At 46.8% G+C, this 491,812-nt stretch overlaps 1 protein-coding gene and 2 pseudogenes across 3 annotated transcripts; 2 read left to right on the top strand and 1 right to left on the bottom strand.

Annotated features, from left to right (window-relative positions):
* Window positions 1-1,883: 1,883 nt before the first annotated feature.
* On the bottom strand, window positions 1,884-446,817 carry KIF26B (kinesin family member 26B). Of its 3 annotated transcripts, XM_036100240.2 has the most exons (15): window positions 445,717-446,817; window positions 444,505-444,906; window positions 277,928-278,464; window positions 239,652-239,818; window positions 142,373-142,556; window positions 93,588-93,794; window positions 89,105-89,198; window positions 87,790-88,052; window positions 84,813-84,996; window positions 71,252-71,411; window positions 27,871-28,033; window positions 23,671-27,064; window positions 18,734-18,936; window positions 18,068-18,218; window positions 1,884-8,643 (listed from the first exon to the last, which is right to left on the bottom strand). In XM_036100240.2, the coding sequence occupies exons 1-15, from the start codon at window positions 445,777-445,779 to the stop codon at window positions 8,495-8,497; spliced, it is 6,321 nt and encodes a 2,106-aa protein (XP_035956133.2). In that variant the 5' UTR covers window positions 445,780-446,817; the 3' UTR covers window positions 1,884-8,494. The 3 variants fall into 3 exon arrangements, with proteins under 3 accessions (XP_035956133.2, XP_077934013.1, XP_077934014.1); XM_078077887.1 differs by lacking the exon at window positions 277,928-278,464; XM_078077888.1 differs by lacking the exons at window positions 239,652-239,818; window positions 277,928-278,464; window positions 444,505-444,906; window positions 445,717-446,817 and adding an exon at window positions 168,115-168,491.
* Window positions 432,110-432,616, top strand: LOC118540899 (ATP synthase peripheral stalk subunit F6, mitochondrial pseudogene; annotated as a pseudogene).
* A 4,336-nt stretch (window positions 446,818-451,153) lies between the features above and the next one.
* LOC118540901 (U2 spliceosomal RNA) lies at window positions 451,154-451,286 on the top strand (annotated as a pseudogene).
* Window positions 451,287-491,812: the final 40,526 nt, after the last annotated feature.

Consider the following 491,812-nt stretch of genomic DNA (forward strand, 5'->3'; position numbering starts at 1 on the left):
GGGCCTGCCTGGGGGCTCCACAGGGAGTGAATTTCCAGAGCAGAAATGACGTGACCTGCAGGGTGACCTGTGTATGTCCCCCTCCTTCTCTCCCCTCTCCTTGCCCTCCCAACCCTGGGGCTGAAGACGACTTTTCTGGAAGTGAGGCCTGGCTAAGGGCCCAAATCGAGGAAAGAGGGCATGTGTTGGGGGCTGGTGGGAGGAGACTTCACCCTTCATTGAGGGGGAGTATGTGTGCCTGTTTGTAATAGGTTTTGGTTTGCCAGCCCGTCTTGCCAACGGAAGTGAGTTCTTGAAGCCTGCGTCTGTTTTATTTTTCAGCAGCCAGCAGTGTCGACAAAGCAAATGCTCAGGAAAGGTCTGTTGATTGCTTTTCTCAATGATCAGTAGGGATCCAAGTGTTTGAGCACTACTCTTTTTCATCTCTTAGAGAGAAAGGCTTCAGGAGGCCGGAAGCCAAGGCTGGCCAGTAGTTGGGAGGTCAAGGTTATGCATATATTGAAGCCAGGGCATGGGTTTGACCTGGTATGGACCTGGTGCTCCTTCCCTGGTGCTCCTTCTCCACTGGGAATCGGGGCTTAATCTCAACTGAGCATTTGCAAATGCAGACCTCGGGTCCTTTGTTAAGGGTGTTTGAAATTTCAGCAGACTCTTTCCCAAGTGTTTTCTGGCCCCTCCTCTTCTCCCAAAGGTCATCCATCCGTCCATCCATCCATCCATCCATCCATCCAATTTATGAGTAGCCACTATATCCCAGACTCTGTTCTAGAGGCTGAAGATATAGAACAAGAGGCCCCCCTCAGGTGCTGGGAGCACACCAGCCACTGACAGGCCAAAGTGTTTACACTCCAAGTGCTCTGTATGTTTATAGGAGTTTTCTGGAAACTAAGCCTTCACCTGGAAGAGCAAGTGAAAGCATCAGATGTGGAGACGTTTTCTCCATGCAGGTGCCAGGACAGCCCAATGTGCTTTGCTAGTAAATGGCGTCACCTTGCTTTGTTTTTATATCCATCTGGAGGAGGGTGCCATGGTGGACAGGGTGTTAATGTGCTCCGAGATGAAAACACAGGATCGAAAGGGAAAAAGAATAAAAGTAACACTAATAACAATTCTGAGAATTTAATGGTTTGAGAGACGGTTTTTCCCCAAGGTTAAGCGTGAGGGGGTGAGAATCTGTTCTAGAAGCTGCCTTTCTGGCCTCTCTTAGGGGGGTGCGCAGAGTCAGGCAGCGCCTTCGCTTACACTAATATTGAAGGCATCATTTCTAGAAAATCCTTATGGCTTGTGGCTTCTTAAGAATGTGTAGCTTCTGCCTCGAGGGGCCCAAAGGGAGCCCAGGAAGTTCTGATGTGCTATTTGGGGAGAAGAAGAGTGGGGAGCCTGGAAGGTGTGGGTGTCCAGGCCAATTCTGCGGCATAGGAGATACGGAGTCAGAGCAGGGCCGTGCCAGGAATGGAGAGTGTGCATTTGCTGTACGTGGCCACTGCCCTCTCTCGGGAGTGCAGAGGGGTGCTCAGATGTTTGCATGGATGTGGTACTGACATCTCAGAAATGCTGGATGGCTGCTCAGGGGAGAGCATTTGCATGGTCGGGATGGGAAGAGATTGTCCTTAGTGGGGAGGGGTACTCTAAGAGCCCAGTGGCTGACTCTCAGGGATGCCACACGATGTTGGGTCTCTGGGACTCAGCCCCCACAGCCACCCAGCCCTGGCCGAGTGTCCGAACTTGCTGGAGACAGGCCTCAGCCAGGGAGGTCCCTAGGGGCCTGGGAGGAAGCCCCCAGCCAGGGTGTTGCTCTAGGGAGAAGAACCTGCCTTCCTGGCCCTGAATTGTGTCCCCCTCTGAACAAAAGGATACATTAGATAGGCATCCAGGACTCGGAGTAGAATAGAAGTGAACATTTAATGCCACCATAGTTTGATTCTTTTTAAACACCAGATTCTTTTTTGACAACATTTTACACCTCATATGCCACAAAAAGTCCGAGATCGTAGCCAGCAAACAATGTCTTCTCACTGGAAATGGCACACAACTTAATGGATTCATGTCATCAGTTTTTGAGAACTAGAACTTTCTCTTCCAGACTGTTCTCCAGGTAGCCTGCTCATAGTTATCATGACCAAGCCAACAGCTAGCTTGTATATAGCGATGTGAGGGCCCAGACACAAAACCCAGCCTGTTGGCCCAAGAGGCTGTTGGGACCTGCCCAAGTACAGAATGGTTGGGATTTCAGCCTTTAACACACGAACTTTATTAAAAAGTGGTAACAGCCAACACTTGTAAGCTGAGAGCTTAATTTTTAAAATGGCACCGATCTTTTATCCAGTTAAACAGTGAATTTAAAACCATGACCTTAACTACTACCATTGAATCTTAAAACATGATTCTGTGCACTGGTTTGTGAATTGGCTGTTTGTGACACGAATGACTCGGCAGGCCTTGTCTCCAACTTCCAAGTTGGCCCATTTCTACAGATAAGCATATTTATATATACATACATACATTTCTAGAGCTGCAGGAACCACAACGCTCATTTAGCACAATGTCATCATTTTACAGATTAGAACGTGGGAGTTCCGGAGAAGTTCAGTAATGTCCCCAAGGCCATAGGACTTCTGACACTCCGGCTTTCTGTCCTATGCTCTTTCCGTGCTACACACCCGTACACACGCACACACATGCCAGTACATAGGCGTGACGTGTGGCCACGTGTTCCTGCGCTGGGTGCAAGCAGCAGCTCATGGGGAGAGCCCAAGATTCTGGACTCAGGTCACGGTCCGCCCTAAAGCGACTCTGTGGACTTGGGCCTCAGTCACTGACTATTGACTTGAGCTTCTTCATCAAGAAATGATGATCCCCAGCTCCTACACAGAGCTGTAATTTCTTCAAAGCACTTCCCATCACGGATACCATTTTCTCTCTACGCCATCCCAGAAGGGCAGCTTTTCTGAGCCTGGATCTCCCACTGGGGAGCCCAAGGTTGCATAGCAAGGGAGGGAACTAGGATGGGCGCTGGCTTCCTGACTCCTGGCTCCAGGCTTTTTCTCCTAGGTAGAGCTGCCTCTCAAATGAGACTACTGACCCCAGCCCCTCCCTGCCCCTCAGGCATCCAGGGAGCGGACAAGATGCCATAAGTATTACGGGTTGTAAACCTCACTAAAGTGCTTTGGTTTCTCCAGAACAAACAGGTACGACACATACCCAAGGTCAGGACCTCTAGTTGCTTCTCCAAACCCCCTTCAGTAGCGCCTGAGGGGCGTGTGGGGGTCTCAGGGGACTGTGGGGACCTAATACGATCTGTACTTTTTGCAGAAATTTCTCAGAAATCCCATCCAGGCCTGTGAAGGCTGGTTTCCAAGCCCATGATCATCAAATTCAAAATGAAGGGACCTTTCCCTCTCAGCTACTCGCTATGGAAATGGCTTAGATGTTGAATGTAGCTTGATACTTTGAGGACTGGATCCTCATCCCTGGTCTCCTGATTGATTTATCTTTCCGCCCCCGGGACCCTGCCTCCATTAACGGAGCTCACGAGAGGGAGGGGCAAAAACAGCCACAGATGCACCCCACGTACACTTCAGTGCATTGCCCTTGGACCGCACTTCCAACTGTGATGTAGAAATAAATCACAAAACACAGGCGAGGCTACACGACAATATCCTGAGCTTACAAATCAATTTTACTTCTTCCTACAATGTAACAGGACTGTGGGCTATTGGTTAGCGGGGTGGGGAATGGAGCGGGTGTGCACGTGCCCCGAGCTCGGTGCCCACCCCGATGTTCACGGACACGGGGCGTTCAGAGTGTGTTCACTGGGCGTGCTGAAGGCTGTCTGCCGCCTCGAGCATCTGCTCCGTGCCCGGTGTTAGGACATCAGTGTCCAGTTCTGCGGAGGGCCACCCAGAAGCAGAGTGTATTCGTTTAGGGATGGGTAAACCATCTTTTAAGAATGGACAGAAAACTTCTATGAGAAGCTGGGCTTGAGTTACAAGAGCTTCTCCTGGATTGGAGTTAGGTTTTTATCTGGAAATGAACAGTTTGTAATTATAAAATATGTGTGTGTGTTTTAGGGAAATTGCTAAGTGACACAATTTATGAGTTCTTACCCACAAATATTGACAGATATTTGCAGGAGGAGGAGAAAGAGATTCCAGTCCAAAGGAACATGATATTTGTAGGGCCTGTGCCCTGACCACCTCCCCCCCCCCACCCCCGACCACTTTAGGCCACTTATCAGCAGTGTCAGGGGTGCTGGGCATGTGGCCTGGCTTCATGGGGCACAGAGCGGAGTGGGCTCCACTGGCTGTTCTCTGTGGGGCCGGGTCTTCTGTGGGGCAGTGATGAGCCGTGTCCGTCACAGAAGGCCTGGCTGCACCACCCGAGGCCCCGGGGACAGTGGGACCAGGCCGTTTTCAGCATTGACTAGTTGTGACAAGACTTTCTACCTGTTTCTTACTGACATGGTTTCAGGGTTTAAAAGAAATTGCCTTTAAAAGCAAGGGATTCTTTCAGTATATGCTCAGAGTGGGCTGATATTCCGGAAGGAAGGAACAATGAGTCAACTCATGATTTCTTCTGGTTTCAGTTGTGAAATAGACATCTTTAGTTCTTTCTTTCACAGCCTGAAATCCTTTTTGGAATTTTTGGAAGCCTCAACTACACATTGGCCGTGGCCAAGGATGCTGGCCACAGTGTCTGCAGGCTCTCGCAAGCCTGGCCCTCTCTCCCACGAAGACCAGGTCCATCAGCTGCTTTCCCACAGGGACACCTATGGAAAGGGTTACAGATCAACCCAGATTTGCCATAACTTTAGAATCTGGAGCCCAGAGAAGGGCTTCTTGCTCAGCATGCACAGAAGTCTAAGAACGAACATAAGTTGTAACTGTGTATGTCAGACTTTTCGAACCATCTGCCCAGATGGCTTTTGTGGCCACAGTGAGATCACTGCCACCTTCCAGGGACAGAGACTTGAAGCATAAGGCTAATTTATGACAACTGGCCAGATTCTTGCCTGCCAAGTTCCCCAGGCTGGGCTGCCTGGCTTCTTGTCCCAGCTTCCACCCCCGCCCCAGCTCAAGGTCCCTTGGAGGACCCCCACTGGCATCCGCAGAGACTGCCCTCTGCATCTGTCATGAGCTCCCAGTGTTTGGAATAGCGACTGGAGATCAAACCACACACGGGGTGTTCTGATTTCAAATCTGGAAGAGATGAACGTCAGTGACAGCTTCCCCGTGATGGACAGGGGAATTCAAGGACCATAAGATCCAAGGTTGCAGTTCTCAGGTGGGGACTGCAAGCCCAGGATAAGCCCAATGTCATTCAGTCACAGCACGAACCAATCTCATGGAAAGTAATCTGGATTTACTCCCCAGAAGCAATACCGCCATTTCCCTTTTGTGGGTCTGAGTTTTGTTGTGTGGCCAATGCTTCACCTCACACTAAACTATTTGGGCAGATTTCAGACCAGGAATGAAAGCTGATGGCTCTAGATGTTAATTTCACATAGAAAGTTTCCAGTCCTTCTGGTTGTGGATAAGGACATGGAAATGGATTCTTTGACATTCCTCTTTGCTTCTTGGGTTCTCTCTCACCAGAACCAAACTGTGGAGCTCTGTCACATCTGGTCATCGGATGAGGCATTCCTCAGTTATTGGGACTGCCTCGAAAGAGTTGGCCACACCTGCTTCCCTCTGTGTCTGAAGAGCATCGTTGGTTTAGTCAACTTCTAGGAAGAACCAGGAACCATCATAGCTCAAAATTCATGACGTCTTCACATGGTTAAGCAATACTTGGTACATGAAGATGTTTGCAGCTCACTGAGGTTTAAAGGAAAGAAAGAAAAAGAAAAGAAAAAGCCAGAATGGACAACCTCCACACAAAGTTGGCCAACAACTTCCCGAGAGATGTTCCACGGCACAGCATCTTGGAGAAGCCAGTCTGACTCGGTAAGAAGGCTCTCGGTTTCATTCAACCCTTTTGCTGCTCACGAAGTTGCAACAAGTGGAGAAAAGCAGGCTTAGGGAGTAGGAAAGATTCCCTGGATTGAGATTTTAAATTTCTGTAGATGTCTCGATTTGGTGTCGCTCCAGGAAAGGCACCAGGATCCCATGGCTGGTCTGTTTAAGGCAGGCAGCGCTGTGTGGTGACCTTGGGGCCAGGGGAGATGTGCCAGGGAAAAGCTAAGTACATGGGGGATTACTCATCAAGTGAACGTGTTTCCAACAGAGACCAGCATACTCACCTCTGACCATTCACAAATTAAAGGCTTTTCATGAAGTGGTATATGTCAGGGCAGCAACCAAAAGGGATGCAAACTCAGACTCAAAAGATGGGCATCCTTTGGGGTCCAGAAGCTTCCATAATGTTGCTGTTCAACAAGCCCGTTCATACAGGTGCTGGGAGGGCAGAGGCATGCCCAGAGCCTGCAGGCTGGGGTGAAGGCTGAGGAGCTGGGGGAGGCCCCGCTTTCCAGGGTGACAGACAACTTGTTAAGCTAAGGGGAGCATGGTCCATTCTGGAGCACCTTTCACCATGTCGGAGCCCGTTCAGCTCTCAGAGGTGAGCATCTGCTCTGCGTGTCCGTCTGGGAGCAGGTGCGGACACAAAGAGCTGGACTGGTCATCCATGGGGCTGGCTTCCAGTCTGGGGGGTGGACTTCCAGACACGTGAGCCATCAGCGCGTCTGTGCCGGTTCTGACCAGTAAAGGACCGGGTACTGTGAGGCTCACGAGACCCCAGCTCCTATGCACAGAGTTCGGCTGAACTTCACTGGCTGCCTGAGCTCTGCTGGGCCACATGCGTCCACACGTACACTCAGGTCTGATTCCTCGGGGTGCAGCTGGGTCTGAGGTGTTGGGTAGCATGGACTGTCGAACCTAGAAATCAGCTCGTGATGATACACTGTGCTGGAGGGCAAAACCGGATAGTACTCTGTAAGACCCTCAGCACCCTCACCTCCTGGCCCCAGGAGTAGGAGGCAGCCCCTGCCTCTCCACGGCTGTTATCGCATAATCCCCTGGCCACTTGGTGCCTTGGGGTTCCATCGCTAAATGGGTATGATAATCCCTAAGGGAGTCGAGGCAGGGTGAGCCCCTCCATCTGAGGACAAAGTCCTATGTTCCTGGGACAGCCCTATGCACGAAGCTCTGTGCGCTGCCTCTGGGGGGGGGGGGGGGTGAGTCACGACAGGAAACCTGCCTTCGGCAGCCAAGCCTGGGGGGACAAGCCTTGTCCTTCCTTGAGATGGTGGCCTCGGGACATAGGAGGATGGGGCGGTTTTGCATTTGAATAGCACTCTGGACCACAGAGATGTCATGTGATCCCAACAGCCTTCCTTGTTCTAAACCAAGACTCTTGCAAGTCTCTGAGCATATACCAGCCTGAGAGGGTCTCTAAACTGGGAAAGATCTCCTGTTTCTGATAATGTCACGGAACCAGAGAACAGAAAATATGGCTCTACTGAGTTGGTTCAAGCTTTCAATCCAGTCTTTGGAATAAAAATGACTATGAAAAAGGTTTTGAGGGCCATGAAAACCCTGGGTTTGGGGATAAAGGAATCAGTACGCGAGTCAGGACTTGGAGGGAGAGGCTGTATCTGGATCAAACACACACGCCTCTCAAAGGACACGGAAGGCCCCGGTTGTAAAGGCTCCTTTTCCCGGAAAGATGCAGCCCCCGTTCTCTCAAGCTCGCACGCACCTGCCCCGCGAGGCTGCCTGCCGCCCGCGCCCCTAGTGAGAGAGGTGGCACGAAGTGTCACCCGCTGACCCCGCTGTCTTTGGAAACACACCAGCTCATGCCCATCAAGTCTCTCTGTTCTGAGTGGCCTTACCAGAAGAACCGTAAAGGACAGTGAACATTTATTCATATGCAATACTGCTTAGGGGATAGAGCTACAAACACTACTTATTTAGAAACAGCAAGTCAGAAATAGGATAAAACACCAAGAGAAAACGAGCTGTAAATACATTTCCAAAAATGCGTTTGATTTTCTTTTTTGTGGTGGTGGTGTTGTTTTCATCTGGAGTAGCACCATCTGTACACAAGAAAGTCTCAAAACTGTTTGGATAATAAAGATTTGCAAGGCACTTAGTCGCTCTGGGTCATCTGTTGTGTGTCCGGTTCTGACAGCAATCCTGCACGCACCCTCGCCCCTTCTCGCAAAGCCAGAGAAGAGGGGGGCTCTTGCCAGCAGTTCTTACGTATCAACAAGTTCTCGAAAGTTCCTCAAAGTGCTTTTTCAGTCTCATGGGGCTTCCACGTCCCTTGGGCTTCCCATCATTTCCTCCTCCCACACGTGTGGTGTTTGCACCTTTCCTACAGAAAACAAAAGAAAACTGCCTTCCGCTCAGCACTCCCTCCAGACTTGCACCAACCTTCGTCCTCCTTCCGCTGTCTCCGAGCCGCCGGCACCGAGGGCCTGCTGAGGGGGGGGGGGAGGGGGGGAGGGGGGGCGGGGCTGGGCAGTGAGGGGCTGGCAGGCCGGGCCGGCTCTTCATCGGCGCCGGGAGGTGATGTCGAAGCAGGTGATCATCATGAGGTGGGCCTTGCAGAAGTTGACGCGGCTCTCCAAGCGCTCCGTCACGCACTCCAGGGCCTCCAGGTACTCCAGGGAATCCAGCTCCAAAACCTGCTCCAAGTCAACTGCAAAGAAGGAGAAGCCTGGTGGAGATGTGGCCAGCACAGGAGGGTGGCCTCCTGGTCACCACCCCACCCAGCCCCTCCGGGGGGAGACCTGGGGCAGCATGGGACCCGCTGCCTCCCTCGGGCTGCCAATGGGCTCTGCTTGCTGCCTGCATGGATACTGGGGCCCTTCGCAGTCATTATGATGATTTCAGGCCCTTCCCATTTTGTTGAGATTCTACAGAAGGATAAGGCGACATTCCGGCTCTCCCCACCTCCGTCCACCTCCAGCATAGGATGTGAGACTCTACCAGGGCCGTTCTTCTTGATTAGCTATAAAATAAATCTCCAAGCTGAGGTGCAGAGTATCCCCTCCTTTTTTGGGGGGGCCTCACCTGAGTGACATTTATACCTTTGTCTACTTCTGTTTGTTCTCTCTTTATTCCTTCCCACAGCCATAGGCGGCAGCCTCTCTGAGCAGGTTGAAAAACCTGACCCTGTCTCTGGGCGCTTCCTGCTTTCACATATGCACTGGTGGTTCAGGAAATGATGATGCTAAAATCTATAATTAAGATTCCTTGCACTCAGAATACAAGCAGAGATTCAGGACCCAGAGGCCGTCCCTTACGGTCAGGCCAGCACAGCAAACAGTCTGCTTCCTTCTGTCCCTAAGGAGCAGTGATGTGGGGCCATCCCCTCCTGTCCCCAGGCCCCCGCTTTGTCCAGTGGTGACTGCAGGGCAGCGGCAGGGGCTCCAGCAGGGACAGCAGATGGGGAGGGGAAAGGAGATGGCCCCAGAAGAGGACGCTGGCCTAGGACCCCCAGCTCGGCCATGCCTCACCGCCGCCAGCACAGGTTCCTTAAAAGTGAAATGATAGGCACAACTGCTACTCTGCCTCCCTTACCAGACTCAAGTTGCCATGAAGAGTAAAATAAAAATGAGAGGGTAAATGGGAACATGGCTCGGGAACTGGAACACAGACTCCGATGAAACACAAGGGTTGGGGCGCCTGGGTGGCTCAGTCGTTAAGCATCTGCCTTCGGCTCAGGTCATGATCCCAGGGTCCTGGGATCGAGCCCCGCATTGGGCTCCCTGCTCAGCGGGAAGCCTGCTTCTCCCTCTCCCACTCCCTCTGCTTGTGTTCCCTCTCTCACTGTGTCTCTCTCTGTCAAATAAATAAAATCTTTAAAAAAAAAAACAACCACAAGGGTTGTAATGGAGGCCGCCTCTTTTTACAGGTGCGCTGAGATCCCGAGGAGCGAGGCGACTTGCTTGGGATCACAGACAATGAGGAGGAGAGCTAGGAATGAGACTGAGGGCTCCTGGGTGTCAGGATAATGTTTAAAATACAGAGGGAGGATCCAAGATGGCGACGAAGGAGGACCCTGAACTCCCCTCCTCCCTCCTTGCAAACACAGGTGGAGCAAATCCTCCTAAAGAAGAACAGAGGGGAGGAGGAGGGGGGGAGGGGGAGGGGGATGAGGAGGAGGAGTCTGTCTGCCCGGGATGCCGTCAGCTGCTGGGATCCAGAAAACAAAAGCCACAGTTTAAAAAAGCAACTAGAATGCAGAAGAACCAGCCCTAGAACTCTCTCCAGGGCACAGGCGATGACTAGTGTCATGTTTTATGTCCCCCCTGCCCCTTGATAGCACAGACAGAGGCAGGGTCGAGACACCCTAGCTGGCCCGCCACTGCCCCAGCCCACAGCAGCCCCAACAGTCCCACCAAGCCAGTTCCAGCACAGCACACACCTGACAGCTCTGCACAGCGCTCACTAGAGCTCCGGCCATCTTGCCAAGGTGACACAGGGGCCTGCAATACTCCAAGCCTGTTCCGCTACAGCTGCAGACAACCTGCCAGGGCACCCCCAGTGCAGAGTACCCTGGGACCCCCCAACCCACACCTGCTTCAGCTCCAGTTTCCAGCCAGGGTGATCCTTGCCCAGAACCTGGGATCCCCTGCCTTACACCCACTTCAGCTGTCCCACCAGCACACCCTCTGTGTGGAGAGCCCTGGGACCCTCTGGCCTGCACCACCTTAGCTCTGGTCATCCCACAAGGGCAGCCCCAGCACAGATTGCCCCATCCTCCAGCGCATACCAGCTACAACTCCAGCCAGCCAGCAGCCAAAGATGCCAGGTATACACGGCCAACACAGGGGACGTCCCTACACAAGACTATTCCTTCAAGTTTATAAGAAGAAACAGAAACACAGACAAAATGAAGAGACAGAAGAATATGCTCCAAACAAGAGGCCAAGACAAAACCTCTGAAGAAGAACTAAAGGAAATGGAGATAAGCAGTCTACCTGATGAAGAGTTCAAGGCACTGGTCAGACAGATGCTCAATGAGTGCATGAGTGGATGAGCTCAATGAGAACTTCAACAAAGAGATAAAAAATATAAAGAACCAATCAGAGTTGAAGAATATGATAACTGAAATGAAAAGTATATAAGAGGGAATCAACAGCAGATTAGAGGAGGCAGAAAAAGGAATAAGTGATCTGGAAGACAGGGTGATGGAAAGCATTCAGCTGAATGACAAGAGTAAAAATAACAACAACAAAAAACAATGATAAGTTAAGGATCTATGGGACAGCATCAAACATACTAATATTCACATTATCAGGGGTCCCAGAAGGAGAAGAGAAAGAGAAACAGGCAGAAAACTTATTTGAAGAAATAATAGCTGAAAACATCCCTAGCCTGGGGAAGAAAGCACAGAGAGTTTCAAATGAGGTGAACCAAGAAGGTCCACATCAAGACATATAATAATTAAAATGTCAAAGATTAAATATAAAGAGAATTTTTAAGGCAAAGCAAGAGAGAAGCAACTAGGTACATAGAAGAGAAACCTCATAAGACCATCAGCTGATTTTTCAGCAAAAACTTGGCAGGCCAGAAGGGAGTGGAATGACATAGTCAAAGTTCTGAAAAGGAAAAAAGAAACCTACTACAAGAACACTCTACTTGGCAAGATTATCATTCAGAACTGAAGGGGAGAGGGGTACCTGGGTGGCTCAGTCGTTAAGTGTCTGCCTTCGGCTCAGGTCATGATCCCAGAGTCCTGGGATCGAGCCCTGCATCGGGCTCCCTGCTCCCTCTCCCACTACCCCTGCCTGTGTTCCCCCTCTTGCTGTGTCTCTGTCAAATAAATAAATAAAATCTTAAAAAAAAAAAAAAAAACTGAAGGGGAGATAAAGAATTGCCCAAACAAAAGTTAAAAGAGTTCATTGCCACTAAGTGAGCCTCACAGGAAATGTTTAAAGAGACTTCTCTAAGTAGAAAAGAAAAGGCCATAATTAGAAGAAAATTATGAAAGGAAAAAGTTCATGAGTAAAGCAAACATAGAGTAAAGGTAGTAAATCAATCATTTAAGAAAGCTCGTAAGAAGGTTAAAAGAAAATAAAACCAATTATATCTAAATATTAAAGGGACTCACAAAAAGATGTAAAATATGACAACATATATATAAAATGTGGAGGAGGAGTAAAAATGAAGTTCTTTTAGAGTGTGTTCAAACTTAAGTGACCTTCAACTTAATATAGACTGCTATATACTTAGGTTTGTAGAACCACAAACCAAAAACCTGCGACACACAAAAATAAAGGAAACCAAACCAAGCATAACACTAAAGGAAGTCATCAATCACAAAAAAAGCAAGAGAAGAAAAAAAGGACGAAAGAAGAACTACAAAAACAACCAGAGAACAATTAACAAAATAGCAATAAGGACATACCTATTGATAATTACTTTTAGTGTAAATGGCCTAAATGCTCCAATCAAAATAGGGTGATAAAATGGTTAAAAAACCAAGACCCATCGATATGCTACTTACAAGAAACTCACTTCAGACCTAAAGACACATAGAGACTGAAAATGAAGGGATGGAAAAAGATATACCATACAAATAGAAGCCAAAAAAAAAAAAGCCAGGGTGGCAGTACTTCTATCAGACAAGAGAGACTTTGAAGCAAGAACAGTAACAAGAGACAAATAAGGGCATTACATAATGATAAAGAAATCAATCCAACAAGAGGATATAACAATTGTAAATATCTATGCACCCAACACTAGAGCACCTAAATACATAAAGCAAATATTAATAGACATAAAGGGAGAAATCGACAGTCATACAATAATACTAGGGGACTTTAATACCTCACTCACATCAATGGATAGATCATCCCAGCAGAAAATCAATAAGGAAACAATGGCTTTGAAGGACATATGAGACCACATGGACTTAACAAAGAGAACAATCCATCCCCAAATGGAAGAATACACATTATTTTCATGTGCACATGGGAATTCTCCAGGATGGATCACATGTCCAGACACAAAACAAGTCTCAATAAATTTATGAAGACTGAAATCATATCAAATATCTTTTCCAACCACAGTGGTATGAAAGTAGAAATCAATTACAGGAAAAAAACTAAAAACCACAATCCTGTAGAGGCTAAACAACCAGTGTGTCAATGAAGAAATCAAGGAGGAAATGAAAAAAAGATACATGGAGACAAATGAAAATGAAAACACAATGGTCCAAATGGGATACAGTGAAAGTAGTTCTAAGTGGGAAGTTTATAGTAATACAGGCCTACCTCAAGAAACGAGAAAAATCTGCAACAATCTAATCTTATACACAGATGAACTAGAAAAGAAGAAAGCTCAAAGCTAGTAGAAGAAAGGAAATAATAAAGATCAGAGCAGAAATAAATGAAATAGAGACCAAAAAAATAGAAAAGATAGATGAAACCAAAAGCTGGTTCTTTGAAAAGAAAAACAAAATTGATAAACTTTCAGCTGACTCCTCAAGAAAAAAGCACTCAGATAAAGAAAATTAGAAATGAAAAAGGAAAAGTAACAACCAATATCACAGACATACAAAGGATTATAAGAGACTGTAATGAAAAATATGCCAACAAATTGAACTGCCTAGAAGAAATGGGTAAATTCCTAGAAATATACCATTTTCCAAAACTGAATCAGGACACACAGAATCTGAATTACTAGTAATAAAATTGAATCAATAATAAAAAACTCCCAACAAACAAAAGTCCAGGACTAGATGGATTCACAGGTAAATTCTACCAAACATTTAAAGAAGAGTTAATACCTACTCTCCTCAAACTGCTTCAAAAAAGTAGAAGAGGAAGCTTCCAAATCCATTCTATGAGGCCAGCATTACCCTGATACCATAGTCAGATAAAGGCACTATAAAAAAAAAAAGAAAACTACAGGCCAATATTTCTGACGAATATACATACTAAAGTCTTCAACAAAATATTAGCAAACCGCATCCAGCAATACATTAGGAGAATCATTCACCATGATGAAGTGGAATTTATTCCACGGGTGCAAAAATGGTTCAATATCCACAAATCAATCAACGTGATACACCACATTAACAAATTGAAGTTTTTATCTATGGGATCATCTCAATAGATGCAGAAAAAGCATTTAACAAAGAACAACATCTGTTCATGGTTTTAGAGGGACATACCTCAACATAATAAAGGCCACATAGGACAAACCCACAGCCAACATCATCCTCAATGGTGAAAAACAGAGCTTTTCTTCTCAGATCAAGAATAAGATAAGGATGCCCACTCATTTTTATCCAACATAGTACTGGAAGTCTTAGCCACAAAAATCAGACAATAAAAAGAAATAAAAGGCACCCAAATTGGTAAGGAAGGAGTAAGACTGTCACTATTTGCAGATACTATGATACTTTATATAGAAAACCCTGAAGACTCTACCAAGAAACTATTAAGAGTAATAAATGAACTCAGGAAAGTTGCAGGATATGAGATTAATATACAGTAATCAGTTGCAGTTCTATACAAGAATAATGAACTAGCAGAAAGAGAAATAAAAAAAAAAATTTACAATTGCACCAAAAAGAATAAAATACCTAGGAAAAAACTTAACCAAGGAGGTGGAATATCTATACTCTAAAAACTATAAAATAATTGATGAAAGAAATTGAAGACAGCATAAACAAATGGAAAGATATACCATGCTCATGGATTAGAAGGATTAATATTGTTAAAATGTCCATACTACCCAAAGCAAGCTACAGATTCAATGTAATCCCTATCAAAATACCAACAGTAATTTCACAGAACTAGAACAAACTGTGCGAAAATCGGTATGGAACCACAAAGGACCCCAAAAAGCAATCTTGAGAAAGAAGAACAAATTTGTAGGTATCACAATCCCAGGTTTTAAGGTACACTACAAAGCTACGGTAATCAAAACAGCATGATACTGGCACAAAAATAGAAAGACCAATGGAACAGATAGGGAGCCAAAAGAATAAACCCATGCTTATATGGTCAATTAATCTATGACAAGGGAGGTAAAAATGTACAATGGCGAAAAGATAGTGTGTTTTTAATAAATGGCATCAGGTAATATTCCATTGTATATATGAACCACATCTTCTTTAACCATGAGAGACTCTGGACTCTGGAAAACAAACTGAGGGTTATAGAAGGGAGGGGGATGGGGGGATGGGGTAACCAGGTGATGGGTATTAAGGAGGTCACATGTTGTGATGAAAGGATAATACACTCAACTAATGAATCGTTGAACACTACATCAAAAACTAATGATGTACTATATGTTGGCTAACTGAATAATAAATAAATAACATTGGGAAAACTGGATAGCCATATGCAAAGAATGAAACTGGACCATTTTCTTATACCATACACAAAAATAAACTCAAAATGGATTAAAGATCTAAATGTGAGACCTGAAACCACAAAACCCCTAAAAGAAAACAGGCAGTAATCTCTTGGACGTTGGCCTTAGCAACATTTTTCTAGGTATGTCTCCTGAGGCAAGAGAAACAAAAGCAAAAATAAACTATTGGGACTACACCAAATAAAAAGCTTTTGCACAGTGAAGGAAGCCATCGACAAAACAAAAAGGCAACCTGCTGAGTGGTAGAAAATATTTGCAAATATATTTCATAAGGGGTTAATATCCAAAGTATATAAAGAACTTATACAACTCAAGATCAAAACCCACAAATAATCCAATCAAAAAATAGGTAGAGGACCTGATCAGACATTTTTTCCAAGGAAGACATGCAGATGGCCAACAGACACATGAAAAGATGCTCAACATAAGGGAAATGCAAATCAAAGCCACAATGAGGTGTCCCCTCAAACTTGTCAGAATGGCTATTATATACATAGTACCCACACTCGCATGTGCATGCGCGTGCGCGCGCGCACACACACACACACACACACACACACACACACACTGGAATATTACTCAGCCATAAAAAAGATTAAGATCTTTCCATCTGCAACAACATAGATGGACCCTGAGGGCATTATGCTAAGGGAAAAACATACCATTTGATTTCACTTATATGTGGAATTTAAAAGATACAAAAAACGAACAAACCAAAAAACAGAAACAGACCCATAAATACAGAGACAAACTGGTGGTTGCCAGAGGGGAGGAGGGGGGTGGAGGGATGGTCAGGTACAGGCTTCCAGGTATGGAATGAATAAGTCATGGGGATGGAATGCACAGCGTAGGGAATAAAGTCGATGGTTCTGTCATGGCCTTGTATGGTGACAGATGGTAACCACACTTGGGGTGAGCACAGTGTAACGTATAGTATCTGTATGTTGTACACCTAAAACTAGTGTAACCGTGTGTGTCAACTAGACTTCAATAAAGAAAGCAATAAAATTTTTGAAAACTGAAAAAAGAACCCACCAGGACATAACCTCCTCAGGCTGCTACTAGACCACCTCAAAGGTGGCATCAGAATTAAGAAAGAAAAATAAAAATGGATGCCGGCACATAAGTTTCTATGCCAGTATTCGATTTATCACCCACACCCGGCAAATAGCGTGCTGCCTTATTGGGGTTTTGTTTTATTTTTTTTCTCATTCTTGGTTTCATTTCATCTTAAAGGAACGATCTATGTTTCTCCTTTCATGTGGCCTCCTGTTCATTCCCTTCCTCAGCATCAAACGATTACTGATTTTTGACACGTACAAAGGCATGAAGGGAGTGACTGCTTCCTGGAAGCATCTACACATGTGTGCCGATGTGTACGTTTGCTCCCATCCCGGGAAAAAATGTGACTTTGTGAGATGAAGACCGTTCTCGAGCCTGCCTGAGGCATAAACAGCTCTCAAAACAGAAAGCTCTAATGCAAACAGTACAAATGAAGGGGGGCTGCCTGCAGGGGCACCCCGGGACCTGAACTGCCTGGAATTCATGGACGGAGGAGATGAGAAGCCGCGAGTGGGAGAGAAGGAAGCACTGGGCCCTGTATTTGTGCCACAGCCAGACTTCAGCTACTGTTCTCGTTCATGTCCTCTCCCCGGCCGGTGCCTGGGATGACAACACCCTGAGAGCATGTCTCTGTCCAGACCTCTCACATAGGACCTCAGTCGGTGCGCTACGGAAGCAGGCACGAGGGAGCAGTCTTCTCTTTGGTTCAACTCTGGGATAATAATCATCTTACTACCAGATACCACGCCTTCATCATGGGCCCAGCAGTGCTCATGCCTCACAACACCCTATGAAGTGGGCTCCATTACGTTAAGGAAATCAAGGCTCACAGAGGTTAGCTGTCTTCGCCGAGGTCCCACAGCTAGTATGTGGGAAAGCCAGCATCCAGGCCGGTCTGCATGACGGTGGTCATCCCACGTGATTGGCGTGCAGGGGATAGGGGTGAAGGGAGCAAGGCACAGGGAGGCTGGGGGGCTGGTGAGTGTCGGACAAGGGAGGGAAAGGAATTTTAATGGCAGTCATGCATTTTATTCCACAGACTAAGTCTTCCAATGTTGAGTCCCCTATCAATGAAATAGTTGGGACCTGATTTGAGCTTTATTTTGTGGTAAACAGAATGGTTAGGAGCAAATAAATACGAGACAATTGAATCTGTCAGAGAGACAACAAAATTGTTCTGAATTGTTATGAGATGGTTACTGTCATCCTGGGCTTTCTATTGAACAGAAATAACACGGTGAATGCTATTCTTTCCCTCTCAAAAATGTTTTTCTTGCTTTCTGGGTTCTTTGTGAGGCTCACACTCTACCCTATTAGTAGCTCTAGAAAGTCTTATGTCGTTCGGGCTAGACATGCAATGTGATTTTGTGGCCTAGGAGCAGGCTTGTAACTCAGCTTCAAGTCTGGGGGATCTTCTGCCAAATGTGGGGGGAGGGGAATCTCATTTTCAGGTGCTTGGGACTGAGACACATGAGAGAAATTCTCGCAAGAGCAATACTGGCTACACCTTTGCTGCCCATCCCCCCATCTTCCCTGAGGAGAGCGAGGTTGTGGGCCCCCAGACACCCACACAGTCTGTGTACGCCTCCCTCTGGGCTGTGTGCAGGCCCGTTGAGCTGGCGAACCCGGCAGCCCCAGTGATAGGAAGGAACCCGGGGCCTTACATTCGCTGAGCCACTTGTTGGGGTCCAGCATCAGATACTGTTTGGTGATCTCCAGCTCCTTCATCAGCCACTCGTACTTGGCCCGGACCTCGGCGATTCTCTGCTGGCGATGCTCCAGAATTTTCAGTTTCGCGTTGAAGCACGTGACCTCCTAGAAGGCAGAGAAGGACTGGGGGTGTGTGGAGAGAGGGAGAAGAGGCCCCCCAGCTCGGATGCAGGCCACCTCTTGGAGATGGGAATGCTCCGTGCGCAGTCAGCGATGAGGGAGCTGGCCCCTCGCCGGGAAGTTGGGAGGGACTGGGTTCTCCCAGCCATGTTTGTGCCTTTGCCCGAGTCCGCTCAGCCAGCCGCAGGGTAGGACTATCACGGGCATGCCTTACATTGAGGAGGCGGCTGGGGTTCCAGGCTGGAGCCAGACAAGCCCCCAGGACCGGCAGCTCCCCCAGCGGTTGAGCCTTCTAGACACCCGGGCAGAGAAACACGGAGCTCTCCTTGTCGGTGCAAATACCCTGTGGCTGGGGCAGAGCCACTGACTCCCACCCACCCCAGGACCCCGCGGGGAAGTCTCCGCAGGTCTGAGCGTGCCACTCAGGGCCCTGCTCCAGCACCTGCCTGTGGGCTGGGGTGGGGGGGCTGCCACCACTGTGTGGGGACGAGACGGCTCACCTTGCTGCTGCCCGCACGTCGCCGCTGTAGCCGCTCTACGTCATCTATTTCATAGACTTTGATCTCAAAAGGTTCCCCGAGGCCCCTCTGGGCGCTGCGCAAGGGGCCGTCCACCCAGCGGACCCCGGTGCTGCTGACAGGCTTTCTTATAGGGGAGGGGGTATCAAGGGACAGCGCTGGGATGAGCCTCCGTCTCTGAGAACCTGAGGAGGGAACGAAGCCCAAAGTTTATCTTTTTGGATTTCAGTCTTTTAAATGAACATATTTTCTGATGCGCGTGCTGGGACCCTGATAGGCACCCCAGGGTCTGTGGCAGGGCTGACTGTGAAACATGCCAACGCCCTGCCATGCACCTCAACAGTTACTCCCTGAATCTGGCTTCACCTCCAAAAGCTCACCAACTCCCTGCCTTCCCTTAGAGCCACCTCCAATCTCCACCCATGAACCACATGTGTGCACGCACACACACACACGCACCCCAAAACACACGGTCTAGACCCGTCGGCCATACTGGTCCCACCCTCAGCATGAATGTATGTTACCATGGAATTCAAGAGATGCTTGTGTTCTGGGAAAAAGGGTCCTAGTATTTGGTATTATAGGAATAGTTCTAAAAAACATTGCTTTTTTGCTTATAGTGACAGCCAACACTGTGAGAAGCACTGATTATGTGCCAGACCCTATTCAACACGCTTGACACCCTGTGACAGAGGGCTAGCTGTCCCCAATACGCTCTGCTTCCTCCATGAAGGGGACAGAACAGGAGTAGGGTGCACAGCCACCAGGATGGGGACCATGCCCCTGGGACCTGCACCTCAAGCTCCCACTGATGGGGCATCGGCAGAAGTGCTGTGGGCAGCTGCTAGACAGCGTCCTTAAAGGCTGGGGGTCTGTCGTCCCCCTCTTCCTATCCCCTCTGTCCTTGATGAAATATGATGCCTGCTTCAGGAGGTAAAGATCAGCAATAACACAAAAAGGACACAGGAGGGGCCTAGACTCCGGGCACCCTCGAGACTTTGACACGATCACCTACACAGATCTTTTTTAGGGACTTCGTTTTTCTCGAGCAGATTTGGGGTCACAGCTCCATGGAGAGGCAGGGACAAAACAAGAACCTATCTGGTGACCGAGTGAACAGCAGAAGGCGGGCAGAGCAAAGCAGGGCGCTCCCAGCCCCCGCGAGGAGTTATCACACTCCCGGCCAAGAACCGAGGCGGACACCCCACCGCCAATGACAATCCGTACTCTAGCTGCCCCGCAGGGGAGGTGTAAGTCGGCCTGGGCTTACATCTTCTACGGTCGTTACATCCGACAAGAACACCCCCTTGGTGGGTTAATCTCACCCTGCTGCCCGCAGTCCACGCTCCTGCTGCCCGGGCTTGTGCTCCCCTCAGTGCTCGGCCCACAAGGGCCTCCACCCCCTCTGCCCTAACCTCCTATGAGGCTCGATCGCGGTGCTTCCCAGCGGACTGCTGTTGCGCTGGCCTGCCCTGCGTCTGAACGCTTCCCACACTTATGCCTCACGACCCCACTCGGGATTCGGCAGTTTGCCTCGGTCACCGTTCTGCTCCATGCTTCTCCTGCTTTGTCTCCAATTAGATGACAAACCTCTTACAGTGGCCTCGTCTTCGATGCTGCCCGTCCCTCCCCACCACGCTCGAACCTTATGTGTCAGCGAGCTCTAAGAGCACAGAAGAGGGGGACGGATCAAGATTTAATAAAAGAAATCCCATGGACTGTGGATCGTCTTATGGAAAGGAAGTCATATGACCACCAACATTCGTTATGTTATCTGCATTGTTTCCTATGATGTGAACATCAGAGAGACCGTGTTGGTGCTCTACCAACCCCTTCATTTTACTTTTATGTGAGCCCAGAGAGGGTAGTTATTCCCTGAAGGCCACAGCCCAAGAGCCCAAGTCTCCTGCTCTCCAGGTCAGTCTTCTCACTACACCACACTCTGGCACTTTCCATGTACTTTCCACCAACATGGGTCTCCAGGAATGGGACCCATAAGGTGACCTTAATGACATTTGGTTGTTTCTCATGCTACACACTCCAAAGCACTCAGAGGTCAAGGTTATCCACCTTGTGATCTATTTTTATTCGTTTTTCAACCAAATCATTACAATTTTCCAAATTCAAAAGCAATCTCTGATAACTGCCCGTCTCCTCTGCAAACATCTCCAGGAATTGTACAATCCAGCCATCTAGCTAGGAATTTCCTTTGAGGAGTTTTATGGCTTCTTAAAGAAGTTGCTTTTGATTTATGCTGATCATGTCTGACAGCCAGCGTTTCTCTTAATAATCACCATAAATAAGAGAGACAAGGTCACCTAACCTGAAAGGAGCTTATCTCCACTGCCACGTCCATCATGGGGCCCTGGATCCCTGGCACCTGCTCGCAGACATCCGATTCTCCTGGCACTCTGTGTTAAACCCATCTCTGGCCCCTAGCCTGATGCTTCAATCCTACACCGTGTCCTCCGATAGCCTCACCCAACAAGAGAGCCTCCGAGGACAGACTTTATGGAAGGAGACAGCACCAGGCACGGGCAGGTGCGGAGCCTGCTGGCCGCTATCAGCTCAGCTGTTTTATAGAGCTCCGTACCCCAGGTGGGGAGAGCTACACCACAGCATCTAGAATTACAAGGTTGACTTCTTTGAGGCAGACAAACAGTTTATGATGTGCATTATGTTCTGGTTGGAACATTCCAGAGCTTGTGCTCGCCTGTGTTAGGAGAAACCCCATGGTCGAGACAGAAAGCCTGTGGGGCAGTTGCCGGAGCAGCTGCAGGAAAGGGGAGACCCCACTTCGAGGACTCACCCCATTTTTTACTTCCTGATAAGCCCATAGCACCACTGTTCTGTAGGGCCATGGTTTCTGAGGGCCCCATGGAAGGGCCACGGATGGCGAAGGCCAGGCTGGGGGGCAGGACCCCATGCCCCCCTCACGTTGGCCAAGGCACAGACTGCACACAGGGCTCTGCGTCAGATGGCCTCATTAAAAAATGTGTCCTTCACTCAAGAAGAAGGAGGGGAAATTTCTGTGGAAGCCCCTAAAGAGTGGAGCTGAATCAGGGGATTCCTCAGTAGCTCACATTGTCCTCGTTCCTTCTGTTTCTCCGTCCAGGCCTCTCTTCGCGCTGTTTGCCTTCACCTGCCCGATGGCTACAGGGCCACCAGCTCTGACCTGGGTCCTCCTCCTCACCCATCATAAGTTCCTGTCCCCTGTAACCCTAAACTCCAACTCAGAAGTCAGTGGCCTTTATCACCTCATTAGAGTCTTTGGACTCTTTACTTGCCTTTTGATAGGAGATTCCTGGAGATGGAAGACGTTCTCTGAGAGCATGCATTTTGGACACCAGGGTGCTTTGGTGTACCACGTTAGTGTGCTCTGTGTGTGTGTGCATTGTGCTAATGCACTGTGTCTTGTGTGTGTATCGTGCTGCTGTGCTGTGGGTATGTGTATCATGCTGGTGCACTGTGTGTGTGCGTGTGTGCGTATATGGATCATGCTGGTGCACTGTGTGTGTGTGTGTGTGTATCATGCTGGTGCACTGTGTGTGTGTGTATATGGATCGTGCTGGTGCACGTGTGTGTATCGTGCTAGTGCACTGTGTGCGTGTGTATCGTGCTGGTGCACTGTGTGTGTGTATCGTGCTGGTGCACTGTGTGGTGTGAGGATCGTGCTGGTGCACTGTGTGTGGGAGGGATCGTGCTGGTGCACTGTGTGTGGGAGGGATCGTGCTGGTGCACTGTGTGTGGGGACTGTGCTGGTGCACTGTGTGTGGGGACTGTGCTGGTGCACTGTGTGTGGGAGGGATCGTGCCGGTGCCCTGTGTGTGTGTGGGGATCGTGCCGGTGCACTGTGTGTGGGAGGGATCGTGCTGGTGCACTGTGTGTGGGGACTGTGCTGGTGCACTGTGTGTGGGAGGGATCGTGCCGGTGCCCTGTGTGTGTGTGGGGATCGTGCCGGTGCACTGTGTGTGGGAGGGATCGTGCTGGTGCACTGTGTGTGGGGACTGTGCTGGTGCACTGTGTGTGGGGACTGTGCTGGTGCACTGTGTGTGGGAGGGATCGTGCCGGTGCCCTGTGTGTGTGTGGGGATCGTGCCGGTGCACTGTGTGTGGGAGGGATCGTGCTGGTGCACTGTGTGTGGGGACTGTGCTGGTGCACTGTGTGTGGGGACTGTGCTGGTGCACTGTGTGTGGGAGGGATCGTGCCGGTGCCCTGTGTGTGTGTGGGGATCGTGCCGGTGCACTGTGTGTGGGAGGGATCGTGCCGGTGCCCTGTGTGTGTGTATCGTGCTGGTGCACTGTGTGTGTGGGGATCGTGCTGGTGCACTGTGTGTGTGGGGGGATGGTGCTGGTGCACTGTGTGTGTGGGGGGATCGTGCTGGTGCACTGTGTGGTGTGAGGATCGTGCTGGTGCACTGTGTGTGTGTATCGTGCTGGTGCACTGTGTGTGTGGGGATCGTGCTGGTGCACTGTGTGTGTGTGGGGGGATCGTGCTGGTGCACTGTGAGTGGGGGGGATCGTGCTGGTGCACTGTGTGTGGGGGGGATCGTGCTGGTGCACTGTGTGTGTGCGCATGTGCGCGCTCGCATCAGTTCAGAGGGTGGGGCACATTGCAGGCGCCACGGCGGCGGTGCATACGCGACTTTCCATGAGTGTGCCTGGGGGACGTGCAGGAAGGGCCTCTACAGCACACAGCCCATGCGACCAGCGGGCTCCATGCCACCGTGGGAGGCTGGCCGCCGGGTCTCGGGGGGCCAGCAGCCCCACGTTTTGGCACCCGCAGCCGTCGGGCTGCGAGGCTAGTGACGGTGACCCGACGCTTAGGAAAGCGCTGCGCGGTGGTGCAGCCACTCCCGGAACTGCACTCAGGCGCCCAGGGCTCGGGGTGCGGGGTCGTCTGGAGGGCCAGGCGCCTACCTGAGTTGGAGCGCTTCTTCGGGGCTTTGAGGCTGCGGCAGCGGCCGCCTACGGAGCTGCTGTTGTCGCTCGTGGAGTCGTGCGCAGACGAGGCGCTGCCAGTGGCCTCGCTGTCGCGCAGCACGCTCTCGTAGCCGCTGCTGCCGCCGCTGTGGTAGAACAGGGCCGTCTTGCCCATGGCGGGCGGCAGCTCGCCGCTCAGCACGCTGCTGTTGTCGCTGCCGTGGCCGCTGCTGCAGCGGTGTGGCCGGCGCGGTGGCGTCACCTTGCTGTAGGGCGAGGGCAGTGGGGGCGCGGCCGGCCGCTCCTCGCCCGTCGCCCCCGCGCGCCCGTCGGCGCCCCGCGCGCCCCCGCCGCCCTGCAGCAGCTCCGAGATGCGCCCGTTGACGGCGCGCAGCGGCAGCTTGCAGGCGGGCCCGGCGCCGCGGCTGCGGCTCAGGGACTGCGTGGACCAGGACGTGGGCTTGGCGCTGGCCGCCAGACCCGGGCTCTGGCCCACCGACTGCGGCAGGGACTTGGTGGAGAAGCTGAGCGTCTTGGTGGTGGCGGTGGCCAGGCTGCGCGCCTTGGGGCTGGCCAGCAGGAGCTTGCTCACGGCCGAGATCTTGCACGGGCCGGCCTTGGGCGACGCGGCGGCGGAGGTGGCGGGGGGCAGCGCGGGGCCCGGGGCGGTGGGCGAGGCCCCGGCGGCGCCACCACGGCCCGGGCTCCTGCCGGCGCGGGGCATCGTGCTGTCCTTGCCCGCGTGCGCCCGCCAGCTGCCCGCGCACAGGCTCTCGGCCCTCTCCAGCGAGAGGCACTCGTAATGGCTGACCGTGGCCCGGCCCAGGGAGTTGGTCCTGCTGGCCAGCTGCTCCAGCTTAGCACTGAAGAGCCTGCTGCTGCTGGCCTCCTTCAGCCTGCCGCCGGCCTCGTCCGGGAACGCGGCCAGGAAGGGCGCCGGCGGCTGCGAGGGGTGCGAGGGGCTGCCGGTGCTGCTGCTGCAGGCGCTGTGCTGGGGGCTGGCCCGGTTCTTCTGGTCCAGGCTGGACTTGCGGACCGGCGGCAGAGGGGGCGTCCCTTTGGGCCGAGCCAGGACTCCGTGCTTGGGTGACGCCACCTTCCTCTCCGGGGTCGCCTTGCAGGGTGGCGCGCCCAGCCCGTTGGTCTCCGCGGCGCAGTGGTAGAACAGGCTGCCCAGTTCCTCCTGTCTGCTGGCCTTCTGGAAAGCCCTGGGCAGGCTGCTTGACTTGAGGCTCCTGCTGGGGTGCACAGGGCTCTGGGCCGCCGCGCTGGGCAGGGCCATCTCACAGCCATCCACCACCCTTCTGAAGGTGTCGCTCCCTGGCGAGGCGGACACCTCACCGCTGCTGCTGCTCAGCCTGTCCCCGGGGCTGGCCTTCCTGTCCTGTTCTGCCCTGGCCTCGGGCTTCGGGGGGCCTGTGGCAGCCTCACACCCAGTCCCCTCTTCACTGGGATAGGCACTCTCTTTTTTGACCTCCTCTTCTCGTTTTAGCCAAGGGTCCTCAAATTTCATCTCTGTCTTTGCACCAGTCTCCCTGCTGTCCTGGGACTGCGCTGCTCTGGGCGCTGAGCTGACGGTGGGGGCGATGGACGCCTCGGGCTCTTGGACAGGCCGGGGGCTCATGGCGATGCAGGGGTAGACTGTAATGTTGGTCTTCATGGGGATGTAGCCCTCGCAGCCGCCCAGATTTGCCGTGTTGGAGATGGTGACCATGGCCTTGCCCAGCGTGGAGATCTTGCAGCCTTTGATGGGGGCCGCCTTGTTGAAAGAGTCTTCGCCCACGTCAGACAAGATGAGCAAATTGTCGGGGCCCGCCTTGGACTTCTCCCGACACACCACGGCACTGTTCTGGATGCTGCCGCCGAGCTCCGAGGCCGGGGGCTCTGCCATGGCTTCCCCGTGCCCGAAGCACGTCTGGGCTATGAAACTGTGGCAGGACTGCTCGCCATCACTGCCGGCGCTCATCTCGCTCAGCCAGGAGCTGATGGATGAACGTCTGCTCCCGGCCTCGCAGGCCTTCTCGTCCAGGGTCAGCTTCGGGAGGGGCAGGAACTGCGTGATGCTGACCTCGGAGACGGGCGCCACGCTGGAGTAGCACTCCAGGTCCTCGCTGATGCTGCCGATGATGCTGACGGGCCGGGAACCCGAGGCCAGGGCCTGCACGGAGCAGTCGCTATTGAAGCTGATGATGCTGGTGGGGCGGCCGCCGCCCAGGACCCCGCTGATGGTCAGCTCCTCTACCAGCGTGAACACCAGCTCGTCCTCACCGTTCAGCTCCAGCGGCTGCTGCACCGTCACCAGCGTGGTGCTCAGGATCTCCTTCTTAGAATCCGGGGAAGTCACTGCCTGAGGCTCGTCCTCGCCAGGGCTTTCGGGGAACCCCTCGCTCCCAGCGGACATGGATTTCTTCAAGACCTGGGGGCTCATTCCGACCGGGGGGGTGCGCACCTCAGGCTGCATCAGGGACTCGCTAGAGAGCAGGCCGGAACCCTTGCTTAGTGGAGGCAGGGGGGCAGGAGAAGGCAGGACGCCCTTCTGGGTGTAGACTTTGCATCTCTGGGAGGGAGAGCTGGTCGGCTTGTACTCTGAGGTCTTGGACAGGCTGGCGATGCCCAGCCGCGGGGAGCCCATCGGCCTGGGCTTGCCTTCCACAAAGCCGCAGGAGTTCAGGCTTTCTCGGCTGCTCTGGAGGCTGGCCGCGCTGTGCTCGCTGCTGCTGCCTGGGATGCTCCTGGGCGAGGCTGGGCTGGGGCTGCTGGGCGGCGCGGGGCCAGAGGCAGGGGCTGGGCCGGGCGAGTGATTTCTCTGCATCTTGGAGGCGGGAGGGGCGGTGCCTTCTCTGTCGGTGGACTGGCCGTCGGACCCGTCATCTTCCCTGTCGGACGCACAGAGTGGGCTTGCCCTGGCCGCCTGGCCTGACGGGGCACACTTGCTGGCCTGCTCTGCCCCAAACTGGGCAGGCAGCTCTTCAAAAGGAAACTGACTGGGCTCTTCACTGCCGTCGATGCAGCCCAGTCTCTCCTGCAGCTCGGCAAACGTGTTGCACTTCAAGCAGTCCCTTTCCGATTTGCTGGCCACGGCCCCGCTGGCCTCCGCGGGCCGGCTGTCACCCCGGACCTTCTGCAGGGCCGGCACGATGGGGACGAAGTCGGGGGGGCCCTCGTTGTCTGTGAGCTCCTTGTCCGACAGGGCCGTGCCGTTGGGCCCGATGTAGATGACCGTGTCGCAGGACTGCTCGCTGCTGGAGGAGTAGTCCGGCTCACTGGGCAGCTGAGGGCTGGGGAAGTCCGGCTCCGCCGTGGCCCTGGCCTGGAAGGGCCGCAGCTGGGTGGGCCTGCGCATCCGGCCTTCTTCACAGGAGCTCTCCCCGCCGGAGGAGCTCGACGTGTACTGTGGGGGAGAGAGGAGGGAGGTCAGCAGGGGCAGCTCTCCCAAGATGCACTGCCCCCTCCGTGAACCCACAGGCAGACTCCAGGCAGGCCCCCCAGGCCACCCCAGTTGGCCTCCCTGCCTTGGGCCATTTCTCATGGTGCAGCAGGCTGGAGTGCCCCAGCCTTGCACACCATGGCCTCTTGTGGGAAGAGGAGCCCCTGTGTGGCCCACCGGGCACAGAGCCTGCTCAGGAAAGGGGACCAGCCCAGGCCCCGTCTGACCTCTGGAAGGCTGATGGGTCACATTCTTGTCACGCCACCAACTGTCCTGGCTTTGCCTCTGAGAACACAAGCTGGTCGTTCCAGCAGACCCTGGGCCTCAGCCAGAGACACAGAGTTCACACGGCAAAACCCAGGAGCCCAGAAACGATTCCCGGAAATGCCAGGGAAGTAGGGCCATGCGCGCAGGGAGCTGACAACCCCCTGTGGGCTCAACTGCTTGAAGGACATGGTTCTGACCTACGTGGGACCAAGGCGGGGAGAGAGACGTGGAATATTTCTCATCCGTGGCCAATTCTTCGTCGCAAAGGAGTAGCAGTCCATCCAAACTGCCTAAAAGTGGGCCGAGCACTCCCGGGTAGGGGTCCGGGCTGGATGACCGGCCACTGTCAGGGGAATGGGACATTGCTGGCCTGATGGCTCTCCCGCCCTGAGTGGCCGCCAGACGGCGTGGGCAGCCCCGCACACCCCTGCCCCTGGGGCTGGGGGCTCGCGGTCGGGCTCCCAAAGCGCCTTCCTCCAGTGCACCTCCCAGGAGCTCCTTACCTTCGTTTTCTTTTTCTTCATCCTCAAGACCCTCGAGGCGATCTGGATGGTGGACAGGGTTTCAGCGTAGCTGCCGGCGGCGGCCGAGATGTGCGCAATCATGGTGGTGCGGCAGTTCACGTTCCCTAGGGACTCCCGCAGCAGCATGGTGAGCTTGCTCTCTCTGCCGGACAAAGTGAATTAGGGCTGCATTAGTGGGCCAGGCTTCACTCTGGCTGTCAGGGTGGGACTTCGGGCCTCTACGTGGCTCTTGTTGTTGTGGGCCGCAGGGTTTTTTTTTTTTCCATTGTTTTTAAATGGCATACTAATGAGCGTTGTTTTTTAGCATGGGGCTATTTGTAGTTGGCAGCTGAGCTAGGGCTCCAACCCCAAGGATGGACTCCATGCAAAACATCTCCCTGGGCCCTGCTGTCCTGCCGTTGGGTAATCCTGTGTGTCTGCGCGCACACAGGACATTGCGCATAACGGGACCTGGGGATAGAAAGAGAGGAAGGAGCAGGACAGAACGGCTCTGTGGCTAGTGATTACCAGGCTGTCTGCACACACGGCCCTTCTCTGCAAGTGTCTGCACGCAAGCAGTCCCCGCAGGGGAAAGCAGCCTGCCAGCCATGAACTCGCATGGAAGATCTGCGTGTTTGTAACGTACGCGGTTTGTTTGCAGAGTTGCAGGTGCTTTATTACCGTTGTCTCTTACTCTCGTATTTGTACACAGTGGGAATGCAGGAGAAGGTGTATGTATTCCTGATCTCAAGTGGGGCAATGCAGACATCGCCCCAAGCAGTCAGCCAGCCAGCCACGGAACACGGGACTTTCTAGAAAGTCCTCCTCTGGAGACTCTGCAGGCGCCGTGTAGGGCCGGGGCCCTGAGTGGTGATAATGAGGCCCGGGAGTTCACAGATGGTGTTTCCAGGCTCTTCAAAAACTGACCTGGAGGAATGACTCCTGTTTTTCCATTCCTACCCTCGTCCCCGCATTCTCCCTGCCTTGCTCTTAAAGGCTTCTGCTTACATCATCATCAGTGCTCATCCCCTCAACTGCTGCCAGATGTCATTTCCACCCCGGAGCCTTCCCTGATCCCGAGGGCAGAGGCAGCCTCTGTGTTTCCCGTGCCCTGCATGCACAGCTCTGTGTCGTGTTCGTGACGCCAGGTGCAAGGGTCCTGTCCTCACGCCCGCGTCCCCACCAGGCTGTCTGCCAGCCACCTCCGCAGAGCTCCCTGGAGAGGGGCCTTCCAGCTCAGCAGGCCGGCTGTGAGAGGCAGGCTGCTGTCAGCAGAGATTAGGCCTCGGACACAGGGAAACCATCTCACACGTGACCTGCATCAGGCCTTCAGGGAGGAAGACCGCAGTAGACAAGCCATCGTTTGCCTTTCCACCTGGAACCAATTAAGACATCAATTGGGGAGGCCGGGCTTGCTGTGGCTCAGGTCCTGGGCAATTTAAAAAATATAGCAGGGTTTCCCTTCAAGAGAAGTCATTAGTGATAAAAGTCATGCAAGGTGAGTGTTCTGGACGGACTGTTTATGTCCCTCAAATTCGTAGGTTGAAACCTAGCCCCCAGAGTGATGCCATTAGGAGGTGGGACCTTTGGGAGGGGACCGGTCATGAGGGTGGCGCCCTCATGAACGGGAATGGGGCTCTAATGAGGGAACTTGCAGGAGCTCCCTCACCCCTGTCGCAAGAAGGTGGCCATCTGTGAACCAGGAAACCTCTCTCACGGGACACGAGATCTGCCGGTGCCTTGTTGGACTTCTCCAGAACAGAGAGAAATAAAGATCTGTGGTTTCAGCCCCCCACCCCCACCGGTTCCCCAGTCTGTGGTATTCCGTTCTAGCCCCCTTAATGGACTAGGACAGGTAAGGGGGGTGTGCCGGAGGATCCAGGCCTAGCGGTCAACACTTCACTTCCAGCAGGCGCATCAGGGACGCCACCAGTGATGGCTGGACGGGAAATCCGGTCCCACCCCCGGCGGACACGCTGAGCTGCGACACAGCATCGGGGCGAGTCCCAGGCTTTGTTTTTCCCGTGTCTTCAAGTGGATGACAGATCCCGTTAGGGTGAAGTTGTGATCCTTTCAGTCCATTCGTTCTTACTGTTCGTGGTGGTCATGTTCGTCTAAGTCTCTGTGAATGCTGAAGTCGTGAACCCTGCCCAGGACAGCACCCAGCAACGGGTCAGTACGTAACCCTGTTCCAGGTGTTCCTGGTTAAAGTCACCTGATTTAACATACCTTTCTTACAAATTTTATAAATTATATGCACCCTTTCATTATAATAGAACACTAGCTGAGAACGGTTTAACATTTTCCTGACTCTGGGTAATATGAACATAAATTTCTTTGGCTTTTAGCCTCACAAGATTGTCCGCTGTGTTTTTTTTTTTTTTTTTTAAGATTTTATTTATTTGACAGAGAAAGCGAGAGAGGGAACACAAGTGGTGGGGGGGCGGGGGTGTGAGAGGGAGAAGCAGGCTTCCCGCAGAGCAGAGAGCCCGACGGGGGGCTCAATCCCAGGACCCTGGGATCGTGACCTGAGCTGAAGGCAGATGCTTAACGACTGAGCCACCCAGGAGCCCGCTTTTTTAAAAAAAGAATTTTATCAGTCCTCTTATGGATCCACAAATATAGCCATTTTCCCCATAGCTTCATCACACACTTTAGAGGTTACCTTATACTTTCTAGAGCAGCCTTATGTATAGATCAGTGAATCCCCTCTTTCTGGATGAAGCATCTTGTTGATTCATTAGCATTGAACTCATGCCAACAACCTTGGTCATACCTGAACCAAGCTTCTCTAACATATATATTTTCTCCGTAAGGCACATCCCAGCCTTCTTGCACCAAGGAACACAGACACCCCCACAGCATTGTGCTGGGGACCACTGTGCTGGGGGCCAGTAAAACCACCACCAAAAAGCATGCAAATACAAACAACATGGCACTAAATAACCCTGCAAAGGGCCCTGGTTTACAGGAAGAGAGGCAAAACAAGGAGGCAGAGTGTTGGCTTGCCCACCTCAGCTGGGTACATGTGCATCGAGCCACTCAAAGGTTTGGGTACCACGCATGTCTGCAAATGACTGCAAACACACCGCTAGCATTGGTTTTGAATGTAATTCGCAAATATGGAATCCGCAAGTGACGAGGGTCGATGAGGCTTTGAAATCCCTCATGTAATGCTTGTTAATCAGGTGAACGCTGCTGAGGACACACTCTGCTCACTTCTCTGTGTGGCCACGTGTGAGTCCTCAGGCAAAGGGGCCAGAATCAACAGACAGAACGTTGTCACACCAAACTGTCTGCCCAGTGCATTTCCACTTGATTCCCCATTCATGAGTCAATCACAGGACGATTTGTTTTTTTCAAGTCCACATTGTTGGAAGAAGCCAGGGCATGTGTGTTGCTTGGCAACCGGCATTTTAGCTCTCCTCGAGGAAAGCCAGTAAAACCACGAGCAAGACTCCTTCACACGGGCCTCTCTAGACTCTCAAACATCCTCTTATGGGAATGAAAAATGGTGGCTATAAAGCTTTGGGTTTTTTCCACCTTGTGACGATCTTTTAACTTGGAACAAAGACAGTTAAGTTGGGGAGGGAAGGTGAAAGAAGGGGCAGGGTACTAAAGGCTGAAAACTGTAGATTTCACTCAGTGTCTTTGGTAGGAAAATAAAGATTCAAAAGAGTTTCTAGGGCAAAAGCCAGCAGAGATTCGGTCCGCGCCTCTGCATCCAGGCTGAGGCAAGAGGAAGAGAAGCTCGCAGGTGTGGGACTAGCAGCCCCCAAGCCCCAGGGCCAGGCTGGAGGAGGGTTTTAGGGACTCGGGGGCTACGTGGGAGGGGTCCTGGCTGGACAGGACAGCTGGGGCAGGAGGGGGCCAGTGACAGCAGAGCTGGCGGGGCTGGGGAAGGACCATGCCCCCTTTGAAGCAGCCACGTTCCATGCACACATATTCCACCTCCCTCCCACCCCAAACAGCACACATCTTTTAAAAATTTTGGAAAAATGTCTTGTTTTTTAAAACAAGTCGACTTTTTCTTAGACACAGCAAGAACAGGATCATGAACAAATGTTCATAGTGATAATGTTAAAATTAAAGCATGATGAGCACGTACATGGGCTGACAAACCAGGACTTGCAGGCCAAAGCCGGACCACCACCTGCTTTTATAAATAAAGTTTTATTGGAACACAGCCATACCTATTAACATACTGGCTCTGTCTGCTTTGGTGCCACGACAGCAGAGCTGAGTGGTTACGACAGAGCCTGTGTGGCCCACAAAGCCACAAATGTCTCCTATCTGGGCCTTTACGGAAAAAGGGTGTTTGTTTTGTTTTGTTGTTGTTGTTGTTTTTGCCCTGTGTCCGAGAGTAATGACATAGCATGGTCTCATCCCAGACACAGCGCCAAAGAGTCACCAACCAGAGCACAAAGGTGGGTGGTGATTTCCTCGCTATTCAATCATCTTTTGCCAAACAGAAACCGGCAGAGGAGCAAATCCTGAGCTTCAGAAATCACTCGAGCACCAGGACACAGCTACGGGCAACTGCCCAAATCACCTCCTATCACACACAGAAGCAGAGCCTGCCCTTCCTAAGGGGCTGTGAGGCTGCGCACACTCATTCACTCACGTCAGCAGCGGCTCATTCAAGAAGCGCATAGTGAGCATGCGCTGACTGGATGCAAGGTGCAGGGACAGGGACAGGGCAGGGAGGAGGGACAAGGTCGTAATCACAGAGCCGGCTACCCAGCGAGGCACACACATGACGACATCATTTGTTAACGCCAATGGCACATCTAACACTGCACGTGATAAGCAAAGACCCCCCCTCCGAGGCTGAGGGCTGTCCCCCTCGTCACCGTAACTCCCCGACTTCTAGACACACCCTCACCTCCATGGTGACAGCACAGTCACCTGGGCTCGGTTCTCCTATGTGGCTGACATTTATTTGCCCCAAACACCCCACAAAACTCTAAATTCCTTTTGGAAAGGGTGGTTTGGAATCTGCAGCGCGTTGTATGAGGACCCTCGGGGGAGGAAACCCTCCCAAGCCCTCCCAGATGGCGAGACCGTTCGGGGTTCTGCTGAAACACAAGCTTTCCGTGTCACACGGCGGTGCCGGCCAGGTCACGGCACACGAAGAAGGCCATTCCTTTCATGAGCAGCGCGAAGTAGCCTTCTTTTCCAGAAAGGCGGTGATAGAACCCTGGAGGTACCAAGTGGGGCATCTGTGAACCAAGTCCTTGTGAAGGAGACAGAGGTGGTGAGCTCTGAATCACCATGTCAGGCAGCCTGCCCACAGCCCCCCGGGGCGCCCTCCCTTCGACTCTGCTTCTCATGAGCGAGTCTGTAGATGTCCACTCCTGTCAATTCGTAATAATTCTCAATACAATGTGGAAAGAAAGGAGCTTCGTTAATCCAGAAAACTAACTAAGCTCCAGAACAATTTGCAAGAGAAAACCTCCTGTGGGCGGCTAGGACCACAGCAGACCTACAAACCCCAAACTCAGGCACATGGGCACCCACCCTGCATGTGCATAGGCAGGCTCTTCTTCAGAATCAGGAGAGTGTTTTTCTACAAGTGTTGTGCCATCAGTATCCGAGAATGGAAACCACACATGCGAAATTCTGGGAGGCATCAGATATCCCAGATCAAGGTAACAATATTTCAATGCCAAGAAAACATCGGCATCCCTCGAGTTCTTAAGGATATGGCCCTGGAGCCACACTGCATTCTAGAAACCATCCCGTTTTCTACCCATGTTACCCGGAAACTGCCGAAATGTGCTGTAGAGCCTGAGACAGGCAGCTTGACGTGCTGGGTGAGAGTGGCTAGGTCTCAAGTCAGCCACGAGAGTTCTGACCCTGCAGCCCTGCCCCCAGGCCCCTGCATCCACGCACCAACTACCAGGAGGAGAGAGGACAGTGAAAAGGAAGCAGGGACAGAATGGAAAAGAAGAGGTAGGTTAATGTCATGAACTTGACCTAGTTTTGGCCACTCAAATGGTACTCTATGCACTCTCTCCCGCTGCCTCCTTCCTATTCACACCCCATTGGCCTGTGAACATCTTTTCCTACTGTCACCCAAGGGGTCACCAGTGACTCCTGATGCCAGCCCAAGTACTGGAGACCAGGGTGCTCCTGGATGAGGGCAGTTCTCGTCCTGTCTTCTAGGTCCCAAGCAGATGTCTTTGTGACATTGTTGAGCTGACAGACTGAAATACGTACATCCACAGGGGAAAAGAACTTCCCTTGAGTTTATTTATCTGTAAGGGACTTGGTGACCCCCTTCTCATGATTGTGGCACAGACACACGCACTTTTGGGAGAAGACTTGGTATGCCTTCTCTTTAGGGAAACCATCTGCTCCGCAGGACGGCCTTTTCTTGGCAATGTTCCCCTCGAGGGTGCCAACATTTCAAGGCATGAATGATCTGGTTCTGGTTGCTACAAAAGAACCAAAAGCTTGGTATGAGCCATGCTATCCTAATGGCATTTTCAAAAGAAGTTACACGAAGTTAGAGTGGTTCAGATATTGTTCCCTTTGTGCTGCCGACGGCATAAGCAGGTGTCCGTTGTGGGACGCCGGGGAGCAGGATGTGTAATAAGGCAAACTGGACAGAGGAGTACAGCTCTCAGATGGGACAGGGACCCTGATACCCACACGTGTGTTAGAGGTGCGTCTAGAAGCACCAGCATTTAGCTGAGAGGTGGTGACTTCCCTCATCAGGGGAGAGCTTAGAGAAGGACCCTGTGGAGAGCCACCCAGTGCCAGCTGAAGGACCAGTCTCGGTGACCCAACCAATATGGCACCTGGTCTGAGTTCGTGCCTTGCTTAACCTGAGACCTGCTGTTGGTGGAGGGCCTGAAACTGTAACTGCAGAGAGTGAACAAGGTTAACCTAATTGTTCCCTCACGAGGTTCTTGATTAGACATCGTAGAACCCTGAGACACAAATGGCACCATTTTGGAAGGCCTCTGACACAGGGTAATACATGGGAGAGATGAGGGGGTGCACCTGGGTGGCTCAGTCGGTGGAGTGTCCAACTCTTGGTTCCAGCTCAGGTCATGATCTCAGGGTCGTGAGATCGAGCCCTGTGTTAGGCTCCACACTCAGCATGGAGTCTGCTTGAGGATTCCGTCTTTCCCTCTACCTCTCCCCTCCCCCATCTTGTGTGTTCTCTCCAAAATAAATAAATATTTTAAAAAACATACACGGGAGAAATGCCTCATCCCCATGCCATCCTGCTTACCCAGGGCTGGCACCATGTGGCTCTAGAGCTTTGTTGGCTGTGCCCAATGAGAGGCAGGAAAGAAGGGATGGTGGCCCACAGGGGCCTGCTATTTTCAGTGAAGCAGCATTGTCCCCGGCAGGACTAGGTGTGTGACAGGCATTCATGAGAATGGGACATTGGAAAATATCTGGATGGAAAACCAGTTCATGCAAGCTAAAGGGTTTGCATTGCATATATGGGCTGGGGCCAATGAAACCTGCTTTATGACTAATAGTTTACCACTGTACACAGAGGAAGACGAAATCTAAGGAAATCCGGGCTGCACAAATCCATTTAATCCTGGATATCAGTGTTCCATTTATCTGAATAAGATAAAATTCACATTAATTCCACCTGCTTCATGAGAAAGACCACCTGTAAACTGTAAACAGTGAATAGTCTTGGCAGAATATTTTAAGATAAAGGTATCAGGGCGCCTGGGTGGCTCAGTTGGTTAAGCGACTGCCTTCGGCTCAGGTCATGATCCCAGAGTCCTGGGATCGAGTCCCACGTCGGGCTCCCTGCTCTGCGGGAAGCCTGCTTCTCCCTCTCCCACTCCCCCTGCTTGTGTTCCCTCTCTCGCTATGTCTCTCTCTGTCAAATAAATAAATAAAATCTTCAAAAAAAAAAAAAAAAAGATAAAGGTATCAGAAGGTTTCCAGTTAAAATCCTAACTAATCTGCTTCAAACTCATGTAATAAGACATACTTGTGGGGCGCCTGTGTGGCTCAGTCGGTTAAGCATCTGGCTTTTGATTTCCACTCAGGTCATGATCTCAGGGTCGAGAGATCGAGCCCTGTGTCAGGCTCTGCACTCAGTAGGGAGTCTGCTTGAGAATTCTCTCTCCCTCTTCCCCTCCCCCTGCTCTCTCTCTCTCTCTCAAATAAATAAATAAAATCTTTTTTTTAAAAAAAAGACATATTTGCAATGACTAAACTGATCGTAACACATGGGTTCACTTTCAGAAGCTAAACGTGTTCCATGAAAACTTTTTTTTACATTATTCACTTTTTAAACAACTCAAGCCTCCTCATCTAGAGCAAGGAAAAACTTCCATCCAGTCTAAGTTGCTGACCACTCAGAATTAGTAGAATCTGAATTGCTCTAGATATTCTTGGTTCTGCTCAGGAAAATGTACATTCATTCCAAGGCCATAGCACACAGGGATGACATAAGGTATTTTAAAGGTAATTCATACAATAAGAATTACAGGATAGAGATTCCAGGATATGATTCTGAGTCAGGTTGAACAGTATTTTTAGAAGCACAGAGTATCACAGTTGGAAGGATTCTCAGGGGTCGCTGCCTTTTCTGGAAAAGAATTGCCACTGTAGCAGGTGATCTGCTCTCTGCCAGAATACTTGTAATGACTGAGAACTTACCAACTCCTGGGGCAGCCTGTGTGATACTTTTGAAGAGCCTCAATTATCAAAAAGCTCTGTCTTATACTGAACTTAAATCTTCCTTAGGCATCTAACCATGGGCACTCACTGTATTCTAGGGGCAACACAGCGTAAGAATAATTCTCATGCACACAGTGGCCCTTCCCATTTTTAAAAGACATTTATCATATCCTCCCTTATAGGTTCTCTTGCTTGGGAATATTCCACATGCCTTCCATTGCTCCTCAAATATTTGGTCATCCAAGCTCATACTATTCCCCCCTAAACCCAGCACTTCCTCTTTGCTCAGAGTTCTTGTGTAGTAAAGAACATGGCTTTGCCCAAAGAGGTCTAGCCTTTGCCCTCAGCCTCTGGGAGGTAATCTATGTCATATCTGTTAGGAGGGTCTTTGTTTAGGGCAGGGACTGGCTACCCCAGATCAGGGGGCCACACCTGACCATCTTAGGGTGGGGGCTGGCCACACCACAAAGATCAACTGTATGATTTAGGTCAGGGACTTTGGGTCATGCTGTATCAGTTGACATACAGACTGAGTGAGACCATGTGGGAAATCAATCACTCAATCATTCCTATATAATGTAGCCCCCATAAAAACTCTGCACACGAAAGCTCAAGTGAGCCTTTGGGTGGCATGTACTGTCATGTACACTGGAAGGGTAACCCACTGTGACTGCACGGGACAGGACAACAGAAGCTTCCTTTTCCTTTGTTCCTTTTCCTTGGGCTAGTTTTAATCTGTATCCTGTCTCTGTAACGAATCACAGCTGTGGGTACCTTCAGTGAGTCTGGGAGTCCTCCTAGTGAATTACCAAACTCGAGGGTGGTTTTGGGAACCCTTCAAACTTGCCGTTGGTGTCAGAAGTGGGAGTGGCTTAGGTGAACTCTTCTAACTTTTCAGTTGGACTCTACAGAAGTCCAACTTGGCAGTCTGTGCCCTCATACCCCACAGTGTGGCTAATGCCAGCTCGCTTTTTTCAACACGATCCTGAGAACCTTTGGGTAGGAGCTGTTCTTTTATTTTGATCTTTCTTTTCATTGGGACCTTTCTTTATAGTAACTTGGACATGTTATGACATATTAGCTCTAGGACAGAAGGGAAAAGATCTTATATCTATTTTTACTTTGTTTAGCATGATTGGGAGCTAAGAATGTCATCATCACTTGGACGAAAAATAAGACAAAACGAAAACTAAAAACAATAGCCCAGAAGGCAAATTAGTAGACCTTACAGACAAATAGGAAGTAGGCCCAAAGGTTTCCCCTGAATTCCCAGATTGCCAAAAATTGTGTATGCTAATGAGGCTTAAGATGCTATCAAGAGGTGCTTAATGAGTCAATAACAAGATCTTCTGCATTTCCTAAACATGCAGACTGATCTGTGATAGATGCATGCTCATTCTTTAATCCACCTGCAGGACCAGATTAGGAGTAATAATGTTTCTATCATTTACTGCAGTTTATTTTTTTTTTTAAAGATTTTATTATTTGAGAGTGAGCGAGCATGCACTAGAAAGAGCAACCACGAGTAGGGGGCAGAGGGAGAGGGTGAAGCAGGCTTCTAGCGGAGCAAGGAGCCTGACTCGGGGCTTGATCTTAGGACCCCAGGATCATGACCCAAGCCCAAGGCAGACACTTAATCAACTGAGCCACCCAGGCGCCTCATGAAGTTTCACTTCCTTTTTAAAATTCATTTGGCCTCACAAGTGATGGAAGCAGCCCAAGTGTCCATCGTAGATGAACGGATAAAAAGAAGTGGTCTATATATACGGTGGAATATTATTCAGCCATAAAAGAAATGAAATCTTGCCATCTGCAACCACAAAGGTGGAGCTGGAGGGTATAATGCTAAGTGAAATAAGTCAAACAGAGAAAGAAATACCATATGATTTCATGCATATGTGGAATTTAAGAATCAAAACAAATAAAAAAAGGACACAAACCAAAAAACAGATTCTTAACTCTAGAGAACAGACTGGTGGTTATGGGGCGGGGGGGGGGCGGAGGGGAGATGGGGGGATGGGGGAAACAGGTGATGGGGATTAGGAGTGCACTTGTGATGAGCACGGGGTGATGTATGGAAGTTTTGAATCACTACATTGTACATCTGAAACTAATAGAACCCTGTATGTTCACTATAAAAAAATTCCTTTGGCCTCAGCCATTATTAGTTATTGATGTGAAGACATTTCTATAGTCCAGTCACGTTTTATAGAACCACAACAGCCGTGGAGGACAGCTTTACTGGGGGAGGGATGAGGAAACATCTCAATTATGTTGCATTATAACTATTTACACATCCTCTGGGTAAAGATGAGCTCACTGTACTGTGCAGAAACTTTGCTGTTCTTCAAGTGCTGATCATCCTCAGGTTTGCGAGCATGCATTAATTCCAAGGTCAGCGATCTCTGGGGTAATCCAAAAGTGAGTTAGGCACCGATGGGTGACAGAGATGGCAGCAAGAGTCATGTTGCCATGGTGATAGAGAGCCCCTCCCAGTACCTGCTCACTCCTGTCCTTCTCCGTGGATTTTTAAAGAATTCTCAGAGAGTAAACGAAGGTTACAAAAGGAGTTCTTGACATAATGGAATCCTACTCTTGCCTAGTGCCTTCTCTTAAATCTTTCCCACTGCCTTCCTGCTACACCATTCCCCACTTCCTGTGTCACCTTAGCAATACACCGACATTTTAAGAATTTCCCTATGCTTTTCCATGAGTTGTGATGTTTGTTTCAGGTAGGAAACATATAGGAGGAAGTACATGCCTAAGTGGCATTTTGATGGCACCTCTCTAGAGCTTAGTCTGTGGCTGTCCCTCAGGGTTGACATTAGAACTGTGTACAATTTGGGCTTTGAAAATCTGGAAGTGTAAACAGAGTTTTTTCAAAAGAAAAAAAATGGCAGGGAAGCATCTGGAATGGTTTCACCTACTTTCTTGACCAACTTCTCTAAGCAAAACCCTAAGATAACAGAGCAGTGTGGGTCCTGGGTGAATTATGGGGCTTTTATTCTCCAGCGCTGGAAACCCAGGTGAGTCCCTCTTGAACCACATTCCTTGGAAAGGCTAGAAAGAGGTCAAATGGCATTAGCCAAAGGGTCTGGGCTTAATGCTAACACTGGGTTATAATCATGACTATCTCCAGTCTCCAGAGTTCAATTTAGCCCATTCCATGCTTGCTGTCTCTCAAAATAAATAGAGGAAATGCAAATCTGAGCCCTGAGCAGTCATGTCATTTGCATTCCCTTGACAGTGTTCTGATCTTGTGCACACAAAAGGCAGGGAAGTTCAATCTCACTTTGGTCAATCGGACTGCCCATCAGTGGGCACCCCTGTGTTGTAGGACAACCTTCCAGGAGAGATGACATAAGCTGGCTCATTATTCGAGGTCAGCGGTACTGAATATCACCCCAACGGAAAGGATTCAGCCCAGTTCTTGGGAGGATGGATTAGATGATTAAACATGTCCCGTCCTGTGATTGAGCTTGCGTCTCTCCCTGTGCAGTGGCTTTTCCTTCAAGTCACCAGCATGGAGCTTCAAACAGGATTCTGACTGTCGAGGTCAGGACAAGCCATTCGCTGCCCTCTCCTTCCACCCCTGCCCCTGTCCCGGACCAATGGCCTTGCCAAGACTCAGCTGGGGACACTGAAGATTGTCCCAGGAGGAAGGGTGAAGCGCCATTGCCACAAAATCCATTATTCACCAAGATGGGGGACGTGGGCACCGGCCAGATGGGCTGCAGATGGGCATGACTGTGGTTCCAATCCATCTGTTACTTCATTGACCGACAGTCTAGGAGACCTCCTCCTCATCATATAAAAGATGACCATGGAGATGATTTGGCGGCTTGGGATCTGGAGCTGGATAGAGTGAGGAGGATGCTGGGAAATACTCTAGATGCCTCCCAGCAGGTGGACTCCGGCCATCCCACTACCCACAGCTCCTTGAGCAAGTGTGGACTTTAGTGTCTCTCCAGCACTGAATGCATCCCAGGAGCTCAGTCTAGGATGCTGTTTACTTTGATCCTATGGAAATTCTTTCACATTCAGCTCCATTCACTAACCCACTAATTATCTCCCCCCCCAACAAAAAAATAAATAAAGGAAAGGAAAAATCTGTCCCAGCAACTCCCAGGGACTTTGTGTCCTTGGAAATCACCTGTCTTTCCTTCTCTTCTTTTTTATTGTAGCGAAATATATACAACATGAAATTTACTATTTTAGTCATTTCAAGTATCCAGTTGAGCTGAATACTATTCTAGTGCCTGGACATACCATATTGTGTTTTCTGTTCATATACTGATGGGCACTTGGAAAGTTCCCACCTGTGGATTAATGTGAAGAAAGCTGCTGTGAACAAGTATCTGTTTAAATTGCTGCTTTTGAAGCTTTTGAGTGGAATCGTGGGATAATACAGCAATTCTCTTTTAAACATTTTGAGGAATTGCTGTCTTTGGGGCGACTGCAAATTTTACACTCACCAACCGTGCATGACAGTGCCAATCTTACCACATCATTGCCAACATTTGTTTCTGTTTCTTTAATAACAGCCCTCCTAACGCATGTGAGGTGGCATTTCACTGTGGTTTTGTTTGCATTTCTCTATTGGCTAATGATGCAGAACATCTTTTCGTGTGCTTGTTGGCCATCTGTATGTCTTCTCTGCAAAAATGTCTATGCAGGTCCTCTGCCTATTTGTGAAGCAAACTGAATTTTTGCTGTTGTTGTTGAATGGCAGGAGTTCTTTATATACTGTGGGTAGGAATCCTATATTAGAGATATGATCTGCAAAGATTTGCTCCCATGCTGTGGGGTTTCAATCTCTGGATAGTGTTCTTTGATGCACAAAATTTTTGAGCAACACTTCAACATTCTTAGATTCTTAACTCACATTTTGTGGCCCCTGTGGTTCAAAAACCTTCCGATGTTGCTTTTCCTGTGACAGGCCTGCCAATAAGAGTGACCAAACATTGCCTGTGGAATTTCGTGAAGATCTTTGTCCAATATGGTTCTTGTTACTCGCAGACCACTAACCAGGAACCAGCTGGGGAAAACTTGAAAGACTGTTGTTAAACACATGTGCCAGACTGCCCAGGGCTAAACTTCTTTTGAAACCACGTAAAACCAACTTTCAGGAGATGATGAGGGCAACTCTGTTAGAATGCCTTCCGGGTCTCATATATGGCTTAAAGAAACATGATCCCACAGTCTTTGCAAAATGTACTAACGGGATTGGCTCTTGGCACTAAGAGCAGGGCATAGTAATTGGAAGGAATTAAAAGGAAATTAAGTTTGAGAATGGTTTCCATTACTGGTGCATGTCTGAAAATAAGATGTTACACTGAGGCTGCAATGCAAACATTTAATAATTTGAGAGAGAGTCTGCAAAATTTTAATGGGGAACGACATGAAGAAATTGCACATTTCTTGAAAAAGAACGAAGCTGATTCAAGTTTTCCAGTGATAATTATTTTGTTTGAAAAAAAAAGTCTATTGTGGAACAACAGTTATATCTTTTAAGTTGATACATCTAATGGCAAATGGCTGTTCATTTCTTACATGGGGTTAATGTGGTTTGAGTTCAGAACCAAATCACCGATATCCCACAAGATCCTTAACTGGGCAGCTTCTCAAATCCCACCAGTGACAAGAAGCTTGCAAATTAGGAGTTCATCACATCTTCTATGCCCCTTCTTTGTGCCTGCTTGCTTTTAAAGAAAAATTTCAAAAATTTCAAAATTTCAATACATCAAAAATTTTCACAAGTGCTATGAAGGGCTCTCAGTGGGTCACATACCACGGAGGATGCCTACTTCTTGAAGAACTGCGTAAGATGGTCAGAGATCACTTCTTTTCTTTCTACACATCTAGGGCCCAACACAGTATCCAGCATAGAGTTGCTTTTTTATAAATATCAAATGAGTACCTCCTCAACAAAAGAGGCCTCCTCACCAAGCTTCCTAACTCCAAGGCACTACGTTTGCCTTTTCCTCATAGGAGCCACAGTCAGACGAAAACCAGGGCAGATGCCACCGCCTTGGATGGACTGAGTGCCAGGCAGAAGGCTCATGGTCTTCCCCATGTGATGGCAGGGCAACTCTCCCAGAGCATTCCAGAGGACATGCTGTGGTCTGCTCAGGTGTACGTGGCCCACCGCCTTCGAGGACGGATCACAGGAGGGACATTTACACTCAGGTACAACATTCCCCAAAGAGGAACAGCCAGAACCACCAAGAAGCCCTCATCTTCAACAAGACTCTGGCCAAGTCAAGTCGGCCCATCTGTCAGTTGTGTCCATGTCATGATCCCATGGCTTTTCTGAGGTTGATGCTGTACAGAATGAGGGTCTCCAGAGTGAAAATGTGTGGTGTCAGCAGCGTGTATGGGTTAAACAGGCTGATACAACCAGGTTATGGAGTCAAGGTCAGTACCCCTGGCTTGTAGAACAGATGTTCCACAATAGAACCCAGGGATCTCCCACCTGGCAGGTGAAGGTCAGCAGAGGGGGCGTCTCCCCACGTGCTGATGCAGAGGGTCTTGTTATGAAGCCTGGAGCTGCCCCATCCATGTTCCTTTGTGCTAACACCAAAAAATCTTATTCAGACCATTCGGCTTGCTGGGAGGTAGTTCAGCCAACCAGCATTCGTGAAGAACTGAGGGCCGAAGTGGGCCCTCTGTGCACCCTGGGGTTGCAAACACAAATGCAATGCGCCCCTGCTCTGCAAGGCTGATCACAGCCTCCGGTTTCCCCACAAAAGTCTCCGTTTATGCCCGTTACCCTGCGTCCTCCCAGGTTACGTTGTTGTGGATTTTTCGTTCTTTAAAAACAAAGTATTATCGGTAAGAAAAAAAATCTGTGTCCTAAGCTGGCCGACCGAGCCAGCGAGGGAGTCCCAGCCCCTGCCCCCAGGCTCTTCTGGGTTCTTCTCCCTGCTCTGCTTCCCGGGTGGGCCAATCCGGGTTCCTCTCCCTGCCCCCCTTCACGCATGCGCCAAGAGTGCCAAGTGTGCAGAAGTAGAAGTGTATAAATTGCCCCCTTTGTTTGTGCTCGGGGCTCAGACCTTTGGAGATCACTCTTCTCTGAGCCCGTGGGCATTAAACAAACCTCCTGTTCTTCAAGATCTCTGGGTGCCACTTGGTTCTTCTGTTGGGCGATCAAGTCCAGGTTCCGTAACATTTGGTTCCCTGACTGGGAAACCCAACCGCACTGGCCCATTGTTGCCACCAGTTTGAGGGCAACAGCGGGGCAGTGACGGAACGAGAGATCATAACGGAGAAGGCGCGCCCTGCCTAATTTTCAGCAGTCTCCCACCCCGGTCGCCTCGGGCCGGCCCTGCTCTGCTGTTCCCGCCAGACTCGAGGAGACTTGGCAGGTGAGGACCTGGTCCCAATGTCGGATTCTGGTAAGGCCTGGGGACTCAGGACCCAGACAGGCCCACCCATCATCAGGGTGGAAGGGGAGCCTGATCACCTCCCAGAGACCTCTTAGAGGTCTCACAGGTAGGGATTCCCAGGGAGGGAATGTAATAACTTCTGGAGTGTGAATGTGTGAGTGAATGTGCAGTCTGACCTGGCTTGCTCAAGCGGACGGATTCTGTGACTCCACGGGCGGGCACCCTTAAGGTCCCCAGAAGCCTACGGAGTCTGAGTGGGCCCGTCTGTGACTCTGTGGTGAACGGCATACAGACTATGGCGGCATCGGAATAGTTTCCGATTGTAAGTCACAGCGCTGAGACCACTATGGCTAAGCCTCACCTAAGCTCCTTCAGGACACGGCCAGACGGGTATCTGGTCTCCTCACTTCAGGAGGCACCCCCCACTTTGTCTGTCTCTGTGCCATCGCACACGGGGACATCACCATGGGGTCAGGGCAGAGTAAACCTACGGTTCTAGAGACCATGATCAAAAATTTCAAGAAGGGGTGTTCAGGAGACTATGGAGTCAGGATGAACCCCGGCAAGTTGAGAGCCCTATGTGAGTTGGAATGGCCCTCCTTTAATGTCGGGTGGCCTTCTGAAGGGATGCTGGATGTCCCAACGATTCGTCGAGTATGGCAAGTCATAGCAGGAGAACCAGGACAACCTGACCAGCAATTCCTGGCTACGAATTGTTCAGACCCTTCCCTCTGGGTGCGATGTGCTTGCAATAGGCAGGGACAGGCCAGGGTCCTAATCACCTCATCTAAGTGACCTAAAGAAAATCAGCAAAAGCCCCAGTCTCCACAAATCCTAGCCGGAGATCCCGAGGATGAACCGACCCTGCCCCCACCGTATGTACCCCCAAGACCGTCTACACCTGGCCCTTCAGCTCCAGACACTCCACGACCATCAGTTTCACCGACACCCCCAGGCCCAAAGGATCCACCAGTGCCCCCAGGCCCAGAGGACCCACTGGTGCCCCCAAGCCCAGAGGAATCCACCGGTGCCCCCAGGCCCAAAGGATCCACTTTCTCCAGGACCAGCAGCCAGGCTGCACCCCAGACCGGGCGCAAGCGCCCTCCAAATGCCTGTAGGAGAGACGCGGGAACCCGAGAGGCATGATGAAGAAGGGACAGTCCAACCCAGCCATTCCATGATGTATTATCAGCCCTTCTCCACCACCTACCTCCTCAACTGGAAACATAACACCCCATCCTACTCTGAGAAACCACCACAGGCTATGGTAGACCTCATAGAATCCCTCTTCCAGACTCATCGGCCAACCTGGGAAGACTGCCAACAGTTACTCCGCACCCTGTTTAACACAGAGGAAAGGAGGAGAATAATGAAAGGTGCACGGCAGTACCTGGTAGAGTGGGCACTAGTGGGAGTCATTGACCCTGCTGCCTGGGCTAATATGGCCACACCTGACGAGCGCCCAGCATGCGACTTCACCACAACCAAGGGACAGGCCCACATCTGCTGGTACCAGGGGGCCCTCCTCTGGGGAATCCAGGCAGGAGCTAAGAAACCCATGAACATGACTAAGGTATCCTCAGTCACTCAACAACCAGGGGAGTCCCCCAGGGACTATTATGAAAGACTATGTGAAGCCTACAGGATATATACTCCATTTGACTCTGAGGCACAGGAAAGCCAACAGATGGTAAACACCTCCTTTGTGGCTCAGGCCACCCCAGACATCAGAAAAAAACTTCAGAAACTAGAAGGTTTCGCTGGGATGAACATCACCCAACTAATAGAGATTGCCAATAAGGTCTACATGAACAGGGAGGTTGCAGCTGAATGGGAAGCCGACAAAAAGATGAAAAAGAAAGTCAGCCTCCTTGCTGCTGCCCTGAAAGAAAGGACAACACGAAGATGGGGAGACCCCAACCACCGAAAGGGGGAAGCCCAGAACCCCCTTGGCAAGGGATCAATGTGCCTACTGCAAGGAGAAAGGGCATTGGAAAAACGAATGTCCCAACCGGGGAAAGGCTCAGAAGCCCAGCCGCTACAAAGAAGAACCCCGAGAGGAGGACCTCATAGGCCTTGTGGGAATATGGGGGACTGGGCTCTTTCCTCTTTGGCCCCCATGAGCCCATGGTCAGAATGAAGATGGGGGGCCAACTAGTGACTTTTATGGTTGATACTGGGGCCGAGCACTCTGTTGTCACCTCCCCAGTGGCCCCTTTCAGCAAAAGGACTGCGACCATCCTTGGGGCCAGCGGGATGCGGGTGATACAACACCCCTTTTGCCAGGCTTGCCAGTGCGAACTTGGGGGCCACAAGGTCTGACATGAATTCCTGTATCTGCCTGATTGCCCCATCCCTCTCCTGGGCCGAAACATACTCTCCAAACTTAGGGCTCAGATAACCTGTGAGCCCACCGGACACACTAGCCTCCGATTGAACACAAGGCAAGAGGAGACGGGGTCTCTGGTACTAGCAGTTACCATGCCAAGGGAAGAAGAATGGAGGCTGTTCTGTGCCCAGGCCCAACCGAGCAGCCCGCCGGAGTTCAGACTCGCCTTCCCTTCAGTGTGGGCTGAAAACAACCCACCTGGACTAGCCTGGAATCAGGCCCCTATCATTGTTGAACTGATCTTAGGAGCCCAACCTCAGAGGCAAAGGCAATACCCCCTTCCACAAGAAGCTAAGATCAGCATCCAAGAACATCTGACCAAACTCAAAGAAGCTGTTATTCTAGTCGAGTGCCAGTCAGCCTGGAATACCCCACTCCTGCCAGTCAAGAAGCCAGGAGGGGGATACCGACCAGTTCAAGACCTGTGGGCCACCAACAAGGTGACCATCTCTCTGCACCCAGTGGTCCCGAATCCATACACTCTCCTTGGCCAAATCCCAGGGTCGGCCAGGTGGTTCACTTGCCTAGATTTGAAGGATGCCTTCTTCTGCCTCCACCTAGCTCCCCAGAGCCAGCCAATGTTTGCCTTTGAATGGTCTGAACCTGATACAGGGCGTCAGATGCAACTGACTTGGACACGCCTCCCGCAGGGTCTTAAAAACTCACCAACCCTCTTTGGGGAAGCACTGGCCATGGACCTCGCCAGCTTCCCAAGAGAGGCCACATGATGGACCCTCCTCCAGTATGTGGATGACCTCCTCCTCACCAGTGACACACAAGAAGACTGCACAAAAGGCACAAAGGCCCTCCTACAGCCTGTCAGACTCGGGATAATGAGCCTCTTGGAAGAAGGGACAAATCTGCCAACAACAGGTCCGATACCTTGGTTTCCTCCTCACCCAAGGGAAAAGAGAACTAGGGCCGGGGAGAAAGAAAGTCATCATCTCCCTGCCACAGCCCCAGACAAAAAGGGGTCCATGAGAATTCCTGGGGCTGCAGGATTCTGCCGCATCTGGATCCCTGGGTTCTCGGCAATAGCAAGACCCCTCTATGATCTCTTAGGGGGACCAGATTGAGAACCCCCTACCTAGACTGAGGAAGCAGAAGCTGCCTTCACAGAGATAAAGACTGCCTGGGGTGGGCTCCAGCCCTGGGCTTACCAGATGTAGAAAAACCCTTCAATCTCTTTGTGCATGAAAAGGAAAAAATAGCGCTCGGGGTACTCACCCAGACTGTTGGACCCTGGCAACGGCCAGTTGCTTACCTGTCAAAGAAGCTGGATTCTGTGGCAGCAGGATGGCTACCATGCCTCAGGGCGCTGGCAGCCACAGTCCTACTCATCAAGGAGGCGGACAAGCTCACCCTGGGGCAAGAACTTAATGTCAAGGTCCCTCACGCAGTTGTGTCCCTCATGAACGCACAGGGACACCGCTTCCTTTCCAACTCTCAGCTAGCACAATACCAAGGGCTCCTCTGCGAAAACCCGCGGGTCACCCTCGAAACAGTAAGCACATTAAACCCAGCAACCTTTCTCCCCATGGAAGATGGGGAACCAGATCATGACCACTCCAAGGTGACTGATGAAGTCTACACAAGCCGCCCAGATCTGTGGGATCAAGCCATAGAGAATCCAGAGCTCACACTGTTCAGCAATGGCAGCAGTTACCTATGAGAGGGAGCCCGGAAAGCGGGTTATGCAGTAACCACAACCACTGAAGTCCTAGAAGCTAAGGCATTACCAGCTGGATGGTCAGCTCAATGGGCTGAATTATATGCCTTAGTCCGAGCCCTCACCCTCCGTGAAGGAAGCGAGTCAACATCTATACAGACTCTCGGTACGCCTTCGCTACTGTACATATACATGGAGCCATCTACATGGAAAGGGGCCTCCTAATTGCAGCAGGAAAAGCTATCAAGAACAAGGAGGAGATACTGAGATTCCTCGAAGCCGTCTGGCTTCCAAAGGAAGTAGCAATCCAGCACTGTAAGGGACACCAGAAAGGAAACAACCCCATAGCATGGGGAAATCATCTGGCAGATGAGGCAGCCAAGACCGCAGCCAGTGAGGACATGGACAGAGCCCCTTCCCTCACCATAGCCCTAACACCCCCGGAAGAAATCCCTCCACCCAGTTACACTGAAAAGGAAAAGGAATGGGCCATGGCTGAAGGAGCCACCCTGACTGAAAAGGGATGGTGGATGATGCCAGATGGACGCATCTTTGTTCCAACAGCAACTGGAGGGCATCTAGTCAAGAAATAACACCAACTCACTCATCTGGGGAAAACAGCATTAGAGACCCTTCTCAAGAAGCACCACTACCTCAGTCAGCTGCCTGCACTATGCCGAGGAACGAGTGAACGATACATAACATGTGCTAAAAATAATGCTCAGTCTGCACCACGGCTCCCGCCAGGTGTCCAGAGGATGGGAGCAACCCCCTTCGAAGATCTAGAGGTAGACTTCACAGATGTGCAGCCGAGCAGGGGGTTCAGATATCTCCTAGTAATAGTATGCACATAGTCTGGGTGGGTCGAAGCCTTCCCAACCAGGACGGAGCAAAGCTGGGAAGTAGCTAAAGTCCTCTTGTGGGAGATCGTGCCCTGGTTCGGCCCGCCATTAACAATCCATAGTGACAATAGACCCACATTTGTGGCAGACATTGTACAGGTCTTGACCAAATCTCTCAACACCACCTGGAGACTCCACACCGCTTACCAGCCCCAAAGTTCAGGGAAAGTAGAGCGAATGAATCACACCTGCAAGGGAACCTTAGCAACGTTTTATCAGGAGACTAACCTCCCATGGCCGGATCTGCTACCCCTAGCTCTCCTGCGTGCTCGCTGTACGCCCGGGACATCAGGTTTCTCCCCATTCGAATTAATATATGGACGGCCTCCCCCGTGCTTGGGAAGCCTTCCAGGAAACTTGCATCGGGTTGGAGATAAAGGGATAAAGGAGCAGTTTCAGGCCCTGGGGCCACCCTAAATAAATTACAAAAGTACACCATTGAGAGGGCCCCAATCTCCTTAGGGTCTCAGGTACACTCCTTCCAGACAGGGGACTCAGTTGGGGTCAAAGATTGGAAGAAAGACCCCCCTCAAACCACAGTGGACAGGGCCTCACACTGTTGTTCTAACCGCCCCTACTGCCCTCAAGGTCTCAGGTGTCACCCCGTGGGTCCACCACTCCAGAGTGAAGAAAGCTCATCATTCGGACGAGGAGCCGCGCCAGTGGAGAGTCCAGCCAGACTTCACGAACCCACTCCGGCTTCACCTTTGACGAGACCCCACCGACTGATGGACACCTGCTCACCGTGGTCCCTGGCTCTCATTGGCGTGATTTCCCTGATCTTGGGAGTCGGACACTGTTGCCCCTCCTGACTGGACTTTCCCCCCGAGGCTTACTATTGTCATTGCTTAGTGGGTGTCCCTAGGGTGTATTACTGCACTTACTTGTCCACGGGTTTCATCTGCTGACGGGTTAGCCATGGTGGCTCCCTCTACCTAAGGTCATAGACCCCACTTTTACTGGCCCTCTGCTGTCTACTCCTGCGTGCATTTCACCGTGGTTTTCCTGGCCCCAGTCAGTCCCGGTTTTCTGCTACCTGGTGTGCGGTTCCTCCTCACTGCCTCTAGCTTGCCTGGCCAGGCAAGGGCGGCAAACTCTCGTATCACTGTTACTGGCAAATGGCGTTTCCAGCTTATCCCCCTCAATCCCGCACCAGCGCCCCCCGACTTCTTCCACCTGGGATGGGCACACACCAAAGGTTAACCTCCATTCTGATAGATGCCAGCTTCTTGACACCTCCTGGGAACCTCATAGATGGTGTTCCTACCATGGCCCTCACTCAGGTTACCAGCTGGTAGATATCTACATCTGTGGGGGCCTGATGCCTCAACAGCCAAACACCTGCTCTCAGTTCTGCTCGCAAGCCTGGGGATGTGAGTCATGGGTGGCGACTTGGCCGGGAGTGGAACAATGGTCCACCAGGTGGTGGCACCTCAAACAGCGCAGTGACATCCAGATTTCCTTGGTATGCAATGCCACCCCATCCTCTTGCTCTAACAGTCACTGTACACCGCTCACTCTCTGTCTTAGAACCCAATGCCACCTCATGGGCTACAGGAATCATTCTCCTGTTGGGCCAGTATCACCCTATGGGGACCGACCCCATGGCCAAGTTTATGATTAAGTCCATGTTCGCCCCAAGCCTTGCAGTCAACCCCCAGAGTCAGACAGAAAATAACTCGCCCTGGTGCATCCCCGGGTCCCCCATCCACACGCAGCAAGCATCTATAGCACAACTGTTAGGTATGATTAACGCCTCCCACCAAGCACTTAACCACTCAAATCCACCCCTAGTGTCTGACTGCTGGATCTGTATGAAGCCCGGTCCCATCCAATACCTAGGTGTCATCCTCAACCAGTGCACCGTGTCACCTCCCACCTCGGCACCGGGGACCTCAGATTATCCCTTTCTGGCTCCGGTACCACTGTATGGAAACTCTTCCTCTCCCATCACGGGCCACAGTCGGGTCTGTGCGCCTAACACCACTTTTCTGGCTTGTGATCAAGGTGTATACATCTGCATCACCCCACGCGATCAATCATGCACGCTTGTCAGTCTCTTACCCGATCTTTCAGTCCTCCCCAGGAGCGATGCCCCACTCATATGGAGACCTCCTAGCTGCCCTTGGCAGTCCCCCGCAGCCATCCCTCTTGTCGTGAGCCTGCTGGCCGCATCAGGTGTTGCCGTCGGTGCCACTGGCGTTGGGATGTCTCAGGTTCAGTACCAGGGTCTAACTCAACGATGCACGGTGGATTTTTCTGCCCTCACTCAGTCAGCCCTGGCCCTGCAGCGCCAACTAGATTCACTGGCCTCAGTGGTCCTCCAAAACAGGTGCGGGTTCGACTTGCTCAAGGCTGCGCAAGGGGGGCTCTGCCTCTTCTTACAGGAGAGAAGTTGTTTCTATGCTAATGAGTCCGGGGTGGTCCAAGAAACTCTGACCCAATTACAGGAACGAGTACATCACCGGTGGGAAACACTCCAGTGGACAACTTGGTGGGATACCCTCTCACAGTGGTTCCCTTGGTTTGCCCCCCTCGTTGGCCCCCTCCTATTGCTTCTCCTCACAGCAGCATTTGGTCCTTGTATTCTTAATGCCCTTACTAGGTTTAACACTGCTCAAATTGCTAAGATCAGACTCCAGTTGCTCCTTACTCACTATTGCCCCTTAGGGAATGAAAATGATGCCCTCTAAACTAGGTGTTTAAAGGGGCATCAAAGGGCAGAATGATAAGGAAAATCTGTGTCCTAAGATGGCCCACCGAGCCAGCGAGAGAGTCCCAGTCCATGCTCTGGGGCTCTTCTGGGTTCTTCTCCCTGCTCTGCTTCCCATGCACACCAATCCAAGTTCTTCTCCCTGCCCCGCTTCGTGCACACGCCAAGAGTGCCAAGTGTGTGTAAGTAGAAGTGTATAAATTGCCCCCTTTGTTTGTGCTCGGGGCTCAGACCTTTGGAGATCACTCTCCTCTGAGTCCACCGGCGTTAAATAAACCTCCTGTCCTCCAAGATCTCCGGGTGCTGCTTGGTTCTTCCGTCGGGTGATCCAATCTAGGTTCCATAACATTATTATTAGGACTTGAAACAGTGAGATGGAAGAGTTGGACAGACCTTCATGCTCGGCCTCCATGGGCCCTATCGAGTAGGGTGTGGGACATGTGCAGTGGACAGGGCTCCCACCTGAGGACGTGCTGTTCCCACTGCTGGAGACACATGTGCAGAAATGCACTTGTCACTTGCTACAGTGCGCAGAGATGTAATGGGACTCAAACACACTTCTGTTTCTCCCCAGAGAAGTACAAGCTGCAGCTCTGAAAATTGGCAAGACTTATGTCTATAGAGTGACTGACCTTAACAAAGATGTTGTGATCAATCTTCTGTTAAACAAACAACTGTTTCATTAGGGGGACGGGCAGCTCTGTCTCCTGTCATCGGTGGGATTTGAGAAATGTTGGGGCTCTCAAGATCTGCTTAAATGATCTGAAATTGCTGGCATTAGACATTTTTTAACTTCGAAATATATTGTATGAGTTTACCTCAGTGTTGTACAAAAAGGTATTGGAATTTTGGAAGCAGGTCTTTTAAATTTTGATTGCACTTTGTTCAAAATAAGTTGTAAGTCAGTTATCAGGTGTTCAACAAACGAAATACAAAAATTGCAGCCTCAAGACAAACCATAAGAGACTTAATCATAGGAAACAAACTGAGGGTTGCTGGAGGGGAGGGGAGTGGGGGATGGGGTAACTGGGTGATGGGCATTAAGGAGGGCATGTGATGGAATGAGCACTGGGTGTTATAAAGAGTGATGGACCACTGACCTCTACCTCTGAAACTAATAATACACTATATGTTAATCAAATTGAATTTAAATAAAAAATTAAAAAAATAAATTCATTTAAATAAAATGAAAAAAAAAAAACCCTCAGCCTCAGAAGCTTGTAATGAATTGCGATTATTAAATGAAAGGAGACTTGCAAATAGGCAGGATCCTGAAATACATCCCTGCAAGAGCAAGGAAAGAACTACATGAATATTAGGCAGTAAGAAACAGCACTGATTAAAACATATAGTTTTATATGTTAACACACATGCACACGGGCATACATACATAGGCAATGAGGTAAGTGAAGAAGAAAAGCACTAGCTCTAAGATAATACTAGCAAAAAATATAGTCTTAGGAAAGACACCATCAGGGTGCCTGGGTGGCTCAGTCAGTTGAGCATCTGACTCTTGATTTTGGCTCAGGTCATGATCTCAGGGTTGTGAGATCGAGCCCTGTGTCGGGCTCTGCACTGGGTGTGGAGCCTGCTTAAGATTCTCTCTCTCTCTCTCCCCCAACCTTGTGTGTTCTCTTTCTCGCTCTCTCTCTCTTTCTCAAAAAAAAAAAAAAAAAAAAAGACACCACTGACAGGATATTAGGCATAGATTTGGTAAAGATGATTAAAATACACAAAAATGGATTGAGAATAACTATTCTGCTTACTTTATTTGAATGTTTTGAGAAACAATATAAAGAGATTTAAATTTTTTTCTTTGGTGCACATGGATTTTTTTGGTAAGAAACCATTTTAGTTTTGAAGGTAATTTTGAATACAACTATTTTATAAGTCCACTAATGTAAATGGATTTGTCAGAAAATATTTCAGAAAGTTAATAATATTAACTAAGTCTTTTGCTCTGAAAAGTGTTCCAGTTTGGACAGTAAATTATAAGGTTCCCTTACTGATCATTTAGAACACGGAGAAATGTGTAACAGAATATAGAAAAGTATCCAAAAAAGCAATATGATAGTCTAGGTACCTAAGAAAACCTTCTTATAAAGTACAATTAAACACTGTAGAGAAGATATTTTCACAAATCTTATTAAATGCATTGCTGAACTTGTAAGAGTAAGGAATTGTCATGCTGAAAGAAATAAACGAAGTTGGGAACTCACCAGAACTGAGCAGAACACACAAGTTTACTTTGACCTTGAAGGTATTTGCCAAACCAGGTAATATTCAGCTTCGTTTAATATGGCTTCAAAGGGCGTGGAAAACAGAAGACAGAACTAAGAGCCTGCCCAACATGAGGATTTTAAGAGGAAAATCCCCTTCGACAACACCTGCCTCCCTCACCATATAACACATGTCTGTCTTGAAATACAGCACTGAGTAGAAAAGAAATTGTCCCAAGAATTTGGAACCATAAGCTGGATTAATGCAAGTTGGCAGTTTTAATTTTCAATATCTGGGTGGTCCAAAACAGTTCAAGCTGAGGATATCATGTAGGGTCTCCTCAACTGGTAGTGATCCCAGGCACCAAGCAGAAGTAAACACATTTGCTAAAATAAACCATCTTTATCCTCAGTCTCAAAGAATTCCCACATACAAAAAAAAAATGTGAATGCAAATGAATAGCCCCGGGGCAGAAATACACACAGAGAAACAAGGCACCATGAGAAAGACCCAGCAGAAACAACAGATGGCTGAATGAGATGTTCAAACATAGATTACAAATAAACACCGAAAAGTTGATTAACGTGCTTCAGGAAATTAAGATGTTTAAAGAAACAAAATAAACAAGAAATTCATCAGAGATGACCAATTTCTGCTTCTGGCCATGTTGGGAAAAGAAACGGAACTAGATTTACTCCAGCCTTAAACAACCAGAAAACCAAACAAAATATTAGCACAGAAATGGGTTTGGGATACTGGGCAAGAGCATCAGAGAAAAGCCATCTTTGAGAGGAGGGGACCAAATGATGGGAGCCCCGAAAACACCCCAGCTCACCACCTGGAGAGGCCACAGGACTAAGAAGGAGGCCAAGACGGAGCCAGGCAGTCACGCTACTGAGACAGGGAGACAAAGTTCAGAATTTGGGGCGGCCAAGGCTGCTACAGTTTGCAGGGCAAAATAGAAGAAAAGAAAAAAGAGAGAGCTGGAGAGAGAGAGAGAGAGAGAACATGCATTCCATGTGTGTTCAAGCAGACAGAGTGGAAAGATCTGCTAATATATGGGGTTTGGGATGAGTCCTCAGAAGGGGCTAACATCAACAACAACATCAACAACAACAACAACAACAATGCTAGAGTCCTCTAACAGTGGCTCCAACTAGCCCTAGGTGCTCTGTACCCGCCCAGCAAAGCAAGCCCCCAAAGGAGCAAATGAATTCCAAATAACTTAACTGTGGACATTAGTCCCATGGATCAAACAGCAAATATAATGAAAACTAGAAAATATGTTGAACTAGTGATAGTGAAAATAATTGTCATTATCAAAACTTGAGGATACAGACAAAGCAGTACCTAGTGGGTACTGTACAGAATTAAGTGCTTATATTACAGAGCAAGAAAGAGAGAAAATTAAGCCAAGTAGCCATCTTAAGATGGAGATAAAGAATAGCAAAGCAAACCAAAAGAAAGTAGGAGAAAGGAGATAGTGAAGAGCAGAAATGCATTCAATGGAAAGCAAGCATACCATAAAGAACTCACAGAGCCCGAAGTGGCTGAGACAGTCTGGTATCAGCATAGGGAGAGAGCCCAGAGACAGACCCCTGCATATTTGGACACTTGGTATATGACCAAAGGAGCCTTGCAGATCTGTGGGGATTCGATAAAGGGTGCAAAATGGTAGGATCCAGAGTTTACAAAGAATTCCTATGAATTGATCAACAAAAAGAAAAGCAGCTCTATAGAAAACCAAGCAAAAGATGCGAACGAGAGCAACAGAGACAGAGAGTACTAACCAACAAGCATGAGAAGACACTCAACCTTCCCAGTAATCAGGGAGATGGGAGTTAAAGTTACTATGATATGCCATTCAACACCCACCTGACGGCCACACGTTTTTTAAATCAGACAACACAAGTGTTGATAAGGTTGGGAAGAATGGGAACCCTCTATGTGGTTAGACTGTTCTTAGATAGGACCATTCTAACTTGACCTGAGACATTGCCTGATCACAGAGCCAGAGAAGGAAGAGCCTCAGAGAAGCTCAATGTTGATGCGGGCATGGAGTTATCTGAGGCCTCAGGCAACGGGGGCTGTGAGCAATGGAGGGGGGAGGTGGAGAGGGCCGTGTGGGGGTCGCTCACGGGAAGGAGGAAGCTGCAGCCTTGAGTGGAGAGACGGTAGTGGGGCACAGGAGTCAAACTTTGCTTGTTTATGATTTTGTCCCTTTCCAGCCCCACTAGCAGGGCTAAGTCAAGTGTGGCCGCAGAGATTTTTTTTTTTTTTTTTTGCTTCTGCAGGCTCGAGGTTGCTGTGACAAAGGACATTTGGAATGACCCTCCTTTGGCCAATTTCTAGTACTGGCCCCATGGGGCTGAGATGAAGATTAAAAAATCAATCACGTTGGCACAACTGTGGGGTCTTCCAAGTTGTCACTCTAGTGAAGAAAATCTCCAAAATAAGAAATGCTTTTGGGGGTTCTAGTTGGGACAGTCCTGTCTGGGAGCAGGTGCCCACATCATGTAAGGAATTCACAGTATCTGGACCTTATGCTTGGGAGCCTCTGGCTCGACTCACTTTCTACCCAAATCTATACAGCAGGAAGGCTTGGTATGATACGATTCTGCTATATGTGCTCAAACTTTTAGAGAATAGATTGAAATGCACTAGAAACCACTTTCTCATGGAGGGTCCCAGGGCTGGCCATGTGGTCAGCCACATCTGTTTCCTCCGATTCCATGGCGATGGACCCAACCCTGTGTCTGGACTAGGGCTATGGCATGCTGAGAGATGTTTCACCTCAGTCTCTAAGGGGTTTTACATGTTTACGTCTACTCTTTGCTCCTGGGAGGAACAAGATAGAGGACAGCAGCCTGAGACAAAAGCCCAGTTACCCCTGGGTAGCGAATGCACGGAACATACCTTTGGAGCATCAGGGGATGCAGGCTATGTTCCCGAGAACCCAAGAATTACGAGGCCAGCAGGGACTTCCGGCTCACTGGTACCACGATGAAAACACAACTGAGCTCTGAGATCACAGTCAAATCCTGAGCCTGAGCTCCTTCTGTGTTGGGGTCTATACAGGACTCCTAAAGGCCTGATAATGACTCTGAAAGAGACTTGAGAGATCGTGGTCTTATTCTCGCAGTGCTTCCCTGAGCACCAAATACCTTCCTGGGCATTACCTCCTCACCACAAGCCTGAACCTTCTCCTCATTGCACAGATGGAGCCTCAACATCCTTAAGTCACACAGGCAGGCCGTCCGGAGCTGAGGCCTGAGCCCAGGTCCATTTGGTCTAACTCTGTGTGTTCTCATCACGCCACACCCTGGGGAATGACGCGGGGAATGGAAGGGCGAGCTTTGAGCCCAACTACCCGAGTTCTAATCCTAGCTTACCAGTTTCTGTACCTGTGACAGCTGGTGATTTTCCAGGCCTTTCTGTGTCTGTCTTCATCTATAGAAAGGGAAGAACAATAGCATCTCTCTCTAAGGTTCATGTGAAGATTAAAAGCGAATATTTGTATTGTATAGACGGGACTTGCACTCAACAAAGACTCAAAGTGGCAACTTTGCTACTGATTGCTTAGCACAACACCCATGGTTGCAAGACCGTGTGAAGTGGGTCCTTACATGGGTCCTTGAACAGAGGACTTAATGACAAGAGGGTGATTCAGACTCCATCCAGAAGGCTTTTGAGGAACAATCAGGTGGTTCTTCGCATTTACAAATTATAGGCTCAAATAAATGACTTTGGTGAGGAGAGCCTTTGGCTTTTGGAAAGGTCAAATTGTATGGTTTTTATTCTTTATTAATTTTTTAAAGATTTATTTATTTGAGAGAGAGAGCAAGCAAGTGCAGGGGGAGGGACAGAGGGAGAGGGAGACAGAATCTCAAGCAGACCCCATGCTGAGCGCAGAGCCTGACACAGGGCTCAATCTCACAATCATGAGATCACGACCTCAGCCAAAACCAAGACTCAGATGCTCAACCAACAGCACCACCTAGGTGCCCGGAATTGTATGGTTTTTAAAGGGGGCTATTCTCCTTTTCCAAAGGAAATTGTTAAGAAGGATCTCATTATTCTAGTAAGCAATCAAGTGGGGAGGTTTGCTTTTTTAGAATTTGATCGTCAAGGGCTCTGGGCTGTGGACCTGTCCATTCCCTACGGTGGTGGAGGCTCAACGAACCAGAAATGGGAAGGGCCTGCAGGCACTTTCCTGGGCTTTACACAAGACAGACTGTCATTTCACCCACTGCAGAAAGTCGATCATGACAAAGGATAAAGCCCCATCCGGGTTGGAGGCAGACCACCAAAAGTTGAAGGCAGATGTCTGACTCATATCTGCTACTGAAGAAGTAGCATTCCTCTAAAGACTCCATCAAAAAACTTTTAGAAGTAATTAATGAACCCAGTAAAGCTGCAGGATACAAAATAAACATACAGAAATTGGTTGTATACACTATGAATGAAGTGAGAGAAAGAGAGTTTAAGAAAAAAAATTCCATTTACAACTGCACCAAAAGAATAAAATGCCTTTTGATTACTGCAAAGATCTATACTCTGAAAACTATAAAACTCTGATAAAAGAAATTAAAGACAACACAAATGGAAAGACATTCTGTGCTCATGGGTTAGAGGAATCAAAACTGTGAAAATGTCCATTTGACCCATATGGTCCAAATGACCCAAAGCAATCTACAGATTCAGTGCAATCCCTATCAAAATACCAACAGCATTTTTCACAGAACTAGAACAAATAATCCTAAAATTTTTATGGAACCACAGAAGACTCTGTGAAGCAACCTTGAGAAAGAAGACCAAAGCTGGAGGCATCACAATCCCAGATTTCAAGCTATACTACAAAGCTGCAGTAATCAAAACAGTATGGTGCCGGCACAAAAACAGACACATAGATCAATGGAACAGAACAGAGAGCCCAGAAATAACCCCAGGATTATATGGTCAATTAATCTACTACAAAGTTGGAAAGAATATACAACAAGGAAAAGACAACCTCTTCAGCAAATGGTGCTGGGAAACTGGACAGCTACATGCAAAAGAATGAAACTGGACCACTTTCTTACACCATACACAGAAATAAACTCAAAATGGATTAAAAACCTAAATGTGAGACCTGAAACCATAAAACTTCTAGAAGAAAACACAGGCAGTAATCTCTTTTATATCAGCCATAGAAACCTTTTTCTAGATATGTCTCTTCAGGCAAGGGAAACAAAAGCAAAAACAAACTATTGGGACTACACCAAAATAAAAAGCTTTTGCACAGCAGTGGAAACTATTAACAAAATGGAAAGGCAACTCACTGAATAGTAGAAGATACTTGCAAATGACATATCCAATAAGGAGTTAATATCCAAAATATATAAAGAACTCACACAACTCAACATGAAAAAAATCCCAAATAATCTGATTAAAAGTAGGCAGAGGACCTAAATAAACATTTTTTTCAGTACAGATAGGCAGATGGCTAACAGACACATGAAAAGATGCTCAACATCACTCATCTTCAGGGAAATACAAATCAAAACCACAGTGAGGATGCCACCTCACACCTGGCAGAATGGCTAGAATCAAAAAGACAAGAAACAACAAGTGTTGGTGAGGATGTGGAGAAAGGGGAACTCTCATGCACTGTTGGTGGGAATGCAAGCTGGTGCGGCCACCGTGGAAAAGAGTATGGAGGTTCCAGAAAAAGTTAAGAATGGAAATACCATATATTCCAGTAATTCCACTACTGGGTATTTACCCAAAGGAAAAAAAAATTTGAAAAGATACATGTACCCCTATGTTTATGGTGGCATTATTTACAATAGCCAAGATACAGAAGCAGCCCAAGTGTCCATCAACAGACGAATAAATAAAGAAGAGGTGGTGTATATACACAATGGAATAATATGCAGCCATAAAAAAGAATGAAATCTTGCCATTTGCAACAACATGGATGGACCTAGAGAGCATTATGCTAAGGGAAAGAACTCTGACAGAGAAAGATCAATGCCATAGGATTTTCACTTATATGTGGAATCTAAAAAAAACAGCAGAACGGGCTTATAAATACAGAGAACATATTGATGATTGCTGGGATGGGGCCTGGGCAAAATGGGTGAAGGGGAGTGGGAGATACAGGGTTCCAGTTATGGAATGAATAAGTCATGGAGATAAAATGCACAGCATAGGGAATATAGTGGATGGTATTGAAATAGCATTGTATGGGGACAGACGGCAGCTACACATGTGGTAGGCCCAGCATAACGTATAGAATTGTTGAATCATTATGCTCTATACCTGAAACTAATGTAATATTGTACGTCAACTATATTTCAATTAACAAAAAGGTAGGGTTTCAATCAGGTTGATTTAATGCAAATTGTGCAAAAATAAGGAACCTGGAAAAAAAAAAAAAGACTGTCATTACCTTGATGAGCTCATATGATGGGAGAGATAAGTATGCAAACAAATAATTAAAATATAACATCAGTGCCTATAATACAATACCTTCAGAATGCCATAGGGGATTATAGGAGGGAAACAACTTTTCTGGAACAAAGAAGCGGGAGGGAGGAAAGGAGATCAGACAAGGCTTCAAAGAGGAGATAATATTTGAGATAAGCCTTGAAAAATAAGCAGGAAGGGATGCAAGGATTTTTAATATTAAAAAATTGATTAATATAATTTACCATATTAAAGGATTAAAGGCAGAAAACCACATGATCATCTCATTAGGTACAGAAATGGGTTAGACAAAATTCAACAACCAATTTTTAAAAATCTCTTGGAAATCCATTAACAGAAGAACCAATACTCTGATATCTTCTGACAATGGAAAAAATCCTACGTCAAAGAAAATAAACTATAGCTCCACACATCAGTATTGGATGTCAGAAATAAAATATTGGTTGGAAAAAAAGAAGTTCAAGAAGAGCCAAGGAGAAAGTATGATTCCATTTATGTGAAGTTCAAAATCAGACAAAACTAAACAGTATATATTGTTATGGACACAAATTTAGGTGGTAAAAGTGTAAGGCAAGCTAGGGGACTATAAATACAAAATTCAGTGAGGTGGTCCCCTCCAGGAAAGGTGGGAGGGTGACATAGTCCTAGAACAGCACAAGGGCCTTCTAAATGTTCTATTTCCTAACCTGGGTGGTGGGCACACAGGTGTTTGATTTGTTAGTTCGTAGACTGGGCAGATGTGTTTCTACATCTGTGTATATGGCAGATTTCACAATGAAAACACGTTAGGGAAATAAGCAGAAAGTCTCTACCTGAATAAGGGGATCCAGGACTGTATGGAATACAGCATGTTCTTGATAACCAGTCGCTGAATGAATGAATGAATGAACGAACAAATGAATGAAAGAACAAGGCCATTTGTAGGCAGAAAAAGTAACGTGTACACAGCCTGGGGGCCAGGAAAGGGTGTGGGGGTTTGGGAGCCTGTAGGCAGTTTCCAAGGTCGGAAAGGTGGGTGTGGCCCAAACGATGAAGAGCTTCACGGGCCATAAAAGGGTTTGAACTCCATCCTGTAGCCGCCAGGAAGCCACTGCAGGATTTCCAGAAGGGGGTGCCATCAGATTTCCTCTTAAAAGGGCATTCTGGCAGGTATATCGAGGGCCAGGACACTGCCGTCTCCCTTGCCTTTGCCAAAGAGCATCCTCAGAAGGAAGCAGCGTGTGGCCTTTTCCCTGAGCAAAGGGTAGTGAACTTTGTTCCGAAAACGACATACAAGTGCTTTCCACACTCTCAGAAACACCTGCAGCTGGTCCTCGGTGCAGGAGTCCGTGTGCAGACAGCCAGGCACCCGGGAGCAGGAAGCCAGACGTGCGGTGGGAAGGGGCTGACACCAGCTTTGAGGGCGCACACACTGTAATGCTCGGAAAAACTGGCACATCGGCACAGAACTAGGAAATGTATGCTCACAAATGGGGGGCCCAACCCCTCCTGTCACCCCAAACCTAGAACCACCACCACCCCACCACCACAATTTGTCCTGATCTTGCTGCTAGGAGTAGGGTAAGAGAAAGTTGGTGCAAACAAAAATGAAGAGCCACAGTGGGTGCTGCCCCCAAAGGACTGAATATTGTCAAGTCTCTTAAAATCGACTATCCTTCAAATTATTAATAAATTTACTATAACCTCCAGTTCTCTCCCCCCTCTTTGGTAGATCAAAATGAAACTCAGCTCTCTGTTAAAGAATTACTGGTACATTAGACAATTTGATACAACTTAACTGCTCCGTGACTATAACTATGTGAAAATTGTTCAATTACACATGAACTAAATTATCACCTCATTTACATGGACAAAAAAAAAATCTATTAATGCTCAACTGAGCCTGAACCAGTTGTGAAACAGGTGAGAAGTTATGGCTGGATACTCTGATTGAAGCTCTATTAACGTTCAAGACAGTTTCTTAATGAATTAAGCCGCAACTCATTTGTATGCTCCATCCCTTCTAATGTCTAATTGTGCCTAAATCTGGCCACCCTTGAGCGCTCACGGGGCCCTCTGGGTGCCCAGGGGCATCTCGAGCACTCTGTGCACTGGCCCCAAATGACCCAGTTTGGCTGTTTTCTTCCAGTACCAGCATGACTGGAGATATGGTGATTAGTTATCATTAAAGGTAACAATTAGCAGTGGATTCGGAGTCCTGCATTTGGCTCAGCAGTTTATCATGATTTGCGTCAGGCAGGATCTACATCACTGCGGCTGATGACGGGGCAGCCGCGAACGGCTCAGGTGTTTCAAGGATGGGCTGTGGGACACTTGACAAAGCCGCCATGTGTGGGAACGAGAGAGTGGTGTAGATGAGCAGAGGGCTTGAGTCACCACATCTGCCCAGACAGCCTTCACTCCAGTCCTTCTGATTCCCTTAGCCTTACTCGGGCCCTCCTTCCCACGGTGGTGGGTGAGCACTCGGCGCTCGCGTGTTATCAGGTGTTGGACCTGGTAAGTGCACTAGACCGTAAATTGTCCAAGGGGGGAGAGCACCTGTGTTATTCTGCTGCATCCCCAGTGCCCTGCATATTGTAGGGGTCTGAAAAATATTTTTGAATGAGTGAATGAAAGACGACGTGTGTAGAAGAACTTACAAATATTCTGAGTATTCCAAATTATTTCCTATATGCTTGCTAGCTTCGATCTGACTTAGAACAAAATCAGTCCCTGAAAACCACTAGCCAGGTCCTTTGGGTCAGAATTCACCTTGCTGATCAGAGCAGCGCTGAGCTCCATGATGAATGGAGTTAAACTCTATGTATCACTTGGGATTGGAAGTGTAGGGTGAAATTTCTATCATCCGGCTTCGTCTTGGAAAATCTCTTTGGAAGAAAACCCTTCTCTCGTGAGACCCAACATGGTCAAGTTTTGTTTCAGTGTTGGAACACATCATGGTCTCTGGCTGAGCACCAAAAGGACTCACCTTATATTTAAGGGTCATATTACATGAAAAGTCTGCATCTTTAAAGATTTGAATCCCACCCTGGTCAGTGGGATACCCAGATACAACTGAGGGCACGGTAGCATCTGACCCCCAACTCCCACTCACCCTCAGGCTCGATGGGCTCATTGAGGGAAGTTGTAGGTAGAGACGTTCACGTCCTTAAGCCATTACTTCTTTGTGTGGAGTACATAGGGTTGGATGCTCTTAAATTAAATATCTGTATCAGGCAGTAATCCTACCCATATATTAGGCGCACAGACTCTCATTGAATCAATTTATGAGCTTTCCATTTTTTTTATCATGTTATGTTAATCACCATACATTACATCATTAGTTTTTGATGTAGTGCTCCATGATTCATTGTTTGCATATAACATCCAGTTATGAGCTTTCCATTTTAACAAAAGGTAATTACAATCCATTTGGCCTTTCAAAATCAAGGAAGATAGGATGGTCCATCGATGGAAGAATGAAGAAAATGTTATACACACTCCCTCTCCCTCTCTCTCTCGCTCAGAGACACACGCCCGCACACACACACACATGCTCTTGTGCGTATACGTGTAATGGAATATTATTCGGCCATTAAAAAGTTATATCCTGTCACTTTGTGACAACATGGGTACCCCTTGAGGGAATTATGCTACAAGAAAGAGGTCAGACAGAGAGAGACAAATACTGTATGATCTTAATTATATGTGCAATTTAAAAACCCGAACTCAGATACAGAGAACAGATGGGTGATTGCCAGAGGCAGGGGAGCAGGGGGGTGGGGGGATGGGCGAGGGGACCCACACGGGGCTCACAGCTCAGCGCCGGGCCCCCAGCCCCTGCTGCAGACCAGCTCTTAGAAACCACAGGCATGTGACTACACAGTTCTTTGGGAGCCAAGCCTGGAGCCACTTCCCAAGTTCTAGCTGACAGATTGACTCCCTGGCCGGCCAGCTATGGAAAGGCCCACAGCTGCTCTTATTGGCCGGGGGTTGGAGGCAGCTCGTCATCCTGTGCCCTGCAGCTGGCTGCCGCCCTCCCCTGCAGCCTACCCCTTCCCTGCCTTTCTCGTCCCCTCAGAACTCTGAGACACAGGCTGGGTGATAACCTCTCCTATTCTGACAGATCTTTTCACCCAGAAATGCCTCCACGCACCTCCTAGAAACTTCCAGAGAGGGCCGGAAACCGTGTCGTTGGCCAGCCGTGCCCGGCAGGGGAACCCGGTCACCCTTCTCCTGCTGGAGCCCACCCAGTGGGGCAGGGGGTTAATGGGGGTCCCGGGGACCCGCGGCCTGAGAGAGCATCACAGAATCTGCTACTTCTCCCATCACTGGGCCGATGGAAAGGCTCCACACACTGTCAGGCAGGAGCACAGAAATTAAGAAAGACAAAAGCCTTGTGACACTCTGCAGAGACCATCCGGTAGGTGCTGGCCAGAATAGGAGTCCCCCTGAGCGCCATTTAAGGAGGTCGACCCAAGCCCTGTTCTCCGACATTCTACCTCAGGTCCTGCGCCCAAATTCTGAGTGAGGGGAGTCTCACTCATTCCCACACTCTTATTGGGTATTTCTGATTTGGGTTCAGTGGTGTGGGTCCCCTTCCCTCCTCCACTCTCCCCATTCCACTTTGCCCACTGCCATGAGGCTCCAGGAGTCCGCCTGCCCTGCCGTGGCCATCCCATAAAGCGGAGGCCTGGACGCTGTCCCTGCACTCACAGCTGGCCACAGCCGGGCCCCCTCCTTGGAACCACGCCTTCACTTCCAACTTACGACACATGCTTGAGCTCTGCAGATGCAGCGGACCCACTGTCTTAGCTCATCTGCTCTTGCAACCAGTGCTGACTGAGCACCCCTGTGTTCCGGACACTGTGTGAGGAAGCGGGCTGTCACCCACCAGCTGTGCAAACGTGGCCAACTGACTTATCCCTCCTGTCTCCAGGCTCCCATCTGTAACACGCGCGTGCTCACAATAGTGCCTATGTCGTCAGGCTGTCGGCAGAATGATGCCCATCAAGCATCTGGAACAGTTTCCGAGGCACAGTCGGAGAACAAGGACTATGAGCTGTCATCATTATGCTCCCATTATGAAATCAGCCAAATTCTGGGCTCTCATGCACCATGCTAACTACCCAGGACGTTGCTGGAGAACCAGAAAATAAGTATCGGAAATGATGTGCTGCTTCTCCCTGTGACCCAGCAAGTCCACGAATTAGGAACCTCTATCCTCTTGGAAAGATTGAGGAAAAAGTTCCCACCTTTCTTTCTGCCCTTTTATTCACTTCTTCCTACAGCACAAGAAAGGTCTGACTGGTGAGGCTGGGCAGGTCCAGCCCAACACTGTCTGTCTTTCTGTCCGTCCATCTCCCTCCCTGCAAGTCACATGTTCTCTCTGGCACTTGAGCCACATGACTGCCCTGCTGGCCTGCTTCTGCCCGTGGTAGGTCCTAGCGTCTAGTTTGTGGAGGGACAGGGGACCTCCTTGCACTCTGCCAGGATTAAGCAGATAGACGGTTTTAATTCCCAATCATACTCTTGTAACTATTTGCCAATTGGTTCAGAATCTGGAGGGGAGAGGGTTTTGTTAGTAATCCCCGGGACTGCATGTAAAGGAAGGAAACCTCCTGAAGAGCCAGGAGGGAAATGAGGTCGTCTCCTCATTTCTACCCAGTGCTGCAAGCACATGGCCCATAATCCAGTGGGGATAAGCCATGGATGAGGGGGCAAGAAGTGGCCCTCTCGAGAACAAAAAGGGGGATGTACAGAGTTTGGGTGCCAAACCAGTGGAGAAACAACTGATGTTTGCACCCAGGGCTCGTGACCCCAGCCGATTTCTCCCTAAGTGACCTGTGTGCTTCTGGAAAAACCTGGCAGACTTCATTTACTGGTCATGCTGCCTAAACTCTTAAGAAAATAATATCAGTCTCTGGAAATGCTCATAATTGAATATGAAGATACCACTGGCCAGGGAAGTAAATGGAGCTAGGAGGGAAGAACAATAGAAAGAATGTTCAAATCTCATAAAAAAAAAAGGGGGGGGGAGGGTGTCTATGTCCTGGTGATTTTTCCAGACCCACTTTCTCTGCATCCTAACAGTCATTAAAATGTATAAAAATGAATACTTTTGAAGCAGCAATATAAGAATTATCATTGCTGTGGTTGCCTGGCAACCTGAGACTTTAGTTATTTTATTTCTAAACAGGGAATGCTATAAACCAGTACCCGGAATTTGTGCAAATAGTTCTAAATTGATGTTCTCCCTCTAAATCAGGAGGAGATAATACAGCATTAATGTACATTTAAAGGTTGCTAAATACGCGTGTCTGTCTCTCTCTCACACACACTCACATGCGCACGCGCATGCGCTCACAGGAAGATTCTTAGTTTCTTACTGTGCTATATTCAGTAAATCTGGAGAATTGTTATTCTTTTACATTTTTCCTGGAAAATATCTATTTAATTTTATACTAAGTATAAATAACATACGTTTGAACAAACCTTTCATCTCCCGTATGAACCGGGAAAATAATATTGCAGGTAATATCGATCCATAGCACCCTTCCCGAGTTTCATGGACACCGAGTGGGTCTCCGGTTTGGGGAGAGCAGAGACTATCTAAGTGGCTACTAGGAGAAAATATTTCTCAAGACCAGGAAGCAAGTCCTGGAAAGGCCTTCTGAATTTAGGCCTGTGGCCCTTGGTGCCACCCACATATTCCACACCACACCCCGTCACAGAGGAGAAGTGTGGACATTCTGGAAAAGCTGCCTCTGTTAATGAAATGTCATTTCTCCACAAGTCACGGACTTGATTTTGAGCTTCCAGGGCTGCTCGCTGGCTTGAACGGGCCGCTCTGATGTTGGCCCGTTCCTAATACGGCCTTGGTTCCCAACCTCACGAGGGCCTGAGGAGGAGACGTGCTCCCATCCCAGACTCTGATGGTGGGCTCCTCATTGCTTCCGTGGAGTAGAGGCCTCTCACCGTGGCCTCCATGGTGGTGTTATCGTGAGCTCCAGCCTGCAAGCCAATAGCCTGCCTCAGGCCCCCTGCTGCCACCAGCAGATTCTCCACAGAGAAGGGGAAGGTTCAGTGAGGCCAGACAGGCCAGTGACCGATGCAAATAAACAAGGAGGGGGTCTTGGTTGGAACCACAGACCAAACCCGTTGAAGAGAAGCATCAAGCATCCCTTCCTTCATGGGACTGTAATACAGAGCTATGTCTCAAGTTGACTCGGGAAGAGAGTCTCAGACACAACACAAAAGTGTCTCGGAATGATCTTCTGTGACCTCTTGTTAAATGGAAACCAAGACATTATAAAACATCTGGTGTTTGGAAACAGGACAAGCATCTTGTTGGCAAATCAGAAAACAGATCGTTTGGCCTATTAAAGTAATTCTTTCTCCAAATGGAGTAACAGTTGTAAATGAAAACAGACGCTTCAGTATGGAGGGCATGTCTCCTAAGGGTCTGTACCCCTCATAGGACAACATCTAAAAGGGACCAAAAATTCTATATCGAGACACTGGGTGGTGGTTAGAATGTCCAAGTCTCTGGAAAGACTGTAGTCCTGCAGATCAGTTGGGACATGATAGCACTTAGACCAAGGCTAAGTTCACATGGACAGATCCTTGGGGTAGCCCTTCTGGGAGCCAGATCCAGTGGTGTGTGTAATACTGGATTCTAGCATGGGAATTTGTTAATGCCTCGGCCTATTTTTTTCTCATCTACCAAATGGGAAGACTCCTATTACATTGGTACCCAGGAAGGGGCGGGGGGGGGGAGGGGATAATAGCAAATGGGTGCAGCCTGCTAGTGCAGAACTGAAGAGGGGGCTGGAGTGGTTGGTGGTCTCCCGGCCTCCCCTGCATGCTCTTCTGAATACAGGATTGATTTATGGCACTCGGAGCAGCCAGCAAGCCTGAGCTGGGTAGCGGCTGAGGCTGGGAGCCCAATCCGCGCCTGCCTGACATCTACAAAGGCAAAATCATCTGCAAAGTCAAAACCACTCAGGGTACCCCTAAGGTGCCCACGGGAGTGTCTGGGATGGGTAATGACTCCAAAATCACATTCAAGCTTGTTCACATGACAAATAGTCTGAAAGGATGATGAAGAGAAATGAGGACAGGCGGTATCCCCTCCGTGCACATTCCAGTTAATTTCCCAGAAGCAAACACAAGTAATGCTGGTTCCAAGCGCAGAGTTGTCTAGGGTGACAAATGAAGAGGTAGTGGGGTTCTGTGGCTTTGGAGGGGGGGGTGGGGGTGGGGGTTAGGCATGTGGAGTTTCATTTCTCTGGTGTTTGCTGTAAGTGAGCAAGAATGAGAGAAAGCTGCCAGGGCAGGAAACCTCCCCTCCCTCCCAGAAAAGATGAGGTCTGACACGTGAAAGGTGTTTAGTATGCTAACAAAATGCTGCATAATGTGGCTTTAGAGCCTTGACTGAATTGATAAAGGATATCTGAGGCCTCCCGCTGTGCTGAGGGCCCCCTGCTATGCGCAGCAAATGCAGCTGATGAGGCTGGGGGAGTGGATTGGCAAAGTGGGTTCAGTGCTGCCAAGGTCTCAGAGCCCTAGAAACTGATGCAGTTTGATCCTCAGATCCTGGCTTGGGGATCTGAGTAAATCTTTGCCTTCTTTTCCTGGACCTTGAAAAAAGAGAGGTCCTAGTCGATGAATCACTTTGCAAAGGTGATTTGCAGAGGCCAAATACTGAATATACACCAAGGCTGAGGTGTTAGTACAGCAAGCATCTTTTAAGGCTCAAACACAAAAATGGGCATGAGGGACTGAGGGATGCTAGACAAGTCACTGGTAAACGAGTGTTTGGGGGAGGATGGCCAGGCTGCCATGTTTCCCGGCACCGAGCAATGGGTGGCCTCGCAAGATCTCCAGGAGGGTCCTGACGGTGGGACAACTCTAGGTCTGGAGCAGACACTGAGTTTATGTTAAGTCTGTGCTTACTTCAGACATACAAACAATGTAATCCCACAAGGCTATCATGCGAAGGAAGAAAACTGGAGGTGAATCAGGGAAGGGTGGGTGGAGGGTTCACACTCTGTCAGCCCTCCCCAGGGAGCAGGTGTCTGGTCCTCGTGACTAGCTGATGCTGCATAGGTTTCATTTAACAACTGCCCTCCAACTACTACTAAAAACAGTTCTCGATGTTTCCCTGTATGTTTACAATGAAATTCAACTAGAACCAAAAGGAAGTTACTTTCTCTGAAGTAAAAGTCATTTCATGTGCTTACTCTCATCCATCCCCCATCACCAATTCAACAAGTATTTACTGAAATCCTAAAAGCATATCACTCCACAGAAATGTGAGAGACACAGAAGATATATAATCAGTGACCTAGAACATGGTATTTTGAATTTTGTTTACATCATGATCTATTCTCACATTAATAGACAGGTTTCCCTTTTTATGGACAGGGAAACCAACTGAGGCCAGTACACTTTCTTTCCAAGTCTTCATCCCTAACAGTACCAATCCAGACCTTTCTTTTTTTCCCCTTTTCCCTTCCTTCCTTCCTCCCTCCCTTTCTCTCTTGTAATTACAGGTTGAGTTTATTCAACTGCAGAAATGAGACTGAATAAAACTTTATAAACCTTCAACTTGAAATTATTTCTCAAAGGAAAGGGTCCTCACAAGGGCTGGGAAAACCATTTCTGGGTTTATCCAATGAGGTTTCCAAATTTCAGGAGTTGAGATGGATAGGATTATACCTACTATTTAAACTCCTAAAATCAGTCTATGAATGGTCCTCCTGAAGTAAATCACAGCGTGGGCATCACCTTCAGGCAGAGGGGAAGAAGAATGCAAGGACTAGTCCTGAATCTCACTCATTATAGAACAAATGGGCCGATTTAACCTTTTTCCTCCCACACAATAGTGACTTAGATTTTGCATGATTTTACTGATTAAAAAAAAAAAAAAAAAGACCATGTACCTTTGCTTCATCCTCATGGCAACTCCCCAGGTGTTCTTCCTATGAAGTAGATGTGGGTAGGCTCAACTAGAGGATCATTATTCATTATTGGCTACAGTGTTCTAAATTTTACAAAAAACTTTCACATACCTACCATTCTGAGTCTCATATCCTTGTGACGCAGAGAAGACATATAGCTAGAAGTGACAGTTTATAGCACGTGAAGGTTCGGATAGCTTGTGAGGGGAGCAGCTGGGCCTTGGCAGGGGCCTGAACAAGCAGGGGGCACCCAGCACCATCACCACGTTGTTCAGGGGCAGAGCGGAGTCGGGTGATGGTAGTGAGGGGTGGCCCCTGGCTGGGTCATTCATGGGCGTGGATGACAGGGCCAGGCTTTGGCCATTCCAGACATAGGAGCTACTCTAATTTCATCCTCTTGGAGCATAACGGAAGGAGGGAAAGGATCTTAGGAGTAGAGTAAACATTTGCACGGGATGGTGGGTGGCAATGCCAAGCTTTAGGAGCTCTCCTAAGTAGGGTTGCCAGATAAAATACAGGATTCCCAAATGTCCGTGCAATACTGGGGGCATACTTCCACGAAAAAATTATTTGTTGCTTCTCTGAAATCCAAATTTTCCTGGGTATCCTGTATTTTTATTGGTTAAATAGGACAGCCAGCTCCTAACGGAAGGTAGCTCAATCTTCCACCCTTTACTGTCATTACTGTAAAACATCTGTGTGATGGTGGCAATGATCTACCAGTAGCAACTGTGACTGGAGACCCTAACTGAGAGAACTTCCTATTCTCTCTGACTTGAGCAGCCCGAAGTCAGGATTGGAGCAAATGGAAGCATTTTCCCAGCTTCTGAATTTGAAAGATCATGGACTACACAATCGTTAGCAAAGGCTGGTTTGGGCAAAGAACTAACAGTGCGGACCAGACTATCCCTCGGTCATGTGCATCTTCCCAAGATGTCACTGGACTGAGAGTCCCACACCCAGCCCTGGCACTGTGTTACCCCAGGCCCATTCATCCAGTGGAAGGGTCACTTACTTGTAGGGGATGTGTTTGCTGCCGTTGACAAGAGCCAGGATGACATTGCCCAGAGCGGACAGTGAGAGGCATAGCCCTGAGCCTCCTTCCCGATTTTTGCTAAGAGCTTTCACACAGCTGCCGAGGTCAATGAGGTGCAGGCGGCTACGGCCTCCAGACACTGACACAGAGAAGACAAGAGAAGAGAGAGGTGGTTAAGTTCTGGCAAATGCTCGTCTGTCCTTCAGACAGCTCCTTGGGAAGTCTGAGGGAAAACTAAAAGGGGAAGGAAAAAGTTGACATTCATGACTTAGTAGGAAACCCCAACAAAATCATGCTAGGATGTGAATAGCATGGTCCTCTTGAGTTCTGTCCACCACACATCACCAACTTAAAACCTACTGACATTCATCCTATAAACAAATGAGTAATTCCCGTAGGTTGAATTGGAGGAGATTTCAGAGAAGGTAAATGTCCAATAAGAGGAGGATAAAGTTTGCACCTACGTGACCTTTGGATAGAATTGTGAAACTGATCGAGTTGCGTCTGAATAGCCCAGGAGTGATTATGTGCTTTGGGTGACCATCACAGAGCCCCTGACTGAAAGCTCAGCCAGCAATCAGGTTGATACCCCAAGGTAAAATCAGGAAGAAGTAAAAACCAGGTGCAGATATAGGGAAAAACCCAAGTATTTGCTGAGCATCTACCAAGTGCTGGGTGCTGCACAAACACCATTCTCATTCAGTTCCCGCAGTAAAAATAAGCTGAATACTCTTGTTCTTTTTTAAAATATGGATGAGAAAACAGAAGTTCAGAAAAGTTAAGCAACTTGCTCATGAGTACTTCTGCTTCTGGCCTAGATGAAGTCACAGGGATGAGGTCGATGCTCTTATCTAAAAACAAAATGTATAAAGCGACTGTTTCTAAGACACTAGACATCAGGCAGTAAAAAGGACAGTGATCCCTGGGAAGTAGGAAACAAAGAAGGTCATCACTGCTTGTGTCCCAGCTTACTGCCTTGAGAGGGTTTCCAGGCTGCGCCTCAGGGATGGGGAGCTCAGGGGGAATGCAGCAGACTGTCAGAATTGAGGGGAGAGAGTGGAGAGTCCGGGGAGACCAAGGTGGCAACGGCTGGCAGGACAGAGTACTTCAGAGAAGAGAACTTGGGATTTGCAGAGATCCCCTCAAATATTCAACTGAGTACTGGTCAGCACAGGCATGCAAGGGAACCAGACAGCTGGGGAGTTAGCCACCTGGAAAGTTTAGAAGTGACAGCACACAGCACTCACACAAGGCCAGGAATAATGCCTGTTTCCAACAGCCAGACTAGAAACCTCAAGATTCAGATTCACAGGGCATTGGGTGGGGACACAGAAGGGTCTTGCTTCCGTAGTGGGGAACACTTTGCCCTAGATGAACATAGACCAGGTCCCACCTACCAAATCTTAAAAGCAAGACCAGAAAGGATCCAACTGTTTACAAATAACTGTATCCCAAAACAATGCTTAATATTTACAAAATACAAAGATGTCCAGCATCCATCAAAAATAAGAAGGCATTCAAAGAAGAAAAGGAGACTCATAATGAAAAAATAATTGAAACCAAGCAGAACTGACTGATATTAGATATTGACAGTGAAGGACATTAAAATAGTTATGGCAGTATTTCAGGGGTGCCTGGGTGGCTCAGTTAGTTAAGTGTCTGACTCGAGTTTGGCTCAAGTTATGATCTCAGGGTTAAGCCCTGCATCAGGCTCCACAGTGGGTGTGGAGCCTGCTTGGGATTCTCTCTCTCTTCCTCTCCTTCTGCCCCATCACCCCCCTGCACACGCATTTCCCCCCTCTCAAAAAACAAAAACAAAAATGAAAAACCCAGTTATGGCAGTATTTCAAATGTTTAAAGAGTTAAGTAGAACATGGGATAATTAAAAAACTGCATCTGTACAGAGCTGAAAACTATGAGTTGAAAAATATACTGGATCAATGGCAGATTACACATTACAGAGGGAAAGCCTTATAAATTTGAAGATAAAGTCATTGAAACTGTCCAAAATGAAACAGAGAGAAAATTTAACAATAAAAACAAATAAAAACATAAAAAAAAAAAGAGCTATAGGACAATTTCAAGTGACTTAATATGTGTGTAATTGGAGCCCTTGAAGGAGAAGACACAGAGGGCAGTAGAGACAAAATATTTTAAGACATAACAACCAAGACCTTCCCAAATTTGATAAAAACTATAAACCCACAGATCCAAAAAGCTCCATGAGCCCCAAGCCCAAGAAACATGAAGAAAACTATGCTAAGGCACATCATAATCAAACTGCTTAACACTGGTGATAATGAGAAAAATCTCAAACACAGCCAGAGGAGGAAAACAGGTTCCATATAAAGGACTAAAGATAAGGATTTGGCAGGTTTCTTGTTGGAAATAATACAAGTGAGAAGACTGTGAAGCAACATTTCTAAAGTACTGAAAACTGTCAACCTAGAATAATATATCCAACAAAAGTATCATTCTAAGGCAAAAAGGAAATAAAGACTCTTTCAGACTTAAAAAAGCTGAAAGAATTCACCAAAGCAAACCCACAGAGGATATACACAAAGGAATGAAGAGTTCTGGAAATGATAACTATGCCAATAAATGTACACTTTCCCCCTTATTATTTAAATCTCTTTGAAAGATAATTGGCTGCTAAAGTGAAACTAAGGACATTGTCATATATGGGTTATAACATATGCAAAATCTGAAAGTTCGATGACAATAGCACAAAGGTTAGAAGTGAGGAAATGGAGGTGCTCCACTGTAGGGTTCTTACTCCATTCATGAAGTGCTATAATATCACTTGACAGCAGACTGTGATACTTTTTTTTTTTTTAAGATTTTATTTATTCATTTGAGAGAGAGAGAGAGAGAGACAGAGAGAGCACAAGCAGGGGGAGAGGCAGGGGGAGGGGAAGAGGCAGACTCCCTGCTGAGCTGGGAGCTTGATGTGGGGCTCGATCCCAGGACCCTGAGGTCATGACCTGAACCAAAGGCAGATGCTTAACCAACTGAGCCACCCCAGAGCCCCCAGACCGTAATAACTTAAAGGTGTATATTATAAACCCTAAAGCAATCAGTAAATAGTGAAGAGTTATAGCTATTAAGCCAACAAAGGTTATAAAGTGAAATTCTTAAAAATATTCAGTAAATCCAAAAAAGGCAGATAAAAAAAGCAAAGGAAAAGAAAGAACAGATAAGTTGAATAGAAAACCTATGGAAAAATAAGAATTTGGACCAAACCATGTCAATAATTACATGAAATGTAAATAGTCTGAATACTCTTATTTGAAAGGTAGAAATGGTCAGACTGGGTAAAAGAGCAAACCCTTACTATTGGCTGCCTATGAGAAATGTACTTCAAATATAAAGAAAAAATCCATTAAAAGTGTAAGAGTGGGAAAGACTGTACCATGCAAACAGTGGCCGTAAGAGAGCTGAACTGGTTATATCAATATTAAACAAAAGAAACTGAAGACAAAAAATGTGAATAGAAGCAAATAGGAACATTTCATAAAGGGGATGACTCATCAGAGGTCCTAACAATCAAAAATATTTATGCATACTTGAAGCAAAACCTGATAGAACTCCAAGAATAAGCGAGTCTATAATTATAGTTGTAGGTTTCAAATAACCCTTTCTCAAGAATTGATATAACACGTAGACAGAAAACCAGTAAAGATGTAGAAGATTTGGAAAACACAGTCAACCAACTTGTTCTACTTGACATTTATAGAACACTCAACCCAACAACAGCAAAATACACATTCTTTTGCAATACACACAAAACTTTCCCAAGGCAGACCATATTCTGGTCCATAAACCAAGTCCAAATAAATTTTAAAGGATTCACATCAAAGTACGTTCTCTGACACAATGGAATTAAATTAGAAGTCCTTATGGAAAGATATCTGGAAAATTCCCAAGTATTTTGAAACTTAACAATACAGCTCTAAATAACCTATGGTCAAATAGGAAATCAAAATGGAAATTAGAAAGCATTTTTAAGTGAATGAAGATTTGTGAGATCACTGAAGAAGTATGGAGGAGGAAATTTATAGCATTAAATGCCTCGATTAGAAAACAGGTCTCGGGGCACCTGGGTGGCTCAGCCATTAAGCGTCTGCCTTCGGCTCAGGTCATGATCCCAGGGTCCTGGGATTGAGCCCCACATCTGGCTCCCTGCTCTGCGGGAAGCCTGCTTCTCCCTCTCCCACTCCCCTTGCTTGTGTTTCCTCTCTCAATCAAATAAATAAATAAAATCTTTTAAAAAAAAAAGAAAACGGGTCTCACAACAATGATCCAACTTCCACCTTAAGACATAAGAAAAAAAAAATGAGCAAATTAAAGATTAAATAGCAGAAAGGAAAGAATGAACATACAAGCAGAAATCAATGGAATAGAAAAGTAAAAACAATAGAGAAAATCCATGAAGCCAAGAGCTGGTTCTTCAATAAATCTCGAGAATGGCTGATCAGGAAAGAAGGAGAGAAGACACAAATTACTAATGTCAGGAATGCGAGAGATGGCCTTGCTACCGTTTCTATGGATATAAAAGATAATAAGGAAACATCACACCAGTCAATTAGACAACTTGGAAGAATGGACAAATGTCTTGAAAGATGCCAAGTCCCAAAGCTCCTTCAAGGGGTAACAGGTAAGATGAATAGATTTTTGTCCATTAAAGAAATAGGATCTGTAGTTAACAACAGTTAACAAGCTTTTCACAGAGAAAATTCCAGGGTCACATGACTGCACTGGTGAATTCAACCAAACACTTAAGAAATGATAAAGTATAAGAATGGAAAAGGCTATACCAATTCTACACAAATTCTTCCTGAAAATTAAATAGGAGAGCATATTTCCAACTCATTCTATGAGGCCAGGATTACCCTGATACCAAAAACAGATCAAGATATTACACAGACAAAAAAACCAAAGGCCAATATCCCTCTTGAACATGGATGCAAAATTTCTAAATAAATTAGAGAACCACATTAGGAAATTGTACCTAGGAGCATATAAAAAGGACTTTACACCACGAGTAAGTGGGATTTATCCCAGAAATGCAAGATTGGTTAAAAAAAACACCAATATAATTTACCATATTAACAAACTAAAAACAAAAACAAAAACTATAGGATTCACTCAGTAGATGCAGAAAAACATTTAACAAAATTCAACATCCATTCCTGATTAAAATTCTCAGCAAAATACTGCTCAGAATGCAGTATCCTCAGTTTGATAGTTTCTGAAAAATCTACTGCTAACATCATACTTAATGGCAAATGATCAAATGCCTTCTAAAATCAGGAATGAGACAAGAATGTCCACTCTCACCATTTCTATTCAATGTTGTGCTGGGAGCTGTAGCCATAAAATAAATCAAGAAAACAGAAAAGGTATCCAGATTGGAAAGCAAGAAGTCAAACAGTCTTTATTTATAGACTCACATGATCATCTGCATAAACAATCTAACAGAATCCACAAAAAAAAGCAACAAGAACGAATAAAGAGAGCTTAGCAAGGTTGCAAGATAACAAGATGAACAGATAAAAATCAACTCTCTCTTTTTTTTTAAGTAGGCTCCCTGCCCAATGTGGGGCTTGAACTCACAACCGCAAGATCAAGAGTTGCATGCTCTACTGACTGAGGCAGCCAGGCGCCCCTATATTTCTACGCAGTATTTACAAACAACTAGAGACTGAAATTTTAAAATACCATTTACAGGGGCACCTGGGTGGCTCAGTTAAGCATCTGCATTCGGCTCAGGTCATGATCTCAGGGTCCTGGGATGGAGCCCCGCATCGGGCTCCCTGCTCAGTGGGGAGTCTGCTTGTCTCTCTCCCTCTGTCCCTCCCCCCGATTGTGCTCTCTGTCTCTCTCAAATAAATAAAATCTTTAAAAAAAATTAAAATACCATTTATAACAGGATAAAAATATGAAATACTTCAGCATAAATTCAGCATATAGACAGACCTATACACAGAGAACTACAGAATATTGTTGAGAGACATTCATGAAGACCTAAAAACCAGAGAGAGAAACTGTGTTCATGAGTCAGAAGACTCAGTATCATTAAGATGTTAATTCTCGCCAAACAGATCTATAGATTCAGTGTAATCCCAATCAAAATCCCAGCAGTCTTTTTTGGTAGAAAGTGATGGTACAAAGTCAATTTAGAAGCCAACTCTAAAATTTATATGGAAATGCAAAGGACCTAGAATAGTCAAAACAACTTTTTAAAAATAAATACAGAACTGGAAGGCTAATAGTACAGTATATGATTTCAAGTCTTCTTATAAAGCCACCATAAACCAAGACAGTATGGTACTGGTGTAAAGATAAAGAGAACAATGGAAGAGTATACAGAGTCCAAAAGCAGAGCCACACAAATACGTACAAATAATTTTTAAGAAAGGTAATTTAGTAGAGAATAGTTTTCATAACAAACGGTACTGGAACCATTATATATAGCTCAGGGTTGTGAGAGCAAGCCCCACCGTGGGCTCTGCATTCAGTGCGAAGTACGCTTGAGATCTCTGTGCCCCATTCGCCCGCTCACATGCGCTATCTCTCTCTCTCGCTCTAATTATATGTGTGTGTGTGTGTGTGTATATATATATATATATATATAAACTGCATGTCTTTTACCAGTATGTTAGCAGGTTTTTCAGAAGCACTTTTATCAGACTGAAGATATTGCCATAATATATACACATATATGCAAAAAACCCTTTAATCCATATATTGCACAATTTACTAAAAAAATGAATCAAAGACCTAAATATAAAACCTAAAATTATAAAACTTCTAGAAAAAAGCATAGCATGAAACCTTTCTGATCTTGGGTTAGGCAAAGATTTCTTAGCTATGAAACCAAAAACGTGATTTATAAGAGAACACACAGATAAACTGCACTTCGTGAAAACTGACTATTTCTGTTCTTCAAAATACATGGTTAAGAGAATAAAAAAGCAAGCCACAGACTGGGAGAAAATATCTGCCAAACATATATCTGATAAAGGACTTTTATCCAGAGTACATAAAAAACTCTCAAAACTTAATTATAAGACAAAAACCATTTCCAAAAGAGCAAAAGACACTTCACCAAAGAAGTTTTGAGGGTGAGGGCTATGTTCATTGATTGCATGGATGCTTTCATGGGTGTATATACGTATGGCAAAACTTACCCAATATGTGGATTACTGTATCTCAAGTGTATCTCATTAAAGCTCATTAAAGCTATTTTTTTTTTTTAAGATTTTATTTGAGAAAGAGCTCAAATTAATTTTATTTATTTGAGAAAGAGAGTGCACAGGGAGGGGCAGAGGGAGAAGGACAAGCAGACTCCCCGCCGAGCAAGGAGTCGGACGCGGATGTGGGGCTCGATCCCAGGACCCTGGGACCATGACCTGAGCTGAAGGCAGACACTTCCCCGACCAAGCCACCCAGGTGCCCCTGTTTTGTTCTCATCCAGGAAACCTGTCATGACCGTCCTGTCAGGGGGCAGCTGGGCTTCACCCCTTCAAGACCTGTGCCCCTCACCCTGTGCCATGTGGCCTCAGCCAGTCCCCGAGACGGCAGGGGCACCAGGCTACCTTTTCGCCCCTGCCCCACTCTGAGGGGAGTACACCCCCAGCACATGACCCCAGCTTCTAGATCACTCCCCGGGCAGCAGCAGACTCTGGTTCCTCAGGCCTCTGCATTCCCACCTTCCAGGGTGGCTCAGCTCCTCCTGCTTCTGGGATGGCTACTATTCCCTCTGCCTCCCCTGCTCCACGTGGACGGCAAGCAGCAAAGGTAGACACAGAAACTTCTGGAAGCTGTTGTGGAAACCATGACTTTTGGGGCAAGGCGGGAAAAGGGGTTGGGTGGGAAAGTAGATGCAGGGGGTGGGGCAGGGTCTGGGTCCTGGTGAGCGTGTGATGAGCATGTGGCCAGTCTCTGGGCGTCCCCACATCTGCAGGCAGAGCCCACACGACTGCAGATGCGGGAGGGTGAGGCTCTGCTCACCCTGTAGGACGGAAACATTCGGGAACCACCGTCCTAACCCTCACTTGGCCTCTACTGAGCCCCACCCTCAATGTCCACATCTAGGAAAAAAGGTGATGAGTGTTTACGGAAAGCCCAGCATTTCCATTCACGGGGGTCCAGTGACTCCGGTACATCCATGGCCAAGAATTGTTCACATCAAGGACGCTACATTTTCTTCACCTTCTGCTCTCCCCAGGAAAAACCCTCATGAGGGAAGATAAAATACGTGACTTCTCTTTTATCCCATTTCGTATCATGCAAGATCAGGTCACGGCAGCATGCTAGGGAAATAGTTATTTTTAAAGCAAAATATCATCTGCTTTGCAACCTAATTATATAGACAAGAGCAGCTCAGATATTCCACCTGTGCCGTAGATTAAAGGGCAAAGACAGGGACCGGTTTGGACTTTCAGACTCTAATAGTCCATTTGATGTAATGGAATAAAATGCATAATGTACATGGAGTAAAACAGAAGACAGAGAACAAAAGGCACAGTTTAGACCGTGCCGAATAAGAACGTTATAAAATACCTATAATTATAGCTTCATGACTCAAAATGGGAGTCACATTCAGACAATGGAAAATCGAGTCTGTCTGCCATAGCCACTGAAGTTGGAGTGGCCACAGAGTTCTGGATTCCACACGTGGTGCTTCCTCGGAAGGGCGCAAGGCGAGCGCGCCTCAGCCATTTGCTACTGGCAAGAACGTACGTTACTACGGATGGCTGGTGAGAAAGTTCCATAATCAATGAATAATCCGAGCAGGTAAGAAGGCAGATTCCTTGCCCACTCGTCAGATTTCTGGGGTCGCAGCTGCAGGGTGAAAGGAGCTAAACTGCCTTCAGTCACCCTTCACTCACCCTCTCCTGTATATATATGGTAAGTCTGGAGCTTGACCAGACCCAAACACCCACATGCCTTACTCTCCCTACAGGAAGCAATCCTAATTTCATCCCATTCCTGAGCCACCCTCCTAACTCATGTTTACCGAGGACCCAGGAGGTGCCAGGAAATGCTCTTCTCCGATAGCACTTAATTCCTATCCTGTAATGTGAGAATCGCTTCCGTGGGGCAGATGAGGAAAACGAGGTTCACAGGGCTTAAATAAATCGCCCCTCCATAAATAAAAAATAAATTGCCCAACATCGAGAAAATCAATGCTGAATCAAAGATGAAAATTCGGAGCTAACTGTAAAGCATGTAGAAGCTCTTTTAACTCACCTTCTCCTAACTTCGTGGTTCCCAAACTTGGCTGCACATCAGAATCACCTTGGAATCTAAGAAAACACAGATGTCTGGCTCCTATGCCAAGGCTTTCTGATTTAACGGGCCTGGAGCGCCCCACGGGCACTGGGTTTCACCCGAAAAGCTCCCCAGGTGACTCTCAGTTGCAGCAAAATTTGGGCACGGCTTCCTTGCCACGTGGCCCTCACCTGTGAGGCATGCCTCCTGATGCCCTAGGCACGCGGGATCCTCATGGCCCGTGTGGGCTGTTTTCTCATTTGTCTGTGCTCTCTTGCTCCCCGCACATGAGCTGTATGTGAGTCACCCAGTCAGTTAAGCATCTGCCTTTGGCTCAGGTCATGATCCCAGGGTTGTGGGATCGAGTCCCGTGTTAGGCTCCCTGCTCAGTGGGGAGTCTGCTTCTCCTTTTCCCTCTGCCCCCCTAACCCCGCTCATGCTCTGTCCCTCAAATAAATAAAATCCTGTTAAAAATAAAAAGAGATGCCGAATTAGGTGGAAATGAGAAATTATAGAGTGGGAAAAATTTTAAGAATCTAGAAAAGGTCTAATACCAGCTGGCTACATAAATGTCTTTTGAGTTCTTGAATCACTTAGAAGAAATTTAAAGCAAAACCCAGACTATTAATATGAGCATGGTTTATAAAAGCAGAACTTTAGGTTGCAAACTCATCTCAAAGAGAAAACCATAGCCCTGTATCAGAAGATGGATGAATAAATACCCATCTGTATGTTTTTAGTTAAAATAAAATGTTCATGGCATGAATGTATCATTTTACAGGAGTCCCCCTTTTGACTAACTTTTTCAATTAATCATCTCCTGATTGTGTTGCACAGGAGGACTTCTCTGAACTCACACCCTCTGCTGATGTGACAGATAACCAGAGGGTCTTTCTCTTTCAGAAACATAGCTAAACGAGGTAACAGAGAAATACACTGATGTTTTGAAAACATAGCACACGTTCCATTTGATTTAATACAGTGTGGACAGGCTCCTGATAGACCCATCTTTATGAGGAGCAGCTCTTGATCATTAGGGCCTTGGGGCTCTTTCCCAAGGCTCGAATTCTATCAGGGGTTCTCAGCCTTTAGAGATGAGCTTGGCAAAGCAGGCGAAGGTTCCAGAACAGGTGGAGAGTTAGCCCCACTAAGACTGTAAAAACCCTTTAAGCCGGGGCAATATTTTAAGCCTAACCTAATGCTATGTGCAAAACAGTAATACATCAATGTAGAATTTTCTCTTCTATTCTGATTGGACACACTTAAAACATTTTTGTCCGCCTCTTTATATGTGCATATGTCTGTATACATATGTGCATAAAGAATACATACATGTGTAAGATTCAGGTGCATGCATACACATGGCTAGTTCTTACAGGGAGACCTCTCTGAAATCTACCATCTAAGCTTCTGATGGCCCGTTCACAACAGCACGCTCTGCTCTCTGCTTCCCTGTAGGGTAACTAATTAATAAACTTTCCTTTAATTGAGTTCTGGCTGCCAGCCCCACAGGGATTATTACTTATATATAAGCAAAAATTTCCATTTTAAACAACACTCTGAATCTCATTATATTTTACGTAGATATAAATTCACTGAAGTCAAGTGAACCATAGGCCAGAGGCCAGCTATGCACATCCTGGCGGGGATTCCTGTCCTCCCGGGAAGCCGGGTGCTGTGTCAGGCAGGTGACGTCCCCTGGTGTCTCCCCCGCTCCCTTCTCATCTACAGATACATTAGAAAGTACCGAAAAGGGTTTTGGGGAGCCATTAACGGTACTTACTTTTTCCTTTACCCTGAATTTATTATTTAAAAGCAATTTGTCTTCACGATGTATAAACAGCAAGAAGGGGAATGGGATGTTAAATATTCCATAAGTGTCCAGACGCGCTGCGTAGTGACAGGTTGAGGGAAAGGCCCAGCCCACACCTCTGGGAAGCTGAATTTCAGGTTCTTACAGTTAGTCTTTTAATTAACTGTTTATTTTCAAGATTCCTCCCTACTTTCAGGTTCCAAATTGAGAGCAGAAACGTGGGGGGAAAAGAAGTGAAAAACTAAAACAGCTGTTCTCAGCGCGGTTTGAAAGGAATGCGGACGAGATTATACCATCTACTGAGATCTTCTGCTCAGCACATTTGGAAGCAATTTGGCTGAAAATTCGGATCTTTTGCGAGTCACTCTCTGCTGAAAGTACAGCACCCATGGCGGGCTCTGATTATTATCATTATTATTGACTTAAAAGAATAGAACAGCTTAAAAGAAATAAAGCTTAAAAGAATAAAACATTTCTCAGACTCCCATGTTCATGCTGCTAAGACCCAACCCAGAAAAAACAGTGCGGGCAGAACTGAAAGCCAGCCCCCAAGACTGTTAGGGGGGATAATTCTGTGACAAGTCTTAAAGGTCTGGATCTTCTCATCCCTATCCTAATCCCTTGTTTCCTTCTTTGAGAGAGTTTTTCTAAACGGATGTGCGGTACTCGGTGTGAGCCCATCACTGAGAATCAATCTCCTCTGGAAGTTTCCCCTTCAAACTATCTTGCCCTCCCTGCAGTCAGACCCTCATGACCTTGGCTGGTTTAAGAGAGGTCCAGTGCCCCACCAGTGAGGCCAGTATCTCTAGACTCCTGGGCAGCCCCAATGCCAGGGCAGATGGGGAGATCTCAGGCCTGGGGGTAGGAGGAGGGGCAGGGGCAAGTCTCCAGGCTCGGTCTAGAAAAATAAGCAAACAACCGGTACACACAACAATGTGGATGAATCTCAGATGCATTACGCCACATGCAAGAAGCCAGACACAAAAAGGCCACATGAGGACCACGTGATTCCATTGATACGAGGTTCTGGATAAAGGCAAAACTAAAAGGACAAAAACCGGATCAGTGGTCGCCAGGGGCTAGAGGTCGGGGGAAGGGAGCTTTCGGTGCTGATGGCTTTGTTCTCTATCTGGATGGTGGCGGGGGTTACACGACCATACAGATTTGCCAAAACCCATCTAACAACACACCAAAAGGGTAAGTTTTTCTGAATGTAAATTGGACTTCATGACACCTGAATTAAAATAACAACAGTTAAGGAGAAGGAGAAACGGCAGACGACCGGGCCAGCAGAGGCGTTGAGACTGGGGAAGGGCAGAGCGTCCACTGGGGGCAAGAGAAGCCCCAGGAGCTGTCCCCAGGATACTGGTTTCCAGGTCTTTGGGCAACAGGCAGACTTGCGGAGAAACTGGGAAGCCTGTCCCCTGATCCCAATTGGATGCCTAACTCCAAGCTCCACCTAGAATTAGGTTTGTCAATTGCTTCTGTGTTAGTCAATTAGCTTCACAATTTCCAGGCACCTAGGTTAGTCTCCTAGCTCGGGGCTAGTGTTTGTTTCCCGGGCACCCAGTGTCCGGAGGCAATCATTTTCAGTGAGCACTGGGGGCCAGCGGCCTGTGTTTTGAAAGCCCTTAGAAGTGGACATCAAGAGAATAGGGAAGCCCTGTGGCTCACAGGGGAAAAGCCCAGCTGGGTCAATGGACCACGTGGCCCATGGTCCAAAATCCCACCTGAGACACTCCCCAGCGTGCAGAGCGTACATGACTGGGCAGACAAAGGGTAGAGCACCTCACCGAGGTCAGTGCTGGATTTGTAGCCCAGAGGGGACTGTGTACCCAGCACACTGGGGTCCTGGAAGTGCAGCTCCTCACAGAGCTGGCCAGAGCCCTGGGTCTTACAGAAGAACGCCACCGAGGGACGGAGGCAGCCAGAATCCAGTTATTCAAAAGTCTGATTTATAGATTATTTAAAAAAAACATGCCTTTGTTTCTCCCAGGTCCATAGAATGGACTCAAGCTAATGATGAATAACCTATCACCAGGGTGCTTGGGGTGTAAATCTTGGCCTTTCCTGAAGAGCACCTGTAAAGTGTGTGAACAAAAAGATACAACTAACCAATTGTTTTCCATTTAAAGTTTGTTTTCTCTCACCATCCCCTGGGAATTGCATTTGTCCATTATCCTTGTCAAGGCAAACCCTTATCTCCTGGACAGTTCAAAGTAAACTGCAGCCCAGACTCTCTCATCATCTGGAACTCCAAATCAGCACCCTCGGGACCGGTGCAATGGTACCCCACTAAGAAAGGGTCAGGGGTGCTTGGCTGGTTCAGTCGGTGGACTGAGGGGGGTGGTCTCGATCTCAGGGTCATGAGTTCAAGCCCCACGTCGGGCATGGGGGGGTCAAGGCTGCCCTGGATGATGGGCTGGGCTGGGCCGGGCCCGCACTTACTTCCCCCTTTCCCGCTCTTCTCCATGCGGTACTGGTAGATGTGCAGGGTGAAGAGCATGTGCGAGTTGCGGTGGTCATCCTCGTCACAGTCCTGCTGGCTGCCCCGGCGTGAGGCAATGGCGGCGTCCAGGAAGAAGGCGGCCTTCTCGGCCGTGGGCGCCCGCAGTTCGCTCTGGTTCTGCAGCTGGAAGACACAAGCCAAGAGCTGAGGCCTCAGACCGAGGAGGGCCTGCGCGCTACCTACGCCTGGCCCTCCATTCTGCAGAAAAGCTACGTGCCTCTCGGAGGCTAGGGATCCTTCTGGAACAAGGGCCTGGACTCACGCGCAATTCTCTGCTTCACAAATCCTTTTCTGAAAGTTAATATTGAGCACGCATAGTGGATGAAAGCTGGTTTTACCCGTTTCACAATTTGAGTCTTAGCGGGTGTGAAGAGCCAGTGGTCATATCCGAGCGACCAGGGGGAGCAGGGGGCCCAGCCTGACCTCAGCAGAGCCCAGCAAACCCGTACCCTGGGCTACCCACCTACCTAAGAAAACCCGGGGGACGCGACCACAACCTGATCTCAAAGACTAGAATGTTTGCAGACAGGCGGGTGACACAGTGGGATCTCAGGCCAGACAGCACTGGCTCCCCAAAGAAGGAAAAACCAACCCTGGTTAACTTTAACTCCACTCCCAATTTCTCCAGTGGCTTAAAGCCAGTTTTAGGCTTACCTGTACGAGCATGGTTTAAACAAGACGTGAAAACACCCAACATACTTGAATGTCTCATCTCTATTAAGAAATATCTATTTTTATCTTTAGTTTTTAAATTCACGATCATGGCATATTAAGAAAGCACTGTGGGCCACATGTCTAAATCCTATGAGATCCCTTGGAAATTAGAGTAAACTTGCATCAAAACAATATTATCAGAATTCGACTAACACTCCTTCTTGGGCAGAGAAGAGGATACATCTGATTTATCCAAAGAAACAATCTGCGATATATGCCCCAGGGTTGGTACACATTCTGACAATTTTCTATATCTGACTCTGACTGCACTTCTAATTCTGAACTGTGAGAGCTGATTTTGGAACCTGGCACCTTCAAAATCCTCAGACTTCAAAGAGAGACTCTATTGTGTTTACTGTCCCGTTCTTACTATGGCAGAAAGATAAGCTAAAGAATTTTTGTGATTTTTCAATAAGAGTTAAAGAGGATGTTGATCAGTTCTTCTTAGTCTTCAGTAAACCCGATCCTTCGCCTACATGGGACTTCACTGGCAGAGTTTTTATAAAAGTGAATGGAGTTGTAAGTAAGTGATGAATCACTGAATTCTACTCCAGAAACCAATATTGCACTATATGTTAACTAACAAAATTTAAATTAAAAAAAAAGTGAATGGAGGCTACATCGTATTTGAACATCCAAGTAATTCTCGGAAAGGGAACAGCAGGCCCCTGTCACTGAGCAGAGCTTCTCAAAGTGTGGTCCCTGGACCAGCAACTTCAGCGTCACATGGGAACTTGCTACACGTGCATGTTTTGGGGATTTATGCCAGGCCTCCTGAATCAGAAATTCTAGAAGTGCAGCCAGCTGTGTTTACCTAGTCCCCCAGGTGACTGATGAAGACTACAGTCTGAGAACCCTTGGGTTCAGCTTTGCAAGACCTATTAGTTTGCATTCTGATTAGATTCCATATCCAAATGGTATTGGATGCACCTGTTAAAACTACGAGCAGCCAATTTTAGTCAGACATGGTGTCCACCCTTAAGCAGTTGCAGAGAACTAACCAAGCAATCCCAACCAACAAAGGAGAAACATCTAAGAAGGCTTCCTGGAGGAAGTGACATGGAGCTGCTACCGAAGGATAGGGACTTTGCCAGAAGAAGAGCAGGAGGGGAGGGGGAGTGTTGCGTGCACATAGGTAAGAGGGAGGATGGTTGGCGTCTGAGGGCCTTACAACGGAAAGTGTGGTCAATCACTGGGAAGCTCAGGAGAAACTCATAACCAGGGGCCCTATCCCAGCCCTACTGAGCCAGAACCCGCATGGTTACGAGATCCCCAGTGACTCATATGCACACTGAAGTTTGAGGGGCACTGCATCTTTAGGGACCTGCATGTAATTTACAAGGAGTGGAAAGAGATGTTAGAAAGGTAGGCAGGGGGCGGGTCACGTGAGACCGTGCAAATCATGATGAGGTTTGCACGGGGAGGGGATTCATAACAGGAATGGAAGGATCTGAGGTGCTCGGATCAGAAGAACGTGGCCAGGTGTGAGTAGATGGGTGTAACAGGGAGGTATCCTCACCTGTGCAAACAGATCCCACCTGGGATGAGGCAGGGACTCATCGAAATGAACTTATCTAAAAAAAAAAACCCTTAGAAATAAAGCCTGCTGGAGACAGAAAGAACCGATTCTTCTGGATATGAACCAGGGAGCTCAGAGTCCTTCCTCCACCTACTGTCAGCCGGTGAGGGACAGACACACACAGCAGTCCTGCATCATGCCCGGCAAAGGTGGACTGGAGCTTCTCTGGGCTTCCACAGCTCTAGCAATTACATCATGGCTCTAATTAGAAAGTGGTTATTACTTTTTCCTACCGCACTAGTAAGCCGGTAGTAAAGCCAGGGCCAGAAACACGGTTTATAGAGCCATAAACAGCCCCAGTAATGGCTGGAGCTCTTTGTGCGGAGCAGTAAATATTTCGGCTTGTTGTTTAAACAAAAGAAAGACTGGACTTTCTTTTTTCGAAAGGGGCGTAAAGAAAGTGAATTCCATTTCCCCCGAACGCTACAACAATCGCGGCTCCTGCTCATTGTCAATTAGATTCAAGGTACAAATATTTAGGTTGGGTGAGCGGATGGCTCTGCCGCTGCAGGCCATAAAGTTCCCGGCCACCTTCAGGTAAACACTCGCAAGCCCGCCCGGTTTACATGTGGACGGAGCTGCGGGGATCACGGGGTGCGGCGCCCCAGGCAGGAGCCGCTCACCTGCGTGCCACAGATGGGGTCCTCACACAGGTACACGCCCGGGGACTGGCCGTCCTGCAGGCTGCCCGTGGCCACCTCGGCCAGCAGGTCCCGCAGGTTCTCTTCTTTGCCCCACACTTCCACGGCTGAGATCCGCACCGAGAACCGGGCTCCGGTCTTCTCCTTGCGTTCATTGATCAGCTTGAAGAGCCAAGAGATAGCACAGGGGATGATGCCAAGGTTCTGCATGGAATCGTCCTTTCCAATCATGGTGTAGGATTTCCCTGGGGGGAGCGAGGCAAGGAAGGAACACAGTGTGAGTGTCAGGGCAGGGGGGGATGCATTCTATGAAATGTTCCCCCCCAACCTGCAGGGAAGCTGGGGGAAGGGAAGGAAGGAAAGGAAAAGGAGGGAAATACTAAGCATTGATGACACAACAACAAAGGGCATTTCCTAGTACTAGGGACAAAGAATGTGAGCACCCAGATGGAGGACAGGATTTAAGTCCGGACTGAGCTCACTGTGATGGTTCTTTTTATCACCACCCCACAGATTAAATCTACAGACTTGCACTTTATATCCTTCCTCAGGTTAAATGCGGTGTATATTTTTATAGCAGGAGCAAATTCTATTAAAATCTGCATTGCTGCTTTGATCAGAGATCAAGAAGACCGAAGGGAGCTGAAATGAGCTTTCTGTCTCGGCCTCGAACTGGCCTCCCTCACTGCAAAGCCTTTGTGGGAACCTCTGCCAAGGGGCACTTCTGGAGTTCCCCAAATTCCTAACTTCCCAGCACATAAGGTAAGGCCTGCTGAGCAGATGGCCCCAGGCCAGGATTAAGAAGGCCCCTGAAGGGGGTCCAGTCAACCAAACCCCTGTCTGGGTGCTCCCCTGCCCCCCTTCTCCTTTCTCGCTCGGCACAGGCTGGAGGCTGGGGAGCGAGGCTGGCTGTCAGACACTCTCCCCAGACGGGTCCTGACATGGTTGTGGGCTTGGCTTGGAGGCCGCTCCTCTGGCTTATTGTGGGCTCCATCCACCACCACGAACCCAAGAGCCCTGCTTGGCATGTGTCCCTCCTCCTGCTGGCTTTCTGGGCATGCCCCTGACCTGCACCAAGTGGGAAGGACCCCACCACCACTTTCCTAGAACACTGAGTCTCCACTTAGGATGAATGCTACATGTCAAAAGCAGAAATGGTGACTGGTGATTCTTCAGTTGGGCAGGCACCTAAAGGAGACAACCTTCCCTTTCATCTGCAGACTCTGGGACCAGAACAGAAGACCAGACCATGTGCCTGGGAATACACGCGGCAGGAACAAGGAAATTTCTCACTGACCCAGCTTGGCGTGGCCGAAACAGAACACACAGCCGTCTGCCCCGTTGACCACAGACTGGATCACCTCTGCCACGGTTCCAGCACACACTTCAGCCTGGCAAACACGAGAAGAGACACACGCAGTGAGTGGACCATTAGCGATGGGAACGGGAGCCCCCTTCCCGGGGCTTGGGTGCCAGGGTCACGGCGTGATAGATGGGTCAGGCCGTAATGCAGTTCTGGGGTGCTCAAAACCCTCCGGGACCTCTGCCTCTTGCAAGCCCGAGCCTTACACAGATGACCTGCAAATCACCCCTCTGCTAATTTATGGTGCATTTCAGCTGCTGTGTCTGCAAGCCAGGTGGGAACGGGCTGGCACGGGACACCGGGTGCTTTCGTGGACCTCAGGCTCTCCCTTGATCTGCCCTTCTGGCCTCCTGGACAAGCCTTTTAAACTTCCCACTGGCCCTCTGGATCCTTCACTCACACACACACAAACACACGCATGCACATGCACACACACACACACACACAACACATGAAATGGACCAAGCTTATTAGTGGGAAAAAGATGATGTGCCATTTCAGAAAAATGACCTTGGGCAACATTGTATTTCTGACAGAAGCAGGAGGCCTGTAATCTACATCTGCTTTCTCTCCAGCCTCCTTCCTCTTTCTTGATCCACATCCCCTTCTTTTCAAAACCAGCCTTTTCTTTCTCTCTGTGCAGAGTCAACGTACAATGTCAAAGGCCACTTGTCAGGATGTTACGATGGCGGTTCTTCAGCCGGCGTGGCTCAGCTCCTACACGACTGTCTAAATCCTGAGACCATGGTCAGGCTCTTGACTTTTTCTATCTCCCCATTAACACCCCGTAATACAGCACTCCACAAACCATGAGAACTCCGTGAATTCTGCGGCTTCACTTGGAGATCTGAGAACTCCCTCTGGGCGGCAGGAGGACAAAATCACGCCCGGTGTGCTGTCCCCACCAGAGTCAGAACCCCAAGAATCCCTCGGAGGCATCAAAGCAACGCACCCCCCATGGGAATCCGAGAGCCACAGCCTTGCCAGGAACGTGGCTGCGGGGGTGCGACCAACCTGAGTATTAGGAAATCGATTCTCTCTCCCAAACCAAAATCGAAAAACCACACTCCCACCCGTTCTTGATCGTTCTGGTGGTCGCCTCAGCAACTCGGCTGGGGGCTCCTCCTGGGCCGAGGAGGTGGAACGATGAGGCTGCCGTGGGGACCGCGGGATCTGTCACACTCCCAGGGCCTCCCCAGCGAGAAGCCGTTTGGAAGCCCCGAGACGGAGGCTGGAGAATCTTGATGGAACTTGCCACAGGGGCCTCTGCAGAGCGGCGAGGAGCCTCCGTCTTCTTTGGACAAAAAGTGGGGTGGGGGTCAGGGGGCTGAGAGCCCACCCTGACATAGGCTGTACTCGATGCAAGGGCAGCAGGGAGGAAGCTGGGTGTGTGTGGACCAAACGGCCTTCATCGAATCATCTGTGCAAAGGCCCGAGGACACAGGAGACAGGCCTCCCCTTGCGGAGTTCCTGCCCACCATCCACGGAGAACAGAGTGGTCAGTGACCTGTCCGTCTCTTATTGCTAGGAGCTGACATGGCCCCTGGAAGTGCCCTGCTGCCTTTCGCCTTGGGCCTGCAGAAGCAGGCAGCCTTCCCCAGCCCAGGCCCCCAAGGCAGGGCCAGGTCGGCAGCAAGCCTCTGCTCTCCCACAGGTGTGAGTCCTCCCCACCCCCTTCCTGCTCAGGACTGAATGTTTGTGTCCTCTCCCACCCCCCAGTTCCTATGTTGAAACCCCACATCCAACGCGATGGCATTTGGAGGTGAGGAAGCCTTTGGGGAGGTGACTAGGTCATGGGGGTGGAGCCCTCCTGAATGGGATTAGTGCCCTGAGGAGAGAGGCCCCAGAGAGCTCCCTTGGGCCACGTGAGGACGCAGCGGGAGGACAGCTATGAATCAGAAAGGGGCTCTCGCTGGACATTGGATCTACCAGTGCTTTGACCTGGGACTTCCCAGCCTCCAAAACTGTGAGAGAGAAATTTCCCTAGTTTATAAGCACCCCAATCTGTGCCGTTTGTTATGGCCGCCCAAATGGACCACGACACCTTCCCAAAACCAGAGCCTCAGAGGTCTGCCCCAGAGGGGGCAGTGGGCGGCTGCCAAGGCCTCTCAGGCGTCCTAAGGGGGGCTCATGGGGGCAACGAGGAGCAAGGGCTGTTCTGGTCCCTGCTGAGCTTCAGGAAACTGATGTCCCGACAGACTGACAGAAAGCCGAGTTCCTCACTGCCTGGGGCCTCCCTGGGGGCCGCTGCTTCGTAAGCCACAAGGAGGACCTGAGAGCAGAGGCCTCCTCTGTCCAGCTTCCTGCCCCGGAGGCTCACAGGGAGCTCACGGCTGGGGCGTGGAGGCTGACCGCGACCAGCAGCATGACCTTCCCGGCCTCAGCGAGGACAGAACAGTAAGAGCTCACGTGTTTGGAGCCCTCGCTAAGCTCTGGCTCTCTTCCACCAGGGGTCTCGTGTGTGTCGACTCCGTGGGTAGGATGGTGGGAGGGCACACCGCGCACGACACAGTTGAAGGGGAAGGATCCAGGAGAGCTGTCTCCTCAGGAGAGAGACTGTGAACGAGAGACTAATCTTTGCGCCTCGGTTTCCTTGTGCCTGATGTGAAGCACTGTATTAGGATACTGGCCATTTTAACAAAAGGCAAGCATTCCAAAGCCAGAGTGACTATAGCATTGTGCGTCTGGGCTCTGCAACCAAGTGTGAAATGTCAGTAAACAGGAGTAATAAAAATGGCTCTTTTTTCTGGAATAAATCTAAAACTCATTAATAGTCCACACTGAATTTAGGGTTTGCTTTGGGATGCTTACAACTTGGGGAGAATTGCTTTAGAAAAGTTTTTTAACTGTGTTAGTTAAATTATTTGTAGGCCATTTATTAGACACAATGTCAGGGTTGGATGAGTGAGCCCATGGGCGGGCAGAACACACAAAATGTAAGAGAGAAACCATCGGACTGGCTTGTAAAGTGTTTTGTCTTTTCATGGTAAAACTCTTTGGGGAAGCCACCTGCGTGGCTCCTTAATGAATGCAGCCTAATGTGCTGCGGGTCTGTATACTATCGGGGCCCGAGCGAGCACCACCACATCCCACACTCAGAAGCAGCATGGAGGGAATTAACAGGAGCCATTAACATCTTGTCTTCTTTAGGTTCTGCTATAGGCCTAAGTTACTCCGTTGTACCCTGTTTTGTATAAATCTTGGGAAGTGCTGGAAATTTGTCTGGAAGACAGAGCTGTCGGAGGCCAACATGCAGGCAAAGTAGGTCACCATATACCTATAACCTGGGTTATGTGTCTACTAGAAGCTTCTGTCGCGCCAACTCCTTCCAGATGAATTGCACCAGATGGTGCAACTGAATCTTCCAGTAGACATCTGTTCTTACTGGGATTGGCTCCAGGAGCTCTGGTCCAGGAATCTTGGCACCCTGGGCCCCCAAGAAGCTTCCAAATTATCGTCATTGTGGTATGGCCATAATTCTCCACCTGTGTGTGTGTGCCCCTTACAATGTGAATTTGCAACTCCTCCACTTAAGAGGTGGGGTCTCTTCCCACCCCTCTAACCCGAGCCAATAGAACGCAGCAGAAGCAATGTGCTCTCAATTCGGAGCCTACTTCTCAAGAGGCTTGTATACTTGGATCGGCCCATTGCCATGAGAGCAAGCCTGAGACAGCCTACTGGCTGATGAGAGACAACGTGGATTCTAGATCAGCCCAAAGCCAGCCAGTCCCCAAACATGTGACGGCATCTAGCCAAGACTGCAATCCATACGTGAGCCAAGCTGGAAACAGAAGAATGCTCGGCCGGCCTGTAGATTCATGAGGAATGATAAATGCTTATTGTTCTGAGCCACTGAATTTTAGGGTGGTTTGTAATGCAGCGCTAGCTAATACAGGAGCTGTCCTGAGCCTCTCTTCTTCCTCCACTCCACTCTACTGACTTGGGCCACGGGCCTGTCAACCTCAGCTTCTCTGCCTACCACTTGCCCTAGAAGCCTGCCTAACTCTAACCCAGCTCCTGGATGCCCCCAGAAGCCCAGGCAGGAGTGGGGTCCTCATGGACCACAGACACCACCACCTCGATGCAGGTGGTCCTGAAACTCCCACTTCTGCCTTCTGTCTCCCTGCTTCTGTAAGCCATCGGCTGATTGGCCCCCTCTTCCTTCTCTCCAAGGATATGTTTTGTTGCGATCCCGGCACAGAGATCCCACCCAAAGTCTGACACCAATAATTCAAAAGGACTGAGCTACTCAGTGGAGCTCTGACTGGTTTCCAGAAGTTGTAGGGATAGAAGAACCAACGCATCAGAGCGCTCTGGGAGACACCCTCTGGGCTCACAGGCCCTCGAGAATGGTCAAAACTTCTCAAAACCAATCAACGTTGCCTGAGCCTGAGGGGGCGGGAAGGGCGACACACACCTGAGAAGCATCTTGTGGAAAAACAGCATCAAAGGCGAACATCTTAGGAGGAACTTGGTTGCCTCTCTTTTGGAAGACGTTTTGACCTCCACATGTCAGGGGGTCATACAGGGTGATCTGCTTCTTCCGTGGGTCCACCTTTAAGAAGGAGCTGGATTCTGAGGTATCTCGAGCCAGTGTGGAGCAAATGCGAAGCATGACTTTCACCTGCCAAGACACAAAGGCAGGACAGGACATGGAGTGAGATGGCTGGATGCTTCCTGAAGGGGCCGCCTCGTGGGCTCTGGAGATGCAAGCGTACATGGTGGCAGGGAACCTTCTGGTAAATGATGATGACCCTCAACGGGTCAAGGGAAAACCAGCTTATTTATAGCTACCAGTGGAATATTTTGATACGTCCATTGCTTTATTACAGAAGCGACACATCGCCTTGTCTTCTTATTAATATAAATTGAAGACCATACGCTGGTGGCCCACTGACAGAGAAGACAAGGGAGTGTGGACGGCCGAGGGTTTGGGGCTGGTGTAGTTCCCTTGAAGAGAACTACTCGCAGATCAATAACCCACGGACATAAAAGTTAGCCCTGTAATTTACTCCTGGCCTCTGCTCATCAGGACTCTTGGAGACAAAAACCCACCGTGATTAGTGTCATCATTAAAGGCTGGAGAAATGGCCTGTTTTTAATGGCCAGCATTTGAAATGTGTTCCAAGGAGCAACAGTGATGAAAGATTTGTTTGAAACATGTTATTTGGGATCCCATTAAGTAACTGCGTAGAAGTTGTCATTTCAGGGAACAAAAGCGCATCTGGGCGGGAAACAGGAGCAGTGCGCGTAACCCGCTTCCCGAGTCACCGACCGGGGACCAGACGCGACCACGACTGCCCGCTCCACCCCTGCGGCCACGCAGAGCACGCATAGGAGGAGACTGCCTGCCCCGGAGCCCTACGGCGAGTGGAAGTCAGGCCAAAGCCACACGCACATGCGCATACACACACACACACACACACACACACACACACCTCTGCGGGCACAAGGCCTGGGGCCTGGACAGCATTTGCCCCCTTCCCAGTCTCTGTCACTGTGTTGCTAGTTCAGTCCAAATGTGTCCAGCACCTGCTATATGCCAGGCCCTGGGCTAGGCTGGCACTGGGGATGTGAAGGCTGGTGATACACAGGGTGACAGACAGAGACAGGCGATTTTTGTAATACCACGTGGCGAATCCTGCAGCAATGTATAGGTTCCTTCTAAGCTCCTCTCTCTGTCTCGCCTTCCTCATTGGATCAATCGTCAGGTCTGATGAAATGGCAGTTGTGTGGTTTTGGGGAGAGGGGTTGTGAATTTTTAAATAAGTATTTCGAATGTGCAGAAATTCTCAGAGAATCATCTGGACTGTGCATCATGGAGCGAAGGCATCCTCCCACTTGTCTTTCCCCTGTCTTTTTCCCTGGATCTAGGGGCCCGGCGTCGCGGTGGAAGGAGCCCATGGCTGGGATGAGGTCGACCCTTTGGGATTCAAATGCTGGTTCTCCCACTGGGAGGTCATGTGATGATTCCTGCATTTCTAGGGGGTCTCTTGTGTGCCGGGGCTGTGCTGTCAGCTACAGGGCATCATGTCGTCCTCCTGAGAGGCCAGCACATCGGCATACCTGTCCAGATTGTACAGAGAGAACAGGAGTTCTAGAACTTACCCCCCATCCCTGAAAATGTAGGTGGTAAGGCTGGGCTCTGACCCCACCTCTGTCTGACGCCAAAGCCCACACTTTTTCCATCATGGCAACTGCTGCCTCCCCTATGTGGTCCAGCCTCTCGGAGCCTCAGTGTTTTCACCTGTGTAATGGGAACAATGAGGCCTATTTCATGGGACTGTGGGGAGAATGAAATGAATGGACATGTGAAGGACTGAGCCCAGGGTGGTGCTCGATTTCTTCTTCTCATCCTCCTCCTCCTCCCTCCCCCATACTGGTCTCCCTGTGGATGGTGACATTCTTACGTTCTCTCATTATGGTGTTAACGACGAGGTTTTAGAACCCAGCCCTGGATGCTGGGTACCATGAGTCACAAACAGGCTGCCACGGGGGGTCACTGCGGACAGCATGTGGTGGTAGGCGCTGGTCCTCACAGGCTCCTGCTAGTAAAACAGTCACTGCATATATGACCACAAATCACCCCATCTGTCTACCTTCCACTCAGGCAATTTTCTTGCTCACCGTGAATGTCTCTGATCTTATTTCAGTTCCGTCCACCCCTACAGCTCTGCCCTAGTGACGCAGGTGTGCTGAGGGCACGTATTCCGGTCACGACTTCCGGTAGGTGTCTGGGGGCCTCCGGGCGTTCTGTGAGCAAATCCCCTCGCCAGCCTCGGAGTGGTGCAAGTCAGGGATGAGGCCGCACCAGGCAGAACCGATGGACTCACATGGCCCGCTGCTTTTCTATTTCACAATTGCGCATGCGATTTCTAGGTAACCAGAGGTGCTGAATGTAAAATATGAGCTAAGCCAGGCAAGGGCCTGTGAGAAGCAGGAGAGAGGGGGCTGAATTTGCCAGGGGGAATGCTCTTGCATCCTAATGAAGTTCCAAGCCTGCACTTGCATTTCGGCGGACAGGCTGAAGATCCCAGCTGCGGGCCTGGCCAAGGAGGTACTCGGCCCTTTCCACACCCCTGAACTCGGGGTGGGGGGTGGGGAAATGCTACCCTCATTCTTTCCTTTGCAATTCATTTCAATAAATGGGTATATTTTTTCCCCCTTAGAGGAAGGAAATGGGGTTTTTCTGCTTGACTTCCTTGGTGTCATTATCCTTTCCGTCCAGCATTCCACTTCCTGCTAAATCCTCTGTAATTAAAGTGCTTCGAGATGCCACTTGTGAGCAAGACTGTCCCCCGGACTTCTTGCCAGGAGTTCTCATTTTGGGGGCAAACGCTGGTGGGTTCCTTCCTCCTCTGGAGGCTCTGGGCAGCGGAGAGGGTCCCTGCACTTGGGAACGTGCCCCCTTCTCCCGGCCCTCAGGGCACAGGGGCCTGTCTCTGATTCCAGTCCCAAAGGCAGAACCGGCAGAATGAGATCCAGAAAGCCAGGGCACACTCTGGCCCGGCATCCCCGTTCAAGTGACAGGAGACTGGTGCTTGCCTACCCAAGCCCTCAGGGGTCAGGACCCCACTTTGCCTCATTTATGTGATTGCTCAGGGGACAGTGGAGCCAGCCGTCCCTCGGGGCAGCCGTGGCCTCTGTGTCTTGCTCATTAATCATGGCAGCACCTCCCCCTGGATGGCATGAGGGACTCAGAGAGCATCTGTGCGAGACCATCAAGAGAGGCGGGGCCTGGCTCCTGAGCTGTGTGGACTCTCCATCAGAGCGGAAGACATGGCCGGACCGCCCCACGGCCTTCTGGGCGCTCGTGAGGGGCGGGCCCCAGCAGGCGCTCACTCTTGACTCTACACGTGATCATGAGCACGGGTGTTCCTGTCTGGCCCTAGTCACCAGGTACAAGCACATGGTACACCCCTGGGGGTCTCTTCATTGCCCACCTCTCAACCCAGAAGCTGTCCAGTGGGGGGCTTCCTTCAGACACTAAGGCAAAGGAAGGCTTTGGGCAAATGTGACCTTTGGAAGGATCTCTCACCACCCAGAGAAGACCACAGCTGGTGGTAAGGAGGTGGGGGAAAGAGAGAACACAATCACCATTCTCATGCAGCAGCTTTGTTTAAACTCCTTTGTGGGTCCCCATGATGCTCAACAGACACACGGGAAACAGTGACTGGTCCCCAGGTCATGTCTCAGCCCCAGCAAACGCTCAAGGTAAGTGTGTCAGGGGGTACGCTGTTTCCCCCCCAAGGGTAGAGGCTGCAGAATACACTAAGCACTAACACCTTTTACTTCGTTTACATTTTTATATTTTGAATCTCCTTACACTGATGTCTATGTTCACAAATTTTTAAGAATCAGGTCAGTAGAAATGAGTCAAGGTGAAGCCAGATCAACCTAACAAGAAACACCCTTTGCATCATCTTTGTCTTGATCCCAGAGTATCCGAGTTATTTCCAAACCTTCCATATCGATTCTTAAGTTCCTAACACATGTCTGGAAATGGTTCAAGGCAAATCAAACACCAATGTCTTAGGTTTGTCAAAATCCACCAACAAGAAGAAGAGCGAGAAAAGTGAACAAGTAAGATTGTCAGGGGGAGCGTAGAACAAAGGACTCACCCACTGAGACAGAACAGACAGAACGGCCAAACTGCAGAGCTGGTAGGCATCCCATGAGTCTGGCCCAGGACCCCACATCCCACCTACTGAGGCCGGCGCCTGCAGTGGGGGTGCTGGGGTTCCTCGTGACGAATGTAAGCCATGGAAATATCCACCACCCTGCCCTGGCAGGTGACCTTCTCCACCTCGGACGAGAGATAGCACGATTTCGGGCAAAAGGCAGAGTTGGCATCCCAGCCCTGCCTGGTGGCAGTGCAGGGTGGGGCACGTGCAGGCAGCCCCGTGCTGGTCTCAGTGCGCACCAGGACGCTTTCCCTGGTTTCTACATATTTTCAGATGGGTTCAGCTCTTGAGGGACAAATGAAGGACAACAGAAGGGTCCATTGCCTATCATGAGTGTATCTCCTTTCTAACAGTTTCCAGCATGCACCACAGTGAATGGGGAGCCCGGAAGCTGGGTTCTAGTCCAGATGTCACCACCACAGAGTCGTGTGGGCCTTGGTATCCTTATCCCTAAAACGGCCTGTTGTGCCACCCCCCTTGAAGGACAGTTGGGAAGCATACAAATGCAAAATATTATTCTCAAAAGAAAGGATGCATATCCCTCAAATCAACACGTAGAAAATAGACTTTTCTATATTAGATTAATCATATCAGAAGCCTTTCTACTAGGCTTAATTTTTAAAGATTTATTTTATCTGAGAGAGAGACAGAGAGAGCAGGGGGGAGGGGCAGAGGGAGAGGGAGAGAGAGTCTTAAGCAGACTCTGTGCTGAGTGTGGAGCCCGACGTGGGGCTCGATCTCATGACCCTGAGATGATGACCTGAGCCAAAACCAAGAGTCGGACATGTAACTGACTGTGCCACCCAGGCACCTTAGGCTTAATTTTAAAAATTAAAGCAAAAAATTCTTTAATGAGCATGCACATACATAGTGACATGAGAGATGAGATCAAATTATTTTCCTCCCCCCCCAACAAATTAAAGACGATGTGGTCTGCTTACATCTTTTGCAAAGGTAAGTAATCACTTAAATTTGATCTGAACACCTAAAATCGAGATGTAGTGTTTCCCTTATTTTATTCCTTTCTTTTCTGTCTTGATCAGATGAGCTGGATGTGCTCACGTTGTCTACTTATGGCACATTAATTCCTTCTGGAAGCTTCTCCAGGCTTTCCGACTGAGATGATTGGAGGGACAGGAGCTGTGAATGGTGTGTCCTCAGTATGCATTTTTCTCGACACACTCACTTTTCCAATCTACCAAGAAATTCAGCAACCCTCCGCATCCTTCCATGCTTAAGACATTCTGACAAATCTAGTGTAAAAGAGTTTGATGAAGTGCTGATTTCTAAAATGCACCACGAGGGATTAAGGGTGCAATTTTCCAGCTATTATTCAAAGAGCACTTTCCTCTTTATAACCTGGTTCTGTTGCTAACCCACCGCTCACCTGCCGACCCCCATTCGTATGACTTTCCTTCCCCCTTTTGATTTACTCAACGTGCCTACTTGACCTGACGGACGAGAGAGAGAGGCAAAGAGGTTCCATAAAGGAGCAAATTAAAGCTGGGCTTTACAAAAGGAGAAAGCTTAAATACTTCTCTGGTAAAATGTTTAGAAAGAATCTGAAATTGCTCTTTCTGGAGGCAGATCTTGATGATTTCACGTGACTGAAAGGCTCCAGAAGTTTCTTAGGAGGCTGTGGGAGGCGTGGGTCAAACAGCAACGGTGTTGGAACGACCCTCATCCCGGGAGCTGTGCTCCCTAAGTTTACAGAGGGAGCCTTTAAACACAGCTGACAAAGTTGGGTTCCATCGAGGCATAGTTACCTTAAAGAACTGTAGATCCACTAACCACAGCTCAGTCGTCACTGATGGAACAAAACCAACTGGACTGAATTTCTTTGATCAAAACACAACGGTAATCCTCCGTGATCTAGTCAAGGGTCGTGGGGCTAGGCCCCTGGAGAAGGTCCAGAGCAATAGGATCTAGTGCCGAGTTTGGGGGGCAGGAGGTGAGTGCCCCCCACCCCGCCCGACTTATTCTGGGGGAGTGTCTACTCTGTGTCAACAAAATGAATCACTTTATCACTCACTTGGCACCTGCCATCTGTGCAGCGAATGTAACTTCTTCACAATCTTACAAATTTTGTATTTACAGAGGATTTTCTCATATCTTATTTCCATTTGATTCCCTGCAACAGCTTTATTGGGGAAATGTTAATATGATTATTACTAGCATCATCCTAGCTTTATGACCCAGGAGGCTTAAGTAACTAGGTGCTGGGCACTTAAGTGACTTGTCCAGAGCCAGCTGCCCGCTGAGCATCCCGGGTCAGATGGAGCCTCACCCCAAACCCAGCAGGGCTTGAACCCGTTCGGCCGGGCTGGGTCGGAGCTGAACCACCTTTGAGAGAAGATGCCTGCACTGGGCGACTGGCTTCTCAGAGGTGCCAGTGGGTGAGCATGTGGTGCCAGACAGCAAATAATGAGCCCCGATGCCATCAGAGAGGGAGGGGCAGATTTACATTATTAAAAGCCAGGCTGGAAAAGGTGAGAAGTGGTGGCACAAGAAAGCTTAAGTGTGAGACCAGAAAATGGAGCCCAGTAATGAGATGTGCTCACTAAACAAGTGCTTAGGGGATGGAGGAGGAGGAGGGAAAGTCCCCAGGCTCCTGGCTGGTGCATCTGTCAGCCCAGCGGGGAATGCAGCCTGGAGGGGAGTCGGCAGCCAGGGAAGGATCCCTCCCCAGAGAGGGGAGAGGCGCTGCACCGGGCCCGGCAGCCTCTGGGAGCGAGGTCCCTCACACCAGTTAGCAAGCTGGGGGAAAGCCGGCCAGGCTGGGAGGACGAGGACAGGCGTATTTCAGGAGCTGGGCTGGAGGCAGGGACTGAACTCACCGTGTATGCAGAAGGGGCCCCATCTCTTGTGCAGCGTATCTGGCAACATATTTCAGATGGATGAGCTGGTTTAAAAACACGTCCTAAGACACAGTCATTCTTGGGTCCAGAGTGGCGTGGGATATGGGGTTCTGAGGCGTCCCCGGAGATGAGCAGCTCCAAGGTTAAGGACACCCGCACGTCCTCCCTATGGCCATGTGGAGCGTAGCCTGGAGTCTGGGAGACAGGCTGCCTGGGCCTGAGCTCTGGCTGTGCTGTTCACGGATGTGTATCTGTGCCCAAGTGACTTAACCTCCTCCATCCTGCATCTAGAAACTTGTCCTAATGAACACAACGCCCGGAGCAGGGCTGTTATGATCATAAAAAGAGCAGATGCCTACAGCACCCCTTACAACTGCACCTGCTACATAATGAGTGTTCAGTAAATCCTAGCTGTTAGGACTTTATAATACCTATATTATGTGATAGTATATCAATACGACAAAGTTTTAGTATTTCACAAATTTATAATATAAATTTAAAAATGACTATTGTTGAGGGTGTGAGTCTACTGGAAAGATCATGAACTTTGAGGTCAGATACCAGCTCTTTCCAGCTGTGTGACCATGAACATATTATTTGAACATAGTTTTCTCACCAGTATAGGGGATAATAACCATTCTCTGGAAGGACTTACGTGATTATTAGGCAGATAATCGCGCTATGCACTTGGCACAAAGCAGTCTCTACAGCGATTTACCGTCACCCTGAACCCACGTTCATGGCGGTGATGAAAGCTCATGCCCTCCGGAGCCCAGCACGAGGTCATGGCTCTCTCAGCAATTCCTTCCACCACCTTTGACCCAGGGCTTCCACAGACCTAGTTACTAGACCCTTTCTGGTTTATGCCACACGCACCAGAGGCCTAGAGAGAGAAAGTGTCCCTCCGTGCAGACTTGCCCCGTGCCCCCCAATTCTTACAGATCCAAGGTGAAGCTCAGGATTTCCAATTTCCACCCACTCTTTCTTTCACCTGAGTTTTGGTAAATCCTGGGTAAGTGACACCTGGAGATTTTTCTGAATATCGGGCAGGAATACTGTTGTGGTTAGTTTGTGGTTACTGTGGTTATTTTATGTTTTGAAGTACCCATTCAAGAGACAAAATGGACTTTTTGAGCAAAGCGGCCGTGGGCACTCCTTACATTAGAATTCGTTCCGATGCACTCAGTTTGGCGTTTGGCACTTATTGTTAATAAGGGCCCATTTACCGCTAAAGCTCACTCATGTGTTATGACGGCAGAGCTAAATAGTAGATCTGTCGTTAAATAGCAAACACTCAGGGAATGTTGCATCTGCGTCCGACAGACGCAGACCCCGTCTGTCACCAGGGAGGTGCTATCTGGTTTTGAAAACAACAGGACCAAGGCAAAGTTGCTTTCTTTTGCAGCCCACTTTATTATAAATATGAAAACCTCAGCGTGCTAACCTGACCCTTGATGTCATGTCTTCTGCACCTGTTGTGGGGTTCTCCCAGCCCCGGGGAATTCACCACCTCACTGCTCCCGGCCTTTGACCTAGGTAACTAACACCCGGAACTCTGAGAAGAAGTCAAGGAACCCAGTCTAGTGACCGTCTAGAAATACCAGCTCCAGATACACCACGGAATTCGGTAAGGCACCATAAGAAACCACCTGATTATCCAAAACGCAAAGACAGGAGCCACGATCATCTAATAATTAGGCATATATCTTTCTGGCATTCATCCCTGAAGACCCTTTTCCATAGAAAGCTGTCATCTAGGAAGACTGTCTATGCGGGCTCCCAAGTTCCTGAGTATGTGCATCTCCCACAAGATGATAATCTTGCTTCCAGTAGGACCGTGCATGGATGACACCTGAGCACAGCCTCGGGGTGCCAGTTTGGCCTGAGTTCTCAGAGCTTCCTAGGGACAGATGTCAGGTGAGCCAGATCAGAAAGAACCCCTCCGTTCAGCAGTAAGGCCTCTCCCGCCTACAGACTGCTTGCCTGGTGGTGGGAGAGAAGGCGTTTTTCTTGGCGCCCACAGGAAGGTGGGTTCGAAGCCAGGTGGGGAGTCCCCTCCTTAAAAAGCCATGATACACACACTCCAGGACTGGGCTCTTGTCCAGCCTGGAACCTAGTAGCGCCGGTTTCAGGCAAGAGAACACACATTGGAGGAAACTTTGGGGTCAAGAGGTTGAAATCTGGAACAGTCCTGGGTAAAATTTAGGAAGTCAGGTAAACTAACTTACATCGAAGCCTGACAAGTACTCGATGGATCGCCACCCCGCATGATGAAGATGTTTAGAAGATGTTTTTCCAAACTAAATACTTTGTACTTAACCTGGACAATAGGGAGCCACGGACGGATGGAGAGTGAGACTAGCAGGAGGTCCCCACTGCTCTGCAGTAAAGCTCCAGGGGCCACAATTTCTCCATCTGAAAACCCCTCCAGCAGTCTTCCAGTTTGGGCTGCTATGGAGTTAAGGGAGACAATGCTCGTGCAACTTGCACTTTTATAATCACACAACATTCTAGAACGTGCTGACGATTTTTTCGGTGAGTCTCCGGCAGGGACTGGGTGGAGGACCCACAACTGTGCAGTTAAGAGCCTGCTGTGTGCGTGTGCACTTGGTGCTGGCAGCGGCCCCGTAACTTGACAAGGAGAATAATGACTCAGTCAAGCAACAAATAAATATTTATTAAAATGCCAATGAGCAAGGCACTTGCCTTACCTAGGGAAGCAAAGTATGCCAAAACATTTGCATTCAAGGAGAGAGCCGAAGACAGATGTGTTTCGGAGCTCTCAAGAAGAGGGAATGCTGTTTTACAGGAGTGTACCTAAATCCACGGCATGTAGGCTGCTCGGTTCCAGCCTCCGAACAGACTGTGTCGGGGTAGCCAGGGGGCTGCCTGGGGCAGAAACACCTCTCTGCTCCGCAGTGGGAGAGAAAGAGCAGCGTTGGCCCCTCTGTCCTCAGGATCACGTATCAGCTCACCCACTGGACGTTGCTCTTTCCTGCGTCTGGGTCAGACTCCCACTCAGTGACAAGGTGTCTAACGCGTAAGGGAAACAGCACAGATTCTTGACTTTGTGAGCTTTTATAAGGCAACTGGCCACTTGCTGTGGTCTCTCCAGGCACATTTTTGTTGAAGTGACAACAGTTAAGCACAGGTCCCCAGGAACTGACTTCACATCAGCACACGAAGGGAAGCGTGTGTTGTCTTACTCAACAGCAGCAAACTACTCGAATTGAAACGACTGTTTAGACACAGATTGGGGGGTGGGGGCTCCCAGAGTTGCAGACTCGGTAGGTCTGGGGTGGGGCCTAAGAATCAGCATTTCTAACAAGACCCTGCTGATTTTGTTGCTGTGGGCACCTCACCTGAAGAAACACCGTTCCGTGGGTATGTTGGCTTCATCCTTGTGGAAGCATTCTCTCAGATTCCACTGGGAGTCCGAAACACTACTGGTGAGAATGTTACATTCTGGGGAAATGACAGTCTTATTAATTTTAAAGATTCTGGTACCTAACGAAAGAACATTATGGTGCTGTCAAAATGGAAGTGGCTTCTGACTCTGCTCCATAGTCAACTGGAGGAAAACTCTCGAGCTCTAAAGTGAGTAAGCGTCGACCTTAGTAAGGATCGCTAGGTTGAAGGGCTCTTCTTCTGAAAGTAGCCCTAGTCTTGGATCTATACTTCTCTGGTTCTGCAGCTCTCCCCTGCCCACCCCCCCGCCCCGCTTTTATTACTCATAAGGAGGCATAAACTTTCCACAACAGAATCCAAACCAACCCTTCCTTTAGGTTCTTTTCTGTTTCTCTTTCTTCAAAGAAATGATTATTTAGGATCATATACAAATTATACTTCTTAGGAAATCAACATTAAAGCAAATCAACAATTGTTCCAAGACCATTTTTCCTCCTAGAGAATGCTGTCCCGGCTCGGCAACACTATGCACATGCATGTGCATGCATGTGCTTGCGTGTGCATGTGTGTGTGTGAGCATGTGTGTGCGTGTGCATGCATGCATGTGAGTGTGAGCACACTTGAGAATAATGTTGAACACCTGCATTTACAACTTCGGAAATCAATAAGCATTTATGGTCATTGAATAGAATGGTCAATATGAGTAGAATGGTCAATATTTATTTCATGTGGAAAATAGTTATTAAAATTCAAAAACTTAGGATCATTTCACTAGAGAAGGATCCTCTGCTTCTAGGTCATGGTTCATCCAGAATGATGTCTGAATTTGATGGAAATATTTCAGAATAGACTGGTCACTGAAAACACGTAATACCCGCTGGGTAGGGCAGAGGAAATACTAATTTTGCTTTGTTGGGTAGGTGAAAACTCATAACCTTCCAGCCAGTGTTTCCAGCTTTGATGTTATCACAAGTGAGAATGATGATGTAACCCAAATCCATCTTGTAGTCCATTTAGGTACCAGAAGATCTTATTATGATTACTGTCCACTTCTAACACAGTCCAGATGGCCGAGGGCCCTCTGGTAGCATCAGGAGAGCTCTAGAGAACTCCACTCAGAGTGAACTGATTTAATAAACTCTCCTGCACGATAAGAAACATTCGTCTACCAAAATGGAGTAAATGAGACTATAATGACTCTCCCCCAGAAGGCTGAGTTTAGGGTTAGGTTGTCTGGGTGGGGCATGGTGGCAATAAGTCTCCGGGAAAAAAACTCCTTTTCAAATTTGTAAGATTTTGAGTGCCTGGAAGGACAGCATGCATCCTATTTATCCTTACATCCCCAGGGACACTGATAGTGCTTTTCACCCAGTTGAAGCTCAGTTCTGTTGGGCCAGTAAGTTTTCAATCTGGGAGGTAGAAAGGAGAGATGGAAGCATTGAGAGATGGGATCTTCCTTGGGATGGTTGTGGTTGAGGGCACAAAAGGAAATGAAAGGATATACGAAGGAAGAGAAAGAGTGCTCCAGAAATAATCATGACAAATGAGGTCAGGGGTTGGAAATGTCTTCAAAGCAACCCACCCAGATTGTAAACTCTTGCTTCTTGTATTTTTAGGGGGTGGACAGGAGGTGGTTGTTGTGCTGATTGGTGGGGTGGGGACTGTGTCTCAATTTACGAAACAGATAGAGGTAAAAATACTCTGACCGCTAGTTTTTCTGAGGGACAGAGCAGGTGTGTATAGGTTTCTGGGAAATGGGCGGTAGAAAATCCTGTCGACCCTATGCTCAATGTTGGCTCTTTCATGTGGTTGCAATTCAATAAGCATCTCTTGAGGGCTTACCTCTGCTCTGCTCTGTGCCAACCTCCCAGCTACCCTATATGGTCAGCCTTTCTTATCATGGGATTGAAATGGCCTCCCTAAGGTCTCAAAGGAGGTAAGTATGCGGGACTCAAACTCAGCTCTGGCTGCAGGTCATGAACCTTTTCTTCTACCCCAACTGCCTACCCAGGGAGATAAGGCACAAGGGCAAACGCAAACCCTTTAGATCAAGCCCCACCTATTGCATATAAATCGTACACAAAACAGACTCCACACTGAAGATATTTACGGTTGCCTTGGCAAGTTTTATGGAATTCCCTTAAGTCATTTTTTTCCTGGTGTTGCTGTGGTTCAGCATACTGAAACGTATTTCCACACTTCAAGAACGCACAGGCTATGATTAAATATATTAAGGGACTTTTAAAACTTAGATTAATGACCTGATAAGTTGTAAAACAACTTAAAATTATGTAAATTTGTATTCAGGGATTTTCTAAAATTGTAACTTACTGACTCTATAGATTGTAACAAGTCCTTTGAAACTTCCACTCTATGATTCAAATCTTTACCATGTAGTTTATTGACAGGTTGATGGATGCAATGACCCCGTTGGTGGGCACATGTTAAATTCACAGCTTGTGTAGTCATCCCTTAGGAGGACCTGTTAGTCCCTCAGCAGACATGCCGGGCAGACCCCTAGGACTGAACCCCCAGTCAGCCATCTTGCCAATAGAAGCCATTCACTGAATGTAGGTGAAGGCAACAGAATGGATGGTTCCAAGAAAACTGACCCCATTCTTTAACACACGCACACACATATACACGTCTGTCTATCTTCTACAATTATCCATCTTCATCACTATAATGCTCACAAACGTACTTGCAACAAAACTCAGTGCTATTTGGATCCAGGGCAAAATCTCATCAGTAGCTCTTGGTACAAACTTGGGAAAAAACGAGGGGTCGACAGTGTGAATACCCCCTAGGCAGCATCAGCTCTTGGAGGACTCTTGGGTATCGACAATGTATCTGAAGAAACAGTGTTCTGAATGTCGCTCCAGAGGACCAGAATGTCACATCCGGAGGCTGCGCAGTGTGAGACGCACTCGCAGGTGGAAGCTTCCTTTTGGGAAGCTGCCTGGTGAGGGGCCTACGCTATCCCTGTCTCCCACACAGCCAGACTTCAGTGGGGCAGGGGCTGCTGAGAAAGATGGTCTGCTCCGTGGAAAATGGAGGCCATGAGCTCAGGGTAAAACCTCGCCCTGGGTCCGTGTCAGGCCAATGGCAGAGCAAGCCTTGCACTGCTGGCAGCCAGAAGTGATGTTTGGAAATAGCCCTTATTTGTTCTGCCCATGATGACGGTGTTGGCAGCACACAGGCTGGAAAACAATAGGCAAGGCAGGGGCAGGAGGGGTAAGGGGCCTCCGTCCGCAGACGGGGTGGGGGGCGGTGGTAGGAGCGGAGGCTAGGGTGCCTCTTCGGTTCAGGGAGTAAGGGAGGCTACTGTGAAAGAATCGTTCTGATCCATGCTGGGCCAATTTTCCTGTGCCCTCCAGATGCACTCCACCCTTCCCCCATCCTGCTGGTGCCCAGGGAGGCCGGCCTGTCTGGACCCCCGGGCGGGAGGCGGGTAAGTCCGGAGGCCTCTCCACATCTGCCCTGCTCTGGCTCTGAAAACTGCCACCTCCCTGGGACCTTCAGACCCAGGGGACACTGGCGCCCACTCCTCCCAGCCCTCCCTACTGCCCCGCTCCTTCTAGTTTTCTGCACCCGACCGATACTTCTGTCAACATCCCTTTACCGAACTCCTAGCAAAATACTCAATGTGAGTGTGACACCAGTTTTTCCAGCCAGGACCTGCTTTGTCCTGCTCCTTTCCCTCGGTTTGCTGGCTGTGGCTCCTCTCAGGGGAGGGAGGACAGAGGGGTCTCTAGTTTTGACACCCCACTGGCAAAGGGGAAAATCCACGGTGGAGTGGGAAGGGGCCGCTCCCTCTCACCCCAGGGTGGGCATGCTGGGGATTTGGCCCGTCGTGATGACAGGACATTCTTCGGTAAATGTCTGAGCTCTTCCCACTAGCACAGCAGCTGGAATAACGTGGACACAGCTCTGGAGGAAGGTGGCCTGTGAGTGAAGTGAGTGCCTGGCCTCACGCACACCGACCGCTCACCGAGGGGAAGGAGACACCACAACCCTTCCTCAAAGAGGGAAATGTTCCGAAACCCAGATGGTAATCATGAAAGTCGAGGCTTCTTTTTTTTTTTTTTTTTAAAGATTTTATTTATTTATTTGAGAGACAGAGAATGAGAGAGAGAGCACATGGGAGGGGGGAGGGTCAGAGGGAGAAGCAGACTCCCTGCCGAGCAGGAAGCCCGATGTGGGACTCGATCCAGGGACTCCAGGATCATGACCTGAGCCGAAGGCAGTCGCTTAACCAACTGAGCCACCCAGGCACCCAGTCGAGGCTTCTTTTACTATTTTTTTTTTTCCCTCTAGGAAATTTCAACTGTAGAGATAAACATGAATTGTGCAAAATTTCTAGAATGTTCTCCGTTTCATGGAAAACGGAGCATTAGTGTCCACATGCAAATGGCAATGTGGTACAGCTCACAGATTCAATCTCATTTGTTTTTCCCTCTGGATTATGACCAGGTCTGGCTGGGAAGGAAATAGAAACACAGAGACTACCCCAATGTTCATTCAAAGAATAAAAAAAGAAATAGGACAGGGAAAGTCTAGAAAGGACTTTTCTCTAAAGCAATGATTTATTAGAATAAAACCCCAATTTCTAGTAGCATAACCAGAACCTATTTTCCCTTGGAGCTATTTAATTCTGTTCCCGGAGCCTATTTAATTCCACGAAAGTAACTTCATGCAAAATTTCTGTTTCAATTTCAGGATTTCTGGCATCATTTAAACAAAAGACTCAGAAAGCTGAGGGAAATTTGTGCTTTGCCTATAGGCACAGCCACCTAGTGAAATCCTGTGTTTAGAGGGAAGTCACCTCAGACCAGCTCCATGGAGTCTCGGAGCCAAGAGCAGAGCTCAGTGAACAAATGTTAGAATGGTTTCCATCCAGAACCTGGATGGTGGAGCTTTCTTTCTTTACACAGTGGAAACCCAGGTTCATTCCAGCTCCAGAATCAGGCTCAGCATGAAATATCCTGAACTCTTACGCACGAGATCCCTGGTACTGATGTCTGCCCTTCTCCATCAGAAAATCGCAAAACCCCGGGACATTCATTACCTGCCACATTCTGCACATTTAATGCTGGGGTGTGCTCTAAGCCCCTGGCCAGGAGTGGAAAGTGACAGAGATGTAAAGGAAAAGACAGACAGAACCCTATACTAACTGGATGCTTGTTACACGTAGGAAAAAGTGCCAAAGAAATGGTGAATCAGTACTTGCCCCAGAGATTGGGGCCAGCTGCCATCCACCTGTGGCTAAGAAGGAGTCGAACTCTCCCTGTGAGGCTTGTGGAGCCTCTACCATGGGCCTAGTCCGGGTTCTGGGTGTGAGGGTGGTCAACGCATGGAGAGACATTCCTCTGCCCCTTGTATGCCCCCCTAAGTCTGTTCACTCTGGACACAGATCTTAGGAGTTTCTAGGACACATCGCCTGGGGGAAGCTCATGCACAGCAGTTGAGTCAATGGATCGCTGGGCTGGGTTCTATGGGGTAGAGTGAACCCATCAGCCCAGAGTCCCACAAAGTTCTCCCTTGCTCTGGGTTCCTTGGCTTCCTTTTCCCCTTTTCCATCCCTCGAGAGCTCTGGAGGTGCTCTTGACCATTCCTTTGAGCTCTGGTCAGGTGGAGAGCTCAATTCGCTTGCCCAACTGGAAAGGGCGGATCTGAGACTCTGGACACCCAGGTTCTGTTTCTGACCTTGTCACAACCTAGCTGTGCATCCAGCCCTAGACCATCGGTTCTCAACCAGGGAACATGGGCAATATCTGAAGACCTTGCACTTGGGGGATGCTGTTGGCATCTAAAGGGAGGGAGCCAAGAATGGTACTCAACACCGTCCGATGCACCAGCCATTTCCCCCCCACAACACAGAATTAGCTGGCCCAAAAGGTCAATAGTGCTGCTCTTGAGAAACCCTGCTCTAGATTTCTGTTTTTTTTCATCTGTAAAAGGAGAGGTTTGGATTACGTCATTAAAAAAATACATTTATGGAGACCAAAATTCTGAAATGTAGTTGAAGTATTTGGGGAAGTATACAATTTTACAGTTAGATATGAATCACATCACCAATGATGCCGAGAAGCAAAAATTAATCGCCTAACGTGTACAAGTGTAAATACAGTGGCTCGCATCAATACTGGCAAGGGAATGTGTCCTGGGGCTACCGCAGTCCCTTATGCTATAAAGAGGTGAGAAACTGCACTGTATCAACTGCCTACCCAACAAGGCATTCATTTAGAGAGCAGAAAAAAATTCCCAGCTTTCAAATCCCAGGCTTCCCCTCAAGAGCGTCTGGTGGGAAGTGATCTGTACAAACTCCTCTTTGTCTAAACAATGTGCCACACAGAGAAAGGCCAGAGGTGGTTCATGTGGAAATGGGGTTTTTAGAGGAGCTGCCTTAAAGTAGCCCCTTGCCTAAGCCCTAAAGAAGTGTTAGCTACATAATCCAGGTAACAAGGCAGAAAAAGCCTGGGAAGGCTCCAGAAAAGACTCTTCTATGCCCAGACCCTCGAAAAGTCCCTGAATCCTCACAAAGACAAGTGACAGTAAAGACAGTCCTCGGTGTGGGGGGAACTAAGGGAAAAGGGGAAAGTCTTAGAGCAGGGTGCTCCAGCACAGTGACTCCGCACACACAGATGGGTGTGGCCAGGACACAGAAGCCAAGTGCCCTTGAAAACTCCAGCCCTATCTCTAGGAACCGTCTGGATTACCTGGAAATGCCCGCCTGGCCTCCCCAGGGATAACCTGTGCTTACAGGTCAATGAGGCTGAAGTTTTAGAATTCATTCTCTAATTTTCAGATTGGGGGAAAGTGGAGCATACGTGAGTCACACAGACTTCTCCAAGGTCAGGGCTCCTGCAAGGTGACAGCAATGCTGAGTCCCTGCTGTGGGCGCCGGCTGGAAGGGCAGGGCTGCTCCCTCACCTGGCGGGGTGTTCTCTGCCTTCTTGGCACCTGCTGTGGTCTTGAGGGTGCACAGGCAGGGGTGGGCGTGATCTCTGCAGACAGTGATGGGGCCCGAGCCGTGTGTGAGGGTCCAAGCACGGGGAAGCGGCACAAGGCTGTTCAGGCCGCGGATCCCCACTGATGGCCACCTCATTGTCGTAATTTGACAGAAGTCATTCAGGGAAAATGTCACACAAAAAGAAAATGGATAGAGAAGGTGGCCTCTGTCAATGACCAGTTTCCTCCTAGGAACACTGATTAAATTATTGTATTGACAGTGCTAATAATATTATGGATTTTATTTTATTTTATATTTTATTTATTTATTTGAGAGAGAGTGAGCACGAGTGGAGGGGGGGGAAGGGGCAGAGGGGGACGATCCCTACACGGGGCTCGATCCCAGGACCCTGGATTATGACCTGAGCTGAAGGCAAACGCTTCACCGACTGAGCCACCCTGGCGCCCCAATGTTATGGATTTTAAGTCGTCATTTCCCCAACATGACAAAGTCCCTGTGATTTGCACAGAATCACTCTCTGAGGGGACAGAGAATGCAGAAGTGAGTGCAGTCACCAACTCCAGGACCCTGACCTATCTGGGAGCCGGAGTGCCGAAAGAGCATCCAAAACCACACCAGTGAGCAAAATCTAACTTCCACCGAATCATCAACAGACTTTTGCTTTTATTTTTACCTCATACATTGAAAAAGATAAGGAACACGAGATTTCCCCCAAACATCACAACTTCTGTTGTCACCATTCTTGGAAAAGGAGGGTGGCAATGTGCAAGGAGAAGGCAACGGCGTGCTTGGGGCAACAGAGAGCCCCCTGCTCCGCTCACAGGCACGATGCTGGTGTGGATGGTACCATCCCTGGCCCTCGTCACCTCTGCCTCAGCCGTCCCACCACAGAACAAGAGGGGCAAAAGGTGGGCTACAAGGCAGCCTGACCTCCAGAATCCTAGTGGGGAGATATGGGGCCTGATGGAGGGCAGCTGGGCAGAGGCTGCTTGGCCTCCCGGGCCACACCCCGTGGTCCCTCCGGGGCGCCTTCTCCAACCACTCTAAGGCCTTAGACCCGCCTTGTTTGGATACTTACTCAAATTAAATAGTCTCTAAGAACTATTGAGGTTTGATTTAAAACTGGCCCCAAATGAAAGTATGTCAATCTTCATTCTCAGAAATGGAAGAAATTGATCTTTTTTTTTCCCCCTTTAGCCAATTTTCAATAAGCAAGAGCCAACCTGAGTGGGGATGGGTCAGTGAAATATCAAATAAAAGAAAAAATAAGGTATAATATGATACAGAAGAAAGTGCATTCAGGGGAAGAATAATCTTCATCAATTTCTTTTTTTTTTAAGATTTATTTATTGGAGAGAGTGAGTGGGGGGAGTGGCAGGGGGGAAGCAGACTCCCCACTGAGTGCAGAGCCCAACGTGGGGCTCGATCTCATGACCCTGAGTCAGATGTTCAACCAACTGAGCCACCCAGGTGCCCCTCTTCATAATTTTGAAAGCACTGTGGCCTAGGCAAACTTCGGGGCTTTCATGTGAAAATAAGTATTTTAACTCCGATAAAATTTGTATCTGGGCGTCCCACTTGTAACAATCACAGGGACAGTGGCAGAGCCTCGCCCTTGGTTCCCCTTCTGTGTTCTTGGGATTTCCTTGTGGTTTTGCACTCTGTTCTGTGCGTGTTTCAGCTCTTCCTCTTCAGGTACTGCGTGAAATGCCAAGAATTCTATCCATATGTACATTTAGAAGGCTTCCTACATGACGCAACCCAAGCGTTTAGGGCAGGCAGCAGGAAGGGGTGAGGATGTGTTTCTCTGTTTCTGTATCAGGCAGGTGCCCCTTCCGACAGACGAGGCTGAGCCCACTGCTCATGGCACACACGTCTGAGCTACAAAAGGGCCTTATAACGTGGCCACCTTCTGGTCAGATGGGCATTTTACAGGGTCACACCACCTAAAAATAAACACATCGTATTTGTATGTGACAAATTTTTTTTAAGGATTTTATTTATTTATGTATTTATTTAGAGAGTGCACAAGCAGGGGGAGAGGCAGAGGGAGAGAGAGAGAATCTTAAGTAGACAATGTGCTGAGTGTGGAGCCCGACACAGGGCTCGATCTCACTACCCTGAGATCATGACCTGATCCGAAATCAAAAGTCGGACACTTAACCGAGTGAGCCACCCAGGCGCCCTCTGTATGTGACAGATCTTGAAATAAACTTGGGCATTAGAATGGGACAGTGTGAGGACTGAGGGATAATACTGCTATCAAGAGATGAGATTAATATTTCATTTTTTAAATTTTACTTTTTGTGTTGAGATAAAATGCACATAATATAAAATTTCCCGTTTGAACAAGGACAATTCAGAGGGTTTTCAAAAAAAAAAAAAAAAGTCACTTAGACTTATGCAACCATTGCCACTACCTAACTCCAGAATACTTCCATCACCCCAAAAGAAATCCCATTCCTTTTAATAGCGACTCCCAGTTCCCCCTCCCTCAGCCCCTTGGCAGTCCCCGACCCACTTTCTGTCCCTGTGGTCATGCCTGACGATGAGTGTTTTGAGGGGATTCCAAGTGGCTGCCACCGCAGCATCCTTATTTGTCCTGGGAGCAGTGACAGGCACACACAGGGAGCAGGACGGTAGACTATTCTAGAAGGCTGGGCCAGTGGAAAGGTCCTCCATACGGTTAGTGACGGCTGCGGGCCAGCATGCAGGAGTTCGTGCCCGGAAACAGTGCAAGGAGGAACAGTCGTGTGCCCGGCCTCCTTCTCAGGGTCCCACCCTCCAAATAGCCCCACCTTGTCAGGTGGCACCTCTGTGCTCATGAACAGTCAGGAGCTAAGTGGCGAATCCCCAGGGCTTCACCCTCAATATCTGAAATATGAAAATGTCATCTACCTCCTTCGGTTTCCAAAAGTGATTACTGCCACGGGAGTCACGGCCAAGTGTGAAAGGGTGATAGGGAACGTTCCAGGCCAAATGACAAAAGGTAAATAAATCCTGCCTGCCCAGGGAAAACTGCTCCCCCAGGAATGGGGTACAAGTTAGTCCTGTCTGTGGAAGCAGGTACACAGGCTCCTTGCTCTTGCAGCCTTTTCAAAGCCAGGCCATGAGATCTGGGCTTCGTGCACATTTACCACACTTGTCATACTTAGCAGATAAAGCTGTTCCCTGAGGATATTGTTCTAACAGAATTCTCCATTGCTAAGGCCAGCAGCGTGCTCATCCCCTCTCAATGAAGGTGGCATAAAGAGGGAAGCCAGCCATGCACATCTGTCACTTGGACGATTAGCCCTTTGACGGTAGATACCTCTTTGAAAGGCTGGCTCTCACAAGCACCTGCTTTCTCACCAGGAAATAATTTTCCTCTGTCTATCAAGGGCAGAGATGGGAAGAATGTCCTTGGAGGGTATGATCTGGAGGTTCACCAAGGAATCTGTGTAAACACACTGAAGATACCTTACAGAACCCTGGCCTTTGACAGACAGAAGAGGCCATAATGCAGAATCCGTTGTATACATAGTGAACATATCAGAATGACTCCTCTCTTGAGTTTCTGCTTATTTTTCCAAAGCCAAGAGAAAGGCTTCATTAATTTTGTTATTGAAAGTGTTTAGAGAGCCTAATCAAAGGAAGGCAAAAGCTGATGGACAAGCACCTTTCAAGAAAAGCCAATTGGTATGGAATTATGGAATGGTTTACGCTTGGTCATCTCATCTGTGAAGGAACAGTAGGGCGGGATGATAAAGAAGCTCTACTACCTGGAAATCAGACTGATCTGCTTCTCCTTCTAGGGGTCGCATGGCTTCTCGCAATTGGGTCGATCTCTCAGAGTCAACAATGTTTATTTGGAAGTGGTGTGATGTCATGGTAGAAACACAGGTGGGAATTGGGGACAGGAGCCCCATTAATTCCTAGCACCATTATTTCCCACTCCCGGGCATATCACTGATGTCGAGTGACACAACTCCTATAGGATGAGGGGTTCAGTGTAGAGCCTTCTACATGATGGGTACTTATTCCGTGTCTTACTGAGTAATTGAACACATGAGCAAATATGGTTCTTTGTCACTGGGGGACTTACCATCTTACTGGGGAAGAGGGCATGATAGAAATTAAAGATGACAGGAGTGCCTGGGTGGCTCAGTTGGTTAAGCATTCAACTCTTGCTTTTGGCTCAGGTCTTGATCTCAGGGTCGAGAGATCGAGACCTTCGTTGGGCTCTGCGCTGGGTGGTAGGGTCTGCTTGAGATTCTCTCTCTCACTCTGCCCCTCCCACTGTTCCCCTCCTGCCCCCTGGTTGCACACTCTCCCTCTCTAAAAACAAAAAACCAAACCAAAACAAAAACCCAAAAAACTAAAGATGACATAATGCAATTTTGTTACTTCATACAATGAAAATGTGGATTATAAAGCAGGCAGTATTATCATTCCAGCTGATAGATTTTAGTTTATTATGGTAGATTTTTAAAATTTAGCTATAACAAAGAGAACCTCAGAATCACTTGTAATAAAATCTGGTGACATCTGGAAAGTAACATGAACATGGTATTACAAGTATGGATATGTGGCCCCAGTACCCACTTGGCAATCATTCCCGTAAATTCTGGGAAAAACAAAAGAATTTCAGTTTGAGCTTTTACTGACTTTGTGAGCTGACATTGAGTGATGGTGTAACACTGAGAGAGAAATGCAGATTCATTCAACCATAGGTCTACCCTAAACAGAGGACCACAGTCCAAAAGCAAATATGAGAAGCTTTTGTGACTTAGAATCATGGGGTGAGGGCACAAGTATGTTAAGAAAGCTCTGCAAAGCCTTTCCTGTCTCAGGCATTATGGTGCCTCCTTGGCTCTGTGCCCATAACCCATGGGAGTTGCCCAGTGAATGGAGTAGATGAGGATTCAAGATCCCCAAACTCAGGGAAGATATCAAGGAAGATGCAAGACTGGCATCTGGAAGGTCAGGTAGGAAACCAATGTGATAGTCCAGGCACAAGATGATGAAAACCCCAGCTAGTGACACTGGAATTGGACAGAAAGAAGCAGAGGCAGGTAACCTTAGGGAAAAAGTTAACAGCATCTGGTGATGGACTGAATGTGGGATGAGTAGTAGAAATACAAAAATGATGCTGAAGTTTCTTTAAAAAAAAAGATTTTATTTATTTGAGAGAGAGAGAGAGAGAACAAGCACGAGCAGGGGAGAGGGGAGGCAGAGGGAGAAGCAGACTCCCCGCGGAGCAGAGAGCCCAACACGGGGCTTGATCCCAGGATCCTGAGATCATGATCTGAGCTGAAGGCAGATGCTTAGCTGACTGAACCACCCAAGCACCCCAAGGCTGAAGTTTCAAACCTAAGTGGCATCATCACCAGACAGCCTTGAATTTCAGTGTTGTCGTCTATGAAGTGGAAATTAAACACATCTGTCCCTAACTAACCCATAGGTTTGCCTCAAGGGAAAGAGGAATGATCATGCAAAAGCACCCAGAAAAAGACAAAAAGAACTCTTGACTGTTCTAGAAACCCCTAGCTGGATTCTTCAATTCTCTCCAGTGGGATGATCTGGGAAGACAGGCGATACACAGCAGAGAACATTATACAAAGAGAAAAAAATAGAACTTCAGTGATCATTTGCCTAATCCTCCAGCTCGAAAATCCAAATTCAGTTTCCAGCGGTGAGACTCTGCACCTTCCCCACTGGCCAATCACAGCACCTACTCAGTGCCTACGAGGAATCATCCTCTTCACGCCCAACTGTCTTGACACACGGTAAACCTATTTCTCACCTTAGTTCAGTGAGCATGGAGCAAAGCAACCATCTTCATCATCTTACACCTGGCAATACTTGTCACCTCCTTTTGCTAAGAGTGGGAGGGCCACAGAATGAGATCTCTAATTTAAAAATCATTCGTCCTGGGCTCCTCTTGTATTTGCTCTGGTTCAACTCAATTCGAAAGCACAGCTTGGATGGATGGCTTTAAACCTCTCAGAGATGATGAAACTCTTGGGATTGTTCATTATTCCCTATATCCTCGACCATTGCTATGACAGCTAGCGAAGAATCAGAACATGCAGCGAAGATATAAAATAAACGAATTCCCCATGACCTCAGTTTCTTTTCAGAACTCTTTTCAGAAATACAAAAATGATGCTTAAGTTTCTTTTTTTTAAAAAAAAGATTTTATTTATTTGAGAGAGAGAGAGAGAGAATGAGCATGAGCAGGGGAGAGGGGAGGCAGAGGGAGAAGCAGACTTGGAGCCCCCATGAGACCCCATAACCCCAAGGACCAGAGTATGATGTTACTAGTCTGGACCAACAGCTGGTCAGTAAACACTCCCACCAGCTACCGGTTCCTCTCCACGCCTTTGCATCCAGCCAGCAAGTGCCTCCAACTACGTGATGTTTCCCATGCCTTTCGAGTCTTTTAGTAGGTTTTGAGAGCCCTTTTCCCTTTGAATTCCAATCAAAGACTCTTAATTTAGATGAAAGCTTTTGAACAGAAAATGATAACAGAGAATGGAGAGGCAATGGCGAGCCCCCCACCCCCGCTGCCCAACCCCATCCTACTTGCCCTCTCAATATTTAAAGGAAGAAGAGCTCTGTCCTGAAATCCAGCTGCACCACGTCCCACAGTTTTGCAGAGGTCACCTAATGGGGAGCTATTCCGCTAATAAGCCTGTTTCTCAGTGTTTTCAGGGTGGACCCCAGAATTATCTATATGGTTTGGTTTGAAGAATGCAAGAAAGCCCTCCCAACCACAACGTCTCGTGAGTACAGCCTGTATTCCTGCCACGGGTCCTCGCTGCAGGCCCCTGGAGGCCACAGTGGAATGTCAGTGTGTGGCTGCAGGTGGGAGAGGACACTTCAAGCCATTGCCTCACTCTCTCTGGACCCATCGGCAGCTCCTGGCCAGTGGAAGGGAAGAAGGGCGCTGAGGGTGGGTTTCGGGGCTGGGGAAGGCAAGTCTGCCGCTTCACTGGGTGCGAAGGTGGGTCTGTGGGGCACAGCTCTGTCCCCCGGCACACGGAAAGGTGGGCAGATAAGAAACCTTAAGACAGCTCCTGAAAAACCAAAAGGGGTCACCTCTGTGCAAACTCCCCATGTAAGGAAAGTGCTTCCCTGATGGAATAAATCAGGAGCAGGAAGGGCCCTACAATGTCACTGTCTCCCCAGTAGCATCTGGAATATCTCCCAGGGAAATATTAATTGCTGGCCTTTATGTTGTCTGCTTATTTCCAGTCTGGTCTGCAGAGACAGTAAACGTTGACTGTGTCCTTAGACAGGAGCCACCTGATTAATCACCCGTTGCTGCTCCTGACGCTTTGCCCGAGTTGGGGGGCAGGGCTCTCCACTCTGGAAACCTAGGATATGGGAGTGCACACATTGCCATTTAGAGTTTGGCCCTGTCCTCTGGGCTAGAGAAGGAAGTTTTAGAACTTGGTGGGTTACACCTGAAAGCTTTTGCTTTGGAGGAAGAAGTACTAATACTTTTGCCCTTCGTTTCTTCATTTTTTCTCTTAAAAGTAATCTGGGCACAAGCAAGGGTATTCATCTGTTTGGTATTTATCCCTTCATTCATTCACATTTTACCTTAGTCCAGAAAAGATTTTACAGAGTGAGCACCTAAATGGCCATTAACTCGTGTAGAAGTTGAACCACAAAGAAGAGAGTCACCACAACCAAATGCCACTCACTTCACGTTTGGCCTGGGGCTGGCCAGGATTGTGGAAAGGGGTCACTGACCCCTCTGTGGAAAACACAGAAGTAATCTGCACGAACCAGGAGTATCCTCAAAGCAGGGCCACGTAGGCAAATGAAATGATCTCCTTTGTTCCACATAGATTTCAGAGGAGATAGAATGCTTTCTCCCCCGAACCAGAACGCTCATGTAAGGAGCGCCAAAAACGACCAGGGAGAGCACCGCAGACCCCAGAGTTATATGTGCTCTGCGGCCACCAACAGCTAAGGGTTCCTGACGGTGACAACCAAATTGATGTAGCATTTCACCCCAAGAACTCCCAAAAAACCTGTGGAAATTCGAATTCTGTGCTTTCCAATGTTATTCTGGAAAGGAGACCACCCTCCCTCTCCCCCCCAGAGCCTGTGACATTTGCATGGATGGAAGGGGACATGTGTACCCTGAGGTCTGGGTTTCCAGGAAAAAGTCTTTGTTGAGGCCTCATCTAAAGATGCACAGCTCAGGGTACTATGTAATGTTTTGAGGAGTAGACAGAATTTAATGACATCATCTCTGGCCCCAAATAGCTTAAATTCTAATAAATAGCTTTTAAATAGTGAAAAAAAAAAAAAAAAAAAAGACCACAGCTCTCTTTCCCTATCTTTCTGAGTTACTGCAGAGGGTACTGAACCCAAAGCTTTCAAAAGCTGATGTCCTTCTCACACCCGGTAACACAGGAGGGGGAGGGGCAGCACCCCTGCATCATGCTGGGAGCAGGAAATGCAAGCCCCGCAGGAGGGCTCAGTGGAGAGACTGAGGCCGGAAAGCAGAGGGTCCTGGCAGAGGCAGGAAGCCAGCAGCCAGCACGCTCTGCCCAGGAGGATGGGGAGCACTTCCTGCAGCGGAGAATGGGGGGAAGCTCATCCTAGCAGACGGAATGGGGACAAAGACTCAGACACAAAAGGGACTGAGGCTTCCGTGTGGCTGCAGTGCAGGGGTGGGGGAGTGGCACTGGGGGGCAGGAGGCCTGTTGGGAGGCACGTCGGTCTCTGGGACTGGATTGTGCAGAGCCTGGCAGGACCCGCTTAGCTGTGTAATGGAATCCAGCTGTTAAATGTAATGATTGCATTGGGACTTTAGGAGTATGCTTCTGGCTGCTGGGAGAGAGCAGAAAGAGGATGATGCATTGGCAGGGAGAGAACATGGGAGCAGGTGATGAGGTCCCCATGAAGGGCACTGCGGGCTGACGGGAGTATGGGAGCTAAGACGGGTTCAACTCTGGACTCAGGGCGTATCTGCAGGAAGAGATGCCGAGTCACATTTACACCACGCATTGGAATTGTGCCGATTTCTACCTTTAATAGATGCCTTTCAGAATCCTCCACCAATGACCTCACACTCATTCCCTGAACGCACGTGTCCTGGGTGCCAGGTCCTGTGGGGGGGGGGGAGGCAGCAGGGGGCAGAGAATATAAGGCAATGATTTTTTTTTCAAATTCTCAAGAGGAATTCGCTGTCTCATGGGACAGTGGGGCAAGTAATGACCACGCCACTTGGTCAGTGCATGCAGAGGGCCGTGGGGTGCCGGCCAGGGGGACTCACACTCTACCCAGGGGGCTTTCAAGGACTTCTCCAAGAACAAGGGTGGGCCAGGCAGGGAGAGAACTCAGGGAGAGGGGCCAGGGTCTCGGCGGTGTGCAAACAGGTAGATTCAGTAACCGTGCTTACACAGGGAATGGGCTGGTCACGAGAGACGCCGTGGGGCCTGGGCTTGGCTCTCATCATGAGAATGTGCCAACACAGCATGAGATTTTTGGTAAGTGTTTCCCCGAAGATCCCTTTTACACAACATGAGGGTCTTCCTATTTTAAGGGGACAATCTAAAAATCGCCATTCCTTGCCACAAGGTTATGTGTTTGTTTTTGTTTTTTTTGAAGAGTCTGACTGTCACATTAAGGGCAAAAGGTTAAAGTCATAAACCAAATGACCCTCTCACCTCTCTCTGTAGGATTTCTGACCTTTGCCCCCCATGCCGACCCCTCTGCCCTTCCTAATCTCTGGGCTTTGTTCTCGGAGGTGGCCGGTGGTATGGCTGGGAGGTGGGGTTGCACCCACCACGCCTGGCAGAGGAAACAGAGAGCAGGGGGACCCAGTCACCAGTCCGATCTGGCCCCTCCTGAACTTGTCCCAACAGCCATCCCGGCGTGGGACAGCGATCGTTGTGGTGCTGGGGGAGCAGCTCATGCAGCAGGAGGACAAGGCCACAGAGAGCGGGACAAGGCCTGGCATCCCCGCTGAACTCCCCCCACGACCAGGAGCCCTGGGTTACGGCTGGTTTGTAAAGTGTTCTGTCCATCTGCTTCGAGGATGAGGCGGGCTGACGGACACCTAGCAAACCACAGGGCACCCACACACGTAATAGCTGGTGACAGGTGCCCAGCTAGGGGATGATCCAAACCAAACCGCCAGAGCCGCATGAGCGGCGCGCTGGGCAGTCAGGAGCTGAGACTCTGGAGCCAGCGCTGACCCCTGCGACCCCAGGCATGGGATTCCCTGTGACTCAGTTTCCTCATCAGTAAAATAGGTGATTGAAATGAGTTAATATATGTAAATGTATTATGTGTGTTATGGACCAAACAAACGTTTGTGTCCCCCCAAAATTCAGGGGCTGAAAACCTAGCCCACAGTGGTGTTTGGAGGTGGGGCCTTGGGGAGGGGATGAGTCGTGAGGGTGGAGCTCTCAGGAATGGGGTGAGTGCCCTCACAGAAGAGCCCCCGGAGAGCTCCCTTCCCTTCCCACCGCGTGGGGACACAGGGTAAGATGGCCATCTACGAAGCAAGAAGTGGGCTCGCACCAGACACCAGATCTGCCCGCACCTTCATCTTGGATTCCAGCCTCCAGAACTTTCTGTGAGAAATAAGTGTTTGCTGTGTAGGCCTCCCCCCAGTCTGTGGTATTCCATTATAACAGCCCAAACAGACTAAGACAGTATGCAAATGGATTGTGTATATAAATGAGTTAATGTATGCAAACATTATATATGTATTATGTATGTAAATGAGCCAATGTATGAAAATGCATTGTGTATGCAAATGATTAGTTATATAGATGTATTGTGTATGCAAATGAGCCAATGTATGTAAAGCACTTAGCACAGCACTTTGCACAGTTAGCACTACGTAAGTATTAGTGGCTATTATCGTCACAGCAGAAATAGGAATGTTCTCCCCTTGTCAGCAGGGATGCAAATATCAACGTCGAGTCAGAATTACAGACAGGTCGAGAGGTTCTCTGCAGAGGAACCCACCCGCCCCTCAGCGGCAACAACAGTTCCCTAACCTGGTTTTCGTGTGCAGACAGACAACTCTGCCTCTCTCTTTCAGGTCTGCTCTTCCCCCGGAGGGGAGCAACACATCCACCAAATGGCTCCGCAAATGTCCAGCTCTCCCCTTCCGCCACCTACTTACTGTCAGCTCGCGGCTGCACCATTGCTGTTTCATTATTCATCAGCCACGATCCAGCTGGAAATCGCTTTGTGCTGCTGGGTTTCCGCACTGCCTCCCGTGTGCTGAATGCCCCTCATGACAAACAGCCGCCCACGAGCTGAAAAGCTTCCCAGCTCCCCAGAGCACCCGGCGAACCTCGGGGGGCAGCTCTGGTTTCCCCCAAAGGGGCTGGGCCCCCCCTCTGTTGATTGTGTCTGCATAGGCTGCTGCCAATCCGGCCTCCCCTGGGACAAGGAGGGTACAGCTCTGCTCCCCTTGGGGACTGGGGGTTTGAAGGTGAGACCCAGAAGTCCAGAATGTGTTCATTCCAGAGCCCAGGGGTGTCTCGGGGAGGCTACCGAGGTGGAGAGGCTGGTCCCCCTCATCTGACAAAAACCCTGTCAGGACAGGGGGCAAGGGGCGGCAGAGAGAGGCTGCAGGCGGCCAGAGGGAAGGATGCTCCGGGGCAGACAGCTCCTCTGACAGCAGGTCTAACAACCTGAGATTCACATGTCAGATTTCCTCGGGAGGGGGAGACTGCCAGGTTTGACACGTTTGCATTTTCCCAGAAACGGAAGGGTTCCCGAGAACCTCGGTGAAGTCTAAGTGAGATGTTTTAAGCCTCTGTACTCTGTGAAAGCATCACAAAATCCAAGTTCCCTCTTTGTCCTTCTAATATAATTAGCAACAGGAGATAATAGGAGGATTAACATCCGGTGATCTCTGAATTTTAAAACAAGTATCACGGCAGAATTAAAATGAAGTAAAACTATAAGCTACGTTTTCATTCACAGGAAGGAAAGGGAATAGCAGGTTGTGGGCCCGGCATCACACGCAGAGCTCAGTCTTCCTCCTGTCTTAACCAGAAGGAAAGCTCTTAAGTAAAGGCCAGGTCTGCATCTTGGGGGCGTCTGGGTCTCCTTCCAAGAGGGCAGACTGCAAACAGCAGATGCTCGATGCACTGAAGCGATGGAGCTCTGCGTGTTCAGATGAATATGTACCACGAGAGGTAACTAAAGATACAGCCCCTTCCTCCACAGTTCACGGTCCGCATGGGACGCACGCCCAGCTCATGCAGGTGGTTCAAGTGGGAGGGGCTGCAGGTGGCAGGTCACGTGGGAGCCGAGCCTCAAGGGACAAACAGCATTTGTTAAGGGCAACCAGTGACAGGGAGGTGAGCATCCCTGGCCCAGCCAAGGGCAGATGAGCAGATAGAGGGCATGATGTGGCATCAAAATCTCTTGTCTGGCACCAAAATGTAAAAAAAAAAAAAAAAAAAAAAAAAAGAATGGCTGAACCCAAGAAGAAAACAAAACCCGTTGTCAGTCACTGTCCATTTGGTAGTAAAAACAGAATTCCTTAAATTGTAATTTAAGTCCTATGAGCCTGCATATGCCAAGGCTCAGAGAAAACACTTAATAGCTTCCAGCATGAGTAGCATAATGATGTGCTGATATTCTTATAATCTGATAAAAATTCTGCCTCGACTCCCACTGAAGATTTGAGAGCATCTTCTGTAAAACTAAATCACCTAGACAGAAATGCCTGACTAACCTTCTCCCCTTATCAGCACTACTCAAGCCCAGGGCTAAGTGAGACCCTGGGATGGAGGTCTTCTGAGTGACAAGGTCATGCATTTTGCCTTGCAAATAAGTGTGTCTTTCCCAAGTATTACGTTGTTATTCAAGTAAAAGGTGGCTGCTCTGGAGAGGGCAGGCAGGAAAAGGACCCAGTGGGTACCCTGTCCCTGCACCTTTCTGTCTCTGATCCTGAGCGAACATTTATGCAGCACCCACCTGGTGCAGGCAGGGACTGGGGATGGGGCGTGGTCAGACACAATCTCCGCCCCAGGTGGGGCGTGGTCAGACGCAATCTCTGCCCTGGATGGGGCGTGGTCAGGCCCAATCTCCCCTGCAGAGAACTGTGGGGTCTGGCAGTAGGCCAAACTCAACACAGCAGAATAAATGCAGAGTTGGAACCCCCACAAGGGTGCTGTGGGGCCAGCAAGAGGCCTTGGGAGACTGAGGGAAACTTCCTGCGGGGAACAACACCCAAATTCAAGTCTGAAGGAGAAAGGTGAATGAAGAGCCAAGGAAGGTGGGGTGGGGGATGGGAGTGGCATGGCCAAAGGCCTGGAAGCCAGAGGAAGAGGGCCCTCCTTACAGCACTGGAAACCAGTCCCTGAGGGGCAGGGGTGGAGCTGGAGGGCGGGACTGAGTAATTTGGATTTTCGAAGACAGGCAAGGGACAGCTTGACTGGGGATTGTGTGATTAGCTGGATGGGAGCACTGTGAAGAATCTGGGTTGGACCCACGGCAGGGTAGCTGTGGACATAATCCAGGCTCCGTCCAGGGCTGGGCCTGGGAACCACGGCTTCCTTCACAAGAGAAACCCGAGAAGCTGCCGGGGGTCACCTGCTGGGCCAGCATCTAGGCAGTTCATGCGGTCCTGGCTCCGATCCTTGGACCCTAGCTTTCTAAGAGTCAGGGGCCTTTTTGGTACCTAAGATGGGTTTCTTGTCCCTGAAACCCAGGGTTGCCAGTGACCAGCCTCCTGGGAAGAGCTTCTGTCACTCCCCCCAGTGCCAGCCCTTGGCCCCTTGACCGTGGCTGTTGGCTGAACGTCTCCCCTCTGGTTGGATGAACATTCTCTGAGATTGGCCTCAACTTGGACATTTACTCAAAAATATCTATACCTGACCCGTGCTTCTTCCCCTTATTGTTTAAATCCTAGTTTCAGACCTAAGTAAGCATGGACTCCCATCCCCCTGTACCCATCTCTTGAACAACCACCCAAAGCTTCCACACCCACGGATCATCAGGAATCTGGGTTCCAGCTTCCCTGGTCTGGAACGTCACACCCTGAGCTCCACAGGACCCACGGAAGAGGCTTTCCCACAGCCCAAAGCCGGCCATGTGCCCTGCACAGTCATCCGACACTTACAATGACCTTGTGAGGAAGAATGATTACTTTCTCATTTCACAGATAAGGAACTCAGGGCCCAGAGAAATAAGTATCTTTCTGCTATGGACTGAATGTTTGTGTCCTTTCTGAATTTGTATGTTGAAACCTAACCCCCAAGGTGATGGATTTAGGAGGTGGGGGCCTCTGGGGGGTGATCAGGTCATGAGGGTGGCACCCCCATGAATGAAGCTAGTGCTCTTATAAAGGGGACCCCACAGAGTCCCCCAGCCCATTCTGCCACACAGGAGGGTACAAGAAATCTGTAACCCAGGGGTGGGCCCCACCAGACCACACGGGTACCCTGATCTCAGACTTCCAGCCTCCGGGGCTGAGAGAAGTAAATTTCTGTTGTTTAAAAGCCTGAACAGACTACGACACCTCCCTGGGGTCACCCGGCAAATATAAGAGGAGAGCTGGGATTCCAATGCATGTCCTCTAATTCCACGTTCTGTCCACTTCACTGACCTACACATCCCCAACTCATCACACTGCCGGTGGTGATGGGAAAAGCGAAGACGCTGAGAGCCGCCTCTGGCTATCCCTCTTTAAAGAGATCTGCAGCCTTTCTCAGGCTTCACGTCCACTTAAAATCTATGAACCTGTTCAGTTGTTCTGCTGACTAAAGATGAATACACATGAATACCAATTATTGATACTATTCAAGTGATTTGGAAAATTCTAGAAATCTAAAATTAAAAAAAAAAAAAAATCCCACGTCTGTTTTGCTCCCATTGCATAGCAAGTTGTCTCCCCCACAGTGCCTGGTACTCTGGAATGGGCTCAGAGTGTTTGTGGAATGAGTGAGACCACCACCAAGCATCTGTATGTTTCACCATGTAATCTTACAAGGGTTAACTTGGCAGCCTGTGCGTTCTGGCCAGGAGCTCCCCACTGCTAGGGAAATGGGATGGCCGTGCTGAGCCACCGTGGGAATGGATAAAAGTAGAAATGAACATTTTCATAAAGATTGATGTGGCTGAAATCCAGGCATTTCTGTGCAACATTTGTCCTACAGAGGAAGCAGATCGTGGCCAGCATTAACTGGTGGAGATGAGACTACCCATCTAGACGTCCTGCAAGCTGGAGATCTGACTCAGGGCTGTGTGTCCATCTCCTCCGAGATCCACAATCCACAAGGACGTTGGTGTTCCCTGGCATAGCCACACCCAGGTCCTCCTCCAAGGTCTCCAAGGCCTTAGATTTTCTTCCCAATGCCCATCACCTGTTTCACTCCCTGGGCTACTCTCTGCATGGCGGCTTTGCTCTAAACTCTCTTGAATACACACATCACTCTTCTCCCCTAGAAACTGCTTAATGATTGTGAAATAGTGGTCCACAACATGAACTCCCAAAGAAATCCTTATTTCACAAGCACATAGCAAAGGCTCAATAAATACTGCTTGGGTCTGACATGGGTCGCATTTGAATTTAAGGAACATCATCCCCTGCATTGACCGTTCCTTCTAAGTGCTCATTCATGCTTCCTGCAAAGCACCCATAAATGCAGGGGATGACCTTCATTTGTCTCCTTCTTGTAGGACAGCATCGTCTTCTACTTGGACACATTCCTCCTCACTCCAGCCCAGTGGGAGCAGCCACTTTCTTAGTCCTCCCATGCTCAACCTGGGCCAACACCAGCTTTTGCCTAGAATTTCGAGCTTAGGGCCAGAGAAGATCGGACCCTGTCTGGTCTGGTGGAAACCGTAAGAATGATACTTGAGAGCTGTTAGCAGCTGGGTGAGGCAAAAGCTGGTCTGAACTGAAGACAGAGAGAGCGAGTATGAAGCACTCAGCACTTCCTCACTCCAGAGCTCCCTGATCTCATGGTCTGGTTCCAGGAGCTGCCAATACCCCTCATCATTTCCAGTTTCTGACAGTTTGCGCTTCTGTTGCTTGAAACTAAAAAGACTTCTAATTCATACAAAACCCCTTCCATTCTCTTTTGCTCCCCTTATCCCCTCCCCACTCCAGACCACACCCCCTGTGAGTACACATATTTTGCAAGATAACTTCAGAACCTGACCCATCATGGATGCCAGTCTCCCATCATAACAGGAGCATTCCCAAAGGAAAGGAGGCAACACTGGAATTTTGCAAGGTAGGAAGGCACAACCTGGAGTGGGAGCCGGCATTCTATATGACCTTGAACAAAGCCCCTCTCTTCACCCCACCTCGGAGGGGCAAAGTACAACTTCCATAGCATGTGCTTTCAGCAGAATTTTCTCTGTCAGCAAAGGATGTGTGAGTTCTCCTGAGAAAGAGTCTGTGTGAATACAATTGCTTCACATGCCACCATGATTCATTCATACAAACTAATTGCAGGGGAATTGCAATAGTACACCAGTGTGTTAAAAAATGAAACAAAAGTACATCCTTTCCTGCCTGCTGCTCTATCAGTTGTCATCACGATGCAATATGAATCCTGCAGGAATATTAGAGTGTACTCAGTAGAAAGGAGTAAGGGAGAAAACTCGCCGGGAAGCCTATTATCTTGCACGAATTTCAGCCTCGTCTGCCATGATAAGCCAGTGTGGCGATGATAATAATAATAATAGGTATTTTTAGTTTGCATTGTCTACCTAGAATGATTTTTAGCTCTCTTAAATAGCAATTTCTGGGATTCTTAAGGACAGAGGTCATTTTGAACTCATCTGTGTGTCCGCAAAGTAACCACGACATAGCAGGTCTGCAATGCATGCCGTATTCATCACCTGGTGGACAGACACGCGGGTGAGTGGATGGTGGATAAATGAATGAGGAATGAAGGAGGCAAAAGCAGAAGAAATAATCATTAAATGAAATCGTTATACTCTCTCTATTTTTTATTTATTAAAGAAAGAGAGCATGCAAGCAGGGGGAGAGGCAGAGGGAGAGAGAGAATCCCAAGCAGGCTCCGAGTTCAGCACAGAGTCCAACAAGTGGCTTGATGTCATGACCCTGAGATCATGACCTGAGCCGAAACCAAGAGTCCCGACACCTAACCAACTGAGCCGCCGGGGTGTCCCTTTACTCTGTATTTTAATGTCTTTCAGTTCAATGGGTTCTACCTGCCAGGCGTGTAGCTAAGCATTTGGGGGGCATGAAAGCAGTGTAAACCCTCACGCAGACAACAGACTCGGTGGAGGAGACAAGCTATACCTGTAACACAATGAAGGCGATGTAAGGCGGGAGGTGGTTAAGGAGCAGAATCTGTTCTGGGGGTCAGCACGGCACAGAACGTCAGAGAGGAGAGGGAGCCGGCTTGGGGTGGATACAGGATATGACGGAAGCAGGCATTTAGCCACATCTGGAGGAGCAAGTGCGTGTGCACACATGGCCCACGGTGAGGGAAAAGCAGGAGCGGTGGCCATCAGGGAGGGCAGGCACAAGGGGCTCAGGGTGGGTCTTCTCCTCACACTGCCTCTGGGGACCACAGCTCAACGCACACTCAAGATAGACGTCTTTTAACAAAAGTTGAAACTCAGCCGTTTCTACTGTCACTGATCTGGTGTTCTAGACACAGAACTCTCGTGGGACTGAATCACCTGGATAGCTCGATGTGGTCAGGGTGGGGTTAAATATCCAGTCAGCTCCAGGGGTCCCGTCCCCACCGAGCTCTGGCCCTGAGTTCTCACTACTCTGGAGCAGGGCTGACATGCAAGGGCTCTTTCTCCCACGGAATTCAGAACAGGTTTCTGTTTGTTCATTTGTTTGGGCCTTTAAATATCATCCTGAATATTAATTGACTTTCACTGGTAATTTATCTTTACTGCACGGAAACCGCAGAAGGCGATCTGTACCAGTGTAGCTTTCAGTACAAGGGATAACGCAACACAGTGACAAGTACGAAGCTCTCCAAGATGATGAGGGAGGGGGGCAGTGGTGGGACTCTGGAAGCAGAGGAGGCCCGCCCCACGCCTGCCCCGGCCCCGGGTCCACCGCCCCACACAAGCAGCTGCAGCCCCGCAGCGGGGGACATCTGCACACCGGGACTTTTCTGAAACCAAACGGCGACACAGGAAGTGTGTGGAGAGACAGTATCGTGTAGTGGTGTGGAGAGCAAGTCGCGGAATGGGGCTTCGTGCCCCAGCTCCATCATGGATCGGGTCTGTGACCTTGGGCAGATACCTCGAATCCGTCCCAGCTTCCTGGGATGTAAAAGACGGGTGATTATCATAGACGCCCCCCACAGGGCGGAAATGAGGATTTACCAGTGCCCGGCACAAGGAAACAGCCAATCTCTGTTGTATGATCAGGAAGAGAACACTGGAGACAAGATGCAGGGTCTCCCCATCCGCTCGGAAAAGCCGTGTCACCTCTGGTCATTCTCTTGTCCTCTCTGAATCTCAGTGCCCTTGTCCACGAGTAGGGTCAACTCTGCCCACATCCTCCCTGCTGCCCACCTCTCAGGGCTATGTTGAAGGTCAAGGGAGGGGATCCAGATGACAGAAGCTGTAGGCATCACACACAGAAGAGAAGGATCACCACAGGACAATGGAGACCAAGGTCATGATTCCATCCTCCACTATTTCACATACGTGATGGTAAGTTATGTGTCAGTTTGGCTGGGCCAGGGTACCCAGATGTTTGTCAAACATTATTTTAAAAGTTTCAGTGTTTTTTTAGGTGAGATTAACATTTAAGTCAGTAGACTTTGAGTAAAGCAGATTACCCTCCATGTTGTGGTTGGGCCTCATCCAGTGAGCTGAAGCCTTACTAGAAAAAGACTGACCTCCCTGGAGGCAGAGGGAATTCTGCCAGCAGACTGCTTTGGACTCGAACTGCAGCTCTCCCGTGGGTCTCTACCTGGGACTTGCCAGCCTCCACAGCTGATCTCTCTATATATGTATATGTGCATGTGTATGCATATACACGCACATGCACACACACATCCTGTTGGTTCGGCTTCCCTGAGAACGTAACATACCTACCATTTACTGAGCACCATTTACTGAGTAGTGTTCTGGATTTGAAGGGGGACAAGAGAAAGGTGACCCTGCCATCCAGAAGTTTATAGTCAACAGAGATCCATTAAACACTGAATTATGGAGATCGGTCATCCAAAGGGTGATAGATACAAAGAAGAGAAAATTAGGGCCCCTAACCAGGGAAATCTTCCCCAAGGAAACGGAGTTCCCACAATATCCATTGGATGGGCAGGAACCAGCCAAGCGAAGGCTGAGCAGACCTGTAGATGAGAGCAAGCTTTCCGGGGGAGGTGTGTTCATGGTCTTTTGCTTGCTGCGTCCCCTCCTGGGCTGGGCTTCCTGCGTCCCCTCCTCATGCGGCACCTTACCACTTGCACTTGTAACCAGAGCACACAGCCGAGTCCAGGGCTGTGTAGACGGTGGTGGTCTGAATGGCTCTATTTGTCCTCGAGTCCTATGAGGGTGCTACTTTTCCCACTTTTTACAGAGTAGGGGATGGAGTGGGAAGCAGGCAGAGCAGCAAGTCCTGCTCTCAGCTCATCCACGGGGTGAGGCATTCCCAAAGGCTCTTACTCCTCTTTCCCCAAATCAACGGTGGGGTGGTGGGGGAGCATCTGGCCAAGCAGCTGAAGGAAATAACCCTTGGGAGAAAAGAGTCCCTTTTTTCCCTGCAAACAAGTCACAAGATTCCATAGAGGGCTCCCTGTTTCAAGGCTGAGAGAGAAACAGCTTTGTGTGGTGATGATGGCTGGAGGTGTGTCTGGAGGGAACACACCTGCCTGATCCTGTTCTCACCTCGCCCCACAACACACCCAAGGCTTTCCTAGTGCCTGGCTGCCAGCAGCTTATCCATCACTATGGCTGAACCAAACTCATGACACGGTCTCGGTCCTCTGCCTTTCGCCCCACACTGGCCTGAACTGCTCCGGTCTAAGGGTTGTGCCCGCCCATTTTCACAGATAAGCGGGGTCTTCAGTGCAGTGCAGGTGGTGCTGCTCTGGGGTGGGGGTGGAGCATTTATTACAGGGCCCCCCTGGTCGGCGGACCACCTGGGAGCATTGGGATGGAGCAGGCAAGAGTGCTCTCTGCCAGCAAGCTCACACACTCTGGAATAGGAGAACTGAGTTTGCAAACAGAAGGAGCTAGCACTGGGAAAGAGACTGATTTTACCATCACTGGTCTCAGCAAGAAAAAGTTTCTGGTTGCCAAAGCTGGTACAGTGCCCCACTAAAGAATCCACCAAATATCTCACTGGTGGTGGTAAAGAGATCTCAGCTCCAAGTGGAGAAAATGTCTACCTGAGTGGTTGGCTGTGGCATGGAGCACAGAGCAGACCAAGGGAACAGGAGAAGAATTTGAAAGGAATCCTGTCCCCAGCACTAAATGCTACTATAATGGTTCTATTTCTGGTTGTTTATCTGGGAAGTCAAGTACTCAAATTCAATGCTGGAATTTAGAGGCCAGTGTTGTGGACTGCAGGTTGGTGTGCCTCCCAAATTCCTATGTTGAGATGTTAATCCCCAGGTAATGGCATTAGGAGGTCGGGCCTCTGGGGGTAATTAGGTCATGAGGGGGGAGCTCTCACCGATGGGATGAGTGCCATTATAAGAAGAGATGAGAGAGCTTCCTCACCCTCTCTCCTCTCCCATCTCCCATATGAGGTATGACAAGATGACCACCATGTGCATGCCAGGAAGGGAGCTCTCCCCGGACCCCAGATCGGCCAGCACCCTGACCTTGGGCTTCTCAGTCTCCAAAACTGTGAGAAGTAAGTTTTTGTTTCAGCCCCAGTCTATATGGTATTTTGGTTAGCAGCCCAGTGGGCTCAGAGGGTATTACAGAACAGAGCTAAGATGGACCCGTAAAGCAATGGGAGAGAATGAGTAGTCAGAGGACTTTTAATTGAGGAACTATTTAAAAATCTAAAGAAAATTATGGTTTGCTTTTAAGAATGTATCAGAATGACTTCCCTCCTCCATAATGATTCATTTTAGTTCAATGAAGCATTGGAAAGGAATTCAAATATTTTGTTATGCAAGTCATTCAGGAAGCCAGAACAGCATTTCTTACTCTGAGACACAAAGGAAAACTTTCTAATTAACTCAGCAGTTTGGACTCACCATTTTTTATAAAGCATTACTATCAATCCCACTTTAATGGGATAATTATAGCAAATCATGATTAACTTTCCTTGCAGCCATTAGCAAGAGAAAGACATAGAAAGATAAGATGCGAGAAATGTTAGCTTAAAATACACCTACTATTCCCATTCTTTTGATATCAGTAATTGTCTCATTGTGCTGAGCCTGACCAAAATGTGGTTTTTGGACAAAGAATGATCAAAAGCCCTATTCTGGCATTATAATCCATCTTATTGCCCTTTGGTTAATTGAGAACGTGGCATTTATCCCAGAGAGAATTCCCTCATTTTATCTTGTGCTTTCATTCCATAAGTCAGGATGCTAATTAGGATTACAGGTATTCCAGGAGGCCCCAAACCTATCCAATTATGGCACAGGTTTTTAGCCTTTAAAAAGTCCCCTTAGAAAAATCACCTTCCTCTTTCTCTTTCTATATGCTTGCATGTCCACACACATACATACATACAACGCCTACCATCTCCATAATATCTTTAAAAAAAATACCCTAAAAAAAAGCCAGTAGATTTGAGGCTGAAAATCACAAAATGGGGAAAAAGATAAACAATCTCTCTTGCAAATTATGCCTTAAAGTCTTCATGACTGATCAGCTTCCTAAGTTAAAACTTCTCTCTTCTCCCACATAAATGGGTTGATAAGTTACTTCACCTTGTTGGGCCTCGGTTTCCTGAGAGTCACAAGGAGAGGATGTGACGAAATGATGTTCCAGAAGCTTCCTCAGTGAGGGGTGTCCAGTGCCTTTGCCTTCTGCCAGGGTGCGAACACAAGGCAGCATCTTCTCACGGATGTTGCTCTCCCGGGGCAACATACATGGTGCAGAGTAAGTGGGGCAAGGACCTCCAGGGTCTTTGTCATCTGGATGTTCTCGATGTTTCTGCCTCCTCTGCACAGCGTTCACCATGCAGGACAGATCCTTCACATGCCGAACACCCAATCAGAACCTCCCAGGCTCTAACCAGGATTATGTGAATGTTCAACAAGTTTTGAGCGTCCCTCATGGAAGCTGGCACTGAAGGGGTACAAAGATGGAAAGAACATGATTCCCTTCCCCCAAGAAATGTGCAACCTAGTGAGAGAAACCAAGAAGGCTATTTCACCAGGAATGCAAGGAATGGAAAGCTAGCTTGCCCACAGAGATCTCTTCTACAGCGTGGCCATGGAGATTGCTGTCTGGGGGATTCACATCTCTGGAGCTTGAACCAGAAGGTTTCAGAAGACCCCCGCTCCACCTAAGGCAGGCAGAAGTTCAGAGGACTGGAAAATGTAGAAGCTCTATGAAGAAAATGGACCTACAAATCTCTTCCCTTTCCTGTGCTCTGAACACATAATAATGGACTGAGACATAAGACAGGTAATTCCGGGCTGCAGACCCAACTATTCCTCCCTGCTTACCCAAGAACCATTTCATCCAGTTGGCTCTTTGTAGATAACTTGGGCAAAGAGAGCCCCAAATGGAGTATTTTATATATGGTAATGCACCCTCCTGTCCAAAATCAGATCTAAATGAAGCTGAAATGTGCTGCTTACCCTTCTAATTTTCCTTCTGATAATAAAAGCAACGAAAAATTACCTCCATATGAGTTGACCAGCAGTATTAAAGGCAATCACACTAGTAATGAAAAGCAAAATGGCACCCCACTTTCCTTACACGTGTTTTACCTGGACTCTTTCTGTCCAGTGGCCTTTAATGGAGAACATCTTCTAATACTTCCCTCTCATCTGCAAGAATGAAAGCTGCTAAATGTGAGAGTGGCATGGCAGGAGGTGTAGACAAAAGCCCCCATGACTGAGGGCATCTGGGTTTGCTCCAGAAGCAGCTGGGCCCTTGGAGAAGCCCTGGGTGTCTGGGATGGGAGGGCGCTAGGACTGCGGAAACCTCTGCATGGGGTAGGAGGGGTGGGGGAGTGGAAAGGGCCCACCTAGGTGAATGAGTCAGAAAGTTTTCTCCAAGCCTCCTTTCCTCAGATGCAGCCTGGAGGAGGGGTCAGAATAAGAAAGAATGGAAGGACAGAAAACCAACTCCAAAGACAAGAGCTTAGCAGACTCAAGCAAAACCAGCAGAGCATAGAAAGGAGTATCTGTAATTAGGGAGTAGAAGGTCACATGCGTTTACTCCCCAGAAGAGCTGACAATTTAATTTACAAAGCTATCAGACTAGCCGTCCTGATGAATTATTTTGTATTATTTATGCAGTATTATTTACACATTCTTCCCCCTGCTCCTGCCCCCCTCCAGCACACTGAAATAGAGAGCTCACAAGTCACTTTTCCCATCTGTAGCTCTTAAGGATGGAATAGTCACTGGTGAGTAGTGGAGTCCGGAGTTTTCTATCATTTATATATGCTTGAAATGAATGTCAAAGGCTGGCTCAAGTCTTTCCCGTTCTCTCCAATAGAGTTTCAGGATGAGGAATGATAGAAACGATAATGAGGAATTTGACAATTTGCATACTGTTTAAATAACCTGGACCTTGGTGGGCTGGAAGGCATGAAATTCTCCTCCACATAACCCGGCATCACTTCCTGAATGAGGGAGAGATACACCAGCCATTTCTACTTGTTGAATAAATAAGAGCTACATGAATACCTTTTAAAAATCTGATTTTTATCAAATTTGTCTGTCTTGTTGTTTTCATCTTGTAATCAGAATGTCAGAAATCTCGGCTTCCTCTTCCCTACAATATCACAGGGGTTCAGTACGGGCAGACCTCATTTCATTGTGCTTCATTTAACTTCACTGCACAGGCATTGTGTTTTTTATTGAAGGTTCGTGGTGAGTCTCCTGGCACCATTTTTCCAATAGCACCTGCTCACTGCCTGTCTGTGTGTCACATTTTGCTAATTCTCCCAATATTTCAAACTTTTTCATATGTTTGTTGTGGTGATCTGTGATCTTTGTTACTATTGTAGTTGGGGCACCACACACTGTGCCCATATACAACGGTGACCTGATCGATAAATATCGTGTGTGTTCCGACTGCTCCACCACATGGCCATTCCCTGGTCTCTCTCTCTCTCCTTGGGCCTCCCTGTTCCCTGAGGCACAACAAAATTGAAATTAGGCCAATTAATAACCCTCCAGTAGCCTCTAAAGTGTTCAGGTGAAAGGAAGAGCCGTATGTCTCTCACTTTAAATCAAACGCTAGATGTGATTCAGCTGAGTGGGGAAGGTGTGTCGAAGCTGACATCGGGTGGAAGCTAGGCCTCTTGCGCCAAGCAAGAGCCAAGCTGTGAAAGCAAAGGGAAAGTTCCTGAAGGAAGTGACAAGTGCTACTCCAGTGAACACATGGACGATAAGAAAGGGAAAGAAGAAGAAGGCCTTACTGTTCATATGGCGAACGTTTCAGTGGTCTGGATAGAAGACCAAACAGCCACGACATTCCCTTAAGCCAAAGCCCAACCCAGAGCAAGGCCCTGACTCTCCTCAACTCTGGGAAGTCTCAGAGAGGTGAGGGAGCCGCAGAAGAAAAGTCTGAAGCTGGCAGGGGTTGGTTCATGAGGTTTCAGGAAAGAAGTCGTCTCTACAGAAGTGCAAGGTGAAGCAGCAAGCGCTGATGGAGAAGCTGCAGCAAGTTCTCCAGAAGATCCAGCTATGCGAATTCATGAAGGAGGCCACACTCAACATCAGATTTCAATGTAGACGAAACAGCCTTATTCTGGAAGAAGATGTCATCTAGAACTTTCATAGCCAGAGAGGAGAGGTCAATGCCTGGCTTCAAAGCTTCAAAGGACAGGCTGACTCTCCTGTTAGGGGCTCGTGCAGCTGGTGACTTTAAGGTAAAACCAGCACTCTGTTGCCATTCCAGAAATCCTAGGACCCTTACGAATGATGCTAAATCTACTCTGCCTGTGCTCTATGACCAGAACAACAAAGCCTGGATGACAGCACATCTATTTACGACATGGTTTACTGAAGATTTCAAGCCCACTGTTGGGACCTACTGCTCAGAAAAAAGATTCCTTTCAAAACATTACTGCTCACTGACAATGCACCTGGGCACCCAAGATCTCTGGTGGAGATGGACAACGAGATTAGCTTGTTTTCATGACCGCTAACACAACATCCATTCTAAGCCCATGGATCAAGGTTTCAAGTCTTATTATTGAAAAAATACATTTTGTAAGACTACAGCTGCCATAGATAGTGATTCTTCTGATGGATCGGGGCAAAGTAAATTGAAAGCCTTCTGGAAAGGATTCACCATCCTAGATACCATTAAGAATATTTGTGATTCATGGGAAGAAATCAAAATATCAACATTAACAGGAGTTTGGAAGAAGCCGGGTGACTTTGAGGGGCTCAAGACTTCAGGGGAGGAAGTCACTGCAGATGGGGAGGAAAGAGCAGGAGAACTAGAATCAGGAGTGGAGCCTGAAGACGGGACTGACGGGCTGCAATCTCATGATGAAACCTGAACAGGTGCGCAAAGAAAGTGGTTCCTGAGATGGAATATACTCCTGGTGAAGATGCCATGAAGATGGCTGAAATGACAATGAAGGACTTAGAATATTCGAGAAACTGAGTTGATAAATCTGCAGCAGGTTTTGAGAGGACTGACTCTAATTCTGGAAGAAGTTTTCCTATGGGTCCAATGCTATCAAATAGCATCACATGCTACAGAGAAATCCTCCATGAAAGGAAGCGTCAATCGATGAGGCGAACTTCATTGTTGTCTTATTTTAAGAAATTGCCATGGTCACCCCAACCTTCAGCGCCCACCACCCTGGGTAGTCAGCAGCCACCACCATGGAGACAGACCCTCCAGCAGCGAAAAGATTACAACTTGCTGAAATCTCAGATGGGTAGCATTTTTAAGCAATAAAGTAGTTTTAATTAAGGTATGTGCATTGTTTTTTTAGACATAATGCTACTGCACACCTAATAGACCACAGTATCATATAAACATAACTTTTAAATGTGCTGGGAAACAAAAAAAATCATTTGGCCAACTTTACTGTGATCTTTGCTTTTACTGTAATGGTCTGGAACCGAACGTGCGATATCTCTGAGGTGTGCCTGTAATCGAATGGCTTTGACTGTAAAAAGGCTTATAAATCTGTAAAGGAAAAATAGTCTCCACTAAGAAGCTCACATGGTTCTTTTATTTTTTTCCTATGCTATGAACTTCCACATCAAACAAGACACAGTTTAGAATGAAGCTAAATCTAGACAATGTAGGACCTAGTGGTAACACTGGCCAAGTTGTGTGTGTGTGTGTGTGTGTGTGTATGTGTGTGACAGAGAGAGAGATTATTTAGAACACATACCTTTTAACAGGTCAAAATATGCTGCTACCGGGCTTGAAAAATAGTGTTGAATACAATACAGATGGCTTAAAATTAAGGGCTGAAAAGAACAAACAGCCACAGCCTTTACTGCACAGGAGACATAATCCAGCCAGGCAAGCAAGTCTATTTCTAAATCGAAACTCTGAAGACTCCACCAAGTCACCTGCCTCCGGGCTGCACGGCCCAAAGAAGAGAGATTTTGGGGAAGATCTGAGAAACGCACAGATGGGTGTGGGCGGATGGTGAGGGGGAGCCACCACATGGACACCACGCGGGGATGCCTTAGCGGGGATCCCCGGGAGCAGGAAACAGCATGGAGGATACAGGAGTGGTGGCTGAGGCTGCATGCCAGGCAAACATCTTTACAGGAGCCTCGAGTTCATGGAAATCAGGACACCCCCCCCTTCCTTTACAGGGATGTGCACAGAGCAGCCAACCAGCTCCACTGTCCTGTGCCCTGCTGGGACGCAGGACTTCTACAGATATTCGCTGAGTGAATCAAGTATGACAAGCCCTTCCCAACCTGTCCCAGCTTAACTTTCCATCATGCCTCTTCATGATCGCTCCATCCAATTTTCTGTGATCTTTCTATATTCTGTAGAGTCTGTTCTCTTGCTGCTAGCACTCACCTGTAAGAGTTTTCTTATATTCCCAAAACACAAACTGGGGGAAAATGGGCTGAGCGCTTCTCATTCCGTGCTTTGGAGGCATTCCCGGAGGTTCTAAAGGAAAAAGAAGGCTCCTTTCCGCCTTCACGCTTCATGGATTTCCCTTCAGATATTCTTCTGGGAAGAGGAGAACTAGCCAACGTACTGGTGGACATGACTATCACCATTACCAGTCTCGCCTTCAAGAGCGCTGCACATGGGAGGCATGGCAGCAGAACCACACACTCAGTGAGCTAAACAGATAACATGATTTGCTCTAGAAGCTTGTAATCCAAGACACAGAGCTCTGACATTAAGCTGTGACAACTAACAAATGAACCTTAAACATGGATGTTAATTAATTGTGCAAACAAATTTCACGAAGAGCATTTACTGACTAGGAGAAGGAGCCATTTTCAGACAGATTAGAGGTATAATTTACATATAAGCTAAATCAGTGAAATATAAATGGGGACTAAGCTGCTTTCATCCACTAATCATTTTTATCTATTCATTAAGAATGTCTCTACAAGACCATTTAGTATAGCTTTGTTTATATTACTTGGAAGTAATTCCAACTTTTCCTTAAATCAGATTGTCCTTCATTTTGGTCCAAATTGGTGAGTTTTTTTTTTTTTTTTTAGAGAGAGAGCGTGTGCATGCACACGTGTTCATGTGCACATGTGCATGAGCAGGGAGGGAAGGGCAGAAGGAGAGCAGAGGGAGAGAGAGACTCTCAAGCAGGTTCCATGCCCAGCATGGAGCCCATCACGGGGCTCCATCTCACGGCCCTGAAATCATGACCTGAGCCGAAATCAAGAGTCAGATGCTTAACTGACTGAGCCATCCAGGTGCCCCAAACTGGTGAGATTTCTAAGACTGACTGGAATAATGCACAAGGCTATAAGTGCCGTAAGGACTGGCATTCTGCCTTGTGTGTCCATGACTGCAAGCCTAGTGCCTAGCACCATGCCTGACACATAACAGATGCCCAACGAATATTTGCAGTGTGCCCAAGAGAGTGCCAGGTGCTGACAATGTCAGGGTGTTTCCTGTGTTTGCTGAACTGCAGCTCCAAGTACATTGAAGTCACTGCAAATCCTTCAGTCACCTTGGCGTCCGGAAGAGCTCTTGCCTCAAGCGGTGCTCAGTGGCTGCAGGGACCCTGGGTGGAGGGTCTGGGGAGCAGCTGACACCAGCAGGGAGCACCATGGAGCTCCTCTGATCTCACTGTGGGTCTGCTCTTGGCTGCTCCACCCGCCCTTTCTCGCCCAGCCTCCACTGGATGAAGACAACTGGAGCCCAAGGTTATTTTGTGACCCCCGCGGCCCCCTCACATTCTTGACTCCACCCTCAAATTTTAAAGGTCATGTATATCTAGTGGCAGCCCAGCGAGACCTAGAAAATAAAATGGCTTAATGCTCCTGACTCAGGAGGCACTGGGAGATCTCTTACCCTCTGGGGGCCTCAGTTACCTTGTTTGCTAAATGAGAGGCTTTCTCTAGATAAACCCATCCGCCTCTTCCATGCCCAGGTCTTCCGAGGAAGTCCTGGGGTGGCTGAGGCACAAGAGGTCAGGGTTGAGCTGGGTTTGCACCCCACCCCCACCTCAGGTGTAAATAATTAAGTTGCTTCTGGCAATTCCATGAAGCTTCCCTACTTCCAACCTATAGATTTATATATAGCAGCAGTTATGTTCCATATTAAACTCCACTGTATTTCTTAGAGATGTTAATATGCAAGTTCTGCAACAGAGCTACATTGATGGGAATGAATCCTTCCGTATGGGTAAGGACTGCAGCTCCTCACGGTGAGGCAGCAGGGGGGTGAGAGCGGGGATGTGGGAGATGAGCGCCCCTACGGCAGGTCCAGGCCCCCCAGCACTGTGCGGAGGAGGCGGCAGGATGCGAGTTCTTATCAAGCTCTCGTTTCTGCCATACACCCCGTTTCAAGGAGTATATGATTACTACTCCCTTCCCAAGTCCCTCCCTCCCACGGCCACTTCCTCCCACCACGGCCCCCCACCATGCTCGGCAGACAGCTGCCACCTCCGTCACCTTCTGGAACGCCCAATCTGATGGGCCCATCCATGACACACTTCCTCAGACACACTCAGTACCTCCTGCCCTTCCTGGCCAGTTAATGGCCCCCATCACCCCTTTCTCTCCCACTCAAAGAAGCATATGGGATTGCAAATGCATGAGACAGAGGATATCTTCCATTAAAAAAATAAGTGTGTTTGCATGCTTTTGTTTACTAACAATTATAACCTTAATTGTGGTTATACCTGGTCTTACTCCTGCTTATCTTATTTATAATCCTACTTATGTGTGTAGAATAATATCTAGTCTGCTTATATCTGACCAGTGCCCTCCAAACTATTTTGATGCAAGTGCTGGGTCATCCTCTTGGCTGGTGACACTCTTTCTGTTGGTTCAGTCCCTTGGTGACCTGGTCCCGTTGTCTCAGAATTGCAGGGAGGGGGGTTAGGGATGGGGCAGGAGAGGACAGGAGGCCCGTGGCTTGGGGTCCAGGCCTACCTGAAGATGGAGCTACCCTGACCCTTATAGGAACCACAGAGAGGACCACTGTTAAAGATGCAGGGAGGCAGTTTCTTATGTGGTTCATTCTGAGGTATCCTGGATAGGGCTATGTTGGGGTATATGAGTAGGCCAGGTTGGCTAATAATCTCGTGTCCTCAAAGTGATAACATTTAATATTTGTTCACATTTGTTCAGAGGAGAAGTTGGATGTGGGCTCAGAAAGTGAGAAAAGGAGCCTACAATGCTAACTCCATATCGTCCAGGACAGTTCAGCTCTGGTATTAAAGTTCCAAACTACTTAGCAAAACAAAAGCCCACATACACTTAAAAAATGGCTCAGATGATAAATTTTATGTTACATGTATCTTAGCACGATTAAAAAGAAAGGAGAAGATTTTAACACCCTGCAGTTACTTGTGCCCACCCTCCCCAGAAGGTAGCATGTTAACCACCCATAATTACCCCAGTGAGGGTGTCCCTGCTCTCCCTCAGCGGCTCCCCCGTGAGTACTTCCCTAGACAGGGATCCTGATCCGTAGGGTTTTCACCATCTCCGTCCTGGCTGGTGAGGCCAGGGCAGCCCTGCAGCCTTCTTGCCTACTTTGCTTCAGGGCTGGAAAAACCATCAGCACACAACTGCCTACCCTGCCCCATGCCATGGAACATTCCGGAACTGGATGCTCTCCACTGGAGTAAGCATTGATCTATTCAACATAATCTTAAAGTTTAAATGCCGTTGGGAAGAGTAACAGAGCATGTTAATACTTTCCCAATGGGCTGGTGAAATTGAGGTGGGGGAGAGCTTGGGAGGAGGCAGAGAAACTGGGAGGAGAAGAAGGGGCAGAGGGTCCCAAACTCCAGAAGGACTCCGAGTTACGGGAAGACCATGAACCTGAACAGCAGAGTCTGGGGGTCAAGGGGAAAGGGGAATGGTGACAGTAAGAGCTGGGTCCTCATAGCATAGCAGCCGCCCCCTTCAGCCAGACCTGCAACTTTCCAGAAAGAAGCCGGGGCGGACCATGTGAAGTCGGCGAGGCACCGGCGAGGTTGTGTGCCCCGTCCTACTTCCGACGGAAAGGAAAGAAAGGCAACAACCACCTTCCTGGAGCTCAATGTTCTTATAAGCCCCAGAGTGTTTCCTAACTGGAGGGCAAGACTTTGAAGTCCGGTGACTTTACCCAGACGCCCATGTCAGCACAGAGAGTTTGGGGGTGATGCCTGAGAACAAAGTTACCCCGAACCCAGCTGAGCCGCATCTCCTGATAACCTTGGCCTGTTGGCGGGCCTCTTTCTGGGGAGGTGTGTCTTCCCTGGGCCCCTGCCTCTGCCCACTGCCTTTTGTGTCTCTGTGTCTTGTCTTCAGATGGTTACAGTCCTGTCCCACACCGCACAGCTGGTTCTTCCTGCCCAAACCCAATCAGATCTCCAGTAATTTGAATGTCTTCATTTGCAACGCAATGCATGTAACTAAAGAAAAGTTTACGGTCCTTCCAAGTGAATTTAAGCTTGTCTCCTATTCTCCCCATCACCCTCTCGTTTTAACAGCCAAACTGGGCTCCTCGTGCCCTTCTTACCCCTTGTGCACAGCCCCGTCCGCCGAGCTCCTACCTTGCCCAGGCCTGGCGTGTCCTTCACCTTGCTGACGGCCCGCAGCAGACAGGGTGGGGCCGGCGGAGGGCAGGTCTGCAGAATACCGCTGAAGCTGGTGGCAAAGAGAGGGGGCTCGGCCACACACGAGGTGGAAGGTCGGTGTTTCTTCTTTTTAGAAGACAGATTTAACTTCTGGGCAGCTCTGGAAGGAAAAAAATGCAGAAGAGGGACAATGAGGGGCAAGTATGGTCCAATGTCCAATCAGATATGCCAGGATCACTTTATTTAGCCACTTTCCCTTAAAGAACCCCCAGTTCTTCCTGAAGTTAGATAGTTCCCTGTTCATCCTCCGGGGGCTCAGAAGCGGCCCCTTACTACAGCGCAGTAAACCTAGTGAGCCACCCAATCACTTATACAGAAGGGGGAAAAAACAAACATACAATTGCACGGTTCTACAATCACGGTTTCTAAAGACTTGTTTGCGATCCACACTCAGCCTAAGCGTGAATACAGCTGGTCGTCTTTGGGCAAAAACAGCATCTATGAGGTTAATCATCCCACAACTTCTCTGGTATGAACTCAAGTGTGAGAGGCCTTATGAGTTATTTAGAAATTCAAACACCTTGTAAAATCCCAACCAGCCTGATGAAGAACCGTGTGGCGACCAATCAAGCACACTCCGTGTGTGGCTGAGGAAGAAAAACACACAGGCCAGGACCACGGGGAAAAATAAATCAACCTGGTTTTGGAAATGTAACACCAAATCAGAAGAGTCCAGCCACGGTGTATGGTGCTGAGACTATGGGCTGCGCCTGTGGAAAACGGGCTTCGTGCAGGGTGGTCTTTTGATACAAAACCCAATTCATGGGGGCGCCTGGGTGGCTCAGTCCGTGAAGCGTCTGCCTTCGGCTCAGGTCATGATCTCAGGGTCCTGGGACAGAGCCCCGCATCGCGTCAGACTCCCTGCTCCCCCTGAGCAGGGAGCCTGCTTCTCCCTCTCCCTCTGTCCCTCCCTCCTGCTTGTGCTCTCTCTCTCTCTCTCTCAAATAAATAAAATCTTTAAAAAAAAATGCAATACACGGGCAAGCAGCAGGGGTGAGGGTCAGAGCCAGCAAAGGTGGTACAGAGAGGGCAGATGGGGAAAGGCGGGAAGGAGGTTGCCGGCATCATTAATAGTGTTGGGGGTTCACATATCATCTCCCACCACACAAATGTTCTGCAACAGTTACACCATATTATAGCGAGTGGTGGTGGGGGTGGGTGGGAAGAAATCAAAGCAAGTGGCCACGAGGCCAAGTTATTGCAGAGACACTGATATACCCACTTCTGGATTAATTCCAGAGATAGCAGGCTGCTGGCTTCTTCCTTTTTCTTTAGTCTACCATCCACGCCCACCCACGCCCCACTCACAGACCCTGAAGAGGAGGAGAGTGAGGGTCCTGGAAGTTAAAGCATATGCAGGGCCCTCCCAAGGACATCACCCCAGGATTCCCTCCTCTCTCTCCTACAATGCCAGATTTTCACTCTGGAAAATCCCGGATCATTCCCAACAGCATACAAGCCTGCTGTAGTTTCTCCCACCTTAAAGGAAAAATACAAAACCTCTTTTTGGTTCTTTTTCCGCAGCCAGCTCCCGTTCTCTTTCTTTGTTCATCTTTGCACAAAACTCAGGGCAAGAGTTGTCTATCCTTGTTTTCTCTGGTTCCTCTCCTTCCCCTGCCTCTGAGCTCATTCCAGTGGGGGGTCCGACCCCCAGCTGCTCTTGTCCCGGCTGGGACGACCTGCACAGTAGCTCAGTGGCGTGGTTCTCAGCCCCATCTCTCCTGACCCATCAGAGCACCGATTATATCCTTCGCTTTCTTGTACCTTCTTCCTGAGGCTTCTAGGACATTCCTGGCCATGCTTTTCTGGTTTTCTTGGCTGGTTTCTTCCCCTTGCCTCAGCGGCAGGATGCCTCAGGGCTCAGTCCTCGGTCCTCTTCATGTCTACCCTCAGTCTCTGGCTATTATCTCCCAAGAGCACCATTTAAATAACATCGCAATGCCCGTGACCCCTAAATTTTTATTTCCAGCTTAGACCTCTCTCTGGATCTCTGTATTTATTTATCCAACTACCCCCTCAACAATTCCATTTGGATCTCTAATCGGTGTCTCGGACTTAGACACTAAATTCTTGATCTTTTCCTGAAAAGCTGTGGGTCCTTGGCCTTCCCTCTTCCAGAAAATGACAGTTCCATCCGTGGAACAGCCCCGACATGTCTGACTCCTCTTTCTCGCACACCAGGCAGCCGATCCATCAGGAAACCATATGGGCTGAACTCCAGAATGCGTCCATGATCCATCGCCTGTCACCGCCTTGACTGCCACTCTGTCCATCTGAGCCACTAACCCCTCTTGCCTGGGTTCCTAGAAGAGTCTCCTGACTCGTCTCCCTTCCTCTGTCGCCCCCCAGCCCACACCCCCACCGCCCAGGCTGTTTTCCACATGGTTGTCAGAGTGGGTCTTTTAAAACATAACTGCTCATAAAACACAACTCCCCCATTCTGCTTCTCCTCTCATAGTAAAAGCCAAAGTAATTACAGTGACCTATAAGGCCTCCCATATATCCTCCCTCCTATCTCAGACCACTTTTCCTACTATTCTCGTCTTCAATTACTCTGATCCAGCCATACTAGCCTCCAAACACTCCTGGTACACTCCCGCTGCAGGGCCTTTGCACAGGCCCCTGCCTTAGCCTGGAACACTCTGCCCCAGGCCGAGCAAGGCACATGGCTCATTCCCTTACCTCCTTCAAAGCTTTCTTCAAATGTTACCACAGGAACTCCGCACCGTGGCAGACTGTACTTTCCAAAGATGGCTGCACCCATACGTATCCCATCCCACATGCTCTTCCTAGGACATGACATCGACAGGCATGGTCTATTTTCCTTCTCTTTGAACCCCACTGGAACTTCCAAATTGCCTTGATGAACAAAATGTGGTGGGAATGATGTTGAATGACCTCCAAGGTTGGGTCATAACAGACAATATGGCTTCTACCAACTTTCTCACCCTTAGAACCCGGCCTCCATGTTGTGAGGAAGCCCAGGTCACATGGAAAAGGCCATGCAGAGAAGAACTGGGGACTCCAGTCGATAGCCAGCATCAACTACCAGACATCTGAGTACATGAGCCTTTACATGATTGCGGGGGCCATATTTCAAGTCTTTTGGCTGAGGCCCAAGGCACTGTGAGCATAGATAAGCCATCCCCACTATGTCTTGTCCCAAATTTCTGAACTCCAGAGACCATGAAAGATAGTAAGTGATCGTTATTGACTTAAGCCACTAAGTTTCGGGATAACTGGTTACACATCTGTAGTAAATGAACCAGCAGCACCCGCCCCCAATCTCCTCATTTCCCTTACCCTGCCTGCCTTACCCACCCACCCCCTGCATGACACTTCCTGTCTTCTAACGCAGCAGGTGATTTATTTAGTTATCATGTGTGTTGTTTATTGTCTGTTTCCTCTCTAGAATGTAAATCCCAGCGGGGTCAAAGGAGCATATGTATATGTTGAATGAATGAATGAAGATTGAAGGATCTGGGGATATTTAGCCTAGAGAATATAAACCAGGAGAAAAGGGAAGGAAAAGTCTTCTAAAAAACTGTCTTCAAAAAAAAAAAAAAAAATGAACAGGGGTGCCTCGGTTGCTCAGTTGATTAACTGTCCGAATCTTGATTTCAGCTCAGGTCATGCTCTCTGGGTTATGAGATCGAGTCCCGCATTAGGCTCCATGCTCAGCAGAGTCTGCTTGTCCCTCTGCCCCTCTCCCTGCTCGAGCGCAGGCATTCTCTCTCTCTCTTTCATAAATAAATAAATAGATAACTAGATAAATAAATAAATAAAATCTTTTTAAAAAATGAGTAAATGATATGTAGCAGGAAGTATTTTTCAAGCAAGAATGCCAGATAATTTCACAGTCTATCTTATTTAATCTCAGAAAACCTGCTGAGGAAGACAATACTACTCCCAATTTCACAAAGAAACGGGACTTCAAAGAGTTAAATCCAGAGTCCTTTTAGCATCTGACCTGAATCTGGACGTCAAACTTCGTCAGCTACTGGGCAGATAATGGGCAAATTACTTCAATCCTGATTGTTTATAATGTATACGAAGGATCTACATAGCACCTGGCGTGTTGTTGGCACTCGATAATACGATCATCACTGTCATCAGTATGATTATCAGCCTCAGGTTCTGTGTAGTAAGATCCAGCAAAAATAGTACCTACCTTTGTAGACTTTTTAGGAAAATGAAATAAGACTGTACGTTAGAGGTTCAATACAAAGGAAGTTCTTAATAGATGGCACTTTGTAGGATTATAGGTAGTGAAGCTGAGACTGAATGTAGGTCTACCTGCCCCATATTGTACAACACTGTCTCTAAATAGGTAGCAAAACAGGTAGGCGAGACATAAAGACACATTTGGGTTTATAAGTATAAGGTTTATCTTTCCAGAAACCAGAGTAACCCATTAGTCAAGGGTCTGCTTCACGAAATAGTGAGCTTTCTGTCATCAGAAGTGCCTAAGTAGGAGCCAGAAAATAACTTCCAGGGAATATCAGGGGGAAAGATGCATCAGATGTTTTCCAAAATCTCTTCCAAGGCAGAGTTTCTGAAGTGATTCCTAGAATCACTAAATTCCATTTAGGGAAGCCTCTGTTGGCTTCAATGCAGAGAAATAGTAATGGAGGGAATTATTTTGAGAATACAATTAAAAATTACTTTCTTTTTAAAACATGTATATGAAATAAATGTACTAAAGAGAATTCCAGAATTTGAAAAATTAATAAGAACCATTTTATAGCCTTATGTTCTATGAGAACATTTTACTTTAATTTCGACATCATTAGAGCCAGCTGTTTGATCTAATCTGTCTTATATGTTCCAATTTCTTGGAAGTCAGCAGCTTCTGCTTTTATTATATAACACTTCAATGACAGGCAGAGAGGGGAAGGTTAGGGTCCAGAAATCACTCATGGATAATTGTATTATTCAGTGACATAAAGGAGAGGGAGTCATGAAAGAATTGAAAAGGTAAAGACATTTTGGCCAGACGTGTATTTTGTGTAATTAATGCCTTCTAATAAGTTCTTTCTTTACAGGGCAAAAAATGAATGAGTGGGTCGTCTTAGAAGATTTCAAACAATAAAAAAACCCTAAAACACTACTATAGCTATATTTAGCTTGTCTCATTCTTACCATGGAGAGTATCACATATTACCTTCAAGCTATTCATCCCAGCACACATCCTTAAATATCCATAAGCTTCATTTACTTCTCTGTGCCTTGTTTCAAGAAAAAAAGATAGTCTCTCTAACAGGATGAAATTCATATTTACTGAATAAGGAAAGTGGTGTCACGCTAAGCCTTATGAGGCTGGGAACTTGGCAAGAATTTAAACTGGTGAGCTCCGTTTTTCCCTCTGGGGACATCTCGCCCAGGAGACAACTATCCTAACACATTGTGGGATGTTATCTGAATCCAGAAATCAGTTTAGAATTGAGATGACCTTCACACGGGACAGTTACTTATTCTCATTGGCCAGATCTACCCAGATGTAAAAAAAAAGGAGACAAATAACTACCTGGTAACTGTAATTGGGTTAGTTGGGGGGAAATCTTAGGTCTCAGTTATATAGATCAGAGGGGGATTTTATGAGGATTCTTTTTTTTTTTTTTTTGCATTTGTGTGACAGACTATTTGACCTTGAATTTTCAGAATTGTGGGTGCTTAAATGGAAAGCCCTTTGTGATAAGTGTATCTCATGAGAGTTAAATTGGGGTCTGCCACCCTTAGTGTCTAGAGATTACTAAAATATTGACTTAACAATCTCTTAAGAATTATTAGCTTCAGGAGGAATAGAACTTTCCTTAGGGAACAGGCAGGAGTATCAGGCAGTGTAGTCATTTTTTTAAGGATTCACTATTTTTTTTAAAATTTGACATACTGTGTGTTGCTAACCACATTCGGAGAGCATTTCCTCTTTTTTTTTTTTTTTTAAAGTAGGCTCTATTCTCAGTTTGGAGCCCAACGCCGGGCTCGAACTCACAACCCTGAGATCAAGACCTGAGTAGAGATCAAGAGTCAGACACTTAACCGACGGAGCCACCTACGTGCCCCAAGAAAGCATTTCTTCTTATCTGTGGGATGCTCAGATAGGTGGGTATATGGTCTATACGAATTAAGAGGTCATTCAAGCTCAACTACATTGGGCCCAGGCAATTGGCTGGTTGAGGCATCAGCTGAAGAGCCACTCCAGGGGAGGGCAGGGCAGAGGCCCTCCACACTGCCACATCTCCTGACCCAGGAGGGGACGACGGTGATAGGATGTCCACTGTCAGCATGTAAAAGACAACCCAAACTTCTACCTGACATGACAGTGGCCGGGGCTGCCATGGGCTGCGACAGCTTCTGCGCCATTATAAAATATTTCAATGCTCGGAGGATTAAGACTGCCTGATAATGAGCAATGACATGACAGATCACAGCAGCTCCTCGGAAACCCACGGGGTCAATGACGCAGGGGTTGAAGAAAATAAAGCCGATTAGAAATAGAGAGCCTAGGTGACAAGAACCAGTGGTCCGAGGCAAAGCTTCTGGAAACAGGCAGGATGTCCACGTGCACGTAACAAAAAAACCCAAAAACAACAGCAACAAAACAACAGTTACGCATCATTTTGAAATCACCCTGATTGGAAAGCGTTCGGGCACTGCCGCGAAGCCTGCTACTCAGTTTGGAGACTCTCCAGCAGGGAAGAAGAGCAACCTCCTCCACCCTTCCAGGCTGTAATTGGCTGTCACTGAGGTCATTTCCATGTCTCCGGAGGCTGAAAAGCATACGGGTCTTGGGGTTTTTCTGATTTTTATGTAAATGATCCATTTCATTAGTGCAGGAAGATAATTCATGACATGAGTCAAATAAAATGTTTACCATCAGGAGCAAAACATGGCTGACCGTTAACCTCACACCACATTGCGCAAAACAGCACAGCCAGGTGAGATTAGAGTTCGAAAATGAATTGACGGCTAGCGTTTAATGCACAACACCCACCCACAGTGATCATTTCTATGAATTCACCTGTATTCTTCTCTTAAAAATCTGCCCATTCGTCAAGGGCTTGTGTAAGTTGCTGTCATCAACTCCTTCAGTCTTCGGGGGTCCTCATCCATCGCCTTGAAGTCTTACAGTGGTTGGTCTTGAGAGAATCTATCTTATGTTCCAACCCTTAATGAGATGCTGCTCTGCGTTGGGGGCTTGTGCTTGTCTCTCTGTGTTTCTAGCGCTGCCTCCCACACTGCGGTATTAGCTCCCTGAAGGTCAATGCCTCACACGTCCTTTCTTCTGCACCTGCCACCCGCCCCAGAGCTTAGTGCCTTGTTGAGGGGACAGTGTGTGCGCTGCTCGGTGCAGCCGAATCCATCCAGCCTTGGGGATGACAACACACGGAAAGTCCTACACTTAAGTAGCCTGGAGTTCTAGATAATGCTCATACCTTGGAGGGTCTTACTCTTTCTAAAGCATTTTCCGCCCACGGTCACACCCATCCTCACTCAGCAATGTGGGGTAAGAAGCTAAGCAGGGAGTGTGGGACTCGTGATTCTCAGACTTGAGATCAAGATTCAAGCTTTTGCTTGTCTGGGGCCCAGGTTTGTCCATGGCATCACGTTATTACGCAACTTGATAAATGAAAGCAGTTATTTTATTTTATTTGGGCAAAATAAAACCAAATCATAATCATTTGCTTAATAATGAAGACCCCCCCAAAAAGCAGTTATATATTTTTGTGTGGAACTCAAATCAAATCATATATAAGCATTTACCAATTACTGATCTGGTTGCTTAGCAACGTACCTTCATAGCACAGGGGGAAAATGTCGCCGCTGAGTGAGTCAGGTCATACCCAGCATTAGGACGTGAATGGCAAATTATATGAAAATGGCTTCTCTGTCCCTCCAGTCCCAACCCGGAGTGAGCCCTTGCATGACAATAACAACAGACATTAGTATGTACCATCCTCCGCTACCTCGAGCCTCTCCCTCTATAGACACCAACGGAATGCTGGAAGCTGCTTGGAATGCATCCGAATGCTCCAGACACTCAATCAGTCCGTCAGTATTTACTGGATGGCAGCTCTGCACAAAACAACTATGCAGTCAGTGGGCTATGGATATCGCGGAAGTCATCTGTGAGTCACCCAGCAGCCGCTCTGTGTTCAAGAGTCCACTGCTAAAATGCACAGATGACAAGAATCACATCACCCAGCACGACTGATAACTTTATTCTGGCTCCATGGCAGCAGAGATAAAGAGAAGCGTGAAGGAGCCTGCAGACACGTGGCGGGTGACCCGCTACCCAGTTAAAGAGCTTCACCACCAGGGTAGAGCTAGAAGCTTCTCCCGAACTGTGTTATCTGAGCAGCACACCATTCACCCATAACCGGGGGCACAAACTGGGTAAAAAGCAGTATTTGAAAACCATGCTATTGGTAGATGTTGCTAATCCATGTGTGTCTGGATGTTTTTCATGGTCAGAGGGAGAATATTATGGATAAATGAAAAAATACGGCTCACATCAAAAATAATGGGAGCAAAAAGAGCCCATTCATAAACTATGGTTTTTACAAAAGCTATTCAAAGTAAAACCTTCTCCTTTGTGTAAAGCTGGGGACCTATGAGAGTGTTTGCTGAGCCAAGGTCCTTGTGTGAAAATAGAAATGCTTTCATAGGCCCAAATAAAGCAGAAGATGTTTGATTTAAAAAAAAAAAAAAAATGCAGCTGCTGCTCACAACCCACCATTCACTAAGCTCTGCTCACTTCCAGCTGCCTGGAAGCCGGACACCAGACATTGTAGCTGATCTTCTCGGCTTCCTTGTATATTCTGTGCAAGGGGATCGCTGATGGAGTGGGGAGCCATCTGCAGGAGGCGGGGTCCCCGGGCCGAAGAGAAGGCTGGGCACCTCTGCTCCAGCGAACTGGTCCAGAACTTGACGAGTTGGTGCCACCTTCTATTGGCAGCCTGGGGACATGTGGACTTCCCTATTCCCTTTCCTATCTCTGCATGTCCTGCAAACCTCATGTCAGACCCCGGTACCGCCAAGATGACAAACACCAGGGCAGGACCTGGAGGGAAACGCTCACTAGAGCCCGGGAAGTTCTGTTTCTGAGACGGAGCGACCTCGAGAAGATGTGTCTTGCTTCAAGCTTCTGCAATCTGTCATATCTCAAGCGAGTGCACCCTCATTCTTTCAAGAACATTGGAAGATGGAATAACCCCAAACTTACCCTCAGTGCATGCGTTAACAGCAGGGTCTAAAGAAGCACACAATTTGTCCACTGCCTTCAATGCTGTGTGACATCCCCTGAACTCGACCCCAGAGCTGTTAATTTCCTCATTACCTGCACAGCATTATTGCTCTCCACGCACACCTACAAAGCTACACTTCTTTTACTCCCCGCTCTCCTGGGGGGCGAGGCTCTAACCTGCTGATACGCGATACATGATACTCCCCCGCAAGAACTCTCTCAGGGAGGAGAAAGCCGTAGGGACCCAGCAGTCCAGAGGTGGGCCTCCAGGGCGTTATCCTTGAAGTGCACTGACTACAGATGCTTTGGACAACGCCAGGTAAGGAGCATGCCCAGGGTGGGCACACTGTCCTGTTTCCATGGGACACGGCCTTGCCTGCTGTGTGACGTGGGGCCAGTGGCCGTGCACCCGGGTTTGATGACCCAGCACTTACGTGTTCCTGTTACGTAGCCCATGCCAAGCCCCGGGGCTTGGTCTTCCCAGACTCCTAACCCAGCTTCCTGGTCTCCCGCCTCCTGGCTTCTGCTTGCTGGCTGGACTTCTGCTCACAGCCCTTCTGCTCCAGCCTGGGTCCCACCCCCACCCCCCTGCCCCACCAGCTTTCTTCCTCATTTGCATTGGGTCCTTACATGCTTGTCCATGTGCTGACTGACCTTCTGGTCATTAGTCCCTTCTGAACAGGTGCTTCCTGTCTGTAGATCTTCATCTCTGGCCTGCTCTGCCCAGCCCAAGCCGGCTTAGTACCCAGGGCTTAGTCTCTTCCAGAGCCACACCTTTGCAAACGGGGCCTGATAATACATGAATTAAAGGAACTGTGGGGTCGCCTGGGTGGCTCAGTCAGTGAAGCGTCTGTCTTCCATTCAGGTTGATATGGGAGATGAAGGCAAAGGAAAAATTAAATTTCCTTACTATCCATAGTCCACTGACGAGTCCTTGAGACAGGCAGAGTGGCATTCCTCTAGGGACTCAGCTGCCTCGATGTTAATACTTGGCTAAGGGCAAAAGGCAATCCTAGCCCAACCCCCCAGGATCCTGTAAGTCTACTTTAACATATAAAAATTCCTTTGGAAACTTCCTTTATCTCTAAACCCCCCAAGATACACATTGGCAGTCACCCCCCAAGCATAAGACCCACCAATATACATCTGAAGGGTCTCATGACTCAGGTTTTATTAGACAGTAATAAATGACCTTTTCCCAACAACAGCTAGCCCCCTCAAGGTCCTGGAAACCTTGCTTCCAAATTCCTTAGAGACTTATGCTCTCCCTAACCCCCTCCCAACTTGAAACTATATAATCAGCCACTCCTCACAACCGCAGGGCAGCGGGTCCTGTTCCTACAACTTTTTGCACCAAAGACGTCTTAAGAATCTTTTCTTGGCTATTGGCTTCGAACCCTAACGTCTTTGCTACATCAGGGTCATGGCCCCTGGGTCCTGGGATCGAGCCCCACTTTGGCCTCCCTGTTCAGTGGGGAGTCTGCTTCTCCCTCTTCCTTTGCCCTTCTCCCCACTCATGCTCTCTCTCAAATAAATGAATAAAATCTTAAAAAAAAAAAAAAAAAAGTACTGTGAGCACCTAGGACACCAGATCCAAGTAAATGCAAATGTAAGTTTAAAAATCCATCCCAAAGCAGATATATATGATCTTAGTTAACCACCATTACTGGGATCTTTCATAAACACGAATATTTGAGAACCGGCTAGTCTTCCTGAATGAAGTGGGTGAAACTGGGTAATTACCATCCAGCTATAGACAGAAAAAGACAATCACAGGCTAATTAAAGCCCATTCCTTGGGGAATGTTAAGGCCTGATTTCTCTGGTGGAAACAATTGTCCAGTGTGTGTGTGTGTGTATGTGTGCGTGCACATAGATCTTCTACAGTACAAAGACCAACTAAAGTTAAGATTCCTTCAAGGAATAAGCATATTCCAGATAATTTGATTTTAAGAATCTAATGAATCTAATGTTCTTTTCATTACATCATGCTGCATTGTAAATGCTAACTCCAGTAGTTTCTAATTAAATCATTTATACATATGCTAATGTAACGTTAAAGGAAGAGACTGCATGATTTACCATAAACAAGATAGCCCATTTAAAAGCCAAGGGTGACTACTAATTCCCTGCGAGTTTTCCTTAATATTTATCTTCCTTAGCTGTTTGGCAGAGAATTATCTTGAAAGGCAGAAGAAACTGAACAGCAGTTGTGTTGTTCACTTTTGAGGTCTTTATTTTAAAAGAAATGGGGCTTTATTCTCACTCTTCCCATATTTTGATCATGTGAAATGAGAAACTGACATGAAGCTACTCACTCCAGGAATAATTTGATGCCTGAAGCAGCCAAGTGCTATCAGGGTGTGATAGCTAGAAATGGACAGCATCGGTAGAGAAAATAAAGCCTTTAATCCATAACTCTTTGCTCAATACCTGTGGCTCTTTCAGAGCAAAGCTAATTAATTGTCAATGCTGGGTGACACACTCTGTGGTTTGGGGGCTTCTTGGTTAATTAAATTTGAATATAACGGCTTTGTTTGCTAAAGGACGTAATTTTTTTTCTCCTTTAATATCAATATATTTCTTTTCGTTCAACAAATTATTTGCTATAGTTGAAATTGGAGGACATCATTAAGTAAGTTATTTCAAAGAATGACAATTCGCATGGGGTCTCTGCAATACAATGGGACGAACTGGACATGGCAGAGGCACAGAACGTCTGTCCCTGACTCTGCTGCAAGGCTGCAGTGACCCAGATCCTGGGACGTCTTTTTGATTGCCGGCACCTCTGCAGCCCCACTAGAGGGAGAGAGGCGGAAACTTACACCCTCTCCTTCCCTACCCACTCCGCTGCTGAGCCACGTGGGTTGGAGTCTGTGCAGACTGCTGACAAGCATGGTAGAGGCACACTGTAATAAAGTGCACTCACCACAAGCATGTCCAAAAGCTCTAGTGCAGAGAAAGAAGGCAGCTTTGCTTTCAATATAGAAGCGATCTCCACAGAACAGACAGCGTAGATGAGAGATTACTCCAGAGCAAAGTAACTCATGAAAGGAGAAAGAATCTGTAGTAATCATAGCCTATGAGATTGGAGTGAACCTTTTGTGACTTTGAATCAAAGCTGCTAACAATGACCTATAATTTACTTTTTAAAAATATTTATTTATTTATTTATTTATTTATTTACTTACTTACTTACTTGAGAGATAGAGAGAGAGAGCACATGAGTGGGGGGAAAGGCAGGAGGGAGAAGGAGAATGACAAGCAGACTCTGCGCTGAGCATGGAGACCACCCAGGGCTCGATCTCAGTACCCTAAGGTCATGACCTGAGCCAAAACCAAGAGTCTGACGCTTAACTGACTGAGCTACCCAGGCACCCCTATACTTTACTTTTTCTTGCACATACTTGCTTATTTGATTATTTCTGCAGGTGTAGGGCGGTTACGCTACAAAGTAGCATGGGAAAGGAAAGGAGGTAGGTCCGGGGTACACATCTCCATTGATAGGACATGACTTGAGCACCGAGAAGGGACTGTCCCCCCATCCCTCCCTTCCCACTATAGCACTTACTGTCCCTAATGCTGCTCCTGAGGTTGTTGGGGGCTGTGCACATGCAGGGGTGTGTGTCTATGTGTATGTGTGTGTGCATGCGTGCACGTGCATGGGTGCAATATGGGGGAGGAGGGAGAAGACAGGAAGAATAACAAAGAAATTAAAAAGAAGAAGATAACTCAGTGGATTCCTTTCAATTAAAGTTTTTGTTACATTCTTCATACTTTTTTTGTCTTGCAGTTAAGTATTTTTGAAAAGAATGATCAAAAGATTAAACACTGCTATCACAAAAGGAATTATTTTGAAATAAATTGCAGGCAATAGAGAAATTTATCAAAACAAATGAAGATTTCTTTCACATTTCCTGGGTAACTCTGGAAAGAAATCTGACCTGGGTGAAGCTGCCCAATTCACTAACGTTTACTTTGGAAGGCATATTACTTTTAGGTCGGTGAAATCTATAGTAGGTAGTATTCCATTTTTTATGCTGTGGCTAGTGTTAGTTACTGCAATCCTAAATTAAATGGAGCCCATTTTTGCAGAATTGGGAGCATGATTATATTATTTTAAGTAGCCATATACTTTTAAAGTACTATCTCAACTTTACTAACTCATTGTTAACTATAACTATTGTTTTCTGACACTGAATCCTTGGCTAAGAATAAAACTCCCAGGTCTGATATTATTATCAGAAAAATAATATTTCTGTTCTAACAGAGCTTCTAGGAACAGATTTTGTGAAAGGAAGAGAACACGCATTCTCTAGAGCAGGATGCCATCCAGCTGTGTCTGAGACACACTCACGCACAGTCAGACAGAATGTGATTCACGTTATGTAATCAGTCAAACGATCAATCATCTTCTCGTGTGGATTCCCACGTTTACACAACAGACACGCTCTACAAATTGCTCGTAATTTGAGTTTTTAGAAATCGGATCTTATTTCACATTGATTTCTATTAAAATTTCAGAAGGCATTTTATCTTTATGAATCATATTCAGTTGAGAGCGGCTACAAGCACTTTATCTTTAAATGTCTGTGCTTTCCTTCCACTCTGTCAAACAGATAAGTAATAACCACCCATGCAAAGAGTTGTTCAAAGATACACAGAAGTGACTCCTGATGTAGGACTAATTACCAAGGAAAGGTTAAGAAACATACCAGAGTTTTCACTTTTTTCCCTAGCCTTTGACTTCATGAAGAGGAGCCACTGATTTTCCAGATGTACAGTCAGGGTTTAGATCTTTCTTAGTATTTGGAAATAAAATATATTTGGTTTAGGTTTTCTGATGGTGGAGTCTTTAGCACGAAGATGGCCACCGAAGTCATGAGAGTGGAGGGGGTGCCCAGGGAGGTGCCGAGTGGAACGAGAACAGAACTGTGAGGACCTCAACATCTGCTGAGTGATGCAAGAGAGGGAAGGGCGAAGGAGCCTGTTAAGGAGCCATGGAGACTGGGGGCAAAAGACAGACGGGGGGCGGTCTCCGATGTTAAATGCCACTAAGAGACCAACAAAGACAGCAAATGAAGAGTGTCCACTGGACCAGAACTAATAAGCTCATCATTGATCTTGAACAGAGTCAGAGGAGAGGCAGAGTACATTTCGGGGGGTTGAAGAATAAGTGGGGGGCTGAAGAAGTAAAGATAAGGAGGCCTACACTGCTGTTTTGAAATATTAAACAAGAAAAGAAAAAAGATAAAACGTTATATTTTTAGGCCTTTACCTAAATGCCTTGTACCGATTTATGATGCTACGATACGACTTTGTGTTTAAATAGGGGCTGATATAAGAGCACCCATAAAAACCATTTCTATAGCTTATAAAAATTAAAGAAGATATCTTTCATCTTATTATGTATGCATTTATTTATTCATCTTATTCTACAAATACTGACTGAGTACCTACTATTCATAGGTTGCTATGTTATTACCCACTGCTCCCTACATAAGGATCCATTAAAACAAATTCTTGGAGAAAGGCTAGGAGCCTGCAGACAATCCTATGTGTCATTTTAGTGGATGATAATAATATAACCCAATAGAAAAAGCACAGGCTTAGGAATCATAGAGACTTGGTTCAAATCCTGGCTCTGTTACCTCTTTGACACATACGAAAATAATGACGTCCAGTGCAAGGGTCTGTTGGGAAGATAAAGGACGTAACTTGGAAAGTGGCCATCAGAACCACAGGCCCTCAGTAGGAGCTCAGCAGATATCTCCATCCCTTCCTCTTTCACTCCTTTCTGATCCATTTGCTTTCGTTTCCATAAAATTCAGAGCATAATTAATGTCCAACTGCAATAACCAACTTGGTCCAGGAACTGGTTTCTCTTACTCTCTTCTTCTAACTGGTTGCCTACATATATTTTAAGATCTAATTTATTTTATAAATATTTCATTTTATAAGCCACTTAGAACCATTGTGGGGAAACCGATAAGGTATAAATCCTTAAACAAACGGTATCGGTACCTACTCTACTATTCATTGATCTTCTAGGTGATTTTTTTGCTCCTACTTCTATCGAGGTGGCTAAGAGGAGCTTCCCACCCAATGTCATACCATAGCATAATGTTGTATTCATCAATTCTTGTAGTTCTTTCAAAGTCAGTTCAGCTAGGTGGGTCCCTTTAAGTGTGGCTGCGATTCTAGATGACCAGCCGATGAACACTCTAGACTCAATCTAGACTAGAAGATCTCTCAGGGTGCTCTCAGGCCCACGATTTTGATGGGCCTCCAGGACCACCCAGTAAAGTGTGGGCGGGGAAGAGGTATTAGCTTAGGAATTGGTGCATGCTTTAGTGAACATTTACTGAGTGCTTAGTATTTCAGAGTCTCCAGAGGCAGAAAAGAGAAACAGCCAAGAGGAGGGCCTCTGGAGCCAAACTGTCTGGGTTCAAATCTGCCTCCTGTCCCTCACAGCTCTGTGACCTTGGTCAAGTGCCTTCACTTTGCTGTGTCATGGTTTTGTCAGCTGTCAAACAAGATACACGAGTAGCTACACCTCACAGAGTTGTGAGATTTAAACTATATATATTCTGTCTGTCTATGTATCGATCTATCTCTTAGAACAGTTCCCGCCCCAGAGTACATACCCAGTGTTTGTTACAATTATTGTCATAATGAAACATTAATAGGAAAACCATATCTTAAGTGTTTCTTTTTAGAGATTCTTTTCTGGAAGCTTCTAAATAGGTGAATAATGAAAAGCAAGGTGAAAGCCGTGCCTTTGCTTTTGGCCCTGCTGCATTCAGACCAGCTGTGAACACTGGCCCCACCAAGGGCTTCTCAACCTTCAATCCACGCTATGAGGTTGACTCTGATGGGTCTCAGGTCCCGGGCATCCTGAATAGGAGTTTTGGTTGGGTTGTTGGCTGGGAGGGCCTTACTGGTGGCCCAGAAAGGTCAGAAAAAAGGACATTCTCAATCTGAGCCAACGAATTGGAGTCTTCGACAGCCTTAAATCAGACGTCAGGAAAATCTCCATCAGCGCCACGCGTTGGCCTGAAAACCACCGGCCCGAACTGGATTCTTCCGTCAAGCAGGTGTCTGCAGGCTTTGTGTGCGGGAGGCAATTACTTTCTTGGCGGTTTCTCCTGTGATGAGCATCCTAGTGCGGGAATGACCAGGGGCAGGGCAGCCAACGATCACCGTCACCAGCACACTTTGCAGTGTCCGGGGGCACTCGGAGAGCACGGGTGCCAAATAAATACAAATACGAAGCCAAATGCTGTGTTAAGCAAACTAACGTAGTTTGGTTTAAACCCGTCCATGACTGAAATTGGGTATAGACAGTAACTCTTTCCTTAATGCCCTAGAAAGAAGTTGTCTGGGCTGCCCACAGGCTGAGAGACCGGACCACCGTGTTTCTCATACCAGCTGGGCACCTGCCAGTGTGATCCCTGGTGAGGAGAAGGAGTGACGCGTCGCCCGCCATATTGCGTCTTACAACTGGCTGTGATTATTAGTGTCTTCCTCACAGGACCACAAACACCATAAAGGCAGGAGCCGACCCATATTTCCTGCAGCTGTGTTCCCAACACTACATACCCACAGATGGGTGGATGGATGATTGGCCCCATATCACTGACCCTGAAGAAGAAAAGTCTGGCTCCAGGTCTTCCCATCAATGAAGGAGCTTGGAAACCGTGGTGGAGGTGACTTTCAATTACGCATTCCTCCAGCCCAGGGCTTCTGCAAGGTTATGCTTGGGGGCCTATTTGGATGTCTTTGAGTTTCAAAATATTTCCAAAGCAAGACTGGCAAGGTACAGTAACAGGTTCTTCAAAATCAGTGGGAAAGATGATTATTTTCTATTTTGTAGGGGGGCTAAAATAGGATTCTGCAGACTGCTTTTTAAAGGGTGCAGAGAGTCCAGCCTTCCAAGAGATCTCCCGACTCCTCAGTGTTTTTGCTTCCCTGTCTCCATACCCACAACCTTCGCTCCTCCTACGGGAAGGCACACAGTCAGAGCTGATGCTTAATATCTCCCACTCCGACCTAGGTCTTGCCCACAGGGACACAGGAGATTCTCCATAAACACTTGTAGAATGAGAGAATGAATAAACACATTTTTTTTGTTTGTTTTTATTGTTTGCTGACTTCTTAAATGATGATAATCTATGAAATGCTGTGTCGTATGGGGTTTTGCAGGCTATTATGTCCATAAAACAAATACAATTATTGTGTTCATTATAATTATTTTTTCCACATCATTATTAGTCCATGTCCAACATTTGTTCTACCAAGCCCTTGGGGGAGGGATGTTTTTGAAGTTGCCTCTTGTAGGAAATATCTTCATTGGGTTCTCTGTTGAGTTAAAGACTGTAGACTTCAGATTTATAAGGTTAATTCCAAAAGTCAATTTGATTAGATGACTCTTTTTTTCCATTTCTGACCTTTAGAAAAGAAACCCTTTGCTGCCGGAGCTTCAGGGGAGGGCTCTCTTTTTTTCCTCCAGAGGGGGCTCAAAGCCCACATTTCCTTGGCCTATCCCTGGGGTCATTCTCATGATGAAAGCCAAGCCTGTAGGTACTGCTCACATTTCTTGTTAACTAACTTATGAATCTTTGATTTTTTTTAATAGATAATTTTCAAAATTCTATTTTCAAGGTAATTAAATCAATAATGTGCTTGGACTTGAAGAGTATGTTCTTAGGCTATGAACAAGTGACAAATTAGAACAAATTTCGACAATTCAGTTCTAATCCTGCTCTGCATTTCCCCAGAATAAAAACACGGGTAACACCCAGCATGCAACATCACCTAACTTTTCTCTCTTGCTGGATGCCCAAAACTTCTTAAATAAGACAAATGTGACTGTGGAAGTTCACATTAATAGAGCAAATTCTCTATTTCAGGGGCCTGTCTTTCATTTTACGTGGAAATAATTTTCTATTTCTGACTTTTCCTAGATCGCTTTCGTTGTATTTTAAAAATAACTTCCTGTCTACATTCTTCACATAGGTGTCTTACCCCCTTATAAAACTGGCAGCTCCTGGAGGGCACAGCCAGTATCTCATGGAAATATTTATCCTACATGTCACAAGGGCCTTATGAACATTTGTTGAATGGAAAACACGGGTGCAAAAACAGATCCAAGAAGGACTGTGTGAGAGCAGCCCAGTCTCAACTCCCAGAAGGCCATTCTTCAAGGATCTGGAAGTCAGCAAAATACATGACCCCAGAAGGACTCTTCCAGCTTGGAAACGCTGTTACTTCTATAATACTGTGATGCTCTGACTTACTCTTACAAGCATCCAAATTATTATCCTATCCTTCTTTGGTGTTTTAGAAGGCTCATTAATATCTCCCAATATCATGAATTTTGGGTGTCCACCTTAATAAAGGAAATCGATTAGCAGAATGGTGGCAGGCAGAGTGTTGACTATAATTGTAAAAAGACTTTAAATTACCTGAAATGGGGGTGCCTGGGTGGCTCAGTCAGTTGAGCAGCCGACTCTTGGTTTTGGCTCAGGTCACAATCTCAGGGTCATCGGATCGAGCCCCACGTCAGGCTCTGTGCTCAGCGTGGAGTCTACTAGAGATTTTCTCTCTCCCTCTCCCTCTGCCCCTCCCTTTGCGTGCACTCTCTCTCTAAAATAAATGAATAAAATCTTTAAAAAAAATTACCTTAAAAGGTACTATAAGATCCTGTACTTTTACTAGAGCTAAGTTTCCCAGTGACTTTTGACTTTTCAAAGGAAATCAAGTTGTTTGGACTCAATCTCTTCTTCCCTCTCTCGAACAGCTTTTCTTCTTTATGCCGTGATGTTCACCAATGGACATACAGATGTAATGAGTGAACAAATAGTCTAAGACCACTTACCCACCCAGTCACAGAAGCCCAGTGCCAAGCACAGGCGTGGATCTTACATCCTCTCACTATACTTGACCCACAATCTGCTGTTTCCCATCAGCGGTGAAAGGGGACATGAATTCACATCTTATCTGAGATAGCTGTTTATTCATCATCCTCATCGTACCATCCTATTTACTGCAATCTATCACTAATCTTTGCCTATTTTGAGAATCTGAAAAATACAGTGGACCCTTGAACACCAGTTTGAACTGCGCTGGTCCACTTACACACGGATTTTTTTTTCAATAAATACGGTCCTGTAACTGTATTATCTTTTCCTTATGATTTTCTTAAGAACATTTTCTTCTCTTTAGCTTACTTTATTGTGAGAATTCAGTATCTATAATACATATGACATACAAAATATGTGTTAATCGACTATTTATGTTATTGGTACAACTTCTGGTCAACCAAAGGCTATTGGTAGTTAAGTTTGGGGGGAGTCCGAAATTATATGCAGATTTTCAACTGCGTGGTGGGGGGGATGTGTCGATGCCCCAAGCCCCACATTGTAGAAGGGTCAGCTGTATTTAGTTTTAATCATCATGCAACATCAATATAATCACATGACACCCATGCACTTTCATGCTTCCATGCAGAGACTCATGCCAACAGCTCTGTCTGAAATGCCACCTGCCTCCTCATCCCTGAGACCCACCTCTAATGCGTGTGAGTCCTGCCCCACCACCCAAAGGAGAACTTATTCTTTTCTTCTGTAATTTCCGGTAGTGTTTTGCTACTAGAGCTACTTTGGGGGTTATCATAAAGTATTACAGCAGAATTTATTTGTGTCTTAAGCATCCCTCTTCCTTGATTCATTCTGGAATCCCCCAAACCTTACAAAGTGCCTGCAACATACCAGATGCTCAAGGAATGTTTATGTACCAAATCTCTGCTTCCTCCCCTGATTTTTATCTGCAGGCCTATATTTAAAATTCGATGTATATATAGGCAACTGTTGATTTTGGTTAAGCTCCCGATAGAGTTTTAAACATAATACAACAGAGATTGAAATCTGTCCGGATTCAGTCACTGTTGCTGAAAAGCCAAATGCTGGCAACTGTTTTCCCAGTCTCCATTTGCATGTTCATATTCAACCTTTTTCCTATTACAAGTGCCACACTGCAAAATTTTTGCCTACACTTAGTAATCAAAATACCAAGAGAGAAAGCCCCCCTGATGGTGGGGTGGAGGCAGACAGCGCCCATGGAGAGCAGCCAGAGATCTTTCCGGAACAATCAGCCCAGCTTCCCCTCCCCACTCCCACTCCCCACTCCCTAGCTTTGAGTCCCCAGCATCCAGGGACAGTCTGGCAACTGGAACTCTGCGTTCAGCTGACGAGAATGTGCAAATGACAGTTTTGGCTGTCAGGGAGCTTATTACCTAAGCGAGGAGTTTACATATTTATGAGCTGACATCTCAGATTTGTGGCTTTTGCAGAATTCCTCAATTTCCCTTTCGTGCAGCCAGCCAGTGGGCAGAGAAGGCTTTGCAGGCTCATGGCCTCACCCTCCATCCCCAGCCGCACACCGAGACACAGTGGGCGGCTCATTTGTGGAGCTTATCTGAGAGCCAACAGAAAGTTAAAACTGAGCTTCTACACCCCTGGGCTGGACCCGGAGAGGTGAATAATAGATTTGCAGTGCACTCTGTCGAATGGCAAAGGCAGCCGCGGTGGGATTTTCCATATATATGTGCAGGATTCCTATACACACTCCTACAGGGTCGTCTATGACCAAAGCCTCCTCGTGGACCTGACCTCAGTCACCCTCTGGGCCATCTGGTGGCTCTGCATTGGCCACTGAGAATGACTACTTCTCTTAAACGTGCTTTTTTTTTTCCTCCCTCCCCTGCAAAGAACATTTTCTGAAGGAAAACCCACCCTAATGCCAAGGAAGAACTTGCTTCATCATGGACCAGAGTATGAGCCTTGCTAGGGAAAACCATAACCTCCCGTGTGAGGGTTTATGACACGCAGCAGAGACCCAAATATGAGGCTGGAATCCAAACCCAGATGCGTCAGGCTCCAAAGTCCTTGCTAGCACCTTCCTCAGCCAGGATGAAGCTGAGCAGTGGGCGAGCGGTACCCCCTGTGCCCCAGGACCCTTTTTTCCTCTCTCCCCACCTGTCCCTTTGGAAAGCTCTTTCCCTCCCCCATCCTCTCAGGCACAGATCTGCAATCATCCACTTACCCTGGGTCAAGTTAAGTCACACAGCGATCCCTCCCAGAGGCACTAGCTTTCAGAGCCTTATCTCTCATTTTGGAATGAAACGTTTTTGTCGCTCACAGATTTTCAAACATCAGAGCCTCTGGTGCACATAAAGCCTGTCCTGCTTCTGTGACAAAGAATGGAGCCATCTTGCAAGGACAGTACAAGAAAAGAAGATTGTATCCATTCACTAAAAGTTCTGATTCTTAGTATCCAAAAAATCCGCCTAAAATATTGGGACTAAAAGCACACTGTGCCTTATACAAACTTAAAAACTAAAGGCCACCACATAGCACTCTCCATGGATCAAAGTCTTTCACACATTCTTTCATTTCATCTTCGCTCGAGACCTCCAATGGAGGCAGGGCAAAGGGTCTCCATTCTCTCTTGCTTTCATTCACGCATTCATTCAGCAAATGTCCATTGAGCAGGGTCCTGGTCTTGGCGTTCAGGAATGGGGGGGGGGCAGTCAATGTCAAGGTGATTACAGTCTATCGAGAGAGGCAGACGAGCACACCATGATGTCTCTGTGGTGAGGAAGCCTCAGGTGGACAGAAGCAGGGGCTGCAGAATTGTGGAGGAGGGGCCCTGACCCAGGCACAGGGGGTCAGGGGAGGTTCCACAGGGGAAGAGAAGGAAGGGATTAGCCAAGAGCAGCAGGGAAGGAGGACCTCCTGGGTTGAGGGCCAGTGTGAATCTTGGTGGTGTAACCTGTTTAGGGAAATGAAGCTATTTCCATTTGTGGAGACAGGGAAGACGTGATGTGATCATGTTCTCAAGGCCATACAAGTGGACCCAGGTCTTGACTCCTACCCCAGCACCCCTTCTCTTCTATCGTGCTATCTTCCCTGGGATCCCTATCATTTAGGATCGGGGTCCTCTGTAGAAAGCACAGAAGAACATGAGGACAGTGTCACCAACAAGGACACAGCAGGACACCATGCTAAGCATATGTCACCATTCGATTATGCATTTGATGCCAAGAACAGAAGCTTAGAGAAGCTAAGAGATGTACTGGTCAGTAGCTCACATGTGCATACTAACTATTGGTCCCGCGGAAAGGAGGTTTGGTGGGATCACAGTGCTTCCTAGAGGAAGGCAATGAGAAAGTGTGTGGCAGAGAAGGCAAGTCTTTCTTCCCATCAGGAAAACTTCCAGAGGCATTTTTCACAGGTGAGATTTCTTTTCCAAATTTACTGAAGACAGGTGCCCTCCCTGCAGCCTTTCCAAGGGAACAGGTGGAAAGTTGAGGTTGGGGATGGGTGTGCTGTGTTGATACATCATTGCTTTGCAGCCAAACTCACCAGGAACCTGAGAGTTCCCTGTGGTATAGACGAACTAGAGAGGAATGGTGCTCATAGTGAGAAGGATCCTGAAGGTATAAGACTGTGGACTTCAGCTCAGACAAAGGGCAAAGACAAGAACCTAAGAAAAGTGAGGATGACCCTAAAGGCAGCACTTTTCCTTGGAGCTGAAGATCTGAAGACCACACTTGGTTTTGATGTGGTCTTCAGCCAAAGACCCAACTTTTATTTATTTTTCTTCAGATTTATTTATCATATTTTAGAGAGAGAGAGAGAGAACAAGCAGGAGAGGCAGAGGGAGAGGGAGAGAGAATCTCAAGCAAATTCCACGCTGAGCATGGAGCCCAATGCGGGGCTCGATCTCAGGACCCTGAGATCAGTTCCTGAGCCGAAACCAAGAGTTGGATGCTTAACCGACTGCACCCCCGGCGCCCGAGCTCCTAACTTTGAGATGGGACCCAGTCGCTAAAGAAGAGGGTGTGCAGGGAGAATACACCCTCACAGCTGGGACTGCAGAGCCGAGTGAGAGACCTGGCAGTTTGTTCTGAGCAAGCTTTCCACAAAACACGGGGCCAACATGAAAGCTCCGTTCCATCTGCAAGGTATTGATCAGCTTCAGACTCATAACCATTGGCGTTATCAATTTAGACCTTCTGGGCGCTTAAGAGAACTTTGCCTGAGACTCCTCAGGGGCAACCCACCTCTTTCTCTTTCTCTTCTTTCTCTCACCTTGACTGCAGTAGGTTTTTAATTGCTCAGCAGTTTTACTGATGCCAATCAGCGGCCTTGCTCAAAGACTGTATGGTATCAGCATATCTGGCCCCACTGCTCATTCACCACTAAAAAGCACTCTCCACCCTCCATGCAAACCCTGCCCTTGGCAGCTGGTCTTTTTGCCCTAAGAGGACACCCATGAGATCCCTGGGGGTTTCAGAGCCGCTCACCAGGGATGCTCCCAAGGCACAGAGAAGGCACGGGGGTGGGGGGGGGTGGAGGAGGAAAAGCAGGAGGGGATGGGAGTTGCTTGCTAAGTTCAAGTGAGCAGGAACTCGAAAGATGGTTTCTTACTGCCTTTAAGAAAGATTTCTGGAGCAACCTCCCTCCTTTGCTTGAAATCCAAAAGCAGAATGAAAGAATCTCTATCTCCACGAGCCAAGGAAGGCTACATGCGTCTCTGCTTTAACGTGGAACCAAGACCAAGGGTGGGAACTGGAATAGGGTAAGAGAAGGATTCCCTTTTGAATCCGACTTTTTTAGTGATTTTCCTTCTCCCTGCATGTGCTGCCTTAGCTTCTTCACTCCCCTCCAAACCTCTTCCAGATGCGCAAGTCTGACGGAATCCATATAAACAAAAAACCAAAACAAAACAGCACAAGATTGAAAGCATTTCCCCTTGTGATACAACCACTTTCGTGTGCAGCAAGGCACTCACGTGACCCTGCCAACATGTGTTTTCTGTCTCAGATTCCCCTTGATAACAAAGGATATATTTTAAAAGGCGTGGCCCGAGGTCTATTTGCCCAAGCAGGAATCTGAGAAGAGTTTGGGGATTTAGTTTGGCCTTAGGCTGGTCCCTTCCGGTGCTCGGTGCTGTAACCCTTGATGATGTTAAATGCCAATCAATAAAGTTAGGAACACTTTGGGTTAGGTTTGTGAGATATGATCTCATTCAGTTGCTCACAGAACTGATTTCATATTCAGGAATCAACAGAGCTCATTCAATTCCAAATTTGGCAGCCCTGTGTGTTACATTACAGTGCTCCCTCTGTCCAGAGCTGGGCAGGGCACGCTCAAGGGGATCTTTAGAAGGATCTTTCATGATGTTCCAAGACTCTGGGGTGGGGTGGGGGGAAGGATGGAGGCTGGGAGACAGGCAGGGGGATGGGCAGGTGGGAAGGGCAACAACCCTGCCTGGGTTCTGGACTTGATGAGGAGAGAAAGCCAAAGTCACTCAGAAAAGCTTGTTACAGTGTCGCTGTTAGAAACCCCACTTCCAAATCTCAGCAAGTTTTAGGAAGTCAGAGATCTCGGCATTGATACTATTGTATAGACTGAAGAGAGAAAGTTGCAACTGGCCATAAAAAAAAAAGACCAGCAATCTGCTTTGATGTTCTTACCTAAGTGATTTATGATCTTAAAAGTCTCCTAGAATATACTGTTTTTTAATCAAGAAAGCCTAAGTCACTCTATATAAAATTAACCTCATTTCAAATTTCGAAGAAAAGGTAAATCATATTCTTTCATTACAATTTCTAATCTTTCAGACGGCTGTTCCTTTCTCCTGTGAAATAAACCGATTCTGGTCTTCAAGTTACTGTGTTTTTTCCCCCTAAGCCTGGGCAGTTTAAGTGCTTAAATCAAGCCCCAGGACAGAAAGATGGAAAGCCCTCTGACTAGCACACAGTGTCCTACAGCCCTACAGTGACCAGATATTATATGCTAGAACGGGGAGGTGGTCTGTCTCAAGAAAAGCCGAAATAGAAGGGAAATAGAGTTGACATTTAACATTAGGGGGAAAAAAATCAATCTCCCATGTATGTAGCCAGAGCCTGTTCTGAAAGCCATAGGCTAACTTCATTTTTATGACCCTGCGAAGAGAACACATTTCAATTCCAGCTTTGATTCCGCGGCGAGACAATGTCAAATATTTTAGCAACTCTGAATAAGTCTGATTATAGCAATGATTGTCAGTTCAAAAACCCGGTTCATTTATTTCCCATTTCAGCGTCACCCTCTGGGGGGATGTTTGGAGATTCGGTATTCAGTAGTTTGTGGGTCTCATCTGATAGAGCTCTAAGTATTCTGCAAGTCAATAGAACAAGAAGAAAACTCGTATCATCTGGACCCTCCTAACTACTTTGGAATACTTGATACATGTTATTTTCACCTTTCTCAAAAAGGAAATTCACTGAAAAAGTTAAAGTTTAAAAAAAAAAAAGCAACTAAGACCATCTAACTACAGGCATAGAGACAGCTGTTACTTACAACGCCTTCCAATCCATCATCATTGATAAATCATGGCTAAATAATCAAGTGCAGAATCCATGTCTTCACATCTGTTAGTAAATAGCTCCTTGCAAATGTCTCTTGCAGATCTGGGACCATCTCAGGAGGAAGGGAGATAGAGCGAAGGTAAAGGAAAAAAGGCTGGGGAATTCTGCAATCCATGGGGGTCTGGGAAGGCTCAGGGCAGACCCCGGTGAAACATTCCTGTGATTCCAGCCTTCGGCTAAACCACGCTCCTGGCCTCCCTGAGCTCCCAGCCACCTTTCCAGTCCAGCTCAGCCCCTGCTCCAACATTGCATTTCCCTCCAAGCACACGGCTTCGGATGAAGAGGAACTCGCGAGGTCGTGCCCATCGGCGCCTGCAGGCACGCTTCTCGGGGGACGCCGCACCAGTTTCTCTCTTGTCTGCTATCTCAGAGCGGGAGGGAGGGAAGAGCAGAGACAGACAGGGAGGGAGGGGGGAGAGGGAGAGAGGCAGAGAAGAGAGGAGCTTTACTAATAGAGACTGGGAGGGAGAGAAACACTTGCTGGAACTCCCATTAACCCACAGAAGCTCAGGAATTTTCTGAGCACAGCAGCTGCAAAGCAGACGATCAAAGTCAAGTGTTTAAAATCTTTAATTATACATCCATGTGCACCCATTCGGTGCAGACAAAGCCGACAGAACCAAGGTTCTGGATATGCGTGTGAGTCTGCAAGTAAATACTTGTCGACAAACAGATGCAGGCATATGTCCCCATGAGAATAATATCTACATGCATATATTTCAGTGAAAACGTCTAGTCTCACAGTTTACGGGTCTTAAAACTATTCAAATGCTCTCGGTAATGGAAGTGTGAATCAGACAACCCGCGCCCTTTGCCTCGGGTATCTCCAATCGTGCCTTCCCCCTGCGGTGGGGGGGTGGGGGGGAGGATTCCTGTTTCTTTTTCCTTGCTTCAGGGAACCCTCCAAAGGAAGGAGGGTAGGGAGGCGAGGCGGGGGCTTTCAGTGTGACTGTCAACTCTACGTGTCACTCCATTGTTTAGTGGCCGCGCAGCCCGGGACGCTGGGCACACAGAGCCAAGGCACGGGTCATGCCCGAGGGAGAGAGTGGCACGGAGCAGGGGTGGGAGGCGCACAAACAGGGCTCTGAGACCGTGCGGGAACAGGTGGTGGCATGGAGGAGAAAGAAGTGACAGCAAAGGGGAGCCGAAGTGGAAGGCAGAGGCAAGAAAGGCACGGATAACTCATGCACGCTGGAGGGGCAGCCGTGACCATGGACAGCATGAGACCATCTCCCTCCAATTTCCCGTGTTCTCGGCAACCCTCCCCTCTCCACACAAGGCATCCATTCATGGCGTTTCTCTAAGCGTGGTCCCCATCATCTGCATTGGAAGTGCCTGGGGACAGCATGTCGACAATGTGGATCCTTGGACCCCACCCCCAGGCTTCTGATGGAGCCTGAAGGGACCAGAATCTGCATTTTAACAAGTTCCACAGGTGCTTCGGATGCAGGGAAAGTTTCCAAAGACTCCCTTCTTTCCCAGTGTTGGGTGAGCGGGTGAACGAATGACAGACTGAACAAAGCGAGGAGAGATGCGAAGGCAACACCTGTGAGAACACCATGGGGCTGGAAGCAGGAGAGAGGGATCGCAGAAGCCAAATGGGAGTTGAGAGAAGGACTGGCCACTTGCCAAGCACGCCGGGCGTTTCAGCTCTGAGACTACACATGCTGTTGCCTTTGCCAAGAATTCTCTTCTTCCCCAGGCAAACCATCCCTTAAAACCCAGTCCAAAGTCGGGGCGCCTGGTGGCTCAGTTAAACATCCAACTCTTGATTTCGGCTCAGGTCGTGATCTCAGGGTGGTGAGATGGAGCCCTGAGTCGGACTCTATGCTGGGCATGGAGCCTGCTTAAGATTCTCTCTCTCCCTCTCCCTCTGTCCCTCCCCACTCCTCTCTAAAAATAAATAAAGCCCATTTGAGTTGCTTTAAAAACCTAGTCCAAAGTCTCACCTGCTTAGAAGCTTTTCTAACTCTCCAGGTGTAGGCATTGGTCCCAGTCACACCTAGTCTGTATTTCTCCCTGCAAGTACCTTTATGCTTCGCAACTATTTGTTGGCCAGTCTTTCTTCCCTATTAGATGATGATGTGCTGTTTCATGTCAAGTAGATGATCTCTCAATCATCGTTATACCTTACCAAATTCTGGATACAAAGTAAGCACTCAACAAATATGCATTAATTAAATGGCTAAATATATCATAAGAGTATTTCTTAACCTAGGGGGCTGGTACATAGATGCTTGTTCTCTTATTGGTCTGCAAACTGAGCATCTACCTACAGTTCATATATTATTTTGTATGCATGATACACTTGACAATAAAGAAGAACTTTTAACTGAGTCATAACATCTGGGATTTCGTCTAGAAAATTAGGACTTAGTGGAGAATGAATAGAAAAAAATTGCAATGAGCTAGCCTAAAAAGGAGGTTAACAGGACAAGAAGCAAAATACCAGAGTGAACAAATATTGTGAAGATATCAATGCTACCTAGAGCAATCTACATATTCAATGCAATCCCTATCAAAATACCACCAACTTTTTTCAAAGAAATGGAACAAATAATCCTAAAATTTGTATGGAACCAGAAAAGACCCTGAATAGCCAGAGGAATGTTGAAAAAGAAAAGCAAAGCTGGCGGCATCACAATTCCGGACTTCAAGCTCTACTACAAAGCTGTCATCATCAAGACAGTATGGTACTGGCACAAAAACAGACACATAGGTCAATGGAACAGAAGAGAGAGCCCAGAAATGGACCCTCAACTCTATGGTCAACTAATCTTCAAAAAAGCAAGAAAGAATGTCCAATGGAAAAAAGACAGTCTCTTCAACAAATGGTGTTGGGAAAATTGGATAGCCACATGCAGAAGGATGAAACTGGACCATTTCCTTACACCACACACAAAAATAGACTCAAAATGGTTGAAAGACCTAAATGTGAGAAAGGAGTCCATCAAAATCCTAAAGGAGAACACAGGCAGCAACCTCTTTGACCTCAGCCGCAGCAACTTCTTCCTAGAAACATCGCCAAAGGCAAGGGAAGCAAGGGCAAAAATGAACTATTGGGACTTCATCAAGATAAAAAGCTTTTGCACAGCAAAAGAAACAGTCAACAAAACCAAAAGACAATCAAGAGAATGGAAGAAGATATTTGCAAATGACATATCAGATAAAGGGCTAGTATCCAAAATCTATAAAGAACTTCTTAAACTCAACACCCAAAGAACAAATGATCCAATCAAGAAATGGGCAGAAGACATGAACAGACATTTTTCCAAAGAAGACATCCAAATGGCCAACAGACACATGAAAAAGTGCTCAACATCGTTCAGCATCAGGGAAATCCAAATCCAAATCTCAATGAGATATCACGTCACACCAGTCAGAATGGCTAAAATTAACAAGTCAGGAAACGACAGATGTTGGCGAGGATGCAGAGAAAGGGGAACCCTCCTACACTGTTGGTGGGAATGCAAGCTGGTGTAGCCACTCTGGAAAACAGTATGGAGGTTCCTCAAAAAGTTGAAAATAGAGCTACCATACGATCCAGCAATTGCACTGCTGGGTATTTACCACAAAGATACAAATGTAGGGATCCAAAGGGGTATGTGCACCCCAATGTTTATAGCAGCAATGTCCACAATAGCCAAACTGTGGAAAGAGCCAAGATGTCCATCAACAGATGAATGGATAAAGAAGATGTGGTATATATATATATACACACACACACACACACACACACACACACACACACACACAATGGAATATTATGCAGCCATCAAAAGGAATGGAAATCTTGCCATTTGCAATGATGTGGATGGAACTGGAGGGTGTTATGCTGAGCGAAATAAGTCAATCAGAGAAAGACATGTATCATATGACCTCACTGATATGAGGAATTCTCAATCTCAGGAAACAAACTGAGGGTTGCTGGAGTGGTGGGGGGTGGGTGGGATGGGGTGGCTGGGTGATAGACATTGGGGAGGGTATGTGCTATGGTGAGCACTGTGAATTGTGCAAGACTGATGAATCACAGATCTGTACCTCTGAAAAAAATAATACAATATATGTTAAAAAAAAAAAAGATGGCAGGAGGGGAAGAATGAAGGGGGGGAAATCGGAGGGGGAGACGAACCATGAGAGATGATGGACTCTGAGAAACAAACTGAGGGTTCTAGAGGGGAGGGGGGTGGGGGGATGAATTAGCCTGGTGATGGGTATTAAAGAGGGCATGTACTGCATGGATCACTGGGTGTTATACGCAAACAATGAATCATGGAACACCACATCAAAAACTAATGATGTAATGTATGGTGATTAACATAACATAATAAAAAAAAAGAATCTGGAAATAATTTTGCAAAGAAAAAGTCACTATACAGATAATTACACTTAAACAGTGGCATTGGCTCTTGCATCAAATAAAAATTGATAGAAATTAAAAAAAAAATACCAGAGTGAAGTGAACCAGATGTGCAATATTATGGAGGTGGCTTCTGATAAACTGATGTTTCTGAGGCTCACAAAGTTGTCACATTTGCAATCGACAGTGGCAAAGAGATGTCCTGAACAGAGATGGGCTGCTTGAAGTACGAGAAGAGCTTGCATTAACTCTCCTGGAGAGGGATTGCCAAAATTAGCAGAAACAAAAATCCCCCATTTACTTGGCTGGGAGGAATTATAAATTAAAAGATAGAAATCACTCACGCTAATAATGGGATAGGGGCGCCGGGGTGGCACAGTCAATTAAGCATTCAGCTCTTGGTTTCTGCTCAGGTCCTGATCTCAGGGTCATGAGATGGAGCCCCCGCATTGGGCTCTGCACTCAGTAAGGAGTCTGCTTAAGACTCTCTCTGCCCCTCCCCCCCACTCTCTCTAAAATAGATAAATAAATCTTTAAAAAAAAAATAATGGGAGGGCACCTGGGTGGCTCAGTCAATTAAGCATCTGCCTTCGGTTCAGGTCATGATCTCAGGGTCCTGAGATCAAGTCCCGTGTCGAGCTCCCTGCCCAGCAGGGACTATGCTTCTCCTTCTCCCTCTGCTTCTCCTCCCCGATTGTGTGCTTGCTCTCTCTCTCTCAAATAAATAAATAAAATCTTTAAAAAATATATAAAAAAATAATGGGATAGATGGAGGATGGATGGATGAACGGACAGATGGATGGAGTGTTAAAGGAAGAGAGTCCAGAACAACACCCATTATCTAAAAGGCAATTTAAGTACCGTTTTATAGTTTTTGAAGTGTTTCATTTGGTCGTGTGTCCCCATGAATGACTGAAGAATCAGAGCTCTGAAAAGTTAAATCACTTGCTATTGGTCACACAGCTAATAAATTCCAAAACAAGACCTAGAATCCAAATCCTTCCACAAGTAATCTGCTGCATTTCCCTCTGTACCAAATTAAGTCCCAACAGGTGAAAATGGTCCTTAAACTTGGTGAAAATGAAATGAAGACTACCCACAGGATTCCATCTAGAAGCACAAAGGAGAAGCTAACGTAAGGTCTGGTCTGTTTGTCAACACGTTTGTTTAGCATCATACTCAGTACTATTACGTTGGGGATACAAACCAGAAGTTTGGGGTGGCCTGGCAGATGGCTGGAAAAGCCCCCACCACTGTCCTCTCCCCATCTCTTGTGGTCACCAGAACTTCCAGTGGCCATGCGTAATGGACATGAAGATGTGCCTTCTAGATCCTTCCTCAAGGGAGGTCTTGGTGCCCCCCCATGTACCATTCTATGATGTTCCCAGTGTCCTCAGATGACACATGAAAAAGGTAGAATAACAACGAAGTACCTAAGGGAAAACAAATGAGCTGGCATATAAAGACAAGATCATAAGAGAGATTTGGCAGCAGATGCCTTTACAGCTCAATTCTGGTTTACTGGAAAGACGGGGAACTACATAAATAATGATGGGATTAAGAACGGCTTCCCAGAGGACTTGGAGAATTTGGTAGTTTATGGGTCTATCGGAAGGATTTAAGATGGTAAAACAGAGGAAAGAGCTTTCAGTTCAATGAACCAAATTCCTTGGCTGTGGTTCCCAGTGATCTTCCTCACCCCAAAACACAGCAAGTAGTGTGTGTGACGAAGGCTGTCTCGGGGGACATACGAAATTAGGCCCCGCTGTCTCTGCAGCAGGCCTAAGAAAGAGTAGTTTCCTATATCCTCGTGTAAGAAAATACTGCCCCAGTAATGATTAAAAAGAAAAGAAATCTAAGCAGCTAAAACGCCAGTGACATCTTTTACATAAAAATGTAGGTATTCATATGCAAGGAAGAAGGTTCAGTGGTTGCTAAACCATTACAAACAATGAAAAGAACTCTAAAAGAACCAATGCGTAAATTACCTGTGAGTTTCCCCACAGGAAATAGCCAAAGTATGAAAATCCTTAATCATTTCAAGACACCAAGATTAAAACGGATCCTGTGTATTCTGAAAACACAACACAGAGGGGGTTGAAAAGCAGTCTGTGTTCCTTGATGTGCCGCTGATTCTACACATTTTATGAATGTTTCCATTCAGTCATGAGTCTCAAGATCCGTGCCATTCAGAAAAGAAGGTCTGATGAAAGGAATGAAGAGACTTTATATGCGATTTGTACGCAATGTACGCAGCCCTTCATACCTTCGAGACTTCAACTGTCTACAGAGAAGGATCCCAAGTCCGCTAATGAGAAAACTGTCCCACCATCTCTTTGGAGCTGTCAGGCATTGTGGGAGCCGGATACAGCTTGCTTTTTTTTTTTTTTTAAACAATACCATGTTTTAGTGCTACATTTTCCCAGGTGAAGATCATTATACAATTAGGCTTATAGGAGGAAGTTAAGGATTTGTGTGTTTAAGATACGTAGTTTTACAACTTCTTCCACAGCCTGCTCTGGTCTTCGGCTCCCTGTTTTCCAAGCCTGGTTATGAGAGGGGATAATCCTGATCATAGCTCCAATTTTATCTGAGAAAACAAGGGAAGAAGCAAAGAGAGAGAAAGGAAGAGTGGAAAGTAGCCAGGAAGGCAGGTGGAGTGGGTTGCAGAAGTCCTAGAATGGGGCCATCGGTGCCCAGAAGAGGGGGAGCGAGTGATGGGTAGGTGTGAGCCAACCTAGGGCTGGTCCTAGAAAACAGTGAAAGCCTCACAGGAGAGATGGAGATTCAAACCTTCGTAAGGCACCACCCCGCCCCGTGACAACGCTGAGAGTAGAAGTCCTAAGTTCTAGCTCCAAATCCATTGGTCCAACCGGGGTTGAAACATCCTCCCCACCGCCAAGCCTCCTTTCATGATGATGATCACTCTCCAGACATGTGGTGCTCTGATGCCCTTGATCTTCAGTCTGGCGGACTTGAGAGAGAATTTTTATCCCTCTCAAAAGAACTGAGGGATTCTCTCCATAGAATGCATTTGAGAACAGAGATCTTTTGTTGAAAATAGTCAGAACATCAAACATTTTTTTTTAAATAAAAGGTCAAATACCTCTAATATTTAGTTAGATCTGTTGGTGCAGGGGAAGCACTTTCAAGAATATAAATGCTGAATTTGGGAAAAGCCAGTATCTTAAAAACTTTTTGACATGTGGTATGTACAGGGTGGTCGGCGCAACCCAAAAGGAGCATGAAAAACTTGGCACTTTATATAAATTAGAAGTTTAATTCATGTCATGTATGGCCACATAGACACAAAATCTTTATGTTAATTAGGTATACTCACAAGGAAAAATGATACATGGAAATCTAGATGTAATTTTTTTAAAAAGATTTTTATTTATTTGAGAAGACAGAGAGCACAATTGGGGGAGGGAGCAGAGAGAGAGAGGGACAAGCAGACTCCCCACTGGGCATAGAGCCCATCGAGGGACTGGATCCCAGGACCCCAGGATTGTGACCTGAGTGGAACTCAGATGCTTAACCGACTGAGCCACCCAGGCACCCCTAGATGTAATTTTTTAAAAGACAAATTAGGAAAACTTAAGTCTAGTTCAAAAAAAGAGTTCACCATAAGCTTCTTTCCCAGTTAGTATAGGTAAGTTTTCGGGGAGATCCCATCCCACTCATGGAAGAATTTGGGACCTGCTGACGTCCTGGGTTCTTTAGCCCCTGACATTACTTCTCTTTCTTCATCCAGAGGCGTTTTCTTCATACCCAGACTATGTCTATGATCACGACCATTATTTTCCTTCCTCCCTCCCTCCCTTCCTTCCTTCAGTGAAACAAGTGTGTATAGAGTGCCTAGAGCAAGACAAACCTGGTTTTGATCTTCACTGAGTCACGTTTTCTAGAATAATTGCTGCTGCTTCTTTCTAAACATAACCTCCTCTCATTCCACCTTGTTCTCAGAAAGATCTGAGAAAGTATCTATGTTTTACCTAGTTTTTCATTAAATGTTAAGTCTCCAGTCGGAAGAGATCACACTCTAATGACCCCTCTTATCAGTAGTTCTAAAACAATAGGCAAAACGACTTTCTTATCAGAAAGGGAGGATCTCGCTACGGATCCTGGGTCTGGAGTTTGTCTGATCTGAAGTGCAAGCCACCTTACTGGGTTTATGTGTCGGCTTTGGGTAGTCAATGGGCCAAACTCTCAAAGAATTTTTTAGATGTTCAGCGGCATCCAAAGAAACGTGCACCAGAGCAGTGGTTACCAAAATACGAGGGAAGCGCTATGTGCGCATAATGAAGCAACCGCCTAGTTCTAAAGACAGGAGTGTAGCGGAGCCAAATTGAGTAAAAGAGGCTCCACAATCCTCTGTGTGTTGACAAAGGACTAGAATTATTTTGGACTGCTGTGTGCCTCTAAATATGGGTAGTCTTAGCAAAAATGCAATTGTTTATACTTCAGGTCACAAAGTCTAATTTTGGTATGAATTCTAACTACCAGCCCAGCACAGCAATTATCCTGCATTTAAAAATCGCTCTGCAGATAAAAACGAAGCTCCATGATACCTATCATCTCTTTTTAGTGGTAAGAGAGAGAAAACATTTACTCCCCTCACTTTGATAAAGTGATTAACAACAGGTGACAAAGAGCTCTCACCTCAAAGGAATCCAGGTTCAAATCTCCGGCACCGCTAAAAACAACCATCACAAAGAATCCCTGAACGGTGCCCACCGTGCTCCAGGTCTAAGCAACGGGGCTCAGGAAGTCCTAAGTCCTGGGCTCAATATAAAGATTCCTCTCTAGTCCTCCTGGGACAGAGGCAGCGTTTGAGCTCCAGAAATAAGGAGCTGGAGCTGTTGAAGGAAATGAATTTCACCTTTGTCCTCACCCTGACGCTTGTGTAAGTTACAAATCAATTAACTCATCGCATTCTTATTGGGCACCTTGCCATCCGGAGGCCCCCCTCAACTCCTTGGAGTTCTTCCTCCAATTCAGCGTGACTTCTCAAGCTGGCCAGGAGCCAGCCCTTGCCCTGGCAAAGGCTGAGGGCTGCATAAGCTACCTTGTCTTGGATGTTCTTCTGAGAATTTGGAAGGAACTCTAAGTCAGTTTTTGACAAGTTATTGGCAAAAGTAGAAGGAGCGCCGGCCAATTTGCTTCAGGCACTAAGCGTGTTAACAGGCATTACACCAGGTGTTATTAATATGTTACTTACAACAAACCCCGCTTCAACCCATTGTTTGAGTTCTATAGGGTTACAGGTGTCGCACTTTATGAAGTAATGTATTTTCTCTAACTTGGAAAACTTAGAGCATGTGTTAAAGAACTCAGTCCTCAAAGGGGAAATGTATTCATTGCAAGTGTGTCTTATTTAGGAACCAGGATGTGGGCTAAGTGATCAACGCTGCTGGGACAGGAGTCACTCCCAGGCCGGCCAGTCAAGCTCACCGGAAGGGATGCCCCCGAATGCTCTGCTCGGGGGCTCAGAGAATGGATGTCTAAGTCACAGGAGTCCTAAAAACTGCCCGTGTTCTTAGCAAGAGTTGGGGCGGTCTGCGTTCTAATTAATGACAGCTCCCCAGCCCGAAACAGAGTGTGCATTGGAAAGTCATTCTAGCAAGGCAAAGCATTGCAGACTCTTGCAGGAGGGAGAATTTCCCCCTTAGGAAAGTGACCTCTTCCTACATTCCATATCATTTATTACCTTGCATCCATTTACCAGGCTCCAGACCTACCAGCCTGACCACCACAACAAAACAAGGCTTCCGTCCAGTTTTCCATCCCTTCGGGCCCAGGACATCAATTGGTTAATCTGAAAGCCATGCGTACTAATAAGCTATTTTCAAGAAACATGATTTCTGAAGCCAAGCTGCAGTTGGTGCCTCCATGGCCCCCTTAATTTACTTGCAAGCAGAGATTTAGACCATCTGTGGGTGGAGGCTTTTCGGGTCACTAAAATTATAAACGCAGCGGTTACCTATTCATCTATGGGTCAGCTGCGTGCCTCCAGCAATTTAGCCAAGTTTACCTGTCCTGGAAAGATAAAATCAGGTGACAATAGTCTCTACCTTATTTCCCATGGAACATGGCAGGAAAAAGTCAGTGTGAAGTAGGAACTCTGAGTTTACTTCTAAATTCACTATGTTGGGCGCCTGGGTGGCTCATTCGGTTGTCTGCCTTCGGCTCAGGTCATGATCCCAGGGACCTAGGATGGAGTCCCGAGTCAGGCTCCCTGCTCAGCAGGGAGTCTGCTTGTCCCTCTACCCCTCCCCCCCTTGTGCTTGCACACACTCATTCTCTCTCTCTCACAAAAATAAATATATATGAAAAAAATTCACGATACAGCCAAGGCTACATCACCTAGTCTTTCTGGAATGACTTATCTAACCTCTTCATACTCTGATGCTGCTGCATTAATCTAGATTATATCTGTAAAGTGTTGTGTCCCCTTCAGGAAAGGACGAGAGGCTACTCCCCCGCCCCCATAGACACAGGTGCATGTGCGCACGTGCACACACACACACACCTGATGCAAGGGGAGAAGAGTGTGCGCAGGTAGGCCAGGGAGAGGGCTGGGGGAGAAACTAATTTTGCTCCTGCCTCCTCTGCCAAGGCCCTCAGGCTCTGCACCACGGAAGCACAGGGCCAAGTGGCCATGGGCAGGACCAGCCCTACTCACAGGCAGCTACAACATTCCTGAATGTTCCAGGCTGAAACAAAGTCAAGTACTAATGACTGTATTGTTGGGAGGAAGAAAACCGGGCCATCCGCACAGATGTCAAGAAGAAAGCCCAGCCTATATGACAGGGCCATCATCTATAGCTTCGGGGAAGTTGCTGCCTGTCCACACGCGCCCAGAGAAGGTGGCCACGCTTCCTCGCACCCCTCGTTCTCTGCCGGCTGCTGTGAATAAACAGTTTTCAGTCATGGCCCCCAACCGCTGTTTTCAGCATGTTCTTCCCGCACCCAGCTGCCTCGCAAGTGCAGGTTTTCACAGGTGGAGTGAATGATAATATTCCACCAGCTTCTTCTTTTTTTTCTTTTTTAAAGATTTTATTTATTTGACAGAGAGAGAGAACAAGAGCAGGAACACAAGCAGGGGGAGTGGGAGAGGGAGAAGCAGGCTTCCCGCTGAGCAGGAAGCCCGATGTGGGACTCAATCCCAGATGCTTAACGAGCCACCCAGGCGCCCCTCCACCAGCTTCTAATTAAGCACACGGAGCCAACAGTGATCACCTTCCCCTCCAGGCTGACTCCTCATTTGGGCTGCCCGCGGGGTCTCTGATTCCATTTCCAGCTTCTCCGATCACACTACAGCGATCGGGTGGAGAAAACTCTAAAATGTGGCAGACCGGCTTCTCATGCCTCTACCTCCCTCTGCTCCCAGGAGGGCTTCCATCCGGGAAAGGGATACCCAGGGAAATGAGAGATGGCCAATTGATGCATAACAAATGATGTCTCAATGCTGAGCAATCACCTGGCAATTATAGGCATCATTTTCTTAGATGGATGAATATAATATGATGGAATAAGTGTGCTTTCAGGATAGCTTCATCTAAGCGTTGCTTTGTGTGTCATAATTGGAAATCCTACCTAAAGCGCTTGTTTTATCCTTGTTACATTTAAAATAGTCTTTTGGGGGCGCCTGGGTGGCTTAGTTGGTTGAGCACCTGACTCTTGCTTTCGGCTCAGGTCGTGATCTCAGAGTCATGAAATCAAGTCCTGCTTTGGGCTCCACACTCAGCGAGGAATCTGCTTGAGATTCTCTCTCTCTCTCTCCCTCTTTCTCTCTCCCTCTTCCCCTCCCCCGCCTCAAATAAATAAATAAATAAATCTTTAAAAAAATAAAATAAAATACAGCCTTTCAGCATACATATGCAATAAAAATATATGGTTTAGTACTAATTTACACCATAGGGATAGTTACTTAACATTTAAAATGCCTTAATCAGAAATACATATTTTAGGGATGATTGGTTAGTTAGCACTTGACATGTTGAATTTTCATTATCTTTTAATTTCAAAATATTGTCTAATGTCTTCTTCTTTAGCCCACGGATTATTTATAAGCAGACTGCTTAATTTCCAAACATTTAGGGATTTTCTATTTTTTTGGTCATTGATATCTAGCTTAATTTCTCTTTGTTTGAAAAACATACTCAATGGATTCAGGCCTTTGAAATTTGTTGAGACTTACTTTATAAAAAGCCCCCATACGGAAAGTTTTGGTAACTCAGAAAAAATTGTACTGTGTCATCGTTGAGTCCAGTGATCCATGGACATCAGTCAGGTAAAATGAATAGTGTTGTTCAGATCTTGTATATCTTCATGGGTTTTTTTTTTTTTATCTGCCTGATCTATCAGTTCTTGAGAGAGGGGGTGTTAAAGTTCCCACTAGGACTACGGATTGGCTTATTTATCCTTTTAATTCTAACAATTTTTGCTTTATCCATTTGGAGTGCTGTTATTAGATGTACACAAATTTAGAATTGTTATAACTTCCTTGTGGATTGACCTGTTAATGTTTACAAAATGTCCCTATTTATCTCTAATGATGACTCTTCCTTTAAAGTCTACTTTCTCTGGTATTAGAACTACACCAGCTTATTTTGTTATTTACAAGGTGTATCCTTTTCCATTCTTTTATTTTTAAAATAATTTTTCTCTGTGTCCTTATATTTAAGTAGTGTCTCTTTTATAAGCAGTACAGTTAGAGTTTTTAGGGTTTTTTTTTAAAAGATTTTATTTATTTATTTGAGAGAGAGAGTGAGCAAGAGAGAGAAAGCAAGCAAGAGCTGGGAAGGAATAGAGGGAGAGGGAGAAGCTAAGCGAGGTGCCTCATGTGGGGCTTGATCCCAGGACTCTGGGATCATGACCTGAACTAAAGGCAGACACTTAACTGACTGAACCACCCAGATGGCCCAAGACTTTTTAGGTTTTTTAAATAGAGTATGACAATAATTATCTTTTAATTGGAATATTTACTCAACTTCCATATAATTCAATTTCTGATATATATGAGTTTAGAGCTACCATGTTAGAATTGTTTTCTATTGTTCCACATGTTCTATGTTCCCTTTTCTTGCCTTTCTTGTTTTTTTTTAAGATTTATTTATTTTAGAGAGGGAGAGAGAGAGAGAGAGAGCCCGAGCAGGGGGAAGGGTAGAGGGAGAAGGAGAGGGAGAGAGAAAGAGAAGCAGACTCCCCACTAAGCACGGAGCCCAATGCGGGGCTCAATCGCATGACCCTGAGATCGTGGCCTGACCGAAATCAAGAGTCAGACACTTAACCCACTGAGCCACACAAGAGCCCACCTCCCTTGCTTTCTTTTAGATTGATCAAGTGCTTGTCATTCTATTTCCCCTTCTATGTATTATTTTACTAGTTACTGTGGAGATCACAATACATGTCTTTGACTTACTATGGTCTAGTAAAAATACAACTTTTAATACTCCTGGATGCTGCTCTAACCTCATAACCCTTTAATTTACACCTCTTCCACTTTTTGTATTATTTTGGTCATACACTGAATTCTACATGTATTTTAGAGCCCACACGACCTTATTTTTTCTGCTTTATATGATCAATATTCACTTATATTTGTCCATACATTTTTCTCAACATTTTATTCTAAGATGAGATTTTTCAAAAATAAAATTGGAAGAACTGTACAATGTATACCCATATAGCCCTCATCCAGATTCTATAATTAATATTTTCTATATTTGTTTTATCACCTATCTGTCCATTCCCTCTATCTAGTCATCAATCCATTATATATTTTTAATATATATCAGCTTAACCCATATTTACCTTTCCTCTCACTCTTCATTTTTCCTGCATTTCTGGGATCATTTTCATTCTACCTGTATAAATACTTTTAGTATTTCTTTTAATGCTGGACTACTGCTGATGAATTCTTTTAATTTTTGTTTGTCTTAAAATATCTTTCTTTTTTTAAAAGATTTTATTTATTTTTGGGGGGGAGGGGCAGAGAGAGAGAGAAAGGGAGAGAGTGTTCCAAGCAGACCCTGCACTGAGTGTGGAGCCTGACTCAGGGCTCTATCTTATGACCTGGCGATCACAACCTGAGCTGAAACCAAGAGTCGGCTACCTAAATGACTGTGTCACCCAGTTGCCCCAAAATATCTTTATTTCACTTTAACTTTTGGCAAATATTTTTGCTGGGTTTATAAAGCTTTTGGTTGGCAGTTACATTCTGTCAACACAGTAATATGACATTCCATTGTCTTCTGACATCCATCACTTCTACTAAGAAGTGAGCCTTAAGTCTTATTGTTGCTCCTTTGATAATCATGATTCCACCCCCTCCCCCATCCCAGCTGTTTTTACAATTTTTCTCTCTGATTTTTGTTTTCAGTGGTTTTGCTATATTATGCCCTGTTGTAGTTTCTCTGTATGTATCTGGATGGAGCATGCAGGACTTCTTGAATCCCTGTTTTGATGTCTTTGATCCTTTTCAGAAAATACTGCTTCAGTCTCATTCCTTCTTCCCCTTTTCTGGGACTCCAATTACATGTTGTTATAGGGACTAACATCTGTTACATGCTCTTTTCTGTATTTTCATCATTTCTGCTCTCTATGCATCCATTGGATATCTCCTACTGATCTGTCTTCCATTTCACTTATTCTTTCTTGTAATGCATCCTGCAGCTAAATATACCTATTGAGTTCTTAATATGCATTATTTTGTTTTTTAAGTTCCAGAATTCCCGAATTGTTTTTTACAAATTCCAGTTTTCTAGAGAAGTTCTTCATCATGTTATCTGTTTCCTTGACAGTGTTATTTAATTTTTTAATTTTTTTAAAGATTTATTTATTTATTTTGGAGAGAGAGAGAGAGCAAGGGAGGGGCAGAGGAAGAGGGAGAGAGGAAGAGAATCTCAAGCAGACTTCCCCCTGAGTGCAGAGCCTGACAAGGGGCTGGACCTCATGACCCCAAGATCCTGATCTGAACTGAAACCAAGAGTCGGATGTTTAATCAACTGATCCACCCAGGTGGCTGCATTCAGGAGAATTGAATTCTTCCCTCTCCATCAGAAGAAAGCTACAAAGCTTGTATATACCATCTTGAGCCAGAGGACATTAGAGGACATGAATCCTGCTTCAGTGAAACACCCCAAGAACCTAGAGAGGCCGCCAAAGTGACATTTCTGACAATTGTGAGGGGTTTGAGCTGATAGTGTGCATGCAGGCCTCATCTTCATGGGGCTAATGGGGAGTGGTCCCAAGACACAGAATGAAACAGCAGACATCAGGAAGGTCCTGGGCACAGAGTATCATGGAATCCTCAAACTCTTAAACTTAGCAAGAATTTAGAGATTTTCAGGTTCATCATCTCCATCTTAATCAGGAAAACAGGTCAAGAGAAATTTGGTAACTTAGCCAAACAAGAGGTAAGGCCTTATCCAGAATTCAGTTTACTAGATTTTTAATCCGTTGTCCTATTTAGGGTGGCTTGATTTCTGTCCTCCATAAGGAGCTCCTAAAGGCTAGAGGCTCCTGTTAAGGCTATAGGAACATTCTGGGCTTGCTTTTATGACCTAGCCAAAGTTACGTCACTATAATGCTGAATCTGGCTCAGGACTTTTAGGTTACCTGTGTCTGTCCAGCTGTGTGAGATATAAGCAGAATGCCTTAGACAAAGAAAATAAAAGTTTTTCTATCAACGGAACAGGAAACAATAGCTGTCAGTAATGTGGGCTACTTTTAATTCTGAAATATCAACATATAGTTGTTTTCTTTCCAGAAGAGAAACAGGAAAACCCTGATGTCAGCAAGACAAAGCCACATATATGTTAGCTTTGACCTAAATTTTTTAGGTCCTTACATCTCTGGTTGAAATTCATTTCATTCTTCAGATAATTTTGGCAGAGAATAAATATGCTGTCTTGAAAGAAAGAATAAACAAAATTAAATCTGTTCAGTGATTTCTCATGGGCAAATGCCAATCTAAGCAACAACATGAAGAAGGAAAAAATTCTTCATTACTGAAGAGGTGGATATGTGTTTGAATTTTCTGTAAAAAGTGAAGAATTATGATGATCTGATATACTTTATAGCCAATATTACAGGTATTTCAAAACACCATTTACTTCTCTTTTTATTTCCCCAGCCACAGAGTTAGCAATGTGTTTCTCAAGTAGGGAAATCACAGAGTACTTAGGATTCTTGATAGAAAGGTTCATACACAGCAATAAATCACTCTCAGATTATCTTAAATATTTTTCATCATACATAACATTTCCCAAGGATTCCACACTGGGGAAGAAAACAAACCTAAAAGTAGAATTAATGGAAAATGGGCACTGCTTTTGATAAGACACTAATACAAAACAGCCTACTTTTTATTAGTACAGAGCCCACCGACAGGCGAGAAATACAAATATGGCCTGTGTGATAACAATGTGTTCTATAGAAGCCCAGATGGCATGTAGGTCACATGGAAGTCCCTTGGGGGTAGACTGAGGATAATCTAATATAGGAATGGCAACTCCAGTTTCATCTTTCCTCTGTCCCGGATCTACCCATTGTGGGTAGGACAGATCAGTCACTGACAGCACTGTTTTCCTGCCATGGTCAGGACTCAAGGTAGAGGCCAAGGTTTGGTTATAGTGGGCGAGGAAGCTGAAACTGACTTACTATGCCAGGTAGTCAAGCAATTCTCCATAGAGCAGTACAGTTATTACAGTATGGGCTTTGGATGAACAAGGTTTATGCGTGGCTCTATCATTTCTTGGCAAGCTGTTGTTGCTCATGTTACTTAACCTCCCTGACCCTCTGTCTCTTCCTTCTGCAAAACTGAGATATTGACAGGATCGACCTCAAAATGTTTCTGTAATAATTAAGCAGGTTAATTAGTGTGAAGTCCTCAGCAAAGTGCCAGGCACAGTGCAAGTGCTCAATGAATGTTAGTTATTATTAGTTGTAATCGAATAATGAATATAATTGTCAGTGTCTAAAGAGACAGAGTTCTGGTCGATATTAAACTAAACCACGTGTGTTATACTGTGACGCCCTCTGAGCAAGTTTGCTTCTTCCTCCCAATACCTCTAGATATCACATACACACATAACCAAAGAGGAATTGGAAGTGGAACCATTTTTTAATTGCAAACTTGGCAAACACTAAAAGTAAATCTTTCAAGAGGGACGCAGTGCTGTGTTTAACAGATGTCCTGATTCTGACGGTCTCAGACAATGACAGGCTGAGATCATGTTTGCAGGCTCTCCCAGAGTCACTTCAGCCCGGAATGGGGCTGAAATCTTAGATTTCTACCCCAGGATTTGGTCACAGATTGCATAATTTTAAAAGAAAATGAGCCCCTGGATTTACTTGCACGAGATAGGTATATCTTTCCTGTATGTGCGTTCATGAATCCAGTCCATGGTTTTTCACAGATGATGCACAATCGCAGTGTAGCGAATGTTGCTTTCTCGTATCTGCTCCCGAGGGTTGAAAAGCATGCATCATCGGTCCCCCATAGCCTGTGTTTCAATAAGTCAGTCCAAGGGAACGACTGAAATTCGGAAGGACTGCTTGGTGATGGACATATTTCTATGATCAGTAAAGGGCCTTTACCTAGATCCTCAGTGAAGATCTTAGCTGCCAGAATGTGGGCGCTGGGCTAGCGGTTCCATGCCTGGCAGTGACTTGCAGGAGATAAGAATCTGCTTTCCCGTCCAGACAAATCCCGCTGCCAGGGATTCTAGGACGTGAGCCCTACTCCTCTGAGATGGCGGGTCGAGGAGGTTTGCAGATAAACAGCACAAGGCTTAAGAGCACAGGAGCACCTTTAATCTCCCCGGCATCCTTCACATCTTCCCACTGCAAACCCAGCCCGAGGCACACAGAATTCAGTCTGGGTGCCTCTGTTATTAAGGACTCACTCACAAAATCAACCTCTCAGAGATCGGCCCTTTGATTTTAGTGTCTGAAACACAAACGAGCACCACTCCAGGGCCCTGGGATAATTATAATAATCTTCTCCAAGCTCAAATGCGTCACTTGTCTGCAAGTCTCCATTACAGACCAGACCTGGGTCTTCTGTTCATCAAAAGCCAGACAGAGGAGGAAGGGGCCAGAGCAGAGGAGCAGCTGATCTGTGGTTCCGATCTAACCCTGGCGGTGGCCAGACCCAAGGCACCCCGCTCTGGGGACTGGGCTGTGTGCTGTTGCCCAGATGCCGTGTGACCCGCCTCGGCCAGGCCCTCTCCAGCTGTCATATCCTCTGAGACGGTCCCTCCCTAGGAGGAGGGAGCACCAAGCATGCATCAGTCCTCCTCATTCTGTGTTTCAATAAGTTCATCCAAGAAAATGCCCGAAATTCAGAAGGATACTTTATGATGGACATATTTCTAATGATCAGTAATTTCTTGTTGGGATCTGTTGGCAAGATTGTGGGCAAATGTCAGGTCAATGCAAAGCATTTTGTCCACTTTCTTCATATGGTTAGAGGATATTTTTAAAAGCTAAGGGGCAGAGGGAGAGGGAGAGAGAGAATCCTCAAGCTAAGTGTGGAGCCCAATGCAGGACTCGATCTCACGACCCTGAGATCATGACCTGAGCCAAAACCAAGAGTTGGACGCTTAACCAACTGACCCACCCAGGCGCCCCTGGAATTACCTTATGAATTTGAATGTTCTACGTAAAAGCCATTCTTAAAGCAACTATATGTGATGCTCTCTTTTTCTCTTTTGTTTCTTGAATTGCCTGCACAATCTTATGCTTTGCAGAAACTTCTTTCTTGGAAATGATTTATCAAATTGACAGATACCTTTCTTCCTTCTTTTGCTTCAAATATGACCCTCTTAAAACAAGGCAGGAATATTTTTCCGGAGTTTCTCAGTGATTTTATAAAATGCTCAATGAATCAGTGTTAGCCCAAATGGATGGAGAGAGAAAACGAGAATGTGTTAAAGGAGCCTTCAAAAATAGGTACTTAAGGGACGCCTGGGTGGCTCAGTTGGTTGAGCGACTGCCTTCGGCTCAGGTCATGATACTGGAGTCCCTGGATCGAGTCCCGCATCGGGCTCCCTGCTCGGCGGGGAGTCTGCTTCTCCCTCTGACCCTCCTCCCTCTCATGCTCTCTGTCTCTCATTCTCTCTCTCTCAAATAAATAAATAAAATCTTTAAAAAAAAAAAATAGGTACTTAAATTAGAACCGACATTTCTTTGCTTTGCCTACATTAACCCTTGAGAAAGCATACAGTTTTCTATTTTTAATCAGGGTATATGGATTTCTTTAAACCTCCTCTAGGAAAGGTCAAGTCTAAGTAAATGCCAGTATATTTAAGAATAATAGCTGGGAGGAGGTTGCTACAAAGAAAAATGCTCCTATTTAACCAGAAGATAGGATGACTATTGATCAAGATGCAAAGCAGTATGGAATCTCAATGCCCTCCTTCATTTATTTATTTACTCATCACAACAAAGGAGAAAATGTCAACATCACTTGTGTGAAAGGGCTACAGTGTCTCATGGACCGCCAAGGACCTGGGATCACAGGAATGGGCTGCATAGGGTCACCAATTTATGAGAAGCGGCAGAGTTTTCTCCTAAGGCTACCTTTGCATGCGGCTCAGTTGGTTGAGCATCTGACTCTTGATTTCAGCTCAGGTCATGATCTCAGGGTCATGGGTTCAAGCCCCTGCAATGGGTTCTGCACTTAGCGGGGAGTCTGCTTGAGATTCTCTCTCCCTCTCCCTCTGCCCCCTGCCCCCGCTCGCTTATGCTCTCTAAAATAAATAAACACTTTAAAAAAAATAAAATAATTTTTTTATTGTGGTCAAATATAACATAAAATTTGCCATTTCAACCCTTTTTAAGTGTACATTTTGGTGGCATTAAGTACATTTGCAATATGGTGCAATCATCACCAGAACTTTTTAATATTCCCAAATGGAAACTGCACCCATGAAGGGGTAACTCCCCGTTCTCCCCTCCCTCAACCCAGGAAGCACCATTTTACTTCTGTCTTCATCAATTTGCCCATTCTAGGCTTCCTAGAAGTGGAATTGTACATATGTCATTTTGTAGATGGCTTATTTCACTTGGCTTCAAGGCTCATCCATGTTGGGGCCTGTGTCGGAATTTCCTTTCTTTTTATGGATAAATAATGCTCCAGTGTATGGGCATGTCACATTTTGTTTATCCATTCATCTGCTGATGGATACTTGACGAACACTGTTTTTATTTCTCAATATCCATTGGGAAGAGGCGCCTGGGTGGCTCAGTCGGTTAAGCGTCTGCCTTCAGCTCAGGTCATGATCTCAGGGTCCTGGGATCGAGCCCCGCATTGGGCTCCCTGCTCGGCGGGAAGCCTGCTTCTCCCTCTCCCACTCCCCCTGCTTGTGTGCCTTCTCTCACTTTGTCTCTCTCTGTCCAAAAAATAAATAAAATCTTAAAAAAATATATCCATTGGGAAAGCATAGGTATCTGCTTTGTCTTTTGTCCTCTCACTCAACTCAGAAAAAGCACTCTTGGGCCCCCCAATCACCAGGTCCTCTCACACAAATCTACTCTGTTAGAAGCTTCTCCTTAGGGGTGTGTGTGGGTGGGAGGGGGGGAGAAGAATTCTGAATTGCTGGAATAACCTCCAAATCTGTGATTTAGAACAAAGTCCAAATCTCCAAACCTTGAACAATGCTCCGAAATCTGTTTCATTGCGCTACAAATTTTCCTTTCCATCAGCCTCATTTGTGAAGCAAATATTTCAAAAAGGAATCTAACCCAGAAACGACGTGGGCCAGCAGAAAGACTGGTCACTTCAAATGTGTTAGGGAGGTTATGCAGTATCCAGTTACAGGGTTACGAGGTACGACAGACAGAGTGACCAAGGTGAGTCCTGACAGTATGTCCGTGTGGTGCCATTAGGTGCTCTGAGCTCACACACGCTTGTAAGAGCTCGCTGATGCAGAACGGGGAACATCTCATTAGCACTTTCTATAGTGAGGTAAGATTCAGAATATTGCCCTGAAAGAGTGAAAATATAACTCAGAATGGGAACCCGTAACAAGGGAGTTAAGGCAGAGAGGTCAGAGGGCAAGGGAAGGAGAGAAAAGAGGTGTGAGAATCTTTGGAGTGGAAGCGGAAATAAGCAGCCGCTTGGTAGCAGCTCACTCTGGACAAGCACATTCAAGCAAAGAGCCGCCCTCCGGGAAGGGGTGGTGGAGTCAAGGAAAGACAGAGGGAAGACGTAAAGGTAGAATGAGGAAGCTAACTCACAGATTTCTATAGCAACACCTCACTGATATGTTACTAGGAGTAGCAAAGAGAAAAACACTTGATACACTAAGATAAAAAGACCTGTTCTTTCTGGTTGAATCCCTAGGAGTTGTTCCACATAATCAGAATATGGGATTCCCACACCAAACTTGACAAAATTAGCAAAAGGAATGGTCCAGCACTGAGATTTTTTTAAAAGATATATTTATTTGAGAGAGAGAGAGAGAGAGAGAGAGAAAGCAGGGAGGAGGGGCAGAGGGAGAGAGAGAATCTCAAGTCAACTCCACTTCACGCTGAGTGCAGAGCATGACGTGGGGCTCGATCTCACGACCCTGAGATCATGACCTGAGCCAAAATCAAGAGTCGGACACTTGACTGACTGAGCCACCTGGGCATGCCCCCAGCACTGAGGTTTGCCTCCTCCTTTTTAGCCTCCGGCCACCTCACCCCACTGTTAGGACCATGGCACGAGCCCTTCTTCATGAGCAGGTGCACGTTACGTGCCCACTTGTGATGGTGTCTGTGGCACCACAGGCTTACTCAACACATCCTCCCCACGTTCATGAGTGAAATTTCTTTTTCATTATCTCAACTTTATTCCTGCACCTCCCCCACTCCCCAAAAGCAGGTGTAAGCACCTGCGGGAAAGAGAGCGTAGGAAAGACTCAGACATGCAAGCCAGGTCTGGGAGGAGACCGAGCAGTTCAGGGCTTGGGCTTTGGGGTCAGGCAGACCCAGATTTCAATTCCAGCTGGGTGACCTTGGACCACTCTTTTGACCCCTCTAAGTTTCATTTTTCTTTTTTTTAAGATTTTTAAAAAATTTGTCAGAGAGAGAGAGAGAGAACACAAGCAGGGGGAGTGGCAGGCAGAGGGAGAAGCAGGCTCCCTGCAGAGCAAGGAGCCCGATGCAGGATCGGTCCCAGGACCCTGAGATCATGACCTGAGCCGAAGGCAGACACTTAACCAACTGAGCCACCCAGGCGTCCCTAAGTTTCATTTTTCTTTTCCATAAGTGGGGACACTAATAGAACCTGTAAGGACTAAATGAAGTGATGCATTTAGCACATTGCTTGACACAAAATAAATGTTCTATATGTGTTAACTCTTAGTTGTTAGTTTTATGATGATTAGATCCGAGACAGCATCTCTTCACCAAGCTCTTGGATTCTACATTGAATGTCAGACCCCAGGCACTCATGAAACCCCCTGAGATCCAAAGGGGACACAAAAGGAGATGACCTAGAGCCTTGAGTAGCACCCATTTCCCCACCTTCCAAAGGAAACCACGTTGTGCCTTCTCTCAAAGGGGAAGCTTTGCCCAGTGACTTGGACTCACTTGAGTTGATGAAGTGTCATATTCCCTGAACCTAGCACTTGTTACCCTGATTTATCACACCATGCTCCCAGACTTCGAGGCCCCAACAGCAGAGACTATGTGTGCCTTCCATATGTGTGCATTGGTTCCATAGAATTGGACACTCATGGCACACCCCTTCCTCTGAAAGCCACAAGTGCCTGTGGGTGAACCAATCATTGGTGGGAACACTGGGAGTAATCACAGAACTCTCCAGGAGGCACGTGAGGAACATATTAATTGAGGCTTCATAATCCATCAATGAAGCGAGTTCTCCACTGGCTCCCCCTTTCCATCCCAAACCCAGCCAACAGTGTCCTCTCTTCTCAATTTGAAAGATGACCCAGACCAATGCAATAGGTCATTTGTGTAGAAAGCAGAGCGCCCACAGTCTGTCCCAAGCCCTCAGAAGAGCCTGGTTAATGATGTTTATATTCAGCCCTCTGGATTTTCAGAGGAAAAACCATGCACATCCCCCTAGTAAAACATCTGGTTCTAAGGTTGGTTATAAAAGATGACTCATTGGAAGCTCCCACTTAAAAATAAATGTCTTTCCCCCATGAACTGCCTGTTTGACAACCTCCCTCCTTAGTTTGAACCTATTCCTAGAATCCAATATGGCCGCCCATTGGTTATGTTTCTCTTCCTTCGCTATGGGTCTCATTAGCAAGGACATTTAATGCACACAGTTCTAAGAGGGGTGCAGTTTGGTTAGATACTGCTGTGCCCCTGTGAGACAGAAGACCACAACCTGCTGTCACATCAAACTGGGGACTGCTCAAAGTGGCGGAGGATGTTTATCAAGGTCTGTGGGTGAGATTCCCAGCCAGAGGGCTTTCGGGGAATTCTGAAGAAACAAACAAAGCTTAGCACTCAGTAATGATAACATTTGGATTCATCTCTTACAATAATAATCAACACTTGGCCACATCTGTCCTCACTTGTTGAAAAGGAAATCTCTTCCTTGGCTTTATGGTGAGTTGACAGGAGGTCTGACACTCCAGGGAAAGAAAGAATTCTCAAATATTAGCCTCGACAAAAAAGATCAAAGTTGTGAGAATAGGAACAAGCATTGTATCTCTCTACAGTATGTAGACCAGAGCACTCAGTGATGCTGGGATGCACATCGGGTTTCTGGGTTTAATGATGAGTTCTCAAGCACCACACTCGTTTTCCCAGGGGAGTAGTTCAAACACAGAGCCTGAAATTTCACATTGTCCTTTTCACATGACATTTGAGCATGGGGATGTTTCAGGACTCCCATTGTTCTACAGACAGATTGACTGAAATATGGGATTGGGCTCCGGAAACAGTTCATGCGCCAGCTGGGCTGGTGGCTGTGGGCACTCTCTAGGCTCGAGGGGAGGGGGGAGTGCAGAGTTGGTAAGAGAGCCTTTGCCAGTTATCCCTTATGAGGAAACCCACATGGTAGGGAAGATCAGAGAAAGCCATTCAGCTCATTGTTGGTTCTAAGCAGTGGCTTCTTTCTAAAGCATAAATATTCCAAAGAGAGGGCTTATAGATGACATTTTAAAGAAGCCAATGGATACGTAATGCATGACCAGCACAATGCCTGGCACGCTATAACTACTTTCCACATGGTCATTGTTGCCAAATCTTAAATACAATATAATTGTGGACAAAGCACTTTGGAGGGAATAAGAGGAGAAGGTCTGAATCCAACCACCTGCTCTTGGGTAAACCACTGTCTGGATCTTGCCTTTTCCTTTTCTATAAAATGAGGAGATTAGACCCGATGAGCTCTGTGGTCCCTTCCATTGAGAATATTTAATGATTACAAGGCTTTGTATCCAAACTTTAAACGTTTCTTTTTTCAATCCTTTAAAAGTGTTAGGATTAAGCCACATGAGCACTTGGAACACAGAAGATAAAGAAAATAAAGAATCCGGAGATCTCTACAGAATGGAGGACAATTCAGGCACAGAAGTCCAGCGTGTATTTCTAAAACGCTCCAAACTCAGTCTGTACCCCCAATCACTCACCAACTCTAACTCTCGGAATGCATTGTTACAACTGACAATTCAATTCAACCTGAGATGTGCTGGTTAAACCATACTGGTTTATCAGCTGCTCTTCATCCCTTTGAAGAGCGAGGGCCTGTTTGTATCATAGAAACGTAGACACTCTCAATACCCTTCCGAAATCCATCCCATCTTTTTAAAGATGTGCTCCCCGAGAATCATGGAATGTATAAGTTGGCCCAGGTCACTCAGCTTCCACACGTCATGGTGACAGGGTGGTGGGTGCGCTGTGCCCAAACCATAGTTTTGTGGCTTTAATTATTTGAAAGTGCTTCCCTATTTACATGGAAATTTGTCTAGGGGTGCCTGAGTGGCTCAGTCGGTTGAATGTCCAACTCTTTTTTTTCTTTTTAAGATTTTATTTATTGAGAGAGAGAGAGAATGAGAGACAGAGAGCATGAGAGGGAGGAGGGTCAGAGGGAGAAGCAGACTCCCTGCTGAGCAGGGAGCCCGATGTGGGACTCGATCCCGGGACTCCAGGATCATGACCTGAGCCGAAGGCAGTCGCTTAACCAACCGAGCCACCCAGGCACCCCTGAATGTCCAACTCTTGATTTCAGCTTTGGTCATGATTGTGAGATTGAGCCCCATGTCAGGTTCCGCGCTCAGTGTAGAGTCTGCTTAGGATTCTCTCTCTCCCTCTGCCCTCCCCCTGGTCACGAGCTTTCTCTCTCTAAAATAAATAAAGTCTTTAAAAAAAATTTGGAAATTTGTCTATTTGCAATCCTCTCCCACGAATCCTAGTTCTATCTAGAGCATAAAAATAAAACATAAAAATAAAAACATAAAAACAAAAAACATAAAAAACTGAACACAAAACAACAAAAAAACCCATTAAAAACCCACAAAAAAAACACCAAAAAAACATTTAAAAACCCATAAAATAGGTCTGCGCCCTTTCAAATATTTGAATATAATTCCGACTGATCCTCCTCTCTGTCTTCTCCAGACTCAACTGCTGGGATTTGCAATTATCCTTCCCTGGCATAGTTTCTGGGCCAGTCAACATCCCATTTGCCTCATCTGTATGGACTCAATGTTTGCTCAGTGATCTCACAAGGTAAAGGGTTGCTTTTGACCATCCTCTGCCCTCTTTTGTCAAACCACTTTCTCTACATTGGAAGAGTGTACATTCATTGTTAGGTAAGGTCGCCACCTACTTTTTGCAAATGTCTCAACCAAACAACCAGTCCCACTCCTATACATACCTACTACAAGCTGAGCTGTATGTGGAAGAACAGAAAAATAACCAAAAAATGAACAGCATAATTAGAACAAAAGAGACTTCACATAATATTGCTTCACGTGCCCCTAAGGTGTTGAGTGACTTCCGTCGATGTCTCTGGGGTGCCTGTAGCTTATCCATATTAAACATGCACTTCTAGAGAAGCTTATCTGTGATGTGTGTTTTCAGTTATAGCATGAGCTCATTGTTGGAGCTCAACAGACAGAAAATATTACCACTCCTTATTCACATATATGTTATTTTGTCCTTAAAATAAATGGGGACCTCGGTGATCTTTTCATGGTTCTAAATACCATCTCTATGCCAATGACTCCCAAATTTATATCTCCAGTGCAGACTATTTCCTGAACTCCAGACGAATTTATCCAGCTGCCTGCCTGACAGACCCTCCCGGATGTCTAATGGACATCTCCCACAGCACATCAGAAGGAGCTCCTGACCTCCCTTCTCACGCCTTTTCCATCTCGCCTAATGGCAGCTCCCTCCTTCTGGGCGACCAAGCCGAAATCTCTGGATTTATCTTTATATCCTCACTTCCTCCCGCTAAACAGAAATTCTACTGGCTCCCTGTGAAATATATCCAGAACCTGACCACTTTTCAGCACCTCCGCTGCTCCCACCCTGATCTATCTGCCATCCTCTCTCACCCAGATCACACGATAGTCTGACACGTCTCCCTACGTCTACTGGGTGTTCACTCCAGAGTCTGTTCTCAACGGGCAGGCAGAGTGATCCCTTCAAAATGCAAGTCATATGTCAAAAACCCATTGCACACAGGAAAAACAAACCAAAGTCCTTCTACTTGCAGACTTACACTGAAGAAATAGGAACACATACACACACCAAACCTGGTACACAATGTTCATGGAAGCCTTACTCATGAGAGCCACAAAGGGGAACCCAAATGTCCATCAGCTGATGAATGCATAAACAAAATGTGGCATGTCCATACAATGGAATATTCTTTGACCAGAGAAAGGAACAAAGTGCTGATAGATGCTAAACTTGACGAACCTTGGAAACATTATGTTAAGTGGAAGAAGCCAGACACAGAAGCTCAGAGAGTGTGTGATTCCATTAATATGAAATTTCCAGAACAAGGTAAATCCACAGGGCCAGAATGCAGATTAGTGGTTGCCAGAGGCTGGGAGGAAGGGAGAGAGGGGGGAATGACTGTTTACAGGGTATGGGGTTTCTTTTTGGGGTGATCAAAATGTTCTGGAAATCGATGGTAGTGATGGTTGCACAACTCTGCGAATGTACTAAAAACCACTGGATTGTATGCTTTAAAAGGGTCAATATTATGGTATGTGAATTTCATTTCAATTTTTAAAAACAGGTCAAGTCCTCACAGTGGCATCCTATGTAGACTCTACATAATTGGACCCTCCTGAGGCCTCTCTGACTCCCTCACCTCCCATTCCTCTTCAGTCTCTTATCCAGCCAACCTGGACTCCATGCTCACCCTTGAACATGACAGGCCTGTTCTCACCTCAGAGCCTGTGATCTTGTTGTTCCATCTGCTGGGAATGCTTTTCCCCGAGAGATGCCCAGATACCTGCCTGGTGAATGCCCTCACTTCCTTTATGTCTTTGCTCAAGCCTCGCCTTCCGACCAGTCCTGGCCACTGTATTTAACACAACCACCTGAGCCAACCTATTTCCAACAACTGCTCTCCTTTTCCTTTTTTTCCACAGCATTTATCACCTTCTATCTATCACCTGACTGACTTAGCATGTGTGGGGTGTAGGGTCTGTCTCCACACACAGTAGACTCTAAGCTTCATGAGGGTGTGTCCTAGGCACCTGGGCCAGTGCCCCACACAGTGCCTGAAAAATATTTGTTGAATGAATGAATGTTGTTCCTTGAGCTTCAAAAAAACGGAGCACTCTGAGTCAAGATTTGGAACAGGATTTTTTTGATTTGGTAAAGAGAAATGAGATAAGACTAAGCATCAAGGACAAGCCACTCATCCCAGGAATTGAAAACCAAGGCTGAAAATTAGCTTCAGTCTGGCAGTTTAATTTCTACAAAGCAGTAGTCCACTAAACTATTTTGCCAAAAATGTCCTGGCCCACTCTTAGAAATATCAGTCCCATACCCACCTGAAACTTTGACTCTTTCTCCCTCTCCCATCGAGGTGCAATCATTCTTCCAGTTATTCTAAGTAAAGAGTGTTTTTGTCTGTTTCTCCAGCCCCACCAGCACACACGCTCCATGCTCTCTGCCCCATGGTGGCCCATCTACTGTTTATACTCAGGCTGACTGTTGATTTACTTCCCATCTACAAAGTGTAAGAGGGCCTTTAAAGGCAGTTTCTTAGGAGCCAGAAACTATGTAAACTTGCTCTTCCTTGAATTTTTATTATTATTGAGATCAAATTCACATAACATAAAGCTCGCCATTTTAAAGTATACAAGTTAGTGGTTTTCAGTACAGTGGCAGAGATGTGTACAAACACCATCAAGGTCAATTACAGGCCATTCTCATCCCCACAAAGCCCCCAGTTCCAGGCACCACCAGTCTACTTTCTGTTTCGATAGATTGGCCTATTCTGGACATTTTATATAAAATGGACCCTTGAACAACACAGGTTTGAACAGTTCAGGTCCACTTATCTAGCAGATTTTTTTTTGGTTAGTACAGTCCTATAAATATATTTTCTCTTACGATTTTCTTAATAACATTTTCTTTTCTCTAGTTTCCTTTATTATAAGACTCCAGTACCTAATACATGGAACATACAAAATATGTGTTAATCAACTGTTTATGTTACCGGTACAGCTTCTAGTCAATAGTAGGCAGTTCGTAGTGAAGTTCTGGGGGGAGTCAAAAGCTATATGCAGCTTTTCAACTGTGTCGGGGGGGGGGTCAGTGCCCCTAGCCTCCACATGGTCCAAGAGTCAGCTGTAAATGGAATTATGCAACGTGTAGCCTTTTGTGTTTGGCTTCGTGTGTTACCATAACGTTCACCCACTTTAACATGTCTCAGTACTTGACTACTTCTATGGCCCAGTAACATTCCATTGCATGGATATATCCCATTTTCTTTGTCCATTCATCAGTTGATGGCCATTGGGTCTGGCCGCTCTTTGGCTCCTACAAATAATGCCGCCATGAACATTTGCGTACAACTTTGTGCGGACATATATTTTCATTTCTCATGGGCGTATACCGGGGTCAATGGCAACTCTATGTTTAACCTTCTGAGGAACTGCCAGTCTGTTCTGCACAGAGGCTGCATCATTTTACGTTCCCACCAGCAAGGTGTGAGGGCTCCAATTGCTCCACATTTCTTTAAAGAAATGTCTATACAAATCCTTTGCCCATTTTTAAATTAAGTAGTTTGTGGTTCTGTTGTTGAGTTGTAAGTGTCCTTTTTATATTCTAGACCCTTCCTTATCAGACACACGATTGGTAAATATTTTCTCCCATTCTTCTCACTGTTTTTATTCCCACCTGTCCAGTGACCTTCTGACCCCCAACCAGGACCCACCTCAGAACGTCTAGGGGGGGCCCCTCACCCGTGCCCACTCAGCACTTGCAACAAGGGTAAACAATGGCACCTTCCAGTTTCTTCCTAAGTTGTCAGCCAACCAAGGCTTCCTCAGCAGAGCTGGGGTAAAAACATGACCCCCGAAAAATATGCACAAGTATGACTTGGTTCCCATTCATAAGAAACGGGGTCACCAGTCTTGAGTCAACTTTGCACGGCTCAGTCCAAGAGGCCGGGAAGGCAAGGTCTTGGCAGGGCACAGCCAATGGCTGCTCCAGCTCCAATCAAAAGGCCATTGTTAAGTGCGGGAGGCTATATGGACGCGGATGTTTATCAGAGTTTTTAACTTCGAATGTGTACATACAAAGTCCTACTCAACTCTACTCTACTCAATGGAACTATAAGAACATTAGTTTGCAAGTTTTTATTTATCTGAGCAGTGAAATCTTTTGCAAAAAAAAATTTTTTTTCAAATAAAATATATTCCTATAAGAATGGAGCTGCCCCGAGGAAGGGCAACCAGATGGGCCCTTGTCCTTTGCAGGGTCCCTGTTCTCTTGAGTGGGGCAATTTCTGCCACTCCTTGGAACACAGACTGATGTCTTTTATTGACCTGGAAATTCTCTGTTAGTGAGAAAATTGGCAGTGTAATCCTATTTGCTGTAAAATCTTAGAAAGAAATAATTTCTCAAAGTATTTGGAGCTGTACACCAAGATCCTAACGAGCAGCTGCTGGGATCATGCATGTTTAACTTTTCTCTTTTTGCTTTAGTTTTCTTCCCTCTTTTTTCCCACCCCCCCCCATTAAGAATGGATTAATCATGTAATTAAAAAAGCAAGTGGGTAAGAGAGGGAGGCAGTCCTTAGAGGGCAGATTTAGAGAAGCTCTTCAGTTTCTCTCCCCATGGACAGGACACCCTCACCCTGACTACCATCACCCCAGTAATGTCACTAGCTCATTCAAGTGGCAATGAGAGGCATCGGTGACAAGCCCTCTGCCACTCCAAGATCATGAAATATTTTTTTTCAAGATTTTACTTATTAGAGAGGGAGAGAGAGAGAGAGCACGAGCTGGGGGAGGGGCAGAGGGAGAGGGAGAAGCAGACTCCCCGCTGAGCAAGGAGCCCAATGCGGGACTTGATCCCAGGACCCCAAGATCATGACCCGAGCTGAAGGCAGACGCTTAACTGACTGAGCCACCCAGGCGCCCCAAGATCATGAAATATTTAAAGCTTCCAGGCAAATCAAAAATATCAACCAGAAAATTGGATATAATAAGAACTATCATATAAAAGACACATCAGGTAACCACGGCATCCTGGCCCTCCCAAACCGAATAGCTTTGCGTCTTACAGTAAAGACTGGAGGTAGATAAAGACCAGGTGTTTATCCCTTTTGCCCAAATGGTCTTTATGGAGCAAATGGAGGAGAACTTGGTGATCCACGCCCACTTAATCGGCTGATTCTCCTACTCTGCTCCCCTCCTCATTTCTCCACAAGGGCTCACCATACCGGTTTTGCAAATATTATTTGCAGTTTATTTGGTTCCCCAAATGAAGGGCAAATTGCACAAGGGCAGGGAGCAGAGGCCTAGGGAAAAAAACAGGGCCACATACATAGAGGCACATGGCCAGGCTTGGTGGCTTCCATCTCGGTACGCAACGGTTCCTCGGCATCTCCTTCTTGGCTACATTAGGAACATAACTTTCTGTGCCCACAATGGAGGAGCCTGGTTTGGAGAAAGAGATAGGCACATAAACTGTAATTCCAGTTGCACATTGTAGTTCCACACAGGACCACGAGAACCTTCCCGACCCAGTCCAAGGGGCTCAGGTTTCCCGGAGGAACCATAGCCTTGAAAGGTAAGGAGGAGTTGGCATGTTTGAACAATTTGTGGGCCAGAGGGGAAGTGAGCCCAGAGAAAGGGGGCCAACTAACAAGCCACTGGCTTCTCTACCAACTGTCTTTGGAGGGAAAATACTACACAAGATCACTTTTAGTAGTGTAATAAAGTTTTAGGGGCCAACAGTCTACTGGTGAAGGTTTTATGAGCAGGAAGATAAATGCATCCATTCATTCATTCATTCACTCAATAAATGCACAATGAGTTCATCCCATGTGCGAGGCCCTGTGCTTTTCTGTACACCTTACAGGAGCAGAGATGTGCCTGGCAGGCTCTCCCCCTAGATTTTAGCCTGGCTGATTCCAGATATTTGACTCAGATATTTTCTGGTTTATTTATTTAATATTTTCATGTCCACGTGATCCAGACTGTCAGGAACTCCAGTCTTTTTTTTTTTTTTAAGATTTATTTATTTATTTGAGCGAGAGCACGAGCGCAATAGTGGGGGGGGAGGGGCAGATGGAGAGGGAGAGAGAATCCTCAAGCAGACTCCCTGCTGAGCGCAGAGTGCAATGTGGGGCTCAATCCCAGGACCCTGAGATCATGACCAGAGCTGAAATCAAGAGTTGGCTGTTCAGCCAACTGAGCCACCCAGGTGTCCAAAACTCCAGTCTTGACTATTCCAAGAGCATCTCCCTTCTGCCTAATCCATTAGCACGTCCAGGCCCTCAGTACTTCACAACCTTCAGGGAACTGCCCCTGCCCACAAGATCTAGAGGCCTGGGTGTCAAGGTCCCCTCCAGTCAGACCCACCTTGCAAGGGACTGCACCCTTGGGCTAAGCAACCCAAACTCTGAATAATTGCTGTATGACAGGGAACCCCTCTGGCATCTCTAGGTCACCCGAATCCTACTGGTTCTTTTTTTTTTTTTTAAGATTTTATTTATTTATTTGAGAGAGAGAGCACAAGCAGGGGAACACCAGAGGGAGAGGGAGAAGCAGGCTCCATGCTGAGCAAGGAGCCCAATGTGGGACCCGATCCCAGGACCCTGAGATCATGACCTGAGCTGAAGGCAGACACTTAACTGACTGAGCCACCCAGGCACCCCACCCCCTAGTGGTCCTTTTAAGTCCTAAGCCAAACCCCCAAAGACTCTCCCCAACCCTAATTCGCTATGACTGCTTGTTCTTTTGAACTCCTGCAGAATTCCCTTCTGGTACTCCTCACTTGGTATAGATCCACAGACAACCTTCGGCATCTACGTAATTGGGCCCATAGTACTCTTGCCAATGAGATCTTGAATTCCTAAAAAACATGGACTAGATTATGTCCCCCTCGCACAGGACAGCATTTTAGGTAGGCAGTAAAAAAAAATTGTAGTTAATTGTTTAAGTCAACTGGGTTTGGGATGTGTTGCAATAGGGCTCTACGCTGTCCACTTCATTAGAATAAACAGGCATGGTGACAGTGCCCATCAATCAAGAACAGACAGAAATACAAGTTTTGACAGGTCTGTACGGCATCTTTTTTTTAAAGATTTTATTTATTTATTTGACAGAGAGATAGCGAGAGCAGGAACACAGGCAGGGCGAGTGGGAGAGGGAGAAGCAGGCTTCCCACTGAGCAGGGAGCCCGATGCAGGGCTCCATCCCAGGACTCCGGGATCATGACCTGAGCCGAAGGCAGACGCGTAACGACTGAGCCACCCAGGCGCCACTGTATGGCATTTTTAAAAAGGTTTAGCTAGGTGCGCCTGGGTGACTCAGTCAGTTAGGCGTCTGCCTTCAGCTCAGGTCATGATCCCGGGGTCCTGGGATCAAGTCCCACGTCGGTCTCCCTGCTCAGCAGGGTATCTGCTTCTCCCTCTCCTTCTGCCTCTCCCCGCCCCCACCCCACTCATGCTCTCTCTTGCAAAAATAAATAAATAAAATCTTAAAAAAAAAAAAAAGGTTTGGCTAATACAAAAGTCACTCGAAGATGCTATCAGATACTCTTAACTGTGCCTGGTCCAACCTGGAATTCAGGTAACCGCAAAAAACGTGGTTTAATTCTGGAGTAAAGGATAACTCGGATTAAGCCATGACAACTCTTGCTATAAGGAGGGAATATTAATAATACATACTAAATATTAATAATAGATACTAAATGCCTGAAGGATATGCCAATCAATCCAGCTACCCCTCCCCCCCTTTTTAATGGATACCACCAAAGAAAATTGAACCACAAAATCTCCACATTAAAGCCAAGTTAATGGCTTGATTTTAGTGGAGATGAGAGGCAGACCATCCCTTCCTGACAGCCTCCCCTGAGGGGCCCTGATTATGTGCCACGACACAGGGGCCCAGCAGGACAGCCACAGGTGATATCTGTGGGGGTTGGTGTTGGGGCTCAACAAGGGGCCACACCGGTGGGGGCAGAAGGGAGGTCCCTTAATGGCAGCCAGTCGCTTCTTTACAAAAGATCTTATAGCACAGACACCCTTCCCTTTCTACCTCAGCTGATGCTAGAACAACACAACAAAACAGCCATACACACGCTGTAATATATATATTAAAATATATATATACACAGATTTGAAAATAGTTTCACTTGTGAAAACAATAACAAGTATTTCCCCTGCTACAACCCTTAATTTCACAGTCCTGATGCAAACAGCCAAAAAAGCAGAGCCAGCAAAAAACAAAACCAAACCACAGTGTAGAACTGAGCTTTTATCAGCAGTTCCCCTGCCAGACTTTATAACTTTTTAATAAAGAGAAATGTCAGTCATCCCAGTAACAAGCCCACCCCCCCCACCGCCAAGAAATAAGAATTTCAAAACATAACTTTCTAAGCCTGAATTCCCTCTTTCGGCAAACAGCTCCCTCCTTTTCAGCAAAAGCCTTTTTATTTTCTCATTCTTTTCTCTAACCTCTTCAGGTTTTCATAGAAAAAGGCACGTGGCTCCTGGGACATTTTCCGATGAGGTTCCATTCTCGGGAGAATGAGATACTTCTACCCTGATGCCTGCCACCTGCTCTCTCAGATGGATGCCTGAAATAAGGTAACTACCTCTTTCGTGATGAGAGCACAAGAAAGTGGGTCCTCAGAAGCAGTGGGGTATCTGGTAAGGGGATGGAGGGCACAGGGAGAGTCTCCCTCCCCCTCCTCCTAGGGACCAGTGACCTCCTCTGCATGCTTCTCTGTCAGTAACCAAGGGGAGGTGGTTTATGCTAACTCCCAGTGTTGTTTTCTCTCCAAGAGTTATTAGGGGAGAGGTCTTGGTGGAAGATAAAAATACAGGCTGGAGGTCCAGGGGAGGCTGATGGAGGCTGGGAGAGGCTGATGGAGGCTGGGAGAGTCTGATGGAGGCCCGGGGGAGGCTGATGGAGGCTGGGAGAGGCTGATGGAGACCTGGGGGAGGCTGATGGAGGCCTGAGGGAGGCTGATGGAGGCTGGGAGAGGTTGATGGAGGTCCAGGGGAAGCTGATGGAGGCTGGGAGAGGTTGATGGAGGCCCAGGGGAGGCTGATGGAGGCTGGGAGAGGCTGATGGAGGCTGGGAGAGGTTGATGAAGGCCCAGGGGAGGCTGATGGAGGCTGGGAGAGGCTGATGGAGGCCCAGGGGAGGCTGATGGAGGTCTGAGGGAGGCTGATGGAGGCACAGGGAAGGGTGAAAAGCAGAAATGAAGTTAATTTCTAAGTTTCTGATAATTCCAAATCATTAGAAAGGATTTTTAAAAATTCTAAGTTGGTGATACCCACCAACTGCCAGCACGTTCTGGGAAAGTTCAAAAGTTAGAGGTGACTGTCCAAGTCAAAGGGCAGAGGCTTAAGAGGTGTTCACCCTGGTTCTCACTTACATTTCACAAATGTCCTGCACCTCACACATGATTTAAGCCATTGTTTAAGGCAGGGGTCGCTGCTGTGAAAGCCACTGCCAACCAATGTTAGGCCACACTGACTAAAACTTCAGCTTCGTGGGAGCCCTTGGGAATTCAGGTCCCACGGTTTCCATCTTGGAGCCAACAGAGGGAGAAAAAACTGGGGAAAAAAGGCCTCTTTTTGTTTGCAGGCCCTCGAGCCCCAAACACGATGTGCTCAGCAGTGGCGGAAACCACTCTTCTCTCGGAACCAGACTGTCACCTCGAACTCTCACAAGCAACCAAAACCAGTATTTTAGGAAATGACGCATGCCAGGCATTGCTGCCTGCATGAAATACTCCGCGAAGCACCACCCTCATGATTAAACTAAAAACAGAGTAAACAGTTTGCAGCGTCTTTAAAAAAATTTTTCAATGGGGGCGGCTCCTGGGTGGCTCAGTCAGTTAAGCGTCTGACTCTTGATTTCAGCTCAGGTCATGATCTCAGGGTTGTGGGATCGGGCCCCGCATCAGGCTCCACGCTGAGTGGGGAGTCAGTTTGAGATTCTCGCTCTCTCTCCCTCTCCTTCTGCCCTGCCCCAGCGCGCTCTCTCTTTAAAATTTTTTTTTTCCATTGGGTTGTAATTGACATATAACATTATATTAGCTTTAGGTGTACACCATAATGATTTGATATTTGTGTATATGGCAAGATGATCACTATAACAGTCTGCTTAACATCTATCTGTCACTATATATATATATTTTTCTAGTGATGAGAACTTTTAAGATTTACTGTCTTACCAACTTTTAAATACACAATACAGTATCATTAACCATAGTCACCGCACTGTACATTACACACCCATGAGCTAGAAGTCTGTGCCTTTTGACCCCCTTCACCCATTTCACCCACCCCCCTCAACATCCCCACCTCTGGCAACCACCAATCTGTTCTCTGTATCTATGAGCTTGGTATTATTTTCCCTTTCTTTCTTTCTTCTTTCTTTCTTTCTTTCTTTCTTTCTTTCTTTCTTTCTTTCTTTCTTTCTTTCTTTCTTTTCTTTCTTTCTTTCTCTCTCTCTCTCTCTTTCTTTCTTTCTTTCTTTCTTTCTTTCTTTCTTTCTTTCTTTCTTTCTTTCTTTCATTTTTAGATTCCACTTGTGAGATGTATCTGACTTTCTCCAACAGACTTAATTGCACTTAACATAATGCCCTCAAGGTCCACCTACATTGTCCAAATGGCAAGATTTCCTTCTTTTTTATGGCTAAATAGTTATTCTATCCTATCCTATCCTATTCCATTCTCTCTCTATATAGATATATAGCTATAGATAGATACACATATGCCCCACATCATCTTTATCCATTCACACTGATGGCCCCTTAGGTTGTTTCTATGTCTTGGCTATTGTAAATAATTCTGCACTGAACATAGGGGTGCAGATATCTTTTCAAATTAGTATTTTCATTTTCTTTGGGTAAATACACAGTAGTGGAATTGCTGGATCATATCGTAGGTAGTTCTATTTTTAATTTTTTGAGGAACCTCCATACTGTCATCCACAATGGCTGCACCAGTTTGCATTCCCACCAACAGTGCATGAGGGTTCCCCTTTCCTCCACATCCTTGACAACACTTGTGATTTCTTGTCTTTTTGATTTTAGCCATTCCGACAGGAGTGAGGTGATATCTCATTGTGGTTTTGATTCGCATTTCCCTGATGATGAGTGATGTTGAGCATCTTTTTGTGCGTCTGTTGGCCATCTGTGAATTTCCAGTGTTATGTCTTCTGAGCAAAAACAGCCATTTTCACCATTTTAAGCAGAATGTGACATTGTTGGGCCCAAGATCCCAAGTGACTTTATTATCTAGATGAATGCAGAACTAAAGCTAAAGGTTAGCTAGGCCTTCTTCTTGAAGTGACTGCCAATAATTTAACAAGCTGGAGGATTTTGAAAGCATTTATGAGAGAAGGCAATCAAACATTTACGTCAAGAGCCTCCCAACTGTCTGCCCACACATTTGCTGTTCATTTCGTAAACCGAATAGAGAGAAAATGTTTTTGGTTCAAAATCTTCCTTTTCCTTCCTACAGTTGATTCCATTTACCTTGTAAATCCCAGCCACGGATTTTCCTTTAAATAGCCATCATTTTAAACACTCCCTTAAAATAACTGAGGGTGCTATTCTATTTCGCCTGATCCTTTTTCAGGGTTTATTTATTCTTTTGTTATGTAGAAACCAGAAAAGAAACGTCTGCCTACTGTACGTGTGACCTGTGGACCAGCGTGCAGGCCATTTGCTCACTCAGCTGTTAACAGACTTCAAGGAGACCACACACCCAAGGCTTTTTATCTAGAAAACAAAACTATTGCCATCAATCTCAATCAGGAACTTTTACCCTGAGGTCCAGGATGGGCTGAAAGGAGTGCATAAACTCGCTGAAAACATATGTAATATTTTGCGTGTGTGGGCATTTTTCTGATGAGCAGGCCTATTGTTTCCATTAGATGCTCGTGCTGAGGATCTTCCATTTGGGCCTCCAGCTCTGCTCCCAACCCTGTCCTCCCTCTTCTGTGCATGCTGCACGGACAAACAGATTTCCTGTGGTTTCAGGATGTCTCAGCAGATGGACCATTCACAGGGGAGAGGACAGGGTGCTGGTGCCCAGGGGCTGCCCTGAGGGACCACTGAAGGCTGGCTGTGTCTCTCTGCTGATGTGCCAGCTTGGATCAGGGCTCCTCCCTCTCTGCTTTGTGCTAGGCTTCCTCTCCTTGCCCCTCAGGCCTGCGGGTGTTAGGAGCACTTCCGTTTCTGGCTCAAGGGGCATCTCTCGGGGCTTCTCTGCACCTGCCACAGCTTTGGAAACAGCCCCTCTTGAAACTGTTTATTTATTATACAGAGTGTGCTGTTTTCTGCCCAGATCCTGAGAATGATTAAGAGGTTGCTGACCCTAAAAAATTAGGAATATTTACATGTTAAAGGAATCTGTGTAAATCTGAAGGATAGTGAATATAGCGAAAACTAGAAAATGAGTCTTCAGGGAACTGGGCGGAAAACCCAAAGACATTTGCTCTGTGGTTCCTTTCCATCCTTTGGCTGATATACTCTTTCTACTCCCCATGCTTTTAGATGATCCCCGAGCACTACGAGTGCATCCTGTTGCTCTCTCCCACCTGGTCACGAGCTTAGGCTAAGGGGTGACAGCTCCTCAAGTCTCACCTATGAAACTGCAGCAAACACCCCACCTCTCAAGGTGCTGGAGGGAGAGAGGCGGTCATCCAGGTAACGCAGCCCTGGTACCCCGGGGCAGCCCGCACCAGTGCGCATGCGCACTATGGCTCTGCACCACGGCTCCGCCTTCTGCTCGCCTGTCCCCCTCCCCACCGGGGAGCAGTCACCTGCTTTGGATAGGATTCGCTAGGTTGTGCCCTCCCTAGGACACACCTTTGGGTGCTTGTCTTCTGGATGCTGGCACCACAAGCTCAGTCCAGTAAGAAACACTGTGCTGGGCGCACACACGCACGTATGCACGCGCACGTACCAGGTCAGGGGAACTGGACCCGCTTTCGTCTGCCTGGCCCACGGTCTCCTGAGGCGTCCACCCACTCCCCACTGCTTTTAAAACAGTCGGGAGCTATCTTGGATGGGGCAGCAGGAGCATCTTTAGAAACGGAAGCTGGCCCAGTCTTTCAAATATGCATTTTAACTCGGTGTTTATTTCCCCTGACTGATGCGTGTTCCTCTCAGCCTAGCGAAATAGGAAGGGCGGGAGTTTGAGGACAGACTAGAAAGGGAGGGGACCGTGTGATTCAGTGTGGGCAGAGTCTGTGCACCCTCTCCAGGGGAGGGGGGCCTCACAGTTCTGGAAGCCCCGTGGTAAAGCAGCAATAAAACATCACTAATTGAGGAATGAATCATTTAAAAAATCATTACGGGGAAGCCTGGGGCAATAAACCTCACAGTACAATATCCCCAAGTAGAAATGAGTCAGATTGGATTCGTCTCGGAGGTGTTTATACGCAGCGCGGTCCCACATTGCCCGCCTCCGGCTTCCTGTCGCCGAGGACACAAAGCGATTCTTTTGCTGCTTCCTCGTCTCCCTTTGTTCACCACACCGATAAACTGCTGGTCCCCAGGGTGGGGAATACACTGAACTCCCAGGTCTCCTGAGGAGCAGATCTCAATTTCTGCAATCATGGGCTGCACAGTCCCGGGAAGTCCTTGAGGAACAGACCCAGGAACTCCCTGATGGTCCAAATACCTTCAGGTTCATGGCTTTGCTTCTGTCACCCCCCTGAGCATCCCAGCCCCCAGCTGCCCTTTCCCACCAGGAGGAACTAAAACCCAGCAGAGAATTGCAGCATTTCCAGGGGAGACACAAGCTATCATGGGAATGTTCAGGCTTCCACCCTCTGCCACACAGCTGCGTGAACCCTGGCTCCACTGTTTCTCAGCTGTGAGATGGGGCCAGTTGCTTACCCTCTCTGAGCTTTGACTTGCTGGCTGAAATACTCAATAACGTAGAATATGTTTAGTCTGTATGTTTTAAGAAGTTACCAGAAAGCCCGACTTTAGAACATTCTGGAAATTACTTTTCAGAAAATATTATCTAGGAAAAGCAAGTATGCCTATGGAACGGCACACTTTTGGTATGTCTTGAAGCCATTCCATTTGATCAGATTTTGAGAAAGCTTACTCCACTCTCAACGGTCTTCCTGAGGATGAAGGAAGATTCATGGAGTTCTGCAAAATTCACCATTACTGGTCCAAATCTCCAGTCATTAAGATACCTAAAATTAAATTCCCGAGGCAATCGTAAAGTCACATGAACACCTCCATCCCATCACCATGAACACGTTGCCCTTGCCTGGAGAGAGCCACCCTGGGTGCACCAGCCTCGCAGCCAACACACCTGACAGCACAGAGTAAGCAGGAGAGGAGCACACAGCTCCCAGCCTCCTGGGAGGCTCTGGTCTGCTCTGGGCAAGGCTTGAGCAGCTCCACGTGATGGAATGAAAGATGGGTGTTCATTTCTTTCCTTCTCAGTGTGTTTCTCTCTATAAGTCGCCACCAGCCACAACCGGCTGGGAGCTCTGGCTCCTGCTGTGGGCTTGCCGAGCACATTCTCCATGGATCTGATTGGTTGTAAGACTAAGCAAACAAGGCTGACTTTATGGGAAAGCAACACAAAGAGTCACTTGAGATTTTAGGGCATCACCCCTAAGCAATCCAGGCTTTGACTTGGGTCCCCAAATGTTGTTTGAGACTTGAGATGAGAACCCTTCTTCCTGGATGTCTGCTTAGTCGTGAGCAGGAAGACAGCTAGTGGACGCTTCATGTCCTTGGTGGATGGATAGGCTCTCGGTTTCCATTCAGATTCTCCCATAAGAACGAAAGGCACCACACACCAGAACCACAGAGTGGACTCTTCTCTGCCTCTCCAGGCAAGGGGTGGGCTCCCGTCCACCTTGCCCCCATGTCCGTACTCACTGGGATATTTGATTTGGCAACTTTTGTTTGTGAGTTTTATCTGCATGTCTGCCTTTTCAGAAGCAGGGGCCGGCTTCTATTTTCTCCATCTTTTTGTCACCTATTCTGAGGGCAGAAGTCTTCCAGGAAAGTCTGGATTTGGGCCATGATGGCCAAAATAACTCTAGAGAGGTGCTATTGTTTGGGAGCTGTGTTTAAGCCCCCCATGCAGACGTCACAGCTCCGCGCTCCCTGCCGCTGGACGCAGCGGCAGCCCGGCACCTGTCCATGTTGTCTCTATTTCTTTTACAAAATATACACCTTTTTCTCACCACTTTGCTTTACCAAATGACTTTTCAAGAACCATTCCACCCTGGAATTACGTGATGTCTCTTTTTTCTGTACTCTAAGGGGTGGGCAAACTTTCTACAAAGAGCCAAGTGGTAAGGATTTTCAGCTGTGTAGTCTCCGTCCAGCTACTCGACTCCAGTGAGTTCTAAGTGCAAAATCAGCCACAGATAACCCGTAAACAAACGGGGGTAGCTGAGTGACAATGAAACTTTATTTCCAAAAACAGGTGGCTTTGGGCTGGATTTGGCCCTTGGGCCATATTTTGTTAACTCTTGATCTAAGAGAAAAATGATCCAGAGAGACATGATAAACTAATTCTGCTATAAGAAAACTCTGGAGATAATTAATCTAGGGCATTTCTTGACTTCCTCATTCATCCATAGGTCACAGGCAGACAAAAAAAAAAAAAAGAAAGAAAGAAATGAGGGGGCCAGAGAGAGACTTTGAATCACAGATCCACTTTTCAAGAGCTTTCCCTCCTTTTATGTGCCAGGAGAGAGAACAGGCACCTAGCCCCAGATCTGCAGTATCAGGTTTATATGCTACTCTGATGGTTCTTTCTGGTTTTGCCGCCTCTCTTTAGAACTTGGGTTTTTTTTTCCAGTTCAGGTGACCCCAAAGCACCCATTCATTCTTTTACTGACTCAGTCAATCCTAAGGTCCTTTATGGTAAGGTCACACTGGCTTGTATATCTCACCCCATCCTCCTAGTGACCAGCAGTGCCCCATGTACTGGAGATGCGCTATGTATGTGGTGGGATGGCCATACTTGTTGTCTCAAGGAAGGTAGAGGTATTTGGCTTTGTTGACTCTCTCAGGACATTCCAAAGTAGATAAGGCTGAACACGGTTAAGATAACATACACGTGGAACTCCAATCACTGGTCTGGAGGCAGGTTAGAACGACACAAGACGTAGCTGGGTGGGGATGGAAGAGGGGTTAGAAACCCCACCCAAAAAAAATAGAACCAAGAGAGGGGGGGATATGTGGAGAGCTGAACTTCACCCAGGAACATAACTGATTAGTTCACTTCGTGGTTTTTGTGTTTCTCCAGCACACAGGATGGAAGTAATTGGCTGTTTGCAAATGAAATGCAGAATGAGGAAATGCTCCCTGCTAAAGTTATAGTTTGTCAATGGCGTGTGTCTATGGTGTGTCTACGAAGAGAAATGCATTCCTGCTGAGGTAGTTTCCACTTCCCCCTCTGTCTTCTCTTTCCAACAGAGGCCTGACTAATACGAAGCAACAGGGAGTAAGGCCTCAGTCAGCCGTTCTGCAAGCCTGACTCCCCACGTGGTCCTCTCGACAGGCCATAGGTAGAAATTCCTCACCCACAGTTGCAAACATGGATGGCAGGAATGATCCTAGTGTAGGAAGAAGATCAATTCTATGCCCTTATTTGCCGGCCAAGGACGCTAACATCTCTCTCCTAACTGGGCTCCCGTCATATTTGATGAATGTTCAAACATGACCGTACTGGTAGCATTTTCTCTGAAAATTGCAGCGATTACTCATTAGTAAATGAGGGCCCTTGGGCAAAGAATCTGGTCTGAAGACTGAGCACCGTGTTACCAACAGATGCAACAAATTAATCCTGAAAGTTTGGTCCTCAGAATGGGGATTAAAGCACTGCAATTAAAATTTACATGTGCAAGAGTCTATCTGTTCCTACTCCTAAAAAATTTATTTGACCTTTATATTGCAAGCTGTCTACCTTAGACTAAAAGAAATTAGAAGTGCATGAAGACTTAGCGATACACATTTACGAATGCACAGGTGGAGAGAGAAGCTGAAAACAACGTGGCTGGCATGCCTGGGATTCAGACTCCGATCAGCTCCTCCCCAATCAGTGGACCTTGGGTGGATTCAGCAGCCACTTGGTTCTTCGTCCTAATTTGTAGGACAGGAACACTCTAGAAAGGCTGCTCCCTTCTACAGAGGTTTCCTGGCGGTGGCAACGGGGCTGGTGTCTTGGTACCACTCTAACCATGGTGGGGCTGGTGTCTCTCTGGGACTTCGAGAGCAGCCTTGTGTCAAGAGGTAAGAGCTTAGGAGCTACACTGCCTGGGTCTGAGTGGGCTCTGTCACTGGCTGTATGACTGCAGACAGGATCGGCAAGCTCTCTGTAGGCCAGTTCTTCATTTGCAAAAGGAATCAGGTGAGGATTAAATGCGCTGCATCGTATAAATCCCCTTAGAACATTTCCTGGCCCAAAGTATGCGCTCCAAAAATATTCAACTGGCACTGTTTATGGAAGTGTCCACGGGGAAGACTTTGGTGGTTAGAAAATACCTTACAAACATGAAAAATAATTTGGCACTTTCTAGAAAAGGAGGAGATGCTCATACCCATGACTTAGCACTTCCATTGCCATCCTAGAGAAATTTACCCGTGTGAACAAGGGGACGCAATCGGTGATGTTCACTGCAGCAACATTTTCAAAAGCAAAATGTTGGAATGACTGCCAAAAGGAGAGTGGGGAAAGAAGTTGTGTCTTCCCCACAATAGAATACTATTAAAATGGATCAATACCAAAAACATCATATTGAATGAAGAAGGAAGTGTTGCAATAGGAAGCCTGCAGAATGATACCACTCATAAAAGTTTTAAAAATGGAAAACAATACTCCGTATTGCTTACAGACATACACCCATGTCACAAAAGTATAAAAACAGGCACTCAAATAAAAACTACCATATTTGGAATAATAGCTACCTCTGGAGGGGGAGGGGGAGGAAGGAGCCAGGAGGCCTCAGCTATTCTGTGATGCTTCATCTCTTTGGAAAAAAAAAGAATCAGGAAAAACCTATGACAAAACGTGAACCTTTGATAAAGCCTTTCTGATTTTGTTCTTATTTTGCATGCATAAAATATTGCTTAATTTGAAAAGAATTCCAAGCTGTGCTTTCATTTTGATATGTAATATTTGTCCTCTCTGATGTTCAGCTAGTGTAAGGTCACATATGTGAATACAGTTTATGTTTTCCTTCCATCTTCTTTTCCTGGGACAATTCATTCTAAAAGGCTTCCCTTATTATAACTTCCCATAGACTAAAAATTCTCATTTTATTTTAAAGATTTATTTATTTTAGAGAGAGAGAGTGCACACACGTGCACGAGTGGGGAGAAAGGGAGAGAATCTCAAGCAGACTCTGCGCTGAGCGTGGAGCCCAACCTGGGGCTCGAACTCACGACCCTGAGATCATGACTCGAGCCAAAATCAAGAGTTGGTTGCTTAACCAACTGAGCCACCCAGGTGCCTAAAAATTCTCATCTTAGCTTTGCTAGCCAGCACGGGGCACTGATGGCATGTTTGGATAATGGATGTTCGTCTCATTAAAAGCATTTATGTAGCCCCTTGTGTGTAGCTCTGTTCCAGGCACCAGGGATGGGAAATCATAATAGGCTTACAATTATGAAAGGAGAGTGACTATTGTAGCATCATGAAAATTTAAAACATTTTGATAACTTAGTTCACATATTACAATAATAGAATTTTAGAGTTCTTAAAAAAAATCACTAAGAAAAACCCAAATACTCTAATGGAAGGACGAGTGAAAGACACAGAAAAATTTTTGCAAAACAATTTAAATGACTAATGAACACATGAAAAACAGTCAACCCAAAGAGCAATAAAATGAACAGATTTTAAAATGAGGTATCATTGAAAACTGTCAAACTGGCAAAGGTAATATTCAGTATTGGCATAGTTTCAGGACATTGGGTACTTACATATGGCTGGTGGATAATGCGTATTATGCATCAAGCACCTTAAAAATATCAATACACTTCGACCCAATGATTCTCCTGTTAGGATTACATACTGAGGAAACAAACCAAAATATGCACAACAATTCATGCACAAAGATATTCACTGCAGCATCATTTGTCATAGCAAAACACCTAAATATATGATAACAAGGTATTCATTAAACAAAGTATCATTCACACCATGTAATGATCTGCAGTCTTCATATATTTGTTTTTCAAGTTATATTAAATGACAGGGACAAATGTTCAAGAGACAATGCCATTGAAGAAAACGGAAGACAGCACTGCATAGACACAAGAATCCAATTCTGTAAAATAACTATATGTATCAGGAAAAGATTGGAAAGAGACATCCTAAAAAGCCATTTGTGGTTATCTCTGACCCCCTGAGATCATGATGATCTTCTTTCCTTGTATCCTCGTCTATTTTTCAACGGGCCTGTTTTATAATTAGCATAAGACACAGATTTTCAGATAATTATAAAAATTGAGATCCAGGGAGGACCCATTCATTTTTAGAAATGGGGAGATGTTAAGTGAAGGTGGCACCAGTGGATCTCTCCCCTTCCTGGCCTGGAGCCATGTTCGGAGAAAGACCTAGAGAAGAGGAGAAGGCCTTTGCTGGGTCCCAGGGGTCCATGAACAAGCATGAACAAGCACTCTGGGCAAAGTTCACCCTCTCATTTCTGGACTACTCATCCCTCTGTATCCAGTGGAGCTCATCACCACAAGTGGGAGAGAAAGGCACCTACAGAAGGGCTGTATGTAGCTTGGCATCACCCCCTTACGTATCTGCTTATAACGTTAAGGTTCAAGTGCAAATAGAAAGTAACATAGCATAGTTTCTAAAAAACGATAGATGTTCAGGGGTTCAGAAACACTTAATCCAATTAAAACCAAGCAAGGGGCAGTGGCAAGACATTGGAAACCAATGCAAATATGATCCAGAGCCAGCCTCGTGCAGACGTGCACGTGACAGACCAGCGAGTAGGGAGCAGAGGGCTCCTGGGCAGGTGCTTAAGGAACAAGCATTTAATTTTTCGGGGCTTTGAAAAACCATACACACAACACCTACGGCTTATTCCACCTTGAACTCAAATGTCTGTCCCACAAAAGTTTGTTATAATCTGCAGTTGACACGCTAGTTTTACAGAGTGGATATGAGATCTCTAGGCATCTATCCATGTTGGCAAACAAAGCCCAGCTTGAGAGTGATTTTCACTTAAAGAGAGTTCCCACAATTCTTACAATAGAAAGGAGAGAAAAAGGGACAAAGAAAGAAAGACCATTGCAGGGCAGGGGGCAACCTTCTCTCCCACTGCTGGTGGTGCTGGGAGAGAGAACTGGGGCAGTTTCTAGGGCAGATCAGATCTTCTCATTGAGACCTCCCTCAATAGTTTTCTCAATGTTTGCCTGGCAGGAGCTTGCTGACAAAGTGCATTGTAGGAGGCCTCCCAATGGAAGGTATCAAAGGAAAATACGAAGTTTTGTTTGGCCAGATGCCTTTGAGCACCTCCGAAGGAGACAAAGGGAAGAAAACCCGCTGGACCAAAATGTGCTTTATTCCCCCCTCTTTCCATTCATGTAACAAGATGCACAGCGTGAATGCTTTTGGAAGGGGCTGGTAAAGGCCAGAATGAAGCCATATTTTATTTCCACCCTCTTCAGATTTACCTCCCTAGATGCTCAAAGACACAGACTCTAGAACTACTTAGGAGAAAGGTAAGAAGGCAGTCTTGAATGTTGCTGAGCTGCTTGAATGAAGCCAGGCGAATTAAGGAGAGGCTATAAGGTTATGGGAGGTACAAAAGGGAAAAATAAGGAGACTCTACTCTGTGAAGAGCCATGAAACAGCTCCCTTCTTCACTCATAAAGCTTCTAGTGGCTCAAAAAGGAGGCCCAGGATCTTGTTAAAACCCAAATTTCAAACTACCCTATCTGAGTAAATTGAATCACCCTACTGCAACTGACTGGCCTTCCTTCAGCACATGTCCTGCATATTGGTGTGAGTTTCAGCACCTAATGGGGTACCATTTTCCGCCCACAAGCCTCCCCAGCCTGCCCATCCCAAGCCCTTGGGTGGGCCTGTGGCCCATATGATACTTGTACATGATAAGGATATTCACTGTGATTTCTACTTATACAATTTCAGAATGATACCATTTCCACACTGAAATACACCAAGGCTGTTACTATATCAGTACACTGGAGTAATCAATATTTTTAATCTAATGAGCATAATTACTTCAACTTCTTCCCAAGTCCTTGGGCCTTAGTTTCATCATTTGTAAATTGAGGAATTATTAGACTCTCAAGTTTTCCCTTATAGTTTGTGATTCTGATATCAAGGCAAGGTAGAATCCAGGTCAAACAGCATTAAATAAGACAAAAGACATTGTAATAGTAAAGCCACGACTCATAGCAAAAGTATAACATTTGTGAATATTTTTTAAAAGATTTTATTTATTTATTTGAGAGAGAGTGAGTGAGAGAGAGAGAGCACGAGCCGGGGGAAGCATCAGAGGGAGAGGGAGAAGCAGACTCCCTGCTGAGCGGGGAGCCCAACACAGGGCTCGATTCCAGGACCCTGGGAGCCTAAAGAACTCAAAACAGGGCCTTGTACGCCAATGTTCACTGCAGCATTATTTACCAGTAGCCAAAAAGTAGAAAGAGCCAAGTGCCCATGAACAGATGAATAGGTAAACAAAATGTGGTCTCTATATACAATGGAATATTATTCGGCCATAAAAAGGAATGAAATTCTGATACGTGGTACAACTTGGATGGACCTCGAAAACTTATATTAAGTGAAAGTCACTAGACACAAAAAGGCAAATATTGAATGAGTCCACTTACATAAAATATCTAGAATAGGCAATTCATAGTCATAAAAGTAGAATAGAGGTTACTAGGAGCTGGGGAAGCGGGAAATGGAAGTTACCACTTGCTTCAAGGTTCTGGAGTTTCTGTTTGACGTGATGAAAAGGTTTTGGAAACAGATACTGATGACAGTTGCATAAAACTGTGAATGTAATTAATGCCACTGAATTATAAAAACGGTTAAAATGGTAGATTTTACTGTAGATATTTTTTTTACTACAGTAACTTAAAAAAAAAATCTTTTACTTATACAACATATTCTGAACCTCCAGACAATATAAGAATACCTTCTTCTCATAAAAACTGACCTTACGTTAACTCATGAAGAAAGCCTCAAGAAAGTTTAATAAAGGAAAAATAGTAAAAACATTATCTGATCATAATGCAATATAACCAGAAACAAATAACAAAGTACTAAAAGCAAAAGCCTCTTCCCCCTGGATATTTAAAAATCCTGTACTAAATAATTCTCATTTAAAAGGGGAAATACAAACCAAAATTGCAAAATTTCTAAAACAGACTGTTAATAAAACTGTTACATATAAGAATCTGTAAAATACAATTAAAACAGTAATCCATGGAAAATTCACAGCCTAAATATTTATGCCAATAAAAATAAATGCAGTCAGCTCCCCATTCCAAAGAAAAAAAGAATAAAGTAAACCAAAAGAAGCATAAGGAAGGAAATAATAAAATTAAAAACAGAATCAATGAGTTAGCAAACAGAAAAACAACAGAAGTAATAAAAAATAAATGAAAATGCTGATTCTTTAAAACAAAACAAAACAAAACTTTTCCCTGTAGTAAATCTACAGGGTGAATTCATTCCCATAGTGAGGGCATAACCCCAAACAACCTAAATCTAGCAAGCAATGCTTAGAAGTTCACTCTCTAGCTTAAAAATTCACCCAGATTTCACAATGTATCCCATAATATGTCTCCTTGGTTTTTTATTGTTAAAAGAAATTGGTGCCCCACCCACCTCCCAAGTCTTCAAGAAAAACTCATGCCCCAGGAAGATGTACCATATAACCAACAGCTTCTGGATGACCCTGGCACATGGCTCTGCCTCATTGGGGTTCAGGTACCCCAATCTAAAAAGATCCCTTCAGTAGTAACCCTCATTTATTCTAAATCCTACTGCAGTTTACACATACCTAAGAGGCCCAGCATCACTGGTCACCTCAGTTTTACAATGAAAGATTAAGTCACAACGAAGTGACTTTTTTTTTTTTTTTAAACCAAGGGCACCAAAATCAACTAGTAGCAGAGATGAAACAATAATTTACCATCCATCATTGTTCTCACATAGCCACTGGGCCCACTGGACAGGGCCCTACATTTTATTGAAAAAATCTTAGAGAAAAAAATTAGATTACTCTCCCCAGATAATTAACATGATTCCTTTCTAGCACTGAGTTGGAGAGAACGTGACTCATTCCCCCTTTCAGAACACCTGAGCAACAGTGAAGATTTTGTCAGAGAAGCATGGTGCGAGTCCATCCCTTCCAATTGTTGCATTCAAATTATAATCCCAGTCAACTAATGTGGGTGGCAAACAAGCTCCTTCAGCCCCATAGACTCAGTGATTTGGAAGGAGCCAAGTCCATTGCTTCCAAGCTAGACAGGGAAAGCAACTTGCACACAGAACCGTAAAGTCCATAGAGAAGAATGAAAGAATGGCCCCCAGCAATACCAACTGGAGAAAGCGCTGATTTCTGCACGTGGGTCAGTGGAATGAAAGCAAGGGAAACTCACCACATTCTGCCAAACATACCCCAGCTGCATCTCATAGGACAATGCTGGTGCGGCCCAAAGCCAACCACATTGACACATCCTGCTGTCCCCATCAATAAGTAGCACATCCATCACGTATGGACAGAGCTCACGTGTGTAAGAATGAAAAATGCTCACATGAGAACGGAGAGATTCCATATACAGTAAATCCACTTGAGCAAATCCATTAGTGCGAAGCACTAATCTAACCTGTGTCAGATACCAAGTAGACTGTCGAAAGCATCTCATGGTAGGCGAGTGTCCTTGGGACAAACTGACATTTGAAATTTACATTTTTGTCTTTTGTTGGATACATTTCCCTCCCAACAGTGAAGTATCAGGGGTATTTTACCTTTTTATTCAACCAAGGGTTTTAAAGTAACCTTAATTACTAAAATGGGAAAGTCATTATCACTTGTCTCTCATTTTGTCAGGTAGAAAGAGCTTGAGGCTAGTCAGGTGTTTAGTGGATGCACTTCCCAGCTCATAGAAACTTACCGGATTAACGGTACAAAGCGGAAATGTCGGCAGCCATGGGGGGAGGGGGTATAAAGACGGAGCTCTTGGGGCACACTGAATCATAGGAATTAGGTCTGAGCAGAGAACAGAGCCCCTTCTGGTCCAGCTACAATGGAGGTGATTACTAGACATTTCATAAACAAATGCAAGTGAAAGGCAAGTTATCTAAAGCCGCCTCCAAAAAAAGTTATTGAGGAAATGCATTTCCTTTGTGGCGTATCCAGCATGTTTCCTGACTCTGGCTTGCACATTGCTCTCCCTGATTTTTAGAAACATCTTGGTATTTTTCACCCCAATCACTTCCAATATGACAGCGATCCACAGGGACACAGAGCTCAGTGCAAGCAAGGCCCTCAATGTGGGTGGCAGCTGCAGGCTCCGCCCTTCTGTATTGTGATGGACCGCCCATAGCTGTATTCATTTTGGGTTTTCAAATCCATACGACGCTATTCTATTCGGAAAGTCTCCTTTCAGGCATTGACGGCTCTTTACTCTGAGAATGACATGTATGTTTTGTATTGCTGGAAGGACTCAACAGCTGCTGGGTGCTTCTGGTCTAAAAAAATCACAGGGCTAGCCAAAGCGTAGAGGATCCCACTCTCTGGAACTGACAGATGTTCAATATAGTTTTCAGTGAATGGCCAGCATGAAGTTATTAAAATTCAAGGTAGCTCTGTGTAGGCAGGAGAGGATTCAACACTTTATAGGTTGTGATGTCAATTCTGGATCTACCCGACAGCTAGGGAACTGCGGACCAAACTGGGACGAGCCCTGGAATGTTTTTATAACACTCCACACTGGGGGAGCTCCAGCATCTCCTCCAGGTTTTAGAACATCAGCCATACCTTGAGAAGATACATATTAATTCCTTCTTTCTAAGATTAGCCCTTAGTAAGAGTTATGATGTATCTTCCCAGTATTAACCATATTCTTACTCACTTAGGAGATGCTCAGAACAAAAGATAAGCTGGATTGAACGGGATTAAAACATCAAGCCTCGAACATTACCCATGAGCTCCGTGGCATTATCGGTACCAAGTGGCCTGGAGCAGAAGATCAAAGCACCTTGTGAGCTGTCAAATCGAGCGTGCGAGAGTACAGGGGCAGTTGATGGATGTACCCCATGCACCGTGAGGTGAAGCTCAAACAGAACCCAGGGCTGCAACTGTCCGGCAGACTACTGTTCAGTTAGATTATATCCTGAGAGTCTATAGTGTCCATGGTACACACATCTTCATGGAGGAGGCCACTGGCTATAGTCAGATGCTGTATCTCCAAATAGGAAAGAAAATGAAATTTACTTCCCAAATAATGGAACCCCCTTTTCTCCTCCAGAATCCACATCAGTGTCTGTGGGAACTCCCTAGTGATGCAGTCATGATTTGTCTTTGTTTAAAATGGGAGGGGCTGGGTTTCCCTTTGATGCTTTGTGAATGGGGAGAGAGCAGGATGTACAGTTCTATCAGATACCTTCTGATAAACTTCTTTGTTTTTTTTTTTTAAGATTTTATTTATTTATTTGAGAGAGAGAGAGATCACAAGCAGGGAAGAGGGGCTGAGGGTGAAGCAGACTCCCCGCTGAGCAGGGAGCCCGACCTGGGACTCAATCCCAGGACCCCAGGATCATGACCTGAGCCGAAGGCAGACGCCCAATCAACTGAGCCACCCAAGCGCCCTAAACTTCTTTGTTTTTTTAAAGTAAACTTCTTTATAATAATGGGTTTTATAATTACTTTTTAGATTACTCTTAAGCCCAAAGATTACTCTTTAGATTCCTTTTAATTAAGCTCTAGAACCTCCAAATTTACCAAAAAGGAGGTGTCCCTGGAGTGTAAAAACTCAATTGGGACTCAGGCTAGGCTAGGACCCCAGATCCAACCCTTTTCTGAGCCAACCTGAGGCCTTGTCATGCATGGCTGCTCTGTTTCTGAGGCAGATGAAACGTGAGGGATCCTCCAGGATGAGCAGGGCTGGGCCATCAGAGAGTCTTCTGAAGGGATCTTTAAGTATACACTAGTTTCATGAACTTTTCATTATGGAACATTTCAAACACATATGAAAATGGACAGAAGTGTCTATGTACTTATCCCACAGGTTCAACATGGATCAGTTCATAGCCCATCTGTTCCAATGCTCCCCACTTCTCTCTTCTTCTTTATTATTGTGAAGAAAATACCATAATCGTAACATTTCATCTGTAAACATCCCGGGATCTATCTCTAAGGGATAACTACACCCTCAAAACACACAATAATTCCATTATCATCATCAAAAACATCATAATTTATATGCCTTTTTGAATTGTGATGTATGCCCCTTTGGTGATGCTCCGCGGGCTCGGCTCACCTGGAAGAGCAGGGTTTCAGAAGGCGAGCATGGTTTCCCTGCAATTCCTGATGACCACACCTTGGATTTCACTCTCTCTGCCCTCCAACAGCCCCAGGAGGAGGAATATTCATTTCTGTCTCTCCTCAGTCACAACATTAAAGCCATAATGTACTTGGCATTCAGAGTCCTCGGTGTTGATGGCTGTGACCCATAGGAAGTGAGCTGAGGACAGAACCAGATTCGGCTATAAATTACACAGGCATTTGCTCTTCGTGTTCAGCTGGGATGCATGTGAGGAGCCCCCGCCTCCAAAAGAAGAGTTGACATTTCTTTATAATGGAAGAAATCTATTTTCGCTTAAAATATGGTTGCTATGGGTTCCCATCTTATTGGTTTTCAAGAGAGACACACACGGATTTTAGAATCTGGGTCACTTGGAGTCCCAGCATGGATCCTGATGGGGAGGCTCCCTGTCGTGGGCAACCCCCCACCTTATTTTCCCACCTTGTGAGAGAACATGGAAATTCACTTGGCACTTCCCTTCGCTCCCAAGGGACATTTGTTGGCCTGGTTCCATCATGTCATCCAACGTGAAATAACCCAACGTTCTGTTTCCGCTGACTCAGGTCGAAAGACACCTGAATTTAGTGATGAGAAACAGCATCCCCAGAGTTCAGGAAAACCAATGCCCTTTCTTGTGGCTACACAGCCCCTGGTGTCGCCTGGTTGATCTCGCTGCTTTCCCTCCCACCAGCCTCCATCTCTGCTGGCACCGTGTGACCAAGGGCAGGTTCGGATGCTGATGCCGGAGCTGAGCCCAGGTCCCTCAACCTTCTTTCTGCATATTGTGCACTTCCTCTCAGCATGCTTTTGCTTCCTGCACCTGCTGCTCTTTTCCAGAGGTCTGCCCCCGGGCTGCTGGAGCCTGCTGCGCCCGCATGCGCAGAGAGCTGCCCGAAGGGGTCTGCAGCCTCACTGGCTGGTCAGGGGTACGACAGCTCAGAAGTGCTCTGAGACGGAACGCACACCCCGGAGCTCCCCGGCAGGTGGATGCCGCCAAAGGACAGATACAGAGATGGACCTTTCTTTGGCTTCCCCTTCCTTCCCTGCCTCCCCCATTCCCTCACCAGGTCCCCAGGGACCAGGCTCTTAATCAGTCACCTGCACAGGGGAGCCTCACTTCCGGATCTGCTTCTGGGGAGCCCAACCTAAAATGGCAGGTCACTGAGTACTCCCCTGGTTTATTTTGGGGTGCTCTGGGAGGCGTCATCCCTCCTGGACACACATGGGCCCAGGCACCCAGGTAGGAAGGACAGTCACATGCAGAAGGATGTCACACACTTTCACTTTTTCCACATGTGTGGCACGGTGGCACAGAACAAAGGCCACCAGGCTGGGCGACCTTGGCCGGTCCCCTGCAGCAGAGTGACCTGGGTCTGGGCTCTGGGTTTTTTGTTTGTTTGTTTGTTTTTTTATGGTATTCTTTTTAAAACGGTGATACGTACCTCACAGGTGTGAGGATTAAATGAGAACTCCTAACGCAGTTGCCTGGCACACAGCGGGTGCTCGGGAACCGCCTGCCGAATCCAACTCTGCACTTTGATGATGCCCTTTGGGTTAGAAGTGACCCCCCAATCCATTAAAGGAGCCAGATGCCTCCAGAGCCTGGCTTTTCCCCAGCAGCCATCTGCCTGTGCCTGCAGATTCTTTGCACTTCCAGGGACAGGAACCAGATGCTATCATAACTGCATGAAAAAAATGGTTCCTCACCAAGAAAAAAGGCCCTTGACGGACGTTAGGGAGGCTTTATGAGCCATCAAGTGCAACAGCTGGATAGTTCCAGGGAACGTTTCCACCCAACGACTGTTAAGCAGTAGGCGATATTTTATTATCTTTTCCCCTCTGTTTAATGCGCTGTTCACCTTCTGCTGGGATTGTTAGCCTTGATTATCAATCTCCCCATAAAAATATAGGAACGTCCTATTCCCATTCCCTTCCTGGGGTCCCCCCGGGTTGCTCATTACTGTCGGAATCCCACACTCATTAGCAGAGAGGACTGGGACCTCCGCTGCCAGGAACCAACGGGTGAAATGGAGGGGGGGGTCAGGGCGAGGAAGCAAAAGGAAGCACAGACCGTCCCCAAAACATTGGAAAGTGATAGAATTACAGCAAACAAGAGGCCAGTGGCAGAGAAAGACTCTTACTCCCTTGTGGCTAAAGCGCAGACGTTTTAGGGAGAGAGTCAACATTTTTTTCTAAACTGGAGCCTGCCATGCCTTTGACAAAGGAAGCCGGGCAACTGTGTCCTTGGGTAGCCATCGGGCTTCCCTGTGTCCTCCCCCCAGCATTTCCCACGCGGGGCTCCGTCCTGGATGAACACGGGGCAGCAATGCCTCCATGTCCCGCACCCCTTCTTAATTAGGGTGGAGATGCGGGCAGCACTGCTCTCCGGGTTCCAAGCAAGCCGATGGCTGGAGTTCACAGTCCTGAAGCGGCACTTTGCAAGGCCACACAAAGCCAAGGAGAGAGGACCGGGCCAATCCTGCCCTCCTTCTGAGGGACTGTGCTGATCTGGATTTGTATTCCTTCCTGTCTTGCCTCCTTTTAGGCATGAAACAATCCAGGTGCCAGAGGGATGTGCCCAGCGTCTGTTAACAACACTCGTATCAGATACCAGAGGTCACTCGACCTGGCCTGCCCGTGAGTCTGCCTCCTAAGGGAGAGGGCCCGTGATGTGTGTCCAGCCTGGAACCTGCTAAGGGCCTTCTAAATCCTGGCCTGTTTTCAGCAAACTTCGAGCGTGTATATCAGCCGATTTCTGGCTTAGTAAAAATGCTCAGGATAATGTAGCCACAAAATGCTGTAGAAAAGACTTTCAGAAACAGACAAGAACAGCCATGCTATTGGATCGGAAGCCTAACGCGCTGAGCAGAGAATTCCATCTCTTCTTGTGCCAGAAAGGCAGGTGGTCAGCCTCTATGGTGGAGAAGCTGGGGATGTGCTCCCCTGCCCAGTTCCAGTAGCTTCCAACCAGCCCACCAGCTGTGCATGAACCTGAACTTGAAGGCTTAATACGCGCTCAGTCTTAGCGCGTGGAGGACAGTCTGCTTTGTTTTAACCTAATGCGGCCTCTTCCCCCCCGTAAGAGTTATCTATCCACACGTCAGGTAAGTGGCTCGGATCCCTCCTAGATCCCGTCTCTGGAAGGAAGAGCTCTTCCAACAGCCAACGCTCAAAGGGAAGTTCCTCTAACCCTCAGTAGTGTTTTGCTTCCCTTTCACATTTTAAGGTGTATTTATTACAACTTCATAAGAAGGGGCACCTGGGTGGCTCAGTCAGTTAAGCTCAGGTCATGATCTCAGGGTCCCGGGATCGAGTCCCGCTTCGGGCTCCCTGCTCGGCGGCAAGTCTGCTTCTCCCTCTGCCTGCTCCTCCCCCCCATTCGTGGGCTCGCTCACTCTCTCTTTCGAATAAATAAAATCTTTAAAAAAAAAAAAACCTTCATAAGAACTTCCAGATTCTAACAAAATTTTATTTGGTCTAAGGACACGATGATACCTTTCACTGCATCACCAATATCCTTTCTGATAATGTCCAACAGACTTTGCTATTGTTGGTTTCTCTGGTCACGATCTTAGAGTGAATCTTCCGGTGACTAAGTCCTTAGGTTCTTGTCCTTGATTACAACCAGTTTCTCAGAGTCTTCCCTCCCATAAGGGCAGTTTGAACTGCTTTCCCAGAAACATTTTTCCTTGCTCTCATTAAAGTTTCTCTGCTTACTTCTTCGCCCGTTTATTCTGCCTTGATGGTATTTTATTACCCGAAGGAACTTAGTTTTGTGCACAAATTTGGAGATTTCCCACAGTACTTTCTTATCTTGATCCTTTGCAAAAATGTTAAATAAGGCCAGTTCAATATGTTTTCCTAGGGGTTCCTATTAACACTCTTCTCTCCAGAGAAAAACGATCCTTTAGCCAAACTCCTTATTTACTCTCTAAGACAATATTCCCTCTCCAGCTCAAAACATTTTCTCTCGTCCCCACAAAACTCATCAATTCGGCTTTAGTGAGGTGTAACCGATATATAATAAGCCATGTGTATTCAAAGTATACAATTTGGTGAGTTCTGTCATACGTATGCACCTGTGAACCCATTGCAGGATAACAGACGTATCCGTTATTCCCAAAAAGCCCTTTTGTTGTCTGTCTCTCCCTCCCTCCCCATTCGCAGCCAACCAAGGATATGTTTTCTGTCATTACAGATTAGTTTGTATTGTCTATAATCTTAGATAAATGAAATCATACCATATGTAGTCTTCTGGTTTTGGTGGGGGAGCCTGGCATCTTTCACTCACTCTAATTATTTTAAGATTCATCAACGTTGTTCCATAAACCAATAGTTTGAATATTCCGAGTGGTACTCCACGGTATGGATAGACCACATTTCGTTCCTCCATTTCTCAGTTGGTGGACCCTTGCGTTGTAACCAGTTTGGGGTTATTGTGAATAATATTGCTCTGAACATTCCCACACAAGTCTTTGCATGAACGTATGCCTCAGCTGCTCTTTGGTAAATATCTAAGAGTGGAAGGGCTGGGTGGTATCATTTCTACCACTTCTGGTATGACATATTTTTTTTTTTAAGATTTATTTATTTATTTATTTGACAGAGAGTGAGAGAGCACAAGCAAGGGAAACAGCAGAGGGAGAGGAATAAGCAGGCTCCCGCTGAGCAGGGAGCCCGATGTGGGGCTCGATCCCAGGACCCTGGGATCATGACCTGAGCCGAAGGCAGACGCTTAATGACTGAGCCACCCAGGTACCCCAGTATGACGTATTTTTAAAAGCTTTCTAAAATTGAAATAAAGTATATCCTCTCTTTCTCCTTTATTTATGCATTTTCTCAAAAAAAAAGTAAACATAGTTCTCAAAGAACAAAACCAAGAAGTAAAGACCATGGGGCCTCGGGTGATGGTGGCCATACTTCTTTGTCCACCAAGACTGCTCAGTCTTCATGTCTGTAAAGTGTCACAAAGCAGCTACAGCACCCAGGTGATCCTCAGTCCCTTAGGGATAGGAGGAAAAGTCACTTCTCCCTCCTGGAAGCTCTGTGGTGTGCAGGTGCTAAAATATTTATCAATCAGATTCAGCCCAGCAGTCCGCCTGTGTGTATTATTTGAGTACACGGAGTAATTTATGGCTCAGAACAGAATGGAAAATCAAGAAGACTGTCCTGTATTTTGTTTCCAATGCTGTTAGGCTTGTTTTGAAATTTATGTAAAATAAAACACAGACAAAGACAGAAAGGGAGAGAAAGACGCAAGAGAACAGAGTAAGTACCAAAAGAGGAAGGTTAGAGAAAAAAGATAGTGGGACCAAATTCTGAGAGTCTATGCTCAAGTTAGTAAATAACTCCCCTTATCCCGACATTTTTTACACACGGTCAAAAGACACAGGGTGAGTCGCTGCTTGGGTTTCAAAGCTCTGATGTGAGGACCCAGTCTGAGCCACCAGCCTCGTGTCTCTTCTGTGAATGGGGCCATCCCAGGTGAACAGATTGTGATTTTGAAGTTCCAGGTGTATAGAAAATAGACTTGTTATTTTTAATTTACAAGCTCCTATATCAATAGATGTAAATTAGGATTTCTTTTCCTGGACACATAAGGAAATACAAGTGATGCTGAAATTTACTGCTGCTTGAACAACACTTGGCTCCCCCCACCCCACTACGAAGCAGGACCCAGGCTCCATAAATCAATTTTCCTCACATGCCCAGCTGTAAAGGAAATAAAGAACAGGCAGTGTGTTAAATCCACCATTGGCCTTGGGGTTGTGGTTGGCAATCTGGACCACAGGAGAGGCTTCAAGATGAATGACATCTATCTTTATTTTCTCTCTCTTTAATGTGAAAGTGAAAACAAAATGCACAGTATCTTAAGTCATAAATGATAGGGGATTCTGCAATCTATGCAAAAGATGAGAGGATTACATTGAACATGTCACCAGGCGGAGACGCTGTAGAAAAGCATGAAGACTGGGGGCCAGCAGATCGGCATGCCTCCCCCACGAGGCCCGGCAGGTGCACCCCCCTCAGCAGCCTGGACGCAAAGACATGGCACCAGGGGCAGCCTCAGCAAGTCTCCACAGACGCTTGATGAATGGCATGGAATGAAAAGTACTTTCCAGTTAAATTCAGTGCTGATTCTAGGTTTGATGGCCAATTTGGCTAGGCTATGGTGCCCAGTTGTTTGGCCAAACAGCAGTCTAGATATTCTCCAGAAGGTGTCTTTTAGATGTGATCAACATTGAAATCAATAGATTCTGAATAAAGCATATTACCCTCCAACGTGCTAAAGGAAAGCACTCTCCTCAGGTACACAGTTGGGCAAAGCACATAGTTCCCAAGGAGTGGTGATGGGAAAGCAGCCCCAGCCCTTGGGGCGTGGTGTCCAAGGGCAGGCAGGGAGCCACGCTCTTTCTCTCCTGCTCTGAGCAGAGGCTTTCCGTGTGTTGGAGACACTATGTCCACAGTAGAGCTTAGCTACACTGCAGCATAGATGAACTACCCCAGCAGGAAGAGGAGGAGGCTGACGGGCTCCCAGGCAGACTCCTAACACTTCCAAGATGTGCTCACCAAATATTTACTGAGCGCCAGCCCCATTCTAAGAGGTGAGGATGTGACTATGGAACAGATAGACAAGTGCCTCACATTCTAGAAGGGGAGATAGGAAATAAACCAGTAAGCAAATGAATGGATAAGATAACCTCTGATAATAAGAGGTGCTATGAAGTCACCTTTAATATATAAATGACCAGAAGACTCAGGGAGAGTGATACTGGGAGTTCTGGTGTTCTACTCTGTCCTGAACTTCCATGTTGTTTATAACTGCCCAGCAATGAGACTGGTGATCCCTCTGGACTGGGAGCTCCCTGATGGCAGTGGCTGCCTGTTTGCCATCTTCAGTGTCTCATATAATGCTTGGCATATAGCACGGACTTAAAAAATGCTGGATGGATGGATAGATGGATGGATGGATGGATGGATGGATGGATGCAGACATGGATGGAGAGATGGATGGATGAGTGAATGGATGGATGAGTGAATGTGTGGATGGATGGATGACGAGTGAATGTGTGGATGGATGGATGGAAGGATGGATGGAGACATGGATGGAGAGATGGATGGATGAGTGAATGGATGGATGAGTGAATGTGTGGATGGATGGATGATGAGTGGATGGATGGATGGAGACATGGATGGAGAAATGGATGGATGAGTGAATGGATGGATGAGTGAATGTGTGGATGGATGGATGATGAGTGAATGAGGATATACTGCCAATATCTTATGCTGGGTCTTCTTAGAATCATCCCTGGATGAGGATGAGAGTGCTAGAAGGTTTGATTGGCAGGTGATACCAGGAAGCAGCAGTAGGAGAGTGGGAGTGAGAGACAGGAAGGGAAGGAAACCACCAGAGGATACATTATCAAGCAGGCTGCTGATATAGGCAGCTGGGGCTCAGTCCTACTTAGGAAATCTGGACCCTAGGTCCACCTAGGGTCAAGGTGGACCATGCCTCAGCGATGTTGCAGACAAGGGGCAAGGGAGCTGGGGCATTTACCCCCAACTCTTGTCAGTCTTACTTGGGAGCTGTTCCCAAGAGGACTGCCTCCCTGGTGCTCTGGCTAGCCCCATGCTCAAACACAGTGGGCTCCAGCAGAGAAAACCCTTGGGCAGTGTCACAAGGGCTAGACCTTGGGAGCTACAAGATTTTGTTCAGAGAATGACGTGTGGGGGGCACAGGGGGTTGAGGCCAACAGGACCGGCTGCCGCCAGTTATGTTCATCTCATGAATTCCTGGGGGTGCCTGGAGACAGTGACATGTGAGGGATTACAGGCCCAGGAGAGGAGGCTCTTGACAGCCAGACCCCAGCCAGTGTCAGACTTTATGACACACTGGTTGGTAATCCTTGGTCTTCTTCCGCTATCTCTCTCAATTAAAAAAAATCTATTTACTTATCTTAGAGAGAGAAAGCACTAGCAGGAGGGGCAGAGGGAAAAGGAGAATCTCAAACAGACTCCACGCTGTGCACAGAGCCTGATGTGGGGCTCGATCCTACAACCCTGAGATCGTGACCTGAGCTGAAATCAAGACAAGAGTCAGATGCTTAACCGACTGCACCACCCAAGTGCCCCTCTCTCTCTCAATTTTACCCTGACCCCTGGAGCTCCTCAAGGGTGGGAACAAGGTCTTATTTTGATTTTTAAATACTTGCAGGTGGTGAGAGCATGTACGGGGACTTAAGACTTGAGTATTTTTTTATTCCCTAGAAAGTGTCACTAAAATTTCACAGAGCCAGGTTTCTGAAAGTCCACTTTCTCCACAAAGGCCACCTTGCTGCTTTAAATTGAGTGCCAAGGAGACAGATATGATAATAAATGAAAATTCATTGGAGAAAAATGAACTACATTTATTTTCTGAAGCACCTGAAGGACTAGAAATAAATTTTGAGTGATGGTATATATTTGTTCTTTTTTTTTTTTTTTATTCAAAGTGGCCTGCTTGGTGCTGATTACACCCTTTTCATGATAGGCGCCAGGAAATTTCTCTTTCTTTGTCATGGCCAAGGCCCTTTTCCCCCTTTGCTGGAGTTTAAAAGGACAAAGTATGGACTCTTAAGGCTTTGGTTTTGGAGGGTGCCAAGAAAATGACACAGGCCATTATTTCTAGACTCATGAAATTAGATTTCCTGAATTTCAGAGTACCTCACGAACATACACGCCAGGTGCCAGGAAAAGCATCTAATTAGAGTGTGATGCTAAATTCACTTTTGCATAAGCTAAATGAAAAGATGATGGTCAGAAATCGTGTGTGCAGAATCTACCTGTGTGGAAATCAATAATGAAAAATATTCTGTTTTATTACTTAGCCATCACGATGTTTTGTAATGCCAGTACTTGGAATGATGAGAAATCTGAGACAACGTAATAAATTTGGCAATCTTCAAGTACAGTCCCATAGTTTGTTTTAAGTTTTAGTTTCTTTAAGCATCTTTACTCTTTTGAGAAGCAGGACAGGCCCGAGTTTTCAAGCATGGCTGGCTCCCTGTTTCAACATTCACTTACTGAGCTCCTACTGTATACAAGGCACGGTGCAAAGTGCAGGGGGAGATCTGACACAGTTACTGTTCTCATGAGATTTACACCTTGGTGATCAGACAGGAGAAAAGGAAAAATTCATTATTTCCACTTTAGAGGCAAGAAAAGAAGAATCCCACCTTCAGGGACCTCCTCAGTGTAAAAAGCAGAGACTTCCATTGGTCTCTTTATGCTTCAGTTCAACCTGTTTCTCAGCAAATTATTTTAACAGTATCCCTTAAAGTCCTGCTCCCCATCCCCTCGATGAGGAGCCAATTTCTTATTTAGTGGATAGACAACGCCATGGACAGATTTGTGTTTTCATCAACAACATGATTCATCAGCCACACGCAGAACCTCTACCCGATACCACATAATATAATACATCTTTAGTTTCTAGAATGTCTTCCACATGATTTTATCCCCAAATGCTTTACATACTTCACTAGGACAGCTATAGAATTAAAATAATAAATCAAAGCAGGGGACAGAAAGCAAAGAGGTTTATTCAAGGGAGGAAAAGACAGATTTGCAATGACACAGGACGAAAGATGGAGAGCCCTACTGCATTGTGCTAGTCCTGACTCTTTTCTCTGCTTTAACTCTTTGTTTGTTTGTCCCAAGCCACATACTCCCCTCTTGCAAATCTTCCTCTTGAAAAGACTACTAGGTGCTCAGGGCTTTTGTAAGAATCTCGATTTCCCAGTGATGCCTTCTTCATGCTTTGTTATGATGCTATCTCCCCAGAACGTCCTAAAACTAAAGCAATAACTTAATTCCTGAGCATGGGGTTTGAACTGAATGGGAAAAGATGTGAAATTTTCAAAGAACTTCAGTGGAGGAAAATCTGGGGACTTAGCTGCCCATCTTGCTTTTAGTCTGAGCTTCCTTCCTTCCTTCCTTCTTTCCTTCCTTCCTTCCTTCCTTTCTTCCTTCCTTCCTTCCACTAATATTGAAGACGGTAGGTATTGCATGGGAGGAGGGATGCAGAGACAGGATGGTTGTACTTTTAAATAGGGAGGTCGGGGGGGCACCTGTGTGGCTCAGTCAGTTAAGCCTCTGACTCTTGATTCCGGTTCAAGTCATGATCTGAGGTCTTGAGACTGAGCCCCACATCAGATTCTGCACTCAGTGTGGAGTCTGCATGAGATTCTCTCTCTCCCTCTGCCCCTCCCACCACTCATGCATGCACACACTCTCTCTCTCTCTAAGATAAATAAATAAATCTTTAAAAAAAATAAAAACTAATAAATAGGTTAGGGAAGGCATTTGCACAAAGATCTGAAAAAAGGGAGGGCCGAGCTGAGCAGAAATTTGGGGAAAAGCAGATGGCAAGTAACGGAAAAACCTTCAGCCTTGACTCTGAGTGAGACAGGAAGCAGTATTTTGGTAACAAGCAAAATTAGAGAAGTAGAAAGTAGTTGGCCAAAATGTTTTTCTCTGTAGCTTCTGTGCTGTGCTTTGCATCCATTCCCTTCTTTGGTGTCACTTACGGTGCTTGTGCGGAGGCTTCGTGATTGCCCACCCACCACAACCCATCTTGACTTTGGAGGCAGGAGAGCATAGTGGCTAAGAGTGTTTGTTTATTCATCCAACAAACATTTCTGGAGTGCTTTTTGCGGCACTAGGGCTTTAGCCAAGAACAAAGATACGAACGTCCCTACCCTTACGGAGCTTATGTTCTAGCTCATGGGCTTTGAGATCAGACAGCTGGGCTCAAGGACCTACTCATCGGCTAGCTGCATAATGTCAGTCAAGCTACTTCACCAATCTGTGCTTTAGTTTCCATATCTAAGCCATGGGCTAAGAAGAGGGCCAACTCATGGGGGCTTCTGAAGTTTGAATTTGTGTCAAGAACTCAGAATTGCATGTGGCACATAGGAAACATTCCATAAATGTTGGCTATCCTTAAATGAGTAAGCATGAGAACTATCACTCTGGTCTAGTGACCACCAAGGACGTCTGCAGCAATTGTGAAGACCGGGCATCACACCTCAGAGACAAACACTGCTCACACGGGGCTGAAGAGCACAGTTCACCTCTGAGGAACCAGGCACCATTGGTGATTGGAAACACCACTGAGCCACAAGGCGAGGCTGACCTCCGGGAGCTGCATCCGAGGAGGGCCCAGTTAGTGACTACACACTTCTAACTCTCTTGAGGGGGTTTCATCTTTTAGTTTTATAGCCCTAGAAAAACCCCTATGGTAAAAAAGAAAACAGTGGGAGGAAAGGGAAGGCAGGAGTGATGAAGAATTCTATGATCCTGCAGCTCAGGGAGGACTCAGGTATAGACAGCTGGAATTTGGCTGCAAAGCTGATGGTGAAAATGAATAAAAACGTCAAGTAGAATGGAAGTAAAAGGGGAAACAGTCTGTTTCTTTGTTGACACCCCCACGGTCTAACGGGGGAGGATGAGATTGCATGGAGTCAGTTCTGAAAGAGCAGAGGACGGATGGATGGAGAGAGGACAAGATTTCATTAGCGTATGCTTTTAAAATCTGTTTCCTGGTCACTAGCCCAGATGAAAAAGTGGCCCATTTAAGTGTGAAGGTGGGCATGACAAAAGTCATCCACTCCAGAGGGAACACTGAGAATGCACTGGGCTTCCCAGGGAGCGCAGACTTCTATCCTCTTCCTAGCATGTGCCATCTTAACATCATCTGCAGGATTTTGATGACGTTTCCACAACCGTGTGAAATAGATGGGATGACCGGCCACCATGGAACAGAAGGAACATGCCTACAGAGGCTAAGTTACTTGCCTCAAGTCCAGATCCAGTCTGGTCCAGAATGTCCGTGGCAGGCTGTGGATCCGACCCCAGACTACTTCCTCTTTCTCTTTTTCCCATACCCTTCTTCCCTCCCCCCAACGCTGGTCAAAAAAAAGATATTCAAAAATGTGCAGAAAGAATCAGAATGTCTAACCCTGAGAATGCTTGACAAGAATCACTGGGATCCCTCAGGCTCGCGGCATTTACTTTGCCTTCGACCAGCCCCACCAAGGCATGAATTGGGTTTTCAGCTGAGGCAAAGCTGTGTAAATGATTCCCAGATGTGGGGAGCTGATTGCCAACACCCCAATGGGCCATCAGTAAGACAAAGGCCCCGCTTAATCAGAAACTGCCCGATTTTACACATTCCCTGCAGCGGGAGATGGGAAGGGGCTGCCAACACTGGTCATTTTCTTCAGCCTAGATCACCAGCTCCGAATGGGGTGGGCCAAGCCATGAATGCCATTGCTGATATGGTCTGCACACCCCAAAACAGAATAGTTCTGGAGGTTGCTGAGGTTGGTGCCAGATGTTCAGGTTATCTATCTCAAGCATCTCAGGATTTTTTTTCTTTGAACACAAAGGATAATAGTGTAGATATTGAATTTTCCCTCAGTGCATTCACTGTCTCTCATAAGCAATCAAGAATTTACTTCTTCATGCAGCGAACACCTGAAGCTCTGTCCCTGGGCCCCCTGAAACCTGATGGCACTCAATATCCATTTGCTCCTTCTTAGTGTTTGCCTTTCATACGGCAACTGATGTGTGTTCAAGCAGAACCTTATTCACGCAGGTACAATTCCTACAAATTTGCTTCATCCATATACATGAGCCAGAGCCCCCTCTTTTCCGAGAAGTCCACAGAGTCTTTTCTAAGAAAAGGGAGGTTGACCTGCCAGGAATAAATAAACAAGAAGCCCAGAGGGTGGGGATTTGTCTTCTAAACTGCTGCCCCGGCCCTGCTGAGCCACCAGGGGAGGAAGGGGACAGGAGCAGCTGGTGTAGACACGCCCACACTGTATCTCGGGCAGCTGATTCACGGAGGCCCTGTTGGATAGAGGGAGCCCGGGGGAGGCACCCCAGCTCCCCCAGCAGAGCGCTTGCTGCACTGAAGCCCCACTTGCCCCTCCAACTGTTGCTCTCGTCTCGTGAGCAGACGGCACAATTTTGCATGCTGACCCTGACCACGAATGTCCCATAGGAAGTCGGTGGAAGCCCCGCTTCCCTGGGGGCCACGGACTAAGTCAGCAGGGAGCTGGAGTGGGCGACGGAGGAGTTTTGGGGGCGGAGGGGAAAGGAACAGACATGGGGTCAGAATGAGATTCTGGCAAGGAGGTTAAGCACAGGGATGACAGGCTTCACCGAAAGCTAGAAACAGGAAAAGCATAATCATGCTGACAAGTTCCATGAGGTGGGCTCTCGGGAGCTCTTCCTCTTCTGTAGGTGCCGTCCTATTACAATAGACACTAACGTGGAAATTTACTTCTGTCTGCAGAACCGAGGCGGAAGGTCTGCAGTGAGTTATCAAGGAAGAGTCGGATCCTGTGCATCCGGCTCTCTCTTCCTCCGCCTGCATCACCCGAGACTAACCGGGCTGTTTGCAATAGTTCTTCCCCAGTGCTAATTGCTGATGTGTTGATCATGGGAAGACATGCGCGTCCCTCAGGGGAACCGTATCTGATGGGAGAACAAGAGGACCACGAGCAGTTTCATGGCTCCTTCTCATCCTTCTTTGACTTCATAAACTCCTAGTGTGGAACCAAGGACAACTGTCCTGTGCTCACACGCCCAGGGACGAAGAAAGGCTTCACTGTGTAAGATTATGTGTTAAGTGCGTGCTCTAACCAGAGCAACAAGGCACTGTTTGAATTGGCTGTCAGCAAGAACGTGCAGGGGCTTTTAGACACGGCCGTCCCTGTAAGAGTAATAGCTGTGCACACATAGCACGCACATGGGCCCGGCACAAAGAGGAGGTGCCCCAAGGGGCATGATGGGTGGAGCCACTCGGTCCCAAAGCAGGACCTCGGAGCTGGGACACACCTCCCACCGCTCGGCTTGGCCCCTGGCCCCAGGGCCCGAGCGGGTCTTGGTTTGAATGCCTGAAGGGGGAAACTGGGCCAATCGGTCATGAAGAGTCAGTGACATGCTCTAGGGCTTGGAGAAAGCAGCTGGGTAATAAGACGAGGGGTCTAAACTCGCGGATGGAAGAAACCCCACGACAGGTCAAGATGGACAGAAGTATAATAACATCCCTCAGGAAAGAAGGCGATCAGGCCAAAGGCAAGGGGTTGGGGGAGCTGGTGGAAGGAAATGAGGAACAAGGCAAGCGAGAAAGAGAACAGAGCAAATGGACCCCACAAAATGTATCCGAGGGCACCCTGATATTGAGAACACCAACATTTACCCAGAAGATGCCAACCCCAGGAGAGCAGTATTTTTAACCAACAGCAACACGTTGTGTAAAGGTCAGAATATTCAAGAAGAAAATCATAAGTACAAAACAACCCTGCTACTGGAAAACCAGAGGGAGAGAGAGGGAGGGAGGGAGAAGCACTAACACATGGGATAGACCCAACAGGGAGCTAACAGACATACACCAAAGGGTTTGAAAACACAGACAAGCTCCACTTCTGTGCTCCTAGATCCAACAGCCATAAAATTACTGTTCACTGCCTTCCAGAAGTTCCTAAATGCTTCCTGTCCACCTCCACGCTTGTCCCAGACCAGGAACGGTGTGTGGCCTCGCAGCCCCACAGACCACACACAGAGTAGCTCTGGCCACAAAGGTACCATGGCTTATTCAGAACTGGAATTCTTAATTTTTAGACGTTGTATCTGAAACGCCGTCACGTCCATCTCACCTTTCCCCATAGAAAGCAAACATTTACAAAGAAAGCCTGATGTTGCCAAGAGTGGAGGTCTACAACCCTCGGCAAACTGGGGTCTGTTGTTGTTCTACTCGTCTCCTCAAACAAATGAGAGCTCCCACTTATTCCAAATGTTGTTTCCTAAACAATGATCATCAGTTCATGATGATGGTGAAGAAAACACTGATGTGTCTTATCGTGCCTGTTTCTCACCGAGGGCAACAAGGGCTCACTCACGTGTGGCAGGAATGAGGGTGGGCTCCCCACTCTGCCACTTCCTGGCTGCGCAGCCTTGGGTCAGTGACTCAACCTCAGGACACTTCTTTCTTTATCCATCCAACAGGGAAATGATAGGATCTGCCTCCCAGGGCTTGTCGGAGGACTAAGGGAGATTTTGCCCATTAGGAGCTCAGTACAGTGAGTGATGCTAACTGACTGTCCAGGAAACGTCAGCCGCGCTGGCCACAAACGTGGCAAATGGCACCCCTCCCCCATAAAATGACGAAATGATGTCCAGCACAGCCTCGTGAGAGCAGGCCACCCCGGCCACTTAGAGCTGCAAGGAGGGTTCCAGAACCCTGCGGACTCAGCTCTATCACACAGTCTCGCAGAACGACTTGCAAAGTGATGAGCACAGGTTTGAGGCATAGGAGTGAACTCTGCCCCCAAATCCCCACGCAGAAAGACATTCCCATGCTTCCAAAGGAAACCACAACCTCTAGAGCATTTCCAGTTTGGGCACCAGCGACAGATCCAGATTTCTCCCCTACCAGAGGCCACCTGTACCATCATCACCTTACGCAGCTTTCCCTGATCCGAAGCAGAAAGCCCCTGACCCTGAACTCCATCGACAGCCTGACAACATAAGCTGGGCTGGTTTTGACCTACTGCGTGGACCTTTGGGGATCCACAGAGGTGAGATACATCCCTGGTTCCTACTCTTAACATTCTGTACCCTGAGCGAGTCACTCAGTCTTCTGCTCTAGGTTCCCATCAGTGACGGAGGCTGTTACTACGCTGCTTCCCTCCTTGGGAGGTGTGAAAGCCCAGCTCTGGTGGGCGAGAGCGGCAGGGCAAACAGGGCAAAGGGTGTGAAAGGGAATGTGTGTGTGCGTGTGTGCATAAAACATCATTCTTTTCACATGGTACTTTCTCCCCCCGCTATATACTGTAAACCCTTTATACACAAACCACTGCTTTGAATGCCTTAAACCATTAAGCTCCAAGTGCTATCAGCATTCACCACAAAGAAAGTAATAATAAGGATTCAGGCAGCCCTATGGATCCTTTCCAGCCCTTTGAAAGCTCATACCACAAGCCCCTGCCATCTGAACTCCGTCCAGTCTTGGTTTATTGCCAACATCATGTGCGGCCCCTCCCCCACAACCGACTTCTGCAGCCCGTCCACTCTGGGCTCACCCCGCCGTCTCCATTCTGACCCTGGCCGTGCAAGCAAGTCTCAGGGCAGGCCGCGCAAGCAAGTCTCAGGGCAGCCTGCCCTTGCCCGTCATTTGCCATCCCTTACCCTGGTGTGTGCTGGCTTGTTTGGAAATGGTCCTCTGATTAACTGAAAGCCGGCCTCGAGCTCACCGAACGTCCGGCATGCGGGCCTTCCCAGCCTGCCTCGAGTCCACACGCTGCCCCTGCTCTAAAACACTGCTGGTTTCCTGGTAGCAGGAAATACTTGTTCTCCCTAAACACTGACCATCAGGAGCCCCTGACTCTGAGCTCCTCCTGCTTCCAATCCTGCTTCTGGGGTTTTCTGTGGGTAGCTGATCTAGAAAAGTCTCTGGATGGAATCTGAGCTGAGGCTTCTCACATTCAAAGTATTTCCGGTCAGGAAGGTGCACTGGAGGTCAAGCCCCATCTGGGCAGTAAATGTTCTCTGCAGCATCAAGCCCAGGCGGTCACCCGTTGTAAGCTTGAGCTCCCTCAGGGACGGGGACCTCACTCTCTCCCGGGGCGGTCTGAGCTAGGGGCAAATTTTCCTTCTTTCTGAGCTGGGAGAGCTGAGCTGGATGGAGTCTGAGCTGAGCTCCATCATCAGGTTTTATTCAGCCTTTGCCCACATACTTGGGTGTTTTATAGAACCAATCAAATTCCTCGTTTACACAATAGCCCAAGAGACAGATGAGGGCCATCTTCTCTGGACTAACCCTGCCATGACGTGGCTTCCCACTTCCTCAGGACGTTCGTCACCCTCCTGCGGACACGCTCTCACAACCCACCTAAGTCCTGGGATCTTCTGTGCTTGTGGCATTTCCCCATATTCTGTTCCACCTCTTCATTCCCTCCCTGAATGGCACGGACATGGCCTCCCAGTTGGTTTGCTCAGTGTCCCACAGGAACTCACATACAGACAGAACTAATACAATAGCGCCCACTGGCAGGCGGCCAGTGCACACATACTGTAGACCCCTTATCCGCGGTTTGTTTTTCTCGATTTCAGCTCCCTGCGGTCAACCGCCTGTGGGAAGCAGATGCTCCTCCTTCTGACCCAGCGTCAGAGGTGAATCGTAGCCTAACGCCAGGCCACAACTCTGGTGTCATCCACCTCACGTCATCTTGCTGCGTAGGCATTTTATCATCTCATACCATGACAAGAAGGGGGAGGACAGGACAATAAGCTATTTTGAGAGAAAGACAGAGACCATGTTCACCTAACTTTAATGCAATATATTGTGATAACTTGTATTTTATTATTAGTCACTGCAGTTCACCTCTTACTGTGTCTCAGCTGTTAACTGAACTTTAACACAGGCATGTTGGTATAGGGGAAAACACGGTACATACAGGGTTCAGCTCTGTCCTCGGTTTCAGGCACCCCCTGGGGGTCTTGGAGCGTATGTCCAGTGGATAAGCAGAGACGACCGCATTTCCTGTTACTTCCCATCCACCCAGGTTGGCCCAACTCTTCACAGGACAATAAACATGGCACCAAGGCACAATGAGACCCTCAGAGCCAGCTTTCCGACAAGCCCGTGTGCCGTCTTCACTGTGGATGTTACTAATCCAGGGCACTGGCCTCCGTTCTCCCTCTGACCTGATCCCTTCCTAGTCAGAGCCCTGTCCTCATAGTTGTTTGGATGGCACCGCTCATGAGGATAACAAGAGAAACCATGTAATATTCCTTCTTCCTGACATACGAAGTCCATCTCGAATCGCCTTTTGTACAGTACTTCATCACTTACAATTGTCGGTCTTAATCTTCAGAGCAATCTAGATGAGGAGTGTTGTCCTTGTTTTATAGACGAGGACATCGAGGCAGACCTCAGGGCTCCTCCAGTCTCAGATCTGGTGCTATTTATTCTATATCCTGCTTACCCAGGAACATGCACCTCTTAGGTAGAAAAAGTTTTCTAAAGTTAAGTTCTGGGGATCAAATAAAGAATGAATCACAGAGGGGGGGAATAATAAAGCTGAGGAATCTGGTTTCTATTTCTGGCTTTGCTATAAATTAACTCATAGTTTAACTTTCTTGGTCCTCAGTCTGCTCCTTCATAAAAGAAGGAGACTGAATTAGATGATCCCCAAAGTGCCTTCTGCTCAGCTGTCCTTTGTCTCCTGCCCTGTCTCGGCCGCACAGCTAAAATTAGGCAGAAAACATTGTTGAAATACCTTTCGTTTGGGTTTCTCGTGTTTTTAAAGGCCCTAAGATTAGCTGGATAGTATATGGTAACTACCCAGCCCGTCTGTCCAGAACAGGGGGAAAAAAACCCTGCCAACTCTTTCCTTGCTCATTTTTAAGCAGTTCATTTTCTGTGATGAGAAAGTCAATCTGGGAACACCAGCCGCGGGGCCGGGCCCACCAAAGTCCTCGTCCCAGGAGGACATCGCAAGAGCCTCGTATTCTTAGAGCTCTCAAGCCGGGACACACGTGGAGGTCTGGAGGCCTCAGCAAGGGGCGCGGATGCGATGGGAGTCCAGTGGGGAGAGGCCAAGGACACCGCTGAGCATCCTCTAGGGCACAAGCCCCCCCACAGCAGAGTCATCTGGACCCAGCTGTCAGCAGTCTGAGGTTGAGGAACCCCGTCTTGAAGCGTGAAGTCCAAGTGCGGCCCCAGACTCTTGCTAGTGGTTTAGCTAACCCGGCCCCGCGAGGGGCTAAGCAGGTGGACCGGCCCAAAAGAAGTGAGCTCCGGATGCTTCTCTTACCTGGCAAAGAAGGAAGCGGCCACCGAGGGGCCTGGCGAAGTCTCGTTGGCCACGCAGGAGCCCTGGGAGGCCGGGACGCCACAGGCCGAAGGCTTGTCCGCGTTGTAGTGATTCAGCACCGCCTCGGTCAGCCCCTCCCGGCCTGTCTCTGTCATCAGCTGGGAGATCTGACAAGGAAAATGGACACTGAGCTTGTTACCTGTGGCTCACTGCCCTTCCCGCACACGGCTGACGGCACCACTCTGTTGGGGGGAGGGGCCCCCAGCATGGGGTGGGGGCGTGAGGGGGTGCCCGGGGGCGGGGGGGCCAGGGACACACTGCATGCATGCTGGGGGTGATTTGGGCTTCTCAGAGGCTATTTTCTAGCGTTTTAGCCTGGAGACCTCCTCATTTTCATTAAAAATAATGGAATAAAATTACCCCCCTGACACTGTTTCAATTAAGCCTGTGTCTCCTGTCCATTTGGAGAGGGAAGCATGAACCATTATCCACAGTTTGCAGCCCAAGACCTGAGCAGAAGTATCAACCAGGGTAGCTTTCTTACCAGGACTGGCCCCAAATGCTGACACACGAGAAGGGCCAAGGTATCATTTATTAAAAGAGAAGCGAACCTGCTAATGGAGAATGTGAGGAATTAAAGAAAACACTATTTGTTGTTGTTGTTTGCTGTAAGCAGTCCGCAAACGACTAAGAGAAGCTTGTAGAAACAAATACAGTCACTGTGGATTACCAAGGGGTCTTCTTTGGGAGGATTTAGATCATTTCAACAGACTTGATTTTCCTACTCATTCTTTAAGATACATGGCTTCTGTTTTGTTTGCAATGATTGCCTTTGTAACGGAGGTTCCAGTGGACGGGCTGGGGACGTTTTACCTAAATCCACATGATGTGCTAGGAAGAAGCACACGTCTGAGCAAAATGAAAATCTCATGTAGAAATACACTTTTGAGAAGTGCTAATTCCATGACAAATATAATAATTATGCAGGTAAAGTCTAAGTGTGCTATTTGGAAAGACTGTTACTTTAAAACTTTAGTCCACTTACAAACGGGGAAAACGTTAGTTTAACAAGAAGAAGAAGAAGAAGGAGAAGAGGAGGGGGAGGGGGAAGAGGGGGAGGAAGAAAGAAAGAGAGAGAAAGAGAAAGCAAGAAAGCAAGCAAGAAAGCAAGCAAGAAAGAAAGAAAGAAAGAAAGAAAAGAAAGAAAGAAAAGAAAGAGAAAGGAAGGAAGGAAGCTTTAGTTTAAAAAAGAGCCAGCAGCCAGCTCAAACCTCTTAAATGCTGAATGGAAAATGTTCCTAATTGCCTACAAAAATACAAGGGCAATAAAGCAAAGATCAGGAACAGTTTCTACTTTGTAACTGAGCAGACTAGCAGGCCAGTGAAAGAGTCCCATTTGTTAACCTTCGAACATAAAAACATTTGTACTTTTCATTATTAGCGGTGTAACCATTAGTCTGAGCTCCATTGACTTGAAACTTTGCTTAAATTCATGCCCTTACTTGGAAAGCTTTGGCATTTTCAGCTGACATTTTGCCAACACATACTTTCTTATTCTCATTCACTTGACGGGTTGTAAGGAAACCTGACCCACACGAGAGAGGAGTAGGCAGCAAAACGAGCCCAGGGCCTGGGGAACATTCCATGCGCTCAGCAAGAGCTGCTGCCCAGGCAGGGGGCCTGCATCACCTATCCTCCAGCTTCCGCTGCTGTCTGTGGGGTGAGGGCTCCCCTCGACCAGCTGCCACTCTCCCGGAGGGACGACGTCGTGCACACCGATGTCACCGCTAAGCAGCACTTAGGATGCCCCTGTGTTCCAGGATGCCAACCCTCCCAGCAATGTCCACAAACACACCCACTATCACAGCACCATCATTTTTTCATCAAGTAGCTACAATCTACCATACATAAACTGGTTTTAGTTATTTTTAAAGATTTTATTGTCTATTTGAGAGAGTGCGAGTGAGCACACAAGCAGGGGGACCGGCAGAGGCAGAGGGAGAAGCAGACTCTCCGCTGAGCAGGGAGCCCAATAAGGGGACTCAATCCCAGGACCCTGAGATTGTGACCTGAGCCGAAGGCAGATGCTTCACCGACTGAGCCACCCAGGTGCCCCCATAAACTGGTTTCAGCACACAGAGACATCTGAAGAAAGTCAGTATAGCAGTGGATGAATGCATTGCTTGATTTGTCACCACGGATGTCCACGGGCTCATGAACGTGGCTGTCATCTGATCTGTCTGTGGAGTTTCCTGCTCATTTCTGTATTTCTCATCTGAAGTTTGGAAGGACGGGAATGGGATTCTGTCTCACTGTGTATGATCGGCCCTTGCAGGTACCCTGCAAACCCGCAGAGAAACCACTCGGATGTGGGTGGTGAGTGGCAAGAGGCGCAGGTGTCTAGGTGATTCCAGATTCCCAAGTCTGGCCCAGGAAGAACGCAAGCATCCTGCGGGCTCCTGGCTTTCGGAAATGTCCCTCAGCAAGTGAACTTCAATGTACTGGTCTCCTTCAAGAGAGCTAGTGGCTATCTTTGCCAAGCTACATTGGATCTCTTACTTTTAAAAGAAAGTGGGGATTTGTGGACATGGGAACTCAATTCCCAAACCTGTAAGTAGAATGATTCAATAATTGATTGTTCTTAGAAACCAGAAACACAGAATGTCTTACAGCTAGAAGGGCCTGCCAAGATCAGCCTTTTTGAAACTCCTTTTCTTAAGTAAGGACCCAGGAGCACAGAAGTGATTTGCCCAAGCTAATGTGAAACTGAGAACAGGCCCCTGATTCTTAGGCCAGTGGTAGCCACTCCTTTGCTCCTACTCCCCCTCTTCCTCCCTCCCTCCCTTCCTTCTAATTAAAAAAAGTTTAAATGGATAGGAAAAATACCAAATAATAATAAAACACATAGGGATAGATCCAGTACCATAATCAACAAATGTTAACATTTTACTTATCTTAGAAAATATTATTTATTTATTTATTTATATATTTTGAGAGAGAGAACACATGCGCAAGTTGGGGGAGGGGCAGAGGGAGAGAGAGTCTCAAGCAGGTTCCACGCTCAGTGCAGAACCTTGATGTGGGACTCGATCCTAGGACCCTGAGATCACAACCTGAGCTGAAATCAGGAGTCGGATGCTAAGCCGACTGAGCCAACCAGGTGCCCCAGAAAACATTTTTTAAAAGAAATCAAGCACTATATAAAATTGAAATTGTCCAGGTCCCTGGTTACATGGTCCTTCCTCCCAGTACCCCCTTTTCAGACACAGTACGATAATTTGGGTGGGAGCCAGCCCATGCCTTCCATCACACCCTGTCCCTCCTAAGAGCCTGGCTGAGCTCACCTTGTAGTTTCTTTTGAGCATTCTCTCATTTTGCTCTGCTTGTTCTGCAACTGGAAAAGAGTGTCCCCCCAGATTCCAGCTTCTGTAGGTCCTGCCACCAGTAAATTCATGTTTTCATCTATATTTACACCCAGTATCCTCTCCAGGGATCACAAACTTTCAGAAATAATATACAAATCACTACAGTAACTGCCAATTTATCTCCCCCTCCCTCCCTGCACTCCGGGGCTCTGGACCTTCTTAAGTTCCTCAAACATACCCACTTCCCTCCTGTCACAGGGCCTTTGCACGTGCCTTCACTCTCTAGCTGGCATGCTTCTCCTTGTCGTCCAGATCCAAGCTCAAGCATTACTTCCTCGGAGAAGCTTTCTTCCAGACTCCTTCCAGCCTTGCATAGATGCTGTTACAGGAGTGCAATCTATTCTTTCAATGTCTTTACCTTGGTTCTAATTGTGCATTTAACAATACATCATTGTCTCTCAAAACCCCAGGACGGTGGGTCTAGGGCTGGTGTGCCCACTCACAGGATCCATGGAAATCAACATGATGTCTGGCACGTGGAGATGTTTAAACCATGTTTGTGGGATAAATCTGAGCTGTTCTTATTTTCTACTTATTCTCTAAGTTTATCTAATTAAATCTTTTTTCTTAAGGCCTTGAAATGAGAAGACTTAGTTCTTGTTATAATTTCATTGTTTTCCTATTCTGCCCCCTCCTTGAACTCCCCCCTTCGGGCCTCCCCGTAATCTGCTGTAGGAGAAAATTCCCAAGACAGCGGGGCACCCGACACTTTAGCTTTACTGCATAATTCAGAACCAGGAGCCTTATTTTTAAAGGACTATATGGTTTACCTCTGCTTTGCAGATTGCTCAGAATGAACTTTTCTCTCACAACTCCATGAAAACTACATGATGCTTCTGTGAAAACTCAGATTCCAAAACCTGCAACTCTCCATCTGACACATTTGAAAAACCTAAAGTTCGGGCGGAAAGGATTCATTGCCACAATTACATATGTCACCATCACTGTCTAGGGGCAACAGCCTGAACACACTTGCTGAGGGTCCTAATCGTGAACTTAGAGGGGAGACTAGATTTTCACCACGGGATCTTGTTCTGCTTCATTCTTTTTTAAAGGATTTTTTAAAATATTTATTTATTTATTTAGAGAGAGAGAGAGAGTGAGCAAGCTGGGGGAGGAGTGGAGGGAGAGAAGCAGACTCCCCACTGAGCACGGAGCCCGACACGGGACTCGATCTCACAACCCTGACATCATGACCTGAGCTGAAACCAAGAGTCGGACAGACGCTTCACCGACTGAGCCACCCAGGCGCCCCCTGTTCTGTTTAATTCTGATTAAAACCTGCTTTTAGCTCCATCTCAGATACATGGGACCACTTCACTGAAGTAACCACTAAAGTAACAATATCTGTTACTTTCAAAACACCACATCACATCCTGCAGCTGGTGGTAAATTAAACACCAGGTGGCAATAAAAGGAACCAGGCTTCAGAGAGAGGGCGCATGGGGTCCTTCATTGCGTGAGAATCCCAGGTGTCATTCCTGGGCCCAGGTTGATGCTCTTCACACACCTCATGGATAAAGCTACTCTCTATATTTTAATCTCAGGCAAGATCCATTTCTTTTGACCACATTTAAATTTGTGCACTGATCCCTCAGTAGGAGGAACTCTACACTTGTCCCTTAAGAAAAAGCAAATCTTAAATGTGGTTATGATCTTGACCACAGAATCAAGACAAAAGATGTTGGGCTCTCAGGAACCAAGGTTGGGTCCACAGTGCAAACTGCAATCTGTAAGCCATTGACCTTTTGACTTCCCACAGGCGGGAACGGCTGAGAGCTCCCAGAGTGTGACAGCATGGGGGGTTCATCTTAAATGGCATTACTGACCCAGAAAGCCACCTCCTTTGACTCTGCCAAGGTGCAGGGAACACCAACAGTATCCATTTCCTGAACAGAGACATCCATGGACTGCAAACGCATCCTACTCAGTCTTTACATTTAACGACATCATGACCCCCAAATCCCAGAAAATAACACTTAATAGCATTTTCTCTTAGGCAATTGCTATCTCACTGTTTGGGGACATCTCTTTTATGATTATTTATTGTTCACACTGTCACTTAATGTTTTTATAGTTTTGCCAACAGTGGGTGCTCAATAAATATCTTTGATCCACATTAACAGAAACCAACTACAACTGTCTGGAAAGCTGGGATGAAGACGGGGCTGCCAGAAGCCCCCGCCTGAACGGAAACACCTGATTTCTGTACACGCGCCCGAGTAGACGCCAGCCTCCCGTATCTTGCTTCATGGCTTCATGCCTGTCCAGTCACACGGAACAGTCAGCTAACATTCCTTCCCTAATGCAGTGCTGGCCCCACACTGGGCTGCTTCTGGTCCCTTCCTAGGCTCACTGTTCACTTGCAGGCATTTCAATACAACAGTTAATTTTCCTACGGCTCTTGGCATGCTGTCCCCAAAGCACAGGCTGTTGCCACCTAACCTAAAGCTTATCCCCAGCTTGCACGGACGCAAATCACCTCTGAAGACTCTGCCTGGAGTCAGACAGATAAGCCCCTCCCTGCGCTGTCCAGCCCCACCTCCCACCAGCCAGCACCAAGGGGCCATGATGGGATTCTCGAGTCCCAGGGCTGGATGTTTGATTACCCTTATTATCTTAGCTTGCTTTGGCTATAAATTTTATTAGCGGCCATAAAATTATCCATCCACAGCATTTGACTCTGTGACCTCTAGCAAGAGAGAATTCCATTCGCTGGCGCTGCCGAGGGCCTAGGAGAGCCGCCTTTTCTTCACCCTCAATTTATAGCCTCACCTCCATCCAGGGTCCTGCCAACAGAAAAGGCTGTTTTGTTTCATGATTTCATTGTCAGGGCTGAAATCTGGCCCCTCGGCCCCTGCCCACTGTTTTCTTACTCTTTGAGTGGCGAAAAGGTAAAGTGGCAGGGATGCCCACATGTTCCAGAAAAAGATGGGGGTGCGAGATGAAGCCAAGGGCCAGATGCATTTCTGTCTTGGACTCTTCCCTTAGATTTCTTAGTCCCAAGATGTGCAGCTCAAGGCACGGCTCAGCTATTGCTTTGAGGAACATCTTACGACAAATGGTAAAAAAACTCTTGCCGTCAAGCTTGGAGGATTTCTACAGGTGCATTTTACTTCACCTTGCAGAGATCTGGGTCACAATGATTTTAATGCTTAATGCTCAATTATGTTTTGCGGGGTGGTTTTGGTGACGTATTTGGTGACAGACGATGATACACAGAGTCTGGCCTGAGAGAACTCTGAGGAGTGACAGCAAGCTCCCTCATCCACCATCATCATCATACGAGTCACCATTTTGGAGCATCTACCACAGGCCAGATTCTGTTTGAAGAGCTTCCTATACGTGTTGCCATATCCAATCCTGACAACAACCCTATGAAGTGGGCACAATTATTACCAAATAATTGCTTCAACTCTGCCACGTGGAAAAGCCCTGGGACAGATAATGCCCCTGGGCTTGGTTTCTATCCTTGAGTTTCTCTTGCTCCTGACAAAGTACAGCTCCTCAACCATGGCTGCCCATTTGGGAAATGGAGTCATAGCAAAAACCTGATAAAGAGGATCATCTGGATAATTTCTCAATATGCACAAAAGGCTCGTTCCGTCCAATATTTTGTGATTTTTATGACCAACTTGAAATAAAATCAAATGGTCTGAATCTTAATGTAACTGACTTCACTTTCGATTTGCAACTAAGCCAACTCAGACTGAGTAGTGAGGAGGACATCACCACCCTAATGAATCCAACCCTGACATCAGGGTTGAGCCAGAGGCTCCTTCTAGGTCAGGTCCCAAGAGCTGAGAGGACTAACCCCTCTTGTCATGTACGGAATCACCCAGAGGCTGCATTTCCACTGGGGAAGGCTACCTTTGCTTCCCACCCCCAAATACTCAACCACGAGCCAGTCCCCAAGGAAGTGTGCCCTGGGCAGTCTTCTCCCTACTGAATGATCAAGGCCATCCCTCTCCACGTGTTCCCCCAACCTGTCCTGGTGATAACTGCCTGTTGCCGGTCTCTCTCTGCAACCAGAGGCGAGCTGTGGGCGGACTGGGTCTGGTCCAACTCGATATTATCCGCACAGCACAGAGTCTCAATACAGGTGACATCTGATAAATAAATCAACTGATATATTCATTAAATACAAAATGAACTTAATTTAGTTGGGTTGGGATTGGCTGGAGTTTGTCTGTTTTTTAAGAGATAAAGTTTCTTTTCACCTGATTTTAAAAACTACGAATAGAGTACATAAAGCTTTCTGCAATAAAACTGAGGTATTTCAGCATATACTTGAGTCAAGATAGTGGCGAGACAAATGACTGGGGAGAGCGGGGGCAAACAAGGAACAAAGAGACAAAGGGACTGAGATGAAGGAAAAACAGAAATAGGAGAAAGGGGACGAACAAGAGAAAAGCCAAAAGAAATACACAGACATAAGAAGATGACAAAAGGAGAGGAAACCAGTCATTGTTTGTCTCAGCCAGCTTGGGTATGAGCATGTGCCGGCCACCTCTGGGGAACTGGAATTCTCTGGAATGTTAGGCCAGTGATCCTAGAAATATGGCGCAAAGAGGTCGAAGCCCCCTTTCCAAGGGGAAGCACAACAAGATTAAGAGACTGGACATTAGGTTTACCTGGAACTGATTCAGCTCAGCTCATGGCCTTTTCCACCCATTTTCCCTGCCATGTTTTGTCTGGAGAGCCCATCACCAAGCATCTTTCAGAAGCAGCCCCTTCTCACCTAAATCTTGCCTAATATTTGGAAAGCTTTCAAAGAAACCAGCCATGCATTATGGCCTGGAATTTAAAATGTGCCTTCCTGGTAGGCACTGTGACTTCCTCATATTTTCTTTGAGCTCTTGTGAGAACAAGTCAAGAGGGACCTGTAGATAATACTTGGCTGTAAGTGACCCACTAAGGGTCTGCACAAAGCAACCTTGCATTCTGGGCAAAACTGAGGGGACAACGTTGGGACCCCACCAAAGGCAAGCACACACACCCCACATGCGTGCACGTGCGCACACATGCACCGCTCAGGATGCGAGGGATGGCAGAAGTGAGAGCCCGCACAAGGCAGGGGTGAGGTCTGCATCTGCTGGAGCCCTCCCACCAGGAGCCACGAGCACATGCGGATGTTCGGGGCTCAAATCAGTCAAGGGAGGGGCTCTCCCCTTCAAGGAAGCTAGCTGGCAGCACCGGGGCTGGCTCTAGACTGTGTGATTGATTCTGCTCTGCCCTGGCCAGCTCAGAACCACAGCCACAGAGGAGAGATGCCCAGACCAGAGACAGGCTGGACCACATGGAATGGCCAGTGTCATCCTGGTGCCTGGCAAAGGATGTGTCGTGCATCAGGCCCTCAGGAAACGCTGCACTGAATGTCAAGGGCTAATCTGGGCCTGGGTTGGTTAATGACAACATGGCAGACTTTGGGCAAGTCACTTCCCCTCTCTTAGCCCTAATCTCCCCAGCTAGGGGAAATCAGGAGACTGCCTGAAATGAAATGATGATGCAGCCAAATGCTCTGTGGTTCTACAGTCATGGTCAAATAGAAAGCAGGGACGTTTAGAAATACTCCCATTTTGTCTTCAAAGAGTGTTCCCAATTTAACATCTGCATGGCCTTTACACAAAGACACACAAATACATCAATGACGACAACAACAAACATTCCCCACCGTGTCTCAAACCGTCCACAGTGGACAAGGAACTGATTTGTGAAAGGGTCAGCTGGATGTTCCAAAGTGACGCACAGGCCTTCACGCTTTGAACTGACCCGACATCTTCTGCTTACCAACTGCAGAAATGCCAAATCCTACACTAACAAAATAGCAATTTTCCAAAAAATTTAAAACAGAGATGGAAAAGTCCTTAAATCTATTCTAGGCCAATGCTCATGTGCAAACAGGAAGAGACCCTGGGCCAGACTGGGGAGGCGAGGTGTCCAAAAGCACACATCTCATGTGTGGTTAATTTCAGTACTCACCTGTGCCTATCGGAAGCTAACAATGGCAGCACTCTCAAATGCCTGAAAATCCCCTAAATACAGAGAGACAGACAGTGAGAGAGAGTCAGTCTCTGTGGTTTAGCACGAAGCCAGGGGCTTGGTTCTGGCCAAATGGCTGGCTGTGGGACCTTAACAAAATCAATTAACCTCTCCGCAACGTTGCTTCCAAAATCAGAGATCTGGCATAAAGCACATTAAATAAAAACACTCTCAAGAGTCCTTCTCCTCAAATAACAATGGGCTGAAGATACAAAACCGGTACTTTATTTTTTTTTTTTTTTTTTTTTTTAAAGATTTTATTTATTTATTTGACAGAGTGAGAGATAGCGAGAGCAGGAACACAAGCAGGGGGAGTGGGAGAGGGAGAAGCAGGCTTCCTGCGGAGCAGGGAGCCCGATGTGGGACTCGATCCCAGGACCCGGGGATCATGACCTGAGCCGAAGGCAGACGCTTAACGACTGAGCCACCCAGGCGCCCAAAACCGGTACTTTAAAGCCTCTCATTGAAAACCGGACGAGTAGGAATCATTTCTGGGCTCACCTATAAGAACCTCGTGAAGAGGTTTGGAGTTAGCCCTCTCTCCATTCCCTTTGAGGCTTAGGATCACTGACTGTACAAAGCTGGTAATTTAAACTTCCGTATCCATCCTACATGTCCAGAATTCAGAGAAGAGTATGTCAGGGTCGCTTACTAGAAATCTCTAGATTATGTTTTTTTTACCTTTCATTATTTTTTTATTAGTTTCAGAGGTAGAATTTAGTGATTCATCAGTTGCATATAACACCCAGTGCTCATTACATCCCATGCCATCCTTAAAGCCCATCACCCAGTTATCCCTTCCCCTCCAACCCACCACCCCTCCAGCAACCCTCAGTTTGTTTCCTAGAGTTCAGTGTCTCTTATGATTTGCATTATTGATCCTGATCAGGCCTAATCTTGTCACCAGACTCATGACAGACTTTGCATCTGGCAATTTTCTAAATCGGTTCACCCAGCAGATTTGGATTATTAAGATATGCTTATTTATGTATGCATGTTTTCATTGCATATTTCACTAGTAAAGCTAATATGGAGCATGCTTTAGAAGTTCAGTAATGTTTGGATATTCCTTGGCCCTTCCCTAACCCCAAATTCTCAAATTTCAGGATATTTAAAACTCCTGGGCCTTATCGGTTGTAACACTGAACTCCAAGATTCATTTTGCTGTTGTCAGATTTCTTCAAGTTCATATAATTTTCTGGGCACCCTCTTGCTTTTAACATAATTAGCAGAGAGACAAAGATGTTCTATGTGAATTGACACCAGAGGAATTGTACAATCTCATTATGCCCTCACTAAAGACATATTCTAGTTCTTTCTGCTGCGGCTGTAACATTCCATCCAGTGTCCTCATTTCTTCACTAGGTGCTTCTGGCTCAAATTTCTCCTCTGTTCAATTAAGATGTTGGTTTTCTCTTCCACGGTACATGCTATGGCTTTTCCCAAAGCTTGACTATGCTTTCCACTTTTGCAACTCCATAATATGGGTCAGGCCCGGCCAAGTCAATACCAACTAACTCATTGTGAGAGCATCTCGCTGGATTCCCCTAGCTAACAAGCCAGAGCCAGCAAGATTGGCAGGACCCCGGCATCTCAGGGATCCCAGCCAGCATGCTTTCTTCTCGAAAAGAGTTGGCCCTGAGAGTTCATCTCTTTCCTATCTGCCCTTTCGTTACAAACCGTGAGTCCCTGGAGCCTGCTATTTAAAACAGAACCATTCTTTGGGGATTCTTGTCTTTCACACACACTGGAAAAGCTATTCATCCCATCCTGAGTTAAAAGACTCTAACCTGTATTAACAAATCAGTCTCACCACAATTCCCCCCAAACTGAGTTATTCTCTTAACCACCTCTTGAGGGAAAGCAACGCCATCCACATCTCCACTGAGTCCATTCATCACCTTTCCTCAACTCCCCAGACCGTGACTCCACCCTTCACACAAAGTAATCTGAAGTCTGCAGAGCTTCTGCACGAAGGGCGATCAGACACCCAGACTCAGGCTCTCAGGGCCAGAGCGTGGGACCTGACAGGCCGTCTCGGAAAGAAGCTGGGGGCCCACAGCTCTAATTTTCAATACAAATTGAGACTACTTGGAAATTGCAGTACCCCTTATTAGCATGGACAGCAACATATCCATTCTGGAAGGTCCTTTCCAGGAAGGTAGGAAATCAACCTTGCCTTTGGAGCTACTTTCCTGCTCCGAGGAACCCTCTTGGTGTAAGTATGGAAACTGCTGCGTGACTTCCTATGGGGCTAACCACCAACAGGTTCATAAAACGTTAGCAAGAGCAAACCAACATGTATGCGTTTTACAGTTAGCCTAAGATTTAGTGGATTGTTTTCTTCCCAGAGCCTAAGATGAGACCAAAGTAGACACATAGGTGAGTATACGTGCATGCGTGCACATACACACACACACACACACACAAACACACACACACACTCTGCTTAAACGCTGTCTTTGAGAAAGAATGCCAAGAAACAACTTATGAAATGCACAAGGCACATTTGAGAATCAACAAACATGTCCACTGAGGAAATGCCTAGAATAAAGAACCTCAAATTAGACCAGTCCTAAAAGGAGCCCATCCCTAAAGGGGGCTGCTGGGAGTTATGGAAGCTCCTTGCTCCTGGAGAGACTATTAAGGACAACCAAAGTTGCCTGCTCTCTGGAATGGCTCCAGTGTAGATCCCCGGAGAGGAAGAGATGAACAAGCATGAGTTTTTGGATGGGTATGTACTTCCACCATCTAGAATCTGAACCACTCCAGCCCTCTGATCACTGAGTGCTAATTTCATGAACGTCCCAGACGGAACTCAGCCCAGAGTGAACCCAACGTGCTGCGTGCTTGCTCAAGGTCTCAGCTGATTTCTAAGACCGTCTCCGGGGTCGCATTATAATCATCCTTGGTCTTTCATTTCGCAGCCCCACGCGGTTTACAATATTTCTTGCTATTGTCCCCCTCAGTAGATTTATATGTGTCGAATTGTGTCTCCTGGATTTTGGCTCAGGAATCACACTCACTGTAGATTACAGACTTACTTTCAATGATGAACGAGTCATCGGGAAGGAAAAGGCAGGATTTATGAAAGATGCTTCATCTTCAAATTCTAGAAACACTTCCCTGCACTCCAGGCCACGGTGGGGATCATGTGCCACATTCAAGGGTCAAACATGAAAAGGCAGTGGTGGGAACGAGAGGCGTGGGTTCACTCTCTGTCCCGCCAGCCTGCCAAACCACAGACAGGAGGGACTCAGATGAAGGCACCCCATTTAAAGGAACTTTGTTCTGTTTGTGCTTTGTTTAAATCCCAGAGTGGGAGATGACCCACAATAAGCCACTTGAACCCTTTTTCTCTGCAAGTCTCCAGCTGAAATACAGTATGTGGGAGTTCTTTCTAAAGCATCTATGAAGACCTTTTCAGAAACTAAATTTGAATACTCCCGTGGTTACCAATCGGGAGTGTAACCACTCAACAGCAGATGTGAAAGCTAATGGCAACCCCCACCAGCCTCACGCTACTCCGCGCTGGCCAGGCCTTCTGGGGGCTTCTCAACAGGCATCTGGTTCCACCTTGCTCACCCATGGGCCAGGAGCCCTGGCCCTGAGAAACCTGACCCTCCTCCCTGTTGACTCCTGTTATTTGCACTGTCGCTTATCTGTTCCAAGCTGGAGTAATAAGAACAAACTCAGCTAAACTAAATTGGTCCTTTGTTTGCCATTACCATAAAAATTTTATGTAGGAACTAATAAAAACATGCTTTACGTGCACAGTTGCATGGGTTTGCAGAGGCAATAATATCCAGCAAGTTATATCCATAAATTCAGTTATAGACACTTAGGAATAAATATTTTATCTTTCCCAGTGTTTTCGTTTATTGGAGGGAAGGTGTGAACACAGGAGTGTATGGCTGATCTGAGGCTACGAACAGCCCCGAAATCTCCCCCAGATGCCTCTGCTCGAGACCAGGAAAGTCCTTGCAGAAGTTTCTGGATAATTTTCCCAATTCTTTAGCCTCCTAAGAACTCGCTATTAATCATACTTCCAACCTCAGTAAATGGAAAGCTTTTTATACAAAGCTTTTAAAAGTAAATCACTTTCGAAATGAATTCAGCATTTTCTTTGAATTCTTTTAAGCAAACAAAAAGATCCAATTCTCTTCCCACCTGGGACCCTGGGGCAGGTTTACAATAGATTTAATTAAAGAAGCTTTAATGAAATCCAAACCGAACCAAAAAATTGGGATCACTGGATATTTAGCTTTCCCTTCAGCAATGTACTTTCAAATACACAAAATGAGTTGGGTTATTAGCTCTATTTTCTTTCCCGCCAGATCTGCACTGTCCAATAGAAATATAATGGGAGCCACATTAAAAACATGCAAAGAGACAGAGGAAATTAATTTAAATATTTTATTTAACTCATTAACTTGATGTATCCAAAATATTATCATTTCAATATATATTCAATCTGAAAAGACCTTACTAATGAGATATTTTATATTCTCTTTTCATGTACTAAGTCCTGAAGATCTAATGTGTACTTTACAAACACCATAATTCAGTTCAGACTAACCATAACCCAAATGCTCAATAGTCACATATGGACGATGGCTACCATGTTGGATAGCAAGGATCTATAGAACCCTCAACTAGTCAAGGAAAAGACAACTGCAAAGAAATCTCATTATTTATGTGATTGCTTTGGACCTGATGGGCACACCTCTCCCACATTATAATTAGGAATCTAGATACTATAAACTCAGAAAACCTTAAAATTATATGCAATTTTTAAAGTCCAATTTTTTCCTGTTTATAACTCATAGTAAAATAGGCAAAGTTTATAAAGTGAACTAGGTAAAAATAATATACTTAGGGCAGCCAAAAAAGTCAATGTTAAGAGTGATGAAGAGCAGGATAGAAAGTATTACCAATCTGACCCTCTGTCAACCTTCAGAGTCCCCGCAGCCTCTTCTTTAAAAATAACTTCTATTTCAAAAAAAACTTTTTTATTAAAGATTTTTATTAATTATTTATTTGAGAGAGATAGAGAATACAAGAAGGGGGAAAGGGAGAGGGAGAAGCAGGCTCCCTGCTAAGCAGGGAGCCAGGTGCGGGACTTGATCTCAGAACCCCGGGATCATGACCTGAGCCGAAGGCAGATGCTTAACCAACTGAGCCACCCGGGTGCCCCACAAAATAATTTTTTTTTAATTGAAGAATAGTTGACACACAATGTTACACTAGTTTCAGGTGTACAACATAGTGATTCAATAAGAGCATACATTACACTAGGCCCACCCCAAGTGTAGCTACCATCAGTCACCATACAACACCATTACAATACCACTAACTATATTCTCTGTGCTGTGCCTTTTATTCTCGGGACTTATACATTCCATAACTGGAAGCCTGTACCTCCCACTCCCCTTCACCCACTCTGCCTATCCCTCCATCCCCTTGCCCTCGGGCAAGCATCGGTTTGTTCTCTATATTTATGGCTCTGTTTCTATTTGTTTGTTTAGATTGCACATATGAGTGAAATCATATGGTATTTGTCTTTCTCTGATTTATTTCACTTAGCATATACCCTCTAGGTCCATTCATATCTCCACAAATGGCAGGACCTCATTCTTTTTCATGGCTGAGTAATATTCCATTGTGTGTATATATACCACATCTTCTTTATCCATTCATCTGTCAGTGGACACTTGGGCTGCTTCCAAATCTTGGCTATTGTAAATAATGCTGCAATAAACATAAAGGTGCATATATCTTTTCAAATTAGTTTTCTACTCTGTAGCTACTTAAATGCAGATGCTCTGGAAAACAAGAAGCCAAATTTTTTTCCATTTAACTTTTTTTTTCCAAAGAAGCTATTCCAGATTTCTGTGAACTTAAAAAAAAATGTATCTTCTATTACTCTTCCACCATCCCTCTGTTTTTTAGATACTAAAGGAGACATTCAGATAGGGTATTTTGAAAGTGAGGTATTACACCAAAAGCCAGTATTGTAGCTCTGATTCTTTAAACCAACCTTTGGTGAATTATTCAGTTTCTCTGTGGTTAAATGTTGCCATCCGAAAAATCATCCCAATAATTCTAAGTCTGTGTTAAGTCTTGCAAGTGTTGGGCATATTTTTTACTTGATGTGTTATAACACTTAATAATGCATATTGATGCATGTTAAGCAAGTTGTTCTGGAGGGCAAAGGCCAGAATTGCTGAATATACCCTTTACGGAGCTAACCAAAGCACGGCACGCATAGAAATGCTTAATTATCACATGTTTTGCTGCTTTTGACTCATAAATTGCATGAAAGTGCTGAGATAAGGACTCTGAGTTAATGTAAAGGTATTTATTTTAATGTTTCTAGATTCATAACAGTGTGCTGTCTCAAAATAAAACAAAGAATCTCAAAATGATCTTTTTCCTTCCCAAGGACAAAGGAGAAACTTCCTGACAATAAGTCAGATTGACAACGGGAATCTGAGAACAGTCTCACAGTTTCTGATCTGTTTTTGTGTGTTTCAAATCAAATAAAGGAAAGTCAACCATGCATAAAATACACACCCAAAGTTCCTTACCCCAATCCCTTCCACCTCACATGTGAAAACATTTTCTGTAGAATCGGATGTGTGGGCTTAGATTCCAGAGAATCTAGCCTTGGCTTTCAAGTGAACAACAGGATGGTAGTAAGTGAACAATGAGAAGTGTTTTTATCTAAAGATTTAGAAGAAGACACTTAACTGTAATAATGTAACTGTTAAAAGATCTTCAAAAAGAGACATGAAAACTAATTGTAACCTTATCCTAGTCTGAACCCTGTACCAGAGGGGAAACAATGTTCTAAAGGACATTATGGGGTCAGCTGAAAGAAATTGAAAGAGGAATGGTAGATTGGATAAAATTATTCATCGATGTTAATTCCACTGACGTTGATAACTGGACTCTGGCTACACAGAAGAATATCCCATTGCCTGGGGGGAAACACATGGAAGTATTTTGGCATAAAGGCTCATGACGTATGCATCTTACTCTCAATGATTCAGAAAAAAAAATAGTGGGCAATAGTTAACCTGGAGACAGGGAATATGGGTGTCCTTTGTACCGTTTTTCTTCTTGCAACTTTTCTGTGTGTTACAAGTTATTTTAAAAAAAATTCTAATTCCCTTAAGAGTGAATAAATGGGGGGAAAATTCTTCAGATCAAATTTTCCTTTCAGGATTTTACGCTGGACCATTCCTGTCCTCTCCACCTGCTTTCCATAGCAAGCTTCTGAGCTTCACTGTCCAAGATGCCATGTGATGACCGGGTTCACACCTGCTAATGGGCTGGCCTCTCCTCAGCCCAGTCCTGGCTCCCCCATGAGTCCTTCATGGCTTCTCCACAGAAAGAAGCATGGGCCTCAATATCAGTCCAGGTGACTGTCTCCTGCTCTTACTTCCACAGGGAGAGATACAGGAAGTCTCCGTCAAAGGTTAAAGCAATCCTTACAGTGGCTTGGAAAGCTCATGAAACTCTCCATATGGAGACAGACACAGGCTCCCTGGAACCCTGGCCAGCCCACCCTGCCACCACCAGCAACCAGGATTATGGAGGGTCAAGGTACCGACGGGAGCTTCCTGGGTCACAGAGTAAAGGAAGTGGTTTGTGAAGGCATTTTTACTGCCTTTCCCTTCCCCCCTCCGGACTGCCCACTTACTGTGAAACCACCCAATCTTTCAGTTTAACCCCTAAACCTCCAAATAATGACGATCATGAAAGCAGAGCAAGGCCGAACCTTAGAGGGCAACAAATCCACCCTCTCTCCTACTGCAGAGTACTTTTCAGGCTCCTTGTCGTCCAGCCACTTCTTGGGATCCTCCAGAGACGGGAAGCTCCCTACTTTGCAAAGCAGGACATCCACTATTGGATAACTCTTGTTGTTAGAAAGTTCTCCTCTGCAGTCAGCTGTCTCTGTTTTCCTAAAATGGAAGAACTTCCGAGCAGGGAACTTGTCTTCTTCATTGAGCCTCCTCTACTGTGTCCTGACAACAGGCACACGAGAAAGAGCTTGGGAATGAACAAATCCATTAATGGACAGTCTACATCTTGGCTCTTATTCTATCCCCAGGACCAATAAAAGTCACGTCCACTGTCTCTTCCAAAACACATCATCTCAAACATTTGCAAACATCTTCATGTTCCCCTTTCTTCTCTTGCCTGGCCAAAAATCCCGCCAAGTCCCATAGCCATGCCTCACACTACACAATTTATAAAATATGGCTAGTTATAGTTACTGACCTTCCCTCACTCATTCACAACTCACTCACTCATTCATTCATTCATTCCCAAAAAGATTTATCTTTCTTTTTTTTTAAGTTAGGCTCCACGCCTAACATGGGGCTTGAACTCATGACCCTGAGGTCAAGAGCACATGCTGTACTGACTGAGCCAGCCAGGCGCCCCAGGATTTGTCATTTTAAAAAAAGAAAAATACAATAAAATTAATAAAATAGAAATGATCGCATGGAAAACAGGGTCTAGAGGAGAGGGCTAACATGCCAAAAAAAAGTTTACATGGTACTTACGATTGATTTTAAAACTTGATTCTAATGTTCTTGGCGCAAAGTTGAACAGGGAAAAGTTATGAGTTTCACAAACCTTCATTAAGAGGATGAAACAGACTAATTCCTCAGAAGAGACAAGTTTATTCGCTGTGTAAGGCCTTGTAAATGCTGGAAAACTGAGCCATGTAATGGATCGTCAGTATCTGTACTCAAAATTCACAACAAATGCTGGAGCAAAATGAGAACAGTTGTTTCTTATAATAATTTCTGATGAATGCTTGAAAGCAGAAGGTCAAGATGCAATTCAGAGTAGATGGTGGGTTATAAAAAAGATTAAGCTGATTTGGTCCAAATGTGTAAATATCTACTTCAGGACATAACTCAGAATATAGCTGGATAATTTGTTACTTGTGTTGTTAATTACGGACCCTTAATCAGACTTCTTCTGGAATTTGGGGCACTGGAGAGAAGAACATTTGAGATCACACTCTTTTATGAGAGTCTGGAGTGCACCGATCCTATATTCTTGATTTAGGTGGCCTCCTAAATTTTGGAGGCCAGATAAACAACAGGGAGGATTAGCATTTTGTTCTAACAATAAGGAACCTAATCCATGGTGTCACAACCCTGACACAAAACAGAAGGAGGTGACAGAAGTACCTACCCATAAGGCCAGGGCTTTCTGTCAGACATGGGTCTGGGAGGGCAGACTGGCATAGTTGCTAATGTTTATATTAATCCTGTTAGCTAGAAACTATTTCCTCCATTTACAGATTCAGTACCTGAAGCTGGGGCTCAGAGAAGCCACAGAAGAGCTTAAATGGCAGGCCTTCAGTCTCCAAATTTTGTCCTTTGCCCAGTGTATCACCAGCCTCCCTGGGCCACACTGTGGGGAGTACAAATGATGCCATATAATGTAAATATAATGATGTCATCATGATGTGTTGGGGTTTCATCAGGCTGCCTTCAGAGTAAAGTCAGGTCTAGACGTGGTGTGCTAGTGAAGACTTTAGAACTTCAAAGCTTTCCAGGAAAAAACACCATGATTTGTAGCCTTGCCAATTTCCAAGCTGTAAACACTCCCACCATGACCTGGGTATGGGCTCCAGCACTCGGGGTTCCAGGTAAGAACATCCAGAAAAGTCTACTTGGCTCCTGGTTTGCTCCTCAGTGAATGGGGAAGTTCCATATTTTTTTTGCCCTGTGTCCCATCCACCACCACCTACCTTATCTTTTAATTTTATTTCATAATTCAGGCTGTTTCTGGAAAAGGAAAGGAATGAAAATAATGGACAATATATGGGTCAAGTCAAGTAAATCAAGATGCTGGAAAATTCCATCCTGGGAAACCAGAGCATCCTTAAAACACCCCAATGGTGACCTACCTTCAGCATATACATGTGCCCAGATCTACCTGACTCAGAACCTTGTATCGCATTATGATTGCTCAACGTTGGAACCAAAATCAAGCTGCTTACTTTGCTTTTAGGTCTATAATATTTCAGATATGAGTAATTTAAAAAAAAATGTGTGTAAGTAGTAGTAGGGACTAAATGGATGCTTCTTACTATTAGCCATTTCACCTACTAAGAAAGTATCTTAAAGGCATTTTTTATGCTTTTTTTTAGAGAGGGCGGGGGAGGAGGAGAGGAAGAGGGATTGAATCTCAAGCAGACTCCCCGCTGAGCTCAGAGCCCAATGAGGGGGCTCGATTCCAGGAGTCTTGAGATCATGATCTGAGCCGAAATCAAGAGTCAGATGCTTAACTGACTGAGCCACCCACGCGCCCATTTTTTATGCCTTTAAAATATTTTAAAAACCCTTTTGGTAAAAGACAAGAGGTTAAACGCATGCATTTAGCGCTGCTCTTCCCTGAAATCCTAATGAAATGACAGTACAGGCTTTTGAGGAAGTGTAAACTCACAAGGCCACAGAAAATGAGAGAGGAAGCAAATGCAACACAATTCTGGAAGCTGGAACCAAGACAGGTGAGTGGTAACTAACTTATTAGCAGACTGAAGGCAGACGAGTCTCAAGCTAAAAATAGGCAAAGCTGCAAACAACCCAGGTTATACTTCAAAATCCCCCAAAAGGCTTAAAACCAGATGGCACCGGATACACTGGTTGGGGCTAAGCCAAGGAGATTGGCTGAAGTTCAGTTTACGAAGGAGTTAGAGTTCTGGCTCTCTTCTTCTGGTCCAGGTGATTGCACCTGCCCACGCTGGCAGAGTCTAGAGATTTATTCTCTGACAGGTTAACACCCAGTGTCTCCAGACTAGAATCCACCAGGTACCGCTAGGAGTAGGGAACCAACAAAGGAGGAATTAAGTTGAAGCCTACACACTGAATTTGAGACCTCTCTTGTCTTCTTCCTCTCGGTACCCAGAAATCTGGCAGCCAAAATTCACACCAGGCTAGAGGAGTCTTTCCTGGGGATCTGAACAACTGCAAAGAACTAAAGACATTTTTAGAAATGGCTCCTTCAGGTCACTGTATGGGGTAAGACCACACTCAGTGATCTCCTCCCATGCTCCTCCATCCAGCTATTTCGTGCCTTATTCATTATGATCTGTCAGCCAAGGATCACCAAATATTTGAGGAAAGCATCCCCAAAAGAGGTGAAGGGGTGCCTGAGTGACTCAGTCAGTTGAGCGTCTGACTCTTGATTTCAGCTCAGGTCATGATCTCAGGGTTGTGGGATCAAGCCCCACACTGGGCTCTGTGCTCAGCGCGGAGTCTGCTTGTCTCTCTCCCTCTGCCCCTCCCCCTCCCCCCCAACTCGTGCTCTCTCTCTCGAATAAATAAATCAATAAAATCTTAAAAAAAAACACACAAAAGAGGGGGAATATCTCGAGGAGATATATGCAGGGAAAATAAAACTAAGAATAGAACACAACCCACTATCAATATTCTCAGAGAGATGAACGAAAATATTGCATCCATAAAACAAGAACAGAATGTCATTAAAGAAAAGCAGATTTAGAAAAGAACAATTAACAACTGAAAAAAGTTCTTGGAAATTAAAAACATGATAGTGGAAATGAAAACCTTAATAAAAAATAGTTCAAAGATAAAATTGAAGAAACCTGACAGAAAATACAGGGAAAATAAAGTTTGGCAAATAGGAAAGAAAAAAAAAAAAAAAAGAACAAGGAAAGTGGAAGGAAGGAACTGTCAAAGAAATAATTAAAGAACATTCCCTGGGATAGGCCAACATGAAGACTGAAGGCCCATGAAGTGCCAGAACATTAGACCCCTGGGAAATTTCACAGCACCGGGCATCAAGGACATCCTGAGAGAGACAGAGACAGAGACCAGGAATGTTTCATGTCAATAACCAAGATTCAGACTTTCCCACATTGACACTGGAAGCTAAAATGTCACTAAAGAAATACCTTTAAAAATCTGAGGGATGCTGACTTCCAACCTAGAACTCTGTTACCCAGCCAAAAAGTATTAATCAAGTGTCAAGAAAGAATAGAACTATTTCAGATCCAAAGTATCAAAAATTTACCCTGTTTGCACACTTAAGGAGGAAAGAACCAGAGTTACATGGCCAAGCTGCAAATAGCCTTTATATAGTCACAGCAATACCTTTAGATAGTCTTCACGTAGTCATAGTAATACTGGCTATTGATCAAACCAAAATTATGGCAAATTATTAGAGCAATGAGAAGACAGGTGAGCATATATGTCATGGGGAGTGGGGGGCAGGGTCGTGGTCAAAGAGAATTAGATCCTCCTGTTCCTCACCGGTCAGGTGATAGATAGATCAGTAATTCTCAAACTTGTCAAGTTTCAGGAACCCTTTACAATCTTAAAATTATTAAGGACCCCAAAGAACTTTTCCTTTGCTGTATTATATTTGTTTTTCAATTTGCTTAGTGTACTGGATCTTTATCACTAATTCAACCCCAAATTCTCCTCTGTGTTCTGTAACTCTGCCCTCAAAATGTTCAAAAATATCAACTATATGGTCATCACATCTTATTCAAGAATTCTTTCCTAGATCCTCCTGATCTGTACCTCCCTCTTAAATCTATAGATATTTGCCATTTTAGAAATTAAACTACAATTTAAAATACAATTTATTTATTTTAAAACAATGAGGAGCCCATTAAATTTTGGCATACATAACATATCTTATGAAATACATCTATTTTCCCAAACAAAAAATTTAATGAGAAGACTGACATTGTTCTACATTTTCACAAATCTCTTTTATGCCTGGTGTATGTTGTTCCAGTTATGTGGCTTATATCTGATTATGTTGTTTCTGTTGTCTATATGGAGAAAATCTATCCTCATACAGATATGTAGTGGGTAAATGGAGGACTATTTTAATAGCCTTTTCAGATAATTGGGAACATTCTTCTTAGATACTATACTAAAAATTGACAAGTGGTAATTTCTTAAAGGTTTATTGAAATGAGCAATCTGAAACTACGTTTGGTACTCTGTTGTACTGAAATCCATTAGGCTCCCTTGCACTTTGAATGGATATTACATTACAAGATTCTGTCATTGGAAAATGTTTGTTTACTGAATTATACATGTCTTCAAGATGTTGATATATTCCATTATACAATATCCAAAAAATCACATTTGTTAATATCCCCACTAATCTTATCAGGAAATCTTTAAGTCATTGATAGATGATTGGATAAAGAAGATGTGGTGTGTATACACACACACACACACACACACACACACACACACACAGAGGAATACTACTCAACCATAAAAAAGAATGGGATCCTGACTTTGCAACAGTAAGGATGGACCTAGAGGGCATTATGCTAAGTGAAATAAGTCAGACACAGAAAGGCAAGTACCATATGATTTCACTTATACATAGAACCTAAAAAACAAAACAAACAAAAGCAGAAACAGACTTGTAAATCCAGAGAACAAACTGATGGTTGCAGGGTGAGGGGATGGGCAAAATGGGTGAAGGGGTGTGGGAGACTCAGGCTTCCAGTTACAGAATGAAAAAGTCACGAGTTGGAAGGTACAGCACAGGGAATATGGTCGATGGTACTGTAGAAGTGATGTTGTATGGTGACAGATCATCACCTGAGCCGAAGGCAGACACTTACCCGACTGAGCCACCCAGGCACCCACATCAAGGACATTCTTAGTGGAAATGTACTTCAAAAAAATTCCAAATGTGTGAGGATGGAGAATACAATGACTGGTACACTTTGGTGCCACGGCCTTGATTCATGCAAACATGCCAGCAGTCCCCCCATCGGAGCCAATGTCAACCCAGTAAAAATGGCAAACCATGTCTGGCTATTACATAAAAATAGCTTTAATCTCACGGACCCAGGGAAAGGGTCTTGGAGATTCCACCGGTCCATGGAGGACCCTTGGAGAACAGCTGTCATAGGCAACCTAAAATGAAATAAATCAAGTAGGAGCAACAGAAGAATGGCATGATATGGAAATAGATATTAATGAACACCCACTGCATTCCCAGTAGAACGGCGTCTTTTGCATCAAGTCTTGTCAAATGATTTAACTCTTTAACTTACGTGCATGCGTGACTTTGATTTAAAAACTAATAAAAGATGAACCTGGTTTAAAAATTTAAACATTGTAAGTAACTGAAGCCTTCTTCCAAAACATAACTTATCGCTTTAAATACTCAAGAGACTGGAATACTCCTTCCAAAGGATGAACATGGTTGTGCACAATGAGCTTGAAATGGAATTTCATTTTTAATATTGATATGATACAAGCTATCGCTCTCTTAGCCAATTCTAGTAATAAAGATAGATAAATTATACTTTAGTCCACTCTGCCAGAAGAGTTGTATGCTTGTGTGTTTGTATGAACATGTGTACATGAAGATGAGCTTTTTTGAGAGTGGACACAGGGTGAACGCTTGAGTTATTAAGCGCCAGATGTAAGAGAAACGGAACTTCCCTCCTCCCTCCAAGAGGGAATATGACATCCCTTGGACTCAGCCTTCGGGCTGACTGCAAGCCTGACTTACAAGGCCCCTCTACCAGCTCCCAGGGCCACTGCCTCTCCGATGCTCAGTGTTCCAGAATCCCCTCACAAGAGACAGGCATACAGGGCCCATGAGCAGACCACAAACCCCACAGTGGCTTTTCGGCAGGCAGGTTCAAGGTTCAGAACCAACCCATCGATTGGATGCCTTCCCTCCTGGGATATAGACTCAGAGGGGCATTCCTAATAGAAATACAATTCCAAAAAGCTGGAGGTGAAGGTCAGATTTAACTCCGTGAAGAAGGGATGGAAAAGGAGGACTGGTATCCCTTTCCCTCACGAAGTACACTTGAGTACCAACTTTACACGATGACCCAGATTCCCTTCTCTCTGGGGAAGGTGGGAGACAGATGTGGAAGAATCGGGGGGGGGAGTGTCACACTCAGTCACACTCCTGTTTATGGTGAAAGTGCACTGGACCAGATTCACTGACATGGCCATTATCGTGGCAATTTTCAAACACAACAACACATGCTAACAACATCATATGTGCCAGTTAAGAGGGGGAAAAAGAGCAAATCTGGGCAAATTGGGACTATGACATTTCTGTGACTAGGCATTTATGGTAGCCATCTTGTCCTCAGTCAGTGGACGCACATGATTCTAATAGTCTCTTTAGCTGCATTTCTCAAGGAACAATATGTTTCAATTTGAGCTACTTTATATATTTTTCTTCTCCTTCCAAAAGTATCGATTCAGAAAGAAAGTTATCCTGTAAATCTTCTCAGAAAGTAGTTTTTCTGTACTACAACAAAGAACCCTAATATGTTCATATCATGGACCTCAGTCACAAGAGTCCACATCACTTCTGGAAACCCCTCCGGTCTCACAGAGATGGGCACCAAAGAATCACCTGGACAAGAAAGGACAGACCTACTGCTCAGTTTCTGAAGGGGAGGCATGGGACCAGAGGACCTTTTAACTTAGGGTTTCAAAATGGCCTATTCTGGCCTCAAAAATACTAATACATACTCTACCGAAGTTGGTAATGCAGCCCAGAACCCGTAACATTTCCTGGGTGAGCAGCTGGGTCGAAGCGGGTGAGGGAGGTTAGTGGACTTGGCACCTTCCCATTCTGCCCACCCTGCTTGGGTCTGTACCCATGGCCAGTGATGCTCTGGGGACGTGTCAGGACAGCCCTCCCTGCTGCTAATGTCACGCATACAAAGGAAGCAGAAAGAGATTTTCAAAGGTGGAATCAAGAGCTACACTAGATCATGCAGCCTCTACTTCACCCAACAACACAGTATTTGCTATTTATTTCTGGATCACAACTCATCCAAACAGTCCATGTAATTCACAGCTTTGGAGTAACCGATATTAAAATGCATTTTTCCAGATACCTGGATGGAATGTGTATCTGGCTTCTGCTCTGTTTTCCCACTTCTGCCCTGGCACTGACCCCGGTCAGACCCATATCAGAGAGCCATGCTCACGGAGATCCCTGAAGGGATCTTTCCTCATCTTTACATCCCAGCTCCTGACACCTGGCACATGGTGGGCATCCCGAAACGCCAAATGGATGAAAATACTGACTTGAATATATTCTCCAGCTGAACTGTTTTTCTCCTCCCAGGATCTGAGAGTGACATTCGTCATAGGTGAGGCTGAGGAGATTATTCATCACTTATCAATGGATGGCTTTAAAAGGAGGTTGTTTCAAGGAGGAATGGGTCTTGAAGCCAGGTCAGTGGGATCCCCATGACCCTTGCAATGTTTATGGACAGGGTGGGGGAAGGGGGCAAGATTCTTCTGCATGGTGGCTGGTCAGAGTCCAGTTCTCCTCCAGAGCTGCAATCCAGCTGGGCAGCAGGGGTCCCTCGAGCCCCCGCCCAGTAGTCTGGGTCATAGCTCCCACCCACCACCAAGGACACTAGAGTCCCTGGGTGCCCTCCCTTCCCCCACACATGTGGACACATTAGCACAGGTAAAGGAGACACAATTGGAACAGTCCATCATCCCTCAATGACTTCCTACACCGAGACGCACTGATAACAGGCAAAACCCTACCTCAAGCACGGTGTTTTGTTTTTATCCCCAGGAACTAGTACGGTGCCCAGCTCAAAAAATGTTTGCCGAAGGGATGAATACATGGATAACTTTATACGGTGCGGGGGTAACACAGTGACACTGCTTTTGATGTCTAGGTATTGAAAGGACACAATGGTCCAGTGGAGAAGATGCTGAATTAGAGTCAGGAGAGTCGGGTCCTGGAAGAATTAATTGCATAACTGTTTCTTGCTTCTCTTACTTGCCTAGCCTCATCAGTCCCCACCTCCAACACCCAATGCAGCCTCGCCGCTAACCCCCAGACTCGCAGTCACAGCTGTCTCCAGACCAAGGGGCCCAGCAGCTCACCAGCCACGTGGCAGCCAACACAGACCGGGGGTCAGCCCCAGCCATCCTCTTCCTTGTCCCCCAACTCACCAATCCTCCAGATCTTCAGGCCTTATTCTAAACATCTGTGGAATCTGTCACCCCTCATCCAAGCCCTCTGCTTGCTACCCCTCACCACCCCCCAGACCAGCGACCCCCACTTCCCTATTCGCAGCAGCACGCGCCCCCACTATCAGCCTGAGTCCTGTCTGCATAGGGTTCTCCCTGCCTATGACAGCGGAGGGGTGAAGCCCCCGCTCTGCCCATTTTCCATGTATCACCTCCTCCTCTGCCTCTTCTCCAGCTCCCGGCACACCATTCCATGACATCCCCGAGCCTTTACGTCTCTGCTCCTCCTTCCATCTTCTTGGAAGCTCTTCCCCAGACTGCTTTCCTGACGATACCTAGCAGGGGTGTAGATTCAGGGTGCTATGACGTACAAGTGCCCCAGAGAGTTGAAATGCTTGCTTCTATTAAGCTGCGTGTACTTACAATATATGTACATCCAGTGGATGATGTTTCGATAGATATTACGCTAGCAACATACATACCTTATTAAACATTTAATGAGTAGTTACTGTAATTAATACATTCACACCAATTAACCCCAAAGGCTGCATTGGTTTGTTTTCCACTTAGACTATTACATAGTTGGAAGTTAGCAGCCACTTAGAAGAGGTTGAAGGTTGCAACGTTTCAATAAGTGACTTTCTTGTTAATTGCTCTACTTTTGTTCCCACAGCCTTTTCTGCCAAATCTTCGGCACCAACTGCTCACATATGATGGAATCGACTGATTTTCATTGCAGGTCCTTTTACTTCCTTTGCCTGCCCACCCTCAGAGATGCAAATAAACCATAACAAATTCAGAATAGAGGGGTAAGATGGGGGGAAAGGTATGAATAATTTACAGGATAAATAATTAGGTGTTAGAACTCTCTAGAGGTGATTGTGCAATCTAAAATAAAAAAGAGGGACCCCTGGGTGGCTCAGTTGGTTAAGCGTCTGCCTTCGGCTCAGGTCATGATCTCAGCGTCCAGGGATCGAGCCCCATGTCGGGCTCCCTGCTCCACGGGGAGTCTGCTTCTCCCTCTGCCCCTCCCCCTGCTCGTACTCTCTCTCACCATCTCTGTCGCTATCTCCATCTCTCTCTCAAATAAATAAATAAAATCTTAAAAAAAAAAAAAGATACTCATCACGAGAAGACTATCAGAACGAGCTGTACCACCCTCAGACGTAAGGGATGCCTCCACCTCGGGATTCACCACGTGTCAGCGCTGGGTGTGCATTGTTCCGTCGTGCAAATGTCACCTTTCCACGTGCCATGTGACTGTGGGTGGCAGAGAACCACGCTCCACAAGTAGCCCATGTGTGCTGGGTTTTGTAGAACTTCTCAGTATGTAATCTCATTTTGCAACTGTGTGTGTGTGTGTGTAAAATTTCATTTAAATCCAGTGCTTAGAACTCAAAAATAAATTTTAGGATGAATAAACCTAACCCTCAAAGCAATCTGAGCAGACGGACACTCCAGAAGTGGATATAGACATTTTGTGTGGTCAGAATGTTACTCGGTTAATAGGCAGGTGAGGCCTGGTTCACACACAGATCGGGGTGCTCTCTCCACTGGCTCAAAACAAGAGTTCCATTTTCACTTTTGAAAGGGTATGTGTTAGGACACTGAATTTGAACATACGTTACTCTGAAATTAAGGGCCACATTATTGACAAGGAAATGGCCCTGTTTTCTTTTATTAATCTTAGGGAACTAACTTATGATGAGATTCTAAATATCAGTCCAGTCTACCTCTTAGGTAAGCCAAAGTAGGTCTCACTAGATGGCAGCATTGCTTACACAGCCTTTTTTGTTTGGGGTTTTGGGGTGGTTTTTTTTTTTGGCCCATCTTTGTCTCAAGCTTTGTCCCCACCACCTCCCCACCTCCCAGTGAGATGTGACACGGGGCATCTATCTGCACCACCGTGCAGAGCAATCCGACATGAGACCCGACTTGGAAGTTCTGGCGACCCAGAATTGCCCCAAAACAGTGTTAGCCGGGTGTGCCACGGGTGTCCCTCCCCGGGACGGCTGCGTATTTGAGCAATCGGAGGAACTGGCCCCCTGCCCTCAGCAGGGCGATGAGGGGCAGGGACACGTGTACAGGAAATGGGCGTTTGAATCCCAGCTCTGGCATTTCCTAGCTGCGTGACCTTGGGCAGGTCACTTGACATTTCCGGGCCTCGGTCTGTCATCTGTAATTCCTGGGGGCGGCCTGCCCGTCCTGTTTCCATTGGTCTGTGGGTCTGTGTGCTTTCACAAAAAGGGAGCATGTCATGAACGGACTCATGGGCTCCATCCTCCCAGCCTAATCCGTGGGGACCAGGGGCAGCCAGCCTTGCTAAGGTGGTGGAAACCGTCACCGCCGGATTGGTTCAGATTGGTCGTGTAATTACAAAACTGGTCACAGCCTTGAATGCAGATATGGGTTTGCTTCTCAAATGGCACCTTCTTTCTCCCCAGGGTCATCCCCCAAGTCACCCCCCCGGCCTCAGATAAGCTGCTGAAGGGACATGTTAACCCTTTGAGGCCACTGGTGCAGCAGTCATGTACCAAACGATCTCCAGAGTTCTAAAAATGGTGACTAATATGTGTCCTAAACACCTAAATTACTCCCTGGGAATGACTTAGGCACATGAAATATGTGACTCATTAACTAATCCCCACAAAGACCTCTTTAAGATCGAGGCACGCTAATTTGTCAAGCTCAAGACGGCCAGCACAGTCAAACCTCAATTTGAAAGCAATTTGGTGTGTGCTTGGGGTGGGGTAGGTAAGGAGACTTCAATTTTCCAATTTATTGGAGATTATATATTTAAATTATATTTATTATATATATAATTAAATTATATAATAATTGTAAAAGAAAGATTCTTATTTTATAAGTAAAGATATAGGTAAATAATAAGAAAGCACCTGTATTAACGATTGTATGTTACCGCAGGTATATAAATAACAAGAATGAGGGCACCTGGGTGGCTCAGTCGGCTAAGCGTCTGCCTTTGGCCCAGGTTATGATCTCGGGGTCCTGGGATCGAGCCCCGCATTGGGCTCCATGCTCAGCGGGGAGTCTGCTTCTTCCTCTCCCCCTGCTCATGCTTTCACATGTGCTCTCTCTCTCTCAAATAAATAAATAAAATCTTAAAAAAAAAAAGAATGAAAGGCCTGAGTACTCTATTTCAAAGTGTTTGTCCAGTAAGAACTATGATCTAGGCCTGAATTACTCAATATTTCAAATTAACTCCAAAATAATGAGGATTTACTCTTTTTGGATTATTCTAAATGTTACCTCTCTACTATTCTGTAGAATTTTAAATGATCCAAGCCTATATATGGCCTCCCTCTTTCCTTACAAAGGTCTTCAGATACAAAGAAAATTGGTCCGCAGGCCTTTCAATATTTTACCAATTTCTTCCCTCCTGGTGGGAGGAGATCATTCTGCTTAGAGTCTGACCTTCTCACGTCAGCTGTGATGCCCACGTGGAAAGCTGGGCTTCGGCAGAGGTGGCTGGTGTTGTCGGAGTCGGTGAGTATCATTTATTTCATGTGTTTGGTATTCACTGTAGGTCTGGGTCTTGTTTCCTCACCCATCACTGGTTCTTACGGTGGAAGAGCAGACCCTGGTTCCATTCAATCTCGAGTCTCGAACCTGAGCTGGCTGGAGGAAGCTGGCTCTGGCTTCCGGTCGCTGAACTGAGGGCCTGTGTCGGACATGGCCCATCATCTCGTATCGTGCCCATCACAGCTCTGCAACTGTGAGCTTTGCAGAGAAGAAACCCGGGACATGTGACAGCCAGGAAGCCCACTAGATAGAGGTCACCCCACACAGTCGGCAAGGACGCTGGGCTTTTATTTCTGGTCCATGAGCAGCAAATCTAGCGTGACCCAACATCGAGTGCCTCATTGTTTGAGACTTGGATAAAATCGTTGATAAGTACCAGCCTCAGACTTTCCCAAAAACTCTGTTTACTGTCATTAAAAAGGAAAAAAAAAAGCGGTGGCTGACGTTACCCCCTTGACCAGTTCACTGTGGCCAGTGGGTATTCTAGTTCTCTTCCTCAACTCCATAAAGAAAGTAAATATGTCACCTGAGGAAACCAGACTGGGGAGGCTGTTTCCAACGAGGGAGGACATGGGAAGCTATTTAAAACAAAAGATAACTGTGAAAATCCAGTTCCAGAGAATCTTCTCTCTGATAATGATCCTCAGCTCCGCCCTCCCCCCCAGCCCAGCCTGGGAGAGCTGGAGGGAGAGGAAAGGCGGTCCCCAGGCTCGGGAGACAATCATCCCCATGCCCGCCACCTCTCACCCCCAACCTGGGAAAGGGAGGCGTAACTAAGAAATACTGTCTTCAGGGGCACAGACCTTACCCACTATCTCTAGCCTCCTTCTGGGGCCTAGAAATATTTCTAAAGGAAAAAATAGATACAGACCAGGGCGCCTGGGTGGCTCAGTCGTTAAGCGTCTGCCTTCGGCTCAGGTCATGATCCCAGTGTTCTGGGATCGAGCCCCGCATCGGGCTCCCTGCTCAGTGGGAAGCCTGCTTCTCCCTCTCCCACTCCCCCTGCTTGTGTTCCCTCTCTCGCTGTGTCTCTCTCTGTCAAATAAATAAATAAAATCTTAATAAATAAATAAATACAGACAGACAGACAGACCATCCCACCAATTTAACCCAAACCACCAGTTCGGTCAGTAGAAAAAGCCTGGAACCCCTCCGGCAGTGGTCAGAGGAGGTCCTCAACGGAAGCTGACCTCCCTCCGGATAGCGGACCCAGAAGTGCTGTTCACAGCTGCACCTGTGGTTGGGATGGCGCAAATGGACTCTGGACATATTTCATAAGCCCAGAAGAAGTGGTTATTCCACAACAAGCCCATGTCTGTAAGTTGGTCACTCAACCTTGTCTCTGTGTATAGTTTTTTCTTCGGCTCTTGAGGTGTTCCCTCCATCAGCGTCAGGGTGGGTACGACACCTCACTGCCTCCTCGGCTCTTCTTTTTTTAAAGATTTTATTTATTTGCTTATTTATTTAGAGCGAGCAGGGGGAAGGGTAGAGGGAGAAGGAGAGAGAGAATCTCCAGCAGACTCCATGCTGAACGTGGAGCCCAATGTGGGGCTCGATCCCAGGACCCTGAGATCACGACCTGAGCCAAAACCAAGAGTCGGACTCAACCGACCAAGCCACTCAGGTGCCCCTGCCTCTCTTTGCTTTACCCTTTGTATCTCCCCGCCCTTAATATGTCTCCAAATGAAGGACGCGCACAAGGCTCCTTTGCTGCTGACCCCTGTAAACATGTGCACCTGCTCCTTTATCCGCAGTGACTCAGCTTGAAAGGGACATGGCGGCCCACACTTCCCAGCCCTGTCTCCCCTGTTCATCCATCCTTCTATCCATCTGTCACCTCTCTGTAGTGGGCTGTGTAGTGGCCCCCCAATTTCACTCAGAACTCATGATCTGTGCCTTTATTTGGAATTGGGTCTTTGTGGATGTAATTAGTTAAGGATTGCAATGCGGTTGTACTGGATTAGGGTGGTCGCTTAATCCAATGACTGGTGTCCTTATAATAAAAGGAGAGGACACAGAGAGACCCCAGAGGAGAATCCCAGGGAAGGCAGAGACCAGAGCGAAGCAGCCACAAGCCGAGGGACTCCTGCGGCCACCAGGACACTGGAAGAGACAAGGAAGGGTTCCTCCCTAGAGTCTTCGGAGGGAGAATGACTCCACCTTGATCTGGGACTTCTAGCCTCCCAAACTATGACAGAATGTGGTTTCCGTTGTTTGAAGCCGCCTCGTTTGTGGTGGTTTCTTATGGCAGCTTTAGGAAACTGATACACTATCTAGTCTATAATCTAACTATCATCTGTCTGTCTGTCATCTGCCACCTTCATTGTTCCCACTGCCCATAAACTGTTCTTTAAAGCTGTGGTTCTTGACCCTGGCAGCTCACACCCAGGCCTGGGTCTCATCCCCAGATCTTCTGATTCACTTGGTATGGGGTGTGGCTCAGGCATTGGTGGTTTGTTAAAGCTCTCTCTTCTGTCCCTAAATCACCTCTGGCTCTAATTGTCCTGCCTCCTTCTTACAAGGACCTTTGCCATAACACTGGACCCATCCAGATAACCCCAGGGTGATCTCCCCCCAAATCCTCAATGGAATCATATCTGCCAAACCCCTCTTACTATGTAAGGAAATATATCCACAGGCTTCCTTTTCCAGGTATTAGGATGTAAACATCTGGGGGGGTGGGGTTGGGCATATTCAGCCTATCTCACCAAGTAAGGGAGTGTTTTTGAAATTTCCTGCTGAAGTTTGGGTGTTCGCTTCAGATCACGGCCCCGCCCATATCCATAAGATAGGACGACCTTCTTAGAATTTCACCCTGAGCTCATATCCTTCAGAAACGCTCTGTCCATGACGGAATATACAAACTGCTTCCTTTTCTGTGTTCCATTTGCCAGAAAGCATAATGATAAATAATACTCCTCTGACCATCTATAAATAGGTGGAAACAAAAACCTATCATGTTTTTAAAAAACCGTTTTGATGTCAGAATTTGTCAAAAGGCGACATCTCATGCTATTGCCCTCGCTGGGCAGAAGGAGCTGGAAATCAGCAGCCCGCGGACACCAGGGCTGGCCCGAGCAGGGCACCGTGCATATTTCAGGGGACAAACGGGCGAGTAAAGAACATGAAGGAGAATCCTCTGCTCCTGGCTGGCTACAAGCACCCACCCCTGGCTCCTGCCTGCAAAGAGACTCGGCAGGAAGGAGCACAGGTCTGCCTCCTCCTGCAGGCTCAGCTACATGAGAACTTGTGCTCCTGGTTTCCATGAACGCATCAGAAGGAAAGCCTCTGAGACTGGGGTACTAGCGAGCAGAATCTTGCTTTCCTCTTGCAGGGGCATTGGGAAGTCCTCCATAAAAAGGGCCAGCACTGGGGCACCTGGGTGGCTCCGTCGGTTAAGCATCTGCTTTCGGCTCAGGCCATGATCTCAGGGTCCTGGGATGGAGCCCCAAGTCGGGCTCCCTGATCAGCAGGGAGCCTGTTTCTCCCTCTGCCTCTCTCCCTCCTTCGTACTCTCTATTAAATAAATAAAATCTTAAAAAAGAAAAAAAAGGGGGGCCAGCCCCACATCCTCCCAAGGCTTCTGGCCTCTGAAGAGCAAGCAGAGGTACCATAGAGGTCTTACAGCTCAGCAGACCTTGACTCCTTTTAGGCTGGTGTCACTGTTGCATTCCCCTTGCCGGTGATCTAAAATGTAGACTCCAGTAACACCTGTGCTTACGAGACACGATCAGTATCTGGAGATGTAATAGAGGTAATCCCACACCGACTTCAGCCAGAGTTCAGTCTACCATTGTCTGACATTGATTCCAATGGATGCTTTTTGAGAAAGCAGGATGATTTTTACCAAAGACATTTTCCTTTGACTCAAGGAACACGCGTCAAATACTTCGTCACGTTAATGATCCATTATGGATATATTACTCATGTATTAATCTAACATCATCTTAAATTTTCTTGACACGTCCTCTTTACCGAAGTGCCATGAAATAAAGTTCTTCTGTCCCTTCGAATGCACCTACATTGAGTGTGACATCAAATGCCCCCTGGATTCTTTGCATGGCATCCAAGAATTTATTGAGTATCGTTAAGATATTTCAGGTTAAAGATTCACTTGGCGCCAATTAACCGGTTGGTTTCCACCAAAAATCGTGGGGTCTGGATAGGTCTTCTAGCCCAGACTTTTTTCCTGAACCTAGGGCCAGTCATGAGAAACACCGTTAGTGTCCCCCCGAGATCGACATTTTCTCTAAGGAGCAGCCACTTCTGCACATGCTAGTCGCTGCAGGGGACATAAGAATAAAAGGCATCTGTGTTCTCAATGAGTCTGTACTCTAGCCAGAGGGATCAAACTAAGACTCAGGAAACTCTGAACAAAGACGAATTTCATATCTCTCATCCTCGGGCTTCTCTTCTGGCAAATGAGGGGATTCAAATAGATCACGAATACTGGTATCCCTGCCTGAATGTTCATAAAATATTTTCATATTTTTCTTAACTCTGTTGTCCAACAAACTTACAAGGTGGGGGGGTTCCATGGGTGAGTAAATAAATTAAGATGTTAAGTTACTAAGCTGAAGTTCAACGAGTGTTGGAGTCACAGACCTGAGCCCTCGGTGAGAAGGTCTCCGAGTCTCCCACCCTGATGCAAAAGACAGCAACCATTCTATTGGATTCTGTGATTCTGGATTGGAATATGAACATTCTATTGTTTCTGAGCATTATGTGGGTACAGTCTTTCCTGCAGTTATTTACTATAATGAACAGAAATTAGGCAAAAGCAGCTGCTGTTCAAAAAGATGAAATTAATCCATGGTTGACTACAAGGAAGTCACATGTTTTCAAAGTCAAAACCCATGTGGTCCATGGAAGGTTCTAGAGCATTTTCTGCTTCCCACATAATGTATGTAGACTGTGTTAACTGTCTACAAGCTCATCGAAGAAAGACTTTCTGGGAAAGACAATTGAAGGTTGCTTCTTGAAGACTGTGGGTAACGGGGAGCTTGAGGAATTTGAGGGACCTCTATCTGACCCATGTGAAGGACTCCCCCTGTCAGTGTTGGAAAGCCCGTCCTCGTCTCTGTCAATCCTCCCTGCACTGAAACGGCGAAGGGCAGTGTCCTCCTCTCCCTCGCTTCTGCAGGCCCCGGGCCCGTGGGTGTGGAGCAGAACTCTCAGCAGCAACAAAGCCTAGATGCTTCTCTGCCTGGGGAATGGCTCTGGCACCAGGCCAGAGGGCTCTCTGCTCTGTGGGGAGGGAAGTGGGAGTGTGGATGGGCAGGAAAAGTGAGGTCAGCTTTCAGTGCAGTCAACCGTCTCTGCTGAACTGGCTAGACTGTGAGCTGCAGAATATTTACTGCAGGGAGATGTCCATAACGGGAGACATTCAGTCTGGCCAGACCCAGATCACCCAGCCCCAGGCATCGGGATGACACACTCACGACATGGGGACGCTGATTCGCAGCCAGGCACCAAATCTCTTTATCCCAGACAGATACCCTCTGATCCCTTTATCAGTCTGGGGGAAAGGCATGAATTAGTCTGCTCTGGAGTTGGAGAGGAGCCATCAAATTTACCCAGGAAAATCTCAAGTTGGTGGCTCGTGTGAATCATCCTTAGACCACACCAATATGCCCTTGCCCACAGGCTGGGCTGCGAGCCCTTCTGTGTGCTCTCAGAGCAAGCTGGGCAGCTCTCACCACCTCTGCATTCACCTCCCTGGCTGATACTGAGCGGTTCACCTGCCTCGTCCCCCGAGGACCACACGACCCATGGCACGAGCCCCACTAACACCCAGCAGATGCCCAGCGCTTGATTAGAGCTTAATAAACATGTGTTACTGTATCGGAGATTCTTTCTCATCAACGGTGGAAGAAGGAGGAGGAGGAGCAGAAAGAATCATAGTACAAATAAGAGAAATGCACCAATAATCCTCAAACTTGCTTACAAGCAGCATCTTCACTGGCCCCCACCCCACCCCCCAACCCACACAAACTTTCCTAACACTTTGACCATTTTATACGAGAGCACCAGCTCCAAGTCCTTCTGTCCCTGCTCATTAGTGCTGGATGGCAGCTGAGTCTTCCAGCCAGCACCTGATATATGTTCCAAGTGCTTTGGGGCCCAGGAAAGGGAAACATGAGTTGTCTGTGTAACGTGAGTACATGGCTAGCACAACCTGGGATGTGTTGAAAATATGACCTGGGGAGAAGAATGTGCGCCGGAGCATTTTATTTATAGTAGCAAAAACCTAAACTCTAGTAATTGGCACTTGGTTATATAAATCAGGCCATACTCAGATAATGGATCATATTTATATAATGGCATATTATGCTACCATTAAGGGTCATATTTTAGAAAACCATATAATGGCACAGGAAAATGCACCCAGTATATTAAGTGAAAAGCCGATGACAGAATTAAACATCATCACAATTTCATAAATTGTGTTCCTATAAAACACTGGGAGGACATGTGCCCAAGTGTTACAGAGTCCATTTCTGGGTGAGGTTGACTTTTAAAATCATACTTATGCTTTTTTGTATGTTTTGCCTGTTATTTTACAGTAACCCTATTACTTTTTGTAGTTTTCAAAATAATATATTTAAAATCTCAAACAGAAAATGTATGTGATTCAGCAATGGGAGGGGGCAAGTGTATTCAGGCCCTGGACGGTTATGTTCGAGCATTAGACTAGGAAGCCCCATCAGGGTGCTGTGGCTCATCATCAGATTCATCTGGATGACCCAGAACATTCCAGCTAAAAGTAAAGTGGCAGGTAGGCCCCTGGAGGTCAGGATAGGAGTGGTTTTCTTTGTATGCCATGCCTGAAAAGGAGCCAGATCTGGGAAAGATGTTGATAGGTCAACTGCTCTGGGATACGGCACTAAAGTCGGGAGCGGCTGAGGGAGGGAAACCTGCTCCCCCGATCAGGGGCGAGTCGGTGCTGGCTCTGTTACCAACTGTGGGGCTGCAGGTTCTTCGATTTCCCCGTCCACAAAAGGAAGATCCGACATCTGTCCTGCCTGCTCACAGGTCCACCATGAGGTTACATAAAATGACGTGCATGCTATATTTCATAAACTCCAAAGCACCCACCAATAAATGAAGTTGGGCAATCCAAGAATGCTAACTTCTTAAGCTAATGATCCAGGCTCCCCATGTTCCTTCAAGATATCAAGAGAAGCCATCTACACTCTAGAAAAGTCACCAGGATTTTGATTAGCCACATTTAACTCATTTTATGTTTCCCTGCATCTTTGCCCCATGTAACAAAAATGATGCTGTGTTCGCTCATCTTGCTTCTTTTCTCTCCTGGACACATGGACAGACTGACTTTCCCAGCCTCCCCTGCAGGAAGGGGAGGCCAAACACCTGGACTTTTGCCACTGGAATGTGGATGGAAGTTACCTATGCCCCTTCCAGGCTGGGCTCTCCCGCCCCCCTTAAGCCCCCCATGTCCCCCTGTGAGATTCTCCACAATCTCATTTTTCCCTCATTTCTTGGCCACTTGTGCAAGATCCGGTGGCAGACTCTGGGGCTTCTGGAAAATGGTGACATGGAGACCAGTGGAAGGCCATGCACCAAACACCTGGTACAGCGGGACCATGAGTAAGAAGTACCCTGAGATCATTTGTTACACCAGCTAGCCTCCCTGACTAATACACTCTATGACCACGGCCACCTCTCCATTCCACCACGACTGTCAATGCTTTCTGCTGCTTCCCACATGCCTGGTGCAGGGGACACAGATGCATATGGTAAACCCAACCGTTATCCAACAGAAAACTCACCCAAGAGAAATTAAGACAATTTTTTTTTAGATTCCTTGACAGATTTAGGACCTGTTCTCTTATTTCTTTAGGGAAACTTGGGAGTATGTGCTCATTTCAATAACTGCAAAGAGAAAATAAGAAAATGGGAAGATACTTTCAGTAAACCTTATCCCAACTGTATTTAAAGTGAGTTGCAAACAAAAAAGGATTATGGTCCATCAAGGCAGAAGAGGTTAGGAAGGGAGTCTACACCTCTTCTAGAAGGTCCAGACAGTGGAAGCAGAGTGCTAGAGGGATCACTGGTCCCTCAGACATTTTCTCTTTATTTAGCAACACCCAGTGGAGCCACATGGAGGCATTACGCTCTGAGATGGGGAGTTCCCAGAAGGAAAAGAGCAAAGGCAGGAAGTGCTGCCCACATCTCTGTTTTGACTCCAACCAAACTTACTCTAACTTGTTCAGAGGCCACTTACCTGGTATGGATACAGCGTGACCCCATTGGTTCTCGACAGGGACCAGGTGCCGTCCAGGTACTGGTGAGCCTGGATGGCCACTGAGTTGAGGATGTTCCCATTGCTGGGACTGGTGGCCATCTGGAGGCTGACCTTGGCCTGGTGGGTTGGGGACCCACTTTTCTTCTCGGCCCCATTGCTGACCCCGAGGCTGTTGGGTTTGCTGCTATGCTTGTGGCTGATGAAAGCCGTGTAGTTGGAGGAGGCACACGGGGCAGGCACGAAGGCCCACTCTCTGGGCTGCTGGAGCCCACCCCCGGGCCGGGGCCCCAGCAGGGTGGGCATGTTGGAGAGCGGTGGGGGCGAGCCAGGGGAGCCTTCGTAGTGCTCGCTGTCAGCTGCCTGTTCCAAGGTCAGCACCATCTGGATGGCCTCCTGCTTCAGCTGGTTCAGGTGTGTGGTACAGACGTCACAGCGGTTGTCCTTGTCATTCCATGCTTTCCGGATGGTGTTGGGGACCTGGAGCTTGTCGTGAATCACAGCCGAGAAAGCAGGGTCCTAGACACACAAGCAAAAAAACAGGAGAACCTATCACTCAAGGCTGGTAAGTGCGATTCACACTAGAGTTAAGCCCTAGATGAAGCCAGAGTTGGACTGTCTGATAGACATCCAACAGAGACGAGCAGCCAGACTGGCAGGACAGCCTCTGGTGGACAAACACAGGTGACAAATGTAAGATTATGATGGTGCAAACATTAAGGAACAACTTAAAAAAAAGATCTCTAAGCCAGGATAGTCAAATAAGAACATTCCGGATTCTTCTCCTTGCGTCTGCTAAAGAATTACAGCCATGCCTGGCTCTCCCCAAGGTGTTCACTAAGAAGGGGGGAGTGCAGTCATTCTGGGCTGAGGCATGTGGTCCCCCGGTTCCCTGTGACCCTTGGAACCTTGGTAATTGTTGGAGATTCCATTCTAAGAAAGTCTTGGCCCCATCAGTACTCTGTGCTAAGTGCCACCAGAAGAAAACCAAACGGAAAGGATTCTGGACCAGAGACCCAGCCTGCTCCAGCAGCCTAGCAAGGTCTGAAGATTCACTGATTACCATTTGCTCATGGCAAGCTGGATACATGTGTCTGATATCCTGACCGATTCAAAGAAAATGGCAAGCAGTCCAAGATACTGTTCCCCACAAACTTCATCTACAACGAATATTCAAAATTCTTTAGCTCAGAAACCCTTATCTCAAAGCAATCAGAAACTGAACTGAAGGAGGACGATTTCTTTCCTTTACTTTATGTGATTTTTATAGGACAACGGGACTTCACAGAGAAACAAGCGCTAGGAGTATTAACTGGTTACCAGAATATTCGGTTCTAGTTCCAGCTCTGCTACTAATTAGCTGTGTGACCTTGGATAAGCTACTTAGCCTCACTGAGACCCTCATCTGTCACATGAGGCCATGGCCTCTCCTTGTGGTAAGGTCCTTCCAGCTCCGTGACTCTGGTTGTAGAGAAATTGGGACAAGAGAATAGTTCTGTATATTATATGGACAGAGCCATACGCCACCTTGGGGGCCTGATCAAACTTCTGAGATCCAATATTTTTTTTGCAAATAATGGATGAGGCTCATCTCTAGGCTTGTTTTCCTCTAGGACATTAGAAGAAAACCTGCCCTTCTGAAACCTACTGTAGCTTTTATGGGATGGAAGTTGCTCTGGACTGAATGGGGTCTGATGAGCTGTGGGTAACAGGCCGCGTGGGGCAGCCGGGGTGGGCAGGAAGATCAGCGGTGGGAGGGCTATTTGTAATGAGGACCCATCTTGAGTGTGGGCTGCAGCATTTTGTTTTCCCTGTTTAACTACCCTGAAGAGCTCCTCAGCATGCACTGATTAACTGATTAATAAATCACGAGGTCTCTTTTTCAGCAGCAGCAAGGAGTGGCTCACAAGGCAGAAACTCAAGACGGTCGTATAAAATGACGGGAAATAATAGGAGGTCAAGGTTGATCAAGTCTGGTTGACAAAGTGATGTGAACCATATGAGACCTGCCCTGTGGCATCCTTCTCTCTTACTGCTGATTTGCGCAGAGTCACATCGCAACTCAGAGCATGTGGCACCCAAACGGGCAAATGGGGCCCCTCAGGGACCACGTTCGAGCAGACCTTCACTTCTGTTTTCAGATAAGGAAACTGAGCTCCAAAAGGGTTAAAAGCTTGGATGACACCCAGACTTCTCGACCACTAGTTCATGATTTTCAGAGCTGAAGAGTCATATTCCTCCCTGGACTCACATTTTTTTTGCACGGACATATAAAGTTTTCACCTCGTCCATCTAGGAAATGTTCATTTACTCAAAAGAAATTTATTTGAGCCTCCATATGCCAAGTTAGAGTTTCTTGCTTTTTCTTTTTTAAGATTTTATTTACTTATTTGAGAGACAGAGAGAGCACAAGCAGGCAGAGGGAGAGGGAGAAGCAGACTCCCCACTGAGAAGGGAGCCCGACGTAGGGTTCTATCCCAGCACCCCGAGATCATGACCTGAGCCGAAGGCAGACGCTCACCCAACTGAGCCACCCAGGTGCCCCCATGTCTCTTGCTTTTTCATATAACATTACATAATGAGAATTTTCCCTTATTGATAAATGTCATTTGAAAATGTGGTTTTTAATGACCATACCATATTTTAGCCTTCAGTTGTTTCAAAGGCCAATTACTTATTCCCACATTCTACTACATAATTGGAGATAGTGTAAGAAATCAGAGACTGGCCTTCAAAAGCAATTCACAACGCATGGCTTATGCTTTCAAGGCACCAAACTATTTGGTTTCACGACGCCTCAAATTAATTGCTGATTTAGAGTATTTGTATTAACTCAAGCATCAGGAAGAAGTGTCACAGCAAGAAGGCAGATATGAGACTAGTCCCATCCACACATCACAGTTCATTTGAAGATCCTTGAAGAATCTGGATTTAACTTGACATCTGCAGCTGGGAAAATGGCCACATCCGTGGATAGAAAAGGCATGAGCCCGCTTCTAAGGACTCCTTTTCTTTGTTTTTACTGCCCTCCCTTGAAGTAGCACCTTCTTTACTCAGCCTATTGCTGTTTGCTGCTCAACTTCTAACATTTAATAAATAATGTATGTCGGCCAGGCCCCGCACCGGGCTGAGGGCCTAAGGCTGCATGAAAACAATTCCTGTCTCCTGTGAGTCCACAGTCCAGGGGACTTTCTTGGTTCCTGGATGCCACCTCCAGTCCAGAACCAATCAACCCACTGGGAGGACACACGGACCTCTGCGTTCCCCTCCTGGTTCCCAAGGCATCAACAAAATCATCCGTGAGCCCTGCAGCGGGGCCCACTAGCACAGCGACGGACGCGGCCACCAATGCCGGGAAGTAGCAAAGAGCCACTGGGGTCTCATCCAGAGGAAAGCTGAGATTGATTCTTGAAGGAGTATGCAACTGCTGGCTGATATCAGAGGTGTTCCCTAAATTAAACAACCCTGAATCCAAAACCCTCTGGGCATTCTTATCCTCAGAAGGCCTCGGTAGGTCAAGAGATGGAGCTTGTGGAAACGAAAACCCTTTGCACATGTTTGTCCATACATTATACATATTTTAGTGCAACTCAAAACTCCAAAGAGGGATGGTCAACAGACACTGCTTTCCATAAGCGTTGGAATAAAGAGGATGCTGCTTCAGGGGAGGGGAGTCCTCAATAGGGAAGGCTCACGTGCGCCAACCTTTTCTGTCACGGACACACAAAGGACTGCATGGCCCAGGGGACAGATGGGAGGAGTGTCCTCCAGGTCAGTTAGCACCAAAAGAAACCTGGACCCAGGGAAGGAAGGAATTAAGCCCCCAGTCTGGCTTGCTGCCTCGCTCACGGGCTTCAAAGACATTCCTAGGGTCCAGTCCTGGTTCATCCTATGACCTCAGGAAACAATCACACGGGAACAGCGGGAATCCGGCACAAGCTGAGTCTCTATCTTCAAAGTCCTAATTTTCACTCACGTACGAAAATGGGCTACTGGTTTGGGGCCATATTTTCAACCTAAATTTTACGGTTAAGGGTTCTGTGCCCAAAACATTGTCACCTCTCAGAAATAACAAAATTATTTGTCCTCCACATCTGCCCTGATAAGGAATTCAAGAAAACACTGAGGAACCTGGTAACGTTCCTTAGAAGGAGGATTAGGGAAAAGTGAAGGTCATGTTCAGACACCCCATCTGCCCCCCATCAGTGACTGCTGGAAAGGAACACAGAAAATTCCGTAACATGGTTTTCCGACCCCTTTATATAAAGCGCTTCTACTTTTCTAGGGGCATTTTGGGAAAAGGGACATCCTGCCACGTCCCCTAAGCATCTCTTAGACTAGTGACTCCCTTTAGGTTGACCCCCGGTATTCGGGCAGACTGATCTAAGAAATTACAACAAAATCTCTCTTCCCCAGGCAATGGGATCCATGCCCATGGCTTCCAGATCCATCTATACCCTGGTGACTGAGAATTCTCTCTTCCTGTCCCAGCTGGCCTTTCTCCCGAACTCTGAGCCTTATATCTCATGCCACCCCGTGGAAAATATCACCCAGATAAATACTCTTCAAACTGACAATTCAAAATTAATTTTATTTGCCCCTAAACCTATTTGTATTCCAACAGTCACTATCAAAGTGGAAATAGTATCCTTATCCATTCTGGCACCCAGGCTAGAAATCTAGAACCTCCCTCGTCTCCTCCTTTGCTTGGCAGTCTAGTGGCCAAAGGTAGATGGTACCTTCGAAAAGCTCTTGCCTGTCCCTCCACCACATGCCCACTGCCATGATAAAGCTGTCAGCACTTCTCACATCACTGTGAGAATCTCCCCGATTCTAGCCTTGACCTTGAACCTGCTTCACCCCCAAAACAATTTTACTAAAATGCAGATCCTGGTTCATCCTGTGACCTCAGGAAACAATGACATGGGAACAGCGGGAATCCGGCACAAGCTGAGTCTCTATCTTCAAAGTCCTAATTTTCTCTCACTTGCTTTCCTATACTTGCACTCGAGAAGCGATCTTACTTCTGTGGTTTCTATTTGTAGAACTCCCTCTCTACTACACCGTCAGCTCCTTGAGAGGAAATAGTCTTTCTTTCTATTTTTAATTCTCCCTGTGTCTAGCACAGTGTCTACTACATAATAAGGGCTGGACGAATATTTGTGAAATAAATAAGTGAATGAAAATAACTCAAGCAAGGCAAAAACAGCCAAGTAACAAAGTTGGTCTGGGCCCACCCGTCGTTTATTTTGTCTAAGTGAGCTAGTCGCCTATTATACAATTATCATGAAACAAATTCTTCCAAATCTAACGTTATTAGAGTTTTCCAACCTATTCTACCTGGCTAGAAAGACTAATGTGGGTCAACCATAACCCGGATGTCCTCCTTTGACCTGACTCTTCCTTAAACTATTAGGATATGTTCTCCATTCTCTTACGCTTTTTCCTAAGTTGCCAGAAAAGTAATGTTTATATGCAAAGGCTTTTTTTTTTTTTTTTTTTTTAACCATCAGGCCAGCTCATCGGCAGGGAAACAAGGGAAACCTACATAAAGGAGTAGTCCAGATTGGCAGGACACCCCTGGTACAGCGGGGTGGACCCCCAGCGAGCAGGTGGCATGCTATTGTCCAAGAGTGGGGGGCCAGCTTTCAGCACGTGAGGCGGGGCTGCTCACAAGAGCGCAGATCATGGAGCTGGAGCAAAAGGACACAGAATTACTCCCCAGGCAGACCGTGTGCTAATGGTCCTTATTGCTTTCTGTCCCATTTCATCCTCTGCTCAGCCATAAATGCTAATGCCACTTTCGAGGACAGGGGTGTTGGTTTTTTCCATGTAATTTTAGCCAAAAGTGTACTTTGACCGTGTTCCTCCAAAGCCTCTGGGTCTGCAATGGAGGCAACAGCAGGAGTCGGCGTCCCACATGTGTCGTACTCATTCCTGTTGATGTTTGCTCTGATTTATTATTCTAGAGGCCTCTAGTGACAAGCTCATCAAGATTTAAGCTGTTCTTCAAAGGCAGTTTCTTTCCACTTTGTTCCTAAAACTATCTTCCTCCATAAATGCTGTCCCATGAGGCCCGGGATGGTGGGCAGGACTCTGAGAAGGCAGGCAGCTTCCCAGAAGATGAATGGAATTCACCTTCACACTCCTTAGAATCTTTCCAGCTAGGGTTTGTGTTCCCGCCCCTCCCCACCTCCCAACACGTCCCTCATCAGTGTTCTTTCTTTCTCAAGAATCTGCATTCTTCACAGTGGTTCTATCCCCAAAGGCAGGTGCCCATGTTAATGATTCTCTTGCAAACCAACAGATAGCAGACCTCAGGTGCATCTGAACCAAGAACACAAACACTCTCATTCCTAGCTCAATATTCAAATATTTGGACTCAAATGCCCCTCAAAGAAGTGGTTATTTTTCTTTTCTGCCTCGGTAAATTTCAGAAGGAGAAAGAGCAAGATATTCTGACCACATCTTAATTAGCCATGGGCAGAAGGGAGAATTTAAATATCTGAAATCTAAGGATGCACCCAAAATGCCAACTACTGGACGTAACTTCTTAGGGTGATATGGTCCCCTGTGCTCACCAGCCCCCCTGATCTCACACCTCACTTTCCATACATCAAGGGGATGCATCCGGTCCTGATGACCAACAGTCCTTCCCAAGTGAGACTCTACTCATCCAGTCATCTTGTTGAATCTGCCCAGAGCAAGTGATCAGCAGCTAAACATCAGTTCTCTACTCCTGTTGTTCATAGAGTCCCCAGTCCCCCAAACAGGGCATCAGACTACCCTGGAGGGAAGCCAGGGAACATCAGACCATGACAGTGATGACATCTCATTGCCCTGGGTGGTGAAGAGTGACCCCCTTTGCGGGGGTTGCTGTTCTCACTAACACCGGCAAGCTGAAGCTGTGTTAGACACAAGGACACAAGGCTCGTTTTGCAAAGTTAGGTGCTTGCGAGAGGGAGGGAGGCAGAGGGGTGTGAAAGAGCACACAGGGAGTGATATCATTCGAGCTCGTTCCAGGTGAGGCCTGAAAGCCAAAACCACCACCACAGCAGGGACAGCAACTAGCCCCGAAATCTCCCATGGCCAGCACCCTGGCTTCATTAACGTGAAACCTCCCTCTGGCCCACGAGGCCCGTCTGAACATAAGGCTTGTCATCTTCCTTCCTCGTCTGCTTTGTGAGCCACCGGCGCTCCGCTCGGTAATGACGATCACACGTGGACACGCGTCCTCGCATGTGAGCAAGAATGAACGTAAAGGCATGCTAGGTAATGAGCTCAGAGAGACCAAAAAAAAAAAAAGACGGCCGCGGGAAGAAATGTTAAGTGTCAGACCACATTTGTTGTACATAAGAAACCAAATTAACCTGGGATGTAGTGCACGGGCCCCGCCGAAGCAATCCGGCTCTGTGTCAGGGCAGGGAGATGCGGGGGGCGGCTCCGGCGGGAGCGGCCGCGGTGCCCACAGGAGGCTGCCCAGCGGCGGGGTGCAATTAACAGAGCTGCTTGCAGCACCAGGCGCGAAAGTGCTGCCGCTGGTAAGACCTTTCTGCTTCAGAAGAACAGAGCTTTTTAATTAGAACGTAATACAATGAAGAACAGTTCGTGGATTACTTGAAAGAATAGGTGTGGTGTCCCTCATTAGGATCACGGACATTTTTTAAACCCCTGTCTCGTCTTTTCAAACTCAATGGCATGGTCAGGGTCTGTCGATTCTCATGGAAACGTTCCATTACAAGTGTGCAAGTTTCAGGCCCCTGCTTTACCGCTTTGGAACTATTAAAAAACCTCCCCAATCTTCAGTCTCCCCAAATGTAAAAATGGGAATTGAGAATTTCCCTGTTTTATTGAGCAAGGATTAGTTGTGGTCATATGTGTAACATGGGGCACACAGTCCCAGTCCTTGGGAAATGCTAAGTGAAGGTAGTTATTTTTTTTTTTTAGATTTTTATTTATTTATTTGTCAGAGAGAGAGAGAGAGAGCACAAGCAGGGGGAGTGGGAGAGGGAGAAGCAGGCTCCCCGCTGAGCAGGGAGCCCGATGTGGGGCTCGATCCCAGGACCCCGGGATCATGACCTGGGCCGAAGGCAGACGCTTCACCCACTGAGCCACCTAGGCGGCCTGAAGGTAGTAATTAGTGTGAGCATCACACTTTTCAGTGTCTAATACCACACGTTGTGTTTATGAATTTAGTCCTTTGGATGATGATGATGATGGCAATGCAGTGACAAGGATCTCAGGCCTTCCTTTCATCAAGGAGGATTTAGCAAACCCCTTTGGAATTAAGAGATGAGGATGTAATAAAGATGAGGACATACGGTCTTCAGTTAACATCTTTCATATTCGGGTAAGTCAAGGTGCTCTTAAAAGAAACCAAAGTAAGAATGGGTCTGTGGAGTTCCTGAGCACAGACAGCGGGGCCCCCAGCCTACTTCTCTGGGCTCCAAGGTGCAACAATCTGAGTCTCCATTTCCATGGAACCGAGAATACAAGAGCCGCGACTGGCCAGTGTCTCCACCTCTGCCCAGAAGGTGAAGAAAGAGAAAGATGGTTTTACCTTAGTTTAACTATCCTCAAACCTGAAAATCTTGCCCTCCAGGCTACCCCCAGACCCTGGGGAAGAGGATCAGTTCACAAACAGATCAAGGCCTTAGGACCAGGGAGTAGATGCTAGCTGAATACCTATCGAAATATTGCCCTGAACTGCAAGGTTCTCATTCAACCCGACACAAAAATAAAGCGCAGGACTTCACAGATATGAAGCCCCAATTAAGATTCTAGTGTGGCACACTAGAATTCTACCTTTGAACTATTAAAGTCTATCTAGGTTAGATGTATTTCTTATGTGTGGGCTATAATGTACCATCAGGTGGCACTGGATTTTTTTTTTTTCAATCTCTAAGTAGTTGGATTAGTTTAATGCTGTTAAGGAGTCTGTTAATTATCTAATTATGAAATTGCCTGATGCTTCTTTTTCCTTTAATGGACTTTATATGTATAAGATGCTGCAGAAATGTACTTGGCTATGTTTTTTTTGGACTCAGTACAAAAAGATAAAGTACCTACAATTTGAGCTTGGTGTTGTGCTTAAAGGACGAAATTTTAACAAACTCTTTTTCTGCCATACCCTACAACACACTCAAATACCTCTGCTCGTCCCCTTGTGACCTAACCCTGGTGACCCAGTCTTTCTGGCCCCGTGTAATCTGCTTCAAGCCGTCCTGTCAGACACCTGTCTCAGGGGTCTCCATGTGACCCTCCTGCATAGTCAGGGTGGGCATCTTTCTGTCCAGAGAAGCCCCTGTATTTCCCTGCCTCTGTGCCTTTGCTTGAGTCCCTGCCCTGATGATAATTCCCAGCCTGCCGAAGAAACTTGTGGGGGTGATGGAGATGTCCACTATGGTGGCAGTGGTCTTGTGGGTGTATACATATGGCCAAATGTATCAAATTGTACACTTTAGATGTGTATGGTTTACTGAAAGCCAATTATATACCCATAAAGCTAAAAAAAAAACCCTGTCCCTCCAGCATAAGGCCCAGCTTGGGCATGAAATCTGACTCTCAGAAGGGATGTCTTCCTCCCGCTGACCTCCAACACACTTCTCTGATCTGAATTATTCGTATCACTTAGCAGACACTTCCTTGTTAGTTACACCTGGACATGTTCTATCTCCACAATCATGGTAAATTCCAAAGGGGCAGAAACCATGCCATGATTTCAACAGTGATGGTAAGTTCTACTCTTGCCCCCCGGAGTCTACTCGAGACAGCGCCCAGGGTGATCCGTGAAGTCTTAAATCTGATGCTGACCTTCCTTGACTACAATCCTCCCCGGCCCACCTGACTTCACTCAGAGCCAAGTCACAGTCTATGCCCTGGGCCTGCATGACCTGGCCTCGCCCCATCCCTAAGCTGTAACTCCCAGATCCCGGAACCTCTCTCAGATCCTCTGGATCCTGTCTCAGAATCTCGGGGGAGTAGGGCTTGGAATCTGCATTTTAGCAAGCCTCCCGGGTGATTCTGGGGCATGCTGTCATGAACGGATGGGAAGGGGACAGATCGAGGGAAGGCAGAAGAACAGGTGGAAAGGGACATCCGTCCCTCCCTTTCAAGCACCCCACCCTCGCTGGGGCCCTCGGGCGGGGGCTCTCCATTCCACCCTTCAAACTGCCACTCCTCTGGAAACCTCGGTGCTGGGGACTGTTGCTCTTTTTAGACAATAATTCAAGACAATGGTAAATGGCTCATGGGACAGAGCCCAGAGACTACGGGTATAAGGCAAATGTCTCTTCACCAAATTCTCTCCCCGACTCCACTGGCTCTCAACCCCTGGTGATTTTGACCCCCAGAGGACATTTGCAAAGACCAAGGACATTCATAGTTGTCCCAACCGGGAGGGGACTACTGACATCGAGTGGCTAGAGGCCAAGGATGCTGCTAAAAATCTTACAATACACAGGAAAAGCCTTGCATACCAAAGAATGACCCAGTCCCTGGTCAGTTGTGCCGAGGCTGGAAGCAGGGCCAACGTCCTCTCCGACTCTTGGTCACCCACTGGCCTAGGAAAGGACTCGGGCAAAGAAGCGGGTGCTCTAAATCCAGAAGCAAATCCGGCTCCCGTGCCACACTCACGGCAGTGTGGAGACCCGAATTCTCAAAAGCAGGGTATCTTCATATTGTGACTGTTGGGTCATGGCTGACAGTCGTGCGGGGCTGCAGATGCATGCAGGCTGGCCACGGGTGGGCACAGACCCCCGCCCGTGCCAGTGGAGAGCAGGTCCCCAGCCCCCAGCCTCCCTTCTGTCTGGATGCACATGCGCCTGCCGCGCCCCCTTGGGCTGCTGACAGTGCGGCCAGCTATTTACAGGGGCGTGGTGGGAAGGGCTGATGTGGGACCCATGTCCTGTCCGCACGACGTTCATCTGCTTTGCCGCTTCGGCGGCTGCTTGCGAGGCCTGTCATTTACAGCCTGGCCGCCCAGCCCGGGTTGCAGCAGGCACCTCTGCGGTTGCTCTTACTCTGAAATGGCTTTAGGCCTCTGCCCAGATTTCATATCATGGTAAGTTGGCAGTCTCCCTCTGGGACAGGGAAAACCAGTGCCACGACAAGAGAAACCCACCTCGAAGATGTAATTTGATGCAATTACAGAGAAGACCAGAGATCTCGTTGTCCCTGCGGAACCCACACGTATGGGGCACAGACCGCGAGCCAGGCTCTGTCTGGCTAGGTTTCGGTGGGGGAAGTCACCAAGGCTTTGGCCCTAAGTGCCCCCGGTTGCAGGGTAGATCCTTCGGGGCCGGGGCCTGAGTGGCACATTGCTGTCTCCACTCAGCACACAGAGATGGCCGAGCGCGCCCTGGGCAGAGGAAGCGCCCGTAACATCGGACAGACGGACCCCTCCAAGACCCAGTTGTGGGATATCGGCTTGGGGCCCAGAACTTAACCATGCATCAGTAGACATTCGCTTGCTTATTTGGGGCGGGATGGATTCATCACGGGATCATCAGCAATACGTCCTACCCTTCTTCCTTCCCTGAGGATCCTTACTGAAAACGTCGGAACTGAAAATTCACGGAGTTGAGCAGAGCGTTCCGGAAACAGCCTTGAGCATGGCAGGTGGCAGGGCCAACGGGCAGGAGGCCTCATCAGGGGCTTCCCCCACCTCTCCGTCCCTCCCTAGATGCTGGTGCCACAAGCTGACAGTCAGAGAGGGGCAGGCGCCGGTTTCGGACGAGCCCAGGGGCATATCGGCCACACTGGCGTCTCCACGGGAGCCTCTACTTCGACAGCTCTCCCGCTAAAGTGCTCCTTGATCTTCCTATTTTTAAAGAAGGCTTTTGACTAATAAGCCCCATAAAAGACAGATTTGGATTCGTCAATTCAGGTACGTCATCTACCTGCATAGACAAATTGTATAGGAAACTTACAACATCGACTCCAGCGCCCAAACGTCTGGTGTGTTCATCTTACCGAGAACACGGACAGCCTCAGTGGCGAGAGGGTAGAGCAAAGACCGCGTGGAAGCATTCGGGGGAGCGAGGGGGCCGCACTCCCTGCTCTCCCCACAACGCACACACTGCACCGCACACACACTCACACACACTCACACACCGCACCGCACACACACTCACACACACCATACACCACACCGCACACACTGCACCGCACACACACCGCACACACACTCACCGCACACACACTCACCGCACCGCACCACACACACACCACACACACACACACCGCACCGCACACACACCACACACACACACACCGCACTGCACACACACCACACACATCACATACACACACCACACACACACTCACACACCGCACCGCACACACACCACACACACCGCACTGCACACACACCACACATTCACACACCACACCGCACACACACCACACACATCACATACACACACCGCACACACACCACACACATCACATACACACACCACACACACACTCACACACCGCACTGCACACACACCACACACACTCACACACTGCACCGCGCACACACCACACACACCGCACACACACCACACACATCACATACACACACCGCACACACACACACCGTACCGCACACATCACATACACACACCACACACACACTCACACACCGCACCGTACACACACCACACACACACACACACCGCACCACACACACACCATACACACATACACACACACCACACACACCACACACACACTGCACCGCACACACATACACACCCCACACACATCATATACACACACCATACACACATACACACTCACACAAGCCACACACACCATACACACATACCACACATACACACCTCACACATCACATACACACACCATACACACAAACACTCACATACCACACACACACCACACATATCACATACACACGCACTCACACACACATTCACACACACCACACCATACACACACACTCGCACACATACACACACATACCACACACACACCATACACATCACATACACACACACCATACACACATTCACACTCACACATACCACACACACATACCACACGTACACACACACATGCACACACAGCACACCATACATACACACTCACACACACCACACATACACACACACATCATACACACACTCACATACCACACAACTCACACATACCACACACACACACACTTGCACACACATACACACACACACCACACCACCATGCACACATACCATACACATACACACTCATAAACCCCACCACATACACATCACACACATACACACTCACACACACCACACACACCACACACCCCCAGCCACACCACCCACATACACATTCACACGTATACTCACACACCACACTACACACAACATGCACATCCACCACACACACACACCCCCCCGACACACATTCACAAGTCCATCTCTCCTGGAGGAAGCAGGAAACAGGACTGTGGTGGACAGGGTGCTGGGGAAGCAGCACAGACAGACAGACAGGAAGTGAGATTTCCAGGGGGGGGAAGAAAGCTCCGCCCCCTGCCCCCAGCTGCCTCTGCAGCTCTCCTCAGGATCTGCTGTGAAGTTGCAGGTCAGTGCACTCAGCAATTCATGTGCTCCACCAGGGGATAAGACTGCAAAACTGAGCCCCATGTACACCCTGGGTAACTTTAAAGGGGAAATAGCAACGGGAGAACAAGAGCAGAGGACTCATTTAAGAATAGATTTTAATTTTGATTTTGATTGCAGATTCCAATAAAATTTGAGCACTTTTTAAGAAACACGGTGTGAACTGGATTCAGACCTTCCATGCTGATGGGGAGCTAAAAGAAACGAATGATTCAGGCGTATCTCCCACACGTACATGGCCACGTTCTAAACCTAACATGTAGATTTCTGCCTAATTTATCTATTCATTCAAAAGAGTACTCTTTCACCTCTTCATTCACTAATTTCATTCATTTATCAAACATGTATTAGTACTGAATTGGGCAAGGTCCTTTGTTAAGTGTTGGAAAACAAACACGGTCCTAACCCTTATGAATATTACAAAACCCATTGTAATCGAAGATTTAACACAGACCACAGTACTTCCTTTTAATCTGGGGAGCCGATGAAGGAGTTAAAGGAATGAACAGAACTCTGGACTTGAGCTGTGAATATCTGCGTGTGGGCCAAGCTCTGGCATCTCCTAGCTTCACAGACTTGACCAAGCTTCCTAATCTTTGTGAGTCTTAGTAACTTCGTCATCAGTAACACAGGGATAATACTCATCCTTGGTACTAATGGAAGGATTAAATGGAATCACAGACATAAAAACACTTTGTTATTATTATAATAAGTCCTTTGTATGTTTAACACACGAAGAAGAACGATGAGGGCATAAGCCATGTCCTATTTACTGCACTTACCAGTTTGCAGCTAGGGAGCTCGAGGCCTAGGTATTAAAAGGCTTAACAGCCCCAAAACTACAAAAACACTAATTCAAAGGGATATAGGCACCCCTATGTTTATGGCAGCATTATCTACAATAGCCAAATTATGAAAGCTGGCCAAGTGTCCATCAATAGATGAATGGATAAAGATGTGGTGTATATATACACGATGGAATATTACTCAGCCATCAACAACAATGAAATCTTGCCATTTGCAACAACATGGATGGAGCTAGAGAGTATAACGCTAAGTGAAATAAATCCATCAGAGAAAGACAAATACCAAATGATTTCACTAATACGTGGGATTTAAGGGAAAAAAAACAAATGAACAAAGGAAAAAGAGAGAGAGAGAAACCAAGAAACACTCTTAACTCTAGAGAACAGATGGTTACCACAGGGGAGGTGGGGGGGCGCTGGGTGAAATAGGTGTTGGGGATTAAGGAGTGCACCTGTCGTGATGAGCACTGGGTGATGTATGGAAGTGTTGAATCACTATATTGTACACCTGAAACTAATGTAACACTGTATGATAACTATGCTAGAATTAAAATTAAAAACTTAATATGAAAGTGGGGGATTAACAGAATAACAGGACCAGAGGGGGCCCATCCAGGTAAGCCTTTGGCTCCAGAGAAAGGCCAAGATCAAAGTGCCAAGCCAGCTCAGTGTCTAGCTCTCTGTCCAGATCTTGCCCATAGACAGGAAAATGCTCTCAACTACGTTTATCACAATGGATAGATCAGAAAAGATAAAGTGGGAAGTGGCTCTCTTTCTTCCCCGTGTGTAAGCCTGACTTCATGTATGCTCCACGCCAGACTCACTGAAACACTTGTGAGAAGTCACTCTCCTGGCCTTCTCTCCTCACTGCAGTGGTGGAATGTTCCAGAAGGACAGACCAACAGAGTCCCATGCCACCTGAACTTCCACGTACAAGCCAGGCAAATGGAATCAGTCAACGCTGTGGAGAGCTACCAAGAGTCTCCAGGCCCATGACACCATACACGCGTGTTCGTGGGGATCTTGGAATCACCTCAAAGTAGTGGAGCACAGAGAGCTGTCCCCATCGGGTGGGCCTCGTGGGCCTCTCTCCACAATCTGTGCATGCTCGGGGACCAGACATGGGATCCTGGAGAAGGGTCTGAGCACTCCGTGGCTGGTGAAATGGAAAACACATCTCCAGAGAATGCATGGCTAGAAAATAAGATACAGCTTCAACTAGTTCCTGATGGTCACAGATCACGTAGCGGTATCTAACCCAGGTCAAAGTTCAGCAATGAGCCGAGCACATTCAGGAGGCAGCAGCCCAGGGATTAGAAGGACACTTTGGGATGAGATTTTAACCAGCCGTGTTTTGAGGGATTGGCAGAAATTTCTGCAGCTCAAGACACAAGGCAGGCTTCAGGGAAAGTCAAAGGGTTTCACAGAGGTCTCTGAAGCTACACGAAGCACCTATTTCTCAGTGAAGCCCTTGGCTCGTCAGAGGAGGCTGAGCTGAAACAGGTGGAAAACTCTCCAGGACTGTCCTTTGGAAACATGGGGATTCTGATGTGGCAGGATCTGGGTCCTGGTCTGGCCACTGCCCAGATGAATGACCTTCTGCTCTGCCCAGAATGTTCCAGGCAAACTGCACAGCTCTGGACAGGCTGAGGCTGGCACCCAACCTGGACTCAGGGGGGTCCACCAACCCAGATGGGACCAGGCCAACTGCCTTCACAGCCACTGGCTGAATCCGATTATACCCTTCCGTGAAAAGTGAATCAGAGCAATTATTATGCAAAAAGTACTCCCCACACTTTTCTCTAATACCAAACTGCATGGTCAAGAGGCTATCCACATGATTAAAAAAAATGATCTAAGACAAAGCCTTTGGAAGTATGATTTTATACATGTGTTTCAGGTGCAATCCCCAGCTGATTTGCTGCCAAAACTTGTTCTCAAAGGACTGAGTAATTGTGTTAAGTTTCAAATATAGATATGCTCAAGATTAACTCCACAGCATTTGGGAGCTGAAAACAGATCTTTCCGCATTATTATTTACAAGCAGAGTTTTAGCTGCTTTTTCTGCAAATAGTAGAACCTGATTTATTGTTAACTAAGCCTGGTCACTTTTCCTAGAACCTAATTCCTTAAGCCAATATCACTGAGGCATTATTAAAAACCTTTAACCCTAGGCAGTTAGTATCAGGATGGGTTTATTTGGGGGGGGGCATTTTTAGCAAATAATTCAACATTAATGAGTACTGTGTATTTCAAAGGTTTAGGGAAGTAGTAAAATGGGATTATTGAAGTTTCCATTTTAAAAACACAATGTTCCTTTAGCAAAACCATACCCTGTTAATGTTATTTAAACATGTCTGGCTATTACCATCAACTGAAACCATGTTGTTAAACCTTCTGGAATCTTCTATTACAATTTCAAATACATTTATAAACGTCTTAAAACTTCAGGGAAGAAGAAAGAAGACTCACTTATACCTTTATTATTGTATTCACTTTGGAAATGGGAATCCATTCACAAAGAGATTTACTTTTAAAAAATTAAAGACACGGAGTTCTAAAAGCATCTGTCCAGGCATTTCATGTGGTGACTTCATTCTTTCGCTTCACCTACATTGATTAAGCACATATTCTGTGCCCCACACTGGTGACGGAGCAGAGAACAAAACAGTCTCCGCCTCCTGGACCTCTCTTCTGGAGAAAAACAAGTAAACCAGTGAGTAAGATATGTCCAGGGGTGACACGTGGAGAACAGTAAAGCAGGGGGTTAGAAAGGACGTCTGGAGTTGGAGTAGGGAATGCTTTTTTTCTCAGGACAGTCAGAGATGGCTTCTCCATCAGGGAACACCTGAACAGAGACGTGAAGGCAGCAAGGTGGTGAGCCCCAGCAGGCACCTCGGGAAAGCATCTCGGCAGGGGACAGGTGCACATGTGAAGGCCCCAAGGTGGGGGCAGGATCAGCATGCCTGGGGACCGACAAGGGGGGCAGTGAGGAGGGAAGATGGTTGAGAGTGAGGTCAGGGAGAATGTCAAGTCTAGCGTCCAGGCATGAGGCCCAGGCTGGACAGATCATTGCAGAGGCCAACAGGCTGCAAACGCCATTTACAGCCATGGGCCGGGAGAGGACACAAAGGAAGGGAGTGCAGATAGAGAAAAGTTATGATGGCTGAGCTCTCCAAGATTTATTTCGGAGAGAAGAGAAGGAACTAGAAAAAGACACTGAGAAGAAACAGTTGTGTGTGGAGGCATGGGAGTGGGGGTGGGGATGGAAGAAGCTGGAGGGGGGTTAACCCAGGCTGAGGGATAGAATGGAAGGAGCAGCATCATCTGCTTTTTACATGTGTCGACATAGACAGGTCTGAAAAGTAGAATTTGGGGCAAAAAATTGGAGTTGTAGGATGAGACACCTAGAATGATACCCCTTAGAGCAAAACACGTGGCCGGAGCATTCCACGACGTGGAATCCCCACACACTGGTAGGATTATCTGTGCATCTAAGGAGAAGGCAATGTTCCCTGGTGGAGGGCCGGTGTGCCAACAGACACACTGGAAATGCAGGAGACGTGCTGGAGGCTGATGCGGCCGAAATCCACTGAGCAGGGATTTCTTCTGGAATGGTTCAACTGGCAAAAGACTCCAAGATCGTCCAGGTCACTGGCCGGGTCACCCTAGTCCAGCACCGGAGGGGTCATTACCAACATTCTAGACACAGTCAACTGTTGTGAGCTGCTTTTAGAGATGGGGAGACTCTCTTTTGCAAACAAAGTTGTGCGTATGCAGAAGCCCAACATAAGAAAAAAAGGGACGGGGTTGCCTGAGTGGCTCAGTCGGTTAAACATCTGCCTTCAGCTCAGGTCATGATCCCAGGGTCCTGGGATCGAGCCCTGCATCATGCTCCTTGCTCAGTGGGGAGCCTGCTTCTCCCTCTCCCTCTGCTGCTCCCCCCTGCTTTTGTGCTCTCTCTCACTCTCAAATAATTAAATCTTAAAAAAAAAAAAAGAAAGAAAGAAAGAAAGGGAGGGAGGGAGTGGAAGAGAGGGAGAGAGACAGGGAAGGAGGGAAGGAAGGAAGGAAGGAAGGAAGGAAGGCAGGCAGGCAGGCAACAGATATCAGTTCTAGTTAAAGCAGGGCGGGGCTGGAACCCCACCTGCACCCCAAGAAAGGCTGGAGATCCCCCAGGAGACCCCCAGCCTTCCCTGTAATCCTGCACAGAGGAGTGGCCTGTGTAGTAAGCATTCTGGATTTTTAACACCTTCCTTCAACAGCTGTGTTCTGGGACCGCAGAACAGAGGTTTTTCTGTTTGTTTTCTGGCTTTCCCCTCCTAAATCAAAACCACACCCCTGCCGATTCCTCCCCTGTACAGGTGGAAGGCTGTAGTCCCAAGAATGACAAGCCACCATCCAAGGCCCAAATCCACCTATTTCTCTTGAGCTTCTATGGCTTGGCAGAAAGGTCAGGCACGGACGGGAATACTAAACTGGATCTTGCAGCTGCCACGAATGAGGTCCTTATCAGTTAGGGGGAAAGAGTCTGTGTTTAATGTCAGTTACAAAGATGACTTGTCTCCCACTTATAAGCTCCTGTTAAAAGGAGCAACTCTAAAGGTTAGGAATGTGGCAGGAACTTTGTGAACATTAGATATTCCTAGTCCCATTGGCCTTCATCATGCTGATTGGGACACAGGCCCTAATGTGTACAGGGTAACAATTACCCTGGCCAAGCAGAGGCAAAATGAAGATCGCTTCTCATGAATACATACATCATGGTAGGAAAAAAAAAAAACAGATTTCTGTGGACCTTTCTAAATACTTTAGCCAGCATGCATGCATACACACACACACACACACACATATATATATACACATCCCATCCTGCTGGATGGGAAGGGCAGCTCGTGCCCCTTGGATGCTTTCAAGAAGACAGAAGCACCTTTCGATGTGCAGAATGTAGTCTGCTGGTTGAAGCAAATCTGGGAGCAAGTCTTTGCCTCCCTGTGATTTTCTCTAGATCCCCGAGATTTTGCCTTCTTGGAAGCCCCCAGCTTCTCCAGGGACAGCTCCCAGGACCAGTCTCAGAGAACTTCTGTTTCTATATATCAGGGGTCTCTAACATTACAGACACAGCTCCGAAGCTCCCCTCAGCTGCCTCCCACTTGAGTCCAGGGACATTGATTGGCTTTTCGTGTATGCTCCGCACACAGTCAACTGAAGAGAAATGAGGTCATGGAGGGGCTGGGGTTAGGGAAGAAGGACGGATTCCAGCCGCAGGAACGACGACCACAGATGAATGAGATGCATCTCCTGAACATCTCAAACCCGCTGCTGCCCCCACACCAGCCACAGTGGCCACCTTCACCTTCCACCACATAGGACAGTAGACCCCTGCTCCACCCTTCTGACCATGCAGCCCACGGCAACTGCAGTGGCTTTTAGGACTTCGGGAATTTCCAAGGCTGAGTCCAAAGCCTTCCTCTGGCTGCAAGGCCCTCTGTGATATAGCTCCCGCCTCCCCTGGCCTCCTTCCCCCACCACCCTGACCCATCAGACCTTGGCTACCCTCTCATACCCTCGACAACGCCTCCCCACCTGCAGCCTCAGGCTGACCTATGTTGTGCCCTTATATCCTGAGCCCCATACATTTCTTCTGGTGCCCTTTTCACAACCATAACTGCATAATTAATTGGATAATTAGTCACTTAATGTCATATCTTCCTTGGAATATAAACTTTATGAGAGTGGGAGCCTGTCTGTCTTACCTCTGTATTCTCAGGGTCTAGTGTGTGGTGTAGGATCTCAACAAACACTTATGAACGAATGAGTGAATGCACAAACAGTCACCTTGGACCAAGACGAGGACCATTGAGGACAAGGAGCTGGGGATGAAGGCAGGTCCCATTTACATCCAATAGAGATTCCACTGAGAACTAGCTTGGCTAAAGCAGCATGTCATTTCTGGTATGTTCTCCCTGCTTCACTGTCACAGAGGGAAAAAGAATTGCAGAGGTAGGGAGGTTGGTCAACCCCCGGGGTCTGAGGTGAGGATAAAGGCCTGGAACCCTGGGCCCTGCTGTTCCCCGACACTGCCTACCTGGGATGAGCAATTTGATGTATAAAATGAACTTGGGGGCCTAGAATGGTCAGAGTCCATGTGGTGCACAGGCCATTTGGTAAATCTGGACAGGAGGGCATGAATGTGTAGATTTCAGTACAAGTGTCCGTGCTGCTTTTGTGTGGATTATATGGAGTTCCTCAAAACCAAACAAAACACTCCATACATTAAAAAAATGAGGGACACCTGGGTGGCTCAGTCAGTTGAGCGTCCGACTCTTGATCTCAGCTCAGGTCTTGATCTCAGGGTTGTGAGTTCAAGCCCCATGTTGGGCTCCACGCTCGGCATGGAGCCTACTTAAATAAATAAATAAATTTTAAAAATTTTTTATAAAGATGAGATTGTTGTGCGACTTTGTAAATATACTCAAGACTCTTGAACTGTACACTTAAAATGGTCGATTTTATGGCATCTGATTTATATCTCAATAAAAAAGTCACTCCCTTCCCATCCCAAGTCCAAACCATGTCTTAGTGCTTATTTTAATGGTACATATACATATGCTACCCATTGGAGTCTATAATCTCAGAAGCCTACCTTCCATAATGAATTTTGGCCCTTGGTACTTGAAAAGTAATAGAATAAAGTGAAGTATGTTAGCTAGCCTGAGCCAAGAGCATATCGAAGTCAGAAAAACCATCACTAACATGGTATAGCCACGTCAGCACAGAATAATCAATCAACATCACTGCCAAGCTGGAGAAACTTTCTCCATTAAGTCAGTGGCAAAGGCCACAAGAATAATCTGAAAGCAAAATCTGACCTGATGAAGCACATAATATTTCTTGCCACTACAGTTGACTTCCAGTACCATTTTAATATCCCATAAGACCCCAAGTAGCTTGGGATACACAGTCATTGAATCCCTCATACTGCAAGGACATCTATCTTATAGAAGTTTTGGGTATGATCAATATGCCTATACTCACGGAGCTACTGAAAGGATGGTGAATGTGCAGTGAGGTGCCCAATGGAGTTCTCCAGAACGTCTTTGTCGTTTGGATCAGAGGTCACAACATATCATCAGTTGAATGAAGCAGGAAGAGTAATGGCTAATTAGATCCAAACTCTTTTATTGAACTATGTTTGAGAAGTAAAGGAAATGTGGTGCTTCACATGGAATTGTGCTTACTAGCACACAGAAATGTGTATGTATACACACTCATTTATATGGATCACTTGGTAATACATATGCAAATGAGTCAGATGTACACGTAAGCAGAAACTGACATCCAGGAAAAAGCCAACGTCTAGATGGGGGATGGGCCAACTTTTCCTGTAAAGGACCAGACGATAAATGCCTTTGGTTCTGCAGGCCACATGGTCTCTGCTGTAGTTCTCAACTCTGCTACTATAGCACAAAAGTTGCCACAGACAAACTGGATTTGGCTTGCAGGCCACCATTTTCTGCTTCCTGGTATAGATAATAGAAGCATAGACTCCTTGAGAAGCAGTTACTTAAACCATCCAAAGGACTCTTTCTAAAGAATTAGAGGTGATCTTGTCTTCTAATAAAATTATAAGACATAATTTAAGCTTTTGATGATTCAGTGTCTACTATGAACGTTAATTAATTTCATACTGTGCCATATGATGTCATGTCCAAGGGGACAGTAAAGTGTAAAAGGTTGTGCCCTTAGGCCATCTGGCTCCATAAGGCTGTACTCAAGAGGACTCAGGTCGGCTTTTTGTCTTATCTCCCGCTGTCAAGCTGTGAGCTGTCACTTTGTTGGGTTTATCTTTGTGATTATCTCTACCTTTAATTTGCATTTCTGATCTGCTCCAGGCCAAGAATGGTATCTAAAGTAGGCCTGGCTATGAAGGATGAGAACTCTCTCATGAGTCAAGAAACATGAGCATGAGCTTTGTTCCCTCTGTGTGGCTACTCCATGGCCCTTTGGAGAATGTTCCAATTTGTCATTTATTTTACTCAAGGTTGCTAGATAAATGACTCATGGGAGAAGTGTTACTCTTGTCTGTGTGTATGTGCACCCCCCAACACACACACACACACACACACACACACACACACACACAACTATTTCTTGATAAGCCAGAATGCCCACGCACTCAATTTTCTCTTTACATCTCATTTCCTGCCTCGTTTCTCTGCATGAGGGGCCCCCTTGGAAACAAAAGTAAGTCACACACCTGCTAAAGACAGGAGGCCTAGCAGACTACCCGGGATTCCAAGTGGTCAGCCTGTTCTTGGATCATTTAAAATGCTTATTTGATTGTTAATGAGGCAATAAATTCCTGTGATCTGGGAGGTGAACCCAAAATCCTAGCCTGGGCTTCAGTTTCCTGTAAAATGGACTACTTATCCAAATGCCAGTCTTCCCAGTCTAATGAAGTTGGCTTTATGGTCCCTGAGCACTTAGGGGACAGGAGGGTTAAGAACTCGCAGGGCATCCGCAGCGCTCAGGTGAGGAAGGCCAGAAAGCATGCTGTCGATCCAGAAGGTAAACAGGAACCAAAACAGGAAATGACCAAACCCCAAGGTCTCCTCAAGAATGCTCCCCAGCCCTAGCGCTCACAGAGCGCCCACCGCCCATACCTACTGAGAAGCAAATCATGACTATGGGGAGGATGTTTCCCTGCCGGTGCATCTGTAGGATTCCACGTTCATGGAGAAGAAAACACAGCACCCCCACCCCCCAAAGAAGCAGATCAAGGTCTCCATGACCATCATCGGGGGGCCAGACCAAGCGTCCAGCAGTAGGATGAAATGCACACAAACAGCTGGGACTCGCCATCCCGCCATGTGCCCTTAAGTACTACGCACTGACATGACGGTCCCTTACCCTGTCTCCTTCCCCTCTCTTCTTCTGGGGAACGGTGGATGGTGCTTCTTCTGGAAAGCATCCTTGTAGCATGGAAACAAGAGCTACCCGGAGCGGGGGCAGTAATCACCATGGAGGACCTCTCTGTCTCTTAAGGGAATGCCAGGTCTGAGTCACTTCAAGCCCCTCCTCAGTCACTGGGCAGTGCCTTCTAGATATTTCTACCTCATCCAGTCCAAAGATGCCCACCCCTCAGGTGAAGAAAGCTAATGCCCCGGCTTGCCGTCATATTTGAGTGTATGCATATGCACATGCGTGTGTGCACACCAGCATGCACAGTGCCTGGGATGCAGAAGTCTGGGATGCCAGGCCGGGGGAGGCCAAGGCAAGACCACGGGCGAAAGGACAATCTCAATCCAGGGCTGGGCCTGAGTTGACAGGAGTACCCCAGAGTCAGCGGAACCCTGCCCTGAGAGCAGGCTAATCTGCGGGTGGGCCTTGCCCAATTATGACTTCACCTTTGGCCTGGAAGGGCCAGCTGGGCAGCAGAGCCCAGAGGTGAGCTGGACGGTCAGAAGGGCTTACAGGCGAACAGGGTAGGCGCAGGGCGGGGACACCAACCAGCCCTGGGCCCGACTGCTCTTCTCTGTCCCTACTTTCAGGATGATGACCCAGACCACAGGCTTATTGAACATGCTGGGGACTCCAGATGACGGGCACTTCATACCCTGTTTGGGGACACGAGCTTTGAAACCAAACCAATTTGCGTTCAGATCCCAGCTCTGACACTGGATACACGTGTGCCCTTGGTCCAGTTATGTCCCCTCTTTGGCTTATCTACGAAAACGGAATGGCAGGAATGCCCACCTCACAGGCCTGCTCTGGGTCTGACCTGAGGGTGATTATGGGAAGTGCTTGGCAGAGGCAGAGACGGAGCAAACACTCCAAAATGTCACTTGTCAGAGGAGAACAGACCAACAACAGCCACACACTACACACCGTATTGCAAACTCATTCCTCCTTCGTGGGGGTGGATTCTGTTTCTTTGCTTGGCTGGCATCCATATTCTTCCCCAGATGATCCTCCTCCTCTGCTGATCCTCCAGGGAGCACTGGCCCCAGCCCGGTCAGTGATAATTAATCTGGGAGAGGCCTGGGATCACTGTTTTGAAGGCTCCCGCAGGGTACCTTCCTGCGCACCCCAGTGGCTTCTCACCTACGTGTTGGAGGAGGAGGGGCTGAGCTGGTAGGAAGTCTGCTCTTTGCAGAAGACCTCTGCTCCGAGGGCAGTAAAAGACCCAGGTGGCACTGTTTTGAAGGCAAAGAAATGAAGGGCAATTTCCCTGCCATTAATCAACCAGGCTGCAAGGATGGAATGGTATTAGTGAAGACCAGGAAAGAACATTTTAATAACATTCCTGGGTGCTAGCAGTGGGCAAAACACAAATTAAGTTAGTAGGCAGCCATGGGATTGCTTTAAAAATGTCCATGCGATTTTAAAGCTGCCTTGCAGAATGCAAAGCGCATTTAAAGGGACCTGCTCCCACTTCCTCTGCAAAAGAAAAACAAGAGAGGCCGACTCCCACACACACACTGCTTCCTGTACCTTAGTGGATGGGAGACCACCAAACTTTCCTCTCCTGCTCTCTCCTGAATCCCAAATACATTCCCCACCCCACCTCCACGTGCATTCATAGGGGAGATATTTCAGTTAAAGATCTGGAGAGGTTAAAATCGAAGTATCTAAGAACAGAAAATAGGGCTCCAATCTTTTAACTGTGGGAAAATAGAAAGTAACACGTACCATTTGAACCCTGTATAAGGGCCCAATCCAGTGGCAACATGCTCATTCACACCGTTGTGCCACTGTCACCACCATCCGCCCCCAGAACTTTTTCCTCCTCCCAAGCTGAAGCTCTGTCCCCTTTAAACTCTGACTCCCCATCCGCCTCCCCCAGCCCCCGGCCCCCACCGCTCTGCTTTCTGTCCCCCAAGCCCCTCATGTCAGTGGAATCACACAATATTTGTCTCTTTTTTTCTGGCTCCTTTTTAGCGTAAGGCCTTCCAGGTTCATCCATGTTGTCGCACGTGTCCAAATCCATCCCGCTTTAAAAGCTGAATAATATTCTACTGTATGGATGGACCTCATTATCCTTGTCCGCTCATCCTTTTGATAGACACGTGAGTTGCTTCTGCCTTTTGGCTGCCGTGAATAATGCTGCTGTAAACATGGATGTGGAAGCGTCTGTTGGCAGTTCCAGCCCTTTTCCTAAGTCCTCCCCAGTGTCTGCCCTGCTTTCCCTTTACCGGCTTTCAACTTTCGTATTTTCTCCCAGTCCTCTGATTTTTGCTGCATAATATATCCTCTTGTACCACCACAATGGCTCCATCAGCCTAGCCCACACTTTGCCCTCATCCTGGGGATGCTAGCTGGGTGGACCCACGTGGAAATATAGTCTCTCCAGGAGATGTGCCTGAGCAGTCCCTTCCCACTTCTGAACTTGCCTCCCACCCCGACACTGACCGACAAAGCCAGCCCCTCTGCCAATGAAAGGCAGTGGGATGGAAGAAAGGCACAGCCACCCTCCCTAAGCACAGCAAGGTGATGAGCCATTAAGGGAAGCCAAGTACAGTGCCTGACATGGGCACACCCGCCAAGAATCCTTGCCCTCCTGTGCAAAGCATAGACAAGCTTTGCAGACTGATATGAGGACCCAACGATCCCTTGTGGGATTCAAAAGGGCCGTGGCTACCGGACCACGAATGTGACATCAGCAGTGGGCAGGGGAGGGAGGGAGTGGGTGAAGTGTAGGGGGGGATGTGCAGGGACTGGGGGGGCTTCCAGGGGACAGTAATGTGATGTCAGCAGTGGGATGGGTGGGAGGAGGACGTGCCAGGGGAAGGCAGGAGAAAGGTGCAGGGGCTGGAATAATTCGGAAGGGAAAGAAAGGTGGACCAGACAAAAGTTCCGTTGGTAGAGAATTTCCTAGGGGAAAAGATAAATGAAGAGGAAGTGGCTCAGGAAGAGCACATTTCAAACTGCGAATCCAGATCTGGGGAGTGAATGCTCATTAATAGTGAGAACCCCCGCTCTGTCCCGAAACATTATACCCACCTCGCCCCTTTCGCCTGGGAGACCGGTAGAGCTTCTGTCACTTTTAGTCATGTGCCTGAATGAATCGACGACAGTTCAAAGAAAGGTTGACCTGCGCACTCTTCAGCCACCAACACAAGATTCCACTGCAGCTTAATCCAGCTTACAACCACGTACTTAACTGCATTCCCGGTCCCACACCTCAGTCTAAGCACAGAATCCCAGCTAACAGAGCCCCTGCCTTTCCTACATATGTAAAAAGTACACACCATCCCGTTGGGCGTATTATTTCATGACTGTACCTTACGTAGTGGAATGCGGTAACCATTATGTTGCGGACATCTACCCCCGTGTCCTCCACATCCAGATAGCGGGGTCAAGTCTCACAGCCAAGCAGGCCTCGTGGAGAACAAAGTCCTTCCTCTGCTGCCGCCCGTCAGGTGACCATTCACAAGCCCAGCCTCGGGCGCCTGGGAACCCGTCTCGCAGAGCACAACACCCATCTCGGCCACCAACAGCACTTACGTCGGGAATGTTTCGACCAATGTGGTTCCCTCTAATTTCCTTCAACAAATTTCAAATCGTACCTTCGGCTAAATTCTTAGATGACAGAAGGCTTCCTTAAAAGCACCTTGAGGTATTTATTCTTGAGTTACATATCGAGTTATAACATTCTCTTATTTTTTAAATTTTAATTCAATTAATTAACATAATGTGTTATTGGTTCTAGAGGTAGAGGTCTGTGATTTATCAGTCTTATATAACACCCAGTGCTCATTCCATCACGTACCCTCCTTAATGCCCATCACCCAGTTATCCCATCCCCCCACCCTCTCCCCCCCAGCAAACCTGTTTGTTTTCTATGATTAAGAGTCTCTTATGGTTTATCTCCCTCTCTGGTTTTGTCTTGCTTTATTTTTTCCTCTCTTCCCCTATGATCCTCTGTCCTGTTTCTTAAATTCCACATATCAGTGAGGTCATATGATACTTGTGTTTCTCTGACCGACTTACTTCACTCAGCATAATACCCTCCAGTTCCATCCACGTCATTGCAAATGGCAAGATTTCTTTCTTTTTTTTTTTTTTTGATGGCTGAGTATCTTTTATTTTAAATAGAGTGTCAAGGGCTACTAACTTGAGCCCTCCACCTCCTCAAAGCTGGCTTGTCAGATTCTTCTAAAATTCATCATGTAGCACCCCCCCCCCCCCGACGGCTTGGTGCAGTGCTCCTTGGAGAGCTTACGCACCCCATTCTGGGGCTCAGGCTTCACCGGCAAGAACAGGGTCCCAGGCCTTCGTCTGTGACCCTCAACGGAACCAGAGCTGTATTTCAGAGAAGGAGGCACTATCCTGTCACCCCAAAATGTCCCGGCCCTTCCTGTCACCCTGAGTCACTTCTGCATCTCTGCTCTGGGGCTCTTCCCTCTGGGAAATCAGCATTCTGGGACTGAGGTTTCAAATCACCTCGGGGTGCACTTTGCCAGCTTGCTCTCTGGACTCGCGAACCCCTCCTGCTCCTTAGGTAGGTTTTCTGTCTTGGTTGGGGTGTCCCCCAGCTCATTTGGGAGCATGTATGCCTCTCTTATCACTTAGTTTGAAATCATTAAGAGCATGAGTGAATAAATCAGACCTCATCTGGCACCCTCGTTCCCCGCCCGCCCCCCAGTGCTGGCCGTCCCTCCTGCTCATCTTCACAGAATGTGCCGGTGGCAGCCTGCCACCAACCTCGTGCGGCTTGCCTGTCCAAAGCCGTCTGCTCAGATTCTCTGTGGGGAGTCTCGTGTGCAGCTACGCTATGGCTCATCACCCACCATCCTACCTGGGGGTCTCGGGCCCCACCTCTCTGCCGGGAGAAAATGGAACCCCCACACCTGACGCCCCCTCAGGCCAGCCCAGGGGGGTCTGTGCTCTGCGAAGGGACAGCTCAGCACATGGAGCCTTTGGACCAGAGAGTGAGCAGTGTCCTTTCAGAAAACACAGGTTCCGGATACCAAGATCCTTCTGTGGTTTTATTGATTGTGTATCTATCACTCCATTGTCTGTGTAACAAGTATTTAGTCAGGGTCTACTGTGATGTGATCTAATGAACCTCTGGGGCATTCAGTGGCAAAGAGAAATGAACAGTGAATGGGTGGCCATCACTGTGGCCTGCTGGGAAGGAGCAGGGGAGGGGACCGGACTGCGCCATACCCATGTGGATGGCCTGGACATCCAGACTGCGCCCTCCTGCTCCTCCCGGCCACGCACAGCTTGCTCTGGGGGCCTCGTCTGCCTGGTCCACGTCCCAGGAGAGCCAGCGGGGTGTGTGCGTGCCCTCCAGAGCCACCATCAAGAATAGTGGGGTACTGATGTAAATGGACTCTGCCCTTCTCATTCACAGCCCCGATGATGGCGGCTTCCCTCTGGGACTTGCGTTAGTAGGCAGGTGGTGGGCTGCCGGCCCCCGCAAGTCAGATGCTGCTCTGAGGCCTGGCTATTCAGGGGCTACAACAGAGCCCATGCAAAACGAGCTTGATGCAAACATTCAGTCTCCTGTGAGACCCTAACACACTCGGGAAATACCCTCCAGGGACCAGTGGCCCCCTCTGCTCCTGCCCCCTCTCCTCAAATGGGAAAATGGCAGAAATGGCTAATGCTTTTCAAACATACTGCCGCTCGGAGAGCCTGTGAACTCAGCTGGTTTTCTTCCAGTGATATCCAGATGCCCGCATTTTAATCCACAATCTAATGCCTTTTGCAAAGAACTGCAAAATGACAGAAAATGAGAGAAAATTACCCTCTAATAGATAATATATTAATAATAGCACACAATGCAGCACAGACGGCCATGGACATAAAGAGCTGAAGAGGGACCCAGCCCCCCCTGCAAGCACAAATGAAATATCCTGGTGAAGTCCACCTCCCTGCTCTGCCACCTGTCTTCACAACCTCCCCCGGAGAGACAGTGACAGTTGTTGGAAACCCCGGGGGCCCGTCCCAGGAATGGGAAGGGCCCCTGCTGGTGTGGGGACCAGAAGAAGGGTGATCAGAGTGCCACGGTGCCGTGCCCCTCCCCCCTCGTGGGAGCTGGGCTTTTATAAACCACCAAGTGTATCCTCGGCTCTCCCGGTCTTTGCTAGAAGGAGGCGGTCACCTGGCAGCCGGCCACTCTAGAATGGTAAGAACCACATCGCAGACTCTAGAACGGTAAGAACCACATTGCAGACATAGCATGAATTAAGGCCAGATGCCTACAGCTAATATACAGGCATTCAGTTTAGCTGTGTGTTTAACGTAGCCAGTAAGTGACATATACCTGGTAATTGACACATACCCGAAAGAGGAAGACTTACGAAGTACAGTTACAATGACACACTCATTATCTTGGCCTACCTTAGAGATACACAGGTGGCCCCTGAAACACAGGGTTGAACTGGGTGGGTCCGCTTCTACGTGGATTATTTTCCATAAATACAGCACAGCCCTGTAAACGTATTTTCCTGCCTTAAGATTTTCTTTTCTTTAGTCTTAACTTCCTTTAGTGAAAGAATACAGTATATAATACCTGGGACATACAAAATACATGTTAATTGACTGCTTATGTTTTGGGGAAGGTTTCTGGTCAGCAGGAGGCTATGAGTAGTTAAGTTTGGGGGAAGTCAAAAATTATACGTAGGTTTTCAACTGCACAGGAAGATAGTGTCCCTAACATCCACATTATTCAAGAATAAACCGATTCAAAGCAATGAACAGACTGAGGGCTACAAGGGCCTGAGTTGTAGCATAACCTCCTTTTTTTGCAAGTGTTAGGCCTGAGACCCAAAAAAGGAATCAGTGACTCCCCCACGAGGATACGCTCCAGGTGGCGCAGGAATGAGCAAGACCAGGTCTCTTGCCCCAGTTGGGGCCACTCCCCTGCGCCGTCCCCAGCTAAGCACAGGCCTGTCAGCAGAGCTGTTCACTCAGGACCTCCCTGCCCTCGGTCACCTGTCACTCTCCTGCCAACTCTGACAGGAACAGATGGCCCTGCTCTCTGCCACTCTTCTTGCAACCTAGCTAGAGGATCAAGGCATTCCTTCAATCCCCAGTTAGCCCATTATCGTGTTCTGGAAGTCACAAGTTCTTGACGGCTGATAAACTCTACCACTGAAGATACGACCTTCATAAACATCTAACACACTCACTTTTTTTTCCCCCTGCAGTGGTCTAGTGTCTTCAAGCACTGGAAAGTACATTTAATCAAAAAAATAGCCAAAAACATGTAGATGTTTGTAGTCATCAAAGAAGAAAAGACGTCAGACGCTAGACCCTCTCACAGTCAATGTTATGAAACAGGGGTCCTGGGGGTGCCTGGGTGGCTCAGTCGGTGAAGCATCTGCCTTTGGCTCAGGTCATGATCCCAGTCCTGCATCAGGCTCCCTGCTCAGCTGGGAGCCTGCTTCTCCCTCTGCCGCTTTCCCTGCTTGTGCTCTCTCTCTCTCTCTCTCTGACAAATAAATAAAATCTTTAAAAAAAAAAAAAAGAAAGAAAGAAAAGAAACAGTGGTTCTGGACTCTTCATGGAGCCCTCTGAGATCCTGCTGAGGCAGAATCACGCAGCAGCTGACATGCAGGAAGCATTCGGCACATGGGAATCGTCGGAATTATGAAAATAACGAGACCCTTTCTCAGCACACAGCATCAAGGGAGTTGGGACTTGTAAATCCCAGGTCAAGAGCACCTACTGTCTATTCCAGCAAATGTAGACTTCTAGGGTTAGGTCATAGCTACAGCCTGGGAGGAGGGAGAGACCAGGGCATAACTGAGGAGTTAGGAGCACCTGTTGACCAGAAGCCTTACCAATAACATAAAGTCAATTAACACATATTTTGTACATTGTATATATTATATTCTGTATTCATACAATAAAGGAAGCTAGAGAAAAGAAAGTTATTAAGAAAATCATAAGGAAGTGGGGGGGGATGGGTGGTACAGTCGGTTGAGTGTCTGACTCTTGGTTTCAGCTCAGGCCATGATCTCAGGGTTGTGAGACCAAGCTTTGCGTCAGACTCCGTGTTCAGCGTGAAGTCTGCTTGAGATTCTCTCTCTCCCTCTCCCTCTCCCTCTGCTCCTCCTGCTCATGTGCTCTTTCTCTCTCAAATAAATAAAAATAAATCTTTTTTTAAAAAAAAGAAAGAAAATCATCAGGAAGAGAAAAATACATTTACAGGAGTGTACTGTGTTTATTGCAATAATTCTGCATGTAAGTAGACCTGCACAATTTAAACCCGTGTCATTCAAGGGTCAACAATAAAACAACCTGTGTGACAATCAAACAGAATCAATAAGGCTCGCTTACGTCTATTCCACATGCTCAGATCACTTAAAATGATACCACTATATAAAGGACGGTTTTTTGATAGGCTTTTTGATGCCAACCTTCAAAACAGTGTCATCTGACAAAGAGCACGAGCAGGGAAAAAATGGGAGAAACCTGATGGTCCTCACCAGAGACAGAACCCCTACAAAGCTGAAGGAGTTTCCAGCTTTCGGGGCGTCAATTGCAGGAGTCCCTTCGAAGGCTTTGGGAGGGGCCCCACAGCACATGCGCACGGTCTTCTGCATTCTTTCCTTGTCCAACTTTGTTGAGATATAACTGACACGTAACATTGTGTAAGGTCAAGGTGTACAACGTGATGACCTGATACGTGTATATATAGTGAACACTGAGAAATGTTCACCATGATGAGGTGAGTGAACACTGCCTTCTTGTCCTGAAAGAAGAGCCCCCAAATTGTAGAAGGTTCCCATCACCCAAAACTTGGTTCTGCCCCTGGACCCAACATCTTTGTGGCCGTAACATTTTTTTTTTACTTCTTTAGACTGTAAAGGATAGGTAAGGACAAGAGAGAAATGAAGGAAATGTGTGGGAGACAGGGAATAAGACCGAGGGGTGAACGTGAAGGCAAGGAAGGGTCCCCACTCACTGCCTGGCTCTTGGGGCCTGATCCTCCATCTGCAAAGGAGGGAACGGCCTGGAATCTGGTCCAAAGATGACTTTCAAGCCACCTTTCAGGTCTACGACATTTTCCAATTACTGATAAATACGTGGACTTTTTGAGTCATGAATATAACCCTTAGGGATGGAGAAACACCTGCTAAATCTGTGAAAACCAAAAGATCGTCCTGAATTGGTTTCCGTGAGTGATAGTCCTTTTTGGTTTCTGTGAGCGGTGTGTGCCGTGGAAGCCCAGGCCACCTTTCCTCAAGCCGAGCCCACGGCCACAGCCCTGGCACGCATGGGGACCCGTCTTGGCCTCATCATGCAAGCTGACATTTCTGAGCATTACAAGGCCACAGGAATCAAAAGAGAAAAAGGCCCAGAACCTGTGCTTGGTGGCCCAGGAATAAATCCGACGGCCGTTGGAATTCGAGTCTCCGGGCTGAGGACAGGATAACCACCTTGGTGGGAAGGAAAAAGGGCCCCTTCACTACACTTGTGAATTGCTGAACAAACTTCCCACTGTCCACAAACGCTGTGACTTTGCTAAGTAATCCGAAATAACCACCTACTCAATCACATTCCCGCTATTCCTGCTGGAATATTCTACGAGCTTGTTTTCTTTCTAAACAGAACAGCCTTGCGCCAACAAGAGCAAAATCTAGAGATAAAGGGCTGTGGCTTGAGGACTTGTGCTCACATTTGAAACACGTTGGGTAATGGACTGCAGCCGCTGTGGACGTGCAGTCTGGAAAGAACACAGCCTACTTCCAGTGGCAGGTCTCGCTGGAAAACCCCCATCACGCCCTGCCCCTGACACTTGGAAAGCTGCTGGAATATTCACTGGGTGGAACTCAAGCTCAGATTCCTAGAATCCGACGGCTGTATGAAATGCGCTGTGAAGCTCATCCTGACCCTTCCCTGGCCCGAGGGGCAAAGTGCCACTCGATGGAACAGGCTCGCTTCTGAGTTCACATCCACGAATGAGCCTGCTCCTAGTGAAAATGATGCGTGCCCCTCACTGGACTTTAGATTCTTCCCCCCAAACCAGAACGACTCCAATAAGACTCACGGTTTTGTCATAAGGAAGGACCTCTACCAAGTACTTTAAAACTATAAATACATATCAGGGCTCTGCCTACTGAGTGCCGAGATCTATAAATTTGCAGATAAACATGATAAACTCTGATTTTTGTAAAATGCCCTCTTCCTTAGCTAGATGTTTGCCCCAATGCAACATTTTGCCGTTTTGTCACCAGATTATCTAGGAAAACTTTTAGCCTCTTTCATCCTTTTTTTTTTTTCTTTTTTTTTAAGAGAAAGATTGAGCAGGGGAGGGAGGAGGGGCAGGGGGAGAGAGAGAGAATCTTAAGCAGACTCCTTGTTCAGCATGGAGCTCAACTCAGGGCTCAATCTCAAGATGCTAAGATCATGACCTGAGCCAAAATCAAAAGTTGGATGCTTAACCGACTCAGCCACCCAGGGGCCCCTCTTTCAGCTTTTAAATATTTTTTTTTATGAAACATCTATTATGTGGCAAGTACTGCACTGTCATAGGTTCAAAGGTAAATGATGAAATAGTCCTATCCCATTGACTCCAGACACGTAAACAATCTAAATGCGATGAGAAAATGATTAATTCCACCTTGGGTATGTGAGTGAGCCCATGGCAACAGATACTGACTTTCTTTAGGAACATGGTATCTTGGATCCTCCTCTTGTGTCCACAAGTCTGCGGGAGCACAGCAGTGATATGCTTGAGGCACGGCAGCTCCTGTCTCGTGCCCGGCCCTATGGGGGCTATCTCAGATGCTGCACACACCAAATACCATGCAGGGCACCAAAGTAGATGTCTCAAGTCAAGGGAGATAGACAAGTGACCTGGGCACTAACCCAAGGAGGACTGACAAAAAAGAGAAAAGAATAAATCTCAACCAAAAGCATGCAGCTTCGTTTTATCCTCCATAGTCTCTGTAATCTCGAAGTACAGAGAACTTTCTCCGCAGAGATTTCCCCAGCCCCTCACAGAGGGATTTTCCTACAACCCCTGTGGGTTTTGTAAGAAACAGCACCACTATTTATTGCCTCTGCTGAAAGAAGTCTTCTTCTGCCCAGCCAGTACACCTCAAGGTTCTGTAAGAAGAGGAGTCCATGTCTTGAAGATCAGATGTCCTAAACAATATATTCTGATTTTACCTTTTTCCAGCAACTCTGTCTACCATGGGGCGCCTATCCCAGGCCTGAAAACGTACTTCCTGCTCAGCCTGGACTGTGCAGCATCCAAACCAACTCCATCCACACTGTCTGCTTCCCCTTACCCACTGCAGCTGTGCACTCCTTCGGGGCACACAGTAGGAGCTTAACAAAAGTTTCCAGTGGATGAATAACTACATAGGTAGATGGACTGATTAATTAACAAATTAATTACATGAACAAGTGGTACCTTAGAGAGTGGGGCTTTTAGAGCATTTTTTTAAAGTATGGAGCCCAACACAGGGCTTGAACTCATAGCCCTGAGATCAAGACCTGAGCTGAGATCAAGAGTCAGAGGTTTAACCAACTGAGCCACCCAGGCGCCCCTAGAACCTTTCTTCAGAACAAATTTAAGTAGCATTTTCAGATTGATTGAAGACACTGTCCTGAACAGAACCTTCCTGGGAAATCAAATCCAACATGCAAATTTGTGGTTCACTGATAGGTACTGCTTGGTCTTTCTCCATCAAGAGAGGCCTCCTTCAAAAGGCTGATTTTCTTGATTCTGGTAATGAATTTCTTGCAACTTTTCCAAACTCGTTCAGTTTGGTTACAAAAACACTTGAGATTGTGACTTTTGTCCACAATGAAGTTCTTTTTCCCATATTTCAAAATCATGGTACTTGTATCAAGTTTCAGGAACCATAAACTCTCTCAACCATATTTACAAAATGAATGCAAGAACATCCCCCCCTTCTGAGAGATTGCTGGGAGAGTCAAATGGGGTGATGCCTGTGGAAGAATTTTGTGAAACTGCAAAGCACAAAACACAGGTAAGGCATATGTGTATACACACACACGCATGCATGCACGCACACGCACATATATGCGGATACACACATATGCGCACACACGCACATATATGCGGATATACACATATGCACACACACGCACATATATGCGGATATACACATATGCACGCACACGCACATATATGCGGATATGCACACACGCACATATATGTGGATATACACACATGTATGTAATGAGCATTAACAATACATATATACCAAGTAAGAGATACATACATATGTATGTGTATACATGCCATCTAAAATAAATATTAATGGTAAGATGCTTCTAATCTGGACACTTGACAGTTGTATCCTGACAGCTCAAAACTCCCAGCATGTATCACCTCATCTGTCTTAGGCCAGGGCCAAGTGTCAATATGATTGTTCCCATTTTACAGATGTGGCAAAGGAGATCCAAAGAAATCAGGTGACTTGCCCAGGGTCACCCAAATCCAATATCAATAAATGACAGGAGCAAACTGGGGAAACTGACCCATAAGCTAGAGCTGTTTTCTACTACACTTTGCTGCCACCTAACTGACAAGGTGAAAAACACTCATATTTATTACACGAGCACTAGAAGAGCAAGCATTAGCTATCAATGAATCCTTGGTTAGCTTTTTTATAAAGGTCTCAGTCCTTGTTAAAAAGCAAGAAGATTTATTCAATGTTTTTTTCCTTCATCTTTTTGTCACTCTGGGCATCTCTAATAATTGTAAACAATTAACCACCCAAGCAACAGAAAACCCACGATATATAAGTATGCGAAGCAAATGCATAAGTTAATAGATGCAGGGGCGCCTGGGTGGCTCAGTTGGTTAAGTGTCTGACTCTTGATTTCAGCTCAGGTCATGATCTTGGGGTCGTGGGATCGAGTCCCGTGTTGGGCTCCTTGCTCAGCGGGGAATCTGCTTGAGGGTTCTCTCTCTCCTCTTCCCCCGACCCTCCCCCTCCAAAATAAATGAATAAATTTAAAAAATAAGTTACTATATGCATTCATTGTTTCTCTATCCACTATAAAATGACTTCAGAATGTATTCTTTTCCTTCAACCAATGCTAATATTCAAATCCTTCAAGCAAAAGAAAGTCATGTGTTTGATCTGCCGGTGGTAGGTGTGTTTGCCTCACTGTTCCTGGCTTCCGGGTAAAGGGGAGATAAACTGTGTGCCGGGTTCCCCTTACAATCCAGTCATACTGTCTGCACCCCCACAGCCTCCAGCTTAAAGGTGAGCTCCAAGCTAACCCACTCACTTACATGAGGATGGAATCCATGGCCTCAACCACACAGTTTCTATGCTGATCAGCTGAGCTAACTGGCATGCCCTCTCCTTTCAAGGTCTCTCTTCTGGAGTACTGGCCAAATGTGGCTAAACTCAGCAGCATCTCCAATGGGAATACGGAAGCCCCAGCTTTTATTTCTGTCTTCCTAATGTCTTTACTTGGGCAAGACTTTTCCTCTTTCAACACTTCAGTTTTCTGAATTGAGATAGGTAAAATTCTCTTGTAAAATGATCATGGTTAGGCTACAGTGGAATTTTGCTGATCTTCCTCAGAGGAACAAAATTCTTGATATGTGCCAACACTAAGGTTTCTTATATTAAGCAAGGACATTTTAACCAAGTGCGAAATCCATCGACCATATTCCAGCCAGGGGTAAGAATGAGCACAGGAGATGGTTGTGAAAAAATGAGGCTTCTTGATGCACATCTGTTCCAGAAAATGTTTCATCTCAAATAGAAACACAGTAAATTCTGTCATTACTATTGATATAAACAATGAAGTGGAAATACTGGAGTTTAAAAAGGTAGTAGAAGGATACTGTAGGATTCCAACTATATGATTTTCTGGAAAAGACCAAACCATGGAGCAGGGAAACAATCAGTGTTAGAGAGGTCGGAGGGGTGAACAGGCAGAGCCCAGGGGATGTTTAGGGCAGTGAAACCATCGTTCTGTACGCACTGTAATGGTAGATGCATGTTGTCACACATTTGTCAAAACTCATAGAATGTACAACACAAAGAGTGAACCCTAATGTAAACTATGAACTTAATAATCATTAATAATAATGTATCAATATAGGCCCATCAATTAGAACGAATCTATCACACTGTGGCCAGGTGTGAATAATAGGGAGGCTAGGGGTGGGATAAGAAGGCACAGGGGGATTCTCTTGTACTTTTTGCTCACTTTTTTCTATAGAAATCCAAAGCTGCTTTTTATAAAAAATATACTAAAAATAAATCTTTTTTTTTTTTTAAGGAGGGGGTGGGGCACCTAGGTGGCTCAGTCAGTTAGGCATCTGCCTTTGGATCAGGTCATGATCTCAGGGTCCTGGGATTGAGTCCCGCATCAGGCCCCCTGCTCAGTGGGGAGTCTTGCTTCTCCCTCTCCCTCTGCCCCTTACTCATGCTTGCTCTCTCTCTCTCTCTCATATAAATAAATAAAATCTTAAAAACAATAAAAATAAATGTCAAAAAGGAGGGTGGTAGAGGGGTTTTGAAGTAGTTCCGTGCCTGCCTCTGGGCCCTCAGCACTAATGACCTGACCGTGCGCACGGCACATCACTGCTCGGAGCCTCCAGTCTCTCAGCTGGAACAAATAAGAATAATAATAGCTGATCTACCTCACAGGGCCAACCATCCTAACAGTCAAATAAAATAAAACATATAAAAGCACTTTGTGAACAGTACCATCCTGAATAAATTTAAATTACGGTTATTTCTAAAAACCCAATGTCATTTCATTATGAAAGCTTATAGACTGCTTCGAACAGATATGTGTTCTAAAGTACGTGCTAACAGGAGACAAAATGATGACACTGAGCCTATCTTTCTGTGCTGCTAAATCATTCCCACTTGAGGGATCGGTGCCTAAGCTACAACAGAACGATACCACGGACTCATAAACCTGACCCTCAAAACGCTTCCACTCACACCTTCACAAAGCCATAGGGCTGTATTTTCATGTACAACCTTTTCTTGTCCAACCTGACTGCAGAAATGGACCACAGACCCCATAAGTATTGAGATCATGGTATTAAAGTTATTCACAAAAATTCTGGAAAATGGCCTGCAACTCTAATCAGGGTGCATCCCCAGTAATCTGTGGATACATTTTTTAAAGATTCTATCTATCTATCTATCTATCTATCTATCTATCTATCTATCTATCATTTAGGGAGCATGAGTGAGAGCACAAAGCAGGGGGAGGGGCAGAGGAAGAGAATCCTCAAGCAGACTCTGCGCTGAGTGTGGAGCACAATGCAGGGCTCAATCTCACAACCCTGAGATCACGACCTGAGCTGAAACCAAGAGTCAGATGCTTGACCAACTGAGCCACCCAGGCACCCTGTGGATGCATTTTTAAGGAAGGACACGGATTGCATGAGATGCACACACACAGAAAGACAAAGCTCAGAGATCACTGAATATTCTGTAATCCAGATAGAGGAAATTATTTTAGCAACGCTTCTTTTGATTAAAAAAAAAAAAAAACCCAGCATAGTAATTACTTTGCCAAGCACGAAAGATGTAGTAATGAAGTAACCTCAGCAATGATTTTAAAAAATCACCTTGTGCCAAGTCGTCTTCATGGCTGTTTGTCAGGCCGGGCATGTGGCCAGGAGCTGGAGTCTTCGTAGGGAATGCTGAGCAAAGAGTGGCCCAGCAAAATGCCATGTTGTCACCCACCCTGAGCAGGCTGTTATTTGTACTAAATGATGACACCTGTAAAAAGTCCCAAAGTCAGGAAGTCCCAGCCGATGAACACGGGAGGACAGAATTCTAGGTCCTCAAAGGCTGAGTGAGTGAGTGAATGGGACTGGACATGATATCACCTAGCTGTGTGACATGTGTTTAGCTTGTGTCTTGTTTTCTGTTGTTTGCACCCTGGGAGTTCTAACGTAGAGGAAAAGAATGCCCGTAGCTATACTGAACTGATCTCCTTCGGTCTGCAGAGTGATCACATCCAACTCAAAACCCCTGCCAGGGTCCCAGCCTAGCTGAGGGCCCACAGTCTACAGAACCAACCACCACCTGTCACTCCTCCTACTTCCCTGCCCTCCCATCCGCATCTCTCTCAATGGCCTATTTGTAGACCTTTACATAGTGCTTATCTCTTGCAGAGAAGATGGTGGTTCTGCCCGATCTTCCAACTTCTGAAGGAAAACTTTATCCTCCCCTTGAATCTCCTGGCACCTCAGGATGCATTTTGCCTATAAAAGAATTACTGTAGACTGAATTTTGCACCATGTCTCTCCCCACCACTGTCAAAATCCCCAAGCTTTTTCTTCCAGTGTGTGATACTTCATGAGTCTTAGATTTTTCCTCTAAGCTAAAGATGCTTCTTAACTAGAGGAGAAATAAAGCTTGATATAAATCCCCAAAAGAACCATGATCCAAATATCCCTATATTTTTCCTATTTACAAAGGTCTTTTTTTTTTCTAGGAATAAAAGGCAACTTTTTTCCTGCTCAGTCTTGGTTTAGGCTAATCTCAAGTAGTAAGCTGTCCTTGTTATTGAGAAACCCTTTTCTCTTTACTTTGTTTTGTTGGTTCTTGTTTCACTAGCCCACGTTGACCTAACCTGACCATGTTATATCTCAGGGACCACGGACACACCAGTAGGCAGAAGGATTAAGTTATGCACAGTTGTGGAGTTTCCAGAACCACCTTTCACCCTGGAACTCTAAGGACTATGTCAGAGTCTCCCAAACTCATGCTTAGTGCTTTCTGTCTTAGCCTTATGACCTCCAGGAGTCACAGCAAAGCCCCCGCTGAGAAAGGTCAACACTGGAACATGACAACACTCAGCTCCAGGACATTCCAGCCCTGTCTGTTACCCACAGCTCAGGAGTCAAGCAGACACTGGTGGGCAAGTCATTCTGTCGGGTTTTATACTTCCCAGGGTAAAGACAGCCCCTTGCAGAAGCAACCAGGGTAGTCAGTAAAGCCCCTGAGGGATACTTGGACAGGTGCTAGCAGAATTCTCTTTCCAAAAGCTTCTTCTTCCTTCATCTTGCCGAGACTAAATGGAATTTACACCTGTATTTTCCACTCATGTATTACTTCTTTCCCCTGAACAGTGAGAGGTCTTCATATTGATGGATCGATTTTGTCTATAGTGCCCTACCTTTTGTGTGTACTCAATAAATATTTGCTATTTTGACCCAGAGTTAAATCCTAATATGCTCCAAGATCTCCTAGATCTCATCTCAAGAGTTAATAGCCCTCATAACTGGGGCCACATGAACTAAGAAACAACAGATGTGCCTCATCTGCTTCTAGATGAGCCTGCCCCTGGAGAGAGGTCTGGTGCTGTGCTAGCCTGGAAGCGAGGTGAAGTATAACCTGTAATCTTAGAGACATTAGCTTGCTTCCAAGCGTTACATTCCCATGTGTGCCCCGTATTTTTCAGGGCCACTGAAGATAGAAAGATAAAACCGGATGGCTGTTCTACTTTGGCAAAGTTTTCTTGCTTTAGTCTTAAATCTTCCAACGGCCAGCAAGAAAGGTCCCATCCCGAGGCACCAGAGCTGAGCTCTTCTGCTCAGCACACCTGCCCAAGCAGGCTGTGGATGCAGCCCCAGGGCTGCAGGGCCATGAGCGAAATGACCAGAAGTGTGCCCCAAAGAGTCAGCCTCTGGAATGGGGCTCCCGCTCCTGGCCATGTAAAGAAACAAAATCCTTCTGGCTGCTCAGCCTCCGGAGGCACTGGGGAGCTCTCTGCTTGCCGCCATCCCTTGGCTCCAGGCTACAGCTCCCCGCTTTCCTTGGCCTGACCATGCGTCCCTCCCCCTCCATCCAAATCAAAGCACAGGCCCTGGTCGGTGTCCTTTACATTTCCTTTATTCCACAAGGTGAGAGTTAGGTGATCGGGCTGCTTTCCTCAGCAGTGCCCCAAACCAACAGCCTCCCTTGTCGCTCCCGCCTCAAGCTTAGAATAAACAGATCAATCAAGCCCCGAGGAAGAGCAACACCACTGTCTGAAACCTAGACAAGGAGCCCTCCGGACCTGCCGGACAGAAAAACACCAGGGTGATGAGGCCCTGTTAACACTGCTATTTGTTAGCTACAATTGTAGAATTTCCAGAGATGGAAGGAACTTTCCTTCAACTCCTTCCTTCCGCAGATAAGAAAAGGAAAGCCTGGCCTTTAAGATCTTTTAATGATAGAGAATTGAATACAGTAGATCCATTTTCAAGCAGGTTTCTAGATTTATCCTCCTCTTGCTGGGCAGGAAGGCACAAAACAACGTGGCAGCAAAATTCTAGGCAGGGAATACAGAGAATCCAAATCACCCCTGAAATGCTGAAATCGTATATCACTGGCATGTAACAGATCCAATATGCAGTCCTGACTAGGGCATCCATCACCCGGCCTCGGGGAGCCCCGCACCATCCCCGAGCCATCGAGGGACAACACAGGCACCTCGACTCTTAAAGGAGACGCGCCAGACCAAGTGACCCGCCCATCGCCTGGTTTCCGTGCAGGTGACAATGGGGTACTTGAGCTAGTCTGGGTCTGTTGAAAGCCCCATGGAAATCACATTTTTATTCACGCTTATGCATTATATCAAGCGCAGCAGTTATATCAGGTCAACGTGGAGAGACTAGCTGTCCCAGCCCATCACAAACCCTGCTGGATGGTCAGAGGTGTCTAGATATGTTGGTGTGGGGAGGATGAATGAATTGTTACTGAGTAAATGCAGAGGTATGAAGTCGTTTAACCTGTTTTGTATTTGTATTTCGTTTTCCTTTAATTCCAGTACAGTTAACATATAGGGTTGTATTGGCTTCAGATGTACAATATCGTGATTCAACGCTTCCATACATCACGACAGGTGCTCATCATGACAGGTGCCCTCCTTCATCCCCATCACCTGTTTCCCCCATCCCCCCACCCACCTCCCCTCTGGTGACCAGCAGTGTGTTCTCTACAGCTAAGAGTCTGTTTCTTAATCTGTCTCTCTCTCTCTCTTATTTTTCCCCTTGCTCATTTGTTTTGTTTCTTAAATTCCACATATGAGTGAAATCATATGCTAAGTGAAACAAGTCAGTCAGAGAAAGGCAAAGACAGATACAACTGTTTTTAAAAGCAAATTCTAGGGGTGCCTGGGTGGCTCAGTCGGTTGGGCGGCTGCCTTCAGCTGAGGTCACGATCTCGGGGTCCTGGAATCAAGTCCCGCATCGGGCTCCTTGCTCCTCCTGCTTGTGCTCTCTAACAAATAAATAAATAAAATCTCTAATAAAATAAAAACAATAAAATACTTTTGAGGAAAGGTAGGGGAATATCAGGCAGTTGGCAAACCCAGAGTATTTACCAAGAGCACTGACACCGAAATTAAGAGAAATAGGGGCAAAGCTCAAAAATAACCATCCTTTTTTTTTTTTTTAGAGACAGAGAGAAAGTGTGAGTGGGGGAAGGGGCAGAGGGAGAGAGAGAATCTCAAGCAGACTCCATGCTCAGCACAGAGCCCGAGGTGGGGCTCAATCTCACAACCCTGAGACCATGACCTGAGCCGAGCCGAAATCAAGAGTCGGACACTTAACCCACTGCGTCACCCAGGTGCCCCTCACAAATAACCATCTTGATGATGGCTTAGCACACAGCCGGCGGAGAAGAGCACGGGACCCAAGTGTGTCATGTCAGCCTGCCCTGTCAGGCCTCATTCCCCCACTCATTTGTCATCCATGTGTTCCTCTAGCAAACGTGTGTTCAGTTGCTTCGGCGTACCCGCTAAGCTGGTGCTGAGTGTAACTCGGACCGGCTAGCACTGCTGGTCAGTGCCCCTCCTGGGCCCCCAGTTTGCCACCTCGGTGGGGGTTCGTGTATGTGGACAGATAGTACACTGCAAAAATGTACCTGCTGATAAAGCTAAACAGAGGGGCTGATGGGGCACCAAGGAAGGGGTGTCACCCCAGAGCTGAGAAGATAGTATTTGAGCTGAGACCCGAGCATAGAGGAGGAGGAGTTGGGAGCCAGCGAGGGAGGGGAAGGGAGGCAGGGCGCAGGCCACCGTGTGTCAAGGCCAAGGGGTAAGAGAGTGAGCTTGCTTGAGAGGTCAAGGGGGGATCACTGAAGGTTCATCAGGAAAATGGTATCCATAAAACAGGCATCATGAACCTTGAACTGAAATGCAGATATTCAGGAGACATGGCATGATTTATGCCTGTTAAATATCTGTCAGATCCTTAGATGTGCCTCCAGAGTAACTTCTAGTGGTAGGAATTGCTTTCCTAGGGATCTGTGACATGGGTGTTTGTCCCAGGGGATCTGCTCCCCAGTGCGGGCCTTCTGGTCTGCAGTCACTGCTAGTGATTGCCAGTATTGCTCGTTTTCCTTCCCTTCCAAGACACACTGAAGACAAGGCTTCCCGGCCCCTTGTGCAGCTGGGCAGGGCCATGCAGCTGGCATTGAATTTTGTTGCTTCCAGGCTGAAGCATTTAAAAGCCAACATGCAGCCCTTCAGTCCCCCTTCCCCTGCCTCAGTGCACCCTGATGCTTCATGCTGACATATGGGGGTCAGGAGATCAAAGCCGTTTGGAGATATGGAGAGCAACAGCTCTGGAAAGTCACCCAGACCCACAGGGGACTTTGCATAAACGAGTTAAACCACTGGAATTTAATGTTACCACAACTTAACACAGCTTATCCTGATTGATGCCAATGGGGTGCAATTATAAATCCACTTGAATCTTCAACTCTATTCTCTTATAAACCCTCTACTACTATCGTTACTTTGAGGCAGCCTGGTAGGGTGGAAGAGCATTGAGCTGGTTGCCAAAAGAACTGGGTTCTAGTCCTGATTCTGCAACCCATCAGCCAGGTGAACTTGGCAAATCTCAATGTTGCAGTGACCCACTTTCTTCCATAAAAGGGGGAGCAATACTTGCCACCAGCCCCCTAACCTTAAGAGTTGGTGTCAAGTTTAAAATAAAAAGAGAAAATGTATGTGAAAATGTTGCACATAGTACTAGGGGTATAATCATTTTCTTACAACTGCTAATGACAGTGTCCTGGGGGCTAAGGGGAGGAATGAATTAGAATTTTCTTAATCTCCACTCCTCTCAAAAAAAAAGAGGTTGGGGAGTGGAGCAAAAAACTTCTTTATTTATGTAGATTAAAAATCTCATTTTTGTGGCTCAAATAATTTCAGGTTTTGTGAAAGCTGATTATCACATGCAGGCTCAGATAATTTCCCCAGAGAGCTAAACAAATTAAAATATATTTTTTAACTCCAACAAGCTGACACGGGCCATCGGCTGCATCCCTGGTACGAGTCCCATCATGCAGCTCTCATCAGAAGCTGGGTGTCTAAGCAGTATTTACCTGGCGGGAAGGGAGGTGGCAGGGTGACAGGCCAGGAAGCGGGTGATCAGGATCCTTGGATCTCAGCGCCCATTATCCCCACACAGCCACCTCCACGCTGGAGGGTCTGAGACTGACACGTTGTGTCCCCACCCACGACCCCAGGAGGCCTGCAGTCTGATACACCCGGAGCCACACCCCAAACCAGCTTGGCTGATTCTGATTTCAGATAGAGCAGGCAAGGCTGGCTCCCCAAAGAGCAGACAGGACACTGTTTTAGGGGGGTCGATGACACATGGGTGACCACCCAGCTTCAACTTCAGAGACAGCTTTATTAAGCACAGACCAATCCATTGATGGCGGAGACAACTACCCTCCAGACCCAAGGCGGGCCATCCTGCCACAGTAACAGAAACATGGACCTACTCTGGGCATTGCCCCACAGGTAATGAGCACTCTTTGTGAGCTGTGGTTAGGATCCCAGGAAGTGGACCACTGAAAAGGAAAAACCAGGAGGTAAGAATGACGTCAGAATAGGGAGACGTTAGCCTCGTCTCTCTCTCCCCCTCTCCAGAACCTGCATGTGCTCCCTGACCCATTTCTCTTCAGCTTCATGCCCTGAGTAGAGACCCCTGAGGTGCAGACGGAACTGGGGAGGGAGCACAGAACTTAGTGTACAACAGCGTCCCTGCCATCCCTGCTCTGGTCCTTGCAGGCTACACATGACCCCTGGAAGCGCTTTCTAAATTTCGTGGCTGGGGGGACATCAGTAGTTGCCGTGACCACTTTTCCTTTGCACGCCTCCACAGAGCCAGCTGGTGGATCCCCACACAAGAGCTCCTGTGGGTGCCCCCTTCCCGTGAGCTCTCTCACCGCCGACCCCCTGCTGCCACCACCTACCGCTCACACCACATCGACAACCCACACTGCGCACACGCCTGTCCCTCCTTCCCAGAGACAGACAGGAGCCTGGAGTGGGAGGGGGGCAAGCACTGAGTGGTCCTCCACCGTGGAGCCCTCACCTACTTTCACCCCTAAGAGCAAACAGAAGATGGGCTTTACTCAGATTAGGGCCCTGAAAATACGACGTCATTTCCGAGTTTTGTGACCTTGGACGACTTCCCTTAACCTCTAAGGGCCTCAATTCACTTAGAATATTGTAATGAGGCTTCAGTGAGCTAATATATGTAATATATATGCTATAATATGAGCTAAGATATGTGCTTCAAAGTATGCCATAAATGTCATTATTGATATTGTTATTATTATAAGAATACTTAAAGTTAATAGATTAGAGAGCACGAAATCCTCCTGCCATTCAATGATTTTAGTTAGAAAGCCTGTGAGGGCGCCTGGGTGGCTCAGTCGTTAAGCGTCTGCCTTCGGCTCAGGTCATGATCCCAGGGTCCTGGGATCGAGTCCCACATCGGGCTCCCTGCTCCGCGGGAAGCCTGCTTCTCCCTCTCCCACTCCCCCTGCTTGTGTTCCTGCTCTCGCTGTCTCTCTCTCTGTCAAATAAATAAATAAAATCTTTAAAAAAAATAAAAAAATTTAAAAAATTTAAAAAAAGAAAGCCTGTGAATCCAGAGAAATTTTACAACTGGAAGCTAAGGCCCATGCTATCTCTCTCTGCATAGAGGATGTTTGTATTAGGAGTCTACAGAGAAACAGAAGTAATGGGATGTGCGTGTGTACCCGTGTGTTTGTGTGTGTACGTGTGTGTATACATATATATACATACATAAGATTTCATACTCTCTCATGAAAGAGATTGATTGTAAGGAACTGGCTCATGTGATTATGGAGGCTGAAAAGTCCCAAGGTCTGCAAGGTGACTTGGCAAGCTGAGACCCAGGAGAGCAGATGGTGCAGTTCCTCTCTGAAGGCCAAGAGGCTCCAGACCCAGGGAGAGACCATGTTTCAGTTCTAGTCCAAAGGTAGGAAAACAAAACAAAACAAAACAAAACAAAAAAACAATGCTCCAGGTCAAAAGCAGCAGAGCAGGGGGAGTTCATTCATACTCAGGGAAACTCAGCCTTTTTGCTCTAGTCAGGCCTTCAACTGATTAAATTGGACCCACCCTAACTGGGGAGGGCAATCTTCTTTACTCCAGCCATGGATTCAAATGCTAATCTCATCCCAAAACACCCTCACAAACACACCCAGAGTAACGTTTGACCAAGTATCTGGGAACCCATGGCCCAATAGGTTGACACATAAAAGTAACCATCACCATGCCCCGGGCCACATTATTGGCACTAATAGTGCTTGGTTACCAGGCATTCCTGATCACATTACCCCTGGCCCTCAGCTGTGCCCCCCTCACATCACGCATAGCGCTCCAGCGCATTGCACGCTCTGCAAGAATGTCCTGATCAGTCCTCCTCCCCACCCCGTGAGGGGTGAGGACTACATCCTGGGGGAAAGGCTTCCCAGGCACCTGTGCCAGAAATAACTATGCTTCCTTGAGCAACTAGATTGCTTTTATCATAAGGGCCCTACACTGTGTCGCTGATCTCTTTCTGTTCTTTCAACTCTGTACTGAGAAGCTCATGGCCAAGTCTGTGGGCCACAACCGGGGAGCGTCACACCTCGCAGCTTGCATTCCATGTGCTGACCGGACCTGAGACTGGAGCTCATATTTCCATCCCCACCTTCCCTTCATCTTCCTTTCCTTACCTCACCATTCTCTTTCTGTTCCACTGCAGGTATTTTAAAAAGACATCACAAGTTTATTTTTGAATGAGGTAGGTACAGCAAATAAGATGCATGTACTCCCACACGTGTCCCCACAGAGGTAATTTTGTTTTCCTCTCCCCAGTGCCTAGCTCTGTGTCCCCTTCCCCAAAACTGCTGTGGAATTGGACTGATCTGCAACTTGACAGTCTGCTAAATTGCACCACAACTGGGGCGCCTGCGTGGTTCAGTCAGTTGAGTGTCTGACTCTTGAACTCAGCTCAGGTCTTGATCTCGGGGTCATGAATTCAAGCTCCACGTTGGACTCCACGCTGGGTGTGGAGCCCACTTAAAAAAAAAAAAAATTTGCACTATGCCTGCCGCATCCAAAAGGTCCTGATGTCATGGAACTTTCAGATTTCAAAGATAAGAGCTCACAGTCTTCTTCCTCCTCTTGCCAGAATTCCAGGAAGGTGGTGGTGTCATCGTGTCACTGCTCTCCCCTTAGCCAGAGGCCGATTTAAACGGGCTTGGGGAAAACTCCCATTCAGCGGACTCCAACATGAACTCCGGCCTCAAGAGCTGACATCAAAGTTGGGCCGACAGATTAACCAGTTAAAGGTTCCCGGTTGAAGATAATCGCTACTTCTGAGGAGGGGGGAGGAAGATGGGATTTCCGAGGGTGAGGAAAGATTCAACAGTCTTCGAAATATTTTGCATTAAAAAAACAATCCAAAGCAGATATGGCAAAAATAAAAAAAAAAAATAGCATTTGTTAAACACGGGTGGTAGTGTTATTACGTCATGCTCTATGCTTTTCTGTATATTTTAACTATGCTTAGTTTGATAAACATATTTACTTAAAAGAATTCTGGTTTTAAATGAAGATCGCCAGAGACAAGGTGCTTTACGCTGAACTTGAATGGCTATCAGGGGCTTATGGCCCAGGACAGGAGTCTCTGGGGCCCGCTCATTAGCGGCCAGCAGAGGAACAGAGCAGAACACTAATTTATTTACCAGATCACAACTCCTTCTTGCTGAAATGGATGTAAGTGTTTTCACAGAGCTGCTGGTATCCGATTCCCTCTTTGTCATGGCCCCGCACACGAGACAGTTTTGTTTACGACTACGAAACGCTGCCAATCTCTTCAGTGACAAGTGTACCCAAAAAAAGTATATTACCTCATCTGACAAACTAATGTAGCCGATAAGGGATCTTAAGAGTGCCGCCAAAAGTTAATTGACACTAATTTGAATAGTTACCAGGGTTACGGATCATAATAATGCCCTGCACAGTTAGGGTTTTAAGGGTTTCCCGAAATGTCTTTGTATGCTTGGTCTCGCATTGTTCTTGAAAAATTCCTGTGAAGGAGGTGAAGGCAGGGTCGTCTCCAGGGTCACCTCTAACAATTTCATAATCCAGTCATTTTACCAGGAGGTGAAAATGATCAGGTAGCAGCCAGGTACGACCAAGGGCCCGTGCTCCGGGGGATGCTAACGTGAGTGAGCACACTTCCTGATCCCAAAGAGCTCTCAATCAGATGTAGCTAACAGGACAAGCCAGAAATCACTATGACAGGAGGCAGACTGCGCTGGGGGCTGTAACCGAGGGATGGAGGGAGTATCCATCCAGAAGAGAAGATGCACCCGGTTTGACCAACTATGACATTTCAACAGGTGTATGGTTTACAAATGAATAGATGAAAGAAGAAAAAGGTTCTATATAAATAACATGTCTTGAAAGCCAGGCTGAGGATTCTGGACTTCATCTGAAGGCACTGAATAAATTTTAGAGTTACAGACATGCCTCTATAATGCTCTTTTTCTCCATGTTTCAAACAGATTTACTGAGATACAGTTCACACACCATACAATTCACCCAGTTAACGTGTATGTTTTTAGGACATTTGCAGGGTAATGCAGCCATCCGTACTTTCAGAACACTCTGACCCCCCCCACATACTCACTAGCTGTCACTCCCCACCTCAGTCCGTGGTAACCACTACTCTGCTTACTGTCTCTACAGACTAACCGACCGTGACCGTTTCATAAAAGTGGAATCACATGACGTGTGGTCTTTTGTGTCTGGCTTCTTTCGCTTACCAGAATGGCTACAACATGCACCCATGTTGTAGATGCATCGCTACTTCCTTCCTTTTTATTGCCAAATATTATCCCATTTTATGGATAGACCACATTTTGTCCAGCCATTCATCAGCTGACGGACATACAGACTGTCTCCACTTTCTGGCTATTATGAATAATGCTGTTGTCCACATCTGTGAACAAGTATTTTTTTTCATTTCTCTTGGGTATACGCCACGGTGTGAAAATCGGGGGGTCATACGATAACTCTGTGTTTAACTTTTTGAGGCTCTGTCCAGCTGTTTCCACAGTGGCTGCACCCTTTCTCATTTCACTAGCCGCGTATAAGGATTCAGTGTCTCCATGTCCTTGCCAACACTTCAGACTGTCTGTCTTCCTAGTGGGTATGAATGGTATCTCCTTGTAGTTTTCATGCGCATTTCCCTGATGGCTAATGACCTTGAGCATCGTTTCACGTATTTATGGCACTTATACATCTTCCTCAGAGAAATGTCTATTCAAATCCTTTATTCGTTTTTTTTACCTGAAGTATAATCTACATATAATATCCTGTTAGTTTCAGGTGTACATCATAGTGAGTCAATATTTTTATACATTATGAAATGATCCCCACAATAAATCTAGTTACTGTCTGTCACTGGACAAAGTTATTACATTATTGATTATATTCCCCATGCTGTACTCTTCATCTCCATGACTTATTATAACTGGAAGATTATACATCCTTTTTTTTAAAGATTTATTTATTCGAGAGAGTGGGAGCACGCATGCGAGAGCAGGGGGAGGGGCAGAGGGAGAGAGAGAGAGAATCCTCAAGCAGACTTCCTGCCGAGTGAGGAGCCTGACATGAGGCTTGATGTGGGACTCAACATCAGGCTCCATCCCAGGACTCTGAGATGACCACCTGAGCCGAAACCAAGAGTCACACACTCAACCAACTGAGCTACCCAGGTGCCCTGAAACTTGTACCTCTTAATCCCCTTTACCTATTTTGCCCATCCCCCGCTAATCCTTCTCCCCTCTGGTAACCAACAGTTTGTTCATTCATTTTTTAATTTGGCTGCCTTTTTATTATTGAGTTGTAAGAGCTCTTTATATGTTCTGGATACAAGTCTCCTATAAGATAAATGATTTGCAAGATGTCCTCCCATCCTGTGGGTTGTTCCAATTTACCTATTTTTTCTTTTGCCACTTGTGAATATTTTGACATATTTTGTGAGTGTACTTTGGATTTTCTCTTCACATGAAAACAAGTTCATAATTTCACTTTGTATGGAGAGAAGAGAAACAGGATTCAGTCCTTTTTCCAGCATGGGGTTGATTTTTAAACTGAGAGTTTAGAAAAGTTCCCACAGTCCAGCTTCTAGCTCTGTTCTTTTCTCCTCCACTTCTCGTGCCCACAGTAGACAACAAATTCATCTCGGGATGGGACCTCTGGACCTGGGTGAGCTGGCCCGGCAGGCAGGAGGGAGCCCTTCCTACACGGGGATCCCAGCAATAATTTACCTAGACATAGAAGTGACTGAGAATCATGTAAGCATAACCCACCGCATGGAAAATGAACGGATCTCCAACTCGACTTCTGCTCCACAGGCTGTCAGCGGTGCTCACAGCTCCTCCATCCCCACCTGACAAGGGGAGAGCAGGGTGGAACAGGGCAGTCTTAACCACCTTCAGTGAAAACCCAAGGGAAACACAGCATGTGAAGAGGCCCCCGCAGGTGAGCGCCCCTAATGCTCACACCTCACCAGCTTCCTGGGAAATCCAGTCTGGGCTAAGGACAGAGATATCTACAGGGAGATGTCGCATCAAACTAGGGAACAGAGTGCCCCCCAAAGAACCCCAGTTACTACTTATTAACTCTATGAGCAGTTTCTGAGCGCTCCACACACGTCACTCTGTTTAAGACTCATCGGTGCCATGGCAGAGAAAGCCAATACAGGAAAAGATTTTCCAGAATGGAAAGAGAGTCAAAAGTATCATTGCTGTGAAACAAAACCAAACCAAAACATGAGGTCTCAAAAAATAGCTTAGGATGGGGCGCCTGGGTGGCTCAGTTGGTTAAGCGGCTGCCTTCGGCTCAGGTCACGATCCCTGGGTCCTGGGATCGAGCCCCACGTCTGGCTCCCTGCTCAGTGGAGAGCCTGCTTCTCCTTCTCTCTCTGCCTGCCTCTCTGCCTACTTGTGCTTTCTCTCTCTGTGTCAAATAAATAAATAAATAAAATCTTTAAAAAAAAATAGCTTAGGAATTGGTGATTAGCTTTGGTGACCAGAAAGTTGCCCACCACATGGGATAGAGCAGTTCCGGGACAGTATAAGGAATTTATGACCAATTAATTAAGAAGTGAATTAGCTGTGAGGCAGTCAATATAGATTTTTCTTCAGAGCACAGGCTTTTCTTTCATAAAGTCGGACAATGGATGGAGAGAGAGGACAACGGTGAGAGAGGCTTGTGGACTATCTGATTCTTATCTCCACTTGGGCTTGTCTATAAGCTGATGGAGAATTGGATGGAGCAGATCCCCAGAGAAAGGATATCCAGAACCAAAGAGGGGAGGAGTGAAAGGGACAAGGGATTCTTCTACTCCGTCACTCTAAGGATTCAAGATCAGGATCTAAAATGACACCAACTCCATTTTGTATCATTAGTCGGATGCACCTTCCAGAGTAGAAATGCCCTCCTGACTCCCCCTCCGTTTTGCCATCAACTATTGAGCCTTCTTCTGGTCTGGACCAGAGAGAGGAGTGTGAGATATTGTGACGTCCGAACACTTCCATGTTTAGAACCAAGCATGGAGGGAATAGACCAAAACTTGGCTCTCTGGTATCATCCGAGAATGAGACAGAAATCCACCTGAAACTCCATCAGGCTTAATTGTTATTAGTTCTTTACCTTTCTCCAAAAGACAGTGCAGAATGTGCCCCCTGAGTACGTGGCTGGTTTGCCCTCCTGGAACGGGAATGCTTCTTTATTGTTCTTCAGTGTAAGGTGATCAGCTACTGGGAGCTTCCCCAGGGATCCTCACTTGAAGTAGGGAAGATGGCGGACCTTCCAACAACATCACCAGCTTGAGAAGCATCACATCTGCTCTGTGGCGAAGGCCACACCGGCACAGTGTCTTCAGTCTCCCACTCCCACCCCTCTGTATGTGTTGTCACACATTTCATGGTACAAGACTCTGAAACCTTAGGACTTGCTAAAGGGGGCAGAATCGCCCAGCATGGCTGGAGGGCCTATGTGGACACATCATCGGCACGTGCTCTAGAACTGAGTTTCTTCTAGTTCCAGTTCCTAGGGATTCCACTTTTCCTTCACAGCACTTTTAGTTAATATAAGAAACCACCCCTGCTAGACAGTCTTCAGGTGTGCAAAAAACGATTATCCAGATGCAAACAATTAACAAATCCAAATTAATTCTGCTGGGATTGTGTAAATAAATCAAGAGAGCTGATGCACTGAATTCAACACCAAGCTGGATAGGATCTTCGAGAACATTTAGTCTGGCAATTTCTTTTTACAGGCAAGGAATGGCAGGTCCAGTGAGGTAAAGAAATTTGCTCAAGGTCACTGAACATGTTAGAAGCACAACTGAGAACAGAACTCAAATGTTCTGGCTTTTCTACTTTTCTTAATTGCCACAGATGGCCATTCCCCATCTTTACCACCACGTACTTCTTCACGTCCTGGAGGAAATGACCACAATTCTCTGATACACTGGGAAAATTCTCAATGTTTCTTACTGCTTCCATGACATACAACAGGAGTGGGGAGGTGAGCGACAAGCAAGCTATGACTTTCTTTGTTGCCAAATTTATGGAGCCACCTTTCTTTAATCCTGTAGCGAAATAATGCAATGTCCAATTGATGGTTGAATAAAACTGGATGATTTCACATGACTCAATTCACAGAAACATGTTCATGTACTATCAACCATCCTGTTTTAGAAATAATTCCAGGGGCACCTGGGTGGCTCAGTCAGTTAAGCGACCGACTCTTGATTTCAGCTCAGGTTACAATCCAGGGTCATGAGATCGAGCCCCACGTTGGAATCCATGCTGAGTGCAAAGTCTGCTTGGGATTCTCTCTCTCCCTCTCCCTCTGCCCCTCCTGCTCATGCTCTCTCTCTCTCCCCCTCTCTCTAAAATAAATAAATAAGAGAAAAGAAAGAAAGAAAGAAAAAGAACGAAAGAAAGAAAGGGAAAATATTACAAGAAAAGCCCCACAATACCTTTACCACATTACCAGCTTTCTCTTCCAACGAGAGATTGTTTAGGCCCAAAGGGCTGGCACTCTTTATAGCATTACAGTAAACTTATATTAGATTTTTCTGATTACTGCTGATAATAACAGGTAGATGGATATAATCCTGTCGTTATGACAACACATCGAGAAACAGGGCCTTGATTGTGAAGGAGCAAATACATTGATGTTGTGTCCTGTGCATAAATCCAAGAGACATGATGGAGGATGATTGCTTGAAGATGTCCTGATAGGAGTCACAATAACAGATCAAACGAAATTCTTCATCTTTGGTCACCTTAATCAAACGGTGGTTTACTGACATTGCTATTCCATTTGATTCAAACATCCCGGGACACCTGCAGAGGCCTTGGGACTGGGACAGAACAGCTGAAACATAAGTGGATACTGGGGACATAGAACAATGGGGTTGCTTCTGCTTCGCATCTCCGGGTGCTAAGATTTGGTTTTCACACATCTCGACACCTGTCAAATAGTCCGGAGCTTGTGATCTTCAGGCTTTCTTGGTAAATAGTCAGGCACTGACTGGAGGCAGAGGGCTTGACCAGGGATTTCTGGGAGATCCGATTCAGGTTCATGGACAGGTTGTTAAGCTCTGAACCAGACTCAATGAAGCAGTAAACATTTGAGATGATACCATTTCCTGTCTCCTGAAGAGCTCCCTACAAAGGCTGCAGAGAAGGAAGCCCAACTGACAAATGAAGACGTGCCGGAGAGGTAAGGCACGGGGCAAGTTACGGGCGACCTGGGGCTCCAGCCCCCGCCCCTGAGCCCCAAGAGCGGCACACCAGGCGGGTTGGCCCGAGTTCGGCTGGGAGATACTGCACCGCGCTGCCTGGCTGTCCACTTAGATAAACACACAGCTGAAGAGAATCCAGGCATATCTCCAAAGGAGAAAGCCCTGCTTTTGTCTGACAAAGCTGCTCTGACCCCAAAGGAATGCACAATAGGAAATGAAAGTTGGACAGAAAATCAATTCGAACAGGAAACAGGATGATCCCTGCTCAAGCTCAGTTCCAAGATATGTCACTGTAATAACCCAGAGCAGCTCGGCCAGGGAGCCCCAGCCTCCCCTCCTGCACACCGCAGGCCAAGGGGAGGAAGGGGGGCCCAGAGACACCCCCGAGAGGACCCACATCTTGGCATCACAGCTCACGGTGCTTTCAATGAGACCTGAGGTCATTTCTGCCCCAAGGAAAGGATGATGGTGGTGTTTTAAGAGGCCCTTGAACTAAAGACAGGGAAAACCTCTTGGAAAAGGAAGGGGAGAAGAAATCTGCAATCTTACCGCAGTGACTTTTCATTGAGCAAGTCAATATACTGTGATTCCTGACAAGAAGGGAGATGTCTGCAGAGGCTCCTGAGTTCCAGCGACGTCAAGTACCAGACACAGAGGGATGAAGACACACTCGCTCCTTGCCCCGGACCAGAATTTCAGCCTGTTCGACCAGCACTACTAGAAGTCTTGGCCAGGCTTCACAGAAGTGGACTTTGCAACATCCGATAGCCTCCAGTTTCCCTGCTGGGGCAACGGGAGCCCAGTTCCAGAGGCCAAAGCAGGTCCCCTGCCTCGGGGCCCCTCCTCACATGCTGCCCAGTCTCGGACTCATCTGCCAGTCTATTAAAATGGGTCAAGTGCAGACCATTGCCACAAGAGCTACTGAAGAATGAAGAGCATGAACAGAAGATCTTGCAAGGTTCAAATAGCCACTATGACTTAGTTAATAAAGAACAACAATGACCTGAATGTAGCTCAACATAGTGGTTCATGCCGAAATTCTTTACACTAAATTGGATTTTCTCTTTCTGGAGGTGTGGGATGAGGGAAGGAATGCTGGATGTGGACCCAGAAGATACAATCTCCAGATCCAGCTCTGACCAATGTTAGCTGTGCAACCTCAGGCACCCTCCTTAAGTTCTCTGTGCCTCAGTTTCCTTATATGAAGCGGGGATACCTGCTCACCTCCTTCTCAGGACTGCATGAGGATTGAAAGAGATTATGTATGGGAAAAGTGTTTTGAAAATTCTGAAATGTTGTGCAAATATTACTTTTTATTACTTTTATTATGTTTTTCTTACTTGATGTATAAAATGAGTTTGCTTTTCTTATGAAAACACCGTCTGATGATGACAGCAGGTAAAGGAAAGCCAACATGGGATCAGGACTTGTCCTCTCAAAACCCATCAGGCGGCTGATCCAAGCTTGAAAAAAATAAATCCAGAATTGAATATAAATGCAAAGTGAAAGCCATTCATTTGATCAGACTTGTTGGAAAAAAAGGATTTTACTTCTCAGCTAGACTCTGGGCAGGCAAAGGGGTCTGAAGGTAGCAGAGACTGGTGTGGATGCAATCATCAGAAGGAAAAATCCGACAATGCAACTGTTCAAACCCCGCTCTGGGAATGAGGGTTACGCTAAAAGGCAGGCGGGAGGCAGGGAGCTGGGTTAGGAACACAAACAGGTTGAGTAATCAATCCAAAATCACAGTTGTGAAAACCACATAAAAAGCCATCTGGCCTCCTGGATCGCGTGGGACATTAAGCAAAGGCAGCCTTCCAGTACACATGTTCTCATTTCTCCGAGAACAGCTCTTCTCATTACCCAATCGACTGTGAAAGAGCTACCCAGATCCTGGTCCAGTTTTCCGCCCTCGCCAGAACCGCTCTGAACACTCTCAAAACAGCTCACGTCTCCCAGGAAGGCTGTTCAGCCCGACAAGTTCTGCATTCCAAAAACTGCCTGGTGACGTGGGGTCTCTTCTGCTTTCCTGAGATGGGTTGCCACGATGATCTCCATCTTCCTCTTCCCTTAAACGTGTTTATAAGAATCGCAGATGATATTCTGGAAGATCATTTTTGTGTGTATGGTAAAATACATACGAGATGAAATTTACCACTTTCACCATTTTGAGGTATATAAGTCAATGGCATGGGGCACCTGGGTGGCTCAGTCAGTTGAGCATCCAACTCTGGATTTCAGCTCAGGTCATGATCGTGAGATCATGGGGTCAGGAGACGGAGCCCCACACGGAGCTCCACACGGGCTGGGTGTGGAGCCTGCTTAAGATTCTCTATCTCCCTCTCCCTCTGCCCCTCCCCCTCCTCTCTAAAAAAAAATAATAAGTCAATGGCATTTGAGTACACTGTTTGCAACCATCAACACCATCCATCTCTAGGACATATTCATCATCCCAAACTGAAAGCCTGCACCCATGAAACAGTAACCGCATTCCCCTCCTACCAGCCTCTGGTAGCCTCTCCTTTCTATCTCTGTGAATTTGCCTACCATGTAAGCGGAATCGCACAATGTTTGTCCATCTGTGTCTGGCTTATTTCACGTAACACCGTGTCTTCAGGGTTCATGGCACAAGCTGTAGCATGTATAACGATTTTGTTCTTTTTTCAACACTGGATGATAGTCCACTGTATGTATTTGTGTATCTGTTCACCCATCAAAGCACTCTGAAAACTAGTTTTTATATAGTGTAAGCTCACTTGTAGTGCATGAAGATCACACTGGCCCACCAGTTGGAACACTAGGCATCAGTCTCCCAGATTCACAAGCACACAGGAAATGTGCCACCATGGTGTCCCACCTCCCGCCCACCAGGCTGAGAGCTCGGGGAAGGGCAGGAAACATGTCCTCACCTGACACTGTCCCCATCCCCTTCAACCAGCACGGTTACCTGGAACAGGGCTGGTACCTGACCAATGCTTCATAAAGAAATGGGTAAAACTTTAGAACACCTTTTTCTGAAGGCTGAGCCTATAAGTCAAATTATGTTCTAGAAAAAAAAACATAATGTTCAAAAGGATACTTCCTACGATTGAAGGTTTCCATTTTTAAATTGTGTTCCTTACTTTTTGAAGGCAGAATTTATTTGATCGGCCAAGCTAAGGGGCAGTGTGTGATCATGGAAAGAATATTGGATATGGAGTCAGAAGATAAGGATTCAGGGGCGCCTGGGTGGCTCAGTCAGTTGAACATCCAACTCTTGATTTTGGCTCAGGCCATGATCTCAGGGTCATGAGATTAAGCCCCTTGTTGGGCTTTGTGCTGAGCATGGAGCCTGCCTGGGATTCTCTCTCTCTCTCTCCCCTTCTAACCCTCCTCACTCTCTCTCAAAAAAAAAGAGAAGAGAAGGATTTAAATCCTGCCTCTTCCCCTCCCCCGGCTGTGTGACCTTGGTTAAGTCACTGGACCTCTCTGAATGTCAGTTTCAACATGTATAAAATGGAAATAATAATTGCTCTCAGAGTTTGAGAATCAAATATTATCCCCAAACCTGAAAATTAGTATATACAGTTCATACACTTTAGTTTGAGTACGTCATTTCTACTTGCTTCAACATACAAATATTCTTAAATGTGCCATTTAAGAAGTCAACACATGGGAGCACCTGGGTGGCTCTGTCGTTAAGCATCTGCCTTCTGCTCAGGTAATGATCCCAGGGTCCTGGAATCGAGTCCCGAGTCAGGCTCCCTGCTCAGAGGGGGGTCTGCTCCTCCTTCTCCCTCTGCCCTTCCCCCACTTGTGTGCACTCTCTCTCAAATAAATAAATTTAAAAAAAATAAGTCAACACATAAATGAAGTCACTAAAGAGCACTACAAGTTATATACAGAATAAGCACAAAATTATACGGTTACTGTGGTGAGGCCATAGAAACGATTTGGGAAGAGCTGAGTTTTGATTGAGGCCTTTCAGAAAGTGATGGGTGTGAACTACCAGGGAGGTGAGGGGCTGGAATTCAGGGCAAGGGACATAAAGTTAATAAAGACAAGGGGGTGAAAACCAGTAGATGGCCAGGGAAAAGCAAAGTCAACTTCACTAGGCAAGGCTTTTGTTTCTGACCTGACATTCCAGGCATCCCATCAAGACTGGTAATGCTGGCAGGGGATCCCGAGGGTAATGGCCATGGGGAAGATCCCTCAATCACAGTCTCCCCAGGACTGACCCCGGTGCACACTGTGCAGATCCAAATCCACTCCCTGACTGCACCTTTGGGGCCTTATCATCCCCACTCAGATTACTACCCACACCTCTGACTGTTCTGCTCACCTCTGGTATTAAATGGTGCTACCCTGTAATCATGGAGATTCCGAACTTTTTAATAAGGGATGTCAACTACAAAGCCCAAGAGGAGAGACTTGAATTAGCAAGCACGGGTACTAGCCCCTTGCTCCTAAAAGGGCAATGCCATATACCATGCCTACCCTCCTTGTTCTCTGCCCTTGGGGCCAATTTCCCACCCCATAAGAAAAAAAAAACAGAACAACACCTCAAAACGTCCAGGACCCTAAAGCTTCCTTTCCCCAAAGCCACAGGTCCAAAAAGCAAATGGAGCCCAGATCTACAAATAAACTCAAGGGCTATAGGCTGGCAAACAACCAAACTCCAGATTCATTGAAACCTACCTACCTTGAAATCAACATTAGCCTAGGTGCAGGGTTATAAAGATGAATAATGGAGAGGCAGAGACCTCTCCACAAGTTCAAGTCTGAACCAACGCTGTCTCAGGCAAGCCTTAATTCCCAAGAACAGCCTCACACTCATTGAGGCCTCCTTTCACCCAAAGCCATCAAGTCAAAGCAAATCCACCCAAGCCATTCTGAGAATGAAGTCCCAAAAAAAGTTTCTCAGGCAAATCCAGTTTACATAAAACTAGGTGGAGGAATTTTTCTAAGTATACTTAATGGATATCTTTCTGTCAATTAGTTCAAGTCCCTGAAAAGGAATGTTTCCAAAAGGACTTAAGAAAACCCCAAGTAGAATCATCATCTCTACTGTCCAAATACCTCCAGGAAGTTCTCTCTCTCATCACCTCCATCACGCCTGCCAAATGCATCAACATCATGGGGCGCCTGGGTGGCTCAGTCGTTAAGCGTCTGCCTTCGGCTCAGGTCATGATCCCGGGGTCCTGGGATCGAGCCCCGCGTCGGGTTCCCTGCTCGGCGGGAAGCCTGCATCTCCCTCTCCCACTCCCCCTGCTTGTGTTCCCTCTCTCGCTGTGTCTCTCTCTGTCAAATAAATAAAATCTTAAAAAAAAAAAAAAAAAAAAAAAATGCATCAACATCTTCTGTGTGCTTTTCAACAACAACTGAAAATAACACTTCATGTGAAATCAGAGGAAACCTCGAGGGGTGGGGATTGTGATTTCATTTCACTATTGTAGGAGGTGTTGCTTTGGCTCCGTGGTTGGAGTTCTCCAATCTTCCTTAGGTCTGACCGTGGCCATTCATCACTGATCAGTTTCACTTGTCTCTCCAGACCCGTGACTACCACACAAATGACCAGCTGGTTCAAGCAGATGACTGGTTCAGTTTTGTCAAAAATCCATTAAGAAGCTGACTGAATTGACCATTTGTTGAACTGAAGTATCTAATTAATTCCATTAAAATGTTAAACCAATGGCGTGTATAAACATTTCCCTAGAAGATATGAAGTTGTGTCTAATGTTCGAAAAAGGATCATTTCTCTCCATTCCAAATAAAGGTCTTTAACCAGTCTACGCTTCATTATTTATGTCTTGATTAGTGCGAGCCACACTACTTTGGGCTCTAACTCTCCGCGATGTTTTCCTAGGAGTTGGAAGCGACTGGGATATGTTTAAGAAAACATCCCAGCAGTCGAAAACTAGAGTGCCCGTGAAATTCAAATGGGGTCTTCTTAAGAATATTTCCTTTAAGAACCGGTCCCAAGCCTTGTCCTTACCTCTGCCTCTACCAATTCTCCCCTCCCTAGCCCCAGCATAAGCAGGCCTGAAAGAGAACCTAGTGATCTTGACCGAAAAGCAAACGCCTGCTCTGTACCTGATTCACCTTTATGCTGGCATTCAAGGGCAGCCTTGTTCACTTGGGCTCCTTAAGGAGACAAGTCAGCTTCTTATTTATAAAGCAATTTCAGAAAAAGGAAAAAGCAAAATGGTAAAATTTGAGAGGGGAGCTACTCTACTCCCTCAAAGACATAAGATGGAGACCACGGGTTCACTGCTGTAAGGATTCTCATGGATAGTTAGCCTCAGGCCATTTGGTTCTTCCCTTGAGAAGAGAGTAAGAGGGGAGGGAAGGGGGTGGGGACCTTGTCACAAATCCGCTCCCTGCTCCCCTTTATGGCTGAAGTGAGAGCCTGGAGGCTCAGTGGGAGGTTTCCAACACAACTTCACCCCCTTACATTTCTATGGCTCCTTTCTCTGAAAAGGCTCTAAGTGTTTTATGAACCTTGCCATAGACTTCCTGTCCACAGCCCCTCAGGATGCAAAACAGGGCCACCATTATGGTGTATGCTCCTTAAAGGAACAAGTCAAAACAGTCTAACCGCCTTATTTCTCAAGGAGACACCGCCCACGGGAAATCAGAGTTTTCATTTGCCAATTCAAAGACTGTGTATCATGATGATTTTCAAGACAGATCAGAATGACTAAATTCAGTGTTGTGTTCCTCAACAGAAAAACAAAATAAAAGGAAGAAATCTCCCTTCTCTATTGCCAGGCTTTTACCCCAAGAATTTTTTCATGAAGAACCATCCAGCTGCTGTGAGGCCACATTCTCTCTGGAGAGACGCTGAGGCAGCCCAGGCTTGGGGGAATCAGTCAGATTGCCCAGAGCCAGGCACAGCATTCAAGTGCATGAAAAGCACAGAGTTCAAGCCCACGGCACTCCATGTCCACCACCCACCCCCAAGCCCGCAGTAAAGACACGGCTCAGGGCACCCTCAGAGCCCAATGTGACCTCTGCTTCCAGCTCCCATATTGAGGCATTGCTGACGCAGATCACTCAGGACACAGCCAAGCAAAAATGAGAACAAAATCAAAGGGGCAGCCCAAGCAGAAGACAGAGGGAAAACCAGGTTTTTCTTAACCCTGGGGACAGGATTATGAAAGATTAAACACACACACGTGTACACACACACACACACACACACACACACGAGGCTTGGGTAGAAAGCCTCTCGAAATTACATTTCTCAAATTTTATTATATTATCTTTGTGGCACAGTTATTGAACATTAAAGATAATGACTCCATTCTGCAAGTAACCCAATACCGAACATGATCGAGAAGCAGGACCTGGGCTGGAAAGAAAACTTGAGGAGGGCATGGGGGCCACTTGGTGAAGGGATGTGCTGGCCAGAAAGAGGCTCTAAATGTTCCATCAGGAAGAAGCGGGGCAGTCACCTCGCTGCTTCCGTGGCCCGCTCAGAACCGAGGACAGCTGGAGCCTGCACAGACACACTTGGTTTACTCCCTGGACAAAAATGTGTCAGTTATTCCCAGAATACCGTGAAGCTTGTAAAGCGCTGCTTTCAAGACACTCCCACAGGACGAGGCCAGAAGGAAGACCTAAGATAGTAAAAGGTTCTGACAAGTTGCAAGGTTTTAAAATGATGCCCAATAAAAGGGTAAAAAAAAAAAAAAAGTGAGCACCGGTCAGGGGTGAGGAGGAAGTTGTCCCAGGAGAACAGGCTTCAGGCACCGTCCCCACTGAGCTCAGCCATGCCCAAAGCCTGTCTGAGGACTCTGCAGCCCCCAGCACCTTCCCTGCAGGTGCTCAGGCAGGACAGCTCCCTCCCCTTCCCTTCCTGGCCTGTCCCTTCGGCTTCCAGGGGCCACTGTATGCTCCCAAGGCTGAGACGTCACTGTCCAACCTGGGCTTCAGAAGGACCTGAACGTGCTCATTAAAGATTTATTTGAGCCAATACTGCTGACAAGATCATGGGCAATCTTAGTGTGAATTCAATTCAGTCAGATTGCTTTCTTCCTAACACCTGGTGGGGAGGGGGAGAATGAGGTTCTTGGTTTGTTTTATTAAAGTAAAATTGACATACAATATCCTATTCATTTCATGTGTACATAATATGGGTTGGATATTTTACTACATTGCAAAATGATCCCCACGATAAGTCAAGTTATGATCTGTCACCATACAAGGTTATTACGACGTTCTGACCATTCGCCCTATGTTGCACATCACATCCCCACTACTTATTTATTTTATAACTGGAAGTCTGTGCCTCTTAATCCCCTTCACCTATTTCTCCAGCCCTCCAATTGTTCCCCTCTGGTAACCAACAGTTTATTTCCTGCATCTATGAGTCTGCTTTTCTTTTGTTTTGTTTGTTCATTAGTTTTGTTGTTTAAATTCCACATAGAAGGGGCGCCTGGGTGGCTCAGTTGGTTAAGCGTCTGCCTTCAGCTCAGGTCATGATCTTGGGGTCCTGGGATCAAGCCCGGAGTCAGGCTCCTTGCTCAGTGGGGAGTCTGCTTCTCCCTCTCTGCCCCTTGCCCCCCACTGTGTGCTCTCTTTCTCTCAAATAAATAAATAAAATCTTTTTCTTAAAAAATAAGCAAATCCCACATATAAGTGAGATTACATGGTATCTGTCTTCCTCTGACTTATTTCATTCAATATAATGCCCCCAGGTCTGTTCATCATTGTCACAAATGCCAAGATCTCATCCTTTTTTATGGCTGAGTAATATTCCATTGTACATATACATCTACTTTATCCATTCATCTGTTGATAGACACTTGGTCTGCTTCCATATCTTGGCTATTGTAAATAATGGTGCAATAACCACAGGGCTACATGTATCTCTTCAAGCTGGTGTTTTTGTTGTCTTTGGATAAATACCCAGAAGTAAAATTGCTGGATTGTAGGGTAGTTCCATTTTTAATTTTTTGAGGAACTGGGGGATGGTGCTTTGATGGTGGAGAATGGAAATCCAGTCTTATACACTTTTCATCTGTTGTCTATGCAGCCCAGGAAGATTTTTCAAAGTGGTTCAGGGTATATCTTTGCCTATTTGGAACCCTTCAACAGCTTTTCATCCTTCCTGGGAAAGAGCCCTTAGGGCCCACGCAGCTCTGGGAGACCCGATCTGCACACCCTCTCTCCTCCCCCCAGTTGCCCACACATCCTGCTCTTTTCCTCTGTGGGGGCCTCCTCCGTGCTTGCTCGTCCTGGGAAGTGCTCCCCATCGCCTTCCTGCCTCATCACCATCTCCAACCTACCCCGACGGTCTCGGCTTTGAAATCATACCCTCAACAGGCCAGTTGTTCTTGGTTCTCTCCAATCCTACATGTCTTCATAACTAATCACACTGGTGATTTCTCCTCAAACATCTTTACCAGCACAGGATAGGAATTACGTTTTCCTTGCTCGCCACTCTATTCCTAATACAGAGTCTGGCTTGCACTAGGTGCTTGGCAGTCGAGCACATGCCCAGTGAATAATTCGTCAGTTGAAGAGGAGGACACATCCACTGACAGGGCAACACGAAGACCCGAGTGCTTGGCTGACAATGGAGTGGAGCTATCGAGAATCGGGCGAAGGATGAGAAAGGGATGTAACATGGAACCAAAGAGAAACTTTATCATCTCTGACAGATTTTCCCAGATTTTGGCTAAATCTAATGCTTCTCAAGTTTAATTCAATTCAAGTTGGTTGGGGTTTTTTGTTTGTTTGTTTGTTTGGTGTATTTCCTATCTTCCACGTATGGTAGATTGTTTGGGAAAATGTCCTCAATTCTTCTCTTCCCTGTATCCCTGCCCCCCGCAGTGTGACTTTGAACCTCCTGCCATTAAAATGTGAAGTTTATTCCCCTCCCTTCAACCGGCCTTGTGATTTCTTTAGCCGATAAAATACAGAAGAGGCACTCTACCAGTTCTTAGCTTAGGCCTCAAGACATCGTGCATACTTCTTCCCCTTGGAACACTGCCCTGTTGCCTCCTAAAAAAGCCTGGGCAAGTCTTTTGGAAGATATATGATCACAAGCCCCCAACTGACCTCGAAGCTGACAGCAGACACGTGAGAGAACCCAGAAGAACCACCTGGCTGAACCTGGTCTAAATTGCCAGTCCACAAAACCCTGGCTAAAGAAATGACTGTTCTTTAAGTCACTAAGTTTTGGGGTGGCTCACTGCAGCAACATATAATGGATACACCACGTAGGCACCGAAGATACAGAAATGAAGGAGGTATGGAAGAGCCCACCACCTTGATGAGATAGACACTACTTCCACTCATCCATCCATTCATTCATTCATTCATTCAATACAGGTTTTATTGAGCACCTACTGAATGCCAGGCTGTTTTAGTTGCTAGAGATACACAGGTTAAAAGACACAGCCCTGTGTCCCAAATGGAAGAAAACATAGATGATAAACAGGCGATTGCAAAACAATATAGTAACCACTAAGACGGGAAAGGGAGCCTCACAGAGTTGGAAGTAGGACTGAGGGTGGAGTGGGGACAGTTTGGGGGGCTTCTCAGAGAAAATGATGTCCAAGCAGAGGAAAACCAGAAAAGATTTTTCTAGGCAAGGATTTGTGACTTCTATTTCCAATCTGTGCTACTTGTTGTCAAAAGGAGGATGATATGTATCATTTCCATTACTGCTCATGTTCCCTCTTTGTTGGTCTTTTGAATGAACTGAGAAAACTCAGGGAATAAATTCCCAGCTCTCCTGAAGAATAATCAGCAATTTGGAACCCATAACTCCATGAAGAGTTTTAATTGAACCGCCTCCCACCCTCCAAATAAGAGGAAGAAAAAATTCAGGTCGATGGGAAAGGGAAACACAGAAGCTCCAAATATGTAGTTATTCAAGGAGGAAAAAAAGATCTCGAGACTGCAAAAACTCATTTGAGCCACAAAGCCACAATTTAAGTTAGCAATTTTCACCCTTGATGTTGCATACCACTACTGATTACACCAATTAATTAAAGAGGGTGCATCTGGTTCCTTCTAATTTTCTGCTATCAGGCATCGAGCAGCTACTAATCAATGTTTATTAGATGATTTTTTTTCAAGTCCATACACTCCCTAACTAGAAAATCACAATAATAATAATTGAATGGGGTAATAGAAGGTTCTACAATGTCTGGATTCCTGTGACTTGCAGTAATTTCTCCAGTGATAGTCTTTTATCCAAAGGACAGAAGATGTCTTCAAATCCCACCATATAACCCCATCTATTGTAAGCCAAAATTCAGGTTCACTGCATTTCATGAAAAAGTTACCTGAGACTTGATCAATCAGTTGTGGTGAGGTTTCCAAAATTACTGGTGATTCAGAGGGAAATATCTTATTTCTGAGCAACTTTTACTCACCAGTCCTAACAGCCTTCTTTTACATGTAAGTCATGGTATAAAAAGGTAGCACAAATCTCAGGCATAATCAAATACAGTACAGCCCATTATATGATGCCTGTATGATATGCCCAGCAGGTACGGAAAAATAGTTGAACTAGGTCTTTGGGCAAGACATCAAGACTCTTGGGCTATTCTTGCTGTTAATGATTGGGAGGTTGTAAGTGTTGATTCACAGATTCAGTTCAATGGATGTATAGCTCTTCCTCCTCGAAATCCAAGGAAACTAGATGTAAGTTGGAATCAATCTATTCAGAACACAGTCACCCAGCTTGTGATGTTGTCTCTCTAGGAGTCCCACTGGCCCCGTGGCCCACCACAAATTTTCTAGAGAAATTTGCTCAATACTCCTTGGTGTCAGCTATCACTTCTGGTTGAGATTATGTTCTGGAGGCATTGAGAACAGATTATTAAATGGGATGCTGCATTATCCTTAATCCATTTATGCTGTCCATTTTCCTGTTTTCTGTTGGTTGCTAAGATTAGTGTGAAATGGGGTCCCTGTCCTACAGGGTTAATAATTTTACACCGCTCACTCACCACAGAAGTCATAATCTCCGTGTGTGAAATCACTCTGCATTGCTGTGAAAATTATTGCAATGCTTGGATTGGAACGTTATGACTTCAGGTGGGAGACAGTAGCAAGAGCAGATGGACTCCTGGAAAATTCAAAAGTTCTTCCAGCAATAACGCTCAACACTAAAACAGAGTGGGAGGAAAGGATGGTGCAGCAAAAGAAAATTATATGGGATATGGAAATTGACTGCTGGTGGATTTTCTAGCTGTTTCCTTATCATTCCTTTTATTTTTAATATTTTTATTTTATTTTATTTTTTAGAGACAGCATGCACGCATGCATGCAAGCAGGGGGAGGGAGGGCAGAGGGAGAGGGAGACAGAATCTCAAGCAGACTCCATGCCCAGCGTGGATGCAGGGCTCGATCTCATGACCCCCAGACCATGACCTGAGCCAAAATCAAGAGTCCGATGCTTAACCAACTGAGCCACCCAGGTGCCCCTCATTCCTTTTATTTTTAACAAAACCTACAACAGTATGACTAGGACACTCAAAAGATAATTAAAACCCAGAAGCTGATGGGAAAAATAAAGATGGGGAGATGAAAAGGAATAGCTACTTTGCAATGAAATTGCTAAATTACTTGGAGTTAGAATTCTTTCCTCTTCCTTGGGCACGTGTCACTAAAGACATAAGGCTTTCACTAATAACGTGATCTCTGTAATGTGCTGAAAGTGCCAGGCCACCAAAATGCAGCTTACAATAATCTCTTAATCAGCCTTGAAAACAGAGATAGAATAAAATTATATACTCATGAAACACTAAGGGATAATTAAAATAATATGGAAACACAGGCCAATTTTAACACATTTAAATCCTGCTTAATGTGAAAATCTAATGACTTAAAGTAATAGCAATTAACAAGTGTATAAAATGAACCATATATGAATCATTAAACATTTTTAAAATAAAAATTAAATACCTAAAAATATACAGTGATCACCACAGAGAAAAAAATAGTTCCAGATCTGCAAAGATTTTCATGTTACATGTGATGAAAACAAAACAAAACAAAACAAAAAACAGAAAAATCTTGTGAAAAGTTGCAAGGAAAGCAAAGATTTTTCATTGAAATTTTAAATGTGTTGGAAAAAAATTGCTACTTCAATTTATACCAAGTCCTTTTATAAAGTGAATAATCTTTAATTTATGAATAACCACCACCTACTTTATCTTTTTAATACATATGCCAAATATCTAGAGATCCTGAAAATGAACCCACGTGTATCTCGGAATTTTCTGCAGAATTATGATATTTTTGCTCACCACTAGCTTAAGAAGCAATACCTAAAATATATGGGGTTGGGTTTTGTTTTACTTTCTCCTACCCATCCCAGCCTAAGAAGCCCCAGGTAATCACAGGTAGTCCATAGACCAGGTGACAGCCTTGGCCTATGAGGGGCAAGTTTTAAGGGATGAGGCTGCCACATAAATTCCTGTTCTCAGGAGCCCTCCCCTTTGCAAGCAATAAAGCAAGAGGAAGCAGGGGTCTGCTTGAGTTAGTATTCCTCTGCTTTCCTTTTTGTTAATTTTAGGAAATATTCCACCTGGAATATTCCACCTGAGAGACCCCAGAGGTAAAAATGCACATACTTGATTAATAAATCCAACCCTCAAGACATTTAAACTTTTGAGAATGAAACTCAGTGAGCACAGATCCACACACACTGTGCTATCTCTTCAAAACTGAATTAGTATTCCAAATTCTTTATCTGTGCCTATCACATGACTTTGCAGTGCCTTCCACTAGAGGAAGAATGTATTTCTGACCCCAGTGGGGGCTATGTGAGAGCTGTGGGTAATGGAATGTGGGTAGAAATTAAGTGGGCAAGGCCTAGACCTTAAGTGACATGGCATCTTTCTGCCCAGCAGCCTTGGACTTCTGCCACTGCCATAAAAAGAAAATGTTCACGTGATAAAAGTCATGCATGAAAAACCCACAGCTAACATCATACTCAACAGTGAAAAGCTGAGAGCTTTTTCCTTAAGATCAGGAACAAGACAAGGATGTCTGCTCTCGCCACTGTTACTCAACAAAGTACTAAAAGTCCTAGCCACAGCATTCAGACAAGAAAAAGAAATAAAAGTCATCCAAACTGGTAAGAAAGAAGTAAAACTTTCACTATTTGCAGATGACATGATACTATACATAGAAAACCCTGAAGACTCCACTCAGAAACTACTAGAACTCATAAATGAATTCAGTGAAGTTGCAGAATACAAAATTAATATGCAGAAATCACTAATAACAAAGTAGCAGAAAGAAAATTTTAAGAAAACAATTCCATTTACAACTGCATCAAAAAGAATAAAATACCTAGGAATAAAATTAACCAAGGAGATGAAAAGACCTGTTACTCTGAAAACTCTAAACCACTGATAAAAGAAATTGAAGATGACACAAATAATTGGAAAGATATACCATGCTTATGGATTGAAGAATTAATATTGTTAAAATATCCATACTACTCAAAGCAATCTACAAATTCAGTGCAACCCCTATCAAAATACCAATAGCATTTTTCAAAGAACTAGAACAAATAGCACGAAAATGTGTATGGAACCTCAAAGGATCCTGAACAGCCAAAGCAATCTTGAGAAAGAACAAAGCTAGAGGAGTCGCAATCTCTGATTTCAAACTATACTACAAAGCTGTAGTAATCAAACAGTATGGTACTGGCACAAAGATAGACACACAAAGCAATGGAACAGAACAGAAAACCCAGAAACAAACCCACAACTCTATGGTCAACTAATCTTTGCCAAAGCAGGAAAGAATATCCAATGGGAAAAAGACAGTCTCTTCAGTAAATGGTGTTGGGAAAACTGGACAGCTACATGCAAAAGAATGAAATTGGACCATTCTCTTACACCATACACAAAAATAAACTCAGAATGGATCAAAGACCTAAATGTGAGACCTGAAACCAAAAAACTCCTAGAAGAAAACACAGTCACTAATCTCTTGGACATCATTCGTAGAAACCTTTTTCTAGATACATCTCTCCAGGCAAGGGAAACAAAAGCAACAGTAAACTATTGGCGCTACATCAAAATGAAAATCTTCTGCACAGTGAAGGAAACAATCAACAAAACGAAAAGGCAACCTACTGAATGGGAGAAGATATGTGCAAATGATATATCCGATAAGGGGTTAAAACATATAGACTATATAAAGAACTTAACACCAAAAAACAAATAATCCTATTAAAAAATGGGTAGAAGACTTGAAAGATATTTTTTTCCAAAGAAGATATACAGATGGTTAGCAGACACATGAGAAGATGCTCAACATCACTCATCATCAGGGAAATGCAAATCAAAACCACAATGAGATATCACCTCACACCTGTCAAAATGGCTAGTATCAAAAAGACAAGAAACAACAAGTGTTGGCAAGGATGTGGAGAAAAAGGAACCCTCATGCACTGTTGGTGGGAATGAAAATTGGTGTAGCTACTGTGGAAAACAGTATGGAGGTTCATCAAAAAATTAAAAATAGAACTACCATATGATCCAGTAATTCCACTACTGGGTATTTACTCACAAAGACACTAATTCAAAACGATATATGCACCCCCATGTTTATTGCGGCAATAGGCAGATATGAAAGCACTCTAAGTGTCCATTGATAGATGAATGGATAAAGAAGATGTGGTATATATATACAATGGAATATTAGTCAGCCTTATGGCTGATGACACTTTTATAAGATCCTTTATAAGAAGATGATTTACAACAACATGGATGCCATTTACAACAACATGGATGAACCTAGAGGGTATTGTGCTAAGTGAAATACCTCAGACAGAAAAAGACAAATACCACATGATTTAATAATAATAATAAACAATAAACAAACAAAAAGCAGAAACAGATCCTAAACACGGAGAACAAGGGGTGCCTATGTGGCTCAGGTGGTTAAGTGTCTGCCTTCGGCTCAGATCATGATCCTGGAGGCCCAGGGATGGAGCCCCACATTGGGATCCCTGTTCAGTGGGGAGTCTGCTTCTCCCTCTGCCTTGCCCCTCCCCCCACTCATGTTCTCGTTCTCTCTCTCTTGCTCATTCTCTCTCTCAAATAAATAAATAAAATCTTTTTAAAAAATACAGAGAACAAATGATGGCTTCCAAAGGGGAAGGGGGAGGGGGGAGATGGGCAGAGTGTGAGATGCAGGCTTCCATCTATGGAATTACTAAGTCCCAGGCATGGAAGGTACAGCATGGGGAATACAGTCAATGGTGTGTGTTGTCATGGTGTTGCATGGTGACAGATGGGAGCTACACTGGTGGTGAGCGTAGTGGGATATGTGGACTTGTGGAGCCCCTATGTTGTACACTGGAAACTAATGTAACGCTGGGTGTCAGCTACATTTCAATTAAAAGAAAAGGAGGAGGAGGAGGAAGAGGTGGAGGAGGAGAAACCACTAGACTGATCCAAGGAGGATGAGAGACATGCAGCAGACTGAACTGAGCCCACAGGTGGGCGCCAAGCGGAGTGGAGCCCAGCCTCGATCAGCACACCCCTGCTCACTTCCCAGACCCAGGAGCAACAATAAATGATTGGTATTTTAAGCCACTAAGTTTTGTTGTGGCTTGTCATGCCTCACCATTGTGACAACAGATAACCAATTCTGTGTTACTGCTGTATACCAAGCCTAACAGTTCAGAAGTGTAAGAATCTAAATAAGAGAATTCCACAGGAAACAGGTGGGTACCTGTCAACCTTTGGTGGACACCCTGGGTGGTGAACTAGAACAAAAATCTATCCCACAGAAGAAAACTATGAACATACACAGCTCTCTCAGATTTGGCTCCAGGTATTTGAATATATGATATGTAGTAAATAATATAATATAATAATGTCAATGAGTTGATTAGCAATAAATTCAGGACAGAGTTTCGTCCATGGGGTAGGAAGGGGAAGGTACAATGAGGGAACATTGCATATGGGGCTTCAAGAGTACTAGAATATTCCATTTCTTATGCTTGAGGGACAGAACATGGGTGTTCTTTTCACTACTCTTCTTCTAACTTTATATTCCCACTATATACACTTTTTTGCACACATTTTTTTTTTTTTTTGTGCTATAAAAATCAAAGAAAGAGGCCACACAGGCCCCAGCTTCTACACTCCAAGGCTAGGTACTCCCACACAGCAGTCACACCATGGCCAGCAAGGTGCTCAGAGCCCCTCAGTAGGAAAAAGCAGATGGTCTGAAGCCTTGCCATCAATGGTTTGGGGAGCGACTCTGACAAGCGAGCATGGAGGATGTTGAGATTCCCCAGGGAGAAATGAGAACAGTCAGCCTCTGGTGGAGGTCAAGCCGCCATGATGAAAATCAGATAGAATAAAAGCACCAGGGGCGCTAAGCCCCAAATGTCTTAGCTTCAGTGTGTCATCAGGAAAGGCCACGGGCTCTATCCTCTGACAGGCAGGAGGTCTGAGCCAGTGGAGAAGAGGTAAGAAGACCTTCTCCTCTTGGCTTCAGCTAACTGAGACTTCATTTCAGACACACGCAGCTGGGAGACTACCGGGGAAGTCTTATTTCCCAACCCGGTCCCATCAACCGGCTCAGGGTAGTATCCACCACTCCTCCCCATCCCCTTCGGGAGGGGACCCCCACTCCATGCGCACGCAGAGGCCTCGCTGGAACCGACTGTCACAGACGTTGTGAGGAAGGCGTGTTCTAAACAAGGACTCAGAAGAGAGCATGAGTTGCAGGTGTCAGGTGCGGCTGGTTTGGGATGCATCCATTATCCTGCATGGGGGTGCGTCTCAGGATGGTACCTGGCACTCCGTCAATCAAAATACTCCCCAAGATTCCGTGAGTCTCCAATTTATAGCAGAGAAAACAGGAAGACAAGTTAACTTTGGAAGCGCTGAACAGCGCGGCGGAGCAGGGCTGGAACTCGGCACACACTGCTGGCGCCCCCAAGCCTCCCTTCTCTGGAGGGAGGAACATTCTGGAACCAAGAACCACGCTGCAAAGTGTAAAAGGCTGAGGGTAGAAGTAGGTAGAGTCCTTTCACAGGGAAATCCCATCCCCAATTTTTTATCTCCGTCTCTCCCTTGAACAAATTAAGACTTGTTAAGTGGGCCATTTTCCACACGGGACTTCTAGAGAGAAAAAGAAATGTCTGATTCAGGAAAGGAATTGCTAATGCCAAAGAGAGAAAGCAGGGCCCTGCCTTTATGTCAAGGCTATTGATTTAGGCCCAAAATTCTGAATGCAAAGTAAATGAAATAAAGAGCCTGGAACAGGATAAGCGAGGTAAAATAAGAAGTACACTGAACGATGTCCGTGACTTGCAAAAGGGACATTTTGGCAGCCAGATGAGTGCAAAGACATGAATACTCAAAGGGCAGCAGGTGGTAATGTGCCGAACGAGCCCTGCCGACTGATGCAGGGGAGAGAGGACGCAGATGACACGGAGGGAACAATGCAGGTAAATTGTCCTCCTGCAATGTATGCACGGCGGAGAGTCTGGCATGCAATGTCTACGGCTGTACTTGGGGAAATTATAGCACTTTCCTGGAGACGACGTCTCCTTTTGTGATCCCCCACCTTTCTCCTGTAACCCTTTTAGAATAATTTTCCTGCCTGCCCACTCTTCCCCACCCCCCCCTTCCTGCCTTCTCCTGCTCAGTGCTTACAGTAACCGCAAGACCCAGCCTAGAGCCTGAAGGTCTGCAGGGGTGAGGCCGGCCATTCGGAGGGGTGTGATCCCAAGCACTGGGGGTTGTCCAAACTCTGCCCAGGATGGCAGGGCATAAGAACAGCATTTGAAGAGAAAGGAGAGAGAAAATCCAAACTATAGAGATTTCTGGAGATACCCTTTTATTTTCTTAAGTGGCAAGGCATTTTCCAGGCCAAATGAAACCCTATATTAAATCCCCTAAAAAAAAGTCGTCTAAGACACAGTTGTTTTGGTGTAGAAAGGTCAGGGGTCTGAAGACCATGGGCCCAGCCTCCACCTGGCACACTCCCTAGGATGCAGCCCCAGGGTTCCTGCATGCGCAGCCCTCATGCCCTAAGGAACGCGCCCTGCCGCACTGCTGAACGGAAGCCCCCCCCAAAAAATAGCCGCAGACAATGGCCACAGAGAGAGGCTGGCTCACTTGGAGCAAAGGGGTGGGCTGGGCTGACAGCTGCAAAAAAAAAAAAAAATCTAAAATCCCCGCCCGGTTTTTGGCAGTCAATATCCCAAACTCACCTGCCATGTTGTGTGAGTTTCCCGTGGCTGTGGTAACAAGTGGCCTCAAATTTGTGGGCTTCAAACAAACTGACACTTATCCCTTCACCATTCTGGAGTCCAGAAGTCTGAGATCAGGGTGTCCGCAGGGCTGGTTCCTTCCAAGGGTGTGAGGGAGAGTCTGTCCCTGCCTCCCCCAGCAGGGACAATTCTCAGGGTCCCTTGGCTTATAGACACATGGTTCCACCTCTGCCACAGCCTCCCCTGTGTCTCTGTCTTCTTCTTTTCTGCCTCTTATGAAGACCCTCATCACTGACGGCATTTAGGGCCCACCCTAATCCTGGATGATCTCATCTCAAGATCCTAATCTTAATTACATCTATAAAGACCCTATTCCAAGCAAGTCACATCCTGAGGCTCCGTTTGGACATATCTTTTTTGGTGAGTCACTATTCAACCCACTACGTGCAAACACACAGCTGTGGCCTGCCCACACCAGGTGCGCAAGGCAGGTGTTGGCTACAGTGACCAACAGTCCCATTTGCTTGGAATTCTCCCAGTTTTAGCACTCAAAGTCCTGTGTCCTAGGAAACCCCTCAAGTCCCAGGCAAACCGGATGCTTGGTTGTCTTAGTATTGGCTCAGAAAGACTTGGATTTATAGTATGATGTTTATAAAAGAGAAATTAAAATGTCACATCAAGAGAGGCTGAAGACTAGAGGACATACCTGGGCAGAGGGCCCGGACTGGTTCAAATGTCAGATCTAATCCTCCTGGGCTCTGATTTCTGTGTGCTGACATGATCCTAACAGTGTGCCTGGAAACATGGCTTCACGATGGCCAAGGTCCGAGTGGGCCCACGTGTGACATTGGAAGGGTGTTCAAAAGCCATGCTCCCTTTTTTTTTAAAGTTTTTTAATTCCAGTATAGTTAATACACAATGTTATATTAGTTTCAGGTGTACAACAATCAGCGAGTCAACAATTGTATACATCACTCTGTGCTCATCAAGGTAAGTATACCCTTTAATGAGTTTTTTTTAAGGATTTATTTCTTTGTTAGAGAGAGAGAAAGCATGTGACTGGGGGAGGGGCAGAGAGGGAGAGAAAAGAGAAGCAGACTCCGCACTGAGCACAGAGCCCAGTGCGGGGCTCGATCTCACAACCCTGAGATCATGACCTGGGCCAAAATCAAGAGTTGGATGCTCAGCCAATCTGAGCCACCCAGGTGCCCCTTTAATGAGATTTCAGGAAAGGGTAAGTTTATTTCTGAGACTGCTGCATTGAGAGAAGGTCACTGGGGTGCACCTCGGATCTGTCCACGCATCAGCCCTCTGCTCTCCCGTGTTCTCTGCAGAGCCGGGTTTGTAACTTTCAAGAAGCTCAAAAGGTACCCAGCAACAGAGAAAGAACACATCCTCCCATCGCAATGAGCTTTTGTGTTCTGAATGGACACATGACTGTTCAAAGGTTGATGCTACGGCTGACGCCAGCAGAGAAGACGCCACGGTGATGTGAAGGCAGCGGGCGGGGAATTTCACGGGTGAAGAACACTGTGTGGTGCAGCGCAGAGGTGGCAGGGTGCAGGGAGGGTGGTGTATAATTAAATGCACAGAGTAGGAGCTGGGCATTTAATGGAGATCTTGCGAATCCACATTAAACCTACCTTTACTGCCTATCCACGGTCCCTGCTACGGGCAGTGACAGGAAGGATGAGGCAGGGTCCTCCAGGAGCTTGCCCTTCACTCAGAAAACAATAAAAGTAGCTGCCACTTAGTGGGGTTGAACTCTGTGCCATTAATTTTTAGTCATTATACACAAATTCTGTACTCTCACTGTACAGATAAAGGAACCCAAAAAGTCATCTGCTCTAGCTCATATGACTAGGTGATGCTCAAACTAGGGTTCCACTCTTTGTCTGTCTGACCCCAAAGCTCATTCTCTTCCCACCAGGGTCTCTGCCAGGGAATGGACTGGTCGGACTTTGAGCCCATTACCTGGATCATAGGGGTAAAAACAAATTGCTTTCCAAAGTCAGTGTGTCAAGTCGCAGTCCCACCAGTGGTATAGGAGAGTTCCCACTGGCCCACGTAACCTCGCCAACACTTCATAATGTCAGAGTTCCATTTTTGTCAATCTGGCTGACACAAAATGGTACCACATTATGGTTTAAATTTGGGGTTCCTAAATTCTGATGGTTAGGCACCTTTTCATATGTTTATTAGCTCTTCCTATTTTCTTTTCTCTGAAATACCTGTTCAAGTCCTTTGCCCATTTTCGTTTGAATTATCTATTTCTTATTTATCTGTAGTATTTCTTCATATATTCTGGGTACTAATTTTTTTCAGTTATATATATTTCAAATAATTTCTCTGAATCTGTAGTTTTTGTTTTGTTTTTAGTTTATGGTGTCTTTTTACTGACATTCTTAAATACAAATTTATCAATCTTTATATTCACGGTTTATGTTTTTTGTGTCTTCTTCAGAAAGTCATTCCCTACCACCAAGGTCATAGAAATACCTTCCCATAGTCTTTCCTAAACTGTTTAGAGTTTGCTTTATACATTTCAATCTTTAATCCAGTTGGAATTCATTTTTGTATATGGTGAAGGTAGGGACCTAATTCCATGGCTAGGCTCTTAGCTGGCTTTCAACTGTCCCAGCACAATTTTTTTTTTTTTTTAGATTTTATTTATTTATTTAGAAAGACAGAAAGAGAGAGCATGCATGAGCAAGTGGTGGGAAGGGGCAGAGGGAAACAGAGAATCTCAAACAGACTCTGTACTGAGCCCAGAGCCCAACACGGGGTTCGATCCCATGACCCCGAGATCATGACCTGAGCTGAAACCAAGAGTCGGACACTTAATCAATGGAGCCACCCAGGCGCCCCTCAGCACTATTTCTTAAATAAGCCTTCGTTCTCCCACTTTCCACAAGGCTATCTGTCTCATATTTCCCCAGGTACTGATACCCATTCCCTTAATTATTTACATAGCTTTACAATGAATCTCCCTTCCTCTCTCTACTCCTTATATAAATGTGTATCACACCCTCCTCCCCAGAACCTGTTGTAATTCTGACTGGAACTGCAGTGAATCTTCAGACCACTTTGTGGAGAGCTGACATTTGACAATATGAAGTCATCCTATCACGAACATGGTATTCGCTCTCTTATTTAGAGTTCTTAATGTCTTTTGAAAAAAACTTAAAATTTTCTCCATAGAGATTTTATGAATCATTTGTTAGATTGATTCCTGGGTACCTTTTCATTATCAAACTATTGGTGATGTAAATAAATACAATTTAATTTTGAATTTTGACTACAAAAATCTTGATAAACTCTTGTACTAAATAATTTATTTGTAAATTGAAAGGGAGAGTTCTACATACAAAATTATACTTGTGGATAATGATGGAGTTTTTATTTTTTTAAGAACACTAATCTGAAACCAGCTTGCATGAGACCAAGACTGGTGATTTCCACTGTTTTTTGTTTTTTTTTTAATAAAACTTTAACAGGACAAAGGGAAGAGATCGCAACAAACTCCAGTTCTCTACTTTTCCCAGAAGAAAAAAAAAGGATGCAGAGACATGGGGCAAGGACCATGCATGTTTAACCACAAATACATCTGTCAGATCAGACTACTGATACAGATAATAACCAGAATTAGTGAGCACCCACTGTATGCAATGTGGTGCTTTCCATACATTATCACACCTATGTTGGTGACGATGGAAAAAAAGAAAAGAAAAGAACTGGAAAGACTGAGTATCTTTCTAAAACTGCGGTCAAGAGCTTACAGTTCTTTAGTGATCGACACCATAATATAAATGCCAGGCGCTGCTGTTTTATAACACAAGGATATAATGAAACACATCTTGACGCAAGAAACAATGCGCTATTGTGTCTAGCAAAGTTGGAGCCAAAATCTCAGTTTTGCATGTGTTTGTATTTAGAGAAATAAATCTGCCTTAACAATTCTTTAATCAGTGGCAGAATAACTTAGAAGCTGCCATCTGTGAGTTTAATCATCTAAATACTGGAAAAACCTGATGGTGATCCTCAGGGAAAAGCCCCAGCATAAGAAAGCCGAGCAGACACACAGACTGTGGCTACAAGATGACAAAAGGACCAGTCAGCTTGTTGAAGGCGGCCAAACCAGTTATTTAGCATTATGACATCTGTTCGCTAACTGTGCTTCTCTTTTTTTTCCAAGTGAATTTTTTGGTATCACCCAGGCTGGCTAAATGACCAATGTTCGACTCTAGAAAGAGAACCCTCCACGACAATGCCTGCGCTTTTAGGAACCGGGTCTTACAAGTCCCATGTGTCTCAAGGGGCCTGGGAGGCCCAACGGTCTGTCAGCTCCCCAACCGCATAGCCAGAGCTCCTGGGGCAGGACGCAGATGAAAACAAGAGGGGGGCCGCCTCTCGGCACCCCATCCCCACTGCCTCGCTTAGTGCCCACACACACTGAGTACGCAGTCAGTCATGAGATGTATCTGCATATCTCTTCAGGAAGTTCTTGGCTTATGCTCTGAGAACCGTTCGCTAGAGCATGTCGATTCATCACACATGCCACACTATGCCTGTGGAGTGAGCAGGGAGCCCCGAAATGCCAAGAGCACAAACCTGGAGCTGGATTCGGCATATGGGACAGAGAGCCTCAGGCGTGAGCCCCTCCACCCTCTCTCCATGCTGGGCCAAGCAAGGGAGATGCAAACCGGAGGCTGCGGGAGGCGGGGTGGGGGGTGGGGGGGGTGGAGAACACAACAGTTCAGGGGAGTTCATGGGCCGGGAGAAGCAGCACCTGACACAGGGCATCGCCACAGATGAGGGGCCCCCTGACTGGTTCTCCCGCCGTCCTGGGGCTACAAACCCAGAGCTTATGAGTCTGAGGCAGGCTGTTGACGTTTCCTTGCCATGGAACATGGACTAAAAGATGGTCATATTCATAACAACAAATACTCATGGGGTTTTTATTTTGTGCCAGGTGTGATTCTAAGTGCTTTAACATGTGTATGTGTGAACCAATGAGGATGAAGTTCTCTTCCTGGCTAAACCCTACATACTGGTTAAAATGTCACTATTACTGACGTTGTGTGTGTATGCGAAATGAACATCCATCTTCCATCCTTCTAAAAATTCCATTCTACTTCCAGAGTGAGACTCCCAAGAATTCCCATTAGGAAATCACCCCCTCCCTGGAGACTCTACCTGGAAAAGCAATTAGGAAGGCAGATGTGTAAAGGACCCTCCCTACATCTCTTCGGCATCAACAGAAAAGGAAAGAAGTGGCTCTGACCGAGGAAATAAGCAAAATGAGAACAAGTCATCAAATGGAGCAGAGACCCTGGTCTGTCCTTCGATCAGACAGTTGCTTTGATGGGTGGCTGTCTCCTACCCTCTTCAGTCTGCTGGTCCCTGGGCATTCAGGTGTACCTATTACACAGGAGGGAGAGAAGGCTCTCCGAAGACAAATAGAAAGATGTGGCCAGTCTGTCAGCATGGGACGCAGCGGTGATAATGTGCCCCCACCTGGAGTGTTTCATGCCCCAGTTCAGATAGGATATTTGATAAATGTTGACCACAAGTACCAGCCACCAAAGGCATACAAGCAACTGCTGGAGATCATGTTAGATCCAAAGATGACTGGTGTCTCCCAGATTTCAGACTTTGCACATAAAGAACCATCAAGAAATTCAAGGGTTAGCCACTCAGACTCCATCAGTTAGCCAATTAGTCATCGGTAAGCATCTATGCGAACCTACGTTCATGGTCTTGGGCGAGGTGCCATGGAGAATGTACGAAAGGAGACTAGGAGACAAGATGGCACCTGCAAAAATGTTGCATGTGAAGTCCATCAACTAAACGATGTACATTCACAGTCAGGAGCTTGGGACTGTGTTAGTTTAGGGTGGGCACCTACCCCACTCAAGCCCAGTACAGATGCCTGCATGACATTTCCACTTGGCAGAAAGTAACAGACATGTGAGAAAGAACTTCCCTCTTCCTGCCATTCTAAGGAAGTAAATTCCACCAGGTAGTGTGATGGCAAACCAGTACGCAAGCCTCAAAAGTTGTTCATCCTGTAGGCCTCACTGGAAGTCTTACAGGGCCAACGGGATTGTGTTTATCAAGCATCAAAGCATTCGTATTGGTTATTCATTCCAGGTCCTCAGGGAGAGTCTGACGTTGTTGTTTCCTTTCTTATGGGTACCTGAGTCCCAGAGGAGGTAAGTGGTTGCCCTGGGCCACGCAGTAAGTTAGCAGAGCAGTGGAGATAAGCCTCCAAGCACCTGCTATGGCCCCTAGCCACCCTCCATATCTCACCACAAGGGCAGCGGGAGGTGTCCTTTCACCCCTGCAGAGGGCACACGAATGGCGTCCTACCCGATCGTGCTGCAGGCAGGTCAAGAAAAGTAAATAGAGCAAACTCATCCTTTTTAGATCTTATTGTCAACATTGCGAAATGCTCCTTACATTCTGAGGGGTTCATCACCAGGTTCCCAGGGAGGGGCTGGGTCCAACCCAAGCCCAGGGGCTCTCTACCCCATTCTCAGTCTCAGGCCTTATTCTCTAGAATCCAGATAGCCACTCTGACAAGGGTGTTTATGTGCACTGGACCTGATTCCTGGATTCCCTGGCCGGCCACACTGGCGCCCTGCCCTTGTCCAGTGGGAAGGGACGCATGGCAGCCGAGCAGGGCCAGGGAGAGAAGACACTGGAGGGCAGGTGTCATCCTTCTGCTCTCTGAGCCCCACCACCGAGGCAGCGCTGACTCGGGCTCTGCACCCACGAGCCGGACACTTGGGCTGAAGACCTGAGCCAGGGAAGACGTCCAGAAACCAGCCAATCCAATGCCTCTTCTTTCAGTGGAAAGCTGCATGAGGCTCAGGACCCACTGTCATTCCCCAGACTCACCTGGCCTGCAGTCTGATGTCACCTGATGCGCTGCCATCCCTAGGACCTGCCTGTGCCCCTGCCCGGGGCCGCTAAGTTTGGAGACTGCACCAAAGTGACTGACACATGGCGGAGACCTGACATGAGGGCGGCTGTGACTTCGGTGGCAGCAGGCCCATCGGCATGCCAGACGCCAAAGCAAGTTCACACATGGGGCAGCTGGAGCAGAGACAGTTGAGGAACCTTCCAGAAACACGGTGAGTCGGCAGCCGTCACCGGCCACTTGGGCCTGGGACACGCGTCCTCACCCGCACCTGTGGGTCCTGCCTGTCCTGCCTGTCCTGCCCTCACACTGCCCCCGCTGCCTCCTCCCGGAGCTGCTCTGCCCTTGTTCCCCGTGACCAGCACCAGCGGGTTGTTCCCTGAAGGCCTGGGTCAGCGCGGTGAGAGATGCTTGGAATGAGCCACGGCAGCTCCACACACAGCAGGTGGAATTTGGAAAGGGGCCAGTTGCTAATCACAGGGAGACAAACTTTCATTTCAGTCTCTCTCTCTTTTATGGTTCCCATTTGTTTACCTGCTCCTTTCTGCAGGTTAGCGAGGAGCGAGCTTTGATCCTGCTCCAATACCAACAGCACTGTTTGCCCCCAGCACGGAGCAAAGGAAGAGGGGCGGGCCATGCAGGTCAGGAGTGGGCCCTGCCTCCGTTCCCCAGGGGACCCCGAGACTCCTCCCCATGCACTTTGGAACCTGAAGGTCGTGTTTCAGGGGGCCCAGGAGGCCCGGTGGGGTTGTTTACCTGGTATGTGTCAGTCCTGCCTCTCAGCGGGATGGACGCCCACCTCCTGGAAGACAGGACCCTGTGTTACAGCTTTGGAAGGGGTCAGGCCTTTGTGCCTGATTACTCAGCGAAACTTGTAGGTGATGACAATGATGAGGAAATGACAATGAACACTCAGCACAATGTAGGACAGCAGCTCCATCCAGGGCCCTAGGGCCCCAGGCCCGTGCAGCAATCAGCTCCTCCAGAGAATGTGTGGAGACTAAGAACCCTCTGACCACCAGCCTGGCTAACAAAGACCTAGCCCTGTCCTGTGCTATCCAAGAGACACTGGAAGGCTTCAGCAGGAAGCTCAGTTCTCATTTTCAGCCTTCTGCCAAGTTGGTGGGGAGCATGCGTGAACCTGTGAATCCACACATGACCTATAAAAACTCAAGCCGCCTCATCACAGACTCATAAAGTGGGAGCCGCTGAGAAGCCACTGGGGGGAGCAACCACTCACCTTGGCACACAGTCCTCAAGGGCCAAGCCCTCGGCCTCCTCATCTGGAAAATGAAACTGCTGGACTGGATGAAGGCCAAGGTCTCTCCTGAATTGAACACTGACACCTGCCTCCAAGTGTCATGAGAATATGTGTGTCCGTTTCACGTCTCCAGCCAACGAATGTCCTAGAGTGCACTCAGCGGCCCCAGTCCCATGAAGTCCAACCAGGATTTTATGTCATGTCCCAAAATGTTGGTAATTTTCCTGGTCTACAGTGGTAACCTGGGGGCCTAAATTTTGTCATAAATTCCTTGGCCATTAAAGGAGAAGGGATCTTAGATTTTATAGAGGCGAAGATGCAGACTCCGAGAGGTCCGACAGCGTGCTCAAGGTCACACGCCTGGGAAGGGGCATACCCAAGTCCACAGCCTTCGAACACAGGAAGTGGGAGGAAGAGGGAGTTTTAGGAGCAGGAAGCCAAGAGCAAGCACACACACACACACCCAAAAAATGACTTAGAATAAGTGATTCATTTCATCTCTTTTCACATTCTCATTTCTACTTTGGAAGGAAATATTTCGACGTTCACCAACCTTGAGTGCCAGGAAGAAATGGGTATATGTGAGACCCAAGAAGCACCATGTCTGACAACTTAGAAATTGCTACTCTGTGGCCAAAAGAATGAGAAGAACATTAAAGCTACCCTCCTGCTAAAAGGAAAAAAGGAAGTTTTCCACATCCCAGATTTTTTTTAAATAGTTTGCTACATGAGATTTTTTTTTTTTTTTTACCCAGATAGTCTGCAGCTTTCTTAAAGAATTGTTTTAAACCAATCAGAACAGGAATGTCTCAAAAGAAGACAAGTTGCTTTTGACGAGAGCTTGGAACATGGTCTTCTGTGCGCCTTGGACAAGGACTGGGTTGGCTGTCTCACACGGGCACTTGTTGGAGAGGGTGTGTGACTGCGACAAGCAGAAAACACACACGTGGCATAGGTGTATAGAGTGCTTTTGAGAAAAAGTGTGTGAGGACTGGTGAGGGCTCTTTAAAAGGAGAACGCACGTGGGGCGCCTGGATGGCTCAGCCCATTAAGCATTGGTTATTGATTTTGGCTCTTGATTTTGGCTCAGTGCATGGTCTCAGTGTTTTGGGATCAAGTTCTGCGTTAAGCTCCACACTCAGTGTGGAATCTGCTTGTTCCTCTCCTTCTGCTCCTCCCCCACTCTCACTCTCTCACCTTCTCTATCTCAAATAAATAAATAAAATAAAAGGAGAATGTACAAGCCTGACCATGTTTCTGATTTCAGTCTGAATGGGTTGCTCACAGCTCCTTCTGCTCTCTGAGCCCCACCACCTAGGCAGTGCTGATTCGGGCTCTTCACCCACAAGCCCGGAAATCAGGAAACTCTGGCATGAGTTTTCAGAGTCTTGTCCAAAGGACACTGGCTACAGTGATGGTGGGCACTTAAGTGATTTGGGCAGGTTGGGGGAGGAATGGAGGGATTATCTTTATTAAGAAATGTAATTGCTATGTCATTAGCCATTAGGGTCAAAAAATTTCCAAACCTGAGGGGGCATCGCATAAACCCACCACAAGGCAACTGACTCCTTAGTCCCAGTGTGCAGCAGAGTAACCCCATGGAAAACCATATGCTATGCTCTATGAACTGAGAAGAATAAAGGGGAAAAGTATTTCCTCCTCGGGTCACTCTTCCCCCAGAACTAAGAACCTGCCGCCTTTCTATGCGCTTTCGGAAATCTCTACAAATGTCTTTCAACAGAGGTTGCTCAGACCTAGAAATCTGGACTCATCATTTCAGGCAGGATGTGTTTCAAAAATAAGTCATCACTCCAAAAGAATGTGTTATTTTCCTTTAGCAAAAAGGAAAGCCCCCCCGTTTACCCCTGGCCATTAATTTTCATAGACCTGCCTTTACCCTCACCCAGTACAGCATGAGGAAATTCCAGCTTTTTGCTCTGGAAAGTTACAATACCTGATAAGTTCTGGGTGCAATGTATAGCAGAAATTATTGTGTGCCTACTATGTGCCTTGCACAGCTAGTTACATACGTAACCTTATGAAATCCTAGAAAGAAAGTTAATGGTAAATAAAAACCACTGCTAAATTCAATGCTTAAAAGTCACCTTCTTGAAGAAGATTTAAGGATGTAGGAAATGCCCATTAAAGGGAAAAAGTTACAATTCTAGTAGCTAAATAGTTAAAATTCTATATACAGTATAATCCAAAAATGCTTTAATCTGTATATAATTCAAGAATAAATTTAAAATTGAACAGTCCTATAATTAAAAAAAAAAAATTAAGTTAGTGGTTAAAAACTGACACAATACTCCCCATGTCTAAACAGTTTTATGGGCAAATTCTACCAAGTTTTACCAATTCCAGTCTTAAGCAAACTCTCCCAAAGAGTAGGAAAAAAAGAAACCTTCCCCTACTCATTGGATGAAGCTACTATAACATTGAAACCAAACCAGATAAGGACAGTACAAGAAAATTACAGGCTACATTCACTCATGAACACAGATGAGAAACTCCTAAATAAAATTTTAGCAAGTCAAGCCCAGCAGTGTATTTAATAATAATTTCCAAAGTATCTTTAATGTGAATAATATAAGAATAGTTTAACATCAACAAATCTCTTAATAAAGCCCCCTCATTAACATATTAAGGACAAAAATTATAATGACCTCAACTGATACAGAAAAAGTACTTCATAAAATTCAACTCCCATTCACAAAATTTAGAAAAATATTCACCAACTGGGACAAGAACTTTCTTACTTTGATGAAGGACATCTACCTGCATCACATAACAAACAACATATTTAATGGTTAGGTGATGGACACATTCCCTTAAAAACGTTAGAACTGACGAGGATGCTCACTATCATGACTCCCACTCAATATGGTACTAGAGAATGTAGCCAGAGGAGTAAGACAAGAAAAGTCAGTAAGAGGAGCAAAGATTGAAAAGAGACAGATGGTCATAACTGCAAATTATAAAGACTAAAGAGAATCCACAAAGTATTAGACTTACTAAGAGTCAGCTAGTTTGTTGCATAACACATGAGCATATAAAAATATATTGAAGAAAAAGATAAGGAGCTACCTTTATGAATGGGGCAGGCAAGGGTTTCTTAGACATGACATTAAAACTATAAAGCACCGAGGAAAACATAGATGTTACTACTTACAATCAAAGACAATATAAACACAGATTAGGAGGAGATATTTGAAATGAACATACTTGCATAGAAAAATGTTTCCATGGCAGGCCTGACTGCTCTCCTTGGAAATGCCTGCTTACAAGCTTGGTCCTTAGCTGGCATCTGGGACTTGTATCTCGGAAGGGTTTCCACCATTCCTAGATCTGATAGGAGTGGCTCACTGTGCCTAACCTGTTCATACAAACAATGTGGTTTATGCCGAACATCTGCTTTCCCTCAGGGAGTCTGGAATTCTGGTATGCGGTAGGCAGAGGACGCCTTTGTGACCAGCCTCCAATAAAAACCTGGGGCATGGAGTCTCCAATAAGCTTCCCTGGTAGACAACATTCCATACTTGTTATCACAGTTTGATCCTGAAGGAATTAAGTGCATCAGTGTGTGTGACTTCACTGGAAGAGGACTCTTGGAAGCTTACTGTTGGTTTCCTCTGGACTTCACCCTTTTCCCTTTGCTAATTTTGCTCTGCATCCTTTTGCCATAATGAATCTCTGCTGTGTGACTATATGCTGAGTCCTGTGAGCCCCCACGGGAATCACTGAACCTAGGCGTGGTCTCGGAGATCCCCAAGACAATGAGCAACAAAGATTCACATTCAAACCTCAAAATTCAATTACAATAATGGGTATGAAAAAGACAAGCAAGACAATGAGAAAAATGGGCAAAGGAAACAAGCCGAGTATTTTTAGAAGAGAAAAACCCCATGGCTAATAAAACTATGAAGAGATGCTCAATCTCATTAGTCATGGGGGAAATGCAAATTAAAACAATGAAATACCCTTTTGTGATCATCTGATTGACAAAATTTTGGCATCTGAAAATACACAGCAATGGTGCAATTATAGAGAAAGCACTTTGTAGAACTTTCCAGCAACATCTAGTAGAGCTGAATTGTGTGTCCTGTGAGCGTGTGTGAAGTAGTACATGCACCAGCTTTGTACAGGGTGTCTATTGTAGCATTGCCTATATTAGTTAGGGAAAAGCTAGAAACAACTTCAGGGTCCATCAAAAGAGGAATGGCTAAGTAAATCATGCTTTCATTAGGAAGTTATAGTGAACATAAAAAACTAAATCCGCAGATAAATCTTAACAATATCAACTGAAATAAGCAAGTTCTCAAGGGATATGTAGAGCATGCTATCATTGTAAATGATTTTAAAGATTTTATTTATTTATTTATTTATTTATTTATTTATTTATTTATTTCATTTTAGAGAGAGTGCGCAAGCATGAGCAGGGGAGGGGCAGAGGGAGAGAAAGAGCATCTCCAGCAGACTCTGCACTGAGCATGGAGCCCAACGCAGGGCCGAAACCAAGAGTAGGATGCTTAACTGACTAAGCCACCCAGGAGCCCCCATTGTGAATGATTTTAAAACACACAAAATATACAGTATTGTATTTTGCTACCATATAACACTCCTACATACAGAGCTGTGTTGGTATCCACAAAGCACAGATAGGCTAATTTCCATTATTTCTAAGGAAGGATGGGCAGTGGAAGGGGAAGAAGAGGAAAGTGAGAGGCCTTCAACAATGTTTTATTACATTAAAAAATGCATCTGAGGGGCGCCTGAGTGGCTCAGTTGGTTAAGCAGCTGACTCTGACTCTTGGTTTTGGCTCAGGTCATGATCTCAGAGTTGTGGGATCGAGCCCCGCATTGGGCTCGGCACTCAGGGCAGAGTCTGCTGGAGATTCTCTCCCTCTCCTTCTGCCCCTCCTCCTGCTCATGCTTGCGCACTCTCTCTAAAATGAAATAAATAAATAAAATATTTTTTATTATATAAATAAATAAATCTTTCAAAAATGCATCTGAAGCAAAGACGGCAACATGCTAAATATGGATGAAGATTGTGGTATGCTATTTCCCATAGACTTAAATATAACTGAAATACTGCATAATCTGTATAAATTGGCTGACACTAAGAGGCTGAAGTTCAACACAAACAGTTACAGGACTTTCTATTAAGTAGAAAAAGAGGATTTCTTCAGTTTCTCAGCATATCAATTTATAGATATACTAGTTAAGGTTGCCCTCAGATCAAACATTAATATCAGTCCAACCTGTCTTGTACAAACTCCAAAACAAAGTGATCCTTCTTGGATGAGATCTGGGGGTTCTGTATCTAAAGTAAACTGTATTAACCCGTATCCATAAAGCAGGGGGCTGACATATGTCATTGTTAGGAGGCAGGAATTCTGTTTGGCCATTAATACTCATCTTGCTCCAACCATGTTGTGGGTCACCCTTTGCTTCTTCCTTCACTCCTCCTGTGCCCCCACTTTACTAAGCCAAAGAAAATCACCTTCTTTGTTCTAACTTCAAACATCCCTCTCCACAGCAACCCTCAGGAGTTTCTCCAGAGAGAGAAAATCTCCAGAAAGCCTCCTTCCATATAAAGGGAATAGAGCATACTAACTTTATTTAGGTCCCCACAACTGGTTTCCACTCCAGGTGTCAACTGATTGACACTTGATTTCCTTGATGTGACATTTAGTTTTTATTTCCACAGAAGAATATATGTCAGTGATATTGACAAATATCTCAAATAGAAGAGAAAATAAGCAAGTTCTCAAATCTAGTTCAGTTTAAACTACTGTGGGAGATAATCATGTGTTAGCTTAAAGAGATTTTACGGGCAGATTTACCCATAAAAACAACAAAGTGTTATCTAAGCCTCGATCCCTGCTGTGAAGTGCACATGAGCATCTCAAGCTTATGGACAATTTAGTTCTTGGCACTAACGACTTTCATCACGGCCGAGCATGCAAAAGCAAGCATGTTTCTTTAATAATCGTTAAAAACAAGTGAATTCGGTAGGTATTATTCCCAAGTTCAGGAAATAGCCTGAGTTTGGTCTTTGGCCAAACATAAGTATCTTCATATGTGAACAGGCATTCTAAAACAGTCATGGAGGGGCGCCTGGGTGGCTCAGTCGTTAAGCATCTGCCTTCGGCTCAGGTCATGATCCCAGAGTCCTGGGATCGAGCCCCACATCGGGCTCCCTGCTCAGCGGGAAGCCTGCTTCTCCCTCTCCCTCTCCCCCTACTTGTGTTCCCTCTCTCGCTGTCTCTCTCTCTGTCAAATAAATAAATAAAATCTTTAAAAAAATAAATAAAACAGTCATGGAAACACCATGAGGATCTAGAGGAATCCAAGAACCTACAAGATAATTCTGCCTTCTTGCAGGCAGGCAGAAGAGGGCCAATGCCTTCCGTGGCTGAGTGACGAACACAGGCTCTTGACCTCTGAAGGCAGCCCCTGCGGAGGGTTCTTCCGCTACCAGCACGGTGCTCCAAGTAATATTAAAATTCCCACGTGGGTCACAACCTCTCCATCAATGTGCACTGTTTTGGGGGGTGTAAAAGTATACTACCAGCATTTTTATGGCGGGGAAGAAAAAAAACAATGTATCTAAGCTGTAAGCCACAGACTCACCCAGGATGTTAAGAGGATAATGAAGCCATTTGAATGTGCATGGTAGTATTTGCACTGTTGGTGGTGTGACTAATAAAAGTAGTTTCCCTTTTCTTCCCACCCCTCTGTGAGACTGAGCATTGGAACTGGGGCTAATGTGGGCTCTGGTGAGCTGTGGACATCTGCTGAAGCATCTCTGTGCAGAGAAGCACAGAAAGGTGCATAGAGCAAAAGAAAACAGAGCAAAGCCTTCTAAAGGTGATGGTAATAAAATATGTGATTGAAGTAGGGGTCCTCCCACTGCTCTGCTTCTCCTCCAAAAAGGTGAGCTTTAACTATCCTGGGGCAAGGAACCTGCCCAAGAAATTAAGGGATGGATGAAATGTCTTCACCATCGCATTCTTACTGATTTTTATATTCAATCCAAACCCTGATGTCCAGCCTTCAGGGTCCTGCCAGCCCCCTCTCCGTCCCTCAGGCCCACTGACCATGACCTCCATCAACAGCCCTCCTGCTAGGGAGGCTGCCAGTGTGACGGGCCAGGGCTGCACCCCGCCCCTGCCCTTGTCCACCTTCACAACGTCCCCCTCTCTCCTCTCTCCATCCACCCAACCTGCCTTAAAAATTCTTTTACTGGATATTCCCCAATCAATTACATTTTTAAATATTTACCAAAATCCTATGCAGCCATGGTAGCAGGCACTATAAGGAACAAAGAAAGAAAATCGTTTACACTCTGGAGCAGTCTGGCTATATCTTTACTGCCCAACCCCTTGGCATCTGTGTTCTACATCAATGTCAACGGGGTGACGCATTGCTTTTTTAAACTCTGTGTGTGTGTGTGTGTGTGTGTGTGTGTGTGTGTGTGTGTGTGTGTGTTCTGCCCCAACAAGCAAGCTTTTCATGCACCATCTATTATTATAATGTCTCCAAAGAACCCAGCACATAGCTCAGCATACAATGGAATTCCTTTGTCCTCAACCATAGAAAAGGGCCCAAATTTTTGTTTTATGATGTTTTGATAGTCACGATATTTAACAATTTTTGTGGCATGAACATCTACCAATGAAAATGTATTCCTCAACAACCGTGTGTGTGAGAGTGTAGCTGTGCGTTCGGGTGTCTGCCTGTCTGTCTCCCTACAAGAATATAAACTGGCCAGAGTCACCAGCAGGGTCCTGAAGGCCCTCTGCTGTTCCTGTTGTTACCCTACAACTGCTGATTAGAGAGGGTAGACCCAGAAATCCTGGGGGAGTGGGGACTCAGGCTCAGGAAGCAGTAATTAACCAGCACGCGTGGCTGTGTTTCAATATTGTAACAACCATCATGGCCACGCACAACCCCACACCTGTAAATGTCAGTCCTGCTGTGGATGTTACTGATGAGGACAATGGCATCCCCCAGCCCAGGATTGATGGTTCTAAAGAGCAGAGCCTTGGGATGCCTGGGTGGCTCAGTCAGTTAAGCATCTGCCTTCGGCTCAGGTCATGATCTCAAGGTCCTGGGATGGAGCCCCGCATTGGGCTCCCTGCTCAGTGGGGAGTCTCCTTCTCCCTCTGCTGCTCCCCCTGCATGTGCTCTCTCTCTCTCTCTCTCTCTGACAAATAAATAAATAAAATCGTAACAACAACAACAAAAAAGAGCAGAGCCTTGAGTCAGGTGGCATGCAAGTGGTCTGGGCTAATGTTTAAAATTTGGAACTTCCACGTCAGGCGTCTTTTCAAAAGTGACATCTGAAGTACAAAAACTCCAAGGCTGCATCTTTAAGTTTGTTATGTGATTGTACATCTTTTTTTTTTTTTTAAAGATTTTATTTATTTATTTGACAGAGAGAGAGAGAGACACAGTGAGAGAGGGAACACAAGCAGGGGGAGTGGGAGAGGGAGAAGCAGGCTTCCCGCTGAGCAGGGAGCCGGATGCGGGGCTTGATCCCAGGACCCTGGGATCATGACCTGAGCCGAAGGCAGATGCTTAACGACTGAGCCACCCAGGCGCCCTATGTGATTGTACATCTTAAGTTCCCGTCCCCACCACCACCACGACGGATCCAGAAAATGACACAGGGTTACCCTGCAAACCTTTCAGGGGTCTGCAGGGTGTGTTCTGGACTGAGGTATGTGAATGAAGAGTTTCCCAAAGCCCTACGCTCTGCTGAGCACCAGTGATATGTGAGCCAGGAGACCGGACTCTGGCCTAGCATCACCCTATTAGGAAGGGGCAACAGCCAGGCCCAGTGATCCCGAAACTCCCCGTCTGAGACACAACCACGGGGTGACAGCAGTACCCACAGTCAAGGGCTCTGATCCAAAGCAGACGGCCTACGTGGTCTGTGAGGTACACAACCCGTGAGGGACAGAAGACTCACCAGTTAGGAACACGGGCCAGACGGTGCAGACCCCCCGTGAAGCCACCATTCAGACCCCACCTGCTCTACTGTCAACACTCTTCATCACAAGTGAATTTCCTATTCTCACTCTCTCCCAGGCCCATGACTCTCTCCTCTCAATCACTCTGCTGTTCATGTGCTCCCGGTGTGGAATTGTGCACCCGACAGATATGAAAAGGAACAATGAATTTGGCTCAGTCCTGAGGTGACAGCAAATGCTCGAGGGCCAAAAACTTAATCCTGAGTTTATCCTCTGATTTGTGAGGTGGCTGAGGCTCTTTCTGGACCAAGGAGTGGAAGGGCTGAGGAGAACAGAAGGGATCGCTGGTAAATCACAGAACAGGTGTGTGTGTGTGTGTGCACACATGTCCCTTCCCACAAACCCTTTATGCAGCTTGGAATTTGGTTCTAATGAACACCAAAGACAGCTAAGACAGAGCAGAGGTCAGGGACAATGTGAGCCACGCTAGAAAGAGGGGTGCCGCAGCCATGCCTGTGATACGCCCCTTGTGCTCCTCCTGCTCACTCCACGTCTGCCTCCCGCTATGACTCAGCCCTGCTCTCAGTCTAGACGAGGCCAGCAGCCAGCTGCAAAAGGAGTCAGATCCACAGTCACAGAACTTTAAAAGTGAAATGTTCACCCTTCCACTGATTTAACTGATTCTGCTGTAGAATTAGATATCATGACAATATTCAAGGTACCAATCTAGATTTCTCAAGAAGAGACTGAAGTAATTTGGATTGTCCTTCTCAGAATAATGAAACAAACAGGCTTTTAGAAGAAAGTAGGGAATTATATTTAGGGAAGTATTCCTTAGATCAGACACTTTTTAAAATATTTTATTTATTTATTTATTTATTTATTTATTTATTTAGAGAGAGAGAGAGAGAGCACAAGCAGGGGGGAGGGGCAGAGTAAGAAGCAGACTCCCCGCTGAGCAGGGAGCCCGATGTGGGACTCAATCCCAGGACCTTGGGATCATGACCTGAGCTGAAGTCAGATGCTTAACTGACTGAGCCACCCAGGTGCCCTAGATCAGACACTTTTAACAAGCATGAATGACAGAGAAGAATATGGATAAAGCTGACTATATGAAAGTTTAAAACTTCTATGCAACAGGGGCACCTGGGTCGCCTAGTCAGTTAGGCATCCAACTCTTGGTTTCGGCTCAGCTTGTGATCTCAGGGTCCTAGGATCGAGTCCCACATTGGGCTCTGTGCTTAGCAGGGAGTCTGCTTGAGATTCTCTCTCCCTCTTCCTGCCCCTCCTGCTTGTGCTCTCTCTCTCTAAAATAAATAAATCTTTAAAAAAAAAAAAAAAAAACTTCTATGCAACAAAGATTCCTTAAACACAGCAAAAAGACCAGCCACAGACTGAGAGAAGAAACATGCCCCATACAAAACCAACAAAAGATTATTATTTCAAATACATAAAGAACCTCTACATCAGTAAGGAAAAAATGAACATCTAATAGAAACATAGGCAAAGGACATGAACAGGCAGTTTACAGAAGGGGAAACTCCAAAAGGTTAATAAGTGCAGGCAAAGATAATTGCTCTCACTAGGAACCAGGGAAATGCAAACTAAAACAACAACGACCTATCACATCTCACCCATATGACTGACAAAAATTTCAAGTCTGACAAAAACAAGTGTTGGCAAGGGAGAAAGAAGATGGCGGCATCCATCTTTAAAGCTACCAACTTTAGAGAGTTTGGAGAATTTGGGAATTACAGGTGAAGTGGGGACATACAATCTATAACTTGACAACCCTATCTCTAATACACAGAGAAGCTTCCATGTGGGCACAAAGAAGACATATCTAAGAGCACACATGGCAACATGTACATAACAGAGACAGAGACCCCGAATCAGAGAAGGTGGGGAAGTAAAGAAACCATGGATTTTCACAGTGGAATATATACAGCAGCCAATACTATACATGTGTCAACTTGGCCAAATCTCAAAAACAAAGTATCAAGTGAAAAAGCAAATTGTAGAATCTTGCTATGCAAGGCATGATACCATTTACACACAACTTTTTAATGGCTCGAGGCAACATATCTGTCTGTATTTGTTATGTGAGCAAGTAGCTGGAACATGAAGGCCGAGCACGAGCACAGGGTAAACACAAGTTTATGACAGGTTACCACTTCTCAGGAAGGAGAGCAAGAGTGGCAAAGAGCTCCCAGAGAGCCTCAGCTCTCTTATCTCTTCAGATCCGTAGAATAAAATGGGATCTGAAGCAAATACGGCCTAGTGTTAAGATCTGACAGAGCTGGTGATGGACACGCCACACGTTCTTCTCTGTAGTCTCTGTGTTTGAACCATTTAGAAATAACCATGAGATTCAAGATGCTACTTTAAATCTAACAGGCATTTCTCTTGTTTGTCTCCTGGGCAAGGAAAAGATATTGCAGGCAGTGGGAAAGGCATGTCTGAAAAGCACAGAGGTTCTAGAATATGTGGGAAATTCAAGAAACACTGATTAAGCTCCTGCATCTCTAGTGGCTGGAGATTCGGCTGCCAAGTCAGGAATGAGCCCCAAAGGTCACCCGAGGAGTCCAGCTGGAGCTCATGCCCAGGGATAGGCAGGCAAGCTACCAGAGTCCACTCCCCAAAGCAAGCGCCACTCAGACGCGGCTCCTGCTGTCACCGCAGCTGGAGCACCTGCCCGACAGGAGAGAAGGGGAGCCGAGAGCTGCCCGGGACAGCATCTGCCATGGCTGCTCTCCCCACAGCCTGTGCCACCTCTTCTACCTAGAGCCAGACAGCCATGGATCACAGACCCCAAGCCAGCACTGTCTCTGCAGGACCACTGGTCCAGCGGCCTCCCTCCCGCCTGGGTTTCCTCAGGTTTCGTCGTCATCCCCCAGGTCCCCCTCTGGGCTCAGGCCACACAGCCATTCCATCTCCAGGCTCCTTGCTCCTTTCAGGGGCAACAACACCCCCAGTCCTTCAGAGCTGCCCTCGGGAAACAATGACACTGACTAGTAACCAGGGAAGACGTTCCTCACTACAGATGATTCATTTCCCCACAGAATTCTGATCCCAGGAAGAGCTGCTTAGTTAGGTCCAGTGATTAGGAACCGTCCACACTGGATGCCTGGTAGGACCGGATCAGGAAAGAGTGGAAACCCCAGGATCCATGGGAGGTAATCTGGGGGCAGGTACCGGGGCCGGCCCTGAGTCCCCCAGCTCCACGAGGGCCTGGAGGAGGCAGGTTTCTCACCTTCTGGTCCTCTGAGTCACCTGCGCCTCCCTCCCAGCCTCTTCTGACCTGCCTCTGCCCCTCCCCACCCCCCCACACCACCTGCCCCAGCCACCTCCACCCTGGATCGTGTCTTCCACCCCCTCCTAGCTCAGCACACACGTGCCTTTCGGGGAGGACTGTCCCACCCCATGCTCCTGACTGCTCTCCCCTGCTCCCACTCCCCTCCAGCCCCTTCCTCGGGCAGAAATGCTAGTATTGCAGGAGCCCCCTTTCACCTTCTGCCTATTTCCCCATGAAGGGAAAAGACTACGCACAAACACAAGAGCCCGAGGAAAGTGGGATTCCCCCCCAGGAATCTTACACACACACACACATTACGCATATACGCGTGTGTGTGTACACACCTAACATGCAGGATTTTGAAATTCCCAAATTTATGGAAGAGAAGACGAATTCTACCAACCAAGGTTACAAGTGTCAAGAACTTCCCCAGTAGGGCACCGACCAGTAAGGTACAATGTAGCAAGCCCACTCTGCGGGTTACCACGAGGACACCCTGCCTTCCCAGTCCCAAGGAAAAAAACAATAAAGGAAATGCAGTACTGGATGCTGCAAAAGTGGACTCAGGAAGTCACCAAGCATCTGAATAATTCCTAGGTATGGAGGAGGATGGCGTGGCTTCCGGGGAAGAGACTCTTCACGTGGCAAAGGAAAAATACACCGTCAGGAAGAATGGCTTCTGGGTGAGAAAACCCAGGAGTTAAAACATTCAGGAGATCACCCAGGATGCTCACAATAATCCTAATCAGCAGGTCAAAACCGGCTTCTAGCCACCTATAGGGCATTTCCTCCGAGTTTCTGATAGAAGTCAATGCAAAGAAAGAATCCATTGTCTATAAATTGCTAAAATGCAGCTCTTCCAGAAAGATGAGCATTTTCATTAGCTCACATTCTTTTTTATTGGTCTTATGTCAATAACTGCTTTTTTTTTTCTTTTGACTGTGCAAAGTCATAATTTTCTGTGGGATTTCAGCTAAATATCTGCATGGATGAAAGAGGAACAGGGCCTCATCCTCCGTGAGAACAACCCAAGGGCAGCAGGAAGCAGCCCCATTTCCTCCTGCCCGCCTCCCTCTTCCACCCAGCGTCATGGGGTCCCCGTTACTCAGGTCACCCTCAGATTAGGGAAGTCAAATCAGCAGATCGGGGATGGGGAGAGAAAAGGGAGGCAGAAAAACAAAACCCCTTTTAGTCCATGTTGGAAAACAAACTTTGAGATAAGAAGCCGTATCTCCATATTAATGGCTACTCAAAGTCGGGCCTGCAGACAGTTTACCGATGCCAGAGATAATAAGTACAAAATTCAGAGTAAGCATTTCCAATCTTGTGCACCAATTTGAGTATAAAATCCATCTATTGTTTCCAATAATTAAAACAGGAGGAGCTTGGATTTTATAGGTCTTTAGGTTTTGACTTTCAATTTTCCCATAATTGACTTTGATTGTATTTTACAAATGTACCAATATGGAGCATATTGGAAATTTTAAAAACCAGTCCCTCATCACAGACAGTAGAAGAAGCGCTGCTCTTTATGCCTCTTTAAAAAGTAAAAAGACAAGGGTTTTGTGACTTTCAAATGATGATTTTCCTGTTTGCACAGAAATCTGCATAGCCCCTGGAATAATCTGAAGTTAAGCACTCTGTCCAAAAGATAGAGTTGCCAGCAAAAAATGGGGGCCAAGGGGGGGATGTTTGTTTACAAAAAGCTGAAAGAAGGAGACTGGGAGGTCCCATGAAGGCTTTTTGGCCATGATGTTTATAAGTCCCTGGACCCCTGCTTCAGCATCACGGTATTCACCAGGGCCTGGTTTCCCAGAGCCAGGGAAATGGGCTTTGCCACAGCCGAGTGATCACTGGCACCATTACCCACCCGAGGCTTCCTTGGTGCTGGAGAAGCACTTTCCCTGTTACAAAGACTCCATCCAGATGGCCACCAGGAGCCAATGGCACCTTGAGGAGAGCAGGCTTGCTAACCGAGAATGGGGGAAGGTGCCATCTGTCCATAAAGAAGGGACATTAGCCACCCACATTTGCTCCAGGCTTGGTCTAAGGATGGACTTCACAGGTGCATGGTGTGAGACAGACATGTAGGTTGCATCTGTCTTTGTCCAAGCCCCGATACTGGCAAAGGACACACCACCAGGGACAGAAGCCTGGGAGGAAGAAAGGAGGGAGGGAGATGGATAAGCATCCAGCCGTTGTGTTACTGAAGACATCATAACCTTCACTTCAGAGGATTTCCACTGCTTTGTGAGCCATAGAGGCAGGTATGATCATCACCACTGACCAGCATCCCATCTTGCCTTAAGTAATATCGGGCATGTCACTTCACTCCTCTCTACCCCGTTTTTCCATCTGCCAAATGAGAATTTTGAGTTATGTGATCCCATTCACTTATTTAAGCAACACATAGTTACTGGGCTCCTACCGTGTGCTCAGAGCCAAGCAGAGAGGGTCCCTGCCCTTGTGGGCTCACAGCCACGAAGACTGGGTATCTCCTCCCAGCTCTAGCATCCTAGGACTCTGTATAGCATACTTTTATTTCTACCTCTGGTGCTCTTCGGTTTAGATTTTTTTTTTTTTACCAAAAATAAGAACGCACAAGGAAAAACCAAGTATTATGCATCATACAATGTAAGTCGGGTATTCTCTAAGAAAACTCGATACACCAAAACTTTAATTTATAAAACAAATATAATTCAGAGTTGATTGTTAATATCATAGATTTATAAAGGACTTCATTTCAAGGTTCTTTCACATGACGGATGCTATAGGTCACACGTTAACAATTATGATACTTATCGAGCATAAGAGCGCCCCAGGCATTGTGTGAAGCTCTTTCATATCGAGTAGCCTTGCCTTTCAATGACAAACCAACGATGTAAGCAACATCTAATTCCTGTTTTACAGTTGGAACAAGGTGAGGTTGAATGAAGTTAAGACTAATTTTTCCAAAAACCCACAGCAGGTGAATGATGTAACCAACATATGGAACCAACCTTTCTTACCTATATGCACCTTCTCCATCAAAACATAAATTACACCCTGAGTATGAACTGCCCATGGTGGTGGTGCTTGGGAGGTGATAAGCATTTTCTTAGTTAACTATTCAAAACAACTACCCAAATGATAAACCCCGGATTTCATTTACATGCCTTAAAAATCATACACACGGTTCCCATTTAGCACAGCGCTTGCTTACGGACCTTCACACTGTACCCCAGTTGTTTTATCTAGGATATCACACCATGAAGCCATCCAGTACTCTGTGAACTTTTCCTTTCTATCCCCTAACAGAAATTAAAAAGCAAATGTAACTGCTTATAAATGTTCTTATGGAACGGATATAAATTTTCATTTCAAATGGCAAAGGACACCTACTTCTAATTAACCGTGGCCTTTAAAGTACAACCTTAAAGTAAGAGTAATGGCCGAACTTACAGAACTCCAGCATATGCAAGTATTTTCCTGGACACACCAACCTTGCAAAGAAAGGTTCAGGGGTGCCCCTCCACCGGCAGCAAAGCTCAGTGTGGGGACAGAAGAGCAGGGAGCGCAAAATGACAGTGTCGGTGACGCGTCTTGGCTATCTCACCAGACAGCAGTCTACCTCTTCAGGAAGACTCTGCCTTCTGGAAGACAGGGAGGCCACGGCCAAGCCCAAGTTGGTCTGAGTGCCACTGGGCCTCCAACAGTGGCTAACACCCCCTGCGGCTCGTGGAGGGCACGGTGCTTTCACACTATAGGCTTTCATTCTCTTGGAAACACGTAAGAGCAGGCTGGTGTTGCAAAACTCTGAATTGCAAGTACCCCACAAGACAACCTTCAACTTGCAAATGGAAGCCCCAAAGCTCTGGGCTGTCCCCAACCCAGGTCTGCCCATACATGGCCCAGGACACACACTGCTGTCTCACCGGCAACCCTGGCTGTGCTGGGAAACTCCCTGTCTGGCCCTCTAGCTCCAGAAACAACAGGTACATCCAGGTAGCCCAGGGACCTGGGCCATCTCCATGGAGCACCCAACAAGGCAGAGCTCCGCACCCAAGGTCATCTGCAGGCAGGGCTGGTCTCCCTGGGTGCATGCGGGACACGTACACGAATGTGAGTGCCAGTGTGGGTACCCCTCCCAGCTCTGCAGGGGTGCTTTCAGTCCATATGACTGGGTGCTTACTTTAAAGCATCAAAGGAGAGTCCAACAACGAGAAGGTTCCAAAGTCCCCACAATGAGGAACAGGTTAAGGTACAGAAAGGCCATTTTTAAGTCCCAAATTTTCCATTAGACTGATATTATCTATGTCATTCACAAACCAACATTTATTCACTCGTGGATTATCTTAGTAAATCCTCCCAGCCATCCCACCAGATACTAACAGTATCGAAATGTTATATTAGTATCTCCATTTCACACATAAGGATAGGATGGCAAAGAGAGAAACCAATATTTAGAGTACATGTCTGTGATTGGTTAGGAGGAGACTTCTTTTTAAGTGTGGTTGAGGAGAAAGAGCCAAACGATGGATCCTTGTTCTAGCTGAACACACTCAGCTATGCTTCTCAGACTTTACTGTACATATAAATCAGCTGGTATCTTAATAAAATGTGAACTCTTGTTCAGTAGGTCTGGTATGGGGCCTGGGATTCTGCATTCCACAGGGGATGTCATGCTGCTGGTCCTCAGACCACACTTTGAGTAACAAGGTTCTAGACAACGAGGGCAAGGAAATCCACTGTACTTGAGAAATTGTGCATCACGTTTTGCCATGGCTAGAACTAGAGGTCTATATGACTCCATGATTTTTCTACAAAGTTGAATACTGCATGATCCCTACAATGTTGGACATAACTTAAGAGTAACACATCTATCTACAAGGCAAATTCTACAGAATCGCTCATTTCCTTCTGGGCTCTGAGAACCTCTTGGGGGGATGGGAACGTGTCCTAATCACTTTGTAATGCCTGGTGTCTAAGATGGTGCTTGACATCTACTAAATGACGAATAAACACTTGCTGAGAGAGCATGTCTGTAATTCCCTTAGTGTCCACAAAGAAGATGAAGACGCTAAATAATCAAACCACAGATCTACAATTAGGGCAGGGATAACAAATACATTTTAGCTCATAATAAATTCAGCTAGGATGATGATGGCTGCCTGGTGTGCCACAGTGAGCAGAATTTAGCACTTCACTGGGGCTCGGTGGAAGACAGAACCATTGCCAAGATCAATTATTGACCAATGTCACTTGGAAGGAAAGAAGTAAAGAGCACATGTGCTGTAAATTTGCCACCATTTCTAGGTGAGGATCTTCCCAAATCTAGATAACAAAATTAAGGATTTTATCACCTTAGTATAGTTCTTATGTTTATAAAAATGACAAACTCAAATGTATCTGGGTGCCTTCTCTCAATAAAATTGACCAAATTCAAAACTTGCACTTCTCTCCCTAGATAACTTCTTCATCTTTTCCCACTTGCAGTGATTCAGGTCTTCCCAAAGCTCCATTAATGATTTCCACTTTCTTCCTTCTTCTGCATTACACACTTGGCATCAAGAGCCTCCAAAGACACACTCAGACTGCTCTTCATGGATTCTGCATTTGGTGAAAACATTGCAACCTGGCTACATTATTTTATGACTCAAACTATCTAGCAAGGATCTTATGAATGAATACATCCAATTAGCCTCAGAAACTCAAAGTCCTCTTTCAAAGTAGCTCTGCAACTTGTTTTGTTCAAATCACCAGTTTACTTGGCCAAATGTCTCCATTTATCTCTTAGTTGGATGATGCCCATCCTCTAGCACATCCTTCAGGAAGGAGTTGTTGGTACAGTATTCCCTGAGTTCTTGTAGGATTAAAAATTTTTCCCATAACCTTGATACTTGAAGGACAGATTAGCTGGATATAAAATCCTTGGCTCACACTTTTCTTAAGTTTCTTGAAAATATTGTCACATTGTTGCCATGCTTTGCATACAGCAGTTAACAGGTCTGATACTAACCTAATTTTCTTCCTTTTTTAGGTGACTTAGTGTTTCTATCTGCAGACTCAGAGGGCTGTTTTCATCACCCTCCTCTTCCTCTTCCATCTCTTCTCCTTATCATCTTTAACCTCCAAGTTTATTAGGATAGGTCTAAAATTTAAGCATTCTGGGTCAGTTTTCCCACACACATGTAGGAACTTCCAATATGCAGATTCTCATCTTTTTTGTTCTGGAAAGAATTCTTGGATTGTAATTTTAAAAGTCAATTAGTTTTATTCTATTGATCTGCTTTTTCTTCTTCAATTATTGGTGTGTTGGATCTTCACTGCCCATCCTCTATCTAGCACTTTCTCCATGTCCCTTTCCAGCTCATTTTTGTTGTCTTGACTGGTTTTGCTCCTCTTCTCAGTATCCCTTATTATGTTTTCAGAAGGTTCTGAATGGACAACTTGTAATTTTGTCTCTATTTCTGAGATGATTTTGTCTTTTCAATGTCTTTCTTGCATGTCATAATCTCTCATTTTCTATCTTCTGGTCTTGTGTTTGTTTCTATTCTGAGATTTTCAAATTTCTGATTTGAGGTTTTCTTTCTTCAAATGCTTGTTATTCCGTTCATGTTGAAAGAAGTGTTAGAGTTTTCATGCGCTTTGTGTTTGTTTTAAGGGGGAGCATTTCATTCCTTCCACTGAAAAGCTTTTGTTCTCATTTTCTGTTTTCCTTTTACAGTCAGTTTTTCTGTATGTTACTTGTCATCTTTTTTTTTTTTTTTGAGAGAGAGAGAGCACGAGTGGGGGTGGGGGGCAGAGGGAGAGGGAGAGAGAGAATCTTAAGCAGGCTCCATGCTCAGTGCAGAGCCCAATATTGGGTCTGATCTCATGACCCCAAGATCATGACCCAAGCTGAAATCAAGAGTCAAGCACTTAACCAAATGAGCCACCCAGGTGCCCCACATTCTGGTCATTCTTAAATAACTTGGATGTTCCCCAACCAGTAAGATCAGGTGTTGCTAAAATCCTTTGGGTGGCTTACTAAGCTACTTAATTCAAGAGCACCCTCTTCTGTTGTTAAAGTGCAGTATCTTAATAAATGGTATTTTTGGGGCGGGGGACTGAGAAGTTGGTTTTGCTGGGTTTGGATGCTTATTTCCCCACTTATATGCAACTGAAACTTACAGTATTCTCTGTCTCCTAGTTACACTTTAGGTGTGGACTGTGAATGCTTTTATTTGCTCTCCTGGTGGATCTTTATACAGACCAACAGGAGAATGAATAGAGAAATTTGGAAAGTAATAACAATTCAGGTTTAGGTGGCAGTCCCTTTAGTTTAAGTCCAAAGCAATACTTTGATTATAGAATAATCAAACAATTACTTTAAAAAAAAGAATCAAACACTTCCTTTAACTAGCATTTTCAAGTCACCATCCCCATCACTTTCAGACTACAATAAGGCTAAAAATGTTAATAAAATATACACAAACACAGTAAGCAAACAGCAGATTATTGAATAGGATAGCCAAGACCAAATTTACTGTGCACCATCAGTGAACAGACAAGATTTGGCTCCCACATAGAGCTCTGTTATTACCTCTGAAAGTTTTGTAAAGAGTGAGCTCCTTACCACCAGGAGTTACGAAATATAATTGTACCTGTATCACTCTCAGCAGCGAGCATCCTGCTTCTAAAAGATCATTTGGAAGGGAAATTTGAAACTTCCCTAAAAATACAATTTGGGGAATGTAAAAGTATATCCAGTCAGAGAGGTATGGGTAAAACGAATCCCTACAGCTGGAATGTAACCTTACTCACTTTTGTGAAAGCCTTCAGGCTACTTTGAGAAGACAGTATCATTTGGTGGTTAGAGAATAAATTCTAGAGTCAGGCAAACCCGAGCTCCTGTCCTGTTCTACTCCTACACTGGGTATACTAGTTGTGTGACCTCTGGGGGAAAAGCAACCTTGCTAAGTCCCCGCTACAAAATGAAGGTGATTGTATCTCCTAGGATTATTGTTAGGATTGAGATAATAGATGTAAATCACTACACACTACTTCCTACACACAGGAAGCACTCAACAACGATGGGTGTCTCGTGCTGTCACTAATATTATTACTCTTTTCCTCTAGCCCTAATTATAACTGGAGCAAACTTTGTAATTAAAAAGAAGAAACTGACATTTGTTTCTTAATTCAGACACATGGGAAGATATGGACCTCAAGATAGCTCTTCCTTAGAAACATCTAGATACAAAGGGGATTTCAGCTGTGGAAATAGACAAGTGTAGAGAATCCATAAGGCTCTGAAAGAGCCTTCTGAAGGGGCTGCTAGGATGGTAGGAGGAGCAAGAGAGAGTGAAGAGAGAGGTCTTCCTGGTGTCCCAACTTGCTGTGGAATTTATAAGTGGCAAATACACTTTATATTACCCTAAGTACATGGGGCTTTTGAAGGCAGATCTAAGAATTTTATTTATTTATTTATTTATTTATTTATCTATTTTAAGATTTTATTTATTAATTTTCTATCTATCTATTTTAAGATGGAAAGAGAGAGGGGGAGTGCATACACAAGCAGGGGGAGGGGCAGAGGGAGAAGGAGAGAGAGAATCACAAGCAGACTCTGCTTTGAGCATGAATCCTGACTTGGGGCTCAATCCTGACTTGGGGCTCAATTCCACGGCCCCAAGATCATGACTTGAGCCAAAATCAAGAGTCGGAAGCCCAACCGACTGAGCCATCCATGTGCCCCAGGTGTAAGAATGTTATATCACTGTTTCCAATGATATATATAGTCAGAGTTCTGGGGGAAAAAAATACAATGGGATTTTTAAGAAATAACCCAAATAAAACAAAGCCTGCTACATTTAGTGGCTCAGGAAACAAGGGGTCTAAAATTTTAACTGTTCTTCCCACCCTTGCAATTACTGATTTCCAGTTCCACGCCCCAGAGCAAAGCAGGGAGCAAGTGGAAAAGGCAGTGGCTTTGCACAGTGATCTGAGAGGCACAAAACCATCAGCAGAGGGACCTGGGAAGATAGGGATAGGAAGAAAAAGCCCACGGCAGAGGAGAGCATGGAGGCCACGCCTCAGGTCTGGCTACAAAGACACATGGAGGGTTCCCTCTCATATTGGCTTACCCTGTTGCTATATGCCTCTGTCATACATTTTATGCTGTTGTTTTAGCGACATTACAGAGTTTTCAGGAGACTTGAAATCCTCTGGCTGTGGAATAAATGGGTTGGGTTTTTTCTCTACGGCACAGGTAAGTACATGGTGACATATGCCATCACAAAGGCATCCTTCCTTCCTTTCTGACCCATCCACCGCTCGGCTCAGCCAGAGATGCACGCCCCTCAGCAACTACATCTTGATACTAATGTCACCTGGTACTTTTAAAAAGGCAGTTTCCCTAGAATATGTTTAAAAGTGACATAGGAGGGGCACCTGGGAGGCTCACTCAGTTAAGTTTGCCTTCGGCTCAGGTCCTGATCTCGGGTCCTGGGATTGAGTCCCAAGTCCGGCTCCCTGCTCAGCGGGGAGCCTGCTTCTCCCTCTGCCTCTCTCCCTACTTGTGCTCTCTCCCTCTCTTCTCTCAAATAAATAAACAAAATCTTTAAAAAAAAAAAAAGTGACCTAGGACGGGCCCACTGTAGGGGTTGACTGAGTTCACAGTCACCCTCCCCCACAATTCATTCAGAACAAACTGCCTGCATCTCAAGAATGTGCAAAAATGCCGCGGCACAAACCAGGGGCCCGCACCTGGACCTCGGTGAGGCCAGAAATGAAAATCACATCCTCACCATCACGGCGGGCAGCACGTGACTGCGCTGCCCTCTTCTTTCCAAAACTCACAGATCACACCCCCGTGTATCCATGAAGACTCGAGATTGCCAGGCGATGTGGCCACGAAAGAAGACTCGCCCCCGGCCCCGCCCCCTGACGGTCAGGAAGACCCCGCTTTCCTTCCACCTGTGACGAGCTTGTTAAAGGGCCGCACCCTTGGCTCTGCAACCCGAGAAGACCAGCTCACCTGCAGGCCCCGGGTTCATGGCCCGTTTTCAGTTTCATCTCTTTCACTGTCAGGGATTTAAGTTGGAAAAGCTGTCACTGCTAGACAAAGCCTGGATTCCAGATCTTCCCTGTTTTGTCAAAAATCCCTACAGGTGATAAGGCCCTGCGCTGGGCGCCATTGCTGCCCCAGGGTCCGGTGCGCCCCCTGCTGGGCTGCGGTGGATTAAGGGGGATCAGGGATGCGGATCATCAAGCGCGATGTCCCGCACACAGTGAGAGGGTGGTGTGAGACCACCAAGCACCCCTCTTTTACTTTTTTAACATAACGCGTTCAGTGAAACACAAAACAAATTTGCCAAGTGCTGTTCCCTTAATCCTGAACCCCTTCTGCGTTTTCAGGGAAACTAGACCATATGGTTCAAATTTCACTCACAAATAAATCAGCATAATGTTTGTTCAGTAAAAGCGGTTTTATGCTCTTGTTTTTATGGGCCTTTTTATCCCACGTCCTAAAATAATAATAATAATAAAAACTAGTTGTGCTTCGCTAAGGGTGAATAAACTTAGGCTTAAATCCTTCTCTCCCCGTGGACTGGGGGCGGGGCGCCTCTGATCATAAGCTACATGAGCCTCTCACTGGCCTCCAGCCACCAACACCGGCCCTGGAGGGGAGGGGAGAATCCACAGCAAGGAAAGCCAGGATTTGGATGGGTGAGGGAAGCCCAGCAGAGAAGTAGTGAACTCCCAAAAGGAATTTCTAAATGGCGGGAGCAAAGGCTCCTTCCCCTTGTCGCATGCAGTCAATGGAAGCGGCAAAAGCATGCTTTCCCCATGAGGACCCGGGAGGTCGCAGACTGCTCTTTGTAGAAATCCGGAAGGAGACTCAGATACGCAGAGACTGGGCAGGAAAATTCAGACCCTGGCCATATTGCTGCCACAGATCCTGATTCTGGGAAGCGGTTTTCTACTGGAAATCACCCCCCTCCCTGGCATCCTTCTCCTTGTATTATAAAATACCTAGTGCTTCAATTGTGCTTTACAATGCGTACATCTAGCTGAATCCAAAGAGGACTCTTGCTTTTATGAAAAAAGGCAAAAAGTGAAAACAGTGTCTATTTTGCATTAAGTGTTATAAAGGCAGTGTCCCCGCCCCACTCCCCTGCTCCCAAGCAGCAACAGGGGTCCCGCCCAGCTCCTTCCCCAAACCCCACTAAGCATCTCAGCCTCCAGCCCCCACAGTATGACCTGTGTCTGTGAGCATCTGTGCTTGATCTCGATTTAGTTTGTGTCCTACGGTATCAGAGGAAAAAAAAAAAAACTAAGGTTAATTTTGGGGTTCGGGAATGCTTAAAAATGTTTCCATATAGATGAATAGAAATTGCTTCTTTGCTTTGTGCCACTTCAGCTTAGGAAAGTTTTCATAGGAATGCTCCGCTTTGGGATAGCGAGAGAAATCCGTGCACCTCACGATAAAGAGGAATAAAATACTGACCCAGGAACACGGTACATCTTAAATGCATTATGAAAATCAGCAGTGCAAAGGTTTCGGTCTCAGGACCACTTTCCGCTCTGAAGTATTGAGAACATTCAAAAGCTTTTGTTTATGTGGGTTATATTTTACAGCAACGGAAATTAAAATGAGGACATTCCAACCTATGTATTAATTCATTTACATATGATAAAACAAACCTGTTACCAATTAACATTTTTGAGAGAAACAATTATGTTTTCCCAAGCAAAAAAAAGGGGGGGCTTTTTTTTTTTCATTTTTGCAAATCTCTTTAACGTTTGGCTTGATAGAACATAGGTCAGATCTATCAACCTCTGCATTCAATCTGTCATGATCCGTTTTTGTGGTTACAGCATATAAAGAAAATTCAGCCTCATACAGAAATGTATTTGGGAAATGGAGGAGTATTTTTGGATAATTATGGGTATTCATCTTTGATACAAATCAAAACCTCACAAGTGGCCGTTTCTTAAAGGAAAGCTGCAGTGTGGAACCTGAAAGCATATCAATCCACTTTTCATACTCTGTTACGTGAAACTTCATTGGTTTACTGACACTCGGAATGGAACTCTGACCACGGATGACGTGACATCATACACAGGCCATCTGGAAAATAACGATCCCCTGAGTTAGGCAGAAATTCCAAATGGTGACGCATGTCATCATGCAATATTTTAAAAATCACATGTGCTGAAGTCACCACCAATCTCATGAGCAAAGCCTTGAGGGACTGAGCAGCTGTCAAGCTCATGGGGATGCAAGTCTCCAAAATCCTAGTCTTCCTTTGAAAGTTCCAGTCTTATCAGTGGCAACAAATACTGTTAGTTATTTCAAGGGACAGGTTCACTCTATCTGCACACACGCTAAATAACCAGTCTGCCTGGCATTTGATCTTCGGCTAGTTCGGGCCGCGGGTCAGTCCTGTCACTCTGCTGGCAACGGCCGTGACCCTGTGGGATGGAGCAGCAGAGCTGAACGAGCACCTCCAGGTCCGGCACAAGGATTAAAAGGACACACACTCGAGGAACAGGATTTAATCAAATGAATCACTTTTACAACCTCATCAGGGACATTCTTAAATAATGCCAGCCTCTTTCTACAGGTGCGGGGTGAATAACAGGTAACTGTATGATTTGGCACCACAGCCTCGATTTACCTCCCCTGCCTTTACGCCATCAATGTCAGGGCACACGGTGTAAAGGGGAGAAATTCCCAGTGTTATTATGAAATTAACTGTGACATGCAGACCACCCCCCCGAAAGGGGTTAGGGACACCCCCAGAGGCCCACAGAGCACACTGAACACCACTGTGTCGCATTCTTAAAAGAGCTCTCACACAGGTAGGTGTATGGTTTATGATTCCGTTCATATGCAGTTCTAGAACAGATAAAAGTGGTCTATGCTGGAAAAAATCACAACAGTGTTGCCTCGGTGGTGGGCGGTCTGAGGGACCGCGAGAGCCTTTCTGAGACGCTGATAATGTTCCAGAGGGCATCTCCAACCTTCTTGGAAATGCGTCAAAAACCAAGACAGATTAAGGATTGCAGGGTTCATCCACCTCAGCACTGCTGAAGTTTAGGGCTGGATAATTCTCTGCTGCAGGGCCCGTCCTGTGTGATGTAGGGCGTTGAGCCACATCTAACCTCTACCCGCTAGATGCCACTAGTCCGCTCCCCCAGTTGTGACCACCAAAAATGCCCACAGACATTGCCCAAGAGTCCCCTGGGAGGCACACCAGCCCCCAGCTGAAAACCCCGGGATCAAGAGGAAGGATGGATGGATATGCAGTAAAGCAAATAAAGCAAAATGCTAATGGAATCAATTAGAAGGTGGGCATCCAGGTGTTCACTGTAAAATCCTTCCAACTTCATGTTTGAAACTTGTCACATTAAAATTTGGGGCAAACATGCTATCGTTCTGTCGTATACCCAAAACTAGTATAATATTACATCAATTATACCTCGATATAAAAATAAATAAGATTTTTAAAATGCCATTGTGCTGTAAGTAATCTTTTTTGCCCTTAATAGTATATTAAGATTTAGACATATCATTATGTGTCACTGCAGGTATTAATGTTGGCTATGATTTTTAAAATTCCACTGTGGAACAATTCTACAGTTTATCAATTCTCCTCTCAATAGACATCTGCACTGTTTCGAGGTTCTGCTTGTGCTGCTATGAATATGTGTGTCTGTGCAATTTGTGACTCGGTCGGCTCGGCTCGTTCATGGTTGCTCCTTCCCTTGCCATTTAGAGAAGACTTCCCCACTCTGAGATCAAATAAAAATGCACCTATATTTTCTTCTACTCCTTTCAGAGTTTCATTTTCTACAATTCATCATTTAATCCCTCTGGAGTACATGTCATTAGCTATTGGTGTTTCTTCCAGAACCATGAATTAAGAGATTCTTTCTCCCCTCATGAAGTTGGCATGTAATATTTAACCATTACGACATACCTCTTCCTACACTGATGGGAAAAAACAAGAATATTCCCCAGAATTGTGCTCTTCACAACTGGGGGGAATTCTGTTCACCCTCTCTGTGGTCCCACAGCTGTGGCCACGTCTGCCAGGCACCAAAGCTCCTCGTGAACGTATGTCTGACCCTCCTGACGGACTGTCAATTCCAATCAGCTTGTGAACAGCCAGACTTAGAACCCAGAGTCCTGACTTCCCTGTGTTTCAAAGGCTAAAAAAACCCCCACATTTTTAAGATTTTACTCCCAAACCCAGAATTGAATCCACACCAACTGTGCTCTTTGGTCTGGTCTCCTGAGTTTGTCGAGTGAAAAGCTGGATGCAAATCCAAAAGCTGTTTTCCTTTCCTTCAGACTTCAGAGAAGTTGGGCCACCTCCAAGCCAGGGGCCAGCAGGCTTGGGATAAATAGGCCCCGTGCGCTTGCAGGGATGTGAAACCCTTTCCAAAAACACGATTCTTGCTTTTGTCCATTTTTTCCTTCTCTCTCTTTGGTTTGGCCCCAGGTCTTGTGGGCGATATTAGCTCCCCTGTGTGCTGTTCCTATTGCTGCTATTTTGAAACTATTTGGGTATAGGCTTCATGTTTTTTAATATGGGGAGGGAAAATTAATTTCCCATTAACTTACTTATACAAATGTCACTTTGGAGCTTAACTGACACCAGCTGATGGGAAGGCAATCATTAGAGTCAAACCAAATGGGGCTGTCCTGGGCTAATGTTTGGTTTTTATGGCCACCGCTAATCCCCGGGGCCTGCTCCTTCCTGACCCCCTTCTTTCCCAGGCTTCAATTTGGGCGTCCTGCAGACAGAACTGAAGACAGTGCAGCCGTGTGAAATTTGTTCCCGAGGAAGAATGGAATGGCTCAGGCTGTGGTCTTCCCTCCCCACCACTTGCCCACACCCACCCCAGGTCCCCAAACCCACACCCTACACTCCTGGAACTCCCATTGTGTTTGGAAATTCTGTGGCTTTCTGAAACAATGCTGGTGTTGCTGTTAGTTAAAGAAAACCAGCTGCAAACTCTCAACCTCTTTTTGCAAGAGACAGTGTTTTATCCTCAAAGAACGTATCTCAACCTCACCCGCGGTGCCCACCACACACACACACACACGCATGCATGCACACAGACACACACATGCACGCATACGTGCACACACATGCACACGCACGCATACAAACGCATGCGCGTGCACACACATGCGCGCATAGACACACATGCATGCACACACATGAATGCGTGCCCACACATACACGCACACGCGCACACACGGAGACACATGCATGCACAGACACACATATGCATACACATGCACACGTGTGCGCATGCACACACATGAACGTGTGCCCACATACACACGCTGTACACACATGCATGCACACACATATGCATACACACGCACACCGACATGCACGCACGCATACGCGCACACACATGCACACGCGCACATACATACGCACGCGCGCACACACACGTGCGCAGACACACACATGCACACACACATGCATGCACGCATACACACACGCATGCACACACGCGCACACAGACACATGCACGCACACATGCACACACACACTTCAGCAGAACACCACGCTGTCCCAGATCTCATTCCTTCTCTCGCCTGACTAGCGAGGGTCACTGTCCAGCTTGGCCTGCGGCCCTGTTGAAAATCCTCATCGTCCCACTGCCATCCCAGATGGCCCATCGCTCTGAAATTTGACCCCTGGTTCCTCACCACCTGCAATTGTCCACTCCAAAACAGGGGCATTACCTGCCCCGCTGGGGGATGAGCTGGAGGAGGAATGGAAGGAGCAGACCATCCTTTGGTCACTTAAGCTCCCTGAGCCTCGATCCTACATCTGTGAAAAATGGAGCCAGTGGTGATAATTCTGACCCTACAACCCCCAGGGTTACAGCTGGAATGAACATGAACATAGATGAAAGGCTAAAGAGACTGGTCAGTGTGACTCACTACGGTGGTTATTATTAACTGTTCATCTAAACCGTGAAGGGGAAGACAAAGAATTCTCAAAAGGGATGGCGCTGTCCTGTTCCTCTTATTTTCTGGTCCATACCTCCCCCATGACCCTCTGGCGCTGGGGCGCTGTGAACTGGACCACGTGCCGCTGACAGAGAAGCCAGAAGCTCCACAGGAAGGGTCTGGCAGGCAGGGGTCCCCCTGAAGGCCCCGTGTCCTGTTGGAGTCTCACCTGTCATCACGCCTCCTACAAAGGCAGATGAAGGAGCTCAGCAGAGCGTGGGCTGTTCAGAGCTGCTCAGAGGAGTGAGGTCAGGTGGAATCTGCCCCTCACCCCAAAAGCCTACTGAGACCCAGATGGGGCAGTCCCAGCAACCGGGAGGGGCGGCTCGTGGCTGTCCCCTGCCACCACCACCTTTGTTGGGAAGGGGGGAGCTGACAGGAAAAGCAACAATCAGGTGGGAAACTGGGAAGATACAGTTAATACACTGGTTTCTTTTTCTTTTTTTTTTTTTTAAGATTTTATTTATTTGAAAGAGAGAGCACAAGCAGAGGAGGAGCAGACTCCCCGCTGAGTATGGAGCCCAAAGTGGGGCTCAATCCCAGGACCCCAGGGTCATGAGCCAAAGGCAGACGCTTAACCGACGGAGCCAGCCAGGCGCCCCATGGCACTGGTTTGTAATACAGCAGGTGTTTGGTGCCTCCTGCAGTGACAGTTGCTTTCACTCTCAGACAGACGCAGAGAAGAAACTGAGGGTCAGAATGAGCCGCTCATGGCTCTGCAGAAAGAGCACCTCCACGGAATCAGCCTGGGTGCACGATGCTCCCTCCTGGCGCACGGAGTCTCGGGATCCCCGCAACCCGAGGCGGCAAAATCAGAAACGCCCCCACGACCGGGGAACAGGGTTTCAGGTGTGGCCACGAGGACCTTGCCAGGATGTACAAAAAGCAGGAGTTAAGAGCCAGTAACTTTTTAGTGGCTCATTTCTGCCCCAAGCTCCCTTTTAAAAAAGCCTCATCCTGTTTACTAATTCATAGATTTGGAAAGAGAAAGCCCCTCTACAGCAAAGTACAATGCACATTTGTTTATTAAAATCCTTAGCTGGAGCACACATGTGGGATATGCAGGGAAACTGTCCATTCCTGAGCAGCTCCCCGAATTCAGTACAGCACACCACAGAGCTCCTGGGGTCCCCCTTCCCTCTGGGGCTGGCAACGGGGTTCTTGTCCTCCCGTGGAGAGTTAATATTCAGATCCCACAGCTGACTGGGTGAAAACCCAGCCCCTGCCTGTGCTTTCTCACTCACCCTGCTGTTCTCCTTCCTTCTCAGATGGGCAGAAAGGGAAGCAGGAAGGAGGGAGAGTGCCAGGGAGCTCTCTCTGTTTGCACCTGAGCTCCCCTGCTCCCAGGCAGCTGCTGATCCTATACCGGCTCACCTCACCCCAAGCAGACCAAAGGGATGGAACCCCATTAGCTGGAGTGGCTATAATGCACTCCACCAAAGAGCCGCAGGCATGGTCTTCGTCCCAGAGCCTGATGTCACTGCTCAGGTGACATGAATATCCCGACAGAAAGCCAGACTCCTGGGACTCAGCCTCAGAGTTCTGGGGGCCCCAGCCACAGCCTCTGCCCTCTGCCCTCTGCCCAGCACACAGGACATACATCTACTGAACTGGAGGTGGGCTCTCTTCAGAGGCACAACGCAAAAAGTCACTGATCAAAATGGCCAAATACTGTATCACCAAGTTGGGACTCAGGAAAAAATGGAAAACACACTGGGCTAAGTCCCAGTTCTGCCACCAGTTGGTTAATCTCGAGCAGTCATCTATTCTCCCTGTGCCTTTCTGGTCTTCGCTTGTAAAACTGGGGTGATGTAAAAACCTAACGGGCAGGGTGGTGATGACCAAATGAGATCTGTGCACTCCCAGGCAGCGATTACCATGGTCATCGTCACGCAAGCCAGGAAGCCACTCTGACCTTCAGTGTCTTCATCTGAAAAATGAGGTTAATAATCTTTAGCAGGCAACTGCTCAGGATTCTTGGGGGGCCAGGGAATGTCATGAGATTACATACTGGAAATAATATGTGGGTTGCAGTATTAAAACAATTACAACCAAAAAATAGAAGAATCATCCATGGTCCAAATTTTAGACGGAAAGTTTTCCAGAACAAAAAACATCTCTCCTTAACACAAAGTTTCCTCTGTTTCACTGCTAAGTTGGGTACAGGTTTTTGTTGTTTTTTAACCATTTATAGCTCTTTCTCTTCTTGAGTTCTATCATTATAGAGCAAAAAGGGCCTTGGAGGGGAGCTAGCCATTGGGCCTCTGTCCCTAGATGAGCAGACAGCAACGGGGGGGCTCTCCCTGCTGAGACCGATATCCTTCCCTGCCCTGGGAGTGCCTCTGAGCTGGGTCAGGAATCCACAAAGCCCCAGCTCTCCCAGAACCATGATGGATGTGTTCCTAGAATGGTCTCAGATATGAAAAAAGGCAGAAGTGAAACACTGTTTCATATGAAACAAAAACAAAAACTATAGTTGTAGTGAAGGCAAAAATACAGTCTTCCTTGAAGGATCACTAAACCCAGTCAAATCTTTCCACACCCTGACTTAGACCGAAAGGACCAACCTGTAAAAGAACCGAGGTCGACCCCTACCCGGAAGGCTGCAGAGCCAGCTGAGGCTTATTTCCAGGGGAGCAGCTCCCCATCTGACTAAACGAGTTCTTCTTCATTTAAAATCCAAAGATAATTCCCGAGAACACAACGCACACTTTCCAAAAGGCTACAATAAATCAATTTTTCTTGCCTGTATACAATCTAGACTTAGCCACTTAGTTCATCTTAATAAACAAGTTACTCATTCAAAGGAAAATAAATGAAATGTTTTGCCTTGAGGGACAGTTTTATTTTTAATAGTTTGGGGCTACGGTGACAGAAGTAATATTCTGCAGTGTGAATTGCCTTTTGTTCTTCGGGAGCTCTTGAGGACAGAGTGGGGGCAGGGTGGGCAGAGGGGCTGCCATCTTTCTGAGTTTACTCCGCTTGTGAGCATGAGCGCAGGATTTCTCTCCTGCTCTTGTCTTTGGTACAGACACATCTGCTCTTGTGAAGCGCTCCATTAAAAGAAATGGTGCTTTATCTTCATGAGCTATCAGTGCAATGTCGAGCAGTTTGGAATTTATTTAGACAAGTCGAGCCAATAAAAATGGAACTCACAGGGCGCCTGGGTGGCTCAGTAGGTTAAGCATCTGCCTTCAGCTCAGGTCATGATCTCGGGGTCCTGGGATCAAGCCCCATGTTAGGCTCCCTGCTCAGTGGGGAGTCTGCTTCTCCCTCTCCCTCTGCCCCAACCCCCGCTTGTGCTCTCTCTCTCTCAAATAAGTAAGAAAAATCTTAAAAAAGAATGGAATGCAAGAAGAAGGGGTTTCTCCTAAAGAAATAACTAGCACTACAACTATGATGCTGGGGTCTGACTCCCTTAATATGAAATCTTGAAAGGAAGATTAGGTCATGCCAAAGTCATAGCATTCCACATGATGAACATAGAGGGCACATCTTCAAATAATCTAAAGAATTAACATTATTAGTCCAAAAAAAACATTATCATGTAAGTCTCTAAAGAAACACAAAAACACAGATATGATACACGGAGATCCAATTTCTACTATCCCAGCTTCCCAGGTCCAAAATACAACCTTAAAGGATGTAAGACCCTCAGGAGTAGAAACCAGGTCCAGTTCCCTCTGCAGCCCCTGAGCCCAGTGTAATGCTAGGCATGGAGGAGATGCTGAAGGAACATGTGTCGGATGGATGGATGGATGGATGGATGGATGGACAGATGGAGGATGGATGGATGGACAGATGGATGGATGGATGGAGGGATGGATGGATGGATGGACAGATGAACGAATGAGTGAACTAACAAATGAGATGAATCCTCAGAGAAGGAAAAGCCTCCATGGGCTTTCAGAAATGGGAGGGAGAGAAGTCCTGTATCCACACGCCCTGAAGAGAGAAATCCCCTAATTGACTGAGCCCATCAGCTCCCTAGTTTCAGAGAGGCATGTTCCATAATTGGGGAGCTCTGTTCCTCTCCGGAACTGTATCTACTCCACAGGAATTCTTCCCGACATCCACCCAAAAATCCAGTGAAGGGAGGTTTCTCAGACCACATCCCATCAGGGCACCTGGCTGGTCACCCAGGAGCCAGGAAGTACAGTCAACCCTTGAACAACGCGGGGGTTGGGGCACCAACACCCCTCCCTCTGTGTGGTTGGAAATTTTGACTCCCCCAGAACTAAACTATTAATAGCCTAGTGTTGACTGGAAGCCTTACTGATCACATAAACAATTGATTAACACATATTTTGTATATTCTATGTAGTATATGGTGTATTGTTACCATAAAGTAAGCTAGAGAGAAGAAAGTACTTTTAAAAATCATATGGAAGAGAAAATACCTTTATAGCACTGGATTGTATTTATTAAAAACAAACAAATAAACATGTATAAGTAGACCCACACCGTTCCAACCTGGGTAGTTCAAGGGCCAACTGCACTCGGCTGCCACCCCTCCCCAGGGGCAGCCATCGGGCTGGCACATAAGCCAAGGACACCTCTCAGCACCACCTGAGCCATGCAGAGGCTAAGCAGCGGGGGAAGAGTTTTAGTCTGGGAAAAGGAAGAGAAACAGAAGGGAAGGGCTAAGGAGAAAGATCTAAGCAGAAGAGAAGAGGTAACCCACCAGCTATCAGTGAGGTCCAACTGAAGGGTCACCTACGCCTTCCCTCGTCAGCCCGTCAGACACGACGCTCCCTCTTCCGAGCCCCCATTTTGTGGTTCCTCCTTTCTCCGTTAGCAGCTACCAAACCCTACCAGTTACTCATGTACCCCTTTCCTCTGCCGCACTCCCAATAAACCACACGCTTCCTTGGGACAAGATGACGTCTTGCTCACCTCCGTTGTTGCTCAGAGCCACAGCCAGGTGCGAGGACACGACTGGCACTTAGAAAACATCGACTGATGGAAATTGAGTCGAAACTGAGAATAAAAGAAGGGACGGAAGCAAATTACAGATTCTGAGGGGGCCTGGGAGATTCGAGAAAGACAGGACTACAGCTGTATGGCAATTCAGAGATGAACAGAAGATGGCACAACGAGAACAAAACATCAAGGGAAGATATGCCAAGAGAACGATGAAGCAAAATTCAAGCCAGAAAGTGCAGAAAGTAAAAACATTAGCTTTCGTTATTAATTTTCATTAATTATTTTTTTTAAGATTTATTTATTTTAGAGAGACAGAAAGAGAGAGCACAAGCAGGAGGGAGAGAGAATCTCAGGCAGACTCCATGCCGAGCAGGGAGCCCAACATGGGGCTTGCTCCCAGGACCCTGAGATCATGACCTGAGCCGAAACCAAGAGTCATAAGCCCAACCGACAGTGCCACCCACGTGCCCCTCCTGTCAGAATATCACAGTAAACCCATCCACGCCGATATCAAAGATTTCTCTTCCACGTGGCCTCAGACACTGGAGAACAGACTAAAATGACATCTGACAGCAAGAAGCAGAACAGTGTTTTTCAGCTCGGGAAAATGGGGCCATGTGGGTACGACCAGCACAGCATACATTCATGCGTGTGGAAAAGGTCTTCCCCTTAAAATTTCTTTTTAGTTGCTAGCCAACTCTGTTCAAAGAGAACTCGTTTTTGGAGTTCTGGCAGGCTGGAAAAAAGTATACTTTGCTTAGAATTAAATGGAAGATACCCACTGGTGTGAACACAGGGGTTTGTGACCACGTGTGCTGCATGTTCTTTAAGCTCCTTCACTTACAGAGAGGGGTGAAGGGCTGGCTTTGGATGGGCACTCACTCCCCTTAACACAGGACATTCGCTGCCGCGTGAGGCATGGACACTGCCAGCTAGCCCCTGCAAGCCGAGGCTGTGAAATGGAAATGGTCCTCCTAAATGCAGTCAGGCTTCTAACTTAGGCCCGAGTTCTGGAACCCCGTGGGGAATGGAGGCAGAAGATGTACCGATCTCCAGGAAGAAAAATGAATACCCAGACGCTCCAGCCGTGGCATAACCATCCCAGAGGGGCCTCCCGTTTCTGAACTCGAGTGTGTGGGTACCGTCCACGTGTCTTCCCTTCCTCCGAAATGATCTCCCTGCTAACAAAATTTCAGCTTCTGGTTCCTTTGAAGAAAGAGCATCACAGGAAGGGGCACAGAAGGCCTGAGGGGTCTTACTCCGTGGGAAGGAGTGAACTTGCATTTCAGATTTCCAATTTTGGAAACATTTGCATTCCAGGTATAAGGATGGTACCAGTTATTTCAGGGCAACTCCGGGTTTCACCCTCAACCAGGAAATCCCGCAGTCCAGCTGAGGCACCACGTCCTCCACTATCTCAATAAGGAGTAAGGAATAGTCCAGCACATGGCCACGTGAGAATCCACACTGAGGAAATGCTTTTTAAGGATGGGGAAAGGCTATGAGGACTTTGCTCCTGACTTACGGCCCGGGGTGCAGAGAATGACAGTCCTGGCCTCACTCCCTTCTCCCCAGCCCCTGCTTGAGGTCTGCCTGGGGCCATCTCCTCCATCCCTGAACCCCGCCAGTGATCCCTGGGAGTAAAGCCTGACAAGCCCCCTTCTCAGGAGAAGAGAGAACAGTCTACTTTAAAAGACAGGAAGAGCTTCAACATCGCTTGGCATCAGGGAAATCCAAATCAAAACCTCAATGAGATACCACCTCACACCAGTCAGAATGATTAAAATTAACAAGTCAGGAAATGACAGATGTTGACGGGTATGCAGAGAAAGGGGAACCCTCCTACACTGTTGGTGGGAATGCGAGCTGGTACAGCCACTCTGGAAAACAGTATGGAGGTTCCTCAAAAAGTTGAAAATAGAGCTACCATACGACCCAGCAATTGCACTACTGGTATTTACCCCAAAGATACAAATGTAGGGATCCGAAGGGGTACGTGCACCCCGATGTTCATAGCAGCAATGTCCACAATAGCCAAACTGTGGAAAGAGCCAAGATGTCCATCGACAGATGAATTGATAAAGAAGATGTGGTATACATATACAATGGAATATCACTCAGCCATCCAAAGAAAAATGAAATCTTGCCCTTTGCAACAATGTGGATAGGACTGGAAGGAATTATGCTGAGGGAAATAAGTCAGTCAGAAAAAGACAATTATCATATGATCTCATTCATACGTGGAATTTAAAAAACAAAACAGAGAAGCATAGAGAAAGGAAGGGAAAAATAAAACAAGATGAAATCAGAGAGGGAGACAAACCATAAGAGACTCTTAACTTTAGGAAGCAAACAGGGCTGCTGGAGGGGAGGTTGGGGGGGATGAGGTAACTGGGTGATGGACATTAAGGGGGACACTGGATGGAATGAGCACTGGGTGTTATAGCAACTGATGAATCACTAAATTCTACCTCTGAAACTAAAAAAAAAAAGACACGAAGAGCTTGAGAAATGGGAAAGTCCTCAGAAGGCACTGTGACAGGCAATGTTTACTTAACCAGGCAGCAAGCAAGAAAAGAGGGCGCTCCCACCAGGGTCTCGGTGTGAGATGGCCCCAAGTGGTCATATGGCCCCTCTCCAGGCCCCCCACCAGCCTAAGGGTCCGTCTTTCAGGGTTAATTGTGGTAACTGAGCCCCCTTAGGGGCCAGTTAATTTCCTTTCCCTCCAGAGAGTCATTCTTAAAAATCGGAGATTGACCTAAATTGTTTTGAACCAAAAGGAAATCAAAATTGAACTAGGTTAATTGAAAAAAAATAATGCTCTGGCTACATCAGGGGTCCCCCCGCCTTGGAAAACCCCATTGATTTAAAGGATATCAGTCAATAGACCTAAAAATGTGTTTATGTTGTTTATTAACTTGAGCTTTCAACTAACTGGGTCAACTTCCTACTCAGCGTTCGCTCCAGGGAGAACACCCATAAATGATGATTGGAATCCTTTGGTGATTATAGTCATGGAAAATGCCAGCTGTAGAATAATTGTATTCAATTTGTGGGTATTAAGTATTCATTAAGTGGCTGGTACTCCAACTGAAGAGCGACCCATGATCAGCAGCAACAGGGGTGAAGTAGGACGAGCAACCCCAGGCAGCTCGGTCCCGCCACAGGGACACCTGTCGCGGTGACTTCACACGAAGCACACCAGGTGAACGGACTTTGGCTCCAAAACCAGGGGCAACGTCTGCATTCACACCAGCAGGAAAGCTGAATGCAGCCCACTGGACTGTGACTCTTCCACGGCGTGAAAGAGACAGGCAAACCCCACATGCCTGGCAGGAGCTGGGGCGATGCAGGGTCCCCGAGGAGGAAGGGGACAGAAAACCTACGTTGGTTTTTCACTCCAGACTCACTCTGGGCATCCTAACCTGTTCGTCAACTGGAGAGGGAAATAGCATCGTCGAGAATGGAGCAGAAGATAACAGGGACCCTCAAGGGTTTGCGTCCATCCTGAGAGAGGAACCTGCCGCAGTGGCAGGTGGCGGGGTGGCCTGCAAGGACCGGACTTCCAGGCCCAGCCCCACCACTTTCTACTTTGTCAGGAGCAACCCACTTACCCCCACTGGGCCTCCAATTCCCAGCCTTCAACATGGAGATGAACGGTATGCTTCTCTCCCGAATGCGGAGAAAGTGCTTCTCCCGTGGACGGCCCCACGCACCCCATCACCAAGCCCTGAACCGGAGGCCACGCCCACTACCCACGTGCAGCCAGAGCAGCCCAGACAAACACCCTCGTCCAGGAGGGCCCAGGAGGGGCAGGGAGGAGCGGCATCCTGGGGCACGGCGAAGGGATGATCCCTTCCTCCAGCCTCCAAACTGCTATGCTGTGGGGAGCACCACCTCTCGTGATCCTGGGGGCCCCGCGCTCTCTCCCAAGTCCCATGCCCTTCCCCGGGGAACATCCTGAAGAGCTCACGTCCCTGGCTGCATACTGAATGGAAAATAATCGTGTCTGATATGGTTTGGTGCCAGCAACAAGTCCGACTGTATTTTCTAAGACACAGAGAAGAAAAAACTGCTCCCGAGAGAGAACTAAATGAATCTTGATAGAAAGTTCTTTCATTGTTTGCAGGCACCGTAAGGAAAAAGAAGAAAAGAAAGAAAAGAGGCTTTTTTTTCTTGATAAAAAAATTATCATGAACTCTTTCAGACATACTAAGGAGCATAAGGAAGATAATAATGAACAACACGAATCCACAGTCTGGCCTAAGAGACAAAACATGACCATCACATTCGAAGGCTTCTTCCAGAAGGACAAGTGCATGAGCAGGCACAGGGAGAAAAGCCCTAAGCTCAGACCGAAAACGGGATGCTATGGGACACGAAGATGCCACGTTCGTATCCCACAGTGACTACGCCTTTGCAGTTGCCCTGGGTCTATAAAGCTGGCCTCCAAAGACTGATCGTTTTTAGTCCCGTCAACAGGCAGAAAGCTAGACAATTGTGGTGGGTCTGCGGACGGCTCCAACTGTTTGGATGGTGCCTCTTCTGCCCGTCTCCAGAAGGGAGAGAGACTTTCCATCGCATTCCTAACGGGGAGAGCCTCAGGCCACACAGGGGCTCAGACAGATATCTGGGGATCCTGTGGTGACTGTTCCCATCCCACGCCCAGCCCAGCCAGACCCCAGTTTGGCTGGAAGCCGGGCCTTCTTACTCACCAGGGAATACTGCATTTAGCAGCAGTTGGCTTGTGTTCCCTTTCAGCCCACTGCTGGGAAACATCTCAACTAGAAAACACAAAGCCCATGCAAACACCATCTCGGTGTGAACTTTACAACAGCCAGAGGTGCCCGGGACATATTTTTGGTCTTGAAAAACAAATCAGGCTTATTTGGCATCCCATGGAGAACCCAACATTGCCAGTGATATAAAGAACAGCTTTCAGGAGGCAAACGTGTGTTAGGAAAGGGTTTCCCTCATCTGGGGGTTCCTCGGGGGCAGAAAAAAGCTACAGGCCCGGATGCTCCAAGCAGCGCTCCAGGAACAGCCTGGCTCGTCCAGCAACCGGCAGCATCCCCACCCCACCACGTGCTGAGGCCCACACAGGGATGAAGCTGACCACAGATGCCCGAAGATCCGACGTGTGCGCCCCAGGGAGGATCCCGGGCTCCCAGACCCTGTGAGTGAGCTTCTCCTTTGGTGACAAGCTCCCTTGGAAATGCTCTCATCCTCCAGCTGCACTTCTCACCTGACCACTAAAAATACAGATCCTGGGGGCGCCTGGGTGGCTCAGTCGGTTAAGCGTCTGACTCTTGGTTTCAGGTCAGGTCGTGATCTCAGGGTTGTGGGACTGAGGCCGGAGTCGGGCTCCTCACTCAGCACGGAGTCTGCTTGAGATTCTCCCTCTCTTTCTGCCCCTCCTGCTCATGCTCTCTGTCTCTAAAATAAATTGATAAATCTTAAAAAATAAAAATAAAAAATACAGACTCTGGGCCCTCAGAACTGGAATGAGATAGCCCTGAACTCTGCTGAGGAAGAAAATAAAATGCCCCAAACTGAATACTGGATCCTCATTCAAGATATTACTCCAAGGGTTCCCTTCCCCTGCCTTGCCTAAGGATTATCTTCCTGCCGGTGGCTTCCTGGCATATCCTGAGAGCAGCCCACGGGCCAGATGGAGCAACCACACCTCTCCTCCCCTTCCATCTTGCACAAAGCCACCTCATTATGAGAATGATCACATGACCTGATATTCAAAAACCTTTAAGAAAACCTCACAGCCAGTAAATCAAGTGCCATCTTTAGCCTGGCATTCAAGACCCCTATAACCTGCTTCCAACCTACATTTCCCCTTTGACCTCCAACTCTGTCCTTACACATATCTAACCCCCGAGTCAAAGCCAATGGCAGCTGGGCACCTGATAGTGTTTCTCACCTGTGCGCCCAGTGTTCTCTGAGTTCACACCTGCAATGCCTGTCCTCCAGGCCAGCCTCCACAGGAAGCCCTCCTGGCTTACCCCAAACTCAAGGGGCAAAGTCTAAGTCCTACAGCCCCTTTGGAACCTTCTAATGATCATTTCGGGTCTTTGCCTTTCCAGTTCTGCAGGTATGTCTGCACTTGACCTCCCTCCTCCACTAGACTAATCCATTTGCTAATGTTCTCTGGGTATCCACAGTGTTCCAGGTTCTAGGCAGCCTCCAAAGATGGAGAAGGGAAGACAAGGTCCATGCCCTCAAGGGACTTACAACCTGTTTGGGAAATAAGTAACCACAGTAGCGTTCAGAACGCACCTCGGACAGCCATGGGTTTCACCTCCGTTTTCCCTGAGTGCCAAGCACAAAGCAGATGGCCACACGATGCTCAGCAGACGCATGAAAGGGGCCATGGGCTCATCGCAGCACACTGCTCCCCACCTTACCTCTACTCCTACCCCAGAAGGCTTCCTGGGTACCCTGAAAATCCGCTCAACCCGGACATGTTGCACGCTGGGTGGGAGGAAAAGAAGCTCATCCGCATGCCTCCCTGGGCCTCTGTTCCTCGAAACCGATAACCTGAGGACCCTCTGTGTCCGCGCCACCTCTAAGGAAAGAAAAGAGGTTCCAAGCAGACACAGCCAATTGGCACTCTGGATGGGGCTGAAGCAAGGCAGCTCTCCAACAAGTCTGTTTATTTCACGGCTTCGGAGAAGAGCCACCCCTGAAAATGACCAACTTGTGTCAATTACAGAACACAGGGGCCTGATGCCTTCAGAGCGGGAAGATAAACATACATTCCAGCACACTGAACTCCAGTGAATTGGCTATTAAGTGGGACAATGGGCTAAAAGACATTGTTTGGAGCACCTCATTAATAAAATTCAAAATTGTTTTCTGCAATTATGTGCAATCATTGGTTATTTTACCCCTCGCCAAGTGCAGTCCCCCTGCCAATCTACTGCTTTGGTTTCAATTGCCAAGAAAACATCCCCGGCGCAGAGGTGAGAAGAGAAGAGGAGCTCCATCCAAGGAGCCTCCATTAGCTCACAGAGAATAATTGTCTGTTGAGAAAAGAAACCTGCTGTGAAAGGAAACCAGCCTGAGTCCCTCTGAGGCGGGGCTGGGGCTGCAGAGCCCACCTCCCAGGACTTCTCCATCCGCCTCTCCATGGTTTCCTGCAGCCAAGAAGCCACCAGAAGGGCTGCTCCTTCCTGCGTCCCTGCATCCCTGTGTCAGCAGACCTAACCTGTGCACCTGCTGAGGAGCGACCTGACTCATGACCAAAAAGTACGCTTAATGTGGTGGGTGGGAACTGGATGTATGCACGTGTTAGGCGGGCAGTGTGAACGGCAGGTGTGGAAGGTGGAAACTCAGCACCTGGGGAGGAAAGCTCCCAAACCCTTCAGAATAGGTTTCATCCAACAGGAGCCCCCAGCGATGCTGGCATGTTTCCCACGGTGAGTCCTGCCTTCATCCGGTGCATCCTATTGCATTCACTTCATTCATTCCCTAAGCAACAGTCCTTTCTGCCCTCTCTGGGCCAGCCCCAAGCTGGGTGCCGGGACCCCAGGCTTCCTCTGAGAAGGGGCAGAGACCTTCAGAGCAAACCATACCCCAATGAAATGTCATGTGCTGATTCAGACTGGATCATTCCCGCGGGTCAAAATCACCCCGTGCATTTGCAACGACGTGGATGGAACTGGAGGGTGTTATGCTGAGCGAAATAAGTCAATCAGAGAAAGACATGTATCATATGACCTCACTGATATGAGGAATTCTTAATCTCAGGAAACAAACTGAGGGTTGCTGGAGTGGGGGGTGGGGTGAGAGGGATGGGGTGGCTGGGTGATGGACATTGGGGAGGGTATGTGCTATGGTGAGCGCTGTGAATTGTGCAAGACTGTTGAATCACAGATCTGTACCTCTGAAACAAATAATGCAATATATGTTAAGGAAAAAAAAAAAGAAGAAGATAGCAGGAGGGGAAGAATGAAGGGGGGGAAATCGGAGGGGGAGAAGAACCATGAGAGACGATGGACTCTGAAAAACAAACTGAGGGTTCTAGAGGGGAGGGGGGTGGGAGGATGGGTTAGCCTGGTGATGGGTGTTAAAGAGGGTACGTTCTGCATGGAGCACTGGGTGTTATGCACAAACAGTGAATCATGGAACACTACATCCAAAACTAATGATGTAATGTATGGGGATTAACATAACAATAAAAAATTTTTAAAAAAATCATGCCAGCGCAATTCTGTGATCTCCGGAGGGTGGTATTCTAGATGCCTTTGTATTCTTGCTCTCTTTCTGTGTGTTCCACATTCTCTATAATGGGTATATATCACTTTTATAAGCAAATGTATTTTAATTTCTTATTTAAAATAGAACTTGTTAGGGGCGCCTGGGTGGCTCAGTCAGTGAAACATCTGCCTTCGGCTCAGGTCATGACCTCAGGGTCCTGGGATCGAGTCCTGCATCAGGCTTCCTGCTCAGCGGGGAGCCTGCTTCTCCCTCTGCCTCTGCCTCTGCCCCTCCCCCAGCTCGTGCTGTCTCTCAAATAAATAAATGAAATCTTTAAAAAAAGAAGAGAACTTAATTTTTAAAGAACAAAGCAAGAGGGAGCGGAAGCGGCCCGCAGCCAGAGGTCCCACCGGTCAGTCCCACTGGCGGCGGCGCCGGCGGCAAGCAGGTTAGCACAGCTGCAGCCAAGGGCAACGCCGCACCCGGGGTTAGAGCCCCAGCAGCCGGCCTCGCTGTCCAGGAGTCTCTCGGCCTCTCTTAACAGAGATGCATCTCATTCCTCAAAGCGGCCACGGAGGGCTTTCCTGCCGCTCAGTCGCTGCCTCCACCGCGGCACGCGGCTGCGCTCCCGGCTACTCCACAGCCACACACTGTGATTTTAATGCCACCAACACATTATTCCAGGAAGAAGACACATCACAGGATGTCTTCTATTCCCACTCCTCTTCACCCCTCATCAGGAAAATCAATTTAAGACACGTCACATGAAATGCAAGGGTAGTGGACGGTGCCCAGGACAGACGCAAACAACGGATGCAGGTACGATGCAGGCTCCGGGCTTCACCCCGTTTCTGGACCCGCCACTTCTCCCCAGCAGAGCAAAAGATTTTCCCAGAGTTATGTCTTCAGCCTTTGCAGGGTGCTGGTGATTAACGAGGGACTCCTGCTCCTTGGGAAGGACCCACAGCAGGAGTCAATGGAGAGGACTCTGGACCCCTCCCCAGGTTCCCCATCAGCTCCGAACCAGATGTGGTGCAAGGAGGTGCACGGGGAGATGTGCTGGCTACGTTACCAGCCGTGTCACCCGCTGCCTGCTCTCCCAAGTGAAGAGCAGTTGTATAATTATTGTGCAAATGTGGTTTGCACCCACATCACTCATAGGGTAATTGGTGTAGCTGGCTGTTACTATTATTATTGTGCACTTCAAGCACTATTTCCCCTAGATTCTTACAAGAAGATTCAATAAGGCAGAATTATTTCTGAGCCTTCGCTGTTTTATTCTATACGAGCAAGAATTAGTGTTCTTTCCACACACCTTAATGATAATACCACCACAAATTATAGGAATAATTCTGGCACACTGCACTTAGAGTGAACTGCATTTACAAAAACAAACTACAGTAATGGCCCTTTTAATAGACTCTGCTACCCCGGCATGCACAAAATCCAGTGTTTGGGGAGATTGTGTGCTAGAAGGTACTCTAGTGGCCTGAATTTACAAAGGATGTTAAACAAACACATTGACTCCCTTTTATAGCCCCAATCAGGGCTGTTAATGAACAATTAAGTAGTATCTCACAAAATAAAACCCTGTACCAGAAAAAGATAAAAACCAAAATTTTGAGAGGAATTATTTGCTTTGAGGTTGAGACAGAGCCATAAGAGGAATTTAAGAGATCCTTAAAACCCATAAGATGCATTTCACTATAACTGCAAATTAGTACAGTTTCTAGGGTGACATTCCAAATAGTATTTCGACTTAGTGTTCCAGCTGGAATATTTCATATGTGAATTATCATCACCCATGAAGCTCCAAGGTGATTTTTGTTTGTTCCTTCCTAGGCCTGATGGATCGTCCAGCCCCCTCAGGAGAGCCCTGTCCAAGTCCCACCACTATTTCCCTGTCTCGGTCCCACCCAAGCCAGGCAGGACAATGGCTGCAGCAGGATGCGTGAGATAAACCTCAAACATCTTAGTGTGAAAACGTAAGCTAACTGCTGACTCCCTGTGAGCTATCTGTGCACAGACATGAAGAGCTTGCGGTTTATCCTCTTCTGGGGAACCGGACCCAGTTCCTGACAATATTCAAGAAGCCTTGGTAGGGGCGCCTGGGTGGCTCAGTCAGCTGGGCGTCTGCCTTCGGCTCAGGTCATGATCTCGGGGTCCTGGGATCGAGTCCGGCATCGGGGTCCCTGCTCTGCGGGGAGCCTGCTTCTCCCTCACCCTCTCCCTCTGTCCCCGCTCGTGCTGTCTCTCTCCTTCTCTCTCTCTCTCTCAAATAAATAAATAAAATCCTTAAATAAATAAATGTTTGTTGAGTGAGGGCCTCTGAGGGAAGCTGGAGAGGAGGGTAATGTGTGTCACATGTACGTTCTGGACATCTGCTGTGTCAGAACCCATCCTCGGGGCAGCCCAGACATGAAGCAACTATCCTTCGGCCCACTTGTCTTACGGTGCCAAGATCAGCTTCCCTGTACCTCAACCTACTTTCAACTGGAGAAACTGAGGTTTAGAAAATTTAAGTAACTTGTGGACAGGAATTTGGACCGACAGAGGCCTGCCAGACGTCAAAGCCCATGCTCCTCCCACCACACCCCGTTAGTGTGTGTACTCTAGTGCGAGTGAGGTGCGGGGTGCACAGGGTGGTATTGCAAGGGGCCAGGGATACAAACTTGAGCTCTCCCTGCCAGGGGTTCCCAGGTCCTGCTGCAAGTGCTCGGGGACAGGGAGTGGTGGCCTGCACTGGGGGGGGGGGGGGGGCATACAAAGGACACAGGCGCTCAGAATGGGATAACTGAGTGCATGTGGCCTGCCTAGCAACCCTAAATAAAGCTGCTCTGTCATGCTAATGCCCCAGGGCCAACATAACCCAGCCCGACAGGCCTCCTGCTGTTCAATATTCAGAGAGACTTATAAAATAGCAACAACATCAACAGGAGTAACTTTAAAACCCCACAGGAAATACGTCTCCTCCCTGAAACAGAAAGGCAAGTGCCTCCTCGGATACAATCACACCCCCGTGGTGAAGAATGGCTGGGGATAAAAAATTCTCCCTATTAAGCCAATCCCTATGGCAGCCTGGCGAAAGTTAAAGTGGACCCCCTTACCCCGCTTGCCCTGAAAAGGAGGCCTGTTTCCATTTCAGAACATGCTTTAAATAGTAGATAATGGCTTCTGGTAACATTTAGCTTTGATTTCTCCAGGTTGTGAATCTAAGGAAGCGGAAAGCTGGTTTTATGTTAAAGCAAAGATCTAAGACCTCGAATTACAAGACATTTATTGCAACGATCCTCTGCCTCTAGGTGGTTGTCTTAAAAGTTAGAAAGGTGCAATTATCCAGGTGGCTAATAACCTTTCTGAGTTCAGAATTCCAGCGGTCACAGACAAAACTGTAGGCAGGGCTGAGGGCTGTAAGGCAAACGGGCCAAATCTGGAAACGTGGAGAACTCGGCAGCCAGTCACTGGCCCTCCCTGGCCCAGGCGAGACCTCCGCGTCCCCTCTTGCAGCCATCGCGAGGGCAGGTGGCTGTGCCCGGATGGTGTTCCTTCGGGCATAACATTCTTCTCAGTACTACCCACCTTCTAACTGCTGTGTTATTTCAAAATGGAACTGACCTGGCACATTTGTGTGTGTAACTTGTAACAACTTGAAAATGGCTAAGAGATAGGCAAGGTGAGGCAGTGGGGATCCGGGAGCTGTGTCTCCCTGGGGCAGATGAGCCAGGCCGGAGGGCCCAGGGCTCAAGCCCGACTCAGCCGTGTGGCCTCGAGCAAGACCCTTCACTGCTGGAATCGCCAGCTGCCTCGTGGGTCAAATAAAGTGGCAACACCTCCTTCTCCGGGTTTTTCTAGGGGTGATCCTGGGTTCCTGGTGTGGGACTAATAAACTTTTTTTTTTCTGGAATCTGGTTGTGGGACTAATAAACTTTTTTTTCCTGGAATCTGGTTTCCTTTTTCAAAAAATCAGGACAAAGAGGCATCAGCAGGACAGCACAAGGCCTTTACCCTCCTTGAAAAATGTGCGACCCCGCAGCCTCCCGGGTGCAGTGAGTGTTATGCCTATACCTGTACGCGCCGATTTCAAGACTGCTTGGAAAATTCTGCTACCCCAAAACCAGCCCCACCCACATCTGAAATGGAACAATGAGATAGTCACTCCTTCCGAGTAAAGCTCTGATTTCTACGAAAAGGCAAGTTCCTCCGGAACACGTAATAGTCATTTTACAATGACAATTTTTCATCCTTTTCTAGAAACAAAGAGAAAAATGTCCATGAAGGCAACTAGGGACTGAAGGGGGGAAGCAGGGGTAGCCCCTGAGGGGGAGGGATGCACAGTTGGGAGGCTGGAGAAATTTATGAGCATACATGTACACTTCCACACACAAGACAGTGACACTCTCCTGGGACGGAGAGTGTGCTGAGCAGCATCTGTGTGTAACACTTGCATTAATTATATTCCAAAATATTTAGGATTTCAGCCACAATATTCCTTCCTCAAAGTCCCCAGAGCTGCGGGAGATTTAAATATTTTGTCTAGGAGATTATCAGGGCTCTAGACAAGATCAACCAGACTCAAGAGACCAGAAGGAAAATAAAACACTGGTTCACGAAATTCTGTTCCTTGTTGAATACCATGTGCGGCTCAACCCTCTCCCAACCCTCACTGAGCATCTGTGAAGATGAGATGCAGGAGAGAAATGAGATTTGGGACTCTCGCCGCCCCTATCGTGGAAATTAAAAATAAATAAGCCCGTAAAGGAACAGCCTGGTGGGATCAACAGGGCCGTATATTCCTCGTGGGGGTTAGGACCAGCCTGCATACCTTTTCACATCCCGTAGCACATATCAAGTGTGGACGCGCGCTAAATTGCTGTTGATTTATTACTGGTAGATTATAAACCGTATGAGGGCAGAGACCGGGTTGGTTGGTTGACTATCAAAAATACCTTACACAAATGCTTGACCTATATCTGCCCTTCAATAAATATTTGTGGACTGCGTCACTAAATGAACGAATAGCAGATGGCTGGCTGGCTGGCTGGCTGGATAAATGAGAGATGCATGGATCAGATCATTTAAATCTGGAAACAAAGGAGCAGCCCAAATTCTCCCCCTTTCAGCTACCCCTGCCACCCAACTTATCCCTCTGAGCGCCCCCAGGCCAAGGAAGGAAGGCAGGAAAGAGGAAGGGAGGGAGGGCAGATGTGGGCGCGTGTGTGTGTGGGGGCTGGAGCGGCAGCAGTCCCTTACAGACACCAACACTTTGGCCTCTTTGGGCATGGGGACCTCGCACCCTACCAGGCCCAAGTCTAAAAACATTCAGATTTGCCTCTGAAGGCAATTGAAAGTAATAAAAGTTGAGGAGTAAAGGGTTTTCTAGGCACTGCGTCAGGAGTAAGGGGACTTGAAGGCAATCATCCTTCGGGGCCTTGGCTGCCTCATCTCTAAGGTGGATGAAGTGAACCACATGTCTTGGCCCCACATGCTCTGTCCCTGCTCCGGACTCCAGCCTCGGCTCACATGTCCTCCCTTCCCACTCCTCCCTGCCGCAAGGACCTCCTTCCCACCCCCGCTGCCCACTGTGCCTCCTTGTTGTCCCAGTCTATGTTAGGACGCCTGGGCATACCTTCCTGCAGCACTCTTCGCCTTTGTGCTCCCCCAACTGCAAATAATAACATTTATTGAGCATTTACCAAATATTAGGATCCTCTCTAATCATTTGACATGCACTATGTGTTTTAATCCCTATGGTAACTTTTGAGGTAGATATTTCTCCCATTCCCATTTTACAGATAAGGAAATCGAGATTCAGAAACACAGGTAGCTGAGGACACACAGCTTAGTAAGTGCCTGGTGTGGGATTTGGGCTCAGCTGTGTGTCTCCAGAGACGGCACTGACCCTATCCTGATTCAAACATCCCGAAAGGCTGGCACTGGGTCTGTCTACTTGCCACTATTCACTCCGTGAATATCATCTGGAAGAAGGAAGGAAAGAAGGGAGGGACGGGGAAAAAGTCACAAGGCAGGATCTCATACCTTCGCTTTTTCTCCAGAGCAGCTGGATGAGGGGCCGCTCCTTGAGAGCGCGCTGGCTGAGGCAGGGAACCGTGGGGAAACACTCAAATGGAAAACTGAAACATACCTGTAACACTCAGGTATGTACAGAAGTGCAAATAACTCTGAAGCCATCAGAAGAATCGGATTGCTGTCTGTCCTGTGAACATCATGTACTTTACTTTTGGGGCATTAAAACAGCAAAATCTCCCAATATATCACATTAAATTTATAAAGGATCCAGCCCCAGGGGTACTTTAACTCTAGGCTCTATCTATTTCTGTAAAGTGTGTGTCGTTTACAGTGAGCATATATTAAGTTTATAAATTTTTTTTAAAGATTGTATTTATTTATTTGAGAGACAGAGAGCGCGCACACACAAGCAAGGGGAACGGCAGGTAGAGGGAGAAGCAGACTGCACGCTGAGCAGGGAACCAGACACGGGGCTTGATCCCAGGACGCTTCACCTACTGAGCCACCCAGTTGCTCCTTAAGTTTGTAAATTTTTAAAATCAAGTACTGGGGGTGCCTGGGTGGCTCAGTTGGTTAAGCCGCTGCCTTCGGCTCAGGTCATGATCCCAGGGTCCTGGGATCAAACCCCGCATCGGGCTCCCTGCTCATCGGAGAGCCTGCTTCTCCCTCTCCCTCTGCCTGCCACTCTGCCCACTTGTGCTCTCTCTCTATCTCTCTGTCAAATATATAAATAAAATCTTTTAAAAAAAAAAAATAATAAAATAAAATCAAGTACTGAAAATAAACCCTCAAAAACATGTACTTCTCCCTCGCTTGTCCCTGCTTCTCCAGTCCTCCCAGTGCGTAGCTACATGGCCACCATCACTGGCCATAAGCAACTTGTGTGTGTACGTCTTACAGAACAAGGTTATTATAATTATATTGAGCTAAAATAAAAGATCAGTCTTCTCTCTTCAAAGCGTTCTCCTCTGGAAAAGTAATATCTTGGGGATGAGGCAGGCCCCGCCCTCCTCAGGTCTTCCTGGCCGATGGAGACTATTCAAGGCTACATGTTGGAAGGATAATAAATAGGTTTAAACTATGCCACACACCAGTTCATTAAAAATAATAAATGTTCTCCTAGAAGGCCCACAGTTTAAAAGAAGATTACAGGCAGAGAAGCGAGAAGGCTAGGCAGGGCTTCCTCCTTATTTCTCAGGCCTGCAGTATCTCAAGTACTTAAGCTTGTTATTCATTCAACAAATACTTATTATGGGCCTACTATGGACAAGGAATTAGTCAAGTGCTGCAGAGGCTTCAAATATGAATGAGATATAATCCCTGCCCTTTAAGAGTCTCAAAGCACTTGCCAGAACCTTTAAAACAGAACCTTTAAAACAGAACAGAATCAACTAGAAGTGGGGTTTCTTATCTCAAAAAATTGTTTATCCACCAAAACCAAAGGAGTTCTACTTTGTTTCTCTCAAAGAGTTTACCATCCAGGAGGGGAAAAGAAGATTGAATATAAATAACTACAGCCCCTGGTAGGCTCTGATAAAAGAGGTAATAGGATTGCGGCCAAAGGAAGGCATGCTCAGAGCCATTCGGATTTGGAGGGACCGACAATCACTTCTTGAAGGGTGGCATTGGGAAAAACTCAGATGGACGTGTAGGATTTTGATGGGTAGAATGGGCCAAGGGGAGTACTCAAAGTGAAGGAAGAAGCAGTGAAAAGAAATTCAAGGAAGGGTCTGAGGTCCGTTAGACTACAGACTGTTTGGCTGGAACTGTGGTCCGCAAAGCCTCTCTGGGAACCTGTTAGAAATGCAGACCTACTCTGGGGATGGGGCCCAGAAATCCATGTTTTAACAAGTCTTCCAGGTGACTCCGGAGCACTGGCCTGGGGCACAGGACACATCCAGGGGACCAGCCTTGGGAAGGGGGGTAGGAGACCTGGGGGCCTAAGGAATTTGCATTAAGTTCACCACTCGGCACAGAGCCAGTGAAGGCTTTTGAGCAGATCCATGACATTACAAGAGCCACCCTTTAAAACGTACTTGAAAAACACAGGGAACGGTGTGCTCAGAGCCATTAGGAATGGAAAAGAAAATTCGGGAGACCAGACAGGAGGCCGAGGTGCAGGCTAAGAGGAAGGCAGACATCCTGATCCAGAGTGAGAATAGGCAGGATTTGTATTCGGCCACAAAGTAGCTGCTGGGGAGGAGACAAAAGACCATTTATTTTAAACCTCCCTGACCAGGAGAACGGTGGCATTGTTAAGCAGAGTCTCGCCATAGGGACAGCATCTAACCACTGTGTTGTATCTATAGCCATGACACAGAAGGTCCTAATGCCTGACAGAAGAACACCAGAAGGACCCTTGTTCCACAGAAGGACAGCCTGAGGACCTAGCAGATCACTTCAGTCCCAGGCAAGGGCTCCCGAGCCTTGCCATCCATGCAGGAGCACGACAAGCCACCGACTCTCCTCCGGGGTGCCATACGCAGGCCTGCCTCCTCCTCTCAGCATTCAGGAGGGGCCAAGAAGACCTGCCTGGGAAGATCAAAGGCAAGGACTTCACACGAGTGCAAATGCAGACACGCAACCCCAGCAAAATCACAGGTTCACGTTTGTGGCCCATTTCTCCCAAGGATGTCAAGCAACACACAGCTTAGAGGGTGCAGCCCACCCAGCACACCTCACACCAGCAGGTGCAGATGAGGCGGCTCGCCAGCGCTGCACACCTGCTATTTAAACAATGGAGAAACAGCAGCAGGGTAAAACAACAATGCTATTCCCACCTCAGAAAGAGGAACGCTCCCCGAACTGGGTACCAAATAAGCAGCAGGAAAACATGGGCATAATTGAGGAGACTGCCCACATGAGTCAAAGTAACACGTGATCCTGGATTACCTGCCCGGCTGCAGGGACAGAAACGAAACCCAAGGTGGAAGATATGCAAGTGCAGCAAGACAGGAACGCAAAGGTGGCTTTTTAAAGATTTATTTATTTGGGGGCGGGGTAGGAAGGACAGAGAATCTCAAGCAGGCTCCACGCCCAGCACAGGGCCCAACACAGAGCTCGATCTCACGACCCTGAGATCACGACCTGAGCGGAAACCAAGAGTCGGATGCTTAACCAACTGAGCTACCCAGGTGTCCTGCAAAGGTGGCTTTTTAAAGGCAGTCTGCAAAGAATCTCCCCAGGTCAAACTGGTTCCTGTGCAAAATCCTAGCAGAACCCATGGAAACCAGCAATCCCAAGTAGCTGCCTTTTAAATTTTTCCCCAGATACTAAAGGCCTTGGAGCCCTCCATATAATGTTTCAACTATATATAACCACAGTCAAATGGCCGTTAAATCTACAACCCTCTCCCAACACACACACATCACCGAGTGAGGCAATTACTGATATTTCTACAATGGACAGATTTTAGCTCTTCAAGAAAACACCAAAACTTGATGACAAGCATCTTTACTTTTCTGGCTATACGGGCACCCAGGCCAAGGTTCTCCATAAGAGTAGGATGGAATGGCAAAAATGTCAGTTTCAAAAGTGAAACATGAACTATCCTGTTGTTCCCCTCGCCTGAGTTTGCAGAGCTGCGGTTTCACGAGAGTGAAGGCATCTCTGCTCAGAGATGGCCTCCCTTTCCAGAACCGTCTCCAGCCTCAGGCAGTCTGTGCAAAAGAAAAGTCCAAGTCAATTCCAAAACAAGGGGTGAATTTTAAAAATGCACTTGCCACTACAAGGAATCAGGCCTTCCCAATGCCAAATGAGGCGAAGAGGAAATCCAAACTTTGTGTCAGGAGCGACCATATTTCTCTTCCTACAAAATTAAGTTACCCAGCGTCCTACATGGAACACTTTAACTGTTTAGTATTATTTGGGTATTCTTCTCAAAAGTCCATGGACAACTCATACATGCTCATTGAAAAGCCGGAAGCAGTGTCCGTGTGCAGATGTAACTCTAGCTTCACAAAGCTCAGTTCCTCAACTTGATCAATGGACACAGCCATGGCTCTGCTCCAAATCTCCCTCTGCCCTTGATTTGCCACATGCTTCGTCAGATGCCAGGCTTGGCCTATCTGTGCCCCAGCTGATTCCCGCATAAAGTACACATAAATTGTCAATGACCTTGGCAGAGTGGAGAGCCTCCGGGGTCAGAGCACCCGGGTTTGAATACGGGCCTCTCCACGTACTTGACTTGCTCATGTCCCTGTGTTCTCATCTGCACAACTGCACAATCAATGCGATAGCTACCCAAGAGGACTGCCTGTGAACGGTGAGTGATACAAGCACATGAGCATTGCTTAGAGTGGGAGCTAGCTCCTAAGAAGCTCTATTTATTACAGCCCTAAAATGAGAGAAAAAGAAAAAAAAAGGTTTTTTTGCAAAAAAAAGGGAAAAAAGTTATTTCAAAACTAAAGCATAAGCTTTCTCTTTTTTTAAGATTTGAGAGAGAGAGAAAAAGAGTGCGCTCGCACATGCATGCACAAGAGCGAGGGGCAGAGGGAGAGAGAGAGTGTTAAGCAGATTCTGAGCCCAGCACAGAACCCAATGCAGGGCTTGCTTTCACAACCCTGAGATCACAACCTGACCTGAAACCAAGAGTCGGACGCTTAACCAACCTGGGCCACTCAGGCGCCTCTAAGCTTTCTTTAAAAAAAAAAAAAAAAAAAAATTTATTTATTTGAGAGAGTGAGCAAGCACGACCCGGGGGGGGGGGGGGGGGGCGGGGAATGGGCATGGGGAGGGGAGGGGGAAGGCGAAGAGGGAGAGGGAGAGGCAGACTCCCTGCTGAGCAGGGAGCCCAGTGCAGGGCTCCATCCCAGGATCCTGGGATCATGACCTGAGCCGAAGGCAGACGCTTAACCCACTGAGGCATCCAGGCGTCCCCGTTTTCTTCTTACAAAGCCAATTGAAACAGACAACATCATATCCGACTGCGAGCCTAGTGAGCACAATGGCATCAAGAAGTCAAGCACATTGGAGATGGTACACAAACTGGTGACTTCTCTTTGGCCTCCTCCCCCCCCAGAAGGCAGGAGTTACTGTGGGCTGTGCAGGCACCCGAAATAAACACAGTTCTTCCCTCTCTTCTGCAAGATTGTATTATTTTAAAAAGCCAGCCGTACAGATGATCATGTAGCGGGATATAAAGTTTGAAAACTGTGTAACTTCTCTAGGTTCATCCAATAGGTAACTCCCAAAAATGGGTACATGAGAATGGAGTTTTTGCAAAATAAACCAAATTTTTAAATATTTTAAAATAATATGTGCCCTTTGTGACAAATTCAAAAAACAGCTTATCGCACAAGATTAGCAGCCATTCACCTTGCTCCATTAATATTTTAGCCAAAAGTCAATCACTTTTCTTTCCCTGAGAACTTTCTAATTGTCTAGAGCATGGGCATGCTGTCCATGGAGCACCACATCCTTGCTTTCTACTCGCTTAGCGTCAATTACACCATGAGCCTTCCCCTGTGCCTTGGAAACTTTTCATAAATTTCATTTAAATGACCAGTGTTTGATCAGATTGGTCATAATTCATTTAACCATTTCTATAATGCTGAACGTGTCATTTAAGTTTCTTATAATCAGAAATGATATTTTCGGAAATACCTTTGTGCATTGATCTTTGTAGTTATGATTATTCCCTTCGGCGAGATTCTCAGAAGTGAAACTACTAGGTCAAAGGCAAAGAGTAACCTTTTTTTTTTTTTAAATAGAAGCCAGTTGTTTTTTTTTTAAAGATTTTATTTATTTATTCGACAGAGAGAGAGATAGCGAGAGCAGGAACACAAGCAGGGAGAGTGGGAGAGCGAGAAGCAGGCTTCCTGCTGAGCAGGGAGCCCGATGTGGGACTCGATCCCAGGACCCTGGGATCATGACCTGAGCCGAAGGCAGACGCTTAACGACTGAGCCACCCAGGCGCCCGGCAAAGAGTAACCTTAAGGCTCATCAAACTGCTCTCCAAAACAGGTGTTATCGACGTGCCCTTGGCCATCTGAAAGAATATCACATTTTTAAAAAGCTTTGCAAAGCTGAATCAAAACTGGCATCTTGGTATTGTTGTGATTTGCATGTGTTTGATTCCTAATGGGGCTGAACCATTTTCCTTGAATTTGTTGGCCACTTGTGCTTCCCCTTTTGCGAAGTCTGTACATAAATTTAGTCCATTTATCTACTGGGGTCTTGACGTTTACATTAAAAACGTGTACAAAGAAATTACATATGAAGTATGGTAACACTGTGTTCTAATTTTTCACATCCTCTACAGACTGGTTTTATTTACCCAATGTTCAGCTGTTTTCTGAGATACAGAATGCATGTGTAGCATCACACCCGTCCCTATATTCTCTTATGATACCTTCCAATCTCTTTTTGTCTTTCTCCCTTTTATTTATTGAGACATATTTGACATAGAACATGGGGGAGCCTTTCATTCCTTCCAGCTTAGAATCTTCTCCATCCATTGATTAATCACCTGTATTTTTCTATATTTTTAATTTTTTTCTTACATTTAATTCTCTTACCTATTTAAAATTTATTTTAGTAGACAGTATTTTAATTACATCTTGAGGACAACAATAACGCTTACAATTTAATGGAATCTTGAAATAATTATTACAGTGATTAAGTTCATCGTTATTTTGTCAAGTTAATTAACAGTGTTTGCAGAAGAACAAATATTGTGTGATTCCACTTAGATGAGGTATCTACAAGAGGCAAATTCGTAGAGACAGAAAATTCTGACCTGGGCTCTGACTAATTATAATTAGAAGAGATGCCCAACCCATCAATAAAGGTGCCCAATAAATCAGGAAACGCAAGGGTCATAAACAGCCAGGCAGGCTTTTCTGGTACACAGCAGCTGGATATCTGCCCTCCTTCCAGGGATTATTTTATGCATATAATCAATTGTAAAATACCCTCACCCTTGGAGGTTTCCAAGGCACGCAGACAAATAACATTTAATTCTCTTCTTGGTCGGCCGTGACACCATCAATTCAATTGAGCTGATTATAAATGTCTCTTCATAGTAATGATCCAGTCCTATCTTCCAGGAAGCACATCCTAGCCATACCAACTCATCCCTGATCAATCCTTTCTTCAATGGATTCATTTAAAGGTTTTCTACACATGGATGACATCACCTAATAGGTGCTGATTTTACTAGTGTCCATGTTAGAAGGTAGCTTCTTTCCAACTGTCTTCCAAATCTCGGTGATACTTTATCACAATAAAAGCTAGGATCACAAATAAACAAATGTTGATATTTACACATATTTGGTATGCATCTATTATAGGGCAACTGAGGCATTGTAACACTAAGGGAAAACGGCCACTTTCTTGAAATCAAAGAACGCTTTACAAAGGTGCTGAAGTTTGAGTGACATCGGTGAGAAATGTAAGACAATCATTTCAGGAATCTTATGGAGGGAAAAGGAAAATGGACACTGGCATGGGAATTTGGAACTGGTGTGTTCAAAATCAGCAGAAGCTGCTCTTGGGGAAATGAGACTGTTTCCACTGTGGGCAGCTATGAGGTCGCACCCCACATCCTCCGATCAAGAGTCCAGACCGCATGCCATGTAATTCCGGGCAAAAGGCCCAGGAGACAGTCTCAGATAGAAAGGTTACCAACCAAGTGGCTTGGTTCAGATAACAGCTGGTACAGACAGAGGAAGGTCTGGACAAGGGGGTCCTGGTGACATGGGCAGCTGGCTCAGAGCCCTTCTACGGGCTGTTCTCTGAGCAACTTTCACCTTCCGTTAACATTCTCACAACTCCAGCGAGGATGATCCTCCTCCTGGCCACAAAGAGAAGACACAAAGTTCTAACTTCTGGAGCATCACACAGGAGGGATGAGGTTTACCTTGAATTTAGGGTCTCCTTCAGAAAGAAAGGACCCATACATTTCCACAGCCTTAGGCCCACAAAGTCCTGAGTGCACCCCCAAACACACATTTCAAGACAGTCCAACTGCTAGTATAAAACCCGATGTACACATTGCCTCTTTGTGGTATAACAATACAACAGAGTGAGATAAACTTTAAATTACACTTTGCAGCATGTTAATGAACATGTTAACAGGGTGTGTTTGGCCTAGGAAATATCATTGCATTTTTTTTTTTTTAAGAGCAAATGACATTAAAAAGAAAAGGATGACCATAGTTAACTTTCCAGAACTGGAAAATGTAAGAGAAGAATTTTAGAATCTATATTTTCCAGGATTTCAAGGAAAAAAAATCACCAATGCAAGAGAACAGTTCACCATTTCTTTCCTGTGGAGTATGTAAGATTTACCATATTGGCCATTTTTAAGTGTACAGTTTAGTGGTAATTCACATTGTTGTGCTCACTCCCATCCATCTCCAGAACTTTTTCTTATTCCCAAACTGAAACTCTGTACCATTAAACACTAACTCCCCAGTTCCTTCCACCCAGACCCTGGCAACCACCATTCTGCATCCTGTCTCTGAGTCTGACCAGTCTGGACTCATAATGTAAGTGGAATCACAGAATATCTGTCCTTTTATGACTGGCTTATTTCACTTTGCAAAATGTCCTCAAGATTCATCCACGTTGTAGCATTTCTGAATGGTCTTTCTTTTTTAAGGTTGAATTTTATGTGTGTGTGTTAAAATGTCACATATATAGTTTGTTTGTGTATCCATTCATCCATCAGTGGATGACTGGGTACTTCCATTTTTTGGCTACTGTGAATGAAACCGCTATTGATCATGGGTGTGCAAATATATGTTTGAGTCCCTGCTCCCAATTCTTTTCAGTATATGCCCAGAAGAGGAATTGCTGGGTTGTACAGTAATTCTATGTTTAATTTCTGAGGGACCACCATACTATTTTCTATTATCAGTTGCACCACTTGACATTCCTACCAGCAATGCACACGATTCACAATTTTAAAGTTTAAAACGTTTGTGCAAGCAGAATTTTTTTTTTTTTTTTTTAGATTTTATTTATTTATTTGAGACAGAGAGAGAGAGCACATGAGATGGGGGAGGGTCAGAGGGAGAAGCAGGCTCCCTGCCGAGCAGGGAGCCCGATGCGGGACTCGATCCAGGGACTCCAGGATCATGACCTGAGCCGAAGGCAGTTGCTTAACCAACTGAGCCACCCAGGCGCCCTGTGCAAGCAGAATTTATTTGAGAACTAGTTTCTCAAAACTTACCTTGTTAGTAGTTTGCAGAGCATAAAGGGAAGTTTAAAATGTCTTCCCTAAATTGAGCTATTAAATCCAACCCAAACATGGCAATATGAAAACATAATCCTAGAGCAAACGGAGGCTATCAGAGAGAGAGAGAGGTGGGCTTTGCTTATTCCTACAACTGCCTCACTATCGCCCCCCCCCCCCCCATGCAGCTCACAAGCCATGTCTACGTCCTACAGGGTCTTAAATCTGCACCTTGTTTCCTGTCTCAATCTTCAATCAGATTCTCACACATTCAAACCTGAATTTCTCCAAGATCAGAAAGGTGATCCTCAACCACAAATTATCGTCAGCTCAGTCTTGAGCCCAAGAACATGAATTAATCCTAAATCCTTTGTTGGTCCTTCAAGGCCCTTAACCAACTGACCCTATCACATGACTAATAAATGCTCTAATAACCAACTGTGTAACATTAGCTTGTAAGCCATGAAAACTAAGGTACCATCTCATCACCCCCCCCCACCATGACTACTCATTCTGTCACAAAACTGAAATGCCAAGAGCCTTCCAATCCACATTCCCCTAAAGCACAAGAGGAGGCACTGAGCATCTGGTCAAAACAAGAACCCGAATCATCCCTTTTACTGTCTCTTGGGCTAGTCCAAAGCAAGTGACCAAAGAAACACTCCACTTCATTAGCCAAACCACCAGTTATCCGGGTGGCCTGGATGGCTAAGTCAGCTGAGCGACCAACTCCTGATTTCGGCTCAGGTCATGATCTCAGGGTCATGAGATCAAGCCCCATATCAGGCTCCACACTGGGCGTGGAGTCTGCTTAAGATTCTCTCTCTCCCTCTGCCCCCCCCCACTCTCTCTCTTAAAACAAACAAACAAATAAACAAACAAAAAAAACCCCACCAGTTATCCAAAGTTCTTATTATCTTTTATTTTGGACAATTAAATTGTAAAAAAACTACTGGACCTTTTGTCCAATATTATCACACCTCCCCTGGTGGTGATGATGACAATGATGTCATTTTAATTTCATAGACATTTCAATTATTGCATTTGATTCTTGTCTAAAAGGTAAGCAGGACAGGTATGAAGACTCCCACTCTATGGAAGACCAAATTGGAGGTAAGTTCCTCACTACATGGCTCTCAGAGCACAAAGTGGGATGAGAGCCCGTAGGAGTTCTGACTCCTGACCTTGGGACCTCCCACTGCCCTGCAGGGTTCCTCTCTACAAACAACAGCATTCCTCTCTACACAGTTATTGAAATTCCCTTTTCCTCACTGGCACAGTGAGGTTGCTTTATCCCAGGGCATAACTTACTAAGGCTGCTTTGCTGGGTTAGTTGCACCCAAATGATGTGGGAAATGAAGACTCCAAGGAAGGTGCTGGTGCATGACGTGTGGCCTGAGGTAAGGAAGCAAGTCCATCCTTTGCTGGGGAAGGTTTCACACAACTCTCGGGGGATGCCCCCAGCATCTCCACAATGCACCTCTGCCTACACCTCGTCATGGGGGGATTTGTTGCTGCTCTTATTTAGAAAACCAGCACACATGGGGGCGGGGAGGGGGGACCCAATTTGAGAAAATATAAACATTAAAAATATGAGTAAACTCCTATTTTGGGGAATTCCTGATGTCGGTCGTTAAATTACCAGATGACGGCCCACCCCTGTGACGAAGACTGCAAAGGGCAACCCCTCAGGCTCTGCAAAGACAAAAAAAAGGCAGACGACAGTGTTCGTTGATGGAGCACAGAGCTGATTTCAGAGCAGTGAGACAACCTAGGAAAGGATGTTTAGATTCACTTAGTCCCAACACAACACGCCTCTCTGGATACTGTCCAGACTCTCCCCTCGCTATATCATCCTTGAACCACATCTTATCAGGTATCTCCAGCTCCGCCTTAGCACACAGCAGGCTCTCAAAAATGTGCGTTGAAGTGAATCTGAATTGGATGATTAGCATAATCCCAGAGAAGCAATACAAAAAATTTGGCTCTGAAAATTAACTGTGGGTTTGAGTGTCTTGGATTCCAATCTAGAATCATATGGTTTCCTGTTGTACAGGGATATAAATACCCAGAGAAATGTTTAAGTAAGTGCCCTGGAAAGACTTTCTCGGTGTAAACAAGAGACGCATTCAGCAATACATCTCTATCTACTGTGGCAGTAATAAACCTATGTCAATCCTCTGGGGTTTCGGAGGAAGAAACCAAAGAGCCACATTTGCTAAAAATCATCTACTACATATTATACAGCCTCGGTCTGTACCCTGGGAGAGGGGAGGTATAGGTGTGCTTCCATATTTAATAAGAGAATTCTGAAAAGTTCATTTCAATTACACCAAGGAGAACCTGCTCTCCAAAGGTAAACCATGGACATGTATCATCTTGTGATGAGAACTGGTACTCCACATTTGACTTGTTACACAAACGCAGAATTTTAAATACTGGCTCTCTTCTTATTTTCATGCAGGAGAGATGACCCCACTTGATTTTCAGTACTTCCCTCAAGATTTTAAACTCAAGTGGTGGATGGAAGAACATTAAACACGAAGCAGAGCTTCCCTGGAGAGAATGTGCACACAATGCGTACTTGTGTGTACAGATGATGGTCTGCAGGCATGTGTACAAACAACCGAGATCAGCACCTAAGACCAACCCGCGCTCTCCACTATCACTCAGTTTGCCAGAGGGCTGAGCTCTGTCTGGCAATGTGCCCAAACTGTTTTGAGACCTGGCCTGGAACTCAAGTTACAAAGTATTAAAGTTCATCTCGAGAGGCTACCACTCAACTTGCTTTTATGATTCATGCCTCAGGAGGGAACATCCTATGAGGTCATTGCATCTCGTGACTTCCATCCTGTGCCACTGGTCTTGGTTTTTGGTAAAAATAAGCCTAGCATCTCACCTCCCCCCCTCCCTTCCCCAAAAGTTATAGCTGATCCTTGGGGGACTTGAGAGGGAAACCAAAGGTGTGCTTAAGAAAGCTCCTGCACCTTTTGCAGGAGGGTGAGGGGCAGGATGTCAAACAAACAAAAAAACAAAAGCAAAAAAAAACCTCAAAACACTGAAAGCAACAATGGAGAGAGAGCTTTATCAAGTAACTACAGGACAGCACCCCAGCAAAAATCTTGATCACTGCCTGCCCTTCCAACAGCTTGCCTGGCAGACTGCCCTGGAGCCACAACTCAATTGCGCCATCCCACAAGGTCTCTCTCTGATGGCTCATTTGCTTTGTCACCTGTGATGCTGGTCAAGAGGTCAAGCTTTCCTTTGCTTAGTGCCAAGGTCCTGGAGTCCATCTCCTCCCTGCAAGTTGCCCGTGTGACCATTCTCCCCGTCATTCGTCCAAAGACGCGTGCAAGATTCTGGCAGGGCTATCTATCCCCCGCCTGTCCACGTGCCAACTCTCACGGCCATCTCCGCAGTCTTGATGCTTACCCAGCATGAGACAGCCACTAGGTATGTTGTGTTAAAAAATAAAGGGCATGAAAGAAAATTCACATCTATCTTACTGAAACCTGAATGAGTCCAGGAAAATTTTTTACTGTAGGAAAAGTGAAAGATCTTAATTAAGAAGTGGACCATAGACCTAAGTTGAAGTTAAAACTATAAAACTCTTAAAAGAACATACAAGAATGAATTTTCATGACCTCAAGTTGGGCAGTGAATTCTCAGATAAGACACCAAAAGCACAGCAACAAAAGAAAAAGTGGTAAGTTGGACTTCATCAAAAATAAAACATCTGTGCTTCAAATGACATCATCAAGAAAATGAAAAGATAAGTCACAGACTGGGAGAAAACACCAGCCAATCATATATCTGATAAGGAACCTCTACCCAGAATATATAAAGGACTCTCACAACTCAGTGACAACAACAAAAAGCCCCAACTAAAAAATGAACAAAAGATTTGATTAGACGTTTCTCCAAAGAAAACCTAAGAATGGTGAATAAGCACGTGAAAAGATGCTGGACCTTACTAGTCATTAGTGAAATGCAGATCAAAACCACAGTGTGACACCACATCACACCCACTAGAATCAAAAAGACAGACAACGGAGGACGGACATCTGATCTGTTGCTGACGGGAGCATAAATGGTGTAGCCACACTGAAAAACAGCTTGAAAGTTTCTCAAGACATTAAACACAGAGTTACCACATTCAATAGCAATTCCACTCCCAAGTATCAGCCCATGAGAACGGAAAATATATGTCCTCATAGAGACTGATGCCCAAATGTTCGCAACAGCATTTTTCATAATAGCGAAAAACTGGAAATAACCCACATAGCCATCCACTGGTGAACACGTACACAGTGTGTATATCCGCACAACGGAATGCCATTCCGCTCCATGCTACGATGCGGTGAGCCCTGACCACATGGTGCTGAGTGAAAAAGTCAGTCACCAAATACCATGTAGTGCGTGATTCCCATGCATAAGAAATGTCCAGGATGGGTAAATCCATAGAGAGAGAAAGTAGAGCCGTGGTTTCCTGGGGCTGAAGGGATGGGCGCATGGGGACTGATTGATAATGGGCATCACATTTCTTTGGGGAGGGACAGAGATGTTCTAATATTACTGGAGACAATGGTTGCAAAATTCTGGGAGTATACTAAAACCCACCAGACTGCACATTCAAAACGGGTACATTGTATGGCATGTAAATTGTATTTCAGTAAAGCTACTGAAAAACAGAAAAGAATGATCCCACATTCCTGCGTGTGCAACAGTCTGGCCAACAACAAACAACCTGGTCTCCAAAAGTAGCACCAGCCCGCCCTCGGTGGCCAGCACCGCCTCCATGTCTCACAAAGCCGGCACTGGAAGGATCTTGCCAGCTACACACCCTGTCTCATCTTTTCCCTAAAATCATGATTTCTCAAGAAAACCAATCCTACAAGGAATCCAAAGAAGAAACCAAAACACAAAGTCCTTTTAACCTGAGGCTAGGTGTCTCCATGCCTTATAACCCACCCACCTCCACACATACATTCTGCGGGTTCTCACAGAACACAGCCCGGTGGAGTCAGTTTCATTTTCATCTGGGTTATAATATAATGAAAGAAATCATCATTTTCTTCTCTCCTTTTTTTTTTTTTTTTGCTTTACTAGTACATTTTTCTCTCCTGAATTCTCCTGAGCTAATGTGATATCATCTTGAAAATGTACACCACGATGAGATCAGGAGGGGTTGGCAAGAGCCCGTGCAGTAAGCTTTGGCACCTGAGCTCATCGATAACCTACTTTCATGTGAAGAGAGTCAGGCCCGATCCGTCCTGCGAGCCAAGGCCACCAGGCAACCGAGCCCCTTCTCGGGGGGAGCACTAATTGCTGCTCACAAAGCTGGTGGCATCTCGTCCAGGTGATCCATCAGCGGAAACCACCATAAAAGCAGCAGCAGAGGAAGGGGGACCAGGGTAGAGAGGTTAAACAGCACGAAAGTGATTTCAAGGGAGAGGAGGGATTGAGTTTGTGTGTGAGGGAGACAGAGAGAAGAAAGTGCAGTGCAGAAGGCCCGATGAGAGCCGGCTAAGTAACCGGCAGGGCACAGGTCTCCGACTCCGACTGGCTGGGCTAGGGCGTGGGGGCAGACCCCCACCCACCTACCCCCAGCCGAGGACAAGAGTCTGCTCTCGATTCCAGAGGGACCCAGATGCCGCTCTGGGCAGTATGTTCCCATGGCTGGGGTTTGGTTCTTTCCACACACCCCCAACTTACCACTGCCACAAACCCGCCCAGCATCCTCGGCCAGAAAGGCTAACCTGGGCTCAGGACTGCACTGCAGGTGTGTGCATTTTTTTTTTTTTTTTTTTTTTAAGATTTTATTTATTTATTTGAGACAGAGAGAATGAGAGAGAGAGAGAGCACATGAGAGGGGGGAGGGGCAGAGGGAGAAGCAGACCCCCTGCCGAGCAGGGAGCCCGATGCGGGGACTCGATCCCGGGACTCCAGGATCATGACCTGAGCCGAAGGCAGTCGCTTAACCAACTGAGCCACCCAGGCGCCCCAGGTGTGTGCATTTTTAAAAGTGACACCAGTACCCTCTCCTAGCCACTGGACTATGGCCCCCAGCACCTAAAGTTGGACGTTCCAACCGAGGACAGAGAGACAGGAGTCCCTCCCACACTGAGAACTGGGAAGGATCTGGGGTACCGGGGCACCTCCACGCTTGCCCTGCAGCCTCTGTAACCCATTTAAGGACCCATTTGTGTACATCCTTGTCTCCTCTACGAGTTGATCAACCTCTTGAGACCAAAGTCCGGGTTTCATGTGGTTTGGAAGCTGGAACATGAAACACAGAGAGTGGCACATGCGGGATGCTGCCGAGAGGGATGTTCGAGGAGTGAATGAGTGATTTAATGAATCATCTAGGTCTTTCTCCCAAGAGCATTCTCTGGAGTGTTTCCAGCACTGTTTTATTTCAAAATAACTTAAAGCAGGGAGGGCAGAATGGAGAGCTGTTCAACAGGTTCAGAGTTTCAGTGTGAGAAGAGGAGGAAGACCTGCAGGTGGACGGTGGGAACGGCTGCACGGCGTGGACGTGCTTCAGGCTTTACTGTGCCCTTAAGATGGCAAACTTGGTGTGTTTTACCGCAGTTAAAAAAGAAAACGCTTAGAATAAAGACCACCAAGACACAGCTGACTAAGAATCTGATCACCGAAAAGACTAAGAAAAAAGCATTTGAGCAGCACTTCTCTTATTTTAAAACGCAGCCCCAGGGGCGCCTGGGTAGTTCAGCTGGTGGAGCATCCGACTCTTGTTTTCTGCTCAGGTCATGATCTCGCGGTTGTGAGATCGAGCCCCACCTTGGGCTCTACACTCAGCGTGGAGTCTGCTTCAGATTCTCTCTCTCTCTCTTTTTCTCTCTCTCAAATAAAGATCCTTAAAAATAAATAAATAAATAAATAAATAAATAAATAAATAAATAAAACACAACCCCAAACCCAGGGTAGCAGCTCCAAGGTCAAACTCAGTTATTTGGTTGTACTTGAAAGTTCCAAGCTCCTAATACAATGCCCGGCACATGTTAGATGTTCTAAATATTTCCTGAATGTTCTAGAATCTCTTGAAGAAGCAGCTCCAGGCATAGAAATCATCGTGGTGTCCAGGCTGTCTCCTGTAACAGAACAGGTGGGGTGGGATTTGAGCTTGGCACGGTCCTCTCCTAAGGGACAAGGCGGTCTCTGCCCGGATGCATGGTGCCCTCATCTGGCAGCCACAGACACTCCCCGCCTGTACCCCCAGCCGGCCCTCCACCTGCAGCTTTCCCTTCCTGAGGGGAAGCCAAGCCGAGCCTATACCAGCTCAGTGTGACCCCTCCTCCTTCTCTCTAAACAAAAAGCTGCAATCCCCCACACACCACGTCTTTCATTTTCTCAGCCAAAACACAGGCCCGGAGCCCATTAAACTCACCATCGGAAAAACCTGGGTTCAGGAGGCTCAGAAGAGCGTTTTGCACTTAGTCTCAGGTGAAGGGTCATTTCACTAATCAGAAACAGGCCCAAACTTCCACCACCGTTATCCATCACCAGAAGACAAGTAAAATCAAAACCAAAAGGCAATGAATCCCAGCGCCCCCCCCGCCCCGCCCCAGCGAGCGGCTCCCTGGAGGCCGGCTCGCCCAGACGCCCGGGTGCCAGCCACCACTGTGTCCACGTCGGCTCCCCTGGCCGCCCTGATGAGCTGCCGCGTCAAGCTCAAGGGCACCCACACTAGCCCACGCTCCTCATGACCCCCGACCCAGGAAAAGCTGCAAGGAGGGTTACTTAGCACACTCCTTTGTTAAAAGATAGTGTTTGCTCAGAGGGAACTAGGGATCCATGAAGGCAGGGTTGTCTGTCTTTGCAGAAGTTACAGCAAATGGCCTGCAGGGACCACGGCACAGCTCCCTGCAAACTGCCTCTTCACCAAAGTACCAGAGTACTAAATGCTTCATACCGGGTTCTGCTCAGAAGTACACATCTCCTACAAAAGTCACAGAACGCATCGTCTGAAATTCAGCGGCGCCTGGGTGGCTCAGTGGGTTAAGCATCTGCCTTCAGCTCAGGTCATGATCTCGGGATCCTGGGATCAAGCCCCACATCAAACTCCTTGCTCAGCAGGGAGTCTCCTTCTCCCTCTCTCTCTGCCGCCCCCCCCCACCTCATGCTGTCTGTCTGTCTCTCTCAAATAAATAAATAAATCTTTAAAAAAAAAAAATAAAGAAGGATCATCTGAAATTCAGCGGCACCATCACCTGTGGGCCCAACCTGTCAGCCGTAGCCCCCCACGGCAGCTGAAGGCACAGTTAAAAGCAGGAGTGACCCACCGGGTGTCCCCGAAGCCTTATATTGAGCATGAAAGGCGTGAACGAGATTCCCAAGCCTCCCCAGCGTCTTGGGGAGCGTAGCTGATGTGGCTCATTACATAACACCTGTCAGGGCCTCCGGCTCCTTCTATGCCCTCGGCTGCCAGCCTCCCTCCCAAGGGCGGGCAGCTTTAATCTAGGGGTTAACAGGGGTGGGTACAGATGACCAGCAGGCCCAGAGTCTTTTGGCTCCTGAGGGCAGGCCCAGCTATAGCAAACACACAGGGAAATCTGGGATAGGAGAAAATCCCAGACACCAGAGGGGATGCCAGGAGGAAAAGAAACAAAATCCCAGCCTAGACCTCAAGGATGCGTCTTTTTTGAACGTCTCTGGCCCCCTTCCACAGAATACTTCCTACTTCCTAGTAAATTCTGGTACGGTCTCCGTAGACCATAGATCTATTTCTTCCCAAACAAACCTTTTTGGAAAAGTAACCCCACTGTCTCACAGGGAATAAAAATGGAGGTACAATTTCACCACTTTCAATAAAAGCAACATTTCCATGCTTGCGGCTCTACCCTTTGAAGTCTAGCCGGGAAGAGAAAACAATTAGAAAGAGGACAAACAAAAAGAGGCTTTTGAGGAAACAGGAATACAATAAAAGAGATCTCAGAACTCAGATTATGGCCTCTTTGTTCTTTTCAGATCATAGCTGGACTCAGTGACTCTCTACATCTTGCCACAAAATTATATCTTCTAATTTTTTGTGCCTGTTGTTTTTTGTTTTTTTCCCAAATCTCTACTTGACAGAATTTCAAAGGATCTCAGCCAATGGAAACCGGCCACGGGCTGGTATTTCTAGGGTGAGCCATGGAGACCCTCACGGTCGGAAGGCTACCCTGCTTCCTACTTCATTACCCCCTGCAGCTCCCTGTTCTGGGGCTATGTGTTCAAGTCACCACCTCGCTGAGCCCCCCGCCACAGTCATGCCCGCAGCACGGGTGACCCACCAGCCACGCCCAGGGGAGGAGGCTCAACTGGACCCGAGACCCGGCAAGGAAGAGAGTTTCAGTCTTCTAAGATGGTTTCGGACCTGCGCTCCTTTTTGGGGGTGCTAAACAACGTAACTAAGATTTCACCCTTTCTCGAGATTGTCGAAAGAAAAAAAAAAAACCTGCGTCTGAACCTAGTGCGTTGTAATTCATGTCCATCTACCGTATATGTTCACAGATAATACACACGTAGCTTCTAGACACGCACCCTATGTTCCAAGATTGTAGGACTGCATCGTTGATATTTTTGTATTAACACAGGCAATGCCTTTGACAAAAATGTCCCTAGAGACTAAAGCCCCACTCTTAGACTTTCCCATGCCTACTTCTCGCTGCTGTCTAGCGCCTATGTCACCCTATCCTTCCTCCTTTCTCGGCCCAAACGCCCCGGAGCCTGGAGGTGGATTGGCTCCAGGCTGTAATGGGATCTGCAGCCTTTCACCTCCGGGTCACCATCCTGAGTCTGGGCCACCTCGGCAGCATCTGAAAGCAGTTACTGTGCCGTGGATGGCTTTGCCTCAGACAAAAGCCACTGTTCCAGCCTTTCACCCTGCGGGACGTCTCAAGCAGGAAAGGCAGTAAGGAGTGAGCAACGCACGAGCCGCCAGAAGAAACTCCATATTAGCCAGAACCCACGAGAATGGTTTGAAGGAGAACCTTTGCGAGAAAAGCCTGGGGGTTTTAGAGTCTGATGTCGATGCTATGGGGGAAGGGACGCTATGGCCAAATTCCCTTCCCGCAACCTGGGAAGAGTCAGACACCTATTATAAAATGGCAAGTATCTCGTGAAGCCCTGAAATCCCACCAACTCAGAACGGCAGCGCTCCAGAAGAGAGCAGGTAGGGGTGTGAGGCTCTGAGTGAGCTCACTGGTGACGGTGATCAAGGCCCGGACAGTGCCTGGCATGGGGCAGATGTGTCCGAACACTTGCTGAACAGGAGCGAAGAAAGATCTCTTGGCCTCTCTCTCCTTTCTTTCTCCAGTTTGTCAAATGAGGTTAAGACAGACCCCCACCCCCACCCCTATATCCAGCCATCACATCCCTGTAAGGAATGTTACAGAGTCGGGAAACCAAGTGGCAAAGGCCCAGTACAGTAACCTCAAAAAAGCAGCTATTTAAATATAAGGTTGTATCCACCTATCGAACCTTTAAAGGCGTCCGTTTGGTCCAACTCCAAAAACGCAATGCCCACAATAAAATGTGTTGGCAAATTCAGCAGAGAGTTGCTGCCACTGAACATATCGCTGTCAAGAACCCAAGAGCTAATAAGTCATTTTTTTTTTTAGTTTACTGCAAAATGTGCAATATAATCATAGTACTATATTAATAACTATTATGCAGGTGACCACTAACGTGCTGCCCTCAAAAAGATGAACTGGCCAGCCTCATGGGTTTATTCAGTGAGGATGACAGCCCGTGTAAAACCTTCAAACTCTTACAGGCACAAATAAAAAGGCTGCTTCTCAGAAGGTAAGTGGCAGTGAGGGGCCAATTCCCGCATCCCTCCACAGGCCCTCACCTGGCCCCGTCCCTCCCACGGGACTGTAGGGAGGCTCACAGGGAGGTCCCCATCCTATCCCCGCCCCACATCCACTGCAGGACACGGGCCTGGGTCCCTAACCTTGCTGAGTTTCCTCATCTGTGCAATGGGGACAGTAACCATACCCAATCATAGGACTGAATGTGATTGCACATAACGTGCTTGGAAGCAGGTGGTGGTCAGACCAACAAATGTTGTCATGATCACCCTTCACGAGCCACTGGAGGAAAGTGTCCCTGCCCAGGCAATCCACGGGGACGTCTCTTCCCTTAGATCACTATTCTGTGACACAGTTTACACTGCTGTGGGTGGCATGGGGGGGGAGTCTACATAACATAAAATTTTAAATGCATAGTTCAGTGGCATTAAGTACATCCCATGTTCGTGCAATCACCACCACCATCCATCTCCAGAACTTGTTTCATTTTCCCAAACTGAAGCTCCTTATCATTAAGCGTCAAGTCTTCATCCCCCTCCCCCCAGCCCTCCCATTCCCCCACGAACCATCACTCCACACCATTCTGTCTCCATGAGTTTGAAAACTCTAAGCATCACCTGTAAGTGGAACCACACAGGATTTGTCCCTTTGGTGACTGGCTTATTTCACTCAGAATAATGTCCTGGAGGTTCATCCACGTGGTAGCAGGTGTCCGAATTTCCTTCCTTTTTGTATATTAAGGAAATATTATATATATTAATATATATGTATTTTATATATTTCCTTCCATTGTATATATGCCACATTTTGTCTGTCCACTCACCCGCTGACGGACCCTTGGGTTGCTCTCACCTCGGGGCTGCTAAATAATGCAGCTGTGAGTGTGGTGTAGCACTGCTATCTTGCTGTCTGACGTGCTATCATCGGTTGTTAAGCCGGGCATATAAAACTCACGTTGTCATTTAACTTCTTGTGAAGGCGGTATAGGGGCTCCCCTCTTTGGACACTTTACGTCTGGCAATACTGTGATCCTCAGGGCTCCTGCAGCCCCTCTCTGTTTGTGAGATGCCTGGAATACCTCGCCTTCTTCAGCCTTCGCCCACCAGCTCCTACTCACTGATTAGCCTCAGTGCGGCCGTCACCCCTTCTGGAAACCATCTCAGCCCACTCCATAGCTGGCCGTGCCATCCCTTGCGGGGACGCTGTGAAAGGGCCACAGCACGGTGGCCTGGAGCTCAGCACCCGCCCACCCCCCAGGCTGGGAGGCTCAAGGGCAGGGCTGTGTCCTAACCACCTTTCTGTCCCGGTGCCAAGTCCGGCCACCACACACCATACAGTAACAGCCAAAGAAATGTTGGCCAGACCGAGAGATGGACAGACATGGAGCATGAGAGAAGTAGAAAATAAATACACTGGATGTTAATTGTGTGGAATGAATCCTGGGGTCAGGAGGTCACCATCTAGAGATGCCAGTTTTACTTTTCTCTTCTATAAAATGGCAGTTTGGATGCTAATATTTAGTGAACGCCTACTACGTGTCAGACAAAACACACTCATGAAGCAATTATTCCTGTTAATGCTATTATCCAAGTAAGGAAACTGAGGCAGAAAGCAGCAAGTCCCTCTAAGTCCACAGAGCTACAAATGACAGAGCCAAGATTCACACCCCAGGGGTCTGGCTGCAGGAACCATGCTCTTAAGAGCAAAAGTAACCCAGGGGCACCTGCGTGGTGCAGTTGAGCATCCGACTTGTGGTTTCAGCTCAGGTCCTGATCTCTGTGTTGTCGATACTGATCTCAGGGCTGTGGGATGGAGCCCCATGTCGGGTTCTGCACTCAGGAGGGAGTCAGCTTGTGACTCTCTCTCCCTCTCTTTAAAAAATAAATAAATCTTTAAAAAAAAAATAGCAAAAGTAACCCAAGACTGCATAACCTCTAAGGCTCCTTCTCTGCTATAGTTCTAGGATTATGAAATGCTAATGATTCAAAAGGATATTCTGAGGTGTCCAGGAGTAGAGGTGACAGATAACATTAAAAATTCATGGTGTTCATTTAAATCGACATATTATATTGAATTTTGCCCTGTGTAAGGATTATAAAGAGGGCTTGGAAAGTTCGTGATCCTTTTAAAAAGACACTGATGTGTGCTCTACAGAGAGCAGTGAACACTGCTGTGTTTCTTTTCAGAACGAGCGCGACCCCATTCATGTCTTGGGGAAAACACCAGCCCACTGCCTTGTTACTCTGCCCCAGAGGACTTGAAACCAGCCTAGTGAATTTCCCCTCTCACTGCGTGGCAGCTCCAAGCCTTGGAGGGAGCGGGGTTCCTTCATTACCGCAGACCCGCCTCCAGCCTGGATGTGAGCGTGCGTCACCATCTCACCAGACAGCAGAGGCAGTGCCGTATCAGCCGTGCAGATCGACTCTCAGATGAAGGCAGAAATTAAATCTGAGGGGCCCGTGTCCGGGCGTGTGGCCTTGAGCTTGCCCTCTTGGCTTAGTTCCGACCAGTGAAACCAGTCTTCCTCCCTGGAATACCTGGGACCATTCTGAGCATCCGGTGAGCACTCCCACATTCCGTTATTCTCCAGACCAGAAATGAATACCACCACATGAAATGGAGCAAAAACAAGGTCACAGCAACTAACAAGAAATTCAAGGGCCTCCAAACTAGCTGATCCAGAAATACCTAGACCGGAACCCACCCCGGTGAAGGAGCCACGCTCACATTTCATCCCTGTGGATTTCACTCTTCTAGAACAGGAGGCCAGGTCAGGGGGCAGGCATCACGCCCCTCCTCACCATATCCTCCCACCAGCATCCCCTCCTCCAGCAGCCTCTTCCCTCATCTCAGGATGTTTCTATCATACAGAAGTGGAAAGGGGGAGATTTTCTTTTCCCCAAAGGCCAGAAATCCCTGGAGAATTCACATGTTCAAAAAAAAAAAAAAATTACTGTCTGGTGGGTGCACAGATCCCAGCAAAATGTAAAATTCATAATACCATGACCACACTCCAGGGCTCAGAGTCCAGGAGATCTACTATGGGCAAAACAATAAATCCTACTAGAGCCTGATGGAACCTCGGGAGCCAGAGGTTTTCCAGGTGACCCCCGGCAGCCCCCCACACCTCTCCATCATTCTGTTATCTCCTCCTGACCACCATAAAGAGCCATTATGGAGAATCACTAATAACAAGGAGTACTCCATAAAAAAAAGTAAATTAGCACAAACTACCACCAAGAAAAAGCCCACAGCCAGCAACTTCCTTCCCCGGGGTTGCTGCCTCACACAGGAAGCAGGGAGCCTGATGAGGCCTAGGAAAACCACACCTTTGTATTACACTTGCCACCCTGGCTGCAAAAATGCTCCTCAAGCCATCCTTAGCGGACTTGCCATGGGCTTCCCCTTCCTGTGCTCGCAGGCCGCCCAGACAGTCCGCTATCCTTCCCCGCTCAGTGCCCTTGGAATGGCACCGCCCGCTTTATGAGCTGCCTTGGCCTCCAATAAAGGTTCGAGCCTAACAATGTCTGAAACCTGAGACCAGCTGTCTACCGCATTACCAGCTTGCGGGCTTCCTCCCGGGCTCCTGCAGAGTGAGCACACGCATGCGCGCACGTGCACTGCCCAGCAGGGTGGAAAGCCCTCTTAGAAATTCCAGAAAGAGTTACCGGAGCAAATTTAGGGGGAAAGGACGAGAGGAGAAACAAAGGCTCTGACATCTGGGAACACGATCGAGGAAAACACGCGGAGGGTGTGCAGTGCTGAGTTGGGCGTGCCCGGCGGCAAGGTGTGCAGTCAGCCTCCGCCGGGGTTGGTGCAGAGAACCGAGTGCAAGAATGTGGAGGGTCAAGTACACTCCCGCTGCTCCGTGCCTGCCCTCAACTGTGCGGGCACCACTGTCCTCGTCCCGCTCAAGGTAAGATGAAGCTCTGCTTTAGTATCTATAGGGCTCCCTGAGTGGTGTTCAGACGACAATGCACATGCCAAGTGTTACAGCTGAAATAAGAGGGGGACATCTCATAGGAAGCGGACGGGCTAAAGACAAGCTGGGTTAGTTGTTGGGGAAGAAAAACAAAATGGATAATGAATGAATGGACCTTGTCCACCCCCCAGCCGGCCACCTGCCACCTCCTCTGACTGTGGGCCACCCTTCAAAACGACAGGACTGTTATGCCCAGGTCGTGGGCTCGGGGGATGTAAATATTGGTCTAAACAACTGAGGCCTTGTCTAAACATTCATAGGAGCAGAGGGAAAAGGAGGGACCAAAGGGGGGAGAAAGGTTTTAGAAAAAAATCTAGATATAGAGGTTTTTTAAAAAGATTTTACTTATTTATTTGAGAGAGAGTGCACAAGCAGGGGGAGGGGCAGATGGAGAAGCAGACTCCCTGCGGAGCAAGGAGCCTGATGCAGGACTCCATCCCAGAACCCAGGATCATGACCTGAGGTGTTATCAGATGCTTAACCAACTGAGCCACCCAGGCACCCCCAGATGTAGTTTTTTTTTAAAGAAAGATGAATGAAATGTCTGGAGTTTTGGTGTGCCTGGACTGCTACCCAGGATGAACTCCCCCCAAATTATTTCTAAATCCAAATCAGGGGCACCTGGGTGGCTCAGTCAGTTAAGCATCTACCTTCAGCTCAGGTCATGATCTCAGGGTCCTGGGATGGAGTCCCGCATCAGGCTCCCTGCTCAGTGGAGAGTCTGCTTCTCTCCATCTGCCTCTCCCTCTCTAATAAATAAATAAAAATCTTTAAAATAAATAAATCCTAATCAGTATGACAGATTTTTTTTCATGTAAAACTAACTATAAGCCGAGAACAGTGGTGGCCGCAGAGGCTCTGGCAGCTCAGGACTGAGTGCAAGTAACAAAATCACCATGATTCTTCAGAGGCTCTTCAGGTTCTCCTCTCTCATTTGGTCTGCAGTCTCAGTTCATTTGAGGAGGAACATTGGTGTTACAGCAGTGGCATTTAATAAGGAACTTGATCCTGTACAGAAACTCTTCGTGGACAAGATTAGAGAATACAGAACTAAGCAACAGGCATCTGGAGGACCTGTTGCTACTGGCCCAGAGCACCAGCAAGACCTAGAGAGGGAGCTTTTTAAGCTTCAGCAAATGTATGGTAAAGCAGACAAGAATATGTTCCCGGACTTCAAATTTGAAGATCCTAAATTTGAAGTCATCGAAAAACCCCAGTCCTGAAGAAAGAATGTAAAATTTATTTGGTAATTTGTCCTAGATTAGTTGTATCAGAATAAACATACATTTCTCAGCTGTCAAATGTTCTTTTAATTCTGATTCCAAATAAATTATTTGGTGATGTTGGGTGTACAAAAAAAAAAAACAAACCTAACTATAAGCATCTTTATATCTAAGGCAATATTTTTTCTCAGACACTCCTTAACCAAATTGCTCTTATAAAGTCAATTGTCTTTCTGTCTGCCCAAGTTTATTTCTGTGTACAAACACAGAAGACAATAAAGTAAACAGCTTTATTAAGAAACAGGAAGAATCCCGTCTATCCGTTTATGATCCAGATTCCAAACGCAGGAACCTCAGGCATGATGGTGCTGGCAGCACCCCTGTGTGGATGGGCAAACCTGGGGGATAGGCCTGGTTGGCTGGCGGTGGGAGTCCCACAAACGTGGCAACCCAAGGAACAGCTTCAGGCTCCCAGTTGGGCCAGAAATCCATCTAGGGCCTTGTCAAGCATATCCCTCCGGAATGTGGGAGCAAGGATTGGGTGCCATAGCCCTGGAGCTCCTCTCCGGCTTCTCAGAGACTTGCAGAGACCACCAACTCTGACCCTCTTGGTTTACAAAGGAGGGATGAAGCGCAAGCTGGCTTGCCGGGATCCCAGTGCTAATTAGTGCTGCAGACAAGACAGCAACTCTGTCTCCTCATCTAAGGCCAGTCCCTTCTCATCTAAACATCTGGGATCATCGACAACCTACAATGCCTACCAACCCCCCACCCCTTTCTTTCCTGTTTCTCTCACCCCTCTCTTGTCCTTCCTCCTCCTCTTCCCCTTCATCTTATTCCTCCCCTTGCCATCCTTCTCCCTCTAGCCCTCAGCCCCATGGCCATGCCACCTGGCTAGGCAGAGATGTGATGTGCCCATTCCCAGCTGGGGGCCTGCAGGGAAGACATGCAAGGCCACCTGGGCAGCCACCATGCTCAGGACCAGGACGTCCCTCCACAGAAAGGCACACAGCTGAACCAGGCAGCTGATACTTTTTCTTAAGCAGTGTGGTTGTTAGCTGTTTGCCTGATTGGCTGTTTATTTTCTGTGCAACCAGCTGGTTAGATAGCTCCACAGCTTTGGGCTGTTCTTGGTTTCCTACTCAGTTAATAAGTCAGTCTCCCGTCGCCGCATGAAACCACCATGTAGACGGAGCAGGGCGTAGGGAAGCAGCAATTCTATCTCCAAAGAAAGCAACCGCGATAATTAAGATGGTAGTGTTTCATGGGGAAGTGTAGCTGCTCATCATTGCTAATTAAAAAATGGAATCACACCACAGAAAAATCTCAAGCTCTTTAAGTTCCCAGAAAAGAAAAAAAATTCTGAATTAACAACTATAAATCTCAGACATCACTCAGATTAGATAAAGAAGTATCAAAAGCTTATGTTTGTCACCTCTGTGGTGGCAAAGGAGATTTAACTTATTATTTGCAGTTGACACTTTAAAAATAAAGACATTTTGGGGGGACTGAGTGGTTCAGGTCATGATTCCAGGGTCCTGGGATGGAGCCAGACACGGGCTTGGGCTCGCATGAAAGGGTTCATGCTCAGTGGGGAATCTGCTCCTCCCTCCCCCTCTGCCCCTACCCCCCCTTGTGCACGCACTTTCTCTCTCAAATAAATAAAATCCTTAAAAAAATAAAAATAGACATTTTGTACATAAGAACTATCAAAGATTTTAAAACCATGCTGTGGGTGGAGAGCTAAACATTTTTCCAAGATCTTTTTGTGGTTGGCAACAATGTCCAACTCAAACTCCATTAAGCAGAAACGGTGAGTCAAAATAGCCCCTCAGCTGCAACATGGCCTATAACACTTAAGATATATTTAGATATAGTTCTGCTTATCAAAAGAATTCATGCTACCCCAGAGCCTTCTGATATGTTAACCCCCATAGCAGCACAGGAATATTGACCCTTTCTGGGTAAGAGTTTACAAGAAGGCTCTGAGAGCTGAAACGTGTGCAGGAAATACCGCTTGGTGGGGGAGGGGGTCTATATTTCCAGACTCCTCCACAAAGTCTGGTCAGAATCGATGCGATAGGATCAGCAAAGCATAACTGCAAAGAAAACTGTCTGCGAAAGATAAAACCGGATGGGAAAGCAGATAAGCCCAAATTCCTGGTGCTACCCAGATCCGCAGCATCGCCCGCCCTCGCTGGGGGAGGCACGCTCTCCGTTCAGGAGTGCGAATGCCAAACGAGCAGTCTGCCAAGCTCCCTGGAGGGCCTCTGAGCTGGGCAGGGCTCAAAGAAGGGATTTCCATCTGTGACAGGGAATAGCACTCCATATTCATGGCTTCTCAACTAAAAGGAGTGGCTATTTTCGTCAACTGAGCTCTCCCAAATTTTCTGTGGAGTCACCCTATAAAGGAATAAATGAGCATTTTATCTGCTTGGAGGTGAAGACATGGAAAAGGAGATGAGCTCATTGGCTCTGACTGCGGTTTTTCCATTTTGCTGTCAGACCAGGAAGGGAGGGAGGGAGGAAGGAAGGTAGGTAGGTAGGTTGGTTTTATAAAATTTACCTTCCTAGAAAAAGTCACTGGAATAAACAGAAAGTGAAGGTTGACTGTCATCTCACCCATTTCACAGACCCTCACAACAACCCCGCTGGGATCCTATCACTTCTGCCACTGTAAGGAGGAGAATGACCGAGTTCAGAAAGGCTGTGCCCAAGGTGACACACTTAGTGACATGACCTGATTTTGCACCCAAGTTTGTTGACCCCAGAACTTCCTTTTTAAGGTCGTAAGAGCCTCAAAAGTGGATCTCTTAACCTCTTAGTGTTGTCAATGACTCAAATGCTACCTTGGATGTCCTCACCTCTCCACCCACTCCTGGCCACACGGTCATTGCCCACCTTTCTCCAGGCACCAGAAACTCTTCCAACAAAGATCTCCAGCGACCTCCGATCCACGGAATCAAGGGAAACCTCCGTGCTTACCTCCTGGATCTCTCTGAGGTATCTGACCTACACCTCCCTCTGACGTTGCTCCTCTCTGCTTCCATGACACCACTTTCTCCGAGTTTCCTCCCCTTCTCTTGGCTTCTCCTTGACTTCTCTTCCTGGCTCCTCAGGCTGCCTGTGCCTTCAATGTCCCTGGTCCCACAGCTCCATGCTCTGCTCGCTGTCCACAGCCTCACTCTCTGGGAAGAGCTCACCCTCAGGGGATGCCACCACGCTCTCCATGCCAACATCCCCCAGACCCGCGTCTCCAGCTCTGAATCCCACTGGGACCCACCAGAACATTCCTCTTCAAGCTCTACAGGGCCCAGAACAGTTTTATGATCCACAACCATCCTCGTAAATCAGACCCACAAGAACAAAAGCCTTACCCCCTCCTGTACTCTCTGTCTCAATTAACGACAGCAGCTCCTCACCATTGTGGCCAGAAATCGGGGAGAGCCCTCATCTTCCTCCTCTCCCTCTGTACCATATCCCCATGGGTTTTCTATGGACAACATCTGTCTGGTCCAAGCTGCCACCCCATTCCCACTGCACTGCCTTAGCTCAGGCCTGCACCCTCCATCACCCAGGCCATGGCAAGGGGCCTCCTCATGCGCTCCCCAACGCCGTTCTTGAGCCCATCTTCCCTCACTGTCAGAGCAACCTGTCGTAGATGGATATCTGATCACCTCGTTCCCTTCCCGAATGCCCATCAACAGCTGCCCAAGGCCTACAGGGTCATACGAGACTCTCCAGCTGCAAGACCACTCATCCTAACCCCTGCCATCTTCCCAGTGCATTACTCACCCATGCACCAGCTGTGTTACTATGCACCCCTGAAGCTCCCCAAAGGGTACACAGTGTGCATAACCTTCTTGTGCTTCGTGTCTGCCGTTCCCTCCAGCTGGATGTCGGTGCTGTCCTGTGCTCAGTGAGCCAAACTCCCATCCACCTGCCAAAGGAGCTCTAGCCTCCCCTCTGCTCCCTGGCAGCCCACCCAGCCTGTGGTCCAGAACTTCCTACACTGCTCTCAAACTCCGGCTCCTTGTCTGTCTCTAAGCTAGACTGGGAGTTGCCCCAGGGCAGGATTTTCATCTTCTTTGTTCCCTGGTTACAATGTGGCAGAGCACTGCAGCTGACACATGAGCAGGAATCAAAAATGCTTATGGGCATATGAATATGAAAGCAAAGACAGTAAATAAAATATTAACACATCCAATCCACAGCATATTTTAAAAATACATTGTGACCAAGTGGAGTTTATCAGGGGAATGCAAGGATGGTTCATTCTTAGGAAATCAATAACAACTCACAATATTAATACATCTAAGGAGAAAAATCATATGATCATCTCCCTAAACACTGAAAACACATTTGGCAAAACGTAACACCCATTTTTTATTAAAAACACTAAATAAAATAGGAATTGATGGATACTTCCTTATTTTATAAAACTATATATACACCTCAGTCCAAAAGCCCACATCTTACTTAATGGGAAAAACTATACACATATCAACTATATCACTACCATTTAACACTGTATCTGAGGCATGAATCAATATAACAAAGAAGAGAAAACCCCTAAAAGAATAAAAACAGCAAAGGAAAGGAGTAATGATATCTCTACTTGTATAAGATAAATTCTTTTGAAAATCCAAGAGTGCCAATTTTAAAAACTAATGAATACATTAATAGAATTTAATAGGTTATAAAGTTAATATATAAATATCCTCCTTATATACAATTATCAATTAGAAGAGAAGATGAAAGTGAAGAGCTCATTTATAACAGCAATAAAAGATATAATACCTAAGAGTAAATTTAACAAGAAATGCACAAATTCTATAGGAGAAAAACCTTGAAAATTGCTGAAAAGTAGACTTGTTCAAATGGAATAACATTCCACGTTCTTGGGAAAGATTCAACATCATAAAGATGCCAAATGTCCCCCAGGTTAATATATAAATTTAACATGGTCCCAGTTAAAATAGTTATTTTCTGGAGTTAGGCAAGTTGATTCTAAAGTTCATACGGGAAAACAGGAAGAATAACCAGGAAACTCCCAGAAAGGAAAGGTGCTGTTTGGGAGAGGGAGGCCTAGCCCTACCAAATATTAAAACTTACTACAAAGATTCTGTACTTAAAATAGTGTGTGGGCACCTGGGTGGCTCAGTTGGTTGGGCATCCGACTTGGTTTTGGCTCAGGTCGTGATCTCGCAGTGGTGGGACTGAGCCCAGTGGTGGTGGGACTGAGCCCAGTGGTGGTGGGACTGACTGAGCCCAGCGTTGGGCTCCACACTCAGCACGGAGTCTGCTTCCGATTCTCTCCCCACCCCCAATGCATGCACATGCACGCTCTCTCTAAATAAAGATAAAATCTAAAAAATAAAATAAAATAAAATAGCGTGGAATGGGCACATGAAGAGACAGATAAATAGCACATAGCAGAAGGTCCAGAGACAGACCCAAGTCCAAGTGAAAAGTTGGTTTATGATAATGACGGTATCTCAGATCAGTGGAGGGAAGCTGGATGTTTTAATAAAGGGTCTGGTGACAACTACAGACATTTAGAAAAAGATAAAATTGATCTGTACATTTCATTATACACCAAAGTAACTTCCCAGTGGATGAGACATCTAAATATTTAAAAGGAAGCCATAGGAATACTCAAAGAAAACAGGTGAATTCCTTTGAAACCTGGAAGTGCTAGGCAGACAGCCTTTGTAACCATGACTTGAAATCCAACTTTCTTAGATGGGTTCTGGAGCAGTCCAAAGGCAGAGGGAAGCAGGATGATGGATACAAACTGATTTACTATTTTGATAAACATTTTTTTAAGTAGTCGCCACACCCAGTGTGGAGCCCAACATGGGGCTTGAACTCAAACCCTGAGATCAAGACCTTAGCTGAGATCAAGAGTTGGATGCTTAACTGACTGAGCCACCCAGGAACCCCTTGATAAAACATTTTTTAAAGATTTTATTTATTTGAGAAAGAGAACGAGTGAGAGGCAAAGGGAGAGGGAGAAGCAGACTCCCCGCTAAGCAGGGAGCCCTACTTGGGGCTCAATCCCAGGACCCTGAGATCATGACCTGGGCCAAAGGCAGACACCTAACTGACTGAGCCACCCAAGCACACCTTGATAAATATTTTTAAAGTAATTTAGGAATATGGGTTTATTCCCTGTCCTTTGGCGCCTATGCAAATGCATTCTACGAGATTTCGGACTGGTGCACCTAAGTATGAAAGATCAGCAGGAACCCACTGAAACCGTGCTTCTTTGCCACAGTAAGACCATACAGGAGGTTTTAAAAAAGAGAGAGGGGTAAAGAAAAGATGCTACGGTCAGCCTGTGACCCAAGATAGTAAAAAGGAAATCAGTCTGTATTCCTGAAAAGAGACCAGGAACCCTGACAGACGCCAGCCAACTTGCAACCTTTGCCAGGACGAAACAGAGCTAAGCCTGGCAGCCCTACGGACCCGGTGCTGAGACGTTCCCCTGAGGAACTCTTCCCCTTAGGAGGTCAGCGCAGGGCCCCCCCACCCAACAGGTTTTCCAGAAAGGGCAGGCAACAGAGGAGTCTCAAGTGAGTGAATAGAAATATGAGGAAGTTCCTTTCCCCCCTGCATTACATTCCAGCCAAGAAAATTACTCAGCTCACCATCCTGACAACCCCACATATCCCCCCCCCAAAAGTAATGCTACCATCTGTGAGCCCAGGAAAAATAATCCTCTCTCTCTCTCTCAAGGTCGGGGGAGGGGGGTGGCCTCCAACTCAGGCAGTTATCCTAACAGTGACCCTCAAGGGGTTTGGCCGGGGGGAAGCTTCCTTGGATTTCTCTGTTCTTGCATCTTTACTCATGCTTCCTTTTTGTGACCTGAACCATATCAATCATTTGGAATTCTTGGGGAAAGAAATTAGGTTCATCTGCACTTTGCTGTAAGAGATCTGATGTATGGGGGACGGGGGAGGCACATCCAAGTACAGCGCCCGGCACACACCAAGGCCGATAACTGCTAGCCATTTATAATCATCATCATTACCATCACCATTAGGATTAGTTGATGAATGGCACGATCTGTGATATTTATGCCAAAGAGCAACTCATGTTGCCTAAATTTTATTGACTTAATCCTTCCAAATGCTGACAAATTACTAGCCTCAGCCATTTAAAAATCACATTTCTAATGCAATAATCCTATCTGCGATGTGTGTGGAAGACATTACTACAGCCCAGGGATTTTTACAAAGTGAATTAAGTCACTATAAAAACTGACCATGTTGGTTCACAATTAAAAGTCTGGTGGAATGAAATGCCATTATTCCATAGCTTGCTAAGCCCAAAGGAATAGATTACCATTCACGTGTCTCTACTGGGAATGTTTTTAGAATCCCTAAAATGTTTCCGGAATGTTCTCATTACTGATATTATCTATTAGCTGATCTTGTATCAAAAATATTTCTGAAACAGAAAAGATTTAAATCACAAGTTCTGAAAATTACCATGTGTTCTTAAAAAGGTTTCAGATAAACGCCTCTCATAATTAATAAGCACTTAAAATGCAATATGTATTGTATCTATAAAGAATCACACCATGGCTTTTGGAGGAACTTTTCCATAGAGTTATTTTTTCTTTTTTTTTTCTTTTTTTTTTTTTTTAAAGATTTTATTTATTTATTTGACAGAGACAGAGATAGCGAGAGCAGGAACACAAGCAGGGGGAGTGGGAGAGGGAGAAACAGGCTTCCTGCCGGGCAGGGTGCCTGATGTGGGACTCGATCCCAGGACCCTGGGATCATGACCTGAGCCGAAGGCAGACGCTTAACGACTGAGCCACCCAGGCGCCCCCATAGAGTTATTTTTTCATACCCGTTTTGGAGCTGGGAAAATACACACACACACACACACACACACACACACACACACACACACACACACACATATTCCCCAAGTCTAGACTTACTTGGGCTCTGGCTATTTAGAGTCTACGTTTGGTGTTTTTAAACCCCTCTGACACATTCCTTTCTTTCATCTCTGTGATTCCTGGCCACCCTTCTCGGTACGGCTGGCTAATCTTCCTGATATTTCTGGGGCATAAATGGACCCAGAATACTTGACTGAGAAAAAAATCAGATAGGAATGTAGTTCTGAACCTTTTAACATAAAAGATTTTCTTGTATTGATATGGAAATGAACAGATGCCTGAGACCCTTCTGCCAACCTGAAACATTTCTGCCTACTCCAGGGAATTCCTTTGGGCTGATGTTTCTTAGGGCTTACACTGTTGATTCAAAAGTTCCGTCTCAGTTATCTGAATGATCGAGGATAGCCCCAAAATGGGAGATTTGTTCCTTGGCCCTTATTTCTGCTCAGTGCCTTGACTGTGTGTAAAACAGGAAAGATGCTCATGCCAGTGGATCTGAAACGGTTTTATATTTACACGTTGGAATGCTACCATGGGCAAAAGGACTGTGTTTACCACAAACCCCAACACGTTACAAATCAGCATTCTTTTATCTGACCCCTTCTACTTACCAGCTCTAGAAAGACATGATATAAACCCAGTGAGTACTTTTTTTACTGACAGAGGCAATAAAAGTCAATCCAAATGTTTTACAATCTGCCACCATGCACAGATCTTTACTCACCCAGGTAAGTTGTTATTTGAAGGGACAAACCCAGAGCATCATCAACAGGTGCATGAGGATCATAGTTGCCGTTTCTCCACTCCAGAGTCTGTTTTATTCCTCAATCTGCCTCCACTCCCTTCCTCCTTCCAGAAACCTCACACTCTATGCATGGAAAACCAAACCCATTATCACCCTTCTCCCTGAGCCACTCCCAAATATGTATCTCCTCCTGTTTCCTGCCTCAGTTAACACCAACCCTGCCAGGTGCAGTTAGGCGCAGTTACCTGACCTAGAAACCTCTGAGTCCTGCTGCTTTCTGCCCTGAAGCCTTGGTCTCCTGTGGTCACGTGACCCCCAAGAGTGCTCAAAATAGGGTGGTCACTCCTCAGGCCACCGGGGGTGACTGGCCAGACACCCCCGATGGGCTCACCAGCACTTCACCTCCCCTCCTTAACCAACTGTCCCCGAGACAAAACTGGGGGGATTCAACAGGGCTTGCTACCTACAAATGAGTGCAGGGTGAGGACTCCAATGGCTGTAGGGATATTTGGAAAATGTACTGATGAAATTAGAAACTGAAAGTGGATAATGTTTGATTAAAAAAAACCATAACTCAATAAAACATAAATCTAACAGTATCTTGGCTCGTTAATAATCATCAACGACCCCACATCTTTCTCCAAAGAAAGTTATAAATATGGACAAAAACGGATTTACTCAAGGTCACAAAATATATCAGCGGTGGAGAAAGAACTAAAACCAAATCCATCCTAAAATAATAAAAGATTCCTGGATGTGCCATTCTGCCTCTGACTTCTAAATGTCCACCTAGGAGATTTTTAACACCACCTAGAAGAGTTTAGTACTCCGTTTAAGAAAATATTTCCTAAATACCGTTAAGCATCTTAGGTGAATTACAATGATGGTTTTTGCTAATTACCCCTCAAGAACATGCCTTTTTCTTCTAGACTCTTACTCTCCAGGGCAAACTGCATGTTGGAGTCACAGTGGCATCTCTTAGTCTAATGAAACTTAACTCTTTTGGTGCCTGAGGGCTACAGAGGTCCATAGCTTGCTCATAAATCCAGCCCTGGGAAGAAGGGAGGCCTTATGTCTGAATTCTGTGGGCCTCCATCCATCCTGCTCAAGAGAACACAGCATGTGTTTCCTTAAAATATCACAGGCTTTAAAAGGGGAATGGAAATTCTACCTCATCTGAGGGTACCGATGCTTAAAAAAGGGAAAACAAAGCTGAAATTTTATTATTATTATCCTGAGAAACGTGCAGAAGATTTGTAGTTAACACTGAGGCCCCATACCTCATGACTAACAAGGAGGCGATCCAGGTCACTGTTGTTTCTGGTTAAGTCTTGCACAACCAGGCAACGGTGGTCCTGGGTGATATTGATGTGTGCCGGCAAGTGACCCCGCGCGGCCCTCCCAGTGACTGACAGCTCTCCCTCAGACATGTCTGGGTGCAGAGCACTGAGGTTCAGAGACTCCTGACCGCTTCCCCAGGTCACTTTAATTTCATCATGTAAATACAATTGGCAAATATATTGAACTGTAACACCGGGAATGGATTTTCCAGGTGCTTCCAACAAAACCCCAAATCGACTTTGTCCCATGAGTCCACAACACAGGATGGATGCATTTGAATTTCAAACATTTGTTTCTTCTTCCTATAGGTTTCCTTCCCTTCTTCCTCCGTTTGTATGAAAAGAGTAGATTTTGATTTAGTTTTGCACACAGGAGCAAACACCACCACCACCAAGCTATTTAAGAACAGGTCCTTGGGAATGTTCTAGAATGCTTTGGTAGACTGCAACTTACTAGGATTGCCACCTATCAGATAATATCTTTAAGAACCAAGGTTTTTCAAAATTTATCAGAGGGTCTAGTCTGGTTGTACCATCTCACAGTGCCCCACACTCTTCCTCTCAAGCACTTACGGCAAATGGGAACAAATTATGAATTGTACATTTTGTGGTCGTTTGTATCCCCCATTTGAATATAAGCTCCACGGGGACAAGGACTGTAGATACCTGTTATTTCGTTGCTGTGCCTAACACAGTGCCCTGAATGCAGCAGGAAATCAGAGACTATTAATAAATGATCAAAAGAAATGACTCACACAAATAAATGTGTGAGTGAAGCAGTGTTAAATTGGAGAATATAGAATGCAAGTATAAAATAAGCTTTTAGATTTCCTGAGATTGTTCTTGGGGGAGTCTGGACAGATTTATTATCAAACTACAAAAATGACACACTGACAACAATCCACAAGTTAATTATTCTTCAGATAAATTCGGGATTCATAAAACCAATTCTCTGGGTGGTAATTTTCCACATGTAAAATTTTTACAACTTCTGTGGGTATTTGTTTAATTTAACCCTTTCATACGAAAACACTGATGTGTGTTAATTTGGATAAGCAGATGAGGCAAGCAGACGCAGTCACCGTTAAATTTCACGACTCAAAATCACAGTATTTCGTTTCAAAAGTCACAGAAATATAAATCAGAAAATGTCACTGAGCAGTGTCAGAAACCCCCACAGCTATGCACTGTTTTCTCGATATTTCTCTCTAACCACTGATAAAAACTCTCTGAAGTGGAAGAGTAAATATTATCATTTGATAGTACTTGGACCCAACAGTGCAAATACAATTGCATTGTGTTACACTCTGGGGTCCCGCACACACCACGCCGCAGCGTTGCCATGGAGGAGCGAATGTGCTCAGAGCTGAGCCGGCCGCGAGGCAGCCCCGCTCCCAGGCGCTGCCACCCCTAATCTTCCGCGGGCAGACACGCGGAATGTTAGGGGGGACGTGCCAGCATTCGAGTATGAGTTTCTGTTTTTGTCATCCTGGGAACGAAGGCCCACGAACAGGCCATGGGAAACGCCAAGCCCAAAGTATCGGCTAGCTTTCACCACTCCCACGGGCCTGTTCGGAAGGATCACGGGTGGCGGTGGGGAGGAGACCCTAAGGCGCCGGCCGGCAGTGCCCGCGCGAGGCAGAAAGGAAGCCCCCACGAGCAGGTGCCGGCTGTCCCCCCGCCTGCCGCACCGCAAAGGTTGGCGGCGCGCGGGCAGAGGCTCTCCGGGGAGGGCGCCCTGCGCAGGTCCAACAGCAGGTCCCGGCGGGTGCGGGGAGCACAGCGAGCTGTTAGGAGTAGAGGGCAGCGGCACCGATGAGCTGGGGCGTACCCAGTGGGCGGAGAGGCCTGGGCGCACCTCCCGGCTCTGTGCCCCGGGGCGGCCTGGCGAGCGAGAGGCGCGGGCTCGCCCCCCGGGGCCCCTCCGGCCGCCGCCCGCCCCGGCCTCCCCCCCCCCGCACCCCCACGCTCCGAGGCCGCCCTCCCGCCTGCCCCCGCGCGAGCTCACCTTGCCGGGGAACGGCCCCGGGAGGAGCAGCTTCAGCGCCTGCCTCTTCAGCTCCACCAGGCGGGCGTTGCAGTTCTCGCACCAGACGCCGCGGTCCGAGCCGGGGGAGGAGCCGCCGCCGCTTCCCGAGCCCGGGGAGCCGGTGCCGAAGCCCGGCGAGCCGCCCAGGGAGCCCGGCGAGCTGGTGCCGATGCCCGGGGAGGTGGGGCCCGGGGAGCCGGTAAAGGAGCTCGGGGACGAGGTGCCCGAGCCGGGGGACGGGGTTCCCGACGAGCCGAGCGCAGAACCCGCGCCCTCGGGGGTGGGCCGGCTGCCGGCGCGCGACTCCTCGTACGCTTTCCGGTACCAGCTCTCGGGGGAGAAGGGCCCCGCGGGCTTGGTGGGAGAGCAGACTTCATTCACCTGCGGGGGAGACGTGCAGAGTCAAGGGCAGCAGGGCTGCGGGTTCCCGCGCCCCGGGGCCGGGCCGGGCTGGGGGCGCCCTCTTGTCGGCCCGGGATCTGCGCGCCCCCGAGGGCCGGGCCGAGCGCCAAGGGGCGCGCGTTCGGGACCTCTCCGAGCCCTGCGGCCGAATCTGCTTCCATCTGCCCCGTTAATCGTCCTTAAGTGGGTCCCGGCCTCCCGGGCGCCGGCGGATTCCTCCTCGGGTCGGGAGGAGAGGGCTCGCCCAGGGGCTTCCCATGGTTTCTGCAGGGGGAACCCATACAGTCAGCGCCCCGCGCTTTTGAATCCAACACCCATCCCAGAAAAAGCCCAGGTTCAAGATCCTGGAAGACGCTCTGGCGGGGGGCGGGGTGGGGGGCATCCGGGTTTTCATTCATTCGGGGTACGGCCCTCCGGATCCTGAAGGTAAATGGAAGGCTCCCCGCGCTCCAGGGCAATGATCCCGAGGAACGGCAGAGAATTCATGTACACTCCCCCCCATTCGGCTTAACTCTGCCTGGAAGCGCACGAATGCCGCAAAAGTTAGGGGTGCGGGGACCGCCAGGAACGCGAGGACTGGGAAAATTCCGAGGGCCAGGCGAGTGTGCCGGCATCCTCGCCCGCGGACCCGCCTCGGTGCGCGCACGCCCAGCTCGCCCGGCCGGGGCGCCTCTGCAGCGGCAGGAGAGCTCGCGGCCGCCCTGCGGGGCCGCACGGCGCCCGGAAAGGGGGACCCCGGCCGAGGAGGCTCTGGTCAAGCGCCTCCGCATTGTACCCGTCACAACTTACCCCGTATTTCTTGCCCCTGCTGGAGACCGCCAGCCTCTCTTTATTCCCGGCTACCGAATTCATGGTGGCTTTTCCAGAGGAGAGTGTCTAAATGTTCCAGCAACGCTACATCCAAAAGGTCTTCCAACCCTGAAGGGTCCCCCCGTTGTCGGGGGCTGCCTCTTGGCCCTCAAGTCAAGGTTTCTTAATGGGGGGGGGAGTGAAGAATCAAAGCAAATGGAGCCCAGAAGTAATAGCACTAATTTGCAGAACGGGTTGGAGTGGCTGGTTTATTCTTCTCTTCAAATAATGCTTTTCTCATCCTCTTCTGCCTCCTCCAGTCACACGTTCTCTTTTCACGGTCACATCCAGATAATTGGCATTTTCCTCAGCCAAGTGGGTCCGTTTTCCTCCACGAGGGAAGCGAGGAGGGCAGTCGGGCACACGCAGCTGCAGGGGAAGGTGGGCGAGCCCTCGCCGCGCCTCGCCTCCCGCCCGCGAGCCGGCGGTGGGAACTTGCCTCCTTCACGGAGCTCGGTAACTGAGTTCAAAGAAATTCTCCCAAAATATAAAGATCCAGACTCGGGGAGGAGCCTCGGCGCGTCGCGGAGCCAATATCCGCCGGCCCGCTCGGCCTGACAGTCGCGCGAGGGCAGGGAGAGGCGGCTCGGCGTGGCCCGGGCGCCGCCGCGGTCAGCGCGCGCGTGTGCGCCCGGGCGCAGCGCGGAGCCTGAAGAACAGCCGCCCTGCCGCCCGGGAGCCCGCCGCCTGGCTGCCGCCGCCGCGCCGGCCGGGATCCATTTTATGTTGCGGCGCGCCCGCCTGACAGTGCGAGGCGAGCGCCGGGGGGCGGGGGTCGTAAATCTCGCCGGTTGCGGGGAAGTTCCTGGAGAGTGGCCCGTGGCCGGGGCCCTAATGAAACGCCACTGCGCGAGCCTGACGCGGAGGGGCAGCGCCGAGCGAAAGGGCTGGACAGAAATGCGCCCAAGCCTCCCCGCCCCCAAGTTCTTTCTCTTCCTGGCAAGGCTTGCAGTTCTGCCTTTGAAACGCCGTGTAAAAGGGACTGAGTCACAAACAAGTCCACAAACATGCCGGGTCCTCCCCCCGCCCTTTGTTCTCCTAGACCTGCCCTGCAAACCTTCTCTGGAATTGCCCTACCAATCCCCAGCCGGCCGGGGACGGTGGGGACAGGGGAAACGGGAGGGACGAGGGGGGGGACGGGGGGGCGGACACCCACCCAGCCACAGCCAGAGGACCTGGGGGCCTTCGACCCCCTCCCCGCGAGCCCCAAGCTGCGACGTGCCGAGCCGCCGAGGGCTGGCCCAGGTGAGCCCGGGATCAGGCTGGCCGCCACCGGGCAGGGGAAACTGAGGGATTCGCCGCGGTGCACAAGCGCAGCGCGGGCCGCGCGGGCCTGGAAAGGGGGTGTGTGCGGGCTGACCTCGCCTCGCCGCTCCGGGATCGGTCCCCTCGGCACCCCTCCTTCCCTTTCTTCCCGCACCTGGGGCCCGCGGAGCCCCGGGAGCACCCGGCCACCGCCCCCTGTCCGATCCCCCGCCACCCCCGGCGCAGCGCCGGGGAGTGCAGGAAACCGGCATATGCCAGGCTCCACACGTGGCTGCTCCGGGGTGTCATTTTTCATCTCCCGGGAGGACATTTCTTCTGGTGAGCCTGCAGGTCTGTTTTGTTGTGACCTTTAATTAACACCCCGCCAGACGCCTGGAGAAGGACCGGCCCAGTGCGGGGATCACGTGAGGTGTAATGGCATCTCCGCGCCCGGAGGCACCCGCCTGGGGGTGGGCGAGGGCGCAAAAGACTTTTGGGGCTTTCCAGTCGCTGGCTTCCTTCTGAGATAGGGAGGGGGCAGGAAGACAACCTTCTGAGGGTGCTGAAACCCTGGGGCAACGCCCCTCCCGCTTTGCTCGGGGAAAATTCCTTCTGTGCCTCCCTCCCACTGCCATCTACCCACCCCACCCCACCCCCTCGCCGCAGCCCCGGCGTGGGAAGATTTCACAGGCACCAAAGCGAGGTAAGAAGGTCAAAATGAAGATGTTGACAGCAGTGTGGAAGTTTCCATTACGTTCCAGCTTCCAATTTAAAAGCGATCACATCGAGAGAGGACCTGAGGGGGGCAGGTACGCCTCCAGGCGGCCCACCGCAGCTCCCAGCCACATCTGTATTCCGCGGGGGTGCGGCGGGAGACGGCCTCGCCATTAGCTCGGCGCTGCGCAACAGCAGAGTGCGGCCTCCTGAAATGCACCAGCGGGTGAAGCCGCGGCGGGTGGGGGTGGTGGGGAGGTGGGGTGTCCAAGGTGAACTGTTGCGGAGCTGCGAGATCCACCTTGAAGACGGAGGAGACCAGAGCTGGTCTGCTTTGCATCCCCAAGTAGCTGGGTCCCCAAAGCGTGTTTGGTGGGCTCGGAGCGCCCTCTGTTGATCACAGTCTATACCCGGAGGCCCCGCCAGAGAGTTCGGTTCGAGGCTTTTAAAAAGTGGACGTGGGGCGCCGGGGTGGCTGAGTCGTTAAGCGTCTGCCTTCGGCTCAGGTCATGATCCCAGGGTCCTGGGATCGAGCCCCGCGTCGGGCTCCCCACTCTGCGGGAAGACTGTTTCTCCCTCTCCCATTCCCCCTGCTTATGTTCCCTCTCGCGCTGTGTCTCTCTCTGTCAAATAAATAAATAAAATCTTAAAAAAAAAAAAAAAAGTGGACGTAACATTTACACACAGTGAAATGCACAGATCTTAAGGGTACAGATCTGTGAATTTTGGTAAATCTAGGCTCCTGGATAAGCCACCACCTCAGTCAAGGTATAAATGTCCGTTCCTGCACAGAGTTCTCCCCTGCCTCTTCCTAGACCATCCCCACCCCTCGCACACAGCCCCTGCTCTAATTTCCATCACCATCGATTAGTTTTGTCTGATCTTGAACTTTTTATTCGTTGACTCCAGGCGGTATGCATTCTTTTGTGTTTGGCTTCTGTCGCTTAATATAAAGTTTCTGAGCTTCATGTTGTTGGGTACAGGTCTGTATTCAGCCTGTACTCTGTTTTTCATTCCTGCCTCTCCTGCCTTCTTCTCTTTGTTAACTGAATATTTGGGGGGATTCCGCTTTCATCTCTCTACTGGCCTCTGAGCTCTAATGATTATAATGTGCATCTTTAATTTATCATGGGCCACTTGGAGTTAACACTGTGCCATTTCACCTAAAATGTAAGAAACTTGCAAGAGTAAATTCCATTATACCTCCCTCTTTGTGCTACTTGGATAAATTTTATATCTACCTACATTAGAAAACCCACAATACAATCTTATCAATTTTATTTTAAACAACCTGTTGTCTTTTAGTGAAACTAGAAACTTTTAAATATAGTTTTTTCTATGTACCCAGTTTTGCCATTTCTGGGACTCTTCATTTTTTTCCCTATTGAGCCAACTTTCCAACTGGGTCATTTCCCTTCAGACTGTAGGATGCCCTTTAGCATGTCTTGTACTGAGGGTCTCCTGGCAACAAATTCTCTCAGCTTCTGCTTGTCTGAAAATGTTTGTGTTTTTTTTTCATATTCTGTGTTTGAAGAATAGTTTAACTGGATGTAGAATTCTTGGTTGACAGTTATTTTTCTTCCAGCTTTTTAAAGATGTTAATCATTGCCTCCTGGCCTTTTTTGCTTTTTTTTTTTTTTCTTTTGAATTTTCTTTTCTTTTTTTTTTTTTTAAGAGAGAGGGAACAAGGGGAGGAAAGGCAGAGAGAACAGGAGAGAGAGACTCTCAAGCAGACTCTCACTGAGTGTGGAGCCTAGCTCGATCTCAGGACCCTGAGACCATGACCTGAGCCAAAATCAAGATTTGGACACTTAACTGACTGAGCCACCCAGGCCCCCCAGCCTTTTTCGCCTCTGATTGGAGATCAACAGTAATTCTATAGGAATTCCTCCTGTGTGTAATATGTCCTTTTTCTCTGGATGCTCTGAAGATTTTCCCTTTACCATTAATTCTCAACAATTTGACTCTGATGCTCCTAGATGTGGTTCTCTTTGTACTTATCCTGCTTAAGGTTTGCTGAATTTCTAGGACGTATAAGTTAATCTAGAAATTTTTCACCAAATTTGGGGTCATTTCAGCCATTTTTTATTCAAATTACTTTCTGCCCCATTCTCTCTTTCCTCCCCTTCTGGGAGTCCAATTACATGCATATTATTATACTACTTGAAATGTCTCATAAGTTACCGAGGTGGTTCTATTTATTAACATTATCCTTACCCCTCAGTTCTTCAATCTGGATAATTTCTGTCAATCCTTTATTAAGTTCACCAAGCACTGCTTCTGCTATCTCCACTCTCTGTTAAGAATATCCAGTAAATTCTTTATTTTAGATATTGTAATTTTTAATACATGCCTACATACATACATAGTTTCCATTTATCTGCTTCTTTTTCCTTTAAATCCTTGAACACAGTCATGAGAGCAGCTTTAAATTTCTTGTCTGCTAATTCCAACATCTGGCTCATTTGGGGGTCACTTTCTATGAACTGATTTTTCTCTTGACTCTGAATCCCATCTTCCTGTTTCTTTTCATATCCGATATCCAATAAAATTTAACTGCATGCTGAATATGGTGGACATTACATCATAGAGATGCTAGATTCTATTATCTTCCTTTAAAGAGTATTGATTTTGTTCTACAATAGGCAGTTAAGCTAGTTATGGATCACTTTAAACTTGTTAGCAACTTGACTTTATTCTTTGTTAGACCAGATCTATGTCAGCTGTGGCTTATTATCTAAGAAAAATTACTTGGTCCTGAGACTTGTTCTTTACCCCTAAAGTGGGGCACTTCTGGGATTTCAGTAAAAAGCCCAAAGTGTTTGCCAGACCCTCTCACTTGGGACCTGCAGTCCATGCTCTGCTCCCCTCAGTGATGGCAGCTAAAATCAATTCTTCCAGCTTCTAGATGCTGCTTTCCTCTGACTTCCTGTAGCTCTCCCATGTATACAAAATTCAAAAATAGCAGCCAAGGACTTGGGGAAATTGCAGATTTTAGGGCTGCCTCTCTCCTTTCCAAGATTCTCCTTCTCCCTTTCCAGTGACAGCCCTTAACTCCACCAGGTAATGCCTCACACCAGAAAGACTGGCTCTCTCCTTAAGTTATAGCCACTGTGCCCAGCATACTGGAACAGACCCATATAATCCTTCTTTCAGGGACTGAACCCTTGACTCCCCTCTGCCACTGCCTACTTCTGGCCACTCTCCCGTGCCTTTAAATGGGCTTTTTGTTGTTGTTATCCAGCTTGTAATTGTTTTCTTTGGGGAATTCAATTGTATATAAAGTATTCCCCAGTTTTAGTCTTAATGGTGGCTTTTTCAAGTCTACCTTAGGTTTTTAGAATTCCTGTCATTTCAAGGGTTTTTATTTTGTGAAGTAGCAGCCTAAAAAGTTAGTCTTTAAAGACTCTAACTATATATTGCTTCTCGGCCTTTTGGCTAAGATCAAGTGTTAAGAGTCTAACTATATTTTCCGTTGGACTGAAGGTTCTAATGATGCAACCAGACCCTTCACTGATAGATAGATAGACAAATCTAACTATATAGATTTCTTACCTTTTCACATTCGAGGACATTAACAGCATTACTTCAAAAACACACATGCACCTTATTTTATGAATGAAGAAATTACATACTGGCTTCTAAAAGCTGAGCACTTCTCTAAACACCAATCCATTTATTCCATTGATAAGCCTGGGTGAAACAATATCTCCCTGTTACATCCACGGTACAAAGTGCAAAAACACTAAGGTCTATTACTTGGCTAAGAATGAAATTCTTATTCCATATTCCTTGTTGCTTAATTATTAAGTGGACGTAACTTCTTTGGGAATGTTTCATGGGACTTTTACATTGTCAGAAAATGCAATTTAGCTTTCTCATTATTTATATCTCAGGGAGAAGTAGCTCATAAATTTTTATAGCTAAAATATATTATGGCACTGTATTTTTGAAAGTCTAAAAGAACAAATCAAAAATTAAGAAAAAAAAACAAAAATCAAGCTGGCCACTTGTAATTGCTAAGCAGAGGGCAACAGATAACAGATTCCACTCCTCTTTAATACTTTTCTTTTGAAATCACTTCCCTAATGGTTCGGGCACAAACATGCCAGCAGAACCAGTGGGCTGACTGCATATGCCAGAGGCCGCTGAGTTCTCCTTGAAAGATAATTAAAGCAGCTCACACTGTCCATGTGGTATCTTGATGACTATGCACACAATATTTTCATTTGATCTACTGGTGTTCTGGGGACCATATGATCATGTGTGGGCTGCCAAAGAGTCATCAGCAAGCTGGTAACCTTCATTTGCGTGCTTGGTCACTACTGTAGTGTAAGAGGACAGTTGTTACCCTGCAAGTGAAGGAAGGCTCTCCACTCTTGGACTATCATTTCAATCACTAATCATTTTATCTTCATAAATTCCTTTTATGCTAACCTCCAAGTTTGAGTTCAGTCCCAAGTTGACCGTAGATAAAAGTAGAGAAAGAGAAAGGGTGTGAACCAAATTTGTGTGGCTGGAGTGATAAATATTTTATCATTATTTTTATTTTGCTTTCAGGCTGGGGAAGAAAAGGCCAGTTATTGAAAACAGAGAGGAAGACAATGTGCTCAGCCCACGGACGTCATGAATGTGACAGCCACGAACCATGCCACCACTTATCACAAGAAGTAACCTGCTTTGAAAAGGGATCAGGGCATCCCACGTATCACTGTTTATAATTGTGAAGGAAGAGAAACAACCTACACGTGCATCTGTAGAGGATGGGTTTAATAACTTACACTGTGCTCAGACCAGGAAATACTATGCAGCCATTAAAAATGTTTTCATAAAAGAAGAATTTTATGGAAGTAATAGAAAGACAGTGATGATGTGTTAGAATTAAAAACTTTAAGTAGGTACAGTATAATGATATCTCAGTGAAAGTATATAATCAGAAAAAAAAAAAAAAGAATAGAATCCAGGCAATAGAATAGAATCCATCCAAATATTAAGAGTATAACAGCTCTCTGGGAGTTTCCAATTCTATTTTCAGAGACAAATGTAATTTTGTTATTATTATAAGAAAAAGGTTACTAAAATAAGAAAAGAAATCAGAGCAAGTTTTGATTTTTAGGAACGGGATCACAAGGAGCTAGAGGGTAAAGGATAGGGCTGCCCCACAAACATCCTTGGTCATACGTGTTCAGGCACCTACCCGGGCACACATGCACACACGCCCACGCACACGCCTGCATGCTTAGTTGAGGCCAAGATACAAAACAAAACAAAACAAAACCAACCAAAGCCAGGGAAGGAAATGAGTAGAGGATGTTGGTGATTAAATAGTTTACAATAAAATAGGTTTTCCAAGCACTTAACCAAAAAAAGAGAAGAAACTAATCACACTTCATTTGTCTGTACCACTTCTTAAATTTGGAGTTAAGACTATAAGAGAGGGAACTCAGAGCTCTTTAGAGGTGAGGCGGTTTGGCCAAAGACAAAGATCCAGCCAACGGAGAGTGCCCAGGAAAAAACCAGAGCCTCCTTTGGTCCCCAGTCAGAAGCCAGGAACAGCTGGTTGGCAACAAGTAGAAATAAGAAGGCTGTGACAGTCCGGGACATGAAGTAAAACCAAACCACATCTGTTGGATGACTGCTCCGATGAACTGAGGGCAGAGCTAGAGCCAAATGTCATCATGTGGGTGCCGGAGAACATTGTTATTTAAAATTTCTAGAACAGCATTCAGCTTACAGGCAGGTCAAGTACAGCCCAGCACGACAAAGGAAACAGAGTCAGGGGAGGTCAGAGAAGGGTGGGCTACTCCCACTGGAGGGGGGCAGCGAGGGACCCCTGGGGAAAGAGCCTTTGACAGGGCAGGGCAAGATGGAGCAGGGATTAGGAAAAGGTAGAACAGACATCAGACAAGGGACAGGGAGGTCACAAGGGCGCCATTTCTCCAAATAGGTGTACCTATTAGGAGGTAAAAAGCAATGGGAGATGTTCTAATTTGATAATCAGAAAATAACCTAATCCCCAAGCAAAAGATGTGAACACGTATTTCACCCAAAAAAGTGGACAAATAGCTTAATAAGCACATGAAACCATGCTCAACAGCATTAGTCATCGTGGAAATGAAGATTAAAAGCCACAATGAGGTACCACTGGAACAGCTGACATCAAAAACACACAAGAACAACGATCATGGAGGATATGGAGAAATGGGGGCTCCTGGGCATTGCTGGTGGGAATGTTAGATGATGTGGCCACTTTGGAAAACAGTTTGGCAATTTCTCAAAAAGTTCAATAGGAAATTACTGTCCTACCCATTAATTCTACTCCTAAGTATCTATGCAAGAGAAAAAACCAAAAACGAAAAAACGTGTGTATGTCCACACAAAAGCTTGCACATAGCAGACTTGCTCATAGCAGCATTGTTCATAATAGCCCCAACATGGAGAGAACCTAAGTGGCTGTGGCTTGTGAAGGAAGGGATGGACAGGCCGAGTGAAAGAACCCACACCCGAGAGACCACACACTGTAGGATTGCTTCTATGTGAAATACACAGAAAAGTCAAATGGTGGAGACAGAAAGCACACCCGCGGTTGCCTGGGGATCAGGGAGGGACGGGGATTAGCTGGCCTGAGGGACCTCACAGGGTGCGAGAGACTGCTGTATGGTGGTGGTCGAAGCTGTACATCTACAAAAACAAAAACAAAAGTGTGCATGAGTAGGATGACTTTTTCTTTTTCAATATTTATTTATTTAATTTATCTATTTATAGCATGTGATGGGGGAAGGAGCAGAGGGAGAGACAGAATCTTCAGCAGGCTCCATGCCCAGTGTGGAGCCTGACCCAGGGCTCAAGTTCATGACCCTGAGATCATCACCTGAGCCGAAATCAAGACTTGGACACTTAACCGACTGAGCCATCCAGGCTGGATGACTTGTATTATAGGTAAAATCTATCTCAAGAAAGCTGTTTTTCAAAGTGGTGGAAGAGGCAAATGGGATGGAAATGAGGAATCCATTCCGGGCCATCAGCACTGGGCCAGCTCAGCTTGCAGATTAAACGGACCTGAGGAGGAAGGTGGCCATGTCGAGGCTGGTTTGCAGGCCAGTACGTGGGATAAGAAAAATGTGGCAATAGTGTTTCCAACACAAGGCACATGGGAGGAAGGTGGTGTGTTAGATTTCAAAGAGATCCGGCCACAACGACCCTCTGAAGCAGAATCCCCAGAAAGAGGGGTCATCATGTGCCACTTCAGGACCCCCTGCACAGCGAGCATCGTCAGTCAGCCAGAGCGGACCCTAACCCTGGGAAGAGCATCAGGAGACACTGGCTGACTGCTGGTGGGAATTGAGGGGTCAGAAACCAAACTGGAAGTGTGTGCTTTAAAAAAAATTGTGGTGTTATGATCTCAGTAAGGACCGTCAGAGCAAGGTCTCAGAGGAGAGGGCGGTGGGCTGCCTGCCCCTAAGCCATGTGAGCACCAGCAGGTGCAGGAGTGACCGGGAGCCACCAGCCAGCCACAGGGGGCGACGGGCAGAGGGGCACACACAGCCCAGGGAAGAGCTTTAAAGACCATGATGGAGGGAGGGGAGCCACATGAAGACCCTGTTTGCAGAAGAGAGCAACTTACAGGAGGTGTGGGATTCCAGGAGTTCCTCCAATGAGGACTTAAAATCAGGACCAATGTTTCTAACCAGTGCCGTCATTGCCCACACCCTCGATGGATGTCTCCCAGCTGTGTGTTGCCGTTGCCCTAGGTACCAGCATGAGGAGCCTCCACTCTCACATTAGCAACCACTCTTTTTGTTGCCTCTGCCTCTGGTTGCACCAGCTGCACAAATTCCGCTCTTGCTTGTCCCCATCACCCAGGACGTCCTGTCAGTGCTGTGCCTTCCCTGCAAAACCACTAGTTCTGAGTTACTCATGCTTGGGCTCATTTCCAGCTCATGAACTGGAAATGCAGTTTTTATGGATGGATGAATGGATGGATGGATGGATGGGTGGGTGTATGGGTAAGGGTGTGTGTGGGGGGTGGATGGATGGATGGATGGGGGATGGATGGGTGTGTGAGTGGGTGGGTGGGTGGATGGGTGGGTGAATGGATAGATGAATAGGTGGATGGGTGGGTGGATGGGTGGGTGAGTGGATGGATGGATAAGTGTATGGGTGAGGAGATGTGTGGGTAGGGGGAGTGTATAGGTGCATGAATAGGTGGATGAATGGGTGCGTGGGTGGATGGATGGATGGGTGGATGGGTGAATGAATGGGTAGGTGTATGGGTAAGGGAGTGTGTGGGTGGGAGGAGTGTATGGGTGTGTGGATGGGTGGAAGAATGGGTGGGTGAGTGGATGGATAGATGGGTGGGTGGGTGAGTGGATGAGTTGGGGGGCTGGTGGGGGGCAGTGGATGGGTGGCTGGGTGAATGGGTGGGTGAATGGATGGGAGACATGACCCCACACAAAAAGAGGGACCCAGTGAGAGTAACTGGATGACAAACACTCCTGGGTGGGGGGACAGTGGCAGCTCACACTGTTTCTATAAAAAGGCTGCGATTGAGATCAAGCCGTGATCCTTCTTGTTACTTTTCTAATATATATATATTTTTAAATCACAGGATTTACATTTAAAGCCTCATTTAAAAACAACAACACAGACAAGTGTCAGGGAATTCAGGAGTTATGGTTTCCACAGCAACATTCACGAGGCCACCCAACTACTACTAAATAAATGAGATTAAGCATTTATATTGCCCTTGACATTCAGCCGTATGCTAAGCGATCACTTTATTGGTTTATAATTCCTAGCAGCCACCTGTGAGGGAGGCAGCCTTCTCACTCCCACGTTAAGAATGAAGAAACCAAATCCCGGGAGAAGAACAATGTGCCCGGAGAAACCCCAGCTGAAGGCTTGCTGGCTAATCCGACTCTCCACGTGACAGCAGGTAGCAGGGTAAAATGCCAACAGCCGGGCTGCCCAGAGTGCATGAATAAAACTGATCATCACTGAATGCCTACTGTGTGCTAGGTCCTTCTGGCGAGCTTTTACAAACCGCTGCCACTGAGGACTGAGTCACAAGCAACTAAAGAAGCAATAATAAAAACCAGAGGCTTTTATTCCAAGTGGGAGAAATCCTGTAGAGCTTTGGTTCAGCTGGCCTCCATAGAACCAACTTCATTACCAGCCCAGAAGCACAAACACCTACAAAGAGAAAGAAAAACTCCCTCCAGCGAGAAGGAGGTTCAGAAGAAGGGCAACAAATACCCAGGTGTCAGAGAACAGAAGCCGTGGCTTGAATACAAGGTTGCCTTTGGAGACTTTCGCTTATTTGGTAGGTGAAGAAAGCCCACTAGAAATGCCAGATATTTATTTTGGCAAAGCTTTTCCTGCAGTGAATCTTAAAAATCTCATCTCTCAGATGAACACGGGCATGTGGATTGAAAGCACAACCCAAGGCTCCTGGGTGGCTCAGTCGGTTGAACAATGGGCTCTTGATTTCAGCTCGGGTCATGATCTCAGGGTCATGAGATCGAGCCCCACGTCAGGCTCCAAGCCAAGTGTGGATTCTGCTTGAGATTCTCTCTCTCCCTCTGCCCTTCCCATCCCCCCCCCAAAAAAAGCACAATCCAAGGCCGAAGACCACAAATTGTGATGTGTGGCCCTCAGTCCCCAGACAGGGAGGGAGGCCTGGGACCAAGTGTTGGTCTGGCCTTAGTCATCATCTTAACAAATGATCTTTAAGGAGGAATAAACAGCAACACATGAAATGCAGAGCTGTGCTAAATTGAGAGGTGTTGCCAACACTCCTGAAGAAAGTGAGAGGATGTGTGAAAATGCAGAGTCTCAGAAGTGTGAGAAAACAAAAAGCACAAAGCAAGCCAAAAGCATCAAACTTCCGACATCAAGGAGGTGGATTTTGAACCCCAGACTCAGAATGGTCGACAATTAGAAAGCAGTTTTCCCTAAAAGACAAGTGAGAGAGATTTGGCTCAAAATTAAAAATAAACTTTTGCTACAGTAAAACAGGCCCACTTGGCAGAGGAAGCTCTTCCCAACGAGTCCAGCTTAACCACGGCATTCTCTACAGATCCGCTGGTACTGTGGTCTTAACTTGCCCCCATCCCTCATCATCCCCCTTCAGGCACACAGCTGCACGGCAGCATCGCCAGGCAGGAGCTGTCCATGGTCTGCTCCCATTTGCCCTTTCCCCCAGCAACCCTGGAGTTCTCCAGCCACGATGCAATGCTGGGGTGCAAGATGGTTGCTAAGACTGTCCAACTTAAGATCTGAGACAGGCATTTAAGGGTTCAAAATTATGGGCACCAACCTGCTGTGAGCTCCTCGAGGCCACTGGCCACGTCCTTAATGTTTATGTCCCTAACATTCAGGACAGTGCCGGGTGTGGCTCCGAATACACGTTTATGGTGGAAGTGAATGTGTATCAGTATTCGAGTGCTTTGCTTTTCCTGGGAAATAGCTCACTTCAAACTTGATGTCAAACACCGCATTGTGTTCTGAATGCCTTATAGCCCAAAAGACGAATGTAGTGTATGACCACAAGTAATCAAAGAATCTAGGAGAAATCACTTAACAGTGAAGACCGAAGCAACTAGAATATGTATAAAGTCTAAAAATAACTACGGTTGTAAAACAAGACCGTTTTCAGTGAGTCCATTTCTAGAGGTGAGAATAAAGACAGGACCACATACTCGTCTGAGGAGATTAAAATTAAAAGTGATGGATTTAAAGTTAAGAAAGTGTAGGCAAGCTTTCAAGGTAAATATAATGACTGCAAAATCTAGCAGACTGTAATTGTCTTCCTGGAGGCAAGCCCACCCCTGATGAATTTTAAATGACACCGGAATGATCCTCTAGTCCAATGTTCAATTCTATGCCTGCATAGGACATTACTCTGTAACAGTTGGATTTTCAGAGTAATTTATAGTGAGTGAGTGGAACCCCCTCCCCTTCTTATTCTTCTACAGGGAAGCTTAGCATAGACTCTAACGTCCCGCTGAACTGAATTCCCCACACACGCTACAACATCTTCAGTCAAACCTCTGTTTTTTGCCTTTGCCCAGAACGACCTTCCTTCCATGACCACGTATTCAGTCCTCCCTCCTATAATGCCTAGCCCCAAAGCCACCTCCTCCAGGAAGCCCTTCGCTGATCCCTCCAATGGGATGCACTGTCTTCTTCCCCAAATCCACATGGCTGTCCTGTGTGGGCTCCTGGGACCTATCAGACCATGAACTCTCCCGGGATACCATTCAGCCATGTTCCAGTTGGTTCCTCTCACAGGACCCTGTCTTTTGGGGTTCAGAGTTTGTTCGATCGATGAGCAGATGGGATAATCGTTCATTTGAGTCAAATATGCAACTAGAACATCACTCAGCACAGGGATTCCTGAAAATGTCATCATCATATTTGTTTCCTTGCAACACGCCTGCTGTGCATCATCCCAGAACCCAGTGAGATCACAGGGAAACATACCCTAACTTCCATCAGAGACTTGTACTCACTTTCAGATTCTTAATTGTCCTGTTTTTTCTGTCATACTCCAGTTTTTTAATATATTCTTATGGACCCATTCATTTGATTTATTTATTTTTTGCAAAGCAAAACGAAACCAAAAGAGAACTTCAAATTTTTCTCCTGAGAAACTCTTCTTCTAGAGAACACCCTGTATCTAAGTCAAAACCATGTAAATAATTGTAGTGGGATGAACTGTGCACCCAAAGAGACATGTCCAAGTCCTCATGTGCCCCTGTCTGTGCACATGACCTGACTCGGAAATAGGGTTTTTGCAGGTGTAATTAAGTTAAGGATCTGGAGATGAGACCATCTTGGCCTTGGGGGGAGCCCTGAATCCAATGACAGGTGTCCTTGGAAGAGAAGGGGAGATCTGGGACCCACCCACACAAGGAAACCTGGGGGACAGGCCCCCGGAAGGCAGGGACAGACACTGGGGCAGTGCTGCCACAAGCCAAGGAGCTCCTGGGGCTACCAGATGCTGGAAGAGGCAGGCAGGAGCCTCCTAGAGCCTTTGGAGGAAGCATGGCCCTGGCGACACCTTGAGTTTGGACTTCAGGTCTCCGGAACTGTGAGAGAATACACCTCCGCTGTTTCCGGCCATCAAGTTTGTGGCAATCTGTTATGGCAGCCCCGGCAAGCTAACACATTAAGTCACTGTATCAGTCCACAAAAGAACCCCAAACCCAGGTCTTGGGCCAGCCTCCTCTCTTCCTGCGAAGCCCTATACACACACACACACACACACACCACTCCCCCCCACACTCCCCTCCATACACACGCACACGAACACCACACACACACGTGTGTTGGCCCTATCCCCCCCACCACCTGCCTTTTAAATCACTTCCTTTCCTCTCAGCTCACTGGACCTCCTGTTTCGTGGTCCCTGTCCCCGTGTGGGCCGCCATAACCAACCACCCCAGAGCAGGGGGCTTAGACAGCAAACTGGAAGCAGGAGGTCCCAAGGTCTGGGAAGGGTCTGGAAGCTGGAGGTCCCACACTGGGGCGACAGCGCGGCCAGCTTCTGGTGAGACCCTCTTCCTGGTTGCAGACTGCCAACCTCTCCTCGTGTCCTCACGTGGTGGATCTTCCTGTCACTTCCTGTCGGGGCACCGCTATGTCCTGAGGGCGCCACCTGCTGACCACTCATCTCTCAAAGGCCCTGCTTCCTGGCGCCTTCACACCGCGGGGCGGGGGTTCCGGCCCCAACCTATGAGCTGGTGGGGACGCAGACATTCAGCCTGGAGCGGCGGTTCCCTTTCTCTTTTCTTTCTGGTTCTTTCTGGTTCGGGGGTGTCACTATGCCCAACGTCCCTTCCTCAAACCAGGGAAACCTCTGGACCCCCTGCCCCCCGGGGCCGCCATGATGAAGGCTGGGGTGTGCCACACACTTCCCTGTGAGAGCCAAAACCTCTCATTTGGAGCAACAGCCACAGAAAATAAGCAAAGAGGTCCCCATCGTGTCACTACAGAGTCTTGGCGCCCGTCCACCCCATGCAGCCTCCCCACATCCTTTCTCTCCTCAGACGAGGTGATGGCAGCCATTTTCCACGTGCGTTTCTGCCGGTCTCCTGAGAGTTCTCTGTTTCCAAAGTAGAAAGGCCACACTACCTTTCGCAAGCCTGGGTGGCGCAGTGGGTGGCATGCCAGGGAGGTTACAAGGTGGCGGCGATGGGTGGGGAGGTGTCACCCTGTTCTCCCTACGGAACCCCCGCAGAAGGGAGTCAGCAGAGGGCTAGAACCTGGGAGAAAGAAGAGATTTCTGAAGGAGTTACCTCCTTCCCTCTCCGCCCCAGGAGCCTGTGTTGTTCCCCGCCCCGCCCGGGCTCCGGTTTTCTCTCACGGAGCCAGAGAAGAGCTTAGTGAAGAAAGAGTGAAATGTCCTAGCAGTGCGCATAGGATGTCATGAAACCAGGGGTCCTCGGGGGGCTCCCCTGCCAGCCCCACAACCACAGCAGGGCTCTCTTTGCCCTCACCCCCCACAAAACACCATTCAGAAACCACCACGCATGTACATGTCTGGGTGTGGTGTGCGTGGGGTGTGTGTGGGGTGGGGTGGGGGGTAGCATGTGTGTGTGGTGTGTGTGTGTGGTGTGTGTGTGTGTGTGTATGTGGTGTGTGGGGGTATGGTGTGGGGGGTCTGTGGTGTATGGGGTGTATGTGTGGTGTATGTGTGGGGGACGTGGGATGTGTGTATGTGTGTTGGGGCTGGTGTGTGTATGTGGTGCACGTATGTGGGAGTGTGTGCAGCATGTGTGGTGTGGGGGGTGGGGAGGCTGGTATGTGGAGTGTGGGCTGGTGTGTAGGGGTGTGGTAGGGGAGTGCGGGTGGAGGGGGCGGGTGTGCACAAATGCCCACTTTTTTTGTCCTTTATATTTTCATTATGGAAGAAACCCCCTCCCTCCCCTGTCCAACAGGGTGCCGGGCACAGAGTACCCAAAGGTGTCTCTTAGAGTCCCGGGCCGCACCCCTGCACTGCCCACCTGCGCCCTCTCCTCTGGGGGAACCATTTGGAACATCTTGAGGTGTCTGCCTCCATTTTTCTGAATGTGCTGATGCTACTATTCCTGCCATTTCTTGATTTATCCTTTTCGGGCAGCAACTCTTTACCACCTTGTGACTCATGAAGTGTTAGCTCCTATCACCTCCCCATCTGCTCGTTACCCCCTCACAGCCCTGATTGTGGGCTCCCACCTGCGGCCCAGCACCGCGCACCCCGGCCTGGCTGGTCAGCCCTTGCTGCGGACAGCAGTCCCACTCAGCTGCACACCCCCGGCTCCCCGCCTCCCTGGTGGCTCCCTCCCAGTCCCCTCCCAGCACCCGGGGCCAGCCCTCAGTCCTCATGTCTACTCGCCACCCCCACATCGGTGCGTGTATCCAGGCTCGAGGCTCTGACTGGTCTCCATTTCCTGAGGGCTGCCAGACTCCCTGACTCCCGCCGGCCCTCCAGACCCCTCGGTTCAGCTCTCTTCTAGAAGTCTCCACTTGGATGTCCGATGGACATCTCAAATTCGGCACATCCCACACCAACTCGGGCTGATCATGGGGACAGACGCTCCCCTGCAGCCTTGGTCGTCTCTGCCGATGGCACTTCCCTGACATGGTTGCACGGGGACAAAACCCCGGGGGCAACTGGGGTGCAGGGGGAAGGCAGCCAGTGAGAAATCCCCCCCAGTAGCTGTGCTGAAGGCACTTTGTAGAACGGGCTCAGGTCACCCCTGTTCACAGCAGCCTCACTCGCAGTAGCCAGAGAGTGGGCACGACCCACATGCACACACCAACTGACCAACGCACCAAGAAAACGGGCCACATCCGCACCATGGAATGTTATTCACCACAGAAGAAATAAAGCTGACACACGTTACAATGGGGATGGACCTTGAAAATATCACGCCAAATAGAAGAAGCCAGAGACAAAAGGTCACATGTGGTAGGATTCCGTTTATATGAGATCTCCAGAAGAGGCAAATCCATAAAGGCAGAAAGCAGATTACTGGTTGCAGGGGGAAGGGACACCAGGGGAACGCTAACGGGCATGGGGTTCTTTCTGGGAGGATGACAATGTCAGGTAATCAGAACAACAATTCTGTGAATATGCTGAAAGCCACTGAATTGTACACTTCATAAGGGCGAATTCCATGGCATGTGAACGACATCCATAAAGCTGGTTTTCTAATGGGCTAATATTGAAATTTAAATTGTGTGCAGTAATGTGAGTGACTTACTCTCACCACACCAGCCCATGACAAGGGATAGAAACACTGTTTCCTGGCCGTACACCTTCTCAAGAGAAAGTTCCGGAACTGCCATCAGCCATCTTGAGAATATGAGGGAAGAGCTTGTCTGAAGGTGGGGCCAACCCAAAGAAACAGAACCAAGACTTAGGTACTCATGGTGACCTGTGCGCCCTGGGCAGGGCTGTGTCTAAGCTACGTCTACTCTTGGACTGCTCTGTATACAAGCCAATTAATTCCTCTTTAGGGGTTGAGCTTTCTGTTACTTGAAACAACAAAGATCCCATCTTGAATCAGGCATTCGTATTTAAGAGCATATACACTGTGCAAAATTGCACTTTACTATTTCCTTAATATGTTACTTGTTTCTTCACTAGAGGTTTATAAAAAGGGGATAAAGCTTCCTGAAAATTCTACTTATGAAATATTTGTATGGGTTTCAATGGTTATAAAAAAATCTATGAAGTTTTCAAAACAAAGGAAAAATGTCATTGGCAAAATTCATTTTGATTTATATTTGCCCTAAATATTTAGAAAACAGAAATCTGTGCTTGACAAACCCGAGCAGAGCTGGATTGACACAATACCTATCAACACATACACCATTCGGTTTTTGTAGAAGGCTGGGCACCACATTGTTTCGGGTTTAGTGGGCTGCAAATCAAAGTGAGCCAAGTCTAACGCTGCCCTTAACTTATCCCCCCAATTGCATCATTCCACACTGTGTATATATCAAACACTAGGCAACTTCCCATCTGAGAAACTAGCTCAGAACCCTTCCATGCAATGTACGAAGTGACAGGTGTCTCTGTATCTAAAATGGAACTTACAGCAGTTGCTAAAACTGTCACAATCACCACTTGAGTACACAAGAGAAAGCCCCCAGACCCCAAAATGCTTGAAACATGTTGAAAATAAAAGGATGAGCCAAAAACCTAGCAGGCAAATGAAAGTAACGACAAAGCTGGGGTTTAGTTACCTATAAGCCAGAACATCCACTGCAATAGAATTCAGATTTACTGAAAGATTGGAAAAGAAGTCAATATTCCTTAAAAGGGGACTGGTTAAATAAAATATGGTGCATTTGCGCCATAGAATGCGAGGCAGATAGTGTATGAGGTAGGTATTTATGATATTTATGAACTGGGTGTGCAGGATCTATTGTTTAGTGGAAAAGTGTGATGCATACAGTTGCATACAGTAGGCGCCCCACCCACACGCTTACACAGAACTCCAGAGAACTGGTGAACTCGGAGTGGGTGGGGCGGGAACTGAGTGGTTGAGGGACAAGTTTATAAAGAAGAATTCATTTTTATTCTAAGAGCCTTTACACCTTTTGAGTTTTGTACCAAGTGCACTTTTATTCATTCGAGAAGTGAATTAGATGATTTCATATTTTTACATCCACGATCAACCTTATTTCTTTAACCAAATGGTCACCAGCCTCTCCCTGAGCCTCTGGCATTCACACTGGATCAGTTCCTCACTCATAATAGTCACTTTTATTATGAAAAAGAAATCAGCTCTTCAATTTCTCATATGTTGTTTTCTGTTGGAGGAAATTGGGGTTAATAAAGCCCTTAGTGTTACGTTTAAATGTGTGGTTGGCTATAATCATTAAACACAGCAGAATGGAGAAATTATTTTACCTAAAAATCATGACTACGCCTTGGTCCAGAATTCGCATTGCTTATTTACGCATTCATTTATTTGTCCATTAATTTGAAGTCCTTGCTGCAATCAGCTGTCAACCTAGCCACAACTTCTTGCTACCAGTAGATCACTGCAATCGCAATGGCTCTAGTCAAGCGGAGTGCTCCCACCGCCACGTAATAGCCAGGGGCACGCGCTGTGCTCTGCCAACATCCACAGCCGTGGCTAGCCTGAGCACGCCCAGCTCTCCACCACCTCTGCCCAGCTCCTCATCAGGTGGCTGAATCATGCCCAGAGTCTCTAAGCCGAGGAGTTGCCAGCCATCCCAAGCAGGCACGGTTTTCTCTCTGTATCCTATCTGCTAGAAATCAAAGCCCTGCACACTGATTATCACCGACTGCACAACACGGAGCACCTTCCAGCCGTGGGTTTCTCCTTAGTTCCTAAAGATCCCGGAAGGTCTCTCCTCATTCTGCAGAGGAGGCTGCACGGTGAACCTCGAGGGCACTCTGGAAACCTCGCAACCACCCGTGGCTTCCCCAGCAGCCCAGCCCACGTTGTTTCCGGCTCCTTTTCCTCCAGATTTATTCATGGCTTCCTGGAAGAGACTGGCCTGCAGTTTCCATCTCGAAAAATACATCGTAGGTGCCATAGTTCACTCAAATTCCCTTCTTGTCTATTTCTCATGGCACAACTGGAATGTCTTTGACTCGAGGATAGTTCCGATGCCAATATAATGTAAAAATGGAACAGGCAGTCCCTTCCCAGAGTTTTCAAAAATAGTCAGATTTTTGTAATTCTCACGCACTGTCCCTGCGGCTTTTGCATGAGTCTCCATCCCCCTGCCTGGCCTCCATTCTTTCCCATTCAAGACAGATTTAAAACTAAGGGGACATGCTTTAGTTCTGCTGTTGTCATTTGGTGACAGAAGGAAGCCGCATGCAGTAACAACACACCGACTGCAAATTGCTTGACACTGGATGTGTTTGGGAGCTTCTCAGTATTGGAGAAAAGAATGAGGAAAAACAGTAATTTTCTTTACAGGGCTTAGAGGCTCTTACACTGATATTTCTGAATGTCAGATAAAAATCATTGCTGGCTTTATAAGTATCAGCCGCAAGAAGGGAGATAAAAACAAAATATTTTGTACCACACAGCACACAATAAGGAGCAAAAGAGCCAGGATTTTATTATACAGTTCCTCTGTGTAGTTATTTGATAAAATATTTTTTACAAGAGCAGTATTTATGCTACTCTGACAGCATTCATCTCGACATCTATAGTCTAAGACAAAGATACTTAACGTGGCTCGGGGGTTCAGCTATCACCAGGTCCTGCCTTGAGAGTGCACCCCTGAATCTCTGGGGGGGGATGTGAAGGAACTCTCCTTCCTCATAGCTCAAGAGTGGGCAATAGTTCTTTTAAAAAAATAATTTATATCAGCTGATTGGTAGCATCTCCCTTTAGTACATTTTTAAGAAATGAAAAACCTGACCATACAATCAATCAGTCGGGCTCTTCAGGTATCACTGGATTCCCTCTGGAACAAGTCCTTGGCCTGACATGAAGAATGGCAGAAATGGGCCTCTGGTCAACCATGGAGCTTTGCACAGTGGTTTCCACAGGGAAAGGCATCCAGGAAGGGATCTGGAGGCAGCCTAGGAAAGCTTTTTTTAAAAAGAACCCTGGCCTGCAAACCAATGAGGGACATGATACAAGAGACCATTATAAAATTCAGATAGTCTTTTCATCAATGCTCCCTTTTGATTTTCATTTCAACGACAAACAAAATCTAACAGCACAAGATCAACTCCTTTAGTTCCAGACCAGACATTCTGAATGATGTAACGGCGTACCAATGGTTGTCCGAACAGTGATGGGGAATGTCACGCTCGGTGCCTGGACTCATGCCCATCTCCCTTTCATCGCGTCCCCAGCACCGTGCCCCGAATCTCTGTGCATCAGCTCTTTCCACTGTAGATTAGGGACACCAACAGTAACTTATTGTAGAGTTTTTTGAGGCTTACATGAGATCATGTGAGGGATGTACCCGGTGTGGTGTTTGGCACATGGTAAGTGCTTAATGACTGTTAAGTGTTAATATCATCATCGTTATTATTACTCTAATATGTTTCCAGACTTCAGTTCTGATTTCATATCATATGTTCATAAGTGGCACATTAATTTTACACTGGAAATCATGTTTTCTGTAGCCAGCTCTAAATGGAGGACCAGTATGTGCTCCTTCTATTGCATTTTTCCCCATAACCGCATGATTGTTCCAAGCAATAACCACATTTTCAACTTCTATATTTTCCATGGTGCCCGGTACAGTGTAGAGCCAACAATGGGCCTTATACATGGGACTGAAGCAAATGTAAGAAAATTTAAAGACTAAGAGGACACTTACCTTGAGGGGCACCAAGCAATATACAGAAGTGTTGAATCACTATATAGTCCACCGGACACAAATATAACACTGTATGTTAACTACACTGCAATTAAAATTCTTTTAAAAAGTACCAACAATAAATTTTATTCCTAAAACAATAAAAATGAAAAGACAACAAAGAAATACAAAGATATAGTTCACACAGTGGACAAAATCTGTAATCGATCTCAACACTGATTGGGTTAAGATCACTAAGAGTCACTCTAGATAAATTCTCACTGGCTTTCTCTGAATCCTTACAGAAAAATACCTGGAAACCTCATAAAATTGGCATTTCAACTGTGTCTCATTTGACTGACTCACTTGTAAGAGACTGTAATGAGCTTTTGTGGGGGAAAAACTTCACAAGAAAAATAAAGTTGGGAGCACAACAGAACGAGCAAGCATTATTTATAGATCAAGGTAAAATATATCCTGTTTTTCAAAATATAAGCTTTTATTATAAAAATAGTTCTAGTGTTGCCTGGGTGGCTCAGGCAGTTAAGCGTCTGCCTTCGGCTCAGGTCATGATCCCAGGGTCCTGGGATTGAGCCCCGTATCGGGCTCCCTGGTCAGCGGGGAGCCTGCTTCTCCCTCTGCCGCTCCTCCTGCTCGAGCACTCTCTCTCTCTCTCTATCAAATAAATAAATAAAATCTTAAAAAAAATAAAAATAAAAATCATTCTCAAAAAAGTATAAGGAGGGAACAAGGAGTTGTTGTTTAATGGGTACAGAGCTACAGTGTAGAAGGAGAAACTTCTGGAAATGGGTGGTGAGGATGGTTGTACAACAATGTGAATGTGCTTAATGCCACAGAACCATGTGCATAAACTGATCAAAATGGTAAATTCTGTGCTGTGCATATTTTACCACAGTAAAAAAAACTATGAAAAAGTTTAAAATCACATATTTACTTTCACACATTTCTCTAAACATAGGAACACACAAATATAGTAAAATTTTCAGTAACCTTCTCTCCCTCAGCTACAGATACCTCTTTTAAACTCCAATAATGGTAAAGATGACCTCAAAGGAAATACTTAAGCAATAGGATCATTCACATCCTTTCAGATTCGCCGATGGTGACCAGAGGGTTTTCGAGAAGTCCCCCAGCTCTCGTGCTGTGTTCTCTTGGATGGACTCAGGTACAAAAGGTGTTATGTTGTTTACGCAGGAAATTTTAAAGTCAGAAGGAAAAAGCTGTCTTCCATGAAAGTGAAGAGAAAAGAGACAAACAGAGTAGGCACTGGAAACATTTCAAGAGGTAAGAAAGAGCCAAGATCCACAGATATCATGAAACTAAAAGACACTCCTGTAGCCTTCGTTAGTCAATTGATTTTTGCAGCCCTGGGAAAGTCCATGTGCCCTGTAAAGAGACTGTTCTTAGCTCCCTCTTTTCTGCAAATGGCTTGTGGAGGATTGAGGAGGTGGTGAGCCAGATTTTTCTTTTACAAACACGTCACCCTGTGGTCAGCAGGTGGGCAGAGGCTTGGGCACCAACATCCTGTGCAGGTCACCCTTGGTTCCTGGCACCAACGTACACACTTGGTGGTCTCAACTCAGTACACAAGAGCACCAGACAAACACCCAGGACCCAGGTGAAGAAGAAGGGGAGGGCTGTCTCCCTGCTGCCTTTTTATTGTCTTCATTGCTCTTTCTCATTATCCCCTTTTGTCAAAAAGTAAATGACAAAGTTAATTTTTAGTAGCAAAGTATGCATTATTTTGGTCTTTGCTTTCCTAAGATATATTTACTATCAGGTTTAGTACTCTGTGTCGACGGGTTCTTACAAGTTTGCACATGTAGTTATTGGCTGTTGTTTTATTAAAAAGGAAAAGTGTCCTTTTCTCAACAATCTATAAGCTGGTCTATTACAGTGGACCTGGTGGAAGTTTCTGCCCAGTAAGAAGCTTTTTTTCCCTCCAATTTTAGGGTGGATAAGTCCACACTAAAAACTAGCAAACCCCAATTCAACAGCCTTGTAAGGAACAAAGATGGTGGCACTTCCTCTTATTGCCCTTCTGTGGCTGTGAGCCAGTGAGCTGTGTGACTCAAACATGTTCTATAAGCATGCCCAGCACAAGCAACAAAAGCAAAAACAGACAAGTAGGACTCTATCCAGTTTGAAAACTTCTGTGCATCAAAATCAACAAAGTGAAAAAGGCAATCTACAAAATAGGTGAAAATATTTGCAAATCTTATACCTGATAAAGGGTTAATATGCAGACTATATAAAGAACTACAAGTCAACATCAAGAAATCAAATAACCCAATTTAAAAATGGGCAAAGGACTTGAATAGACATTTCTCCAAAAGATGATATACAAATGGCAAACAAGCATATGATAAAATGGTCAACATCACTAATCATTGGAGAAATGCAAATCAAAACAGGTGATAGGATGACTACTATCAAAAAAATAGAAAATAACAGTGTTGGCAAAAACAGAAAAATTGGGGTTCCTGGGTGACTTGTCAGTGAAGAGTCCAACTCTTGGTTTTGGCTCAGGTCACAATCTCAGGGTTGTGGGATCAAGCCCCACGTCAGGCTCTGCGCTGAGCATGGAGTCTGCTTGAGATTCTCTCTCCCTCTTCCTCTGCCCCTCCCCCTGCTCGTGCCCTAAATAAATAAATAAATAAATAAATAAATAAAATCTTTTTTAAAAAACAGAAAAATTGGAACCCTTGTTCACTGTTGATGGGATTGTAAAATGGTGTAATCATTATGGAAAACAGTATGGTCGTTCCTCAAAAAATTACACATAGAACTACTATACAATCCAGTAGTCCCTCTTCTGGGTATATATCCAAAAGCACTGAAAGCAGGATCTTGAAGAAACATTTGCATGCCCATGTTCAAAGCAGCGCTTTCCACAAGAGCCAAACGCTGGAAGCAACCATTCTCTCGATGAATAGATAAACACAATGTGGTATGTGCACAGAATGGGAGTATTATTCAGCCGTAAAAAGGAAAGAAATCTCGTCACATGCTCCAACCTGGATGAACCTTAAGGACATTAGGCTAAGTGAAATACCCCAGTATTGTATTATTCATAAAAACACAGATACTGTATGATTCCACTTATAAGGAGGGTCCTAGAGTAGCCGAACGTATAGAAACAGAAAGGAGGATGGTGGTTACCAGGGGTTTGGGCAGGGGTGAGAGGAGTTGTTTAAAGGAAAGCTAAGGCTGGAATCCTGAGAACACAAATGTTTAAGGGTGGGGATCAAGAGAGGGGAGGGGATCTGGAAAGAGCAAGTCTTTGAATCCAACAAGTGTGGGACGCTGCAGTAAACTCACACAGGCTAAGGCTGGAACTGGCAACTGGGATGCGCGGTGAGCTGGTCAGCGGCTGCAGAGCAAGCGGAGGGCAGAAGGCAGGGCCAGGGGCCCCAGACCAAGGGCCGCAGGGCCAGACAGAGGCCAGTGGTGAAGGGCAGGGAGAGACCAGGGCTGGGGGGCATGCGTCCTACGGAAGGGAGGTGTCCTTTAAAAGAGGGGTAGACCTGAGTAAGATCAGGGTCGGAGAGAAATCAACAGGTGGATCAAGAGAAAAGGAAGGAGAATGCAGGGCCGAGGAAGACCGGTAGGGAGGAGGCTAGGAGGTAAGGACGGGTGGCGGCGCGCAGGCCAGCTGGGAGATGAGGGGCCACTGGCAGGGGCTGCTGGCACCAGGGGTCCGGACTCAGGGTTGCTCTGGAACCTGCCCGGGAGCCGTCGGCCGGGACGAAGGGGCCCGCGAGCCAGGAGGGGGCAGTGTGGAGGCGGCAGCGGCACGCGGGGCCCCACTGGGTCCACACCTCCAGGCCTGGGGGTCCTGGAGGGGTCATTTGCCCAACGACGGGTTGCCGAGAGTGTGCAAGCCTGTCAAAGAAGAGGCCAGGTCCTCGGATCAGACTGAGGCCCAGGGATGGGGCAGGAACTTGTAGAAGAGCTGCCAACATCTGGAGCAGCCTTTGATTTCGTTTGTATTACAGGAGGTCGGTGATGGGGTGCGGTGTGCAGCTCTGGGTGTGCGTCCAGAGAACAGCCTGACCCCCATGGCACTGGGCGGTCTGTTACCTACATGCACACACTCTGCTTCCCGCCTCTCGACTCGGCCCGCCTCCACTTGGCAACGTGCAAGCACAGAAAGTCAATAAAACGCCTTAGCTGACCCTCTGCATGGCGCCCTGCAGGCCTCACGATTTCCGTGTGTGTGTGTGTGTGTGTGTGTGTGTGTGTGTGTGTGTGTGTGTGTGTGTTTCTCCCTGGAGCCACTCCCTGATCCCCCTCCTCCCCGCACGGTTTTCAACCACTGCTGATGGGGCCCCGTGTCTACCTTCTGGGCCCGTGGTTTCTCCTCTCTGTATCAGGGCTGGTGCCTGCCCACTCAAGCTCACTGTTGCTACGTTGCTCCCAGGACCTGAGCCCTTGCTGTTAGCCATGTATCCGGGTAATGTCCATCAGGGGTTTAGAAATGCAACCTTTCTTTGGAGTTAGGTTACAACTGTTTGGAAGTATTTCTATTTCCTATGCCATATGAATTCCCCACTCCTACATTAAGGGAATTTTGAAACTGTCTGGTCCATCCTGATTATTGCAGAAATTTACTAAATTTCTCTCTGGCTTACAACTCCACACTGTGTGGTAACCAGTGTGTGTTGTCAGATGACCAAATTTAAAGTGGAAGACACAGAACCAAAAAGATGCACATCCGAGCTGTGTGGGTGGTTTTCTTATTATAAAATACACATTATTTTAAATATATAATTTAAATATGTTAAATATCAAAATATACTAAAATACATGTGTGTGTTAGTTGATTATTTCTATGTGTTGACCTAGGGAAGAATCACATTCAGGATTGTTATGAATTCTTGCTGTACTATTATCACTGACAAAAATAGCTATTCTAAATCATCCTTTTCTTTATAGCCTTATGATATTTTAAATCTGTTTGTCAATCTGCAACAGCTTTATTAAATTAAGCCAAGTCCAAACACTTCACTTCCACCCACATGAAAAAAGATAGATTCACTGTGACAAAAATAGCAGTTACCCCTAATGCAAAGCCTGTCAATCAGCAGAAAATAATCAGGTAAGCAGAATGGTACCCAGGACAGCTTTGGCTAGGACACCCAACAAGTTGGGGGCCCATACTTCCCAGAAGGGTACAGGCAATTTCAAGCCCCACCTGTAACACACACTGTGATAAAAATAAAATGCAAGCTTTTAAAAGAAACCAAGAAACATTTTTTTTGAAAAATTAATGAACCAAGCAAACTGCCATACCCTTGCTGTTCAAACTACATTTCAAAGAAGCCAAACAGCCCAGGAAGGAAAATTATCCTTTTTTAAAAAGTTTTATTTATTTATTTATCACACACACACACACACACACACACACACACACACACACACACACACACAGCACGAGCAGGGGGAGCAGCAGTGGGAAAGGGAGAAGCCAGCTCCCCGCTGAGCAGGGAGCCCGATGAGGGACTCGAACTCAGGACCCCGGGATCATCACCTGAGCTGAAGGCAGACGCTTACCCGACTGAGCCACCCAGATGCCTCCAAGGAAAATTATCTTTAACAGAAGAATTCCAGTACATAAATACAGAAGGAATAACAGCATTTTAAAAAATCACCATTTTGCAACTCCTAATAAATAATGTTTCCAGGCAAGTATTAGGGAAAGGGTGATGGGGAACTTTATGTTCACTGGATCTGACAGCAACTGGATCCGAGCAAGTGATGAACAGAGAGACAATGCAGACAGCATGTGCCTCCCTAGGGATGGCCATAAAAATACCCCACCTCCAACGAAGTTGCAAAAATGCAAAAACAAAACCAAAACTGACCTTGAACTTGATCAAACCTCCAGGTTTAACAACTGGTCTACAGGAAGTACAGGGAATAGAACACCACGCCAAACACTACCACAGAAAGGCAATCAGATAAACCCCAAACATGGAAAATTCTATAGAACCAGTGACCAGGCTTTTCAACAAATAAATGACAAGAACAGAAGGGGAGGGGAGTGTTAGAGATTGAAAGACACATCAACCACATGCAGTGGGTGGATCTCCTTGGGATCCTGATTGGAATAAAACAATAGTAAAAAGACATTTATGAGACAACTATGAACATTTGAACAATGACTATGTATCAGACAATATTAAAGGATCATTGTTAATTTTTTTTAGTTATAGTAAGTTTCATGTTTGTGTGGAAAAAAAGGGAAGGGGGTCCCTGTCTGTTAGAGAGAGTATCAAAGCCTTTCCAGACGGAATAACATGATGTCTGGAATTGTTTCAGAGATAATCCAGCAGGGGAGATGGTAGAGGTGGAATAGATAGGGCAAGACTGGCTGATAGTGGGTGATGGATACACAGGGGTCCATTTATCCTATTCTTTTTGTGTTGACATTTCTTACTAGAGAGTCCTTCTTGAATCACCCAAACGGGTGATCAGTGCCTTGCAAAGGCAGCTCCAGAATAACATAAGCTTGCTTGTTCTCCACCTGTTAGTTCTTCTGCTCACCCCCTCCATCAAAGCACCCCTCTAACTTCCAATGTCCCCCCAAAAGACCCTGTGAGCCAGGTGACCATTGTCCCTGGCCCTGTATACTCAGTATCCTGCCCCCTCCTGCCTCTTTTACACTGTCCTGTCCCTGAGCCACCCTCCATCCTAGGTCCATGTTTAGATTTTAGACCAAGAATGTGCTTCTTTTGCCATCTTCTTCTTGCCCGCTTCCAGGAGCGGCCCCTCATCCTCACCCCGCCTCTCCTTCCCCGGATCCCACTCCTGGCACAGGTTCCTGCAAGCCAAGCAGTGTTCACAGACCTCCTTGCTCTGTATGGGGCCTGCCTCTCAATACAGTGATTGTAAGAATGGATTCAGAGGTTCTACATCCACGACTTCCCCAGAGATTCCTGTCTCAACATGAGCTAAATAAGAGGTCCCCACTTTGGCTTCAGGTTCCAGCCATGTTCTCCAATCTAGCTTCTAGAGTCAGGAGATACCAGGCTGTTCATAAACCATCCTGGAGGTTCTCTGACCCCCGTCTAACCAGTGGGTTTATGACTGTGCACTACTGTGTAGAGCCATGGTGGAAAGCAGGTGTCTGGACCAACCAAACCTTTCTTCCTCTACTTACTGCCTATTAACGCATCATCAGGAAAGGTCCAGTGTTGGCCCCAATTTCAGGTCACCAAGAATCAACAACACATCATTAAAAACTAAATATTGGACGAGATGAGCCTAAAACATCTCATACCCTATACCCAGGAAGCTCTCAGAAGCCAACCTGAAGAGACTTCCACCAAGTGAAGCATCAGTAAGAGGGACTGCAATGGAGGGAAACACACCAAAAACACGTAAGTTTACAACAAACACATGTAAGTTTACGACAATGCTAAAACTCAAACAAACAAAAACTAATTGGTCACCGTTAGAGAATGCTAGGAAACCAAATCATTATTTTCAAAATTGTTAAAAAAAATTTTTTTTTAAAAACCCTCCCAACATTTATCCTTTTTCTTGTAGGACTGTACCACTGGGTAACCAAATAGTAGATGAGGAATAGTTTTCTTTAAAGAAGAATTGCGGGCGCCTGGGTGGCTCAGTTGGTTAAGCGACTGCCTTCGGCTCAGGTCATGATCCTGGAGTCCCTGGATCGAGTCCCGCATCGGGCTCCCTGCTCAGCAGGGAGTCTGCTTCTCTCTCTGACCCTCCCCCCTCTCATGTACTCTCTCTCATTCTCTCTCTCTCAAATAAATAAATAAAATCTTTAAAAAAAAAATAAAATAAAGAAGAATTGCAACTAATAAAGGAAGAACGAAGAAGTAGATTGTCGTGATTTTGCAGCTCCTAATGTATTAATAAACCTAGCATTCATCAGTAACAGCACCGATGCCCAGACAGGTATCATGCACTTCATGATGAAAGGACACAACACCTACAAAGTAATCTTGCGTCTCAAAAAATCAAACCAGAATTTGATCAAGCCTCGATATAATTACCAATTTATGGATTAGAGAGGACAGGGGAACGATTTCTAACTGCATAGACCGTAGGGATGCAGCCGCCAAATCCAGCCCGGGGAAACTCGACAGGACAAACGACGTGGTTTCTTCAATAATTACGTGTTGGTGGGGGGGGGAAGAAAGGTTGGAGACAAAAATTATATGTTAAAGGAAACTTAAAAAAAGACATCAACCAACTACAATACAATCAATCTTGGTTGATTTCTAATTCAAACTATATTTTTTTCAAAACCTCTCATTACATTTATGGGAAAGCTGATCATTTGAACATTGGCTGGGTATTTGATAACATTAAGCAATTTTTATTTTTTAGAGGTAATCATAGTATTGTGGTTATGTTTTTTTAATAAGAATCTTTATCTTTTAAATATGCATGCTGAGGGGGAGCCTGGATGGCTCAGTGGATTAAGCGTCTGCCTTCGGCTCAGGTCACGATCTCAGGGTCCTGGGATCGAACCCCGAGTCTGGCTCCCTGCTCAGCGGGGAGTCTGCTTCTCCCTCTCCCTCTGCCTCTCCCCCCCTCATGCTCTTGCTCACTTTTCTTCTCTCTCTCTCAAATGAGTAAAAAAAATCTTTAAAAAAAACATGCATGCTGAAAATATTATGGATGAGGTGACATGATGTCTTGGATCTGTGGGAGAATAACGAGCGTGAGGACAATGCCTGAAGATGGAGTCAGGACTGGCCTCAAGGTGACAGCTGCTCAGGAAGATGGACGTGGGGATTCGCTGTACTCTGCCCACTAAACTCCCCATAAAAAAGCATTTTATAAGAACATGTATATTGTAGCCTGGCGGGATAATTTATGGAGTTATTATTTTGTTATTATTCTTATTATTCTTACAGCTATTAAAAGAGATAAAAAAAATTAAAAGTGAATCTTTCTCTCTCCTCCCCAGTCACCCCTTCCCAGGGCAAGCTGTGCTTTGAGTCCCGGAGAACCGGGGCTTCTTTCGCAAACAGGGCAGACGCAAAAGGCCTTTGCTTTCAAAAGCCTTCCCACAAACACGCCAACAGCTGAACTGTCTGGAGAGAGCAGGTGGGGTCTCTGGGCTTGGGGAGGCGGAAGGTCAGAGGAGGGCGGGCATGCAGGAGGGGAAGGAAGGTCCCCTCCTCTACAGCTCGGCTTCTTCTATAGTTCACTGTAGTCTTAACACCCATCGTGTGGAGAAAGCTCCATGTTTAGAGAAGGTGCTCAGGTTCCCACTGGTTTCTTCACAAGGGCCATGCTAGTTCCCCATACAGCAACCCGAGAAGATGATAGGACGTGTCAGGTGGTGCTGGCTGATGAGAAACAATGGTCATGTTGTGGTAAATATAGTCGGTTTTAGAGGTATTACGAAAGCGCCCGGATTCTTGTGTGACACAGGTAAGCTGAGGGCTCTTCATGATATGATTGGACATTAGGTACTTGGCAGTCAGACTCGATTTAGAAAAACAAAGGCACCAGAGTGTGATGGTCACTTTTCATGCTAAGGATCATGTTATCCATTAATTCCTTCCTGATATTGAAACACTACAAACCCCAAATCTCTTCGCATTTATCTTTAGACACACAGTTTTTGTTAATGACTTACTTTTGGTAGCCATGACGCTGCTGACTCATCTAGATCTAGCCCCTATAATTTCTAATGAAGCCCCCAACAGTGCTAATTGGGCCCTGATTAATCTTGACTCCTTTCCACTCAGGGCTGAAGATCGTGAGCATTTAAAAGAAATTGGGAAATCATGGGGATCGTGATAGTTCACTAAGAATGTGACAAGAGGGGATATTCTTGGATTTCACAAGCAAGTAAAAAGTTTGGAGCTGTCGTTGAGTTGGACACAAAATACCTGCAGTATTTTCCAATCTAGGTGAGTCCAAATTGTCTCAGGGAGTCTGACAGCCCATTGAAAAGAAAGACCTGGGTGAGGGTCTAGACACACAGAGGCCCTCAGTGGTACTGGTGGATGGGGATGCAGCGGGATCTGGGATCTTATGGATACTTCGTTTCCTCTGTGTCTTTCTCCTCTTCCCCAACTTAAATTTGGATTGCCCCCAGGTTCAGACCTCAGAGCCCTCCTCCTCCCTATCCCACTGCCCTCCCTAAGTGATCCCACCCAACCCCACAGCTTTAAACATCACCAAACACTGACTCTTCCAACCACAGCCTCTGCCCTGGGCTCCAGGCTCTGATAACCAGCCTGCGTGTTTAGTTGGTTTCTCCATGTTGCCACATCCCCCACCATACCCTCCATTCCCCCCAAAGCTTGACTAATGGCACCTTGTCACTCTGGCCAAAACCTGGTGGTTTTCCTTGACATTTTTCTCTTTCTCCACTCACATTGAATCCATCAGGAAATCCTTTTGATTCTACCTCCCAAATGGATCGAGGCCAACCACTTCTCACCCCAACTATCATTGTCACCCTTGTCTGAGAGGCAAAATCCCATGCGACAGGCCACGGACTGATTCCACAACATTCAGTGGCTTCTCTTCACAGTTAGCAAATATCCAAAGTCCTTTCCCAGACTACGCAGCCCTTCATGTTCTGGGCCTGCCTCCCTCTCCATCCCCAACTCCTGCCCCCCTCTCTTTACCCAGGCTACCACGGCCTCAGCAGCCTCCTTGCTGTTCCTCCAGGCTGCCAAACACTTGACACTTGCTGTTCTCTCTGCAGTGAATGCTCTTCCCCAATGCTCCTTAATTTCTTTCAGGTCACTGTTCAAATGTCACCTCCTTGGAGAGGACATCCCGTATTGCCCTGGCTGGAACGGAGCCCCAACATCATCTTATCCTTATCTTGCTTTTTCTCTGCAGTGTTTATTCCTATATGACATATAGATTGATTGACTCATGGCGTCTCCCGGACTAGAAGCCAAGTTCCATTAGGGTAGGGACTTGGTTTTGTTCACTAGAGCAGTTCCGAGCACAGAGTAACATTGAATAAATGTTTACGGAATGAATGAGGTTAAAATGACATGTCTGCCCTTTTTCATAAAATTCATGAGGTCACTAGTTTAGGAAAACAGCCTTCCTGATTCCCAGAAATACTCCAAGGACCTGAACTCAACCTCATTATATAATTCTAAAAGATTTACTATATAAGAACGTATTTCTATTAATCACTCAACAGATATTGACTGAGCACTTTGTAGAGACAGATACTTATCAAGCCCTTAATGCTCAGAGTATCCCTACAAGGTAGATATGATGACTGCCATCTTATAGCTGGGCAACCGAAGTAGAGACCCATCCCAGGGTCACGTATCCTGCACCTCGCACAGGTGGAATCCCGGAAGCAGGTCCATTCTTTCCCCTAAGCCATGCTGTAAAACTATTTTAGCATGAGCTTCAAGCCATCTCATTCCAGAACATTCTCTCCCACCCAGTACTAGCAGCAATACCCACAGGAGCATAATAACCTCTTGTGATTCATCCAGTCATCCCCCCTATGAAGCCCTTTGGGAGTCCCACACGCAGAGCTGGCTGCTTTCTGCTCTGATCCCAAAACACCTCGCTAACACTGCTGAACACCTATTGCTTGGTATAACTGCTTGTCTTGATGTCTCCCCCATAAGACTGAAACCTCTCAAGGACAAGGACTGTGTCTCATTCATTGCGGCATCACTGGTGCCCAGAACAGCATCCGGCGCATACTGGGAATTCAATAAAACTTGACTGAATGAGCAGACGAACTGCCATTAGGAACTGCGATTACATCTCAAGAAGCTGGTGGTGGAGCAGAGGGCCACGTGGGCCCTCGTTCCAGCTTCGGTGATCACTCTTCCCCTCTTATTTGCGTGTTTATTTCCCCAGTTCCTATTTCTTTGCTTGAATATTTGGGACATATCCTGCCAACTGTTCGGTGTGACAGTGGCTCGTTCTTACTCAGCACCTCCTCCAACTGATAACTGTTCAGAGTGAGAGCGTACCTCTTTAATTGGGATTCTTTTTTTTTTTAAGATTTTTATTTATTTATTTGAGATAAAGTATGAGCAGGGGGAGGGGCAGAGAGAGAGGGAGAGGGAGAAGCAGACTCCCCACTAAGCAGGGAGCCCAATGCGGGACTCGATCCCAGGACCCCAAGATCATGACCTGAGCTGAAGGCAGACGCTTAACCAACTGAGCCCCCCCCCGCCCCGGTGCCCCTTGAGTTGGGATTCTGCCATAATGATATGCTTTGTGGGCTCCATTTCACTGCAGCTGGGGTGGGGGGTGGGGGGTGGTTCTTGTTTCTGTCTGGCTGGAAGCAGTCTGCAAGGGCTCAAATTTGGTGCCTCCTGGAACTAATCCAATTGAATCCTCCAGTACACATTGTCATGGGCCTTTAGAAAGCTCAAGTCACCAATGGAATGCAGACATTTAAAAAATCAATAGATACTATTTTTTACCTGTCAAATTGGCAATATTAAAAGCCAAAAAAATGCTGAGGGTTTCTCCAGAACAGCTCGAAAATACATTCTTAACAATAGGCTTACAAATAGGGGCGTCCCCAGCTCTTTTTTTTTTTTTTTTTTTAATTTTTTTATTGTTATGTTAATCCCCATACATTACATCATTAGTTTTAGATATAGTGTTCCATGATTCATTGTTTGTGCATAACACCCAGTGCTCCATGCAGAACGTGCCCTCCTCAATACCCATCACCAGGCTAACCCATCCTCCCAACCCCCTCCCCTCTAGAACCCTCAGTTTGTTTTTCAGAGTCCATCGTCTCTCATGGTTCTTCTCCCCCTCCGATTTCCCCCCCTTCATTCTTCCCCTCCTGCTACATTCTTCTTCTTCTTTTTTTCTTTCTTAACATATATTGCATTATTTGTTTCAGAGGTACAGATCTGAGATTCAACAGTCCTGCACAATTCACAGCGCTTACCAGAACACATACCCTCCCCAGTGTTCATCACCCAGTCACCCCATCCCTCCCACCCCACCCCCCACTCCAGCTACCCTCAGTTTGTTTCCTGAGATTAAGAATTCCTCATATCAGTGAGGTCATATGATACATGTCTTTCTCTGTTTGACTTATTTCGCTCAGCATAATACCCTCCAGTTCCATCCATGTCGTTGCAAATGGCAAGATCTTATTCCTTTTGATGGCTGCATAATATTCCATTGTATATATATACCACATCTTCTTTATCCATTCATCTGTTGATGGACATCGTGGCTCTTTCCACAGTTTGGCTATTGTGGACATTGCTGCTATAAACATCGGGGTGCACGTAGCCTTTCGGGTCCCTACTTTTGTATCTTTGGGGTAAATACCCAGTAGTGCAATTGCTGGATCATATGGTAGCTCTATTTTCAACTTTTTGAGGAACCTCCATACTGTTTTCCAGAGTGGCTGCACCAGCTTGCATTCCCACCAACAGTGTAGGAGGGTTCCCCTTTCTCCGCATCCCCGCCAACATCTGTCATTTCCTGACTTGTTAATTTTAGCCATTCTGACTGGTGTGAGGTGGTATCTCATTGAGGTTTTGATTTGGATTTCCCTGATGCCGAGCGATATTGAACACTTTTTCATGTGTCTGTTGGCCATTTGGATGTCTTCTTTGGAAAAATGTCTGTTCATGTCTTCTGCCCATTTCTTGATTGGATTCTTTGTTCTTTTGGTGTTGAGTTTGATGAGTTCTTTATAGATTTTGGATACTAGCCCTTTATCTGATATGTCATTTGCAAATATCTTCTCCCATTCTGTCAGTTGTCTTTTGGTTTTGTTGACTGTTTCCTTTGCTTTGCAAAAGCTTTTTATCTTGATGAAGTCCCAATAGTTCATTTTTGCCCTTGCTTCCCTTGCCTTTGGCGATGTTTCTAGGAAGAAGTTGCTGCGGCTGAGGTCGAAGAGGTTGCTGCCTGTGTTCTCCTTTAGGATTTTGATGGACTCCTGTCTCACATTGAGGTCTTTCAACCATTTGGAGTCTATTTTTGTGTATGGTGTAAGGAAATGGTCCAGTTTCATTCTTCTTCATGTGGCTGTCCAATTTTCCCAACACCATTTGTTGAAGAGACTGTCTTTTTTCCATTGGACATTCTTTCCTGCTTTGTCAAAGATTAGTTGACCATAGAGTTGAGGGTCCATTTCTGGGCTCTCTATTCTGTTCCATTGATCTATGTGTCTGTTTTTGTGCCAGTACCATACTGTCTTGATGATGACAGCTTTGTAGTAGAGCTGGAAGTCTGGAATTGTGATGCCGCCAGCTTTGCTTTTCTTTTTTAACATTCCTCTGGCTATGCGGGGTCTTTTCTGGTTCCATACAAATTTTAGGATTATTTGTTCCATTTCTTTGAAGAAAGTGGATGGTATTTTGATGGGGATTGCATTGAATGTGTAGATTGCTCTAGGTAGGATTGACATCTTCACAATATTTGTTCTTCCAATCCATGAGCATGGAACGTTTTTCCATTTCTTTGTATCTTCCTCAATTTCTTTCATGAGTATTTTATAGTTTTCTGAGTACAGATCCTTTGCCTCTTTGGTTAGATTTATTCCTAGGTATCTTATGGTTTTGGGTGCAATTGTAAATGGGATCGACTCCTTAATTTCTCTTTCTTCTGACTTGTTGTTGGTGTATAGGAATGCCACTGACTTCTGTGCATTGATTTTATATCCTGCCACTTGACTGAATTCCTGTATGAGTTCTAGCAGTTTTGGGGTGGAGTCTTTGGGATTTTCCACATAAAGTATCATATCATCTGCAAAGAGTGAGAGTTTGACTTCTTCTTTGCCAATTTGGATGCCTTTGATTTCTTTTTGTTGTCTGATTGCTGTGGCTAGGACTTCCAATACTATGTTGAATAGCAGTGGTGATAGTGGACATCCCTGCCGCGTTCCTGACCTTAGGGGGAAAGCTCTCAGTTTTTCCCCATTGAGAATGATATTCGCTGTAGGTTTTTCATAGATGGCTTTTATGATATTGAGGTATGTACCCTCTATCCCTATACTCTGAAGAGTTTTGATCAAGAAAGGATGCTGTACTTTGTCAAATGCTTTTTCTGCATCTATTGAGAGGATCATGTGATTCTTGTTTTTTCTTTTGTTAATGTATTGTATCACGTTGATTGATTTGCGGATGTTGAACCAACCTTGCAGCCCAGGGATAAATCCGACTTGGTCGTGGTGAATAATCCTTTTAATGTACTGTTGGATCCTATTGGCTAGTATTTTGGTGAGAATTTTTGCATCCATGTTCATCAGGGATATTGGTCTGTAATTCTCCTTTTTGATGGGGTCTTTGTCTGGTTTTGGGATCAAGGTAATGCTGGCCTCATAAAATGAGTTTGGAAGTTTTCCTTCCATTTCTATTTTTTGGAACAGTTTCAGAAGGATAGGTATTAATTCTTCTTGAAATGTTTGGTAGAATTCCCCTGGGAAGCCATCTGGCCCTGGGCTTTTGTGTTTTGGGAGATTTTTGATGACTGCTTCTATTTCCTTAGTGGTTATAGGTCTGTTCAGGTGTTCTATTTCTTCCTGGTTCAGTTTTGGTAGTTGATACATCTCTAGGAATGCATCCATTACTTCCAGGTTATCTAATTTGTTGGCATAGAGTTGCTCATAATATGTTCTTATAATTGTTTGTATTTCTTTGGTGTTGGTTGTGATTTCTCCTCTTTCATTCATGATTTTGTTGATTTGGGTCATTTCTCTTTTCTTTTTGATAAGTCTGGCCAGGGGCTTATCAATCTTGTTAATTCTTTCAAAGAACCAGCTCCTAGTTTCGTTGATCTGTTCTACTGTTCTTTTGGTTTCTATTTCATTGATTTCTGCTCTGATCTTTATTATTTCTCTTCTCCTGCTGGGTTTAGGCTTTATTTGCTGTTCTTTCTCCAGCTCCTTTAGGTGTAGGGTTAGGTTGTGTACTTGAGACCTTTCTTGTTTCTTGAGAAAGGCTTGTATTGCTATATACTTTCCTCTTAGGACTGCCTTTGCTGTATCCCAAAGATTTTGAATAGTTGTATTTTCATTTTCATTGGTTTCCATGAATTTTTTTAATTCTTCTTTAATTTCCTGGTTGACCCATTCATTCTTCAGTAGGATGCTCTTTAGCCTCCATGTATTTGAATTCTTTCTGACTTTCCTCTTGTGATTGAGTTCTAGTTTCAAAGCATTGTGGTCTGAAAATAGGCAGGGGATGATCCCAATCTTCTGGTACCGGTTGAGACCTGATTTATGACCTAGGATGTGATCTATTCTGGAGAATGTTCCATGGGCACTAGAGAAGAATGTGTATTCTGTTGCTTTGGGATGGAATGTTCTGAATATGTCTGTGAAGTCCATTTGGTCCAGTGTGTCATTTAAAGTCTTTATTTCCTTGTTGATCTTTTGCTTAGACGATCTGTCCATTTCAGTGAGGGGGGTGTTAAAGTCCCCCACTATTATTGTATTGTTGTCGATGTGTTTCTTTGCTTTTGTTATTAATTGCCTTATATAATTGGCTGCTCCCATGTTAGGGGCATAGATATTTACAATTGTTAGATCTTCTTGTTGGATAGACCCTTTAAGTAGGATATAGTGTCCTTCCTCATCTCTTATTACAGTCTTTGGTTTAAAATCTAATTTGTCTGATATAAGGATTGCCACCCCAGCTTTCTTTTGGTGTCCATTAGCATGGTAAATGGTTTTCCACCCCCTCACTTTCAATCTGGGGGTGTCTTTGGGTCTAAAATGAGTCTCTTGCAGACAGCATATCGATGGGTCTTGTTTTTTAATCCAATCTGATAGCTTGTGTCTTTTGATTGGGGCATTTAGCCCATTTACATTCAGGGTAACTATTGAAAGATAGGAGTTCAGTGCCATTGTATTGCCTGTAAAGTGACTGTTACTGTATATTGTTTGTGTTCCTTTCTGGTCTATGTTGCTTTTAGGCTCTCTCTTTGCTTAGAGGACCCCTTTCAATATTTGTTGTAGGGCTGGTTTCGTGTTTGCAAATTCCTTTAGTTTTTGTTTGTCCTGGAAGCTTTTTATCTCTCCTTCAATTTTCAATGACAGCCTAGCTGGATATAGTATTCTTGGCTGCATATTTTTCTCATTTAGTGCTCTGAATATGTCCTGCCAGTCCTTTCTGGCCTGCCAGGTCTCTGTGGATAAGTCTGTTGCCAATCTAATGTTTCTACCATTGTAGGTTACATATCTCTTCTCCCGAGCTGCTTTCAGGATTTTCTCTTTGTCTCTGAGACTTGTAAGTTTTACTATTAGATGTCGGGGTGTTGACCTATTTTTATTGATTTTGAGAGGGGTTCTCTGTGCTTCCTGGATTTTGATGCCTGTTTCCTTCCCCAAATTAGGGAAGTTCTCTGCTATAATTTGCTCCATTATACCTTCTGCACCTCTCTCTCTTTCTTCTTCTTCTGGGATCCCAATTATTCTAATGTTGTTTCGTCTTATGGTATCGTTTATCTCTCGAATTCTGCCCTCGTGATCCAGTAGTTGTTTATCTCTCTTTTTCTCAGCTTCTTTATTTTCCATCATTTGGTCTTCTATCTCACTGATTCTTTCTTCTGCCTCATTTATCCTAGCAGTTAGCGCCCCCATATTTGATTGCACCTCATTGATAGCCTTTTTGATTTCTACTTGGTTCGATTTTAGTTCTTTTACTTCTCCAGAAAGGGTTTCTCTAATAACTTCCATGTTTTTTTCAAGCCCAGCTAGTATCTTTAAAGTGATGATTCTGAACTCTAGATCTGACATCGTACTAATGTCCATATTGAGTAGGTCCCTGGCAGTCGGTACTACCTCTTGTTCTTTTTGTTGAGGTGATTTTTTCCGTCTTGTCATTTTGTGCAGAGGAGAATAGATTAATGAGAGAACAAAATGCTAGCAGGGTAACAACGTCCCCAGAAAATATACTCTAAACAAATCAGAAAAGACCTGAAGCAGTGGGAAAAGAAAGGGAAAGAGAGAAAAAAGAAAAGGAAAGAAAAAAAGAAAAAAGAAAAAGATGAAGATAAAAACAAACAAAAGCAGAACAAAACAAAACAAAACAAAAACAGAATGTGATCAAATATGATCAGGCTGGATTATAGATCAGTGCCACACACTAGATTTTGGGTGTATTTTGGTCTGTTAAAAGAAAGTCCCTCTCAAAATTTTAAAGAAAGAAAAACTTATATATGTACAAAAATAAGGGTTGATATGATGAAGGGATGGAATATGACTGTAAAGATGGAAATTATAAAAAATTTTAAAAAAGGATTTGATAAGTTGTTTGAAAAAAGAAAGAAGAGGCTTAAAAAAAAAAAAGAAAGAAAAAAGGGAGAGAATGTGATCAGGCAGGGGAGTAGAAAAAAAACATACACTAGAGATTTAAAGTATATTTTGATCTGTTAGAAGAAACTATCCCAAGATTTTAAAGAGAGAACAACTTATATATATATGCCAAAAATACGGGTAACTACTATGAAGGGATAGAATATGACTTTAAAAATGAAAAATAAAAATGTTTTTTTTTAAAAAAGGGATTGATAAGATGTTGGTTGAAAAAGGGAAAAAGAAAAATTCAAAAAAAAAGAAAAAAGGAAAAAAGAAAAAAAGACAGTTAAAAAAAATAATTAACTTTGAAAGACTAAAGAATCATGGTAAAAAAGCCATGAATTCTATGTGCAGTGTTCCCCTAGCGCTGGAGTTCTGCCGTTCTCATTGATCGGTAAACTTGGTCTTGGCTGGCTGTTCTTGCTGATCTTCTGGGGGAGGGGCCTGTTGCCGTGGTTCCCAAATGTCTTTGCCGGAGGCAAAATTGCCCCGCCCTTGCCGGTCCGGGCTAAGTAATCTGCTCGGGTTTGCTCTCCGGAGCTTTTGTTCCCTGCAAGCTCTCCGTACAGCTTTGGAGGCGGAGAGTGAAAATGGTGGCCTCCCAGTCTCCGCCCCGGCGGAGCCGAGAACTCGGGGTCCCGCTCCTCAGCGAGCCCCCAGAGAAAAGCCGTCAGTCACTCCCGTCTCCCCGGTCTCCGGCCGCACTCCGCGCTCACCCGGCCTGTGACCGCGCCTTTCTATCTGGCACCCGACCCCGGGTGGAGTCTCCAAACCCAGCAGATCCCCGCGGTGCACTCCCGCACCTCTCCTCCCGGGGGAAGAAGGTGAGTCTCCCCGGATCTGCCGCTTGTTGGGTCCCTGCTGGAGGAGCTGTGGCCCGACTGTGCCGCGGATCACGGTTTATGGCAACCCCGAGCTGAGAGCCCGCGCCTGGGCTCCGTCTCTGCAGCCGGCTTCCCTGCTCCGATACCTGGGAGCTCTGCCGCACTCAGGCACCCCCGGTCTTTCTGTGACCCCGAGGGTCCTGAGACCACACTGTCCCGCGAGGGTTCCACCCCCCACTTCGCCACCAGAGTGACGTCCCTCAGCGGAGCAGACTTCTAAAAGTTCCGATTTTGTGCTCCGTGGCTCTATCACTTGCCAGAAGCGGCCGTCGGAGGCCCCTCCCCTGCCGTCTATCCTCCCGAATAACGCCTCAGATTCACTTCTCCGCACGTCCTACCTTCCAGAAAGTGGTCGCTTTTCTGTTCAGAGAGTTGTTGCTCTTCTTTTCTTTGATCTCCTGTTGAGTTTGTAGGTGTTCAGAATGGTTTGCCAGCTGAATTCCTGAGAGGAGACGAAATCCAGGTCTCCTACTCCTCCGCCATCTTGCTCCGCCCACCCGTCCCCAGCTCTTTAAAGATGACTCAACCATTCTACTTCTAAGAATATATTCTAAGCAAATAATTAAGATTTAACTACCCGGATGTTTATAACGATTTATCATAATAGAGAGAAACTGGAAATTATTCAAATGACCAGGAATAAGGAACTAGTTAAATAAATTACAACAGATCCCAACAATTAGATACTATTCTGTGATTAAATTTATATTTTGGGTGAAGATACATGAACACAGAAAAATTGTTCATGGTGTATTGAAGTACAGATTACATAATAGCATGTGTCGTATGAACCTTGTCATAAATATTTGCTGTGTTTATTTATTTCTCCTCCCCCAGGTGGGGGTAGCCAGGGGTTGAATGATCCCTGGGATGATTCCTGCCTTCCACGGATGCCTAGGAGCAGGAACTCCTCAGCCCCCGGCTGTCCCTCCCAGGACTCTGACCTGAACCCATGCAAGGTCACCCCCCGAGACAGGGGCCCTTGACAGGCTGTCCCAGTTAGAAGGTGGTTGCTATGTGTTGCTCTTCGCTTCTTTGCCCCCAGAAGCCCTCTTGGCTCCTGTCTGCTCTGAGCCTCGTTCCCCCGCTCCCGTGGGCTCTGTGAGCACCTCTGCCTCCCAGTGAATAATCAATCCCCTTTTGCTTTGGTTAAGCAGGCTTGTTTCCGTCCTTATAGTCAAGAACCCCAACCAATCGACTCCCCCGTGATATTTTGAAGAAGTTCTATAAAGATACGTAGTCAGTTAAGCAGCTGCCTTCGGCTCAGGTCATGATTCCAGGGTCCTGGGATCGAGCCCCGCATCGGGCTCCCTGCTCCACGGGAAGCCTGCTTCTCTCTCCCCACTCCCTGCCGCTCTGCCCGCTTGTGCTAGCTCTGTGTCTCTGACAAATAAATAAAATCTAAAAAAAAAAAAGATATATAGTCTGGGGTTTTCTTTTTTGCTTCCTGGTATTTTTCTAATTTCTTTTTAATAGCTATGCATTGCTTTAAAAATACTGTAACAATTTTTAGAGTATTTTACGTTTTACATTGCTTTCCCAAAAGACCCTTTCCTCTGGAGACCCTCAAAATTAGAATCAGATCTGACCACATGCATCATCACTGGGTCCGTGTGTCAGGAAGGCAGGCAGGTGTCCTAAGGGCAGCACGGGGGTGCCTTGGCCCCCCTACACACTCTCACCCTTTACTAAATATATGGGTGCCCAGTGAAGTGGAGCATTCACAGATGTTATCTGGTTTTAACAAAACTAGCCTCCCTAAACTGATAAGAGGCTTAAAAAGTTTCCCACAAAGTGGCCTGGAATTGAAAATAGCACTGGCCCTGTTAGCAGAAGTGAGCACCAAGAAAATAGCAGAGCTGTGTGTCAGCTAAGTGACAAGTCTCATCTGATTTCGTGAAAAGTAACTAAAAAAGATTGTGAATTATCAAGAAGACCAGCCAGCAAATCAATTTACCTTCATTCTCACTAACAATGAACTTTGCCCCCGGGGATATCATGTCTTGAGCGGGTAACCGGGCTCCGAATGGAGCCACCACAGCCGGCAAGATATTTAAAAACTGAGCATGTCCAGGAGACCCTGGGTGGCTCAGTCGGTTAAGCGTCTGCCTTCGGCTCAGGTCATGATCCCGGGGTCCTGAGATCGAGCCCCGCATCGGGCTCCCTGCTCTGCGGGGAGTCTGCTTCTCCCTCTCCTTCCACCCCTCCCCTGCTCTCTCTCTCAAATAAATACAATCTTTTAAAAAATAAATAAAAATAAAAACTAAGCATTCAGAACACAAAAACAAACCCTGAATTTCTTGAGGTACACTTGAAGTCAGGTAATACTCAATCCATACTTTCATAAATTGCATAAACTTGGTGATAAACGGTTAGACCCTCTGTCAAGATTTCGTACGGAGCAGCTGACAACTAACCAGGGAAGGATCATCTGCACAGCCACGCCTGTGAAACTATGTCCGCATTTTCAGAATGAGCTATTTTATCCTACCTCCTTCTCCAAAGAACTGGAGTTGGCCCCAAATTTTCAACTTCATGAATTTTTTTGATCAAAATAAAACACTGTTTCCTCAAATGAATGAGAGTTTTCTCCAGGAGGTGAGGTGAATAATTTATGCCACTTTAAAAGCACTAAAAAAAAGGCACTATGGCTGCCAGCAAATTTTTAAAAAAGAAGAAAGATCCAGCAATCCCACTTCTGGGTATTTATCCAAAATAATTGAAAGCAGGGTCTCCGAGAGAGAGATGTACACTCATGTTCATAGCAGCCTTATTCACCAGAGCCAAGAAGTGAAAGCAATTCAAATGTGGTGCCTATTTCTGCACAGCCGCCTTTGGACAGGACCCAGATATTTACTACTACCACTTTTTTTTTAAAGATTTTATTTATTTATTTATCTGAGAGAGAGAGAGAGAGAGCACAAGTTGGGGGAGGGGCAGAGGGAGAGAATCTTCAAGCAAACTAACTCCCTGCTGAGCACAGAGACTGATCTGGGGCTCCACACGCGGGGCTCGATCTCACCACCCTGAGATCATGACCTAAGCTGAAACCAAGAGTCGGACGCTTAACCGACTGAGCCACCCAGGCACCCCATGAAGTAAAAGCAATTCAAATGCCCCCCCCAATTGATGAATGAACAAAATGTGGTACGTATGTACCATGGAGTATTATTCAGCCTTTAAAAGGAAGGAAATCCTGACACCTGCTACAACATGGATGACCCTTGAGGACATTATGCTGAGTGAAATAAGCCAGTCACAAAGAGACAAATACTGTATGATTCAATTTACACACAGTATCTAACTCACAGTCATCAAACTCACAGACACAAAGTAGAATAGTATTTGCTAGTGGCAGGGGGGAAAGGGGCATTGTCTAATGGGTATAAAATTTCAGATTTGCAAGATGAAAAGGTTCTGGAGATCTATTTCACAAGAACATACTCAGCACTATTGAACTGTACACTTAACAAATAATTAAGATGGTTCATTTTACACTGTTTTTTTTAACTACAGTTTTAAGAAAGATGAAGCACTGCCTAAAACCTCCTAATTTCATAATCTAGAAGTAAACTTAAGAGCTTAAAATTAACAGCACCAGGATAGCAAATCTCCTGGTATCTCTACTACTGTGCCTTAGGTGGCTCTCCACCCTCAACCCATAGATTAAATACATTATTACCTACCTGCCTACCCAGGCAGCAGGCCTCTCCCTCTCCCACCCTCCCCCTCTCCCCTTTCCCTTCTCCCCTCTCCACCCACCCCCTTCTCCTTTTCCTCCTTCACTTCCTCCATACCCAGGCTGGTTTCCTATAAGTAAAATTTGTATCATACCTTATACCCATTTAAATAATTTTCACTTTTATTACCTCATTTGATTTTCCCACCAGCCCTGTAAGGTCAGTGTTCTTTCCACTTTGCAAATTAAGATGCAGAGACCCAGCAATATTAAATGACTGCACCCTCTGCCTTGTCAGTCAGTGGCAGAGCCTAGCTGCACACCCCACGCTTCACTTCACAATATAGTACTGCCCCCGAGATTCTGTCCTAAGGGCCTGGATGGGAGCCAGGAGTCCCGATTTCTAAAAGACACCCCTCCCAGGTGTCCTGACGCACGAGATTAATGACCCAACTTGAAGAAACATGCAGCTACCCCGCCCAGCACGAGGTGGGGAGTATGTGACCAGGGGGCTCTCTGCTTTTTTAACGTGCCCAGAAGAGGCAACGTAGGACACTGACCTTCTACAAGGAAGTGGCTGTATGAACAAGGCACTCTCTCACCTGGAAGCAGCTAGAAAAGGCAAAGGAGGGAAAGCAGGAAGGAAGAGAGAAAGATGTAGATGCACCCCATGCCACGGAAAATAATCCTGCCAGTGGAAATCCCAACCAGTCTTGGACATTCTCTTTGTCTTTCAGCACTTGGCACTTGGATGCTTGGGAAACGGGAGAAGCAGAGCTGGGCTCTATTTTCCATGTGAGGTGCACGGCAGGGGAGCACCTGACCAGAGTGAGTCACGGACAACACAGGGATCGGAGTGGGGGTACCTCCTGACTCCCAGGCCCGTGCTCGGGGCCCTGAGCCAGGCAGCGTCCCCAACCCGGAGGTGCGAGGATGAAGCTGTCTCCCCACCCGGCCCCACGGAGCTGGGGGGAGTGGCAGGCTCTGCAGAAGGCAGGGGTCATAAGGACAAGCAAACCCTGCAAAGCAAACCCTGCACAGGAGACCAAGCACTCCTCTTGCCAGGAAAATGCCCTTGTGGTTGAAATCGGAGGCTGGCGGCTAAGTGGGAGAGAGAGGTAAAATATGAACCGAAATGGTCTGAATAGAAAGACACGTGTTCCCTTCGTGACTATGCCACGTTTATTCTGCAACTAGGAGATAAAACGAGATTTCTGTGGGAAGTCTGTGTTGCTCTTTTTTGGAGGCCTTAAAAAAAAAAAAACCCAAATTTGTGCTAAAGATAAATGAATCAGATTCCAAAGAGCTAACTCTTAAGACTACTAAAGAGACAGAATTTCCTTGAGACAGGCTGTGAAGTAGGACATCAGTCGGAACTTTCGAGAGAATTCTAGACGGGAGTACCTGATCCTGAGGCATCCTTCAAGGAGGGCGCCACTCCTCAGAAAGATTATGAAGACATCAGGGCTAACTCACCAAACTGTGCTTCTCAGGCACCGGGGTCATGCAGGGCAACAGGCTTCTAGAAGAGAACCCCGAGCCGCCCGTGTGCTCCAAACAAGTCCACGCCCGGCTCTCCGCCCCGGGCACCGGCACACGCTTCGCCACGGCATGTTGGTGCTGGCCACTGCTGCTGGACCACGTGCCCCCGGGGTGCACTGCCTTAAAGGACCTTTCACGTCCCTGCCGCCCTCCTCAGCGGCTGCAGTGTGTCCCGGATCGCAAGGGGTCTGAGGGGCCACCACACCCCCCTTCCCCATGCTGCTCCACCCTGGCCCAAAGGCATGTGGCTCAGACCCCCGTTGGGTGGTGAATCTCACACACATGGCTAAGTGAGCCGCACGCCCACCTTCCACTTGGGTTTCAACCCTGGCAGAATTCTGGGAAACGGGAGGCACAAATGCCTCC

Source organism: Halichoerus grypus, chromosome 7, assembly GCF_964656455.1.
Source record: "Halichoerus grypus chromosome 7, mHalGry1.hap1.1, whole genome shotgun sequence".
Taxonomy (NCBI): domain Eukaryota; kingdom Metazoa; phylum Chordata; class Mammalia; order Carnivora; family Phocidae; genus Halichoerus; species Halichoerus grypus.

Excerpts from the sequence above, each read along its gene's own strand:
- KIF26B (XM_036100240.2), bottom strand. The coding sequence starts at position 445,779 with ATGAATTCGGTAGCCGGGAATAAAGAGAGGCTGGCGGTCTCCAGCAGG. Across the intron at positions 278,465-444,504 it reads CGGGGCCGTTCCCCGGCAAG|GACCCTGCTTTCTCGGCTGT; the intron begins GTGAGCTCGCGC and ends TTGTGTGTCTAG. Across the intron at positions 28,034-71,251 it reads AGCAAACACATCCCCTACAA|AGAGAGCAAGCTCACCATGC; the intron begins GTAAGTGACCCT and ends TTTGTCCGGCAG.